The sequence below is a fragment of the Colossoma macropomum genome, unplaced genomic scaffold (genome assembly GCF_904425465.1).
Source record: "Colossoma macropomum unplaced genomic scaffold, Colossoma_macropomum, whole genome shotgun sequence".
Classification (NCBI taxonomy): domain Eukaryota; kingdom Metazoa; phylum Chordata; class Actinopteri; order Characiformes; family Serrasalmidae; genus Colossoma; species Colossoma macropomum.
The window spans coordinates 40,145,184-40,639,041 of record NW_023494805.1 but is presented as its reverse complement, the minus strand read 5'-3'; the positions used below and the strand labels follow the sequence as shown (position 1 = coordinate 40,639,041).

General features: G+C 40.0%; 21 protein-coding genes, 1 long non-coding RNA gene and 2 other non-coding genes across 43 annotated transcripts in view; 9 read left to right on the top strand and 15 right to left on the bottom strand.

Moving 5' to 3' along the window:
* Positions 1-20,613, bottom strand: part of arhgap21b (Rho GTPase activating protein 21b) — an 88,875-nt gene extending 68,262 nt beyond the window's left edge. For all 8 annotated transcript variants that reach the window (XM_036597546.1, XM_036597548.1, XM_036597547.1 and 5 more), the window contains exons 1-2: positions 20,403-20,613; positions 17,567-17,771 (exon numbers count right to left, since the gene is read on the bottom strand). In XM_036597546.1, coding sequence (XP_036453439.1) covers positions 17,567-17,641 — 75 coding nt within the window. In that variant the 5' untranslated portion in view covers positions 17,642-17,771; positions 20,403-20,613. The remainder of the gene's footprint in view (positions 1-17,566; positions 17,772-20,402) is intronic.
* Positions 20,614-37,690: 17,077 nt separating this feature from the next.
* On the bottom strand, positions 37,691-55,637 carry prtfdc1b (phosphoribosyl transferase domain containing 1b). The gene is made up of 9 exons (XM_036597545.1): positions 55,525-55,637; positions 53,289-53,395; positions 50,934-51,117; positions 48,072-48,137; positions 44,240-44,257; positions 42,474-42,556; positions 41,896-41,942; positions 41,584-41,660; positions 37,691-39,696 (listed from the first exon to the last, which is right to left on the bottom strand). Exons 1-9 carry the CDS (start codon positions 55,576-55,578, stop codon positions 39,649-39,651), a joined length of 684 nt encoding a protein of 227 aa, XP_036453438.1. The 5' UTR covers positions 55,579-55,637; the 3' UTR covers positions 37,691-39,648.
* An 18,189-nt stretch (positions 55,638-73,826) lies between these two features.
* On the top strand, positions 73,827-149,682 carry gpr158b (G protein-coupled receptor 158b). Its single transcript, XM_036596977.1, has 11 exons — positions 73,827-74,579; positions 102,421-102,526; positions 117,850-117,952; positions 125,167-125,378; positions 127,756-127,824; positions 134,428-134,537; positions 136,031-136,269; positions 140,021-140,159; positions 144,052-144,157; positions 146,032-146,178; positions 146,899-149,682. The coding sequence occupies exons 1-11, from the start codon at positions 73,852-73,854 to the stop codon at positions 148,642-148,644; spliced, it is 3,705 nt and encodes a 1,234-aa protein (XP_036452870.1). The 5' UTR covers positions 73,827-73,851; the 3' UTR covers positions 148,645-149,682.
* Positions 149,683-157,886: 8,204 nt separating this feature from the next.
* On the bottom strand, positions 157,887-189,438 carry dvl3a (dishevelled segment polarity protein 3a). The gene is made up of 15 exons (XM_036597483.1): positions 188,907-189,438; positions 179,618-179,687; positions 177,331-177,449; positions 175,800-175,915; positions 172,968-173,103; positions 166,951-167,044; positions 166,784-166,853; positions 166,150-166,289; positions 164,777-164,853; positions 164,596-164,663; positions 162,977-163,126; positions 162,376-162,507; positions 161,695-161,862; positions 161,223-161,423; positions 157,887-158,974 (listed from the first exon to the last, which is right to left on the bottom strand). The coding sequence occupies exons 1-15, from the start codon at positions 189,065-189,067 to the stop codon at positions 158,646-158,648; spliced, it is 2,031 nt and encodes a 676-aa protein (XP_036453376.1). The 5' UTR covers positions 189,068-189,438; the 3' UTR covers positions 157,887-158,645.
* A 1,387-nt stretch (positions 189,439-190,825) lies between these two features.
* LOC118826198 lies at positions 190,826-192,710 on the bottom strand. The gene is made up of 3 exons (XR_005008727.1): positions 192,609-192,710; positions 191,629-191,753; positions 190,826-191,269 (listed from the first exon to the last, which is right to left on the bottom strand). It is a non-coding gene; the product is annotated as an uncharacterized LOC118826198 (long non-coding RNA).
* On the bottom strand, positions 191,356-191,492 carry LOC118826804. The gene has a single exon (XR_005008806.1). It is a non-coding gene; the product is annotated as a small nucleolar RNA SNORA13 (small nucleolar RNA).
* On the bottom strand, positions 192,349-192,483 carry LOC118826803. The gene has a single exon (XR_005008805.1). It is a non-coding gene; the product is annotated as a small nucleolar RNA SNORA13 (small nucleolar RNA).
* Positions 192,711-193,761: 1,051 nt separating the features above from the next.
* pcyt1aa (phosphate cytidylyltransferase 1, choline, alpha a) lies at positions 193,762-210,913 on the top strand. Of its 4 annotated transcripts, none has more exons than XM_036597050.1 (9): positions 193,762-193,903; positions 199,436-199,569; positions 199,659-199,758; positions 201,355-201,471; positions 203,598-203,749; positions 204,864-204,942; positions 205,158-205,300; positions 206,933-207,121; positions 207,694-210,913. In XM_036597050.1, exons 2-9 carry the CDS (start codon positions 199,459-199,461, stop codon positions 207,961-207,963), a joined length of 1,161 nt encoding a protein of 386 aa, XP_036452943.1. In that variant the 5' UTR covers positions 193,762-193,903; positions 199,436-199,458; the 3' UTR covers positions 207,964-210,913. The 4 variants fall into 4 exon arrangements, with proteins under 4 accessions (XP_036452943.1, XP_036452942.1, XP_036452945.1 ...); XM_036597049.1 differs by having other exon boundaries at positions 199,433-199,569; XM_036597052.1 differs by having other exon boundaries at positions 193,762-193,918.
* Positions 210,914-212,921: 2,008 nt separating this feature from the next.
* Positions 212,922-230,678, bottom strand: ap2m1a (adaptor related protein complex 2 subunit mu 1a). The gene is made up of 12 exons (XM_036596356.1): positions 230,566-230,678; positions 228,477-228,595; positions 223,054-223,319; positions 222,160-222,242; positions 221,421-221,426; positions 220,940-221,075; positions 219,293-219,437; positions 216,147-216,266; positions 215,931-216,066; positions 214,692-214,789; positions 214,480-214,591; positions 212,922-213,980 (listed from the first exon to the last, which is right to left on the bottom strand). The coding sequence occupies exons 2-12, from the start codon at positions 228,548-228,550 to the stop codon at positions 213,846-213,848; spliced, it is 1,311 nt and encodes a 436-aa protein (XP_036452249.1). The 5' UTR covers positions 228,551-228,595; positions 230,566-230,678; the 3' UTR covers positions 212,922-213,845.
* Positions 229,822-244,191, top strand: anxa13l (annexin A13, like). Of its 2 annotated transcripts, none has more exons than XM_036596358.1 (11): positions 229,822-230,223; positions 235,157-235,232; positions 237,076-237,170; positions 237,793-237,963; positions 238,807-238,840; positions 239,180-239,259; positions 241,076-241,144; positions 241,241-241,342; positions 241,499-241,574; positions 242,594-242,706; positions 243,776-244,191. In XM_036596358.1, exons 2-11 carry the CDS (start codon positions 235,229-235,231, stop codon positions 243,893-243,895), a joined length of 864 nt encoding a protein of 287 aa, XP_036452251.1. In that variant the 5' UTR covers positions 229,822-230,223; positions 235,157-235,228; the 3' UTR covers positions 243,896-244,191. The 2 variants fall into 2 exon arrangements, with proteins under 2 accessions (XP_036452251.1, XP_036452250.1); XM_036596357.1 differs by lacking the exon at positions 229,822-230,223 and adding an exon at positions 233,437-233,882.
* A 9,044-nt stretch (positions 244,192-253,235) lies between these two features.
* On the bottom strand, positions 253,236-260,140 carry si:ch211-252f13.5. Its single transcript, XM_036597710.1, has 5 exons — positions 260,075-260,140; positions 259,453-259,974; positions 257,717-258,243; positions 255,896-255,962; positions 253,236-255,039 (listed from the first exon to the last, which is right to left on the bottom strand). The coding sequence occupies exons 2-5, from the start codon at positions 259,895-259,897 to the stop codon at positions 253,520-253,522; spliced, it is 2,559 nt and encodes an 852-aa protein (XP_036453603.1). The 5' UTR covers positions 259,898-259,974; positions 260,075-260,140; the 3' UTR covers positions 253,236-253,519.
* Positions 260,141-266,134: 5,994 nt separating this feature from the next.
* Positions 266,135-296,524, bottom strand: abi1b (abl-interactor 1b). Of its 4 annotated transcripts, XM_036597102.1 has the most exons (11): positions 296,337-296,524; positions 285,698-285,865; positions 280,273-280,449; positions 278,779-278,793; positions 276,706-276,812; positions 275,737-275,877; positions 274,414-274,511; positions 273,727-273,939; positions 271,701-271,787; positions 269,704-269,889; positions 266,135-267,824 (listed from the first exon to the last, which is right to left on the bottom strand). In XM_036597102.1, the coding sequence occupies exons 1-11, from the start codon at positions 296,451-296,453 to the stop codon at positions 267,649-267,651; spliced, it is 1,485 nt and encodes a 494-aa protein (XP_036452995.1). In that variant the 5' UTR covers positions 296,454-296,524; the 3' UTR covers positions 266,135-267,648. The 4 variants fall into 4 exon arrangements, with proteins under 4 accessions (XP_036452995.1, XP_036452997.1, XP_036452996.1 ...); XM_036597104.1 differs by lacking the exon at positions 271,701-271,787; XM_036597103.1 differs by lacking the exon at positions 278,779-278,793.
* Positions 296,525-297,754: 1,230 nt separating this feature from the next.
* acbd5b (acyl-CoA binding domain containing 5b) lies at positions 297,755-309,686 on the top strand. The gene is made up of 12 exons (XM_036596016.1): positions 297,755-297,830; positions 298,862-298,982; positions 300,295-300,367; positions 300,600-300,723; positions 300,953-301,063; positions 302,287-302,487; positions 303,922-304,007; positions 306,532-306,700; positions 308,284-308,495; positions 309,290-309,340; positions 309,480-309,589; positions 309,674-309,686. The coding sequence occupies exons 1-12, from the start codon at positions 297,755-297,757 to the stop codon at positions 309,684-309,686; spliced, it is 1,347 nt and encodes a 448-aa protein (XP_036451909.1).
* A 2,739-nt stretch (positions 309,687-312,425) lies between these two features.
* tsen15 (TSEN15 tRNA splicing endonuclease subunit) lies at positions 312,426-315,443 on the top strand. The gene is made up of 4 exons (XM_036597067.1): positions 312,426-312,538; positions 313,195-313,276; positions 313,356-313,491; positions 315,014-315,443. Exons 1-4 carry the CDS (start codon positions 312,485-312,487, stop codon positions 315,180-315,182), a joined length of 441 nt encoding a protein of 146 aa, XP_036452960.1. The 5' UTR covers positions 312,426-312,484; the 3' UTR covers positions 315,183-315,443.
* A 3,548-nt stretch (positions 315,444-318,991) lies between these two features.
* zgc:55943 (uncharacterized protein LOC406337 homolog) lies at positions 318,992-331,990 on the bottom strand. The gene is made up of 7 exons (XM_036597458.1): positions 331,821-331,990; positions 331,585-331,643; positions 323,475-323,613; positions 322,168-322,253; positions 321,359-321,423; positions 321,120-321,180; positions 318,992-320,744 (listed from the first exon to the last, which is right to left on the bottom strand). Exons 3-7 carry the CDS (start codon positions 323,563-323,565, stop codon positions 320,706-320,708), a joined length of 342 nt encoding a protein of 113 aa, XP_036453351.1. The 5' UTR covers positions 323,566-323,613; positions 331,585-331,643; positions 331,821-331,990; the 3' UTR covers positions 318,992-320,705.
* Positions 331,991-332,556: 566 nt separating this feature from the next.
* On the bottom strand, positions 332,557-337,863 carry imp3 (IMP U3 small nucleolar ribonucleoprotein 3). Its single transcript, XM_036597611.1, has 7 exons — positions 337,486-337,863; positions 335,943-336,050; positions 335,722-335,796; positions 335,059-335,138; positions 334,450-334,501; positions 333,853-333,925; positions 332,557-333,018 (listed from the first exon to the last, which is right to left on the bottom strand). Exons 1-7 carry the CDS (start codon positions 337,620-337,622, stop codon positions 332,992-332,994), a joined length of 552 nt encoding a protein of 183 aa, XP_036453504.1. The 5' UTR covers positions 337,623-337,863; the 3' UTR covers positions 332,557-332,991.
* Positions 337,864-345,351: 7,488 nt separating this feature from the next.
* On the top strand, positions 345,352-359,645 carry slc35a3b (solute carrier family 35 member A3b). Of its 2 annotated transcripts, XM_036597708.1 has the most exons (9): positions 345,352-345,605; positions 347,166-347,281; positions 348,586-348,811; positions 349,650-349,804; positions 351,254-351,376; positions 353,293-353,467; positions 355,402-355,520; positions 357,756-357,889; positions 358,835-359,645. In XM_036597708.1, the coding sequence occupies exons 2-9, from the start codon at positions 347,261-347,263 to the stop codon at positions 358,923-358,925; spliced, it is 1,044 nt and encodes a 347-aa protein (XP_036453601.1). In that variant the 5' UTR covers positions 345,352-345,605; positions 347,166-347,260; the 3' UTR covers positions 358,926-359,645. The 2 variants fall into 2 exon arrangements, with proteins under 2 accessions (XP_036453601.1, XP_036453602.1); XM_036597709.1 differs by lacking the exon at positions 357,756-357,889.
* A 7,603-nt stretch (positions 359,646-367,248) lies between these two features.
* Positions 367,249-373,130, bottom strand: fam78ba (family with sequence similarity 78 member Ba). Its single transcript, XM_036597066.1, has 2 exons — positions 372,790-373,130; positions 367,249-368,259 (listed from the first exon to the last, which is right to left on the bottom strand). The coding sequence occupies exons 1-2, from the start codon at positions 373,125-373,127 to the stop codon at positions 367,737-367,739; spliced, it is 861 nt and encodes a 286-aa protein (XP_036452959.1). The 5' UTR covers positions 373,128-373,130; the 3' UTR covers positions 367,249-367,736.
* Positions 373,131-378,225: 5,095 nt separating this feature from the next.
* Positions 378,226-390,305, top strand: cmpk (cytidylate kinase). The gene is made up of 6 exons (XM_036597063.1): positions 378,226-378,463; positions 383,392-383,538; positions 386,310-386,462; positions 386,665-386,741; positions 387,931-388,027; positions 389,238-390,305. The coding sequence occupies exons 1-6, from the start codon at positions 378,320-378,322 to the stop codon at positions 389,277-389,279; spliced, it is 660 nt and encodes a 219-aa protein (XP_036452956.1). The 5' UTR covers positions 378,226-378,319; the 3' UTR covers positions 389,280-390,305.
* A 2,136-nt stretch (positions 390,306-392,441) lies between these two features.
* bcl6ab (BCL6A transcription repressor b) lies at positions 392,442-416,541 on the bottom strand. 3 transcript variants are annotated; one of them, XM_036596997.1, is made up of 9 exons: positions 416,243-416,541; positions 399,137-399,308; positions 398,435-398,656; positions 397,568-398,275; positions 396,596-396,702; positions 396,285-396,443; positions 395,806-395,936; positions 394,054-394,191; positions 392,442-393,034 (listed from the first exon to the last, which is right to left on the bottom strand). In XM_036596997.1, exons 2-9 carry the CDS (start codon positions 399,295-399,297, stop codon positions 392,918-392,920), a joined length of 1,743 nt encoding a protein of 580 aa, XP_036452890.1. In that variant the 5' UTR covers positions 399,298-399,308; positions 416,243-416,541; the 3' UTR covers positions 392,442-392,917. The 3 variants fall into 3 exon arrangements, with proteins under 3 accessions (XP_036452890.1, XP_036452888.1, XP_036452889.1); XM_036596995.1 differs by lacking the exon at positions 416,243-416,541 and adding an exon at positions 413,230-413,389; XM_036596996.1 differs by lacking the exon at positions 416,243-416,541 and adding an exon at positions 403,604-405,930.
* An 18,448-nt stretch (positions 416,542-434,989) lies between these two features.
* insl5b (insulin-like 5b) lies at positions 434,990-439,592 on the top strand. Its single transcript, XM_036597778.1, has 2 exons — positions 434,990-435,155; positions 439,076-439,592. The coding sequence occupies exons 1-2, from the start codon at positions 434,990-434,992 to the stop codon at positions 439,210-439,212; spliced, it is 303 nt and encodes a 100-aa protein (XP_036453671.1). The 3' UTR covers positions 439,213-439,592.
* A 3,010-nt stretch (positions 439,593-442,602) lies between these two features.
* Positions 442,603-448,031, bottom strand: dynlt5 (dynein light chain Tctex-type 5). Its single transcript, XM_036596696.1, has 4 exons — positions 447,757-448,031; positions 445,704-445,795; positions 444,219-444,343; positions 442,603-443,204 (listed from the first exon to the last, which is right to left on the bottom strand). The coding sequence occupies exons 1-4, from the start codon at positions 447,867-447,869 to the stop codon at positions 443,001-443,003; spliced, it is 534 nt and encodes a 177-aa protein (XP_036452589.1). The 5' UTR covers positions 447,870-448,031; the 3' UTR covers positions 442,603-443,000.
* Positions 448,032-453,073: 5,042 nt separating this feature from the next.
* Positions 453,074-475,213, bottom strand: sgip1b (SH3GL interacting endocytic adaptor 1b). Its single transcript, XM_036597607.1, has 23 exons — positions 474,932-475,213; positions 473,443-473,506; positions 471,293-471,317; positions 471,098-471,154; positions 469,250-469,307; positions 467,213-467,385; positions 465,777-465,788; positions 464,209-464,220; positions 463,100-463,124; positions 462,857-462,932; positions 462,651-462,727; positions 462,311-462,391; positions 462,146-462,220; positions 459,947-460,648; positions 459,556-459,677; positions 459,065-459,218; positions 458,600-458,711; positions 458,064-458,219; positions 456,789-456,921; positions 456,380-456,582; positions 455,904-455,968; positions 454,929-455,093; positions 453,074-454,205 (listed from the first exon to the last, which is right to left on the bottom strand). Exons 1-23 carry the CDS (start codon positions 474,939-474,941, stop codon positions 454,183-454,185), a joined length of 2,580 nt encoding a protein of 859 aa, XP_036453500.1. The 5' UTR covers positions 474,942-475,213; the 3' UTR covers positions 453,074-454,182.
* Positions 475,214-477,221: 2,008 nt separating this feature from the next.
* On the top strand, positions 477,222-485,882 carry LOC118825879. 3 transcript variants are annotated; one of them, XM_036596731.1, is made up of 8 exons: positions 477,222-477,286; positions 478,653-478,853; positions 480,306-480,373; positions 480,448-480,627; positions 482,278-482,348; positions 482,433-482,489; positions 484,055-484,123; positions 484,984-485,882. In XM_036596731.1, the coding sequence occupies exons 2-8, from the start codon at positions 478,693-478,695 to the stop codon at positions 485,107-485,109; spliced, it is 732 nt and encodes a 243-aa protein (XP_036452624.1). In that variant the 5' UTR covers positions 477,222-477,286; positions 478,653-478,692; the 3' UTR covers positions 485,110-485,882. The 3 variants fall into 3 exon arrangements, with proteins under 3 accessions (XP_036452624.1, XP_036452622.1, XP_036452623.1); XM_036596729.1 differs by having other exon boundaries at positions 480,306-480,376; XM_036596730.1 differs by having other exon boundaries at positions 477,243-477,286; positions 478,658-478,853; positions 480,306-480,376.
* The last annotated feature ends 7,976 nt before the right edge of the window (positions 485,883-493,858 follow it).

Below are 493,858 nucleotides of genomic sequence, written 5' to 3'. Positions count from 1 at the left end.
AGACATGTTGAGATGCTGGTCTAAAACATAATTAACACATTCATAGTAGAGAGGCACACGCAAGTCAAAACAGTCCCCAGAGAAAACTTACTTATTTCAGATTTACAGCAACTAAAATTATGTGTAAAAATCAGAAGAGTCGTGTAGGTTCACTGTTGGTTTTGGACAGTAAATAAAATGTCTATATTTGTGTTGTAGTCACGGTGACCCCTGGTTCCCATCACCACCACTGTAAAGAAACCTGAGTCTCTACAATCAACCATTTCACACCAAACGCACTCTGAATGAATGAATTATGCAGAAATGTTGAAAAACTGGTGGAAATCCCCTTTAAAGATGAATAACTGAATAATAAGCCAGCAGTTAAAGGGGCTAAACGTCATGACACAGCCTTAAGAAATCCTGAGCTTATCTTCCGACACTCAACATTAGTATCGCTGTGCGTCATGAGCCGTTTCCAGCTGGTCTACATCTCCTGCCACATTCTGCACACATCTGAGACAATTCAGTTAGCATACAACAAGTATCTGTGAAGGTCCTCCTCAGAACCACCCTTCATATATGAGAAGGGGGAGGAACTCCAAACTAGTAAATTCAATATCAGTCCTTTTTCAAATATTTTACAGTATCAGATGATATTTATTTTGTATTAATACAGGGTTCAATGGTAACTTTTCTTCCAACTTGCACAGTCGGGCAAACGACCTGACAATTCACTGTCCCGAACTAAATTCCTAATTTCTCCAACAAATCTTTGTATTATAAGGTGGTATAAATAAGCACACATAAACTAATATATTTAAACCTTTCTTAACAAAACCGCTCAAATCCCTACCACTGATTTTCTATTTTATTATAAATAAATTCACATTAAAGTTATCAATAATCTTAACATTAGCATTTGAACGTAAGTTAGCAAATATTACCTTCTGCAAGCCATGTCGGTACAATACTGGCCACCAAGTTCCAGCCCTTTATTAATTTGATGGTGTAGTTCATGTGGGGAGTTGATGAAGGGTCTTTCTCTTTTAACTGTGTGATGTGCTATTGTGACTAACTTGGTCTCTGCTTCACTGTTTATCCGTCGTATCCCCATGTCGAGTGGCCCAGACGCACTAGCAGCTTTTTTCGCTGCTGTGACAGAGGGACGTCGCGACACTTGAGCCACTGTTTTCTAAAAGTTGTAGTTCCGGCAAAAAAAAGAGCCACTTTTATCTGCCTTGTTAAGATTTTCCCTACAAAACTTCACAGAACGTCTCAGATACAGATGGGTTAGAATCGACCCATGAGAACTGAGCTTTCCAGGAGGTAACGAAGCTTCATATTCGCACTTTGCCGACATTTTCCTGCGCGCCTCGCTCTGACGTCATTGGTCAACAAATAAAACCTTTGGTTTGATTAAGCTGGACGCACGAATGGATAAGAACATTTTTGTATGGCGAGGGGTTAAATATTCAAGTGAACAGAGTTTGGCTTCAGTTACGTTGTTCTGTTATCATACTGTCCCCACCCCAACATGAACTTGCCCGATTGGGCAAGTGATTTTTCGTGCTGCTGTCCCAACATAGCGTTTTACTTGCCCCAGGCATTCGGGCAGTCGTTATTGTTGAACCCTGTTAATAGCCAATGAGCCCGTGCCTCCTGAGTGCTATACTAAAGAAAGTCTTACAAAACTGACAGAGCATATTTTGGACTGTTTTTTTCTCTCAAAGCATCACACAAAACAACATTTTCCTTGCTTTTTGAAATAAAGGGGTTTGGTTTAGCACTAGGGCTGAACGATTTTGGTAAAATATCCAATTGTGATTTGTCTTACCAATATTGCGATTACGATTTAAATTGCAACTGTTCATTCCTGAGGTATAAATTGAGGTATGGGCCTTTTTTTGGCTAAGAAGACCAGTGTATATATATTTTTTTGGCTTGAGACTTGAACCTCTAACACAGTGCACCAGCCTGCCAGTTATTTGTGGTTGTGATGTCACAAGCTCCATGCTATTAGGTAGAATTTCCCTTCTTAAAACTTGCATAGAATCAACGTTGTTGATAATAGACCGTAAGACTGTAAAAATTGCAGCACTTGTGATTTGAAAGTCGCACTCTTTCAAACTGCGACTGATATAAAAACGTTTAATCTTTCAGTTCTATTTAGTATGCAAATAGTGTTAGTGTCCTACCGTTCACTACCCAGTCCACACAGCACACTCTTGAAAAGGACAGTTCTTCAGGGGTTCTTGAGCAAAGACAATGGTTCTATTTAGAAACATGAACACTCAAAGAACCATTTGCACGTTAAAAGGGTTCTCTGCATGGTGAAATGGTGGTTCTTCAGATTGACGGAATTCAGATTGTTGTATATGGTCCTATATAGAACCTTTCTGAAAAGGGTTCTAGCACCAAAAATGGTTCTTCTACTGTTATGATGTCATGCTTGTAACAACAGAAGGAAAAAAAAAACAAAAAAAAACTGTATTTTCTGAGGTTGCATTGACTCGACACACCCTGTCTACACCCTGTCAGCAATCCAGGCTTTTTATTTTATTGTTCTTTTTTAAAACATTAGGTAATGAAAAAGTAGATGTACCGTTCCTCTACGGAAAACTTATTTAAGGCACAGAGTGGGACCTTAAAACCATCATTGTATCTTTTAGGGTACGTTTACTCTGTTTGCACCTTGATGAACAAAAATTGTACCAGCTCAGTAGCTTTTCTTCTGACAGTGTATGGAATGACGACAGGTTGGAAAAGAGTTCATGTAAAAATGAATGACTTTTTATTTTTTTTTAAACACAAAGGACACCACAAATGTTATAAGCAGAGATCAGTGGAAAAAAAAACGTTCACGTTCCTGTAAACGTTAACCAGGTAGAAAACACGTTTCCAGAACAAAACATGCTACACATTTAGCTATAATGCATTTGTTCTTTCACAACAATGTGAAACACCTTGGAAATGCCAACATGTCACTAACCAGAAGCTTCTGTAATCTATCAACACTGCTAAAACTAGGAATTAGGGGTCACGACATGCATGTCAATATAATTCTTTTTCGACACAGGGGTTGCGAGACGATACAGAATATGAATTGAATACAGTTTCATTTAATTTCATGTCTATAATTATCCCTCCAACAAGCACTGTTGTCTTTCAGAGACAACAGTTGAAATAACCAAAAAATGTTCTGGGAATCAGCAAAAAAATAAATAAATACAAATGGCTGTTGGTTATATTAGCATTTATTTTCTAATTCTGTAACGATAGTCTACTAACTCGTGACATGGAAACGACAATATTGTATTGTATCGTGAAATCTGTGTATTGTTACACCTCTACTAAGAGTCAACATATCGCTGTTGTCAGAAGAAAACCTCGTATCTCCAAAATGGTAACTTTACAGGAGAAGGAAAAACATACTTTCCTTTTAATGTAAGTCAATGGAACCAGACGTTTCTCCAAGTCATTTTGGGCCGTTTCTTTTGGTCCATTCATCATGAAATTTACACACAATGTAAAGGACAACAGGTATTTTCAAATTATGTCAAAAACTGAAAAACAAAAATGGAGATACAAGGTTTTCTTCAGACAACAGCGATATATTTGTGTGACACCAATACCTGAACCATCTATACTGGTGTATATATCATGCAGTACTACTCCAAACACGCAGGCTTCACTGCTGGCCTGTTAATAATTCATTACGAGAGCACTGACGCATCTGGACATCAGGAGGGTTTACACCAATCCCCTGGACGGTTTCCATGAGACACGGCCAGGAGCAGAAGATGAGCTCCTTCACGTCCTCTAGGCTCGCCGTATGCCTCCAAGGAAGGAATTTTGATGAGGGTTAAGAAGATTGAGTGCTCCCTGCGCTGCTCCTGCTGAAATCTTGCGTAACGGTGTCTCATCACTAGTGCTTTCAGCTAGCGAGTTGCATAAGTAGTGCCCAAAAAAACTACCAAGACTAAAAGCAGAACCCCGGTGACGTAACCAACAGTGCCCAAAGACAAAATACAAGCTGACATTTTCCATCGGTGGAGTCATTTAGGTGAATATGCATGATAAGATCAGTGTCAACGAACTGAATTCAAAATTAGTATAATCACAAACTAAAATGATCATGTTAACAACAATAAAGCTGTTTTTTCTTAAAACAGCAGAACCTGTACAGTTAAAAGTCTGGGTGGTGGTACGAGTGTGACTATATTGATCTTACGTGACCTTTACACCTGGCCGTTTTTCTTACCGTGCCTTTAAGACTATGCAAATGAACTCTATTCTGATTGGCTGTCCTGTATTGGGCCTCAATCAAAAAGCAATCCACTACTTATAACTTCAGTGTGAGTAGGATTTTCTGGTTTAGTTTCCAAGGACTGAATGGTAGATTTTGTTTACATCCGACATTTAATTTCAAAAAAAGAGAAAAATTCGGTTTTCCATGATATGGGCCCTTTAATTCCCATAAGCCTGCCAGACTGCTGTCTTTGGCATCTGGCCTCAGTAGAACTCATTTGGCTCCTTCTATTGAATTGAAGAGGCATTTTTCCTTCCAGACAAGGAGTTAATCGTATGACGACTGGTAACAAGGCACACAGAAATGTGAGTAGAGAAGACTCGTAATGAGGACCAGGACCTGAGAGTTGGGAATGCTGGAGCCATAACGCAATTTTCACTGACTGAGGGGTAAGCAACTTAGAAGACATCTGCACAGAATGTGTGGTGGGATGGCCTTTGAGACGAATACAAGCTGTTAGGAGCCTAACACAAACAGGGCTGGGCAATATGACAATATATATTGTTATTGTGATAAACTATGTTGCTTTCCTGAACATATCATCCAGATCATCAGTATTCGCAGAACAATGACCAACTCCATGTTTTATTGTATAGACAGCAAAATTAGTCCCATTTAACTAGATTTAGTGCAACACAGTATACCAAATACAGGTTTATATATGTATATATGTACACACACATACATACACACACACACTTTGGTATACATCTTAACTGGTGTGGCGTAAAATGCTCCGAGACTTGCCAAGTTAAAATTATTGTTCACAGTGGTGGTGATAGGAACCAGACGTCCACCTCTAAAAGCTCCCTCACAGAAAGTTACTACATTAAATGGTTATGAATTCACTGCCTGATGACTGAGATACTGACTTTCAAATAACAGTTTTGAGATTTACTTTATAAAACATATATATATTTTTTTAAACAAATTCATATTTCACCTTTCTCTGCACTACATATTAAACCTCAGCAGACACGTGTTGGTTCTCTGGTGGTTCTGGATAGTAAATAAACTGGCTATATTTGTGCTGTAGTCATGGTGTCCCCTGGTTCCTATCACCACCACTGTAAAGAAATCAGAGTCTGCAAGTTTCTCTACAGTGAACCATTTCACACCAAATCACTCTGGATGACTTTATATCAAATTATGCAGGAATTGTGAAAATTTGCTGGAATTTCCCTTTAATGCAAAGGCTTCCAATGCAATGCAAACTGCTCTAACAGGAGTGTGAAGAAGGCTTGCACAACATAATGTTCCCATCATGCATTCCGAACAATGCACTGCTCAGGAATCCTAAACATCTGACCAGGTCAATAAGGACAAAAAGGCACTGAGAGAGAGACTCAGCACAGCCACCGTGTCACATTAGTCTGCTGGGTGATATATACCAGTAGCAATATACTGGTAGCGTCACACCGTGACATAGTTTACCAGTTTTAGTGGTATAGATAGGCAATGAGGATTAACGTAAGAGCACAGTATTGCGTACACTTGCAACTTTACCCATTTATGTAATAAAAAACTTTGTCATTTATCAACAACACTGTCAGAGGACCTTGTTTCCATCAAAATGGTTGGCAAAACCATCTGAGTATAGACATCAAATCTGTGTAAACAATAACTGCCTCCCAGCGCAACACGAAAACGGCGGGTGGGGAAACACAGGGATGCAAATGTGAATGGGGTGGGGAACTTTCACGGCCAGTTAAAATGTATTTTAGCACGTTTTAACATCATTTTTAACACTCTTTCGAATATTAAACAACGGATTATCACAAGGAAACACTGTGTTTAATATTGAGTGAATCTAAGTTTAGACCGTCAGCCAAATTACATCAGCAGACTCACTGCAGCTGCGTGGCCTCACACCACTGCCTCACTTTACTAGGCTGCTTCTTCCATGGTAGCCTCATTTCACTGCACATACGGTTTATATTAAATAATCTTTTGAAAACATAATCAGTTAATGGCCATATTTACGCAATTAAGACTTAATAAAACAAAATTACACGCAGGAAAACTGCACCTTCTGTGGAAGCTGGTGTACAAAATACTGACAACACAAACTGACGACACAGATGAAGTTTTTTTCTGATTTCTATAAAAGTACTGGCCCATATATGACCAAACAAAATGCACTGTGGTTGCTAGGCAGATTTTGCAGAGTTCAACCGATCATTACATCCTATATGACTTGGCGTATTTCCGCAATAACTACCGAAATGCGAAAAGTACTGTAAGGAAAAACTGCACTCTTATGTTACACACATTAGGTGCATAACGACTGACAAAATTCAATATATGACCACTGTCCAACCTCTCTTTATCCCTTAGAATTAAACAGGCTGTTTTTGTTACTGTGCCTTTAAGACTGAAACATGTAAATGAGCTCTGTTCTCATTGGCTGCCCTGTATCGTGCCCTGAAACACGCCTTAAAACTACAGCGTAAATGGTCGGAGCTAAACTGCTGCAGGCTTAACCGTTGGATTTGTATAAATAAGTCAACTTTTGTGACATCACAAAAACAATAAAGAGTACATTTTGCAGCTTAGCTTCCATATACGGACTGCATGGACTGAGAAGGGTAGGTTATAAACCTATGACAACATTCACATACTACATCAAACTCTGACTTTTAAGAAATGTGAGGAAATTCAGTTTGTTAATATATATATAGACCGAACTTGTTAACAGTATAACGCAAAACATGCTTTGCATGGATGCAAGACTTAAATCACATTCTCGAAGGTTCTCAAATGAACTACCACAGGACTGTTGTTTAGAATGCAGGCGCATTCAGAAGAGACACCGAGAAGGATTAAATCTAACCTGTGTCAGTCGTACCAGCTTTAACTGGAATTTCTAGACAATAGCTTTATTGTCTTGAGATTGGCTAAGCTGTCTCAGCAGGCAACGTCCGTGATTGTTAATGCCCAACTGCATCCTCTGGTCTACAGGCCCCATCCGATGGATCAACTACTTAAGGGCCCAAAGTGTTTCCACAATATACATATATATTTTACAGCCGAATTTCATGAAATGTCATCAAGTTGCAATTATAAAACTCCACAGAGGGCTTCTAATGTGATATAATGGATACAGGAAGCGAAGACATGGTGACACTCAACATGTCTTCCTATGTCTACGCAGCCGACAAGAGGAAGAGAGAAATAAGAAGGACGGAGAGAGAAGAGAGAAAGACAGACTGAACTATGTAACATCAAGCTAGATGGATTTTATAATTGAAAAGACCATTTAAAAGGGGGGGGGGTGTCAGTGAACTGTATGTCTTACATTTTTTGTTGTATTTTATTTTCCCTGAGGTCCACTTACTATATTTGTGTGGGTTTTTGTACCAAAAACTGTTGCAATTCTTTTTTTTTACATGTTTATTTTCCAACAAATCCCTTGTTTAATTACACACGCTGTTTTTTGTTACCATGTCTTTAAGACCGATATTTGAAAATTACCTCTATTCTGATTGCCCTATATTGAGCCTCACTGTAAAAGAAGTGGAAACACTCCTTGTAACTTCAACATGAGTGGACGGGGCTAAACTGATGCAGGCTGAATAGGCGGATGTGTGTAAATGTGTTGGTTTTCATGACATCACAAACCGTATATGGACTGTATGGATGAGGGAGTTAACGAAATGTTTCAAAAAGATTTTTTACACACTAAATCAAATGTATTCAATGTCAAATACTGACAAAATGTTTGTGAAAAAGAAAACAAAAAGGTTCGGCTGAATTCAGAAAAGCTCAACAGGTTTCAGATAAAGGCATAAAAACAGAGAATCCTTTTCTCTAAGAAAGGGCCATCTGTAAATCACTGCAGGGAAAGGCCCCACATTCATCTCTGGTCTGGTTTCGTTTCTCATTTCCAGGCACTGGCAGGAATTTCCCAGGTTTAATTAACAAACATTCTGGAATTAAGCTTGACGGCTGGGCAACTTGACAAAATACCCATCCAGGGCTGCCACGATTAACCTCACTGACTTAAATTTACCGGGGTGGCTCGCAATTTGCATGATGAGAATGCATATTTTAAATTCTCCTATAGCTCTCTTATAGTAAAAAACAGCCTGATGGACACACCCATTTATAAGCATGTTTTTGCCGTATAGTGTTATTTAGAGCTGGGCAATATGACAATATTTATCGCTATCATGATAAATTACATCATATGTCATAATATGCTTTTTTGATCATCCTGTTGATATCATCAATACTTAAATGCACTTCCCATCTGCATGTTTAACTACAAAGAGAGCATATGTAGTCCTGTTCAACTGGCTTTAGTGCAGCACAGTATGTGAAACGTTTAATACGAATCATTGCATTCATAGTTTTTGATAGTATTTTTAAAATGTGGCTCTGAATCGTCTTTCAATTAAAACATCAGGACATACTGGCCTCTTTTCCACTGCAGGGCACAACAGTTCTGAGCACGAAGGGTAACCGTTTAGAGAATAAAGAAGATGAGAGCACGCCGAGAGTGGAAAAGCGGCCTTTGTGTATCGTGAAAACTTCTTAAAGTATCGTGATATTAATTTAAAAAAGTATTTCAGAATCTTTGAAAGGCTACGCGTAGTTTGTTCAGTTGAGTCCATTTCTATTGCCCGGCCTCCTAAAAATCTCTTGATTATTTGATTAAATCATGAAAAATAATAGATTCCACGATTATTATTATTATATACACTCATGACAGCCTTAAATGGTGCAACATTACTACTTAATGTGAACAGGATCAGTCTGTGAATGACATGGCTGTGTTCTTATGGTCTTAGTTCTACCGGCAATAAAGTATTTTAGACTCTTTAAAAAAGGTTATGGTCTTATTGTTATTGCTCATTTATTGTGATTATTATCTATTGTTCACAAGTCCTTTTTTATTGTTTGGCCTTCTGTAAAAACTCAGATTACGCAAATATAGGGTTGCACAATGGCATGTGAATCATATCAGTATTAGCAGATCTGTAACTCTCCAGAAATAAACATCATGTTTCTCTGTAATGCTATTCCAGATTCAGTCCCAAACTCTACATTTCATAACATTTTTATGCATCAGCATCAGCAGATACATTCACTAAACATATTGGATAAGGGCATCAGCCCACAGTTCCCATATATGCCTCCCTACTCGATTAATCAACAAAATAATTAGTAGATTACTCAGTTAATAATAGTCAATAGTAACAACCCTACATCCATCCCAGTACAGCATAATGTTCGGTCAGGACAGGCCTGACTCTGCTGACCTCCCTAAATTATATCTGCGGAGTGGCAGCGATTCAGAACCAAGCCCAGCACAGTGTTGTTTGCCGCCATTCAGTCACAGTCACGGACCATCTAACTCAGTAAAGTGGTAAACAAACACAAGACGCAAACATCCATCCGAAGACAAGCTGCTTGAAATCCCTCAGATTTCAATCTCCTTCCTGTCCACTCATTAAATCTTCAGCTCGTTTAAATTAGCGTGTCGGAAACGCGTTTCCTTTCTTCATCGCTCCCTTTGAAAGCCAGAATAATCAAGATAGACCTGATAGTGGCCTGGCAAACACATCGTCCTCCCTGATTCTTTCAGCAAAGGGGGCGTGGGGGAAGAGAGAGAGAGAGAGAGAGAGAGAGAGAGCGAGAGAGAGAGAGAGAGAGAGAGAGAGAGAAAAACACAGGCAGTCCTGCATATTAGATTAAAGGTAAGGGAGTGATGTGTGGAGAAATCTGCAGAGCCTATAAATAGATGACCTTCAACCCATCACCAACGCAGGCAGGGGTTTACACAAAGGTCTCCATTCAGACAGTCAGGCAGGGGCTGCGTGGAGCACTGGGAGACATTAGACTGAAGAGGAAAGACCAGCACCACCCTACGCACAAGCACTTATTCATGGCCATAAACGTCAACGCATTTCCATAGCTCATTCATAAAAAATGAATGAGAATGGATTCTGAAGAATTACCAACTAATGCTGGGCAATACGACCGTGTTCAACGTTACTGTGACAAATTATGTCACGATATGCTTTTCTATATATATCCTGGGTATGGTCAATTTGCCTGGAGCACTGACCACTAGATTTATAAAGAAAGCGATTAGTATAATCACAGAGAACAACCAGCACACAGTATTTGCAAACTGCCTAGTAACAAGCAGCTGACTGGACGTCATCTTTAATCATAAACAGACCATTTTTGCACACACTGAATTAAAACAAAAATGTTCTTGCTGGTGCATTTCGTCCGTTCCACCTTGTTAGGTCAGAAAAACAAAATATTTTGATGCATATTGTGTCGTGAAAATGTTTTCAAGCACAGGTGGGGCAATATGATGTTATTCGATTGTTACTGTAATAAACTGTATTATTATCGTGATAAACTATATGCTTGTCTAACCATATCGTGGATGTTGTCCATAGTTAACCCCTTAAAATCCCAGGTTTATTAGACACTAAGGCCCAGTCCCATTTCTTATTTTTACCCCTACTTTGTTTTCGAGTGTCACCTTGTCACTTCGAACTGAGTTACAAGGGGTAGTGGTTGAAATCTTCCCTCTGAAATGGGACCCTCAAATAAAAAGAGCATCACTTCATTAACAGCTACCAGCGCTGCTCTGTAGGCGACCCTGCCAGTCTGCAGTGACAGCAGAGGAGGGTAAAGTTCAGCTCCTCACTGCTGGGCTTTAGTTACATTTAGGGCATCATATGCCTTCAAAGAGGGGGGCAATTATTTATTATCGCCCACCCCTAATTCTTCAGTGATATGAAGCTGAAGTCAGATATTCACCAGCTTCTCATTTGAATTTTCCCGTTCCACCTTAAATGGAGAAGCAGCTACATTTTGGAGCTTCAGGCGTCAGAACTGCTGGACTATTTAAGGTGGAACGGGAAATTTAGCTAGCTAGCTACCGAGACATCAGCATAATACTAGCAATTTTTTATGCTTGTTATGAAGTAAAGGACCGTAATACACTGAAACGACATTAAATTAAGATAATACAATGATTTTCATAATTTTTCAACAGAGAAAATTCTCACACTTGTGGGTTTCTTTGGTCTCTTGTTCAGCCATCTTGCTGGCTTTCTGTTTTTCTCATATCACTCTGTTTGGAGTCTCTGAAAAACCTCTGTTTGGAGGGCCATGTAGCCCTAACACTTCGCCCTACCCCTCTATCTCAACAAAAATTGGCACACCCTACCCCTAGACGTGAATGCGCAAAACAAAGGGGTAGGGCTAAGTGGTAGGGGTGAGGGGTGAAATGGGATTGGGCCTTAAGCTTATTATTCAGTAACTACAGGGACTTAAATGCAAACTGTTTGAGTTATTGTTAGATTATAGAAGTGTGCAATAAGATTTTGGGCCTACCAGTGGGATCTGGCCATTTAAGGGGTTAAAGAACTGCATGACCAACTGGGTGTTTCGACAAAAAGAGAACATATCCAGTCCTGTTTAATTAGATTTAGTGCACTGCACTACCTGAAATGCCGAGCAAGTCTTCACAGCCAATGGCAGTTGTAAACACGGCAATACTACTGCACTGTGTCTGTGTGTCAAAATATCAAAATATATATATTATGTATTGTGAAAATGTCTAAGTATCCTGATATGATATTTTTGCCATATCACCCACTCTTATCAACAAGTTCTGAAGCCCTCCATGAAGACCAAGGTTCAGACTTGGGCTAAAAACAGCCTACATGCTAACAAAGCCTGAAGAAACTATACTAGCGAAGTCAGCAGAACACAATTCAATCCATCTTACAAGAAGGCCTGAGAGAAAACAGGTTATCAGAGCTGCAGATTATTATCGCTGTGCTGTTGTGGTTGGAGTTCATGCTGACTGTGAAGAGCAGGACAATTCAGAGTGTCAGAAATAACTAGAAGCAAAGGGTAAAATGGTTGTAAACCCTGATTCCTATCACCTCCACTGTGAACAACCCACTCCGAATCACTTTGTTTACATTTTAACGACTGAATTACGTGGATGTTCTGAAGCATCAGTGGAAGTCCCCTTTACATTGTTAATCAGTAACCTTAAATATTATATATATATATATAAAAAAAATTTGAAAATACACTCTCATTTGAGTGTAAAATTAATTTTAGCCAGCGAGTTAAACACTGGCCCTTAAAAACATATTTCCTATCCTGTCTATAGTAGTGTTCTTGCTGCTGGAGCTCCGTGCCAAAAGACTAAGAGCGAGCGTGCCAGGGAATTTCCTTCAAGAGCTTCCAGTGAATTTAATTTCTTTTGCTGTGGACAAAGAATTTGATTTCTTCTGCTTTGGCTTCCCTCAACAAAGGATGATAAATCCATGAACTCCAGGCCATGAAATTGCATACTGTTCTTCTGAAAGAGGAGATGCCATTCTAGACTTTAAAAGAAAAAGGCCCGTACAGTGCACTGACCTGCAAAAACCGATGCCAGTGTCAACACAAAACAGCAGCGTTCTCCAAGAAAAAGCATGTCAGACATATTTTCCGGACACTCGTTTTGAAACACTTAGAATAATAAGCAGAGTCTGGCTTATTTTGCCAAGTGTGTCACACATACAAGGAATTTGTCTTTTTGAGTGCACAAAACACACTACATAGTCTAGACATGTATGCAAAGCTATTAACTAAGACTGTGTTTACTTTACCAGGCTGAAGTTGCACAAATCTGAATTTCTACCCGATCTGATGTTTTAATTTATTGTAAAAACAATTAATTGCTAAAAAGAAAAAATCTAAATGTGCATAAAAATGTATGTACATATGGAGGTTTAAGTCTTTTTGCTTTCATGTGGTTGTTTTTTTGTCTATTCCCATTTTCAACACGTGCAGACCACCACGATCACTACAACAGGGATGTTCAAACTCATTTAAAGTGTTTAATAAATGGTTTTTGGTACTGAAGTATGCTTGTTAACTGTAAATACCTTTTATACCCCATGTGTCAAACACAAGGCCCAAGTCGGGCCCGTGGCTCGTTTCTATTTGGCCCATGAAATTATTTTAATGTTCTATTAATATTAGCCCATTTCGCCATGAGCTGCACTACAGTTCCCAGCATGCACTGCAACGTAATGTGTGCTCCCACCCCCTTCATTCTGCACTGCCATTTTGTTTATTTTGTTTATTTTGTGTCTAACCAGCCACCCATCTATCTACCTACCCATCCATCTACCTACCCATCCATCAACCTACCCACCAACCGACCCATCTACCTACCTACCCACCCACCCCCCTACCCACCCATCTACCTACCTACCTACCCATCTACCCACCCATCTACCTACCTACCTACCCATCTACCCACCCATCTACCTACCTACCTACCCATCTACCCACCCATCTACCTATCTACCTACCCACCTACCTACCCATCCATCTATCTACACACCCATCCACTCATCTATCCACCCTTCTACCTACCCATCTATCTACCCATCTATCTACCTACCTACCCATCTATCTATCTACTTACCTACCCATCTACCTACCCATCCATCTATCTACCCATCTACCTACCCATCTACCCACCCAACCATCCATCTACCTACCCACCCATCTATCTCCCTACCTACCTACCCATCTACCCACCCACCTATCTATCTACCTACCCATCTACCCACCCATCTACCTACCTACCTACCCATCTACCCACCCATCTACCTACCTACCTACCCATCTACCCACCCATCTACCTACCTACCTACCCATCTACCCACCCATCTACCTACCTACCTACCCATCTACCCACCCATCTACCTACCTACCTACCCATCTACCCACCCATCTATCTACCCATCAACCTTCCTACATACCTACCCACCCACCCACCTATCTACCTACTTACCCACCTATCTACCTACCCACCTGCCCACCCATCTACCTACAGCAATCTACGGAAAAACAGCACAAAAAGAAAACATAAAAAGATGCCAGGTGTCTAGCTTAAGCGAATGGGCAGTTTTAAAACCCTACTGTACATCGGGGACATTTAAAGAGGTTTAGCAGTACCTGCAGCTAATGTGGTCTATTGTTTTATATAAAACAACTTATTTTTATTATTATTTTTTTTTTATCGTTCAAGTATTCAGTGCCTATTTTTTGCCATTGTAGTTTTAGCATATTTTAAATAAACAATGGCCAGTTGCGATCAAGGCTTGTCGTGGTTGTGATGTCACAGCACACAGGTGTTTTGTTGCTTCTGACTGGTCTAACTCATCTACATTTTCCCCACTTAAAACCAGTTGATAATGTAGACTGTAAATAAAATTGCATCTCTTGCGATTTGAAAATTACCCTCTTTCAAATTGCAATTTCAATATAAAAGCAATCATTCAGCCCTGCTGATCAGGATTGATAAAACCCTAAATCATATTTTCATATTGTCATGGTGTCTAGGGCTGAACGATTTGGAGAAAATATCTAATTGTGATTTTTCTGCCTAATATTGCAACCGCAATTTAAATTGCGATTATTATCTATAATGTATTGGGTTCAGGCCTTTATTTTGGCCAAGAAGTTTGTGAGGCTTGAACCCTGAATGCACCAAACTGCCAGTAAGTTGTGGTTGTGATGTCACAATACATGGAGGTTTAGATGCCTCTGATTGGTCTAACTTATCTGCAGGCAGTTAACAGGCTCTGTGTTATTAGGTTCAATTTCTACTCTTAAAACCTAAGACGTTTTTGATAAGACAGGCTTTAATTTTTTTTTAAATTGCAGCTCTTGCAATTTCTGGGTGACACTGATTTTTTTAATTATACAGACTTTTATCACAATATCAAATAATATAGGCAAGTTAATGACCCCAATGTTTCTGAGTGCAGCTACTCTATGCAAAAAGGTCCTACAAGCGTGGACTGTTCTGTCTTCTTCTCTTAAAATGACACCAAAAGGGAATTTTACACAGTATTGTGAATGTTTTCCAGACATAAGGCACATTTCCAGACTACAGCATACTATTGAGCTCATAAGTAACGTTCAGTGTTAATTTAAAACAATATAAAGCACCCAGTAAATGACATACACTTCAGTTATCTGAAGCTTTTTTCATCAAAATGACAAAAACTAAACATTAATTTTGTTTAGTGATACCAATATGCCACCGCTATGCATGACTGTTTCTCTAAATGACGGATAATCTCAAGCTTCATCACATTGGGAACAGTGAGAAACAGGCCCGTCTCGGCTAAACAGGTGGCAGAGAGTCAGGAAAGCTGACGCGTGAATTCACAACACTAAGGTGTCACCAGGAATGTAAACCTCAGGCTCCGCCACGACAAGATCATTTCGATTCGTGAGGCGACGATTCAGCGTTTTGCCAATATTTACAATTTTAATACAACAGGATGCAAAACTGTTCCTCTAGGCAACATGTGATCTATACTGCTGACACATTCAGTCTGACAAAGTTTATATTTACTTTCTAGCTGACCTTTTCATGCTCTAATAACAAATATGCATTTCACAGCGACGGTTGCCAGGCTGGACAAGCTTTCCAGAGTGCAACTCTCAAAACAAACAAATCCCATTCAACCTAACGAGACACTGCAGCATAAAATGGGATTTTTTTTGTAGTGCAAAACGATTCACACGTTGAAGACATTATTAATTTTAAACTACATGTATTTTGTGCATGTCTGGAAAGATCGGGTGGAGTTTTATATTCTGTAACTGAGCTAACGTTATCTTGCACATCTGGACACTACTCCACACCTTGACACTTTATTTCAGTACCAATATATGCACATATTTATTCAGTATTGTCCTGTTACCTGCACCTCCTTGTACATTCATTATTGCACTGCCTTTTTTATCTCAGGATATATTTTATTGCATATTTTTGTATATTTCTAGTTGTATATATGCCTGTAGACAGGTTGTTTGTACATATTCCCGCCTTTTTGTAATAAGCGAGATAGATTTATTTATAGTTGACAGAATTATTTATGGTTGACAATTTTGCTGACACTGTACATTCTTCTTTTCATATTGTACCACACTTATTATTATAACTGTCCTGTGTTTTGTGACTGCTACTGGCTTCTAAATTTGCCTTGGGATCAATAAAGTATCTATCTATCCATCTATGTAGCATCTGATGTGAGTAAATTAGATATTTAGACAAAAAACGAGTCGTGCACTCTCTCATTTGCCTGAATGCGATTTCAGCCAATGTTCTGTAAAGCTGGTCAAACCTCACAACAGAAACCACAAAAGAACATATTTGGTCATTTCCCGAAACCAATAATCATGCAGGTAAACAATACTGACAATTACGTAGGTGAATTGAAGCTCCACTTTTATCTATTATTACCTATTTTCAAGTTTTCAGAAATTTTCTTCACTCAAATTTTCAAAACATTTTCTTTACATTATTTCTCATTACCGCAACGTGTCCACAGATTTGGTTCTTATCACTTTATATACGCAAATATACCTTTCTCTTTTTCAGTAAGAAAAATATTGTAAAAGGATTCTACTTTTAACTGTTCTGTCTCTTTACTTCAATATATTTACCCTGTAAATTCTGAGGAAAAGAACCAAAACAACACAGTGTAAAAGAAATATAACATCAATGGCTGTCAATGTGTTGCGGTAATGAGAGAAAAAAGCAAGCTACTGTGTCATATCACAAACTGTATATTTCTTAAGAATTAACTCCAAACTATTTTGACAAAAGTATAAAGATTATGAATACAGAGGCTGTGGGGAAAAAAAAAAAACACTATTTACACATTTATCTTCGAATCTTACTGTGTTGCAGTAAAATTTTTGATAACTTAAACTTGAAAAATATACTGAAAATTAATTTAAAATCTATAAAGTTATTCAGGTTTGTTTTTTAATTATTCTATCAGACATCACTGTTTGTACATCCAAAAAAGTGTTTGTGACAACAGCCCATTGGTGGGCGGAGCATCAATAGATTAACTTACAATAACCTGAAACAAAATCAGGCTACAACATCTATATTGCTCTGCTTGGACGAAAGCAAAGATCACAACATTATTTCTCAAATTGACCACAAAACAGTGACACAAAGAGCTCCAAATAAAAACCAAACTTTCACCATATGGATCAATATGTACAATGTAATATTTAGAACCATCACACTAAATGGAACCGATGTATCGACACACTGCTACACTGTTCGCTGTCAAAACCTTTCTTCATAGTGTCTTTTCCTCAGTGAAACCAGTGTTGAAACTTTCAACCCAGCCATCGCTTATCAGCTGCTATTGGGTCATAGTTTGGGACAGAGAAGAAAGGTCGCCTCACCTCACAAAGTTGGATTTTAGCAGAATAATTCGCTTCATCCTCTTCGTCCAGGTTCCTCCGACTCGTCGCCATCATTTCACTTCACGTAAAAGGCGAACTCCCACTGTAGCCGACATCTAGGTGAACGTCCAAGTAATCCAAATGATCAGATTATGCCGTAAACATCCACCCTGCCTCCCCTCCACTTTCTTTTGGGTGAAAAGCTCTGGGAAAAAAAAAATGAGGCATGTTAATTTTTAACTCACAAAGCAGGCACTTTTACACTGTCATGCTCAATAAAACCTAAGATAGAAAGATAAAAAAAAAAAAGAAAACGTAAAAATATAAAATATATAAAATGCAACCAACTACTTTCACACAAGTTTTTAGAAAACCCACCAATGGTACTCCTTGAAGGGGAACACCAACTGTTCCAAAAGTTCTGCATAATTAAATGGATGTAAACAAAGTCAACTGTTCACAGTGGTGGTGACAGGAACCAGATGTCCACCTCTAAAAGCTCCCTCACAGAAAGTTACTACATGAAATGATTATGAATGCTCTGCCTGATGTCTAAAACACTGTTGTATCATAGCTTTGAGAAGGTTAAACCTAAAACCTGTATTTTTAAAACACATTTCTGGCAGAGGTTCTCAGGTAAAATAGTCCTAAAACGAAACTTATGTTTTTAGATTTGTCACCTTCATCAACATTACATATTAATAAGCTCCTCTGATTTTTCTAAATTTCTGCATAATGATACGGTTAAGATGTAAACAAAGTCACTCAGAGTGGTTTGGTCCATTCTAGAGAAACTTACTGAGTCAGAATTATTCACAGTGGTGGTGATAGGAACCAGAAGTCCACCTCTAAAAGCTCCCTCACAGAAAGTTACTACACAAAATGGTTATGAATTCAATGCTTGATGTCTTTTTTGTTGTTTTAAGGGTCAAGTTATTTTAATCCATTCATGGTGGAGGGATACATGAAGGGTGTTCTAAGGCAATACAGCCCTCAAAGAACTTATTATTTCGGATTTATCACTATTTTACCATCATCAACATTCCACATAAAGCTCAGAAGACTCGTGTAGGTTCACTGGTGGTTTTGGATAGTAAATAAAATGTCTATTTTTCTGTTGTAGTCAAGGCATCCCCTGGTTCCTATCACCACCACCGTAAAGAAATCAGAGTCTCTACAAATCAACCATTTCATACCAAACCACTCTGAATTACTTTGTTTACATCTCAAGGACTGCATTATTACATACATTTTGAAAAATTGGGTGGAATTCTCCTTTAAATGTAGAACCACTCGGACAGCCATCCGGCATAATCAGAAAAGTCAGCACCGCTGAAAACGCTTCTAACAGCAAAATCGCTGACTCTGTCGCAAAGTGCCACATGGCTTAACAGGGACTCCCTGCTGTTTTCTGGGGGGTTGTTGCTCCAACAATTGCCACCACACAGAAGCCCACATGCATATGCAAACACAATGGTATTATACTAATATAAATGTTGGCCTCTAGTAAAAGCGAAAATATGGCACTTTCTGTATGCCATGTCGGCAAAGTAGACAGAGAATAAGATGAGAAGAGACACTTTATTCCCAAATGAAAAGAAAATGTTGCTTTAAATGTTGAAGCTACTAAGGATTTAAACAATCATACTAAAAGTCCTTCTTTTCAACCTACTACTCTGTCTGATCTGTTCAAACTAGATCTAGTCAACATATTAGACATATAACCAGCACACTGCATTCACTACACCCCAGCTTTGGCTCTTAAACGGAAACTCCTCTGATTTTTCCAAATTTCTGCATAATGAAATGGATAAGACGTAAACAAAGTCATTCTGAGTGGTTTGGTCCGTTCTAGAGAAACTTACTGAGTCAGAATTATTCACAGTGGTGGTGATAGGAACCAGACGTCCACCTCTAAAAGCTCCCTCACAGAAGGTTCTTACACAAAATGGTTATGAATACCCAGCCTGATGTCTTTTTTTGTTGTTTTAAGGGTCTAAAATGTATTTTAACCTATTTATTTGAACCCATTCATGGTGGAGGGATACATGAAAGGTGTTCTAAGGCAATACAGCCCCCAAAAAAAACTTATTATTTCAGATATATCACTATTTTACCATCATCAACATTCCATATAAACCCAAAGACACGTGTAGGTTCACTGGTGGTTCTGGATAGTAAATAAAATGTCTATATTTGTGTTGTAGTGGTGGCGACCCCCTGGTTCCTATCACCACCACTATAAAGACATCTGAACCATTTCACACCAAACCCACTCTGAATAACTCGGTTTACATCTCAGCCACTGAATTATGCAGGAATTTTGAAAAATCGATGGAGTTTCCCCTTTAACTTCAGAAAAACACCCCCCTCGAAGACAACTAGGTAATGATTAACGTTAACTTGGCAGAAGTTGGTGAGCTGGTCGTAGTTGTTCTGTTTCTCGACTGAGTTTTGAAGCCCAAATCAAACTCATAAGTTACTGTTAGCTTTTTCAGGACCCACTCTAACGTTCTTGTTCGAATTTTCCCGTTCCACCTTAACTGGTGAATGTAACTGCTGCACCATTTAAGGTGGAACGGGAAAATTCGAACGAGAAGCTGGCGAATGGGAAGCCCAACTTCAGCCTCGTCTTGTCGCGACTTCTTACAAGACACAAACAAGCGCTTGAAGTGATTCCTCAGGTATATAATATAAACTATAACGCGCTAAATGACCGTTTAAGCCGCTCGTTATGAAGCCGCAATGAAACCGAAGCAGTGAATTCGCGGCTACTAGCCGTTAGCTTAGCACCGACGCTAACCGCTATTGTGTTGTGAGTGAGTTGCGGTTTTACCTGTTGGCAACGGAGCGCTGGGAGAACGTCCTGAACGCCCATTTAAAATCAAATAAACGCGCTCAACTCAACGGAAAGGAAAGGATAAGTCCGTCTTCCAACTCCCCGTAGCGCCATAGCTCCGTTTTAGCGTATTTCAAGAACTTAAAAACGCGGTTTCAAAGTTTTCGGCTCGTCGGTTTGGCTCCCTCTCACAGAATCGAATCACACGCTCGCGCGGAACAATGTTGGAATTGTGCGGGCGATGTCCGAGTCCCGAACGAACCGGTTCATCTGAGTCGGCCCGCTTCAATGAATCAGCCAAACCGATTCACTGTAGTTCAAGTTGTTTGTTGCATCTTTCTACTCAGTGTTTATGTTTGTGTTATAGAATGAATATAATAAATAAAATTGATATATTTATCAATGTATGTATACGTTTATTTATTAATTCATGTATATGTATTATTCACCCCCCCCTTTTTTCCTTTCTTTTTTCTTTTTATTGATTTTCCTGTATTGAGATTCGCTTGATATGTCAGTGTCAATGATCCAATGTTAATGGTTAAAAAAATAATAAAATTGGAATATTATTTACACAATTTAGCCTCATTAAATCATAACAAAGAACTCCTCAAAGTAACATAAACAAACCTCTCTGAACTCACAACATTTTCTGAAACAGCTAAACCAACTTTAACATCAACACAATGTTTACATCCAAAATGACCGACTATAATTTAACATTTTATATTTAACCTCATAAAATAACGACACAAAGTACCACATAGCGACATGATGAAAGCAAACAACCTTCTTGAAACGTCTTACAAATTTACTTCAAGCTCAAACTGATTTTTTAAATAATATAATATAAAATTAGAATAGGAATCTCTCACAGCTTAATCATGTAAAACGGTAACGTCACTGTTCATGAACATCACTTGTTGAACTGAACACAACAACGTAAGAATGAAACTTTGAATCGGATCTCCTGTTCATTGAAACGGACAGTTCAAAGGAATCGGTTCAGCAAAACGAATCGAACTTCCCATCACTACAAACGTGCTCGAGGGAGGGAAGGGGGCGGGACTTTCGGAATCCTTGGAATCGCCCCGCCCTCTCCCCTGCGCCCAATCAAGTTCCACTTCATACTTGCGGTTTGAATTTTAGCCAATCGGCAGGTTTCCTACGAACAGACATTGTTTTTCTTGATTCAAATGTTTTTGTTTTGATGCTTTTCTTTGACTGAAGGAGCCATTTAATTATATAATAAACGAGTTATTATTATCAGCTTTGTCAATTCATATAATAATCGATTTATAGTTTATTTACATTATGTATTTGTATTTTGTCATTTATGTATATCGTATACTAGGTTTGCACTCAATAATGAGTAAATAGTTCAGTAACAAATTCATCAATACCACTGTTTACTGTTGTTAGAAATTAATCAAAGTAAATACATTGAAAATACATGTAATAAAATTATAATTTTAATTATAATAATGTTATTGTTAATACATGCATTGTTACATTTATAGTACTATTATAACAATAGTGTTATTATAAGGTAATTAACTGCATTATATTGATTTTAAAAAATGTTCATGCAAAAATATGAACGTTATTGCATGCTATGACCACCATGGACTGACCCCTAATAAGAAAAGAGATTTTTTATCACAACACAAAATCAAATATTGTTTATGACACTTCCATCAAAAACAGAATGTAACACCTTTTTTTTATTTTTTTATAAGGTTTTTTAAAGACACATATATAATAATAAGTTCTCCTTTGTGGAGAAGAACCATTTAACCATGTAAAGAACCATTAAGTGTTTTTAGAGTTGTTACGTTTTTATATATAAACAACATTACATTATATATATAATAAAGAGACCTTAAAGTCAGCATGAATGGGAAATCACTCGTTCTCCCTCTGTATTGTTTGGGGTGGTCTTTGCACTGCACTCTTAAAAAAAAAAGATGTTTCTTCAAGGGTTCTTTAGCAAAGACAATGGTTCCACACTCTTAAAAATGATGATTCTTTACTAAATAAAATGGTCCTATATAGAACCATGGACACTCAGAGAACCGGTTTCATGATTAAAGGTTTTTTTGTGCATTGTAAAAAGGTTCTTCAGATTGATGGAGAACGTGTTGTATATGGTTCTACATAGCACCAAAAAGCGTCCTGCTATTCTTACAAGGTTCCATATAGAACCATATGCAACACATTCTCCATCAATCTGAAGAACCATTTCACCATGCAAAGAACGCTTTAAGTATGCAGAGTGTTCTTTGAGTGTTCACGGTTCTATATAGAACCACTATCTTTACCAAAGAACCCTCGAAGAACCATCTTTTTTACAAATGTATGTGGAACCATAAACACTCAAAGAACCCTTTTCATGATTTTTGCATTGTGGAATGGTTCTTCAGACTGATGGAGAATGTGCTGTAGTAGTAGTTCTATACAGAATCTTTAGAGTCTATAGAAAACCAAAAAGGGTTCTTCTATTTATACAAGCTTGACATTGTAACAATAGCAGAAGCGTTTTTGGTGCTAGATAGAACAATTTTCAATAAGGTTCTATATAGAACCATCTACAGAACCATGGCTAGCAGAAGTTAGCATTATAGTCGCTGGGTTTTTTCTGACATTTATGGCTCAGATTGAAGGCTTAACTCTAATTACACTAATCAGAGTTCACTACTGTGAATTTCTGAGAGAAACTTGGGCCCAATCCCATTTCACCCCTCGCCCCTACCACTCAGCCCTTAGCCCTCTGTTTTGTGCGTTCACGTCTAGGGTAAGGGTGTCACGATTGTTGTTGAGATAGAGGGGTAGGGCGAAGCGTTAGGGCTACATGTCCCTCCAAACGGAGGTTTTTCAGAAACTCCAAACAGAGTGACATCAGAAAAAAAGAAAAACTGACAAGATGGCTGAACAAGAGACCAAAGAAACCCACAAGTGTGAGATTTTTCTCTGTTAAAAAATTCATAAAAATCATATTATCTTACTTCAATGTAGTTTCAGTGTATTATGGTCATTTTCTTCATAGCAAGCATAAAAAATCGCTAATGGCATGGTAATGTCTCGGTAGCTAGCTCGCTAACTTTCCCGTTCCACCTTAAATAGTCCAGCAGTTCTGACGCCTGAAGCGCCACAATGTAACTGCTGCACCATTTAAGGTGGAATGGGAAAATTCGAACAAGAAGCTGGCGAATATCTGACTTCAGCTTCATATCACTGAAGAATTAGTGGGGGGTGATAATAAATAATTGCCCCCCTCTTTGAAGATCATATGATTCCCTAAATGTAATTAAAGCCCAGCAGTGAGGAGCTGAACTTTACCCTCCTCTGCTGTCACTGCAGACTGGCAGGGTCGCCTACAGAGCAGCGCTGGTAGTCTGTTAATGAAGTGATGCTCTTTTTATTTGAGGGTCCCATTTCAGAGGGAAGATTTCAACCACTACCCTGTAACTCAGTTCCAAGGGGTTAGGGTGACACTCAAAAACAAGGGGTAGAAAGAAGAAATGGGACTGGGCCTTGGTTTCAGAGGGCTAGCTGAGCTTTTTCTCTCTAGATAGGTTTGTTTGATGGGAGGTGGAGGTGAAACATGAGCTGTGTTCCAAAGCCTAGGCTGCAGCCGAGGTAGGCTGCATTTCTTGGCCGCTGCGTCATAGAGGGCTGTTCCAAAGTGAAGGACCCTTCATATACAGCCTAGAAATGCAGCCTACCTTCGAGGACACAACTGATGTATCCTTCCAGGCCTTCGGTTACCCACAGTTCTCTGCGCACAAACGGCGCGAAGGAAAAAAAAGGAACCATGGAAAAGGCGGAAAACGGAGCCATTGGAGCAGAACTCGTTTTAGGATGCAAGCTGTTCACCTCCTTAAATGCGTCTTCATTTCCTTATAAAGTGTAAAATGATTGAATAATTAGAGCATTTGTCCATTTATCGTATTTTTATCAGAAGTATTTGTATATATGTGATTTATCACACTACATAAGCTTGGCATATAGCTACCTTAGCAATGAACACAATGCAATGGTCTCCATTTCCTGCCACAATTTCAAGAGGCAGGACCTTTTTGGCGATGTCACCACGCAGTCTCATTAGGACTTATCCATTTGTGTGACTAATAGGCTGCTAAGGAGGAGTCTTCATAGGACAGTCCTACCGAGGGCCCTCCCTACCTCAGCTGCAGCCTAGGCTTTGGAACACAGATATGATTTCACTGGTTAATATTATTTTGCTTTGACTTCCCAAGCTATTCTCCAGTACCTCTACATTTTCCTCTATCCCTATGTTGTTGGAGTTGGGATTGTGGACCGCCTGAGGGGGTGCTGAGGCCTGGTTTGAGAACCACTGCTTAAACAACCCCTTTTGAAGGGTGCTGCTCCCAGAGGTGACGACTAAGCGGCCTACTGTATCGCCTGACTGCCACATTTCATCCTCTATTGCCAACTCTGCTGTGCTTCCTTGCCAGTGAGAGCGCTGCCAACTGCATCATCATGGAGCCAAAAACATTGGTGTCACATAGCACAGCTGGGGTTCAAACCCGTATCCAAGCAGTGTGGAACAGCCAGAATAGTATCTACAGTATCTCTCATGTGCCGGAACATAAACAGGACACAGGTTTAATAACCAGTAACAGACCTTTATAGTCTATCCTAAAAGACACAGGCAGCCAGTGCAGTTCTTTTTTTCGTTGTTTTTTTAGGATCCGAGCTGCCGCATGTTTGTACGAGTTGTACAGGACGTGTTGTTTTCATAGGAAGCCCAGTAAGAAGAGAATTACAACAATCTCTGCTTACAAAATACATGAACCAGTTAGTCTACATCACTCTGAGACAGAAAAGGAAAAACATTAGCAATATTTCTCAACTGATAAAATAGGTTTCATACTTCAGGTTTGGTGTATGAGAGAGCCTAGCTTCTCACAAAGCATCTTTCTCTGAATTACAGCACCAAGAATCAGTATTTCTGTATGTTTTTACTTGAGTTAGTTGCAGAAAAGTTTGATCACTATCCTAAATAAATCAGCCAACACTTTATTTGTCCGCTTAATTTGTAACATCTCTGCTGTTTGACTTTGACCAGCTATTTAGTATTATGATTAAAGTGGAATTCTACAGATTTGTCAAACTTTCTGCATAATTAAATCATAAAACAGTGTCTAAGAAATTCAGAAATGTCTCATGTAGTAACTTTCTTTGAGGGAGCTTTAAGAGGTGGACATCTGGTTCCTATCACCACCACTGTGAACAGTTCTGGCTCTGTAAGTTTCTCTAGAACGGAGTATTTCACACCAAACCACTCTGAATGACTCTGTTTACATCTTAAACATTTAATTAATTTATTTATTCAGAAATAAAAAAATATTAGTAGGTAAAACACCCCTTAATTTCACAAAGGGCATAAATTGTCTCTTTAAAAAGTATTATTTCCTATCCAAACCACCTCCACATCCCACATCACTCCACCCATGTGCTGTCTAGATGAGCTCGATTAGCATCTCTGTCTCTCCCTCTCTCTCTCTCTCTCTCTCTCTCTCTCTCTCTCTATTAGCAGCTGTTTGGCTGGATTACCACAGTCACATGCCGTCCCAGTTCAAAGCGGGGTCGGGCCACTCGGCATGCGGCTGGCAGAAGTTCAGGAATGTCTGTGTGATCACACTGTGAGTGTTCGAGGGTCAGTTCCTCTCTTCTCGGCCTCCGGGAGCTGGAGCTCTGCTTGTGGGTCATTTCGTTACTATATTTGCGTCCATTGTGCTCGTTATGGGACGGGACATGGGCCAAGAGGGTCACTGATGAAGCTGCTGCAGGCCAATGTTTTGTAACTGTCAGTCAATTACAGTAAAAAAAAAAAACAACTCATAGTTTATCCCTTTTTGTAGTCAAGGATACGGACAGTAGGTGTGGACTTGGGCCCAATCCCTTTTATTACTTCATTAACAGCTACTAGCGCTGCTTTGTAGGCGACCCTGCCAGTCTGCAGTGACAGCAGAGGAGGGTAAAGTTCAGCTCCTCACTGCTGGGCTTTAGTTACATTTAGGGAATCATATGATCTTCAAAGAGGGGAACAACTATTTATTACCATCCACCCCTAATTCTTCAGTGATATGAAGCCTAGAGGTGCAGCAGAAATTTAGCTAGCTAGATACCAAGACATCAGCATACTACTAGCAACTTTATATGCTTATTATGATGAAAAAGACCATAATACACTAAAATGACATTAAACTAAAACAATGTAATGATTATCAGCATTTTTAACAGAGAAAATACTTACATTTGTGGGTTTCTTTGATCGCTTGTTCAGCCATCTTGCTGCCTTTTCACTTTTTCTCATAACACTCTGTTTGGCCTGTGCCTCTGAAAAACCATCTGGAGGGCCATATAACCCTAACACTTCGCCCTACCCCTCTATTTGAACAAAATCAGGACACCCTACCCCTAGGTGTGAACGCACAAAACAGAGGGGTAAGGGCTAAGTGGTAGGGGCGAGGGGTGAAATGGGATCGAGCCTTGATTTCCCCCCTTACTCTAAATGTAGTTGGTCAACCAGTTCATGTTTGGCCTCTGAATTTTGCTTCTTTAGTGTTGTAGCTGTGTGGCTAAGGTAGCTGACAAGTAATTGAAGTGAATTAGTACTAGTGAAGAATGTGTCAATTAGACATAAGCTCGTTTTCTCTATTACAGGAATGAATGGCGTTTTCACAAATCACAGTCTACTGAAATGACATTGCGTGAAACTAAGTCTACTACTAAACTTCGACACTGCTATACACCAACACCAGCTGCTCAAACTGAAGCCTAAAATTTGACTACCCTTGCTGGTTTATTTGGGATTTTTGGGTCAAGTCATGTGACGTTAAATCAGCGTGCAGCAGTGTGAGCTTACATGTAGCAATATTCATATTTCAGCTACTTAATGACCTCATAATTCATAGGATCCAGCAGCGCTTAGAAGAAAAATATGGCAGAATTTATTAGCGATAGTGATGATTTTCCAAAAACACATTTATTTCTGTCATAAAGAAAACCAGCTTAGACCAGGCGTTTCTAATATAGACATAATGCTGACTACAGAATAATGACACAGCTTCAAAAGTCTATTGGAAAAAAAGAGTCAAATATGTACTTTAACAAAGAAAAAAGTCTGACAATAAACCGACATTAGTGCTGTCTCACTAATGCTAGCTAGAACCACAGACATATTTAACAGCCTCTAGATCAGTGACTAGGCCTTACTAATGCTAGCTAGAACCACAGACGTATTTATTAGCCTCTAGATCCGTGACTAGGCCTCACTAATGCTAGCTAGAACCACAGATGTATTTATTAGCCTCTAGATCAGTGACTAGGCCTCACTAATGCTAGCTAGAACCACAGACGTATTTATTAGCCTATAGATCAGTGGCTAGGCTAGCAGTCACAGACATAGATCAGTGGCTAGGCCTCACTAATGCTAGCTAGAACCACAGACATATTTATTTGCCTCTAGATCAGTGACTAGCCCTCACTAATGCTAGCTAGAACCACAGACATATTTATTAGCCTCTAGATCAGTGGCTAGGCTAGCAGTCACAGACATAGATCAGTGGCTAGGCCTTATTGATGCTAGCTAGAACCACAGACATATTTATTAGCCTCTAGATCAGTGGCTAGGCTAGCAGTCACAGACATAGATCAGTGGCTAGGCCTTATTGATGCTAGTTAGCCACAGACATAATTTTAGACAGTAGAAGGATGTATTTCACTGAAAAAACAAAGAAATCTCATCTATATGTTTCCTTTTTTCTACAGCAAACGGGTTTTGGGCAGCAGGAGGCGGGCTTAACTGTTAGAGTGTGACGACTGATTGGCGAGCGGAGCAGCTCATTGGCTCACTGACGTCATGAACATACATGAGGCTCTGTTTTAAACTCCTATAACTCGAGTTTAAAAGCTCTTAAAAATATAACAGCAGTGTTAAAATGTTTTATGCAGCTCTGTGTTCAGGAAGTGAATGAATTCTTTAACATTAAAATGTTTAAGCATTTATAAACTATGATTTTGCTCAAATGCTCCATAACAACCCATTCATTTTGGACTCACTCGGGAGCGCCCTCTAGTGTTTGAGAAACCCGGAAGACGTTGCAGAGTGGAAATTCTCCTCTCTACAAGTTATCTGGTAGTATCAGGCCAGAATGAACTTTTACCTGTAATAGACTTTGATCGATTATGCAGTTTCAGTATGTATGACACACTGTTATCTGTAAACATGGACAGAAGTACTTTAGCATAGCTAAAAACAGTAGCAGCCACCTTGAAGCCTGAATTTTGTCTGTAGTTTTGTCCATATTTAGAGATAACAGTGTGTCGTATGGTGACAGAAACCACATAATCAAGTCTATTAGAGAAAATAACACGTTTTAAGACAAGCAGTTGACGATTTAGGCATTTAGTCCAGTGCTAATCAATGTTAAGCTTCCATTATGAGCTTCCATTACTTGTTAGCTACTTTAACCTCGTAGCTCATGTAACCAAAGCAGCAAACCTCAGACACCAAACATGTCTTGGCTGATCTATAAAGGGTAAGAGGGAAATATTCTCTTTCACCACACTTTCTTCAATATGTAGATACAGATTTTATCTGCTACAGATGCTTGTTCGGTTGTCATTCGTTCAGCAGTATGTCCTTACAAAGTAAACCTCCTGGAGAAGGTTGGTTTCTTTGTGTAACGTGCAGAGCAGACACAGAGCGAACCTGAAAAGGGAGCTTTCTGAAAAGTGTTCCGTTTCTAAGGGCCCAAACAAATGTTCCTTTCATTGGTGGCTGGCAGAAGGGGCCACCTGTTCGAGGGATTTGGTAGCTTTTTGTGCTGAGGGACTTTCACAGCGTCCCCCAGCCTCGGAGCTCCTCTCCCAGCAGGTCGGCGGGGAATGCAGGACTTACCCTGGAAAAACGTCAGCTGCACGGCTTTCCTGTGACCAGCCCAGACACAAGCCTAGCATTATTAGAGCCTTAATGTAGTCTGGACCAAAGTCAGTATCTAGTCTTCCACCGTAAAAACGATATCTTGGCAAGTGAAATCATTTTAAAGGGGAATTCCACAGATTTTTCAGTAAGCAAAGTCATCCAGAGTTTGGTGCCCTGCAGGAAAAACCAGCATAGACCAGCCTTACTGTTAACCAGCAAAACCTGCATATCACTGTTGTCAGAAGAAAAACTCTCCAAAATGGTAACTTTACAGGAGAAGGATAAAACATGCTTTACTTTTAATGTAAGTCAATGGAACCAGACTTTTTTAAAAGTCATTTTGAGTCATTTCTTTTGATCCATTCATCATGAAATTTACACACAATGTAAAGGGCAACAGGCATTTTCAAAATATGCCAAAAACTGAGAAACAACAAAAATGGAGATACAAGGTTTTTTTCCGACAACAGTGATATGTTGTGCTTTGACATTTATATGCTGGTCAACCAGCATAACAAACCAGCACCAGATCAGCATAAACCAGCTTAGGTCTGTGTTGTTTTTTTCAGCAGGGTGGAAAATGCTCTGTTCTAGAGAAACTTACTCATATTTCTTTACAGTGGTGGTGATAGGAACCAGGGGTCACCATGACTACAACACAAATATAGCCATTTTATTTACTATCCAAAACCACCAGTGAACCTACACAAGTCTTCTGACTTTTATATGTAATAATCATGATAAAATAGTCTTAAATCCTACGAAAATAAATTATATTTAGGCCAAAACCTTCTTAAAACTATTGCAAAACAATGTCTCAGGCGTCAGGCAGCGTATTTATAAACATTTCATGTAATAAGGTTCTGTGAGGGAGCTTCTATAGGCATTAAACTCTACAGATGTGCGGTTCCAATCACCACCACTGCGGACATTCTTAATTACTTCATTTATCATTTTAATGATACATGTCTGTAATTTTTATTCATTTGCATTTAACAGAGTTATCATGTTTGTTGTATTGTACGTACGTACAAATTCTCCTATTTCATTACTAAGTTTTGGTTTGTAAACAAAAAGACTGAATTCTTTGAATTCCTAAAATGAAGGCCCAGCTCTAATAGGTGCAGTTCACCACTGATATGATACACTCTCACCTAGAAAAATGGACTGAAGTGCAGACAAAATCCAGAATTTAAGCTGGCTGCTACTACTGTTTTTAGCCCTGTACATTTGTCTATTTTTATAGATAACATTGTGTTATACAGTGATCCACATCTGAACCTTGTCTTGATTTACCTGCATTTTAAAGGCCCAAAAACCATACTTTTTGTTACTCATGTGTGGACGTTTCTGTCACTTTATGTACCAAAAGCAGTCATAATGAATTTTTACATTTCCATTTTCCAACTTCTCTTTATCTCTTACAATTAAACAAGCTGTTTTAGTTACTGTGCCTTAAAGACTGATGTATGTAAACATCACAAAAGCAATACATTCAAAATGAGCTATTGCATATTCATTGTATGGATGGGAAAGTGAACAGCAAGCTTTGAAATGACGACAACTTACATGGTATATTTAAAAAAATGTTTTTGTTTCCATTATATGGGCCTTTTAAACTACAGCTTCATAACTACACTGCCCTCTGACACAGGGACAAAGGTTCCTTCATGCTGCAGTGCTGCAGTGGCAGGGGAACTCAGCCGTTAACCGACCATACGCGGAGCGCTTTGTTTTCCCAGCAGGCTGAAACCTGGCCTGGCTGTTCAAACGCTGGAGTCATGTGTCAGCAGTGTGTAAAAGGCCTCTGTAATTCACACTCCGGCTCCTCTCCAGCTCCATTGTGACCCACACTCAGTCACCGCCTCGCTTTTGTTTATACTCGCTTAGCGTATGAAAAAGAAATCGGATCAGAATCGAGTCTCTGCGAAAGTCTGTTAAAGGAATATATCAAAAGCAAATGTGTACATTGTTCCCTTTACCCCAAATGTAGTCAATCAGTCAAGACATATTTGGTGACTGAAGTTGGCTTCTTTAGTTTCAGCACTGGAGCTAAAGGCTAATGCTTTACGCCTACATCATCACACATTTGTGTGAACCTGTATCAAGTTTGAAGCAATGCCACCAAATGTGAACATTTTCTGCTGAATTCTATTGTGGAGGTGTAAATAGAGTTATTCAGGGTGGTTTGATGTGAAATGGTTTATTCTAGGTGGATGCAGTCCGGGAGGTTCAGCGATGTTTGCAGGCTATGGGTCGAGTGCAGCATGGACAGCAGATGGCTCATCACACTCACCATCACCGGCTCACTGATATCCCTCCTGCGACCAGGCATGCTCACGCACACCAATTGGCTGGAAGGCAACCATCGTCCATCTCAGGTCAGTCACCAGTGATGGAGACAGTACCCCTGTGTGCACTAGCGGCACTCATGCCAGTGTTCCATGATTATGTGGAGGGCAGCAGAGAAAGTGGCTGGCGACCAGGTGGAATACCGTTGGTGCTGTCGTCGCCCCCAGCTGCGTGGGACTTGATGCAGTGTGCTATGGGGAGTTCCGCCACATGAGGAGTGAGGGCCCAGCGGCGTTTGGCTGGCTGGGACTGCTCAAACCCAGGGACTTGGCTCGAGCAGCTGGGTTGCTGGGATGGTCGACCTTTGAAGTGGGGGGCTATGTGGCGTCCCGCAACTGGCTTGCATAGCCATAAAGGCTCATGGGAAGTACGTGCTCCACGTAAAAAAGACATTTAACGTTGTTTATGTTATTGCCTGTAGGTTTAAAGCTATGTGTATGTGTTATTTGTGTTATTCTTTGTCGGGGGGGTGGGGGTGCTTTGTGTTGGGGGTGGAAGCCTTTGGCTAATGGTGACCTCCATGAGTTCAGTGCTTTGTATGCGCCTTTCTACTGGTGTTTCAATAAAAGAGCACTACTTGCAGCAGAATTGTGGTCTCCCCTGTGTTTTACTCTGCGCTGTATGCGCAGTATGTTAGCATAGTTAAAAACAGTAGTAGCAGCCACCTTAAAGCTTGTACACTTATTGAGACTTTCTGATGTCTCAATAAAGTCTGAACTTTGAGATGTTTCCAGCCTTGACAAGAATTCCCTTCTCTTCGTTTTTCTATGTATATGGTCAGAAAGCACCAAGAATGGCTATGTTTACATCTGAGTGGTTGACAGTGTTGAAACTGGGTGGAATCCCTCTGAAGAAAAAGCAGGCAGATGATTGTTTCCTGTAGACAGACAAAGACCTGGCGTATCCACTGTGCTCCCAGCTCACAGCCCAACACTCTTCATCTGTAATTATAAGACATGCTGGAACACTCCAGATGTTTCCAGTGCTGTCCACCTGTATGTGAGTCAAACAGGCCAACTGTCTTCCTTAAACACGGGTTTGCACAAAACTATGTGTTCGCTCGTCTCCACTGGTGCTTCCTGCCCACCAAGTGGAAGTGGTTAACGCGGGTTTGGGTGGAGGCAGAAACCTCCTGTGTTAAAACCCCAGTCCTCAGAAGAGAAACCTCATAACCTCTCAGATCAGCAGGCAAGGGCTGCTTCCATAAACACGTCTATCTACTGTAGGCTAGGAAGCTTTTTTGGAAAACCTCTGTGTTCTGGAAAACTGCACTAAAACCACGGAGATTAGAAATCAAGTGTAAAAAACAAGATATACTAATGGAACAACAGCAAAAAATGCCTGTACAAAATATGTCTTACTAAGCCTGATGAAGGCATTTACCCAAAGTTGCATGACTTGCAAGCAAGTTTTATGACAAAAACACAAATAAAACACCATGAATTGGTTGAAATAACTTATATTTGACCTAATCGTTTGCCAAATTGCCTAATCCCACCACCTTAAATGAGATTTATATGGTTTTATGTACTGAAAACAGTCGTAATCCATTTTTACATGATTTTCCAACCTTCCTTTATTCCCTATAATTGAACTGTTTTTGTTACTGTGCCTTTAGGGCTGATATATGTAAATGACCTCTGTTGTAATTGGCTGCACTCATTCAAAAAGCAATACAGACTGAAATGTCTTTATGAGGGGCGGGGCTAAACCGCTGTAGGCCGAATTGCTGGATATATAGAAATATGTTGGTTTTTTTGTGACATCACAAAAACAACAAATTCAAAGCAGATTAGCTGCAATTACAGTGGAGAGTGGACTGTATTAATAGAGAATTCCAGCAACTCTTTAAAAAAGTCTGCATAATTAAACGCTAAAGATGTAAACAAAGCCGTTGAGAGTTGTTTGATATGAAATGTGTGGCTCTAAATAAACTTACTGAGTCACAAGGGTGATGATAGGAACCAGACATCCACCCTTAAAAGCTCCCTCACAGGAAAATACTGAAGGAAACGGTTACAAATATGCTGCCTGACCCCTGAGACATTGTTTTTCATGATAATTTAGAGAAAATGTTTTGGCCTGAATTTTTTTATTTTGAATGCATGGCAGAATGTTACATGCAGGTCGTTGTAAAGCAAAGTAGTCCCGAAAGAAAACTTATTTTTTGTTTGTTTTTAGATTTCCCATAAATAAAATGGCTAAATTTGTATTGTAGTCATGGTGACCCCTGGTTCCTATCACCACCACTTTAAAGACATCTGAACCATTTCACACCAGACCACTCTGAATGACCTCGTCTACATCTCAACAATAATTCTGCAATAGAAATATGTTTTTCTGTGATGTGGGGACCTTGAATTGAGGCCGTGTCTCTGGGATGCACTTCTGCTGGCTTACAGTGCTGCTTATGTACACAGCTCAAAAGGTATTGAGACACAGCCGCTGGATGAAAGCAGAAATGTCATTACCCTCCGCACTGTTTACACGCTGCCGTCTGCTTCTTCTGCCTACTCTGCAAAATCTAGGCCACAGGGGTACGGCTAGCTTTGTGTACTTCAACTAGTGGGCACTTTTTGTGGACTGGGAGCTTCCCTGGTTTGTGCGCACTCTTCACCAGCAGCGGTGTGGACATGTGGGGATTGTGGGCTAGTTTAGGCAAGAAACATGTCTGGAACAAAAGCAGATCTGATTCAGATATCTGAGAACACGCTGGAGCACACAATCCTATTTCTTAGAGCTTACAGAACTCATCAATGACTTACTTAAAGCAAGCCATTTTGTTTTATTTGTGATAAAAAGAAGGTTAAATTATTCTAACATACACTAGATGGCCAAAAGTTTGTGGACCACCTGCTTATCCAATGTTTCTTTCAAAACCAATAGTATTAAAAAGGAGTTTGTCCACCTTTGCTGCAATAAATGTCGGTACTCTTCTGGGAAGGCTTTGCACTACATGTTGGAACATTGCTGTGAGGACTGGATTGCATTCAGCCACAAGAACATTCAAGAGGTCAGGTCCTGATGTTGGATGATCAGTTCTGGGTCACTTTACCTCATCCCAAAGGTATTGGATTGAGCTCCATCACTCCAGAGAACATCCACTGCTCCACAGCCCATACCTGGGGGGCTTTATACACCTCTAGCCCCCGCTTGCCATTGGACATGGTGACCTTAGGGTCATGTGCACCTACTCCAGAGCATTTTATTCACTTGTCATTGCTCTTCTATTGAGATTATGAGCTGTGTGTGCATTTGACCCCTGTGTCAGGAGTGGTGTGCACCTTAGAGTAGCTGAATTTACTAAGAGGAGTTGGTGTCCACAAACTTTTGGACACATAGTGTAGCTTAAAATTTCTCTTCTTACCCCAAGACAGGTTTGCTTCTTAGGTTTCTCACTGGAGCCACAAGGCTAACGTAGCTAACAAGTAATTGAAGGTTATACACCATCAATTAGCATTGTGCTAACCCGCATGTTTAATCAACACCAGCATGACGAAGAAACTGTACTTTAGTAAAAGAATCGGTATTTTAACATCTTTCTATTAAAAGTGGAAGTATGGAGCCAAAAAGTATCCACATTTAAACACAGCCAAGTATACAAAAGTGAAAAGTAAGTTATAACAGATAAATTAAGAGGACAGCAAACTCTTAAACATGGGTGTTCAGGTCTAAATCCAGAGTTTAATATGCTGTTTGTTGTGCTATATAATAATCTGGAGTTCAGCTTCATATTTATAGCCTTATCAGTTTTACAGAATTCAAGATTATCCTGTTTTCGTTCATCAATGTTCTCTCACTACAATACCCAGCATGCGTTACACTTGGAACCCCTAAGGTGTCAAGACCGCTAGCCTAGCTACTGAGCTGTAGGCTAATAAACACAACCAAACTAGCATTACTGTAACTCTTACCTCGGCCGCCAAACAAAACTGTAAAGAAAACAGCGATTCTATCTTTGTTCAGCACAAAATGGACAGTTTTTACTTTTTTAGTCAGAATGACGGAGCCAAACTGTGGTAAAGCATCTAGCTAGCCAGCTAACTTTAGCTTTAGCTTGTTGTTCTCCTCATCTGAGGAGTCATTTCTGTTGTTCAAGCAGTCCATCCTCTCCATTGTAATGATAATTTGAAGTAAACACAGTTATCCAGCCGCAATAAGATTTTAGTCCCAGTATTAATGTTAGGTATCTAACTTCCTTCTGTGTTCACCAGCTAGCTGATGCAAAAGAAACTGAATTTAGAATTTTCATTGTTAGAATTTGTTTATATTTCAATTCTTTTACTTTTTATTCTAATTTCTGTCTTCTTATGCTTTATGTAAGGCACTTTGAGTTTCAATGTATGAAAGGTGCTATACAAATATAGTTTATTATTATTATTATTATTATTATTATTATTATTATTATTTAAATAACTCCTCAAAAATCCACCCCAAAGCAGTCGCATCTTTCCACCTTCAACATACATCATTTGATTAGGGGTTTTATAGGCTTTACACCAGAAAGCCCCTCTCTATAGACTACTGTGGCACCACTATAGGAGGTGGATAAGCATGTTCAAAATGTTTTAACACGTTCAAATGTTTCATTTTGATGTAGTGTCCCTATGTTAAACTTGGTATACATACATAGTGTTGAGTAATATGAACTATCGTTTTTAAAAACTGGTGGCCTCTATGGCTTTTAGCAATCCAATCAACATAATTTTGTCGATTTTTATAGATAGATGTGTGGCAGTAAACCTGTTAGCTTCATTAGCCTCGTAGCTCCAGTGCAAAACTAAAGAAGCACACTTCAGAGACCAAGTCTTGGCTATTGCTTTAACCCTCTATTGTATGATGTTGCCTCTAGGCAACAAACCCATTTTCCTCACTTTACACTAACAATATACATATTTAATGACAATGACAGGGTCAGTAATAAAGGGAAGAGTTTGAGTAAGTCAATAAAAAGCATGTATTTAGTCACACTCTCTCTTATTGGACACTTTTAAACCTTTTTTTTAACATTCAGTATAATTTTTTTTGTTATGCGAATTTGCAGAAGTATGTTTATTGTAGGGCAGTGGAATGGATTTAACCAGTCACAAGCCAGGTCTCACCACATCGCACATTGTTGCCTCAGGGCAACATACCCCAAAAGGACCCCTGCACACATTACCTTGTAAAAATGTTTTTGAATTTAATAATCAGGTCGATTTTATGCAACAAAAGTGAATTGAATATTTTTTTTAATTGCTCTCATAATGCCGAAAAATACAGCATAGACCAGCAAGGATGGTTACCAGTAAAACCAGCACACGTTGTGTTTTGAAAGCTGGTATGCTGGTCATCCAGCATGACCATGCTGGTTGACCAGCTAAACCAGCACCAGACCAGCGCTAGACCAGCTTAAACCAGCATAAACTAGCTTAGACCAGTAAGAAATGCATGCTGGTCTGTGCTGTTTTTTCTTAGCAGGGGTTTTATTTCACCACCACTACTTCAATCACCCCAGGAATCTCTACAGGATGTAAAATTAAACCATGGCTCCTGTAGGACTTCACTTGTGCTGAAGACAAGACGTGAGCTACTGGAAGGGTAGCGGCACTTACATAACGTCCACTCAGACAGGCCGAGGGCAGCGCCGCATTACTGTTTGTGTACACAGGTGTGTCGCATGTTTGACTTCTCCCACTGAGCTGCATATCTGAGACTGAGACAAACATGCAGCATTCAACAGCACTGCAAAGCATGACGTCCTGGCAAGTGAAATCATCCTAAGTCTAGTCATTACATCTCACAGTTCTCATTATGTGTGTGTTGGAAGGCTATTGTAAGATTATTCAGCCTATCACCTGACATATGCTTGTTTTAAGGAATTTTATCCTAGCGAAATGATCTTATTCCATTATTCGGCTTTTTCCATCTGTCAACTGAATGCTTTGCAGTGAGGTGGAGTGAATCTGCAAAGCCAATTTAGACAGACTGACATCCATTTTGGCAAATATAAGGCTTCAAAGTTTAATACAACACAGAGACATAGACATGTTTTTCAGTAGCCAATATGTAAACAGGGCAATGAGTAATGGCACCTTTGCTTTAACCACCTCTGAATGTTGTTTGGGTGATCCACTCATAATCTGATCACAATACGTCCTGTGGCTTTTTATGTTGTCAGGTGAAATCCAAATGTGATCTGATCACCAAAAACGTGTTAATGCAAGGTGTGAACAGGCCCAATGACATAAAACGAACTGGATTCACCTACTTATCCATTATGAGGTGAAACTGCATCACCTCAGACAGAAATGGGCAAACACAAACGGGTGTTGCATCACTCTCTGGTGTTGTAAACAGCTTCACTGATTGTTTCAGCAGTGGCCTGATAGCTAACTAATGTGTTAGCTTATCTAGTTAGCATGAGCTTGATATCATCCTGTTGTTGTACATTACTAGCTAAGAAACGTTAACATGTAGAAAGAGTGAGTCACTTCATAAGACATTTCGGTTCAAATGCTCCCTAGGTAGAGCGGCCTATGTAGGCTTTAGGCAGCAAGGCAGTTCATCAAGTATTGAGACACGCTATGTATACAGGTTTCAGGTTTTCATACAATTACAGCTTTCGAAACATCAGTACCTTGTCAGTACTATTTACATACAAACCCAATTCCAGCCCAAGTTTGTGAAATTCCAATAAAAATTGAAAGCAGTGATTAGTAATTTCTGTTTGACCTGTATTAAACTAAAAACAGTACAAAAATGCGAAATTTGATGCTCTATCTCAAACATTATTGTTTTTTGTAAATATATCGCTGCTGTTACAACAAAACCTTGTACATTTTTGTTGTTTTTCAGTTTTTTACATAATTTAAAAATGCCGGTTGCCCTTTACATTTTGTGTAAATTTCATGATGAATGGACCAAAAGAAATGAACATGAAATGAAAATTACTTGGAAAAACGTTTGGTTCCATTGACTTACAGTAAAAGTGAAGTAAAGTTTTTTTCTTCTCTTGTAAAGTTACTATTTTGGAGATACAAGGTTTTGTTCCGACAGCAGCATTATATTCATTCCAAATTTTTTTCAGCATTAAAGTTGCTTTCACAGATGTGCAAGTTACCCACTAATACCCTCCGACACCATGACAGATGCTGGATTTTGAACTTTATGCTGGTAACAGTCTGGATTGTCCTTTACTTCTTCAGCCCGAAGAACATAACATCAATAGACAATCTGAAAGCCTGGCTCATTAGACCACAATACACGTTTCCACTGTGCGTCAGTATATTTCATATGAGCTCCAGCTCAGAGGTCGACTATTTGCTGATGCATTTTTTGGCAAAGTGGCAGGCTTTGATCCGTCCTTGCTCATAAAGGACAAGACCTTTCCTGGATGCTCCTTATATACCTTAGCATGAGTGCATCAACTGGTTAGGATGTTTTTGAACATTTCACAGCATTTTAGTCTTAAATTGCCCCAGTCCCAACTTTGTTGCAGACACTAATTTAAAAATGAGCACCCATTTAAAACAAACTATGCAGTTAATGAGTTAAAACTTTCAGTATCTTGTTTTAGTACTGTCTTCCTATAAATACAGGTCAAAGTGGATTTACAAATAACTGCTTTCTATTTTTACTTGCATTTCACATACTGTACCAATTTTTTTGGAACTGGGTTTGTGAATAAAGTAATAAAATAGTATTATCATCAAGCTTTTTTAAGTCCAAGGGCTAGTGAATGGATGTTCTAGCTAGTTTAAGATAACAGCTGCACCCTATAATGCTCTCCTTGCTCAGTTCACCATGCACAACAGCTACAGTCTTTAGACAGAGGCAGGCAGAGAAGGCTTTTCTGCTTATTTGGAACATCGAAGCTCCTCTTTGCGCCGTGTGTGATCTATAGAGATCCTCCAAGGCTCCAACAGGCCTGCAGGGAGGACACAAGGTTCCACTTCAAACCTTGTACTTCTGCTTCCCGCTCTCACTGATCACACAGATATGCTGCAGAAACAAGACCGGGAGAAAAAAAGAGAGATAGAAAGCTGTTATCACTCATTCTGTGGGAACACACATCTGGCTCAATGTATTAGACAAAGCTCAGTAATCTTATCTCCTGAAATAGTACCTCTGAGCATATGGTTACACATTTTGTTAATTTTCTAAGTAAAAAGAAGTTAAAACAACCTCTGCAAGGAACAAACTTATGTAAGACAGGTCTTAGATCATTGTCTTGTAATATCCCACCTTTCTTTGGACATTAGGTTTAAGGATTCGCTGATATTTAGTGAAATCCTTTCTTCTCTCTGTCCAATTTCCTGCGTTACTGGCTGCCAGACAAAACCCGAAGCATAACAGGTCCACCCCATTCTTAACACTCAGCAAGGTGTTCTTTTCATCAAATGCTGCTTCCTTATAATCCAAACATACCTTTGGATGGTAGCCAAAAAGTTAAATTTTTGTTTTCCACAGAAATTGATTCCAGAATACCTCTGATTCATCTAATTGTTGTATTGCATACTTCAGATGTTTTTGTGATGAGATCACAGTCAAACTTGACTTCTAAGGTAATAGATAAGATAATCTTATCACAGTTAAACTTAACTTCTAATGACCCTTTCATGATGTTTGTGCAACAAAACTGTGCAGTGAATGGGCCACTGCATCACTTTTCCTGTGGCAGCCAAATTTTCCTATAGGTCCTTGGCAGTGATGTGGGGGTTTTGCTTTGCATACCTGACCAGTATATGAGCAGTTTTGAGAGATTTTTCTGTCATTCATGTCATATTAGTTACTTTAGTAGTTATGGAATATGTCATAGTAGTTACTGAATAGTTTAGAATACTTACAGGATAATTTATAGTAGATACTGAATAATTCATAGCAGTTACTGAATGATTTATAGACGTTATTGAATAATTCACAGTTATTACTGAATCATTTACAATAGTTACCGATTAATTTATAGTAGATACTGAACAATATCTAACAGAAACTGAACAAATCATAGTAGTTGCTGAATAACTTAATAGATAATAGATACTAAATATTTAATAGCTGTTACTGAATAAATCAGGGTAGTTAATATTACAGTAGTTACTGAACAGTTTACAGTAGTTAGTGAATAATTTATAATAGTTAAATAATCATTTATAGTAGTTTCAGATTCTATAGAGTATGAATTAACTTATTTTCACAAATAAATCAACAAAACATATAATCTGACCAGGGGTGTTCAAACTTTTTGATACGACTGTATAGTAATTACTGAATAAATCATAGTAGTTACTGAATGATTTATAGTAGTTATTGAATAATTCATAGTTGTTACTGAATCATTTAAAATAGTTACTGAAAAATATCTAACAGAAACTGAACAAATCATAGTAGTTGCTGAATGACTTAATAGATAATAGATACTAAATATTTAATAGCTGTTTCTGAATAAATCATGGTAGTTAATATCACAGTAGTGACGGAATAGTTTACAGTAGTTAATGAATAATTTATAATAGTTAATGAATAATTTATAGCGGTTACTGAATAATGTATAGTAGCTACAGAACAATTTATAGTAGCTAAATAATTATTTATAGTAGTTTCAGATTCTATAGAGTATGAATTAACTTATTTTCACAAACAAATCAACAAAGCATGTAATCTGACCAGGGGTGTTCAAACTTTTGGATATGACTCTATAGTAATTACTGCATAATTCATAGTAGTTACTGAATAAATCACAGCAGTTACATTACAACAGTGCTATTAACTGTATGGGCTGAAGCTACGACTGAGAGATTAGTACAACTGCACTTGTGTTATATGATGTCAGAATCCTACAGGAAGAACATTAATGTGGGTCAGTGTGGCGTTCGTAGGGAAGCTGCTTACATTCAGATCTCTGAAGTATTCATTGTAATCCAAAGCGTAGCCGACCACAAACCGGTTTGGGATCTCAAATCCAACATCTGGAGCAGAGAGAGATTTATTGTACAAATAAAGAAACAAAAACAGCTCAAGAGAACAATAGAAACAGAAGAAAACATTGAACAAGCAAGTAAAAAACTATTTGAGAATAAAAATAATAAAAAATTGATCTGATAAATCTGATATTTGATCAACATTTGACAGAAAATACTGTACATTGTGCCCTAAACTGTTTTTTTTTTTAAATTAAAATATAAAACAGTGACCGCTACTCACAGTCCGGCAGACAGCCTGAGCTATTCGGAACCCTTTTCACCAGCAAACTGCAACCAGGATAAAGAAGCACTGTTTAAATGATCCACTCGGCTGTAGCGCCTGGACTTTCTATTACTGAGCTAGAGCTGATCAATGTGTCTGAGCATCCATACTGCTGTATAAACCTGATTTTCAGTGTTATATTAAGAGTTTGTCATTAACTGGCTGATTCAGATTGTTGAGGTTGGTGCTAAAGGTGGATGATATGGCAGAAATATAATATCACAACACTTTTCACACAATATTTATCAAAAAAAACAATGAATACAATGTTTTTCTTCATTCGTTTGCAAGAATAAGCATTTTAAGAAAGACCTGGAAAAAATAAACAACTGTTAAAAATAAATGAATATAATAAGATGATGTCATAACGGGCTAAGATCCGATTAGCTACTTGTTATAGTGCAGTTTATGCAGTAAACATACAGTGGTTGATGTTGTATCATAGAGACTCTCTATACACGCAGTCGTATGTACATTTTAATGCACGATTACTGTTTAGTTGCTGAATTTAACAAACAAAAAACAATTTAACTCACCCTGCCACTCTGATCATGTTGGGCCTGAAGGATCGGACATGGGTCAGCAGAGTCTTCATCGTTAAACCTGTGTCCACTATAGCCTATAGAGAAAGAGAGAGAGAGAGACAGAGAAAGAGAGAGAGAGAGAGAGAGAGAGAGAGAGAGAGAGAGAGAGACAGAGAAAGAGAGAGAGAGAGAGAGAGAGAGAGAGAGAGAGAGAGAGAGAGAGAGAGAGACAGAGAAAGAGAGAGAGAGAGAGAGAGAGAGAGAGAGAGAGAGACAGAGAAAGAGAGAGAGAGAGAGAGAGAGAGAGAGAGAGAGAGAGAGAGAGACAGAGAGAGACACAGAGTCAGAGAGAGAGGGAGACAGACAGAGAGAGAGAGAGAGAGAGAGAGATAAACAGAGAGAGGAGGGGGGAGAGAGAATCTCTAATTAGGATAGGATAGGATCCACACCCACTGCCCATCAGGAGAGACAGAAACTGAGAATCACTTCCTTCTTTCATGTTCAAAATATAAAACCATCAGAGACGCTTTTCTGCCAAAATGTACTGATGAATTTATTCATTTATTTTTATTATTATTATTATTATTGTTGTTGTTGTTGTTGTTGTTGTTGTTATCATTATTATTATTAGTAGTAGTATTTTATTTTATTTTATTTTATTACTCTTGGCATGCCCATATTCATTTCATGCTTATATGTATTACCATATTTATATTTCAAACTTTATAGCTTTGTTTTAATTATTTATCCTTATGTACTTCTTTTTTTAACATTAACTAATTCATTTATTTTTACTCAATTCTTTATTTATTTATATTTTAATAACAATTCAATTTAACATATATTTTACAGCTTTGGCAACATAGGTCTCATATCCTGTCATGCCAATAAAGCATATTTGATTTGATTTGATTTGAGAGAGAGAGACAGACAGACAGAGAGAGAGAGAGAGTTAGAGAGAGAGAGAGAAAGAGAGATAGATAGAGAGACAAACAGAGAGAGACACAGAGTTAGAGAGCGAGAGAGAGGGAGACAGACAGAGGGAGAGAGAGAGAAAGAGAAAGAGAGAGAGAGAGAGAGAGAGAGAGAGAGAGAGAGAGAGAGACAAAGAAATGGAGAAAACAGAGAGAAAGACAGAGAAAATGCTTTGCTGACACAGTACATTCTTGTTCTCTCTCTCTCTCCTAACATATATAATTTAACCCATTTTAATTCACAATTTCTATTTATTTGCTGAATTTAACACATTGGAAAAAAAAAATTCCCCCAATGTATTGTAATGTAAATTCAGCAAATAAACAGGAACTGTGTATTAAAATGTGCAGTAGTGTGTCTCTGTGGAGGATGTGTTCATTTATTTACACTTAGAAAATCAACAAAACATGTAATTTGATCAGTGATGCCCAAACTTTTGTACAGCCTATACCTAATACAAAAAACATCCAAACTAATGGGCTTCACTGTGTCTTATATGATTGTGTACGGGGGTTGGGCAGACTCTCTGAAACATAAGAGCCCATACAGTGTAGATCCAGTTTACATATAACACACTTTATGTCCTAAATAAAACCCCAGAGCTAAACTGGGTCGCCTGTTAACTACAAACTAATGTCTGTCCTCAAAATGAGGCAGAAATAATGATCTATACAGGCCTGATTTGGCCTGAAAGGACTCTATAATAGCTCCTGTAATGGGATGAGCTTGAGTGGCCACTGAAATGCTTAAAAAACAACGTAATTGGGCCTTTAAAAGTTTGAGCTGAAATAAACTGAGCTTACCTCCACGATCAGGACGTTCTTCAGTGGGCGAACGCAAAAAAAGAAAAAAAATTATATATTAGTCAACACATCACTCACAGACACAGTCAGTCCAGGGTTTTGCATTAGTGTTTGATGTGATACATTAAAACAATCAGTCTTAAGTGCAGCTGACTTACATTGTACTTCATAAAATGAACAGATGTTAAAGGGTCACTTTGGCCAAAATAAAAATGGAACCATCACTTCATCTGTTATAAAAATGCTTGCTCGCCTTAAACATTGGAGTAAACACGATTAATCACACAGATAATCTCCATATAGAATATGATCTGAGCCAGTAAGTAAGCCTCTATCCTATTAAAGCAATACTATGTCAGATTTGGGGATTTGGAGACCTCTCTGGTGGAAATACGTAATTGCAGGCAACATGCGGAAGAACATTATGCAACATCGGTTGTGCTTCGGACCCCCACAAGTGGATGAATCTGACTTTTGCGAGTGCATCAAAAGAGTAATCGAAGAAAACTCAGTCTAAACTTGACGAAAGACGCGTCTTCTGATGATGTGAGTGAATTATCTACTATTGTCATCATATCTTCATCAGTATTATGTTGATTTTGTAATTGAGGCCTAAGCATCGAGTCGAACCTCATTTTTGAGACATAAACATGTACGATGTGGTCCGAAAAACTCCCGCCAAGATTCATCTTGGTACCTTTAACTTTTAAATGATTGTTTTAGGCTTTACAGGGTGACTTGCAGCGGTGCATGCCCACCATATTTCAGTGTGCTCTCTTTTTCTCCACACTCAGCAATACAACTTGACAAAAATATTACATAGTGCTGCTATAAAATCTATGTAAGCCTCCTTATGATGACGTATCTTGAAGGTGGGAGGACCTTTTTGCCATGAAGGGGACTCTTAATGGCTGTATAACCTATTTATGTAATGCATGCCAGGTACTGAATTCAGCATTAATGAAAAAGGACAAAAACTGTACAAAACTGTGAACTGTGTCAAACTGATGAGGCACTCGCACACGAGTAATCACACAGATAATCTCCATAGAGGAAATGATCTGAGGCAGTAAGTTAGCCTCTCTATCCTTTTATATGAGGCTTAGCTATGATCAGCCATCGACAGACTTAATGCCTCGGCCTCCATCATCTTCATCCCTTTTCTTGAGAACATACCTGAATGCACTCTTCCGTGACTGTACCTTTAGGATTGATACACACTTAAAATTGATGGTTCTTCAAAGCTTCTTTACAGAAAATGGTTCTATATAGAACCATGAACACCCAAATAACCCTTTGCGAGAATAAACAGTCCTCTGCATGGTGAAGCGGCTCTTCAGATTGATGGAGAGTGTGCCGTAGATGGTTCTATGTAAAACCTTTTTTAAAAGGATTCTATATAGCACCAAAAAGGGTTCTTCTATTGTGTCAAGCTTGACATTATAACACCAGAAGAACGCTTTTTGGTGATATATAGAACAAAAGGTTCTATATGGAACCTTTCTCCATCAATCTGTAGAACCATTTCATGATGGAAAGAACCGTTTAATCATGCAAAGTGTTCTATAAGTGTTCATGTTTCTATATAGAACCGTTTCCTTTATTAAGGAATCCTTGTAGAAGCATCTTTTTTAAGAGTGCATGTAAATTAGCTCTGTTCTGATTGGCTGTTCCCCTGTATAGTGCCATATTTAAAAACATTCTGGGCTGAAACACTCACTGGGGTCTCTGACTGTCTGGGGCCTTTTTAGTTGTGTGTTTAAGGGGGAATCCACCAATTTTTTTCCAAAATTTCTGCTTAATTCAAATCAGTAAGATGTAAACAAAGTCATTCAGAGTGGTTTGGTGTGAAATGGTTCATTGTAGAGACATAAATAGATCCACTTAATCTGCTTTTAGGAGTTTAGCTCCGCCCACTCACACTAAAGTTATAAGGAGTGTTTCAGCTTGAACTGCCTTTTAAATGAGGCCCAATACAAAACAGCCAATCAGAACAGAGCTTGTTTACACATATCAGTCTCAATAGCAGCCTGTTCAATTCTAAGACATAAAGAGAGGTTGGAAAATGTTCATGTGAAAATGAATTATTGTTTTTGGTACAAAAACCTACTCAAATTTGGCAAGTGGACCTCAAAATACAAGAAAAATAAAGGATATGGGCCCTTTAATATCAAACTATTGACCAGTACTGTAGAGAACTCTGAGATTCCTCACACACTGATAAGGTGGAGCTGCTTGGGTGAGTCAGAGTTACACACACTCCTGCTACGTTCTCAAGCCCAGAAAACACACCACACACAAGCTTATCACTGCCTGCATCTGCCTCTCTGACCTTAGACCTCTGTGATGTGGTGATGACTCAAAAGGTGCTAGTCCAACCACCCGTAGATAAGACACATCCACCTTGCTTCCTTCCTTCCGTCCCTCCCTCTCTCTCTCCCTCCCTCTCTCTCTCCCTCCCTCTCTCTCTCCCTCCCTCTCTCTCTCGCTGTTCCCCCACCCTCTCTGTCAGATGACCAAGTGAAGTCACAGTTATAGCTGGAGGTAACATAAGCATGTTGATTGGTTGGGTGACTATTTTTTAAATTGTATTTGTCATTTTTCAACATTGAATCTAAGAACACTTCACCATTCAGAGAATGTGCTAATCCATCTCAGGAGTGATATTAGAAGGTTTCATTGCTTTTTTATACAGCATTTGTACAAACGTTAAAAATTTACATCTAACTTGATGTTCAATCTAGGCTAAAACACTTTAGCAACCACCTGGGATACCATAGCAAGGGCCTAGCAACATCTTAGCAACCAACTTGGGATAACATAGCAGCACCTTAGCAACCACCTGGGTTTCCTTAGCAATGGCCAAGCAACACCTTAGCAACCACCTGGGTTTCCTTAGCAATGGCCAAGCAACACCTTAGCAACCACCTAGGAGTCAATAGCAATGGCCTAGCAACATTTTAGTAACTAAATTGGATAATTTAGCAACACCTTAGCAACCACCTGGGATACAACAGCAATAGCCCAGCAAAATCTTATTACCCACCTGGGACCCCATATCAATGGACTAGCAACGCCATAGCAACCCACTGGGATACCACAGTGACACTTTAGCAACCAACTGGGATACCATAGCAATGGCCTAGCAGCATCTTAGCAACCACCTGGCATACCATAGCAATAGCCCAGCAGCATCTTAGCAACTACCTGGGATACCATAGCAACAGCCCAGCAGCATCTTAGCAACCACCTGGCATACCACTGCAACAGCCCAGCAGAATCTTAGCAACCAACTGGGATACCACAGCAATGACCCAGCAACATCTTAGCAACCAACTGGGATACCATAGCAATGACCCAGCAGCATCTTAGCAACCAACTGGGATACCATAGTAACATTTTAGCAACCACTTGGGATACCATAGCAATGGCCCTGCAACATCTTAGTAACCACCTGGGATTTCTTTGTCAAGCTAACTTAAAGTTTGTTCACAAACGTTCACCTGCTGGTTAATATATGAATTTGTCGTTAAGACAAAGTCGTTAATTCAATTGTAAATGTACTTTGTTATCTATGTAATTAATAACATGTAATTACGTTTAAATACTACAGCAAAAAGACAGTAATAACTTCAGACTTAAAGGATGTTTACCAGCCTGTAGATAAGATTTGACCCCCCCTCCACCACGTTCCCCTTCTGCTATCATGATTCTTAACAGTACTTTGTCACTTCGAACAGACTTTGACCCCAACCATCAGATAAGGACTGAGGTGACTCTCGATAATCAATGACAAATTAAGAGTGAGATTATTACAGAATCACATCCTCACCTTTCCGCTCAGCACAGACAGACTCTCCGCTCCTATTATTTGGAGGTCTTGCGTTGACTGGTCATTCTAGTTTGAGGAAAATGCAAAAGAAAAACAACTTGATTTAAAAGATCTATTATATTCTATATTGTACATTTCCCATATATTTAATTTCCAGTCAAGACAAAACAATCTTTAAGTACAGGTTATTCATTTTTCAGCATCAGTAATAAAACATATATTTAATATAAAAAAGCAAACCCCCAAATATAATATAATATAATGTGATATATTTTCAGTATGTAGCCCTACTACAGTTTTTTTTTTCAGGAGACTCGCTTTCAGTTTCTCAAAGAAATCTGCAGCCACACCTCTAAAGTTCAGTCTTAGAAGCTGGTTGCACTTTCCAGTTCTCACGATCCAAGCAAACCCAAACACATTCAGTGATGTTGAGGTCTGGACTCTGGGGTGGTCAGTCCATCGTTCAGCTTCTTTGTTTGATGTGTCCGTCTCCTTTTCTCAGTGAGGTTCTTCTTGATCAGCTACACATCCTTTCAGACCCACAGCGCTGAGTCGTCTTCTCACAGTGGAAGGATGGACAGAAACACCTGTGGATGTTTTCAGATCTGAAGCAGCTTGATTTTCTCCTCTCTCTCAGAGATGAAAGCTTTAAGTGCTGTTTATCTGATGGGGGCAGCTTTGGGGTCTACCAGGTCTTCCAGGTGGTTGTTAGGAGTCCCAGTTTCTCTGTAGCTTTTAATCAGTTTTTAAACTCCAGTTTTGGAAACTCCTGTTTTTTTTTACTTATTTTCTTTTGACTTGCTCCTTCCTCATGCAAGCAAGACTTTGTTCCAAGAAAAACAAATTACAACAAAAAGAAAGAACAGATCTACATTTATACATGAAAGTGATCTAAAACTAGTGTCCTACAACCACCCAGCGAGATTATCTGTGCTGTACCGCCCTCTGCTGGCTGACAAATGCACTGCAGTGGACATTCTGATAACTCAATCAGCTCTGGGCTTCCTTCTCTTGGACTCAGATCAGGACAAATCTGACTTCAAAGCCATGCATTTCTTTCCCAAGACCAGCATAAGACCCTCGACAAGAAATTAGAGCGTGACAGAGCTTGAAAGAGTCTGGAATAGCCTTTACTTGGTCTTTTTTAACGGCCTACTCAATATGCCTGTTATATCCATATCTGATTGAATGTTCTGAAAAAAAAACTGGATCAGGAAATGAAACACTTTGTAATGGAATATGAATCATAAAGTGCCTTAAGTGTATTTGTATTACAGTGCAAACGTTTGAGCACTGCAGGTCAAATGACGTTCAGTTGATTTTCTAAGTGAAAATAAGTTAACGCATCCTTTGCAGCACTATTTGTAGTTTTTCTTGAATGCTAAAACATGCATAACAGAACTGGGGTCGACTTAATCTTCACTGTCACTCTCTTAGCAAAGCAGAAGTGTCCTTTTGTAAACGTGTTAACACGTTCTCACTTCTTTCAGTCATTTTTCACACACTTTTCCAGAACAACTAACACAGATCTCATACAAAAATACAAAAGTTCACTGGATAACACGTCATGAACTGGATGACCTGGGAGTTGATGCCAGGCCTCTCTGTCCTAACACAAATAACACAGCACATAACTGTACAATAACCTGAGTGAGAGGTTCCACAGGGCTATATATTTGGCCCTCTTTCACTCTAATGGATAACAGGTCTGTGTTTAAAAAGGCGATTTGAAACAAAACCTGTAGACACTTTGAAGCCACGAACATGAGCTCAAAACAAGAATAACCCACAGGAAGTTGATGTCTGTGTGTCCTATTCTCAAACTAACCAACAAAAACTGGGACATTTTCCATTTTATTGTAGTGATATGAATAAGAGACAGCACGTCGTTTACTGACAGCTTACAGAAAATCCTCTTTAGCACCCGAGTGAACTACATAGTGCACGGCTGTTAACCCAGAAATCAGTCATCATCAGCTGCTGATGTAAACAGAGCTTTCAGACAAGTGTTTATCAAAGAAACAGGTAACATGTCAGACTGAGATATAAAACTGATTTAAAAATGACAGACGTACTACTGAGACTGAAAATAGGGCTTCTGAATGGACAAAAGTATTTAAGCAACTATGAAAAACTATGTACAATTGCTGTTTACTTGCACATTTTATATTTTGTATTTATCCCAATGTGTTAAACAAAATAATAGAAATGCAATTTCTCCAGGGGTGTTCAAACTTTTGCATATGACTGTATATAATTATTATTTGTTGTCAATCATATCTAGTTTTGAGATATATGACATAAAAAGCTCCATTTAGCATTAGTAATGGAAAGCATGACTGGTCCTGTTATGAAACAGCGTCAGATATACGCTTATATTTATATAACATTTTATGTATAAATGTACTAGTGGTCTATCTAGTATCAATAAACTGTGAATGTTGAATATTAAAATGAATGTCACGATTAATCAATGAAAATGCAGCACGTATATAGTTGCTAGGCCTAACTCATACTCAGGCACTTCATGTGTTCATCGTTTATGGGCTGAATTTCAAACTTAAGACAACATTGTTAATGTAAGCTACAATTAAAATTACAGTTCTTGCTATTAAAAAGAAATTACAGCTTTAAACCACAATTTCAATATGAAAATGCTATATTTTAAGAAAAAAAAAGTTACTTTTAAGAAGTCCTAAAATTGTAATAAATAATTAAGTGTGATATTGTTTGTCATGTTCATTTGTAGTAAAACATCTTGGAAAGCTACTGTCCCCAAACTTTTGACCGCGTAATTACTTAAACAGAAACCATTTTAAATAATCAATTCTGATTCATTAAAAGTTGGACGGCTGTCATTACCAGGTAGCTCTTCAGGCGTATAAAGTCCACCCTCATGAGGAGAGACTTGCTGGAGTTGCAGCTCAGGACTTTGATGCGCTCCACAAGGTCAGCACAGAACTGATAACCTCCTTTCAATACGCACAGAACCACGATGTCATGGTCTCCCAGGTCATCCATGATGTTCCTGGCCAGCCTCTCCGTCCTGCCACAAATAACACAGCACAAGCACATAACCTGAGTGCGGGGTTCCACAGGGTTATATATTTGGCCCTCTTTCATTCTAATGGATAAAAGATCTGGTTTTAAAAGGTGACCTGAAACTAAACCTGTAGATATTTTGAAGCCATGAAAATAAGCTCAAAATAAGAATTAACCACAGAAAGTTGATATCTTTGGGTTCTATTTTCAAACTAATCAACAAAAACAGTAAATTCTTACATTTTATTTTAGTGATATGCATGAAAGACAGCATGTCACAGCAGTGACTTCACAGATGCTTAAGTATTATTTTTATTATTTTATAATTTTGATGCTTGTTTTTCAGTTTAAATTATTAGAAAAATGCTATGTTAAATGTACACTCTTAAAAAAAAGATGATTCTTTAAGGATTCTTTAGCAAATAAAATGGTTTTAAATAGAACCATGAACACTCAAAGAACTTTTTGATGATGACAGGGTTCCTTGCATCATGAAAGTGTTCTTCAGATTGATGGAAAATGTGCATAAATGTGAACAGATGGTTATATAGAGAGTTTTTAAGCACCTCAGTGTCACTGCTGGACTGAGAATAGTCCACCAGTCAAAAATATCCAGCCAACAGCGTCCTGTGGGCAGCGTCCTGTGACCACTGATGAAGGACTAGAGGATGACCAACACAAACTGTGCAGCAGCAGATGAGCTATCGTCTCTGACTGACTGACAAGGTAGGAGTGTCTAATAGAGTGGGCAGTGAGTGGACACAGTGTTTAAAAACTCCAGCAGCACTGCTGTGTCTGATCCACTCGCACCAGCGCAACACACACTAACACACCACCACCACGTCAGTGTTACTGCAGTGCTGAGAATGATCCACCACCCAAATAGTACCTGCTCTGTGAGGGTCCATGGGGGTCCTGAACACTGAAGAACAGGGTAACAAAGTATGCCGAGAAACAGATGGACTACAGTCTGTAACTGTAGAACTATAACATGCTCCTGTATGGTCAGTGGAGCTGATAAAATGGACAGTGAGTGTAGATACAAGTTAATGTTATGGCTAATCAGTATATAATATTCATAAATATAATAATATAAATTATTTTTAGTCACATATTCAGTCTGGTTTACAAAGATTTACACTAGCAAATAAATACTAATGTTCTGATTGTAAATATATTGGTAAATACAAAGACTTAGCTTAAACTACTAGGCATCTGTTAGTCTGTCTCTCATGTTCTAATGAGTGATTTTAACAGGTGAACTATCCCTAATTCTAATATACAGGTTCCCAATTCAAGTCCTGTTGATCCCATGCACTGCAGTTTTGTCTCTTTGATGATCTAATAAACTTCACTCAACACATTGACCCCTTTATACATTGATTAAGGCCCAATCCCATTTCTTATTTTTACCCCTACCCCTTGTTTTTGAGGGTCACTTTGCCACTTTGAACTGAGTTACAGGGTAGTGGTTGAAATCTTCCTCTATGAAATGAGACCCTCAAATAAAAAGAGCATTACTTCATTAACAGCTACCAGCGCTGCTCTGTAGGCGACCCTGCCAGTCTGCAGTGACAGCAGAGGAGGGTAAAGTTCAGCTCCTCACTGCTTGGCTTTAGTTACATTTAGGGCATCATATGCCTTCAAAGGGGGCAATTATTTATTATCACCCACCCCTAATTCTTCTGTGATATGAAGCTGAAGTCAGATATTCACCAGCTTCTTGTTCGAATTTTCCCGGTCCACCTTAAATGGTGATGCCTGAGGCGCCAGACTGTAACTGCTGAACTATTTAAGGTGGAATGGGAAACTTAACTAGCTAGCTACTGAGACATCATCTACTACTAGATTTTTTAAGTTTGTTATGAAGAAAACGACCATAATACATCGAAACTACATTAAACTAAGATAATATGATGGTTATTGAATTTTTAACAGAGAAAATTCTCACATTTCTGGGTTTCTTTGGTCTCTTGTTCTCCATCTTGCTGGTTTTTCTTTTTTTCTCATATCACCCCTAGACGTCAACACGAAAAACGGAAGGGTAGGACTAAGTGGTAGGGGCGAGGGGTGAAATGGGACTGAGCCCTAGTTGTGCCAGAGCAGCAAAACATGAAAACAGGCTAAGCATGGGGTCCCCAGCACCGAGACTGAAAACCACAGAGCTGATGTTACCTGTCCATGATGACGCCGTGGGGAATATAGACGCAGTCCAGATCCTCTGAGTAATGCTCCGGATGGGTGAAAAGGTCTAGGCGGTACCCTGGCCAGTCATCAGGGATCTGACAACAAAGGGACATAAGAATTATACGTTTAGTAGCTGATGTAATAGCTCTCAATCAAGCTGTTCAGGTTTGGTATCATAGCTGAATAACTCGCACAGTCAATAAAAGCCCCCTGAATTCAAACAGAGACGATGCTGATTTGTAGAACTAAAGAATACCAGTTTATTTAGGCCAGATCTGCCTCACATAATCAGTACTGAAACTCAAGATGAAGTCTGTCACCACTGATTAGGTTAGTAATGGTTTAATCTATGGATTATTTTGATGCCTAATTAAGTTGTGTGTAAAAGCCAGGCACTAAAAACCCTGAACAGTCTTTCAAAGATTCCAAAACAATTCACTGGGAAAAATAAACAAGCAAGTCTTTTAACAGTCTTCTTTAAAAAAGAATGAGTACATATTTACATGCAGAAATGCGCACAAATGAGTCTAACAGGCTCTGTTTCTTCCTGAGAATTTAAAGCATGCATTATCATACAAACTGCCAAACCATTGCTGATTAACTGAGAAAGTAAATTTCATTTTATTATTTTTAAATCAGATCCATCACCTGAATCTGCGAATCGTGACATCCCTACTGAAGACCTACAGTCTTACATTTTGTTGATTTTCTATAGGAAAATGATTTTAAACCTTCTCTAGAGAACACACTTCAATACAGTATTTTCTGCTAATTTTAGTGCACAATTTCTATGTATGTGCTGAATGTAACATATTAAAATATTAAATGTGCTCAGGCCACCTTTCATGTTATACTTTTTTCCCCCCACTATGTAAAATTCAGCAAGTAAACAGAAGTGATGCATTAAAATGTGCAGAAGTGTGTTCTCTGTAGAGGATGTGTTCCTTATTGTCATCAACAAAACTCGTCATTTGACCAAAGGGCCCAACTTTTGCAATCAACTGTATGCATAAATGTCTGGCTGAGGTGTAAAACATGGACGCTGACCGAAAGTGTTGTTTAAGCCAGAAAAACTGCTTCTAATAGTCATCCTCTGTATTTACTATTCTCCCTAAAGGGGAATTCCATCCATTTTCTCAAAAATTCCACTTAATTACACTGTCAAGATGTAAACAGAGTCATTCAGGGTGGTTTGGTGTGAAATGCTCTGTTATAAAGAAACTTTCAGAGTCAGAATTGTTCACAGCAGTGGTGATAGGAACCAGACGTCTGAAGAGCTTAATGCCTGTACAAGCTACATCAAAGAAAGCTGGCACATGAAATGGTTACAGTTACTTTTCATTATGTCTGAGGGTTTGTTTACGGTAGTTTAGAGATAGAAGACTGAAGATTCTGCCCTAAAACATCCTTTTTTAAATCTGTCCAAGGCGGAGTGGTACGTGGAGGGCGTTGTTAGGAAAACAGTATCCAAGGAAAATGTGTTTTCTCCAGATTTACCATATCATTATCAACATCACAAAGCATTACAAAATTACAAAAATTACATTAGAAAAACTGAAGACTGAGAAACTCAGAAACTCACTGGTGGTTTTGGATAGTAAATAAAATGTCTATATTTGTGTTGTTGTCATGGCGACCCCTGGTTCATATCACCACCACTGTAAAGAAATCTGAGTCTCTACAGTCAATCATTTCACACCAAACCACTCTGAATATCTTTGTTTACAGCTCCACAATTGAATTGTGCAGGAAAATTTATATATTGGTTGAATGTCCCTTTAAATTCTTGGTAGAAACTGGTGGTGCTCAAATTCTTTAAGGTCTTTGTTCTTTAAGCATACAAAAGTGCTTTTAATGAATATTTGCAACTTTTTGAGAGTTGCTGGTACTTAAATATTTTAAGATCGGGTGCAGGACTTTTACTTTGAAATTTTGGTCTGATTTACTCTCCACTTCTTTAAAGTAAACATAACTTACTCAAAAGTTAATTTAATCATGTTTACCAATGCCAACAGCTTCGTATTTGAGCCATAGGATAAATATTAAAACATAAATTAACAGTAAATCAACATGAAAACTAAACTTTTCGCTGCCTCATTTGCATATCGCTTAGCAACAAAGCTGCACCGCAAACAACTTGTAGACTTCGCAGACGCGAAGCTTGTTGTGTCGAACAAGTTTGAGCGAAATTATTCGAAAGTTAGAAGGATGCGGGTTCATTTACCACGATTCCTCTGCCTCTGTCCGCGGGTTTATTGTTTCCCGACGGTTCTGCCATGTTGGGTCTCCTCTGGGAAATGTTCTCGGACCTTCCTCACCATTAGTGATAAACGATTCATGAACGAATCACTTTTTTAACCCAGCTCCTGTGAGCAGCGATGGTCCGACTCTTGAGTGAATCGTTTTACGAGCCGATTCATGTGAGCCGCGTCGGTGTAATCCTGAAAGGAATCACATTATCGACTAGATTCCAGTGAATCATTCGATCTTTCGACTCGAACGAATCGGTCTTCTTGGACGTTGTTTTTTGAATCGAATCCGGAGAGTCGATTCGCAAGAACAAATGATTCAAAATTTCATAAACAAGGATAGCTTTGATAAGAGCTAGATAGCAGGTCTGTTTCCTGTGACTCCCCAAACTTTTGTAGGCTATGTGTACAGTAACATTTGGCTAGTAACTGCTCCCACTTTCCTCAGAGCATTTTACAGAGCCCCTTAAATGACATGGTGATTATTTTGTGAAAAGACATGGCCATGAATTATTATACTGAGGCCACAAATTAATACGTTTAGGCCACGAAGTACTATATTGAGGCCAGAAATTGCCTTACTGAGGCCACAAATTAGAATATTGAGGCCACGAGTGACCATATTCATTCATTCATTATCTAAACCGCTTAATCCTCCTGGGTCGCGGGGGTCGCTGGAGCCTATCCCAGGGCTCATTGGGCAGAAGGCATTCCATCGCAGGGCAGACACACAGACATACACACTCTCTCTCACACACACACACCTAGGAGCAGTTTAGTATCTTTGGCCACCCACTTCAACACTGTGCCACCCCCGAATTACTATATTGAGGCCACAATTTACTTTTCTAAGGCCACAAATTACTGTTTTGAGTCCACAAATTAATATACTGAGGCCACAAGTTTTTTCATAACTTGTGACACTAATATATTAATATGTGGCCACACCTTGTTGATAATAATCACTGTGTCACCTTATGGGCTCCGTAGTATCTTCCTGTGCTAAGTGGCATTATATTTGTAAGGAACGTAATCAACTTTTTCCTCACATTTAGCTCATATTCTGGGTTTGACTGTGTTCTGCTCTGTTGGCTGAGCACATGGACTTTATTGCTGTTGCACGCATTTCTTACTTTTAAGCTTTAGCATTTAGTTTTAGACCAAAACAATTCCTATGCTGATAGATGGACTAAGAGGCTCTACTGCAGTTCTGTTGGCCTCTGTCGTCATTCTGTAGCCGGTTTTATGCCCATATTAGTAACTAGTAATTAGTTTTTCTCTGTGGTACAGCAGTCACTTTCTGGTGCCTGAAGTGGCACCATTTAAGGTGGAACGGGAAAATTCGAACAAGAAGCTGGCAAATAAGAAGCTAACTTCAGCTTTGTGTAATAAGGTGTTAACGTTAATCTATTATGACTGTCTACATAATTATTTTATTTATTGTAAATAAATAACTACTACATAAAGTTAAGATCCTCTGAATAGACTGTTAAATGAAATGAGCTTAATATAAAACCTGAGGAAAAACAATCACATCAACAGGTTCTCTGTGCCTCACCAACCACACGACCATATCTACATCACACTAGATAGACATCACACAGACATGAGTGTGGATCACTGCGTTCCCTCCATTTTATAATCCTATCCCACTTTCTGAGTGTGATATTCCTGAAATAGTGTAATTTTGGACAGTATCGTTCTTAAACTGCCGCTCTGTAATGGTACTGAATGCAGTCCAGCAGCGATGCTGACCGCCCTAAAATGGCAGTGCCATTGACATGCCTGGCTGGACCCAACTGGGCCTGGCATCTAGGTATGTATATCTATGTATAAGACCCTCAGGCCCCCTCGCTTGTTGAAAGTAATTTCAGAGCACAAGCAGAATGGTCTGTGGACTAACCGGCGTTGCCGTGTTTTATCCTCACAGCAATTTAGCAGGCCAGTTACAGGATACCATTATATTTAAGATTATATTTAACTATGACGTCACTGGGTTTTAGCTAGAATTTGGGCCTGGGACCAAATTAAGTGGATTATGTTGGGCGAATTAAGATCTTATAGACTACATCAACATATATTTTTGCCACACTGAAAACCTCTCCTGTTGAAAAGGCCAGCACAGAAGCTGGTTTATGCCGGTCTAGTGCTGCTCTGGTGCTGGTTTATACCAGCACCCAAAACATAACATATGCTGGTTTTGCTGGTGACCAGCTATGCTGGTTTTTCTAGCTGGGTCCTTGACATTCAGTGCTAATGGAGAGGCAGTCCTCAAGCTTAATGCTGTTAACTTACTCAGTGCGGTGAATGGATCTGCAGGGCTTTCGTTGCAGTTACCCTCAGACAATCAGGAGCTCTGTCTTACCGAGTGTCTCCATTATCCCCCATTAGTCTCTTCATGATAGCAAACTGAGAAAATGTTATGCATGACCGAAGATCATGCGATGGAAGCGACGTCATAGGTCATCCTCTAAGTCATCTGCTGCGACTGATCGATTCCTTCTCAGTTTTCCACACTAAGCCTTATTTTCTATCTCGGCATCTGTGACACTGTGCTGTTCCGTCCCAGGTCAGACCGTGTACTCTAGATGAGTTTCAGGACAGTAGGTTACAGACAGGTAAATCAGCTACTCGTCAAATTCATGGTTTGCTATTTAGAGAGAAAGAACGAGGCCATTCCACAGGATTTATCTGACTCAGGCTTATCTTTTCCCATCTTCCTCTGTTCTTTGTCCCAGAATCATCTCTATCCCTGGTTGCTCTCTGGCTGCCCTAGAAACTAAAGAAATCAATGCCTGCTGTGATGGTTCAGTTAGAAATCTGGCATTTTGCTGTTATTTGGCAATTCCGTTCACTTTTAATTGCCTACCCTGCTGAAAAAGGACGTTAGAACCATTAGAATTTAAACCTGATGATTTTGTTTTCTAATGGGAACTGGCTTAATGGTTATTAGTAGAGACCACTAGTTTCCTGTAGGACATCTTTAGATCCCATTAGGAAACCATCTGAAATCAGTCCTAGAACGCCTGTTAAACCATTGGAATCCTTTACGCTGTGATATCAACCCATCAGGAAACCACAGAATACCATTAGTGAATACTGGACACCACCAGAAACCAGTATAGACTTTTTATGGTTTCTATGATGCAAGTTTAATTAATAATATAGTCTTAACACTGGAACCTACAGAAATCCAGAGAGGCTGTGAGGTAGTTATAATTTTCTGGATTGTTATTTTGAAATAACGAGTTAAGTATCTTGTTATCTCAAGATAACAAAATTGTTACCTTGAAATGACGAATTACTTATCTTGTTGTTATCTTGAGATAAGTTATTTATCTTGTTATCTCAACATAAAATTGTTATCTTGAAATAACGAGTTACTTCTCTTGTTATCTCGAGATAATAAAATTTGTCATCTTGAGACAGCAAGTTATTTATCTTGTTATCTCAACATAACAAAATTGTTATCTTGAAACAACAAGTTACTTATCTTGTTATCTCTACATAACAAAATTGTTATCTTGAAATAACGAGTTGCTTATCTTTTTATCTCAAGATAACAAAATTGATATCTTGAAATAATGAGTTACCTATCTTGTTATCTCAAGATAACAATCCAGAAAATTATAGCAACGGCTCATGGCCTCTCTTACGGAGCCCCACTGGTGACTGTGGTCCTGTATAAATAAAAATAATGCGTGGTCACGCCTTATTAACGTGTGGGAATGAGATCCTAATGCGTGGCCATGACTTAGTAAGCCATGATCTCGTTCCCATGCCTTACTAAGTCATGGCCACGCATTAGGATCTTGTTCCCACACTTTATTAAGTCGTGACGCATTATTTTTATTTATACAGGATGTCACCAGCAGGGCTCCGTCCTCTTTGGACTTCCATAGGAACCGTTTTCGCAGACTGAAGCACCTTTTCTCTGTTGTTTTGATGGGAGAGACTCGTTTTGAACACTGCTGTTGCGCACTGTACGCCTCACCTCTTAGGTACCATGCACAGCTTTTGGTCCCATTACTTTCTTTAACTGGCCCTTGATCACTTCAGCTCACCACTCGGATGTACATCATTCCTATGTTACACAACTGGCCCCTCGTGGCAGAAGGACAGGAGGGGACAGTGAGGAGAATAAGAGAATAACTGCTTTAATTCACTATAAGCTCTGATGTAGAACTAAATGTGGTGTAGTGCCCTTTCTTTTGTTGCTGTTAGCTGTATAGCCTTTAGCATGCTAACTAGCCAGTTAAGCTAACCAGTTAAGCTAACTAGCATCCTAAAGCTCAGCAAATCAAAGGCTAAATGTTTGGAACATTGCAGATATTAAAGTAGTTGACTGCTGTGGATGGCTTTGTCCACCTTTGTTTGGTGTTAAAATCACACTGATTTCTGGGGGAGTTCTGCTTCTGAAGTGAACATTTGTGTTCACTTGATCCCTCAGCCCCACGAGAGCTCAACTAATAATGATCACTTGAGCTAATAAAGTAGTGGGCTACATAGCCGTTTTTTTCTGTGCTGATCAATCAGATGAAAGGTAAGTTGGGCTTTCAGTGATGGTTCTAACCAGTGGTGGACGAAGTACACAAACCATGTACTTGAGTTAAAGTAGAGATACCCAAGGTAAAATATTACTGCAGTAAGAGTAGAAGTTCCTCCTATTAGACCTCCACTTGAGTAAAAGTATTTGCCTTCAAATGTACTTAAATATCAAAAGTGAAAGTACTAAAAGATTAATTATGGCTCTGATGTTCTATTATCATTTTTGTAACAAGACTCGCTTCATTAACTCATTTTAGGTGAAAATACTCCAGTGTCTCTCTTGGTAGACCAGTATTTTAATAGAATGTCATTAATTAGTGACGCTGATGTCTATTAAAATTATCATAAACACAAAACACTGAAGGCAAACAGTTTCCATCAGGTAGAACTGAGTGGCTCTGAAATCACTTTTTACAAACAAGCAAGTTTCAGTTTAAGATTTATTTGAACTTAGTTACAAGTTTAAGTTTAATAAAAACTTTAAACTCAGATTCACAAATGAGTTTCCTTTACTAAACTGCATCTGTAGGTCTCTGTTCATAAACATAAATAGCCAAAACTAATTTACTATAAAATGAAATGTGTTTGTATAAATTCAGAATAAAGACGCGTCAGTCTCAACTGCATATGTGTACATATTTCTATATTGTGGTCTATTTACACAAAGTTAGTTTGTTATGTTATCTTTAATTAAGCAAGTATTTTTGCTAGCCGGTTAGCTGTCACCAGGTGTTGCTTAGCAACAGGGACAAGCAGTTAGCAGGGAGCATTTTTAGCTTACTTTTGCCACCAGTACCACATTTACTAGTTAACAGTAGTTAAACTTTTGCCTGTACATATCAAGACAACAGCTTAGTACAGTTGGGGTCTTATCAGTTTTACATTACTGTATTATGTATAATAATACAATATAATATACGCCTCACAGCAAGAAGGGCCTGGGTTCGATTCCCGGCTGGGCGACCAGGTTCCTTTCTGTGTGGAGTTTGCATGTTCTACCCGTGTCTGCGTGGGTTTCCTCTGGGTACTCCGGTTTCCTCCCACGGTCCAAAAACATGCAGTCAGGCCGACTGGACACGCTAAATTGCCCCTAGGTGTGTGTGTGTGTGAGTGTGTATGTCTGTCTGTCTGTCTGCCCTGCGATGGACTGGCGACCTGTCCAGGGTGTATCCTGCCTTCTGCCCAATGATAGCTGGGATAGGCTCCAGCACCCCACCGCGACCCAGAAGGATAAGCGGTTTAGATGATGTATGTATGTATGTATGTATGAATATAATATAACAGTATTTATCAGTAAATTCAACATTTTTAAATAGATTTCATAGAAATCTACAGGAATATTTTTTCACGGCTCCAACGTTCAGTCTTAGAAGTTGATCATCAGTGATGCTGAGGTCTGGGGTGGTCAGTGGATGGCCTCTGACTTTCACACAGCACCATATACAGCTGGATATGCATACACTGTCCACTTTATCAGAAACCCCTCCCTTGTAGCTCCACCTTGCTGGTGTGCACTTTGAGACCGTAGCTCATTTGCTGATGCGCATCCTTTAGTCTGTCATCAGTGGTCAGTTTCTGACCACAGAGCTGCTCCGGGCTGAATGTTGGGCGGTGTTCCACTCTCAACCTAGCATATACTACCTTGTTAGTGTCACTGCTGCATTGAGAACGAACCACCACCCTTATAATACTTGTTCATACATACTTATAACACCCTTATAATGCCTCTCGTCAGAAACTGACCAGTGCTGAATGGGTTAGGGGGCTGATAAATTGTGCTTCTTCATAGAGGACCTGTAAGGTAGGTAGAGCTTATAAAATGGTACATAACCTCAGTGCAGTGCAGGTCTGATCTGACTCTCAGTTCAGAATAGCTAAACTAAAGTGGAAGCAATTACTGGCATCCACTCCAAAGATTTAGGGGACCTGCCAAGGCAATAGAGCCTGTTTCCATGGGAGACGAGGAAGACTCCAGAGCTATTTTTATCTGTTCAGAGTGTTATCCCACCATGGCACCGGCTCTCGGCTGGAGACGTCTTCACCTGCGCTCTGATGAGACTGATGTGTTTTCATGGCTCTGCATCAAAAGCAGGAGGAAATTAAAGCAACAGTTCAGAAAAATTAAAAGTACCCAATTTTCCTCCTTACCCAAAAAGTAGTCAGTAAGCCAAGACATGTTTGGTGTCTGAGCTTTGAGGCTAATTCCATCAGTTTTTCAAAATTTCTGCATAATTAAATGGCTAAAATGTAAACAAAGTCATTGGGCATGGTTTGATGTGAAATTCAGTCAGAGTTGTTCACAGTGGTGGTGATAGGAACCAGACGTCCACCTCTAAAAGCTCCCTCACAGAAAGTTATTACATGAAATGGTCATGAATTCACTGCCTGTTGCCTGAAACATTGCTTTAAAATAGTTTTTAAATTAGCTTTTGGCCTAAAATGTATTTATGCAGGTTGTTATCAGGCAAAATAGTCCCCATGGAAAGCCTATTTTTTCAGATTCACTGCTATTTTAACATCATAAACATTATTATCTGCCCTCTTCAGTATTTACCAAATTTACTCTAAAATTTCAGCTTATATCACCCCAGTTCTATGTCTACACTGGTTACCTGTCCCACTTCATATCCAGTTTAAAGTCCTGCTAACTTACAAAGCTCCACATGGTCTGGCACCAGTCTATTTAGCCGATCTCCTGCACCCTTACTGCCCTGCCTGAACACTTAGGCCCTCTGACGCAGGTCGTCTAGCTGTCCCAAAATTTTGATTGGTCACTGTTGGAGGCAGATCTTTCAGCGTCACAACTCCCAAACTGTGGAAAACTTTAACACAATCTTTCTGTGACTGTCTCTCACGTTCCTCCTTTAAAGCTCAGCTTAAAACCTCTTTTCTCAGCACTTTCATTCTTCTCACTGATGCTTTTTTCCCTGCCTCTGTAAAGCAACCTTGGTTTTGAAAAAAGGCGCTATATAAATTGGACTTATTATTTTATTACAGACAACTAGGACACAAAGTGTCAATGTGGTTACAATAGATCCCACTTGTGGACAGTCTTGTTAAACATGAGTGAGTGAGTGAGGTACAAGCCAGGTCCATGAATTGCTTCACATCTTAAAAGCTCAGAAGACTCGTGTAGGTTCACTGGTGGTTTTGGATAGTAAATAAAATGGCTATATTTGTGTTGTAGTCATGGTGACCCCTGGTTCCTATCACCACCACTGTAAAGACATCTGAGTCTGTAGGTTTCGCCGCAGTGCTGCATAGAAGAGTCCATGAGATGGTGGGAAGGGGACGATAACAATGCTGGTTGGTGGTCTTGTGGATGTTCATGTATTATATTTTCAAGTATGAAGAAAAATGTAACAACAAATAGTACAAAAAACAAAACTCGAAAAAGATAACAGACGTGTTACGTTTAAGCTTGATCGCCAGTTTCAAACATAAAATGCAAGCGAAATGTGTCCTATTACCCTATAGGACCCGACCCTGTACCTTAATTATGTTTATTTTATTAAAACTCATGATTAGCCACTCCATTTTGTCACTACCAAAACAATCAAAATACTACCAAAACATTACCAAAATTACCAAATTCAATTTTCGCTCATTTTGAGCAGGACTCAAAAACATTAACCAGTGCATGACTAGCAAACACAGCTTTGAACATCTGTACACACATGAAGTCATAATAGTTTTCATTAAAACCCAAAAAAAGTTTACTTAATTGCAGTAAATATCACAATTCTTAATGTTCCACACTGATTTTCAGAATTCGGGATGCATTTACGTCAAAACAATGGGATCTAACTGCTCTCCATGTGGCCATGAGTGACTGGGATATAGTACCACTTGATTAAACATTTAATTTTGTCACAACCAAAACAATCATAACACTACCTAACATTACTTTACCAAATGTTTCAGTAGTGACTGACGTGGGCCAGCATTTTTTCAATTAAGTAGTCATTTAAAAATTAAACTAATCTAAATCTTTCAATTCCACTTTAAAAAAGAATAAAAAACTTCTTTAAAAACTGTAAATATCATAAGTTCAATTAGTGCCTTGGGTTAAATAGATCATAACATCTGAATACTTAATTGTTTTTTCAAAGAATTTTTTACTGTGGGCCAGCAGTGTGAACTAATTCAGAAAAATGGTCCATATACAAAAAAACGACATGAACTTTAATAATATTTTAAATAGCTTGTAATGCTGTGCTTTCACACTTACCTTGTGGACTCTTTTGTCTGCATAACTGAAACGTGATTTTTGTCTTCCTGTGATGTTTGACTGAATTTTTTAGAGCATTTTCAGAAATATGCCGCACATCCAAGCACTGGAAGCAGAGTTTAACAGAAACAGCAGTATTCAGCTTCTTTCACCATTTCACAGCATGGAGGCGTCACATGTTCCACAACTTCTGTACACGATGTTCTTTTTCAGCTTTGTTGACAGGCTCCTCAGCAGAAGTAGAACGTGTGTGTGTGATGGCGTGAAGGTGTGAGTGTTAGCACCCTATGGAAAGTGCTGCGTCTCCCGGCGCAGAGCCGTGAGGTCCTCACCTCGCTGTTCACGCCTACAGCAGCAGAGACAGGAGCAGATATCAAGAGTTAGACGAATAGTTCGGCAAAAATCAAAGGTACATAATGTTCCACTTACCTGAGATGTCAATCAGCCAAGACGTGATTGGTGCCCAAATTTTGCTTCTTTAGTTTTAGAATTGGAGCCTCGAGGTTAATGCTGCTAAACAACACTAGAAGTCAATAGTCACCCAAATCTTTTCTGTAAATACATCCTTAAAACTACAGGAGCTTTTATGAGTCCCATTCTAAATCCATAGGCATTAATATGGAGTTGGTCCCCCTTTGCAGCTCTAACAGCTTCCACTCTTCTTGGAAGCTTCTACAAGATGTTGGAGAGAGTCTGTGGGAATTTTTGTCCATTCATCCAGAAGAGCATTTGTGAGGTCAGACACTGATGTTGGACGAGAGGGTCTGGATCACAATAGTTCATCCCAAAGGTGTTGGATGGGGTTGAGGTCAGGGCTCTGTGAGGGCCAGTCAGGTTCTTCCACACCAAACTCACCCAGTCAGGCCTTTATAGAGCTGCACTGGGGCTCAGTCATGCTGGAACAGAAAAGGTTCTTCCCCAAACTGTTCACACAAAGTTGGAAGTGTACAGTTGTCCAAAATGTCTTGTTCTGCTGAAGCATTAAGATTTCCCTTCACTGGAACTAAGGGTTCTAGACCAACCCCTGAAAAACAGCCCCATATCATCATCCCTCCTCCACCAAACTTTACAGCTGGCACAGTGCAGTCAGGCAGGTAACGTTCACCTGGCATTCGCCAAACCCAGACTCGTCCATCAGACTGACAGATAGAGAAGCTGATTCATCACTCCACAGAATACGTTTCCACTGCTCCAGAGTTCAGCGGCAGCGTTTATACCACTCCATCCAGTGCTTGGCACTGTGCTTGGTGATGTAAGGCCTACATGCAGCTGCTCAGCCATGGAAACTCATGCCGTGAAGCTCCTGGCGCACAGTTTTTGTGCTGATGTTGATGCCAGAGGAGGTTTAAATTTGCAGTTATTGATTAGCAGAGTGTTGATGATTTTTGTGCACCATGCTCCTCAGCACTCTGCGACCCGCCCTGTGACTTTACGTGGTCCGACACTTCATGGCTGAGTTGTTGTGGTTCCTAAACGCTTCCACTTTTCAATAAAACCACCCACGGTTGATCGTGGAACATCTAGGAGGGGGGAAATTTCACAAACTGACATGTTGCATTCCTTCACTAATGTGTCTAAAGGCAGGCTGCATGGCTAGGTGCTTGATTTTATACACCTTTTGCAATGAGACTGAATGAAACACTCATTTCAATGTGTCCCCAAGACTTGATGATGAATGGACCAATAAGAATACTGCAAATTTACTTCAAATAAAAGTTTTTGCCTTTTCTTGTAAAGTTAGCATTATGGATATACTTGTTTTTGTTTGGCCAGCGACAACATACAGGTGGTGTTGTAGACTATCCCCACTGTGTCAGCTCACTAAAAACATTATCTAGCTTTTAAATGTAAACGTTCTAAAGAAGGTTCTTATTAACTTTACCGCTGGCTGTACATTGAGGGAATGCTGGTATGGCTGGTTGAATAGATAAACAGATGGATGCACGAACGACAAAGCTGTGTTATGCTTGCTAAGTTAGCTTTCGCTTGGTGGTTAGCTTTCTCTCTCTGTAAATATCTGTGACAACCCACATCAGCCTTGTGATTGGTGAGGGTACTGCTTATATATGTGCTAGCCAAGATTAAGACCGCCCAGTTTACGTTGAATGAGGAGAACTGACTGTTTGACCATTTATTGGGCATTGGTGAGTTACTCACAGGACATACACCAATCAGGCATAATATTATGACCACCTCCTTGTTTCTACACTCATTGTCCATTTTATCAGCTCCACTTACTATATAGGTGCACTTTGTAGTTCTACAGTTACAGACTGTAGTCCATCTGGTGGTCAGGACCCCCATGGACCCTCACAGAGCAGGTACTATTTGGGTGGTGGATCATTCTCAGCACTGCAGTAACACTGACCCCCATGGACCCTCACAGAGCAGGTACTATTTGGGTGGTGGATCATTCTCAGCACTGCAGTAACACTGATGTGGTGGTGGTGTGCTAGTGTGTGTTGCACTGGTCTGAGTGGATCAGACACAGCAGTGCTGCTGGAGTTTTTAAACACCTCAGTGTCACTGCTGGACTGAGAATAGTCCACCAACCAAAAATATCCATCCAACAGCGTCCTGTGGGCAGCGTAGAAACAAGGAGGTGGTCATAACTTTATGCCTGATCAGTGTACTATGTACATGTACACATAGTGTGCGGGTTTATTTTTGTTCGAACAAAAACCATAATGTTACTGTTAACATGTAAACTGGCTGTAATTTTACAGTATTTTTCACAGTGTACACCTAACCCACATAACACTGCACATCATCTATCCAAACACAAGTAGCTCAGGTAGTCCCCACTGTCTTTTGATTCTTCTCCATCCTCTTACATCACTGTGGTAGCTCCTGCTGCAGCGTCTAATCAAACCCCTGCAGCAGAGTGAAGTGGAGGGGAAGGTGACATTTACGCCAGTGCTAAAATGATTAAAACTGCATGGAGCAGCCATCCATGAAGAAACACTGACTTCCTAAAGCTCCTGGAACGTCTGTACTCCAGATTGTGGCAGCAAAACATTTGACAATCAAGACAGGATTTAACTCATATAACAAACAAAGCAACACATTACTCTTCTCCCTAATTGAATCATGGCCAGTTCCACCCGCTTGTTAGCTATCACCCTCATGTGATGCTACCAAGCTGGGAGGGTGAAGAGCTGGATTTTCCAGAATTTTGTAACATTACTTTCTTTCTACACCGATCAGGCATAACATTACGACCACCTCCTTATTTCTACGCTCATTGTCCATTTTATCAGCTCCACTTTCTATATAGGTGCACTTTGTAGTTCTACAGTTACAGACTGTAGTCCATCTGTTTCTCTGCATACTTTGTTCGCCCCCTTTTACCCTGTTCTTCAGTGGTCAGGACCCCCATGGACCCTCACAGAGCAGGTACTATTTGGGTGGTGGATCATTCTCAGTACTGCAGTAACACTGACGTGGTGGTGGTGTGTTAGTGTGTGTTGTGCTGGTCTGAGTGGATCAGACACAGCAGTGCTGCTGGAGTTTTAATTTGGCCAAATGCCGTAGAAGAGCGATTCTACAACGTCAAAGAACGGTTAAAAGTCTGAAAGCGAAGTTTAAAGAATCCGAGGACACGAACCAAAGAAGTGACCGCGCCCTTTTTACGGCTCGAACACATTCTGGGTGATGAGCACAGCGGTCAGTCAGTGAAGCTTCATGATGGCTCCTGTGATGCTGGTGAAGATGCAGCTGATCCTCCCACATGGAGTGGGAAAGGATTGACAGAATTTTTAAAAATCGAAATAACCAACATGGGCAAGATTACATCGGTTAGAGGTTCTGAATGTCAGTTTTTATTACTTTTCGGTTATTTGCCCAAACCTACCTGAGTGATCTATGTGATATACTGCATCTTATTACTGCCTCTTGTGCGTTCATCAGTTTGGGATAAGGTTTTGGTGACTGGCCTCATTTCTCTTCTCTTGCTGTATTCCATCAAAAAACTGCATTTCACTGTCACACTTTAAAAGCTCAGTCTGTCTTCTCTCTGACTTTCCATCACAGGTGACACTTCACAGCACTTCAGAACAACCTGGCCTCACTCTGCATTCATACGTTCAATTTCAAATGCAAGCGGTGATGAATTACGCACTTTTTGCCCACCTGAGGTGAAAAGACTCGAACCCTTCCCACCCCAATGGAAATAAGCAAGCATGAATTCCTCTTTTTAACCCAAAGAGGTCTAGAGTTTGACTTATTTAATTGAAATGTCAGTAAGAAATTGTTTACATTACACCGACTTGTATTTGATTTACTTTCACTTCTGCAATTCTGACTAGGCAAAAAATGAAAGCATGCTTTTTCCCTCTTACAATCACAAATGTGACATTGACACTTTCGACAGATCTTTTGTGCTTTTTTTTGATGAGCTACAAGTAAGAAACAATTCAAAGAAAAAGACACCATGCTTTTTTATCATCAAGCATAACTTATGAGTTAAATGAAGTAGGACTAGTTTGGGTTTTTAAACCACAAACTTTGATTTATACACAAAACCCCACCATTCTGACTCAGGATTGGTGCCTTATGGCAACTTCTAACCACAGCAAGAGAAAATCCTGCAGGAGGAAAGGAGGTCAGGCTCTGTGCTACCCCAGTAGTAAAGCATGCCGATGAAGCACTGAATGTCTTTGAAATATTTATGATGCCATCCGAGGTGCTGCTGTATCTGCTGCTTATACGACCAGCTGAAGTGAAACATGAAGGGGAAGCTGCGGAGGAAACGGTCACACTGGAGAAAATGGTTGCACTGAAGAAAACAGTCATTTTGGAGGAAACAGTTGTACTAGAGGACACATTCACATCAGAGTAAACAGTCACACAAAAGGAAACAGTTGCAATAGGGGACATGGTCACATCAGAAGAAATACACACAACAAAGGAAACGGTCACTACTGAGGAAATGATAACACTAGGGAAAACAGTCACATCAGGGAGAAGGTCACACCTGAGGAAATAGCAACACCAGGGGAAACAGTGTCACCAGAGAAGATGGTCACACAGAGGTGTGACAGTTGCATTTGAAGTGGTGGTCACACCAGAGCAAATGGCCACATCAGAGGAAACAGTCGTACCAGAGGTGATGGTCACCTAGAAGAATTGGTAACACTAGAGAAAACTGTAACACTGGAGGAAACAATTGCACCAAAGAAAATGGTAACAGAGTGATTGGTCCCACCAAATGAAAAGGGTTGTATTAGAAGAGAAGGTAACATTTGAGGAAACAGACACACCAGAGGAAACAGTCACACTAGAGGAGATGGTCATACCTGAAGAAATGGCAACACTAGAGGAAAGAATCCCACCAAAGGTGATGGTCACACCAGAGGAAATGGCCATGTCAGAGGAAACAGTCACACTATAGAAGATGGTAACACCAGAGGAAACAGTCACACTAGAGGAGATGGTCATACCTGAAGAAATGGCAACACTAGAGGAAAGAATCCCACCAAAGGTGATGGTCACACCAGAGGAAATGGCCATGCCAGAGGAAACAGCCACACTATAGAAGATGGTAACAACAGAGGAAGCAGTCACACCAGACGAAACAGTCGCACTGTAGGAGATGGTAACAACAGAGGAAGCAGTCACACCAGAGGGAGCAGTTGCAATAGAGGATATGGTCACAACAGAGGAAACGGTCACCAAGTTGCCCATAAGTGACCAATGACTATATGACCTAAGGTTGGACTAGAACAGACAAGAACTGCCAGGGGTTCAAACAGCACAGATGACTAGTTAGATGTAGATTCTAGTTGGATATAGTTGGGTACTTCAAAGTAGTGTTACTATGAAGTCTGAAGTAGCTTGGAATATAACCATTAATCTCCATTAAAGACATTCATGTTTTCCTGATTAAAACATTCATGTTTCCTTCTGTTTTTGATTAATTCCCATGACAAGCTCAACACCATGCTTTATGTTGTTTAACTCCTTAAAATCTCAGGCTTATTACATACGAAGGCTTATTGTTTAGTACTGACAGACTACAATGCAGACTGGCTGAGCAATTCTTAGGTTATTGAAGTGTGTAGTAACACTTTAGACCCTCTGGTGGGTCCTGGCCATTTAAGAGGTTCATGTATTTTTTATCTATCTTGTTCCTTTTTTATCTACATTTTAAATTTTTATGTAATGAATATGTAAAGCACTTTAAATTACCCTTATCTGTGAACATGCTGTTCAAATAAACATGCATAGTGTTTCTGCAAGAATTTGGCTCTGGCTGTGGGTCGGACTGCCGGACTGTCCTGCTTCTGGCTGAGTTACGTGTCTGAGGACTTAGAACAGGAGGCAGGAGAGGCTATCAGAGGCAGAAGACAAATAGCAGACTGCTATAAAATACAGGTTCAGTCATATAATATGAGTTTCAGACATTTTTTTGCAGTGTTTATTAGTATTTTGGACCCCAAAGCTCCAAAACCAGAGCTTCTATTGTGGCATTAATAAAAATACTAGCCAGATTTTCTGTAGTCCCATCAATGCAGAACTCATTTTATAAAAGCAGTCCATCTATGAGAAGCAGTTTTTAATATGGGCGCTTTATCTTCTTCACTAATGTAGCGTTCAACCCCCATGGATTTATATCCCAGTGAAACACAGGTATCACAGTCCTGTACTGCATGCCTGCTGAGACTTTTGGGTGTAATGTCCCTGAAAAGTATCCCAAATTCTGTCTCTCAATATATATTTGGGTCATTCTACAGAAACATCCACTTTTCTATCTGTCCATAGGAGTCACTGGTGTTACCGATCCTCATTGGTGTTACACATAATAAAGTAACACCAGAGACATTTTTAATGAACAATGCATTTTACAAAAGAACTGCTACAGAGCATCAAACCACATGTTGTCAGTCATGGAATATCCACTAAAAAATGTAATTTAATCCATTTGTATTCTATTTTTTCACAGTTACCTCAGAATAAAGTCAGTCACACCAGTGACTTCAGCTAAAAGCTTCATATGAAATCATGAGCTAAATGAGAAAATCTCTGATAACTGAAAGACACAGTGGACTCACCATATGCTTTTCTTCATAGATCCTCAGAAAACAGGTAAAAGGAAGTCGTGTTGTCATCGGTGTGACTTTTATTTCAAAATAAGAGATTTTTTGTTATGCGGTAACACCAGTGACACGACTCCTGGGGACCAGAACTCTCATTATATATTTTATAATATTTATTTGGCATTTGTTTTCTTTATGTCATTTAATTTATATATTCCATAGTCATGTACAGATTACTGCAGTTAAAATTACAGAAAAATGTGTTTTTTACCTCAAAATATGGCCTCAGCCTTCACACATGACTGTGAGGACGAGCTCTTCTGTGGTACTTGGAATTCCATATGACTGATTTAAAAACCAATATTGCTAAATTGACGACTCAAGAAGATGTAACTGTTAAAATAACTTAGTTTTATTTTAAAATATAAATTCAAACTTTTGCTGTATATATACTTTTAATGGTTCTTCAAGGGTTCTTTGGCAAAGAAAATGGTTCTATATAGAACCATGCATGATCAAAGGGCTCTTTGCATATCGTTCAATGGTTCTTCATATTGATGGAGAATGTCCTGTAGATGGTTCTATATAGAACCTTTTTGGAAAGGGTTCTATGTAGCAACAAAAAGGGTACTTCTATCGTTACATAGTCAAGCCTCTAACAATAGAAGAGCCCTTTTTCCATTTTCAAAAAGGTTCTATAAAGAATCATGTACATCACATTTGCTTATACATTTGTATGTTTATAATGTTGTTTGTTTTTGTGTTTACTGTTGTTACTGTTTTGTAAAGCTGTTGTTTGTTGATTGAAATCTTATTATTGCTGCTGCTGTTGTTGAGGTGTTTGTTTTGCTTGTTGCTGATGTTTGTTGTTACGTTTGTTGTTGTTATTTTTAAAGCTGCTTGTTGATTGAAGTCCTGCCAGTGTTGCCGCTGTCGTTGACTGTATTTTTGTTTATGAAATGCTGTTTGTTTTTTTTGTTGTTGATGTTTATTTTTGTCTTTGCTGCTGTTGTTCTTAAAGCTGTTGTTGTTTATTGCTTTAAATCCTATTATTGCTGCAGTTGTTGATGTTTTCATTTTTGATTATGCTGTTTTTGGCTCATTTCAGTCCCAATCATCCGCCGAAAGGGTCTTTAGGGAAAAAAGTGTTTCTTCTACACTCTTAAAGGATGATTCTTCAAGGGTTCTTTAGCAAAGACAGTGGCTCTATATAGAACCATGAAGACTTGAAGAACCCTCTGCATACTTAAATGGTTCTTTGCCTGGTGCACAACTGAGAAATCTCTTTAAAAAGCCAGTACAAAAGGGTTCTTTGGATCGATGTCATACACTCTTGAAAAGGATGGTTCTTCAAGGGTTCTTTAGCAAAGACAGTGGTTCTATACAGAACCATGAACACGTGAAGAACCATCTGCATGCTTAAATGCTTCTTTGCATGGTGAAATGGTTCTTCTGATGGAGAATGTCTTGTGTATGATATTCTGTTGTATCACGCTTGACATTGTAACAGCAGCAAAACCCTTTTTGGTCCCATACGGAACCATTTTCAAAGGGGTTTCATATGGAACCATATACAACACATTCTCCGTCAGTCTGAAGAGCAATTTCACCGTGCAAAGAACCGTTTAAGCATGCACACTGTTTGTTTTTGAGGTTTGTTCTCGCTGCTGAGAAAAGTCATAGAAACCACTAGAAGTTCCTTCTGGTTCCTTTCTAATGGCCTTTAATCAGCTGGGCTCGTGCTCGCTGTTCTACCTGTTTTTGCTGCTGCTGTTTGTGAAGCTGTTGTTTGTTGTTTTTGTTGTTGTTTGTTGATTATAAGTCTTATTCAACGTTGTTGTTTTTTTTTAATCTGAGTGTTGTAGCTCCGCCCCCTGCTTCTGATTGATAAAAGGCGCGTGGTCGCGCGGAGGCGGGTTTATCCACCGCGCGCTGCTCCACATCTACAGCTCTCACTGCAGAGAGAGAGAATCAGAGGTTTCCGCGAGCTCCAGCACCATGGACAGAGGCAGCAGAGAGGCGCGAGAGCGAACCGGAGCGCGCGACACCGAGCCGTCAGGGCTGCCCGGGCGCGAGGCTTTGGCAGAAGGAGCCAAATGAAGCGCGAACTTCTGCAACTTTTCCCTTTTTTGTCGTCTCTTTCGTGAAACGCTAGTTGAGCTAAAGCGGCGGAAATGGATTCCGGACTCCTGCAACTTTTCTCCTTTTCTCCCCGCGTGAGCAGCGCGTGCACAAACAGGTCGGGCTCGTGCGTGAACGGAGGCTTCGAGAGCACGATGCAGATGAAGCGTGGGGTCCTGCAGGCTTTCCTCCTCCCTCTCTCTCACTGTCTGAGCGCGCGCGCTGCTCGTGCACGATGCAAATGAAGACGCGTGGAGTTGTGCAACTTTTACGTTTCCGTTTTTGTCTCTCGGTCTAATGATGCACGCGAAGGCGAGTCGGGTCCCAGCGTGAAAAGAGTGTCATTTCTTCGTCGGTTCTGCAGCATGGGGGCGCTGTTGCTGTGGCTCCTCGTGCAGACGGGGCTTTTGCAGGGCTCCAGCTACGTGTACGGCTACGGGTACGTGGACTGGGCGGACGGTGAAAATGCACGTGGGGATGCGGAGGCGCCTCAGCGGCCAACGATGCGCACCACTGTGGCGCACCGTCTGGAGGAAGACGTGCCAAAGGTGGTGGCAGCTTTCCTGCACACCGGGGACTCGTCTGCATTGGCGCAAGCGAACTGCTCACGCCGCTACGAGTTGGGTGGATTGCGAGCCTCCTCTTCCTCCACGTCAAGGCATTCCTTGCGGCCGGCCGTGGAGGCCGTGGTGCGAGCCGCTGGCCTGCTGAATGGCCTGCTGCCTCTGGGGGACGGGCAGCCACAGCGGGACGCGGTGTGGTATGGCGCACTGGTGCGCAGCTTGCTTGACGCGGACCTCAGGATCCACCGGGCAGCGTTGGCACTCCAGGCCAAGCCACGGCTGCTCCTGCAGGCTACCAGGAGTGGCGGGCACGTGGCGGTGAGGGACCTAAAGGAGTCTGAGTGGCATGATGAGTTCAGGGAGCGGAAGAGGGTGCATGGGATCAGAGGTCGAGGTCCAGAGCCAGGCGAGATAAAGTGGTCAGCGCCGTACCTGGAATGTGAAGGTGGAAGCTTTGTGCCACACTGGCTGTTAACGCTGTCGTCAGGGATTTACGCGCCAGGGACGGATGCGGCGGCACCGGAGTTCAGGTAGGAGATGAAGGGTTCAGGTGGAGAAGAGTTCAAGGAAAAAGATTAAATGGAGAAAAGTTAATGTGGGACAAATGTTAAGGTAGTAAAGAGTTCAGGTGAGAGAAGAGTCCAAGTGAATAGTTCAGGTGAGAGAAGAGTCCAAGTGAAGAGTTCAGATGAAGGGTTCATGTGCGAGAAGAGTCCAAGTGAAGAGGTCAGGAGAAGAGTTCAAGTGAAGAGTTCAGGTGAGAGAAGAGTTCAAGTGGAGAATTATGTACAAGGGCAACTCAGTGTAGCGGAAGAGTTCAGGTGAGAGAAGAGTCCTAGTGAAGAGTTCAGGTGAAGGGTTCAGGGGAGAGAAGAGTCCAAGTGAAGAGGTAAGGAGAAGAGTTAAGGTAAAAAGAAGAGTCCAAGTAAAGAGTTCAGGAGAGGGAAGAGTCCAAGTGAAGAGTTCAGGTGAAGAGTTTGGGTGAGAAAAGAGTCCAAGTGAAGAGGTCAGGAGATGAGTTCAGGTGAGAGAAGAGTCCAAGTGAAGAGTTCTGTAGAAGAGCAGCTCAGTGTGGCGGAAGAGTTCGGGTGAGATATGAGTCTAAGTGAAGTGAGTTCTGGTGAAGAGTTCAAGTGAGAGAAGAGTCCAAGTGAAGAGGTCTGTGCAGAGTTCTGTAGGAGAACAGCTCAGTGTGTGTGTTGGGGGGGTGGGGGGGTTCTCATGAAGTGTCCAGGTGGAAGAACAGTTCTTGTAGAAGAAGAGTCTGATCCCAGCTTCCACTTGACTGTCCTGTTCTTGCGAGGTTGAAGAAGAGTTTAAGTCTTCTGTAAGCGAACAGCCCAGCATGGGGGAAGAGTTCCGGTAAGGAGTTCAGTCAAGTGAAGAATTCAGATGAGAGAAGAGTTAGGCAGGAGAAGAGTTCGGGTGAAGAGTTCATGTAGAAAGAAGAGCTCAGTTTGATCCCGACCTCCTTCTGATCTTCTCATGCGAGGAGATTCTCAGGCTATATATGTTGTAGTAGCTTTAATCTGTAGTGCTTCAAAAACGTGAATGTGAATGAATAACGGATTCATAATAGTATCCTAGATGCTGCGAACCTGCTGAGGGAAGAGCAGCCAACTGCTCCCCTTTAATGTCCCAGTAGAGGCTGAGCCGGTGAAATGAATACAGAATGCATCCAACCATAGCAGCAACGCAAAATTGTGATCATTATTATAATCGCACTGGTTTATAAAGAAAGGCGATTGTCCCTCTCAGGCCACCATGATGCTGTGCACTAAAAATAAGCCTCGCTGTTGTCTCCCCAGCACACTGTCCTCCCTGCGTTAATTTTTCATTACTTTCTTTATTTTTAGAGCAGCAGAATAGTGGAGGGAAACATTCCCTAAGCCCGTGTTTCCCAGCCTGCTCCTGCAGTCCCGCTGCTCTGCACGCTGCTGCATTCCTGCTCCAAAACACCTGACTCGACTCATGTAGAGCTCGATAGTCACCTGATGGGCTGAAGCCGATGTGTAGCAGGAAAACCTCAGGAGCATGCGGCGCAGTGGGCTCTATTTCATAAAGCAGGGTTTCTCAGTAAAGCTGGAAATCCTTTATCTGTTCAGTTTTAAATTGTGAAATACTGTCCACACTTTGAAAAGGTTTTATTGATAGTGGGTTCTTTGATTAGATGCAGTGTGCTAGAAAAACCTTTAACTGGCGTAGAACCTTCTCATTATGTGGAAGTGCTTCAGGCTCATTTCAGTCCCAATCATCCGCTGAAAGGGTCTTTAGGGAAAATTGGTTCTTCTACACTCTTAAAGGATGATTCTTCAAGGGTTCTTTAGGAAAGACAATGACTCTATATAGAACCATGAACACGTGAAGAACCATCTGCATACTTAAATGGTTCTTTGGCTGGTGCATAACTGAGAAATCTCTTTAAAAAGCCAGTACAAAAAGGGTTCTTTGGATCGATGTCATACACTCTCGAAAAGGATGGTTCTTCAAGGGTTCTTTAGCAAAGACAGTGGTTCTATACAGAACCATGAACACGTGAAGAACCATCTGCATGCTTAAATGCTTCTTTGCATGGTGAAATGGTTCTTCTGATGGAGAATGTCTTGTGTATGATATTCTGTTGTATCACGCTTGACATTGTAACAGCAGCAAAACCCTTTTTGGTCCCATACGGAACCATTTTCAAAAAGGTTTCATACGGAACCATATACAACACATTCTCCGTCAGTCTGAAAAACAATTTCACTGTGCAAAGAACCGTTTAAGCATGCACATGGTTCTTTGAGTGTTCATGGTTCTAAATAGAATCATTGTCTTTACTAAAGGACCCTTGAAGAACCATCTTTTTTAAGAGCTCCAAAGAACCCTTTTTGGTACTAGCTTTTTAAAGAGACCTCTCAGTGAACCAGACAATACTAAGGGGTATTGCTGTTGGACCCCCGGGACTGTACTGCAAGGCCTCAACAGCTTATTGATTGAACCGTTAAGATGTCTTAAGATGCTCTTCTTAACTAATTCATGCAAATGTGTGTCTATAAAGTCTCACTTCAAGGTAAACACTCCAAAAATTAAGATGACCCAGCACCACTAAACTACACTGCAATCTATATTACATTATCTGATCATAAAAATAAAAAAAATCAGATAGAACAGAGCACAAACTAACATGGGGGGGAAATGTAACATGAGCTACTTTATATAAATAAATAGATACAAGTAGGACATTCTTTTAGTACTGTTCTCATGTTCCCATGACAACAACATCTGCAAATTTGGACAATTGGACAAATACAGGGTAATTCAAAAAGATTCCTCCGATTTCAAAATGATTTGTTTCACTTGTAAATCATTACAGAACAATGCAGTGAACTGTAAATGGTTTAAATGAGCATAAAGTTTATCCTGTAATTGTACAAGGTCTCAGTATGAACCTCCTCCAGCTGTACAGACAACATCAACGCCATAGTCAAATTCATCCCATACTGGATTGAGCGTGTCGGGTGTCGCTGCACTCACGGCTCTTTCAGTGCGATTTCGGAGATCATCCAGTGTTGTGGAACCAACGACGAACGCTCTGAGCTGTTGGAGCTTCACTGCCGACAAAAATCACACTGCACAGTTATGACGGATTCACTCTTATTGAAGTGGAGAACGCAGAACGCTTTCTGCTCAGGGGTCTCCATCTCCTCTCAGACTGAAGGGAGCCATCTTCCACTGACAGTCAGAAGCTCTATGACTCCTTCTTTCAATTGATATGTGATTGGTTCATACTGAAAACTGTTTTTGTATCATAAAAGTTACTTTTGTATCATAAGTGTTTTCGATTACTGAGTTGTCACATAATTCACATCTACACTATATGGCCAAAAGTGTGTGGACACCCCCTTAAATATTGAATTCAGGTGTTTCAGCCGCACCCATTGCAAACAGGTGTAAAAAATCAAGCAAATAGCCATGCAGTCTCCATAGACAAACAGTAGCAGTAGAATGGGTCGTACTGAAGAACTCAGTGACTTCAAACATGGCAGTGTCATAGGATGCCACCTTTGCTGTAAGTCAGTTCATGAAATTTCCTGCTAGATCTGCCCCAGACAACTGTAAGTGCTATTACTGTGAAATGGAAGCATCTGGGAGCAACAACAGCTCAGCTGTGAAGTGGTAGACTATACAAACTCACTGAGTGAGGCTGCCGAGTGCTGAAGTATACAGCCCCTATCTTCTGTTGCATCATTCATTACAGAGTTCCAAGCTGCTTCTGGAAGCAACATCAGCAAAAGATCTGCACATTGAGACCTTTATGAAATGCGTTTCCACTGCTGATCTGCTACACGCAATCCTAAGATCACTACGTGTAATGCTAAGCGTCGGCTGGAGTGGTGTAAAGCATGCCACCACTGGACTGTGGAGCGGTGTAAACGTGTTCACTGGAGTGTTGAATCACGCGTCACTATCTGGCAGTCTGATGGATGAGTCTGGGTTTGGTAGATGGCAGGAGAACGTTACCAACCAGAATGCATAGTGGTAACAGTAAAGTTTGGTGGAGGAGGGATAATGGGCTGGGGCTGTTTTTCAGGGTTCCAGTGAGGGGTGATGTTGATGCTACAGCACAAATACGTTTTGGACAATTATATGCCTCCAGCTTTGTGGCAGCAGTTTGTTGAAGACCCTTTCCTGTTCCAGCATGACTGAGACCCTGTGCACAAAGCGAGCTCCATAAAGACATGGAGTGACCAGTTTGGTGTGGAGAAACTCCAGTGGCCTGCACAGAGCCCTGACCTCAACCCCACTGAACGCCTTTGGGATGAACTGGAATGTCGTTCGTGAGCCAGGCCCTCTCATCTAATATCAGTGTCTGACCTCACAAATGCTCATTTGACCTAACAGGCTCAAATTCCCACAGACACACTCCAACATCTTGTGGAAAGCTTCCCAGGAGAGTGGAGGCTGTTATAGCCAACTTGATATTAATGCCAATGGTTTTGGAATGGGATGTCCATCAAGTTCATATGGGTGCGATGTGTAGTTGTCCACATACTTTTGGCCATATAGTGTAAACTGTTTTTATCACTCTGTCTGTGGCTGTGGACAACTCACAGTGAGAGATGGACAGTCTAAAGCACAGCCTCCACATGGCGGAGTTAGTTTTAATACAGCGTTGCAACTAAGTGTAACGCTCGGACAGAAAACCAGACGTGTGCGGATGGTGAGTGCAGATGGTTTAATAAAAACCAAGCGGCCGTAGTCAAAAGGGGAAAAACAGAGATCGTAGTCAAAAAACAGTCCGAAAGTCAGAACACAGATCATACACACAAGCGAAAGTACCAAAGGAATAGGCAATAGTCAAAAACGGAGTCAAACGAAGCAAAAAGGTCAAACACGGTAAACAATCAGAACAGGAAGAAAAAACGCTCAGTAGTCTCAAAGAAACAATACCTCGCAGTGATTCTATCTAAAGCCCGGGCTTATCTACTCTAAACTACCTGTCATATGATCATCAACACAGGTGCAAGCAGTCAAAACTCAGGGGATTGTGAGCGCTGATAGGAGCGCCTGTGAGAGTCTGAAGTCACATGAGACTCCATAGTATCCTGGGAAATGGAGTTCACATCCGAGTCGGATTCCGAGTGCGGCTTCTCAGTCACATGATCTCCCAGAGAATTCTGGGAGATGATGTCCGTTTCCTCCATAGAGGGAGCTGAATGCATGACAGTACCCCCCCCCAAAGAGTCCGGGTGGGCCACGGAATGAGGGTCACCAGGACGACCACTCCTCCCACCACCGGGTCGATGAACAGGGGCCGAAACTGAGCTGTTGAGACGCTGGACCGTATCCTCACGGTTGTTCCTCCGACGGGTGGGCAAAGGACCGGTGAGCCTTTTGCGTGGACGTCCTCTGGGACGAGGAGCAGGTCTGCCAGGGTGCCGTTTGTGAAAGTCTCGGATGAGACCGGGGTCTAACACATCTTTGGCCGGCACCCAACATTGTTCCTCGGGACCATACCCCTCCCAGTCCACTAGGTATTGCAGGAGCCCGCCCCGTCTCCGGGAGTCCAGCAGTCTGCGAACAGCGTATACTGGAGCCCCGTCTATCACCTCCGGTGGCAGGGGCGTCACGTCTGGTGTCGCCTCATCCATGGGCCCTGCAACCACAGGTTTAAGTAGAGAAACATGGAATGAACGAGAGACTCTGAACCTCGGGGGTAAATCTAAACGGTAAGTCACCTCATTGATACGTTTGATTATCTTGAAAGGCCCTATATATTTAGGCAAAAGCTTACGGCAACTCCCCTCTGGACGTCGAAAGTCCCTTGTAGACAGCCACACTCGGTCTCCGGGATTGAACGTTGGAGTCGGACCCCGGTGTCTGTCTGCCTGTTCTTTCTGACGTTGCAGTACCTCTTCAATGTGTTGATGTGTCTGCTCCCACACCTGTTCACTGCGTTTCATCCAATCATCCACTGCAGGAACATCTGTTTGGACCCCAGTCCAAGGTGCAAGAGGGGGCTGGTACCCTAGAATACACTGAAAAGGAGTCAGTCCCGTAGAAGAGCAAGTCAATGAATTCTGTGCGATTTCTGCCCAACTCAGATAAACGGACCAATCAGCAGGATTGTCATGGCAAAATAATCTCAAGAATTTTCCAAGTTCCTGATTAGCCCTCTCACATTGTCCATTGGACTGTGGGTGATACCCCGATGACAAGCTCAGTGACACTCCCAGATGCTCGAAAAAGGCTGCCCATACCTGTGAGGTGAACTGAGGTCCCCTATCAGAAACAATGTCCTCTGGAATTCCGTAGATCCTGAATACAAACTGGAACAGGGCCTCTGCAGTCTGAAAAGCACTGGGCAGATTAGAAAAAGGTACAAAACGAACCCCTCTGGAAAATCTATCAATGACCGTCATAACTGTCGTGAAACCTTGCGATTCTGGTAGGTCGGTGACGAAATCAACTGCAATGTGGGACCATGGTCGACTGGGTATGGGTAATGGCAGCAATTTCCCAGCTGGTAACAGTTTAGGTGTTTTGCACTGAGCACAGGTTGAACAGGAAGAGATGAATGAATGGATGTCTTGATTCATGGATTCCCACCAGTATCTATTAGCTAACAGCTTGTGGGTACGGGTTTCTCCTGGATGGCCTGAAGTTAATGATGAATGAGCCCAAGTTATCAGAGAAGTTCTGAGTGGCTGAGGAACATACAGTTTCTCTGGGGGACAATGCTCGGGTACTTGCGTGTGGGACAAAGCCTTCTCTATTTCCTCATCTATTTGCCACCTAATAGACGAAATGTTCACCTCAGGAGGAAGGATCCTTTCTGGGGTCTCGTTCTGCAAATGGTTCGTCTCGTGTTGATATTTCCTGGATAGGGCGTCAGCTTTGGTGTTACGAGACCCTGGTCGATAAGTAATACTGAACTTAAAACGTGAGAAAAAAAGCGACCATCTAGCCTGTCGTGCATTAAGCCTCTTCGCCGTGCGAAGATATTCTAAATTTTTGTGATCCGTCAAAACAGTGAAAGGATGGTTGGCGCCTTCCAACCAATGGCGCCACTCCTCTAGCGCTAGCTTGACAGCCAATAATTCCCTATCCCCTATACCATAGTTTCTCTCCGTGGGTGACAATTTATGGGAGAAAAATGCTACGGGGTGTAGCTTGGCCGGAGATCCCGTCCTCTGGGATAAAACTGCGCCTACCCCTGTCTCTGATGCGTCCACCTCCACCACAAAAGGTTGTGTGGGATCAGGGTGATTAAGAATGGGTGCGGTGGTGAACGCCTCCTTGAGAGATTGAAAGGCCTTCTCTGCTTGTCCATTCCATGTGATCTTCTTTGGATTTCCTTTTAAAAGTGAAGTCAGCGGGGATGCAATGGAGCTAAAGTTTCTGATGAATCTACGATAAAAATTAGCAAATCCTAAAAATCTCTGCAGCTCCTTTACTGAAGTGGGTTGTGACCATTCGACCACTGCTTCCACCTTGTGGTCATCCATGACAATTCCTTGTTGACTGATGATGTACCCTAAAAATGAGACAGACTGGAGGTGGAATTCGCACTTCTCCCCTTTTAGGAACAAATTATTCTCTAATAGTCTTTCTAACACAACTCGAACATGCTGTACATGGGTATCAAAGGAAGATGAGTAGACTAGAATGTCGTCCAAGTAGGCGATTACAAAGTGTCCCAGCATGTCTCTGAGGATGTCGTTTATGAAGGCTTGGAACACCGAGGGGGCGATAGAGAGCCCGAATGGCATCACCAGATACTCATAGTGCCCCCTTGTGGTCAAAAACGCTGTCTTCCATTCATCACCTTCCTTAATTCTAATTAAATTGTAGGCACTACGGAGATCTAATTTGGTGAAAAACTTAGCACCCTGGAGCTGCTCCAGTGCTACTGGTACTAGAGGTAGGGGGTATGGATAAGCCTTGGAAATCTGGTTAAGGGCTCTGTAATCTATGCATGGACGTAACCCACCGTCCTTCTTCTTAATGAAGAAAAAGCTAGAGGCGATAGGAGAGGTGGAGGGCCGGATAAACCCTTGTTCTAAGGCTTCTTCAATATACACATCAAGTGCTTTTTGTTCTTCTTGTGTCAAGGGATATACTCTTGCTTTAGGTAGTACCGGGTCCTCTATGAGTTCTATGGCACAATCATAGGGCCTATGAGGAGGCAATTTTGTCGCGTTTTGTTTGTTAAAGACCTCCTTTAAGTCTATGTATTCATGGGGTATTTCAAAAGGGGAATCAGAGTTGGGGCTCTCTATGGTGGTAGACCTAAGGCAAATGGCAGGGGTGTGAATGCAGTTCTGAAGACAATATTCAGACCAGTGAGTAACAGTATGTTCAGTCCAAGAAATCGTAGGATCGTGTTTCTCCAACCATGGGAGCCCTAATATCATTTCAAAGTCTGATTGTTCCAGAACAAGAAATGAAAGTTTCTCAGAGTGTAGGGCACTGGCCTTGGTCTCCAAAGGCACCGTTACTTGGGTAATGGGTCTCAGTCCCACTGGGTCTCCATCTAAAGCGGTGACTTTGAGAGCTGTTTGAAGATTCTTGACAGGAATCTGCAGCTGTTCCACGATCCTAGCGTGGAGGAAGTTCCCTTCAGCCCCCGAGTCGATCAACGCTGAAACAACAAGAGAGTTTGGATGAAAGCATATCTGAACTGGTAAAATCACTGATTTAGAAACCAACCCCTTTGTGGGAACACTCACCACATTAGCACGTGGAGTGAACTCCACGTGCTGTCCAGGGGTTGGTGCCTTGCTTTGCTGTGGTCTGGAGCGGCAGTCTCGAACTTGATGTCCTGCTTGACCACAATAGAGACAAAGATGATTGGTGATCCGGCGCCGTCTCTCCTCTTGTGATATGCGCGAGGAATCACACTGCATGGGTTCTGGGAGGTCAGGATTTTCTCTTGTGATCCTTACATGGGGCTGTGTGTTTTGTGAGGGTCTTAAGCTCTTATTTCTCTTTCTGGAGTTCAAGAGGTGGTCGAGCTTAATAGCCAGAGTGATAAGTTGGTCTAACGTAAGATCATCGTCTTTACTGGCTAGTTCATTCAAAACGTCCGTGTTGAGCCCCTGACGAAACATGACAAGAAGAGCTGCCTCGTTCCAGCCACTGCTAGCCGCAAGAGTTCTAAATTCCAGTGAATAATCCACTACCGATCGATTCCCTTGGCGTAAATGACACAAAAGTTCTCCACTAACCTTACCCTCATAAGGGTGGTCAAATACAGTCTTAAACTCTTTCACAAACTGAAGATACGATAAACGATACAGACTAGACCAACTGGCTGTTGCCCATTCCAGTGCCTTATCTGTTAATCTGGATATCACAAACGAAATCTTAGCTTGGTCAGAGCTAGCAGGAGAATTATCAAAAAATACCGCACACTGCAGTAGGAAGCCCCGACATTTATCAGGATCTCCTCCAAACTTGTCGGGTTTACTAACCGGAAAGACGGCCGATCCGGCTTCTGCTGCGCTGGTAGACAATGCGGCGGTATCAGTTTGATCAGTGAGGCTCATATTATGGAGCTGACTGGTCAGTTCCTTCACGCTATTGACGAGCTGAGCCAACTGCGCCTGCTGCTCTGCTTGTTGATGAGCCAGCGATTCCAGAGAGTGAGTTACTCCGGAGAGCACATGCTGATGTCGTCCCAGAAGCTGTCCTTGTTCAGCGAGAGCTTTTTGCAAAGCTTCCTGGTCCGCCGTCTGCATAGTGGCGAGGTATTCTGTAACGCTCGGACAGAAAACCAGACGTGTGCGGATGGTGAGTGCAGATGGTTTAATAAAAACCAAGCGGCCGTAGTCAAAAGGGGAAAAACAGAGATCGTAGTCAAAAAACAGTCCGAAAGTCAGAACACAGATCATACACACAAGCGAAAGTACCAAAGGAATAGGCAATAGTCAAAAACGGAGTCAAACGAAGCAAAAAGGTCAAACACGGTAAACAATCAGAACAGGAAGAAAAAACGCTCAGTAGTCTCAAAGAAACAATACCTCGCAGTGATTCTATCTAAAGCCCGGGCTTATCTACTCTAAACTACCTGTCATATGATCATCAACACAGGTGCAAGCAGTCAAAACTCAGGGGATTGTGAGCGCTGATAGGAGCGCCTGTGAGAGTCTGAAGTCACATGAGACTCCATAGTATCCTGGGAAATGGAGTTCACATCCGAGTCGGATTCCGAGTGCGGCTTCTCAGTCACATGATCTCCCAGAGAATTCTGGGAGATGATGTCCGTTTCCTCCATAGAGGGAGCTGAATGCATGACACTAAGACCCCCAAAATAAACACTGAGAGAACTCCATACCCTTCATATAAATTCAAAACAGTTCTTTTCATGCATAGATTTATTAAAAAAATGTAGTACAGATCACATGTACATAAAATATATTGTAATTTTGTCATGCAGATACTTGCTCTTGTACTGTATGGTCAAAAATTTGCCATGTTTGACAGCCTCTTTTCAGTAATCGTATTGATTTTGATGAATATATTTTGGTAAATTTAGGTTGGAAATCCGCTCTGGTTAAAAAACAGAACTGTACTGAGTTTACGAGATGTTTGAATGACTGTGTTAATGACTGTAATATCAGCTTTCTCCACAGGGTAAGTCGTAACTCCACTTTGTTCACAAATGTAAGGTTTATGCTTTTATTTGTAGCAGAGATGTGTGGGTTGAAAATGACTCATCTTGCTTAAATACCTTTAAATGATCCAGGAGGAACCTACTATCATACTCGCTTCAAAGCTTACATTTCTGAATAGGCAGCGAAAAATAATCAGCCTGTTACTTCTGAATTTACTGAGTGTGCCTGTAAGCCTCATAATAGCTGTGTCATGACTCATGACTGACGTGCGAATTTGGGAGAAAGAAAGAATGGATGGGGAAGGGGATTTTAGGGCAACTCTTGAAATGATTCAAACTTCTAACAAGACAGAGCCGTCTGTGTTTGACCACCGGGCATGCAGAAACAAGTAATCAAGTCCAATCCAATAGTAATTGTGTTAGATTACACTTTCGAAGTAAATCGTACAGATTACGTTACTGATTACATTTGCAGTCCTGCAATCTGTAATCAGAGACGGTCCTGACCTCCCTGGGGCCCTGAGCATAATTCTGCACCTGATCTGTGAGCCAACCATTTGCAATTGCCACACACCCCAGTGCTCCCTCTACAGTCCTACCTCCTTTAAAACAGTTTGCTCCATCTGTTGGTCTAAGAATGAGTAGACCTATACAGAACACAATGAGTGCGTTTACATGCACGCAATAATCCAATCATAATCGGAATTTCTGCAGTTATGTGATTATTCAAATGGTCATGTAAACAGCACACTCCGATCTAGAAATCCGATTAAGAAATCTGATAAAGAGGCTGGATTTTAGCTCAGTAATCAGATTTCTCAGTGCATGTGAACTCTTACTCTGATTTCTTTCGGATTTCTCAGTCTGCGCACGTGTGAAACAGATGGCGGTTAAACACTTTTGAAGCGACACTGAAACCAAACTACATTCAAATGAAGGATTTAAATATTCTTCATCTTCTAGATGATGTATGTTCATATTTGGAAAAAAAAAAGTTAAAAAAAAAAAAGCCACAGCATGAAGTTTGAGTTTTACGTCACGTTTACGTCACGTCTTCTTCTGTGAGTTTATTGGCTCGTTGCAAAGCAGAAATCTGATTACTATCTGACTCATGTAGACCCGGCGTTTCCCCATTATCTGATTACTCAGGTACATGTAAAGGCATTGATTGGATCACTGACAAAATCTGATTTTCTGCAGTTATCGGATTATTAAGTGCATGTAAACACACTCACTGAGGTATAAACAAACAAGACAGACTTAAGCATTAAGCATGGCACCTGAAACATTATGGATAATACAGTTATTAATTTTATCAGCTGCATCAGGCCCATTCAAACGGGCTCCCCCAAATTTCCTATTATACATTTTCAAATATAAAATATTATTTATTCTGTGGCTTGGCTGAATATTTGATGGTTAGTATTAACTGAGAGATGTGCATCTATTTTGCCCAGTATGCCCAGCTAATCAACATTTTAAACTGAATTTATTTAATCAATAGTCAACGTCAGTCCATTGCTTTACACTCTGATTAGTCCAGAGCTGTAGCTAAACCTTGACTGAGGGATTAGATAATCACTGTCTTGTTTTAAAATGATGTGTGCCTATGAGGAGGGCGCCATCACGCCCATATACTGTCTGGACTCCACGGAGCTTCATTTCATGCACACACATACAAAAACATGTTGACGTATGACGCGGTCATCTTTTCCAAGCTGCAGTTTGGAAACACTGTTGTCATTGACATTCATCAGATGCATTTCACTCTAACAGTCTAGAAAGAGGCGCACTGCCCAGCTAGCACAGCAACTTTTATCTGTTACACGTTACTGTTATTTGCTGACATCAAACTTGGAGAGGAGAGAACACGAGTTTAGCTGATTGCTTTTCCCACAGTTCACTCTTGTGGTGTTTTTTCGTGACCAGATGAATAGCTCTGCTTTATCCTTTCATCAAAGTTGTAAACAAAAAGCAGCTTTGACACGATGGGCCCTTAATTTGTGGGGACCTTGGAAACGTGCATAGTGAGATTACTGGGCTGACTAGCTCTGTCTGTGACTGTTTTCCACTTCTTTGGTAATCTACCCAACACTGCACAGGACATTCAACGGTGCAAGCAATTACGGATCCGTCAGTCTGATCGATTTCTGACTGCTAAAGACTTACGCGGAAACCTGGAGGTGTACATCTCCGTCTCAGTGCTTTGCTAAAGTTGGTCTAGTGCCCAGGAAGAACACTGGCAGGTACCTGGGGTGATTTATTGTGCACACATCTCCAAGCTAACCCTCCAAGTCAGACATGCTTCTTCCATTTGGCTTTCAAACGTGATTTGAGTTTTCATTCTCGTTTCTTCTCAACTGGAAGAGCTCATATTGAATCCTCCTATGTTCCCCATGGAGTTTACACCTGGAAATGCCTCTTTTAACATTTTTTACTCACTTTTGAAGGCAGATGCAAAAACATATCCATTTCTGCTGTTTATTATGCACACAGCCTTGCAGCCTCCATAGACAAACACTGGCAGTAGAATGGGTCAGACTGATGAGCTCAGTGGCATTAAACATGGCACTGTTATAGGATGCCACCTCTGCCACAGTCAACTGTAAGTGCTATTATTGTGAAATGGAAGCATCTAGGAGCAACAACAGCTCAGCCATGAAGCGGTAGACCACATAAACTCACAGAGTGGGGCCGCCGAGTGCTGAAGCGCACAGTGCCTGTCCTTTCTTGAACCACTCACTAAAGAGTTCCGAATTGCCTCTGAAAGCGACATCAGCAAAAAAACTGCACATCAGGAGCTTCTTAAAATGGGTTTTCATGGCTGAGCAGTTACACACAAGCCTAAGATCAAAATGCACAGTGCCAAGCGTTGGGTGGAGTGGTGTAAAGCGCCACCGCTGGACTCTGGAGCAGTGGAAACGTATCCTGTAGAGTGACGAATCACGCTTCTCTATTTGTCAGTCTGATGGACAAGTCTGGGTTTGGCGAATGCCAGGAGAACGTTACCTGCCTGACTGCACTGTGCCAGCTGTAGAGTTTGGTGGAGGAGGGATGATGATATGGGGTTGTTTTTCAGGGGTTGGTCTAGAACCCTTAGTTCCAGTGAAGGGAATCTTAATGATTCAGCACCAAGACATTTAGGACAATTATACACTTTTTTTATTATATCAACTTTGTGGAACAGTTTGGGGAAGAACCTTTTCTGTTCCAGCATGACTGAGCCCCAGAGCACAAAGCAGCTCCATAAAGGCCTGACTGGGTGAGTTTGGTGTGGAAGAACTTGACTGGCCCTCACAGAGCCCTGACCTCAACCCCATCAAACACCCTCGGGATGAACTAGAATGGAGACTGTGAGCCAGACCCTCTCGTCCAGCATCAGTGTCTGACCTCACAAATGCTCTTCTGGATGAATGGGCAAAAATTCCCACAGACTCACTCCAACATCTTGTAGAAGCTTCCCAGAAGAGTGGAAGCTGTTAGAGCTGCAAAGGGGGACAAACTCCATATTAATGCCTATGGATTTAGAATGAGATTCATAAAAGCTCCTGTAGGTGTGATGTGTAAGTGTCCCAATACTTCTGTCCATATAATGTATGATATATACTCTCATTGACTGTATACATGAATTGGTTGGAACATGCAGACACTGTTGCTCTCACTGGACATTGGAGATGAAATTGTAAACTGTTCACTCTGTGGGAACCACAAGATTTTCATGTTCAGGTTGATGTGAATTCTGCATTCACACAGCAAAAATGATATTTTTGAATTATTAAAAATAATAAATACATTTTGGTGAAGCCTGTTTTGTCCACTCATATAGCTGTAACAAAAAACAAAAAAAGCTTTGTCTAGAATCAAATTTGAGCAAATATGCCAATTTCGATTGATCACAATTAACTACATGAAATTTTGCACTTATTTATGATTAATTATTTGAATCATTTGCATCATTTGTGTTACATAATTCTTTGCACATAATTATTCTGGGCTGTTAAATGATTACATTCCAATTTATTTTAACGTAATTACTATAAGCAAACAATTCAAATAATTAATATTTAATTAATAATGACATAATTTTGATTTTTATTTTTTAATAACTTTGAATGTTTTTGAGTGGGGGAGGGCTGCTGCTAGAGAGAGAGAGTGAGCGAGTGAGAGAGAGAGACAGATTTGTATCTGGCAGTAACACTGCTGGGGTATCAGACAAGCATTAAGCGCTATCGCCTTACAGGCCCCTGTCCAAGCCATTACAAAATCGATTAAGTCATGAATAAATCATGAACAAAAGATGTCGTCCATTCTACGCGGTGGTCACTTGAAACCACCTCCGTTTAGAGCCTCGCTGGAGCAGGTGGAAGCCTCAGTGTGGACTGATCTCCAGACCTTTGAAGTTATTGGAATTGCTCCCAAAACGCAGTGCACCGTCAGACGAGATTTAGGCATGCAACGGAAAAAAACACGCTTCACTTTGTGCATTATTCAAAAGCCTTCTCCTCTGTAGTGGAAGCAGCAGCAGCATCCTGTTCCTGGAACCCGAGCAAACGAGGGTGACGGTCGTTTTCTTCTTTCTCCACAAATAGAAGGCCTGATAACACGTGACCATCTGGATCATTTTGAACATGTGATATGGGACGGAGCAGCTGAGGCTGTTATCTGTGAGGTTAAATGATCCAATCGATCAATTAATGGCTCTCTAGGTTCTCTAGATCTTTATAGACGTTATCATCAGTCACTGGTGGATCTCAGATCTCTCCTCTGTATGATCTCAATGCCTCTTTTTAATCTACCCTCTAAACGTGTCCTACTTGTACACCACTCAGTGCACCCAGAAGAAGAAAGGTTCGTCTTTTGAGTCTTGGTTCCTCTCAACGGTTGTTCCTTACGTTCTTAGTGAGTTTCTTATTTTGAGTCTTGGTTCCTCTCAGTGGTTCTCCTTCATGCTGTTTTGGAGGTTTTTCTGACCCTGTCTGTTTCTTAGTGATGCTAATAAGGGGGCTCGACTGGGATTTCTTTTTCTTGGGATTTTAAGTCTTGGTTTCTCTCTGTGGTTTTTCCTCATGTTCTTAGGGAGTTTCTTGGTTCTTCTCAGTGGTTCTTCCTCATGTTCTTAAGGAGTTTCTCCTTTTGAGTTTTGGTTCCTCTCAATGGTTCTTCCTCATGTTCTTAGGGAGTTTCTCCTTTTGAGTCTTGGTTCGTCTCATTGGTTCTTCCTCATGTTCTTAGGGAGTTTCTCCTTTTGAGTCTTGGTTCCTCTCATTGGTTCTTCCTCATGTTCTTAGGGAGTCTCTCCTTTTGAGTGTTGGTTCCTTTCAGTGTTTTTTCCTTGTGTTCTTAGAGAGTTTCTCCTTGTAGAGTTTCTTCTTTTGAGTCTTGGTTCCTCTCAGTTGTTCTTCTTTATGTTCTTAGGGAGTCTCTCCTTTTGAGTGTTGGCTCCTCTCAGTTCCTCCTCATGTTCTTAGGGAGTCTCTCCTTTTGAGTCTTGGTTCCTTTCAGTGTTTTTTCCTTGTGTTCTTAGAGAGTTTCTCCTTATAGAGTTTCTTCTTTTGAGTCTTGGTTCCTCTCAGTTGTTCTTCATGTTCTTAGGGAGTCTTTCCTTTTGAGTCTTGGCTCCTCTCAATGGTTCTTCCTCATGTTCTTAGTGAGTCTCTCCTTGTGAGTGTTGGTTCCTCTCAGTTGTTCTTCTTCATGCTGTTTGGGAGGTTTTCCTGACACTGTCTCTCTCTTAGCAACACTAATTAGGGGGGTCGACCAGGAGAGCTGGAGAGCTGCTTTAGGACAATGTGTGTTGTTATGCTATGCAAACAAAATTGACTAGTATTGGGCTGCATTTCCTACAGTTAGCTCAGAATGGCCCAAAGTGGACAGAACAGGATCCTGTTTAGTTGGGTGAGGGAGCAAGACAGAGAAAGAGAGATATAAGATAAAAGAACGTAACTACATTCTGCTCATTTGAAGTTTCTTATTCCACTCAGCACGTCAAGGTCAAAAGGGCATGGTGCCCCCATCAGGCCCGATGGAAACGCTAGTAGCAAAGGCTCTCTTTTATTAAATATACAGGATACATCATACACATGCCTGCTGTTATCTCTGGCCTTTTAGAGCACTAAATAGAAGTTGCTGCAGTTTAAATGCCAGTTTTAGCACTGTGAAAACTTTCTTTTTTTCCTGGCCTTTAAAGTTCACATCTTTAATTCAGGATCATTAACCCAACGAGGCCACTTTAAGACTTTGGCATTAACCCATCTACGTGACGGCCTTTAGCTGACGGGAGACGTCCTTCTTGCTGTCGTAAATCATCTCTGCTGTGCCGGGGGAGCCTGGGGGAAGGCGCTCACGCAGACACGGAATAGATGATAAAGTGGCAGAGAGCAGAAGCCGTCTCAGGCCTTTTATTTGCATCTCAAATAGAGTCTTTCCGAAGCGCACTAGCACATTTAGTGCAAGTAGTGGCTTCACGCTGGAAAATGCAGTAGAGTCTGTGGTGCAGTGAGTTCACACATGTTTAACACACAGCAGTTCCCCATATACTGTAGAACTGACTCAGGGTTAAAAGTGGAGGTCACTGTAAAAGTAATGCAGTATATTATACGGCATTATAATGTTTAATTATTTTACAAAAGTGCATTAATTTAAAGCAGCACTACATTAAAACTGAAAGCACCCAACTTGTACTTCCACTCAGTGGCTACTTTATTAGAAACACCTACCCTGTACTTCCACTCACTGACCACTTTATTAGAAACTCCTACATTTGCTTCCACTTGCTGGCCGCTTTATTAGAAACACCTATCTTCTGCTTTCACTAATTGGCCACTTTATTAGAAATACCCACCTTGTACTTACACCCACTGGCCACTTTATTAGAAACACTTACCCTGTACTTCCACTCACTGGCCACTTTATTAGAAACACCCACTTTGCTCTTTCATTAACTGGCCACTTTATTAGAAACACCCACTTTGCTCTTTCATTAACTGGCCACTTTATTAGAAACAGCTACCTTGTACTTCCACTAACTGACCACTTTATTAGAAACACCTACCTTTTGCTTCCACTTACTGGCCACTTTATTAGAAACACTTACATTGTGCTTCCACTCACTGGCTGCTTTATTAGAAACACCTACATTCTACTCACTGGCCACTTTATTGGAAACACCTACCTTGTGCTTCCACTCACTGGCCACTATATAAGAAACACCTAGCACCAATGTGTTATTAGAAACACATCAAGCACTGAGGCTCCCAGAGGAGTGAGGCCTCAGGAACTAAGGGGGGTTCCCATAAGAAAATACAGTCTTTAAATGTGTTATTTTAGGATTCCTAGACTTTTCTATGGTTCCTTAAAGTCCTATTTTATTCCAGCAGGTTCCTGGAGTAACCAGGACATTCCATGAAAAGCTGTCACTGCTTGGCTGAGAGTGTTTCACCACACAAAAATATCCAGCCAAGACCGTTGATGAAGGCCTTGGGGACGGCTAACAGTCTGTAACTATACACCGGCAAGGTGGAGCTAGAAGGAAGGAGTTTCTAATAAAGAAAAAGGTGAATGTATGTGACGACTTTGGCTCCTCTGTGGCGTGTGAGTAATCCATCTCTCGTAGTGAAGGTACAGGTGGTGGGTAACGGTAGTTAGATCTGCTTCAGCTGTGCCATCATCTCTCTTATTGCTTTGCTGGGAGACAGAAAGAGAAATGACAGCCTCAGCTACATGTGCAGGTCTTTGTTCCTCTTCCCAGCTGACAGATGGGCTGTTGTTGCCTCCAGAGTGCTTTCCAATATTTTCATAGGAGAGAAAAAAGGGAAAGGAATTACAAACCCAGTCAGAGGGTTTCGTGTTGACGTGCATGATCTTCATGGCCATCCATTTAAAGGCCAATTGACTTTGACGTGTGATACAAGAAGCTGTTATCTATTAAGAGTTGAGAGAAGAAGTACAGATAAAGTTCACGATGGCTGATATGACTTGTTAGAGCAATACAAAGTATTTTTGTCCATTTTTGCATATAACAGTGTGCAATTTGTATCAGAGCTAGTTGGATCCTCCCAGAGTGGATCTGGCTCCTATTTGTGTGGATTCTGTTACAGGTGTGAAATAAATTTATGTTACTGTTTTCTATGAACAACTCACTACATTTCCTACAATTTTCTATTAGAAACAAACAATTCAAATAATTAGTCATGGCTAATCCTATTATTTGTGTTAATAGTGTGAACCACTCTTGTCTTATTTGCTCAAATTTGATATTAAAGCAAGATTTTTTTTCCATTTAATTGGCTGATTGGACCTGAAATTATTGTCCAATCCCGACCCGAGCTCAAGAAAATTCTGTACCTGACCTCATTCTCTCTTAATAAACCTGAGATGGAAAAAAAACTAACAATGCCCATGATACTTGGCATCCTATATACCAGGGTTTCTCAACCTGTGGGCAGCGGACCACCAGTGGTTCGTGAACCACCCTCTTGTGGTCCACAGGACTGAACCCTGGAAAACTTAACTTAATAATGAAAAATCTAAGAATCAAATTGTGACCGATATAATTATTAATAGAGACTCACAAATAAAAACGTCGCAGTAACTGGCTGATTAAACGTCATTAGTTTGAGACGATACAGACAGCCTGCGAGCCAGAGTTGGAGAAGTTTCTTACACCTGCCTTTTTTGATGTGGACTTATCACACCTTTCTTCTTTAGTTCGCTCTGTTTTGATATGTGTTAATACTCCACCATGCTCAGATCTGTAACAGACAGATGGACTTTGTTCTGGCAAAAACCCACGGTTCTTGGTTTGCTTCCAAACCCTGGTACATTTCACTGCTGGTGGGAACGCATTATCTGAATTCATCAACACAGCTTGCTTTTCTCTTCTTCTAGCAGCACATCAGCATTGTGCTGTCGGCATAATCTTCCTGTTTTCAGGTCTGACTTGTTACAGTCTCTCAGCACAAGCTGCACATGTGCAGACTGAGAAATCCGAAGGAAATCAGAGTAGGAGTTTACATGCACTGAGAAATCTGATTACTGAGCTAAAATCCAGCCTTTTTATCTGATTTCTTAATCGGATTTACTCAGATCAGTGTGCTGTTTACTTGACCATTTGAATAATCAGATAATTGCAGAAATCTGACTATGATCGGATTATTGAGTGCATGTAACTCATTGTTGACTGTGACAGCACTGATCCAACAGCCCAGTTGAGTGGAGCGCGGTTTCTCACCTTTTTATATCGCTACAGCCATATGGTTTTTTGTTTGTTTGTTTTTTTGACATGTTTTTATAACTGCAAATTTTGCAAATCTATTGACAAACGGAATGGATGCCCTGATCTTTTTCAGGCCTTAATTCTCAGGTTTTTAGTGTTCGTGTTATTTAAGGAAAGAAAAAGAAAATTGTATTTAAAAAGTTGGTGTTATTTTTTCTTTGGGCTGCTATGTTTTGTGTTTATAAGCAGGTGGGCCTTGGGGTGGAAAAGGTTGAGAACTCCTGCTATATAGCATGCCTGATAAACTTTGACAAAAGGGGGGTGAAAGGTGTCCTCTACAGTTTTTCCTTTTCCTCTTTTTGACTATAAGATCATAATAAACTAAGCACTTTGTTATCCGTGTCAAAAGTTCTCAGCTAATGCAGCCTCTATTGTTCTTCACATACAACAGCGCTGGTGTTACCAAAGCAGCTCATCATAAGTGTTTATAGGAGCTCTGTACCCTCAGTAGACAGTCTTGGTGATGTGCCCAGTGCTGCCCTAAAATCAATCACCACCTCTTTGGTTTTATGACATCAGCCTCGCAGCTCTAGAGCTAAAACTAAAGAAGCAAACTCCAGACTCCAGCCATGTCTTAGCTGATTGACTATATTTGTGTTAAGGGGAAAATTATTATTTTTTCACAGAACCGTCGCTTCTCTCGCTGCCCGCCTCTCCTGCCAGACAGTGCCCAGCTTACGAGCTGTAAACCCCCCCAGCCTGCCATACTCCACACATCCTACACAGCTAATCCCTCAGGCAGCTGGCAGTGTGGAGCAGAAAGACGCTGGGCCTGAGGAAGAAGCTCGAAGGACATTAAAATAAGCCAGAGCGAACTTGCTTGAGGAGAACGGATGTTTTAAGCACCGCCATGTAGCCTGCAGGCCATTTTACGGTAGCTAAAGCCAGAGTTTCAGCGCTGTTGAAGTGAAGCGCACTTACATAAATGCTGCTTTCAAGTGGTCCCATAGAATCCTTTGTGTTTCATTTGCATTTGATGGTTTCCTAATGGGATCTAAATGTGTTCTATAGGAAACTAGTGTTCTCTATTGGAAACCATTGAGCCAATTCTCATTAAAAAGCAAGACCATTATGTTTTAATCCTAATTGTTTCTAATGGTCCTTTTTCAGCAGGGTTAGCAGTAACATTATAAAGGAGGAGACTGAACATTGGCTAGAAAATGAATGGGAAAGCTTGTAAGGCTGAACATAGCATCTGTTCATGGAGAAAGTCCTGTCTTTCAGCGAAAAGAGCCAATCAGCTTGCAGGTTATGCCACAAAAGAGAAAAGCTTCCCTCTACTTGGGCTCAGTTGTGGAGATCTGTGCTAGCACAGTAGCTAGAACAACCCGAAAAAAAAAACACATTTTTGTGCTTTTTTTCCTGTTTTTTCAACAGGGAAGACCCATAAATGCTAGCTGGATAGCTTATTGAGCCAAACGCTACAAACTATTTAAGAGACATTTGTCAGATTTTAACAGTGATTTGAAATTTGTTTTAGAAACGGTAATTTGGCCTTCAGTTTCAAGTTTTTAGGCCTCTCTCTATTCAAGGAGAGATAGGAGTCTGGTCTTGTATGACTGAAAATAACTGCCCAGAGGTTGAATTTATGTCCTAATCTGGACATTTAGTTTGGGAGAACTATGTTGAAGTAAGAGCAGGAATCATATGTAAATATATATGTGAATTATTACTATTATTCATTTTGTTTTCATTATCATACAGTTTTGTTGTAAAGTAGATGGGCGCTTTGCACGGCTGTCTCTCATAAAATTCTGAGCAGATCACATACCAGGAAAATGGAACATGATCTGCTCATAATATTAATTAATAGTATCATCATTATGTGAAAATGTCTTTAATGTAAAACACTACCACTTGCTGTTCATGATGGTCGTGTAAACAGGTCAAAGATTTGACACAGATATCTCACGCAGAGCGGCAGAGCCTCCCAGATGTGCACAGTATTTACAGAATAGGCAGGGAGCCACATGCGTCATGCAGTGAAAGAAGCCATAAGAATAAATAAAAATGACACTGAAAACCAAACAAAACTTTTCAAAACGCAAATTCCTTCTTTCATGGTAGTTTTTCATCAGATTAAATACTAAGTACACATTCTGTGCCGCACAAAGATTTCCCTGTTGGTCCACAAGGCCTGAAACTATTACCCAATCACAAGTCAGACTGCAGTCGAAAGTAAGCAAATGTATCTGCTCTTTTACGGATTAGATTTTTATTAAGCAAAGTGGCTGATTTGACTGTTGACTGTTGATTTTTCTTGCTGCTCTGCTTTGCAGTGCCAGCACTGAATGTGTGAACGACCTGTTCATGGGAGCTGTAGTTGTTATGCAGCTCTGCAGAGTGAAACTGAAGGACAGCTTTCTTAGGCCCACTTCTTCTTGCCCACTATTCAAGACCGGGATCTATTTACAATTTACACTCTTTGAAATAAAGGTTCTGCACAGGTACATGTTTTGTTCATCAAGGTACAAACAATGTAAAGGTTCCCTCAAAGGTACAACAGTGGTTTTAAGGTCTGATTGTGAACCTTAAATAAGTGTTTCCAGGTGAAAAGTTCGTATTTGTACCTTTTCATAATCTAATGTCTTAAACAGAACAGTAAAATAAAAGCCTGGAGACGAGACGGGGTGTGTGGAGTCAGTACAGCTTAGAGCATATCATTTCAGTGGATTATGGTTCAGTTATGTTCCCTGACTAAAGGTACTGAGATGAACCCTTGAGGGTTCCACCCCAGTGACAAGAGGGACACTGCCCCAGAGACAGATTAGTATCTTTATTTCTTTAGAGTGTAAAATGATTCATTCTTTATTTTTTAACCTTTTTCTGCATGAACAGTACATTAATAAAGTAGCCCAAACAAAAACTCACCCTGCGACTTTATCGTTTATGTAACTTTCAAACCATTTGTTAAGAAAAGTGTCAATCTGGCAACCCTGCATGACCAGGAAAAAACTTGTGAGTAAAACGTGTGCATGCAGAAAGCAGTTTTTCTGGTTGCTATAGCAACTTGCAGCTTTAAATCTCTGCTGTTCAAATCAGTTTCACTACACGCTCTCAGAAATAAAGGTACTAAACTGTCACTGGGTCAGTCCCCCTCTTGTCACTGGGGTGGTACATCTCAATACCTTTAGTCAGGGAACATAACTGAACCATAATCCACTGAAATGATATGTTCTAAGCTGTACTGACTCCACACACCCCGTCTCGACTCCAGGCTTTTATTTTACTGTTCTGTTTAAAACATTCGGTTATGAAAAGGTACAAATACGAACTTTTCACCTGGAAAAACTTATTTAAGGTTCACTATCAGACCTTAAAACCACTGTTGTACCTTTGAGGGAACGTTTACATTGTTTGTACCTTGATGAATGAAAAATGTACCTGAACAGAACCTTTAATTCTAACAGTGTAGCAGTTGTTTCCAGAACCTTCAGTGCAGTTTCAGTACCACAACCTTTCTCAAGCTTTGCACTAGGATTGGGTCGCCTTCTTAAGTTTTGGTGGGGTGAATGACCCAATGCCCCCCGTAGCTGGCACCTATGTCAATGAATGAAAACAGCTACAACCATGCACAAATTCATGGTATGATATCAGCTTTTTCAGAAAGCAGCGTTTTGCCTGTCCATACAAAAACACTGAGTTTTCAAAGATCTCCACCCTGGAGAGCATTTTCAAAAACCTCCAGTGGACGAGAGGCCAAAATTCAAAGACATCTGGACACAAGTGGATGGGGCTTGAGTATATATTCCACAGTTCAAGATGTTGGTGATGTTCTAAGAAGCCGTCGGTCAGTATCTGCACATGCAAGATCTTAAAAGGGAACGCCACTGATTTTTAAAAAATTCAGAATAATTAGATGGTTAAGATGTAAACAAAGTAATTCAGAGCTGTTTGGTGTGAAACGCTCCATTCTAGAGAAACTTACTGAGTCAGAACTGTTCACAGTGGTGGTGATAGGAACCAGACGTCCACCTCTAAAAGCTCACAGAAAGTTACTACATGAAATGGTTATGAATTCACTGCCTGATGCCTGAGACATTTTTGAGAAGGTTTTGGCCTGAAACATATTTAAAAGCTGTTTGTGGTGGAGGGATACATGCAGGGTGTTGTGAACATAGTCCCCAAAGAAAACTTATTTTTTCAGATTTAGCACTATTATACCATTCATATATAACATTCCAGATGATAACCTCAGAAGACACATGTAGGTTCAGCTTTGTTAGATCATGTTCTTTACATATCAAAACATATCATGTCTAATATCATGTTATTAAAGAAGATGAGCAGGGCAGAAATATTTTTCCCTCAGAACTAAAGGGTTAATGAATTACTGTAGGACTATGATCCATAAACGTCTAAAAGTGAGACATGGCAGCCTGATCTGATCCGTATGAGTGTGCAGTGACTGAAATAAGAGAGCCAGGCTCTAATGGGCTGCTGGCTGGCCTTGCTGCTGACCTTAATGACCTCCAGTTTCACACATAGCCAGAGGGCAGCTGCAGGAGAGCCTGCATTCGGTCTGGGGTAGCGCTGGCTTTCTGCTGGCTTAAAAACAACATCTAGCAATAGATGTGCAGGACATCAGCCTGAACTAATAGGCTTGTATCTAGAGCTGGGCGATATGGCCAAAAACGTTATCACGATAAACAAAATTCATATCGTTCGATATCGATACATATCGCGATATGTATCGTCAAATCATTATTTCTTTCACGTTTGAAGGCTGATTTTGCTCCTGGGTGGTTAATTGTGGTTTTAAACTATCACTTATGGTCGGATCATGACAAACACTCGGCAAACAGTGGAACATTTCACTAATCTGTCTTGGGACAGTGGGAGAAAGTTTCTGAGCTGTTTTTATCAGCTGGAAAAGCACCGCTGCAATTTTTGTAATAGTCATAATTTAAGAAAGAAAATAGATTATTTCTAGCTGTCTGGTGACGAGCGCTCGGCTACCCCGCTACAAATGCTAAACAAGTGGCCAACAACAGAGCTAAACTCTTTAGTTTCTCAACAACGTCAACTCGGTTCGGTAGGTCACTGCTGTCACTCCAACCACATCCATGTCAGCATATCACAGTATTCAGACACCAGCTAGACGGCTGGGTTTCTCTATGCTATCGTAGTAGTTTGAGGGGTGAACCGCAGTATATCTGACGCTCGCTGTGTAAAAGCATTATCTGCAGTGTGAATCTCTCACACCAGACACAGAGTCCTCCTTTTAGGTATGTTTAAACTGAAAGCGGTGATTTTGTGTTTTGTTTGATCTACAGTATCATCAATTCACCGTGTTGTGCCGGAGCGCTGCTTCAAGTTAGCCAGCAGCTAAAAACAGCTAGCCTGGAAAGCTAACCTAGCGCTCTCCCTCTTCCCAATGCCTCACAGCTTCCACAGTTTACTTTCGTTTAAGAGAATGCACTAATACTCAAATATGACGGTTTGGCGCTGCAACACGGCGCTGTAGACGTGATTTAACACCGCTAAAGTTGTTAGGATGCACGGAAAGAGGTGAGTTCGCTGTAGGACAGTACAGTTACATCACTTATCTCGTCACTTGGTCACAGGAGAACAGATCGCCGGTCGCTCCACTCAAACAGGGAATGTATAACTCCGCGTTTCAGATGTTGCTAAAGTATATTTGGCGACCCTTTTTTTACTCGTGGCCTCCTCCCTCTCTAATCAAGTCGAAAAACTCGGAAGTGCGCCCTCTCCTGGCAACAGCAGAGTAGTGTCGCTTTCCTTGCAATAGAAAACGCCACCGGGGCTTTCGCTAAAACATGGAAGTGTGAGAACGGTGTATTATATCGAAAATCTATCGAACCTGTCTTATCGCTCTATCGAGGAAGTTATATCGCGATACTTATCGTTATCGTTTTATCGCCCAGCCCTACTTGTATCACTGTAGATACCTCACTGACAATAGCAGACCAAAGTACTAAAGAACAGACACTGCATGCACACGTTTATGAAATGTCAAGTATGATGCACAGGTAAGGAGGAGGAGCGCAGGCACCTGACATCTTTGGTCCTCACAGCTGGGCCAGCGGAGTCAAAGATCAGGCATGGTCCTATGGCCGTTCTCCACAGTGGGCAAAGCCAGGGAGTCACTGCTCCCATGCACGGTGCTGAGAAGTTGGGCACTGGATTCTTGGGCACCATGTGGAACAAAAGAGGTGGGCAGCAGCCTCTTGTGCCCTCTGAGAGAATAGGTGGTGCTATGGAAGTGGGAACTGGCCTCTCAGTGTGCTCCAGATCACTAGGCAATGTTATGTAAGTGGGTGCCAGCCTCTTGGTGCAGCCAGAACGCTAGGTGGTGCTATGGTGTGGGTATCAGTAGGCTCTCAGTGTGCTCCAGGACACTAGGCAGCATCATGGAAGTGGGTGGCAGCCTCTACCGCGACACTTGGTGGCACTATGGAATTGGGCGCTGGCTTCTCGGTGCCCTCCAGGACAGGCTGTGCTGTGGACTCTCTGTGACCTCTGGGGCACTAAGTGGCACTAGGGAAGTGGACAGTGGCCTGTCAGTGGGACACTATGTGGGGCTAAGGAGTTGGGTGGTGCACTGTTGGTGCCCTCGTAGATGCTGAGCAGCAGCACTATGGAATGGGCACCAGCCTGTCAGTGGGCTCAGGGACACTAGGTGGCACTACGCAATGGCCCTGGATACTTTTTGATGATCTTAAGTGCTTCGATTAAAAATAGATCATTTTAAACTTTAGCAGCTTCTAGGGAAAAAAATCAGATTGGTATCTGCCAATACTCAGTTTTGGAAAAGGAAACATGGTATCATGCCATCTCTGAAGGAAGCGTCCTGAAATACCCTCTGGTGTTTAAGTTATCGTATTTCAGTCTACACTATATAAAACATTGTTGAATAAAATAAAATCTTTTCCGCATCTTTTCAAATTGCTGCTAATGCAACGTCATTGGACAGCCGAACACACTCGGAGGAAAGTGCTGACCACCAGTTCTCATGCGTCAGCTAACAGATGCCTGCGATGGCTAGCATAGCGCTGAGTGAAGGCAGACGGGGGGGCCATCCTACCCACCCAAAGAGAGCAAGGCCAGACTCCCGGCCACGCATGGCTGTAGCATCACCAGGGATCGAACAATGCTTAGACGGTCACGCCACTTGGGAGCCCCAGTAACAGCAATTATTAATAGAACAAAATGTATTTTGTCCTGTTAATAATTGTGTATTTATTGTGCGTTTATTCTTATAACAGCTCATCACCACATCCCATGTGCCAAATGAATGAAACGTTAAGCAGACAGACAACATGATGTCACTGGCTCATTCTACGTCAAGTGCTTGATAAGAACAAAGCTTCACCATGTAAGTTTTGGGGATTTGGAGACCTCTCTGGTGGAAATGTGGAAATGCATGCGACGTGCAAATGAACACTTTGTAATGTGGGTTGAGTTTCCATCTACTTCCCCACTCGAGCACGTTGCCCGGGTATTCAAAGAGAACCTGGTGAAGGACGCGTCTTTTGAGGGTGAATTATGTACTATTGTCATCATATCTACATCAAAGTTAATTCTTCTTTTTGAGTGAATGTGACTAAATATGTAAAGATGTACAACATAGTGTGAAAAACTCCTGACCCAACACTTCAGATTTTTAAATGATTACTTCAAGCTTTACAGGGCGACTTGCAGCAGCGCAGGCTAAACATATTTTAGCGAGTTTTTATTTTCCTCAATTAGTAATGGTACTTCTTTTAATTTTAATAAAAAATCTTACGTAGTGCAGCTCTAGCCATACAGGAAGTGTCCCTTTTGCTTCTCATGTCTTTAGGTTCTAGATATAAAGGTTGAATGGGGCTATTTAATAACACAAATGTGTTGTCTACACATCTTGAATACGGATGAAGGGATTAAAGCCAGAGGCTCGTTCTTACATCAGAGGAGTTTCTGATTTTTAAGCCTTCAGCATTGAAAGCTAGTGAAGCACATTAAAACAGTCCCCCCCCTCTCTGTCTCTCTCTAGAGGGGTCGTGAGAGTCGATGTGAATCTGCAGGACGAGGACATTGACCAGTGCTCCAGCAGCGGCTGGTTTGCAGGCACCCACCGCTGCAATCTGACCACTATGGAGGTGAGTAGGCCTCGTCCTTCACACCACACGGCTGCCATTGTTTACCATTGGGTGGATGAACATTATGTTGGCCTCTGTTATTATATATATGCTTTTCTGAGTTTTGTCTGTTTCAGCCACGTAACATTTACGCAGCCACATTAATGACCGTCTTCTGCAGCGTCTCAATGCAGCATTAAAGAGGCCGATCATGTTCAAAATAATAAAATAACTGGTTTTCATTAACAGCACTGCAGTTTCCCCATTCAGGCAGGAACCCCACTGCTATACTAATGAAAGTACTTTAGCATGACTCCTCACATTACAAATTTATTTTCACATTTAGCATCAAAGTCAAAGTCATTTCCAATCAAAATGGCCATTAAGTACAAGTTATTAATTTTTCGCTGAAAGGAAAACAAGCAGAAATAAAGAATATATTTAACAGAAAACACACAGAAGCCTCAGCAACTAAATATCATCTTTTTTCAATATTCAGTGTGTCCATTGCACCTTTACTACAGCTTCCATTGAGACTCACTTTCAGTTCCTCAAAGAATCTGCAGACACACCTCCAAAGTTCAGTCTTAGAAGCTGGTTGATCATTTTCTGAAGTAATCAAACTCATTCAGTGGTGTTAAGGTCTGGACTCTGGGGTGGTCAGTCCATTGTTCAGCTTCTTTGTTTGATGTGTCCGTCTCCTTTTCTCAGTGAGGTTCTTCTTGATCAGCTACACATCCTTTCAGACCCATAGCGCTGAGTCGTCTTCTCACAGTGGAAGGATGGACAGAAACACCTGTGGATGTTTTCAGATCTGAAGCAGCTTGATTTTCTCCTCTCTCTCAAAGATGAAAGCTTTAAGTGCTGTTTATCTGATGGGGGCAGTTTTGGTGTCTTTACATTGAATTTGGTGGCGCTGTAGCTCTGGTTGCATGACATAGACAGAAGAAGAATCAGTGGTGGCTGCCGATGCTGGCTGACCATTTTGTGTTGTGAGAAGTTTGAGAACCCAAATTTTGACAATTGGACAAAAAATGGCGAGGGAGGGTGAATCCTCATCGTCTAAGAAGTGGAAACACAAAGAAGCAACACGAAATCAGGGCAGATGACGGCAGAAAACCTGACAGCCACCGTAGGTTCTACTACATGCTTGGAAATGGAGGGGTGAGGGAGGGAGATTCAGTTGGTTGCAATCTGTGACCTCAAGACTAGATGCCACTAAATCTTACACACTGCGCCTTTATAGAACCCATTAAATGATTTTGTATAGCACCAAAAATGGTTCCACTATTATGCTAGGAGTTCATAACCTGCATAGTAACAAGTAGCTTGTAAATGTACAGCACATTGTGCATTGTGAAGTGTATTTTTGCCATCTTACCCACTCTTATGTGTACCAATAAATGAAAAATACAGCATAAAAAGTTCTGACTGCTAAATTCTACATTCAGCAATAAGGCTTATAGTGAGCCTTTGCGCTTGAAACCACAAGCTAGCTAGCATGCTCTCAGTTTCCTGACGTCTGCTGTGTAAAAACAATCACATGCTTTGTCCTCCAGGAAAAGTGAAGCATAGCTCCTCAGGGCTTCCTAAAACTCTTAGATCCTCTCACTGCACATCCTGTCTCCACATGATTCAAACTCGAAGTTTCTACCTTCCAACTTTCAGACTCTTCTACGGGGAATGTGTTCTGGATCAGTTCTCGGTGTTCTCATTTCCCCCTGACTACTGAACAGCTCATTATGTTTTGTTTGGATTGTAGATGAATTAAAAGCAGGGGGGTTTGTCTCCTGCGTGGCTGGTGACGGTCTGCACTCTGTCATGCTGGAAATCCTTCTGACGGCGCTAATTAGACACCGCTAGCTGCTCCGCATTAGTGCTGGCAAGAATTTGAGTTTACTTGGGTATTTCTGGGCTGCTGCTTTTAGACCGGCTGTGACAAAATTCCATGTTGCCTTCACAGCTCTGCTGCGGCTCTTTTTTAAGTGAGACCTTTTTATATCTGTAAAACTGAAGATATCTGACTAACAACGTTTAGTTTTTTTGTTTTTGCCATGCACTTCAAATTAGAAAAATTCCAGTTTTTGGTTTTTAGTGTTTATGAGCCTTTTCTGAGATTGTTTATGAACTATTATCATTTATTCTGGAGTTTAAGAGCATGTTTGAGATTGTTTATGGACTAATATCTCCTATTCTAGAGCATAGGAGCATTTATTGAGGTTGTTTGTGGACTAATATCTCCCCAGTGTTTTGAGATTGTTTATGGACTAATATCTCCCATTCTAGCTTATATGAGTGTTTAGTGAGATCGTTTATGGACAAATATCTTCTGTTCAAGAGTATAGGAATGTTTATTGAGGTTGTTTATGGACTGATATCTCCTATTCTAGTGCATGGGAGCGTTTATTGAGGTTGATTATGGACTAATATCTCCAATTCAAAAGAATATGAGTGTTTTAAGGTCGTTTATGGACTAATATCTCCTATTTTAGTCTATAGGAGTGTTTATTTAGGTTGTTTATGGACTAATATTTTCTGCTATAGTGTATATGAGTGTTCATGGAGATTGTCTGTGGACTAATATCTAATATTAGTGCATGAGTGCATTTACTGAAATTGTTTATACAACAATATCTCAATTTTCTAGTGTATAGGGGTGTTAATTGAAGTCATTTAAGGATTTATATCTTCTGTTCTAGTGAATGAGTGGTTGTTTATACACTAATATCTCCTATTGTAGTGAATAGAAGCGATTATGGGGTGTTTATGAGGTTGTTTATTGACTCATTAACTGAGGTTTTGCAGAATGTGTGAGTTTTAATATTTGATGTTGCTGTCAGTCAAGAAAAACACAAAAATACACAAAAGCAAAAAGACCTTAATGTAGGTCTGAGAGAGTTAGGAGGCTGAGGCAGGACAGTTGGACATCTTTGTTTGTCTAAAAGTGCACCAAAACTGCCCTGGGTGGCAAAAAGACAGAGGTTTACATCTGCAGCTGTGGAAAGAAAGTCAATAAGGAAAGAGCTGTTGTCTTAAGCGCTGTAACTCTTATGAAAACTCATTAAGCCAGCAGCTGAATAAGTGCCTCAGAACTGTCGGAAACTGTGCGCATGTTAAGCCTCCCCAGACGTTCGGTGGGTATCCGCCAGCTGTTGTGTTTGCTTGCCACTGTGTGATTCCCTTCATCTGTATGAGAACTGACAGGGACGTCTGTCACCGGGGCATCAGAGCGGCGTTCGGAGCTCAGCTGTAGATGTGCTGACTGCTTGTTAAGGTTTTCTGTGTTTGTGTGCAGTCGGTGGGGGAGGAGACCTGCCCGCCTGTAACATTATGATCCATAATAAATGCAGCGTAATGGATTGGAGCGGACTCGCTGAATTATTGACCGTGCTCTTTGTCTGTGTGGTCCCTCTCTCAGGGGCGCTAGAGGAGGAGGAGTAGAGACGAAAAGCTTCAGCAGCACAGGCGTCCGTACCAAACCCCGGTGAAAAGAATGTATGTAGTCAATCTGCCAAGTCGTGTTTGGTGTCTGAAGTTTGCTTCTTTAGGTTTGCACTGGAGCTATGAGGAGCTAATGTAGCTAAACAATAATGGACGCTTATAGGCCTGTGAGTGGGAACAGCCCCCAGTACATTAAAACCACATTTCCTTTAGATAGCATAGATGAAATTGTTCTAGATACCAGCTGTGGAGCTGCACGCTCAGTGCTCCAGGTGGATATCATAAAAAAGAAAGCTGTTTACGTTATGGTGTACATTTTAGGATGTCCTCAGGCTTCAGACATCAGACAAAACAGCTTCAGGTTTGTGAAAAAATGCATGGCTCAGCTCTCATACAGCTGGACATCAAGCAAAACAGCCTTGGACAAAAGGCATTGGTCTAAGCATAGCTTCACTGTGGCCTTGGAAGGTAAAGTTTGATGTGATATGCATAATTTCCTTCTTTAATCCTGGATTGATTCCAATTTTATGGCCAAATTAAAGATCTCCTATTTCAGTGTATAGCAGTGTTTATTGAGGTTGTTTATGTACTCATATCTCGTATTCTAGTGTATAGGAGTGTTTATCAAGGTTGTTAATGGACTAATTTCTCCAACTGTAGTTTATAGGAGCATTTATTGAGGTTGATTATGGACTAATACCTTCTCTTTTAGCGTATAGGAGCGTTTATTGAGGTTGTTTATGGACCAATTTCTCCTACTATAGTTTATAGGAGCGTTTATTGAGGTTGTTTATGGACTAATATCTTCTGTTTTAATGTATAGAAGTGTTTATTGAGGTTGTTTATGTACTCATATCTCCTATTCTAGTGTATAGGAGTGTTTATCAAGGTTGTTTATGGACTAATATCCCTTATTCTAGTGTATAGGAGTGTTTATTGAGGTTGTCTGTGGAGTAATATCTCCTGCTCTAGTGTATGGGAGTGTTTATTGAGGTTGTTTATGTACTAATATCTCCTAGTATAGTTTATAGGAGCATTTATTGAGGTTGATTATGGACTAATATCTTCTATACATGCTGGCGACATAAAAAAACGTCATTCCATTCGTCATGACGGTATGTGACTGACTGCGGCATTCAGCCTTGGACATGCTGCCATGGTGACGGCGTCACCTGTGTAACTGGATGATTTTTTCATTCAAATATTCCTTTAGGAAATGCACTGTTTGGAAAGGCTGTATCTGAGTGAGTGTGAAGCGTGAAAGAGACTGTGTGTATGTCTGTGGATGTGTGTGTGTGTGCGCACGTGTGTGTGTGTGTACTTTTCTAAATTTAGCCTCGTTTCCACCAAAGACGGCAGAACTGTGGCTCTCAGTCCACGTCTTGTCATTTAAGATAAGCTCAGAAACCATCACAGCTCAGGCTGACATTTTCAAAGAGAACACACTCTCGAGCCAAAGGTGCCCGACTGGCCTCCATTAACTTCCTTACTACTCTGCATTAGCATGAGTGCTGCCTCCGGTGGAGTCAGGAACAATTCATTTCTCTGCCTTAACAAGAAAGTGAAGGCAAAAATAATTCGGAGACACTAATTGACGAGCTCGGCATGCAGTCAGAGAACATCATTTTGAAAAGCGTGATTGGTCGGAACATTGTGCTTGGGCTGCACTAGGATAATGGCATATTTTGCATTTGTTATACTCAGGGTTGGGCAATATCTGCTTGTTTCATACCTTCAAACCATCTCCAAATATTACTGCAGTATACAGTATTACTGGAGGAGTGAGGGGGTCGGCAGTTGTTAAGCAGTAAAAGCGTCTTAAGGTTACGTAAAATCATTTACGTGGCTTTTCTGACTGTGTTGAACTTGTACGGCGTTATTTCAAAATTAAAATTAATCAAAATGTTTAATTCACTTACATGATCTCCAAACAAGTCAACTGGGTGCAGGTTTTCAAGCCATTATTGAATAAATTTAAAATCATCCATCTAACAGTTGTAAAGTGTTAAACTACAGATAAATATTAAACAATGCTGCTGCAAGGCCTGGTTAGCATTAGCTTAGCTAGCATGATAACAGCTCTGCTCACTGTAGTATATGTTTGTTTCAAAAGCACTGACACAACTTCAGATGACAATGATTCAAATCAGTGAAGTCGAGCAGCTGGCGCTGAACAGACAGAAAGGTGAAATTAAACCTGTTCTGTGGTGTTTGGATCTGAAGCCTGCTCAGCTAACTTAATGTTAGCTTAGCGAGCAGGGTACAGACCCAAACAGTGCCACTGATTGCCAGTGGAAACCAGTGGAGCCAATTACAAAGGCTAAATGCAGGCAGGTCTAGACGAGCACCATAGTCCAAGGTCGAGACCTAGTTGATAAAACTTTCTTTTACAGTCCCCCAGTTGTAGGCATTAGTCAGATAACTGGGAGGTACAAACTCCAAAGTACAAGATAATTACTTAGGGTAACAAGATTTTCAGTTCCAAGACTAAATGATACTGAAATGACTAACAGGTTTTGGCTATTAAACGGAGTGCAGCGTTCAGCTAACGTAAGAGCACGGTATTCCGTACACTTGCAAATATTTTTGTCTGTGTAATAAAAAACACTTTCTTGACATTTGTCAAAGATACATCTGAGACATTATCATATATCCCTTTTTCCATCAAATCGGTTGGAAAGACCATCTAACCTGGGTTTGGACATCAAATCTGTGCAGATAGTGACCGAACCCACTGATATTAATCAGTGGATTATCACCATGAAACACAGTTTGTTTAGTACTGAGCTGTTAATCTAAGTTTACATCGTCAGCTAAGTGACCTTAGCAGACTCCTTTCAGCTGCGCAGCTTCACAGCACACCACACCACTGCCTCACTTTACTAGGCTTTTTTTTTCATGGTAGCCTCATTCACTGCACTCATTGTTCATATTAATTCACTTTTATAATCAGTATAATCAGTAAATGTCTATTTTTATGCAATTAGATTTCATAAAACTTCTAATAAACTACAGGGAAAACACTACGGAAAACCGCTCCCTCTGTGGAAGCTGGTGTACAGAATACTGACGGCACAAACCGAAGACACAGATGACGTTTTTTTCTTATTTCATTAAAAGTATTGGTCCAAATGTGACCAATCAAAGTGCATATTAGTTGCTAGGCAGATTTTGCAGAGTCCAACCAATCATTAAATCGTGTATGACTTCGGGTATTTCCGCAATAACTACTAAAACGCGAAAAATGCCGAAATACTGTACGGAATACAGTGCTCTTACGTTACATGGTAAAGTTTTTTATTTTTACAGCTCACCGTAAGTCAAACTGTGTCCCAATTCACGTCAACAAGTCTGTGCGACCTTAATGAAGACCTGGATGCGTTTTGGGAGAAGTTTTGAGGATTTATTTACAGAAAAGGTTTGGTGATTATTGACTTCTAGTGTTAGTCAGGAATGTTAGCAATGTTAGCCTCCAGTGCTAAATTAAAGAAGCAAAATTTGGACTCCAAACATGCCTGATTGATTAAATCTAAGGTTAAGATTAAATTATATAAATTTGATAACCACTGTACAAAAAATAAATAAATTTTCGCACTGTATTAATGTATCATAACACAAACATGGTAAACCGGTGCAACTGCTAGCAGGCTAATGAAGTCATTAGCATGAATGAAAATTCAGCAGCTCACAGAGGTGTGAAAAGCATTTTATTGTTAATAAATAGCCTAAGGTCATCTTTTGGTCACTGCGTACTTTATTTGAGTGATGTAGACTGCCTTGAATAAGCTAATGAGCTAACGCTAACATTAGAACTAAGTAGTACATGCTGATCTTCTACACATTTCTTTTTCTTCATTGGGTGCTGAACAAATGATAATTTGTCAATGTATCTCTGAGAAACAAGAAATATCTTTTAATTATTTTTGTTCTAGCTAGCGCAGTTAGCCTAGTTACAGCTGCACTACATCTGACTTTCAATCACATCCTTAACAGCTCATTATTGGCAATGTGCTCATGTTAAAGTACTGTTTTGTTGTTGTGTGATTTATTTGCTTAATCTTAAATACAGTGCAGTTAAAATATAATGCCGTTTCTATATAATGTTGGCCGGTATGGACTGATCAGGCATTACATCATGACCACCTCCTTGTTTCTACACTCATTGTCCATTTTATCAGCTCCACTTACTATATAGGTGCACTTTGTAGTTCTACAGTTACAGACTGTAGTCCATCTGTTTCTCTGCATACTTTGTTAGCCCCCTTTTACCCTGTTCTTCAATGGTCAGGACCCCCATGGACCCTCACAGAGCAGGTACTATTTGGGTGGTGGATCATTCTCAGCACTGCAGTAACACTGACGTGGTGGTGGTGTGTTAGTGTGTGTTGTGCTGGTCTGGGTGGATCAGACACAGCAGTGCTGCTGGAGTTTTAAACACCTCAGTGTCACTGCTGGACTGAGAATAGTCCACCAACCAAAAATATCCATCCAACAGCGCCCTGTGACCACTGATAAAGGACTAGAGGATGACCAACACAAACTGTGCAGCAGCAGATGAGCTATCGTCTCTGACTTTACATCTACAAGGTGGACTGATAAGGTAGCAGTGAGTGGACACAGTGTTTAAAAACTCCAGCAGCACTGCTGTGTCTGATCCACTCAGACCAGCGCAACACACACTAACACCATCAGTGTTACTGCGGTGCTGAGAATGATCCACCACCCAAATGGGTCCATGGGGGTCCTGACCACTGAAGAACAGGGTAAAAGGGGGCTAACAAAGTATGAAGAGAAACAGATGGACTACAGTCTGTAACTGTAGAACTACAAAGCGCTCCTATATAGTAAGTGGAGCTGATAAAATGGACAGTGAGTGTAGAAACAAGGTGGTCATGATGTTATGCCTGATCGGTGTATTTTCTCCATGACTATCCATAAGTAGAACATAACAAATACGTCAATAGTGAGTTCAGTGTTTAAGTAGTGGTATCTGGAGTGGTTAACTAAGTACTCAAGTACCCATGCACATCTTGATTAGCAGCTACAGTTAGGTATGGATAGGTGGCGTCAGGCTGAAGCCAGAGCCGGGAGTTGAGGAGCAATCCAGAACACAGTATAGACTAACAAAGTTGATCAGACAAGATTGAAAACAACACTGTTGCAGGTACCTGAAAGTAATTCAAGCATTTGGGATCAAATCAGGAGATAATGAAGGCTCTTGTCTGAACTCCGTGGGGCAGATATAAGTGGTCACCTCGTGTGGGTGCATAATTATGAAACTCTGAGAAGACGCTCCTGAGAGTTCATTTCATCCCAAGCAACAAACACTGTTGCTAAGATGGAAACCAGAGAATCGGTGAGTCATCACACCTCCGTTACCTAGTTGCGGCTGAAGCACACAGAAGAGTGGTGTGATTTCTTTGCATGCATGGATATTTTCATGTGGCAGATTCGTCCATTTTTTACTCACGTTCAGGTACATCAGTTGCTAAAAAGCACCATTCCTTCTTTCATTTTTCACACGTTAGAAGTGCAGATATTTGAAAGCAGGTGAAACTTGAAAACACTCGTGCTAAAGTTAGATCAACCCCTTGCATGGCAAGGAGGAGATCTTGGTGTTGTAAAGGACCTTTGAGTTTGTTCTCTGACCTTCCTAGAAAGAAGTCCAGTAGTGGATACTGAGGGGATGTCGTTTTCTCCACCTTTTCATGCTCTTGGGGAGTTCCTCGTTTTGAGTCTTGGTTCTTCTCAGTGGTGCTTCCTCAAGTTCTTAGGGAGTTCCTTGTTTTGAGTCTTGGTTCCCCTCAGTGGTTCTTCCTCATGCTCTTAGGGAGTTTTCAGTCTTGGTTCCTCTTAGTGGTTCTTCCTCATGCTCTTAGGGAGTTTTCAGTCTTGGTTCCTCTCTGTGGTTCTTCCTCAAGCTCTTAAAGAGTTTCTCCTTTTGACTCTTGGTTCCTCTTAGTGGTTCTTTATTATGCTTTTAGAGAGCTTTTCATTTTGAGTCTTGGTTCCTTTCAGTGTTTCTTTTTTCATGCTCTTTTGGAGTTTTCCTTCAGCTTGCTCTTTAGAGGGCTCGCCCAGAATTTCTGGAAAGCTGTTGTAATGTCTGTTGTAGAAAACATCATGCAAGTAATTGAATTGAATTTGTGGCTTATGCAGACTGCAAAAAGCAGTGACCACTTTTTTTCCTCCTGTTTTGCACCAAGTTAATTGGTGGAAGTGCTCTTGTTCAAAAAGGACACAACTGAAACCTGTGATTCAGGTTCTTAGGCCTGGAGGAACTCAAATGAGCAGATGGAAAGAATTAATCTATGGGTAAACGTAAAAAAGGTTTACAGTCAAAATGAAAATGTTGACCCTTAGAATCTTTTATCATGCCCTGTATCCAAATAACTTGATGTCTAGGGGAGTGTGGTGTGTTTGCTTGCCTTGCTGAACTGACAATCTCAAAAAGACTGCAAATATTTATTTTTCTCTCACACAGCCTTTGTCTGCCTCTCTTGCCATTCCTTACTCATAATAAATATCTGCTGTTCTACTTACGAACATAACTGTGGTATGCATTGAAAGTTTAGAATCTTTTCACACAAATTCTCCAATTGTTTCAATGAGCTACAAATGAGAAATACAGCATTTTTCTAAGGTTGTCTTTACACGGTGCAACTACCATGCAACTTCATTATTATTCATAGTGAGAACAATATGCTGTATCAAAAAGTACGAGCTGGTAATTTGGTTATGAAGTGGAGTAGTCAAATGTGTTGCATGCAATTCGGATTGTTTATGAATTGCTTCGTATAACTGTCAAGTTACACACACATTATGTTGCATGCAACTCACAACTTGCAACTAGCTGCATGAACATTTCACTGTGTAAAACCAGCCTAAAGTTTAATATCCAAAACCTTATCTTACAATTAGACAACTTCTACATGACATGCATTCCATATTCCACACCACGTTGCGCACTGTATGGTGAAACTTCCACACAAATTTAGTTGCTTGAAACTTACATAAAACTAAATTTCACCTGAATTGTAAAAAAAAGCATCCTGCAATGTGAAACTCAGCCACAACAGTTGCAAGCATCTCAACTTCGTAAAATAAGATTCATAAGACAGCCAAATGCAGATCATACATCTCATGTCCATGTCGAAAAATATTGTTTCAAACATTTATTTCACTGGTGCAATAGACAAGAAAGTAAAACAGAAAGTGGTTGAAAAGGAGCTCTCCAGCTGTTTGTGTCGCCATTTGTTTTTCTTTTTTAATGAAATTATATAGTGAAAACGATATGATGTACCAACAAATAAGAGCTGCTCATTTGGTTAACTAGTGGAGCAACTGAATGGAAATTAAGTTGCATGTACCCAAAACCATGCAAATAGTTGCATGAAAGTTTCTCTGTGCTAAGCCAGCCTAAGATGTTCCGATGCAAAAACAGCCCAGAAGCTTAGCTTTCACTATACGAACACAGCAGTGAGGTGGCAGCTGGTCAGGGAGATTGGTCAGGATCCTTCTGAGACGATGTTCGAACTCTGGGGGCTTGACACCGGAACATTCCCTGGTTTATTTATTATCACAGTAGAGGCAGCCGGGTCAGCATGGGCTGAAGCTGAAGGCCGTCCTGAGGGTCTGCTGTCACTGCAGGCCATGAACACACACACTCGCTCACATCCAAATATATCCCCCTGCAGACAGACTCTGCCAAGGCGAGTCAGTAGGAGGTAAAATTTCCGTCGCAGTCTACGCCAGAATGAATTCGAGACGCTTTGATTTATCTGATTTATTTGCTTGGTTGTCTAGGAAACACCTTAATTGTTTCAATGATCTGCCAATTTGAAAGCTCCCAAACCTCCGTCTGACTTCAGTTCATCAGCAGCAGGCTTAAACATAAGTTTAAGCTCTATGGTAGTAGTCCAAATTTATACAATTATAACAACTTCAACTTCAGCCCTGTTCACACTTGGTATTAACATCGGTCTTTAGCAGCGTTTCTTAAACTACAGTGTTTTTTTTCTGTGTCATGTGATGTGAACAGTTTGGTGATTTAAAGCCCATTATCCCTCCTCCACCAAACTTTGGCACTATGTATTCTGGTAGGTAACGTTCTCCTGGCATCAAACCCAGATTTATCCATCAGACTGCCAGATAGTGAAGCGTGATTCATCACTCCTGAGAACACGTTTCCACTGCTCCAGAGTCCAGTGGTGGTGTGCTTTACACCACTCCAGCCGACGCTTGGCATAGTGATCTGCTGCTGCTGTGCCATGGAAACCCATTTCCAGAAGCCCCTGATGTAAAGTTCTGTGCTGATGTTGCTCCCAGAGGCAGTTTATAACGGTGATCGAACAGAGGACAGGCGATAGGCCCTGCTCTATGAGGTCTACCACTTTGTGACTGAGCTGTTGTTGCACCTAGATGTTTCCATTTCACAATAATAGCACTTACAGTTGACCGGGGCAGGTCTAGCAGGACAGAAATTTCACAAACTGACTTGTGGCAGAGGTGGCATCCTATGACAGTGCCATCTTTAAAGTCCCTGAGCTCTTCAGTACAACTCATTTTACCATCCTGCCAATGTTTGTCTATGGAGTTTGCAAGGTTATGTGCTTGATTTTATACACCTGTTAGCAATAGGTGTGGCTGGAACACTTGAACTCAGTCCTTAGGACGGTTGTCTACATACTTTTAGTGGACAGTATTTTTAAGTTCCTCCCACCTTCAAGATACATCATCAGGAGAAGGTTTTCTAGTCTTTAAAGCAGGAAATCTCACTCTAGAGCACATGTGTCAGGCTCCAGTCCTCGCAGGCCAAAACACTGCAGACTTTAGCACACTGCCTCATTAAACACACCTGATTCAGTTCATCAGCTAATTAGCACAGCCTTCTTGAACTGAATTCAGGATGTTAGAAGAGAGTAAACGCTAATCTTTAGCACTGAAAGCCTGGAAGGTCCCCAGTTTGACATGCATGCTCTAGAGACTGTTTTGGCCCCACTGTAGGAGGTGAGTAGGCATGTTTGCAACAGATGTAGTGATGGTTACGTATGTCATTGTGAAAGAATATCTCTTTAGGACATAAAATATTTAACATCAAATCAAATGTAGAGCTTAGATTTGAAAATCAAACCTGAAAATATATGATTTTTTCCCCTTTTTGGCCACAGTAGTCAATGCAGACCAATGAAAAGGGTATTCCGCGGTATAGATGCTGTCATAAAGCATATCATATCCCCACAGAGGTAGTGTGAATTAACATCCAGCCCTAATCAAAGCCTTGCCCTTTCGTTAATTAAACCCACTCGACGGTACTTCATACATAGAGGCCTTTCAGCCCTGCCTGCTGAGACTCTGGCATGTGACTGTGGAGCAAAGAGACAGGAGAGGAAGCTGTGTGTGGAAGAAGGCGGAGATCCGCTATTTAAAGACAAAGAAACCTACAATTTACCGTCTGAGTGCCGAACACCCGTCAGCCCCAACAGAAGCATTTCAGCACCAATATTTAGTACTTTTATATGCTAACAGCACAATCTACTGCGGCCCAGAGGAGAACAGGTTACTTCTTTTGAGTCTTGGTCCCTCTCAGTGGTTCTTCCTCATGCTCTTAGAGAGTTTCTCCTTAAAGTCTTGGTTCCTCTTAATATTTCTTACTTATCCTCTTACTAAGCTTTTCCTTTTGACTCTTAGTTCCTCTCAGTGGTTCTTAATCATGTTCTTAGGGAATTTCTTGGTTCTTCTCAGTGGTTTTTCCTCATGTTCTTAGGGAGATTCTCCTTTTGAGCCTTGGTTCCTCTCAGTGGTTCTTCCTCATGTTCTTAGGGAGTTTCTTGGTTCTTCTCAGTGGTTTTTCCTCATGTTCTTAGGGAGATTCTCCTTTTGAGCCTTGGTTCCTCTCAGTGGTTCTTCCTCATGTTCTTAGGGAGTTTCTTGGTTCTTCTCAGTGGTTTTTCCTCATGTTCTTAGGGAGATTCTCCTTTTGAGCCTTGGTTCCTCTCAGTGGTTCTTCCTCATGTTCTTAGGGAGTTTCTTGGTTCTTCTCAGTGTTTCTTCCTCACATTCTTAGAGAGTTTTTCTTGTTGAGTTTTGGTTCCTCTAAATGTTTCTTACTCATCCCCCTTATTCGGCTTTTCCTTTTGAGTCTTGGTTCCTCTCACTGGTTCTTCTTCATGCTTTCAGAGAGTTTTTCATTATGATTGCTTGTTTCTCTCCTGTTTTTCCACTTATTTTGCATTGACGTTCCATTACATATATATACATTACATATATGATATATATAATCTCCTCAGAAATAACAAACGAATCCAGAGCTCATATTTTTCAAGCCAGCCTTACAATTTACATGCAATTCACAGTTTACAAACAAGTTTTGGTACAGAATATTTTTTTGGAGGTTCCATTTTTCCAGCACATTTTAACCACGCAAAAACTTCTGATTCCTGATCGGATGTTAATTAGTATCAGTTTTATACTTTGGCAACATGGCTCAGAGACTTATTAACCAAGCTGCAGGAACTCCGACAAAGTCAGCTTAATGTAATAATGAGGTCGGTAGCTCTGGGTTCATAGAGTGGAGACGAAAACAATGCACATGTGTGTGAGCTGTAAACAAAAATACACACCCTCAGCATTTTCTCGTAGAGTGGATAAAGTCAGGTTTCTGGATGCTTATTGTTGATGATAAGGCCTTAACATGCATTAACATGCTGTAGCTGCACCACTGGTTTGAGGAATGAGTAGCAAAATATGTTTGACAAGAAACTGAACAGATTACTGAGCCAAACAAATAAACAAACAAATTTTTAATCCATTCAATCCCATTTTGAATTGCTTGTTTTTATGATGTCATCCAAACATTTACATACATCCACCTATTCAGCCTACAGCACTTTAGCTCCAAGTTATAAGGAATGTTGTAACCTGGACTGATTTTTTATAAGGCACAAAATAGCACAACCAATCAGAACAGAGCTTATTTCCATATGTCGGTCTTAAAAGGATGGTTTGGCAAAAAAATCCAATTTACACAATGTTCCACTTATCCCAGATCTAGTCGATCAGCCAAGACATGTTTGGTCTCAAAATTCTGCTACGAGGCTAATGTTGCTAACAGACACTAGAAGTCAATAGTCACCCAAATCTTTTTTTGGCAAATACATCCCCAAAACTTTTCACAAGCCACTCAGACTACCTTCAGATCTTCATTAAGGTTGCATAGGCTTGTTGATGCGGTTTAGGACACAGCGTGATTTACTGTGAGCTACAAAAATGGACAGAATGGGCAGAATTCCAAAGCCCACGCAAGTCACGCTGGTATATAGTCACTAGATCACACTCAAAATTGCTTTAGTTTCTTTTTTTAGTTTCTTTTACTTTATTAAGATTAACAATTATTTGTAAATCGAAACAACAGGAATCACTAACGTAACCTGCGGAATTCATGTGTCTGCGTGGCGTATGATTCAGCAAAACACCTGTTGTCTAAAATGTTCATTTTTTTAGTTTACAACAATTTATATAGTTAAGAGAAAGTCATTCAGTGTCCTTAACAAGTCTGCATGACCTTAATAAAGGCCAAGAGGTGGTTTGACGGGGATGAGAAAAGTTTTGGGTTTGTATTTACGGAAACGTTTTCGGTGACTATTGACTTCTAGTGTTTGTGCCTTGCAGCTCCAAAAGAATCAAAATGTGAACACCAAACATCTGTTGCGTCGTCTGTGGTGGGGAAAAAATTACATAAAAACAAACAAACATTGTAAAAGGACCTCAGGGAAAGCATGAAATATTAGAACATTTTCAGATATGAGAAGTTTAAATATCACCAGCGTTTTGTAGTGATGCTGCTTTATTAACTAATCTGTCACTGGTCTGTTTACTGTCCCCTCCCTCTCTCCTCTCCTCAGTGTAAACCCGTCCCAGGACACGGCTTCGTTCTGGACAAGTATAAGTGCCAGTGCAAGAGAGGCTTCTACTCACCCAGCCGAGTGGCACTCAACGGCGTTTCAAGTGAGTGTTTCACCTCCTCACCCCACCCCCTCACCTAAAGAGTGGGCTGTTTTTAGATACTCTGTGTATTTTCAGAGGGCTTGTTTCCTTATACAGGGCTATTCCCCAGTGAAACAGAGCAGCAGGTGAGTTAGAAATAGAACGAAAGGTGAATCCTTTAGTGTCGTTCTGGGAAAACCAACTCCAAACCCTTAAAACTCTACAGGTGTAATTGTCATTGTGCTGTTTTTTTTTTTTACAGTACAAATTATTTACATGTAATTGTATAGTTGCATAATTAGTCACATACTGTGATGAACCATGACTATTAGAGCTAGGCCTTCAGTTCGGGCAATAAAGTAGTCAAAAACTTGGAAAAAACTCACTTCTACAATAATTTCTATTAGCACATCTATGGGATTCTAGTGGTATGTTAGCGCTACACTACATATGTGAGCGGCATTTTACGTTAACTTATTTTGACAATTCTACATTAAACAGAGTGATTAAGTCACCCTTATTTATCCCACAACGGGGAAACTTCACCTCCGCATTTAACCCATCCGTACAGTGAAACACCACATACACAAGGCCTTCTGTTCAGCTCCTGAAATCCTAACCAATGGGATAGCTCGGTTGGCTGTATCTACCTACAAAGAACGAAAAATGACAGTGTTTTCTTTAATTTCACAGAAATGATTAGGCCTTCTCTGCAGGCCTAGATGGCCCTGAGAGTTTCCCTCAGTTTACACAGTTACATAATGAACTGCACTTTGATTTACAGTCTGTAATGACATGTTCAAGTCTGAACTTGTGAAGTTTTTCTGTTTGTTTTGATACTTTCTCCAACAACTCTCCTCAGATCAGACCTCCAGGGAGATCAGTGATGAGTAAATTAGGTACAGTTCTTTTCTGAGGGTGTTGAGTAGAAATACCAAAGTTTCAGCTCAAAAACCCTTCCAGTACCACCTCTAGAACTGTAGTAGAACCTCATAAAACTTGCAGCATTTATCAGCATATGGGCTGGAGCTCAATTCGTCTGTTTTTTTATCAACACTTTTCACAAACATAACATAACATGACAGAAACGCTAAGAGCTAAATGCTAGTCACTAAGTAAAAAGTCCTTCCAAGCTTAAAAAAGATGGTTCTTAAGGGTTCTTTAGTATGACAGCAATTCTGGATAGAACGATGAACACTCAAAGAACTTTATACCTACTGAAATGGTTCTTGCCATGGTGAAACGGTTCTTCAGATTGATGGAGAATGTGTCGTAGATGGTTCTGCATAGAACCTTTTTGAAAATGGTTCTATGTAGCACCAAAAAGTGTTCTTCTATTGTTATCAAGCTTCTCACAATAAAAGAACCCTTTTCGATGCTATATAGAACCATATACAGCACATTCTCCATCAGTGTGAAGAACCATTTCACCATGCAAAGAACCATTAAAGCATGAGTGTTCATGGTTCTATGTAGAAACATTGTTTTTACTAAAGAACCCTTGATGAGCCGTCTTTTTTAGGAGCATACAAATCCATTAACATTGTACTGGAGTAGGTGTAACTCTGGCTATGAGTGAGAAATAATTCATATGAAATTACTGCATGCTTTAGTTAGCGCTGACGCTAGCTGGGTTAGAGATGAAACCCCTGAAATGAAACAAGGCTTAAATCCGGATTTGGAGCAGGGAGAACCGTCTAATGACTGCTTGCTTGTGGCTGCTCAGGTACTTTGCATCCAGATCATTAAATCTGAGAGCATCGCTGTCTATCAGAACGCAGCCCTAATTAGCCGTGGGCGATGCTAACTCAAACAGATAGCGCCTTCCAGTTGTGTCTCGGTTCATCAGCCGGCAATTACACCGCTGATAGCTCGAGGAGCGCCGTTTGATCTTCTCCGTCGGAGCTGCGTATCATACACAACTGTTTGTTTTCCATGCATTATGTAATTTGTTCTATTTTCCAGCCCTTAGGGGGGGAAGAATAAGAGGAACATATCAGGATACGTTTCAAACGTATTACCTTATTTACATTTCTATTACCGTCCCCTTTACCGCCCTCAGAAGCTGCTTAAAATATAAATGTGCACAGCGCAAAAGTCAGCGGGGCTCATGTGTTTGGGATTACTTGGATGGTGAGAAGTAGAAAATGCAACTTCTAAGACTGAACTTTGGAAGTTTGGAAAGATATCCCTGCAGATTTCCTTGGAAAAATGTCTAAATGGAGGACTGAAAGCTGAAATTTTCAAATACCTTTTGTTTGTTGCCCAGTCCATATCGTCCATACGCTAAAGCTAAGCAGCTAATTTTGAATTCATTGCTTCTGTGATGTCCCAAAAACAACTTCATATACCCGTCTATACACTGAAGTTATAAGAAGTGTTTCAGCCTGAACTGCACAAAAAATACATAAAATAAACAGTAAACTCACTTTAATGTCCCATGCTAGGCTTTTATGCTGGTACAGGTTGTGCAAACAAAGCTAGCATGCTATTTGATAGCTAGCTAGTGTTAGCTAGCTAGGCTAATGTTAATTAACTTTGCCACTAGCTAAATATAAACTTGTATTTACCTTGTAATATGGAGAGTAATGCAGCATTTTTAACATAAAAATAATGGAAACCTACTGTAAAACAAAATTAGATTGCAGGAAAAATGAGGCATCAGAAAAGTATGTTTGATTTTAAGGCTCTACTGTTACAGTAAAGCTGATGATCCTGTATTCTTCTATTATTCTTACAATAATAATACAGTAGCCATACAATAACTGTTTAATACAGTATAATTTGCCTTTGATTTTTGATTTACTTTGATTTAAATTGATGGAGAATGTTTTGTAGAATGTTTTGAATAGGGGTCTATATAGCACCAAAAATGTTTTTTCTATTATTACAAGCTTGACATTATAACAATGGAAGAACCCTTTTTGGTGCTATATATAACCATAAATGACACGTTCTCCATCAATCTGAAGAACATTTTCACCATGCAAAGAACCATTTAAGCATGAAATAGCTCTAAACAGAACTCATGGTTCTACAACCCCAATTCCAAAAAAGTTGAGACGCTGTGTAAAATGTAAATAACTAAATAAAAACAGAATGCAATGATTTGCAAATCTGATAGACCCATATTTTATTCACAATAGAACACGTCAGATTTTGAAAGTGAGACATTTTACCATTTCATGAAAAACATTAACTCATTTAGAACTTGATGGCATCTCCAAAAAGTTGAGACAGGGGCAACAAAAAGCTGGAAAAGTAAGTGGTACTAATAAAAAACAGCTGGAGGAGCAATTTGCAACTAACTCACATGACTGAGTATAAAAAGAGCATTTTAGAGAGGCGGAGTCTCTCAGAAGCAAAGATGGGCAGAGGTTCACCAATCTGAGAAAAACTGCGTCTAAAAGTTGTGGAACAATTTCAGAAAAATGTTCCTCAGCGTAAAATTGTGAAGACTTTGGAAATCCCACCATCTACAGTACATCATATCATCAAAAGATTCAGAGAATCTGGAGAAATCTCTGTACGCAAGAGACAAGGTCGATGATCAACATTGGATGTTCGTGATCTTTGGGCCCTCAGACGGCACTGCAATAAAAGCAGGCATGATTTTGTACTGGAAATCACTGCATGGGCTCAGGAACGTGGCGTGGGCAGCTTACACATCTGGAAAGGCTCTATCAATGCTGAACAGTATATAGAGGTTTTAGAACAACATATGCTCCCACCAAGACAGCGTCTCTTTCAGGGAAGGCCTTGCATATTTCAGCAAGACAATGATAACCACATACTGCATCCATCACAGCAGCATGACTTCGCAGAAGAAGAGTCCGGATGTTGAACTGACCAGCCTGCAGTCCAGACCTTTCACCAATAGAAAACATTTGGTGCATCATGAAACGAAACTCCAGCAAATGGTCTTCGCACTTCCCAGACGGTTGTTGTTAAAAGAAGAGGGGAAGCTACACAATGGCTCCATATACTCTCCAACTTTCTGAGATGCGTTGCTGCCATCAAGTTCTAAATGAGTTAATGTTTTTCATTAAATGGTAAAATGTCTCATGTTGATCTGTGTTCTGTGTTCTATTGTGAATAAAATATGGGTCTATGAGATTTGCAAATCATTGCATTCTGTTTTTATTTACATTTATTTACATTTTCAAGCAGCGTCCCAACTTTTTTGGAATTTGGGTTGTAAATAGAACCATTTAGTTTACTAAAGAACCCTTGAAGAGCCAACTTTTTAAGAGTGTAGGCAGGAGACATTTAATTTCATCCATATTTTTCTATATATTTTCTCTCTCTCTCTCTCTCTCTCTCTCTCTCTCTCTCTCTAATGTAAACGTTATAGTCTATAGATGTGTTCCTAATAGCTCCGGAGTTGGAGGAATGGGTGAATGTGCTCTTGAATGAAACAATGGGTGATGAGAGGGATGTGCAAACGTGCTGGGGTGAAATACAGAAATTATTTATAGCATAAGATGGACCACAGTTGGGTGGAAGCTCACCATTGCGAGGGTCAAGCAGGCTAAAATACGACACTGTGAAAATGACCTTTACCTAAATTCATATATGAGCATCTATTTTTCCCCAATGGAAGTTTACTTTCCCTCCAGAATTCTGATTTTAAGGCTTTCACAAGGTCCAAATAAATTGATTAGGTCCTGGTTCCCCCCGTATTTGGTATATTTTATGGTATCAGGATGTCATTCAGAAGATTAACTGGAATAGTACAGGAACTTCACCTCCCGTCACCTTCCTATACACAACAAGACACCCAAAAAAAACCCAAAACGTGAATCCATATTCATGGTGAATCCCGGTTGCTATGGGCGACATCCCACTTTACATAGTCCTCTCATCCTTCCACGCACACGCGCGCATTAAGGGATCTAAAAATAGCTCATGAGTCACCAGTGAAACGAGACTGCGCCGTTTCTTAATGAAACCACACCAGTGCGGGAAAACGCTGCTTCATTTACATAAAGGGGAGCGAGGGCTGTTCACACAAATGAGGGGCTCTACAGCAGCGGGACGCTTTATTAGAGTGTAGAATTCAGGCCACTCACATGTACATGTTTCCCTTACGCCCCAGAGACGCAGCTAGAACTGATGCATGCTGGGTTTGCTGTAAATTTGTTATGTATTTATGTGCTGTGTTCAGACACAGTTGGGGGCAAATTGGCCATTACAGCTGTTTAGCTGCTCCCGCCAGTTGTGAAGTCGCATGTTGTGTGTTGGGCTCTACAGATGTGAGTTTGTTGACTGCGCTCAGAACTTATGCATTCGGTACCAGCACAACACACACTAACACACCACCACCACATCAGTGTTACTGCAGTGCCGAGAATGATCCACCACCCAAATAGTACCTGCTCTGTGAGGGTCCATGAGGGTCCTGACCACTGAAGAACAGGGTAAAAGGGGGCTAACAAAGTATGCAGAGAAACAGATGGACTACAGTCTGTAACTGTAGAACTACAAAGTGCACCTATATAGTAAGTGGAGCTGATAAAATGGACAATGAGCGCAGAAACAAGGAGGAGGTCAGAATGTTATGCCTGATTGGTGTATATTAATATATTATATTTTTACAATACATGTTTGTGAGTTTTACCCATGTAGTTTTCAAGTACTTCACTCTTAAAAAATGGTTCTTCTAGGGTTCTTTAGTAAATGGTTGTATTTAGAACCATGAGTTTTGTTTAGAACCATTTGCTTTGCATGGTAAAAGTTCCAACCTAAAAGGGTTCTTCTGTTGTTACAAGCTTGACATTATAACAATAGAAGAATTCCTTTTGGTACTATATAGTACCAGGTTCTGTATAGAACCATATACCACACATTCTCCATCAATCTGAAGTACACTTTCGTGATGCAAAGAAACCTTTACTCATACAAAGTGTTCTTTGAGTGTTCATAGTTCTGTATAGAACCATTTTCTTTACTAAAGTACCCTTGCAGAACCATCTTTCTTAAGAGTGTATTAAAAAAGATGGTTCTTCAAAGGTTCTTTAATAAATGGCTCTGTTAAAAACCAGTTCGTGCTTAAATGGTTCTTTCCACTGTGAAATCGTTCTTCAGATTGATGGAGAATGTGTTCTATATGGTTCTGTATAGAACCATTTTGAAAATGCTTCTATATAGCACCAAAAAGTGTTCTTCTATTGTTATAATGTCATGCTTGTAACAATAGCAGAACCCATTTTGGTGCATTTTCAAAAAGGTTCTATATAGAACCATATACAACACATTCTCCATCAATCTGAAGAACAATTTCAAGATGCAACGAATGTTTTACTCATATAAAGAGTTCTTTGACTGATCATGGTTCTACATAGAACCATTTTCATTACTAAAGAACGCTTGATGAACATTGTCTTTTTTAAGAGTATTTAAAAAGATGGTTCTTCAAAGGTTCTTTATTAAATGGTTCTGTTTTGAACCATGAGTTCTATATAGGACCTTCTCATGCTTAAATGGTTCTTTGCGTGGGGAAATAGTTCTCCAGATTGATCGAGCATGTGTTGTGTATGGTTCCGTATAGAACCTTTTTGAAAATGGTTCTATATAGCACCAAAAAGGGTTCTTCTGTTGTTATAGTTTCAAGCTTGTAACAATAAAAGAACCCTTTTTGGTGCTATATAGAACCTTTTTTAAAAAGATCCTAAAGAGAACCATATTACAGTTTTTTTTCCTTTAATCTGAAGAACTTTTTCACCATGCAAGGAACCATTTAAGCAAGAACTCATGGCGCTAAATAGAACCATTTCATTTACTAAAGAACCCTTGAAGAACCATCTTTTTTCAAACTGTATGCGGGTACATTTAGCTTCATCTACATCAATATGAATGATTTTTACACATAAAAGCTGACAAGAAGACTTGGCAAGCAAGTTAATTAATTAATTAATTAATTAGGACAGTTAATTAATTAAAAAATATTATTTAGGCAGTAAAATTTGACCAGATTCAATAGATTGCATGAGTGAGTTCAGATTTTCCAGGGGGAGGAATCTAATGCTGAGAATGCATCATGAAAATGTGGACAAGAATACGGTCACTTTATGCAAGGGCTTTTATTTTGTCAGAAAATTCACATTTAATTCAAGGAAATAACACACAAAAGAATTTTAAGTCAGTTAATGAGTTTTGTATGTGTATAAATGTGTGATGAGGTTGTTGGGGAGCGTAAATAAAAGCATTTTCTCTGATTTCTCTGTGGTCAGCAGAGTCGGAGCAGGGTCTCTACAGTGACGAGCCCTCGGACGTGTCCGTGCGATGCCTGCCGTGTCGCGAGGGCTGCTCCTTTTGTCGGGACGACTCGCCGTGTCTGGCACAGGAGGACGGCGTCCTGCGGGTGGCCGTGGCCTCCTTCCAGGGCCTCTGCATGCTGCTGGACTTCATCAGCATGCCGGTGGTCTACCACTTCCGCCGCAACAAGGTCAGCACAGTCCATTAAATAATTTGTTCAAGCATGCTGCCGTAACAGTTATTTCATAGTTGCATATTGTAATACAACCCCTATTCCAGAAAGGTGGGACACAGTGTAAAATATAAATAAATGATGACCCATATTTTATTCACAATAGAACATAGAACACATATCAGATGTTGAAAGTGAGACCATTTCAGGAAAAATATTAACTCATTTAGAACTTGATGGCAGCAACGCATTTCAAAAAAGTTGGGACTTGCCAATTTGATTGATTATCAAAAATTGCATTCTGTTTTTATTTGCATTTATTTACATTTTACACAGCGTCCCAACTTTTTTGGGGTTGTACATCATTTTTAAGATATGTAATATTTTCAAAGTCACATTAATGCATTTTCAACATTAACACTTTCTGAAACAAAGACGGTAACAATGCAGGCAAACTGAACACAGGTGAGACAGATGACAACAGGGGGCAGGGCTAGGGTGTCCAGACGAGTTAGACACAGACGGGGCAGGGTCAGCGCAAGGAAACCATGACAGACAGTAGTTTGAAGGGGAATTCCATAAGTTTTCCAAAATCTATGCATAATTAAATGTCATTCAGAGTGGTTTGGTGTGAAATGCTCCATTCTAGAGCAACCGAGTCAGAACTGTTCACAGTGGTGGTGATAGGAACCAGACGTCCACGTCTAAAAGCTCCCTCACAGAAAGGTATTACATGAGATATGGTTATGAATTCACTGCCTGGTGCCTGAGACACTGTTTAACGATAGTGGTAAGAGTTTTGGCCTAAAAAATTGAGTGTGTTTACATGCAGTCAGTTATCCGATCATTATCAGATTTCTGCAGTTATCTGATTATTCAAATGGTCGTGTAAACAGCACACTCTGATTAGAGTGTGATCAGAGTAAGGTCTAGAAATCTGATTAAGAAATCTGGTTTTAGCTCAGCAGCACTGCTGTGTCTGATCCACTCACACCAGCGCAACACACACTAACACACCACCAGTGTTACTGCAGTGCTGAGAGGTAAAGTGGCTCAATGTCTTTAAAAAAAAGCCGCAGCATGAAGTTTGAGTTTTACATTTATGTTTACATCACGTCTTCTTCTGTGAGTTTATCGGCTGGTTGCAAAGCAGAAATCTGATTACTGTCTGACTCATGTAGACCCGGAGTCTTCCCATTATCTGATTACTCAAGTGCATGTAAACGTGTTGATCGGATTACTGCCAAAAATCTGATTTTCTGCAGTTATCGGATTATTAAGTGCATGTAAACACAATCATTGATAAATATGTTTACATCTCAGTGCATAAATTACAGAGATTTTGAAAAATCATACAAAAATATTAGTTTAAAAACACATAACAGTTCAGTTTTTATGACTTATTTGACCAAACACTCCGAAAAACGTTCACTTTTTTTGCACAAGCTGCCTTTTATGTTTTTTTCCTAATATGTGCTCTAAACAGTAATTGTGCAATAAAATGTGCAGAAGTGTTGAGGATGTGTTCACTTAGAAAATCAACACAACACAACATTTGACAACACTCTTAAAATGATGGTTCTTCAAGGGTTCTTTACTAAGGAAAATCGCTCTGTATAGAACCATGAACACTCAAAGAATCCTTTGCTTGATTAAAGAGCTCTTTGCATCATGAAAGGGTTCTTCAGATTGATGGACAATGTGCTGTAGATGTGGATAGAACCTTCTAAAAAAAAGGGTTCTATACAGCACCAAAAGGGTTCTTCTGTTGTTACAATGTCAAGCCTGTAACAACAGAAGAACCTTTTTGGTTCTATATAGAACCATATAAAACACAATCTCCATCAATCTGAAGAATGCTTTCTTGATTAAAAGAACCCTTTAATCATGCAAAGGGTTCTTTGAGTGCTCATGGTTCTATACCGAACCATTTTCTCTACTAAAGAATCCTTTAAGAACCATCTTTTTTAAGTGTGTAGAAGCCCAAACTTTTGCATATGACTGTAAGCCTCCGCTGGACTCCCCCGCTCCTAAAGGAGCAGCTCACCTGACGTAAATAGGTCTCTCCAAGCAGAACCGTATTGGTATTCTTCAGCTCATTAGTGTCAGAGATTTCAGAAAGACACCCACTGAGGAATAGTTCTGCGTTCCCCCTACACTAACGCTTGATCAGGGGCAGGTTTATGTCATCTTTTCATTACGGTTGGGGATCTAATGGCTTCGTGAGGGCGCCGTGTCAGACTCTGGTGAATAGAGAGAGTAGATATTAAAATCCATGCAAAGTGGCAGAGCCGGGCTGTGTGTTAGCAGAGTGGAGCACAAGGGAGGAGAACCTGAATTAGCTCCCAACGTGGGACGGCCCTCTGCTCTAAGAGACTGTCTCTCTCTGTTTCAGAGAATCAAATCTTCGGGTCTGATTCTGCTGGAGGCCATCTTGGCAGGTGCTGTTCTCCTCTACTTCCCTGTAAGTCTGAACATTTACACTTGTCTTTTGCATTAATTCAGTAATAATTTGCACTTTTTATTTTCCTATAAGCTCCAAAACCTTCACGTCTTCTCCTATTTTGGTCTTTATGAGGCAGATGGACCAAAGGAGGTGCTGAGAGATGGTCAACACACTTAAAAAGGATGGCCCTTCAGAAGGTTCTTTAGTGAAGCAAATGGGTTTATATAGAATCATGAACATTAGTATGTAATGAGACTGGGATTTTAAGGGGTTAAAGAACCATCTGTAACAGGGTCTCCACGATCAAGCTTTCAAATAGTTCTTTAAGAACTAAAGAACCCTTGCCGGAAAAAGCACAAAGTGGCGTGTTGTTTGAAGGATTTTGAAGAATTTGTGCTGTTAACTTCTTGGAAGTGTGATGAAATATTTGTGTGGACTCTTCCCTCACGCGGCCTGAAGCCTCTACTCTCTCCGATTCTCTGTTCATCTGAACGCACCGCTGCTTTCTCCCCAGCTTCTCTCCACCGTCTTCTGTTCAGAGGACTTAGCCGTCCTCCCAGTCCATCTGTGCCTGTCAGCAGAGAGAGAGAGAAGAGAGAGTGAGAGAAAAATACCGAAAAAGCAAGAAAAAGGGTGTTAGAGAAAAGTAAGACGATAAGAGAGAGAAAGGTTGACGGGGTAAAAAGATACAGAGAGAGAGATAAAGGGAGAGAGAGAGAGCGAGAGAGGGAAAGAGGTAGGAAGAGAGAGCGAGAGATAATGATTTTAGTTCTCTCTTTCTCTCTTCTGAAGAGAGAGAGAGAAAGAGTGAGAAAGACCAATGTAACCATGCACTGCTTTTACCAAAACAACTCACTGTGAACACAACTGAACTTCTCTGAACTGGGACTGACGCAAAAGGACAAAGACAGATAACCCTGGGTCTGGGGAAGACCCCCGATCACAAGTTCAAGCAAACACACGTGAAACAACCTTAACACTTACTAAATTCTGGCTGGACAACTGGAAGAAAGTGGAAGAAACTGGAAGAAATCCGCTCAGCTCGGACATTTCCAACTTGGAATCTCCTACCTCCCACCTAAAAGCGTGCAACTTCATCAATTTGAGGAAAAAAATGGATGTTCACAGTAAACCAGCTCTTATCTGGCTGCTATGTGTGCATAATAAGCTCAGCATTTACAGTCCAAGTGCTGTTTATATATACAACCACTAATTTACATGAAAAATGACATGAAAGTGCACAGATGGGTCAAAAATCTGGCTGTGTTTATTGGCGTCATATACAAAAAGCATATGATGCACTTTGAAAACGTAAAAATCTGTTTAACCCTTTTGTTGCAATGTGAAGACTAAAGCAGAGAGCCAGTAGCAGGTTTTACAGTGATCTGGCTGTGTTTGTGCTGTATTTTTGGGTTGTGTGATGTTAGAGCGGTTTCTCTCACTCTGGCTAGTGATGGTAGGTTCTTCTGAGTGCTCTGATGTGTGAATCATGTCACTATTTTTAACCCTTTGTTTATAATATGAAGGCTAAAAGCAGAGATGTAATATAACAGTAGCGAGTGGGCTCTGGGTGATTTTGGAGCTGGATTGCTGGCTGATGGACGGTCACAGGTGGATGAAATCACTCTGGATGGTGAGGCAGAGTCTGATAAGTGATCTGATGTGTGAATCATGTTATTATTTTTAACACTTTGTTGGAATATGAAGGCCAAACAGTAGAGCAATAATATCAGGATTTTGGGTGATTTTCCGAGCCGAATTACTCACTGACACTGACGTCACAGCTCGATGACGCTGGCTAGTTAGGGCCGGGTCTGCTGAATGGTCTGATATGTGTATCATGTCTGTAACTTAAACCGTTCTGAAGTTATGAAGGCTAGAAGTCAACTAGTTTTACTTGTAAGGGTTAAAACATGTAAAACATGCTGTTACTTCTTGTAGGTGCTGTCATGTTGTAATAACATCATGGATTAGCAACTTTTGAGAAACTCTGACTTTCTGAGTGGGAATTACGAGTTCGAGGGATGTTCACATTGATTCTTTCCTCTTGGAAGTCCCAGTACCCACTTGGCCATGAACTAGAGCCCACCCACACAGCATTCGGTTTGGGCGACACCTCTGATACTACTCAAGAAATGCATCATCTTCTTCCTGCTGTCTCAAAAGCTTGAAAAACACATTGAACTTGATGTGAAGATTCCACTGCGTTAAGAAACTCTTTTTTGTCCAAAATAAACTACATCGATAACAGTAAGCCTAATAAATAAATAGGGCTTCAATCATCACACACACGTCTTATCATCTGCATTTGGGATACAATGAAAATTAGAGTTTTTGCCACTTTAAGAACAAGAAGGAAGAAACGCAAAAATAGACGCTCCCTGTGCGGCAGAGAGGCAGGGCAGGGAGATACTCAGCTATGCGCGTGATCCAAGATGCACTCAGGGCTCTGTGTGTGTGTGAGTGTGTGTGTGTGTGTGTGTGCGTTTCTTACCACCATGCCGTGCGCCGCCGAGTGCTTCTACTCCGCTGTGGAGTTCCATGCATTTTTAACGAGTCCATCAAGTTCTAACGCAACGTGTTTAAAAATAAATCCACTGATTAATTAATGCCGGGGCGTTGAGGGGGAGAAGGACACTTTCTCGGCTCCCATCTGATGATACAAACACACACACAGTCGGCCGCGGACCCTCAAACTCTCCAGGTCGCAAACTTAGAGCAGGAGCCCAGTCAACAAGAAAACTCAGGTACCAGACTGACTGCTACACCAGCGTGCACCGCTCATCGACCTAAACACCGTCCTCACTGCTGCTTTCAGTCTCCCTCATACAGTCCAGCACACCTCGACTCACAGAACATTTAGTAGAAATTGGGACAACAGTACCTTCTTTGGTGAGAGAACATTTCTCAGATTGAAGGAGATCCGATCGTGGTTAAGGAGTCGGGCTGAGTTCTCAGTCCGAAGGAGCAGAGAAATCATTTATCTATCAGCGTCACCTGAAAGCTATGCCCTTTCAGAGTACAACATCTACATCAACAAGTATTGGTGGGAAATATCAGTTAAATCTAAACATCCGTCTGATGCGGTTCATTTTTTAAAGCAATGATCAGATACGATTCCACCAACTTATTTATGCATATCATTCAGACCTTAATAAATTAAGCTCACCAGACAAAAAAATTGTCACCTGTGATTAGGGATGGACCGATACCACTTTCTCCCTTCCGATAACAATACCTAATCCTTTAGTATCAGCCGATACCGAGTACCGATACCGATACTCTATGTAACCTATCTCACCTATAAGTTCTGATAATCATACAATTACTTAGCTTGGCTAGATGGCATTTACTTGTTGGAATATATTTATTAGATGCTTAAGAAGACTTATTTTTATTTATGCACTGTATGTTTAGTGTTTACTAACATATAATTAGTAATAAGAGGCATGTTTAACTTAAGTAAATGTAGCTAAAGTATCTTTATTGTGCAAAAACATTAAAAAACAGAGCTGAACAGTAAACAGATAAGCCTGTGGTGTTTACACATCAGCATACAGAAGCTTCTTTGGCTCAAACGGAGTTTCACATTCAAATTTCTCGAGTCGTTTGGCTCCTATGTGCGTCTTTTTCCTTTGTGCTGCATCTCTGAGCGTCAGTTCCGTAAATGTCACCGTCTTTACAGCTGACTGACGGAGGCGCACCGCAGACAGGGCTAGTGGACACACAGGCCTGGCTAGCAGGCTGCTATGCTAAAGGCTGAATCAAGGCTAAAGGATATCATTACGCCAAAAGTCTGGCGGTTCCTTCCGCACTTTCAGTAGCATTAACTAAAACTGATCCTGCCATGAGCATTTTTACTGCTGCTTGTTGTGCCTCACCGCTGAAATGGTGTTCAGTTCTGTCTACTGGCGCGCACAGTCGCATAAGAAATTGCTTCGTGGTGTCAGTCACAGGTATCGGTATCCCCATCACCGATAAGATACTGCTTTTAAGTACCAGTATCAGCTCTGATACCGGTACAACACTACCTGTGACTGAAACGTTATTCACCAGTCGTGAAACACGCCAGCGGTCCCTGTCCGTCAGTTTCATCTTTCGGCCACAATTCCGATGAGAATTTCTTGTAGACTGGGATTTTTGCCACTGCTGGTCGACCCGTATGACTGTGCGCTTTGATATACAACTGCAAATTCAGCTACTTCCTTCACGCTGTGGCCTTTGGCTGCCCAAATGCAATGCCAATCATTAACATCTGCTTTGCGACCCATTTTCCACACATCGAACGAGACAATCTATCAATCCCATTGTTGTCCAGGAGCTTATACTGAACACATGTATTACAAATGATGTCTTGACCAGCAAACGCAAGTTTTCAGCTTTTCCAAAATGGAATATAGCCTTCCCAGAGTCACCAGACCGAAAGACTCCACTCTCTGTGTTGCAGAAAAAAAATTTGAAATTCCAAAAATAATCACATCACGTTCAGTTTCTATTTTTGTGTCATGTACTCACATTTGGCCCTGACAGAAAAAAACAGAACAGACCAGCATGCATTCCATGCTGGTTTAGCTGGTCACCCAGTACAGTCATGGTTTATCTAGTTTATGCTGGTTTATGCTGGTCTGGTGTTTGGTTGATCAGCATACCAGCATCCAAAACACAACGTATGCCATCCTGGCATGCTGGACTATGCTAGTTTTTCTAGCTGAGGGTGTAATGACCTTTAGACTTTGAATGAAATTGACCACGCTCATGTTTCAGAGATGTTAAAAATGACCCCTCCACTCCAGATGAACACGTTTACTTTCTTAGGAAGTTAAAATCTTTTTCTGTTCATCTATTTTGCGTACTGTTTTTAAGAATGTTCTTGGTTTCACTCCCAAGAATCGTCTACAGAGCCTAAAAAAAGGACTTTCTATTATTAATGACTCCTCACATGCCTTTGAATTGTCACCTCTGGGTTGCTGTTATTGCGGCCCTACACATCAGCCTGGCCGACGGAGAGTGTTATTTGGGCTTGAGGCCATCAGGATGATCACTGACCATTCACAGTTAGCCATGTGCTTACTACCCTGTTAGAATAACCAGCATAGACCTGCACTGCTAGTCACCAGCAAAACCAGCATATGTCGTGTTTCGGATGCTGGTATGCTGGTCAACCATCATGGCCATGATGGGGTGACCAGCTAAACCAGCACCACACCAGCATAGACCAGCTTAGACCAGCATGACATGCATGCTAGGGTCTGTGCTGGTTTTTCAGCAGGGTATGCATTTTATTTTTATTTACCTACTTCTTATTTATGAAGATGTTTGTCTATAGCTGTCTGTAGATTTCTTTATGTTGTATGTTTGTGCTATATGTTTAGATGCCCAGTTATGAATTGCACGTTGGGGACAAAAAAAAAGTTTATTAAATTCAATTCAGTCAACGCATGGACTTTTTTGGATATTCTAGATTAAACACAGATATTTAAGCTTATAAAAGACTCTCCGTGATTTATATGAAGCTTAAACAGGACTTTAGTTTATATTTATTTTGTATGTATCAGTTTTCCATTCCTACCAACTAACTGAAGACATCAGTCAGGATACCACTCGTACAGTCAGTGATGTATCTAGAACTTTCAGAAGGTGTAGAGTGGTCTCACTACACTGGTCCTATTGGAAATCAAAGTGTTGTCCATAGTTGGTAGTTGGTAGTTAATCTATGTATTATTTTTTAATTTAGGTCTAGAACGCCCTGAGGGTCACTGATAAATTTTGTTTGCCTATAAGCAAAAAAAACAAATGTCAATTTGGGGTATAATATGTGCATCAAAAATGAAGTTATTTCACTCCAGAATATTAAAGTACTGGTAGCCAAATCATCAGGTAGGTCAGTCAAATTTGACCACATGCCAGAATTAGGTGCATACTAAAAATGAAGTAATTTTGCTGTATTATTAGTTAGCAGACTAGCATGCCTCACCTAAATGATGTGTCTGTTTTATCCATGAAAACGAAAAGACCAGAAGTACTCAGATTGGATCAGGGGACAAAAATTCTGAATTTTAGCATAATATAATGGTAGAAGAGTTATAAAATATGATAATCAGTACAAATATTAATGCAAATCAAATGAAAGATGCAGTACGCGGACATCAGACACAGCGCGATCATGCTCCGTGAGGATGTACGATTCCACACCGTCATACATTTTTAATCAGCCTCCTCGTCCCTCGTAGACGCTGCGTTTCGGTACGGCGCGTGAAGCCGTGTTTACACTGACTTTAATTTGCACGGGCAGATCGGTCCCAAGGCTGCCAGCGATGAATCAGAGCGATCGGAGTGGCTAACAGCAGGAGTGCCAGGCCCCAGATCCGCCTTTTGGAGTGGGAAAGCACTGCAACAGATAAAAAGAACAAAACAGAACGTTAGTCAGTTGTCGACGTGAGAGAATCAGTCAAGCAGCCTGTCTGGATGGGCCACGATTTCTTTTGTTTCTTCCATCCTGGACGGCCAACAGCTCATACGGAGGCGCCTACGTGGACAGAATTTGGAAAAGAAAAGTATCGCCCACTGCTTTTATGTGCGGATTTGCCTTGCTCATGATTTCTTGTTGTCTTTTTCTCGTAGGTGATGATACTTTACTTTCAGCCAAGCGTGTTCCGCTGTATTCTCCTGAGATGGGTTCGCCTCCTGGGCTTTGCTACTGTCTACGGAACGGTGATCCTCAAGCTGTACCGGTATGTGTTCAGACTACAACGGTACAGTGTTTTTGAACTACTCACACTCAGTGACCACTTTATGAGCTCCACCTACCTTACAGGGCCACTGTATTGGTGTTCATTTACAGACTGTAGTCCATCTGTTGCTGCACCATAAATCAACCCCTCGACCCCATTCATCATTCGTCAGTTTATGACCACAGGAAGCTGTTGTGCAGATATTATTTGGGTGGTGGACCACAGCAGTGACACTGACATGATAGTGTGCATGTCACTGCTTGGCTAAAAGTAGTCCATCACCCAGAAATATCCAGCCAAGGGTGGCTCTGTGGTCAAAAACTGACCATCTTTGAAGGGCTAGAGGATGGCCAACACAAACACTCCATCAGCAGAGCTACAGTCGCTAACCATACGGCATTAAAGTGGAACTATAAGAGAGGGGTTTCCGATAAAGTGTAATAAGACAGTCTGTGTCTGTGTGTGTGTATATATATATATATATATATATATATATATATATATATATATATATATATATATATATATTCTATTAGTCCATTCATCAGGAAATTTACACACATTGTTACGGGTAACGACCATTTTCAAATTATGTCAGAAACTGAAAAATAGAGATACAAGGTTTTCTTCCGACAACAGATATATACATATATACATATGATATACATATATATATACATGTATATAGATAGATATATGAGTTGCTCAGTATAATATAATAAGCCAGTATAATAATGTTGATTGCCTTCCTCTATAGAGAACTTTCTGGCTAATTTGTCTTTCCACTGCATGACCGAAAACAAGAATCTGTCACGGAGCAAAAGGCTAAATGGAGGCAGTGAGAACTCAATGAGCAGCCAAGCTGATAGACATAGAAAAGGGCAGAGAGCAGCTTCAGTCGATAAAATATGCAGCTATATCTCAGGCTGTGGTGTTGACCTAAAGCATTTTCTCTGGACTGGTGATTGGGCTCGGACAAATAACGGCCATAGCCTCAATTTCCTGCCAAGTCCAGTCCCTGGACAGGCAGAAACGCTGCAGCTGAGTTTTAGGAAGCGGGAATGAATTTCACAGTGCATCACTGCAGACTGACTCAACTGAGTCATTGCCTTTTAACAAATCAAGCAATCATGAGGACAAAGTGGCTTTACACTCTTAAAGGTGCCAAGAATGATTCTTTTGCCTTTTCACAATACCATATTAGAACCATAAAGAGCCTTACAGAACCATTTTTGTAGAAAAACTCAGATTTCTATACAGTGGTGATGATAGGAACCAGGGGTCGCCATGACAACAACACAGATATAGACATTTTATTTACTATCCAAAACCACCACATGAGTTTTTATGTGGAATGTTGATGATGGCCAAATTTGATAATGCCCTGCAAGTTCATCTACACTATGAATGGGTTTAAAAAATATCGATGAAACAGAAAACAATCACATATCTTCCATTCTCAGCTCATACGGACTGTTCTGGTTCTTGTCCAGGGTGCTGAAGGTGTTCCTGTCGCGCACGGCCCAACGGATCCCCTACATGACCAGTTGGCGTGTGCTGCGCCTGCTGACCGCCATCCTCCTGGTGGTCCTCTGGTTCCTGGTGGCCTGGACCTTGGCCATGTGCCAAAGCACAGACATCCATCATGCTCTCGTTGACGTGGGGGTCACCCCAGAGGGCCTGCATTTCAACATGTGCCTGCTGGACCGCTGGGACTACATGATGGCTGTTGGTGGGTGTTAATTTGTTAATAAATAAGTGCTTGTTTTTGTAAAGTGGGCACTTACACCCACTGACCACTTTATTACAAACACTACATTGTAGCTCCACCTTGCTGGTGTACAGTTAGAGACTGATGCACAGTTTGTATTAGCCGGCCTATGGTCCTTCATCAGTGGAGAGTTTCTCACCCCAGATGACTACAGTCTGTAATTGTACACCGATATATTGGCGTTATAAGGTAGGTGGAGCTCATACAGTGGACACTGAGTGGAAGCACTTATGAGCGCACATCAACTGAATTCTGTATTAATACCAAGATATTAAAAAGCGTTCCTTGTGTGGATATAGAATGTAGTATTAATAGATTAAAACAGGCATCAATGTGTATGTAAAGTAAATGGATTAAACCTGTTCATAGTTTATATTTTTTAACTGTTAGCACTGGTCAAACTATTGTCTATCTGTAGGTTAGCCCTGTGGGGCCCACAAACTCGCCCATGCGTCAAATTCTATATGTCTATATCTGTTTCGGGCGGCACGGTGGCCCAGTGGGTAGCGCTGTTGCCTCACAGCGAGAATGGCCTGGGTTCGATTCCCGGCCGGGTGACCGGGGTCATTTCTGTGTGGAGTTTGCCTGTTCTCCCCGTGTCTGCGTGGGTTTCCTCCGGGTACTCCGGTTTCCTCCCACAGTCCAAAAACATGCAGTTAAGCTAATTGGACATGCTAAATTGCCCCTAAGTGTGAGTGATTGTGTATGTCTGTCTGTCTGCCCTGCGATGGACTGGTGACCTGTCCAGGGTGTATCCTGCCTTCCGCCCAATGACAGCTGGGATAGGCTCCAGCACCCCACCGCAACCCAGAAGGATAAGCGGTTTAGATGATGTATGTATGTATGTATGTATCTGTTTCTCTATCTTTGCAATAAAACAGCACAGAAATTCAAACACTTCCTGAATCTGTAGAGTCACCCTTTCCATTCCATCTTATCACGAGATCATACGAGACTCACATCCGGAGTTATGAGCCTATGAAGAGGGGCGGAGATACACACCATCTGCCTCTCACCATGTGGAACTGGTGGATTCGTGTGTCCATCTACATTCTGTTTGAAACTGACCAATGGACACTCAGGAAATCACTAAGAACTGACCATCACGCCGGAAATCCTTCATTCTTTATTCAGTCCACATCAGAGACTCATTTGAAATGGTGTGCAGAGAGTTTACAGCTGCTGAAGTTGCTGCAGTGGTTTTGGAAAGTAGTGATGAAGATAACTGGTTCAACTGGTTTTCATGCAGTGCTGACCCTGTGTCACAGTCACCCGACCCACGGGCACTGACAACGGCCACAAGAGAGGGCGAGAAGGCAGTGCCCGTGCCTCACACTCTAGGAGCCACGAGAGACAGCGGTCTAAGAGTGCTAGAGGAGGACGTCAGCCGGGCGAGAGGGCAGGAGAGCGACGACAGTCACGAGAGGCGTGAAGGCTGTGCACAACTACCAAACTACGCCTCCTTGGCCCTGCCTCCTGTTTCTCAGCTTGGCCGCTGGGATAGAATGTGAGGCACAGTCTAGCGGCTTCGCTGTGGATTGCTCTCCCGCCCTCTCACACCGCTGACATCCCCATCATGGCTCTTATTGTGTGAGGCTAGGGCACTGCCTTCTCACCCTCTCTCGTGGCCATCATCGGTGCCCGTGGGTCGGAAGACTGCCACACACCAAAGTTTTGGTAGTACTGTTTTAAATATGGCCCTTCTGGTCTGTTTTTATCTGTTCCATCAAATTTCCGGAAGAATAAAATATCGACTGCACATCATGTTTCGCGAAAGTGTCTTTATGTATTGTAATATAATATTTTAGCCATATCAGCCACCCCTACTGCAGCCTTCCACGTAAGCATCCTTTGGTTTATTTCAGGCCACCAAACTGCGTTCTCTCTCTGAAAACCGCATTGCCAACAGTCCCAAACTAACAAGAGAAAATATGGGAAAAATACCAGAGTCTCACGGCTTAAGGAGGCTGCTTTGACAGCAGAGGCGTTGGATATATAATCTAATCCTCCGGGGGCAGACGGGGAGAGCCAGCGAGGCGTGCAGCTGCCAGACACAGCACTCGCACTTTCTCTCCCCATCTCTGACTGCCCGGAGGAAATGGAGAGAGAGAGGGAGGGAGTGCTCAGGTCATTGTGAAGATAAGATGCTGGGAAAACACACTGTATCTTCTGACAGCGGCACAGCTGTGAATCAGCGTGAAGAACCGGAAGAGCAGAAGTGGAATTGGGACTCTAATACTGTGGCAGACGAGTGGTCAAGGTTTAAAAACAGGCTTCCTTTGCTCTGAGATGAAAACTGTAGACGCCATCCAGGTTTATCTTACCAAGGGAAAAAACAATATAAAGTGTTTTAGTAAGGTTTTGGGCCACCACAAGTCTCCGGAACAGCTTGGCATAGATTCTGCAAGTGTCTAGAACCGTGCTGGAGGGATGTAACATCATTCTTCCGAAACACATTCCCTCAATCGATGTTTTGATGATTCTGCATAAAAACTCCCATAGGAGTTCAACTGGGTTGACATCTGGTGACTGCAAAGGCCGAACGGTGCAAAGAACCTTTAATCATGCAAAGGGTTCTTTGAATGTTCATGGTTCTAAATGCAACCATTTCCTTTACTAAAGAACCCTTGAAGAACCATCATTTTTAAGTGTGTAGAATAAAGGTGATCAGTCAGAAAAACATTATATTGATTGGTTCCCTGTAAGAGGACAAGTGGACCCAAACCATGCCAGCAAAATCACCCCCACAGCATAATATGATATATATTAATATATACAGTCAAAAGCAAAGGCCCCAGAATTGATCCTTGAGGTACACCCTTAGCCATCGTCATGGGAGTAGACATAGAACCTTCAGCCTGCACTCAGAGGATTGAATGACTTTCAGTCATAACAATAAGTATTACGATAAGTACTGCGAAAACTGTTTAAACATCGTTTAAAGCTGTGCTACCTCCATTAAAAACAATGGTTTTGAATTTTTGGACGCGACGCGGCGCATCCAGTGTGCAGTGGCCTTTGAAGAATCCAGTTCTGCATGCCCAAGATGTAAAGATATGTACATGTAAAATATCGCTTACTGGCATCAGTCCAGAGTTCCCATATCGATGCATCCCTAATAATATGCATTATCATTTAGGGTTTTTTGACTTTTATGGCCTAAACTCAATGCCTAGCTCTAGCAGTGACAGTTCACCGCTGGTGTTACGTCATCTTGACAACAAAGTTGACAAAAGCAGACTTTATAACAGATGACTCCTATTGGAATGAGGCTTATAAACATTTAAGTAGGTTTATGTCAGGTGTCATGTGGCCTTATAAACAGTAAAACATTTGTTTTAGCACTATTACATTTTCTTAGTGATCTACTGAGAATCAACATTAGATCTAAACTGAATAGTACTGATGTAGTCTCTATGGGCTGTAAGGTGGGATCTGAGCATCAGGCCTCCTTCAGTTCATGAATCCTTTTCATTTAATTAATTTAATGCAGACGCTATCTGAACAGATTCTGCTGGATTTGTTGAGTCAGTTAATCAAACATTCAGTAAAAGGCCTGCATCTGGTGTCTGCTCTGAATCATCAGAGGAGACATGGAGGAGACATGTCTCGGGGAGAGGGCAGCCGCCTTTCGCACAGTCGGAAATCCCTGTTGTCAACTGTGGTGAATGATTAGCAACTGTGTGTTGCTCTGTCTGTCTCCCTGGCCTAGCGGAGTTCCTGTTCCTGCTGTGGGGCGTCTATCTGTGCTACGCCGTGCGAACCGTGCCCTCCGCCTTCCACGAGCCGCGCTACATGGCAGTCGCCATCTATAATGAGCTCCTCATCTCTGCGATATTCCACATCATTAGGTGAGTAATACACACGAGGCCTGAGCTTTTCGGAGTTAAACACCGAGACTGTGTTCAAAGCTGGACCATTTCCTCTGCAGATTTTTTTTCTTTGATTGACAGTTGAGCACCAAGAACCTCATTCCCAGCTCAGCTCATGTTTGTTTTAAATTTCTGACTCACTCTCCTGTGATTCAGTGAAACGGTAAAGGGATTTGGTTTTATATCACATTAAATATGTCTTTGGTTGACAGTAATTCAGTTGCTGTCCTTCAAAATGAATAATTACAGCTACAGGCGCTGTAGTTTACTCTCTCGAGTGTTGTTTTGGAGAAAACTAATAACCAATAAGAAAATCAATAACCAAATGAGGAAGATGTGCTGTCTTTTTGAATTATGTCTCATTTGTTATTACAAAACAATTATTAGTCAAATTTACTGTTACTACATAATTGAACTTAAAACAATCTAGCATCTTCGATCATTTTTGTGGAGTCCCACAGGGTTCAGTTTTAGGGTCCTTGCTCTTCTCTTTGTACATGTTACCTCTAGGTGATGTCATTAAGAAACATACATTTTCATAACTATGCTGATGACACGATTGCGATTCCTTCTGATGATCAAGACCCTGTTGACAGGCTGACCAGCTGTGTGTCAGATATTTCTCAGTAGATGTCACAAAATTTCTTGGAACTTAATAGTGAAAAAACTGAAATATTGATACTTGAAAAATGCTTTATGAGAAGCTCAGTTCTTTAGCTTTGTATACCGAACCTGAAACACGAAACCTGTGTGTAATCTTAGACTCATAATATATAAATAAAACAGAAAAATTAATAATCAACAACCCACAGTTAATCATTTAAAACACTGACAAACCGTGTTACCCATTGAGGCTTAAATATCAAAGAATCATCTAATACAATATTTGTTTGTAGACACATTTTTAACCACATTTCCCTTTGAAGTGGTGACGGAAGGTTCGAGGGCATTTTCCTTGCATTTGTCAACAACACTGTTTTAGTTTTGTGAACACTTAAAACAAGTTTAAGACTTTAAAGTACACATTGTCTAATATTAAAAGCATCTTAAAAGTTGTACACAAAGCTTGGCTTTGACTAGGTGCTGAACACAAAGTAACAGTACCGTCAGCATAATAATGAAGATTTGGCACATTATGACAAAGAAAATTAATATATACAGTCAAAAGCAAAGGCCCCAGAATTGATCCTTGAGGTACACCCTTAGCCATCATCAAGGGTGAAGGCATAAAACCTTCAGCCTGCACACTCTGTGCTCCACCAGATAAACAATTCTTAAACCAAAGAATGGTATCTTCAGTTAATCTAATGCTCATAAGCCTAGATTTCATTACTGTATGACCCATTGTGTCAAAAGCTTTCAGTAAAACAATAAAAAGGGTCACACAGTGATACTCTTTATCTAACGCAACAATTATGTCTTTCATTACTTTCAGCGCCGGTGTGATTGTTCTATGACCATAAAGGGAAACAACAGGATTTTTCTAGTTCTAATTCATATCCAAAGACAAGGACTCACTCTAATGGGAAACAACTCTTGGTTCATTTTCCACCTGCTGGAGACAGCTGGAACTACCTCAGAAACTGTGATTAGTTATTTAATTGCCTTTTTAATTGTATTTTATGCAACTCTAATGCAGCTAATGTGGCCAATTAGCTACCTGCTTGCGAGTTATAGTTGGCATAACATAGTGGCTGATATGAAACAATAAAACAAAAATAGGAGTCAACACATGAATATACAGTTTTAGCTTATTGGTGATGGATGAGTGCTCTGTGAAGTAAACTGATGTTGCCTTCAATAGCCAAACACAGAGGAGAACATTCTCAAGTATGTTTACGTCCTGTTGGTACTGATCTCAAGCAGGTACCAAAAACCTTGGTAAACACTGGAACCTTCGGTACTGGACCGATGGCCAATGGAAAAGACCTGTGATATTTATTATTGATTGATAATCCTGATTAAAAAAGGGGTTTGAAAAAGACTGTCAGAAATATTTAGTTTTGAAGCATGTGGTTCTACAGCATATGAATATCCTCCTCTATCAGGGCTGCTTCTAGGTAGAAGCAATACAAGCAGTCACTCAGGGCTCTGGAGCCTCCAGGTGGACCCAAGTCAGAGACTAGCCTTCATACATTTAATTTCTAGCCAAAATGGCCATCATTAAGTTATTTTATTTCAATATGAGGAAGAAAAAAAAACATATTTAACAGAAAATTACACAGAAGCCTCAACAACTACATAAAACATCAATTTTTCAATATTTTTTGTGTCCACTCTTTACCTTTATTACAGCTTCCATTCTTTCCAGGAGACTCACTTTCAGTTTCTCAAAGAATCTGCAGACACGCCTCCAAAGTTCAGTCTTAGAAGCTGGTTGATCATTTTCTGAAATATTCAAACACATTCAGTGATGTTGAGGTCTGGACTCTGGGGTGGTCAGTCCATTGTCCAGCTTCTTTGTTTGATGTGTCTCCTTTTCTCAGTGAGGTTCTTCTTGACAGCTACACATCCTTTCAGCGCTGAGTCGTCTTCTCACAGGGGAAGGATGGACAGAAACACCTGTGGATGTTTTCAGATCTGAAGCAGCTCTGAAGGGGGGGGTTTGGTGTCTAACAGGTGGTTGTTAGGAGTCCCATTTTCTCTGTATCTTCTAATTGTTTTTGGAAACCTATTTTTTCCACATATTTTCCTTTGACTTTCTCCTTCCTTATGCATGGCTGCTCAGAAATATATCCTCAAAAATTAGTTTCTTATATTTGATACCTGTTTTGACTGTGGTCTCTGACTTTTGCATGGTATTTAATAAAGTAGTTAATTCTTGTTTTGCTATTGCATATTGCAGCCCCCCCATACCCCGCCCCTCCCTCAAACCCCACCCCTCCCGCCATGTAGGATGCCGCTTAGGGCCCTGAAATGTTCCGAGCTTGTGAAAAAAAGATTATCTGAGGCTCAACTTTAGCTATTTGGGATCCAGCATGAAATAAAAACTTTAGTCACACGTCAGCAGAAGTCTTGCCGCAAACCGTTCTGGGCAAAGACAGCTCCCATCAGCTAAATGACTAGTGTCACCGGGACAGCACAGATAAGCCAGTTGAAAGGAGGTGAATAAAATATGCCTGCTCCAGACAGCTCGTGCATAAATCTGCCAGGGCTTAAAATAAACCCCTTGTGCCCTCTTCCTGTCTTGTTCCGAATCTTCCGGCTTTGATACTCTGCTTCTGTCGCTCCTTAATGCCTCCTTTTTGACCACAGAGCACATTAGGTCCATTCAGCTCGTGCCATCAAGAGGTGAGGGTTGGAAACGTCTCTGGTTATAATGTAGTTATGAATAAGCAGCCCTGACCCAGTAGTAGTCAGAGAAACAAACTACATCCATGTTCTTTGAAAGGTTCGTGGACCAGGAACAACGGCTCTCACAATCAGTGAATCAGTTTCTGGCAGCAGTGCCTTCCCTACCCTCCCTGCCTTCGCAGCATGGCTGGAGCCCCTGCTGGCGCTGGGAGATAAGCTCGATGTTTGTCTGAAGAGGCGGTGATGCTGGCTTTCGACAGGCTGCCAAAACAGCCCCTGAATGACTAATGATCTTAATGAGGCAGGATCTTGTTATTCTGGGCCAATACAGACATGCAGTGTCCTCCACGGCACCTTGAACACCATCTCGGTCCCTGCTGAGTAAAAGCCCTTTAAGGGGGCTCTCTAATGACACTCATCATATTTCATTAGGATGGTTTTTAATTGATCGCTCATAAACATTGCATTGTATTACTGCCAACAGAGTAGGGAACGGCTGCTGCTTCATTGCTGGCAGGCAGCATATCAGATACATCTTTGCCAGGGAACAGTATAACTCTTCTGGTCTTCTCTACAGATTCACCCTGGCTCCTGGACTGCACCCAGACTGGATGCTCATGTTATTTTTTGTCCACACACATTTGACAGTGACGGTGACTCTGGGTTTGCTGCTCATCCCAAAGGTGATTTCTTCGTTCAAGTTGCACTTTCTTTGCACAAATGTATTCCACATTTATAGTTATTAATAGTTTATGTCATTGGTCACCAACCGCGGTCCTGGAGATATACCTTCTTGCAGAGTCTGGCTCCAATCACAATCTGCCACACCTGCTCCAGCCAATTAACTTCTACAGAGGTCCTTGACTGGCTGGATAAGATGTATTAGTGTTAGCATGGTAGATGCAGGTTGGAAACCAATCTCTGCAGGCAAGTTTTTATTAGAAGTTTCTATTTAGAAATCCTGGCCAAATGCATTTTTAGACCCCAAAAAGAGAACATGTCCTCGAAAGAAGACGTATGGTCACCGTATTGTTAAATAGCTCAGTCTCTGAAATGATGAGAGAAATATCATTTTAAAGGTGCAATGTGTAAGATTTAGAGGGACCTATTAGCAGAAATGGAATATGGTATACAAAACCATGTTTTCATTAGTGTTTTTCGTTAGCTTAGAATGAGCCCTTCATATCTACATAGGGAGCGGCTCCACTTCCATTAGAGGCTGCAATGTTGCATTGCCATGTTTCTACAGGAGCCCAGAACGGACAAACCAAACACTGGATCTAGAGGGCGCCTTTTGCGTTTTTACTTTGAAGCTGTAGCTCCGGTTGGAAGATGTAGAAAGAAGAATCAGTGGTTGCTGCCGGTGCTGCCTGACCATTTTGTGTTGTGAGAAGTTAAAGAACCCAAATATTGACAAATAGAGGATCTTACTTATTATTTAGCAGAAGAAAAAGCAAGGTAATGTAAATATTTGTAATCAAAGAAGCGAGAACATGAAGAACCAAAACAAAATCGGGAAAGGCGACTACACACTTGGAAAGGGAGCGATGAGGGAGGGGTGTTCAGTTCAGTCACCACTAGCTGCCACTAAATCTTACACACTGCACCTTTAAAGTAAATTTACTCTAAGAATACAAAACCTGCATCAAAAGAGCCAAATTCCCTTAGTCATAAATAAAAATGGGTAAGATTAGAGAATACACTAATGAAATGAGACAAAATAATGGCTAATGACCATTAAAACAACCAGAGCTGTAGTGAACCTCTCTGGAAGAGGACACATGTTCACACAGTGAGGAATGTTTACAGAGTCAAATATTTTGAGGTTGCCAAATCTCCAAAACTAGGTACACCACCTCCACGCCAAACTATCTGCAAGACATGCTAGAGGAAGGCCTTTTCTTTCATCTAACCAGAGTTCTTTGTCTGGAGTCAGGCTCTGTGGTCAGATGAGACAAAAATAAAGCTATTGGCAACAAACACTCAAGGTGGATTTGGCACTGAAAAAAAGATGGTGATTCAGAAAAGAACCCAACTGAGATTTTGAATAAGAATCTAGCTGCTTCTGCCAAAAAGCAATCCAAACCACATTCAACTCCACACAAAAATGGTTCACTGCCCACAGAGTCAAGCTTCTGACATGGCCATCCTAGTCCACTGACTTACACCCCTTTAAAAAATCTGTGGGCTGAGCTGAAGAAGAGTGTCCAAAGGAGAGGATCTAGGACCCTGGAGGATCCAGAGAGATTCTGTTTTGTGGAATAGCCTCAGATTCCTTGTACTAAAGTACTAAATGCAGTGGTGCCAATAATGATATACAAAGTTTTGTATAAAATAATTTGATAAAGTTTTTTCTTTTCTTTGACTCAATTTACTTCAACTAAAGTTCACAGTTTTTACATATGTTCTGTGGGAAGTTGAACTAATTAACCACAAAAACATCTTTTTACCCATCTTCACCGATGGTGCCAATAACTGTGGAGCTGACTATAAAAAGTCCAAGTTTATTATGTTGAGATTTAATGGCAAATTAAGTGAAAGTGTGTTTCCTTTGCAGTTCCTATTCACTGGTACTCACATGCAGGATGACATTGCTACTGAGGCCTATGAGGATGAGCTGGATATGGGCCGGTCCGGTTCTTACCTGAACAACAGTATAACTTCAGCCTGGAGTGAACACAGTTTGGACCCTGAAGACATTAGAGTGAGCTTCCCATGCTCGTGTTTATCCATAATGATTTATTAAGTTGTATTCAATAGAAAAAAATCATGACAATACGATGAACCACTTTCTGATTTGTACATTCTGATTTTTACTGTTTGTTACTGTTCAAAATATTTGGAGTCACTTGCAATATTACTTTTTTATTATTGTGTGAACAATAATAATTTCTGTAATGTAGATTTTAACATTACAAAATATCAACATAATTTATTTTCAAATGTTATTCGGTATTTCAAGAATTTAACAAAATGATAATACACTGTAATTACCTCTTTACATTAACCCCTTGAAATCCCAGGCTTATTACATATTAAGGCTTATTACTCAGTAACAACAGGGACTTCAGTGCAAACTGGCTGAGCCATTCTTTTAGAAATGTGTAATACAACTTTGGGCCCACCGGTGGGCTCTGGCCATTTAAGCGGCTCATTTTTGTCAAGTCTGATTTGATATTATTCATTGTTTTACAGCTTCCTAGTGTACAACTAATTATTTCAAATCTGTGGAGTTGCATAGGACTAGCATATTAGTTTCATACACTTATTTGCAATCAATCTGGTTTAATATAATTGAAAACACTGATTCCAAACTCTAGAACAGTGATTCCAGACTTTTGAATAATAGTTCAAATAAGCAGAAACACTCTTAAAATGTAGCACCCAACTAATCTACATCAATTGTATGTTTTTTTCTGCCTAGGAGGAGTTAAAAAAGCTCTATGGCCAACTAGAGATCTATAAGCGGAAGAAGATGCTAGCCAATAACCCTCATCTCCAAAAAAAACGCAGTTCCAAAAAAGGCATTGGACGTTCTCTCATGCGGCGCATCACAGAAATACCAGAGACGGTGAGCCGTCAGTATAGTCGTGAGGACAGGGACGGAAGTGAACATGGCAGCAATCGCAGTACCCTACGGAGAAACCCATTTGAGCCTTCCCACAGCGGGAAGTCCAGAGAGGAATCTCTGAAGAACAGGGTGTTCTCCCTGAAGAGGTCCCACAGTTATGACCATTCGCACGATCAGGGCGAAACTGCAAATGGGGGTCCAGCAGACAAATTGGAGAACTCAACCACAGAGTCATCTCTGCTGGACACCTTGATGGGCAGAAGGTCTGCAAAGAAAAATCCTGAGGTGCCAAAGGTGGAGCCTGCTGAATCTGCTGAGTCAGTACCACTGGTGTGCAAGTCTGTTAGCGCACACAACTTAGCAGCAGACAAAAAGCCTGTGCATCTCCGGACCTCAATGCTACAGAAGTCTTTAAGTGTTATTGCCAGTGCCAGGGAGAGAACATTGGGGCTTGCGGGAAAGACCCACAGCGTTGAGGATGCCAGCAAAAAAGGCCTCAAGACCCGAGACACCAGAATGCTTTCAGAGGTAGATGAATCACCTGAATGCTTTCCAAAGATGATCATCAGCCAATCTGTCGAGTACACCAAGACCCCAAGCAAAATGGGTATCATGAAGCAACAAGTGAGCGGCAGTCAACCTTCCATTTGCTCTGAGCCAGGAAGGAGCAAGGACCTGTATGACCTTTCTGAAGTTTGCCCATGGGAAATGGAAGACTTGCCCACTCCATCAGAGGGGAAGGCCCAAAAACATGTTTCAATTGCACCAAGTGAAACCACCACAATCCACGGGAGCAGCTACAAAAGTGGACGGTCTCAGCACAAACAAAAGACGACGATCCAGTCTCCGTCAAACCGGCGCCGCTCCAGAGACAAGGGTAGCACAAGGGAGGAAGAGAGCGACAAGCATGAGGGAAGAAAGCCCAAATCACCTCTTAAACTGACCGCCCACAAAGGAGATGTTTGCCCTTGGGAATTTGAGGATCCATGTTCCAAAGGATTGGAGTCTGAGATAACCAGCCGCAAGAAAAGTGTTACCCCAACAGATGGAAATCCCAAGATGATCCTCTCCGACATCTCCAAGTCAACTGGAAGTCTTCTGCAGCCTCCAGCGCTCATGGTTGAGATTTGCCCTTGGGACTATGATCAACCTCCTTCCCCTAACCAGGAGAAGACCTCCAGCCCCACACACCATTCAAAGAGAAGGGACTCTAACGCGAAGAGAAAAGGTTCCTGCTCGTCAAAGGTGAAAGGGAAGGATAAAGAGGACGATAAACAAAGACCCAAAAGCAAGGAGAGGAGAAGCTCTTCAAGCAAACCTTCAGAGAAACGTCGCATCAGTCAAACATCAGATAGCAGCCAGGCTACCATGACAGCATCTGGTAGGAGGAGGAGCTCAACAAGGGAGGTTGGGATCACTGACAGTAAACGTGCTGAAGCATGCCCTTGGGAAACGGAGTGCGTGCCGAGTGTCACCTCAAGGGACAAGCACTCCTCAGATAGGGACAACCACACACCTTCTCAAACAACAACAGCAGCAGCTTCCGCAGCCAGTAAACTCGACATGGCTGAGGTGTGCCCGTGGGATTTCAGTGCATGACACTTTCGCACACATTAACCTTTTTGAAAAGAGCTGTTGAATTTTACTTACAGCGTGAAGCTCTCCAGACTGGGTTTCTGAGGCAACTGAAGGTGACGTGGACGTTACATTTGAGGAATTGCCTTATGTTACCTCTCGTTTCGTTACAGTTTTTAAAGCAGAACACTGTTCATCCAAAAATGCAAAACAAACTGCTGAAATATGTTTGTGTTGTTTTTAGGAACATGTTGCATCCTGATGATTGAAAACCACAACCTAATTCACTGGTACTTTGTTTACATGCACTTTAAGAAATTTGAAGGGAAAGCGTCTTGAAAAAATGGTCCAAGGTTCAAGGCAATAACCAATACCCTGAGTTTTGGACTTGTAGATTATTATTATACTCTAAAAACTGAAACATGAGTTGGTTTCTAAAAATGGCTGCTGCATGAGCTCACAATCTCTGAAACTGGTGAGGCCAACATACCTGCTACCCTTCCTTCAGCTTTATAGTGAATCAAGTGGAAGGGTCACCATTTTGTTGTTCTAATTTCACAGGGTGCACTTATAAATGTAGTGCTTCAAACTAAATTTAATGAAACACTAACAAACTTGTATTTTTTTATTTATCTATTATTCTTTTACCCAATTTCCTCCCCAATTTAGTCATTGCCAGTTCCACCTGCTAGCTAGGTCTCCCCCTCTCACATGATGCTCCCAAATTGGTAGGGTGAAGGTTAGCAGATGCTTCTTCTGAGACCAAAGGGCCACTAGTTACTGCTACCTGCCAGCAATGCAACGTCATTGCACTGCTTTTTCTGGAGGAGAACGCTAACTGCCAATTCTGTTATCTTAGCTAATAGACAACCATGTTGGCTAGCATTGTGCTGAATTATGGGGTGGGGGGGATCCATCCTACCCTGTCTTGGACTCTCAGATGGCTGTGGCATCGCCAGGGATCGAAGTCTCACGATTAGACAGTTGCGCCATCCAAGAGTGTCCCCAAAATTCAAGGCTAATAATTTGTATTTTAAAACTGGATTTGCACAGAAATTAAGCCAAATTTTATATCTTGTTTCCAGTATTTTACAGTTTTATCATAAATGCGTCACAATCTGGTGAGCATATCTATCCTAACAATTAAAATATAGAAGTTACTTTTAAAAAATTCTGGTAAATGTTCACAATTAATTTTCCCACAAGAGTTTTCAATTATTGTCATACTCAACAGTTGTTCCACTCAATAGAAAAATGCATGAATGAAGATGAAATAGTGTAAAATATTTCTCCCGTTCTGAATCTTCGGAGGCAAATTAGGACAAAGGCGATTCGGAGGGAGAGCACAACACGTTTGTTTGGGAATTGCATGAATGAGCTAATTGTTGCGTTATTGTTAATGCAGTATTGGTTTACCTTACTCAGCACTGTCTACTCCAATATGGTGGTGTGGTGATCTTGCGTCAGTATGAGCTACTGTAATAACACTTAACAATGTCACCCAGCCGGGTATTTACTGATCGCTGTATACTATCAAATAATGTTACAGTGGCTTCTGCATGACAGTAAATTAGTAGGCCTTGTCTTTCACAGCACAGTCCCTGATCATTTGGACTCTTAACTCACTGTATTACATTGTTTGTAAATGGTTGATAGTAAACTGATGCATCCAGCCTGGAACATTTCTACTGTAAATTTAAAGTGTGCTCTTCTGTGATAGCATGTACATAAAACACATCCAACCTGCAATAAACATTTCATGTTCTGATTTTAATCATGAGCCTTATGACATATATATATATATATATATATATATATTTAAGACGAATCGTTACTGTTTGACGTTTGAAGGCTTGTGTGAAGTTTTCATTAAATCCTTTAACGGGTACAACTGAACTTACATTATTATATAAATATATGGGGCAAAATCTTGACACCCACTGAAAAATATCTTCCTGTCGACAGTCTTCACTTTCAGAGGGAATGGAAATGTAGAACTGCAAATCGTCAGCTATGAAAATGTACCCGTTTCCTGCTCACATTTCCTAGAGGTAGCGTGTACAGTAAGAAGAGCAGTGGCCCTATAGCGGAACCTTGTGGAACTCCAAGGGAAACACTAAGATTCAAAGAAATAACACTAGGTTTAGATTTTATTCAGCTAAGACGCTTAATAGATCCTCAACAGAGGAGTCAGTATGGAAAAATACATATCAATTACACTTTGATATTGTTTTTATTTGAACTGATATTCATTTATATTAATTTACATTCAGGTGCATTGCCAAAGTCTGCAAAATCTGTAGGAAGGACTTCGAACAAATGAGCCAAGTTTGGATATTCAGGTCTAATTTTACTTTTAACATGGTCAGAACGGTCAATCAATGCTATGAATCATTGTGACCCATCATAGCACATTACGGACATTCATTATAGCTCAGAGAAATGTAACTGCAACACACACAGGGGAAAAATTAGAGCACTGTGCGCTGAATGTAATGAAGTTAGCTTGACTACTTAGTCAGAAATGTATCGATCGCTGTACATAACGAGCCTGCAGGTGCACTTAGAGAGGCCTTTTTCTCTGACATCCAATTGAGGAGAAATAATTGTCCAATTGAGGAGAAATAAATCAGGAAAATGGATAGTGTGTAATCAAAGCATGTTTTAAATCGTTCCTGTTGGCGTTAAGGGCCCAGTAATGAGATGACCCTACATTGGCTGGACTACAGAAGGCGAGAATGTTGATGAGACCACTCAAGAAAGCAATGCCTGAAGAAAGTGTTAGACATCCTGGCACTCACTGCATTAAAAGGCCCAGAGACTGTTTGGAAAGAGGTTTACTGCAAAGCTGCAGGCCTCCGGGTGTGTTATCCCTCCACAAATTCACACACAGCCAGAGTTCATTAAAGGCTACTTTAATGAGCAGCCAGAGTGTTGCTATTTTTGTCCGTCATCCTTTTTGGAATTGCTGTGACAATTTGCTGTTATGGCTTCCGGGATGGAAACGTAATAGAGGAGACCTCGTTTTCGATTCAGAGTCTAAATGGGTTAGAACTCAGTCACTATTGAAGGCTACAAACACGAAATTGTGTCCAAAATTGTTTTGAGAGTGGTTTCTTCTTCGTTCATTTCTCTCCACTTTGTACTTTATTCGAAGGATGCTTTAGAAAACTGAACAGTTTCTTCACAGAATGAAAAAACGCTTTGTTTATACACACTCCTAATTTGGACATACGGTCTTAGAAAAAGTCTATAATTTATTTATAACGTTTTCACAAAGTGGAGCTTCTTTAAACTTTAAAAAGGTTCGTCTCATTTACAAAAATGTCTCTTTGAAGCCCCGGGGGGACCTAAAACCACGTTTTCTTTCTAATGTGGTTAAAGGAGCACTATACGGTTCTGGAGAACAATAGTTCATATTTGAACTCAACAGCAAAAACTGTCGAAACAATTGCTGCTGCAAAGCTAACCAGTTGCCATCACAAATATCAGCAAACAGGACAAAACAATACTGACCTACTGATTCTGTGAAATACAAAAATTAGTTAATGTTGCCCACCTGTCCAGCATGAGCGACCTCCTCATCCCTTTCCATGCTTTTCAACCCTCAGTGAAGCTTGTCAGCTTCTTTTTCATCAGCTTCTTGTTCAAATTCTCCTGTTCCACCTTAAAAGATGAAGCTAGATTACATTCAGGCGCCTCAGCTTCTTGTTTGAATGTTCCTGTTCCACCTTAAAAGGTGCAGCAGCTAGACTACATGCTAGTGCCTTAGCTTCTTGTTCAAATTTTCCCATTCCACCTTAAAACATGCAGCAGTTTAGTCTACATTCTAGTGCCTTAGCTTCTTGTTTGAAATTTCACATTCCACCTTAAAAGGTGCAGCAGATAGACTACATCCAGGCTTACCCAGCAAAAGCTAACAACCAAGCGAAAACTCACAAGCATAACAGCTCATAACTACCATCTTAGCCTAGTTCTTCAAGGGTTTTTAGTAAAGAAAATAGTTCTATTTAGAACCATGAACACTCAAAGAACCCTTTGCATGATTAAAGGGTTCTTTGCATCGTGAAAAGGTTCTTTAGATTGCAGAGTGCAGTAGATGGTTCTACACAGAACATCTTTGAAAAGTGTTCTGCTATTGTTATGATGTCAAGTCTGCAACAATAGAAGAACACTTTTTTGGTGCTATATAGAACCTTTTTCAGAAAGATGCTACATAGAACCATATATAACAAATTCTCCATCAATCTGAAGAACGCTTCCACCATGCAAAGAACCCTTAAATCATGCAAAGGGTTTTTTGAGCGTTCATGGTTCTACATAGAACCATTTTCTTGACTAAAGAGCCCTTGAAGAACCATCTTTTTTAAGAGTGTAGCTCATCTGTCGACCGTTCGTCCAAGTGGTCAATGCAGCTTTCTGTGCGTGTGTAAAAGGTGGACATTGATTTTAGTGAGTGGACACAGCTACTTGCATATGTGTATCTAGAACAAGTTTCGCTCATTTATTCCTGCTTCACTCGTGCCGTTGTTTTTGGCTCTGCATTAGCAGTGTAGCAGGCCGGTAGTGTTAAGACAGGGAGCTGTCAATCAAACATGCTTATTAGAATATTAGGCCACGCCCAGGCCATCCTCAGATGAGTTTGGACCAGAGGTCAGCAACATACGGCTCTTTTACTGTACTTTTGCGGCTCCACAGCAGAATCAGAGCCTCCTTTACAGTAAAATAAAGCTCTGCTGATCGTTCAACACAGTTTAACAATAAATGGCCTTAAACTCTGGAGTTAATGTAGAACTGCTAATTCACCCTTTAACCCTGAAGATCAGCGCAGACTGCTGGTCACCATAGCAACGTGGACAACAATCTCGCCTAGCTAGTAGCTAACGAAACGGCAAAGAGGAAGATTTAAGACGAACATCAATAATTTGGAGCTGAATGGACTTATTAGTGTTTATATTCACTCCAGCTGGTTTCCTGATACGTTTAATCTGCTCTGAGAAACTGACAAACACTAAAAAGTCGCGAAGCTTAAGCTTCTCGTTTGAATTGTCCCGTTCCACCTTAAATGGCGCATCAGTTACATTCCAGCGCCTCAGGCACCATTTAAGGTGGAACGAGAAAATTCGAACAAAAGGCTGGCGAATGAGAAGCGACTTCATCATCGTAAAAAACGTAAAGAGACATTTTACAAGAAAATATTCCACTTTTGGAAAAGTTTCCTGCTGTAGAAAAAATGAGAAAAATGGCTACAGCTAAGCTAAAACTTAAGGCAGAGCAAAGTAAGTCTGCGTTTTCGTTTATATTATATTTAAGCCTATACTAGGATATTATCACATATTTGAGACGTATTTACAGCCAAGATGGTAAAATGGACATAAAATATTGTGGCTCAAAAGGTGGTTGATTATTGTTGAAAGGACAAAATGGCTCTTCTTAACATTTGGGTTGTGACCCCTGGACTAAGCGGTGTTTTTAAGCTGCCTTACTATATTCCTCTTGCTTGAGGAAAAATGGCTGTAAAATGGTTGGAGTCGTTATATAAGCGTCTCTGGCCGAGCCACGAAGGTGGTGTTGGATCTGAAGCAGCTTCTGAAAACCCCTTTGCGAGCTCCTCTCGTCAGGCTGATGAAACTGAATGTGAAAAGCAAAGGAAACAGACAGGCCAGCTGTGCACTCAGCCACCATCAAAGCAGCGCCTTAGTGGCGTTTTATAGGCACAGGAGTAAACAGTGCAACAGTGCCCCCTTGTGGTCAGACAGAACACTGGCAGGAGAGCGCAGTATGCAGTTAATATGCAGTTGTACACAAAAGCTTGTCTAAGTGTAAATAAGTGAACATATCCTGTACAGAGAACATGGTTCTGCTCATCTTAATACACAATTATTGTTTATTTGTTCAAATTTACATATTGTGGGGGGGAGTGGACCAATATAAAACGAGGTCTGTGCAAAAGTTATGGCACATTTTACACCGATCAGGCATAACATCCTTGTTTCTACACTCATTGTCCATTTTATCAGCTCCACTTACTGTATAGGTGCACTTTGTAGTTCTACAGTTACAGACTGTAGTCCATCTGTTTCTCTGATACTTTGTTAGCCCCCTTTTACCCTGTTCTTCAGTGGTCAGGACCCCCATGGACCCTCACAGAGCAGGTACTATTTGGGTGTTGGATCATTCTCAGCACTGCAGTAACACTGACGTGGTGGTGGTGTGTTAGTGTGTGTTGTGCTGGTACGAGTGGATCAGGCTGGAGTTTTTAAACACTGTGTCCACTCACTGTCCACTCTATTAGACACTCCTACCTTGTCAGTCCACCTTGTAGATGTAAAGTCAGAGACGATAGCTCATCTGCTGCTGCACAGTTTGTGTTGGTCATCCTCTAGTCCTTCATCAGTGGTCACAGGACGCTGTCGGCTGGATATTTCTGGTTGGTGGACTATTCTCAGTCCAGCAGTGACACTGAGGTGTTTAAAAACTCCAGCAGCACTGCTGTGTCTGATCCACTCAGACCAGCGCAACACACACTAACACACCACCACCACGTCAGTGTTACTGCAGTGCTGAGAATGATCCAACACACAAATAGTACCTGCTCTGTGACGGTCCATGGGGGTCCTGACCACTGAAGAACAGGGTAAAAGGGGGCTAACAAAGTATGCAGAGAAACAGATGGACTACAGTCTGTAACTGTAGAACTACAAAGTGCACCTATATAGTAAGTGGAGCTGATAAAATGGACAATGAGCGCAGAAACAAGGAGGTGGTCATAATGTTATGCCTGACCGGTGTAGATATGTGTTTAATTTTTTTTTGTTCTTCAAGGGTTCTTTTGTAAAGAAAATGGTTCTTTATAGAACCATGAACACTCAAACCTTTTGCATAATTAAATGGTTCTTTGCATCGTGAATGGATTCTTCAGATTGCAGTAGAGGGTTCTACATAGAACCTTTAAGAAAAGAGTTCTGCTATTGTTATGATGTCAAGTCTAATAGAAGAACCCTTTTGGTGCTATATAGAACCATATTTAACACATTATCGATCAATTTGAAGAACCATGTTACCATGCAAAGAGCCATTTAATCATGCAAAGGGTTCTTTGAATATTCATGGAGAGCATAATAGGGTCCTCTTTAACATAACGCTGTTATATCAATGAATAAAATTGGTCAGGGCAAGTTCTGACTGCATATATCTGCCATGACCCGTTTATGGCATGATAACGACCATGTTATGTACTGTGTAAGCAGTGTTACCGAATAAAGTGAATAAAGTGCAATTAATGCACAAACCGGAATCCAAGAGGAGCAGAAGTTTGAGTATAGAGAAAGGACGGACGCTCACACTGACTGCAAAAACAATTTTTTATTATTTTTTTTGCCAAATTTTCGTTCCACTCTAGCTGATTCCCACCATCTTTGTAGGGATACTGTAGGAACCCAAGGCCTGCCGTTACATCTTTTCAAATTATTTCTCAAAACGCAGCATCATCACATGTTCAGAGGAGAACTGACTGTGACCAACTGGACCCTCTAGCTGGACTTGCGAAGAGAAGGACCCTGCCATCCCTCGCAGCCGATCATGGTCATAGCCTGGACCCTCTGCGACGAAGGGCGTATGGCACAGCTGCGATTCAAACCCAGATTCCTTCAGGTTAACAAACGCAAACCGATCCTGCTGGAGCTGTCAACATATATATCTATCTTTATAAATAAAAAAGAACAACTTCTCCTCTGCACTTTTAAAAATCTCCCAACACATCATTGCTGACGAACCTCGAAAAATATATTCTTGGTTAATAAAAAAATGCATTGTTATAGAAACATTCAGAGGAGACGCAGGTATTAAAAAAAAAATTAATAAAAATGTTCCAAAACACTACAGCGGAGCCGGAAAAGAGAAGCTCTTCAGATTTGGACACTGTTGTCGTCGTCTGCGCTACATTCACCTTCAACCAGTTCATCTGGGTCATCTCCGAAACCAAAGCACAGTCATAGGATTATGGTTTCTCAGCCGCTCTTCTGTCAGTAGATTATACCTCACCTTTAAATCTAACCAAGTAATTAGTACTCTGACCTCTAGTGGGAGTAACAGGCCTGTTTCTCTATTAATGAGGGTGAACATCGATTCAAGTATGCTACCTCTATACAAATGCTGGGGCTTGAAGAGACAGTCTGGAATAAAATGAAATGTATACAATTTTCCCCTTTTCTCAAATTCAGTCGATCAGCAAAGACATATTTGGTGTCTGAGGTTTGCTTTGGAGACACAACGCTAATGTAGGTAAGAAGTAATGGAAGCTTATGTACACCAGTTAGCGCTGTGCCTAATTAGGGACGCCCGATTGGAATCAGCCAAGACTGGAATTGACAGATTTTTCCTCCGACCGGCCAATTATTTTGATTTTGGCTCATGTGTGTCTGACGTGAGTGAGGTTTATGCACTCATGCTGTATCTGAATGCTGCTGCTACACCTGAACCAAAATATCATAGCATAATTACACGACTCGTTGTGCTAAAACAGCCAGTCGCCTCTTATTTTCAAATCAGCACTTTATTTGGTTCACATTATTTAAATAACAAACTGATTTTTAATTTAAAATTTGCCATTTTGGCCAATTAAAGCATGAATAACGTTATGATGTAACTTTGGCTAATAGAAATTACTAGAAGTGCGATTTTCATTTAACCCACACAGTTTGATCTTCAGGATGAGGAAAGTAAAAGTCCATCTGCCAATTTGACTACAAAGAAACCAGAATTGGCCATAAAAATGAGTGCCGCACTGACACCGTATGGATATCGCCCCTGATACTGGCACTTAAGCAACACATCAGTGGTGCGGGATCTATTTCATGTTTGAGACAGGCAGTCGTTAAAAATGCTCAATGCAAAACCTGTAGAGCCAGTACTGCGAGGGGAGCAAAGATTTTAATGTTAAATTTAATTATGCATAATTAAACAAAGATAAACCGCGAAAAGACACAGCGACTTTTCATAGCTCTGAAAAAGTTATCTATGCAGGAAACGGCATTTCATATCACTGCTGTTGGAAGAAAACCTCGTATCTCCAAAATGGTAACTTTACAGGAGAAGGAAAAAACATACTTTACTTTTAATGTAAGTCAATGGAACCAGACATGCCCCTGCCCCGCCAAGTCATTTTGGGCTGTTTCTTTTGGTCCATTCATCATGAAATTTGCACACAATGTAAAGGGCAACAGGCATTTTTCAAATTATTTCACAAACTGAAAAATGTAAAAAAAAATGGAGATACAAGGTTTTCTTCCAACACTGATATGTTTTATATGTTTTTTGTTGTTATATGTTATCGTTAATTGTGAATCAGAACATTTTCAAAAAAAATAAAATATTTAAAAATTGGAGTTGTATAAATATCAGAATATATGGGCAACTATCAAGTAGACAGGCTAGACAAGGTTAGTATCGGCAGACACATGAGTATCAGGTATTGGTATCGGAAGGGAAAAAGTGGCTGATTGGTGCATCCCTAGTGCAAACTGCACACCTACATCACACATTCACCTCAAACTGTGTATAGTTTTTAAGAAATCTTTCATAGACTTGTTTAAGTAGTTTCTGACACTGTTATCTATAAACAAAGACAAAACTGGCTTTAAGACAGCTGATACTTTATAATTGTGTTTTGTAAATTGGGAAAAATTGTGTACATTTGATCTTTCACAGCCTACTGAAGCCTAAATTTAGTTTTTATTAATTTTTATAGACAACATATGTCTTACATAAATAAGCTCCCTTTACTTAGCTTCATTAGCCCTGCAGCTCCAGTGCCAACCTGAAGAAGCAAACTTCAGACACCGAACACGTCTCGGCTTTCAGGTACCGGAGAAAACTGTGTAAACCTGACTTTCACCAAACTATCACTCTAAAATCTACCGCTGTTACTGCTCTTTTCCAACCTAACTGTAAAATGATCCCTGGTCATGTTTCCAAGTTCACAAGGCGAAGGTTCCAGGCACCTCGGCACCCGTACAGCCGCCCAGTCACATGATATCGACGAAGAACTCCCCATTGGCGGTGCTGCAGGAGCGGCGGGAGCTGGTGAGCTCTGAGGGTACGTGGGCGAGGTGGCGTCCCGAGGGCGACCCCGGTGCACCTCGAGCCACTCCGTGCATGAGGCTATAGGTGTGTGAGCGGGAGCTCCGCACGCTGCCCTCGCTAGGGGGCGCGGCTGAGCGCTCGCTGGCCGCTCGCTCACGCCGGAAGTCGAACTCTGAAGCGTCCCCAGTCTCATTCGCCCCGGCCAGCCTGAGGTCCGCCGGTCCTGCCCTCCCCTCCGTCCGGCTCCAGCTGCAGTTCGAACCGCTGCTCCCTGACGCAACACAAAACATACCCGTTTGGGTTTTTCAGTATGCAGCAGAAGACATGCATAGATATGGAATTTAATAATCCCTAACATGGCATATCAGTGACAACAGATGTAAACATTTATATTATTTTATTACCAGAATAAACATTCAAACATGAACGTAATATTATGAGCCTTGCTAAAGGACAGGTGTGGTTGTGTTATCCACTAGGCTATCCATCCAAGTGAAACATTTGCAAACTTTTCTTGTAAAAGAACAAAAATGGCCAGTTATCTACTGTAATTACCAGCTTTAACTTAAGCTTCACTTCAGATTTGCATCATTAAATGATACACTGGCTGCCAATATTGTGCACCCATAATGGTAAAGGCTTACTGAACAACACAATCACTCTGACCTTCTGGAAGTCATCTTGAAAGAATGAGTTACATTCCAACAGCACATACCAACATACACTACATGGCTCAAAGTATGCAGACAAAGTGTGCGTGCAATATATCAAAGTTGGGAAACTTGGAATACATACTCTACTTTTAGAAGCAACTAACTTAAAAATCACATACACAGCTCTTTTAGGTAATAAACGGCTTCGTTTCCCATGGATGCATTCATAACAGTTTCTTTCCTTTCACAGTGATGCACCAAACAGCTCTGAGTGCTCACAGCTCCCTCTCATGGAGAATCTGAATTATGTCTTAAACCTTTCCATCTACACAGCAGTTAATACTTTCCACATTTTTTCATGAAGAAATCATTATCATTCTTCTGAGCACTGATTGCTAAGAAACATCTGCTTTGCAGCTAACCGAGGATGTTTACACTGTGACGGCAGAACAATTTAAACTGGAATTAGCCAGAAACAAACAGAATGGGCTGTGAAATGAATCACAAACTGACTGGAACAAGACGACATTCAGGACGTCCTGGCCAGTACCGAAGTACTGAAAAAACTGAGCTCAACTAACTTTGCTCTGTGACAGCACGGTACAGTTGGTTTTGTATTGGACGTCGTTGGATATTCCACTTTCTCTCCTTAATTTCTGATGAAATTAACTTCTTAAAATGAACAAACATACATTTTCAAAAGACAGACTACAAAACAGCAACCAAATATATTTTAAAAAACGTCCATTGTTAGTTTCACCGAACCGCTCAGAAACACAGATGAAAGACCCTTTAGTCATTAAAAAGTGCATGAAGTGGGGCGCCCTTCAAATCACGTCAAATCACTTGTAGTAAACAGAGTGGCTTCCTTTAAGCCCCCTACAAATCAAAGTTAAGTGAAGGTGCTAAATACATGGGAAATGTGTTATGTAATGTTCAGATGGTGCCTTAATGATTAAACAGTTGTTAATTAGCTTTTCTCAAACATGTTCAGTGAAATTTAATGATGGACATTTTTAAATACATTTGGCTGTTTGTTCTGTCTTTCAGGAGAGAGAAAAAGTAGGTTTGATCATTTTAGCATGTTTATTTCATGAGAAATGGAGGAGAGAAAGCTGAATATCCAGCGAAAGTCCAATATAAAACCAACTTTACCGCACTATCCCTGACCCAAAAGGATGTCACTTCTTTGGTGAAAGAAACTGCCAATATTGAAGCATATTTGATATAATATTAGAGATGGCTTACTTTTATTTATTTTGCAGAACTGTTGCATAAAAGCAACAGAACAAGGTTGCGCATTATCACGAATAACATCACAGCTAAGTTGATCTGCTGTACTTGCCTACAGGTACTATACTCGCAGTACAAGATAACACACTCGCTACTGTATTCTACTGCTTTAATACAGCTCGTATTATATGTGCCGTTTTATCTTAAGAGGAGACTCAGTGTTAGCTGCTCATGCTGCTCATGCTGCCACGTTTTCTGCTTTTCTGTGTTTAACAAACTTACAAATCTGTCTGTTTGACCAGAGGATGATGATCACCTGAGAGTCAAGTCAAGTGACTTATTAGTCCCACAACAGGGAAATTTCAACTCCACATTTAACCCACCCGTGCAGTGAAACACCACATACACACTAGTGAATGCACACTTGCTCGGAGCGGTGGGCAGCCCTATCCACAGCACCCGTGGCGCAGTTGGGGGTTAGGTGTCTTGCTCAAGGGCACTTCCGTCATGTCCTGTCGGCTCAGGGGATCGAACCGGCGACCTTCCAGTCAAAAGGCTGGTTCCCCAACCTCCAGCCCATGACCGCCCCCATCACCTGAGAGCATCAAAGCACAAATAAACAGGACGCCCTACCTTCGCTGTGCTGGCTGCCGGGACTGCCTCCTCCTGCCTCTGAATACGCCTGCGGTCCATCCTGCAGTGAGTGGGGAGCGGGGTACTGGTAGGGGAAGCTGGGCCACGGAGCCTCGGCCGGGTGGAGCAGAGGAGCGAGAGTGTCCTGATCAGAAGCCCCGCTGGAGCCATCGTGGTCGTGCAGGGAGAGGTGGGCCATGTCTGAAACACAGGACAGCAGGGGGGGCTTCTTTTAATGTTTGTTTGTGTGCGTTTTCATACGTCATCAGAACAAAATTCTCCAGACTTTGTAGGAAAAACAATGAAAAACATTAATGCTGGTCTATTAGAGGTTTCTGAACAACTCAGCATGGTCGGAGCCAAGTGTGTGATGATTAAGGTTTCCAGTTAGCACGATGCTAATTGGTGGGTCTAACATTTCATCACTACACAGCTCCACTCCAAAACTAAAAAAAGCAACTGAGGGACTCACTGCCAGAGAGGTCTCCGAACACGTAGTAGCACTGCTCGGAGAACGTGATTTTGTTGACAGTGTGGCGGATGAAACCGGCCTTCAGCAGGTTGCTGGCGTATTTACGCGCTTCCCGCCGATCCGCAAAGCCCTCCACATGGTGGAAGAGCCAGTCCACCACATCTGACCCTGAGTGGACAAAACAGACAGACTGATTCAAACCATTAATTAAAAATAAAGGCAAATCCACAAAATCCAGTGTTCACTTGAAGCACTTCGCTCAAAAAGTGATAAATCCAAATTTATAGCAAAAAAAGCATAAAATTACTCTGGAAGAATTTTATATGAGAACATTAGTTGTGTTCAGAATGATGAATAGAGCTCTAGATGACCCCATAACACAATGAAGTTCTAATAAAATAAATATCCAGAATTATATTTTCATAAAATAATCATCCAGAATTCACTCATTTGAAAAGTGCTAATTCAATCTCACAAGACATCTCTACAAATCAATAAATCTCTATAAATATATAATTAAACTATATTAATAATCTAAAAACTACCGAATAAAACATCCTTCACGTGTCTTGTTTATAATTTTCCATCTTCAATGAAATTATTATGGAATAAAATTAAGCGATTCCAATTTTTTGAACTATAAAATCACCCCCAGAGTAAACAGCAGTGGACTGGTTTTACCTATGAAGGCGTTGGCTATGGTGATTTTCAGCCACATCCTGTCTCGAACCTCCAGCCCTGAGTCAGGACAGGCCATTGCCTTGGCTACTGTTGCCATGTCGCTGTGCACGGACAGGTGGTAGTCGTCAAAACCTGAGGAGGAAAAATAAAAAGTAGTTAATTTGAGAAGGGAAATGAAAAGAAGTCCAAAGCAAAACTGGAAGAAGGAAAAACACCACAGGAAAGGAAAAATTTGCTCAGGGAGCTCATGAAGATTTTTTCCCCTGCAAGAAAGTGAAGCCAGAAACGTTCTGAACCCATAAGCCTCACTTAAATCTACCAGTAATGCAAAAAAGAGGGGAAGACAGGAATTTAAGTAGAAAATATGAAAATAAAAAAATATCAAAAGTGTGAAAATGCAACACAAAAAGTGAACCGAAGCAGCTACAGATCAAAAATACAACAGCCTAGTTTTAAATTGGTAAGGAAAAGCCAAAATCCAGCCTCTAATGTCGACTCCCTGACAAAACCGTTAAGTGTCTCGCACATGGAGCACCGCACTTTTTAAACATTCTCGTTATTGTCTGGTCAGTTTAGACAGTAAATAATCTCTGCCCCTTACGTTCGGTCTCAGGGATGGAGCTGGAGATGGAGGAGCTGGTGGAGGTCACTGTGCTCATGGAGGGGCTCATGCCGTACGGGGGGTAGATGCCCGTCATGGCTGCGGTGTGGGACACCCAGGCTGCAGGGTCGATCGGTCGGATGGGTTCACCTGAAAAAGAAAGAAAGCACCAGGAATATTCAGAATGTCTCAATCTACACTCGTTAAAAAAAAGATGGTTCTTCAAGGGTTCTTTAGTAAAATAAATGGTTCTATAAAGAACAATGAACACTCAAAGAACCCTTTGCGTGACTGAAGGGTGCTGTGCATCATGAAAAGGTTCTTAAGAATGTGCTGTAGTTGGTTCTATACCAAACAATTTTAATAAGTGTTCTATATAGCACCCAAAATTGTTCTTCTACTGTTATAAGCTTGACACTGTAACTATAGAAGAACCCTTTCGGGTGCTATATAGTGATATATATCGACCAGAGGAGGATGGGTTCCCCTTCTGAGTCTTGGTTCCTCTCAAGGTTTCTTCCTCCTGATCTTAGGGAGTTTTTCCTTGCCACTGTCGCCAGGTCATAGGGGTTTGGACCCGGATTTTTCTTTCTGTAATACTGATTTTTCTGTAAAGCTGCTTTGTGACAACATCTGTTGTAAAAGCACTATATAAATAAACTTTGCTTGCTTGCTATATAGAACCCTTTTCAAAAAGGTTCTATACAGAACCATCTAAAGCACATTCTTAAGAACCATTTTATGATGTTCTGATACCATTTCGAGTCCTTTAGTCTCAGTATCTGCAACAGAGTTTGATCCGATATTTGTCTTGTAGCTATGACAACCAGAGAGAGCAATAAAGTTCGTAAAGCTAATCTAGTTTAGATAAAACACAATAGGCTGCCAGTAAATACAGCAGTAAAATCCCTTCATGTTCAGTATCTACACAGAATGACAGACAGTGGTCTGTTTCGCTCATTGGGACTACTTTTACCAAAATGACCACATTATGGAGTCTAGCTGCTCTAACATGTACTGTTCTTTTCTCACAGCCTTGAATGTGCTGTTAATCTTACCAGTCATGGTTACAGTGAAGTATAACCACCTACAAAAGGACTGTGGTTTAACTGGTGACACTATTTTTGGGAGATCCCCAGGGATGCCGCAGCCTGTAGCCTGGAGACCAACTCTCTCTCTGTGGGTGAATAGGATGGTCTCCCCTCTCCTCCCATCACTAAGCGCAATGCTAGGGTTTGGATCTATGTGGTTTTTCTTATAGAAATGAAAGGAACCATTTCAAACATATCTGAGGGAGTGTCTTACTTTGTTTCAATGTAACACATAAGCTTGCAACGACGACCTGTATTCACACACCTGTGACCACCTCACGGCAACTGAAGTCTGTATTACTGCGTTAAGTCACTAAACCCCTTGTGCTGTTAATGGAATAATCCTTGATTATTCACTGAACTGCCTGGTTCAGTTTAAAGGGGCTGGCGACTTATTTTCTTAATCAGAACTAGGCTGACCAGATAGCTAAGAAGCTAAAACAAAGCTAAACAACTCCTCCACTAATCCTTCAGCCCTCATTCATAAGAGCCAAAGTAAGTCGTTTTGTAATTAAAGTTCACACTCACTCCTGGGCAGAGCGAAACAGCTGTTGGGGTTCGGATCCCAGCACTTCGCTACCGTCAGAGAGACAGGTCTGAAAAAACACGCACACAATAGGAAAGACACAAAATAAAACAGGATAAGTATCTATACAGACAGAACCGCAGCATGTGATTACTCTCTGAAATAACGCCACGTGTGACTCACCCGGGCTTGTGCACGATGTCCCTCAGCACTCGGACTGCATCGTCATTGCACATGTTCTCGAAGTTAATATCATTTACCTGCAAAAGGAAGATCAGTGTTTGAATTACGCTGTAAGAGTAAAGTACTTGCTTTTTCCTGGTGTGAAGTAGTGTAATGCACTACAGTTTAAATTCTTGTAGTCACACAACATTTAATGACTTAAGAACTAACAATTGCGTTACTTGTGTTACTATATAGATTGTCTACAACATGGTTTTCAACCTGTGGGACATGGGCCCCAAGTGGGCTGTGGTGGTACTGTTAGGGGGCCTATGGCCATCAGTTTTTTTGAAAATGCAAAAATTCCAAATAGCATTTTAAATATGACGGTTTTTGATTATTTGGAAAAATAAACGTTTGTGTCAAACTCATTGATTGTTCAGGCAAAATACTAGCCAGTTATATTTTCAGTGCAAGTCAAAGTTAAATGCTTCACTGAGACTGAGGCTGGGCCATCTACAAGCGAAGAGGCCACCGTATCTTCGACTTAGAAAACCGACAAGACCAAGCATAAATCGAAACGAAGAAAACACAGCAGTGAGGACATGCGCTGGACTTCATGTGCATGAGAACTGAAAACTACCGCTCTGTCGAGTTTGCTAAGGTCTTTTCAAATGGAGCTTTGAAACCCAACAATTTACACCATCTCACGGAGACTAAACAGGCAAACAGGTATCTAAACCTGTCGAATTGAGACAGCTTTGTGTAGCTTTCCTCTCCAGCCTGACATCCAGTAGCTGCCAATTAAGATCAGCTCTCATTAGGCAAAAAACAACCAGATCGGCTAAATATTGTGGGCCATGGAAGCTTCTGAGGTCGTTTGTGCAATGGAATTACAATGTCATGTTAGTGTCAAGCTAACATAACATTGGTGCCACATTAATAATAAAATGTTTTTTTTTTGTTTTTTTTTTTAATACAAGCATGGTGGCAAGTTACATACAGGACATTCTAAAGCAAAACTGTACACCAAAGAAAACTTAACCAATATTTTATAATTAGCAACGTTTTATACGAAAACTCTGAAGACACGCCTCCTTCCGGCTTGTAAATAAAACGACTATTTTAGACATTGCGAGCCCTGGTACCTATCAGCACCACTGTAAAGAAATGAACCACATGACTCTGAATGACTTTGTTTTCATCTCAGTGATTAAACTATGCACAAATTGAAATATTGGTGGAATTAATCAAGGTTAACTAAGATAATCTATACAGCTAGATGCAAAGTAATAAGAATATCTAATACAGTCATGACTATCACTTTGATCATCTTTCCATATCTGTGCTCTTTTTTTTTGCATGGGGGTCAAAAGGCCAAGCCCCGCCCTCACCTGCAGCAGCATGTCTCCAGGTTCGATTCGTCCATCAGCCGCCACAGCGCCGCCCTTCATGATGGAGCCGATGTAGATTCCACCGTCGCCTCGTTCGTTACTCTGCCCGACGATACTGATGCCCAGGAAGTTATACTTCTCTACAATAAAAGGAGAGAGAGAATGAGATGAGGCGAGGGAGCGACACACTACAGGTAAGATTAGAGTTCATTCTTTAATTAGAAAAGGCAGATTCTTAACTTTCAATCCAGACCACATTTGTGTTTGTAAATAGGAGATATTTTACTATGATTTGAATTTGATGAAAAATTATTGTTGTGTGTGTCTTTTGTGGAAAGAAAAAGCTTTAACTTTATATTTTTGCCACATTTCTGCTATTTTTTTGACATTAAAAAGACAGAAAAGTCATAGGTGAAGACTCAGACCTGCCAATGAAGAATGTACATAACAAGAATAGTAATAGTAATAATAATAATAATAAAAAAATTAAGGCAAAATGGGAATGTTTCCCTATCCTACAGTGAGCTTGTGAGATTATATACTACACTGTTTATCTATTATATATATCTATTATCTATTAAAATGATTATATATTGTATAGTCATCTCAATGCACACAGATGGGAAATACTCACCCATGTTTAAAGTGACAGTGATTATATTCAGGGACATTGTGGAGTCTGTGATGCTGCTGAAAGATGAAGACTAGAAAGAAAGACAAAAAAAAGCGAGAGCACATCAGCTTGCACACGTCTGTTTGAATTACATTTCTACACTTGAGTATTTTCCTCCACTGCCTCACCCTCTCCATGTGATGAGCTTTTGGTTTCCGTCGCCGACGGCGATGTCGTCTCATCAGGCGCGAGGAACCGCTCTGCTCCGTCACACTGCTGAAGCTGCACGTCACAGAATAACACATCACATCACTGCTCGCTACCATTTCACCCTGACTTTGTCAAAGACTGACATGAGTATCAGACGGTGACGGTGTTACCTCAATAAGTAATGTCACGACTAACTTTTCTAGGCAGATCACAGATATTAATACTCAAAGAACACCGACCAACTGCATGTATCATAAAAAAAAAAAATCTTAAGTGCTATGGATAACTGGTCCTGTTTAATGGGATGCAGTGATGCACACTGTGGGTAAAAGAAATCTGTTCCAACTGATCATGATGATTAATTTATTGAGGTTTGATATGTACTGTGTATCCCAAAATAATCAAGTATCATTTATATATTATAAACACATTTTATGATTAGCGATTGTGAAATGCGTAACACCCTAGCAACCACCTGGAACACCCCTGCAACAACCCAGCAACAACCCATCAACTGCCCAGCAACAACCCATCAACTGCCCAGCAACACCCTACCAACCAGCTGTAAAAGCAAATAAACCTCAGCAACCACCTAAGATACCACAGCAATTGCCTAGCAACGCCTTAAGAACCAATTGGAATGCCATGTCAACCACATATCAACAGTCTAAGATACCACAGCAACCACCTATAATATAGCAACAGCCTAGCAACAGTCTAACAACGCCCTACCAACCACCTGTAATAGCACAGAAACCACTCAGCAACCACCTAAGATACCATAGCAACGGCCTAGCAATACCTTAGCAACCACCTGAAATGCCATGTCAACCACATAACTGCCAGAGATACCATACCAACCACCTATACAACAGCAAAAGCTTAGCAACCACCTAGCAACTACCTAGCAACGCCCTACCAACCACCTGTAATAGCACATAAACCTCTCAGCAACCACCTAAGATACCATAGCAACTGCCTAGCAATACCTTAGCAACCACCTGGAATGCCATGTCAACCACATAACTGCCAGAGATACCAAACCAACCACCTATACTACAGCAAAAGCTTAGCAACAACCTAGCAACTACCCAAACTACCACAGAAACCACCTAGGGAATTGCTTAAGCTACACAATCATTGTGCATTTTCTTCAGGAATTTTCCCTTTTCTTGTACCATATTTTATAATTTCGCCATCAACCCAAACGTCTAGGATTTACTGTCATCTTTAAACATGACCAGTGGTTTTAATGACCATCACACATGAACACCGCATAGCTAAAACAGTAGCAGACATCTAGAAGCCTGAATTTTCCTTCATAGTGTCATAAACAACGCAAGTCTATTTGAGATTCCTTTACAGTTTGAGGCCAGATTGTGATGATTTAGGCATGTAGTTATCACCACGCTAACTATGGGGGACCAGATTTGCAAAAATGAAAAATAAATAAAATAAAAAATAAACGACTTAGTAAATGAATATATGAATTAGAATTGCAAAGAATAATGATAAATCTACATAAAAATAAATGTACATAAATTAATATATTAATAAATAAAACCTTACATAAATTAATATGTCTGCATTTACTTATGTGTCTATGTAGTAATTTCCCCTCCTCACTAATTTTTGTATTTATTTATTTTTTGCAATTTATTTGTTTCAATCAATGATGTCACGGCGTCTTAATATTCCTATTGGTTGATTGATATCAGATTCTGTAGATCGACTGTTCATGTCTTGCTCTCTCAGCGGTAACTAAGGACAAGACAGTACAGTAACGGCTTCTTACAGCAGCAGACAGTCAGAGATCTGTGAGTCTCGGCTGATCTGGCTGAAAATGCAGGTATGGATTATTTACTCTTTCGTCTGGAGGCTGTGGAGGACAGTGTGGTACATTTTTTTGCATCGGCTGATGCAGAGTTCAACCCCGTAGTGTTCAGAACTGTGGAGGAGGTGGTTCATCGTCAACACGCCCCCCTCATTATCATATGAACGAAGAAATACAGAATTAAATAAATAAATTAATGAAAAAATTAATAAATGAATTAATGCACAAATAAATAAATACATACATGAATAAAATAAAGCGAACAACCATTAAATTTGGATATGGAAAAAATATAAATATTAAAATATAAATAAATACATTGAAAAATATATAACTTCAGAAAAAGAAAATGTGTATAATTACAATCAAAATAAGCAATATATACTTTATTTGGTTATTTTTATTGATTTATTTACTGAGCCATTTATTGTTTTATTTTATTTACTTTTCATTTTGGCAAATCTGGTCCACCATATACTATAAGGTTCCATTATTTATTAGTACTGTATGTAGCGGGGGAGAAACGTTAACATTTTTATGTAGTAGACCAAACGTTTAATCGAAAAAAGAAAAAAATGGTTTTCCATTATATGAGCCTGTTATATTCCATTACACTGCTTTAAACGTTCTGATTTTGTTCAGGCACTGTACTGAAATCGGTACACACTTACTAACTGCCCTGCCTGGCCAAACACTTTCGGTCCATCTATTAGGCTTTGACTGTGCTTTACTGTGCAGCCTCTCAGTTGAGGGAGAGGACCATCTGTGTACGACTCGACACCAAACACAACAGCTGCTCTCAGTGGAGGCCTTGGACCCATCAGAGGAGCAGAAACCTCAAAGCAGACCACACAAGCCTGACTAAACCGCTCAGCCCAGAAAACCCACTTCATCTACACATTTTCAGAGTTAGTGAACTTCAGATCCACCTACCTGGTAGCTTTCATATCTTAGAATAAACCATGCTTGATATATATATATACTAAAATAAACATTAAAACACAACAACATACATACTGTTCACTTCTCACTCCACACACTGCATATATGAAAACTAAGCTACAAAAACAGCCCGTTATGAATTCACTGTTTTTGCGATGCCATAAATTTATTTGTATATAAATTAATTTATATCTATCCACCTATGCGGCCTAAAGCAGTTCAGCTCCACTTACTATACAGGTGCAGTTTACAGCACTGCAGTAACACTGACGTGGTGGTGGTGTGTTAGTGTGTGTTGCGCTGGTCTGAGTGGATCAGACACAGCAGTGCTGCTGGAGTTTTTAAACACCTCAGTGTCACGGCTGGACTCAGAATAGTCCACCAACCAAAAATATCCAGCTAACAGTGTCCTGTGACCACTGATGAAGGACTAGAGGATGACCAACACAAACATCTGCAGCAGCAGATGAGCTATCGTCTCTGACTTTACATCTACAAGGTGGACTGACAAGGTAGGAATGTCTAATAGAGTGGACAGTGAGTGGACACAGTGTTTAAAAACTCCAGCAGCACTGCTGTGTCTGATCCACTTGTACCAGCGCAACACACTAACACACCACCACCACGTCAGTGTTACTGCAGTGCTGAGAATGATCCACCACCCAAATAGTACCTGCTCTGTGAGGGTCCATGGGGGTCCTGACCACTGAAGAACAGGGTAAAAGGGGGCTAAGAAAGTATGCAGAGAAACAGATGGACTACAGTCTGTAACTGTAGAACTACAAAGTGCACCTATATAGTAAGTGGAGCTGATAAAATGGACAATGAGTGTAGAAACAAGGAGGTGGTCAGAATGTTATGCCTGATCGGTGTAATTAGTGTTTCAGCCTGGATTACTTCATGATTCACAACACAGGGAAGCCAATCAGAACAGAGCTCATTCACACATACATCTCTTAAAGCCATGCCTGTTTAATTCTATATAAAAGCAATGTTAGAAAACGGTCAAGTAAAAATTAATGTTCCTCAGGGAACATAAATAAAACGTTAAAAAGATATGGGCTCTCTTTATTTCCATTATATTACCACAGTACATTATACTTCACTGTGATTTCGACTACCCTCACCAAAATTAAATTCTAATCAAAATAATTTTCTGTTGGTGCACATGAACACCCCGACTCATCGAACAGGGCTGGATGTCCCGAAAGCTTAGCAGAGAGATGATTCTTAAATGGTAGAGGTAGTATCACACTAAACACTCCCTCTTGCAGTTCAGATGATCCTAATTCTAAGATGCTTTTGGGAAACCCAGTCCAAAATACTAAAGCACACAACTAAACGTCATTTGGCTCATTTAATTATTGCATCTTTTCTGTGAAGTCCATGCAAAAACCATTATGATAACAATTTGCAGTGGTAGCTTGCGGCCACTTTCTCTGAAGTGCTGCCAGTTTGAGTAAAAGCTGTATCGTGTTCTCTGACTCATTACTTCTGGCACCACAACTCCTGAACTTCCAGTCTGTTCACTCAGCTCAGCTAAAAGAACATTCAGTCCCAACTGTAGACCAAACACCAACTGCGATAACTGATTTCTACATTATATGTAGTATACAGAAAGTGGCCAAGTTGAGTAGACAATGCATACATGGAACTGGTCAATTTTTCTGTATGGTGTTGATGGACGCTATGGTGAATGCTCAGCTGAAGATCAAGCTGGAGTTGACATTTAAGGCTAGTAAACAAAGCAGCTCCTCTACTGGAGCGTCTCGGCTGTTCTTTTGAGAAATATGAGGAAATGAAACAGTTAACAAAAGCATAAAACAAAAAGTCTCAGACAAAATGTTTGTGTGCTGAGCAGGGCTTCTAAACTGTGTTGAATAAATCAAGTCTTGGTGTTGCTCTTTGAAATCCAGAGCACAGCGGCGCAGCAAATGCAAACATTTGTTCATGTGCTATTCCTAAGTGGGACCGTTGGGAGACCCCAGGAAAATCCAAGACTGGAAACCAGACTGAAGGTCTGGACTTCGTAATCGCTGATAGCTGTGACTCTAGGTTGACGATTAGTTATGTCAGTTCAGTTAATTAACAGCAAATATGAAATCCAGGACCGGAACCTTTCTAGAACCTTTCCCCCATTCATACTATTCTAAAACCTTTCCTTCCCCCCCATTCACACTGTTCTCGAACCTTTCTTCCTCCAATTCACACTGTCCCAGAACGTTTCTTCCCCCCTTCACACTGCCCTAGAACCTTTCTTACCCAATTCACACTGTTCTAGAACATTTCTTCCCCAATTCACACTGTTATAGAACCGTTCTTTCCCAATTCACACTGTTCTAGAACATTTCTTCCCCCAATTCACACTGTTATAGAACCGTTCTTTCCCCATTCACATTGTTCTAGTACCTTTCTTCCCCCAATTCACACGGTCCTTAAGTGTTCTCCCATTCACATTGTTCTAGAATGTTCACCGCATTCCCACTGTTCTAGAATGTTCATTCTCCATTTACACCGTCCTAGAATGCTCTCCCCATTAACACTGTTCTGGAATCTAATCTTGTTCTCCTCCATTCACTGTTCTAGAATTCTCTCAGCATTCACACTGTTTTAGAATCTTCCCTCATTCACACTGTTCTAAAATGTTCTCCCCCATTCACACTGTTCTAGAATCGTCGCCCTCCATTCACACTGTCCTAGAATCTTCTCCCCTCTGCCACACTGGTCTAGAGTGTTCTCCTCTATTTGCTGTTCTATAATGTTCTCCTCATTCACACTGTTCTAGAATCTTCTCCCCTTTACCACACTGGTCTAGACTGTTCTCCATTTGCTGCTCTAGAATCTTCTCCTCCTCATTCACACTGTACTAAAACGTTCTTCCCTCATTCATACATATAGTTCTCTCCCCACTTTTAGAACCTTCTCTCCCTCATGAACACGGCTCTAAAATCTCCTCCCCTTCTTTACACGGTTCTAGAATCTTCTCCCCCTCTACCACACTTTTCTACACTGTTCTCCTCCATTTGCTGTTCTAGAATGCTCTCCTCATTCACACTGTTCTAGAAAGCTCTCCCCCAATCACACCGTTCTAGATTATTCTACTCGTCATTCACATTACTCCAGATTGTTCTCCCATCACCAATGTTAGAATCAGGCCTTCAGTCGTGCTCTAGAGGCCGGAATGTAGAAAATAAAGCTCCAGCGAGCTGAGAGACGCACCGGCTGGTGGATCCGTCGTCGTCAGAGTCGAAGCAGCTGCTGGACTCCAGCTCACTGCTCATGAGAGAAGAGCGACTGTCGTAGCCACCCATGTCCATCCCTCTGCCCACCCGTGAGTAGCCATTCATCCTCCCACCTACAGAGGGCAGCAACAAGAGCTTTTTATAATGATGGACAATAGCTAATTTGTTAGACTGTCAAATTCACACACTATACATAAATCATTAATTACCTGATTGGCCATAAATGTAGATATTGAATAGAAACATGAACAGTATATGCATGTTCTACACACTAGTATGAGTGAGACCCAATCCCATTCCACCCCTCACCCCTACCACTTCGCCCTTAGCCCTCTGTTTTGCATGTTCACGTCTAGGGGTAGGGTGTCCTGATTGTTGTTGAGATAGAGGGGTAGGGCGAAGTGTTGGGGCTACATGGCCCTCCAAAAGGAGGTTTTTCAGAGACTCCAAACAGAGAGTTATGAGAAAACAAAAAGAAAAACTGGAAAGTTGGCTGAACAAGAGACCAAAGAAACACACAAATGTGAGAATTTTCTCTGTTAAAAAATTACGATAACCACTGTATTATCTTTGTTTAACGACATTTCAATGTATTAGTGTGCTTTTTTTAATAACAAACATAAAAAACTGCTAACAATATGCTGATGTCTCAGTAGCTAACTAAGTTTCCAGTTCCACCTTAAATGGTGCAGCATTTACATTCTGGCGCCTCTGGCTATAACTGCTGCATTTAAGGTGGAACGGGAAAATCCGAACAAGAAGCTGGTGAATATCTGACTTCAGCCTCATATCACTGAAGAATTAGGGGGGGTGATAATAAATAATTGCCCCTCTTTGAAGGCATATGATGCCCTAAATGTAACTAAAGCCCAGCAGTGAGGAGCTGAACTTTACCCTCCTCTGCTGTCACTGCAGACTGGCAGGGTCGCCTACAGAGCAGCGCTGGTAGCTGTTAATGAAGTTATGCTCTTTTTATTTGAGGGTCCCATTTCATAGGGAAGATTTCAACCACTACCCCTTATAACTCAGTTCCAAGGTGCAAGATGACACTCGAAAACAAGAGGTAGGGTAAAATAAGAAATGGGACTGGGCCTTAATGTGCTCCAGACATCTTCGTTGTTCATCAAAGAGGCTTTCATACAGCCAGCCATGAGAATTTCCCCCTGAATTTCCCTGCTGTTACCCACCATGAGCTTACAGCGGGACATGAGACTGCACACATTCCTTTAGCCAAATTTCACAATGCTTGATCTACTTTATCTTAACTTGGGCAAACTTAATAAATGCAGCTGGAATCTCCCCCTTATAGTGTGCCTGAAAAAGTCCCCATGGTTACTGAGTGTACACAACACTGAGTGCACTCAGAGGAGAAGAAACTTCCCAGCCAACTGTTAGCTGTTACCTTGCTGTGCGAAAACAAATAAGTAATGTGTGTTTAAAATAGAGCCATATTATGCAAAACTGAATTTTCTTACTTTTTTTTTTTTTATAAAACAGCTGATAAAGTTTCACTTCCAGTACATACATGCATTTAAAGCCCATTTTGATTTTCTGAAAAACACTGCATTTAAATATACCCTGTGATGTCACAAAAAACAAAACATTTACATCTATCCACCTATTCATCCCACAGCAGTTTAGCTCTACCGATTCACGCTGGACTGCTTCTTATATGAGGCACAGCACAGAGCAGCCAAGCTAAACATGCTGTTTTTAAAGCTGTGCCTTTAAGAGGGAAATGTAAACCAGGCCTGGTACTCTGCCTTGACTGTGCCTCCTTCAAAAAGCTGTGCAGACTGAAACACTCCTGACAACTTCAGCATGTGGGCAGAGCTAAACTGCTGTAGGCACAATAGGTGGTTATACAACAGTTAGCTCCGGCCACGCAAGCTGATTGGTTGAGAGGGGTTCTAACTGTGCTGTTATTTCACCATAACATCACGTGTTTTTCACAAACACTATCACTTTCCTGAGACGCCGTTGCTAAGCAACGACTTTGACTGCTGTAGGAGACGCTCAAGACATTTGAACGTTTTTACTTCTTAGTTTGCCACAAACAGAAAATGGACACTTTTAAGATCACATTTGACCGACAGCCGATTTGGTCAGACTCTGAAGATGAGACGACACTAAATTCCTAAACTGTCATCACCACTGAGCAGCTTTTCAGTCGGCAGCTGTAACAGAAGAACAGCTAAACAACCTGGAATCAGCCAGAAATGAACCCAACACCATTCGCCAAACTAAATGGGCTGTAAGATGCTTTACAGACTGGCTGGAACAAAACAACATTAATACTGATCTGGCAAAAACTGACAAAACTGAGCTAAACTTGATATTGTGGCAGTTCTATGTCTCAGTCCCAACTTCAAAAGGCGAGGCTTACAGCAGACTCTGCAGCGAGTGGGCGGAGCTCGTTACTCTGACGTAGCAACAAGCTGCTTGTTAAGGAACTATAATTCGGCCAAAGGAACTGCGAACATTAAAACATATTAAATGCCGCGTTCACGGCCCAGTTTATTTACTTCTTACTTTATTTAACTGTTGCCTTCGGCTAGTGTCTGCGATCAAATCACAGCCGTGATGTTATTTCGCGATAACACACTCCCTCTCGTGTTCTATTGCTTAAATATAATATGTAAATGTTTTTTGTGACATCTCAAAAACAATAAATTCCAAACAGTCTGTTTAGTTTCCATATTTGGAACGAAGGGAACATTTAGAAACTTTATTATTTAAATACTACAGTAAATCTAAAAGACTCAGAAGGAGACGAAGAGAGAAAAGCGAGGAGGAGGTGTGGCCGTACTTGAATGATCGTGCGAATGTTTCTTTCGGGGTCTGTCTCTCTCTCTCCTGTGGGACACCACCGAGTCCGTTTCCGTCTCATCGTCCACACCATGCCGGCTGCCTGCAGCTTTTGGACTGCATGGATAAATTAAAGGAAATTAAAGGAAAGAGATTATTAAAAAGATTATTTTTCCTTTTTTCCTTCCATGTTACTCACTGCTAATTAGGCAAACCAGTAGAGCGTTTTAAAATCGTAAAGAAACAGTTCAGTGCAAAAGTATATCGCTGCTGTCGGAACAAAACCTCGTATCTCCAAAATGAGAACTCTACAGGAAAAGGGAAAAAACACAGTTTACTTTTAATATAAGTCAATGGAACCAGACATTTTTCCAAGTGATGTTGGGCCGTTTCTGTTTGTCCAATCACCATGAAAGCATGTGGTTTTGTTCCGAAAGCAGCGATATTTATACAGTTTTTCCCTCTTAAACAAAATGTAATCGACCAGTCAGACATGTTTGCCTCTTCAGTTTTGCACTGGAGCTCCAAGGCTATTGTTTTGTTACACCGGCCAGGTGTTGTTCAATAATCTCAAACAGACTTGACTGGGTGGCTTCTGACACTGTATGAAACACTGTTATCTATAAACATGGATAAAAGTATGTTAGCATGGCTAAAAACAGCAGCAGCTGTTATTTTATAGTGACAGTGCGTCATACAGCGTTAGAAAACCATATTAGCAAGTCTATCAGAGATTACTTAACAGCTCAACACTGTTTGAGGCAAGCATGTGATTTTTTATGCAGTTAGCACAATGCTAACCAGAAGCTATAAGCTTCCATTGCTTAGCTACATTAGCCTTGTATTCCTGGTGTAAAACTAAAGAAGCAAACTTCAGCAAACTTTAGACACCAAACATGTTTTAGCTGATCGACACACACTTCTTTCAACCCTTGTGTGGTGTTGGTGTGTGGTGGTCTGGTGGACCCACCACATTATTGTTTGTTTAAATCAATGCAGCTATAACAATTTATGTAAAAATACCAGATGTTTAAAATATCACAAGTGTCCAGCGTAGGGTTCTCCTTCAGCAGCTGTAGCCAGTCAGCAGCCTGTCCATGTTGTTCACCCTCACACACACAGACACACACAGACACACACACACACACACACACAGACACACACACAGACACACACACACAGACACACTAACAGCAGGCCACGTAGGAGGAGAACAGAGTGAAGGACACAGCACCTCCACACTTTTACTCCCCGCAGGTTCACCCAACACCATGTGTAGTATAAATGTGTGGGGGGTGAACAGAGTGAAGACACTGAAAATGGGTTATTTTATATGTTCTTCACAGAAAATGAGAAAAGGCCAAGAATCTGAGGCTGAAATAATAATAAATCACATAATTTTTTCTTTTGGTAAACACTGAAAACGGGTCCCACAGACCTGAACACCACACAAAAGTTAATCTGGTGCAGTGAAACATCAAAACCACAGACCACAAGACAGCACTAAAAGCACTTTGGTAGGTAATACTGACTGGAAGGAGGGCGGCCTGGAGTCCCCGATGCCCTGCGATCTCTCTCCAGAGGGCGGCCGCTCCGACTGACTCTCAGCCACCGAGCATCCGTCTGAGTGAGACCCATCTGCTGACACCAGCTTCACACAGAGAAACAGAAAAACACCACATGGTTAAAATGCATGGTTAAGGTGGTGATTCTACTGCTTATATATAAGAATCTTAATCAATTACAATAATTTGCCAGGCAAATGACCAGTACCGATTTGGAGTTAATAAGTTAACACACGGTCTACAGGGAACACGCTTAAATATGGCATTATTAATGCACATTTTCTATTTATTTAATTTCTATTTATTTATTTCATTTTTATTTATTTATTTAAATTTCTATTATTTATTGAGTTTAACGCATCGGAAAAAAATAAAACACAACATAAAATTGGCCAGAGCTTTTGCACAGGCCACATTTTGTACTTATTTGTTTTCAATCTGACAGACTAAACAGATTGAAGAGGCAGAACAGACACAAAAAATAATCTCCCGCTGTGACTTTAATAATCTAAAGGATTCTGTGTTTGTCACTCCGGCACCAGTTTCTCGACTTCACTCGCTCGGATTTGAATCTTTATCCTCTAGACTTGCCTCAGTGCATCGTCAGTGAGACGTAACTGCTGGTGGTTTAGCCTTAAGCTAATGTTAGCCTGCTAACTAGAATATAAAATAAAAGTATCTTAAGCTAACAGCTCACAAAAACAGGTTTATCGGTTCAGATTGGAGTCTTTTATCTATAAACTTGCATCTGTGAGCCAGAATGAACTTCTCTTGTGGTGTGTAAAGCTAACTTCAACCCAAATCGGTCCACTGGCTCGATAAGGTTGGCACCCCACTGACTGTTTGCCACTGCTGGTCCACCAACGGACCACCCAGATTACTGTCCACCATACAAGCGCTGGCTAGTTTTTAATCTCCTCAAACAGATTATAAATGCACACAGACTTTTATTTTAGAAAATAAATTTACACAAATTTTACAAACAACTGAGAGAAAAAAAATTATGATTAGGCCTGATATAAAATGATGATATAGTAAATGCTGTGGCTGCTGACACTGGGCTGGATTCAAATTATTTACTGAACTAATTTACGAAGTAAGACAGAAGAAAAGGAAGGAAGAAAATATAAGTTAAGTGAGCTCTGCCATCAGCGGGCCGACAGTGGTCCACTGTTCTCTTGCTATCAGGGAAGTGCTAACAACGACAGTGAAGCAAAGATAGATTAAGCTAACAGCTTCACAAACATGAACACCGGTTTATACGCTTAGAGAGAAAGCGTCTCAAATCAGAATTGAAAATGTCAGATTCAGTGTGTTTATCTGTTCACACTGACACACGTCTGTGTGACATTTGAAGAAAAAGATGGGATTTGGGCCACTTTTACCTGCTGAGTGAACAAAGCCACAGTCGTGATTCATCATTTAAACAGGCTTTTTTTGTAACTGTGCCTTTAAGACTGATATATGTAAATTAGATCTGTTCTGATTGGCTGCTCTGTTTCACGTTTCATTCAAAAAAGGTCCAGGCTGCAACACTCCTTATAACATCAGTGTGAATGGGTGGCGTTAAATGGCTGCAGGCTAAATAGCCAGATGTATGCGTTGGTTTTTGTGCCATCACAAAAACAATAAATTGAAATTGGGCACTTTTCAGTCGACGCTCGCAAAGATCTTGTTGGCATAAAAAAGCTATGTGCTAATTCTTTATCTGCAACATTCAGCTTTGTGTTCATCAAAGTGTCTTCTTCAATATGAAGAACAAGTTTTGCCTGAAATAATGATCTGACATTTTTCTTTTTCAAATGTCTATTAAAAGCTCATATTGAAACTCTTTTGGGCCAAAGGTGGTTTAAACACCTGAAATACTTGAATACCTGAGTGCTGACCTCACAACAAATTGGTGGCCCTGTATTAAAAACATTTTATGAAGCTAGGAGTAACTTTTGACAGGCAGCGCACATTAAAAGGTAAGATAAAAAAAAAATCTTTCGCAGCAATTATTTTGGCATAAATATCCAGTGCACAGATGCTCTTGCTCCTCGGGAATCGTTACACGGAGTGGAGAAATTTGGGACCACCTGAACTCGTCCATATTCAAGGAGCATGCTGAGGCTTCATTTCTCCCAGGTGGAAACCCCACCGGCCTCAAGATGGGGGTGGGGTTCGTTATCGTTAATTTCTCGCCTTCATTATGCAAAAAGGATCTGTGAATTGTGCTGAGCTGGAGGTGATGTATGAGTGTGTGTGCACTCACCCAGCACACCACACGGCCGTTATAGCAGGGCAGTTTGGCGTTATCGTCCGTGATCTCCTCCTTGACCACCCTGCAGAAGAAATACATGAGAAGTAGAGTTAAATAATACACTTTAAAAAGAATATTTAACATTATATTTAGGAAAGATAGAACTGAGCAGGTAGGAATTGATCATGAACAAATTAGGGTGAAAATATCTTTTTAATTAATTAATAAAAAAATGCAAAAATAAGTTATAGAAAATATATAATTAAAATATATAAATAATAAATAATATATAAAATTAAAAATCTACACACACACACTACGAAAAATTACTCTGAATTTTACCAAATTTACACCAAATCGTGGTGAAATCTGAAATTTCATGATGCATGCCTTTGTTTCCTAAAGAACTGTAATCGATTCATACACCAACTAAGGAACACAAAAGCACGAGCGCGTCTGATCCGACCAAACTCGCTGAACATCAATCAAACCGCAGCTTGGCTCGGCTTTTAATCCTGGGGGAGGCGTCTCCGTGCACGCATTAGAATGTGCAAATGAGCCAATGTCATCAGGATGAAAGGAACAAAAGTGGAGGATCATCAGTAAAATAAGCACACACACATCCTTCCAACACACAGAGCTCGAAAAAGAAACTAAAAGAGAATCAGAAAGTAGGTCATCGATTCGACAGGACTGAGATAAACGGGACACGAAAACATTCACTCAAAAACTCTCTGCGTCCTGCTGCACTTTAACGGTCGAGCCGAGTCACAGCAGGGTGACTTCTCAATGAAAGGGGAACTTTTTTTTTTGTAAAACGTCTTTATTATTAAATGGTTAAGCTGTAAACAGAGTCGTTCAGAGTGGTTTGGTGTGAAACGCTCAGTTCTAGAAAAACTTAGAGACAGAATTGTTCACAGTGGTGGTGATAGGAACCAGACGTCCACCTCTGAAAGCTCCCTCACAGAAAGTTACTACATTAAATGATGCCTGAGACATTGTTTTAGGATAGTTTTGAGATCAAATTTTGGACTGAAATTTATTTATTTTACTTTCCTGGTGGAGAAGTACAGGGTAGGGTGTTATAAGGCAAAACAGTCCCCAAAGCAAACTTATTTTTCCAGATTACTACTTTATGGAAGCTCATAATGACTTACTATCTCATAATTACGACTTACTACGTCAGTGTGTCTCACAATAATGGTAACAACTCTCATAATCATGACTTACAATTTCATAATTACAACTTCCTGTGTCATAACAAGTCAAATCCAATAATGAAGAGATACTAAGATGTAATTATGAGATACTTAGTCATAATTATGAGATAGCAAGTCAACTACGATATAGAAAGTCATAATTACGAGAAACTACAGACTTTCATATTATGGGATCTCATTATTGTAAGTCAGCATGTCACATTTATGGGACATGAAGTCATAATCATGAGCCAAGATCTCATTATCATGAGATAGCAAGTCATAATTGTGAGATACTAATTAGTATGACATACTAAGTCATAATTATGAGATGCTATGACAACGATGGGACACTTTCTCATTAGTATGACTTACTAAATGGCTATATACTGTTATCAAAGGCTGAAACGTGCCTCCATACTATTTTACTATTATCCTACATTCCATATAAACTCAGAAGACTCGTGTAGGTTCACTGGTGGTTTTGGACAGTAAATAAAATGGCTATATGTGCACTTTAAACATGGTGACCCCTGGTTCCATTAACCACAACTGTAAAGAAATCTGAGTCTGTAAGTTTCCCTGCAAATAAACCACTATGAATGACTTTGTTTACGTTTCACCCATTAAGTTACTTACGCAGACATTTTGGAAAATTGATGGAATTCCCCTTTAGGTAAGTAAACATGTGGAAATGTTGTGTTAGCGACGACTTTGCTCAGCACTTTTCTGCAAACTCAGAAGCAAATCCAAACCAAAAAGCTCACACTGGGCCCAGACTGTAACCCCCGGCTCACACAGGACAGTAAAAGCAGTTGTAAAGCGGTCATGTGTGATTTGTCAAAAGTAACCGAGTAAAAGGAATGCAAACAATTCTCGCCCTCAAGAATCCGGAGCCGAACCTCTCGAAGGGGGAGCAGCTCATGTAATTAAGACTTACAGCAACAGTTTGCTGAAAAAACAAATACACAGTTTTCTCCAAACACAGCCCGTCAGCCAAGACAGGCTTGCTTCTTTAGTGTTACACTGGAGCTATGAGGCCAATGAAGCTGACAAGTAAAGGAAGCCTATGCAGCATCAATTAGCAATGCGCTAACTGTGGGCCTAAATCAACACTTGCCTCTAACTTACTAAAGTTTCTACTTAATCTGTAGAAAGAAAAATACAGTCAAAACTCAACACGGCTGCTAATCCAGGTTTATCGATAACAGTGAGTCATACAGTGTCAGAAACCACATAACCAAGTCTAGTGGAGATTACTGAACAACTACACACGGTTCGAGTCAAATGTTTGAGGAGTTCGATGTTAATTTGAGGGGTTTTAGCTTCCATTACTTGTTAGCAGTACTAGCCTCACAGCTCCAGAGCTAACTAATGCTGGCCTTACCAGAGCTGGTTTATGAGGAGCCTGGTCACTTCCTATTTCCCCCATTATATCAAAAACAGGCCTGCTGAACAGCAGAGGGCGCCCGAGAAGTTAAAATAATCACTGAACCAGAACTTTCCTTTAATTTTAGAAGGAAGAAGGATGGATTTCACTAAATAAACAAAGAAAGCTCACCTGCATGTTTCCTTTATTCTACAGCAAACAGGTTTTGGGCAGCAGAAGGCGGGCTCTACTGCTAGAGCGTGATGATTGGTTGGTGAGCGGAGCAGCTCATTGGCCGTTCGCGCTCACTGACGTCATGAACGTACATGAGGCGCCGTTTTAAACTCCTATAACTCGAGTTTAAAAGCTCTTAAAATATAACAGCGGTGTTAAAATGTTTTATGCTGTTCTGTGTTCAGGAAATGAATGAATTCTTTTACATTAAAAATGTTTCAGCATTTATAAACTATGATTTTGCTCAAAGGCTCCATATCAACCCATTCATTGTGGACTCGAGAGAGAGAGAGAGAGAGAGAGAGAGAGAGAGAGAGAGAGAGAGAGAGAGAGGGAGGGAGGGAGAGAGGGAGGGAGGGAGGGAGGGAGAGAGGGAGGGAGGGAGGGAGGGAGGGAGGGAGAGAGGGAGGGAGGGAGGGAGGGAGGGAGGGAGAGAGGGAGGGAGAGAGGGAGGGAGAGAGAGAGAGAGAGAGAGAGAGAGCGTGCATGTGTTAGAGCCTGAAATCTCTGTAAAAATGGCAAATCTGCTCCACTTTAATACCAAAATCATATTAACTTACAATGTAAACTGGCTGCTTTAATATATCTGCTTCACTGAGTGTAACAGTGCTGTAATGAAATGCACAGAGGACTTTAAGAATGGCTTTACTGAAGAATCATCAATGTTTTTCCCCTTTTTTTGCTGTTACACTGCTTGTGTTTTATGGTTTAGTTCATAATATCCAATCAACAATGCTGAATCGCTGCGTGTTGATGTGTTTATGTCAAATTTAAAAGGTAGCTGCACATTTTACAGGTTAATTAAAAGACTCTGGGTGATGATCTGCCAGAGTAAACTCTCTACAGTGAACTGGGCTGAGCCCCAGATCTTTACACGCCCAGCCAGCGTATCGTCCCATCTGTACCACTACAGAGTGGAAGGAAAAGTGTTTATCTGCTTGTAAATTTCCACCCGGTGCATGATGGGAAATAATCTCAAAAGTCTAGTTGCAGTCATGTAAATAGTGACACTGCAAGATTCCCAGTCTTTGCAAAATCATACTTTGTGACTGATGGTAACCACACACTAGAAGACTTGAAAAGACTTCTGAAAGACTACAGTCTGACACCCTCTCACACCTAAAGACAGATTATTTCCCATCATGCACCTGGTGGAAATTTAAACACCTTTCCTTCCACTCTGTAGTGGTGCAGACGGGAGGACACGTTGACTGGGCGTGTGAAGATCTGGGGCTCAGGTCACTGTAGAGCTGTACACTCTGACAGATCATCGCCCAGAATCTTTAATTAACCTGTAAAATGTGCAGCTACTTTTATCAGACTGTTATGAACTAAAGCATAAAAACAAGCAGTGTAACAGAAAGCAAAAACAGGGAAAAAACACTGATGATTCCTCAATAATGCTGTTCTTAAGTCCTCTGTGCATCTCATTAAAGCACTGCTGAGAACCTGAAATATTAAAGCAGTCAGTTTACATTTTACGTTAATATGATTATTGTATTCAAGTGGAGATTTTTAGAGATTTTAGGCAATCACACGTACATTCTCCCTCTCTCTCGCGCTCTCTCTCTCTGCACATGCGCCCGCCCGCAAGCACTCCCGCGCACCCCTGGCGCGTCACTATTTGCATGAGCCAAGACTTAAAAGCTACTATAATATTAAACACGGTTGATTTTGTCGCAGCGTCAAGACGAGAAAAAGACTGACTTAAGACCACCGTCCTGACCACCTTACACTAAACGATCGAGATGATGCGAGCACGGCTCCAGCAAGACTCTCATGATTTTATTCCCACATGGATATTTGTCTGCCACAGTGAAATCGCCTGAAAAGTTGTTTGGTGTGAGGCCGGCATAACTGTGACACTGTCTTTAGACGTGAGAGGGTGTCAGACTTTAGTCTTTCAAAAGTCTTTTCAAAAGTCTTTTAGTGTTTGGTTGGCATAAGAAGCCAACTTCTAAAAAAAAAAATTGTGGAAAATTACATTTTAACCAAACTCAGGCTGGAAAATCGGTCATGTCTTGCTCTCAAAAATCTGGAGCCAAACATCTCAAAATGTGCACAGCACATATAATAAAGACTTAAAGTCTGCTAAAAAAAAACTAATTTGCACAATTTCACGCTCATCTCAAATGTATTCGATTGGCAGAGAGACAAGTTTTGTGTCTGAGATTTGCTTCTTTAGGAGCTACGTGGCCAAAGTCGCTAAAGTCGCTAACGAGTAATTTGTAAAAATTTTTTTTTTTTTTTTACAAAATTCAGGCTTCAAGTTGGCAGCTGCTGTTTTTAGCTATGCTACATACTTTTGTCCATGTTTGTGCACAACAGTGAGTCATAAACCACATCATGTCTGTCTGAGAAACAATTCCACACAGTCTGAGGCAAATGTTTGAGCAGTCACGGGCTATATTAGCCTCGCAGCTCCAGAGGAAAAGTAAAGAAGCAAACTTCTAGCAAACTGCAGAAATTTGAGTTTTCACCAAACTATCGCTTTAAAAAGTTTAAAAACCGTTACAAGTCAAAAGGAATAATCTGGAGTCTTAAAAGGCCAAAAAAGGGAACCACTGCTTTGTTGTAAACATGTTAACTCGTCTCCTCAGAGGTGCCACAGCAGATTCTAGAGTGAGGATTTGTGGTTTCATGGCAGGAAAACTCCTTCAGATGATGCATCTTGAAGGTGGGAGAAGCTTCTGAAAAACTACAAGCCCTTTGGAGGCGGACTGTTTCAGAATCAGCTGGAAGAAGAAGGCCAGTTAGCCAGATAGAGTCAGAGGTGATTCCCAGTATCCCACATATTTAGCCAGAATAAAACTGTTCATTTATCCAAGCAGGCTGCTGGGCTAAACACTGAAATGTCACTACAGTAAAGTGGAATAAACTTTTGTATGCTGTCAACTTTTTTCAACGTCAACCTTTAACACCTGCAATTGCACAAGTGAGGATCTCGTGTCAACTTTTTATGGTTATCAACTATTTTCATTGCTGCGGATTTCCCAGAAATCACAATGTATTTTCTTTCTGTACGGTGATATTTTTCTTCTATGTGCTACCTACTGGTGCACGACAACGTCATCAAAAATCAGGTGTCAGAAGCAGGTAAGTCACTTCAATCAGGAAAAAAAAAAATAGTGACTAGTAAAAAAAACTGTACTTTAAATTGCATGTATTTGCCATTCATATTATTAAAGGGGAATTCCACCGATTTCTCAAAATTTCTGCATAATTCAGTGGTTGAGATGTAAACAGAGTCATTCAGAGTGGGTTCAGTGTGAAATGGTTGATTATAGAGACTCTTTACAGTGGTGGTGATAGGAACCAGGGGTCACCATGACAACAACACAAATACAGCACATTTTATTTACCTATAATCTACCTATTTAATCTAAAACCACCAGTGAACCTGCAGGTGTCTTCTACACGAGTTTTATATGGAACGTTAGTGGAAATACATACACACACACACACCCTCACACATACACATATACATATACACATATATATATATATATATATATATATATATATATATATATATATATATACACACACACACATACATACATACACATACATACATATATATATATATATATATATATATATATATATATATATATATATATATACACACACACATACACACACACACACACATACATACATACATACATTTTTCGCTGCCATCGGAAGAAAACTTTGTATCTCCATTTTTGTCATTTTATAGTTTTTGACATAATTTCAAAGTACCTGTTGTTCTTTACATTGTGTATAAATTTCATGAAGAATGGACCAAAAGAAACGACCCAAAATGACTTAGAAAAAAGTCTGGTTCCATTGACTTACATTAAAAGTAAAGTATGTTTTTTCCTTCTCCTGTAAAGTTACCATTTTGGAGATACGAGGTTTATTTATTCACTTAATTACTTACTTTAATCACACTTAAGCACTTTTATGTCCTCAATATGCTCTTTAGGCCGTTTATATGCTGCCACTATTTGTGTAAACCCTTTGAATTGTGTATGAAATATGCTATATAAATAAACTCGCCTATGCTGCCTTGCATATAGTTTAAAAATACATTTTAGGCCAAATGCAAAACTATTGTAAAACAGTGTGTCAGATATCATACAGTGCATTCATAGCCATTTAATGTAGTAACTTTCTGTGAGGGAGCTTTTGGAGGTGGACGTCTGGTTCCTATCACCACCACTGTAAACAATTCTGACTCTTCACTAGAACTGAGCAAACCACTCTGAACGACTCTGTTCGCATCTTAACTGTTTCATTGTGCACAAAATTTGAAAAATTGGTCGGATTATCCTTTAAAACTACAATCAGAAGTGAGGAGACGGAACCCAGACAAACAAGAAAAGACAACTCAAACTGATTCTGATTAAAGGAATTAACTAATTACATAAAGCCATTTCTTCAGCATGTCTGGAGCAGAACCTCTATGAGCCGGAAGGCACAAAGAGGCGAAGCTGAACTGCCGACCCCTCCTGTTCTGATCTCCATCTGGTGAGAGATGAAGCACGTTTAAGTTTTTAAATAAGCGTTTTTTTGGAGGAGCTCCGGGGGGAGGGAGGATCAAACTCGGCCGTATTTCAGAGGGGAGCGTGGACCGTAAAACTGACAGACGGCGGCGTATCCCAGCATTCCACAGCGGCCCGCTGCAGTTGTTCCAACTCGGCATTCCTCTCCGGCGTTAACGCAACACACAGGAATGAAACAAGAGCCCTTCACAAAGAGGACGTTTACAACAAGAACAACAAGCCTGCTGGGAATTTAAAGGGGAAATCCACTGATTTTCCCAAATTTCTGCATAGTTCAGTGGCTGAGATGTAAACAGAGTGATTCGGAGTGGTTTGGTGTGAAATGGTTCAGATGTCTTTACAGTGGTGGTGATGGGAACCAGGGGTCGCCATGACTACAACACAAATATAGACATTTTATTCACTATCCAGAACCACCAGTGAACCTACACGAGTCTTCTGAGTGTTTATATGGAATTCTGATGATGGTCAAATAGTCATAAATGTGAAATATAAGTTTTCTTGGGGACTATTTTGCCTTAGAACACCCTGCATGTGTCCCTCGGCCAAGAATGGGTTTTAAAAAGCCAAAAGTTTAACTCAAAACTATCATAGGAACAATGTGAGGGAGCTTTTAGAGGCGGAGGTCTGGTTCCTATCACCACCACTGTTAACAGTTCTACTCTGAACGACTTTGTTTACATCTTCACAACTTAATTTGGCCGACATTTCATAAAAATGTCAGATAAATTCAACTTAATGCAAGTAACTTGTTCCTTGGCCACCACAGACTCTGAAGGGGAACTCCACAAACTGTTCAAAATTCTCTGCACTATTAAACGGTTAAGATGTAAACAAAGTCATTCAGAGTGGTTTGGTGTGAAACGCTCTGTTCTAGAGGAAGTCAGAATTGTTCACAGTGGTTGTAATAGGAACCAGACGTCCACCTCTAAAAGCTCCCACACAGAAAGTTACTACATCAAATGGTTACAAATACAGTTTTGTGGCCTAAAACGTATTTTAAATCAACTTATTTGAACATATTCATGATTGAGGGATACATGCAGGGTGTTCTAAGGCAAAACAGGCCCAAAGAAAACAGATTTATGACTGTTTTTTCGTCATCAACATTACAGATAAAAACTATAACAGCTCAGAAGACTCGTGTAGGTTGACGGGTGGTTTTGGATAGTAAATAAAATGTCTATATTTGCGTTGTAGTCATGGTGACGTCTGGTTCCTATCAACACCACTGTAAAGAAATCTGAGCCTCTACAATCAACCACTTCACAACAGACCCACCCTGAATGTTTACATCTCTTAATTATTAGACTTAATTATTCAGAAATTTTGAAAATCGGTGGAGTTCCCCTTTAATGAAAAAGCTGGCTTGATTTGTATTTCTTATGGAAGCCATTCATGTTAATTCACTCACACACACACACACACACACACACACACACACACACACACATCAAGGAGCTAAATACACAAAGTCTGAGCTGAGTGTGTGAGTGTGTGCGAGTGTGTATTTGGACCTGGGTCACCTCCAAACCCAACACACACTTTCACACAGCCTGTTAGTCTGCAGCCCACCTCCCTAAAGCCATATTAGAGGGCAGGCCAGTCTTAAAATGGATGCCGAGGGGCAAAAAAGAAGCCCACCCTCCATTCACCCCGGCTGAACTTCTCCCTCATTCACTCTGAAGTTGGCTTCTTCTTCGAATTTTCCGTTCCACCTTAAATAGTGCAGCAGTTACATTCTGGCGCCCGGCGCCAGAATGTAACTGCTGCACTATTTAAGGTGGAACGGAAAATTCGAAAAAACGAGCCTCGCAAAGAAGCACGGATCGCAGGAAAGAAACACTGGTTACACAAACTATTAGAGATAATCACAACAGTGCGAAAGAGAAAGAAAGACAAGGTTTAAGCGCTCAAACGAAAGAAATAAACTCAAAAAGACTCGCCCGAAGTCGTCGTCCATAGACTTGAAGAAGAATTTGTGGTTTGGCTTCTTGAGCGCGTTTCTGAGGTCCGAGAGAGTGACCCTCTCCGCAGGCACGGCCAGTTTGACCAGGTACGGAGTTTCCTGCTCGTCGAGGTGGTAGATAACTTTGGTTTCCCCCATGGCTGAGAGCTCGGGGAAGGCGGCTCGGCGCTCATCCAGACCCGGGCTCCCCCTTCCCCTCCCCGGGAACGGGCTTCGAGCTGCTCCGCTTCAACCGCACCGCTCTTCGGCCGCTTTTATTCAGCTCCCCCCTCGTCTTTTCTCTCCTTGGGAACCTCCGACGCGCAAAAACACAAAGTATTCCCAGTCAAAAGTCGAAAGTTAGATCCAAAAACGCTCCTCTGGCTCCATAAACGCCTCCTGTTTGATTCCGGCCGGCGATAAAGGGTGGAAAAAATGGGAAAATTGCGCTGGAAAACAGCCGCTTCCAAGGAAAAGCTCGTCTGTCGGTCTGTCGGCTCCTCTTCCAGAAGCTTTTTGTATTGCTTTAATTGATGTGAAAGCGAGTGGAAAGGTGGGCGAACCGGCGCCCCCTACAGGACGAGGACTGGAACTGCAGCGACCTCAAGGGCGCGTCCCAATCCGCGCAGCTAGGGGAAGTGAGGAAGGACTTTTGTTTGTGGTTTTGGGTCCTGGGTTAGGCTGAAGACGTGAATTTTAACAAAAATAAACAAAATATTAATAAGTTAAAATAAGGTAATATATATATATATATATATATATATATATATATATATATAAAACAATAGTAATTAAAATATTAAATATTATTTAAAAAATGTGTAAAATAAATTTTAAAAATAAAAATAACTAAAAAAATGTAACTATATATATATATATATATATATATATATATATATATATATATATATATATATATATAATCAGCGAAGCGAAGGGTCAAGGTTTTCATTTTTTACATATAGTTTTACATTGTTCATTTGTTGTTTTATATATATATATATATACACACACACACACACACACACTCAGTTACTCAATTCTGGAGAACACTGAGGTTCTTTAAAAGCCTGAGCCGCCCCAGAACGTCACCCCGTATAAAGCCAACCTTACATATGTATATATAAATATACATACATATACACACACACACACATACTGCATACTATATTTAAAAAAAAAAATTTAAACTTTTGAGGTTATCTTGCGCTCTGATGACCCTTCGCTTGAACGACACTGCGAGGCTGTGCTCCAAAATGCATGGTTCGCACAGTTCAGATGAAAATTCAACGAAACTGAGGGCAGATTTTAAACTGGCGCCACCTACAGACAAGGGCTGCAACAGCAGCAACCTCAAGGGTTTGTCCCAATCCACGCACTTCTACCCTAAGAAGTGCGCCACAACAGCACTCCAAAAAGATACAAATAATATAGAAATACATAAACACGAATAAAATGGAGTATAGATAAAACATATTAAAAATAAATTACACAAAAATAGTGCAACTTGTTCGAGAATATAGCCGCACTAGGCAATTTTACTTTGTAGCAGCAAGGCATAACATTTCCCACCAAAATAGTCCATAAAAGTGCAGATAAAATACTTAAGGAGACTTTTCCAATGTACATCAGCTTTTTGAGTTACATTGCAATATCTAATCCACACATTCAGTATCATATTTGAGGATTCAATTTAGTTTTAAGCATTGATTACTGTACTTTCACCAGTTCATTTTTTTTTTTTTTCCCCCAGATGCCCCATTACTTCATCCTCAAACTCCATTCTGAATCAGGTGCAGATTTAATATAAAAACAGCAAAATTGCTTATTTCTATAATAACTTATTACTAGGTTTTATATTATATACAGTAAACAGCACAACAGCGCATAAAGACAAGCAGAGAAATGAGAGTTTTGAAGATTACTTTATTCAAATCAAGACAAATCAGAAGCAAACAAGTGAACTTAGACACTGAGCAAAAGTCACAGAACTCTTAACTGTGAAGAAGTGTGACTGCACTGGCAGACACACTTAGAAAGGGACAGAAGAGTGTCCCTGATCTTTGTAGGACCTTTGAAGGTCACAGGTATGGACACCTTTACATAAAGTATGCTTGTACTGACACCACTGTTAAACAAGAAACAGGTGATACAAAGAAGTGTGCTTCGTGCTTTTTCAGCTATGCATTCTGAATAGAAACCTGTATATAACAGGACTCCCTTCTGTGCACTGTATTTCGGTAATCACAGCAGATAAAGAACATTTTGAAAGTGATCTACTGAGCTTTCTGCAACGCAGCACACATTCATTACATGAAATGACTCATTAGTCAAGCTGTTTATATCCCCTTAGTCAGCCACCTGCAACAAGAGAAAGAAATCATGAGCACATCATATACAAAAAATGAAAGCACGTGTTATCTAGTACATTCATTTACAGGAGAGCTGAATGTTCTTGTCACAGCAGGAGCAGCAGGAATCAGCAAGACTTCCAGGCTCAGACCACGCCGTGAAAAGATTTACTGTGTGCCTTAGATGACACCACATTCATCACATGGAAAAATGAACGGGCAACACAAAGGCAAGCCCGGGCGGCGGCCATGCGGAACGTTTAGACCATCTGCGAAAGTTTAAGCCGCCCCAAAACGTGACCCCGTATGAAGCCAACATTATGTACAAATCAGCGATAGCTGTGATTAATCGTTAAAATCTGATCTAACCTGTGAAACATGGCCTGTTCAAGCACATCCGCTGTCCTCATGGTGTCAGCAACAGGCCATGCTCCCAGCATCAAGACTAAGATGGCCCCAGCAGGCCATTCTCCACACTGGCCTCACATCGCTACCTGCAGCAGAGAGAGAAAGCACATGAATTCACCCACCGACCAAGAATTATACGGACAAACTGTGGTGCATATTCAGCGTTCCACACTCTTAAATACGGTTCTTTAAGGGGTTTTTTATTACTGGGAATGGACCTATTCAAAACGATTTCCTACTTAAATGGTTCTTTGCATGGTGAGATGGTTCTTCAGATTGATAAAATGTGTCATATGGTTCTACATAGAACCTTTTTGAAAATTGTTCCATATAGCACCACCAAAAGAGCTGTTCTATTGTCACAAAATCAAGCTTACAGCAATAGAACCCTTTTTGGTGCTATATGGGCCATTTTTAAAAAGGTTCTGTGTAGAACACGTTCTCCATCAACAGAAGGGTTCTTTTATTTTTGATGTCAAGCTTATGACAACAGTAGAACCCTTTCATGTTTGGTGCTATATAGAACCATTTTCAAAAAGGTTCCAGATGCAACGTTCTCCCTCAATCTGAAGAACCATTTCACCATGCAGAAGAGCCACTTAAGCATGAAATGGTTCTATATAGAAATCACCCCCTTGACTAAAGAACGCTTGCAGAACCATCTTTTCGTATAAGAGTACATTATGTTCTTGCCACAGCACTAATAAGGAAATAACCAAGATATTCCATCACATTAGGCTGTTACAAGAGTTACTGTGCGCCTTATTTGACACCACATTCATCTAGATGAAAATGAATGGGCAACACATAAAGGCAAGGCCAAAAAACTGGAATCAACACTTTTTTTGATTGAACTACTAAATTAACTAGAGGATCAAAGGCAGCTTAGACATCGGCACGAGCCACATTCGAGGAAAACACATGTATGTAGATTTACTTACCTATCCTTAGCCATAAGCAGGTAAAACGCTGTAAATAACTTCATATCTAGTATACATCTTAGCTCACTGAGCTCCACGTGGTTCCTCCCTACTAAGCAACGCTGCAGGGTTTTTTTGAGCCCTATAAGGACCACTAGGTGACCATCAAAAAGCCAGAATATGTGCCTATCTTTGCCCGCATGAAATAAGATCAACGATATAAACTAAATCTTGTCTGATACCATATATATATACAGTTTTTCATTCAAAGTTTTATCAATTTTGAGATAACAATAAAGAGTGATTTTTAAATATAGATGAGTCTTCATATAAGACAAACGCAGTTCTTTCGCATTGTGTCTTTTATTTTGAAAAGTAGTGAGCGTGGGCGCTGTCCAAATTCTGAAGTGCACTCTCTCGCAGTTCCGCTTGATAGCGCTGCCGATTTTTTGTTTAACTCTGAATTGTTGTTTTCTTTTCTGAGCTTTTTTTCCAATCATTTCATTAACAGAGGTAGCACAGTCTCGAGTTTAGACAAAGGTCGCTGTTTATTCACTTCTACACGACACCTAATAAAACGTTAGCTCGCCCCCTTGCGCCCTACAGCGTCGTTCCCTAGGGGACGCAGCTAGGGGTAGTGAGAAAGGGCTTTTATTTGTGTGTTTTGGGTCCTGCCGTAGCGCTTTTAAAGGTTAAACTAAAGAGGTCAATTTTAACCCCCAAATAATAAATAAATAAATAAATAAAATACTGGTAATAATAGGCTAAAAAAAATAAAAAGGTGAAAAAATATAAAAATATATAAAAAATAAAAACGATACAGACTTTGTAAAACAAATAAAAAACTAAAATAGAATCACTAAAAAATAATAGAAAAAAATAAATACGTACATAAAAATAAAGAAAACAATAAAATATTAAATAAATAAAACCTTCGTTGTTATCTGGTTGGTCGGCTAAGTGAAAAATATAAAGGTGAAATATAAAGAGGCAGAATGTGTAACATAAATAAATAAATAAATAAACGAAAATAAAATAACTAAAAATATGTTATAAATTATATCACTAACAAATAAAGAAAAAATAAATATTAAACAAATTCCAAATATAAAACTGTGTTTAAAAAATAAATAAAACCTTCGAGGTCAATTGTGCCCTGACGACCCTTCGCTATTCTGTAGCTGTCTACGACATTTGCGAACGGCGTCGGTCGGACGCTGCGAGGCTGTGCTCCAAACCACACGGTTAGCAGAATTCAGATGAACATTTAAACAGGTTATAAACAGAGCCTGGCTGTAAACTGAACACGGCAGAGGGTGAGTAACTAACAGGTAAACTCACGTTAGTTCTGTAAGTTAACTCGTCTTAACGCTGTTAGGCTGTCAGGCTGAAGTTCGTTTCTTGTTCGCCAGCTTTTTAATTCGAATTTTACGTTCCACCTTAAATGCTGCGCCCGGGCAGCGGCGGTGTAAAGCGGTGTACCCGCGCTAGAATGGAACAGCTGCACCGTTTAAGGTGGAACGGAAAATTAGAGTAAGAAGCTGGCGAGAAAGAAGTTAACTTCAGCTTCATTTAATAGGTAACGTTAGTAACGTTAGTTAGGCAGGTTTATGTGTGTTGTTGTGCGTGACGTCTGCTTTAAAATCAGTCATTTCCGATTATAATGTCGATTTGTTTGTTGCTGATATGTTCAGTAAGACAGGCAGTCTGTCTAACTAGCAAAGCCTTACATGCCTATAAGGAACTACATGAACTCAGCAAGCTGGCTTAAGCTGAGACCTTATAGACCCTCTTATGGATCAGTGGATTAAAGGGGAGCTCCACCAGTCTTTCAAAATTTCTGACTTATTCAGTAAACAAAGTCATTCAGAGATTTTGATTTGAAATGACGATTTCCAGTGAAACTTACAGACTTCTTTACAGATTTCTTTACGCTGGTGGTGATAGGAACCAGGGGTCACCATGTCAACAACATAAATATAGCCATTACATTTGCTGTCCAAAACCAACAGTGAACCTACACGAGTCTTCTGAGTTGTATATTGAATGTTGATGATGGTACAACAGTGGAAAATACAATTTAGGTCAAAACATTAACCCGAAACTATCATAGAACGATGTCTCATGCATCAGTCGACTTATTCATAACCATTTCATGTAATAACTTTCTTTGAGGGAGCTTTTAGAGGTGGACGTCTGGTTCCTATCACGGCCACTTTGAACAATTCTGACTCGGTAAGTTTCTCTAGAACGGAGCGTTTCACACCAAACCACTCTGAATGACTTTGTTCACATCTTAACACTTTAATAATGTGGGGCTTTTGAAAAACTGGTGGAGTTCCCCTTTAAGCTGAGACTTTATAGACCTTCATATGGGTCAGTAAGTAAGTGGATTTCAAAAATGCTCTCCTACAGAAGTGTTTTAGTGAAGTTTGCTGGATGGCACATGAATGAACAGGCTGGCTGGGTGGGTTTTAAAGCCAGCCAGCCTGACCATAACTTACTAACAAAGCCAGCTGCTATTTCTGACCCGCCTGCTCTACATGTCTGACCAGCTGCTGGGGTCACTTTTGGTAGCTATGCAAAGGCCTCATCCTGGGACAGTCATTCACACAGTATGCAGGTGAACAGGACACATTTAACTGCTTTCCAGCTCTAACACAGCCTTTTTATCTGACAGAGAGCCTGAGCAATGCATGTTCAGAATTAGACTTTAAAGTGTATATTTGCATATTAATAGCAATAGTAGAACCCTTTTCAGAAAGGTTCTATAGCATCTAAAGAACCATTTCACCGTGCAAATAACTCTTCAGTCGTGCCAAGGGTTCTTTGAGTGTTTATGGTTCTGTATGGTACCATTTTCTTTACTAAAGAACCCTTGAAGAACCATCTTTTTTAAGAGTCTATGGACAGCTTATGGATATGCAGGATTACTACACATATATTGTCTTTTTTGTCCTTTCTTTATAACCAGTTAAAGGGGAACTCCACCTACATTTCAAAATTTCTGCATCATTAAATCTTAATGCTGTGCACGAAGTCATTCAGAGTGGTTTGCTCTGTTCTAGAGAAACGTGCCCAGTCAGAATTGTTCACAGTGGTGGTGACAGGAACCAGGCATCCGAATAGTTTAATGCCTTTAAAAGCTACATCACACAAAGTTGTAACCAGTGAAACTGGTTGTGAATATTTTGTCTGATGCCCGAGACGTTTTATGATAGGTTTGAGAAAAGACTTTGGCCTAAAATGTATTTTTAATAGCCATTTATGGCAGAAAGGGTGCTTTAAGGCAAACAGACTCCAGAGAAGGTCTATTTTTCATATTTACCATTTTACTAACATCAACATTAGATATAAAACAAATACACACCGATCAGGCACAACATTCTGACCACCTCCTTGTTTCTACACTCATTGTCCATTTTATCAGCTCCACTTACTATATAGGTGCACTTTGTAGTTCTACAGTTACAGACTGTAGTCCATCTGTTTCTCTGATACTTTGTTAGCCCCCTTTTACCCTGTTCTTCAGTGGTCAGGACCCCCATGGACCCTCACAGAGCAGGTACTATTTGTGTGGTGGATCATTCTCAGCGCTGCAGTAACACTGACGTGGTGGTGGTGTGTTAGTGTGTGTTGTGCTGGTCTGAGTGGATCAGACACAGCAGTGCTGCTGGAGTTTAATAGCAGTCACTGAATTATGAGGCTTTTCGGTTATTAACTATGTAGTTACCCTGCAGTGACTTCATAGAGCCCAGAAATAATGTGTGCCCATGTTAGCTGAGCTAAATTAGATGTATTTAAGGATAAAAATGTTAAAATGTGCCTGATCAGACTCTGAGATAATTCCAGAAAGGAAGATGTGTAAGTAACCTATTGCCTCAGTGACTCAGCGGAGGTAGATATTTCCTCTCTCTGCTTCCTTGTGAAATGTAATCCCGTTACGCTCGATGTGGGAAGTGTCTGCCAGGTTTCTGATTCATGCAGCAAGAGTCTTAGTATGAAATCTGCTATGTATAACTCATTGTAACCAGGGCAGCAGAAGCATTATGAGGTTTTTAGGTCCTCTGAGGTCCTCGGGTTATTAATACATTACGAAACTGAAGCTTGTGTTTTAAGTTCTCAATGATTTCGCTCTTATGCAGAGTAATATTGTGTTATTAAGCATCTTAATAAATCAACACCCATGATATTTGTGCATTTAAGTGGAGTAATTGAGTCACTATAGCGGAAATAGTATAGTGGTATACTGTGTTGTGTGGTACTGTTTGACTCTGTGGCCTCCAAGCTCTGCTGACTAGAGATGGGCAATATGGCAAAAATGCTAATATATCTAGTATATATAATGATATACTTAAAGAAATGTTCACAATACACCCCATATATCCTGATATATTCTGACATCTGATTAGCTGGGACAGAGGAAAAAGAACCCATAGTGCTACATTACAAAAATAAAACTATCAGAAGCTGTTAACACATACGTTTTTATTCAATATTCGGCCCTAAACCCAGTTAAACTGGACTAATCTGGTCTCTTTATAATGAAGCATGCAGTTGGTCAGTGTTTTACAAGTACAATGATCTGCACAATAAGTTCAGAAAAGCATATTGAATCGTTTTGTGACATAATTTATCATGATAACGATGTGTATTGTAAAATTTCCCAGCGCTAATGCTTACGTTAGGTTAGTTAACATCCACCAAACACCAAATAAAAAGGTTTAATTTCGCCTTTCTGTTCCTCCAACACCAGGAACATCACTCCCTCAGATCTGATTCATTATTATCTAGACCCGAGTCACTTCGTTTCGCCAGAATCCGGTCTGTTCTGAGGTGAAAAGAGCTGTTAGCAATCTAGCTAAGCTTGCTAACCAGTGCCTCCCTCCTAGCAGCACCTGCTAATGTTCAGCAGTCGTTGTTTGATTGATGGTTTGACGTCTATTGAGTGCTGGACTGCGTTCACTTATTTAGTGACAGTGTTAGTGAACTTTTTATTTGATAGATTGGTTTTGTTTGATTGTTTTCTGTAGAACTAATCAGTGAATAAAGCCTAAAGCCAGTTCGGCAGCCCTCAGCATAGTCCGCTAACCGTGCCAAGTAAACCGTGCTCAGTTTGTATGCGTTCCACGTTGAGGTCTGGGTATGTTCTTCCGTCCTTCGGGCCACTGTGGCTTTAATTCTATGAGGCATCCTGTGCAGAATGCAACAAGGCCTGGAGAATACCAATACAATTCGAAAGATGTAAAGGTTCTCAGAAAGAGCCCTAAATTGGTGGAGAACCATTACATTATGCTATAGAAGGGTCTTTCAAAGACCCTGTAAAAGGCTCTTCACGCGTACACATCAGGGAACCAGAAGTAGTTCTCCTGTGGTGTTGGTCATAGAATCTTTTGGGGCACCTCTTTTTAAAAAGTGTAGCTGCGTTTGTTTATCATGGTGTGAATCGTGGCCAAGTGGGTCGTGTGGTGTCTAGTAGCGCTCCTGAAACTCAGTCTGTCACAGATGTTTTGGGTGGATCCAGTGTCACTGGATTGGTGGCAGAGTTGCTTTGTGGTTTGTGGTAGAGCTACATGATATGCAGTACGGCGCAAAAGAGACCTCCTTTCATTAGTTTTCCAGTTCCAATTACGGTATTCATTTTTCAGTATCAGGAAAAAAGATATATATATATATATATATATATATATATATATATATATATATATATATATATATATATATATATATATATATATATAATATATATCATTGTAAAGTTGGAACTGTGCAAATTAAAAATAACATTTGCGCAAATCTTTGTGCAATTGTGGTACATTAACCTTGTAAACTGGTAAACTGATAAATTGGGAACTTGTTGGACATCCCATTCCTTAACCATAGGCTTTAACATAGGGATGCCCCCCTGCCCTTTTGCGACCATAACAGCCTCCACTCTTCAGGGAAAGCTTTCCTCAAGATTTTGCAGTGTTTCTGTGGGAATTTCATTCAGTCAAAAGAGCATTTGTGACGTCAGGCAGTGATGTTGGACAAGAAGGCCTGACTCACAGTCAACGTTCCAATTCATCCCAGGGGTGTTCAGTGGGGCTGAGGTCAGGCCACAGGAGCTCCTCCACATCAGACAAACCATGTCTTCATGGAGCTCGCTTTGTGCTCAGGGGCTCAGTCATGCTGAAACAGGAAAAGGCCTTCAACAAACCGTTGCTGCAAAGCTGGAAGCATATAATTGTCTGAAATGTCTTAGCATGCTGTAGCATTAACATCACCCTTCACTGGAACTAAGGGGTCCAAACCCAGAAAAACAGCCCCAGCCTATTATTCCTCCTCCACCAAACTCTACTGTTGGCACTGTGGATTCCGGTAGATGGCGCTCTCCTGACATCTGCTAAACCCAGATTAGGTGACATACTTTATGCCACTCCAGCTGACACTTGGCATTGCACATAGTCATCCTAGGACTGTGTGCAGCTGCTCAGCCATGAAAACCCATTTTAGGAAGCTCCCAGCACACAGTTCTTGTGCTGATGTTGCTTCCAGGGGCAGTTTGGAACTCTGTAGTGTGTGCTGCAATTTTTTACACTCTTATGTGCTTCTGCAATCAGCAACTCTGCTCTGTGAGTTTGTGTGGCTGAGCTGTTGTTGCTTCTTTGGAGATTGCATGGATATGAGCTTGATTTAATAAACCTGTTAGGAGTGGGTGTGGCTGAAACAATTAGCAGGGGTACTTTCGGCCATATTGTGTAGAAATTGGGGTCACAAAACATAGCAATATAACTTTAATTTGGATATTTTGTCCATATCCTGCCACCCTGGTTTGTTGTCATGATTTATTTGGTGTTGTCCAGCAGGAGCAGGGCTTACTGTTTTGGGAATGGAGGCACACACTTCAGGGCGACCCATCTCCAGGAAGAGGAGGAGAGAGGGATCAAACAGAGATGCAGAGGAAGGCGAGAGGCCGCTCAAGCTGAGACGCCACACTTTGGTAAGTGAGATAAAAGAGCAAGGCTCTCTGTTTGTACGCCTGTAGGAGAAAAACGACTGTGAACCTGGGCTGCTTTTCGCTCTCCGCAGGGTTTAAGAGATCCAGCGCCCTACGCTGACCAGCTCGAATCACTGGAAGACAAGCCATATAAACGAGTCAGCATGGAAGAGGCTAAAAGAGGAACACCATGTAAGAATTCCAGATAATTCAGTGGTGGAGATGTAAACAAAGTCATTCAGAGTGGGATAATGTGAAATGATTCATTGTAGAGAAACCAGCTCAGATTTCTATACAGTGGTGGTGATAGGAACCAGGGGTCACCATGACTACAACACAAATATAGCCATTTTAAGTTTTTTTCATATATTATATAATATAAAACATTGACTAAGTCATTGAACAATTATTCATAGTCATTTTGTTTATTACCTTTATAAGAAGGGGCTTTTAGAGACATTAAAACTGAGTTCAGACGTCTGGTTCCTATCACCACTGCTGTGAACAGTTCTGACTCTGTGAGTTTCTCTAGAACGGAGCATTTCACACCAAACCACTTTGAATGACTTTGAGTGTGTTTACATCTACTTAATAATCCGATAACTGCACAAAATCAGATTTTGGCAGTAATCTGATCAAAGTGTTTACATGCACTTGAGTAATCAGATAAGGGGGAAACTCCAGGTCTACATGAGTCAGACAGTAATCAGATTTCTGCTCTACAACTAGCCAATAAACTCACAGAAGACGTGACGTAAACATAATGTACAACTCAAACTTCATACTTTGAGGCTTTTTTTTTTAATAAACATTGAGCCACTTTACCTGAAAATATGAACATGCATCATCTAGAAGATGAAGAATATTTAAACCCTTCATTTCGTCCAGTATGTATTTGGCTTCAGCGTCGCTCCAAAAGTGTTAAGCTGCATCTCGTGGCGACGCTGCTTGCTTATATCCGGTCCCACCGTCTGTTTTCGCACATGCTCAGACTGAGAAATCTGAAAGAGATCAGAGTAAGAGTTTACATGCACTGAGAAATCTGATCACTGAGCTAAAATCCAGCTCTTTATCAGATTTCTTAATCAGATTTCTAGACCTTACTCTGATTTAAGAAATCTTAGGGTGCTGTTTACATGACCACTTGAATAATCAGATGACTGCAGAAATCGAATTATGATCGGATTATTGAGCGCATGTAAACACATTCTTTGTTCTTAACTAGTTAATTATACGGAACTTTGGAAAAATCAGTGAAATTCCCCTTTAACGCCTACGAAGGTTACTATATTGATTCACGTAAAGAATTAAAAGTTTGTCTCTTAACCCAAATGTAGTCCATCAGCCTAGACCTGCATCCTTAGCTTTGCACTAGAGCTACAAGGCTAATATAGCTAACAAGTAATGGGAACTTGCACATGTCTAATAGACTTGCTTATGCTTTTTCTGACATACTGTTACCTATAAACACGAGCTGAAGTACATTAGCATAGCTAGAAACAGTAGTAGCAGCTTGTTTAATGTTGCTTAAGCTTTTGTTGCTTGTTAACTACATTAGCCGTGTGGCTCCTGTTCAAAACTAAGGAAGCAAATTTCAAATTGCAGACATGCCTCAGCTGATCGAGTTTTTTGTACAAACTTAATATTTACAGCAAAGGCTTTTTCTTTAATACATCAACAGATGTTACTGTTTGGCCAGTAAGCTCACATAAAGAATGAAGAAAACACACTGTTAAAAATAGTATTAGTTTTTTTATTTGTTCTTTCATTTGTATTGTCTCCTCTCAGCTGACCGGCCGGTGAGGGTGTACGCTGACGGCATCTTCGACATGTTCCACTCAGGACACGCCCGCGCCCTCATGCAGGCCAAAAGGCTCTTCCCCAACACGCACCTCATTGTCGGTGGTAGGTTTAGATTTTACACTCTGATGTCTGACTGACTGCAAAATGGGATCTAATGGGAAACTCCTTGTTTCTACGCTCATTGTCCATTTTATCAGCTCCACTTACTATATAGGTGCACTTTGTAGTTCTACAGTTACAGACTGTAGTCCATCTGTTTCTCTGATACTTTGTTAGCCCCCTTTTACCCTGTTCTTCAGTGGTCAGGACCTCCACAGGACCCCTACAGAGCATGTCTTAATTGGGTGGCGGATCATTCTCAGCACTGCAGTAACACTGACGTGGTGGTGGTGTGTTAGTGTGTGTTGTGCTGGTCTGAGTGGATCAGACACAGCAGTGCTGCTGGAGTTTTTAAACACCTCAGTGTCACTGCTGGACTGAGAATAGTCCACCAACCAAAAATATCCAGCCAACAGCATCCTGTGGGCAGCGTCCTGTGACCACTGATGAAGGACTAGAGGATGACCAACACAAACTGTGCAGCAGCAGATGAGCTATCGTCTCTGACTTTACATCTACAAGGTAGACTGACAAGGAAGGAGTGTCTAATAGAGTGGACAGTGAGTGGACACAGTGTTTAAAAACTCCAGCAGCACTGCTGTGTCTGATCCACTCAGACCAGCACAACACACACTAACACACCACCACCACGTCAGTGTTACTGCAGTGCTGAGAATGATCCGCCACCCAATTAAGACATGCTCTGTAGGGGTCCTGTGGAGGTCCTGACCACTGAAGAACAGGGTAAAAGGGGGCTAACAAAGTATCAGAGAAACAGATGGACTACAGTCTGTAACTGTAGAACTACAAAGTGCACCTATATAGAAAGTGGAGCTGATAAAATGGACAATGAGTGTAGAAACAAGGAGGTGGTCATAATGTTATGCCTGATCAGTGTATGCACCCATGAGAGACAGGAAAATGAAGCAGTGTACACGGTTAGACAATCTTCAGGTTAACTCTGTCACTGAATTATTCTCTGTGTTGGCCCACTTCAGTTTTGTACCGTGTGACTGTGGAATTAGCTTTAGTGCTATTTTTAGAAATCAGCACACCAGTCAGAACCATAATATGCAGCATTTCTGAAACTTGGATCAAATATAAATCTAAGTGTCTTGAACTCAGAGTACTGTGAAACAGTCAGACCATCCTTCATTCATTTTATTTTCAGTCAAAACAGCCAGCCAGCAGAAAATTACACAAAAGCCTCAATAACTAAATACAGTATCATTTTTCCATGTTTGGTGTGTCCAAACTTCATTACAGCTTCCATTCTTTTCAGGAGACTCGCTTTCAGTTCCTCAAAGAATCTGCAGACACGCCTCCAAAGTTCAGTCTTAGAAGCTGGTTGATAATTTTCTGAAGTAATCAAACACATTCAGTGGTGTTGAGGTCTGGACTCTGGGGTGGTCAGTCCATCGTTCAGCTTCTTTGTTTGATGTGTCCGTCTCCTTTTCTCAGTGAGGTTCTTCTTGACAGCTACACATCTTTCAGACCCACAGCGCTGAGTCATCTTCTCACAGTGGAAGGATGGACAGAAACACCTGTGGATGTTTTCAGATCTGAAGCAGCTTGATTTTCTCCTCTCTCTCAAAGATGAAAGCTTTAAGTGCTGTTTATCTGATGGGGGCAGTTTTGGGGTCTACCAGGTCTTCCAGGTGGTTGTTAGCAGCCCAATTTTTTCTGTAGCTTTTAATCATTTTCCGAACTCCAGTGTTTGTTTACTTATTTTCACTTTGACTTTCTTGTTCCTTATGCAAGTGGATTATCTGATATCTAATCATCTCAGAAATATCTCCTGAAAAATGAATAACTTGTACTTAATGGCTGTTTCGACTGGAAATTTAATAAATGAACGGTGCTCTCTGGCTTCTGCACAGTACTATATACTGAATTATTCATGTACGTTCAAATGAAACTTCATTTATGATTTACTGTGTTGATTCTGCACACTGTTATTTGCTCGTCTCTGTTGTAAATGGCAGTGAATTCCATGAATTTCTGAACACTGAACCAAATCTCTGCGTGGTTGGCTGAGTCATAGTGAATTGCTGCCCTTATCTAAACTCTTTCTTGTTCTGAGAACTTGTTGGCTCTCTGTGTTATTCCCCTCCTGGTCTTTTCCTCAGTGTGCAGTGACGAGCTGACGCACAAGCTGAAGGGCTTCACAGTGATGAACGAGGATGAGCGCTACGATGCAGTCACACACTGCCGCTATGTGGACGAGGTGGTCCGCAACGCCCCATGGACCCTCACGCCGGAGTTCCTCACCAAACACCGAGTGAGTGGCAGAGAGGACAGTGGGACACTGGCAGGGCAATATATAGCCAGTACTGGCTATATATTATTCTATATCGTTCAACATCACTGCAATCATAAGGCACTCTCCTGTCTATTGATGGTGCTCCTGAGTCCAAAACGAATGGGTTTCAATGGGGCTTCTGTCCAAAATTGTAAATAAGTGGTTAAATGCACTAATTTTTCACAGCATGAAATACATCAACACTGCTGTCATATTTCACTTTTATAATAGTGTCTTATTTACACTGTGATGTCAGTGAGAGTGAAACGCTTTACTCAGCCAGTGAGCTGATCAGCCTCCTAACCAATCAGCATTCAGTAGCAGCAATGCCAACCAGTCAGCACTCAGGAGCAGTAATGCTGACCAGTCAGTTCTTAGTAGTAATAATGTTAACCAATCATCACTCAGTAACAGCAGTGCCAACCACTCAGCACTCAGTAGCAGTAAAGCCAACCAATCAGCACTCAGTAGCAGCAATGCCAACCACTCAGCACTCAGTAGTAGTAATGCCAACCAATCAGCACTCAGTAGTAGTAATGCCAACCAATCAGCACTCAGTAGCGGTAATGCCAACCAGTCAGCACTCAGTATTGGTAATGCTAACCACCCAGCACTCAGTAGCAGTAATTCCAACCAGTCAGCACTCAGTAGCAGTAATTCCAACCAATTAGCATTCAGTAGCAGTAATGCTAACTAATCAGCACTCGGTAGCAGTAATTCCAACCAATCAGCACTCAGTAGCAGTAATGCCAACCACTCAATACTCAGTAGCAGTAATGCTAACCAATCAGCACCCAGTAGCAGTAATGCTAACCAATCAGCACTCAGTAGCAGTAATGCTAACTAATCAGCACTCAGTAGCAGTGATGCCAACCAATCATCACTCAGTATCTGTAATGCTAACTAATCAGCACTCAGTAGCAGTGATGCCAACCAATCATCACTCAGTATCTGTAATGCTAACTAATCAGCACTCAGTAGCAGTGATGCCAACCAATCATCACTCAGTATCTGTAATGCTAACTAATCAGCACTCAGTAGCAGTAATGCTATACACTCATCTTTATAACTCCTTCTCTTTTGATACCCCCAGATTGACTTTGTAGCCCATGATGACATCCCATATTCATCCGCAGGGAGTGATGATGTTTATAAGCACATTAAGGAGGCTGGTGAGTCTGTCTCGCTGCTCCGTCTCTGGAGGAGCAGATACTGTAGTACATGATATAACATACCAGACCTGCATGGCAGGAATGTACATCTCTGATTGAGGTTAATGTACTTGTATCTTTTTTTCCTGTTTACAAGCATGGATGTAGGATTAATGTTTTTCAGCCCAGTCATAAAACAGCAACGCATCTGTTTTAATCCTCTTGGATCTTCACAGGAATGTTTGCTCCAACCCAGCGGACGGAGGGCATCTCAACCTCTGACATCATCACACGCATCGTCAGGGACTACGACGTGTACGTGAGGCGAAACCTCCAGCGTGGCTACACCGCCAAGGAGCTCAATGTCAGCTTCATCAACGTGAGTTCACCCATCTCATTGTCCTCTCACCACAACTTCTGACCCCAAGACCCCTGACATACTGTTAACCATTAAACATATGGTCAGAAGAATGTCGCATAACTAAATATATTGTAGTAGCCGAACTTTAGCTAGTGATGTGTCGTTCCCTAATGAGTGGTCTCTTCGACTCTTTTAGGTGAAATTTCGGAGCTGACTCATATTATAGAGCCAAGTTTTTGTTTGTTTTTGCACGTTAACATGTTAAAAAGGGGTAGATCTCATAACACTGTAGCTGATCCCCCCTCCTGGATCTCCCTAGAACATTCCGGCTACACCCCCTCATTATATATATATATATATATATATATATATATATATATATATATATATATATAATATTTAAAAGAACAAATCTATTTAAATCCAGTTCATTAATAGAGATAGTAATAAGCTAAATATGTAGAAAATCATCTTTTATATTAGTTTCTATTGGGAGGTGTCTGTCCCAAACCCTAACCTCTAAATTTACACTTGTAAAAATAATACTTACATTTTTTTTGTATTTTTTATGCTGTTTTTTAAAACATCTTGTCAACTTTCTTTTAAATTGAAGTTAATAAAGGGTTTATTAAGGGTTTAATTTTCAACTAAAATAAATGTATCCAAAAATTGCTGTCCCACGTTTTCATGTCATTCCCGAAACACAGTTTTAGTGTGTGGGCGGGGCCTTATTTTATATCTTAGAGCAGAAAGTGAGGCTGCATCCCTGTCCCTCATGGCCACATGGTGAGCAGTTAGATCCCATTGTTTTCAAGTAAAAGTGTCCCAAAGTCTGTAAATCAGTGTGGAACATTAAGAATTGTCACTACCGAAACACATATTTGCTGCAGTTATTTCCTTTTTGGTTTAAGAAGTCCAAAATGTGTTCTCAACTTTGTTTTTGAACCAGTTTGGTCCATATAAGGACAAACTATAGCACTAAAAACTTATGTCTGATGAGATCTAATGAAAATAAGAAGAGGTATTTAATAGAAACTGATACTGCAAAAATTCTGGGTAGCACTACGATATTAATATTAATCTAGACAGTGAGTTTCTGCTCTTTCTTTGAGTTTAAGAAGTGTGAGAACTGAGAACAGACAATCATATCAATAAAGTACTGTTTAACTAAATTATTGGAGTACAAAATTGAAAACTAAATTTTGAATATAAATATATGTCAGCCAATATTGCCTGTAATCGGTATTAGCCACAAAATTTTCATAGCAATAGGTCACGTCTCAGAAATGCCTTTTAGACTATACTTAAACTCTTCTGACGTCTGGTTCCTATCAACACCACTGTGAACAGTTCTCATACAGCAAGTTTCTCTAGAAAGAAGCGTTTCACACCAAACCACTCTGAATGACTTGGTTTACATCTCAGCCATTTAATTATGTAGAAATTTTGAAAAATCTGTGGAGTTCCCCTTTAACTAACTATATCATCAAGGATTAGAGGCGCTGTACTAAATCATATTAAGTTGTTTGCTAGCTTAGTTGTATGGCAATGATAAATATATCGCCGCTGTCCAGCAAAAATCTTCATTTTTGTTTTACTTTTTTGCATAATTTGAAAATTCAAGCGGCTGCTTTGGTTCCCACCACGCAGGAGAAGAAGTACCACCTGCAGGAGCACGTGGACAAGGTGAAGCAGAAGGTGCGGAACGTGGAGGAGAAGAGTAAGGAGTTTGTGCAGAAGGTGGAGGAGAAGAGCATCGACCTCATTCAGAAGTGGGAGGAGAAGTCCCGCGAGTTCATCGGCAACTTCCTGCAGATGTTCGGGCCGGAGGGAGCGCTGGTGAGCGAATCTAACTTTCTTACATTTTTCTTCTTTCTCTGATTTGATATCAAGGGTTACATGGACTAGGGTGGTATTGTGTGAATTTGCTAATTTAGCTGAATTTAGTTTTTACTGTTTAGCCTTTGTTTAAGTCAGGGCTGTCCAAAGTTAGTCCATGAGGACTTTTGATTTGGCCCACCAAAAAGTTACCTAAAGCCCACCCTCTTTCAATGAGAGGACAAACATTTTTTTAAACTACACATAATGTACTAAATTCTTATTTTTCTTTCTTTGTATTTTTGAAGTACTTTAAAAATACAAATATATTAACAAAATATAGTGTATTGGTATAAAATAATAATTTTGGAGCATTTCTATTGGTCCACTCAAAATAAAATTTGAACACAATGTAAAGGACAGCTGGTGTGTTAAAATGATGTAGAAAAATAAATCGAGAAAAATGGAGATGCATGATTTTTTTGGGAAAGCAAAAATATGTGTGTTTGTGTGTGTGTTTGTGTGTGTGTGTACACAATATAACAAGAGGGGCCCTGTTTTCTTCTGTAACATCATTCCTTTGCTGTGTGCAGAAGCACATGCTGAAGGAGGGGAAGGGTCGCATGCTGCAAGCCATCAGTCCCCGCCAAAGTCCATCCAGCAGCCCGACCCGCGAACGCTCGCCTTCGCCGACCTTCCGCCTGCCCTTTTTCACCAAAACCTCTCCACCCTCCTCACCCTTCTCCCGGCGCAGCAACACCGGCCCCCAGGCCATCAGCGAGGAGGAGGAGGATGATGATGATGATGACAACGATGATGATGATGATGACGATGACGTCGACGATGAAGAAGATGGCCTTTAAGCCGCTGGCAACAAAACTGCAGAAACCCAAACGGACTTTGTGTGCTAACAGCTCTCTGTCCCTCAATGAGTGAGTGAAACCAAAAAAACGGAGCACCGTGAGAGAAGCGCTCAGACCACACAGGTCAAATACAGGTCAAATACGGCTCTTATAGTACAAAGAGCCATGTAACGTACCAGGTGTGGGAATGTGTTTAGGCGTGCCAGTGTTCGGGCTTTAGCTGTTAGTCTTTTAATGGGTCAAGTTTGGGGGAAAAGGTTCTGTTTTTACTTCTCTATGATCAGTAAATACAATATGGATTCATTTTTAGTTTTTAAACGGAAGCCTGCAATCCAGTCCAGTCCTCAGCACCCTGTATGACGTTGGCCCTCCATACAATCAGAAACCCACCATTTGTGCTATTTTTAAAACGTGACATCATTCTCACCACCATCAGCGTCCAAATCAAGTAAAACAGTCTGGATCATTTGTGCTGCCAAAAGAAACATTTGTGCTAATTTATTTTTTGAATGAGTTGAGCTTTCACACGTTTCACAGCTTCTGACCAATGTTTAGGCTAAGTGCTAACTCTGAGCATGTATATGAGTAGAAATAGCATAAATCTGGACTGGTGTTTTATGTCCCATGGGGCTTAGCATCTCTAACCAACCTGGGTTTAAAATAAACAAGACAGCCTGTGGCTAAGCAGCTGACATGAGACATTACTGCACGTTTGGAGTTCAGGTCAGCAGTCTTGAACTTCAGTTAAGGTTTTAATAATGTGTTTAAAATACAGAAACAGAAGCTTTTATTAATTGACGACAATGAATAAATAAGGACAAAAAGTGCTGTTGATGCAAAGCACCACTGTTATGAAGCACCAGAAACTACTTGAGTGCTAATAGCTCCCCCTTGTGGAGAAACTTAAGCCTGCTAAACATGAGTGAGTCAGTCAGGCAGTCGCATGAAGTGCTTTGCATCTAAAAAGTGAGATAAATTGGCTAAAGAGTTTCCTCAGATCTTTTCACAGCTGTCCATTTTAGCCTGAGACAATTGCCTGGATGCAGTCACTTATAATGATGATAATAATAATAATAATAAAAAACGAAATATATAAAACAGTGAAAATAAAAATAGGACAAACCAGCAAAAACGTAGCACATCACTGGTTTAAAAGACTAGTTGGACTAATAGCAGTTATAGCCAGAGAAATGAAATAGATGAAAGCACAGTTGGTTCCTTTGTCAGCACGAATCAGGCTATTTTGGTTGTTAATGGCGTGCAGGGTGACATCGCTTGTTAGAAAATTGTTTAATATTTCTTTCTAGGACATTAACCGGCACTGTTGTGGCACAAATGAACTGAGTTTACATAAAATAAATCTACTCAAATTATTACAGCATGTAGGCTTCAGCATACGCCATGAAACCCAGTGTCCTCAACAAAGAACAGTTGGCCATGCAAGGCAATGAATTCCATTATTTCAGGTTACAAGCTTCTTGTTTGAATTTTTCCGTTCCAGCTTAAATGGTGCAACAGTTACATTCTTGTGCCCGTAGGCGCTAGAATGTAACTGCTGCACCGTTTAAGGTGGAACGGGAAAGTTGAAACTGGTGACGCAGAAGCTGACAGGTTTTTGCATTGCAGCATGTTTATTCACTATTTCTCATTTTATTTCCATTAAACTTAGTCTAAAAAAGGTCTTAGTAAAAATGAGCAAGTCTTCGATTTTAGCACTTCATTTTAGGCCTATTTAATCTTTGTTTCTTTATTTTCTGTAAAAATTTCAGCCTTTTTTTCCAATTTCGGTGTATCCTTACAAATAACCTGATAGCACAAGTCAGCACAGATTAACAGAAAATACCTTTGTCCTTTTTTCCTTCTTTTGTCAGTGAACCACAGCCACTCCACCAATTTAGATATTATTTTTCTCATTTTTTCCCTCATTCTCCCATCTTTTTTCTCTGATTTCCTCTATTTCTTTTATATGTTCAGACCTTTTCTGATTGCATGGGATGCCAACTTCACACAGGTGTGTAGAAGTCAAGAAACGTGGTCCTGCTGGGGGTCCATAAGGTCCTTGATCTCACTGTAAATCCATATCTCAGTGTTTCCGTGTCCTTTTTGACAACAGCAGTTTTGCTGGATCTGATTAGGATATGATGACCTGTCCACATTCTCTTCTTCAGAGTACAGTTGGGTCAGCATTACTGGATTAAAATGACACTAAAACAGGCTACTTGTCCAGCTGGGTGAGCCTGAAGCAGATTGCTGGTTTTGCACATTGAGGGTCTGAATACTCGAAACATTATAGCACTGCTGGGCCTCCATTCTTTTTAACTGTGTGTAATCAGTTGTTTTTTCCCATCTTTCATTAAAGCGAGTATTAATTCACTTTGGATTTTAAAAATTATAAAGGCTATTTTGTTTATTTATTTATTTAACATCCTATCCTAGACTTGATTTCACTGCACATTTTTCACAGTACCTGATTTGTGATCACTAATTCCCAGTTTAAGACCATCTTGGATGTGACGTCATCTTAAACTGAGATTTTAATTGTTTTGCTTGAGTTCAAGTCTGGTTAAGACAGCCTTGGGAAACTGTTAGTAGGTCAAACGTCTTGACATCTGTGGGACGATTTTAGTTTCACCATGTTTGGAATCTGTTAATGCACAAATGTATCACGTGTTTCACCATAATGCACTTGAATGGATGAGTTTGGCACAGGTCAGCTGAAGTCATAGATGGACATTCGCTTTCAGCAGTCTTACCCAGTTCAGTACGAGGCAGGATGAAGTGATTCTTGTGCTTCTGCCCAAGTAAATTCACTGTCGCACTGTTAGAGTTCACCACAGTGAGTGATGTCTGTAAACGTGTGATATGTTTGCACACGTTGAGTCTAGAAGCCGGTCTTTTGCCTTCCTTCTCCTGTCCTGTCAAAAAGACGAATAAACAACCTAATGTACAATGAGCTCATGAAATACTTATCATCAAATCTGCAGACACGCCTCCAAAGTTCAGTCCTAGAAGTGGGTTGCACTTTCTGCTTCTGGTCAATCATGGAATCCCACATTCAGTGTTGTTGAGGTCTGGACTCTGAGGTGGTCAGTCCATTGGTCTGGAATGAAAATATGTTGCCTGTCGCTGAAAACCTTTTATCTCCATTTTTGTCGTTTTTCAATTTTTGTCATAATTGTAAAATGCCTGTTGCTCTTTACATTGTGTGTAAATTCCATGATGAATGGACTAAAAGAAACAGCCTAAAATGACTTGGAAAAAAGTCTGGTTCCATTGACTTACATTAAAAGTAAAGTATGTTTTTTCCTTCTCCTGTAAAGTTACCATTTTGGAGATACGAGGTTTTCTTCTGACAACAGCGATATGCTTCTATGTAGCACCAAGAAGGGTTCTTCTGTTGTTACAAGCTTGACATCGTACGCAATAGCAGAACTTTTTTTGGTCCTATAGAACCATATTCAAAAAGGTTCAATATAGAACTGTATACATCACGTTCACAGCCTCATCAGCCTCGAGAACCATTTCACCATGCAAAGAACCATTTAAGCATGAGATGGTTTTATATGGAACTCATGGTTCTACATAGAACCATTCCCTTTACTGAAAACCCATCTTTTTAAGAGTGTATCTTTGGATGCTTTAGTGAAGTTCTGAAGTTCCAAATCCTCTGAAACAATCAAATCCATCTTACTATTCAAAGGAAATAACCTCACAGATAAACTGTATCTATCCATGAGAGTCTTTGAGCAATAATTACATGCTGTGTAAAAGTCAGAGGCCAAACGTCACTTAATTTCCAATTAAAATGGCCATTAAGTACAAGATGTTCATTATCCAGTATGTATTGTGTCCACTTAATTATAGCTTCTATTGTTTTGATGAGACTCACTTTCAGTTCCTCAAAGAATCTGCAGACTCACCTCCACAGTTCAGTCTTAGAAGCTGGTTGATGATTTTCTGAAGTAATCAAACACATTCAGCGATGTTGAGGTCTGGACTCTGGGGTGGTCAGTCCATTGTTCAGCGTCTTTGTTTGATGTGTCCATCTCCTTTTCTCAGTGAGGTTCTTCTTGACAGCTACACATCCTTTCAGACCCACAGTCGTCTTCTCACAGTGGAAGGATGGACAGAAACACCTGTGGATGTTTTCAGATCTGAAGCAGCTTGATTTTCTCCTCTCTCTCAAAGATGAAAGCTTTAGGGCTGTTTATCTGATGGGGGCTGTGTTGGGGTCTACCAGGTCTTCCAGGTGGTTGTTAGGAGGCACATTTTCTCTGTAGCTTTTTGGAAACTCCGGTTTTCCTTATGCAAGTGGATTATCTGATATCTAATCTCAGAAATATCTCCTGAAAAATGAATAACTTGTACTTAACGGCTGTTTTCACAGTAACTTTTACAACGTGGACCTCCAAGCCAGGGCTGTTTCTGAACATTTGGGGGCCCCAAGAGCCCACCCACCCTAATCATATTCTTTTATATGCAAGAATGGAACAAGAGTTAATACTTAATATTAAAAATTTTGAAAAAAAATGGTTCTTTAAGGGTTCTTTAGTGAAAAAAATGATTTTATATAGAACCACGAACACTCAAAAGAACCTTTTACATAGTCAAATGATTTTTGCATGGTGAAGTGGTTCTTCAGATTGATGAAGAATGTGCTGTAGATGGTTCTATATAAAACCTTTTTGAAAAGGGTTCTTCTATTATTACGATGTCAAGCTTGTAACAATAAAAGAACCCTTTTTGGTGCTATATAGAACCCTTTTCAAAAAGTTCTACATCACACCATAGACAACACATTCTCCATCAATCAGAAGAACCCTGCAAAGGGTTCATGGCTCTATATAAAACCATTTTCCTTACTAAAGAACCCTTGTAGAATCTTTTTAAGAGTGTACTACAAATGAACCCTTCTATGCAGAGAACACAGAACCTCAGAGAAGAAAGACACACAGGCGTTTTCCATTATACATTTTTACTGAACAGTCACCATGTTACAGAGCGGGAGATCAGACACAGAGAGAGTGACCAGTGAAGAATGAGCACAGATTAAAAGCCAGCTGACCTCTATGGACGGGCCGAACAACCTCTAAAGGCTGTCAGATTTTAGTCCTGGAGGCCACAGCGCCCCATATAACAAACCCAGATGGTTCACAAAAGAGCATTTCTCAGTCTAGCTTGATAACTTAGGTCTAAAGTTAGGATTGTCCAGTATGACTGTCCCTTACCTCTTCTCCTATCAGACAGGTATGAGTTTGGGCTTAAGTTATCTGGCCAACGGAAATCACAGCTGGTCTTTGCTTTGTGAAATACCACTCGGACTCAAGTCTAGATTGCTGTGGCCCCACAAGACCCGAGCTTGACCTCCAAAAGTCCACCACACACTGAAAGAGTGCATAAGAGACCACTCGCTCTGGTCACTCTGGTCTTAAAGGAATAGTCTGATGAAAAAACAAATTGAGATGTTTTCCACATCACTCCGGATATAGTTGATCAGCCAAGACAGGTTTTGCACAAGTAATGAAAGCTTATAACCACTATGACACCAACTGGTGGGCTATAAGCTTCCATTACTTGTTAGCAACGTTAGCTTTGTGGCTCCAATGCAGAAGCAGTCTACTTGTCTTGGGTTGATGGACTACATTTTGGGTAAAGTGGTTGTTTTCTCACCAAACTGTGGCTCCCTGCTCTGAATGCTGGGCCTCTTCGTTAATACACTCATACCGCCAGGCAGGATACGTTTCACATTTTGCATAATTCATTATTTTGTCTTTCTGTGTGTGTTTTTTTAATTTTATGTGTATAACTGATCCACATATCTCGAGAGGAAAGGCGAGACACAAGGGCCAGAAGACGACCGGCCCCTCTGGCCAGCGAGCCGATCAGCAGCGCGTCTCGTAGATGCCGCTGCGGCCGATGTAGCGGACCCATTTAATGACATCGTGATCACTGTAGTTCAGCTTGGACTCGAACACCTTCAGGTAGCGCACCTTCAGACCGGACGGCGCAAACGGGACCTTAGGAACCAGAGGAGGGCAGAACATCAGCAGTCAGTCAAATATCTTTCCATATTATTTAATACTGTAATTTATTATGTGGCCAATTTACAGGAGACAACAGTGAACGCTTTAAAGTAAAGGTGAACGTACGGGTACAGTTGTAGGAAAGGCCTTTAATTTGTATACAGATCTTTACATTATGTGGATGATGTTTAAATTTATGAGGTGTATTTTTCACATCTTAAAAAAAAATGTTCTTTAATAAACCATTCTTTGAGACGTTCTTCTATGTTATCGTTCCAAAAAACCCATTTTGGCAATATTATAATTGTAATATTATTTTATGATTAGTAGTAGTAGTAGAAGTTGAAGTTGGTTAGTAGTTACATGGTAGTTAAAAAAAAAATTCCTAGCTAAAAAAGTATTGGTCACATTTTTTCCCCCTAAATTTTTTGCAATCGGCCTCCTTTTTAGAAGACCATCTGACTAGTGGCCAGATTTAACTGGCTGCACTCACCTCAAAGTTCATTGAAATTGGAGGACGGGCCCACTTCTTCTTGTCGTTGGTGGGCAGCAGCTCAATCTCAGCGCTGATCTGAGACTCCTTCATTCCAGCCATGCGCTTGATCCTTCAGAGAAGAAGGAATGGACTCACTATATGTGCCGATATTCATATACACTGAATTACACTCATACAATAACAACAAACAGCAGGACGGCGATACACACTTCCACACAATGGCGTTCTCGCTGGCCTTGTACTTCGCTTTCCCCTTCATGCAGATCACCTGCACTCCACTCGTGTTCAGAGGGGTCGGGATGCGCACCTAAAACGACACGACAGATAAAAAGAGTGAGGAACTGTCTCTGTGTACCTGCACTCACTGGCCATTTTACTGGAAACACCTACATGTCCATTAAATATATAGTGGTATTCAAAAATATGAACAACCCCAGCCAAATTTACAGAAATCCAGAGAGGCCATGAGGTAGATATAAATCTCTGGATCTTGGTCTTAAGATCATGACTTAACTTTCCTGTGATCTTGAGATAACAAAGGCTGTTATCTTAAGATCACTAGTCGTAATCTCAAGATAACTGTTTTGCAATCTCAAGAAAACAAAGTTATCTTGAGAAAACGGTTGTTATCTTGAGATAGCAACTTGTCATCTCAAGATCACAAGACAATTATATGTGGCTCCTAAGATAAGTTGTGATCTCAAGATAACAAGTGTCTTGTGATCAAGATAAAATTATCTTGAGATCACAACTTACCTTGTGATCGAGAAAACAGAAGTTGTTATCTTGAGACCACGCTTAATTATCTTGTGATCTTGAGATAAAAGTTGTCTTGAGATCACAAGATAAGTCATAATATAAAATGACAATTTAAGTGTCTTATGATCTCAAGATAAAGAGCTCACGACTTAATAACCTTGTGATCTCACAACAAAGTTGTTGTCTTGAGATAACAACTTGATCATCTTGTGATCTCAAGATAACAATTCAGAATATTATAGCCACCTCATGGCCTCTCCGGACTTCCGTACAAATTACATATTTTCTTGATTTTAAAGTGAAAATAAGTTAAATTGTCCACTATAGGGAACAAATGTAAATATGGTTTAATATTTTTCTGCAAATTTTAGTGCACAAGTTCTATTTACTTGCTGAGTTTAATATATTTGAAAAGAAAAAAAAAGATATGAACTATAAAATGTGCCATGGCGTTTGCACAGGCCACATTTTTGGGGTTTTTTTTTTTCAATATTTTAAATTTAGTAAATCTACAGTAATTGTGCATTGAAATGTGCAGAGGTGTGTCTCTGTAGAGGACGTGTTCACTTATTTACACTGACTGTATACAGTTCATCACCCCCCTCTCTACTCTGCTCATCAATGGTCAGTTTCTAACCACATGACCGCGGATGACCAGATATTATCTGGGTGGCGTGACCTGCACTCACCTCAATCTTCTGTGCCAGCAGTGAGGGCTTGAAGTTGGACTTGATGACCACTTTCACCTCCAGCTTGGTGCGGCCGACCTCGCGGACCAGCGGGATGACCCGGAAGGGCAAGATGATGTCCTTAGTGGTTCGATACCTGCACGTTCACACGCAGAAAGGTAAGATACAGAAACGTAGGGTCACCTGAAGGTCAAAATCACAGCACTCAGCACTGACCTCATGAGCTCGAACTCTCCGTCAGGAGGAATGAAACTGATGCTGCGCTCCGAGTCGAACTTGCTGAGACGGACGCACTGATTGAAGGTGCAGTCATCGATGGCTATGGACTGCTTCCCACTGTGGAGACAACAGACAGACTGAGCTCCTGTTTAACATACTGTACTGGACACATGATATTCCGAGATTTGTTTCTAAGCCAAACATTATTATGTATTTGTTCATTTAACTGTCAGTAAAAGTAAGTAAAACTCTTCATGAGCAGGTGGGCGCACTCTTATGACCAGTAGAGGTGGGCGATATGGGAACAAGATAACAACTGTCTTGTGATCTCAAGAAAACAAAGTTGTTACCTTGCGATAACAACCTAATTATCTTGTGATCACAAGATAAGTTGTGATCAAGATAATAATTGTCTTGTGATCTCAAGATAAAGTTGTTATCTTGGGATCATAAGATAGGTCATGATCTCAAGAAAACAACTGTCTTGTGATTTCAAGAAAACAAAGTTGTTACCTTGAGATAACAACTTAATTATCTTGTGATCTCGAGATAACAAAAGTAAGCAAAACTCTTCATAAGCAGGTGGGCGCACTCTTATGACCAGTAGAGGTGGGCGTTATGGGAACAAGATAACAACTGTCTTGTGATCTCAAGAAAACAAAGTTGTTACCTTGCGATAACAACTTATCTTGAGATCTCAAGATAAGTTGTGATCAAGATAACAACTGTCTTTTGGTCTCAAGATAAAGCTGTTATCTTCAGATCATGACTTAATTATCTTGTGTTCTTGAGATAACAGTCTTGTGATCTCGAGGTAACAAATGTTATCTTGAGATCACAAGATAGGTTCTCTCCAGTCCTCCATACAAATTACACATTTTATTGATTTTCTACGTGAAAATAAGTTAAAACGTCCTCTATAGGGAACAAATGTAAATATGGTTTATTTTAATATTTTTTAGTGCACAAAAAAAAGATAAACTGTGAACGCAATGATTTTTATTCAATATTTGGCACTAAATCCAGTCATATGGGACTAATTTGCTCTATTTATAATGATATAATGTTGCTCAGTGCTACAAGTACTGACGATGTCCACGATATATTCAGGAAGGTGTATTGTGTTGTGACATAATTTATCACGATAACGATAAATAGTCATATTGCCCATCCCTAATGACCAGTAGTGTATATATGTGTCTCACCCAAACCTTACTTCAAACTTTAAACCTTTACCCAAAATAAAATTCCCAATGTGAAAATGTACACTTAAAAAGGAATTTATGCTCCGATTTTTCAAAATTTCCAAGTCGTTCAGAGTGGTTTAGTGTGAATTGTAGAGAAAAATACAGACTCTTCTTTAAAATGTGGTGATAGGAACCAGGGGTCACAATGCAACTATACTACAACACAAAAGAAGCCATTATTTACTGTCCAAAAGCACCAGTGAACCTATACATGCCTTTCTTCTAACTCAGGCTCAGGAACACACACTAGAATCACTGGGGAAGCAGTGTGTGACAGAAGATCAGCTAGTTATATGAGACAAAATAGGCACTAAGGAACAAAACTGCATCAAAGTAGGCCTGGGTGATAAAATTATAATTATCAAAATCCAATATTTTTTCAATACTGATAATGTCCATTTGAGATATTTTCAATAAAATGTTCCTCAATCCAGTATAAGCAGCAAAGGCTTCAAATCTGAACTGTTGCTTCTTCAGCACCCTAGGTGGCACCTTGACAGAGAGGAAGAAGTCTGGCCATTCACTTGCAACAGCAACAAACCAGTTAGCAATACAGTTGTCATATAGATTCCTTTATATATGGATGTATACTTTATACACACCGATCAGGCATAACATTCTGACCACCTCCTTGTTTCTGTGCTCATTGTCCATTTTATCAGCTCCACTTACTATATAGGTGCACTTTGTAGTTCTACAGTTACAGACTGTAGTCCATCTGTCTCTCTGATACTTTGTTAGCCCCCTTTTACCCTGTTCTTCAGTGGTCAGGACCCCCATGGACCCTCACAGAGCAGGTACTATTTGAGTGGATCATTCTCAGCACTGCAGTAACACTGACATGGTGGTGGTGTGTTAGTGTGTGTTGCGCTGGTCTGAGTGGATCAGACACAGCAGTGCTGCTGGAGTTTTTAAACACTGTGTCCACTCACTGTCCACTCTATTAGACACTCCTACCTTGTTGGTCAACCTTGTAGATGTAAAGTCAGAGACGATAGCTCATCTGCTGCTGCATGGTTTGTGTTGGTCATCCTCTAGTCCTTCATCAGTGGTCACAGGACGCTGCCCACAGGACGCTGTTGGCTGGATATTTTTGGTTGGTGGACTATTCTCAGTCCAGCAGTGACACTGAGGTGTTTTAAAAACTCCAGCAGCACTGCTGTGTCTGATCCACTCGTACCAGCACAACACACACTAACACACCACCACCATGTCAGTGTTACTGCAGTGCTGAGAATGATCCACTCAAATAGTACCTGCTCTGTGAGGGTCCATGGGGGTCCTGACCACTGAAGAACAGGGTAAAAGGGGGCTAACAAAGTATGCAGAAGAACAGATGGACTACAGTCTGTAATTGTAGAACTACAAAGTGCACCTATACAGTAAGTGGAGCTGATAAAATGGACAGTGAGCGTAGAAACAAGGAGGTGGTCATAATGTTGTGCCTGATCTGTGTATACTTTATATATAGTTATACACAGTTTTGAACATTACACAGTAATAACCCTTTTGTTTTTTCAAGGTCCAAAACATTTTCATTTGAAAACGTATGCAATAATTATCATTATGGAACAATATGGAGAAATATATGTTGTGATAAGATTTTTGGCCACATCACCCAAGCCTACATCGAAGGAGACACGTTTGGGATTACAAAACTCATCTCAAACACAGTACCTTCCCCCTAACTCACTGAGGTACAGCACGGCGAGAGAGAGAGAGATGGAAAGAAGGCGCAACAGAAGCACACGTTTAAAAATCAAAGCACTGAAAGCAGCTTCAAAACAAATATCATCTTTTTATCTTTTGCTCAAAGACAAACATAAAAACATCTTCAAAGCTTCACAAAAAGGCTGGAAGAGCAAAACGTCGTTCTTCAAAGTGGACGCTGCTTACCTCTTCCCGGTGTCGTCGCCAGCTCCGCCCTTGCCCTGCTTATCGATGACGATTTTGTCGTTCATGCCGAATTTGCACTCAGGCATCCCGCTCAGGTAGCTCTTCATGACCACGCGGCCAGACACGTGTGCACTCAGGACCTGACCTGTAAAGGACAGTTTTGATAACAGGCTGTCAGCCTATTTAGTGAATGTTAGGCTTCTGCATGAATGTACTATTAACTGTCACGTAAAGAACCATATTGGTCATTTCGATGGAGATTTCCCTTTTGTGTTTCCTCTGTTGGATTAGAGTTGGACTCAGCACTACACTTTAGTAACTGCTAACGGTGTTTGGATGATAGGCCAAATTCCTTCTTGCGTTACTCACAAACACTCACCCCCATGGTGAGTCACTCCTAGGTGAGCATAACATCTCACCCAGAGACAAAGGCCCAATCCCATCTGACCCCTCGCCCCTACCACTCAGCCCTTACCCCTCCTTTTTGCATGTTCACGTCTAGGGGTAGGGTGTCCTGATTGTTGTTGAGATAGAGGGGTAGGGCGAAGTGTTAGAGCTACATGCCCCTCCAAACGAAGGTTATTCAGAGACTCCAAACAGAGAGTTATGAGAAAAAAAGAAAAAACGACAAGATGGCTGAACAAGAGACCAAAGAAACACACGAATGTGAGAATTTTCTCTGTTAACAATTATGATAACCACTGTATTATCTTAGTTTAATGTCGTTTCAGTGTGTTATGGTCGTTTTCTTCATAACCAGCATAAAAATCGCTAGTAGTCTGCTGATGTCTTGGTAGCTAACTTTCCCATTCCACCTTAAAGTATCAGAACTGCTGCTCCATTTAAGGTGAAACGAGGAAATTCAAACAAGAAGCTGGTGAATATCTGACTTCAGCTTCATATCACTGAAGAATTGGGGGTGGGTGATAATAAATAATTGCCCCCCTCTTTGAAGGCATATGATGCCCTAAATGTAACTAAAGCCCAGCAGTGAGGAGCTGAACTTTACCCTCCTCTGCTGTCACTGCAGACTGGCAGGGTCGCCTACAGAGCAGCGCTGGTAGCTGTTAATGAAGTAATGCTCTTTTTATTTGAGGGTTGTCCCATTTCATAGGGGAAGATTTAGACCCCTACCCCCTGTAACTAAGCTCCAAGGGGCAAGATGACACTTGAAAACAAGGGATAAAAAATAAATGGGATTGGGCCAAAGTCTGACTCCTGCCAGAAAATAAAAGCTTACAAAAGCCATTTGCCTTTGGTTTGTTCGAGTTGCTGTGGCTCTGCAACTGACAATCACTGTGCGGTGTGAAACGCCCACCAGTCCTGATCAGGCAAAGGACGGTTTTTCTAGATGTTAACAAGCTTTTTTAGATCCTCAGGTCACATATCTTGATATTCTGAATCAAACTGACAGCCCCATTAACTGTTACTGTGTTGGTTAGCTATACTAAATCACAGAAGGCCACAGCATGCAAATTATTAACCATGTTACAGTTTTTTTCAATGTATTTTTGGTATAACACAAAAAATATATTGCACAGCATTTAAATATTTTAAAAGAGTAAAGCAGATTATGAATTTGGAAACATTTCCAATTCATTTTGTAACTCTGTTCATATTACGTAACCCTTACGGGTGCTGCCTCACCCTGTGGAGACATGAGCAGGTTCACACTCTCCAGCACATCCAGGAACAGCTCGTTGCGGCGGTATTTGATTCCCTCGCGACGCCAGCCGATTTGACCGGTCACCTGGCTGGTGATCTGGGACTGCTCCTCTTTAGTCTGTGAATGTAAACGTTATTCATTATGTAACCGACTAGAATTACGCAGCTACATAATTTAAACTGAATGCAAAGCAAAACAACAACTCCAAACGTCTAAGGCTAAAAGAGAACAGAACAGACGCTCTACAGAAAACTCCGGAAAACCAAGAAGACATTCAACAAAACACAGTTTGTAATCAAATTCATTATGTAACTACAAAATGATGCAATTACACATAAACAGTAAAGCGAAACTACAATAATAACTTCTAATGCTTAAATTGCACCTCCACCCACACCAAAACAAAGCACAGTGTATAAAGATCTACAGGGTGTAGGTTCAGAGTGGCTGGGTTTTATTTACCTGATGCTGTGGTCAGTCCGGTGCAGGACAGCAGGACATGAAAGAGGAAAGGTGTTACGTTACAAACCATGTTTAATAGGACAAGAACAACAACAACATTACTAGTCATTACTATCCAGGATCACTGCAACAGGATGACAAGCTTTCCTCTTCAACTCCTTGAGACCACCGGTGGTTCCAAAACACACTTCGTCATATTCTTCATAACTTTCATATTTCATAAGCTACATTCTAAAGGTGGGGGTCGTATGAGAGCTGTAACTGTCTTCTTTCCAGTCAAATAGATGGGTGATGTAATTTTAAACCCTTATAATAAAAGAAGCTGAACTCACAATTTTTTTTCTACCGAAAGTCGACCCATTTTTCCACAAATCTGGGCTATAAACTATAAACAGATGGCGTCTCTTCAGTGATCTGCTCTGTAAAAATTACTTTTATAAAATAATACAAAGAGTCTCTAAGATTTTTGCCTTTCAGCAGTACATTGTAAGCATATAGCAATATGTGTGATCATAAAACACATGTTCTGTTAATTTGAGGGGAGCTTTTACAAAATAAATAAATACATAAATAAATAAAATAAAAATTTGCATTTATTTCATGCAGTTACTGAATAATTTGCCCTACGATTTGGTCACGTAAATTCAGATGGACAAACCAAAATATAGAGAGTAAGAGGTTAAATCGGTCCCCGTCAGAGAAGACAGAGATGAGGTACGCTAAGCCTCGTTCTCCTTACCTGACCTTTGATGCCCTGCTGTGTGATAAACGTCTTCAGCGCTCCAGTCTCAGAGTTCTGAGGGTATCCAAAATCCAGAATCTCTGCACACACAAACAGACATAACTTGTAAAATGCATGAGGAAAAAGTTCAGCAGCTCACTGGGTGTGTTTCAGACCTGCCAGGCCTACACATGGCACCGTTTACTCAAGAGCTGGTTATTTATTTAGCTGGCAGGCTGGTTTCCATGGACAGCTCACAGCGTCCAGGTGCAGGTGCTCAGTGCTAACAGTGGCCACCAGCCAGGAAAACATCATCTTGAGGGAACAGTTCAGTGAAACACTCCAATTTACACATTTTCCCCCAACACAGTGCAGCCAAGATAATCAGCCAAGTCTGGTGTGTGAAGCTGGCTTCTTCAGTGTTGTACTGGAGCTACGAGGCTAATGTAGCTAAGTAAAAATTAGCATGGGGGAAAACGAAGGTCTAAATCATCGTACAGACGCCTTAAACTGTGAGGAGTAGTTAAGTAATCTCAAAAAGACCTGCTTATGTGGTTTCTGACACTGTATGACCCACTGCTTAGAGACTGAAAAGTCTCCCTTCGTCTCTAAACGTGGTGGCAGTTTCTGCAGGTTTTGATGGAGGAAATGCAAGACCAATTACAAATACAATTACATATTTATTTAACAGTTATTACAAACATTTGGATAATGATTAGGGCCCATTATTATGAAGTGCAACCCAAACTATTGTTAATCAGGTTTCTGTAATTCAAAAATAATTAAAAATTAATTACATGTCACTAAATAAACTGTTAATAATTGAAAATGAGTTAATATAGCTGTAAACTGAATCCATCTCAAAAACAGACAGGCAGAGGTGTCAGAGCAGAGCAAGGCTCCAGTGTTTACCGTCCAGCAGCTCGTAGATCAGCACAAAGTTGTTCTTGATGTTCTCCTCGCTGATCTTGCCGAAGTAGGCCGTCATCACGTCACACATTTTGTAGAGGAACTCGAAGACCATGGCGGCGTTGACATTCTGCTTGGTAACAGCAGCCAGCCAGATGTTGGAGCGCTTGACGTGGAAGAAGCTGGTGCGGGCGATGTTGGTTACGGGCGAGCGTACCTGCTGGCGGGCGTGGATCACATTCACCCGGAACGCGTCCACTGCATTCCGTCTACGGGGGGGAGAGGAAGAGGGAGAGGGAGAGAGTGAGAGAGAGTGAGAGAGAGAGAGAGAGAGAGAGAGAGGGAGGATGAATTGAAGCTCTTGGATTCTCTACCTGAAAACCTGACAGCTGTTGACTCTCTTAGAACTATTTAATTGCATCTTAAAGCACCTTTATTTGAAGCGAAGTCAATCAGCCATAATCAATTTTCCACTGTAGCTACAAAGCTAATGTAGCTAATAAGTAACAGAAGCTTACACTTCACCAGTTAGCATAGTGCTAACTGCATGCCTAAATTCCAAAAGGGTTGAAATGTAATGGAATCCATGTATTCAGAATACAGAAAATTAATATATTTATTTAGTCCAGGTCACGTTTTGTAAAGGCAGTTTTCAGAACACAGTTAACTTTCACATTTTTTTAGGATAATAATTTTACAATATCAATTACCCAATAACTAAAAACATACAATCTCTAAAAGAATTTCCATCAATGCATGTTTATTAACTATTTTTAAGTTGCACAGCAAACAAACTCTAAAGAGGATCTCAATTAATGGCTTCTGATCACTGAAGTTCCAACAAAAAGCCTGAGTAGACTGATAAATCAATGTGATCAGTTATTAATCTCTGTGTTACTGAGCTCTGCTAAAGCCTGAGTAGACTGATAAATCAATGTGATCAGTTATTAATCTCAGTGTTACTGAGCTCTGCTAAAGCCTTAGTAGACTGATAAATCAATGTGATCAGTTATTAATCTCAGTGTTACTGAGCTCTGCTAAAGCCTTAGTAGACTGATAAATCAATGTGATCAGTTATTAATCTCAGTGTTACTGAGCTCTGCTAAAGCCTGAGTAGACTGATAAATCATTGATCAGTTATTAATTAACACATTTCGGAAAGTGTATTCAATATTCAGCCATCTCTTCTTTGTCTCCAGAAGACTTAATTATGTTGTTTCTGACATCATATTACAACCTGTTATCTATAAACACAAGCATAGAACAGCTGAAACGGTAGCAGAAGACAGAACTTTTTTTTGGACTGGTTTTATAGAAAACAGTATTTCAAACAAACATGTCCTGGTTAGTCGACTACGTTATTATTATTCTTAAAATTATACATATTCAGTCAAAATATTTAACAGAACATGTAGAAGAGCAGCTCTAAATTTGCCTTTTACCAACAGGCAGTAATTTTACAGATCTTGGCAAATAGCAGTGACAAATATAATCATAATCTAGAAGCTGAGAACTGACAGCTAATCCCTTAATTACAAACTGGGTCTATGGAAATCATAATCTGTATAAACAACTATTTCTCCTATTTGATTATGTGAAGCTTTAGGTAAACTTGTCTTTACTTCATTTTGCTATTTCGTCTGTAATACAGTTGCCAGGGGCGTTTGGTGTTTTTGAGAGAAGTGCAGCTGGCAGCATGTGATCTCATGCCTTGAATACAACCAATACCAAATGGGGGAACAGCAGTTACTACAGACTTTACAGCCCCAGCTTGTGCTAATGGTCACTGGACAGTCACTTGTGCAGTACCATTTAAAATCACTGTTCAGATGCAGTGCGTGAAGGGACATGCTCTGCGGTCACTGAAGGGCTGTCATGGACACTGCGGCATTCGTTCGGGTCATTTCTGATTGTTTATGGGGGCGCAAGCTTCCAGTAAGGCCCCACCAATATGAGAATTTTGTCACCAATTTTAAGAAGCTAAAAATCCTGATACTCTATAATATTGGCCAATATAATTTAAGCCCAATCCCATTTCACCCCCTCGCCGCTACCACATAGCCATATCCCTCCATTTTGCATATTCACATCTAGGGGTGGGGTGTCCCGATTTTTGTTGAGAGGGGCGAAGTTTTAGGGCTACATGACCCTCCAAACTGAGGTTTTTCAGAGGTTCCAAACAGAGCAAGAGACCAAAGAAACCAATGTGAGAATTTTCTCTTTTGAAAAATTACAATAACCACTGTATGATCTTAGTTTAATGACATTTCAAGTTACATTCTGGTGCCTCAGGTGTCAGAACTGTTGCACCATTTAAGGTGGAACAGGAAATTTCAAACAAGAAGCTGGTGAATATCTGACTTCAGCTTCATATCACTGAAGAATCAGGGGTGGGTGATAATAAATAATTGCCCCCTCTTTGAAGGCATATGATGCCCTAAATGTAACTAAAGCCCAGCAGTGAGGAGCTGAACTTTACCCTCCTCTGCTGTCACTGCAGACTGGCAGGGTCGCCTACAGAGCAGCGCTAGTAGCTGTTAATGAAGTAATGCTCTTTTTATTTGAGGGTCCCATTTCAGAGGGAAGATTTCAACCACTACCCCTTATAACTCAGTTCCAAGGTGTAGGGTGACCCTTGAAAACAAGGGATAAGGGTAAAAATAAGAAACAGGACTGGGCCTATTTATGGTTTTAAATGAACAGAGTCATTTTAGCAATTTTTCATGGCACAAAGTACCAGAACCTTTGCTTTTTCCACAACCATTGGTTCCAGTTTCATAGTTTTTGGTGCCAATGTTAGTTGAGGCTGTATTCCTCTGTGTTAGCCAGCAGCTGCAGCTAACGACAATTTACCTATTACCTAAAAGAGAACCAGAAGAACGACCTATGGTTACTCTGTTTATCATTCAGACTGCAACTGAATTACTAGGACGATTCCTTTGAAATGTGAATTTGAATCAATCACTTTTTTTACCTTTTTATCAGTTATTTTTTAAAATGAATTAACTAATTTAACTTAGTAACTGATCATTTTGCTGATATCGATACTCAATATATACATCAGTCAGACCTCATCTTTGAGATCGCTGGACGTGGCAACTCTTACCTACCACTGTAGTAGCCAAAGATAAAAAAGCCATGGAGATGGAGAAATTTGAGGCAGGAGACGGAGAAGGAGAGGAGGAATGAGAAGGACAAAGGGATGCAGGCGTACTAGCACACATGGAACCACACAGGGAGAATAAAGACGGCATTAGTGATGGTGTTTACTCAACAAACCTCTGCTCCGCAGCATTCACACTCATGGGAAATGAAATGTCAGGGCTAATGGAAGTGGGGAAAAAAGCTAAAGCAGCAAAATCTAATGCAGACGAATTATCTTCTCCAATCTGAACATCCTGTGCTCCTTCCTCTATCTGCTGGAGCAGGATGGCCTCTCCGGGTGAGAACAATGGAGCACACATGTCATGAAAAAGGCCAGTCCTTTTCGCTAACACGCTCTGACTTCCATCACGCTTTCCTGAACGCATCCAGCAAAAAGCCTGACCTGCACAATTCAGAGCTCATGCAAAAGACAGAAGAAAATCCCTGAAAAAGACTGAACAATATTGTCCATAATCAATTCACCTAACAACTACTGTTCAATCTGATTGAGACTGACCAGGCCTACTGCGGTCTCCTCTCACTTTGCCCCCGGCGCAGCGCTAGCATCACTCAGAGTGTAGCAGTCCTGCTTTCTGAGCTAGTTTGGCCTGACATAATCCAATCTGATTACAGCATTAGGTGCTGTTTAACTACTGCAACGATAGCCTATCAGTATAAGCCAGAGGTCGGCAACATGCGTCTCCTTTACTGTCCTGTTGCGGCTCCACAGCAGAATCAGATTTGTAGGTAAAAATAAAATAATCCTCCTTTACAGTAAAATAAAGCTCTGCTGATCGTTCAACACAGTTTAACAATAAATGGTCTTAAACTCTGGAGTTAATGTAGAACTGCTAATTCACCCTTTAACCCTGAAGATCAGCGCAGACTGCTGGTCACCATAACAACACAGACAACAGTCTCGCCTAGCTAGTAGCTAACGAAACGGCAAAGAGAAAGATTTAAGACGAACATCAATAATTTGGAGAAAAATTGACTTATTTGCATTTATAATCACTCTGGTTTCCTGATACGTTTAATCTGAAATGTGAAACTGAAAAACACTAAAAAGTCACGAGGCTGAAGTTTCTCGTTCTCCAGATTCTTGTTCAAATTTTCCCATTCCACCTTAAATGGTGCAGCAGTTACATTCCAGCGCCTCAGGCATCATTTAAGGTGGAACGGGATCATTCGAACAAGAAGCTGGCGAATGAGAAGCGACTTCAGCCTTGTAAAAATTAGAACGTTGAGAGACATTTTACAAGAAACTGTTCTACCTTTGCGGAAAAGTTTCCTGCTGGAGATGTGAGAAAAGCGGTTATAGCTGAGCTAAAGCTTAAAGCAGAGCAAAGTAAGTCTGGATTTTCATTTATATCCTATTTTAAGCCTCTACTAGTACATTAGCAAATATTTAAGACATATTTACAGCCAAGATGGTAAAACAGACATAAAATGTTGGCTCCCAAAGTGGTTCGATTTTAGGTGAAATAACAAAATGACCCTTCTTAACACTTGGGTTGCGACCCCTGGTGTAAGCTTATTACTTATTTTATTTAAGACCTTATTTCATAGAGTGATAATAGCAAAGCACACTAGCCAGCTATTTAGCTTTTTATGTTTAGCTCCTCCTGTGAGGCCTCCTCGTTGTAGCGCTATGAAAACAGTAACAGTGGCTGTAATTCTATGAAATACCATTGTAATCATGGACAGAAGCTCTATTTTTAGCTAACTTTCATCCCAGCTGTACTTAAAGGTTCCCCTTCAAATAAATAAGCCCTATGTCACAAACTTTGTATGACACAGTAATAGCTTCAAGGGTTCTTTAGTGAAGAAAATGATTCTATATAGAACCATGAACACTTAAAGAACCCTTTGTATGATTAAATGTTCTTTGCAGCATGAAAGGTTCTTCAGACTGATGGAGAATGTACACGAATGTGCTATAGATGGTTCTATATAGAACCTTTTTGAAAAGGGTTCTATATAGCACCCAAAAGGGTTCTTCTATTATTACAGGCTTGACGTTGTAACAATAGAAAAACCCTTTGGGTGCTATTTAGAACCATTTTAAAAAAAGGTTCTATATGGAACCATCTAAAGCACATTTTTCATGTATCCCAGTGTTCCCCAGTACAATTCACTGCAATGCTGCCAGCCTTTACCAGATGGGTTTGGAGGTTTTGGGTTACAGGTGAACTCTAGAGGCAGCCAGATGTCCTGGAGAATGGCTGAAGACCACTAAGGTGACTTTGTCAACATGCGACTGTGATTCCCAATGAACTCACCCTATGTCATCCCGGTAGACTCGGGAGATCAGGACCTCCCCCTTGTGATTGTAGATGAACAGTCCTCCAATCATGGTGGCTGTTCCTCAGTCTTCACATCCCATGGTGGGCTCTCACTTCTGCAATGAGAAAAAAGTAGACATTTTCATAATCGGTATCGGTATCATTGGTTGGTAGTGGTTGGTATAGTGTAGTGGGTGAAACCTCTGCCTTCTACGCTGCAGACTGGGGTTCAGTCCCCTGCCTGGGCAAACACCCTACACTATACCAAAAAGAGGCCTTGGGCAAGACTCCTAACACTGCCTTCCCCTACCTGTGTAAAATGATCAAATTGTAAGTCGCTCTGGATAAGAGCGTCTGCCAAAAGCCGTAAATGTAAATGTTAGTCTACTATTAACCTTCAACAGTGTTATATAACCAACACCAGCTACTCAAACTAAGACTGCCAAGGCAACTTAAACACCACATTACATAAATCTTGTTTTTCTAATACGCAGATTTAAGCTATTAAAATATCCGTCCTACACATTTTAATGCCGGTGGCATTTTTGATAGAGTAATTTAGGCTATCAAAATATCCTAATCATTCCTTTAATGCCAGTAATATTTCCTGATAGGGTAATTTAGGCCATTAAAATATACTAAGTATTCTTTTAATACTCATAATATTTCCTGATAGGACGATTAAGGCTATTAAAATATACTAAGTATTCTTTTAATACTCAGATTTCCTGATAGGGTGATTAAGGCTATTAAAATATACTAAGTATTCTTTTAATACTCATAATATTTCCTGATAGGGTGATTAAGGCTATTAAAATATACTAAGTATTCTTTTAATACTTTTAATAAATTCTTTTAGGCTGTCAAAACATCCTTCCTATACATTTCAGTGCTGGTAACATTTTGTGATGGGGTAATTCAGGCTATCAAAATATCCTATACATTTCAATAGAGGTGGGTGATATGGCAAAAATATAACATTGCGATACTTCGAGAAATTTTCATGATACACAATATTTCACAATATCAGAGAAAAAAGAACCAGTACTGCTACATTTTTAAAAAATACTATCTGTGAACTGTGAATACAAATATTTTCACTCAATATTTCGCAGTTAAACTGGACTAATTTTGCTCTCTATGATGAAGCGTGCAGTTTGTCAGTGTTCTACAAGCACTGACGATACACACCATACGTTCAGAAAAGCATATCGTATTGAGACATAATTTATCACGATGACGACATACATTGTCATATTGCCCAGCCATACATTTCAATGCTGGGTTACCGAAACGAACCGATTGAACGATTCAAAGAACCGACTCGTGGACGCAAATCCCGAGAACATTCCAACGTTTATTGGTCACGCTGGCAATGAAGTAAAATGTAAGCTGTGTTATATCCTTTCAATTAAAAAGAAATAGAGGAAAATGTGCTGACCACAGCAGGACAGATACCGAAACTGACCAAGTTCCCTCAGGAGGGTTAACGTTAATTACACAATACCGCAAAACTAAATAAAGCGGAAGAGGGTCCAGCATGTTAACGTGGGGGAGTTGGAAAGGAAATCAAGAGGTCACACTTTCCCGGTTTGGGCGCAGAAGGAGGGAAAAACAGGTGGAAAAAACATGAAAAACAGAACGGTTCAGTTGAAGAAGAAGAATACGAGCCCGGTCAACAGGAAGTGTGGATCCGCCGCTTTAATCGCCACATAACCGACCTAAGCCTCTCCGAGGAGTCGAGGTCAATAAATATTAATTACTATCATTATTATTATGAGACTAAATGTCCGAGAAGAGTCTATTATTCTAATATGCAGCGACATCGGTAACGATATTTATCCATCAGCCACAGCTTCCTATTCGAATTTTCCCGTTCCACCTTAAATGCCGCATCTGTTACATTCTGGCGCCTGATGCGCAGGAATGCAACTGCTGAGCCATTTAAGGTGGAACGGGGAAATCCGAGCGCGAAGCGGGCGAACAGGGAGCCAACGTCAGCCTCGTCATCGATAACGATATTTATTCTTTATCAGTCATCTGACGGTATCAATATGGTGGTAAATATGAGTTATTGTGTCCGTACCTGAGTGAGATGCTTTCGTTTTTTGGCGGTGTGTCCGTCCGCGTTGAGCAACTCAGGCTCAGGCTGAGTCCCGCCGGGCAGCTGACCGCCTGCGCGCCGCGTCATCAGATGCGCGGTGACGTCACGCCGAAGGGAGGGGCTTAAAAAAAACTACAAATGGCTCCCCACTCCATAGGCGCTCCATTAGTCATGAAACTGTGGCTTCTACACCCAAAACAGTGCAATGAATGTTAGACAGGGAGGCTTTGAGCTGAAAATAGCTTAAGTTCTATTAGTTAAGTTCAATTAAGCTTTATTGTCATTTACATATACTGGGGTACAGCATAACAGAACACGTTCAGGCTGCTTCTCTAGTGCATAAACATTGAGACAAGGATGAGAGCGCACATGTAGGAGTTGAATGACAGTATGTGTTAACAGAAAGTTCAAAAAAACATTAAATGGATAATACCATAAATAGACAATACACAATAAATTGAACACAAAGAAGCATATGGGCGCATAGAAAGTGTGTATATATGTGTGTGAACTATGCAACAATTTTCAGAGGTAGTCAATTCAAAGTGGGCAAAATATGTGCAGCAATTTTCAGAGGTCGTGTTCAGCAACCATGGTATGAATGTTCGTTCAAGTGTTCAGTCCAAGTACATAGAAATCAGCCAGCAAAATGTGCAAAAAACAGAACCTCCTATCTCCCAAATGCTAACGTTACAGGAGAAGGAAAAAACCTACTTTACTTTTAATGTAAGTCAATGGAACCAGATATTTTTCCAAGTCATTTTGGGCCGTTTCTTTTGGTCCATTCATGATGAAATTTATGCACATTGTAAAGAGCAACAGGTATTTTCAAATTATGTCAAAAACTGAAAAACAATAATTGAGATGCGACAGCAGTGATCTAGTCTGAGTAGTGTATTCATGGTGTTCATGATCTGCTGGGGGCTGTGGGTGTGACTAGTTTACCAGCTTGAGGGTAGAAACGTCTTGAACCTGGTGGTTCTGCCTCGAATGTTGTGATATCTCTTCCCAGATGGCAGCGGGTGGAACAGGAAGTGGCTGGGGCATGTGTGGTCTGAGGTGATACTGCTGGCTTTCCTCAGAGATCTTCGATTGTAAATGTCCCGTATGGGTGGGAGGACAGCTGCGGTGATGGACTGGGCAGTTTTCACCACCCTTTGCAGGCAGGTGGTGGATCATTCTCAGCACTGCAGTAACACTGACGTGGTGGTGGTGTGTTAGTTTTAGGCTGGTACGAGTGGATCAGACACAGCAGTGCTGCTGGAGTTTTTAAACACTATGTCCACTCACTGTCCACTCTATTAGACACTCCTACCTTGTCAGTCCACCTTGTAGCTGTAAAGTCAGAGACAATAGCTCATGTGCTGCTGCACAGTTTGTATTGGTCATCCTCTCGTCCTTCATCAGTGGTCACAGGACGCTGTTGGCTGGATATTTTTGGTTGGTGGACTATTCTCAGTCCAGCAGTGACACTGAGGTGTTTAAAAACTCCAGCAGCACTGCTGTGTCTGATCCACTCAGACCAGCACAACACACACTAACACACCACCACCATGTCAGTGTTACTGCAGTGCTGAGAATGATCCACCAGCCAAACAATACCTGCTCTGTGAGGGTGGGGGTCCTGACCACTGAAGAACAGGGTAAAAGGGGGCTAACAAAGTATGCAGAGAAACAGATGGACTACAGTCTGTAACTGTAGAACTACAAAGTGCACCTATATAGTAAGTGGAGCTGATAAAGTGGACAATGAGCATAGAAACAAGGAGGTGGTCATGATGTGACCATGATGTTGTTATGCCTGATCGGTGTATATATATATATATATATATATATACTGTTTTACAGTAATTTCTTTTAATATAACAAAAAAACTGATCTGCCATCATAAAGGCAAACTTCCCTAAGTCTTCTCAGAAATAAAATATTTACTATTTAAAAACAAATTAAGCAAAAAAGTAAATACCTTAATTTTTTCATGTGATAATATACATGATGTGTCCTTGCTCATTTTCTCAATTGAACATTTTACCAAAGACTGTGAAATGTAGATACAGATACAGATGTAACATTCTAGATAACCAAGGATTGGAAGGCAAAGCATTTAAAGCCGTTCTGGTCACCAGAAGGTCAGAACATTGTACAAGGCGCACGTGGGCTGATACTATTCGGACACAATAAAGACTGTTTTGTCTGGATTTGTACAGTCTTTGTAGTCAGTTCTCCGAGTGCTGAACTCCAAGGTCACTTTATTGTTTACAAACAGATACTTATAAAGAAATGTTCAAATTTAGACATTACAAATATAGACAGATTAGAAACATTAAAACATTTTATATAAAATGCACCTTAACCGTTGCGCATTTTGCATTTTTTGTCTTATATGTTGAATTCAGCAACTAAACATTAATTGTGTATTAAAAAGTGCAGAACCGTGTTCTCTGTAGAGGGTGTGTTTACTTATCATCACTTAGAAAAGCAACACGAACATGTCAAACTGTTGCATACCTATCTATCTATCTATCTATCTATCTATCTATCTATCTATCTATCTATCTATCTAACTATTACAATGTGGACAATTACCTGGACAAAGCAGACACACACACACACATATATGTATATATATATATATATATATATATATATATATATATATATATATATATACACGTAGAAACAGCAGCTTGTATATATATACATATATATATATATATGTATCCAAGTGTGTGTGTATATATTTGTCTGTGTGTGCGGCCTGTCCAGGGTATTGGGATAGGCTCCAGCAAGTGTTTGTGGTGTGTGTGTGTGTGTGTGTGTGTGTGTGTGTGTGTGTGTGTGTGGGTGTGTGTGTGTGTGGGTGTGTGGGTGCATATACATGAATCAATATACATTTCTCTCTGTCTACGGATTTATATTGTTTACATCAAGGTTTTGTAAATGTCAGATCTTGTAGTATTTCTGACTTCTGTCGGTTTGTCCAGTGTCAGAGGTCGTTTTTCGAGGTCTGTTTACGTGCGACCCACTCAAAGCCTTATTTTTCCCTACCCGTATTCCGACAAGCCCCGCCCCCTGCGGTGGGATTGGCTAGCAGTTCAAAGTCACAAGCCGATTGGACTGCTGAGACGTCGTTCACGTCACCACGGCAACCGCAGAAACAGCAAAGGGCGGGGCCTGTCGGAATGCGGGTGGGAAAAAAAATAAGAGCTACTGAGGAGCGTGACGTCACTGATGCGGCGCAGCACTGTGGCTCTGTGGTTGCAGACTGAGCAGAGAGGCTGAAGATGGGAAACGTCCAAGTGAGTACGGTTCTCTAAAACGGGTCTTTTCTGCAGGTTTCTGTATCAGCAGCAGTGTTTCACCACCGCAGCAGAGGTTTATTGTGCTTTTAAAAAGAAATGCATTTGATTCAAATAAGTGTACTTTCTCGTAAGTGGCATCAAATGGTGTCTAATGTTGTGTAGTAATTGGTGTCTAATGTGTAGTTTTACTTTGTATTTGCTATTTGCTGATTTTATTTTGCCTTGCTAATTTTACTTGTGCCATCCTCTCCTCCATGAGATGTTCAAGTGGTCATAACTGTCAATATTAAGGTGTACAAAGTGACGTCAGGGTGGTTCTTATATTATTTGCAGTTGTTTACAATCTGATGTCAGGCTTACGGGAATGTTCTCCATCCCAAACTCTTTTCCCATAATCAATACAGTCACATTGTTACTGCAGGCTCTGGGCGAGGCAGAGGAGGCCGAGTGTGGGCTCAGCTATCCCATGACTCAGCACAGGCCTGCTTTAGGGACTGCACCCTTTCCTGCCTTTCACTGAGAATTACAGCCACAGTAACTCACTGCAACAAGTCTCCAGCAGTTTAGTTAAAGGGGAACTCCACCGATTTTTCAAAATGTCTGTGTAATTAATTGGCTAAGATGTAAACAAAGTCGTTCAGAGTGGTTTGGTGTGAAACGCTCTGTTCTAGAGAAACTTACCAAGTCAGAATTGTTCACAGTGGTGGTGATAGGAACCAGACGTCCACCTCTAAAAGCTCCCTCACAAAAAGTATTTTTTAAAGTCCATTCTTGGTGCAGAAGTACATGCATGCAGGGTGTTGTGAGGCAAAATAGTCCCCCCAAAATAGTTCAGATTTATCAATATTTTGTCATCATTAGCATTACATATAAAAGCTCTGAAGACACATATAGGTTCACTGGTGGTTTTGGATAGTAAATAAAATGTCTATATTTGTGTTGTAGTCATGGTGACCCCTGGTTCCTATCACCACCACTGTAAAGACATCTGAGTCTCTGTAATCAGCCTTTTCACGCCAAACCAATCTGAATGACTTTTACATTGGAATTTTGCAATCAGTGGAATTCCCCTTTAAAAGCAAGCATGACTGTCATTGCCATCAAAACATTATCTTTCCAGTTTAAAGTGGCAAACTAATGTCTGTTAAACAGTCTTTCTTCCATGCTTTGAAACCCAGGGCTAGCAGTGATGCCTGTCTCATTAATCATGCATGCAGCAGCGTGACGTTGACTCAGTTGTGGTGAAAAACTTGTTTTTGTTCTGGTCTCAGCCCACAGTCGTTCCTTATGAAGATTTTGATGTGGTGGCAGATATCAAAGCCATTCGCAAAGCCTGCAAAGGCATGGGTAAGTCAAGACAAACAACTTTCCACCAACAATACAACAATAAGTCTGTCTTTAACCACGCTGTGAAAAAAAAACCTGTAAAATTACTGTTAAATTTAATGCACCCCTTTTTTAAAGGTCATATGTACGTAAATAAACCACGAATATGCTGCAACACTGCTGTTGTTAATTTGTTAACTTATAGAAACAGAATGTAAATCCACAAAAACAAATGATCACCTTTATTTAACAGACATTTGCTGTAATTTAATGGTTGTTACTGTTATTATTATGGTAAAATTCATGCATAGTATGTCAGAATAAATAGTTTAACTTCGATTATAGTAAAATGCAGTATTTGTAAGAAAAGAAATACTTGTAATTTTACAGATTTTTACCGTTATTCAGAAAACGTACTTTTACTGTTAATTAATGGGTTTGTCTGGTGCCCCTGCAAAAACACATTGCTGATCACATTGTCTGGCATCCCTGCTGCTGTCATCTCTACTTTTTTACCATTCTGCACAGTTTTACAGTGCATTATCTTAGAAATATGGGGAACTGAGGTCTTTTCTAACATTCAGCCTAAATATGAAGATAAAATGTCTGAAATATAGCAAAGTATGAGAAACCATGAACACCATTTCATATATTGAATTACTTAAAACATGAAAATCTAATTTATGCAGTATTCCCTTTCACATAGTCAAGGAAATCAAGTTTATTTATACAGCACTTTTCATACACAGCAGCAATTCAAAGTTTATGCTTCACACAAACACAGAAAAAACAGCATAATAATATTAAAAAAGCAATAATATTAAATAGTAAAGCTTATAATGTCCTGAGATCTAGCATTTCATTTGCAAAGATAGTTGCCAAAATTAAAAATAAAATGCTAAAAATAAAAGACAGTAAAATAGAAAATAAAATAAGGGATTAAGAGAAATAAGAAAACAAGAACATATTTAAACTGGATTTAAAGGTGGCTACATGTGGAGCATATCTGACCTCATCTGGGAGTTTGTTCCAGTGTTCTTACTGACTGAATCCTGCACTCTTAAAAAATATGGTTCTTCAATGGTTCTTTAGTAAAGAAAATGGTTCTATATACAACCATGAACATTTGAAGCCCCTTTTTAAGATTTAAGGGGTTTTTTTTGCATGGTGAAATCATTCTTCAGATTGATGGAGAATGTGTTGTTTGTGGTTCTGTATAGAACGTTTTTTGAAAATGGTTCTATATAGCACCAAAATGGGTTCTTTTATTGTATACCAGCTTGGCAGAGTAACAAAAGAAGAACCCTTTTTAGTGCTATATAGAGCCCTTTTCAAAAAGGCTACAACACATTCTCTATCAATTTGAAGAACAATTTCATGATGCAAAGAACGCTTTAATCATGCAAAGAGTTCTTTGAGTGTTCATGGTTCCATATAGAACCTTTTTCTTTACTAAAGAACCCTGGAAGAACCATCTTTTTTAAGAGTGTGCCTCGCCCTGATTGGTTGTGATTCTGGGTACTACTAACTGACCGGCCACTAATCATCAGAGAGGCCTATAAAGTTTGCATACCTGAAGCAGATCAGCAATATTACATATCATTATTTTATATATAATTAGACCTGAGAATCAAGTCTGCTAAAGATTACCTAAAAACACAGTTTGAGTGATGATTTAGGCATGCAGTTTAGCACTACATGCTAACTGGTGCTACATAAGCTTACAGTAGATTACCTGTTAGCTACATTAGCCTTGTAGCTTCAGTGCAAACCTAAAAAAGCAAACCTCAGACAAGGCCTAATGAGAAAACTGAGTAAATTGGACCAAACTAGTCCTTTAATCTGGCTTTTGTTCTGATTGCAGGCACAGATGAGGAGGCTATCATCTCCATCTTAGCGAACCGTTCTGCAGCGCAGCGGGTGGAGATTAAGCAAGCGTATTTCGAGAAATATGATGACGTAAGTCGGCTATTCTCCCTTCTTTCCTTGCTAGAAAGACACAGTCATCAAAAATGTGGGTGGTTGAAAGCTGCACTTCTGTTAGCAAGAATTTGGGCAGAAAACTGAACTGGTGTTCAAACTTGGGATATCTGGATGTACGTTTTATGTTAAATGAAGAGTTATATGCAGAGCTACAGCTCATGTTGCTGCTCTGGTTTAACTATAAACCAAATCACATTTTCCTTTAACCCACCCGAAGAGACATAGAGGCGGCCTTTTTAAAGTCTTCTTTACCTTTATTCCAGCTTCCATTCTTTTCAGGAGACTCACTTTCAGTTCTTCTAAGAAATCTGCAGACACACCTCCAAAGTTCAGTCTTAGAAATTGGTGGAATTTTCTACTTCTCACAATCTAAATAAACTCAAACATATATCCATTTATACCAGATCTGACTTGATGAATAAGCGGGTCTTTCCATAACAAAGACTTCATATCCAGTTATTCTTTCGAGGGGCTGCAGTTTCCTTCCTTTTAGTTGCTGAATTCTATTTGAACATTATGAAATTCAATAGAAAACATGTCTCAGTTCAGATTAGTGAGATTATCTGGTGAAAGCTTTGACTGAAATGTTGCACTGTAGGAGCTGGAGGAGGTGCTGAAGAGCGAGCTGACGGGAAACTTCGAGAACGCCATTATAGCCATGGTGGACCCGGCTCACATCTACATTGCTAAAGAACTGAGGAAGGCCATGAAGGGGGCGGGGACTGACGAGGACGTCCTGGTGGAGATTCTGTGCACCTGCACCAATCAGGTCACACTGTATTTACATTATTGTACATTAGGACTATGATCATGCAAACCAGAGGTCCAAAAATGTAAAATGCCTTCAAGTACATAAAAGGTGCATTCTTTGGATTAATTAGATCACTTTAATAATCCCAGGGGGAAAGTCGTCTATTACAGCAGCACAAAGTACAGTAAAGAGCAAAACAAGAGCGAAAGTATTGTCGTACGCTATTACATAAATGCATAAATTGAAGAAGTAAAAATACGAGAATAAGTAACATTGCATAAATATTAACCAGGCGACAATGCAGTGGTGCATGTCACGTCCAGTGAATGAACTGAGTGAGTAAACACTGTAAACAATAATATATGTAAATAGTTGTGCAATATGCCTGGGTGTATAAACAAGTGGCAGTGCAATATGCAATATTTATGGGTGTATAAATAAAGTGGCAGTGCATAATAATGAGAAGAGACATATCATATCATATCATCTATCACAGAGAGAAAACGCTCAGCTAGCTCAGAGACCCTCCCTGATACCATGTTTCACTCATGATTTCCCATTCACGTCCACTTTAAGAGTTACTGAGATGCTGAATTTAATTGGTTAATTAAAAGAAAAGGTTTTATTTTATTATCTTTTCTACTCCACCAAAGTCAACAAAGCAGTACAGCTTACAGTTTGTTACAGCTTACTGTATGACAAAACCATGAAGCAAATACTTATGACCATTTTGTTTACATAAACTTTCATATTAAACTGAATGAATTTGATCATCTGTGCTCAATTTCAAAATAATAATCATCAAAACAGAATAGTACAGTACAGCTTAACATTAATAAGTGTTATCTGTTTCATCAACAGGACATTCTGAATGTTAAAGAGGCGTATGCCCAGGGTGAGTATGGAATAAATATGAACATGTAAATATGACAATATATGTGTCACATGTATATGGCTTCAAGCAGAACCTTTACCTATCTAATTCTATGTTTACTTTGTGCTGTTTTATTTATTAATTCCATTTTTTTTATTTTTTTTTTGTAAAATTGTCTCATTATTTCTGGTTTTCTTTGTTATCTTAGATTCTTTTTTCATTTTTCAACTTTCAAATTTGTATCTATTTCATGTGTGCATTAAACTTGCATTAAAAATGTTCCTATGTATTAAACTTGACAAGCGCTATACAGATAACACACAAGCATGAATGTGTTTTGTTGTCATGCTGACCGTGCAGTTCATGAGCGTGATCTGGAAGCTGATATAGAGGACGACACCAGCGGAGACGTCAGGAACCTGTTGGTTTCGCTCCTGCAGGTCAGAACTTTGGGGAACTAATGACCTCATGTGAAACTTTAGTTGTAACTGCATTTATAATGAACTGGAAAAAGGCTTCAGTTCTTACCAAAGAGAAATAAAATTGTATAATTCCTACAATTAAAAATTCGCAGCTCTGTTGCTGAGAGTTCAGCTTTATTTTGACACATTGTGTCCATTTTGACAGCCAAACAGAGCTACACTTGCCTATAGCTCTTTAATATGTATGACCTCATTTACTTGTCGATTTTGATTGGCTCCTGCCTCGGACCCCATTGTAATTCTGCAGCATAAAAAAGACACCGGTACACTAATCACCACCATGGTGACTGTACGAATAACTCTTATTTACTCTGCTGCACATTTAGCGTGGTGTAGCGCTGTTACCACCCAGTTTTATGAATCTGGCCCTCTGTGTGAAGCCAATGGGGAGCTACAGAAATAAAAGTACATTGGGGAAATGTAAGATGTTAGAATGGAATATTTAAACACAGTTATGTGCAAAACTTTGAGCACCCCTGGTCAAATTTCATGTTTTGTTAACACATTCTCTACAGGAAACTTAAGTATAGCATATTTTTGCAAATTTTAGGTCACAATTTCAATTTATTTGCTAAGTTTAACATAAAAATAAAACATAACATATTAAATGTGCCATTAAACATGCAAATAAGCAGTAACTGTGTGTTAAAATGTGCAGAAGTGTGTTCTCTGTAGAACAGGGGTCGCAACCCAAATGTTTAGAAGAGCCATTTTGTCCTTTCAACAAAAATCCAACCACCTTGGGGGCCACAACGTTTTATGTCCATTTTATTGAAGTAACAGTTTACCATCTTGGCTGAAAAGATGCCTATGTTGTGCTAATGTTGTATTATAGACTAAAAATGTTATATAAATGAAAATCCAGACTTACTTTGCTCTACTTTAAGCTTTAGCTCAGCTATAGCTGCTTTTCTCACATCTCCAGCAGGAAACTTTTCCTCAAAAGTAGAACAGTTTCATGTAAAATGTCTCTCAACGTTAGATTTTTTTTACAAGGCCGAAGCTTCTCGTTCACCTGCTTCTTGTTTGAATTTTCCTGTTCCACCTTAAATGATGCCTGAGGCACCACAACTGCTGCACTGTTTAAGGTGGAAAGGGAAAATTTGCATGAAAAGCTGGCGAATGAGAAGCTAATTTCAGCTTTGCGACTTTTTAGTGTTTGTCAGTTTCTCACTGCAGATTAAACGTATCAGGAAACCAGCTGGAGTGATTATAAATGCAAATAAGTCCATTTATCTCCAAATTATCAATGTTCGTCTTAAATCTCTCTCTTTGCCGTTTCGTTAGATACTAGCTAGGCGAGATTGTTGTCTGCGTTGCTATGGTGACCAGTAGTCTGCGCTGATCTTCAGGGTTAAAGGGTGAATTAGCAGTTCTACATTAACTTCAGAGTTTAAGACCATTTATTGTTAAACTGTGTTGAACGATCAGCAGAGCTTTATTTTACTGTAAAGGAGGATTATTTTATTTTTACCTACAAATCTGATTCTGCTGTGGAGCAACAGGGCAGTGAAAGGGCGACATGTTGCCGACTCCTACTGTAGAAGGTGTGTTAACTCTCTTAGAAAATCAACCACGTGTTGTTTGTCGGGCACCCAAACTTTTGCATAGGACTGTAAATCTGACTTTCATGCATGGGTCACTATACTTCTGCGCTCATTATTCCACATTAATTCCCTGTGATGTGACACTACACCAGTTTTCTAGGTGGAACTGAGCCGTTGTTGGAAAACTGAATAGAATAAGCGGAATGAAACCGTTTCTCCTCCTGCAGGCCAGCAGGGACGAGAGTTACGAGGTGGACGAAGGACTGGCTGAGCAGGATGCCACGTCACTGTTTGAGGTGACTTTTAATTGGCCATTTCAGTCGTATGTGGTAAGCCCCTTCATACCTTCATCATCTGAACGTGGGGTATTGTATTTTTTTGGTCTCTCTCAGGCCGGAGAAGGTCGTTTTGGCACGGATGAATCCACCTTCACCTACATCCTCACCCACAGAAACTACCTGCAGCTTCAGGCCACCTTTAAAATCTACGAATCGGTAAGAATCGGACACTCCGGCAGATGAATTATTGATTGAGATCCAGTGATAAATGATGAATTCTAACTGCAGAGGTGTGATGTACAGTTATATAGTCCCAAGACTCATAACAGTCTGTTTTATTTTACCCATCTGCCTCCCTCTCCATCTCCACAGCTCTCCGGAACAGATATCCTTGATGCCATCGACACTGAGGCCACCGGGACGTTAAAGGACTGTTACATTACTCTGGGTAACAAAAGCAACAGATTCCTCTGGTTCCACTGAAGGAGAATAATGGAATAGTTTGATGAAAAACTGACCGATCAGCCAAAACATGTTTGGTGTTTGAAGTTTGTTTATGAACATGGACAAAAGTATAAACAAAATGTCGTCTTCAAAATGGCTACTACTGTTTTAACACTGCGCCATACAGTGTCAGAACCCATATAAGCAGCAGTGGACAGTAGCTAATAAATCAATGTGATGATCAGTTATTAATCTCAGTGTTACTGAGCTCTGCTAAAGCCTGAGTAGACTGATAAATCAATGTGATGATCAGTTATTAATCTCAGTGTTACTGAGCTCTGCTAAAGCCTGAGTAGACTGATAAATCAATGTGATCAGTTATTAATCTCAGTGTTACTGAGCTCTGCTAAAGCCTGAGTAGACTGATAAATCAATGTGATGATCAGTTATTAATCTCAGTGTTACTGAGCTCTGCTAAAGCCTGAGTAGACTGATAAATCAATGTGATGATCAGTTATTAATCTCAGTGTTACTGAGCTCTGCTAAAGCCTGAGTAGACTGATAAATCAATGTGTTGATCAGTTATTAATCTCAGTGTTACTGAGCTCTGCTAAAGCCTGAGTAGACTGATAAATCAATGTGATGATCAGTTATTAATCTCAGCGTTACTGAGCTCTGCTAAAGCCTGAGTAGACTGATAAATCAATGTGATCAGTTATTAATCTCAGCGTTACTGAGCTCTGCTAAAGCCTGAGTAGACTGATAAATCAATGTGATGATCAGTTATTAATCTCAGTGTTACTGAGCTCTGCTGAAGCCTGAGTAGTCTATTAAATTCTTAATAGTTATAATTAATTTATTTTTAATTTTAATAAAGGTATTTATTGTTTTGCTAATTTGACAAATTCTCCTTTTACTTTGCTTTAATGCCTCAGTAGTATCTCAAATAGACAGAGCTTCTCATTATAAGCTGTGTAGTTTTAGCTGCTTTAACAGTTTTGTTTTTGTTCCTTATCTGAGCAGTTCGTTGCGCTAAAAACCCGCAGCTGTACTTTGCCCGTCGGCTCAACGCAGCAATGAAGGGGGCAGGGACGGACGAGGACACTCTCATCCGGATCATTGTGGGACGCTCTGAGGTACAGCCTGTTTTGGAATTCCTGCTTTTCATTTTCATTCATCAAACTCAGTGAAAACAACAGGATATCATAACAACCGAATAAGAGCTATTAATAGAAAAAACTATAAAAAACATGTGCAGGGATTTTAAGCTTTTAAGAAACTTCTTAAGTCTGAAATCTTATCTGTTTAGTCTCCATGACGACTTCAGTTAGGACTGAATTTGGGACAGAAGCTGTTACAGAACAACAGTTCTTAACTTCATAATATTATGAATCATGAAAGGGATCTTCAGACGGATGGAAAACTTGCACGAATGTGCTATAGGTGGCATAGAACCTTTTCTGAATAGGGTTCTATATAGTACCCAAAAGGGCTTTTCTATCATTTTTTTTCTATCATCTTTTCTTCATTACAAGCCTGACATCGTAACAATAGAAGAACCCTTTTGGGTGCTATATAGAACCATTTTCAAAAAGGTCGTAAATAGAACCATTTACAGCACATTTTTCATTAGTCTGAAGAACCGTTCATGATGCAAAGAATCCTTACTCATGCAAAGAGTTCTTTGAGTGTTCATGGTTCTATGTAGAACCATATTGTTTATTAAAGAACTGTTAAAGCACCATCTTTTTTAAGAGTGTATATGTATCCCTTTTGAAAATGGTTCTGAATAGCACCAAAAAGGGTTCTTCGTTATAATATCAAGCTTGTAACAGTAGAAGAACCTTTTTGGTGCTATATAGAACCATATACAACACATTCTCCTCCAATCTGAAGAACCATTTCACCATACAAGGAACCCTTCAAGCATGCAAAGGGTTCTTTGTGTGTTCATGGTTCTACATAGAACCATTGTCTTTACTAAAAAACCCTTGAAGAACCATCTTTTTTAAGAGTGTCCCAATTAGCATTGTGCTAACCGGATGCACATTTGCCTCAAACCGTGTTGAGTTGTTCATAATGTGTTTACGTGGTTTCTGACACTGTATTACATGTTAATAAACCTTAATAAACTCTATCATATGCATCACAAATACTTCTCGATTCATCACTGGTTCTCAGCGTTCGCTGTGTTTGGTTCTGTAGGTGGATTTGGAGACCATAAAGGACATGTATCTGGAGAAATATGACATGACCCTGAAGGACGCCCTGAGCTCGGAGTGCGGCGGAGATTTTAAGCGCCTCCTGCTGGCCATCCTGCACTGAGTTCCCTCTTCAGACAGGCCTGAAAGAGTCCCACCACTGACCAACATGACCACGAGACCTTCTCACCAACACTGCCTGATGTCAACACTAACTATGCACTCAGTCTGAACCTCGTCCACAGAACACTCCCTTCAGTTTCCTCAGACCACCGTTCAAAAGTCTGAATCACTTCTCATACACAGTCGTATGCAGATGTTTGTGCACCCCGGTCAAATGACATGTTTTATTGATTTTTTAAGTGTAAATAAGTGAACACATCCTCTACAGAGAACACACTACTGCACACTTTAATATACAATGACTGTTTATTTACTATGTTTAACATCTTAGAAAAAATAAAACATAAAATGTGGCCTGTACAAAATTTGGCACGTTTTATATTTTACATTTTATTTTAAATCAGCAAATAAATAGAAATTGTACACTAAAATTAGCAGAATATTCCATATTTAAGTGTATTCTTTATAGAAGATGTGTTTACTTGTTTTTACTTAGAAAATAAACAGTTAAACAACATGTAATTTGACCAGGGGTGTTCAAACTTTTGAATATGACTGTAAATAACTCTTATTATTTTCTTCTGTAAAAACTTATACAGTTATTAAAATTTTATAAACGAGGCCCCGGAAGCTATTTTTACATGTTTTATTTAATATTTCACGTATTAAGCTTTGAGAACAGCAAGAAGTTATAAAATGATTAATAATATACTGTAGTTATTTATTTACAGTACTTGTCCAGTTATCTGCCTTGAGATTTCCAAATACGAAGCATTCTGGATATTAATTTCAATAGAACTTCATTCTGGATATTAATTTCAATAGAACTTCATTCTTGATATTAATTTCAATAGAACTTCTTTCTGGTATTAATTTTATTAGAACTTCATTCTGAATATTAGCTTTATTAGAATTTCATTCTGGATATTAATTTCAGTAGAATTTCATTCTGGAAATTAATTTTAGTAGAACTTCTTTCTGGATATCAATTTTATTAGAACTTCTGGATATTAATTTTGTTAGAACTTGTTTCTGGTATTAATTTTACTAGAACTTCATTCTGGATATTAATTTAATTGGAACTTTAATCTGGATATTAATTTAATCACAGCTCCATTCTTGACAATAATTTTATTAGAATTTAATTATGGATATTAATTTTATTAGAACTTCATTCTGGATATTATTTGACAGCTATAATACTGTAGAGTTCTGGCGTTGTGTGAGAATAATTTTATACATTTATCTTTACACAATATTTTATAATTGAAAACAGTGATTCCAGACTTTTGAATGGTGATACACTCCACACAGTTCTAGATTCCATTCACAGAGCCTGTCTGATGCCTTTTGTAGCATTTTGTCAATTTCACAGCAATTTCACAGTTATTTAAGACACAGATTATCTGTCTGTACTGTCACTACATCTATCTGAAGAGCAAAATCACTGCATACATATCTGTCAGAATCAGCCATAATCTGCCATAATCCTGTGCCTAAATAGACTGAGTACCAGATATCTATGAACACTCCTGTCTCATCCACAGAAGGTATTGCGGTGCACCAGTGATCCATTAGTTGGAGAACTTTTAACATTCATTTCTTCTTAAATGTTTGTCTACGAGTACCAAACAGATATAATAGCACTGCATAGTATAACCTGCAGCAGTTGCACTTGTACTAGTGACCTGTTAGATTATTTTTTATTGATTTCTTATTAATTATTTAAGATGTGTGAAGCGTAACACCACAGACTGAGTTACTATTGTAGATGGATATATGATAATAGGATGATAATCTCTTTAAAATGGGGCATTTGCTTTATTGCCTGTAGTGTTATGTAGGTGAAAAGGCTCTAAGCTGTCTATATATGACTTGTGGTGCCAGATAATGTAGCCTAATATACTGATATGCTATTTGATGACGCTGCTATGGTGTAACCTTAATTGTATGGTATTTATTGTGCAAATCTGTGTGGAGAACATGGAAAGTTTTGGCCTAGGGACCAATACAACAGCATATGGACAAAGGCTTGTTTATGCATGTCAATAAATGACACCAAATGACAAACTCGGTCAATCGTGTGATGTTTAACTAATTTACTGCTTTTTTTGAGTGAAAATAAGGACGCATCCTCTGCAGGTGGGTCAGTTTTATGTCCTCATAGTGACTGTTACTCTACTACTTAAAGGGGAACTCCACTGACTTTTCAAAATGTCTTCATCGTTATAAGATTAAGATGTAAACATAGTCATTCAGAGTGTTTTTTTGTGTAGTGCTCCCTTCTAGAGAAACTTACCGAGCCAGAATTGCTTATAGTAGTGGTGATAGGAACCAGACGTCTGAAAAGCTCCACCACTAACGGTTGCATGGCCACGCCGTATTAACGTGTGGGAATGAGATGCTAATGCTTGGCCACAACTTAGTAAGGCATGGGAAAGAGATAATTAAGTTGTGAGAAAGAGATCATGCCTTATTAAGCTGTGGTCAAGGCTTAATGATCTCAATCCCACGCCTTACTAAGTCATGGCCATGTCTTAATCATCTTGTTCCCACACCTTACCAAGTCGTGGCCACACATTAGTTTTATTTATATGGCATGTCACCAGCAGGGCTCCGTACGAATGCGCTACTTGATGTCTGAGGCATTGTTTTAAAGTAGTTGTCAGGCCTTTTTAATGTATTCATGGTGGAGGGATACATGCAGGTCGATATAAGGCAATATAGTCCCCAAAGAAAACATCTTTTTCCATTATTTTAACATCATCAACATTATATATAAGCTCAGAAGAAACATGTAGGTTCACTGGTGGTTCTTGATAGTAAATAAAATGGCTATATTTGTGTTGTAGTCATGGCGACCCCTGGTTCCTATCACCACCACTGTAAAGAAAAGAGTCTCTACAATCAACCATTTCACATTATCCTCTCTATCCAGCCAGACTTATGTTGATAATAACACACTTGTGATCTTCCTCTATAACAGGTTATGAACCCCACATGCCAAATGTCGACCTACTGTTCTGATTTGCCCCTGAAACTTTTAAAATGTGGCCTTTATTATAATCCCTTACTTTGTCAGTACCAGCCTTCCCCTTCTTTCTAATTTTTACTCCAAGGCTTTCTCATATTCTCTTGCCACATGAAAAAAACACATGAAATCAAAGAGCGTAGCGTGTTTGAGTAATTTAAAATGTGTGGGGGAGGCCATTCAAGCTCTTTAATTACATAGAAAAATGGCTGAAGGATCCCCACCGAGAGACTTAAACGCCACCCCCTCCGAATGTGACCGAAACACTTCCAGATGTGTTACGCTTCGAGTCTGACACTCTGAGAGAACAGTAGCAACACGCTGACCGACAGAGACAAGGAAAGAAAAGTGTCAAGAGAGGATATTACTGCAGCCGCTTAAAGACTGGCTGCGTTCTGACGCTGCTGCAGACATATGGAGCCCATACAGCTCCTGTAAAACCACAGGTTCAATGCGTTTGCCTAGACCAGACACATATGACTATGCATATGTGGAGACCAAATCCCAGCACGATGACAAACCAGGGACATTCTGCCAGTATGGGGACATTTACTTTCCTCAAAATGCAGATTTTATTGGAAAAATCATAAAGAATTTCTTTTAAATACTGAGGCAGGGGTGAGAGCATCTGCAAGTGTCTTCCCTCAATCTAACACAGACTTGGTCAAAGCAGTTATAGCTTTATGCAAAGTAGATGTAAATTAGGCAATCTACATATACAATTGCTGGGGTCATCGTTACAGTCAGAACAGCTATAACACAGACTTGAATGTGCTCAGAAATAAAACTGAACACAGTGTCACTGGTGCGATTCAGTCAGCAAATGATGTCAGCAAGAGTCGCTCTCAGTCAGGCCCAAATGGTTCAATTCCACCCAGTTGGTCCCAAGTGCTGTAGCTGTCGCCATTTCTTGTAAGATAGACTGGAAATGGGCGAAACAAGTCCTTATGTCACAGCGTCCTTCTCAAGAAACACGCCACAAGCCTTAGAGAGACACACAGGCCAATGAATTATTATTTCTAGGTGGAAGAAATATATTCTTAAGCAAAATATGCCATATTAAAAAGATTCAGATTTGATTATAGGAGATAATCTACTTCCATTCATTAAGTAGAAATTTAAAAAAAAATAGTGGAGTTTCCCTTTAAATATGTATTTGTGGTATTCTATTTTGTTCCATATATATAACATTCTAACCACCTCCTTATTTCTACGCTCATTGTCCATTTTATCAGCTCCACTTACTATATAGGTGCACTTTGTAGTTCTACAGTTACAGACTGTAGTCCATCTGTTTCTCTGCATGCTTTGTTAGCCCCCTTTTAACCTGTTCTTCAGTGGTCAGGACCCCCATGGACCCTCACAGAGCAGGTACTATTTGGGTGGTGGATCATTCTCAGCACTGCAGTAACACTGACGTGGTGGTGGTGTGTTAGTGTGTGTTGTGCTGGTCTGAGTGGATCAGACACAGCAGTGCTACTGTGAAAGCTTTATGAAAGCTTTAAGTGCTGTTTATCTGATGGGAGCAGTTTTGGTGTCTACCAGGTCTTCCAGGTGGTTGTTAGGAGCCCCATTTTCTCTGTAGCTTTTACTTAAGAGTGAGGAGTGGTCTCTGACTTTTGCACAGTAGCGTATATATACTGTATATTCAGTAGTTAAGCTGACATGTGTGAGGCAGGCCACAGAGGTCATGGCCGAACATTGGACTTTTTATGGCAACTGTCAAAATGTCAAAATATGAGTGAAGATGTGTTGAGAACAAAGGCCTTTATGAAGCTCAATGGGAGAGGATGTGGAAACCTAAGAGCTAAAAAGGAAGGCAAAAGCTTCGGCCCTCTGTTACTAACCTTCATCTAATAATACAACGTGGAGATGAGCCGCTAGCAGTTCACTCCAAAGCAGCTCCTTTCGCCATTTTACTGTCTTTTGTCTGTAATTCACTCAGAGTATAAAAGGCATTAATGTGACTGAAAGCTGTCCGTTGGGGAAACAGCCTTGACCCTGTGAGGATAGAAGTGTGTTTTATATTAGGCCTCTATCCCCAGCGTTCTTCCTCTTATAGAATAGCTTCAGCCTGATGTCACACAGACACTAAAAGCGCTAATATTTGCCAAATGTGGCGCGCAAAGCATATGACTACACGGCTAGCGTTCCATTTCAAGCCCACTGAAAGTTATATTACTTCGTAGTGTGGCTACTTCTGTAAAGTGGTCCATCTTGAGACTGGTGGTTCATTTTGTTGGGTTATTTCCACATTTCTTGGGGTATTTAAGCATGCTATATGCTATAGAAGCATGTACACAAGGCTGTGGGTTTAGCAGGGCATGATGTTTGGCTAATGGGGCTTTGCTTCACTAAATGACCCCCTCATTCCAGACCTGGAAGATAGATGTTTGATTTCAAGTAAAAAACTATTTTATAAACTGTATTTTTCTGTTTGTGATGTGGGACAGACAGCATTTGCCAACGTTAGCTTGCTATAACTTCTACTGTAATGTTTGTTGCTGCTGCTTTACTGAAACATCACTGAAATTTGCAGCCAATTTTATGACATATGTCAACCTTAACGCTCAATATTAAGTCATTTTTTTCAGTAGATGTTAATTTTATCCATGTAATAACTGTAATAACTTGTAGTTGGCTAGCGTTAGCCTACTAACTGAGTTACATAGCTAACCTAGCTACGCGGCTATTTCATTTGCTTAGACCTTTTGTCCGTATTTTTTCTTAATCTGTGGTACGTTACTTTAAATATGCCTCTGTTTTTCAGTACAAAAAGGGTTTTTTTCTGAACTTTTGTCATCTTTATAGCGACAAACATAGCAGAATATTTCCAGCAATCAGATAAGGAGCTCAAATATTAATAAACATTTGATTTTAATTGAACAGTTTGGTACAGAGCCCTGCTGGTGACATCCCATATAAATAAAAATAACGCGTGGCCATGACTTAGCTTGTGAATGACATAGTTAAGTCGTGGCCACGACTTAGTAAGGCATGGGAACAAGATCCTAATGCATGGCCATGGCATAGTAAGGTGTGGGAATTAGACAATTAAGCCTTGACCATAGCTTAATAAGGCATCATCTCACAGGCACGACTTAATTATTTTGGTCCCTCTGCTTACTAAGTCATGGCCACACAACCAGGATCTGGTTCCCACATGTTAATACAGCATTATTTCTATAAATAATTAAGCATTATCTATACAGGATGTCACCTGCAGGGCTCTGTAGTTTGGCAATATTGAGCAACACTTCTTATTTGTGGGAATCATATTAGACTAATAAGTACTTTATATTTTTAAGAAAAAGACAGTTACCCAACAAAAGGGTATAAATTAACCAAGCGCTGGGTCAAAGAAGACATATAGACAGTCATATGCAACAGTTTGGGTGCCCCTGGCCAAATTACATGTTTTGTTGATTTTTTAAATCGGTGTTCAACTTGTGGGTCACAGGCCCCCCGTGGGCCTTGACTGGACTGCTAGGGGCCCGTTGGCAATCTTTTATTTTTTATTTTTAAATTTTTTGCAAACACAAAACTTCACATAGACATTTAACCAAACCCAACATTTTAAAGATGACAAATATTATTGTTGTGATTATTATTTGCGATGTAAATGGTATAACTAGCTTGTATATGTATTTTCAGTGTAAGTTGGTACGTTTTCATCTGGTCTGATAGGCCAAACTGATTATTGTGTTACATTTTCTTGCATTTGCAACAGGCAGGTTGCTTCAACCTTCTTGTGGGCCGTGAAAGCTTTTGTAGTTGGTTATGTGGGCCATGAGTTAAAAATGTGGGCCAAAAGTAAAAATGAGTTAACACATCCTCTCCAGACAAAACACTTCTGGACATTTAAATTTTATGTATTTATGACATATTGGGAACACATGAGACATAAAACAGTTTATATAGTTTATATTTCATGTTAGATTTTTTTCCCAATATGTAAAAATCAGTAAATAAATAGAAATTGTGCACTAAAATTAACAGAAATGTGCATATTGAAGTGTGTTCTCTGTAGAGGGTGCATTAACTCATTTTCACTTAGAAAACAAAAAAAAAACCATGTAATTCTTTGCATACAGCTGTATTAGGGTAACTCATGTGACCCGGTCTGTTGGTTTATTCATATAACAGAGTGATGCTGGGTCAGTTTAACCCATAGTGACCCAAGAGCAGGTTATGGAAATGACTCTGCATTTTTTAATTGCTCCCAAATGCATTTTTAAACATCCATCAGTGAGACCACAGTCTGGTCAGCTCATCATGTTGAGTGAACCTTATATACACCCTAATTTGATTATTTACATTATTATTTCAAGTGACGTCGGCTTCAGAAAAACCGGTGGAGGAACGTTATAATGTTACACTCAGGGAGTCTGAATGGTGCTGCTCTCCTGTTTTGGTTAAATTCCACTCATAAAACAATCTTCTGATCTGCAATGAAAACCATGTGGGCCTGTGTGGAGGGACACCTGCATTTGATTCCCACCACGAACAGAAACACATTTACTGTTCTTCTCTGCTTCTGCCTACAGAGAGCCTGGTACGAGTCTGCTCTTCCACCGTCATCTAAACCCAACTGCGGATAGATAGATAGATAGATAGATAGATAGATAGATAGATAGATAGATAGATAGACACTCACACAGTGCTTCTATTAAGAGGCCTTTATTCACTAGGGCTCAGATGTAAACTGTCTGTGTTAAGTTATTTAATTTATCCCTTTATGCCATTCATAGGCTTCAGGATCTCTTTTTGTATTTTTACTACAACAAAATACAGCACCAATACACACAAGAGCATGGCTAAATAATATGATGAGTATAATCTTAACATCAATATAATCAAACAATGAAAGCAAACAAGACAATTTAAAAAAAGTTCACAAAAACCAGACTGTAAATAGCATAAAGTAGCACCATTGTTATGGTAATAGCTTACAAAATATTACCTAGTATGTTTAGGACAAATAAGTGAAGAATAATTGATATAGTAATGCTAAGATTATGGATGAACCGCACATTTAAAGGGGAATTCAAAATAAAAAACAGAGTCATTCTGAGTGGGTTTGGTGTGAAATGTTTGATTGTAGAGACTCAGATTTCTTTATAGTGGTGGTGATAGGAACCAGATGTCACCGTGACTACAACACAAATATAGCCATTTTATTTACTATCCTAAACCACCAGTGAACCTACACGAGTCTTCTGAGTTTTATATGGAATGTTGATGATGGTAAAATAGTAATAAAACTGAAAAAATAAGTTTTCTTCGGGGACTATTTTGCATTAGAACATCCTTTATGCACCTCCCAAGCATGGATTGATTTGATATATTTTAAGGAAATCTCCACAAAACTATCATAAAACAGTGTCTCAGGAATCAGGCCACGTATTCATAACCTTTCCACGTAATAACTTTCTGTGAGGGAGCTTTTAGGGGTGGACGTCTGGTTCCTATCACCACCACTGTTTTTTTATTGAACCATTTCACATCAGAACACTCTGAATGACTCTGTTTACATCTTAACCATTTAATTATGCAGAAATCTTGAAAAATTGGTGGAATTCCCCCTTAAATAAAGGCCAAAATAAATTGTATACTTTTAAATATGCATATGTAATATATATGTACTGCGATATGTATTAATTACTAAATTCAAAGTTGTAAAAATAAAACAGACACTCGGGACACCAACAGCATACTAAATACTGCAACAATAAATTTAGCATGCCGATCTAGAGTTTAGCATGTAAACTAGAGTATCACAATATACACATTTAGTCGTACATGTGAAGAGCATATTTTTTTGTTTCGAAGTATAAAAGGGTAACTACACCATTGCATACTAGCATAACTGAATATACCACTTAAAAATAGCAAGAAATTCCATCCTTTGCAACTAACTAAATTGTGGTCTTGCAGGGAAAAACATGATCTCAGACGTCTGGTAACTTTTGGAGGTGGCTGGCAGCAAAACTCACCGCTCACAAGGCCGTAACCCCCTAAAACCCCCCGAAATTTCCTCTAGTCTGCTATCAGAACACTACCGTTAGCAAACGTTTATTCTTTGAATTTAATGTTTCAGGAACACTGTTCGATTCAGTTTGGCCAAACTGAAAAATGTGAACAGAGGCCACATTCGGTCACTGGTAACCCATCGTCAACTATTATCTGTAGCCCAGTGATATCTAAAGGTAAAATATAGACTGAAACTGTTTTTTTTAAAAGGTAATGTTTATTTTTCCTGCATTTAATGTGTTCTCCAGTCATGTGAGTTTTTTGTTGGACTTTTTAGTCATGCTAACTCACATTACATCCATGGGCTAATGACAGGCTTGCTGACTGTTGGACAGTACTTTGAATATGTTGGACCCCTACTTTGACCTCCGTCCTCATGAGGTGTTGGATTGGTTTATAAATGTATCATTCAGTTTGTTCCCACCCTAATAAGTCTATATTCCCACCATCTTTTAGCCCAAACTTGTCCCCAGATATTCTCGTTATGTTAAGCCTGGCCCCACAAGATTAGCAAATTGGATGACTAGTGCTAAGCTAAAAGATTGTAACCTAATGCCTAAGTCATGCAGCAGTCCAGAGGACAGTAATGCTACTCCCTACATCGTGGGCAATCTGGTTGAGGCGACCGCGCACACAGTCCACTGTAGCAAAGACTTCAGTCCCATTATGGACTGGGAATGACACCCTCAGCGCTACAGTGGCCCATTCACTCCCTTCAGGCATCTGACCTCCAACTTGCCGGGCAACAGCCGCAGGCTGTGATCCCTGCTGCCTAGCCTGCTTGTGCAAGCTGACCTTGATCATACTGCAAGAGTGGATCAACCTCAGGTCAAGGGCCACACTAGCTGTCCCTGCCTCCTTGAAGACGAAGTTTCGGTGTGGGTGCTGGTGCCCCATGCCAGCAAGCTCTACTTGCGCCACTGGTGGGGATGTCTGACGGAAGAGCAAGGCTTTATTCCGCACTGCGCCGAAGGGCAGACCCTTGCTGGAGACGGTGGCCGATATGGAGGATGACACAGCGGAAGGAATCCACACAAGGCTTAGCATGCTGATCCCAGAGTCGTCGCCAAAGTAGCGGACGTTGCACTGCGCTGGCGCTAGGATCTCAAAGCTAAGTGTGTCCCCGGCATCCACAGTGGCAGCAGCGGACAAGGATATGGATGTGTCTCTGTAATGAACACCAGGTTTGAATGCTCGGGTCAGCTCAGCACTGCTCCCATTGCGGTTGACGTTTGCCAGCAGGTAGAAGCCCTCAGATACGCAGGCTTGGCCCATTGAGTACACTGCCTGCTGCAGGACAAATTTTACCGTGCCTTTCTCTGTAAAGCGAACCCCACGATTATCATGAGTCAGACTCACTATGTAGGGATCAGAGATGGAAGAAGTGCGGAAGGTGGGGCGGTAATTGGTATGAAAGTGTGCCGAGGCCACAGCCTGAGCGGTCATAGCAACCGCACCTGTGTCATGGGAGAGCCAGAGCAAGCTGAAGGGTGCCACAAGGCTCGTCTCCAAGTGGACTTTCTCATTGTCAGGGTTGCAGTGATGACTAGCGCTCTTCAGAAAGAGGGACAGCATGTGACCCGGCTCCACGGCAGATGCCCCGCTCACGCTGATGCTCTGGAGAGACTTCCCTTCCCTCTGTTCCACACGCACACCGCTCAGATCCCGACCGCCTTCTTCACTGGCATTCAACCTCAGGCACGCTTGAACAAAACTCCGGCAGCCATGTCTCAATGCAAGGTTATGGTCCACCCAGACAAGGCCATGCTGATGGAAAACCAACTGGCCACTGGTGCTGGAAACCAGGCTCCCATCACTGTTGCCCTGGATGTGAAGTTCCATATTCGGAAACTCGCTACCTTGAGCCAAGGTAACGTCACCGGACCAGGAGATGGACAGTCCGGTGTCAGAGGGACTTGCACACACGGTGTCGGTCATGGCTGTGCAAGGAGACACCTCGGTCTGGGAATCACACTCGGAGCAAGCCTGGCACTCCTCCAGCTCCGAATTGTAGAAGTACGCATGACCACACATCCCGGCAGCTGCTTCTTTCACTGACATCCCTGTACACCTGAATCCACCTGTTTTCAAGAAGCGATACAACAGTGTATTAATGCATTAAGCCATGAGAGACTCTGCGTTACAGTGATTTTACCACAAGTTAGGGGTGTTGTCTGTTTTACCTCAGGCCTAAAACCCCCCTTACCTGTGGTAAAATTCTTTTGCAACACAGAATAATTACAATAAACAATTCATCCACCAAGAAATTTTATATTTGTTTAAAGTAAGCAATTAAGGTAAAGCAACTATGGACTGCTGAAGGACAGATATTCAGTTCATTGTAGTCATTTTACTTTTTTGTCATAAAATAATCAAAATATCATAATACATTTAACGCAGGAAGATATAAGTAGTTTTACCTCCATAAAGTTACACCGCACAGATAATGCTAACTGCCAACAGAACCTCAATACGATTTTGTATGTAGTGTTAGCATCAAGCTAATGGTGCGTCACATCTGTTTTAATACAACTTAAGGTCAAAAACAAGGACATTTAAGACATACAGGTAACATATTCTGGACTTTTTATTTTGCAGTTGTACAGAGAATCATTCCGTACATCAAAGCCTAACACTAAATATTAATGGAGGAGTGGTTTAGCCTGTTAGCTAACTTTTAGCCTGTTTACTTTGATCTCTTTTAGGCTAATCATTAAGAAAATAAGTTGTCGGCCCCTCAGTTTAAACAAAACCAGGTTCTTACTTCATCTATCAGTACATTTGGTGGTCAATGTAAACAATATAACAGTACATTAAGGGTATAATGGTTTTAATGACTTTGCAGCTCAGCCAATCAGATGTTAGAAGCAAAACTACCTTCATGATCCTCATTAGAGACCTCAAGAAAGAGATACTACAATGGTGTGTCTGACTCACCTGGGGTATTGAGACACTGGTTCTGCGCTCCACATAGGTTTTGTATCTCCAAGCATTCATCTCTATCCTATCAGATATATAAAATTTAAAGTTACATTTGTATAAAAAATTATGTTGTTCATCATTTGGGCTCATTAACATCACCTGTGATATTGTATAAAACTCATAATTGCAGACATTCACATTTGTTGCTCAGTCAAGGTATATGTGATAATTTGGGACAGTATGTGGAATGCAAATAAAAAGAGAAAGTAGTGGTTTGTAATCCACTTTGAACCATATTTAAATAAAAACAGTACAAAGACAAAAAGCTATTTTTGTTAACTTTATTAACTTCATTATTATTTGTAAATATATTAACATTCCGAAATTGATGCCTGCAACATGTTCCAAAAAAGCTGGGACAGGGACAATTTAAGACTAGAAACACTGAGAAATATTCCATAAACGTCTTAAACAGGTGGTGCAATAATGCTTGGGTATTAAATTAGCATCCAGGAATGGCAAGGATGGGTCAAGGCCCGCTATTTTAAATGCTGTAAATGTATTTTGCCAAAACTGCACGCTGTTAATAATCCAAAATTTTAAGAACAATGGGCATCATTCACCAACATCTTCCTTAAGCTTTTTCTTAAACGTGTTCTTGAGAAAGGCCCCGAGAAAAAGTCTATGTCAGATTCATGATGTGTTCTTGAAGCACAGAACTGTTCACACATCTGTGCTCTTCAGTGTGTGTAGATTCTGTTCTCACCTAAGAACAAATCTCAAAGAAGAAAACACTGGTGAATGTCAAGACCTTTGTGAAAACTGCGTAAGTGGGTTCTAAGAAGAAATTTCTTCTTAAGAACGGTTGACGAGGCCCGACGTTTCTCAGTGAGTGACTGCAAGGATTTTAGATATTTCACTCTGTATGTTGCATAACATCATCAAAAGATTAAGGGAATCTTGTGCGCAATGGACAAAGCCAAAAATCACAACAGTATGCCCGTGACCTTCGATCCCTCAGACAGCACTGCATAGAAAAAAAACATGCTTCCGTGATGGATATCACTGCACGGGTTTGGGAATACTTTGACAAACTGTTGTCAATAAACACATTCATCACTGCATCTGTGCTCTGCACAGTGAAAGCCATATGTCAGTGACACCGCCAACTTCTCTGGGCTTGAGCTCATCTGAAACAGACTGATGGAAACGTGTATCGTGGTCTGATGAGTCAACCTTCTTTACGGAGTTGAAGTGGGTGTGTTAAAGCAGGGAAAGCACTAAAATGTGCAGGGCTGTGCCTCCAGGGGCAGGGATGAGAAACACTGCATTAGTGGGTAATTTGCACATTCTGAAGGCACTATTAACACTGAAAGATATATACATAGTCCGGAGCAACATATGCTGCCTTTTAGATTGTCTTTTTCAAAGACGTTCATGCTTATTTCAACATGACAATACCAAGAAACATTCTGCACATGCCTGCAGTCCAGAACTATCCCCCACTGAAAAATTGTGGTGCATTATGAAGCACAAAATACAACAGCAAAACCAAAAATGTCTTCAGTCCCCAAACGATTACTAAGTGTTGATGAACGGAAAGGTAATGAAGCATAGAGGTAAACATGCTCCTGTCCCAATTGCAGGCATCAAATTTGGAATAAGTGCATATTTACTAAAAAAAAAAAAAAAATTCAAAAAGTAAAGCATCAAATATTGTATTTTTGTAATGCTTTCAATTGAATACAGGACTCTAATCACATTACTTGCTCTAAAAATTGTTGTAATTATTTAAAAATCTTTATTATTATTTATTAATAAGCTAAATAATATTACCTGACACATCCTGTCTGCGTGAATGGAGCACTGGGACACTAGGAAGAACCCTGGAAGACAAACAGTGCATTTCTCACAGTGAGCCCATTCGCCAGTGAAATCACAGTATTCGTCAGCGCGGCAGGAGCCACAACCTGGCAGGGCTCTGCCAACCTCCATTACGCTGGCATCCATGTCCACCTTGTGCATGGTGTAGGCCTCCCGCTCATGGCTTCTCGTCTGGGGCCTGAGGCTATCCAGGTGGCCCTCAAGATCTTTGTGTGCATCCTGAAAGGATACGTGCCTGACGCTGTCCAGGAGCAGGCTGTACTGGGCCTTGACTTGCTCCATCTGCTCGAACATCCTCTGCTGCTGCTCAAGGATTTCCCTTTGCTGAGCCACCAGCGTGCTCTGCTGTTGTGTCAGCTTGCTCTGGAGCTGCTTGATCTCGGTCTGCTGGCCCTGGAGCTCCTCCACCAGCTTCTCTTGACCCTTTGCCAAGCGCAGCTGTAGCACCAGAGCATCCTCTGACGGCACCTCATTGGAACCTGGGCAGTTTAGCACATGCAAAAAGGCCAGATTTCATTCATTTCACTTATGTACGTTTTAATCCAACACATAGTAACAGTTACAGCAGACTGTAGAGATCAATTGGAGAGTTGTAGTAGTTTACATGTAGCGTACACTGAGTTTATACATGTTCGAAAACTCCAGCAGCACTGCTGTGTCTGATCCACTCGCACCAGCGCAACCCTCACTAACACACCACCACCACCACACATTAGTGCTGCTGGACTGAGAACCAAAAATATCCAGCCAACAGCATCCTGTGGGCAGCGTCCTGTGACCACTGATGAAGGACTAGAGGATGACCAACACAAACTGTGCAGCAGCAGATGAGCTATTGTCTCTGACTTTACACTTACAAGGTGGACTGACAAGGTAGGAGTGTCTTAATAGAGTGGACAGTGAGTGGACACAGTGTTTAAAAACTCCAGCAGCACTGCTGTGTCTGATCCACTCGCACCAGCACAACACACACTAACACACCACCACCACATCAGTGTTACTGCAGTGCTGAGAATGATCCACCACCCAAATAATACCTGCTCTGTGGTGGTCCTGTGGGGGTCCTGACCATTGATGAACAGGGTGGACAAACAGATTGACTACAGTCTGTAACTGTAGAACTACAAAGTGCACCTATATGGTCAGTAGAGCTGATAAAATGGACAATAAGCGTAGAAACAAGGAGGTAAACTTAATGAAGTGGCCAGTCAGTCTAAAGAGAATATTAAAAGTAGATTTAAAAAGATGTATTTTATGGAAATACATTTAATTGTCATCAACTTAAGTGTGTTATTTAGAAATATATTGTAAAGCAATTACTTCTAAAATATACTTTAGTTGCATTTTAGTTGCAAAACTCAAAGTAACTAGCAGATAAATATATCGATATTGGTTATGCCCAAAATTTGTGTCTTAACAATCACTTAAGTTAACTTTATTGCGATGTTCAGAAAAGCACCTGTAGGCACAGAAGATGTGTTTTAAATTCACTTAGATAGAATTTAAGTGTATATAAGTTGTTGTCTTTAGTTTTTCCTAATAATAATAACAATAGACAGAAAATATTCCTCATTTCAAACATTCCTATTCACAATAGAATGTACTTGGGCTTTGGGCCACATCAGGCCGCCCTCTGAAACCTCTAGGATCATTAGGTCAAAATGGGGACCACACCTGCTCTTTCTTACCTGGCTTGACATCACAGGTGAGCTGGATTCCAAACGGAGATCCCTCACGCTCTGGCAAATCCCGCAGCACATGCTCCGCTCTGTCTTGTGCTTTCACAATCGTTACTCGGCCGCCTCCACCGTCTATTCCTGTAGGACATCTGTCCCCATGGCACCCACCTTGCCTGGGCTTGACCCGCGTACTGAGAGGGGGCAGCCTGCATTCGATGCCCTTGCACCCCTCTGTGCCGTTAAGAGGCGAGCGGCAACCTCTCCCTGCGCATTCTGGGACAAACACCTCTGCCGTTAATGTCCTTGGGTTTTCCCGCACGCTGCCATGTTGAGGGTGGACGATCGTGTAAGGGGCGATGGGACGCCCTGGGCAGCGTGTGCCCCTGCAGCTTCCAGACGTGTTTCCCACTATTCCAGCTATGTACACGAGGAAAAAAAGCACCGTGACCGCCATCTGGAACTTCAGAGGTGGGAAAAAGCTTTCAGCAACTTTTAGTCCCGACGATGAGCCTGGACGTCCCAGAAACTCCCCTGTAATCCACAACTGAGCTACATTACAACCCCCATTTTAACATTTTAATCTCCTTTAATGGAATATAATTTTTAAAAAATAGTAAACACTTTACATCACCTGTGTATATCAGAGAATGAGAATTGAGTCTCAGCCTTGACTGCTCTTATGCATCCTGTAGTAAAGTCCATGTGCCACTGGCTTAATTGGCAACAGGTTTTTGGTCTTTCTCAAGTTTCTGCGAAAGTTAACCCATGGTTTTCCTCAAGTTCCTGCAGCTCTGTATGGTATAGATTTTCTATAGAAAAGAAGAAGAAGAAAAAGAGCAAGACTATAGGACTATAACTCAAGATACTCCAAAACACCATTTTGCAATTGTGGAAAGCAACGTTTCCTACCTCCACTGCTCAAGACCTTCAGTTTTGTGATTCTGTGAAGAGATTCTTTAATTCACTGAATGGACCAGGCCCAGAAAATGACAGTCACTGTAATTGAAGGTCAATTGTCAATGGTCAGTAGTCTAGCGAATAAAAGGTACGTTTAGTTTAGTTTATATAGCATCGTTCTCAAAGCAAATGATGCCTTACCCTTACAACAAAATTAAATTGACAGCAAACAAATCACACACACATACAGTTCTGCTGCTGGTACAGAGAAATCTCAACCGCGAAGTAAAATCAATCAGCTCGCGGCCCAGTCAAACTCTGCAACCATGGTGAAAAGTCTTCTGGCTCATGGCCCAGTCAAGCTGTTACTGCAGCCAAGTCAAACTCCACTACTGCAGTGAAAAACTTCTGGCCAGTGCCCCAGTCAAACTGTGCTACTGCAGTGAAAAGACTTCCAGCTTGAGGTCCAGTCAAACTCTGCTACTGCAGTGAAAAGTCTTCCAGCTTGAGGTCCAGTCAAACTCCACTACCACAGTGAAAAGTCTTCCAACTTGCAGCCCAGTCAAACTCCACTACCACAGTGAAAAGTCTTCCAACTTGCAGCCCAGTCAAACTCCACTACCACAGTGAAAAGTCTTCCAGCTTGTGGCCCAGTCAAACTCCACTACCACAGTGAAAAGTCTTCCAGCTTGTGGCCCAGTCAAACTCCACTACCACAGTGAAGTCTTCCAGCTTGTGGCCCAGTCAATTCCACTACCACAGTGAAAAGTCTTCCAGCTTGTGGCCCAGTCAATTCTACTATCATAGTGAAAAGTCTTCCAGATTAAGGTCCAGTCAAACTCTGCTACCACAGTGAAAAGTCTTCCAGCTTGTGGCCCAGTCAAACTCTACTACTACAGTGAAAAATCTTCTGGTTTGTGCCCTGACCAAACTCCACTACCACAGTGAAAAATCTTCCAGATTAAGGTCCAGTCAAACTCCACTACCACAAGTGACAAGTCTTCCAGCTTGTGGCCCGGTCAAACTCCACTACTGCAATGAAAAGTCTTCCAGTTCCTGCCCTGACCAAACTCCACTGCTGCAGTGAAATGTCTCCCAGATTGAGGCCCATTCAATCTCTGCTACTGCAGTAAAAAGTCTTCCAGCTCACAGCCTGGCCAAAATCCACTACTGCAGTGAAAAGTCTTCCAGCTCTTTGGTCCAGTGAAACTCCGCTACCGCAGTGAATTCTCCTGGCTTGTGACCCAGTCAAACTGTGCTGAAAGGTCTCCCAGGTGGTGGCCCAGTAAAACCCTGTTACAGCAGTGACATGTCTCCCAGCTCACAGCCCAATCAAATGCTAAAAGTTCAATGGACATTCATTGGTGACCTATTAATAAAATGAATGGGTGACCAACATCTTTTTAAAAGTCACGAAAACTCAGTAACCCTTTTCGATTCTGTCTATTTTGGGAATTCTACATTTTTTTAAGATAAACTTTTCTGATGTAGCTATAAAGTATTTTGTCTATAGCTTATCATTAATAGGACTAACAACAATACAACAAATAACAATAATGATAATAACAGGAAAACTAGTAATGCCCATGGGATTTTGGAGCACCTCCAAACAGCACTCATAAAGTCCTCAATCCAGGCTGGCAGTCCTTTGTAAGTCTATGACTGTTTCTCATTAGAGACTCCACATAGATCGTGATCCAGTGCCAGCTTATGGGAACTAAAGGGCCTGGAATGCAGGCCTGCAGCGTCCGGCTTTCGAACAACATTGTGTGATCAATGTTCTGCATGAACTCATCCCCCATTCAGCCAGTTAAGAGCATGTGAGAGAAAGCAGGCTTGCTAGAACAGGGAATACAGTACATTTACCATCATCAGCTACAGTCCAAATATTAAACACTGAAGAATGCAGTTGTGCTCTGGGCGCTCCTGGTCAAATGACATGTTTTGTTGATTTTCTAAGTGAAAATAACATCCCCATACAGAGAACACACTACTGCACATTTTAATGCTGAATTACTGTTTATTTGCTAAATTTAACATTGAAAAAGTGCCAAAGGAATCAGACATTTTATATGTAATGCTTTTTCAGCACATTAAACTCAGCAAATCAATAGAAAATGTACACAACAATTTGCATAAAATGACATATTTGTGTGTTTTCCCTGTAGAGGGTGTGTTATTTTCAAAACATAATTTGACTGGTGTGTTAAAACTTTTGCATGCAGCTATTTCTATTTATTTCTCAGAAATTGACTTCACTATATTGTATACTCATTGCAGCCCCTTGTGGCCATCATGTGTAACAACAAGCAACGCAATAGATCTTCTAATGTGATGAGAACAACACATGATCTTCTCAGATTCTAGTTTCTTATTGCCTCACTCCATTTCCACCTTCATCAAAATTTCACCTGAAAAAATCTGTTATTTCAAACCTAAAGGACGTCTTAAAGGTTTTTCTTGGGCCATTTTTTCAATAGATTAGACCTACAATCAAACTAGGGACACGACAAACTCCCTGATCGGCTCATTATCTGCAGTACTGAAGCGGCTACTACTGGCAAGACGTTTAAACAGAGTCAGTGTAATGCAATGATTCGTATCAAAGAAGCATCCACAGAGCTAAATAGAGAACTTTATCAGAAACCCCTCTCTTGTAGCTCCACCTTGCTGGTGTACAGTTAGAGGCTGTAGCTCATCTGTTAATGCAGTTTGTGCTGACCATCCTCTAGTCCTTCATTAATAGTCAGTATCTGACCACATGACCACTCTTGGCTGGATGTCTTTGGGTCGCTCATTCAATGAAAAGAGTGCCATTTGAGTCCATTCGAAGTCAGTAAGTGGATGTACAAGAGGGGCTTTTTTAATAAAATGGCCAGTGAGTGGAAGTACAGCGTAGGTGTTTCTAATAAAGTGGCCAGTTAGTGGAAGCACAAGGTGTTTCTAATAAAGTGGCCAGTGAATGGAACTACAAGGTAGGTGTTTCTAATAAAGTGGCCACTGAGTGGACATACAAGCTATGTGTTTCTAATAAAGTGGCCAGTTAGTGGAAGCACAAAGTAGGTGTTTCTAATAAAGTGGCCAGTGAGTGGAAGTACAAGGTAGGTGTTTCTAATAAAGTGGCCAGTTAGTGGAAGTACAAGGTAGGTGTTTCTTATAAAGTGGCCAGTTAGTGGAAGCACAAGGTAGGTGTTTCTAATAAAGTGGCCACTGAGTGGACATACAAGCTATGTGTTTCTTATAAAGTGGCCAGTTAGTGGAAGCACAAAGTAGGTGTTTCTAATAAAGTGGCCATTGAGTGCAAGTACAAGGTAGGTGTTTCTAATAAAGTGGCCAGTGACTGAAAGCACAAGGTAGGTGTTTCTAATAAAGTAGCCAGTGAGTGGAGTTTAAGGTAGAGGGTTTCTAATAAAGTGGACGATGAATTTACACCTGGGCAATATGTAAAGAACCACCACATACACTCCACAGTATACAGGACGGTGCTTTATTATAAAAAAGACTGTACATAAATTGAGAAAACAGATTATATACAAGATGATGAAAGATAAGGTCATTGCAGAGCACCTCAGGGAAGGACATTTAGACTGCATCATCTGCACGTCTTATGACAAGGCCTTGCAATGAGTAACATTGACTGGTCATGGTTCGGACAGCTCTCAGTGAGTTACATTCCCACATATACTTCATCTGAATAAATAAATACAACCAAAGTAAAAACCCTCACACGGCTAATCAGCCTTCAACAGCAGTCGAGACACACAGGGCTGTCTTGGCATTTAAGCCAAGGAGCGCTTCTCATTCTCTTTCAATACAGTGATCAGAAAATCAGCTGAAAGTGACCACTGGGCTCAAAAGTGTCCAGACACCCTTTCTAATTGGTGGATTCAGCCTGTGTAACCTCCGGAAATGGGGCAGTGCTAGCGTACATGCTAAGAATGCAAAGGTTAGCTGCCTAGCTAGCTAAGATCAAGTTAGCAAACTCTGTGTAACTCTAAAAATAGCAATGAACGCATCAACATAGCGTTGTATTTTACAGTTGGGCACACTTAGTGGTCAGGAAGCAGTGCTTGGTGACTGGAAGAGTTAGGAATGAGCCTGGAATTATCCTCATCTGAAACAGTAAATAACTCGCGAATTCGCTTTTTGTTCGTCTGGCCTTTTTTAATGTTAAGCTGCATCCAAAACTGCATTGGTGCTTTACTATTTTGACATACTATTCAGTACAGCAGCATGTAGTTTAGGATGCTGCTATAATTTCAGGCATTAGCAAAGATGGAATATCAGCTTAAGCTCAAATAAACAAACATTACTCACTGCTGCCCTCTAAAGGTGTTACTGCACCTGTTAGAAGTTTCTTCTGATGTTTTTTTAAAAGACCTGTAATGAGACTAAGGCCCAATCCCATTTCTTCTTCTTACCCCTACCCCTTGTTTTCGAGTGTCACCCTAACCCCTTGGAACTGAGTTACAGGGTAGTGGTTGAAATCTTCCCTCTGAAATGGGACCCTCAAATAAAAAGAGCATCACTTCATTAACAGCTACTAGCGCTGCTCATAGAGCTGAAGTCAGATATTCACCAGCTTCCTGTTCGAATTTTCCCGTTCCACCTTAAATGGTGCAGCAGTTACATTATGGCACTTCAGGCGTCAGAACTGCTGGACTATTTAAGGTGGAACGGGAAAGTTAGCGAGCTAGCTACCAAGACATTAGCATGCAATTAGCGTTTTTTTATGCTTGCTATGAAGAAAACGACCATAATACACTGAAACAACATTAAACTAAGATAATACAGTGGTTATCGTAATTTTTTAACAGAGAAGATTCTCAGATTTGTGTGTTTCTTTGGTCTCTTGCTCAGCCATCTTGCCGGTTTTTCTTTTTTTTCTCATAACTCTCTGTTTGGAGACTCTGAAAAACCTAAGGTCATGTAGCTCTAACACTTCGCCCTACCCCTCTATCTCAACAAGAATCAGGACACCCTACCCCTAGACGTAAACACGCAAAACAGAGGGCTCAGGGCTGAGTGGTAGGGGCGAGGGGTGAAATGGGCCTAAATGAATGTTTTTTTCTAATTTCTTTCCTCATAGTTTTAGCGAGAAAAATCAGATTACGTCGATTTTTTTGAAGTACGGAAGCCCTAAAAGGCCATGGGTTCATGCATTATATTTACTCTGTTTTCTTATGATAACAAGTTTATTTTATTTGAGTTATTTATTTTATTATAGCTTGAGTTATTAATTTCAGGACATAAACATTTTTCTGGTGGTATAATTTTCTTGAGATCTTGATAATGATGTACGAAGTAAAGTAAGACAATGAAACAGGTTTTCTCCTTTTTCATTTTCATTTCTGTCTTCATCTTCAAAAAGCCAGAACAGATCTGCTTTCGATTCTTCAGTCTGCTTACGGTTCTTATAGGAATTTTGCTGATTTTCAAAATTTTGTGCAATATTCAATTGTTTTAACGTAAACAGAGTCATTTAGAGTGGTTTGATGTGAAAAGCTCCTGTTCTAGAGAGTCGAATTGTTCACAGTGGTGGTGATAGGAACCAGACGTCCAGCTCTAAAAGATCCCTCACAGAAAGTTACTGTACAAAATGGTTATGAATTCACTGCCTGATGCCTGAGACACTGTCGATCATCGATCATCCAGATTTCTGCAGTTATCTGATTATTCAAGAGGTCATGTAAACAGCACACTCTGATTTCTTAGATCTGAGTAAGGTCTACAAATCCGATTAAGAAATCCGATAAAGAGGCTGGATTTTAGCTCAGTAATCAGATTTCTCAGTGAGTGTGAACTCTTACTCTGATTTCTTTCGTTTTATCAGTCTGCACATGTGCGAAAATAGACTGCAGTACTGGAAAAAGCAAACAGCATTTGACAAAATCTGATTTTAGTTATCAGATTATTAAGGACAAATAAAAGCACTCAATGAATCATTTCACATCAAACCAGTCTGAATGACTTTGTGTGAATCCAGATGAATGAATTATGCTGAAATTCTGTGTAAAAACTTAACGAATGCTCCATTTGGGCCAAAACTTAACTTTGTGGACCATTTAGCCAAAAATCTAGAACATTTTATCTGTTTATCTGTCTGCAGGCTGTATTGGTCAGTACGGCTGGTGGTTTAATTGAAATAAGTATCCGAGCAGCATGTTAGCTGTGATTTTCTGTAGCGTTCTGTAAAATAAACTTTTGGTTAGTTTGTTTTTGGGAGACCAACATTTGTTTTGTTGTAATAATCATATAAATAGCTCAAGATCTTGAGCGAACAAATATCACTGGAAAACTGATCAAATAAAATCTATGAACCCACAGCCTTTTCCGTACCGCAGTGATGGGGCACAAGCAAAAGCCTCTGGGTTGTCAGGAGCAACGTTTCAGCAAAGCCTCCTCAGATGAGCAGAAGCTGTTACTTCAGCAAACTCGCTAATAATGCTGAGCATTATTGGACGAGCGGGCGTCTGGACACTTTCGGACACACAGTGTAAATTACAGTGACCAAAAATAAGCCATCGTGACAAATAATGACATGATTGGATCATTAAATGGGACCCAAAGTGGAAGTGAGATGATCTTCATGGTAGTGGACAGCTGTTGGTTTTTTGAGTAGTCTTAAGAGATGAACTGTGAGGAACACTGCGCTCACTCATTCAACAGTGCCTTTGTCTGATACCAACGTAGCCTTAAGCTACACAAACAAGAAGAGTAGTTTTCTAAGTAATACTGCTTCCTTCCTCAGCCTCGGCCAAGCCAAAGCAATGAAGGTGGAATTAAAATACAGTGTAGGCAAAGACTGGAGGCAAAAATGGAAAAACAGACCAAAAAAAAGTCACGACGATCGTTTTCCCGGTTTCTGCCTGATCGTCAGCCAGGCATGAATCACATTTAAGAAACAACATTCAGAACACGTCTTCCCTGACAGGAGGGAAGAGTTTGGCAGTAAGTTACGGAAAAAAATACAACGAGCACTTCTGAATAAAAACAAGCCCTAGCCGACAAGTTGGCATACTGCAAAGACTGGCCTCGCTACACTGACGAAACACGCACGAAAACACACTAGTTAACGATCTACAGGCAGCTTCGTACAGTACCGTATGTACAAAATATATATATAAATAAAAGACCTAGCTAGAAAGAAGCGAAGACTTGCTGCTGCTCTTTCCGCATTCGCCTTTGTGTTCGCTCAGTCCCTCGATACGCACAGCAAATACTTAAATACGTCGGACGAAAACAAACATTCGGTCATATCCTAATGCACTTCGTAAATGTTTGTTTGTGATGGTTAGTCGGCGTTCGTTAGTCGGCGTAGTGCATGATGGACTCCACGTAGTTGCCGGGGAACAGGCCGGTGACGCCGTTGCACACGCCCTCGAACCAGCCGTCGTCGTTTTTCTTGATGATGTAGATGATGGCGCCCTCCATGAAGGAAAGCTCGTCATCCTTGTCCTTGGTGTAGTCGTAGATGGCCACCACTAACAGACAGAAAGATCATCCATTTGAGCCTGAAGAAGTCACTGCTAACGCATTTCTGACGTCTTTCACTATTATTGGAAATGTCTTTACAAATAAATAAAATACATAAATAAACGGGTACAATATTCATATTATAAAATTCATACAGTTATGCACATTTTTCAAAAGGAAATTATGTAAACTGTCAACAACTCTGTACACTGTCAGTACATCAATGTATAACAATTAGTCCATCGGTTGGTGGTGTATGACTGCTTTTCTATCATATTATTATCCCATTCACTGAAATATATACTGTAGCTTGGCATATATTGTAGATACTCATGTGTATTTCTAATCTTCCTGAACCAGTCCATCCTTTTCTTATGAATAAATAAATAAATAAACAGCTTTAAAAGTTTAAAATATACAAAATTAATCCAATTCCAATTACAAACTTAGACTAAAGTACTAAGTGGAAAAATGAAGCAAATATTCGTTATAAGCTAAAAGGAAGGACATCAAAAAAACATATACAAGATCAGGTCACAGGGGACTTTTATTGACTATTGTACCGTATTACTCCAAACTGCAGTCCTACATTTAAAAAACTACTTAAAAAACATTAAATATTCAGACCTTAAATATTTACAAGGATTATGTTATGATATATTTAAACCCAATGCATTAATAGAGATAGTAATAAATATATATATATAAAATCATCATTTACAGGGTATTTTCTATGGGGAGGTGTCAGTTTCCAACCCTAACCCTAAATTTACACTTGTAAAAATAAAACCTATATGTTTTTTCTTTCAAAGTGTTTCTTAAAAACAATTGTTTGATTTCTTTTAAATTGAAGTTGAAAGGTTTAGGTTTATCATGAGTCTAATTTTTAAATAAAAAAACATAATTAAACCAATGCCGTCCCACGTTTTCATGTCACTACCGAAAGTTTTAGTCTGTAGGCGGAGGCTTATTTTAGCTATGCTGCATTCTAGAGCAGGAAGTGGGACTGCATCCCTGTTCATCACAGCCACATGGTGAGCAGTTAGATCCCATTGTTTTGAATTAAAAACAATGTCTGAAAATCAGGGAGGAACATTGAGAACTGTCCCTGCTGAAACACATTTTTTTTGCAATTACTTTTTTGTGTTTTAATGATAAATATAATGATTTTCTGTGTGAACAGCTGTTCAAAGCTGTGTTTGCTGGTCATGTACTGGCTGCGTTTCTGAGTTCTGCTCAAAATGAGCTAAAACTGTCACAACCGAAACATTTGGTAAAGTTTCTGTAGTGTTATGATTGTTTTGTTAATGACACAATGGAATGTTCAATCACTTGTTTCAATAAAACACATATAATTAAGGTACAGATTAAGGTCGAGGGTCACTTAAAGCAAAAAAGACTTTAGTCTAAAGTCCAAGTCTGTTAAAATTCCTAAATGTGTTTTCAACTCGGACCATTTCACCCAAAACTAGCAGAATTTGTCAGTTTGAATTCTCAGGCACTTAGTCAGTTTTTCCATAATAAAACATTTCATGCTGTTCCACTACTATGTCGTTCCAGTCGTGAAATCGAATGGACGCAGTGGACGGCTATTTTCTAGTGATTGCTTTGCAGCTAACAAGGCCTTTAACAATTTCCTGTCATTTTGACTCCTGTCCCAGGAGAGATTCAAATTGCATGTTTGACTAAAGAAGCTGTGCTTTCTGTCCACATCTCTGACTATATTTCCTACAGGGTCCTGTAAGCATTACTCTATAATAATGAACAAATACTGCTTCAAAGAAAAGAAGACGAAGGGAGATGAAGCTGTCAGTGATTACAGATTTCTACAGACTATTGTTCACTAGACTGAGAAAATACTATAATACAAGTGAAAAGGAGGCCCACCTTTTTCTATGTAGGACTTGGGGGCCCAGTGAGGGTCTCCGTCAGCGTAAGGGTCATTATAGTGCACCAGAGAGGCGTCTTCTTCCTCATAGTCCACAGGAGGAGGGGGAGGGGGCGGAGCCGCTTCCTCAAACATGGGCGTGTCCTCAGGGAGTGGGGGCGGGGGAGGGGAGGGGCTGTCTGATACTAAAGAAACAGCAGAGACAACTGTGTTAGAAGTCAAGTAAGCCAGGTACCTCTGTTCCACAAACATACTATACATACATGCTGCCATAAGAGAACGGCTAGACTTCTTCTACATCTACTGAAGTGGCAGCTGAAAGCCCAGACCTTTGTTCCTATTACCAGATCAACAATTACTCAAAAATTGATTATGAAATCAAGGGTTCGATTATGATGATTATTATTCTTTTGTTGCCCAAGCCTATGATGTATCATGTTGACAATGATCTAACAAATCAATAATAATCTAACTAGACAATAGTGAGGCCTGGAGAACCAGGTACAAGGTACACAAACAGGCATTTATTTTCAAGTCTGGCACCATGTACTGGTTAATTAAATGGTTGAGGTTCTGCTTAAGAGCTGGAGATGAGTGTCCAGAAGAGAATACACACGCTATCTAAACACAGTGGGCAAAGCTGGTATGAATATAGTTTAGAAGTGGAATGCAAACAGGTATTATGTTTACATTTACGGCACTCTCGTCCAGAGCAGCTTATAGTTTGGTTATGTTACAAAGAAAGGCAAATGTAGTGTTAGGAGTCTTGCCCAAGGTACAGTGTGGTGTGCTTGCCTGGGCAGGGAATCAGACCTCAGCCCGCCATATAAAGGGCAGTGGTATTACCCGCAGCACCATACCAACCGCTGGACACAGCCTAGCTGGGATATGAACCCAGAACTCTGGGAATGGAAGGCTGACCACTTAATGTGCCACATGGCTTAGACCTTATTCACACATACTGCTTCTGCGTGGTGTGAGCGACGCGGCAGCCTGAGCGCTACAGCTTGAACACGCTAGCCTTTCATACATACAGCGTTTATGCCACGGAGCTGAACAGCAAGAACGTTATACAGACATTCCTGTTTCCAGATGAATTAATGGTCACATTTATGAAAGTACACGGTATGCTTGTTTGTCCTTGGCAGCATTCTGACTTGTGATTAGGCAAAAAATGTGTAGACCAACCCGGAAATCTGTCTGCAGCGCAGAATGATTAACTAGATTAACTGATTTTGTCATGAATTAAATTAAATGTAAAAAAAGTGTTTTTAAGCTTGTGTTCTCTGTTTAATTTTCAGGACGCTCTGCCACTTCGCACACGCAGCCTTTGTGAAAGCGCTGACCAGTTAACATGCATGACTTTCCAGACGCAGTATGTGTGAACTGGGCCTTACTCTTAGTCTCAGCCTCAGACGGTCCAACACCTCATAAAGAACTATTGAGATTTTGTCAGTTTCATTCTGGTTTGCTATCTGAGCGGCCATATGAATGCACTTCTACTGCAGCAGGTTTTATCTGTCTGACGGGAACAACAAAAAAACTTTGCTAGCGTTCTGCCTGCCTTGATTGAGCCTTAGATATAAAGTCACTGGAATAAAAAAGTTTTTGGCATTACGTGTTTAAAATGTATTCGAGGGTTTTCTTTAAAGTGTTTAGTAGCTTTTGAGTGTGACATCCTCACATGTTTGCCGCCCCATTCTGATGTGTTTCCTGCATGTTTACTTTTCTAATTTTTTTTCCTGTTTTGAAAATCGCTTGCCCTAACGCAACAACAGTTTCTGGTTGGCTATTTTGTATGACAGTCAAACTGCCCATTCCTGTCAAAGTGGGCGACGTTAAGGGACAAAATGCACCAGATTCTCAGAAGTCTGGCTTGCGAGACCAGGTGTGAGACAGAGTGAGATTAAAGCCGAAGTATGTAGTAGTGTGAATGTGTGTGTGTGTGTGTGTGTGTGTGTGTGTTTGTGTGTACTGTCAAATGAAGAATACTCACTGTTCTCCTGAACTCTGGCCACAAAGCCAGTGAGAGGAATCTGGGGAGTTAGCTGCACCATGGGGGGAGGCGGCTGGGGCACAGACACTGCGGACAGCACACGCAAACACATAGCCCCCCCCCACACACACATACATACACAAACGCCACCACAGAGACACAAAGAAAACACAGAATAACAAACAGGGAAAAGAGTGAACATCTAGCAGAACACTGAAAGCTGCTTGCAGTTGTTTTCAGGGCAAAGTCAAAGCACAAGAGCAGACATGGCTTCTGTTGTTAGGACTGCAGATGATCAACCCTACAGCAGTTTATACACAGTCTGCCAGAAAGCTGTGAAAAAGCTGCAGTTTTGGGGGAAACATACAGCTGTATACAATAGTTTGGCTGCTGCTGTTCAAATGACATATTTTGTTGATTCTCTAAGTGAAATAAGCTAAAATGTTTTCATATTTTATGTTTAATTTGTCTCCAATATGTTGAAAATGCATATCGCTGCTGTCGGGAGAAAACCTTGTATCCCCATTTTTGTCATTTTTCAGTTTTTTGATATAATTTGACAATGTCTGTTGCTCTTTACATTGTGTGTAAATTTTACGGTAAATGGACCAAAAGAATCGGCCCAAATTAAGTGATAAAAAGTCTGGTTCCATTGACTTACATTAAAAGCAAAGTAGGTTTTCTCCTTCTCCTGTAAAGTTACCATTTTGGAGATACAAGGTTTTCTTCCGACAACAGTGACATATAAGTTTGCTCCCTGTAGAGCAAATGTGTCAAGCTCCAGTCCTTGTGGGCCAAACACTGCAGACTCTGGCACACTGCCTCATTAAATACACCTGGCCAACAATGAATAGAAGCTTGTGCCCACCTATTAGCATTAGGGACCCTCAGGGTCTACTAAAAAGCCTAATGAATTCTGGGAACTTAAAAATATGCATATGCAATTTTGTTCAATTTTTATTAAATATATTCATCAGGCTTGTTGTATTTAATCGCTGCAGGTATTGTGTTACTGCTCTTACTTCATTGCTATGTTTTCATTGGAAACAAAATGGCTAAAATCTTAAATGGAAAATTATCCAATCAGCATTGTTTTCTCTGTAGTATCCTGGTAGATACAGCCAAGTGAGCTCTCCCATTGGTTAGGACTTCAGGAGCTGAACTGAAGGCCTTACATGTTAGATTAACATAACTAAGAACTGAGAGAGGAATCAACCAATCACGTTTTGACGTACAGTGGCTGGGTCTGCTACATACAAGGTCAAATATATGTTAATGTCAGTTACAAGCTTCAAATGTCTGTATTTAACCTCGCCAAGGAATGTTCATGTAAAATGCTGTTAGCTTAGTGCTAACATACTACTAGAATCCCATAGGGGCGCTAATATAAATTAGAATTGTTGTAGAGATGAAAAATATTTTTATATTTTACAGTTTTTTGCCATTTTTTACCCTATTTCTCATTATGGTAATGTGACCATTAATGATACTTATATAAAATTGCAAACACTATATTTTATAATACATATATTAATAATTAGCTTTCAAATACTTAGTCTGACAACAGTATACAGATGGTGAAAAAAAAACTGTAAAAAAACCCACATTATTTACAGATTTATCTTAAAATCTTGCTGCGTTGCAGAAATGAGAACTGAATCACTTAAATTGGAAAATGTTACTAAAAACTCATTTTAAATGAATTAAATCATTCAGGTCTAGTTTTAATTTTTCAACCAGGCATCGCTGTTTGCATATCCCAAAAAAAGAAAACATTGTTTTAGTCATTTTATTTTTTTTATGCTGGTCATGTCATTTGTTGCATCTGAAATTCTGCTTTTTGCAAGACAAGGCAAGAAAGTCATTCAGCCGCTGGCACAGATAGTGATGGGGTCAAAATTGTGATCTGTCCCCAATAAGAAGCAAAATGGGAGAAGTGGTATTTTAAAAATTGCTAGTTTGATATATTAAAAAGAAAAAAATGTGGGGTTAATTTCTCAACACTACAACACTGAAAGGTGCTCACCTGTGTTTTGCGGGTATGTGGGACCCCCATTAAGGTGTGGCTGGGGCACGGAGAACTGGGCGGAGCTGGAGGGCGCTCGGCGGTACGTGCCTGTGGCCGACACCATGGAGGCAGAGGAGGAGGTGGTGGAGGAGGTGTGCCTGGAAATCTGCCGAGAGATGGTGCCGAACTGGGACATCGGAACTGGCCCTAGACCTGGACCTTGGGGAACCACTGCAAAGTTAAGAGAGAAAAGGGTCAGTTAAACTGGCCAGAGATCAAATAAATACAGGAATCATACAGCTAATATCACTGTTAAGCCAACAAATACTTTAATAACAGCTTGAATATCTTATTTTGTTCCTCTGACAAGCAGAGCTGAGCTACTTAAAGCAACAGTAAAGCTAATCATGTCACATAGCAAAGCCCGGATCACCAAGTTATCGGCCCCTGGGCACACGATTGCTGTCATATTTGCTCAACGGGGTCCCCTAGTGGCTCAGGCCCCTGGGCACATGCCCAGAAAACCCACAGGACAATCTGGGCCTGCACTTAGCTAATAAGCTAGTTGCAGTTGCTGACTTTTATTTTGGCAAATTCCAACCCTAACATCTACTAATTCACTAGCGGCAAAGCTAAAATCAATATAAACTTGCTAAAATGTGCCACAGCTCAGTTAGCCTATGCTAGCATAGTTAGCATTCTCACCTGGTGCCATGCTGGGAGGGGAGGGTGTTGGAACAGCCAAAGGGATGCCCATGCTGTTCCCGCTGTTCTCTCGGCCACCGCTGCCCCCACTGCTTCCACTGCAAGGAAGAAAACAATCGTATTTTTTTCCATCTGTAAAATTCTAAATATTTATGAGGAGCCATTAAGATATGAATTGTTTACGCTGCTGTGGTATGTTTACCACCAATATTCATTACTAGCATTTTGTCGCTAGCGCTGCAGTCTGTAATCAAAGGCATAGAAGGGTTTACTGTCCACTCAGGCCGTATTGACTTCCTCCCTCTTTCACTGCACTGAATGGGCCCACAGGGAGGCGGAGATGGCAGTGAATGGAATTCATGGCCACCACTCGGCTATAACCAAGAGGACTCGCTGGACGGGGTCCAAATCTCTGACAGGCAGTTATGAACATCAGCACTGCCAACATCAGTGTAACACCATCAAAGACAGTTTGTCAGAACTCTTATTTACAGACGAGTTTAGATTTTTTATAGGCTAAGACGCTAATTGGCGGGAAAAAAGCTTTCATGGACCTCTAAAGTCGTCTTGTCAGTCTCTGGTCAGTGTTATGTCCATGTAAGGAACTATGAATCTAAGCAGGTTTTCTCTATGGGAAAAAATAATTGTTAAATTTACAAATAATTTTTTGTATTTTTTTTCTATGCTGTTTATTTATAAAGATAATTTAAAGTGAAGCTGAAATAGTTAGATTTATGAGTTTGAATTTTAAACAAAATTTTTTTCTTTATTTACAAATGCTGTCCCATGTTTTCACGTCATTACCGACACAGAGTTTCAGTCTGTGGGCGGAGCCTTATTTTGGCCACACCCCCGCATTTCAGAGCAGGAAGTGAGGCTGCATCCCTGTTCCTCATGGCCACACGGTGAACAGTTAGATCCCATTTTTTTTAAAGTAAAAGTGTCCCAAAGCGAAAGTCAGTGCGGAACACTAAGAATTGTCACTAACGAAACACCGATTTTCTGCAATTAAAGAAATTTTTCCTGTTTTTTTCCTGATTTTATGTGTGCACAGCTGTTCAAAGCTGTGTTTGCTAGTCACGTACTGGCTAGCATTTCTGAGTTCTGCTCAAAATGAGCTAAAGTCTAAAGTCACCACCGAAACAGTCACTACTGAAACATTTGGTAAATTTGTGTACACTCTTTTAAAGGGTTCTTTGAGCGCTCATGCTCAGATAGATACAGCTTCTGTCTGTATGTTACACTGTCAACTGTATTTTATCTGTTTTTACTGATTGATAAGAGTCATAATAATATGTGGTGTGTTGCTTATTTATGATGCACCTGTGTGTCCTGGGTCTCTGGTTGAGCGAGGCTGTGCGTCCAGGGCTGTTCTGACCTCCTAGCCGAGCTGGACTGGTCATGTAGTCGTTAGGCACCACCGGAGGCTTGACGGGCTCCAGAGTTTTATAGGGTGTGTTCCTTCTGAGAGAGACACACATACCTCAGGTTATCTTAATAAAACTACAGTATTAAAGAGTGACCGTTCCAGACGTTCATCCTAGAAGGGACATTATAGCTCATTTCATATAATACGCATATATTTAATTCCCAGTTTTAATGTACTGAATATATGCATTTTATACATTTTCACTGTTGTAAAATATCTCTGAAAACATCTGATATCTCTGAAACAGTAGCTTTAAAGGAGAAGGATGATCCTATGTTCCTAAATTTAATGCAATCTCTAATACACACTGTCATTAAAGCAAAATGATCACTAAATACTATGAAATTCTGAACTTCATGTAGGTATTTCAAAGATTCTACTTTTCACTCAGGTTGTCATGCTGATAGTATGATTTGTTATGAAAACCTTATGCATTAAGGCTAATACATTTGCATTCAAATGTTTAAGATATTAAATTCACGATATAAACAAAGTCTTTCAGAGTGGTTTGGTGTGAAGTGCTCCATTCTAGAGAAACGTACAGAGTCAGAATTGTTCACAGTGGTGGGAGCAGACGAACCCCTCTAAAACAACCCCTGGTTCCTATCGCCATCACTGTAAAGAAATCTGAGTTTCTCTACAACGCATGATTTCACATCAGAATAGTCCAAATGACTTTCCATTTAAATCTTAACAACTGAGTAATTCAAAAATTTTGGAAAATTGGTGGAATTCCCCTTTAAATTAGAAAAAAATTCAAAACAGAACCTGGACTCGACTGTTCGCTGCTAAAAAGCAGTGAAGAAACACAAACTACTCAACTGCTACATAGAAAGCCCTCATCAGTCACAGAAATGACTTACCCCAGGGTGCCCCGCCCTGCCATGGGTGGGCTTGGTGGTTTCTGTGTGGGTGGATTAGTCCTTGATAAAGTCCCTCCCGCTGCCCTGGCAGGCTGGCTGTTCCCTTGCTGGAAAAATGAGGAAAATGGAGATGAATGTTCACCATCAAGATGATATTCATACACCTTTACAACATCTCAGGCATTTATCCACAGTCTGTCTTTCAGAAGACGCAGTACATTCGCTTACAAAGGAGGTGATATGATGAGTGTTGTGATGGATACGATCGGAATCTTGTTTACGAATGGGAATTTGCTTCTTCTGGAAAATATTACAACTCTAAACTGTTTTCATGATTATAATTACTATGCAGTACTGAAAATGGTAAATAACTGAACAGCCATTTACCCAAATGTAAAAATGATGGTCAATATCATGGGTGTCAAACTCAACCACTCAATGGGCCATAATAAAAATCTTATCAATGACCCAAACTGGCCATTGGTCATTCAAAATACACCCAAAAGGCAACCACAGCAAAATGTAGGCACTTGTAGTAAACCTTAAAATATTACAGGAATATTTAAACTATTAAAGAAAGCAACACATAACATGTCAAACCTCTTTTTTTAAACCTGCCCATCTGCTTGAACTACACACCTTGCATCTTTTCTTCATGTGGTGTAACCGCTGTCCCATAGACTGTTGTTAGGGGTGGGAGGTAGCAGACACATTGTTGCAGTGCATGCTGGGGACTGTAGTGCAGCTCACTGTGCTAATATTAATAAACAATAAAATAAATTTGCAGGCCGATTAGGATTGTGCCATGGGCGTGTTATGGCCCGCAGGTGTTTGACACATGGGGTCTCCATCATATTATAAGGGGTGCAGGCCGTGAAGTTCAGCTTTATATAAATTCGCATGTACAAATACAATGATAATCATACATGCACTCTCAAAAAGGTAGTAAACTGTCACTCTTGTCACTGGGGTGGAACCCTCAAGGGTCCATCTCAGTACCTTTAGTCAGGGAACATAACTGAACCATAATCCACTGAAATGATATGTTCTAAGCTGTACTGACTCCACACACCCCGTCTCGTCTCCAGGCTTTTATTTTACTGTTCTGTTTTAAAACATTCGGTTATGAAAAGGTACAAATACGAACTTTTCACCTGGAAAAACTTATTTAAGGTTTACAATCAGACCTTAAAACCACTGTTGTACCTTTGAGGGAACATTTACATTGTTTGTACTTCAAAGAATGAAAAATGTTCCTGGACAGAACCTTTATTTCTCACAGTGTGCGCGACAGTAAAATCATTAAATCAATTTCCCTTCGTTTCCTATCGCTGTATAAAAGATGCATTAGCTTTTCATTCTTGAGTGCACAGATGTTCAGAGTGAGCATGTGAGCTCATTCAGAGCCCAGTTCAGATCACCGAGGGGTGGTCCTTGATTTGTTTAATCACAGTAACAATAAAACGCTACTTACAGTCACATGCAAAAGTTCTGGCACCCCTGTTCAAATGAATAGGGTGAAAATAAATGACACGTCCTCGACAGAGAGCACACTTCTGCACATTTTAAGGCACAATTACTGTTTATTTGCTGAATTTTGGAAAAATAAAATATGTGCATAAAATGTGGCACATGCAAAAATTATGGTACATATTATACTGTAAGTTTCATATTTTTTCAGTGTGTAATACTCAGCAGATAAACAGAAACTGCTCACTAACATTTGCAGAAAAATGTCACATTTAAGTGTGTTTTCTGTAGAGGATGTGTTAACATTTTCTCTTAGAAACTCAACAAAAGGTGTAATTTGACTTTTTTTTTTAAAAAAAATTAATTTTGCACACAACTATATGCTCCTACTCATGTGTTTACTTGTTCAAAACGGTAGTTTGTGACTCAAAATGATTTTTTTTTTTAGAATTGTTGGATCACGTTCTTTACATATCAAATAAACGCAACAACAGGATTCAGAAATTGGACATAAAGGGTTAAACCAAGATGACAAAAGCGCTTTGCAGCCTGTGACAGCTGGGAAACCTCAAAACACTATGAGTCATGTAAGAATGCACTTACCTTTGCTTTTAGCCACTAAGCGGGTTGCAGTGAGAAAGAAAAGAGACACATGTTTACTTATTACTTCAACTCAATAAGGAAAAGTGAGTAAAGAGGAGCGACACAAAAGCCTTTTAATCATGTACACAGAATGATGAAGCACTAAGACCTTCCTGGGCTACGAGGCAAAAGGAAAGAGACAGTTAAAAGGCCAGAGCCAACTGGAAATAAAATTAAGGGATAAACACATAAATGTCAGTTCTAATTGTCTGAGCTGTTTGTAATTATAAGTATCAGAGAAACACTCATTTATTTTGTCAACGAGACAAATGTGGTTCCGCCCTTTAATGAATCATGTCGCATAATTTAATTTAGTTCATATAAAAGATTAACTGTACAGATAATACATTTAGTATGATGGTGCAGCCACAATATTTACAATTAATTTGAATTCAATTAACAAAAATAGCTATTCATCTCTGTACCTGAAGCAGCAAATACTAGCAAACCTAATTTTAGTACCTACAAATAGCTGTCTTTTTTAAAAAAAAAAAAATAAATAAACCCAAGCAGGATTGTTCTCTTATTTCAGAATATAAATGGACTTAGAACTGGTCCCTGAGGTACACCGCGCCCAATCATGTATTCAGTGACCAAATAAACACAACAACAGGATTCAGAAATTGAACATAAAGGGTTAAACCAAGGTGGCAAAAACGTTTTGCAGCTATTCATCTCTGTACCCGAAGCAGCAAATACTAGCAAACCTAAATTTAGTACCTACAAATAGCTGTCTGTTCTTTTAAGGATACAAATCCAAGCAGGACTGTTCTCCTCTTTCAGAATATAAATGGACCTAGAACTGGTCCCTGAGGTACACCGCACCGAATCATGTATTCCTGACACTACTCTGGGTCAGTCACCCTGAATATCTGAATCTAACTAAACACAACCACTCTTTACAAACAGAAAAATTAGGCTGTAACTCCAGAATGCATAATAACTGGTGACTACATGCATCGTGGGGAGCACAAGGAAGCTAGACCAGTATCTAATTAAGCACAGACTTGTTTGAATGAATAATAGCCGAAGTAAGGATGCCGCTCAGAACTGACTGGCAGGAGGGCCACGTTTGATGAGCACCAGGTCAAACGCTTTAATGACATCTTCATGGTCTGGGGGGGGCCCTCAGGAGCTTTACTAAGCCCATGGGGTAAACAGGCCTAACCAAGCATTCAAACGAGACCTAGGAGACACTATTACCACATGACCTCGGGGTGAGCAGGATTAGGGATGGACTGCATAATCTAAAGTAGGTCTACCTGAATGGAATACAGAGATTAAACTGACAAAGTAAATCCCGTTAAATGTGTCAAGAATTACAGCACTTTCACCAAAAAATATAATTCACACATATATATAAGCATTTTAGGAGAATTTTGTCAGATGTTCAGCAACTAAAGATCCATTTGGACCTAGATTTCTCTCTCTTTCAATCCAAGACAGTGTACTCACTTTAACACCGTGGCCCACATCGTCCAGCAGGGTGTAATCTATGGGCTTCCTGATGTAACGCACTGGTCGCTCCATGTTGCCAGGGGCAATGATCTTGTGGGTCCTGGACGTGTTCTTGTTTGTGGTCAAAATCCCAATCTCTCGTCTCGCAACTTTCTCTTTATGGATGTCCACAGTCTACAAAGAAACAAATAGAGATGGAAAAGCTTCTCAGTAATCTGATACACACTTATGAGTGAAATGCTAGCATAAAGTTTTAAGGTGGGCACACATAGAAGAAATTTAGGGTGCGTAATGTGTTTGATTGATTTTCTAAGTGGGAATCAACTACAACGCACACACTTCTGCACATTTAATGCACAATTATTTGCTGAATTTAACGGGAATATTTTCACAAATATTATCTTTTATATTATATTTTTTTCCAATACGTTAAACTCGGCAAGAAAACAGAAATTATGATGTAGAATTTGCTGAAAAATGTTTCTTAATTTTGTTCCATATATTTTCACTTAGAAAATCAATAAAACATGTAATTTAACCAGATATGAGGTGGGCAGTATGACAGCATTTACTACTGTGTTACTGTGATAAATTATGCCACAATATGCCCTAATATGCTTCTCTGAGGGTATCGTGGATATAGTTTAGTTTAGTGCAGCAGTGTGTAAAGTGTTGAATATTAATCATTGTATTCATAATTTTTGATAGTATTTTTTAAACGTACTTCTTTGTCTGTTCTAACTTATCAGATGTCAGAAAAATAAATATTGTGACTTATTAAAGGGGAATTCCACCAGTTTTTCTAAATTTCTGCATAATTCAAACAGTGAGATGTAAAACCATTCAAAATGGTCTGACCAGCTTAAATGTCTTTACAGTGGTGGTGACAGGAATCTGGGGTTGTGATGCCTACATTGCAAATATATGCCAATGAAAAACCTCCAGTGAACCAACATGTGTCCTCTGAATTTTATACTTAACATTAATGACGGTAAAATAGTGTTAAATCTGAAAAATTAAGTATTTCTGAAGACTATTTTGCCTTATAATACCGTGCATGCATCCCTATGCCATGCATGGATTTTTAAAATATATTTAAAACGTTTTAGTCCAAAGCTTCTCAAAACTACTGTAGAACAGTGTCTCAGACATCAGGCAGTGAATTCATAACCATTTCATGTAACAACTTTCTGTGACGGAGTTTTTAGAGGCTGATGCCTGGTTCCTATCACCACCACTGCAGTAAGTAAGGTTGTCTAACGGCATGTTTCACATCAAGACCACTCTGACCACTCTACTTAAGCAGAAGTTCTGTGGAAATCATATTTAGGTTGTTAAGATGAAATGTAGCTGCACCACTTAGCCACCACTTCTAGCTTTAGGTTCCCTCATGTTTCTGCTTTCAACACCTGCTCATCTATATATATTTATAGCTCGTGATTGCAGATGTCAGTCGCCGCATAATAGAAGGTGTCACTGTGTGAAAATAGGCATTTTGCATGTGTGTACAGGGGGGACACAGGAAATGGGTCTACCACGCGTGAATGTGGGCAGAGTTCACATACGCTGCAATAACATACTGAGCTCTTTCAGAGCATTTGATAAAATAAATACAACTTACCATGATTAGTCTGTTCTCGAGCTGCACGATATGGCCAACGTACTAGTAATTACACTCTGAATACCACGACTGCCTCGCTATATATTAAAAGCTCACTGATGAATCTAGAACATGATGGTTAAAGACTGGCTTGTGTTTTGCTGAATTACATGAAATTCACCATGTTTCATCACAACCAACAGTAACTATCCTCTAGAACTGTGATGACTGACGCTCACAGCACACAGTACAAACACTGGGATATGTTAGAAGACTCATTTGCATATTGCAGCCATCTGCTGCATCAGTATTGCAAGGCCAGTGTAAACAATGTCTACAGGGACAGTCAAGTTCTACACCATAAAGACAGGAAATACACACTTTACGGCCTCCTAGTTTTTTAGTTCAGGTGTTTTTAAGCAACACCCATTGCTAACAGGTGTATAAAACCAAGCACATAGCCATGCAGCATCCATGGACAAACACTGGCAGTAGAATGGGTCATACTGAAGAGCTCAGTGACTTTAAACGTGGCACTGCCATAGGATGCCACCTCTGCCACAAGTCAGTTTGTGAAAGTTCTGTCCTGCTAGATCTGCCCCAGACAACTGTAAGTGCTGCTATTGTGAAATGGAAGCATCTAGCTCAGCCACAAAGCGGTATGTAAACTCACAGAGTGGGGCCACAGAGTGTTGAAGCACGTAGTGGGCCTGTCCTCTGTCGCGTCACTCACTACAGAGTTCCAAACTGCCTCTGGAAGCAACATCAGCACAAAAACTGTGGGTCAGGAGCTTCATGAACTGGGTATCCATGGCTGAGCAGCTGCACACAAGCCTAAGATCACTATGCGCAATGCCAAGTGTCGGCTGGAGGGGTGTAAAGCGCGCCGCCACTGGACTCTGCAGCAGTGGAAACGTGTTCTCTGAAGTGATGAATCACACTTCACTATCTGGCAGTCTGATGGATGAATCTGGGTTTGGTAGATGGCAGGAGAACGTTACCTACCAGAATGCATAGTGGTAACAGTAAAGTTTGGTGGAGGAGGGATAATGGGCTGGGGCTGTTTTTCAGGGTTCCAGTGAGGTTAATGCTACAACACAAATACATTTTGGTCAATTATAACTTGGTGGTTGTTAAAGACCCTTTCCTGTTCCAGCTTGACTGAGCCCCTGTGCACAAAGTGAGCTCCATAAAGACATGGTCTGGCAAGTTTGGTGTGGAGGAGCTCCAGTGGCCTCCACATGACCTCAACCCCACTGAACACCTTTGGGATGAACTGGAACATCTAAGCCAGGCTTTCTAGTCCAACAGCAGTACCTGACCTCACATACTCGAACATCAAAACTGGCCAGCCTGCACATTTCTAACTGACTGTTACCCATCAGACCATTACTTGCACTTTAACTCTAGTTTACTGACCTGTATAAAGGTCAAACAATAAACATTGGTTTTACTGATAGAGGCACAAAGCAGGGCGGCATCGAAATGGGATTTGTGGGCCTATGCATTTATAAAATGTGAAAAATGGGACTAGATCTGCTGGATTAGCTTTACGGAGAAATAAACTGTTATTTATAAAGGGATATAAATGCAGTAAAACAAATAAAATGTGGGTCATAGTAACCCAGTGTCACCTAAACATCCTGCTCTTCTAGATAAATTCTAAATAAATGGATGATCAAATACTGCTTTGTAATATCAAATTTTTTTATGTATCCCTAAGAAAAAGTGATGGAAACGTTTCTACTATATGCTCACAAAAGCACAATCTGCTGGACCAAGAGATTTTATGATACGTCTCAAACTGAAAAGTGCTCAACAAACCACTTCCCCGTTGTCCCTGAGCTCAGAGGACAAAATGCCAACCAAATGTCTCCAAATTATCAAGAGAATCCACTTAACATTTCTGAAAGTGCCTTTTGCGATTTGATCGGTCATGTCTAGACATCCTGGCAGGGGACATGGGAACGTTCCTGTTTGGTCCAGAAAAGAGGACCAGTTCTCAGCAGGTCGACCAGCACTTTTCGCTGCTTCTGCGCAGTAGCTGTTGCTATAAACAGTGGCTTTTGTCTCAGTTCAAAACCTTAAAAAATAAATGTTTCAAATCCTTCACATTTGTTGACCTCTACACATGAAGACAAGGTATGATAATCTGTATTAGGGTTAGGCGATACGGCAAAAAAGTCATATCATGATACTTCAAGAAGTTTTCACATACACAATATGTTACAATATTTATTTTTTCCTGATATGCGATTAGATTGAACAGATAAATTAACGCCACATTTAAAAATACCATTAAAAACTGTGAATACAATGATTTATATTCAACACTTCACACACAGAGCTGCACTCAATACAGTTAAACAGGACTAACTATATTGTCTTTGTAAACAAACATGCAGTTCAGATGTGTTTTTAATCATAAGTACTTATGATTTCCCTGATATGCTCTGAAAAGTCTATTGTGGTATAACATTGTGGGCTAATTTAGCACGATAATGATAAATATTGCCATATTACCCAACCTTAATGTTTATACTTTTATTCCCAGGTAGTAAGAGGATAGTGGGCTACCATTGGCCCCCTGACAGCAAAGCTGGTGGCCCACCTGCTTTTTGCTCAGCGTTTCAGGGTGGCTGGAATAAAATCCCACTTTTCAGCGCTCATTTTTCACTCACAGCCCAATTCACTCATTTTTCCTTCCTTTCTTTTTTAAAGTGTTTATTTTGTAAATTTGTTTAGTAAATAATTTTAGCAGCTTATACAGCTGCAACCAATCTAGCACAGCGTAATCGACAACATTTACAATATTTTAATATATAGAAAAATATAAATATATTTTAAATATTTTTATATTTCCCTCTAGCCACTGTTTGGGAATTACACTGCAAGTCCTCAATGAATGGGGGTGAATGGAGCTAAACGGCTAAAAACAAAAAGTTAAAATAGTTTCTAATCACTCGCCCAGAACTTTCCTTTCATTTTAGAAAGTAGAAGGACGTATTTCACTAAAAAAGCAAAGAAGACTCACCTGTATGTTTCATTTTTTATACAGCAAACGGGTTTTGGGCAGCAGAACGCTAACATTAGTGCTACTGAGTGCTGATTGGTTGGCGAGCGGAGTAGCTCATTGGCTGTTCGCGCTCACTGATGTCATGAATGTACATGTAGGTCATTTTAAACTATAACTCGTGTTCAAAAGTGTTTAAAAATATAACAGCAGTGTTAAAACGTTTTATGCTGTTCTGTGTTTGGGATATAAATGCATTCTTTTATCTTAAAAATCTTTAAGCATTTATAAACTAGGATTTTACTCAAATGCTCCATCTTAACCCATTCATTTTGGACCTGCTCGGGAGCGCCCTCTAGCGGTTGAGAAACCCAGAGGACATTACAGAGCGGGAGTTCTCCTCTCTACAAGTTCTCTGCTAACGGTGCTGTCTGTTCATTTTCCCACAGAGATCAAATTATGTTATCAAATTAATTACTGAAGCTGCAAGGCTAATATAGCTAAAAGTAAGGACAAAAGCAAGTTGCATAGCTAACAAAGGTTTTTTTTAATCATAAAAATGTGTAAATTTAAAGTAAACAAGTAGCCAAACTACTCCTTCACCACAGAGTTTCAGTCATTCTCTCCAAACTCAGAATCCTCATAAGCTCACATGACAGCATGACAGTGTGAATACAAGCCACAAGTTAACTCATTGGAAATAAGAGACTTATTCAAACCAAAAGCCCCCCTAACACCCCCAAGGCTTTGGGGGAAGAACCATTTGGCTTGTTGTGGAAGCGCTGGCATGGCGACGGCGGCAGGCTGACCTGGGAGATGTGGTTGATGGAGGATTCCATCCGGCGCAGCTGCGAGGCCTGGATGTCCAGCAGCTGCAGCACGTTGTTGGCTAAGGCATTGATCTGGTAGGCCACGCTGGCCAGAGACTGGGTGGTGTAGGCTTTGGTCTCCTCCAAGGCTTTCTTCTTATCCTGCGCCTGAGAGCAGAGACAGGGAGAGATGGTTGAAGTGATATGCCTGTAAATCTACCCACGGGACCAGAAGCCATCAGAAATCAAACGCGAGATAACGCCAACACGGATCAAGCCAGAACAGACGTTCCTTTGAAAATAAAGATGTTTGAGATTCTGAAATTTCTAAAATCAACTGATAAAATGTGATTCAACATGCTGTGAAGCTGGAGGAAGCTGAGCTGGAGCCTCAGTGTCTGTTTCCCAGACATGACCAGGCCTGCAATCAGTATCAGGTTGTATGGCCAAAAATTGATATTCCAGGGTAAAAAAAAAGTTGTGGTGCTGCGTTATCATATGTTCATTGTTAGACAACAAAAAGTTAATTTACAGCGATGGGCCGAACATTCTTCTCCTCTTTCGATGGTCCATTGCTGCTTGGCAATGACACCATACCATATAGGTTAGCAGTGGATTATTACTAACATTACTATTATATCATTGTTATTATTATTATTATTAACAATCAAAGTAAATCAGAATTGTTTTTATTGTGCAAAATAGTACAAACAAAACTGAACAATATATAGAGAAACCTCAATACAGCCCTGCAGGCCTGGCAAAAATGGTGAAATGCAGTTTCTTGTCTTCGTTTCTACGAGGCTGAAGTTGGCTTCGTATTCGCCAGTTTTTGATCAAATTTTCCGTTCCACCTTAAATGAAGCAGCAGTTCCATTCTGGCTAAATGTAATTACTGCACCATTTAAGGTGGAACAAATTCAAATAAGCAGCCGACTTCAGGTTCGTCTCACTTCTCAAGTTATTCGTCTCATACATGCGTCACAATACAGTTGCCACACCGACCATCAGACACTGTTTGAATTTGGAAAATATTAGAGTCGCGCATCCTTCAGTACCAGCTGCTCCACGGTCATCTATGTTCACTGCCTCAAATATAAAGTGGACTACGTCAGATGTAATGGACTAGACAGCGGGAGGTGACGGAGGGTCTGCTGTGTTTTCATTTTCATTTGAAATGTGAATAACTCATCCCTGACTCAGACACTCAGCTAAATGGGCTGGTGCACTTTTGTACGCCCTCGTTATCTGCACTTATTTGCCGTGTATCACTATAACTACACTATATAACACTATATAAGACATGAGGAAGGATTTCAACCGGTATACCAGATGGTACACACTGGTAGCAGTGGAGCCTGCACCATTAAATGCTGATTCACCATTAAAAATCCTAATTAATCCAGGCTTAGGTCAAACCTGAGGCCCCCTGATATCCTGAAGCTCTAACAGATTTGTAGTTATTTTCTACAGCCTTTAAAACTGCACGATCACTACACCCCAGATGAGTTTGCCATCCTATGTCATTTAGTTTAAAGTGCTCAGATCTATATTTAGCCTCTTCTGCCTTTTGATGGAAGAAGAAAATGTACCGTACTGTCACACTGCTGATTGTTAGTCAGCTCAACATCTCACAAAGAACTGAGAAGCAGTGATGCTCGGAAAACAACAAAGAATTCCATCCCCTCAGTGGGACGTCTGGTCTGACAGGGGTAAAGCTGAGCAGCATTGTTCTGCTAAACATTTAAAGCCATTAGAAAGTGTCAGTATATATATATAGTTCAGAATTCACTGTGCTGCTTTTGCCAGCAGTCACATCATTAATAAATACAAAGGTACCAGTACTATTGGCAGCCATACATGCCCATGTCTTAACACTACCTCCACCATGCTGGACGGATGTACAATTTCAAACTGTGTCTATTCCATTTTTTAACACGTTACTTGATTGAATGATTAAAGCCTATTAAACATATTGATGTATTTTGATGTAAAAAGAAGTATTTTGATATTAATAATATAATAATATTGTGTTGTGTATATACACACTTACATTTTTATTGTATCATGACTTTTTTCAGATACAAATGCAAATTTGAAAATGCTAATTAAATTTACTTTAATTTTGACCTCAGAAATGAAAATCATATCCAACTTCCAAAAAAAACTCCAACTCCGGAATGTTCAGTCTGATTGGGAACGGTATGCCTGTATACAGCTGTTTGATCCAATGTATGGTTTTCGTACAATCGTCGTTAGATGACAATTTTTTCCCATAGGAACGAATGGGGGCAAAAGTTTGTGCACCCAGCTCATGTCATGACGGTACAAGTCCATGAGCAACACCGTATTAACCACATAGGATACAACAGCAACCTCCAGCAACTCCCTAGCAACCACCTAGGATACCATAGCAACTGCCTAGCAAACCCCTAGCAACCACCTGGGATACCATAGCAACCACCTAGCAACACCCTTAGCAACCACCTGGAATACCAAAGCAACAACCCAGCAACACCCAAGCAACCAACTGGGATACCAGAGCAACCTACTAGCAACCATCAGGAATACTATAGTAACCGCCTAGCAACACCCTAGCAACCACTTGGGACACCCCAGCAACAACCTAGTAAAACTCTAGCCACCACTTGGGATACCATAACAACCACATAGCAACGCCTTAGCAACAACTTGGGATACCAGAGCAACCACCTAGCAACCATCAGGAATACCATAGCAACCACCTAGCAATTCTCTAGCAACCACTTGGGATACCCCAGCAACAACCTAGAAAAACTATAGCCACCACTTGGGATAAAACAACAACCACATAACAACGCCTTAGCAACCACCTGGGATACCATAGCAACCACTTGAGATCCCACAGCAACCAGGTAAAATCATGTTATATTCTCGATTAATCAGGACTTACCCCAGCACATTTACAAGCACATGGCCTCCATGAACTTAAGCGTTACACTACCAGTGAAACAGTTAACCTTTGACCTAGCTCCAATTAACAGCGTAATTAAATGTGACTTGGACAGAAACCCAATTAAGGAAGGCTGGACTCCAGGAATAAACGCTGTAATTACAGAAGCTGAGAGGTTCCACAGGAATGCAGCTCTGTCTCAACTGAACACTGCAGATCTTTTATTCCCTGTATATTAGTGATCACAGCACATCACATACTAGCACTGTTTACAGCACTTACTTCTCATTCTGGGCCTCGAATGTCAGCGAGTGTGTGAATCAAACATATAGTCCCCGATTTTGTGCTTCGTGCCAAGTAGGTCGCTCAGAGACAATGGAGTTTGGGTCAGTGGGTCAGCGCACTTCTTAATGAGCTGCGTTCTCCGGGCATCAGTATCAGTCAAAGTTAATTGATCTGACGCTCTGGAGACAGTCGACAGTGTAGAGCTGGTGTGGTCACAGGACATTAAAGAGAACTAGAACTAAGCAGAGTTACTGCTACTACCTCTCACCTCTTACTTACTAGGTTATCAGAAATGTTTTTTAAAAGAACGTGGGAACTGGCTGGGTCAAGGGCACATGCCACGGTGCAGTATACCTTTTTGAGGTATATATATATATATATATATATATATATATATATACACACACACCGATCAGGCATAACATTATGACCACCCCCATGTTTCTACGCTCATTGTCCATTTTATCAGCTCCACTTACTATATAGGTGCACTTTGTAGTTCTACAGTTACAGACTGTAGTCCATCTGTTTCTCTGCATACTTTGTTAGCCCCCTTTTACCCTGTTCTTCAGTGGTCAGGACCCCCATGGACCCTCACAGAGCAGGTACTATTTGGGTGGTGGATCATTCTCATCACTGCAGTAACACTGACGTGGTGGTGGTGTGTTAGTGTGTGTTGCGCTGGTGCAAGTGGATCAGACACAGCAGTGCTGCTGGAGTTTGTTTTATTATGTATCTAGTATGAAACTGAGGTGGATATTCTGCAGGTATGACAGTGAATAATGAAGTGAGGATAACCATCTGAAGACTCTCTGAGTTTAGAGTGTAAATAGAAGTTTATCTGTTCAGGTCATGAATCTGAACAAAAAGGAAGACATAAAAATGCAACACCAGCAGTGCTACCAAGATGATTGAAATGCCAGAAAGGCTCCCAGCTGGACTCCGGTGGCCAGTCTGAAGGACGATGAAAAGACGAGGTTTCAGACAGACAGGACATTATCAGCTGTGTGTCTCAGGTCAGTGTGTGACCTGAATTTTAAGCCAATCTCATTTTTACACCAAAGAACAAGACTTACACTCGACTCGCATATGTTAGTAATCAAGTTTGCCTGGCGTCATTCATTCTGATTAGAGTTTTGTTTGTAGCATCAAAGGTGCCGAAGCGCCTTTATGCTGATTGTTTGTGAGGTGTTATTGCTACTCGATGCTCTTTTTCCCTTCTTAAGTTCACCCACTTTAGTGCAGACTCAAACCTGTAGATAAAGAAGTTAGACTGAATGTAAATGGAATAAATTATGTAACTGTGTAATTAGTGATTATCTGATTGGGAATGGTGTGCTTCTATACAGCTGTTTGAACCAATATACGGTATCGTACGATCGTAATGATACGTAATGACAATTTTTTTTACCGTAGGAATGAAGGGGGGCCAAAATTTGCGCACTCAGCTTATGTCACAACGATACAAGTCATATAGGTATATATAACTATATAGGATACAACAGCAACTCTCTAGTAAGGATACCTAGGATACCTTTGCAACCGCCTAGCAACTCCCTAGTAACCACTTGACCTAGCAAAACCATAGCAACCACCTGGGATACCATAGCAACCACGTAGTTACACCTTAGCAACCATTTGGGATACCATAGCAACCTCATGGCAACACCATAGAAACAACTTGGGGTACCATAGCAACTGCCTAGCAACACCCTAGCAACTGTTAAAGCAATCATCTGGGATACCATAACAACCACCTAGCATCACCTAGAATACCACAGAAACAGCTTAGCAACACCCTAGCAACCACTTAGGACAACATAGCAACTGCTTAGCAACACTCTAGCAAAACCTTGGATACCATAGCAACCACCTAGCAACATCTCAAAAACCACTAAACCACTAGAGATCCCACAGCAACATCATAGCAACACTATAGCAATCATCTGGGATACCATAGCAACCATGTAGCAACACCTAGGATACCACAGCAACAGCCTAGCATCACCCTAGCAACCAATTAGGATAGCACAGTAACCGCCTAGCAACACCCTAGTAACCACTTAGGATAGCATAGCAACTGCTTTGCAAAACCCTGGCAACCTATTGAGATCACACAGCAACCTCATAGCAACACCATAGCAACCACTTGGGATACCATAGCAACCGCCTAGCAGCACTCTAGTACCCGCTATGACAACCATCTGGGATACCAAAGCAAGCACCTAGCAACACCAAGGATACCACTGCAACAGCCTTGCAACACCCTAGCAACCACTTGGGATGTCCCAGCAAAACCTAGCAAAACCCTAGCAACCACTTGAGATACCACAGTAACCACATAGCAACACCATAGCAACCACTTTGGATACCATGGCAATCACCTAGCAGTATCCTAGCACCTGCTATAGCCACCATCTGGGATACCACAGCAACAGCCTAGCAACACCCTGGCAACCACTTAGGATACTAAAGCAACTGCCTGACAACACCCTAGCAACCACCTGGAATACCATAGCAAACACCTATGAACAAGCTTAACTCTGCATTTTCATTAGTAAGTATACTATTCTAGTTTATGATATGAGGGTATTAACTTTAGATTCATACGGGTTAACAGTCTAATAGAAGGGGTCAGTTTGGTAATAATGCGTCTAATGTTGTCTGTTATTACACATCTCTATATACACCGGTCAGTTATCATCCTTTCTATCATTGTTTCTCATCCCTTCCTCTAAAATACCTCATCAGCCAGAGCCTGGGTTCAATTAAAGCTCCATACAGTTACTACAGTCCCAGAAACCTTCGTGTGAAAGGGAGGAGGATTGATGTCTCAGTGGAGCCCAGTGAAAGCTGAGCCGGCGCTATACACTCCATCTGAATGCATCACCCTCAAACACCTCATGAATAGGGATGCATCAGTATGGGAATTCTGGGCTGATGCTGATATACATTTTGTAACATATATGTGGAACTATGTGTACCTGGATTAGCATGAGGGAGAAATATGATTTATTATTATTATTCATTTTATTCTGCTGGGTTAGAAATGCAGTAAAATAAATGAAATGCAGATATTTTAGCGCAGTAACCCAGCATCACCTGAACATTCTGCTCTCCCAGAGACAATTAATACATCATCAAATACTGGTTTCAAATATCAGTCAAATCTAAACATCAGTCCGATGCTGATTATTTTTTGGGCAAATATCTTTTGATACCAGTATTTTGATATCATTGTGATCTCAATAGTTGTCATAGTAACCCCTAATGTGGCGGTGATATTATGGGAAATCCTGCCCTTCAATAAAAAGAACCATTTAGCTAGATGGCAAGGAGCCTTCCTTTGTTTTGGAGATATGCGCTTGTAGCAACAACAAGAAGAAAAATGCTTTCTTAGCAAACTATTTGTGTGATTTCGAATGTTTTTAACCTGGCGGTCAGTTTCAGGTGTATAGGTTCATCTGATAGACAGTATCCTGGTCCTATACGACTGGAATAACTGCACAGGGATGTTGTTGCTGGTGAATGGATAGACTTTCCTTTAAGGACTCTGCAATACACTCACTACTTCAGACTAGACTGCACAACCAGATACAACGAGATTAAACACTGTCCTGCACTGTTTTGACCAAACATAGTTATGTGAATGCTTTGATTCATCAAAACACCCACAGAAACTCATCTGGAACATCTGAGAACATGAGAACATATATACATTAGTGTGTGTATATATATATATATATATATATATATATATATATATATATATATATATATATATATATATATATATATATAATGTATATTAATACTATATTCTGAGATTCTAATACTATATTCTGAGATTTAATAAGTTGGAACAGATAAAATAGAACCTGTAGTGCAACAAATAAAACATACTGTAGTAGTAAGAATAATAATAATAATAATAATTATAATAATAATACAACTAAAATGATTTTCATTCAGTGTTTTCAAACTGCCTTGCACTAAATCCAATACAGGCTAAATTATGCTCATCAGTGTTCTTAAAGTACTGACGACGTGCAATACAAACTCAGAAAAGCGTACTGTGACAATTTATCATGATAGCGATAGAATATCATCATATCATGTTAATATATTAAAATATGTGCACATATATAAATGAAATATATGCAGTAGTGTAAATTAATCCATTCCGATTATTCGCTGTCGGAACAAAACCTTGTATCTTCATTTTTGACGTTTTTCGGTTTTTGACATAATTTAAAAATGCCTGTTGCTCTTTACACTGTGTGCAAATTTCCTGATGAATAGACCAAAAGAAATGTTCCAAAAATTTTAAAAATCTAGTTTCATTAACTTCCATTACAGGTTGAGAATGTTTTTTTCTTCTCCTGTAAAATTACCATTTTGAAGATAAAAGATTTTGTTTCCGACAGATATGATTTATTTCTGTATGGGATATGTACACATTTTCACAACAGAGCTGGGAGATATGGCGATGTAAATCGTCATCATGATAAATTACATCACAATATGTCACAATATGCTTTTCTGATCATACTGCGAACATCGTCAGTACTTCAAAAGTGTGTGAAATGTTGAATACAAGTAATGGGGTTCATAGTTTTTGATAGTGTTTTTAAAATGTGGGCTTACTTTGTCTGTTCCAACTTGCCAGATGTTAGAAAAAAATAAATATCGTGACACATCCTGTAAAAAAAAAAAACTATCGTGATATTACGTATTGCTGTATCGACCGGCTCTATTTCATAATCGACAAAACAAAACATGTCACCTGACCAGGGGTGCCCAAACTTTTGCACACAGCCATATCTGGATTAGCATCACAGAGAAATACGACACTTCTAAAGGGTTACAAATCCAGCAGAATCAATACAACAACCCAGCGTCACCTCCTACATCACTGAATATCAGTTTAAATATAGGCCGAATCTAAACATCGATATCGATCGTTTGACTCCGATATCATCGAGCATCCCTACATTAAAACATATGAGGACTGTGTATTTGAAAAGCAGGGCTTTAGCTGCTCATTAGCCTGCACTCTTAAAGAACATGGTTCTTCAAGGGTTCTTTGGTAAAAACAATAGTTCTATTTAGAACCATAAGTTCTATTTAGAACCATTTCAGGCTAAAATGGTTCTTTGCATGGTAAAATCATTGTTCTGACTGATGGAGCATGTGCTGTATATAGTTCTATACAGCACCAAAAAGGGTTCTTCTGCGCTCTTAAAAAATATGGTTCTTCGAAGGTTCTTTAATAAAGACAATGGTTCTGTATAAATGTTTCTTTGCCTGGCAAAACGGTTCTTCAGATTAATAGGGAATGTGTTGTATACGGTTCTATACAGAACCTTTGAAGAACCATATTTTTTATGAGTGCAGAAAAATCCTTTTTGGCGCTATATGGTTCTTCAGAGGTTCTTTATTAAAGACAATGGTTCTATATAGACCCATGAACACTCAAAGAACCATTTGCATGCTTAAATGGTTCTTTGCCTGGTGAACTGGTTCTTGGCTCTCTACGGCACCAAAAAGCTTTCTCCTGTGTTGTATAAAACGTCGTTGTATACAAGTACAATATTGTTCTTTTTGAAAATGGCACCAAAAAGGGTTCTTCAGCACTTAAAAATATGGTTCTTCAAAGGTTCTTTATTAAGAACAATGGTTCTACATAGATCCATGAACACTTAAAGGACCATTCGCATGCTTAAATAGTTCTCTGCCTGGTGCAGTAGTTCTTCAGATTGATGGGGAAAGTGTTGTGTATGGTCCTATTCAGAACCTTTAAGGCAGCATATTTTTAAGAGTGCAGAAGAACCCTTTTTGGTGCTATCTGGTTCTTCAAAGGTTCTTTATTAAAGACAATGGTTCTATATAGACCCATGAACACCTGAAGAACCATTTGCATGCTTAAATGGTTCTCTGCCTGGTGCAGTAGTTCTTCAGATTGATGGGGAACGTGTTGTATATGGTCCTATATAGAACCTTTGAAGAAGCATATTTTTTAGAAGTGCACAAGAACCCTTTTTGGTGCTATCTGGTTCTTCAAAGGTTCTTTATTTAAGACAATGGTTCTATACAGACCCATAAACACCTGAAGAACAATTTGCATGCTTAAATGGTTCTTCAGATTGATGTGGAATGTGCTGTATATGGTTCTATAGAGAACCTTTTCGAAAATGGTTCTCTATGGCATCAAAAAGGGTTCTGCTATTGTTACGAAGAACAACTTCACCATGCAAACAACCATTTAAGCATGAAATGGGTCTACACAGAACTCATGGTTCTAAACAGAACCACCGCCTTTACTGAAGAACCCTTGAAGAACCATCCTTTTGAAGTGCCTACGCCTGTTCATCCAAGCCAACACATACAAGTCTGCCTGCGTAATCTGAACGACTCTCAGACAGGAGGAGGTCGCAGGTAAACCTCCTCTGACTGCACGAACGCTTCCAATCCAGACAGGTGTAATCCAGATTACGACACGGCTGGGCGTCCAGCATACCGAGCAAACAGCACAGCGGCGATGACACAGCTCTGCTGACAGACTGCATAACCTATACGTCTCTGCGTGGAGGGCTCGTGAGCTGATGCATGCCAAACGCAACCCAGTCCCTTTAAAAACCGAACCACACGCCTTCATTATCTGCTGTGCAAGTTTGGCTGGGATCATTTGCATGGCCACCCCACTGCATTCCCACGGCATAAAGGGGTGCCACGCATCAACATGGGCGTTTTTGGGGGGCTGATATTGGCTGGGTTATGGTAATAAAGCCTGTAAGCAGCAGCCAGGGCTTGTTTGCCATGCAGAGATGAGCTCGTGCTATGACTTGCAGTACCAGTTCCCAGCTGCTGCCTGCAAATGAACCGTGCTTATCACCACTAGGCGACTGCATTCACCTTTAAAACACGATTCGAGCCAATTTGGCACAAATGCAGCACATCCAGTTCGCAGCCTCGGCTTGAATGCATTGCAGAAAGAAGAAATGACAGACACACCCTCGGGGTAGCTTTGTAGCTTTGCTGTGTGTGCATGGAGGGAGAGAGAGGGAGGGAGAGGGAGGGAGAGAGAGAGAGAAAGATGAGGAGAGACAGAAGAGAGAAAGAGAAAGAGAAGAAAAAGAAAGAGAGAAAAAAAGAGAATGGAGAGAGAGAGAGAGAGAGAGAGAGAGAGAGAGGGAGAGAGGATGCATGCAAGCTGAGGGTGTTAATACTCCACCAAATTTGAGCTCGCGCTACACAACCCGGCGTGCTAATTCGATCCAAACACGGTCTAATCTAATAATATCCGAGCCCAATTATCGCTCGTGCGACGAAGAAGAGCCCCGAACAGCACCATCATTCAGAGCTGCACGGACAATAACCGAGCGCCGCCGGAACGAGCCGAGCCCGAATCCGAGTTCTCACCTGCACATAATTGTTCTCGCAGTATTCGGCGACCCGGGAGAGGTTCTGATAGCTCTCCAGCAGAGCTCGCTTCCCAGCCGGGATCTCTTCCTCCAGGAGCATTTGTAGCTCTGCCATCTTTACATCCCTCCGTCTCCGCTCCTCTCTCCCTCACTCTCTCTCTCTCTGCCTGTCTCTCTGTCTCTCTCTCCTCCTCCTCCCACTGCTTTCATTTACAGACCGGCCGGACTCTCCCATTGCTCAACGCGGCGCCCTACGCTCTGCGCTCTGATTGGCTGCTCGGCCGCGTTCGTCCAATAGGAGAAGAGCGCGTTTCGACCAGCGATGGGAAAAGCAATGCTGGGTTGGAGGCGATGTGACTGAGCGATTTCTTTATTTCTAAATCCTTTATTTTAGTGATTATGTCGATTTCAAGCCACTAATTTCTTACATAGAAATAGTAGCATGTTATTTATTTATTTAGCATCTTTATTATTTTTTCTTATTAAAATTAAAATTTATTATTTATTTTTTAATAAATGTTGTTACATTTGTGCCCGTTAACACCTCTGCAGGCATTTAAGAATGGCCTTAAATAAAACATGAAAATATTAAACCAGAAAGTATTAAAAAAAAAAACACTGAAAATAATAATAATAATAATAAAAAAACTTTAAATCTTGTAATTAATATAGTCCAGGTGAAATTTCAAATATTATATTTTTTTATAATATTATATTTAAAATATTTAGTACGATTAGTGACATTAGGGAAAAAAAAAACAAAACAGAAAAATAGTTCTGATACATGTACGACCACAACAAAAGGATTTATTATTTATTTAGTTATTTAACAACAAAATCGAATCAAATAAACTAACTTGCCGTTCCGTTAAAAATATCAATCCAATAAATAAATAAACAAAAAATAAATAAACCTGCTATAATCTGTGGGATTTGTCTGCATGGCTGGTCGTGGGCGGTCATACCGCAAAGCATTGTGGATCTTGTAGGAGAGAAGCTCCCCGTTTTCTTGCGCATCGTGAAGTCTTGCCGTAAAAACAAAACTACATTTCCCATGAGGCCATTCGTTTTAAATCCCTTACCTCGTTCCAAACACCGGCTTTGCATTAAATGGACAATGCGCAGGTGGTGAGTTGTTTATATGTCGGATCTTTTACACTAAAACATTAAAACAATTGGAGAAAACAGATTTCACTTCCTTTTCTTTCTGTCTAAGTAATATGTTTATGCAAACAACCTGAATACTAGCTTACATATATATATATATATATATATATATGTGTGTGTGTGTGTGTGTGTGTGTGTTATTGCCAGAGCAGTAACACATTTATTACTAATGTATTTTAGCATCAGTATTGGCTGCTGTGTGTCAGTGTCAGTCTGTTTTCTTCCAGATAGACTTTGTGTCGTTTGGCGATGGAAAATGATAAAACCGTTCACGAGAGAAGGTTTGAAGCAGCTGTTAAAGTGATGAGGAGTTTACCTGAGGATGGTAAGAACTTCAAATGGGGTTTACTGGACATAACATGCACTTATAGGCCACCTTAAAGGAAATATCTAATCTACACAGTTTCCCCTTCCTTACTTATCAAAGCCCATTCACACCTGGTAGAGGAAAAATAGTAATTGATTGATTTACTCTGTCAAAATGACTTTCTACATCAAAATAATGATTGGATTAAATATATATATATATATATATATATATGTATATATATATATATATATATATATATATATATACATCAGAACTTATAAGCTGGTTGGGTTAAATAGAGTTGGGTTAAAATTAAACAAATTAGTGTCAATGTCAGTACTCAGTATCGGTCGATACTCAAGTACCAAGTATCGATATAGGAAGAGAAAAAGTGGTACTGGTGCATCCCTAATTTCGAACCAGTATTTGCTGACATATTTATTGTCTCTGGAAGAGCAGAATGTTCAGGTGACGCTGAGTTACTGCACTAAAATGTCTGCATTTTATTAATTTGAGGAAAAATAGTCATTTATTTTGAGATATTCCGTCATTATTTTGAGATATACAGTACAGTATTTTGAGAAAATCCATGAGTATTCTGCCATTCTGCTGCTAGAAACAAAGAAAAAAAACATAGGCTTTGCACTGGAGCTGCGAGGCTAATGTCACTAACAAGTAAAGGCAGTCTATGCAACCGAATGGGTTGTGAGTGACATAGACTTCCATTATATTTGCCACATATCTTGGTTGTCTGACTATGTCTGGGGCGAGGAGGAGGGGGGTGTGTAAGTTTGAATTGTTCAATGGGTTTGTCCTGTTTGGGGTGGGAATAGTGGGTCTGGAGGTGGCTGGAGAAGCCAATCCGAGACTTGAAGGATCTCCCATGTACAGGACACACATATAAAGTTGCTGGTGGAGGCTGATGCTGATGCTTTGGCTTTGAACACAGTGACTGTCTAACACTAGACCACCTGTCTCAAGGCTGTTGGAGTGTCAAGATCTGGTGCTGGGGTCAACGGTTCAGTCACCCTCTCTGTTCTCCACAGGTACCTTCGAGCCGTCTGATGACATGCTGGCTATGTTTTACAGTTACTACAAACAAGCAACAGTCGGACCGTGTAACACTACGAAACCCAACGCATGGGACTCGATTGGTGAAGCCAAATGGTGAGTCATTATTTTGCTTGTGTATTAACTTGATGGACCCTAGCAGCCACCTGAGATACCATAGCAACCACCTAGCGATACTTCAGCCCATGGCAACCACAGCATCCACCTGAGATCTGATAGCAACTACCTGCAATCTTATTGCAGTCACTTAGCAACAACCTGTCAATCACATGGGTTACCATAGCATCTACCTAGCAAAACCCTTGTAACCACTGGGGAGACCATAGCAACAGCCTTGCATCACCATAGCAACCATCTGGAATACCATAGCAACCACCTAGCCATACTTCAGCAAGTACTTGAAACTCCATAGCAATTACATAGCTATACCCTAGTAATCTCCTGGAACACCATGGCAATCACTTAGCAATTCCATAGCACCCACCAGAGATCTGATAGCAACTACCTAGCAGAGATACGCGCCTAGCAACAACCCAGCAATTGCCTGGGATACCATAGCAAACACCTAGCAACACCCAACAGCATGGGACTTGACTGGTGAAGCCAAATAGTGAGTCATTGTTTTTGGTTGTGTATTAAGTTAATGGACTGTGTTTGCATAGGAATCTGTATGCAAAAGTTTGGGCGCCCCTGGTCAAATGACGTTTTTGTTGGTTTTCCAAGTGGAAATGAGTTAACACGTCCTCTACAGAGAACACACTTCTGCACATTTTAATACACAATTATTGTGTATTTGCTGAACATAAACACACACACACAAACACACACATACACACACATACACACACACACACACACACACACATATATGTGTATATATATATATATATATATATATATATATATATATATGGGGATACCATAGCAACCACCTAGCAATACACTAGTAACCACCACTAGCAACCACATAGCAACTACCCAAGATCTGATAGCAACTACCTGTAATACCATAGCAGCCACCTAGCAATACCTTAGCAACAACATTGAGCTCCTTAGGAACCACCCAGCAATACACTAGTAAACACTTGGAACACAAAGGCAACCCCATAGCAACCAGCCGAGATCTGATAGCAAACTACATGCGATAACATACCAACCACCTAGCAAAACCCTTTTATTTTTAAGAAGAGTTAAGGCACATTTCATGATATGCTCTGTCTTACTTTTCCAGCATGTTAAACACAGCAAATAAACAGAAATTGTGCATTAAAATGTGCAAAAATGCCATATTTAAGTGTGCTCTCTGTTGAGGATGTGTTCACTTATTTCCACTTAGAAAATCAACAAAATGTGTCATTTTGCATGCAACTGTAAACGTTAAATCTACGTAACCTCTGGATATTTACAGGGAGGCATGGAAGGCTTTAGGAGACATGACAAAGGAGCAAGCCATGAAGGAGTACGTCCAGGAAATCCAGCTGGTGAGGTGTTTGGTAGAGCAGTTTGAGTAGATTTAAGTTGTAATATTGTATAGTTTTATTTGATTGTATGTTTTTTTAAAGGCTCTGTTGTTTTGAATCCTTTATTCTGCTCAGGTGTTTGTTATACATCCTTAATCTAATGCAAAGATGAAGGAAGAAGCTAACAGGATATACAGTAGCTGTCTAACTGCAGATCATGCTTGGATAAAGCTACTGTACTGTATCATTTCAGATCTTGGAGACGATGCCGGTTACAGAAGAAGTGGCTGAATTGTTGGACGAGCTTGAACCGTTTTATGAAGTAGTGGATGATGAGGACGATGAAGTGACCAGCAGACCTGCAATATTGGCCATTGGTGACTGTACTTCTTATTTAAGTTTGTAGACACCTGTTCTCCTAGTGTTTCTTCTGAAATGAAGGGTATTAATAGTGCATTTGCCCCCTTTGCTGCAGTAACAGCCTCTACTCTTCTGGGAAGGCTTTAGATGTTGGAACATTGCTGAGAGGTTTTGATTGTATTGAGCCACGAAAGGAAAAAGAGACTTTTAGTCTAAAACTGAAAGATGTATTTTGGTTGACTGTAGAAGCAGAGAGAAGTGATGAAGAGGAGGAGGAGGAGGGTGATGAGGAGAGTGGCTGTTTTGGTGAAGTTGAAGATGGAGAAGATGATGTGAAGCTGGAGGACAGCAGTGAAGGTATGAACTAACTGCTTCATTTCTGTATTGAGACTAAAAAGACAGAGTTACTATTGTTATACATTCAGTTTACATTGCATAAATATTAATGCGTGATTACATAATTACATAATAAATTGGGAAAACTTTGTGTCCTTTTTCTTCTTCTTCTGCGTATTAACAATGCGATTATTATTACCTTTTTTATACAGCGTTCATCCAAAACACCTTTTTCTCATAAAAATGAATGTAGGAATGCTCAACATCCTGAAATTGAATTACTCTTTTTATATAAACCTCTTATTCCACCTCAGACATTGTCCACTTTGTAAAAAGTTTGAAAATGCTAACCACTTCATCATGATACCTAGGCCCCGAAGTGCCTTAGCAACCACTGAGGATACCAGAGCAACCACCTAGCAACCACCTGTAATACCACCAGCAACCACCTACCAATACCTTAACAACTTGGAATTCCATAGCAGCCACCTAGCAATACAGTAGTAAACACCTGGAACACCATGGCAAACCTATAGCAACCACCTGTGACCTGAGATACCCTAGCAACCACCTAGCAACCACCTGTAATACCATAGCAACCACCTAGCAATAGCTTAACAACAACTTGGAGCTCCTTAGGAACCACCTAACAATACACTAGTAAACAGCTGGAACACCATGCCAACCCCATAGAAACTACCTGAGATCTGATAGCAAACTACCTTTGATACCATAGCAACCACCTAGCAACAGCCCATCAATCCCCAGGGGTTACCATAGCAACCACCTAGCAAAACCTGGATAACCACCTCGGAAACCAGAGCAACGGCCTAGCAACACCATAGCAACTACCTGGAATAACACAGCAACCACCTAACAACAGCTGAAATGCGATAACAACCCCTTGCAGTATCACAGCAATTACAGCATTTTCAGTGTTTATACAACAACAAAAATAACCTCTTTAATTTGAAATAACCCATGAACAAAAAAAAACAACCAGCCATTACTGTATAAACTGAATAAAGTTATTAAATAAGAAAACAATCTACAAGATCTTTAACTTTTCAAGCCAACCAGTCATACATACATTTGATTTATACGCTGCATCTGCTGATTCAGACTGTTTTCTGTTTCTTTTGACATCAAAAAACAATAATTGCAATAAAAAAAACCTGCAAGTTTTGTTCATGCTTTCAACGCTGATCTAAAGGAATGTAACACAGTTCTGCCCTTTTCTCCAGACGTGAACAGGTCAGTGGTGGTGAAGGCCGAGAGAGGGTCACTCCTGGTTTGTAACGGCAATGCAGAGACACACAGCATCTCCTCTCTAACCAGCAGCACACATAGCTCCCTGAACACGGAGGAGGACGAGGAGGAGCTGGCCTGCAGCAGAGAAAACAGCCTGGACTCTGACCTTTATACCTGTGCTGACCACATCACTGGTACTGACCTTGACCTCTCTATTACACTCTGTGCTTTTGGTAAAGGAGGATAAGCGTGGATGGATTTCAGGAACAACATGCTGTGATAGCAGAGCAGTTCTAAGTATAGTAGGTTATATGAGCCTAAAGCCAGATTAGGTCAAGACTAGACCACTGTTTACCACAAACAAGCACCTCCAGAGTTACATACAAAGGCTACTCACTTCAAAAAGATAGGGTTCTTCAAGGGTTCTTTAGTAAAGGCAGTGGTTCTATTTAGAAGAGTTCTATAGAGAACCACTTCATGCTTAAATGGTTCTTTGCACGGTGAAAAAATGATGGAGAATGTGTTGTATATGGTTCTGTATAGCATCAAAAAAGGTTCTGCTATTGTTACAAGCTGGACATTACAATGATAGAAGAACCCTTTTTGGTGCTGTACAGAACCATTTTCAAAAAGATTATATGCACAACCATATACAATACATTCTCCACCAGTCTGAAGATTTCACTATGCAAAGAACCATTTAAGGATGAAATGGTTCTCTATAGAACTCATGGTTCTAAATCGAACCATTGTCTTTACTAAAGAACCCATGAGGAACCACCTTTTTAAGACTGTACCATGGCATGTTTTTCGAAACTTCAAACTGTCTACTCACTTAAAAAAGATCACTCTTCAGATGTTTGTTAGTAGAGGCACTGGTTCCGTTTAGAACCGTTAGTTCTATATAGAACCATTTCATGCTTAAATGATTCTTTGCATGGCGAAAATGTTCTTCAGATTGAGGGATAATGTGTTGTCTATGGTTCTGTATAGCACCAGGGTTCTGCTATTGTTACAAGCTTGACATTATAACAATAGAAGAACCCTTCTTGGTGCTATACAGAACCATTTTCAGAAAGATTCTATATAGAACCATGTACAACACATTCAAAATCAATCTGAAGGGCCATTTCACCGTGCAAACAACCATTTAAGTGAGAAATGGTTCCATATATAACTCATGGTTCTAAACAGAACCATTGTCTTTACTAAAGAACCCTTAAAGAACCACCTCTTTTAAGAATGTACCACAGCATGTTTCGAAACTCAAACTGTCTACACTCTTAAAAAAGATGGTTCTTCAGATTGATAATGATCTGTAGATGGTTCTATATAGAACCTTTTTAAAAAGGGTTCTATATAGCGCCAAAAGGGTTCTTCTATTGTTACAAGCTTGACATCGTAACAATAGAAAAACCCCTTTGGGTTCTATATTTGGACCTCTTTCAAAAGGGTTCCGTATAGAACCATCTACAGAACATTTTCTATCAATCTGAATCTTTTTTAAGAGTGTAGAAAACATAGCAACCACCTGGAACATGAATTTTCTGGAAACATGGGGGGAAATGGTCATCAGTATGCTAACAGCTCAGTGATGACCTCACTGATGATCTTGTATTTCCCTCCAGATGATGTCAGCGAGCCGAGCCAGCAGAGCGATGACACCGTCAGTGACGTTTACAGTGACTCAGTGGAACATCCAGCAGACAGAGAGGTATCAGACGCAGCCTGGAACAAACGACTGTCACCACAGGATTAAACTCGTGTGGATTTTGAGGCCTTGGAATGCTTTCATGGGTTAACACTCCCGGAATACTCCAGCAGACCCTTTTTTCACACTTCCCGATTCGTCACACAAACATTTTTACTTGTTTTGAGTCATTTTATCCAGTAAAATTCTCACCATATTGGCAAATATTTTTCATTTTAAGCATGTTCCTTACAACAATCAAACATCTACCAATATAGCGAAACAACTTACTTAATAAAATCACTTATAACTGATAAAATGTCTAAAAATCAATGTTACCAATCTTACAATAAGCAACAATCTCAACATGAGATGCGTTAGTTATATTGGCTGCATTTAGGGTAATTTGGCTAGCTACGATAGTATTTTTGCAGTGTACTACTATTTGAAAATGTCTAAAATGTTTAAAGTGATAGTTTGGCAAAAAATGGCAAATGTTTGAGCACCTCTGTTCAAATAACACATGTTGTCAAAGTGAAAATAAGCTAATAGTTTCCTCTACCGAGAGCACACTTCTGCACGATTTAATGCACATTTGCTGTTTATTTACTGAATTTTACGTATTGGGAAAAAATAAAACAGAAATTGTGGTCTGTGCAAAAGTTATAGCAGATTTAATATGTTACAATTTATTTTTTTGTATTATTTTCCAATATTTTCCAGTATGTTACTTGGCAAATAAATAGAAAGTGTGCACTAAAATTTGCAGAAAAAGTTTGAAAATGCTAACCACATCATGATACCCAGGAACCAAAGTGACTTAGCAACCACTGAGGATACCAGAGGAACCACCTAGCGACACCCTAGCAAAACACTAGTAAACACCTGGAACACCATGGTGACCCCATAACAACCACCTGAGGTCTGATAGCAACGATATCATAGCAACCACCTAGCAACAACCCATCAATCCCCAGGGGTTACCATAGCAACCACCTAGCAACACCCTAGCAACCGCCTTTAATACCATAGCAACAACCTGGCAATACCTTAGCAACAACTTGGATCTCCTTAGCAACCACCTAGCAAAACACTAGTAAACACCTGGAACACCATGGCAACCCCATAGCAACCACCTGTGATCTAATCGCAACTTCCTGTGATACTATAGCAACCACCTAACAACAACCCATCAATCCCCAGGGGTTACCACCCTAGCAACCACCTGTAATACCATAGCAACAACCTAGCAATACCTTAGCAACAACTTGGAACTCCTTGGCAACCATCTAGCAATACACTAGTAAACACCCTGCAACACCATGGTAACCCCATAGCAACCATCTGAGATCTGATAGCAACTACTTGCAATATCAAAACCACCTAGCAACAACTCATCAATTCCCAGGGGCTACTATATCAACCACCTAGCAAAACCCTAGCAACCATCTGTAATACCATAGCAACAACCTAGCAATACCTTAGCAACAACTTGGAACCCCTTAGCAACCACCTAGCAATACACTAGTAAACATGCTGCAACACCATGGCAACCCCATAGCAACCACCTGAGATCTGATAACACATACCTGCAACCGCTTTACTGTAGAGGACGTGTTATTTTCACTTAGAAAATCAACAAAACATGTCACTTGAGTGGGGATGTTCACACTTTAGCGTATGACTATATATACATACTGTGAATATATGTTTAGTGAGCCACAGATTTTTCCAAAAAATGTCCTTTACTATGATACAGGAACTAATATTCATGCATTTGGTCACAGTTTATTACCACACTATGTAAAACGTAATTTAGTAAATGTCAGCTGAGGTATTTCATACTGCTAGCTTGCCGAATACACAGAGCTGGAGGTTGGTGGTATAATCTAAACTGATCATCTGCGATTCAGTGAAAATTTTGGCAATAGCAGTATTTTATATGGTCATGTAGCAGCATCTATATGATGAAGAGTAGCGGGCCTAGAACGGAGCCCTGAGGGACACCAATAGTAATAGACACAGTATGATTCTCATACTGCTGTCTATCATTGAGAGAGGAGGAAACCCAGGACAGGGCACATTCAACGTAATCAGTGACATGCGTATGAGACAATATTAAATTAGGAGAAATATTGTTGAAAGCTGAGCTGAGGTCAGCAGTATAAAAGCTTCTGACTCAGCAGCAAAAAGGTGATCATTGGTGACCCTAAGAAGAGCGGTGTATTCTATACAGAGTGCATTCTGTATCAACAGATTACAGTCACTTTCATGCCATTGGATTTTGTTTTGATGTCAAAAACTAAAAATACCTCATTCAGATTCAGTCAGTGTGCTTATTTTTATGCTCTTAATATGACGCTTGGTAAACATCATGATAAACAAGGAATGACCCATTATTTGGGCAGCTTAAAAAGGTCTTGTGATTTTCCTCCTAGACAGAGAGAGAGTGAGATTTGTTTACGATGTGGTAACATGTGAGAGTGATATAAATGAGGGTCTGTGAGGGTTTATGAGTGTGTGTGATGGTTTATGATGGTCCCTACAGGGTTCAGGGGTTTCCAGGGTCCGATTGGCAGCGTCTGGGGCGGCTGAAGCCAAAAGGCCGGTGGAGTCGGGAGGGAGCCAGGATGGAAAGCAGCAGGAAACCCCCCTCCCCAACCCAGCGGCAGCTGGACCAGTGCAGTCTGAAAGGGTCTCAGTGAGCAGAGGAGGAGGTGGGGGGCTCCTTTTTGTCAATAATGTTCCATTCAGATGTCCTTTTCTGACTGTATTTACTCTACAGCTAATTCCAGTGCATAGCCTTACAAACTAGGCTACAAGTAAGCCTAGTTTTGGAATTAATTACTGTAAATCAGCCTATATATATATATATATATATATATATATATATATATATGTATATATATAAGCTAGAGTTAATATTGGAATTTTATTTTACTGTTTAAATATTGTGAATTACCTTATGAAATACATTTACAATTGATTTGCATTCGTCATTTTTATTGATATAGTGTCTTTCCCATGCTCAAGAAAGCTTTAATCATAGAATATAAATGCATTAAACATGAGGAAACACATTAACAACAAATGACATGATAGCGAGATATAAATTAAAATTACATTCAAAGACAAGTGGAGCAGTGAAAAGGAAAAAAATGAAAATTTTTAGTATAAACATCTGAAATGTATTCAATATTTCTACTATTTCTTATTAGGAGGCTTTTTTTTTATCCAGAATAATGCTTAGAAAAAAGCAAAGTTATCTGCCAACAGAATAATTTTACTAGATAAAATGACTTTTAACAAGAACAAATGTCTACAGATAAGTTCAATAATCTTATAACCTTCTAACAACAATCTCAAAATGAGAAAAGTGAGATATATCAACTAGATTTAAGATCAGTTCACTTGCAATTATATCATTTTTTGCAGTGAGTCTTTTGGAAAGATTAAAATGATCAAAGGCATCCCAAATAGACTGTGGTAGATAATTATGATGATGTTAATAATATAGGTCATAATTAAAACTGCAGCTCTTGCGATTTGAAAATTGTACTCTCTCAAATTGCAATTTCGATATAAAAACGATTAATCTTTCAGCTCTAGCCAAAAGAGTGCAGTATTATTGAGCTACAGGGTGGTATGATCTGGTTGTCTGCGTTACAGTGAAAATTTGGGCAATAGCAGCATTTTTTATGGCCATGTAGCAGCATGTGTGTAATAAAGAATAGCGGGCCTAGAACGGAGCCCTGTGGCACACCAATAGACGCAGTAGAACACTTATGATTCTCAATAGAGACATACTGCTGTCCATCATTGGGAAAGGAGGGAACCCAGGACAGGGCACGCCCAACGTTATCAGTAATGTGCGTATGAGAAAATATTAAATCATGAGAAATATTGTTGAAAGCTGAGCTGAGGTCAACAGTATAAAAGTACAAAATAACTTTTTATTAACTTCAAGTCATAAAATCACATTTTAAGATAAATAGCTGAATAATAGGCCTGCTGTTTAAGCAGTTAATTGATTTTATATTTTGCTTTACATAAAACGTAAATGATGAAAGTCATCCCGAATAAACAACAACAAAAATATTCATTATTTTTTGTTGTTTTTGCAATGTTAAATATTGCAATATAAAAACAAATAAGATATTTTTGGTCTGTTTTGTAATCTGCAGCACGTTTTAAATTCATATTTTTTAATATGCTGCCTAATATATATCAATCCCAGAATGCACAGCTTGTGTGTTTACTCTGTGTTTACTAATATTTCTGCATGTTTTCCCTCCACCAGTTTCAGGATGCAGTTCAGCAGGATCTCGTCTGATCTGCGATGCTGTTGGGACACTAAGCAGTCAGGACGTCGCGCAGCGTGTGGAGACGAGTCCGGTGGTGGATAAGTGCAGTGTGAACACACAGATTGCGGCGGCGTTGTCACGACTACAGGACGACATGCTGAGTGTTCTGCAGAGGCTGAACGCGCTGGAGACTCAGACTGCAGCGCAGGTGAGCGAGAGCCCGTCTGTGTCCATCAGAATATCAGCCTGATCAGATGTTTTACTTAATATTTCAAGTTTTTTAAAAGCAACAAGAAATGATTACATCTAGATAGATATAATTAGATCTAATTAGCCATTTTTTTCCAAGATATTAATTTTGTTATGATTTCATATTGGAAATGTATTTTTTAGAACTTCATTCTGGATATTAATTTAATTAGAATTTCATTCTGGGTATTTGAACTTTATTAATTAACTTTATTTATTAACTGGATATTAATTTTATTACACATTCATTCTGGATATTAATTTTATTACAAATTCATTCTGGATATTAATTTTATTACAAATTCATTCTGGATATTTTTTTATTAGAACTTCATTCTGGATATTAATTTTGGTCAAATTTATTTTTATATATTAGTTTAATTATAGCTTTATGGTGGATGTTAATTTTATTAGAACTTCATTCTAGACAATAATTTTATTAAAACTTCCTTCTGGAAAATAATTTTATTAGAACATTTGTGATGTTAAACCGTTTTCTGTGTCATTTTAGGATCTTCTACAGTTCTGTTTATCATTCTGGACACGTCTAACATTTCTTACTAATTATTTGAAACCTGTGAAGAGCGGAGAGTTCTAGCATCATATTAGATGTTTTAATATTTTGTTATTGGAATGGCTTCCAATTAATACCTAAAACTCTTCATTTTCACTGTTATTCTGTTGACTCCATCTTAACCAGAAGAAATTCAGTTTCAGCTTATTTTTTATTTATTATTATTTTTTTTTTCTCAGGTTGAAACATTCCCTCCCGAGTGTGATCCTCATTCAGCCTCAGTGAAGAAGGTACGGCTGAGCTGCAGTAAACTTCCAAACTGGTTTAGACAAGTTCCCAACCATGAAACGGCAGAGGAACAGTGCTGTAAATATTCCTTTATTAAACAATAAACACATTTCTTTGCTTATTCATCTGTCTTTTTGATAGAGACTTCACTGGTGGCCACTGGACGCGTCTCCTATCATGGTAGCATTGGCACTCGTCTGGCCTTTTGCTGTGCATTGGCTAGTGCAACTTTACCTACAGAAGACGAGAAGGTCAGTTTGTAACGTGTGAATGTTTTTACAGATTTTCCTCATGATACATTTTTAAAATAATGTTGGATACTTTTTCACTTTCAGGAGGATAAAATGAAGACGATCCTGGAAATGTCTGCTGCAGACAATCTGGTTCTTCAGGTTTAACATTAAAGCTTAGGCCAGTGGTCACCAACCCTGCCCTGGAGATCTGCCTTCCTGCAACCCTAACAGACCTCACCTGATTAATTTAATCACTGCCTTGATTAGCTGAATGAGGCTGCGTTAGGTAGGTTGATCTCCCGGAGGAGGTTTGGTGACCTCTGGCTTAGACTAACCATCTGCAATATGAAATATTAAAGTGACACTATGGGCAAAACACAAAATATATCCATTGCTACATCTGTTATAAAGATGCCCGTTCTCCTTTTCCAACAGTGCTGTAGTCGTCCTTACAGCAGGATTTCATTTAAATGTTTAAAGACTAGGAAAACTCCCTTCTGATGATGTAACTTGAAGGTGGAAGCACCTTTTGACCACATGTAGGTCCTGGGAGTGGCCTGTTTGGTGTTTTTATGCTGGCTGGCTAGCACTTCAAGTGAATTATTCTTTGAATAAAGAAAAAAGTCTGTCCACCAATTGAGATTAATGCTACATCACTGCTAGCAGATGTATCTATTAGCATTTAGATCCGTGGCAAAGGAGTCAGGCTTTGTTGAGCTCCGTAGATTCCCAATGGTTGTATGATGTGTTTGGGTAATGCATGTTGGGTATTGTAGTGCAAGAACACAAATAGACAAACTCAGGACGCTGTGGGGTGCAGTACACCATGCTAGAAAAAACAGCATAGCCCAGCATGGCTGGTCACCAGCAAAACAATCATATCGCTGTTGTCGGAAGAAAACCTTGTATCTCCAAAATGGTAACTTTACAGGAGAAGGAAAAAACCTACTTTACTTTTAATGTAAGTCAATGGAGCCAGACTTCTTTCCAATTAATTTCAGGTCATTTCTGTTGGTCCATTCATCATGAAATTTACACACAGTATATAGGACCACGAGTATTTTCAAAGCCAGCATAAACCAGCATAGACCAGCTTAGACATGCTTGCTGGTCTGTGCTGTTTTTTTCAGATGGGCTGTATCTCAAAATATTACATAATACAACAAATGACACTAATTTTTAGTTTTAGGCCAAATGCCCCTTTAAGTATCCGAAAATACGTTGAACTGGCATGTGTAGGGAAGAAACCGTGGTCAGACTGAATTTAAATTAATTTAAGTTGATGCACATAACTGGTTGAACAAACTATTGTGTCCCCATATTCACTCATATTTTATACTAGTTTGCTATTCTGAACGATTTAATGACGGCGCCGGCACTGAGCCATGGGATTTGTAGTCCAGTTATATCGTACCGTCACAGTTACGTCACCAGCAAAAGATTCTGCTATTATATTGTACTCGTAGCTGCTGTGCTTGTATGGTGTTTTACAGTCGTTACTGACTGATTCACAGAAGTCTCAGCTTGATTTTTAATTCGTTGTCAAAAATGTTTGCAAAAAGAATGGCGATTAAAAATGTTTTGAACGCGACCAGCAGATGGCGCAGTTCTGCACGTTCCCTCCTCAGACTCAACACCACCCTCACTGTGTTATTTAGAGTATTACAATGTCTGAATGTACTACACTCTTAAAAAAGATGATTCTTCAAGGGTTCTTTAGTAAGGTAATAGTTCTATTTAGAACCGTGAGTTATATGTAGAACTATTTCATGCTAGAATGGCTCTTTGCATGGTGAAATGGTTCTTCAGATTGTTGGAGAATGTGTTGTAGAACCCTCTTGAAAATGGTTCTACATAGCACCAAAAAGTGTTACAAGCTCATCATAACAATAGCAGAACCCTATATATAGCTTTATAGAACCATTTTCATAAAAGGTCATATATTTGGCACACTAATCAATCTGAAGACCCTTCACCAAGCAAAGAACCATTTAAGCAGGTAGATGGTTCTAAATAGCACCACTGTCTTTACTACAGAGCCTTGAAGAACTATCTTTATTAAGAGTGGACAATTGCCTGTTCATCTTAAATATTATATGATATAATGTCCTTAAAATGGTCTGTGTTTCATATGACAGTGCACAACTGCTGTTACTGCTAAGAGAATTATGTATTTTAGATTAAAAGAGGATATAATTGATATTTAGTATAAACTTTCTAAAAGACCTTTCACTGTGGCTAGGCTATAAGAGACTAGGTGCATAAAAAAGCGGGTATTTTAAGTGTGACTGAGCTCAGAGTATTATCTGTTTGTATGTTTCTGTTTTATTTATTTTTGCCAGATTTGGTCTATACAGCTGTAAATGAATATGACTTTTCATACCACCCTAAGTCCTCACATCTATTAATTGCATTTGTCCTAAATAAAGTGTTTTGTGAGTTATTTGGTGCTTTTTTTGTAACGTACTCGCTATACATTATGCAAATACAGGCAACACGACGGCATTCCTTTATAACTGATTAATTAGGAGTCAGTAATAAGGCATAAAACTGCAGATAACTAGTGTAGCATGGCTTCGGAACCACTGAACCGCACTCGTGTTTCCTCACGGCAAGTTTTTAACGAAGCGCAATAACAGGCGGCTATGTAAGGCTGCGTTCCAATCCGCGCACTCGAGCTCTAGGTGGTCTTGCTAGCGTGTGCTTATAAATGAGACTACTATACTGTAAATAGACCCCAACGTGTGACGCTTAACGTTACATTTGTTTACACATTTTATATGTTTATATTAGCACTAAAGGCCAACAAGCTATCTGGTAGGCTTACACTAGTTTGCATCGGAGTGTGTAGAGCGCATGTTCGCTGATTGGAACACAGCCGCATCTGTGTAGGGCACGCCGAGAGAAGCAGCGATGGACGAAGACACCACAGCGGGTCATTCAAGCTGGATAAAACAGCATCCTGTGGTCAGTTTTAGTTTCTGTTGTAACTTTGCTTACGCTGAACCCTAAGGAGCCCCTTAAGTGACGAGCTGATTATTTTTGGATAAGACGTGGTCACAATTTAATATATTGAGGCCACAGTTTACTATACTGAGACCACGAATTAACTTACTACTCTATTAGACACTCCTACCTTGTCGGTCCACCTTGTAGATGTAAAGTCAGAGACGATAGCTCATCTGCTGCTGCACAGTTTGTGTTGGTCATCCTCTAGTCCTTCATCAGTGGTCACAGGACGCTGCCGGCTGGTTATTTTTGGTTGGTGGACTATTCTCAGTCCAGCAGTGGCACTGAGGTGTTTAAAAACTCCAGCAGCACTGCTGTGTCTGATCCACTCAGACCAGCACAACACACACTAACACACCACCACCACGTCAGTGTTACTGCAGTGCTGAGAATGATCCACCACCCAAATAGTACCTGCTCTGTGAGGGTCCATGGGGGGTCCTGACCACTGAGGAACAGAGTAACAAGGCGTGCAGAGAAACAGATGGACTACAGTCTGTAGCTGTAGAACTACAAAGTGCTCCTATATGGTCAGTGGAGCTGGTAAAATGGACAATGAGTGGCTGGTCGGTGTGTACATATGTGTATCTTCTAATATTTGGAATCCCTTTCAGTACCAAGACCTGATGAATCTGGATGTGGGTGACGGTGCTCAAGTTTACGCAGCATTCCTGGTTTACCTGAACCTGACAGAAGGTGAGAGACAGCCATAGTGTTCAGCCATGTGACAGTATTTTCACTGCAATCAGGATGTCAAGGCTAAGATGTGTTGCAGTTCGTGGCTGGGAGCATGTGGTGGGAGTAGCTTGCCCGGAGCTGCAGGCGGTCCTGCTGGAACACCGTGAGAAGGAAGGAGAAGTGGTTCAAGTGGTCTATCCACTGCCTGCACATAGAACGGTCAGCCACAAAGAGTAAGTGGACAGAGCAGAAAGGCTCTGTGATATTCACTGATTATTCATAACCAAGAAGCCAAACTGAGGTATCTAGATAGCTACCCTGCTAACGTTAGCTTTTAGCTCGTTGTTCTCCTCATCTGACCGGTCATTTTGAGCCGTCCACTCTCCCCATTGTAATGGAAATTTGAAGACAGTTATTCCCAAATCCCCAAAAATCCACCCAGAGCAGTTGTGGTTTTTCAGAAGTTCGTCCTACCTTTATGATACATCATCAGTAGGGGGTTTTTCTTAGTCTTTAAATTAGACTGACCGTTAGGGTCCCCTTTTTGGGACGTAAAAATGCATCCAAGATTTCTAAATTTCCTAAAATGTCCTGGATTTAGCTTTACTTTCATGTTGACGTTTGCTTTCTACAGTCTGCTGCCCTCCTGCCCACAGTGTCCTTTTTTTCTTTATGAAACCCAAAAATATGGTCACCCTATTTCAGGGGTGCTCAGTCCTGGTCCTGGAGAGTTCAGATCCAGCACACCTGACTCGATCCAGATGCCCCTGAAGGCCTTCGTTGCATGGATCAGGTGTGATAAACTGGGATTGGAGCTAAACTCTCCAATCCTTTGAAATCTGATTGGAGCAGACAGAACATCCAGTCTGTAAAAATCTGACTGGAATCGTATTTCAAACCACCTCCAAATGTGGTTTGGATCTGATTTGTAAAAATCATATTTAATGTGTTTTTTTGGTGTCTAGACAACAAAGATCAAAGATCAACCTGGATATGCCAAAAAATCGGATTTGGGCTGGCAGTCTGAACAAGGCCTAATGCATCTGATCCAGCCAGTCAAGAACTTCTGAAGGTTATTATCTGGAGCTGCCACCCTAATCTGACACTCCTGGATCCCTGTAGCCCCAACCCTAATCGAAAACTCCTGGATCCGTGTAGCTCCAACCCTAATCTAACACTCCTGGATACATGTAGCTCCAACCCTAATCGAACACTCCTGGATACATGTAGCTCCAACCCTAATCGAACACTCCTGGATCCACGTAGCTCCAACCCTAATCTAACACTCCTGGATCCATGTAGCTCCAACCCTAATCTAACACTCCTGGATCCATCTAATTATGGCCTTCCGAGGCATCTGAACATTAGACCCAGGTGTGCTGGATCTGAACTCTCTAGGGTGGTAGATCTCCAGGACAGAGATTGGGCACTCCTGTTTTAAAGCAGTGGTTCTGACACCCTGGTCTTGGAGAACCCCCTGCTCCTAACACACCAACATATCAGCTCATTAACAAGCCCTTTTTGACTGGATGTGGGAGTGTTGCAAGCCAGGAAAGCACTAAAATGTGCAGGGTAGGGGGTTCTGAAGGACCAGGGTTGGGAACCTGTGCTTTAAAGTATGTAGATTAATTGCCATATGGTTTTGTTATGTGTAGAAGTAATAGTTCACTCTGACCTTCCTCATTAAAACAATATAAACCCCCAGCTAGAAGACACACAATCACCTCACTGAGCCAGACTCTCCGTTTGTTTCAGTTTGAGGTGTATACTGGACAGAGGGTGCCCCATGCTGCTGTGCGCGGTCGCCTCAGACTCCACTCTGGTGTATCAGCGGCTGTGCGATGGCCTGTTGAAACCTGACCCACCGGTGGACATCCAGGACCAGGGCCGTCGACAGCACCGCAAGAGAAGACTCCAAACGTGAGGAGAACCGAAACGGACACTGAGACTTTGCTATAAAGGGCTACTTTCCTCACAGCTTCTGTGAAGCCTGACTGAATTACGTGTGCAGACGAGGGTCAGTGGTCACTACCACATTTCTAGCCGCTGCCTCTGCCGTGCTGTTCACTGTTGACTTGCCATGTTGAGCAACAGGGCTGCACGATATGGACTGAATACTAGCATTGCAATTATACCTGTACATAGCGCGACTGTGATACACCTTACGATATATTAAAGATCCACTTCCGAGTCAACACTGTGTCGTTACTGAAGGCTGATTTGGATTATTTTGATCAAAATAATTTACTTTTTTGTATTACATGAGTACCTTGACTCATCAAAACATTGACTAAAGCACTGATCTCACAGCCTTCTGCGCTATACTGCAAAGGTCAATGTCACGATAAGGAAACAACATATTGTGCAGCACTGGCAGAACCATGTTTGATCATGTGTTCATAATACGGGGTGATTCAAAAAGATTCATCTGATTTCAAAGCGCCATATTTTTTTCAACCGTGAGGCGTCTAGGAACCAATCACAATCCAACTGAAAGAGGGGGTCATAGAGTTTCTGACTGTCAGTGGAAGATGGCTCCCTTCAGTCTGTGAGGAGATGAGACCCCTGAGCAGAAAGCGTTCTGCGTTCTCCACTTCAATAAGAGTGAATCCATCATAACTGTGCAGTATGATTTTCGTGGGCAGTGAAGCTCCAACAGCTCAGAGCATTCGCCGTTGGTTCCACAACACTGGATGATCTCCGAAATCGCACTGAAAGAGCCGTGAGTGCAGCGACACCCGACACGCTCAATCCAGTATGGGATGAATTTGACTATGGTGTTGATGTTGTCTGTACAGCTGGAGGAGGTTCATACTGAGACCTTGTACAATTACATAATAAATTTTATGCTCATTTAAACCATTTACAGTTTACTGCATTGTTCTGTAATGATTTACAAGTCAAATAAATAGATTTAAAATCGGATGAATCTGTTTGAATCACCCTGTCCAGTGCTCTCCTGATGGGCATTTCACGAACAGGATTTCTCAGTTAGGCCAATAACATAAGCCCAAAGTGAAGCCTGTGAAGTCAGCCTGTCGCAATCATGTTTTAGCTCATGATTAAGTGTCATATAAATAACTGATTAATGATTTCATGGTCTTTATTCTTTGTTTGGCTGATTGGCTGTCTTGTTTCCTAGCTATCTTTACTTCGTCTACAAAACTTGGTCATACTGACCGAGTGATGCACTCCGCTGTACAAGAAAACATGTAAGTGAAGCTTAAACCACAATGTCAATATTGAATATTTCATTTTGGCAATATTTCAGAACAGACAGTATTGGGCACTTATATCATACACGTGGTATGAGTTCCTAAAAGGAAAGCAAACAGAACATGGTGGACAGTTTTGATGTCCAGTCGTTACACTTTTGTGTTTCTTCACTGGAGCCTGACCGATGTATCGGTTTACAGACACACCGGGCCGATCGTCGCTCTCCAAACAAAACTCAAGTTTGTAAGAGAAAAAGGTGGGAAGGTTCTCAACTTGATTGTACAGTGGGGTCCAAAAGTCCTGACCACACTGAAAATCTGTGCTTTTTTTGGGGGGTTTTATTTAAACTTGGAAAGTTTTAGAATCGTGGAAAAAAAATGTAAAAAGTTATAGCGATTAGCATTAAGAAAAAAATATTAAAAATTCTGGACATTCTTCAGGTCACTATTCAAACTGAAGCAAATTTGTTACACTGACCATGTTCAGACCTTTTTCACCAAAAAGTCAGTTTTTTTTTTAAGTCTGGTTTCTTCCATTGAAGCTCGTGTTCAGACGACTCACAGGTGGATTTGATCTACTGATAAGTAGGTTTTGCACAAACTTGTGGAGTCCAGCTCGAGTACACACTGTCAGTAAAGAAAAAGAGGGACATGCAACCAAATAAGAAATTCTGAAAATCTTGTAAACATTCAATGATTTTTCCTCTAAAATTTTAATGCTGATAAAAATTTGTAATGAAAACTTTTGTATTAAATTAGAAAGGAATGCAAAACAGAAGCATTTTCCCCAGAGCTCCCAGACTTTTGGACCCCACTGTATGTTAATGTAATGACATTATTATTCCATGTAAGTTTGGGCCATTTTTATTCATCCATTCATAAAGGGCAGCTGGTATTAGAGATGGGCAATATTACTGTGATACACAGTTTGCATTACTGAGCACAGTGCAGTACAGCATGTGAAATGCTGAATAAACATCATTGTATTGTAGTTTTTGATTGTTTTTTTATGTAATGCTATTTGTAAATGTGACACCACTACACTCCAAAAACAGATGGTTCTTCAAGGGTTCTTTCAAAAAGAAAACAGTTCTATATAGAACCATGAACACTCAAAGAATCCTTTGCATGATTAAAGGGTCTTTGCATCATGATAGGGTTCTTCAGACTGATGGAAAATGTGCATGAATGTGCTGTAGATGGTTCTATATAGAAGCTTTCTGAAAAGGGTTCTATATAGCACCCAAAAGGGTTCTTCTATTGTTACAAGCTTGACACCATAACAATAGAAGAACCCTTTTGGGTGCTATATAGAACCATCTACAGCACGTTCTCCATCGATCTGAAGAACACTTTCATGATGCAAAGAATGCTTTAATCATACGATTCTTTGAGTGTTTGTGGTTCTATATAGAACCGTTTTCTTCACTAAAGAACCCTTGAAGCACCGTCTTTTTTAAAGAGTGTAGCCTATTTTGTCTGCGTCAAAATATTGTGATTTGTTTACAGTATTGTGAACTTTTATTTAGGTATCGTGATAACCGATTTTTCCCATATCGCCCACCTCTAGCTGGAATTTTCACAATGTGTTACAAAACGTCGGTTACCAGGTTCAGAAGAGTGATGAAGAACAAAGAAGGCCTTAATTAAGCAACTAGCCATCAAAGACTGACGGGACTGTATATAATCAGTGATTATCACTCTAATAGCAGCTAGATTGATGCATCAGTTCCAAAAATCAGTCAGGCTCTAGTTTTTGCACATTTGAAAGCAGTGAATTGACAGCTGCAAGAAACAGGGGCGCTTATATGTAGCCAAGTGTTGCTTTGTGTTGTGCTAATAGTACGTTTCTTTGTTTAAAACAGATTAAAGTCTGGTCTGCAAGTTCGCCAACAGAGATTCTGTACAGCAGAGGGACCTAAGAATCGAGTGTAGCTCAGAAGCAGTGAGTGTTGAATGTTTCGAAGGCTCTTTTGACAGCAGGACTGGAGTCAGTCTTGAATTCACCTCGTGAACGAGTCAGTACGTATGTGCTTAGTAGGGATGCACCGATATGGGAACTGTGGGCTGATGCTGCTATCCGATATATCCAGGAACCGTATTACAGAAACTTCGTAACTCTGAAATCTGATCTGTTTAGTCACCATGACGACTTCAGTATGGACTGAATTTGGGACAGAAGCTGTTAGAGAACAGTACAGAACAGTTCTTAACTTCATAATCTCATCATCAACTCCAGATAAGAAAACAGCATCACACAAACATCCTAACTGGACTAAACCTCCTAAATCCTGTCCTAACTTTAGGATGAACCCCAACAGGGTCCTCACTTCTGTTTAAGGTCCGTTTCTATGGTTTTTAGGCAGCTGTGTCAGCAGCATAGTTCACTACCAGCATAATAAGCTCCATTTAAAAATCTCAGACGCTGCAGACTCGATCTCCACCGCCCCTCTGATCACCTTCGTGTGTTAATGTTGATGATGAAATATTACAGTGATGGTGGTGAATAATGAGGAGACGGAGCTGAACGTGTGTCTGTTTATTAGGAGGAGTAACGTTAGCGCGCTCGGCTAAAGCGTTTGGGAAATGGAGACTGAAACTGGGGAGCGGCGACGCTCTGATAAACAGCAGGGGGCGCTCTCTCAGTATTCACAACTCACAGTATCACACTTTAGTTTCGTTTGACCTTTTTTGTACATCAGTAACGGTAGATAACGTTAGCTATCCGGCTAACTAGCTTGATTACTTTGATGACGTGTTTACGTTTCAGCTGCGTGTTAGTGTATGGTCGGTTGCTAGGTAACAGTTGATTGTCGACTTCGATTGAGTGAGTTAAGATTTGTGAACTTGAGATAAGATGCTGTAAGATAAGATTCTAAAATTAAGATCAGACTTGCTTCTGTAATATGAATTTGTGAAAAATCTTACCTTGACCTGTCAGATCTTAAAACAAAAAGGTATGAAGCTTCTGTAATATGGCCCCTGCTTTTTATCTGCTGATACATAAATGATTACTTATAAGATCCAGCTGGATTATAAATCACAGAGAAATATAATATTTATTTGTAGGGGGTTAAAAATGCAGTAAAATGAATAAAAAACATATTTTAGCGCAGTAACCCAGCGTCGCCTGAAAGTTCTGCTCTTCTGGAGTCAATAAATACCTGTAAATGCCGATACGATTCCGATATCATCGCGCATCCCTACTGCGTAGTGTCTGTTCTCCTCCGCTGAACAAACGTTCTGTTGGGCAACTTGCATTCGCCAAGTCAAGATTGTGAATCTTACATTTGAAATCCAGCAGATTTGTAATATTCAACCGTCGATGCACTACAGAAACACGGAAATATGCATTTGAATCTACATGACGTCATAACGATGCTTTGTAACTGGTCCCTCTAAACACGGTTATGCTAAATGCTATATCGTCCATCCATCGGTCGTTCAGCTATGCCGAAATCCACGAGAGCATCCCCTCGAGTCCTAAAAAGAAACTAACCAAGTGCGTCGCCCCCTAACAGTCAGAAATAACAGCACTACAGTCCTGAGCAGTGTTACACTTAAAAATAAAAAAATGTTGTGAAAAAAGTAAAAAAAACAAAAAAACAAAAACGCTTGTATAACAAAATCCAAAATTAAACAAAAATACTTTGCCAACATATAAAAAAACAAAACGACTCCTGGAATGTGAGGAAAAGTCCGCTGGAGTCCATCTGCTCTTCAAGATCCATTACCAGACCCTCTGAACGGGCGCAGCACTTCACATGGCTTTTCCTAATCTCACACTTTCATTCTCGTTCTCAGAAGACGTGGCCATTTAAGAGGGAGCGTAACGTCCATCCCTACGTCTTCTTCAAAAAGCTGGACGAAAAGACGTCCAGGTCAGTCTGTGCGATGGCTCAGTCCGATTCCTTTCGAGTCTACGAGCTGGAGAAGGCTTACTTATGGGCTGGGGTAGCTGTAAGGCAGGGGCGATAAAGGACAGTCCGTCGGAAATCCGGTCCGTGTCCTGGTTCCTTTCACCTCGTCGGAAGTTCCTTTCCTTGCCGAGACTGGAGCGCTAACCTGTGAACCCCACCGTGGTAAAAATGTAAACAGGAGAGAATCCGGGGTTCAGTCTGGCGTGTGGTGTTTTCTCTTGCTCTGAGGGACAGGAAAACGAGGAAAGGAGCGACGTGAGGAACTCCGGGGCAGGACGGGTTCTCCGCTGGGCCGAGCTGAGCAGAACCGCGCTATGTGACGTCCTCCTCTTCAGAGCAGTAGTCCCGACCCTGAAAGAGAATGTGAAAATGATACTGAGATCAAAAATAGATCACAACGTGTGAGAAGTATCTGAATTATTACTATCATTATTAGTGCTACTACTGCTCTGACGATCGGAATCTGCCGAGGTTGGAATCGACAGACTGTTGTTCCAAACAAGCGAATGGCGATTCAGATTTTGGCCAATTAGTGCTGCCATTTCAGGAGGTGAGTAACATGAAGCAGGTGGGTGAACTCGCGCTGTATTTGAAACAATGTGATTATCAGGACTTCACTCTGGCAGTCAGCGAAAACCAAACCGTACCAACTTTTTGGTATTGTCTGAAGTATTCTGCCAGTTGTACAGGCCTAAATGATACCAGCACAACTGGACACAACCTCACCTTCTCGATTTTCTCATCCAGCATCCTGAAGAACTCCTGCTGGCTCTCTGAGGAGTGGATACTAAAAAAAAAATAAAAAAATGAAAAAAAATTTGTTTCACACATATTTTATATACAAATCTCCAAAACAGTAACTTTACAGGAGAAAGAAAAACATAGTTTACTTTTAATGCAAGTCATATATATATATATATATATATATATATATTCATATGATGCATGCTGTGTTCTTCACTCACCTTATTTTATTAGTGTTTCCACTGACATCTTTGTGTTTGCCTTTGTGCAAAAATGTGCTCTTGTCCTGCAACACAAACAAAACTTACTATGAACACTCTAGAACCCATGTGTCAAACACAAGGCCCGCAGGCCAGATCAGGTTCACGACGCAATCTGGCCCACAAAAGTGTTTCACAATCAGCCCGTTTCACAATGTGCTGGACTACAGTCCCCAGCATGCACTGCAACGTAATGTGTGCTCTGACTCTCTTCCCCCAACAGCAGTCTATGGGACAGCGGTTACACCTCAATTCTACACAATTCCACACCAGTAATATCACCAAACACACCAGCTGCATTTCAGCTGCAGCTGGGTCATTGTAGAGACTCAAATACAGCACAAATATAGCCATATTATTTACTGACCAAAACCACCAGTGAACCTACACACGTCTTCTGAGTTCATATAGCTTTTATATGGAATACTGATGATGGTAATATAGTGGAAAATCTGAAAACATAAGTTTTACCTTAGAACTTCTGCCAGGAACGTGTTTGAAATGATGTGTTTTAGGCCAAAACCTTCTCAGAACAACATTGTACAACAAAGTCTCAGACATCAGGCAGTGTATTCATATTGAGGGAGCTTTTAGAGGTGGACGTCTGGTTCCTATCACCACCACTGTGAACAGTTCTGACTCCAGAACGAAGCATTTCACACCAAACCACTCTGGATGACTTGGTTTACAGCTTAACACTTAAATTATGTAGAAACGGTGATTGGAAAATTGATGGAATCCCCCTTTAACAAACTGTTTGTTTACATTACCATGTTCTCCTGGTTGCGTGTGTTCATTCGCTCCTCCTCTCCATGCGCGTACTTCACCTTCTCAACTCCCTTCATTTTGTACTCATCTGAAGAGAAAAACACCACCCACACACATTCATTATGAGACACGGCCTTAATCAGCAACAGTCAATTCCCAAATTAGACACTTCAGTGGGTTCAACACGGCTTTGATGTTCCATTAAGGTTAGTTAGGATTCTGTCCATCAGCCAAAGGTTATTTCGGTCCGGGTCCCACCGAGATATCATCGCCGCTTTCACAGGAGGGGACATTTTGATTGACATGAAAAGGCTGACCATAAATGACTGTTCTTCCGTGACGAGCGCGCAGATTATCTTTTACTCCTCAGACGCGCTGCTGCATGGTGCTTCAAAGGCAACGGTCCTATATAGAACCATTTGCCTGCTTAAATTGTTCTTTACATGGTGAAATGGTTCTTCAGATTGATGGAGAATGTGTTGTAGATGGTTCTATATAGGACCATTTTGAAAAGAAAACCAAAAAGGGTTCTTCTATCGTTATGATATCAAGCTGGTAATAATAGAAGAACTGTTTTGGATGCTATATAGAACCCTTTTTTATATAGAAAAGTTTTTATATAGAACCATCTACAACACGTTCTCCATCAATCTGAAGAACCATTTCACCATGCAAAGAACTCTTTTAATCATGCAAAGGGTTCTTTTAGTGTTCATGGTTCTATATAGAACTATTTCTCTGCATAACCATCATTTTTAAGATGTTGATGCTGACTTTTGACGTCACGAACAGAACCACAGGAGAAAAGAACACTTTGCAAAAAGCGACTTTAAAAATCTGTGATGAAACCGAACTCCACAGAGTGTGATGCGCCCTTTCCATCGAGCCCTGGATCGCACTGCTAGCCTTCAGGGAACCGGAGATACGGTCCCTGGAATCTCGCAAATTTGTATCCTACTTAGGCGCTCCGTAGGCGGCCTTGCTGAGACGCTCGCCCCCGGCGGAGGTTCTGAGAGCCACGATCTACAGGTCAGCAGAGCGTGACGTGGCCTTTCCAACGAGCCCTGGATCACATTCAGGGAACTGGAGATACGGACCCTGAAACCACCAGGCCCCTGACCTGCTGTCTGCTCTGAGGCGCCCATGTTGTTAATGTCATATTCAGGTGATCAGTGACCGTCGACATCAAGCTTAAAGCGTCAACACCGAGCAGTAAAGTTAACGAGTGGACGAGTCTGTGTAGCCACTACTGTGCAAATTAGATTCTTCACCAAAACATCACTGTAAATGACCAGAACGCAGGACTGACCGGAGAAGGCGTCTCCATTGCTGTAAGCTTTGCCCCGCCCCTCCTCGTCTCCGGGTACGGCTGATAACGGCTTGGCCGAGGTGCAGCCCATCGCCTCACTGCCTCACCGCCACCTCCGGCATCGTACTGTCTACAGCACCTGAGAGAGAACAAAAAAGAGAGAGAGAGAGAGAGAGAGAGAGAGATGAAGAAAGAGAGAATAAGAGTGTAAATGAGAGAGAACAAGAAAGAGACAAAGAGAGTGAAAGAGAGAATAAGACAGACAAAGTGAAAGAGACAGACACATATAAAGATAGCGAGAGAGACAGAATGAGAGAAAAAGAGGGAGAAGGTGATCAAGAGAATGAAAGATAAAGAGAAAGAAAGAGAATAAGAGTGTAAATGAGTAAGAAAGAGAGAGAGAGAGAGAGAGAGAGAGAACGGGAAAGAGACAGAGTGAAAGAGAGAACAAGAGAGAAAGAAAAAGAGAGAAAGAGGGAGAGAGTGAGAGAAAATGAGAAAGAGACAGAAAAGAGAGAGCGAGAGAGAGAGACAGAGAGAGACAGACAGACAGAGAGAGAGAAACAGACAGAGAGAGAGAGAGAGAGAGAGAGAGAGACAGAGAGAGAGGGATTAAACTCCTCAGACGTCTGGTTCCTATCACCACCACTGTGAACGATTCTTTAGTTTCTCTAGAACTGAGCGTTTCACAACAAACCACTCTGACTGACTCTGTTTACATCTTAATGATTAAATTATGGAAAAATATGTAAAAAAAAAAAAAAATAATAATAATAATTCCCCTTTAAACTGTTAGCAACTAATTTGATTAGTAGGTTCCTGTATTCCTTGTACAGTCGAGCACGTACAGGATGAGATTTGCCCCGAGTCAGAGAGTCTGTTTCCCCCAACAGCCTCTCCTGACTGAGCTGTGTGAGGCGTCCGTGATGTCACCTCATCAGCTATTGTCTAACGTGTGTGTCTAAATATGACACCGGATGCTCTGCTTTTCTAAGCACTGTTGCAGAGGACAAAAGCCAATACGTCACCGAACTTTGGCCTATTTTTGGAACGAGGCAGCTCAGGTCTCACAGTATTCGCCGACAAGCAGAGCTGATGCTCACAGTTACCCACCAAATACTGCTGATACACACCGAACTGGGGCCTAGGATTCGGTCACTGCGCTAATCTGCAGAACAGGCCAGTGTTAAAGGGACAGTTCAGCAAACAATCAGACACAGGTCCAGTCTAATCCCAAATTAATCAGTCAGTCAAGACATGTTCACTTCTTTAGTTTTGTGCTGGAACTACGAGGCTAACATGCTTATCAATTAGCTCTGAGTGCACTCAATAATCTGATCATAATCAGATTTCTGCAGTTATCTGATTATTCAAGTGGTCTTGTAAACAGCACACTCTGATTTTAGATCAGAGTAAAGTCTAGAAATCTGATTAAGAAATCAGAATAAAGAGAGCTGGATTGTAGCTCAGTGATCAGATTTCTCAGTGCTGTAAACTCTTACTCTGATTTCTTTCGGATTTCTCAGTCTGAGCATGTGCGAAAACAGATGGCGGCACCGGAAATAAGCAAGCAGCGTCGCCGCGAGAGGCAGCGAAACACTTTAGGAGTGACGCTGAAACCAAACACATGCTTGACGAAATAAAGGATTTAAATATTCCTCATCTTCTAGATGACGTATGTTTACATTTTTAGGTAAAGTGGTGCGATGTTTATTTTAAAAAAAAGTCACAGTATGAAGTTTGAGTTGTACATTATGTTTACGTCACGTCTTCTTCTGTGAGTTTATTGGCTGGTTGTAAAGCAGAAATCTGATTACTGTCTGACTCATGTAGACCTGGAGTTTCCCCCTTATCTGATCACTCAAGTGCATGTAAACATGTTGAACGGATTACTGCCAAAATCTGATTTTGTGCAGTTATCAGATTATTAAGTGGATGTAAACACACTCAATGTGTAGGGCTGGGCGCTGTGACATTATATTGTCATAGTTACAAATTATGTCACAATACAGTTAGGGGTGGGCGATATGGAAAAAACACAGTATCACGGTACTTGAAAATGTCATGATACACGACATAAATCACAATATTAGGTTTTTGATAAGTTAGAACAGACAAAGAAGCCCCAGCAGCGCCACATTTAAAAGAATACTGACAAAAACGATGAATATGATTACAATGATTTCAGTCTGCGCTACACTAAAATCAGTTAAACAGTACTGATTATGCTCTCTGTGTTGACTCGTGCAGTTGGTCAGTGTTCTTTATGCACTGACGATATCCACATGTTCAGAAATGCATATTTATCATAATAACGATTAAATATTTCCCACCCTTACGTACAATACAGTATGCTTTTCTGAACATATACTGTATATCGTCAGTACTTGTAGAACATTGACCAACTGCATATTTATAAAGAGAGCAAAATTAGTCCAGTTAAACTGGATTTAGCACAACACAGTATCCCAAATACTGAATAAAAATCACTGCATTCACAGTTTTTGACAGTGTATTTTAAAATGTAGCACTACCGGTTCTTTTTTCTCTCCTCCAACTGATCAGACGTCTGAAAAAATAAATATTGTGTATCGAGAAAATGTATGTTTTTGCCATATCGTGCTAACTGTACGCCTAATTGATCACAGACTCACCTCAAACCATGCGGAGGTGTTCAGTAATCTCTAACAGACTCTCTTAACTGGTTTCCGACACCGTATGACTCACTGTTATTAACAATAATGGACAAAAGTACATTAGCACAGCTAAAAACAGTCAAAGCAGCATCTTAACGCCTGAGTTGTGTCCATACTTTCGTTAACCTTATAGCTAGCTTTGGGCCAATAACTGACACTGATCATTTGATGATATTATGCAAATGATCGTTCTTTCAGTCTCGTTCACTGAGCTGGATGAATTATGCTGAGATGCGCTTGCAAAAGTGATGTGCTTATTAACGCTCTATAATAATAATAATAATAATAATCTGTTTTCTGCACTGCTGGCATGTTAAAATTCAGCTACTCTCTGTGTTCATTAGTGGAGGTGGGTGATATGATGTAATATGTAATATCCCGACACGCTGTAAACTTTTCAGGGTAGCTGATATGCATCACAGTATTTATTTTTACTGAAGTCGGAACAAAGTAACAACATCTACAAAAATACTATGAAACTATGAATCCAATGATTTTTATTCAACATTTCACGAACTATGCTGCACTAATTCCAGTCAAACAGGACTGAATTATGCTCTCTTTTTAATCGGACATGCAGATGAAATTCACAACATGCCAACAAAATCATTTTGTGTCACGATTTAACATGATAATGATAAATACTGTCATACTGTCCAGCCCTATTCCCGTCAACAAACTATTAATTTACATTATTACTATATTACTAAATTAAGTGAGAGTAGAAGCTACCCAAGTGGTGATTATATTATCATTAATTACAAATTGAGTGCAATTTTCAAATCACAAGAGCTGCAATTTCAATTACAGTCTATCAACAATGTTGCCCTGCATGCTTAAAGGGTTCTATGTAGCACAAAAAAGGGTCCTTCTATTGTTACAAGCTTGACATCAAAACAATAGCAGAACCCTTTTTGGTGCTATACAGAACCATTTTCAAAAAAGGTTCTACATAGAACCATATACCACACATTCTCCATTAATCTGAAGAACCATTTCATCATGCAAAGAACCATTTAAGCATGCAAATGGTTCTTTTAGCGTTCATGGTTCTAAATAGAATCAATGTCATTATCAAAGGTGGGATATTTAATGTAATAATGCAGAGTTGTCCCAAGAACTGGGGCAATTAACTGGCTGTCTAGCACACGACGCTCAGTGTTCACGCCTCCTGTTACACGAAGACGATATTCTGGGATTCTTGGCAATTTTAAAACGCAATACTGCTAAAAAAAACCTTACTAATAGCTTCAGTAAAACTAACTAAGCGAACTTGGGGCACCGAACATGTCATGGCTGATCGACTACATTTGGGGCAAGTTTGATTTTTCAATAAATGATTCCTTTAACTGCAGGACGACAGCCGTGGCTTGAATAAACCAGGAAAAAAACGTGGGGAAAATTAAGGCCATGACACAAAATTTGTCCAGTATTTCTAAACTTACAGAGCCTCTAAAGTATCAAGGCGGAGAACAATTATTTAGAAGCTTTCCTCAAATTAACTATTTGTTCCATTAATTTAATAACAAACCCCTTTAGGGCCTCCAGATCTTCAGAAGATGCCTAATAATTAATGTAAGGTAAAAAAAAAATGTCTATAATTTTTTGTTTTTATTTTACTAGAAACTATTCTTGTTGTTTGAAAATCAGGAATTTGCATTCCCTGTGGAATCTGGGTAGATACAACTAAGCCAGCTCTCCCATTGGTTAGGACTTCAGGAGCTGAACTGAAGGCCTTAAGCTGTTTTTACCCTGCACGCTACATGCACTGCTTTCACACTTCTGAACGGCACTCTCTGAATAAACTAGCCTTTCAGGCAGTGAGAGGGACAACCGGACATGCCTACTGCTCTCTTAATGGCCACGCTGACCATCGACTGAAGCATGTGGTGCAAAAGTTGAAAACGTGAACTTTATATGTCCTTATAAACAGAGCAGACTCCGTTTGAATTTTCCTCATTCTGTGTGAAGCAGCTTGCAGGTGTCAGGTAGCTGTTACCCTGCATTCACACCGGAACGACTTTTCGCCTCTTGTCGCCCAAATCGTTGATCGCTCATCGCCTGTGGGCGTTTCTGAACTTGAGTGGACCATTGGTTGCCATGGTTTCACTGACGCCAAGCACAAATCAGATGCATTCCCACTAGAAATAAACATCCTGGTGAAAAAATCGCTTGTGCGCTTATTTTTATTCAATCCCAGTGTCTGTACAGTCAGTATATGAGGAAAATGGTATTTGGTCTGATTACTGTCAATTTGCGTTGAAAGCACCGCTGCCTTTATTCCACCTGTAGGAACAACTGGAAACCAAAACGGAGCGTACTGTTTCACACTGGTGGAGACAAAGCGTGTACTACGCTGCTCAATGCTCAATTCCTATTGGTAATCACCACAATGCTTCGCTCCTTATTTGCATAAAGTTAAATTTTTTCGCGTCACTGACTCCGCCCACTTCACATCGCCAATGTTCACGCCGCCTACTGTCGCCGGAAATTGCAGCTCTCACTGAAAATGAATGACCTCCGGCCGCTTTGTCGCATCGCGCCGCTGCCGGCGTGAATGCAGGGCTAGGAATGGAAAACGGCAGCGGCAGCTCTATATCAGGACTCTAATAAAAGAGTCACTATAAAACTGATACATTGTCTGTTACAAGCTTCAAATAAAACATACTGAATGTCAGAAATTAGCGCTATTGGAGAAGTGTTTTTGTTTTTGCCATTTACGGTCAGATCTGAAGGCTCTTATGGTTTAATAAACTGTTCCCTACATGTAATAATACATATATGTGGTCATAATTTATATTATTGTTATTTAATATAATGTATATATTTTTATTTATAACATTATTGCCTGAGGTTTTATAGGAAAAATTATTTGTTTTTAAAAAATATTCTCTCTTTTGGTGAAGGGGTGGGGGGTTAGGACACCTATCTTGAGGGCCAAAACAAACATCCTTGAGGGCCAACTCTGGCCTGCAGGCTGCCTCACTCAAACAAAGGGACTGATTTATTAAATCACGGGGAACAAATTGTTAAATCGAAGAACATTTGAGACTGTAAATATTTCTTCTCTGCCTCCGTATGAACCAAAGCTGGCCTATGCATTCAGTGCAATAAAGGGCCCTGTCTGTAAAAAGAGTGTCAGCCAATAAAATAAAGCTGGGCAAATCTGTCTCTAGAGATGTGCAGAGGCCCAGAACTGTTAGGCAGTGAAAACCCCGGGAAGTGAGAGAACAGCTCAGACAGCGGCCTGTTATCTGGATCAGAGTTCCTATGTACCGTGTCCTTTCAGCACCAACACTCCCATTTCACCCTCATGGAGGGTTTGATGATGAACTGATGAGTTAGAACAGGTTAGAGGAACAAAACGTGAAGCCATGCAGACCAGACTTCCAAGACCATTTGGGAAAAACACTGAAAACGCCCAGCAGTATCACAGTGAACAGAGGGTCAAGAGGTCACCAGACACTATTTACACCAATCAACTGGCCTGTCAGACGTAGCCTGAGTAGGACGGATGAGTTGGAGCGCTGAATATTGGAGCGTTTCCCAAATGTGCTCTGCTGAGTCCAATGAAGGGCTTGGAATGATTCTTTGAGCTGAATCAGTTGTGACTGTGAAGCTAAATACAAAAAACAAACTGGTGTGAATCTGGATGTTCAAGACAACCACAGCAATGCTGAGATACACTCTTAAAAAGATGGTTCTTTAAGGGAACCCTAAGTCCTATTTAGAACCATTACATGCTTAAATGGTTCTTTGCATGATGAAAACGTTCCTCAGATTGGCAGAGAAAGTGTTTCATACGGCTCTATATCGCACTAATAAGGGTTCTTCTACACTCTTAAAAAAAAAGAAGGTTCTTCAAGGGGTCCTTAGTAAAAACAATGGTTCTATAAAGAACCATGGACACTCAAAAAACCACTTGCATGTGATGGAGAATGTGTTGTATATGAATCTACATAGAAGCCTTTTGAAAATGTCTCTACATAAGACCAAAAAGGGTTCTTCCACACTCCTAATAAAGATGGTTCTTCATGGGTTCTTCAGTAAAGACAATGGTTCTATATAGAACCATGTACACTCAAAGAATCATTTACATGTGACGGAGAATGTGTTGAATATGGTTCTATATAGAAGCCTTTTGAAAATGGCACTACATAAGACCAAAAAGGGTTCTTCCACACTCCTAATAAAGATGGTTCTTCATGGGTTCTTTAGTAAAGCCAATGGCTCTATATAGAACCATGAACACTCAAAGAACCATCTGCATGCTTAAATGGTTCTCTGGATGGTGAAACGCTTCTTCAGACTGATGGAGAATGTTGTGTATGGTTCTATAGAGAACCACTTTGAAAATGGTTCTATATAGCACCAAAAGGGTTATACTACTGTTACAATGTCAAGCTTACAACAATACAAGAACCCTTTTTGGTGCTATACAGAACCATGTGCAACACATTTCCATCAATGTGAGGTTCTTCATGGGTTCTTTAGTAAAGACAATGGTTCTATATAGAACCATGAACACTCAAAGAACCATCTGCATGCTTAAATGGTTCTCTGGATGGTGAAACGCTTCTTCAGACTGATGTAAAATGTTGTGTATGGTTCTATAGAGAACCACTTTGAAAATTATTCTGTATAGCACCAAAAGGGTTATACTACTGTTACAATGTCAAAAAGAACCCTTTTTGGTGCTACACAGAACCATGCACAATACATTCTCCATCAACCTGAGGAACCATTTCACCATACAAATAACCATTTAAGCATAAAATGGTTCTATATAGCTAGAACAGTCTCTTTACTGAGGAAGCACCTTTTTAAGAGTAGTATATTTTCACTGCTCTGTCGAGTTTTCCGTTCCACCTTAAACCGTGCAGCGTTTCCATTCTAGCGCCCGTACAGGCGAATGTAACTGCAGCAGTATTTAAGGTGGAACGGAAAATTCGAACAAGAAGCGAACTTTAGCTAGATTACTGTTGTTTTTCCATTGGCTAATGGTAAAACACGGCCTAGTTCTGGACGAGCCACACCAATGGAAAGCGAAAGAAAAAGAGAGAAGACGTTTAAAAACAAAACACTGCTTTTAAACCCCCTTTGTACACCTTTACACAGCGACCTCTGAGTGTGCTGGATTTTAATAGAGCAGTTTCGCACGAAGCTGAAGTCGGCTTCTTGTTCGGGTCTCCCCGTTCCACCTTAAATCGTGTAACTTCTGCACCATTTAAGGTGGAACGGGAAATTCGAACGAGAAGCTGGCGAATAGGCGGTGCTAATGTGGACAAATAACAATAGAAATGGGCAACGAAACAACTATTTAGGGGAAATACCGTGATAGCACAGAAACAAGGACAAACACAGGATTAAACACTCCACATCTGGGCTGTTTAGAGCAGCTGGTTTTGTCCTACCTTTGTGAAAAACCTGGTGTTTGTGGTCAGCAGTCAGCGGGAGCGGGGAGCTTCGTGTCCTGCATGGAGATCGCAGCCAGGCATTAGCAATCGAGCGGGAGAACAAAGACACAGGGGGTGCGTTAGTTCACCCTGGACGCTTTTCGCCGAAACACCGGCGGGTTATTGTATTTATAAAAAGGAGGTTTGCTGAATAAAATAACGTTGTGGTTTGGTTGGGTAGCAAGCAAACTTACCGAGCTGTCGAGGCGCCGTGAATGTGAACGTTTCCCTATAGGTTTGAACAGAGCCCTTCTGTAAACAGTAGTGATGCGAACTTGGTTGGTTTAGAAATCTAAAATGATTCAGACTGTAAATCTTTAAATGGTTACGGGGAGTTAAAAAGACCCACAGCGCTGAAAAATCAGACACAATCCAGAATAGGAACGATTACAGTGGGATAGCAGCGCCCTATCGGAGAGTACTGAATGTGACACAATGGCTGGTGAGCTGGGATTGGCTGTTCATATATATATATATATATATATATACATACATACACACACACACACACACACCAATCAGGCATAACATTATGACCACCTCTGTAGTCCATCTGCTTCTCTGCATACTTTGTTAGCCCCCTTTTACCCTGTTCTTCAGTGGTCAGGACCCCCATGGACCCTCACAGAGCAGGTACTATTTGGGTGGTGGATCATTCTCAGCACTGCAGTAACACTGACGTGGTGGTGGTGTGTTAGTGTGTGTTGCGCCGGTATGAGTGGATCAGACACAGCAGTGCTGCTGGAGTTTTTAAACACCTCAGTGTCACTGCTGGACTGAGAACCAAAACTATCCAGCCAACAGCGTCCTGTGACCACTGATGAAGGACTAGAAGATGACCTTTGCTGTAAGGTCAGCACTTTATGCGGTTGCTATGGTGATGCAAACACTGTATACAGGTGGGGAAAAAAATAATGCCCAACAGAAATGTATTTCTTTTTTTCAGCTTTATTACTTCTTTCTAGTTACTCCTCCAGCTGGACTACTGGCGGACTAGCAGCTAAGATGCTTGCAGAAGCATTAAAAAAGAAGAAATACAGTGTGAAAGTGAAGATTCTGTACAAACCATACAGTTTGTTACAAAACAAGTTCTTGACAAATGATAAACTACTAGAATGATTCTTCTCAGTGGATGTTAAATATGCAAGATACTTTTATCTCACTACACAATACAGTCTTGCAATTTGCCATCACAGAGGTTTGTTAGGTGCAGATACAGTTTTCTCCCTCAGCAAGAACACATTCATGACAGTCCGCACCGCATCTGCCTTTCTTCCACATCATTCTGCTGAGTGTAGATCCAGAGTGGCCCCTGAATTCTCCTTCGGCTCTCAGGATGAATGACTCCAGGTAAATCCAACAGCTTTAAACCACGAGATCAAAATCGTCGCGCTGGGGAAAAAGGAAAACAAGCCATAGTTTATCCCATAAGCTCCAGAGGACCTAGCTTTGGAGCCAGGCCATTGACAGCAGGTTTTATTTCTGCTCTAACAGTCTAGAACTTTGTTTGAAGACCTGAAATAGTTTGTTAGGGCACAGTAGCCTAAAAACTACATGCAAGATCACCAAACCTTTGCACATTTCAACAGTCAATGCACAACGTTTGGCTTTAAAGGGGGATGCCACTAATCTTTCAAAAATTTCAGCATAATTTAAGTGTTAACATGTAAACAGAATCATTCAGAGTGGTTTGGTGTGAAACGCTCGTTCACAGTGGTGGTGATAGGAACCAGACGTCCACCTCTAAAAGCCCCCTCACGGAAAGTTACTACATGAAATGGTCATGAACTCACCACCTGAAGCCTTATGACAATATGACAATAGTTTTGAGAACATTGTGGCCTTAAATTTATATAAAATCAAAAAAAAGATTTCACACAATTTAACATTATCAACATTATATATAAACTCAGAAGACACATGTAGGTTCACTGAATAAAATGGCCATATTTGGTTCCGTTCACCACCACTGTAAAGAAATCTGAGTCTGTTTACATCTCAACCTTTGAATTATGCAGTAATTTTGAAAAAATCTGTGGACTTCCCCTTTGATAGGTAACCATTTACCAATGATCCACTGGATCTAACTGGCATTAGCATTTCAACAGAGTATCCCAGCAGTTTGAATGGATTTGCCAAGGCACAAAAGCCCCATTTTGGACAAAAGTGACTTGGAGAAAGCCCAGAAATCCCATTAGCATCATCACAGTGTGCAGCACTTCATACCTCCTCATTGTAATTCATGACATGCTGTTTGATCTTGGAGGAGTCCACCCAAGTCACGAAATCCTCCATATTCCTGTAAGAAGAGGATAATCAGGTGTTGTTAGATAACCAAACAACAGTTTACATCTTGATCCTCATATAAGATATTTGATTATGATGACACTAAAAAACTAGAATCAGAACTCTTCTCTTGGGGAAATCTCACTTGTAGAGAGAAACTGAAATTACTGACTGATTACTCAAGATATGAACAAAGTAATTTAGAATGGTTTGATATTAATTGCTTGATTCTAGAGAAACTTGCTGAGTCAGTGATGACAGGAATCAGATGTCCAAAGCAAATGCCTCTATCTATTACGAACACCATTGCATGAAATGGTTATGAATACTTTGCCTGATTCCTGCGGGTTTATCTTATGACAGTTTTGAGATAGAAGATTTTGGCATAAAACATATTGTCACTGTCCAAAAAACAAAATATGTTCACATCACTATAGATGGGTATTAATAGCAGCTGTGAATGCAGCCTAAAAGTATTTTTAAGTGTAGCACATTCTCCAAATGACTTAAAACTGATGATTACAAGTTATAACTGACCTTGTGACAAGAAAAGCAGGATCTGTGACAATGTCAGGCCCAACACGAATATCTGGCATACAGTGAAGGAACTGTGATAGTTGCAGGACTGAAGAGAGTTACAAGGTCCAGTGACTGGGCTGGGCAATATGACATACATACATACATATATAAATAATTATTGTGACTAATTATGTCACAATACAATATGCTTTTCTGAACATCATGGATATCATCAGCACTTGTATAATACTGACCAACTGCATGGTTCACTATAAAGAGAGCAAAATTAGTATCGCAATATTATATTTTTGCCATATCGCCCACCTCTACAATAACTTGCATAGAAATGCTGAAAAATCAGTGGACTTCCCCTTTCACAGGGCAAAGGCCCTTGTACAAATGTGCCTGTACATAGAATTCTGGTCACTAATAATCATTTCAGCTGTACAGAAGCTCTACTGCTGCCATATCTGGGACATTTTCAGGCCTTGTTTTCACAGTCACATGTTTATTTAGCTCTGAGCTGCAGCCTCTTATTATTAAACAGTGTGATAAGTGACTGAACGACAACACGCCTTTCAAATGAAAGACTGAACCCGCCCTTTAAAATCAGATTAGGAAGGATACGTCCTTGCTCAACGAAAGTGATGGCGGTCTTCAAGTTCTGAGCCATACGCAGCTTCATCATGACAGAGGGCAGCCGCCTCCTACAGCACAGAGATGAGAGAAAAGCAAAGGAGAGCGTTTATGGTTAAGCAAACAAATACAGTCCACATAAAAAAAGAGTCACATTGATGCTCAGGCGTTTTTTATATTATTCATTACCAGGAAAAACTTTGGAATCACTTGTCATTAATATTTGACCTACCCACGACTTTTAAATGTGTTAAATTTGTACATAAACATTGATTAAAAGAGAACCAATCGGTCCATATACAGAAATTAAGCTGCATTCTGAATTCACTATTTTATGATGTCACAAAAACCAAGGCCTTTACATATATTTTGTTACTAAAATACTTCAATAATAAGAATTTTAGTTATATACAGTGTAAAAATATGTCTGTTCTCCCATGAGGTGAGGAGGTGAGGTTACATCTTTCTGATACACCAAGTCAAACCTCCTCAACTTTAGGCTGCTCTGCCCTTGGGGTCCGCTGAGATTTCAGTTGTATCCCTGCACTATACCGACTTCTACATTACATTCAAACATACAGACGCCCCAGGTTCTGTTTCCTTGCACCAGTATCACTTTATTTCAATGAAGAACTGAGCAAAAAGTGCACTTACCTACAGAAAGAGGACGCAGAGACATTACTGGCGAGAGACAGATTCTGCTTGGTGGGGATCAAGCCAACACTGTAGCTGTTAATGAGAGAGATACTGCATCAGAGCACATATCCGCCTGTTTCCTCTCACAAGATGTTCTAATGAACCTGACAATCTTTTCAGTCAGTCTCTACGACCTTAAAGAGATCTGTCCTCTTTCTGGTGTTTAAAATGTAACTTACAGTTTCTCCAGTAGCTGGGAGGTGCTTTGAGCTCTAAAACCATCCTTCTCATCCAGGTCGCGTATTTTCTGGGCTACTTCTCTGATGTTGCGACTCAGCTTGTTGTACCTGAAAGAAACACCATCAGACCTGAATTACTCACTGAATAGAAGAGAGAAAATGGATAGAAAGGCAGCAGCATCCTTTATGACCATAACTACAGCAATTTATTAAAATTTCTGCATAATTCAGTGGTTGAGATGTAAACAGTCATTCAGAGTGGTTTGGTGTGAAATGGTTCAGATTTCTTTACAGTGGTGGTGATAGGAACCAGGGGTCGCCATGACTACAACACAAATATAGACATTTTATTTACTATCCAGAACCACCAGTGAACCTATACGTGCCATCTGAGTGTTTATATGTAATGTTATTAATGGTAAAATAGTGGGAAATCTGAAATAATATATTTCCTATGGGGACTGTTTTACCCTCCACCCTGAATAGATTAAAAAAGGGAACCACTTTGCTCTCGTAAAGGCTTTTTAAATGGCTTAGAATTATTTATTTTAATGGTTAATAATCTTTAAAAATGTTTTCTAGGGGGACTATTTTGCCTTACATGCCTGACATGTATCTCTCTGCCATGAATTGTTTAAAAAAAAAAAAAGTATCAGGCCAAAACCTTCTCAAAACTATCGTAAAACAATGTCTCAGGTATCAGGCAGTGAACTCATAACCATTTAATATAATAACTTTCTGTGAGGGAGCTTTTAGAGCTGGACATCTGGTAACATAATGTATCGTAGCAATGTTTAAAAATACCACCAAATATCGAATCATACAAATTGAAATCGTATCATGGTCAAAACAAAGATTTGCTGCCGTAGTTCGTAGCCTTCAGCACCCCTAAGGTGACATGGTGATTATTTTTTAATAATGTGTGACCACAAATTTATATATTGAGGCCACAAGTTATGAGAAATATAATATAATGACATCAATATATATTAATTTGTGTCCCCAAATAAATAATTCAAGGTCTCAACATATTAATTTGTGGCCTCAAAGATTTGCCATCCTAGTTCGTAGCCTACAGTGTCCCTGAGGGAACATGGTAAGTCTTTTTCATAAGGTAAGGCCACAAATTAATATACCGAGGCCAGGAGTTAAGAGAAACGTGCTATATTAATATATATTAGTTTGTGGTCTCCATATATTAATTCATGGCCTTAATGTAGTAATTTATGGCCTCAAAAGAATAATTTGTGGCCTCAATTTAATAACTTATGGCCTCAATATATTAATTCATGGCCTCAGTATATTAATTTGTGACCTTAAGGTTGTAATTTGTGGCCCCAATATAGTAATTCGTGGCGACGTCTTATTAATAGTAATCACCATGACACTTTAACGTCTTCGTAGTAGCCCAATGTGGTTTCACAGTAAAAAAAATAACCAAACAGAAGCGTTTTAGGGAATTTGAAGTACATTCAGCTGATACATTATGAACATCACAAAGATTAAAAACCATTAAAAACCATTAAAAACCAACAGGTCTCACTTAGTGTAGTCCTCCCTCTTCTCGATGTGGTATTTCCTCAGGATTTTCACCTCGTGCAGATTGTTGTCCACCTCCCAGTTAATGAAATCGACTTTCTTTAAGAGCTTCTGCTCATGAAACTTCAGTTTACGGACCATTTTTACGAGTAAAATACAACAAATAAACAAAAATACCTGTTTATAACCTGCTGAACACGCGGTGCTCCTATTTGATTAGCACCCCGGAAAAACAGGCAAAATAAAAGTCACTTAACGTCCCTATTTAAAGGAGGGAGTTAAAATTACAGATATTAGCCCAAATATAAACTCCTAGTTACATAGTCTGATGCAAACCCAATCATGTGTAAGGTGCTGTTCTGAACCTCACTAAACACATGGCTTATTGGAGAAAAACAACACTGTGTTTTAAAAACACTGCCCCCTAAAGATTCGGAGGAATCCTGTGGAAGCCCGTTTTCACCACTGGGAAAGACGTACAGCCATGTTGTTAATCATAATAATGAGAACGTTTTCCATAATTATGACTTAGTATCTCATAATTATGAGAAACTGTCTCATAAGTATGACTTGATATTTCATGAAGATCACTTACTGTCTCATAATAATGATTTTTTTCATAAATGAGATGCTAAATGAGGCTTTCTCATTTTTATGACTAACTAAATGGATATATATTTTTCTCCAGTGGCGGAAAAGAGCGTCCATAGAATTCATATCCACATCTACCATCCACTAAAATCCCTAAAGCCATATTTTAAAAGCACTCAAGAAAGTAGAACAGCAGGATCATATCACCTAGGCCTAAACACGGACCTCATAACCTAATAGCTCAAGGGTTATAGTTTGTCACACATGGAGAGACAGTTGTTTTAGATTAGATTAGATTAGATTCAACTTTATTGTCATCATGCAGAGTACAGGTTCAGAGCCAATGAAATGCAGTTAGCATCTAACCAGAAGAGCAAAATATATGATATGATATGTAAGTATAAATATAGTATACATATACATTGAGTGGACAGCATACAAGTGTAGTGTACTGTGAGAGCAGCATATGTAAAAGATAAATATGCAGAGTGAACTTGTGCAGTAACTGTCAGTGCAAATATGAATTGTGCAGTAATACACTGTGCAAATATGAATAGTGCAACAATACTAGGACATAAAGTACAATAACAGTCCAGAGAGTTCGTTGCCTGACCGCAATCAACAGCAAACCTAAGTTTCTCCCCTAAAAGAGAACTAGAATAACCGGACCTGACAGCTAAATTAGTCTACGTGGCGTACAGCTTTCACCATTCATCAGTTAAGATGATATATTTAGTCAGACCTGTTTTCTTTCTGCTTTTTGAAACCTCCATTACCTTGGGCCCTTTTTTCTGGTCAAAAAGCAAAATTTAACGTTTGCTGTCTACTCGCCTCCCACGGTGGTCCCACAGTAGTCTCCAGAGTGAGATTTTTGGGGTTAAAAACTAGGAAAAGACAAAAAAACCCGATTGAACAACCAAAGTTACACTAATGCTAGCTTGTGAAAAGTTCACCACAGGGATTCCCGCTGTATGGCTGTTTTAAAGTGATTTTTAATTTCGATGTGCACAAGAAAGGCAGATAGGTAATAACTTTAGTAACTGTCTTCAAATCATTGTTACAATCGAGAGAGTTTCTCATATAAGGAGTTTCAGCTAAAGCTAAAGTTAGCAGGGGAGCTATATAGATTTCTATATACCTCAGTTTGGATTCTTTTCTCTGGCTGAAATGGTAAAAATCACGCCGTTTTGTGCTGAATAAAGATAAAATCACTGTTTTCCTCATAACTGTCTTCGACAACTGAGGTAAAAGTTACACTAATGCCAGCTTAGTTGTATTTATTAGCTTACAGCTCAGTGGCTAGGCTAGCAGTCAGGATTGTTTGAGTTCTGCAGGGATTCCCAATGGAATATGATGGATTTGTGTAATGTGTGTTGAATGTTCTTGTAAAAAAAGCATTAATAAACAATATAAAGTCATGAATTAAACTGTTAAACCCATGGGATATAATGCCTAGATAACAGAATGCTACATAACATGGCAAATAAGGTGTTAAATGCTAGTTTAAGGCTGGAGTGCCCATTATGTTGTCTTCATGTAGTGGAAAACCAAGAGTCTTCCAAGATGCAAATTCCATCTACCATCCACTAAAATCCCTAAAGCCATCTTTTAAAAGCACTCAAGAAAGTAGAACAGCAGGATCATATCACCTAGGCCTAACAATGGACCTCATACCCCAAATAACTCAAGGGTATAGTTTCTCACACATTGAGAGACAGTTGTCCTCAGAGTTATAGTTAAGCACAATTCCACTTAATGGTGTCGCATTTTAATGTTATGTTCTTAAAAACAATTAGCTCACACAAACTGCTCTTAGCTCTTTGGTGGATGGTCTCCCTTTTTCAAAATATTCCAAAGATTTGAGAAATTCAGTGTCACCAGGGTTGTTTTTGGTGAGCTGAAAGTGAGATGTGCGTTTCTCCATATAAAGGCCTACAAAAATCTATAGCTAAATGTTTTAACGTGGCTTGCCTGACCTTGATCAACAGCAAACCTAGGTTTCTCCCATAAAAGAAAACTAGAATAACTGGACTCGGTGGTTAAACTAGCCCACAAGGCCTGCAGCTTTCTTACAGCATTCATCAGGTAAGACGACACCTGTTTCCTTTCTTCTTTTTAAAGCATCCAGTACCTTGGTCTCTTTTTTTCTGGCCAAAAAGCAAAATTTAACTATTGCTGTTGTAAACATGTCTGTTCGCCTCCCACAGTGGCCCCACAGTCGTCTCCAGAGTGGGATTTTCAGGGTTAAAAACTGGAAAAAACCTTATTCAACAACCAAGATTACACTAATGCCAGCTAGGTCGTATTTATTACCCTGTAGATCAGTGGCTAGCAGTTGTGAAAGGTTGACCACAGTTGACCCACTGTATAGCTGTTTTCAAATGTTTTTAAAGGCAGGCAGCTAATGTTTCTAGGAATTCAAATATCTTATTGCAACTGAATGACTTTAGTAACTGTCTTTAAGTCATCATTACAATGGAGAGAGTTTCCTATATAAGGAGTTTAACCTAAAAGCTAAAGTTAGCAAGGAAGCCATATGGATGTCTAGATACATTACCTCAGTTTGGATTCCTTTTTCTGGCTGAAAGGCTAAAAAACTTGTCATTTTGTGCTGAATAAAGATAAAATCACTGTTTTTCTCATAACTGTCTTTGACAACTGAGGTAAAAGTTACACTAATGCTAGCTTGGTTATATTTATTAGCCAGTAGCTCAGTGGCTAGGCTAACAGTCATGACTGGTTGAATACTGCAGGGATTCCCAATGGTTGTATGATGGATTTTGCGTAATGCATGCTGATTGTTCTCGTAAAAAACAATAATAAACACTATAAAGTCATGAATTAAACTGTTGAACCTAAGGAATATAATGCCTAGATAACAGAATGCTACATAACATGGCAAATAAGGTGTTAAACGCTAGTTTTAGGCTGGGGTGCCCATTATGTTGTCTTCATGTAGTGGGAAAGGAAGAGCCTTCGAAGATGCAAATTCCATCTACCATCCACTAAAATCCCTAAAGCCAATTTTTAAAAGCACTGAAGAAAGTAGAACAGCAGGATCATATCACCTAGGCCTAAAAACTGACCCCATACCCAAATAGCTCAAGGGTTATAGTTTCTCACACATTGAGAGACAGTTGTCCACAGAGTTATAGTTATGTTACGATGCAATTCCACTTAATGGTGTCACATTTTAATGATATGTTCTTAAAAACACTAAGCTCACACAAACTGCTCTTAGCCATTTAATGGATGGACAAAATATTCCAAAGATTTGAGAGATTCAGTGTCATCAGGGTTGTTTTTGGTGAGCTGAAAGGAAGATGTGCATCTCTCCAAATAAAGACCTACAAAAATCTATAGCTGATTGTTTTAACATTTATGGCTTGCCTGATCTTGATCAACAGCAAACCAAGTTGCTCCCCTAAAAGAAAACTAGAATAACCGGTGCTGATGGTTAAATTAGCCTACGTGGCATACAGCTTTCAGCATTCATCAGTTAAGACGAGAAATTCAGTCAAACCCGTTTCCTTTCTTCTTTTTAAAGCATCCAGTACCTTCAGCCCCTTTTTTTCTGGTCAGAAAGCAAAATTTAACTTTTGCCGTTGTAAACATGTCTACTCACCTACCACAGTGGTCCCACAGTAGCTTCTAGAGAGAGATTTTTGGGATTAAAAACTGTGAAAAGACAAAAGAAAAACCTATTCAACAACCAAGCTTACACTAAAGCCAGCTTGTGAACGGTCCACAAGGGATTCCCACTGTATGGCTGTTTTAAAGTGATTTTTAATTTCTTTTATTAGCTTATTTGCACAAAGAAAGCAGGTAGTTAATGTTACTAAGAAGTCAAATAACTTATTGCAGCTGTATAACTTCAGTAACTGTCTCCAAATCATCATTACAATGGAGAGAGTTCCTCATATGAGAAACAGAGCAAGCTAAAAGCTGAAGTTAGCAAGGAAGCTGTATGAATGTCTAGATACATTACCTCAGTTTGGATTCCTTTCTCTGGTTGAAAGGCTAAAAAACTTGATATTTTGTGCTGAATAAAGATAAAATCACAGTTTTTCTCATAACTGTCTTTGACAACTGAGGTAAAAGTTACACTAATGCTAGCTTAGTTATATTTATTAGCCTACAACTCAGTGGCTAGGCTAACAGTCAGGACTGGTTGAGCACTGCAGGGATTCCCAATGGTTGTATAATGGATTTTGCATAATACATGCTGATTGTTCTTGTAAGAAAACATTAATAGACAATATAAAGTCATGAATTAAACTGTTGAACCTAAGGAATATAATGCCTATAGCTACAAACTACTACATAACATGGCAAATAAGATATGAAACGCTAATTTTAGGCAAGAGTGCCCATTATGTTCTCTTTATGTAGTGGAAAATGCAAGAGCCTTCAAAGATGCAAATTAAAAACACATTAAAAAGCTTCAGGCAAGCACATAAGAGTCATTAGAAGAGGAAGAACTTGTTATTGACATTTCTGGATTGTCTGATCATTAACAACAACAAACCATAGTAAACGAAAACTAGAATAACTGGACCTGTTGGTTAAACTAGCCTGCACAGCCTACTGCTTTGTTTTAGCATTCGTCAGTTCAGCTTCGCAGAGGATCTGAGTGAAAAGAGTGATTTCTTTTTCCAGCCAACATATTTCTGACGTGTCCCACACTGATGAATAAGCCAGTTGGTCTGAACTCACTAAAGTTACAAAACTAAAGTGTCTTGTAACAGGCCTCTGTAAATAGCAACTGAATAATTATCTAATAGTTTATTAATTATAGGTAATAAATATATTTTTGTTTGTTGCATTTAAAAGTCAGAGGCATCAAGTTGGGTATTTTCCGGACCACGTCATATGCTTTTATGTATTAACGTCACACTCACAGGCCCAAAAAGAAGGTCCAGCTCGATGTTTAGGCCTCAAACACAATAACAGCATTATACTGATGAAGATATAAGGACAATAGTGGATAATTCACATCTTTGGGAGACGTGTCCTTCGCCAAGTTTTGACTGAGTTCTCTTTGAATTCTCTTTTAATCATCAGATTTATCCACTTATGGAAGGGGGGCAAAACACAACCCATGTTACAGTATAGTGTAGTAAACAATGCCTCTGCCTTCAACACTGTAGACTGGGGTTCAATCCCCCATCTGGGCAAGCGTCCTATATTATGCCAATGGGGGTCCTTGGGCAAGACTCCTAACACCACCTTCGCCTCCTGCGTAAAATGATCAAATTGTAAGTTGTTCTAGATAAGAGCAAACGCTGTAAATGTTACATAATGTTCTTCTGCATGCGGTGTGCAATTGCACATTTTCACCAGAGAGGTCTCCAAATCCCCAAAACTTACAAGGTGCAGCTTTAAGCAATTTAAAGTAGTTTACTGCTATGGCTCATTAACAGCTTTGTCTTCCATTGTTTCCAGGTTTGAAAAGGGGGAAAGGTGTCAGATTGCAATGACTTCTGAGCAAGTTCTGCTGCTGAAGTTGACATTTATGTCCGCTTGATCCCTCACCTCTCCGAGGACACATTTAACACCCTTCATTTGAGCTAATACAGTATTGGAATGGCCCTTAAGAAATGGTGAGGTCAAGTGGACGAGGCTGGTAGTGAAACGGGCGGTGTGTGTCCCTGGTAAGACTACGTGGCAGATGGACCCAACAGAGCAGACCCTGTTTGGGGGGATCTCACCTCAGACTACTGAAACACAGACTCAGTGTGAAAGAGAACACTGGTTTATCTTACAGTGCTGGAATCCTGCACTCCTCATACAACCGACATCTTTAATCCTGACAGCGGCCCAAGTCAGTGCCTTGTCCAGTGCAGCTCGCCAAAAGAGACCTCAGTCCACTCCGCCCTCGCCTTCATCCAACATGTCTGTGTCTGTTTGGCAAACAGAACGCTGAGTGACGGCTCCGCCCAACACTGTGTGTATGTGTGCATGGGTGTGTGTACATTACCAGATCTCCATTTTCAAACATAAAACCAATTTACATGCAGACGATTGTGCAAAAGTTAAGAATTGTTGGAATGACTGATTTCAGATTACTTTAAAATGAATGAAAAAACTGCAAAACATCAAGAATAAAGTTTAAAAGATTAAAATTAGAATAAAATGAACATCCAGAATTAGGATCATATATAATGAACATTCAGAAAGTAGTAACAATAAAATGAATATCCAGAATAAAGTTCTAATAAAATCAATATCCATAAAGACATTCTTATAGAATAATATCCAGAAGGAGGTTCTAATAAATTAATATCCAGAATGAAGCTAAAATTAAATTCATATACAGAATGGGGCTGTAAATAATAACATGTAGAAAAAAGTTTTAATGAATTTAATATGCAGAAAAGGGTTTAATACTCTGGGTTTAACATTCTGAATGAAATGAAAATACAATTAATAAAGAGAATTAAGTTGAAATTAAATTTATATCCAGAATGGAGTTCTAATAAAATTAATATGTAGAATGAAGTTAAAATAAAGTTAATCCCGGGGCAGATAACTTGACAAAAAATAGGTATAAATTAATAAATAAAGTGTATTATTTATCACTTATTACCTTGTTATTCTTTAAAAAAAGTTAAATATTCAATATTAATATAGAATATTAATAGTAATATTAGTAATAGTAATATTAACACCTTCTTTTAGTAATATATACACACTGTATATGTTACTATTGCACAGAATCACAGTTATAAATATGATGATACCAAACTTCTGAACTTCCGAATGTCAATGTAAGAGCGGCTGCCCGGCATGATGTCCATGTGGCAGGGCGAGTGTGGGTGGAGAAAGGGAACACCTCCTCAGCTGGCTCCGGCCTGTGAGTCTGCACCCTGCACACAGAGAGAGGGATTGTTTGGCCCTCTCTCTCCCCATCTGCAAAAAAGAGCGAAGCAGCAAACTGACCTGCCAGCATAAGGCAGTCAGTGTGCGCTCTGATTCCGCTCTTTCCGTCCACTTCAGGCCAGCCTGGACTGATCCCCCCGCCCAACCCTCTCTCCTAGAATTACTCTAAATTCCAAATCCAGCGCATAACCTTTACAGCTCCATCTGAATGTGATGAAGGCGGCTGAAAGGCCAGGGCTATTGTCTGGCCTCCATAAGGTCTGCCTTTCAGCCAGAGCAAACGTCAACAGGTAGTGGTATGTCAACATTAAATAGGCACCGGAGGCATTGCTTCACACCAGACGGACGACTGCAGAACCATAGCGTATCCTTCTCTATGCAGGTAGTGTGCTTTAGTGGGTGTGGCTGAGGACTGAGGTAAGAGTGCGGAGTTGACAGAGCAGTTTCAGGAGAAGGTTGGTCAGGAGTTCTTATCTGCATGAGAAGAGAAGAAGCTGAATAAGTGAAGTGTATGCAGAGGAGGTGTGGGCCTTTTGACTCTACAGCTCTTACCTTTAAGAGAGAAGACAAAGCTGAACAAGTGAAGTGAACGTTGGACGTTTGGAGGTTTTTGACTCTGCAGTGATGATAAGGATGATGGCAGTCACCTTGGTGAGTAGTGAATCTTCATCCTTTTGGGCCTTTGCTGTGGTTGGGCTCTTGTATCATTCGGATTCTATTTCTCCTTAGATTTTTCTTTCTTTTTCAGAGTTTTGAGAGTCTGTTTACTCTAGTTAGTCGGATGTGAAATGCAGTCTGTCTAGTTATTCTGGTTTGGCCACAATGCAGTAAAGTATGTGGAATTCCGTTCCCTTCATTTCTTCTAATACGTAAAAGACTTCCCAACTTTGGGAAATGCTCTGACAGCGCTGCGTCTGTTGCCCTGTACTTAAGCAGCAATTAGCATCCTTACTGTCAATGGACCTCTGAAGCCCTGCTTCATTGTATAGTTGCCGTCATGCCCATATTGGAAATCCAGGGCTAAGCTGGTTTTCTCTATGGGAAAAATGAACAGTGTTTTTCGTAAATTCACATTATTGGTCAACAAAAAGCTGATATGTTTTTTGTCCTGAGTACATTTTTTCCACTGAATATCACTGTATCCTCTGAATTACAATGCCGTTTAATTGGCAGACAAAATAGCAAGCTAGCTCTCATGCACACTATAATGACACTGCATGACGTTTTCCATAAAACTTCAACTCTGTCACCAACATCAGCTTCTCAAACTGTAGTCTAAAACTGCCAAAGAAACATGCCCACCTACACCGTGCCACCCATACATCAACCAACCAAACAAATAAAATACCACACTGTTCATAGGAAAGTGCAAGGAATGTCAGTTTTTATGGCCCAAATTTGTATGTATTTTCAGTAGTTCACTACACAAAAATGGCAAAAAAAACATAAATCACATGCAAACATGAATGTAGTTTAACTACCAACGAGCTACTGCAAAATGTAGTTTAACAAATGCATTATATTTGTTACAGGTCAGTGTTCCTCAGTAGTCCAACCACAAACCCCACTCATTTCCATTTCAGGAAGTTGGCAACTACGCACAGCGTCCCAACATTTTTGGAAATGGGGATGTATTTTCATATTCATTACCTATGCAGGAAGCAGACCTCTACAACAAAAACCTTTCGTACTAGTATTAAACAGTCTGAGTCAGGCAGAACTGTTGATGTTTTAAAAGAGAAAAGGGCCGAAGACATACACCAGAGGAACACCACAAAGCTAAGGATGATATTCTTCTACAGAAAAACAAGGACATTTACAGGTTCTTTGCCTTTGGTTTTAATATTGTACTGGTTATTCAGCACATTGCGTTTCTTAACCATCCCGATATCTGGAAGTGAATGCATGCTAGTGCACAACAATATATGGGCTTTTTCCTTTCATTGACTACAGTTAAACCTAATGATGAGACTAAATTTCTGAAGTCTGTAAGTCTAAAAAAATCTCATGTTGGTTTGTAAGCCCATGGCAACAAGTCTCAACCATAATGCAAAGATGTGTTAACTGTCACTCCACCCTAATTTCAAGATCCAGATTGATTTCCTGTGCTTATTTAAAGTATTCAGGACTGAATCCACTCCTCTGTAAAAAATGAGAAAAATGGTTCCCAGATTATTCATATTGTCAGTAATGACACTGTTTTGTCTTCAGGGCAGCTTATAGTTCTCAGCGGAATGCTGTTATATGCATCTTGAACAGAAGAGAATCAGAATTGCTCTGTAAGAAAGGACACCAGTACGTCAGTCATGGCGAGCGGTCGGGAGCAGGTAGGCCTTTCATAATTTTATCAAGATTAAACTCTTTTATTCAGGATGTAGAAAAAAGAGTAAACAACAATCAGATCATCTTACTCTCATGGTCTTATGTCTTATATTTGATTATACTGGCCTTTCTTTTTATCTGCCTATACTGTAGTTAGCTTACAAATGCCTAATTTAGATAGACCCACCTCTCAGCCACTAACAATAATAATAATGTAATCAAAGCCAGAAACGTCATGAGATTTTGCACTTAGCTTAGTGCAAAATGTAATAAAACCCAATAACTTGCCTAATAATGTAACACGCAGTGGGTAGCGCTGCCACCTCACAGCAAGAAGAGGCTGGGTTCGATTCCCCAGCCGGGCACCCAGGGTCCTTTCTGTGTGAAGTTTGCATGTTCTAACCGTGTCTGAGTGGGTATCCTCCCACAGTTCAAAGACATGCAGTCAGGCCAATTGGTGATGTTAAAATGGTGTTACCTGTACCTGCCTTCTGCGCTGGAATAGACTCCAGCAACGCCCCGTGACCCAGGCGGATATGCAGCTTAGATAGCATGTGTAACACCTTACTACGTTACTGGGAATTTGTTACATTTTCAGGTTGACTCTATGTAATGCCGTATTACAGTATTGAGAAGAACAGAAGGTACCACTGCTGGCCTTCTGGTTGTGTTCCAGTTAAATTCGACCGATTTACTGTTTTTTCTGTCCTAATTTCTTTACTACTTTACTACTCCAGACTAGGTAAGTGGTAACCAGAGCCAGTCTTACGAGAGGTTTTAGAAGTGGAGGCTCTTTCTTTGAACTAGACTTTGTCTCATTGATGCTCCCCTTGTTCCAGGTTGTGTTGATACCCGTGTACAGCACAAAAGCACTGTAGGAGACTTTTGGTAACCGCTCTTAAAAGTGTCACATCATTTATTTCGAAAACAAATCAGAGCGAAAATGATCAACTTGAAATGCAATACAATTCCAATACTGTAATGAGGCATTACATACGGTCATTACAAGAATCATTACATTATCAGTTATTGGCCAAGTTAAGTGCAATTTTTACGACATTTTTGGGAAATTGTTACAATAATGAGTTCTACAAACAATGATTTCTCCGCGAAAAAACCTCCACACAACGCGAGGGATACTCAAACAGGTACAGAATTTTTATTATGTGGCCCATATCCTACATTTTTCCTGTGTTGTTTTTCCCCTCTGATGTCTGCTTTTGACATTATGTGTTTTTCTGTACTAACAACTGTTGTTTAGTTCCGTACTAACTAACTATATACTGTCTGACCCCCCTCTCACTTTCAGATCAGCGCTGCCGAGGTGCCTGGCATGCCCAGGTTGTCAGCATCTGCCAAGCTGAAGTATGTGTCTCTGGGGGTGCTGGTGCTACAGACCACCTCTCTGGTGCTGACCATGCGCTACTCTCGGACGCTGCCGACTGAGGGGCCGAGGTACCTGGCCTCTTCAGCTGTGGTGTCCGCTGAAGTCATCAAAATCATCGCCTGCACCATGCTGGTCTTCAAAGACAGCAGTGAGTCACAGTGGCAAAATAATGGGGTCATCATGAAAAAATCATGGGGGTAAAATTGCCTAAATAATGATATAAGAAGTCCAATAGTGGCATATTTCAAAGTTTCTGCTAGAATGGTTAAGATGTCATTCAGAGTGGTTTGGTGTGAAATGCTCTGTTCTAGAGAAGCTTACTAAGTCAGAATTGTTCACAGTGGTGGTGATTGGAAACAGACGTCCACCTCTAAAAGCTCCCTCACAGAAAATGTATTACATGAAATGGTTATGAAAACGCCGCCTGAAGCCTGAGACTGCTTTACAATTGTTTTATAATTGGAAAAAATCCATTCATGGTACATGTAAGGTGTGGTGAGGCCAAATAGTCCCCAAAGAAGACATAAGTTTTCAGACTTATGACTGTTTTATCATCATCAGCATTCCATATAAAACTCAGAAGACTTGTGTAGGTTCACTGGTGGTTTTGGACAGTAAATAAAATGTCCATATTGGTGTTGTAGATATTGTGGCCCCCGGTTCCTATCACCACCACTGTAAAGACATCAAATCATTCTGAATCTCAACACATCAATTACGCAGAATTTATGAAAAATTGGAATTCCGCTGTAAAAGGCGCCTCTCGGGCTACAGGGCCCAGAGTGATTGGATGATTGAACACATTTTCCAATTAAGCATGAAACAGTTCTATATAGAGCTCATGGTTCTAAATAGAACTATTCTCCTTACTAGAGAACCCTTGGAGAACCATCTTTTAAGAGTAGAACTCTGCAAATACTTCTTTATGTTTTTCTTTGATTGTCTGATTAAAAGTTACTTCCTGTAACTTCCCATGTGCTCTTCAGGTTTCAGCGTGCAGACGCTGAATCTGGTCCTTAGGGAGGAGATCATAAACAAGCCCTGGGAGACCCTGAAGCTGGCCATCCCGGCAGGCATCTACACCCTGCAGAACAATGTGCTCTACGTGGCTCTTTCCAACTTGGATGCTGCAACCTACCAGGTGAATGAGGCCCAAAAACTAAGCACATAGCCTTGCAGTCTCGATAGACAAACACTGGCAGTAGGATGGGTCGTACTGAAGAGCTCAGTGACTTTAAACATGGCACTGTTATAGGATGCCACCTCTGCCACAAGTCAGTTTGGGTGTGGCACGCCCCCCACTGGACTCTGTAGTAGTGGAAACACATTCTGTGGAGTAATGAATCAGCTTCTCTATCTGTTAGTCTGATGGACGAGTCTGGGTTTGGTGAATGCCAGGAGAACGTTACCTGCTTGACTGCACTGTGTCAGCTGTAAAGTTTGGTGGAGGAGGGATGATGATATGGGGTTGTTTTTCAGGGGTTGGTCTAGAACCCTTAGTTCTAGTGAAGGGAATCTTAATGCTTCAGCAGAACAAGACATTTTGGACAGTTATACGCTTCCAACTTTGTGTGAACAGTTTGGGGAAGAACCTTTTCTGTTCCAGCATGACTGAGCCCCAGAGCACAAAGCAGCTCCATAAAGGCCTGACTGGGTGAGTTTGGTGTGGAAGAACTTGACTGGCCCTCACAGAGCCCTGACCTCAACCCCATCAAACACCTTTGGGATGAACTAGAACAGAGATTGTGAGCCAGGCCCTCTCGTCCAGCATCAGTGTCTGACCTCACAAATGCTCTTCTGGATGAATGGGCAGAAATTCCCACAGACTCTCTCCAACATCTTGTAGAAAGCTTCCCAGAAGAGTGGAAGCTGTTAGAGCTGCAAAAGGGGACCAACTCCATATTAATGCCTATGGATTTAGAATGGGACTCATAAAAGCTCCCATAGGTGTAATGTGTTGTTGTCCCAACACTTTTGTCCATATAGTGTAGTTAAGAGAATTCAGTCAGTTATCACACTGATGGACTTTCTCTGACATGCACAAGTGACCCATGAGGTGCTTTTATCTAAACACTAACTGTCCACTTTATCAGAAACCCTTATCTTGTAGCTCCATCTTGCTGGTGTTCAATTCAAAACTGAAGCTCATCTGTTGATGCACAGTTTGTGTTGGTCATCCTCTAGTCCTTCATTAATGGTCAGTTTTTAACTGACCAAATAACCAACAGTGAATGGGGTAGAGGGTGGTTGATAAAGTGGCCAGTGAGTGGAAGCACAGGGTGGGTGTTTCTGATAAAGTGGCCAGTGAGTGGAAGCACAAGGTGGGTGTTTCTGATAAAGTGGCCAGTGAGTGGAAGTACAAAGTGGATGTTTCTCATAAAGTGTGCAGTTATTGGAAATACAAGGTAGGTGTTTCTAATAATGTGGCCAGTGAGTGGAATCACAAGGCGGGTGTTTCTAATAAAGTGGCCAGTGAGCGGAAGTACAAGGTGGGTGTTTCTCATAAAATGTTGAGTTGATGGAAGTACAAGATGGGTGTTTCTAATAAAGTTTTTGAACTTTGTCCTACTTTTTTTTTTGCCTTTCTCAGGTCACGTATCAGCTGAAGATTCTCACCACCGCTCTGTTCTCCGTGTCTATGCTCAGCAAGAAACTTGGTGCCTACCAGTGGCTGTCCTTACTCATACTAATGATGGGTGTAGCGTTCGTACAGGTAATACCAGCTCCTAACAATATTCTAGCTCAGTGTTTTTATAAGTCAGTGTTCCTGTAGGAGTCTTGCTCTGCATATTTCACATATTACCTCAGGGCTCACCCATCTTTCCTACAAAGGGCCAGTGTGGCTGCAGGTTTTCATTCCAACCAAGCATAAGCACCTCATATAACTCCAGCTGTGTTGCTATGGTATCAGAAAAGGTTCTGACAGATGATGCATCAGAAAACCCGAGTAACATGAAACAGCCTATTTAAATAAGTGCTGTTGTTTTGTCTCTTTCATGTGTCATGATTTTTCATTTTTGTTGTTTCATCTTTAATTAACCATTCCTGTTATATAATCATAATCTATAACTACTTCAATAATGTGCACAATAGAAAAATATTGCACTTAAATATAGGCTACGCAAACAAATGAACAAATCAGCTACACATACATACTTTTAAACATCACTTGGAAAGATTATAATGTTGATTTATAGTCTGGCAAAGAATGCTGGAGTACATGCAAATGAAACAAAGTCACTTTGAAACCAATGTGGAGAACCACTGGATGTTAACAGTGGTTATATGCCATCTGTGTAGAATATAGTTAGTATTATAAATGATTAAGTTATATTAGATTAATCAATTTATATGCTGTTCAGCTTCACGAGGCCTGTCTAAACGTAACAATACATGAGCCCTTTCATAGGTGTAATGCAAGGGTCAGCAACCCACATGTTAAGAACCATTGTGTCCCATTTCAACAAAAATCAAACCACAACATTTCATGTCCGTTTTGTTAAAGTAATGTTTTACCATCTTGGCATATTGGCAAATATGTCTCAGTATGTGCTAATATCGTAGTGTAGGCTAAAAAATGTAATGCAAACAAAAATCCAGACTTACTTTGCTCTGCTTTAAGCTTTAGCTCAGCTATAGCCACTTTTCTCGCATCTCCAGCAGGAAAGTTTTCCTCAAAAGTGTAATAGTTTCATGTAAAATGTCTCTTTCGACTTCTTATGAGGCTGAAAACGCTTCTCATTCACCAGCTTCTTGTTCTAATTTTCCCGTTCCACCTTAAATGGTGGAGCCTCTGGAGTGATTGTAAGTGCAAATGAGTCCATTTATCTCTAAATTATCAATGTTCATTTTTTCTTTTCTTTGCCTTTTCGTTAACAACTAGCTAGGCAAGTCTGAGATCTGTATTGCTATGGTGACCAGCAGTCTGTGCTGATCTTCAGGGTTAAAGGGTGAATTAGCAGTTCTACATTAACTCCAGAGTTTAAGACCATTTATTGTTAAACTGTGTTGAACAATCAGCAGAGCTTTATTTTACTGTAAATGAGGATTATTTTATTTTTACCTACAAATCTAATTCAGCTGTGGAGCCACAACAGGACAGTAGAAGAGCGGTGTTGCCGACTCCTGGTGTAGTGGATGACATGAGTTAAAGCAGGAAAACACTAAAATGTGAAGAAGAGAGATACTTCAGGACTAGAGCAGCAATGAAACCTCCTACATATGCTACAGTCTTAAAAATGAAGGTGCTAAGCAGTTTTTTTGGAGAGATGAATCATTTTTGGTTCCCTGAAGAACCTTTTAATGGATGATTCTTTAACCTCTTTCTGTAGCCCCCCTAGTGGCCATTCCTCTGGGAAAATGGAAATCGACTCAGATTTGAAAAAAATTAATATAGTCAAACAAAATGTTAGTTATCATGACTGAGTTATCAGATGAACTAGGACACTGTAAATGAGATGTACAAGCACGAAAAAACCTTTTGAAGTGTAAAGAACCTTCACATAATGTATAGGTTTTTCATAGAACCATATGTCCAAGAACTTTTATTTTATAAAAGTGTAGCTTTGAAAGCATTTTTGTAAAGCTTCTGGTCTCACCACTGCTTGTTTATGTGTCCTAAACCAACAGTGGCCTTCAGATTCTGCGGCAGGACCTGAGAAGAAGGAGCTGTCCACGGGCTCTCAGTTTGTCGGACTGCTGGCCGTGCTGGTGGCCTGCTTCTCCAGCGGATTTGCCGGCGTTTATTTCGAGAAGATCCTGAAGGAGACCAAGCAGAGCGTCTGGATCCGTAACATTCAGCTAGGTAAGCACTGTTGATCACCTTTGACTGTTTGCAGGCCTGTTTTGTCTTTTTTTATATTCACTTTTGGCATGGTGGGCGTTTGCTTTGCTCTGATGGAATAAAATGATAATAATCAAACATGATGATTAAAATGAACATCATTAATAAAATGTATATACATAGGACATTGGAAAGTATACATAAGATGACAAAGCCCCTGAGACTTTGCTTGTGTGTTGGAAAATGCCAGAACTTTTCTAAGCAGCAGAGGCCTCCATGTGAACCCTTTGAACCTTAAGCAACAAGAAGGCCAGTGTATAAACAGGTGTTTGATAATAATAAGGGAGGTGCTGGGTAGCAGAGATGCAACTACCCCTTTTAATAACTTGACCTTTTTTAATGGGTCAAATTTAATTGGGTCTAAAAAAGTGATAATCTTTGTTTAATGATGAGCAAAACAGGCTATGACACATCAAGAGAAAGAGAAGGGAGTACATCATCTCTGAAAAGTGCATAAAAACATGGAACTCAGTACATTGTATTCACATTTGGGTCCAGAGTCTGATGCCCAAGTTGAATGCACTGTGCCTGTAGTAAAAACTGAAGCCTTTTTCTCCAGCTGAGCCCAGCGTCTGAAGTCTTCTTTAAAAAATTGAGATAGAATACTTGGTAGACGTATGTGATATGTAAGACTTATAGATAAAGTAATTTGTTTAACAAATAGTCCGCCGTGGGTGACTGGTATCACTTTACACACGACAGCTCCTTTTGTTCAACAAAAAGAAAAATGCTGGACAAACCATCAGTCAGGAGTTACAACACCTTTTCCAAAACCCTATATTTTATTGTAAATAGTACAAAGACAACATATCAAGCGTTAAAACTGAGAAATTTTATTATTTTTTGAAAAATATTTGCCCATTTTGAATTTGGTGCTGACAGCATGTTCCAAAAAAGTTGGGACGGAGCAACAAAAGGCTGGTAAATTTGTGTAATGATAAAAAAAACACCTGGTGGTTGATTGACAACAGGTCAGTAACATAATTACAGAGGGTCTTTCAGAAGTGAAAAACTGCACATCAAATAGTGCAACTATTCAAGAATAACATTTCTCCGTGCAAAACAGCAAAGAACTTTAGCTTTTCATCATCTACAGCACATAATATCATTAAAAGATTCAGAGAATCTGGAGAAATCTCTGTATGTAGGGGACAAGGCCAAAAACCAGTATTTGCTGGCCATGATCTTTGGGCCCTCAGGCAGCACTGCATTAAAAAACAGACATGATTCTGTAGTGAAAATCACTGCATGAGCTCAGAAACACTTCTGAAAACCACTGTCTGTGAACACAGTTTGTCGCTGCGTCCACAAACGCAAGTTAAAACTCTAAAACGCAAAGAAGAAACTGTACATAAACAGGATACAGAAACGCTGCCACCTTTACTGGGCCTGAGCTCATTTAAATGGACTGAGGCGAAGTGGAAAAGTGTCATGTGGTCTGACAAATCAACATTTGAAATTGTTTTTGGAAATCATGGTCACTGTGTCCTCTGGGCTAAAGACCACTCAGCTTGTTATCAGTGCACAGTTCAAAAGCCAGTATTCATGATGGTGTAGGGGGGCATTAGTGGACATGGCATGGCTGACATGCTCATCGGTGAAGGCACCATTAATACTGAACGATATATACATTTTGGCAACATATGCTGCCATCCAGACGACGTCTTTTTCAGGGAAGGCCTTGATTATTTCAGCAAGACAAAGTCAAACCACATTCTGCCTGTATTACAAAAGCATTGCTCCGTATTAAAAGAGTCCAGGTGTTAAACTGGTTTAACTGGTGTTAAACTGTTAAAATATCAATACATTCTATTATTATTTACATTCTGCACAGCTTCCCAACTTTTTTGGAAATGGGGTTGTAGTTTGAAGTCTCTGTTTGCTTCTCCGTGTAGGTTTGTTTGGCCTGGTTTTTGGATTGGCTGGGATGTTTGCGTATGATGGCAAGAGGGTCCTAGAGGATGGAATGTTCCAGGGCTACAACAGCGTGACCTGTGTTGTGGTGCTTCTACAGGTATAACATCTCAGTCATTTTTGTTTTACATTTTGTGATCAGGAACCCCATTAAAGATCATCAAGAAGCCCTTTCACAATCACCTGTGATTCTTTCTGTTTGTTGCTGGCAGCAGTACATCAAAATTTTGATTTAATATGTAATAGATAATGACTTATGGCCTTAAAACTTTGACTTAATATGTCAAAATAATTACTTTTTTTCTTAAAAGATTGGCTTAAGTTTTCATAATTACTTACTTTTGTCAAAATTTTGACTTAGTATCTCATAATAATGACTTTTTGTGTATTATTTTCTCAAAGCTTTGACTTAGTATCTCATAATAACTTATTTTGTTAAAACTTTGACGTGATTTTTATCGCAAAGTGATGACGACTTAGTATCTTAAAATGACTTATTTTCTCAAATGTTTGACGTAATAATTCAAAATAATGGAATCTAAATAATGATTTATATTCTCATAGTGTCTCATAATAATTACAAATTTTTCACATAATTTTGACCTAGTATCTTAAAATAGACACCCCTGATATTTATAGTGTCAAACATTTTTCCCTTAGCATTTCTTAATTTCTTAATAATTTTTAATTACTCTTATTAATGACTTTTTTTCTTCAACATTTTAAGTGGTATCTTGCAATAAAGACGTTTCAAAATCTGGACTCATAATAATATTTACTTATGTATTTAATTGGAATTAAATTAATTACTTTATTATTCATTTGTAACAAATGTAAAAAAAAATGGAGATATGAGGTTTTGCTGTATTTTATAAAAAGTACTTTTTTCTGAACAAAATGCACACATAGGCATGAACGTTACTATGTGCATTTGTCATAGAAACACATTTAGTGCATTTAAGTGCATTTAAGCATAACTTACATCAAAATATACAACCTCGTTTCCCAAAACGTTGGGACGCTGTGCAAAATGTAAAGAAAAACAAAATGCAATGATGAGGGTCTTTCAGAAGTAAAGATAGGAGGGGTTCACCACTCTGTGAAAGACTGCACGATTAAATAGTGCAACAATTCAAGAATAACGTTTCTCAACATAAAACAGCAAAGAATTTTTGCTTTTCATCATCTACTGTACATAATATCATTAAAAGATTCAGAGAATCCAGAGAAATCTCTGTATGTAAGGGACAAGGCCAAAAATCAGTATTTGCTGGCCGTGATCTTGGGGCCCTCAGGCGGCACTGCATTAAAAACAGACATGATTCTGTAGTGGAAATCACTGCATGGACTCAGGAACACTTCTGAAAACCAATCTGTAATGATATGGGGGAGCATTAGTGCACATGGCATGGCACATGACTTTTACATCTGTGAAGCCTGAACAGTATATAGAGGTTTTGGCAACATATCGTTGCTATTGGAAAAAATACCTCTCCATTTTTGCCATTTCTGAGTTTTTGACACAATTTGAAAATGCCTGTTGCCCTTTATGTTGTTTGTAAATTTCATGAGGAATGGACCAAAAGAAACGACCCAAAATGATGTGGAAAAAATTCTGGTTCCATTAACTTACATTAAAAGTAAAGTAGGTTTTTCCTTTTCCTGTAAAGTTACCATTTTGGAGATATGAGGTTTTCTTCCGACAACAGCGATATGCTGCCATCCAGATGACGTCTTTTTCAGGGAAGGCCTTGATTATTTCAGCAAGACAATGCCAAACCACATGTATTACAACAGCATTGTAGTAAAAGAGTTTTGAGTGCTAAACTGACCTGCCTGCAGTCCAGACCTGTCACTCAGTGAAAACATTTAGTGCATTATAAAAGGAAAAATACAACAAAGGAGACCTCAAACTGTTGAGCATCTGCAATCCTATGTCAAGCAAAGATGGGAAAACATTTCACTGTCAAAACTACAGCAGTGTCTCCTCAGTTCCCAAACACTTACAGAGTGTTGTTAAAAGAAGAGCTGATGAAACACAGTGGTAAACAGGCCCCCGTCCCAACTTTTTTGAAACATGTTGCTGGCATCAAATTCAAAGTGGGCATATATTTTTCAAAAAATGAAATTTCTCAGTTTCAACATTTGATAAGTTGTCTTTGTACTATTTTCAATTAAATCTAGCATTTTGCACAGCATCCCAACTTTTTTGGAAACGAGGTTGTATTTAAGATACAAAAATATAGAAAATATACATTCAGTCAGGTGTATCTAAAGTTGTAACGGGTAGTGGGTGTTTAACTTTGCTGTTCTCTTTCTTACTTTGGAATTTTAGGCTTTGGGTGGGCTGGTTGTTGCAGCTGTCATTAAGTACGCTGATAACATCCTGAAAGGCTTCGCCACATCCCTGTCCATCATACTGTCCACTTTCATCTCTTACTTCTGGCTGAATGACTTTGATCCTACCAGGTACTTCCTGCATTCTCCAAATGATTCACTGAAACAAGCTGACATTCAAAAGCTTTAACCTGTCATATTAATGATATTTAATACTTCATACAGAATCTTAATACACATTATCATGTACAGTGTAACTAAAATGTTATGAACTAGACACCATATATATTTAGATGTTTTATTTAATAATACAGGTAGTTTGGGTACCACAAGAGAAAACTGCAATTGTAGTATTTTTATCTGTCTTGAGATTTAATAATAACTTTTAAAATATGGAGATACAAATTCATTAAATCGTCATGTATCACACTATAAAGTTTTACTATATCCTTATTTTAGATCTTAATTTATTAGAATTTTATTCTGGATATTATGTTCATTGAAACTTCATTCTAGATATTCATTTCATTAGAACTTCATTCATGATATTAATTTTATTATAAATTTATTCTGAATATTTTATTTGAAATTCATAGTGGATGTTAATTTTATTAGTAATTCATTCCGGATATTAATTTTATTAGAACTTCATTCTAGATTTTTTTATATTAATTTTATTAGAACTTAATTCTGGAAATACATTTTATTAGAGTTTTCTTATAGATACACATTTAATTAGAACTTCATTTAATATTCATTTATTAGAAATTAATCCTGAATATTTTATTATAAATTGATAGCTAATTTTATTAGTATTTTTGTAGATACTAATGTTATTAGAACTTTAGTCTAAAAAAATTTTTGTATTTATTTTGTCAGTAATTCATTCTAGATTTTAATTTTATTAGAACTTCATTCTAGATTTTTAATATTTTTTTTTAGAAATTCTTTCTGGATACAGAACATTTTATTATTTTTCTCTAGATATTATTTTTATTAGAAATTCATTCTGGGCATAAATTTTTATTGTAAAAGATTTCAAGACAAGCCTCTCCTAAATGTGTTCTTCTACTGCAGGCTGTTCTTCCTAGGGGCATTGATGGTCATCGCAGCCACTTTTCTTTACGGCTATCAAAGGAAGCCTGTGGTCAGCCCCAGTAAAGTATAAAGGGTGGCCAATGACAACATAGCGGAGCAGCTACGGAGCCGTCAGCTGAGCTTCAGAGTCCCTGACCAGAGCAGGACAACACAGCGAGGAGAATGGGCAGTGAGCATGATGTGAAGAACTCTTAAGGCTTAAGAAACAAGAAGAACCAAAGAGAGCATGAAGAACTTCATTCAAAGTGGAGCTTCGTCTGTAATGACGTTCTCACTTACGGTTTACATTAAATGTTCAAGGAAGAGCCTTGCCTAGAACCTCAAGGAACATTTTCAGTGTTATGATTCTGTTTGAATACGAACAATGTTTTCAAACGCAACTGCCAGATTCACTCTCTGCCCAATTTATCAGAAACCCCTCCCTCTTAGCTCCACCTTGCTGGTGTACAGTGAGAGTCCACCCTTTATTTATTTAATATCCCAGCCATTAAGTATGAATAATTAATGGATAATTAAGTTGTTCATTTTCCAGCGTTAGGAAAAAGCGGGGTGTATTAAACAGACAACAGTGAAAAAAAGTTTAAAATAAAAAATGTTAAAAGCTACAGAGAAAATGGGCCTCCTAACAACCACCTGGAAGACCTGGTAGACTCCAAAACTGCCCCCATCAGATAAACAGCTTTCATCTTTAAGAGAGAGGAGAAAATCAAGCTGCTTCAGATCTGAAAACATCCACAGGTGTTTCTGTCCATCCTTCCACTGTGAGAAGACGACTCAGTGCTATGGGTCTGAAAGGATGTGTAGCTGTCAAGAAGAACCTCACTGAGAAAAGGAGACAGACACATCAAACAAAGAAGCTGAACAATGGACTGACCACCCCAGAGTCCAGACCTCAACATCGCTGAATGTGTCTGATTACTTCAAAAAATGATCAACCAGCTTCTAAGACTGAACTTTGGAGGAGTGTCTGCAGATTCTTTGAGGAACTGAAAGAGAGTCTCCTGAAAGGGTTGAAGCTGTAATAAAGGTCAGGATTGGCTCACTGAACCAAGTATATTCAGTTGTTGCGGCTTCTTAATATTTTTTGTAATATATTTTTTAAATAAATAACTTGTATTTAACGTTTGTTTTAACTGGAAGATAAATAAATGCAGGGTGGCCTCTGAATTTTGCACAGTACTGTACATTTATATGTTAATAAATTAATAAATATGTAAAAAAGTAATAAATACAATTGTAGCACTTTTTTTATTTATTATTTGAAGTCACAGAAGTCGCCTTAAAACCTCACTCTTTGTGGCAAAACAGCCTTAATATCTTAACTTTCAAGCAGCTTCTTAAATAAAGTCAAACTTCTTAAAAATATACATGCAAACCTGAAACGAAACCCTTCTCTTTTTTAATGTTTTATTTAATGTTGGCCTACTTAAAATCTTCAAAAAAAGGCACTTAAGGCAAGTAAAATAGGTTGAAGGTGTTTAGCTGACACATAAAATTGGGAAATGCTGCTCTAGCCCATCATCAGTGGTCAGTTTCTGACCACAGAGCTGCTCTTGGCTGGATATTTTTGGATGGTGGGCCATTCTTAACCTAGCAGTGGCACAGATGTGCCTAAAAAGGCCAAAAATGTCACTACCACCTAAATTAAGTCTGGTCAGCACTGGATATGTGGTCAGAAACTGACCAGTGATGAATGGGGTAGAGAGTGCAGGACAACACATGGGCTACAGTCTGTAATTGTGCAACTATGTAGTGGACCTATGAGGGAGGTGTTTCTAATAAAGTGGTCAGTTAATGGTCGTACAAGGTGGGTGTTTCTGATGAAGTGGCCGGTGAGTGGAAGTACAAAGTGGGTGTTTCTAATAAAGTGGCCAGTGAGTGGAAGTACAAGGTAGGTGTTTCTAATAAAGTGGTCGGTTTATCGAAGTACAAGGTGGGTGTTTCTAATAAAGTGGCCAGTAAGAGGAAGCACAAAGTGGGTGTTTCTAATAAAGTGGCCAGTGAGTGGAAGTACAAGGTAGGTGTTTCTAATAAAGTGGTCGGTTTATGGAAGTACAAGGTGGGTGTTTCTAATAAAGTGGCCAGTGAGTGTATAAGCATCTCAGTAAATCACTTCATCAAAGAAACGCTTTATTTTTGCTTTACTGTATGAAAGCATTCCCTCTAGTGGCGCTTCTGAGAACTGCTGAAGTAAAGAAATCAACCTTATCAGAGATGCTCAGTGTTCTTTTATTAGAAGCTTGGAGGGGGAAAAAGTGACCAATCCGAGCTCACTGCTCTTAGCTTGGGCATTCAACAGAAATATATGTCACATCACAGTCTTTTTTATGCAAAAAACAAGTTTTCATGCAAGAAAAAGGAAAAACATCTCTTCAGTCGCCGCTGCACATTCTGACTTAAAGGTCTTTCCATGCTCATGGGCCACAGTTTGCTAATACTCTGCCATTGCATAGACTTGTTTTTAATGGTAAATTATATGTGAACAAGCTCTTTTTCAGGATGAATCAATAATTGTTTTCATTTTCATAAATCTTTTCTCATAATGTTCCTTATCAAAAGTTTTGAAACATTTAAAGTGATCGTTTAAAAGTTTTTCTGTTCCTTAATAAGAAGAACATGTCTAAATGTTACCTCATACGCTGAAACGTCATCGTTCGAGACTGAAATGCTGGAATAAATGCCTCTCAGGTGTGTCTCCAAACCACACATTCACTGCTGGTGTGTCCGTGCCCTGCTTCTCCAAAACAGTGTGTCTTATCTTCATTCGGACATTCGTTTTCAAGGCTTGCAAGGATAAGAGCGGGTGGTGCTGAGAAATGGTGGCTTAAAGGAGGATCATTTAGAGCTTCGTTACATCACAGACTTCATCTAAACCTCAGCACTGTTAGCTGGGAAGCCCATTTCAGCCAGGTGGAGAAAAAATCATGTTTTTCTATGTTTTATCTTTCTGGCAGCATTATCTCAAAATTTGGACTCGAAACAATGTCATGCAGTAAATAACTTAAGACCTTAAAAATTACTTAGTATCTTTAAATAATGATATACTTTCTCAATATTTAGACTTAGTATCTTTAAATAATGACTTATTTTCTCGCATTTTTGACTTCGTATCTTCAAATAATGAAATTTTTTCAAACATTTGACTTCAACATCTTTGAAAAATGACAGTTTCTCAAATGTTTGACTTAAGCATCTTTAAATGACTTATTCTCTCAAAATTTAGACTTAAAATGAATTTCTTATTTTCTCAACATTTTGAGTTTGTATCTCAAAATAATGACTTATTTTCTCACTTTTGTGACTCAGTATCTTCAAATAATGACTTATTACCTCTTAATGATGAGTAACTCAAAATCATTTTCTCAAAATTTTAACTTAGTTTCTTTAAATAATGATGTATTTTCATAATTTAAAACACCAAAGTATCTTTAAATGACTTATTTTCTCAAATTTTTGACTTAAGGGTCTTTAAATAATGACTTTTTCGTAAATTGTACATTGTATCCTGAGGTAATGACTTATTTTCTCATATTTTTGAGTTTGTATCTTCAAATAATGACTTATTGCCTCAAAATGTTGACTAATGGCTTTTTATCACAATTTTAACTGAAGAATCTCCTCAGCACTTTGATCTTGTATCTCAAAATAATAACTTAATATCTGAAAATGTTGCAGTATCTCAAAACAACGACTTACTATGTCAAATACTGACTTATTTTCTCAAAATCACATATTATCCTTAAATAATAATCATAAAATAATGACTTACTTTCTTGAAATTTAATAAATCTTTGTTTTGACATAGTAAATCATTATTTTGTGATAACTCAGTTGAGAAATGTGTGAAAACTGGCCATTATTCCAAGATAGTGAAGTCAAAATGTTGACATGCTGCTGTGAGAAAGAGACAAGAAGGAGAAACATGCAAACTGTTTCTCCTATAACTGTCAGAAATGAGCTTCCATATCAAGCTGAGGCACATTAAGAAGTTTCTTCATCTGAGGTAGGAGAGACAAAACATTCCACACAAATAATGCAGCAGACATAATAAACGTTGATTACTCTTCTGCTCAGTCATAACAGCTGTGGTCACCTTGAACTTATGCTGAGGAAATCAGCCAAAACCTTTAAGTGTAGTGGAAATTCAGATGAAATTCAAGCACCTAACTAGCCAGACGCTTTACTTTCTAAAACTCGTCCAGCTAGACGGCCTTCACTCGTTCATTTACACTACAGGCCAAAAACGAAGCAACGGTACATTTGTACATCATTAGTTAGGCAATGAAATGCTCACTAACCCAGAGCAGATGGGTTTGTTCCTAAACATGTGCAGCAACAGCTTTAACAGTAAGTGTTATAGAGAAATTCCAGCGATTTTTCAAAATTTCTGCAAAATTCAGGAGTTGAGAGGTAAACAAAGCTATTCAGAGTGGTTTGGTGTGAAATGATTCATTACAGAGACTCAGATTTCTTTATAGTGGTGGTGATAGGAACCAGGGGTCACCATGACTACAACACAAATATAGACATTTTATTTACTATTCAAAACCACCAGTGAACCTACACGAGTCTCCTGAGCTTTACATATAGTGTTGATGATGGTAAAATAGTGATAAATCATAAAAAAATATGTTTTCTTCAGGTCCTGTTTTTCCCTGATGTCCATTTATAACCTTCATGCGGGTTTATGTACTAAAAACAGTCGTAATGCGTTATTACATGACTGTTTTCCAGCCTCTATCATTTAGAATTAAACTATTTTTGCTACCTTTAAGACTGATATGTATGTAAATGAGCTCTGCTCTGATTGGCTGCCTTGTATTGTGCCTCATTCAAAAAGCAGTCTGCGCTGAAACACTCCTTATAACGTCAGCGTGAGGCTAAATGGCTGTCGGCCGAATAGGCGGATATGTGTCAATTCAAAAGAGGTCGTTTTCAAAGCTTTTTTATATATGGACTGTACTGACTGTGAAATGAACTGTATGTTTTGAAATAAAAAAAATGTTTGCATACTACATAAAACCATTTATTAAAATAAATGAGGAAAATTTAGCTTTCAATGACATGAGCCCTTTAAAAATCACATTTTAGGCCAAAAGCTTATCTCAAAACTATCATAAAATAAGGTTTTGTGCATAATAACTTTCTGTGAGGTAGCTCTAAGAGGCATTCAACTTTAAACATCATTAAACAAACAGACGTCTGGTTCCTGTCACCACTACTGTGAACAATTCTGACTCTCTAGAATGGAGCGTTTAACACCAGATCGCTCTGATTGACTTTGCTTTACATAGAAATTCTAAAAAATATGGTGGAATTCCCCTTTAACAAGGCTTTCCCAATAGAATATGTAAGAGTAATTGAGTATAGCACTGAAACACCAATAGAACATTCTGAAAAAAACATTCCCTGATAAAATCTGATGTCAGCAAACATGTTGTGTTGGTTGTTGGCAAATTATCACATTTTAAATGCTGCATTTTTGATTAAAAATCACTGCTGTTTCCAAACTTTTGGCCTGCAGTGCAGCTAACTTGTGGGTTTGCTCAACAATTCCATAATTAACCACACTGAGGGGCTGGACTGAGTTAGACGTTAGAGGTGGAACATTTGTCTCAGAAACGTAATAAGCACCTACGGAGTCTCAGTGGGAGAGGAGAGGGCGAGACAGATTGGGAGGAGAGAGAAAGGGCCGAACGGAGAGCAGCACAGATGGAGTTTCGTATGGCATGTGACTAATCTGGAAAATGCCTATGGTGCAGCGCCCGCCGAGCGAGGGAACTCATTCAGACTCGTGCGCGAGGATAAACACCCGCCCACCAGCTCTCTCGGGTCAGCGCGGCCGCGAGTGGAGGCCACTAGCCTTCCAGAACCACAGCATCGCAACCTATAGGCCTCGCTAATTAAAGAGAGAGTTTGGCAAAAAATCAGATTCACACAATATTGGCCTTAGCCCAAACAGAGTCAGTCAGCCAAGACTGGTGTCTGAAGTTGGCTTCCTTAGTTTTATACTGCAGCTAGTACAAATAACCAGTAAAGGCATGTAATCTCAAATGGATTTGCTTAGGTAGTTTCTGAAACTGAGACTGGGATCATCAAATAGCGGCACGCAACTCTCCAACTCTGACGCATCCTTCAAAACACCTGTTCAGTTCTATTACCTATTATTTATCTATAAAAAGGGATAAAGCATTGAATACTGTTCTACCACCGACAGCCCCTGAAATATATAAGCACATATAGGGGATTTCCTAGTGAGGAACCCTCAAGGCCCTCAAGAATCATCATGCTGTTGTGTTTACTCTACTTGTACTTTTGTAATGTACAAGTTTTGTAGTAATGCTCATATTTCAGTGGGAAGGTTATAGAAATTCTCAGAAAATCGTCCAATCAGGATTATTTTCTCTGTGGTATCTAGGCAGATACAGCCAAGCGAGCTCCCATCAGTTAGGACTTCAGGAGCTGAACTGAAGGCCTTACACGTTACATTAACTACTAACACAATTAGGAACTGACAAGAATCTGCTGATCTTGTTTTGATTTACAATGGGACCAATTTTTGGAGAAAATCAGCACTTCAGGCCTTCTGGAAGTTCTAGATACGTCACTGACCGTGAATATGAGTGGTAGCCAAAAATGTGATTTAAGGGTGGGCAATATGACAATATTTCATCGTTATCAAGATAAATTATGCCACAATATGCTTTTTGGAGCAAATCGTGGACATCGCCAGTACTTAAAGAACACTGACTGACTACACGTTTTATTGCAAAGTGAGCATATTAAGTCCTGTTTAATTGTATTTAGTGCAGTGTAGTTTGTGAAACATTGAATAAAAATGATTGTAGTTGTAGGTTTGTTATTATAGCATGTTTTAAATGTGGCACTACAAGCTCTATTTTTTTCTTTTCCAACTTATTAAACCTCAGAAAAACTTAATATTGTAACTCATATCATGTATCATGAAATTGTCTTAAACATCGCAATATTTTTTGCTGTATTGTCCACCCCTAATGTAACTCCTAGCTCTAATGCACTAGTAGAATTCCATAGGAGTGCTAGCAGAAATTGGCTTTATAGTACAGGGTATTCATTTCCCCATTTTCTGACTGAGTTTTCATATTTATGGCCCTCACTGAAGGCTCTAATAGTCAATGTTTGCCACTGAGCACTATCTAATGTGGAAACTAGTGTAGTATCTATTTTTCAGGAGACCACAGGCGTAATGGAGAATACACTAACAAGAGCTGTGCTTGATAGCTGCTGTTTTCTTTTATATTAGTGATTGTTTAATTACAGATTAAATAGGTTGGCTAAGCAGTTCCGAACCATTGCATAATAAAGCGTATTTCTCAATCCGTTCTTCATTGACTCGCGGCAGTTTTACCATTTTGAAAGCTGATTTCCGCTAGCTCTTCTATGAGATTTGCAAAGATATGTAAGCTAATAGTGGTGTATATTCACTACCCTACTGGGCTTTATAGCACTCATGGCAGCTCTACCGTAACATATGGACTGAGAAAGCTTATAAATGGCATTCAGGTAGCACATTACGTTGGAGGCCTGGCATAAAGAGTATTTGCTCTGCCAGAATTTGGCCCAAGGTCAAACCTATTTGATGATCCCCGCTGTATGACGTTCTGTTATTTGTAAAAACAGACAAAATGTAGTTGGCACAATGCTAATTGGTGTGGTATCACTCTTGTGTTACCTGTTAGTTACAGCTGTATGCAAAATCTTTTGCATGCCTCTGATCAAATGACACATTTTTGCTGTTTTTTTAAGTGTAAATAAGTTAACATGTCCTCTACAGGGAGCACACTTAAGCACATTTTAATGCATATCTACTGTTTATTTGCTGAACTTAACATACTGAAAGAAAAAAAGAAAACCTAAAATGTGGCCTCTGCAAAAATTCAGCAAATAAATAGAAACTGAAACTGAAATGTGCAGATGTGTTAACTTATTTTCACTTCAGCCAAACATGTAATTTGACCAGCAGTTTTCAGAATTTTGCATACAACACTAAATTGGACTCATAGCTACAGAACAAAACTAAACGAAGCCAAATTCAGACACTAAACACATTTTAGATGATCGATAACATTCAGAAATTTGATTTTTTGTGAAACTATCACTCCTCAGTTACCGCTCAGATTGCTTCCCTCCACTTCGTATCTAGTGAAACATCTTAGCTAACGTCCATTAAAGCCTCAAGCAGAGTCTTCTCCATGTGGTGCGTGAGCTTCAAAGCTTTTGTGCTGGTCGTACTAAAATGCTAAAGAGTGAATCTCCCAGCTTCATGTAACGGTCATCGTTTTGATGCCACTTCAATTAGTGCCACATGGCACCAAATGTAGCCTACAATTCTTCTTCATGCAGTATGTGGCGTTTTCAGTGAGATCCAGCGTGAGGCAGTCCTGAACGGTCGATTGATGTCTGGTCAAGAACCAGAGAGTGATTGGAAAAGGCGGTCAAGTGGTTTGGATCAGTCCGAATCTAAGAGAAGTCCGCTCTCTCAAGGCAGCACGGAGGAGCGCCAGAAGGAGCAGGCCCCAGCCTCCATTGCTTTCATTCCCCATGGTCCAAAGCTCCAACATAGAGGGCAGACGTTAATGGTAAGGGTCTTTTAGTGCCGGGAGGCACTAACAGTCCTTTGGAGGAGATGGCCACTAGGGTCACTGTTTCTCATGGTCCAATGCTCCTTGTTAATTGTATTTTGCTATCTTTCTTTGTTTTGGTTGGGAGGCATTGTGAACTGTCCAAGGTCGACCACTAGGAGCCCCCTTTTTATTTCCCTCAGTTCACTGCCCCCACGAATACTTTCATTGTAAGGGTTTCATCTATTTGTGTTTTGATTGGGAGGCACTGTGGACAGTCTTTATTTGGAGGGAATGACCACTAGGGGTGCCCCCCTCCGCGGCCTCCACATCAGCACCTGGGCGTCGTTGGCGTTAGGCCGTCCCAGAGCGTTGGGTGGGATAGGTTCATTGTTGGCCAGGATGTGGGGCTGCTCCTGGTGCGTTCGGCCCACCAGAGAGGCCCGGGAGCCCAGAGGCATTGAAGGGTCCACGACGATGTCCACCCGCATGCGCCAGCGCACCGTCTGCAGCACGATCCGCTCTTTGGTGGCGTTGTTAAGCGCCACTAGCCACGTGATGAAGCTCTGGTCGCGTGTGATGCGCGTCAGCATGGGTGCGTTGCTGTTGCTGACAGGAACAGCCCACGTCACGCTGGGGTAGAAGTTGTCATTCATGCTGACGGTCAGCCGCGAGGGCTTGGATGTGGGGCCTGAGATGGTCACCGTCTCTGTGGTGTTTCCATACCACGGGTAGCTGACGCCGTCCGAGTCGCTGATGGCCTTCACTCGGCCCTCACGGAGCTCTGGCAGCTCCCAGCTGGACCTGCAGGGAGGCAAAGAGGGGCCAGGGGATTAAAAACAGTTAAAAATGTAAAAGGAGAAAACTTCTAAATTTTGAATATGTTTAATCCGTTTCATTTTCATAGCATCAGGGAACTAGAAACAATATTTTTCCATTTTGGTTTGACTCGTCCAGTAGGTAAAATGGTAGGTAAAATTTTCTGCATAATTAAATGGTTGAGATGTAAACAGAGTCATTCAGAGTGGTTTGGTGTGAAACGCTCTGTTCTAGAGAAACTTACAGAGTCAGAATTGTTCACAGTGGTGCTGATAGGAACCAGACGTCCACCTCTAAAAGCTCCCTCACAGAGAGTCATTACATGAAATCTTTATAAATAAATGACCTGATGCCTGATGCTTTACGATAGTTTTGAGAAGGTTTTCAACCAAAAACACATTTACAAATCCATCCAGGGCGTTGTAAGTAAAAATAGTCCTCAAAGAAAACTTATTGACTGTTTTACCATCATCAACATTCTACATATAAACTCAGAAGACCCGTGTAGGTTGACTGGTGGTTTTGGATAGTAAATAAAATGGCTATATTTTTGTTGTAGTCATGGTGACGTCTGGTTCCTATCACCACCACTGTAAAGAGATCTGAGTCTACAATCAACCATTTCACACCAAACCCACTCTGAATGACTCTGTTTACATCTCAACCACTGAATTATGTTGAAATATAAAATTCCCCTTTCAGTGTTCTGATATGACGTACTGTGCACATTGTTGCATTCAACAAAACCTGAGAACTTCCAAGTTTATCATAAGGAAGTTGCGCTTGCATGGCTGACGTAGCTGTAAATACAGGTGATGAGCTCGAGTAAATTTCAAGTTACACAAGTTTACCAGTACATTTTCTGGTACTAGTTCAGTTCAGTAGAACAAGCTGGTACTGGTCTATCCCACTGACATACATCTTCAGGTAATACATATACCATTGGCTGATGACCAAACGACTGGTGTCTAAGCAACAACCTGCTTGGGGAGCCTGTCCCACGTGCCCCAATCTTATTCTGTACGCAAGAATGAAAAAGAATTATTACTCCTTTAACTAAATTGTCTATAAAACAAGAAAGACAAAATAAAGACAAAAAAAATAGATTAATACAAATATATGTACCTAATAACAGAATGTGCATCATTTTTGCTTTCTTAATTTTTTCAAAGCAAAGCCAGCCTGAGACCACCCTTCCGTCATATGGCAATTAAGTACAAGGTATTCACTTTTTCTGGAGACCTTTCTGAGGAGATTAGATTTAAGACAATCTGCTTGCATAAGGAAGGAGAAAATCAAAAACTGGAGTTTAAAAAAATGATTATAAGGTACAGAGAAAATGGGCCTCCTAACAACCACCTGGAAAACCTGGTAGATCCCAAAACTGCCCCCATCAGATAAACAGCACTTAAAGCTTTCATCTCTGAGAGAGAGGAGAAAATCAAGCTGCTTCAGATCTGAAAACATCCACAGGTGTTTCTGTCCATCCTTCCACTGTGAGAAGACGACTCAGCGCTGTGGGTCTGAAAGGATGTGTAGCTGTCAAGAAGAACCTCACTGAGAAAAGGAGACGGACACATCAAACAAAGAAGCTGAACAATGGACTGACCCCCCCAGAGTTCAGACCTCAACACCACTGAATGTGTCTGATTACTTCAGAAAATGATCAACCAACTTCTAAGACTGAACTTTGGAGGCGTGTCTGCAGATTCTTTGAGGAACTGAGAGCGAGTCTCCATTAAAAGAATGGAAGGATGGAATAAAGGCAAAGAATGGAAGGATAAAATTGTACTTAATGGCTGTTTTGACTGGAAATCAAATGAATGAAGGGCCTCTTGTAGCTTATGGCCCTTATAACACTGTTTGAGGCACTTCTAGTAAGAAATGGTCCTGCAAAGTGACAATTTGTGACTTTATGATTTGACAAGGATTCAGTGATCACAGCTCAGAGATCCACTGCAGTGATGCAGCACAGGGATGAAACTGGATCAAACAAGGTGAATGGATGGAGGAAGGAGAGCAGGAGGAGGAGAGCGTTTCATTCAAGTGCTTGTAAAAAAAAACCCTGAATGAAAAATAAACTGAAGCCAGAGCTGCTCTGTAAATGTAATGTGTGTAAAATGAGTCATATTGTCTTATTTTCTTCATTTCATTCATTATTTCCCCATGCTGACTCTTTGTCCATCTGTATCTCTCGCTTCCCGGCCCAGTTTTTTTTGTTCTTTATCCAAAGAACGAAATAAGTTTACACCAGTTCAGTTTACCAACAGTTACTGTGTTTGGAAAGAGTACACGGGCAAAGCTGAAGTAATCTGCTAAAAAGAGCTGAGAGCGCCCTTCGGTTACCTAATTTACAGTCTAGAAAACTAATTCCATCTCCCTACCTTTTTCCGAGTAAACGACTGCCCACCTGTCCGGCCGGACACTGATGGATGATTGTCTGTTGAGCTCTCCTGCTACCCGCTTCAGACCAGTTGCCCACGCCCCAGTCACCGCCACTTGCCCAGCTACCGCCACTTGCCTTGGACTAGCTGCCCACTCCCACCCTACACTGAAGTTTTCATGGACTCCTAACTACTACTACTATTAATATTAGTAGTATAATAATTTTGTAGGTAGTTTGACGAGAGGAGGATGGGTCCCCCCTTGTGAGCCTTGGTTCCTCCCAAGGTTTCTTCCCCAGCTCTGAGGGAGTTTTTCCTGGCCACTGTCGCCCCTGGCTTGCTCACCTGGAGGATTTACATTTCATGTTAAAACTTTGTCCTTAATGGATTTCTATGAAGCTGCTTTGTGACAACATCAGTTGTAAAAAGCGCTATACAAATAAATTTGACTTGACTCGACTTGACTAGAAATAATGCAGAAAACATATCGCTTTTGTCAGAAGAAAACCTCGTATCTCCAAAATGGTAACTTTACAGCAGAAGGAAAAAACCTACTTTACTTTTAATGTAAGTCAATGGAACCAGACTTTTTTCCAAGTCATTTTGGGCCGTTTCTTTTGGTCCATTCATCGTGAAATTTCCACACAATATAAAGAACAACAGGTATTGTCAAATTATGTCGAAAACTGAAAAATGCAAGGTTTTCTTCTGACAACTGTGACATATTTAACAGCAAAAGGCTCAACAACTAAATGTAATGTTACATTTTTTCAGTATTCCCCTCTAAAGTCTTAGAAGTTGGTTGCAGTGCTTTAGGTTCCAGTCTGTTTCTAAGCTTCTCTTATTCTTCTCTACTGCTGATGTGTTTTTTCTCTGCTGCACTTCCACCCAGTTCACTCACCATCTAATTAACACCTCATAGTTAACACATCAGCGCTGCCTTAAGCCCAGAGCACACCAACCCAACGTCTCTCAAGCAAACACTTGCAAACAAAACGTTGGGATGGTGCGCCATACCTGTAGGTGATGGTCTAGAATGTTCTCCTCCAATAAATTCTGCTTCATTTGGCTTCTCAGTTCTATTTCTGTAACAGTATGATGATTAATGATGGTGTCTCTTGTTGGTGTTTGGTGGAGAATGATGATTGGTGGTTATTAGTGAATGTTTGGTTAATAACAAATGATGGTGTTTGTTGGTGAATGTTGATGTTTGGTGGAGAATGACGGTTTCTGCTGGAGAAACATGGTGTTTGGTGGAGAATGATGGTGTTTGGTGGAGGATGATGATGTTTGGTGGAGAATGATGGTGTTTGTTGGAGAAACATGGTGATTGGTGGAAAATGATGGTTTCTTTCTGATGGAGGATGATAGTGTTTGGAGAAGAATGATGGTGTTTGGTGGCAAATGATGGTGTTTGGTGGAGAATGTTGGTGTTTGGTGAAAATGCTGATGTTTGGTTACTAATGAATGTTTGGTAAATAATTAATGATAATTTCTGTTGAAGAATGATGGTGTTTGGTGGAGAATGATGGTGTTTAGTGGAAAATAATGGTGCTTGGTGAAGAATGATGGTGTTTGGTGGAGAATGATGGTGTTTGTTGGTGAATGTTGATGTTTGGTGGAGAATGATGGCGCTTGGTGAAGAATGATGGTGTTTGGTGGAGAATGATGGTGTTTGTTGGTGAATGTTGATGTTTGGTGGAAAATGATGGCGCTTGGTGAAGAATGATGGTGTTTGGTGGAGAATGATGGTGTTTGTTGGTGAATGTTGATGTTTGGTGGAGAATTGTGCTGGAGAATGATGGTCTTTGTTGGAAAAACATGCTGTTTGGTGGAGAATGACGGTGTTTGGCGAAGAATAATGGTGTTTCGTGGAGAATGATGGTGTCTGTCTGTTGGAGAATGATGATGTCTGTCTGTTGGAGAATGATGATGTCTGTCTGTTGGAGAAAGATGGTGTTTTGTATTCCCTAGAATGTTCTCTCCTCATTCATGCCGCTCCAATTCGTATTCTAGATCAGTATTAAGCTCTCTGCCAACAACTTTGGTGTTTGTTGGAGAACGTTGGGTCAGTCAGCGGAGAGGTTTCTTGAGAACACCAGTGTTTGGGACAAGGTCCATCTCTACTCACATGCCAACATCACCATACGTGTTGTAGAACTCCATCTGTGTGCACGCCTGGATCCAGCCCACCGTCCACGTCTCGTTCCTGGGCACGGGTGGCATGACGATCCCGGCTGAAGCCCTGAAGTAAGGGGTTTTGTACCTCAACACGATGGGCGAGTTTTCCTCAATGACTGTCGGGCACTGGTCAATGGAGGCCGAGACGTCGTAGACCACGATGTTCTCGCGCCTGACCCGCGGCTTGCAGGCGATGCTCTGGATGCAACCCATGGCCCTGGCTATAAGGAGCGTCAGTACGGTGACCAGCGATGGACAGACGAGGACACACCTCACCAGTACGTTCATTGGACCATCAGAAGTCTTGAGATGCCAGCACAGACATCACAGGTGTGCTTCAGGACGTGTGGTCAAGCCAGGCTTTGCCGAGGGAGGGCCAAACTGTGGACGAAACCGTGTATCGGTGTTGGGGGAAGGGTGTGTGGCCACTTCCTCCTGCCCTAGTGCGAAGAGCCCCGGTGCCGCACTGCCCTTGGAGCTCGTCCCCGGCTCTGAAGCGGCCTCCCTCAGCCCGGACGCCCCGGGGTCAGCCCGCGTCCCCCTGCTCCTGCTCTCCCACCACCTCCCGCGTCCCGCTGCAGCTCTGAGCCCTCTGCTCCTCTTCGTCTTTGTGCTCATGTCAGTGGTGAGGGGGAGGCAGGCGCTGCGCTGGGGTTGCTGACATGCCCAACCCAACCTTGGTGGCAATGCAGCTCCAAAGGAAAACCTGGAAAACCTGGAAAACCTGTGTGGTTCTGGCGAGACATCCGCTCCAGCTACGAGATCAGTCCAGAAGCAGCAGCGAAGGGTGTTTGTCTTCAGTCACTTTCGTCCTTTGTGCGTTTCCATCCCCTAAACGGCCACATCCTGCTCGAGCGACGGGTGAGACAAACAAGCACAACGGGTTACTGGACCGAGACCCTCTGAACGCTCGCGACACATTTTTACCCGCGTTTTCCTGCCGCGCGGTGATTCTTCAGAGCCGGGTCGACCAATCACGGTGTATTAATCCGGATAAAAAAGCGAGCGAGCGGCTTTGATCGCGCGGAGCTGCGCCGTTTCATCGCGGACGGTCGCTGTTCAGTTCCAGCAGTGCTGAAGCTGGAGCACGGGTGGGGGGAGGTGGGCGTGGCTCCGGGCTGCAGAGACGCTCCCTCTGCTCGCTCATTGGTCCTACGCGCCTACGACGGGAGATACGCGTGCAGTCCGGGGCAAACGGCGTGCGTGCACCCTACTTAGGGCACTGTGAAGGGAGCTCGCTCACCGGAGCCATTTTGTAGTGTCGTTCCAAAGCAGAGCCGAGCGATGAAGCGATCACTTCAAAGGGAGGCGGAGCCCCAAAGATGAGACGGTGCTTACTTTTTAATAAGGCATTTATGGCATTACTATAATAATTCGTCGCCTCAATATATAATTTGTTGCCTCAATATAGTAATTTGTGGCCTCAATATAACAATTTGTGGCCTCAATATAACAATTTGTGGCCTTAATATATTAATTCGTGGCCTCAATGTATTGATTTGATAGTAACTCACGGCCTCAATCTAATGAGTTGTGGCCTTAATATATTAATTTGTGGCCTCAATATAGTAATTTGTGGCCTCAATATATTAATATGTGGCCTTACTATAATAATTTGTGGCCTCAATATATTAATTTGTGGCCTTACTATAATAATTTGTGGCCTCAATATATTAATTTGTGGCCTCAATATAACAATTTGTGGCCTTAATATATTAATGTGTTGCCTTACTATAATAATTTGTGGACCCAATATATTAATTTGTGGCCTCAATGTATTGATTTGATAGTAACTCATGGCCTCAATCGAGTTGTGGCCTTAATATATTAATACATACATACATACATACATACATCATCTAAACCGCTTATCCTTCTGGGTCGCCGTGGGGTGCTGGAGCCTATCCCAGCTGTCATTAGGCGGAAGGCAGGATACACCCTGGACAGGTCGCCAGTCCATCGCAGGGCAGACAGACAGACAGACACACACATTCACACACACACACACACCTAGGGGCAATTTTAGCATGTCCAATTGGCCTGACTGCATGTTTTTGGACTGTGGGAGGAAACCGGAGTACCCGGAGGAAACCCACGCAGACACAGGGAGAACAGGCAAACTCCACACAGAAATGACCCTGGTCATCCGGCCGGTAATCGAACCCAGGCCATTCTTGCTGTGAGGCGACAGCGCTACCCACTGCGCCACTGCGCCACTGTGCCGCCCTAATATATTAATTTGTGGCCTTAATATATTAATTTTTGGCCTCAATATAATAATTGGTGGCCACGCCTTAAAAAATTAATCGTAATCACCATGCCACCTTTGGGGTGCCGTACTATAGGATGGACACTTTGCTCCCAACATGTTTTCCACTCTCCCAAAAAAAGATTTATTGCGTGTGTGTAGAGTTTTCTCGAGCATGGAGTTGTAATCAGTATATAACTCAGTATATATCACCACTATTAAATATAATAATATAATTTGCTAGTTATATAAATAACTATATCCCAGATCTCCATTCTATATAATTCTAAACTCTCTATTGCATACAATTCTATATTCAGTGAAAAGAATGCACTACCTGACTCTTCTAAAACAAAAGTATACCCTAGGTAACTGTTCTAGAACATAGGTATTCCCTAACTAACTGTTCTAGAACATAGGTATGCCCTAACTAACTGTTCTAGAACATACATATACCCTACCTAAGTGTTCTAGAACACAAGTATGTCCTACCTATATGTTCTAAAACACAAGCATGGCCTAGCTAACTGTTCTAGAACATAAGTATGCCCTACTTAAGTGTTCTAGAACACAAGTATGCCCTATCCAAGTGTTCTAAAACATAAGTATGCCCTAGCTAACTGTCCTAGAACATAAGTATGGCCTAACTAAGTGTCCAAGAACACAGGTATGCACTAACTATGAATTCTAAGAATACAACACTAAGAATAAACTGACCTGTTTCTTGTCCTGAAAGTGAGAGTTTCTGGTTTAAAGACCTTCTGATGATGTATCATGAAAGTGGGAGGAGCTTCTGCAAACTACAGCTGCTTTGAGGTGGGCTTTTTTCCCCTCTAACTGGCTGCTGCAGAAGCAAGATAGTTGACTTTACTGCTAGGAAGCTAAATATCATGTCTTCTACATCAGTGCATTTCTTTATCTCAGTGGGGAGGATCACTTATGGATATTTGATGTGTTTGCGTATGCATGCTGGGTATTATAGTGACAGAACACTGATGGTAGAAAACCCAGAGAATATATATATATATATATATATATATATATATATATATAGCTCTTGAAGAACCACTTTTTGTAGCCTGGCACGTTTGCATGTACAAAACAGAAAAACAGAGAAAAAGAGAGACACCAGGGTAATGGGGTAAATATATTACACTTAAACTAAAATTACAAGAAAACATTTCATAAAACAACTATAATAATAATAAATATGTATCAAGTTAATCAAAACCTGAAAATAATAAAGCAATAGTCACAGTCTTAAAACTTAAAGGAGAATTTTATTGAAAAATTCTGTATAATTCAGTCGTTGAGATGTAAACAAAGTCATTCAGAGTGGTTTGATGAGGAGTGGTTTGTTGTAGAGAAACTTAGATTTCTTTAGAACAGAGCGTTTCACACCAAACCACTCTGAATGACTTTGTTTACGTGTGAACCGTTTAATTATACAGAAACTTTGAAAAATCTATTAATTTCCACTTTAAAGCTTAAATAATTATGCAAAGATTTTGGAAAATTTGGTGGAATTGCCCTTTAGTTGGATAACAAGGTTTCGTAGTGAATGAGCATTTGGTCTAATGCTTAGTCACAATAATGCACAACTGTTCATTTCTGGTTGTGGCGGATGGTGTTTCTGCTACAAGCTATTATATCACTGGCTTTTCTTATTTTTAAAATAAAAATAATGAAATTTAAAACAATAAAAACTCCCTGAAAACGGGAAATGATTAAAAAATAAAAGCTATATAAAAACACAAAAGTATAACCTTGAACTCAACTCAGCTCAAGGACTCAGAATCAGGCTGGTGGGCGTGGCTTAATTCAAGAAAAACACGCCCCTGTTCATTCATTGGTCCCACAGGTGAACAGGCGGCGCCTCCCGCCCTTAGTCATATTCTCATAGCCCCGCCTCTTGCGCTGGGATTGGCTAGATGAGTGTGACGTCGCCGTCGTTTCTGTGAGTTCACTGTGTTCTACAGTTGCTGCGGTGATGCGAACAACTCCTCCACTGTCCAATCAGCGGACCGCTCCTGAGTACGAGCTACTAGCCAATCGTAGTGCAGGACTCTGACCTCTAATTTGTATACTCTTTCTCCCGCTTTTGTCTGCCGTTGCCGGGACAACACGGCGATCGGCGTACTGTTTGGCTGTGTCCGAATATATGAATGAAACGTTCTTTCCTATCTGCTTCACTCGCTTTCGCCTGATCTGTAATCCATGGCTTCAGCAGAGATGGCTAACATGGTTTATCCATACGGCTACAAGATCGAAGCAAGACAACCAAATAGGAAAGGAGGAGGGCTCATTCAACTATTGGGACGCAGCCTTTGTGAACTGGCCAATCAGAGCGCAGGAGGGCGGGGCTTGTCGGAATAAATACACATTTTGTTCACGATGCTGCTTAAAATCGCGTTCTTGTCAGGAAAATATAAACAGAGAATTGAAAAGAAATCTGAAATCTTTCAATTAAAAGAGGAAATCCACCAATTTTTTTTAATTGATATTTATTTTTACTAAACGTTTAAAGTGTAAACAAAGCCATTCAGAGCGGTTTGATGTGAAAAGGTTCAGATTTACTTCCACAACACAAATATAGCCATTTTATTTACTATCCACAACCACCAGTGAACCTACAGGAGCCTTCTGAGTTTATATATGCAATGTTGAAGATGGCAAAATGGTGGAAATATACGTTTTCATTGAGGACTATCGCCGTGCATGTACCCCTCCGCTATGAATGAACTAAAACAAAGGAATTAAAATACATTTAAAGTCAAAACTGTATCACAAAACTGTCGTCTCAGACATCAGATAACGTATCCCTAACCACTGCGTGTAGTAACTTTCTGTGAATTTAGAGGTGGATGTCTGGTCCCTGTCACCGCCACTGTGAACAGTTCTGACTCGGCAAGTTTCACTAAAACAGAGCAAGCCACTTTGAACGGCTTTTACGCGTTAACCACTGAATTATACAGAAATTTTGAAAACTTGGTGGAGTTCCCCTTTGAAAAGGACGTCAGCGGGAGGCACAGCAGTGTACACGGCTCCGGAGGAAGGCAGCGAGGCGGGGTTTTGTGCCCGCTCTGCTCGCTGATTGGCTGCAGGCTTGTGCACGGCTCTGGTGCAGCGGAAGGAGAATCGGCTAGGCGGCACTTCCTCGCCACGCAGCTCCCTCCCGGTAGTCTGGTGTTCTCACTCGGTCGCTAGGTCGGTCGGTCTCCCGTGCCGGTGTATGATTGTCGGCCTGCTCCGCAGCTCGTGTGTGAAAGTCTCGAGCGCCGTGCGTGGGATGGCGCTCGCCATGAAGCCGCAGGTGGTGTTCGTGCTGGGCGGCCCGGGCGCGGGCAAAGGCACTCAGTGCACCCGGATAGTGCAGGTAAAGAGGGCGATTCTCTGATTTAGCGCCCAAAAATCGCTGTGCTGGACAATAATGAGGCTATAAGAGGCAGCAGGGCTGACCCGACAGAGGAGGTTGAGGTCCGCTTTCTGAATCTCCACCTTCTTGTTCGAATTTCCCCGTTCCACCTTAAATGGTGCATCAGTTACAGTCTGGCGCCTAACCGCCGCACCATTTAAGGTGGAACGGGAAAATTCACCCAGAAAGCCTTCCGTACTTCCGTATAGCCTCCTGCCAAACATACCTTTTATTATTTATAAGTAATGTTTTATGTTTTTATTCCGTTCATTATCCATTCTTAAAGGGATAGTCCTTTATGCAAATGTCCTTTATGCAAATAATCGATGCTAATTAGAGCCCAGTAGTGTCCAGTCATGTTAAGTTGTGCAGCTGTTTATTTACTTATATTTATATGGCTCTACTTTTTAGTTCATTCTCTATAATGAGCTTATATCTGTACACTCTTAAGGGTTCTTCGGTAAAGAGAATGGCTCTATTTAGAACCATATATAGAACCTTTTTGAAAATAGTTCTATAAGGCACCAAAAAGAGTTCTTCTGTTATTGTGATATCAAGCTTGTAAACAATATAAGAACGCTTTTTGGTGCTGTGGAGAACCATTTTCAACAAAAAGGTTCCATATGGAACCACGTACAAGATGTTCTGCATCAATCCGAAGAACAGTTTCACTATGCAGAGAACCATTTAAGCATGCAAATGGTTCTTTGCCTGTTCATGGCTCTTTATAGAACCACTGTCTTAACTAAAGAACTCTTAAAGAACATTTTTTTTGTAAGATTTTATAGAACCGTTTTCAAGAAGGTTCTGTACAGAACCATATGCAACACAGTCTCCATTAATCAGAAGAACCATTTCACCATGCAAAGAACTGTTTAAGCATGAAATGGGCTTATATAGAACTCATGCTTCTATAGAGAACCCTTGAAGAACTCTCTTTTTCAAGAGTGTATAGAACCATTTTCAAAGTGTCCTACGTAGAACCATATACAACACAGTCTCCATTATTCTGAAGAACTATTTCACCATGCAAAGAACCACTTTTAAACATGCAAATGGTTCTAAATAGAACCCATGGTTCTAAATAGGACCATTGCCTTTACTAAAGAACCCTTGAAGAACCGTCTTTTTTAAGTATGTAGGCCAGTCGGTGCTGTCAGTGATTATCGCTCTTTGCTGTATTGAGGTTTTCCGTCTCTGCTCTGCTTTAGAGTCTGATAATTAGCAGCTTTACGGTTCTGCAAGCCTCAAAATCACCAGTATTGAAGGAACATCTTGTGAAATGACGGAACATCGACTCCAGTCATTATCAGATGAAATGAAGGCTGTGGCGAAAACGAAAATGCATGATGACGAAAAAACGTCACTCATTTTAGCCGGTGCGTCATTAAAGGGCTCATATCATAGAAGAACCACGTTTTCCTCACTTCTTTACAACAAGAGTTGGATGTAGCGTGTAGACGGGGTTAAAGCAGAGAACTTGTAGGGAGGAGAATTACCACTCTCCGGGTTTCTCAAACGCTAGAGGGCGCTCCTGAGCGAGTCCAAAATGAATGGGTTGATATGGAGTGTTTGAGCAAAATCATAGTTTATAAATGATTAAACATTTTTAGTGTAAAAGAATAAAATCTGAACACAGAGCAGCATAAAACATTTTAACACTGCTGTTGTATTATTAAGAGCTTTTAAACTCGAGTTACAGGATTTTAAAACGGCGCCTCATGTACGTCCATGACGTCAGTCCAGAACGGCCAATGAGCTGCTCCGCTCGCCAATCAATCAGCACTCTTTAGCAGTAGAGCCCGCCTCCTGCTGCCCAAAACCTGTTTGCGGTAGAATAAAGGAAACATGCAGGTGAGTTTTCTTTGTTTATTTAATGAAACTCATCCTTCTACTGTCTAAAATTAAAGGAAAGTTCTGGTCAAGTGATTAGAAACAATTTTAACTTTTAGTTTTAGCCGTTGAGCTCCATTTACTCCCATTCATTTAGGACTCGCTCGCGGGCGCCCTCTGCTGTTTAGCAGGCCTGTTTTTGATATAAGGGGGGGAAAGGAAGAGGCCAGGTTCCTCATAAACCAGCTCTGGTTGAAGATTCCCCAGTCTGTACAGCCCGTATATGAAAACAAAGCAAAAGCAGCCCATTTAGAAGTTGCTGTTTTTGTGATGTCACAAAAACCAACTCATTTACGTAATTCCACCTATACAGCAGTTAAGCTGTTGAAGTTACAAAGAGTGTTTCATCCTGGACTGCTTTTTGAATGAGGCACGGTACAGAGCAACCAATCAGAACACAGCTCATTTACATATATCCATCTTAAAGGGCACATATCCTACATTCTGCTTGTATTTTATTTTTCTCCGTCTGACCATTTTCCAACCCTTTTTTCGTCCCTTAGGATTAAACAGGCTGTTTTTGTTACTGTGCCTTTAAGATTGATGTATGTAAATGAGCTCTGTTCTGATTGGCTGCGCTGTATTGCGCTTCAGAAAAGCAGCCCGGGCTGAGGCACTCCTTATAACTTCAGTGTGAGTGGGCGGAGCCTGCTGAATAGGCTGCTGTATGTAAATGTGTTGGCTTTTATGACATCACGAAAACAATGAATGTAAACTGCAGCTTATTTTCCATATATGGACTGTATGGAGGGAATGATGTGTTTTGAAACTTTAACAGCGTTTATATAATACATCAAACTTTTATTTACTAAAAAATACAAATAAAAAGGAAAATCCAGTTTTCAGTGATATGAGCCCTTTAAAGGTACAGTAACACAAACAGCCTGTTCAGTTCTAAGGCATAAAGAAATGTTTAATGGTAAAATTATGGCTTTTGTTGGTGCTCAAAAGTGTCACAAGTGGACCTCGGGGGAAAATAACATAGAAGAAAAGTGCGGGATACGGGCCCTTTAAGCCCGCCAGATGACATGGCAGGCCTATGTATGCAGCGGCATACAGCTGTGGGCAGCTGAGCCTGCCTATGCTTATAAAGCGCTATTCATACATCCTGGTGATGCCTGTTTAAACATCCCCACCCTCCCTGTATCCGCGTTCCCCTTTAGCCTCCTGCGCCTGGAGTTCAGCTTACTCATCGTTAAGCAATAGCGTGATGTGTGGACGTGGGTGAAAAGTCCATTTTGGTCATAACACCCTGTACGTCTGTCTGGCAGCAGGTCGCTTTGCCTATTTACTGAGATCATCTCATTCCTGCTGTATGGTCTTAAAGGGGAAATCCACTGACTTTTCAAAATTACAAAAATTTGCTGTGAAATGGTTCAGATTTCTTTACAGTGGTGGTGATAGGAACCAGGGGTCGCCATGACTACAACACAAATATAGCCAGTTTATTTACTATCCAGAACCACCAGTGAACCCACACGAGTCTTCTGAGCTTTTATATGGAATGTTAATGATGGTAAAATCTAAAAATAAACTGAAAAGTTTTCTTTGCGGACTATTTTGCCAAAACCTTCTCAAAGCTGCCTTAAAGCAGTGTTTGAGGCATCAGGCAGTGAATTCATAACCATTTCATGTAATAACTTTCAAGGGAGCTTTTAGAGGTGGACGTCTGGTTCCTATCACCACCACTGTGAACAGTTCTGACTCGGTTAGTTTCTCCAGAATGGAGCATTTCACACCAATCCACTCTGAATGACTTTCCATCTTAGATGTAGTATTATTATTAATATTATTATTATTATTATTATTATTATTCAGATTTTTTTTAAATTGGTTGAGTTCCCCTTTAATGTTCAGTAGTTTGGGGTGTGGATGGACTCCGTTCAGATTAACTCCACGTTTACTCCTTTTCCCCTTTCTTTCAGTAAAGCCACACAGTTGGCCTGTGTTTTGTGGTGCTGCCAAGTGGTGGCACAGTTAGTCAGACGTGGAATGAAATAACACTCCGACCCACTGGGTGGGTTAGAAAGCGAGTTTGGTTCCCTCAAAACTAGAACAACAACCAGATCCACTCCTGTATCTCTGCTTCTCTCTCTTATGTAAGTGCCGTCTGTCCTTAACAATAGCTTACACACCCAGAATAACCAGTTTAACCAGTAACTGCTGGACGTTGAAGGTGTGGAGAACCCTTTATTAAACAGGAATTCTACCAAATTGCTGCATAATTAAATTGTGAAGACATAAAGCCGTTCAGAGTGGCTTGATGTGAAGTGCTTCATCTTAGAGAGTCAGAACTGTTCACAGTGGTGGTGATAGGAACCAGACGTCCGCCTCTAAAAGCTCCCTCACAGAAAGTTACTACATGAAATGGTTATGGGAGGGATTGTTTTTCATACATTATATACATTATATATTAAAGGGCAGGCAACCAGGCAATACGACATCATGAGGATGTATTCACAGTACATGATAAACAACACATTGAAAGTACTATAATTTCTTTTATTCTACATTTTCCATACTGCTCACTATTACAGGAGCAATTATAATAAGCTATTAGAGCAAAACCTTAGACCACTACGTCACATAGGAGCCTCATCTGAATCTCCTTTAATGATGCATGCAGTTACAGCAAGCACTGTCCACTCTATTAGACACTCCTACCTTGTCGGTCCACCTTGTAGATGTAAAGTCAGAGACGATAGCTCATCTGCTGCAGCACAGTTTGTGTTGGTCATCCTCTAGTCCTTCATCAGTGGTCACAGGACGCTGCTGGCTGGATATTTCTGGTTGGTGGACTGTTCTCAGTCCAGCAGCGACTCTGAGGTGTTTAAGAACTCCAGCAGCACTGCTGTGTCTGTTGGTGTATTGTGACACACTTCAGTATTGACCATTATTACCTGTAATAGTGCAGAAGACTTATGCAGAGTCCTGTATTTTTGAGCGCCCTAGTGTGTCCCGCAGTGTCCAGTGCTAACGTCCCCTTCCTGTGTCAGAATTTTGGGTACACCCACCTGTCTGCCGGGGACCTGCTGAGAGAGGAGCGCAACCGCACAGGCTCTGAGTTCGGCCAGCTCATCGACAGCTACATCAAAGAGGGCAAGATCGTTCCCGTGGAGATCACCATCAACCTGCTGAGGAAGGTACGAGTACCAGGGAATGATTAGTGCGTCATTTGATGTGATTTGATTGTTGTTTATTATTTTTTATTATTTTTGTTCAGAACATAGATATAGATATACAAACATTGGTATATATGTGCTGTTAAAGTGGAACTCCATTGATTTTTCAAATTTTCTGCATAGTTAAATGGTTAAGATGTAAACAGAGTCGTTCAGAGTGGTTTGGTGTGAAACGCTCTGTTCTAGAGAAACTTACCGAGTCAGAATTATTCACAGTGGTGGTGATAGAAACCAGACGTCCACCTCTAAAAGCTCCCTCACAAAAAGTTATTACATGAAATGGTTATGAATTCACTGCCTGATGCCTGAGACGCTGCTTTACAGTAGATTTGTGGAAAAAAGGGTTAGTCTAAAACTTTATTTCAATCCATTCATAGTGGAAGGACACAAGAGGGGTGTTCTAAGGCTGAATAATCCACAAAAACAACTTGTTTTTTCAGATTTATCACTATTTTACCATCGTCAACATTCCATATAAACTCAGTAGACTCGTGTAGGTTCACTGGTGGTTTTGGATAGTAAATAAAATGTCTATTTTTGTGTTGTAGTCATGGTGACCCGTGACATTAACTCTGACCAACAGCAGTACGGAAGTGTATTGCGCTGGCCTGCCTCTTCTGTCATTTGGCCTCATTCAGAAAAATTGGCCTAGAACTCACCCGGAATATAGATGCTGAACAGAGAGTGAATAAAAGCTGTATGTGATCAGATTTACACACAGCAGTTTAGTTCCACTCACACTGCAGTTATACGGAATGTTATTTTACACACATTAATCAGCTTTGCTACACATTTTCTTAAGCAGTTCGATCCGCTAAAATACTTTGCTGGGTCTCCCGGTTGACGACCCCTGAATAGGCAGTTCTCTAGCCCTTTAATTCTCTTAAAGGGGAATTCCACCCATTTATAAAAGAAATCTGCATAATTTAGTCATTGAGGTGTAAACAAAGTCATTCAGAGTGGTTTGATGTGAAATGCTTCGTTGTAGAGAAAGACAGACTGTGATGTCTTTACAGTGGTGGTGATGGGAACCAGGGGTCACCATGACTACAACACAAATATAGACATTTTATTTACTATCCAGAACCACCAGTGAACGTACATGAGTCTTCTGAGCTTTTATATTATTGTGTTTATATTGTTAGTGTTTATATATATATATATATATATATATATATATATATAGCTTTTGTATTGTGTTTGCAATGTTGATGGTGGTAAAATAGTGATAGGTCTGGAAAAATAAGTTTTCTATGGAGACTGTTTTGCCTCACAATCCTGCATGTACCCCTCCATGGTAAATGTATTTAATAAATCCGTGTTTTGGACTCAAAACTACTGTAAGACAGTGTTTCAGACATCAGGCACTGCATTCATAACCATTTCACGTAACAACATTCTATGCGAGAGCTTTTAGAGGTGGACGTCTGGGGAAGTTTCTCTAGATTGGAGCATTTCACAACCATAATAATGTTCATTTGTTTACATCTTACTCATTTTATTATGAAGAAACCAGTGGAATTCCCTTTAATATATCTTGGTGTGTTGGACGGTGGAGCTGTAAGTGTCCCTGAGTGTCTTATTTCAGTTTTGCTGCCACAAGAGTCAAAAGCAGTAAGACGCCATCAGCATGCAAGGTCTGTTCAAGGACATGGTGCAGCTGTCAAAGCAGATTAAACCTGATGCACCCTTCCATGGATGGGGTGTTCCACAGCTCGCTGTAAAGCAGCTCTAAATACGCTGGAGCTTCAGTATTCAGTCAGAACTGTCCACCTGAACAGTCCTTGTTTGGAGATCTTCTTGAGTGTTTTGTAACGTCTCACTCTGTTCCTCGTCCTTCTACTGTAAATTTTATTTCTTAATTGTACCTTTGATCCTTGCGAGACGACATCTAGCAAAGTATTACTCTTATCAAGGTGTTATGATGCTTATCTCTGAAATGCTATTGGACTTCAGTGACGTATGACACTATGGCATCTGTATCAGGTCGTTTACTTTAGACGTGTTTGTTTTCCTCTTGGCTGTAGGCATTTGCAGTTCACATACAGTGCCAATCAAAAGTCTGGACACGCCTACCTTTGATGGGAGGGGTCATTTTTATTGTTTTCGACATTTTATAATATGAATGAAGGAATCAAAACTGAATAGTAACACACAGGGGTCACTACAGTCAGAAAATTCAAACGTTTTCCACTTAGCCCAGATGTTGTCGATCAGCCAAGACATGCTTAGTGTCTAGAAGTCAGTAGTCACCCAAATCTTTTCTGTAAATATGTCTCCAAAACGTCTCTCAAACCGCATCCTGGTCTTCATGAAGGTCGTGACTGGTTTAGGACACAGTGTGACGTAGAGTGAGCTACAGCAAAACACTTCACTGTGTAGCCAAACGCAGCGATCAGCCTTTTTAAACAGCAGATGTGCCGAATTCTGTCTGAATTCTATACACATTGCGAGAGATGTAATGAGGATGTATTTGCGGAAAGATTTGGGTGACTATTGACTTTTTAGCAACTTAATCTTCATAAAAAATCATGAAATATAAAATGTGGCCCGTGCAAAGGTGTTTTCTGTTTTTGTTCATTTTTAATTTTTCTATTTATGTAATTTTTTTCCAATACACTTTTGTGTACGACTGTAGCGCTGCAGTTTTATATAGAGACATATTTCTCGTTTCTCCTGGTTGTTTTTCCTGGGATGTTGATTGTTTTTTCTTATCGTTTTCTATCCTCTAGGCCATGGAACAGACCATGAAGGCCGATGAGAACAAGTACCGCTTCCTTATCGACGGCTTCCCCCGAAACCAGGACAACCTGCAAGGCTGGGTGAAAGTCATGGACGGCAAAGCAGACGTCAAGTTCGTCCTATTTTTTGACTGCAGTAATGAAGTGAGATGTTTTCTGGATTTTTTTTGTATTTATCTGTTTATTTACTGCTTTACTTTTTTATTATGGCTTAAATATGTAATTACAATTCTGAGTTTTTTATTTAAATGATAAAATTAGATTAGAGAGCGTCTGCTGTTTGTTTATTGGTGTTTCGGGGTTTTGGGTCCGTGTTTCATCTGCACTGTTGTTATTTTTGTTCCAGGTTTGCATCGACAGGTGTTTGGAGCGAGGGAAAAGCAGCGGCCGCACAGACGACAACAGAGAGAGTCTGGAGAAAAGGTCCATCCCATACAACTGTTTACTGCATCAGCTTGGTTTAAAAGAATGAAGTAGCAAAAAATCAGATGTACAGTTTTCCCCATTACACCCAATTACAGTCGATCAGCCAAGACATGTTTGGTGTCTGAAGTTTGCTTGTTTAGATTTGCACTGGAGACACAAACGTCGTACTGTTAGTACACATGGAGAAACATTGAGGCTCCAGCTTCACTGATACACAGTTTACTTTAGTCCATGTTTATAGATAAGTGTTCTATACTGTTTTGTGTCTGCGCTGTGATCCGGTGTCGACCAGAGGAGGATGGGTTCCCCTTTTGAGTCTGGTTCCTCTTGAGGTTTCTTCCTCCTGTTGAGGGAGTTTTTCCTTGCCACTGTCTCCAAGTCTTGCTCACTGGGGGACCCGGATTCTCTGTAAAGCTGCTTTGTGACAACATCTGTTGTAAAAGGCGCTATATAAATAAATTTGACTTGACTTATACAGTGTCAGAAACCACATAATCAAGTCTATTACAGTCTGAACAACTCAACACAGTTTCAAGCAAGTGTGTGATGATTTCACATGCAGTTAGCACAATGCTGCTTGTGTGGCTGGACTGATATATCGGTGCAGCGATAATATCAGAGGTTTTTTAAAATTGGCACCAGTGAGATTCAAACTCATGATCATCTGATTATTATCAGAACTTTAGACAGTTATACAAACTATACAGTGCATCCTAACCTAACGTTTGGCATGAAAATAACAACACAAAAAAGCTTTTTATCTTACTAATGAAAAATAATGTGATAAACAGAAACCAAAAGCTCAAAACACTCCAGGGCTTTTTATTTGAGTTTAAGAAATGTGATAATTGAGAACTGATAAACTTGTCAGTCAGTAATGCGCTGTTAAAAAAACGTAAAACTATTGCCGTATAAAATCAAAATATAAAGATAAAATTATATCAGCCAATATCGGTTATTGTATTTAGTAATGAGTATCAGTATTGTATTGTTAGGTAAATTAACCTCGTAACTCCAGTGCAAAACTAAAGAAGCAAACTTTAGACACTAAACATGTCTTGGCTGATGTAATACATTTGAGCCAAGAGGTATTTTTGGATAAATTTTAGATTTTTTTGTGCAAACTATCACATTAAGGTCAAAACTGCTGAATATGGATTTTAATCCATGTTTGTTTCATTCACAGGCTCCAGACATACCTGCAGTCCACTCGACCCATCATAGATCAGTATGAGAAGCAGGGTAAAGTGCGCACCGTTGACGCCTCACGCTCCGTAGATGAAGTGAGTTTGCCGCACAAAACTGAGCCACGTGCAGACATCAAAACTGAAACAACACATGGAATCACTCTGTTCAGAAATAACTGATTTCTGCTAAATAGAGCTATTTAGACACCTACCAGCGTTAGTGAGGACACGCATTCTACTAATTACTTTTAATGAGCCGCACACAGTAATTAGGATGATGTAATAACTGTGATTGAACATTTTCCAACTACATATTTATTATAGTGGTAAGTGAAAACATTTTGTCATGGAAATGAATTCTTAATTAACAAATTTCCCGTTCCACCTTAAATGGTGGAATTTAAGGTGGAACAGGAAAATTCGTACAAGAAGCTGGCGAATATCTGACTTCAGCTTCATATCACTGAAGAATCAGGGGTGGGTGATAATAAATAATTGCCCCCCTCTCTGAAGGCATATGATGCCCTAAATGTAACTAAAGCCCAGCAGTGAGGAGCTGAACTTTACCCTCCTCTGCTGTCACTGCAGACTGGCAGGGTCGCCTACAGAGTAGCGCTAGTAGCTGTTAATGAAGTGATGCTCTTTTTATTTGAGGGTCCCATTTCAGAGGGAAGATTTCAACCACTACCCTGTAACTCAGTAACAAGGGGCAAAGTGACACTCGAAACAAGGGGTACATTTGGGGTGCATTTGTCCTGGAGACAAATTTCAGCCAATGAAGATTAAGCGATTATATCAAACGCTTTCAGTGAAGTGTCTCCACACTTTTGACTGATATTTTGTATGTCAGTATATTTTTATAAAACCTGGTCTCTCCAAAATGGGAACTGGACAGGAGAAGGAAAAAACCTTCGTAACTTTAAATGGAATTTAATGGGTAATTTTGTAATTTTGGAGCATCTCTGTTGGTCCATTCTTCATGAAATTTGAATGTAATGTAAATGTCAGGTGGCGTTTTTTAAGGAACACTGTGTAAGTCGAGTTTTTCAGATCATGTCATGCGTCTTTACTTATGAACGTCACACAGACAGACTCAAAAAGAAGGTCAGAAGCACTGATGATACAAATTGCTCCTCTGCATGTTGCATGCAGTTACACATTTCCACCAGAGAGGTCTCCAAATCCCCAAATCTTACATAGTGATGCTTTAAATTAAAAAATAAATGAATAAAAAACGACAATATATTAGGACTGGGCTGCCATGCGTCCTCTCCCTCTAATTTTCTCTCTTTCGTGTCTTTTGCAGGTCTTTGCTGACGTGAAGAAAATCCTCGACAAAGAGGGCTAGAGCTCCTGAACTCTCCACTGCCATCAGCCCTAAATGTTCTTTTTATTGATGTCAGCAACACTATGCTTCATTATTTACATGTTTATCTTTTTACTCATTTCAATGTATTTTTTTTCTCGTTTGTCTGAGAGTGAATGCGTGTGTGTGTGGCGTATGGGTGTGTGTGCGAGTGAGCATCCATTCTTTGCTTTATAATATGCTGGAGAGGAACAAAACTGATGGGAATAGAGCAGTAGAGTCCTGTTTAAAGGCAGTTTTCTTTGGGAATGGTATGGTAGCTGCTGCTCTTTTAGTTTTTATAACATTATGGTGATCAAACAGGGACATGTAGAATCAGGAATATGTTTGTCATTTGTAGGAAGGTATGCTGTTATTATTAACCATGTCTAATGGCCAGAGCAGCAATCTGAGGGGGCCAAGCACCGACTGTAGAAAGCTACTGCACCCAAATGGCACCTATACAGTGTCCATAGGATATGTGAAAGCAGTGCATGAACAGTGTTTCATAGCTGCAGCTGTAGATGTGTAGTCCATCTGTTGTGCAGTTTTGTATTTTCTTGCTTTAATGCAACTGATATGGTTCAAAAAGGACTTTATCGATAGCAAAACACAAAATTGTGATTGTGGGCTACACGGCTAGAGCTGGGAAAACACTGGGAAACGCCGTAAGTTTGCAGCCTTTTGTCATTTTTAAATTAAGTCAAGTAAAACCAGGCTACCTATATGATAGCTATGTGTAGGACCTCATGTTTTAATGGTATCTAAATGCTTCTGGTCCGTGTTAAGTTCCAGCCATATCTCCACCCACACAGCAAGCTTTAAGATGGGGACTTATGGGTTACCAGTGTTAACATCTGTGGGATCATCTGTGAGTTGTCCTTGTCACATTGGGCCAGAGATGCAGTGGTCGGTGTCCACACAGCAGTACAAAGCACTCTAAAAGCTAGATAATGGAATATCAGTGTCACCCACTCTAAAGAAATAAACGTCCATCTGAAAAAATACAATAAAAAACAATGTCTCCTACTTTTGTAAATCATTTTGTACTATTACACTGGCCACTTTATCAGAAACACCTACTTTGTTTCCTCATATTGGCCACTTTATTAGAAACACCTACCTTGTGCTTCCACTCACTGGCCACTATATCAGCAACACTGGCCTTGTACTTCCACTCACTGGCCACTATATCAGAAACACCTACATTGTACTTCCACTCACTGGCCACTTTATTAGAAACACCTACCTTGTGCTTCCACTCACTGGCCACTTTATTAGAAACACCTACCTTGTACTTCCACTCACTGGCCACTATATCAGAAGCACCAGCCTTGTGCTTCCACTCACTGGCCACTTTATTAGAAACACCTACCTTGTGCTTCCACTCACTGGCCACTTTATTAGAAACACCTACCTTGTGTTTCCTCTTATTGGCCACTTTATTAGAAACACATACCTTATGTTTCCACTCACTGGCCACTATATTAGAAACATCTACCTTGTGTTTCCTCTGATTGGCCACTTTATCAGAAACACCTACCTTGTACTTTCACTCACTGGCCACTTTGCTGGAACCACATACCTTGTACTTCTACTAACTGGCCACTTTATTAGAAACACCTACATTATAGCTCCACTATATAGGTTTACAGTTATAGGTTGTAGCTCATGATATCAGCAATACAGATATGATGATGTAATAGTTTCATCCTGTGCAGCTTGTAAAACTGGATGTTCCTTGACAAGGTTAATGTCCGTGTCAGGCACACTCATATGTACATGGAATGGGGAAAAGCACTGCACAGTGGTTTTAAGCTGGTGGCTTTAAATCTCTTCTACAGTGCACCCATTGTACAGCTACATGGCTTTCTGAGTGCCGCGTCAGTTCACATGTTGTTTAGCTCAGGAAACAGAACATGCCATTGTGTCTCAGTCTTATTTCTGAACAAATATTCTAATGCTCTGGAGTAAAGGAACAGCACTGTAGACCAATGCAACATTTTGGAAAACCCTCTTTAGGCACGTTGTATTTTGTGGTGGTTGTTGCTAATCTGACATAACTGTAAACTACCTAAATAGTTAAAGGGCTCATATCATGGAAAAACAAATGTTCCTCACTTTTCTGAAATAAGAGTTTGATGTAGTATGTAAACATTTAAACCTACAGTTTGCTCCCCAGTCCATGCAGTCTGTATATGAAAAAGCCATAAAGCGCCACGAAATAGGCAGTTTTGAATTCACTGTTTTTGTGATGTCACTAAAAACAACTCATCTGCATGTATCTGCCTTTTCAGCCTACAGCACTTCAGCCCCGTCCACTCACGCTGATGTTATAATGAGTGTTTCAGCTCGGACTGCTTTTTGAATCAAATACATTATAGGGCAGCCTATCAGAACAGAGCTCATTTACATACATCAGTATTAAAGACACAGTAACAGCAGCCTGTTTAAGGCAGAAATAGAGGTCAGAAAATAGTCATGTATAAATGACAGTGGTGGACAGTAACTAAGTAAATGTAATTCGTTGCTGTACTTAAGGAGTTTTTTGCGTATCTTTACCTAAGTATTTCCATTTTGGGTGACTTTTTACTTTCACTCCACTACATTTCAAAGTCAAATATCTTACTTTTTACTCCACTACATTTTGCGAAATCTGTCGTTCCTTTTGTGTATTTTGAGTATTTTCACCTAAAATGATTTAATGAAGCAAGAGTTATGTTATAAAAACGGTAATAGGACATTAGAGTCATAATTAATCTTTCAGTACTTTTACTTTCGATACTTACGTACATTTGAAGGCAAATACTTTTGTACGTTTACTCAAGTGGAGGTCTAAAGGGAGGAACTTCTACTTTTACTGGAGTAATATTTTACCTTGGGTATCTCTACTTTAACTCAGGAACATGATTTGTGGACTTTGTCCACCACTGAGTAAATGAATTATGTTTTTGGTAGATAAACCCACACAAAATTATAAACGGACTTGGATTTGTAGTAATCCTGCTGCAGTACCGCACCTTAGCCAGAAGGTGGCAGCACAGTCCAACAGTTTGAGGAAAACTTGCTCTGGTAATCGTATGGATCCACATCCTAGTCAGCTCTGCCAGTGTAGTTAGTAAAGCAATGGCAACAATTCTTAACGGAATGAATAAGACGAGCAAATTCTGATATAAAATATTTTATTACAAGAAATCGGCCCTCTTTTGTATCAAAATACTGTACAGTGTTACTGAAGGACCTATAAATAGAACTTAAGGTATATTGTTTTAAGAGAGCACCCCCAACGTACCTTTCAGCAGTTGCAAAAATAAACAATATCTGATTTCACATTCACAAAAATAATCATCTGCAATATATAAACATTACCTTTCCCTACAATACAGACAGTTTCAGTTGTGCTTGAAGTTCGGGGGCTAGTTAGAGCAACTACATTACAAAATGTACAGGAAACCAATCAAATCTGTAACAATCTGTCCCGTTTAAAGTGTCCCATTTAGTGCCCGACTTCCACGCGTCCACTGGAAGTACCTGGTGCAGGTCAGTCGTGGGTCAGCCCAGCACTTTGTACATGTACCTCTGCGTTATAGTGTGCATTTTGGTTCAGTCACTGTGTTTGTGTTGTTTTTGTCTCCTTCGTTTCAGCAGGTTATGGCTGGTGAGCGCTGAACTTTGCTGTTGGTCACTGCACCGTGTTTCTGCCGCAGGTGCAGTCTCAGCTGGCTCTTGTGGCGGAAGCGCAGGTCACATTTTTCACACTGATTAGAGAGAAATCAGAGGTTGAGTTAAAGTGTGGCATATGATGTATTAAAACTGAATTAAATTAATTCAAATTAAATAAAAACTTTGATCCTGACGATGTGCTTTTGAGGCATTTCTGATTAAATGATGTTCTGTTCTACAATACAGTCTCAGCAGCAAAGGTCTGACCTTTGACCAGCTACTACAACGTGCATCTTTTACTCGCTAGACAGTCGGGAGAAGTCTAGCCATTCAGTCGCAACAGCACAAGCCAGCAGGACAGTTAGCAGAGTTTGCAAGCGTCAGCTATTTTCAGTGTTAAAATTTATGGAGGTTAAAAAAGGCTGTTTAAGGAAAATGTCACAGAAATAAGAATGCATACAGTAACAACTGATAGTGAATGCTGAGCAAAATATATCATAGGCTACGTTCACTTTACAAGCCTCATTGCTCTAATCCGACTTTTTGCTCTAATCCGATCTCTCTGGCACGATGGTTCACACACGTTTAGGTAAGTGATTCAAATCTGTCATTAATGTGACGAACCGGCGTCCTGAAATGACCCTCATGAGCTCATCCTACTCAGTAACGTCACGTGAATGAATCACGTTCATCATCAACTAACGAGCAGAACGAGCTTCGCTGAGAAGATAATTAACTCTGATCAGCTCTCAGCTTCATTATTAGAGCGAGACGAAGGAGAAAAAGGTGAGATGAGCTGCTTTTCCACTGTTTACAGGCTTTAACGTCTGTTCGGTGCTGCTGCCATGGTAACGCTGAATGATGGCGCAGCACAGTGGAGAAAAAGCACATGAATTCCGATCTGAGCGTCACATTAAGGTCACATGGCTACGAATCGGATACGTATCAGATTTAGGACCACATATGAAAGCAGCTCAGGTCGGATTTGAAAAGATCAGATTTGCGTCACACAGCCCTGAAAACACCAGATCTGAGTCAAAATCGGATTTGTGCCACTTCAACCTGGTAATGTGAACGTAGCCGTAGAAAGCTTTTGGGCGGGTGAAGCACTTACGTGGTAGGGCTTCTCGCCCGTGTGTATGCGCAGGTGGCTCTTCAGCGTCTGTAGGTGGCGGAAGCGGGTGCCACAGACGTCGCAGGAGTACGGCTTCTCTCCGGTGTGAATCAGCACGTGGGCCCTCAGGTGAGCCACCTGCATCCAGACAAAGAGTCAGATTTAGAGAGATACAGTATAACGGTGCAAGCACAGTCTTGTTGCGCTCCTCCACACCCACTGGCTTTATCTATGAGGGGGAACGGAAGTGTTTAAACGACAACATTTTTCCGTCAGTATAAAAGCTGCTTAAAAAGTTTACATGCTTTCAACTTTTGATGGACAAGCTTCGGCCAAGATGGAGCACAGCTGACAGGCAAGCCACTGGCGTTTACCAGAGAGCGCTGCCCATTTTGGTGCCCACCCAGCGAGCGCTGCGCAAACAGCGAGTGGTGTGAAAGCAGCTTTTATTGCCATGAATGTTTGTCTATTTGACAGTGATGAATGGTGAGCTACAGAGTAATAAATCTAAAAAAAGCATCAACATTACCATCCTAGTTTACATTCTGGTGCTCTTATTGGTCATTTAACAGTGTTTGACCGCTTCGTTTTCATCCTGAAGAGTAGAGGATTTGCTAAATTGTCATTAGCTTCAGCTGCAAGTGTTATCAGAGACAGGATTCCTCACTGTGGTTAATACTACTTATAGCAGCTCTTACCTGCTATTTTCTACCTGAAAGCTAGAAAACACCTTAAATACAAGACTTTACTGTTATAACTAATGTTTTATCTGTATTTACTGTCAATTTTCACCCTGACTCAATGTAAGTTATCCACCTGGAAATATCAACCTTTATATTCACAAAACATTCTGATTTAGTCTATTGAGTTTATTTGTGGTTATATGTTTAGGTTTCAAAATTCTGTAGGAAATGATTCCGTGCAATCACTATCAAATCAAATCATCATGAAAATGTATTTTTCAAAAGAACTGTAACTGAATCAAATCGAATCGTTGTGGAAAAGATTTCATGATTCACTGCATCGTTTTCCTTAAGAATCAGAACTGAATCTGATTGTGGTGAATATTAAGTTTCAATAATGCACCGAATCATTTCCTAAAGAATCATTATCAAATCAAATCATGGTGAAAATGAGATTTCATGATGCACATTTTTCATAAGAATCATAACTGAGTCAAATCGAATCACTTAGATTTTTCACAAGAATCATAGCTGAGTCAAATCGAATCAATGAAAAAATAAGGTCATGATTCACTGCATCATTTTCCTTAAGAATCAGAACTGAGCGTCTATCATTACTGTTTATGTCTGTAAGTGTGGACTCTTTCTGACTGTCTGATTAACTAAAGCATATAAAAAACAATAAAACGACACATTTCGCGAGAAGAAAAAAGAATCAAAACTGAATCAAACTGTGGTGAATATTGGGCTGCAAGTTACCCACCTGGAAATATCAACCTTCATATTCACAAAACATGATTTAGTCTTTTAAGTTTAATTGAGTTGCAACATAATTGGGAAACTATTCTCTTCCAGGTGAGGATAAAATCACCAAGCACTGTTACATGGTCGGTAAGTGCACCACGACATAATCTAGAATGGTTTGTCAATGTGTCGACTGCTATTTTTAGAACAATCAGTTTGTGACACGTTTGCTAAGGTAACGTTAGCTAGCGCTAACAAAATTAACATGTATGCTAGCAGCTTCTCCCGATCATTAATGGACAGTCAGACCCTTGTCAGCACCTACCTGGACGAAGCAGGACCCGCAGGTCTCGCACTTGTACGGCTTTTCTCCCGAGTGGATGCGCAGGTGGGTCTTGAGGTTCGCTGGTCTGTTGAACTGAGCGCCGCACACATTGCAGCGGTACGGCTTCTCCACTGTGATACCACAAAACAGTGAGTGAGAATGTGCAGCTAGGCGCGAAACCTTCTGAAAGCTTTCACTGGCTTAAAAGCTCTTAATACTTAGCACCTTTATACATTATAAGACGCCTGACGTTCCAAATCAGGCTTTATTCACACCTATTATTACTAGTTAATGCATTTTTTAATGCTGTTAATGCAATTTTCTTTTAACTTTTTGTTTATTTACCAGTGTTCTTTTTTGCCATCATGTGGCATCATTTTAGTTGCATTTTTTAAAATGAAAGGTGCTGTATATGCTGTATAAAGCAATTATTATTAGTTATTATCATTATTAATACAGGTAGAAAGGTATTCATTTACCTGGATGGGCAGATTTGTGGCTACTGAGGTTTCCTTTATAGGAGAACGTGGCTTGGCAGCGGTCACACCTGTACGGTTTGCCGTCCTGAAGGCGCTGATGGTTCTCTGAGTTCATCTCAACCCTGGAGTCACATTCGCTGCAGACCAAACTGCTGCTCTCTGAAGGAAAAGAGATTTTGTTTAATCTGCAAAGTTGCCAAACCTCCTGAACTTCACCACAATAATAGTCTGAGCCTATTACTGATATACAGAAGGAATAAGTGTGTGAAAATAAGGGGATTTAATATAGAAAATAAATAGAAAACACTAACCGTGGGCTATTTCTGAGCTGCTCATGTTGCTCTCCTCTCTCAGAATGTGGGTGGAGGTTGACAAAGATGTGGGATCACATGCTCTTTGACTCAATTCTTCCACAGATCTGTAAACAAGACAAATAACACTGCATTAGTGAACTGCTAACATTCAGAAAAGAATAGGGGTGTATATATCTATTTTTTTGTTAATAAGGTATGTGTTTATTTTCTGGCTAAAATGAAACTCTCAGGTTATTTTCACACAAAATAAGTAAAAATTTGTTTAAATGAAATCTTGGTGAATTTTAGGTTTCAATAATGCACTGAATCATTTCCTAAAGAATCATTATCAAATCAAATCATGGTGAAAATGGAGATTTCATTATGCATTTTTCAAAGGAATTGTAACTGAATCAAATTGAATCGTGGAAAAAAAAAAGAGATTTCATGATTCACTGAATTGTTTTCCTTACGAATCAAAACTGAATCAAATTGTGGTGAATATTATGTTTCAATAATGCACCGAATCATTTCCTAAAGAATCATTATCAAATCAAATCATGGTGAAAATGAGATCTCATGATGTATTTTTCAAAAGAATCATAGCTGAGTCGAATCGAATCAATGAAAAAATAAGGTCATGATTCACTGCATCATTTTCCTTAAGAATCAGAACAGAGCGTCTATTATTACTGTTTATATCTGTAAGTGTGGACTCTTTCTGACTGTGTAATTAAATAAAGCATATAAAAAAACAATAAAACAACACATTTTCCAAGGGAAAAAAAAAGATTCAGAACTGAATCAAATTGTGGTGAATATTAGGGTTCAACAATGCACTGAAATATTTCCTAAAGAATAATAATCCATCCAAACTGTGGTAAAAATTTCATGATTCACTGAATCGTTTCCTAAAGAATCAAAGTGAATCGCAGTGAGGTCAGATATTTACACCCTTTAAAAACAGTTATTAGCAGTTTTGCTACCAACCTGCTGTTAACATTCAAGTGGCTTGTGGCCGTCTGATCAGTACTCTTGGCGGTGGGCTCTACGGCAGGTTGAGTGGGGTTCTCTGAGCCGTCGGCTGAGTTCAGAACGATGAACTTGTACTTCTTCCAGTTGTGGACCTTCGCCTCGCTGGCTGATGCTCTCTGAGAAGAAGCCGCCTCTCTGCTGCAGCCGCTGGACTCAGCTGGAGAATTGGGCTGGCAGTCTGACCTCAGAGGGCTGCGGGGTCCGTTAATCTGAGAATGGCCAAAGTTCTCCACCTCTTCCAGCTCCATCTTCATACCTGTGGAGCCCGTTCTGTCTCTCTGATCCTGGCCCAGCTGGTGGACCACAGATGAGCGGACAGGGTGGTAGACTGGGGAGATGCTGGAGCTGTTCACTTTAATGGAGGGTTCTCCTCCAGGAGGGGAACGCGGCCCCTGGGTTATGACGCTGCTGCTTGGAACTTGCCAGAAAAGAGGTCTGACGCTAGAGGTGGAGCCCCCTGAGAGAGGGAGGTGGCTGTAGAAGCGCGTGGGGCTGCCGGTAGACGTGCTGACCGCGTAGTGAACGACTGGAGGCCCGAGGGTCATCCCCTTAGGTCTAGACGAGATGCTCCTCGGTACGTCGTTATAGTTGAAGACTGTATCCTGAGGTAAGCATGTGGGGCTGGCTGGTACTTCCTCTCTGGGCTGCTTCACAGACAAGCCCCTGTGGGAGGAGAAACAGAATGGTTCAACCGTCGACATAAATGCATGAGATAACATCTGCAATCATCTGTAAACATCTAAACGGCTTAAAAACAGCTCTAAACATCTCGACGGCTAAGAAAAACAAGTGTTTTACGCTAATACTGGAGCCTTAAGCTACCTGGACTCCATGAACCTCTGGCAGGTTTCCACCATGTGCTCCATCTGCAGATAAATGGCTGTGTTGAGGGTGGCCAGGATGAAGCGCTCTTTGAGGTTTAGGCAGGAAGTGTACATGAATTCTAGGAGTATAGCAAAGCCATTGGGGTCCACTTTTGCGTCCAAGCTCACGACTGTAGGGTCGCTTTTAGTGGTGTTGACGAACATTGAGTAAAAGAAGCCACTGCAGAAAAACAAAGAGGGACCCAAAGAGTTATTACATAGTAAAATCACAATAACCTCCTAAAATGACAGGATAAAGCTTATTATTCAGTAACTACATGGTCTACACTGAAAAATAGCTGAGTTATTCTTCATGTTATTTAAGTGTGTCACAGGAGTTTGGCCGTTTAAGGGGTTAATATACTTTAAAGTATGCAATTTACCTAAATTAACTGATTGAAACTTAATTAAACTGAAGTGATTATAAAAATTAATCAATTTTAGATAGTCTGCCCGTTTTCTTTGCTCTTTTTTTGTTTTGTTTTCTAGCTAAACCAAAGGTTAATTCCCAAAGAGAATTCTTCAGAGTTAGGGAAGTAAAACCTGAGCAGGGGTGAGTGAGAGAAAGCAGGTCTTATTACACAGAAAACCTCAGCGGTCACTTTAGCTAAACCTTAACAACAAAGTTCCAGTAACAACTCGCTCACTAAGCTCCGCTCACCTGCAGGCCATGAGCACCGTTTTGTGTGCGTGAAACTCCTGCCCTCCGACCCGAATCGTGACGTCGACGAGGATGTTCCTGCTCCGCAGGCGGTTGAAGTTGAAGAGCACGTCACCTGCATGGCGAGTGAACTGGATGCAGCCGTCTGCTGCGCTACTCATGCTAACTGCCTCTGTGACAGAACGAAAATAAATAAATCAATTATAAAAATATATATATTTCGCAACATGCACTGTTGTTTACTGAAAATCAGAGGTGTAAAAATAACGATCTTAAAGCAACAATTCAACTGTGTCAATTTTAATACCTTATTATAATCAATAATGAATTAGAATCTATAATGGTAACATTCAATTCAAGTATGCACTCATTTTTTAGCCAAAATAAAATGCTAATTTTTAATGTAAAAACGATTCAAAATAATGAATAAATAAATTATAATTTTTAATGTAAAAATAATTTAAAATAATGGATAAATTAATAAATAAATTATAAAAATTTTATGTAAAAAAATTACAAATAATTGATAAATGAATAAATAAATAAACAAACAGTAAGGATGCGCATTGACATTGTAAGCATATCAGTATAAAATAATAACCAGATAATTAGATATGTACGGAGCCCTGCTGGTGACATCCTGTTGTGTGGCCACATCTCGTTCCCATGCTTTACTAAGTGGTGGCCACGACTTAATTATCTCATTCCTATGCCTTACCAAGTCATAGCCATGCATTAGGATCTCGTTCCCATGTGTTAATAAGGCGTGGCCACGCATTATTTTTATTTATATAGGATGTCATCAGCAGGGCTTCATAGATTTGACTGATAGTTCATATCTATACCTGATGATGCACTAAAATACCTGCATTTTATGCATTTTACTGCATTACTACCCACAGAAAAAGACTTTTTTTCTCTTTAATGCTAATCCAGGTAGACCCAGTCCCAGTTTTTTACCGCTGGTGCATCAATAGCCACTCAGGTTACATTTGTATATTAGGTGGATTATTAAAGCTAATTCTGAATCATATCTACTTAAAAGAATTGTGGTGAAATTTGACATTTTATGATGCATGAAGTCAGTCAAAATCGAATAGAACTGCTGTGAGGTAAGAAACGTTAACCACTAGTGAAAATGCCATGACACACTATAAACATTTGACTTTCTGGTTTGTTGGTTTTCAAAAAGTTTGGCACTGTTAAATGTCAGCAGTTGCCTGTGTAAACACACTTTCTCCCGCTGACTCGTCCGGGACAGCAGCACTGCCCGCAGTCATAAACCGCAGGCCATTGCGACACCCGGAACTGAGGCCTGATTCAGAACGAAACGTTCTACATTTGTCACAGACACTGTCATCAAAGCGTTCACTGAAATACAGCCGTTTCAGCTCTTTATAGTGGCATCCTGTTAGTCATGTTGAGAATTATTTGTGGTGCTGGCCTGGCTAGTCAGGCTCAATTGTACTCAATTCTTGTCAAAGGCCTCAATTCCTGGATCCATTTGAGAGCTGCTTCTCCAGCCCTGTTTTAGATTGACTAATTAAAGTGAATATAACACTCAGGGTGTCAGAATCAAAGAATAAGCCATAACAGCACTTAAAGAGCTTTGCCACTGTGTAAGGGACCACATTTAGTCCATATATACTACTAATGAATGTGCATGGACTGTAGAGGTTGGCGATATGGCAAAAACATAATATCGCGATACTTCAAGAAATTTTACCGATACACAATATGTCACAATATTCATTTTTTCAGACATCTGATTAGTTGGAACAGATAAAAAAGAACAAGCAATGCTACATAAAAAATATAATTAAAAAAACTGCAAAAACAATCAATAATTTTTATTCAATATTTGGAACTAAATCCAGTTAAACAGGACTAATTTTGCTCTCTTTATAATAAAACATGAAGTTGGTCAGTACTCTGACTGCTTGCAGTACTAACAATATCCAGAATATTTTCAGAAAAGCATACTGTACTGTATTGTGACATAATTTAATATGATACCGATACACACTGTCCAGTCCTAATGGACTATACAAGGCAAAATACGTCTCTTAATAGTGCTAAGTGATGTATGATCTATTCCAGTATACAACACTACTGATGTTTAGCTAGCAACAACAGCAGTACTGACAAACAGTGAGCATTATATTGACAACAACACCATATTCCATATTCCCTGTTACCTGTAAGGGTTCCTTTGAAGTAATTTTAAGGGGGCATTCTGGCCTAAAACATTTATTATATGTCATATGTCATGCACAAGTGCACCACTGTATCCCTCAGCCTCAGTATTTTTTGGTGTTTTCGTCCAACGATGTTCTCTCACTACAAACTACAATACCCAGAATGCATTACGCAAATACACCATACAACCATTGGGATAACGAACTCCTTACTGCTATCACAGCCACTGATGTACCACAGTGCAACGACTTCTGCAAACTAAATGGTCCTCCTCAAATCCCAAAGTCCCAGTATGAACACTAGAGGGCAACACAAGGTATAATATGCTCACCTCACAGCAAATAACTTTAGCAGAGGAACAGTAATATGGTTCAATACGTCCGAAAATATTGTGGCCACACTCAATGCTGTGTTAACAGGTAGTCTGGTCTATTAACCCCTTAAATTCACAGGCTTATCACATCCTAAGGCTTATTATAGAGTACAATGCAAACTAGTTGGGTTGTTCTTAAGTTACAGAATTATGTAATAGTTGTTTGGACACGTCAGCAGCTCTGGGTCTTAAAAACAATAAACATACGGTGCATGATATTACTTTTTCCATCAAGTCCATATGCGCAGAGGTAAATCCACCTGATGCTGAGATCCACAACAGGTGGTCATCTGTCTGACCTCACCTGTTCACATTTTATTTTCCATTCTCACTACTGCTATTAGCTTAACTGGTCTTGTTGGACTGATTATAACTTAAAAAGTGCTAAACAGTTGATTTCCATTAACGGAATAAAAAATAAACACATTTATCATGACTTTTAACCAGTTTCTACCTATTAATCTGCCTCATTTCCACCATCCTGAGCCCAAAAAATACACTGGAAGATTAAAGGGAACCAATTTTTCAAAATTTCTGCATAATTAAACAGTTAAAATAAGAGAAACTTCCCAAGCCAGGATGGTTCACAGTGGTGGTGATAGGAACCAGACGTCCACCTCTAAAAGCTCCCTCACAGAAAGTTATTACATGAAATGGTTATGAATTCACTGCCTGATGTCTAAAACACTGTTTTATGAATGTTTTGTGGTAAAGATTTGGCATAAAACATATATTTCTGGTGTACACGAGGCAAAGTAGCTCCCAAAGATTTTTTTTTTCTATATTAAACGCTATTTTACCAACACATATAAATTATCAGAACACGTGCAGCTTCTCGGGTGGTTTGAATAGCAAAAAAATAGCAATTTTGGCATTGTACGCACGGTGACCCCTGGTTCCTATCACCACCACTGTGAAGAAATCTAAGTTGGCAAGTTTCTCTACAATGAATCACTTCACATGAAACCCCTCTGAATGACGCTGTTTACACCTCGATGACTAAATTAGGTGGATATTTTGAAAAATCGTTGGGGTTCCCCTTTAAATTCACCAAGACACCTGTACATAACCAGAATGAACACCCAAACTCATAATTCTAATGTGACTAACCACGTCAATACCAGACTGAGAGGGAAAAATGAACTTTGTTTGAACTTCATTCACAAACATAATCACCTTATCAGCCATAATTCAGATGAATTAATTAAACAAGTGGGTTAAACCCAACCTAGTCAGTCTGTCTGAGTTATTTATAGCCTAATGACAGCTTTCCCATACACCTATATGAGAGGCAAACTCTCATAGGCCAGTTCTCTTTCCTTAAGCTGCGTCAAATAAAAGCCCTAAATATAGAAAAACAAGTTTTCTGTACATTTTTAAACAATTTTAACATTTTTTCCCCCTCTTTAAAGGCTCCTCCTCAGCATGTCAGTAAAAAAATCCGCACATGCGCAGAGAAAACGACTTATTGTGCTGTGTACCAAACTTGACAAACGACTGTACATTTTTAATATTGTAAACATTGTAAAAATATACATACATTAACCTTAATTCTGACCTAAACCGTCCTAAATACAAGTAAACAGTTCAGCTGTTCGGCTCCACGGTGAGCTGAATTCATTACTTATTCGAACTGTTCCGTTCCACCTTAAATGGTGCCGCGGTTACATTGTGGGGCCTGAGGCGCCACAACGTTGCTGTTGCCCCATTTAAGGTGGAACGGCAAAGTTCGAACAAGAAGCTGGCGAATAGGAAGCCAAACTTCAGCCTCGCTGTTGGTACAAAATGTACAATAAAAGTAGCCTAGAGAAAATAAATATATCAGAAAGTTTTATAGATATTTTAGAGAGCATCCGAAGGCAGCGCTGAGGTATTGACAGGTAGGAGAAAGTCACCTGGTATGTGTTAATTTTCCTGGAAGTGCCGTCCGGACTCGGTTCTAGGAAACAGACTTCTGCGAACACTTAGCTCTCAGTTCTCGGAATTCCACCATCGGCCGCAACCATTTCGAGGCCGAATGGGGGACGGCGGCTTAGCTCGTCCCTCCTTTTGGTCGCGTCCGGTGTCTGTTTCTTGTCAGTAAACGCCCAAAACAGGAGAGTAAGTCGTTTTAAACACTGAAACAAACGCCGCATCATATTTATTTAGTTTTCGGGTTTACATTTTCGAGCCGGGTTAGGGCAGGTCGTGCTTGTGGTCTCCCTGCGCAATGGACTGTTCCGGTCTAGCGGTCATGTACTACGCAAAGTGACTTTTGTTTTTTTCAGGCCCCAGATTCATAAATGGTGGCTCATCTCTGACGAGATTTTCATTTTTTTTTTCAAACAAAATGGAGCCAGAGTTCAGAAAGTTTGAATGAAAGTTGAATGAATCGAGTGCTCACCTGCTCGGAAGTCCCCCAAGCCTGCTTTTGGGTGGGCAAAGCAACTTTCACCTTACAAAAAACCTGGTTTCACCGTCTGGCCTTTCTGGCCTAAGGCCTCAACCGAAGGCCAAGGAGACCACATAATAGCAATGCTTCAAACTCACTCCTACTGAGGTGACAAGTGTTTATTTTTTAATAAAAAAATATGAAAATATGAATTTGTGCCCTCAGTATTTAAATTTGTTGCCTCAATATACTAATTTGTGGCCGCAATAGAGTAATTTGTGGCCTCAATTTAGTAATTAGGGGCCTCAATATAGTAACCTGTGGACTGAATATATTAATTCATACCCTCAATATAGTAACTAGTGGACTGAATATGTCAATTTGTACCCTCAATATAGTAATTCGTGGCCTCAATATAGTAACTTGTGGTCTCAATTTAGTAATGTGTGACCTCAATATAGTAACTTGTGGACTCAGTATGTTATTTGTAGCCTCAACATATAAATTTTTGGACTCAATATAGTATTTGTGGCCTCTATAAAGTATATTGTGGCCAGGCCTCATTGAAAACAACCACCATGTCATCTTAGGGGTTCCGTGCATTCCTCATTTTATCACATTTTTTCACCTGCCACTTTAAAAAGGCTAGCAGATATGATGAGTTGCTGGAGTTCGAAGTTTGTAGACACCTGCTCACCCACCTTCTCTGAAATCAAGGCTGTTAAAGAGGAATTACACTGATTTTTCAAAATTTGTGCATAATTTAATCACTGAGATGTAAACAAAGCCATTCACAGTGTTTTGTTGTCATACAAAAACTGACACGCTCACATTTTCTTCACAGTGATGTTGATAAGAACCATTTTATTTACTATCAGAAATGACTGGTTAATCTACAGATGTCTTCTGAGCTTTACATGTAATGTTGGTGATGGTTAAATTTGTGATAAATATGAAGTAAGAAGGTCTTATTTGGGTACTATTTTGGCTCACAACACCCTGCATATATCTCTCCACCATTAATTATATTTTTTAGGTTTTATGCCAAAACCTTATCTCAAACCTGTCATAAAACACTGTCTCAGACATCCGGCAGTGAATTCGTAGCCATTTCATGCAATAACTTTCTGTGAGGGAGTGTTTAGAGGCATTAAATACTCCAGACGTCTGGTTCCTATCAGCACTTCCGTGAAATGTCAAACAACTCTGATTGACTTTTTTTTTATATATCTGTAATAAAGGTGGTATATATCATAATATATAATATTGATATTTGTTGGGGGGCACCCAAACTTTTGTATACAACTGCAACTGAGACAGTTCAGGGTTGTTTCCTCCTCTTCTGTGTCAATTACACTGCCATTCAAAAGTTTGGGATCACTTGTCATGTTAGTTATTGTTATTCGGTAGTCATTTATACAGTGTATATTGAAATATTATGAATTAGACACCAAAATGTAAACTGTAAAAATATTGTGGGAAGAACAAAATATTAATGACATATTAAACAACAGCAAATGTTATCAAATAATGCTGAATATTATTACATAATGAACTGCAATTATTTATTCATAGTGGTTTCTTGGCAAGAAATTACTATGAACAGCGGTTTGATTAAGATTTGGTCACCACCTTTCAAACATACAGCATTCTGGATATTGATTTTATTCTTATTATTAATAATAAGGTCATAATAATAGGATCAGTTATTAGGGAATCATCAACAACTCCATTCGTCATAAAAAAAAATCTGAACTCAATTTTTTTGAAAATCTGCGAGGTTTTATACTATTTAAAACAGTGATTCCAAACTTTTTAATGCTTTTAAGACGTGGCACAGTTTAAAGTTATGGCAGTTAATATCAGATTAGCATTGAGATCATAACAAATCTCATTTTTCATGATCTAGTCTGTGCTCAGTTCAAAGGTTTTACTGACCAAGTTTGACAGTTTTCTCATCTCGCTTTCTGAAGTACTGAAACGCTGAAGTTTCACAACATCTCAGAGCTTTTAGGGTCACGGTTTGACCAGAGTGCAGCCGCAGGACAGCAACAAAGCGATAAGGAGGCTATTTTCAAAGAGAGCTAGCTCTCTAAGCTAGTTAGAGCGAGCTAACACATATAGGTCAAACAGGGTGAGCTAACACGACACTGTGGCACGGCTCAAACCTCTTACTGCACAATCTCTATCTCTATCTCTCCCTCCCTCTATCTCTCTATCTGTCTCTCTCTCAGACACATGACCACTGAGGCCATGACTGTATGCTGGCAGTCAACAAAGCCGCCATTCAGGACCCAAAATGCAGGACGCACAGGCTGTTCCCTTTAGGGATCTGTAATAAGGCCGCACCGGATACCGCACACTTGTGCTCTTGTCCTTTTGTTTATCACGCTCCTTTTTAAACCAATTGCCTAATTTGTATCATGAATAGTTTATGTAATCATATATTTCAATTCGCTTCAGAGCTACTCGGAGGGATTCTCGGAAAATGCTGGAGCTTAATGAGCGAAAGTGACCTTAACCCTAATAGCAATAGGCTACTGGACCACTGTCAGCCCACTGATGGCTAAGCTGGCGGTCCACTGGCGTTTTGCTCAGTGTTTTCTGGGCGGCCCACCGGTGTTTAAGCAGAGTATTAGGCAAAATTCCACTTATCATCGCTCATTTTACAGTCCAATTTACTTATTTTTTCTTCCTTCCTTTCTTTATTTATACTTTGTAAATTAGTTTATTGAATCATTTTAGTCTAGCACAGTGTCAGCGATAACATTTCCTCTAAAATCACTATATAACAGGCCTGGTCATGATTATTTTCTCTCAGTTGTTTGTACAATTTGCCTATTTTCTAAATTAAAAGTCTGTGTGCGTCTAAAATCTGTTTGAGGAGAGTAAAAACTAGTTAGAGCTTGTATGCAGGAGAGTACTCTTAGTCCGAGGGTGGACTAGCAGCGGCAAACAGTCAGTGGGGTGCCGACCTTATCAAGCCAGTGGACCGATATATGCTCGCTATCTGGGAAGTCAGCGCTAAGCTGCATGAAAAGCGCTATCGCAATTAGCCCAGACCCAAAAGGTGGAGATTTGCGAAGAGTTCTGTCAGTGCTAGCTCGGTCGTTCACTCTTTTTTCAATATTTATTGTTATAACAATGTTAAAAAATGGACTAATTTTATCAATCCTTTATGTTATTCAGTGTTTTTGCACTACAGTACCCACCAAACATGATGCTAATACATCATACAACCATTGGGAATCCCTGTGGTATCAACTAATGACTGCTAGCCTAGGTACTTATGAATATGCTAATAAATACAACCAAGCTAGCATTAGTGGAACACTTTCCTCAAACAAAATCATACACAAAACAGTGATTCTGTCTTTATTCAGTGAAAAAAGGACACTAGAGACAAGTTTTTATACTTTTAAACCAGATAAAAATAGCCAAACTAAAACTAGATAGCCAGCTATCTTGCTAACTTTAGCTTTCAGCTTATTGTTCTCTTCATGTGACGAGTTTCCATTGTTTGAGTAATGTATTTTTCCATTGTATTGAAATCGATGTTACCACAGATATTCGCTACAACAAGGATTTCAGATTCCTGGCAGTAACGTTAGCTGTGTAGCTTTCTTCTGCATTCACCAGCTGACCAAATCCAAAAGGCCAACCCACAAAATCTGCCACGAAAGAACTGTAGTTCCTCGAAATTTCCTCCCATCTTCAAGTTATGTCATCAGAAGGTGGATTTCCCAGTCTTTAAACCAGAAAGTTTTACTCCAGGGATTTCTGCATGGTATAGATTACTGCGTACCATGAGTTCTATACAGAACCATTTCATGCTCTATAGTACCAAAGGGGCTATTAAATTGTTGCAAGCTTGACATTGTAACAGTAGCAGAACTCTTTTGGTGCTATGTAGAACCGCATATAACACATTCTCCATCAGTCTGAAGAACGATTTCACCATGCAAAGAACCACTTAAGCATGAAATGGTTCTATATAGAACTCATGGTGCTAAGTAGAACCATTGCCTTTACTAAACAACCCTTGAAGAACCATCTTTTTTAAGACTAGGTGTGGTTTGAGCTGTCATCCATAACTTTAACAAGGAAAGGGCACGGCTGGTTTTGTTTTTGCTTTATAGTATTTGCAGTAGTTACTAGATGTCAGGCTCCGGTGGAAATGGTATTCCTGGAATGCTCTGAATGAAAGTAATCTGGTTGTTGACTGGAATGTGATGCAGATTTCAGATCAGAGCTTCAACAGCTTCTGAAAGTTTTTGCACTCAGGCGTTCCACAGTGGCAACCAGCACCCCGAGAACAGGCCTCTATCTCAGTTAGCACTCGAGCTGCAAAGCTAATGTAGCTAACCAGTAGCTTATACCCCAGTTAGCATCATGGTAACTGCAGGCCTAAATCATCACACACGTACCTCGATCTCTGCTGCTGAGTAATCTCAAATACACTTGATTATGTGGTTTCTGACACTGAATGACACACTGTTATCTATACACATGAGTAGCATATCTAAAACTGTAGTAGTCGACGTCTTAGAGCCTGAATTTTATCTGTACTTTTGTCCATTTTTATAGATAACAGTGTCATACAGTGTTATAAACTATACACTACTGTTTAAAAGTTTTTAAATAGCTGTTTTGAATAATGTTAACCCAATTTTAAAGATAGGCTCTGTGCAAATATCAGAAACCACCTTTCATTTATTTAACATGTAGTCAAAACCGCCATTCAGTACAACTTATTCATTTTTCAGTGGATATTTATAAGGAATGTCTGAGAAGAAAGTCAAAAGAAAGTAAAAAGAGTTTCCAAAACTGGAGTTCAAAAATTGATTAAAAGCTACAGAGAAAATGTGGCTGATAACAACCACCTGGTTAGACCCCAAAACTGCCCCTATCAGATAAACAGCGCTTAAAGCTTTCATTTTTGAGAGAGAGGAGAAAATCAAGCTGCTTCAGATCTGAAAACATCCACAGGTGTTTCTGTCCATCCAACCAACTTGTAAGACTGAACTTTGGTGGTGTGGCTGCAGATTTCTTTAAAAAACTAAAACAAGCCTGTTGAAAAGAGCATAAGCTGTAATGAAGGTAAAGAGTGACACACTAAACACCGAAAACATTTATATTTAGTGGTTGAGGCTTCTGTGTAATATTTGTTAAATATGTTTTCTGCTTTTTTCCTGATGCTGAAAATGAATATTTTGTATTTAAAGGCGGTTTTGACTGGAAATCAAATAAATGAAGGGTGGTCTTTGTCTTTTGCACAGTACTGTACATGTATAAAATGATTGTTAACAGTTTATTGGAAGCTGTAAAAACTAAGAAATCAATGAATATATAATAAAATAAACATCCAAAGTGCCTTGTATTTGAAAAGTGATGACCAAATGTGGCTGATCAAATAGCTATTCTTATTTATTTATTGATTTACTTATTTACTTATTTATTTATTTTATTTATTTACATATATATATATTCATTAAATAATGTTTTCTATTTTTTACCCTCTCATCATTTCACATTGTTCTCAAAATACATTAAATAGCAAATAAACTATCGATTTACATTGTAGTTTAGAACATTTCAAGGTACACTTTAGACCCATATCTTAAATTTTTCTGGTATTTTCCCTAAAAAAAACATTTTTTTTGTTCAATGTACCCAAAAAAGTCATATTTTTTTCACGACAGTTTTTCATTTATTCTGTTCAAATATGATTTTTTCATTACTTTAAGACTGATGTGTGTAATTTTTTTCTAAGCTGAAACACTTCTTAGAACTTCAGTGTAAGTGGGCGGAGCTAAACTGCTGTAGGCTGTATGCATTCAAAATGGACCGTTTTCACAGCTTAATTTTCATATATGTACTGAACAGACTGGGCAATGAATGTTTACATATTAAATCAAACTCTTTTACTTCAAAAAAGCACTGAAAATCTGGTCTTCCATGTTATGGGCCCTTTAAGCCCATTTTACGGGAGGAATCCCGCTTTGTGGAATACCTGCAGTGAGTCTGGCCTATCATGAGAAGGCTTTTGCTGGATGTCATTCCACATCTAAGTAGCCTAAACACCAACAAGGCTTCAGACCACATGAAAGGTGGTCTGGGAAATTTGCAGCTTACTCATAGGCTTGTGACACAGACCCCACTCCCTCCCCCCCAACCCTCCAGGGAAGCTTTCTAAGTTATTTCTTTCTAAATGGGCACGTCGTCAATTTCTCATTTACTCCATTGTGCAACTCCCACACAGTCTGACACACACACTTCCTCATTCTTCGGAAGCAGAAAGTGTTCGTTTCTCACTCGAGTGCCGTCAGTGCTACCTCACTCTCTCGGACCCAAGGGACAAACTGCAGAGCCGATTAGCCCTGTTAGCCTGGTCATTCACTTGGTAGTTAGTGCCTTTAATGACTGTATTGTGCAGACATATAAAAAGTATGAGGATTGAAGAAAACAGAACAAAGACATGATATTTTAATTTTTTACCTCATGACTTCATGGCTTTTATGAATATAAACTCATTTTGAGACTGATGTGTTGGGACCGGGCCAATATAAAACCAGGAATGTTGTGAAATTTTCAAAATAACATCTTAAACAGGTGATGCAATCATGCTTGGCTGTAAAAGGTGCATCCAGGAAAGGACGAGCCCTTTGTGAGCAAGGATGGGTCGAGGCTTGTTACTTTGCCAAAAACAACGTCAGCAAAAGATCCAACAGTGTGTAAGGGTCAAGGCCAAAAAACACAACTGAAAGCCTGAGGCCTTCGAGCACTGCATTAAAAAAACTGGCATGCTTCTGTGTTGGATATCACCACATGGATGTGGGAACTCTCTGACAAATGATTGTCAGTAAACACAGTCCGTTGCTGCATCCACAATTGCAAGTCTGTGCTATGCAAGGGGGAAGCCATATGTCAACAATGCCCAGAAAACACCGCCAATGTCTCGGAGCTCAATCGCATCTAAAATCGACTGATGCACCGTGGAAACATGTATTGTGGTCTGATGAGTCAACTTTTCAGATTGTTTAAGGAAATAATAGACGTTGTGTTCTCTGGGGAAAAAAAAGAAAATGACCATCCAGGTTGTTACCAGTGTAAAGTTCAAAAGCCAGCATCTGTCACTGTAACTGGGGGGGTACTAGTGGATAACCTGCACATCTGTGAAAGCAACATTAACATATGCTGCCTTCTAGATGCCGTCTTTTTCAGGGAGACTTATTTTAGCATGACAACACCAAGTAATATTCTGCATGTGTTATAACAGCATGGCTGTGTAATCAGAGAGTAGGGGTGCTAGACTGACCTGCGTGCTGTCCAGGACTGTCTACCATTGAAAAAAATGTGTTTTATTAAGCTCAAAATACGACAGTGACCCAGTATGGTTTCACAGCTGAAGATGTGTATAAGAATGAAACAGAATTAACCAATCACTGCTTTCTGTTTTTATTAGTATTTCACAGACTGTCCCAACTTTTTTTGGAACTCTCATTTAAACCATAACCTTACATTCAACCCAAAACCTGAACCTAATTGAAGTGCTATTTAGAATCAGTTGAGTTTCTTAAGAACGCTAGCATCTATAAATAATGTATGAAAGACCTTCCACATTATGTGGGATTTATATTATGCTACTTGTCAGTGCTTTGTATTATGGTCAGCTGGCATTAATAAGTTTAAAAATCTCATTACTAATTTTTCTTTTTGAGAATCTTTGACTCTTTTCCCATTATGGTTATTCAACACAATTTTGTATGTGCAATTTACAGCTTTTTCACAGATTAACCAACCACAAATCCCACATATATAGTATTTTCTTAAACTGGACGATATGCTAAAAATATAACATCAATCACAGAAGGCCTAATAATTTCCGTGAAATATAAAATATATTTCTGTTTTTAGTTCATTTTTATTTAATAGTCATCATATTTGCATTTGAACCCTACTGAGTTGTAGTAATACTCTTATTTCATTATAACGTTTTGGTTGAAAACTAAAGAGTTAAAACCTGAAATAAAACATTGTGCAAACTGTGGTATCTAGGTAGATACAGCCAAGTGAGCTCTCTCATTGTTTAGGACTTCAGGAGCTGAACAGAAGGCCTAACGTGCCAGATTAACTAACATGATTGGGAAGACGCAGAGAAATCAGTCATATCTTGATTCAAAATCTGAAGAAAAAATGTCACCTTGGCCTTCTGGAAGTTCTAGATATGTCAGAGGATATGAGCTATAGTCTAAATAGTTTTCAGTATTAGCTTAGCGCTAACATTTTATTAAATGTCTAGCAGAGGTTAGCATGATCATAAAGGTTTTTATAACCTAGTTTTGATTCATGGGCTGAACAGAAGGCTCGAACAGTAACAGTACATCACAGATTTTCAAGTTTCGATATGTATCAGGATATTTTCATCATTCTGAGATTTGCAAACAAGTTGGAACCAACAAGATCCAGCAAAACAGCAGCACTATACTTGAAAAAGCTGCGAAAAAACTTTATGGCTTTTATATGATTTTTTAAAATTCAACATTTGCAAAAAATCAACAGTTTAGAAGGAACAGGAGGCAAAATCTAACAAATATGTTTCTTGCTACTTGTATTTCATCGTGGAGTAACTGGAAGTGTTGCGTGCAACTTTGTTTTTGAATTGCTTCGTGTGATTGTCAAGTTGCATGAAAGTGGTGTTGCAGGTGCAACTCATAACATGCAACAAGCAACTAAGTTTCACAGTGTAAACCCAGGCTAATGCTAAATTTTTTAAAATTCAACATTTGCAAAAATCAACAGTTTAGAAGGAACAGGAGGCAAAATCGAACAAATATGTTTCTTGTTACTCGCATTTCATTGCTGGCATCCAAAAACCTTGCACCTCCATTTTTGTCATTTTTTACATTTTTACATAATTTGAAAACTCCAGTTACTCTTTGCATTGTGTTCAAATTTCACGATGAACCGGCCAACACAAACGCTTCAAAATGATGTCAAAATAAATCTCGTTGCATTAACATCCATTATACATTAATAAGGTTTTTCCTTCTCCTGTAAAGTTCAATTTTAGACGTACAAGATTTTGTTCCGACAGCGATGATTTGCTAATATATTGCAATCCCCTCAACCCAAAGTGAAGGAACTCACCAAACATCAAGTACACCAAGGGCCTCATTCATCCCCTCTCTCTCTCTCTGGGCCTTCTTTATGGTTTGCTAATCTAGCGGACAAAGCTGCTGCTGCCCACAAGTACCCTCAGTGCAGAATTTGTCATTGTACTCATGCGCTCTGACCTGTGAGATATGCAGTGTCCGTAAGTGAGCGGGTGTGTATGTAGTGGGTTCACTTCAGGCTGTAATCCTTGAACTGAGTCCAAAAACGGACTTACATGTTTAGCGCTACAGATTCGCAGGTTTGTTCACCTCTTGTGCCTGAAGTGACATTACAGTGAGGCTCCAGCTAACAGAACAGGCTGCAGTGCACTGTATTTGAAGGCCACCTACATAGGGACTTCATAACATAACAAGAAGGAATACTAGTTTTATGAATGGTCAGTATTTGTGGGATGACATAAAATGAAGTAAATGACGTTTTATTGTCAAAAAGGCCCTTAAACTAAAGTGCTGTACACTTTTATTACACTGAGATGAAGAATCAGTCCCGTGTAATTAAACTTATAACCAGCTAGGAACCTCATATATCAATTGTATGGAAGATTGTGATGTCCTCAAACTATTTATGCATACTTTCCTGTAAATTGTCCTGTATAACTTTAGTTTGGGGGCATTATAAGTGGAACAAATGCCCATTACATTAGTTTAAGAGCTCTTTCGATGTCAATACAATGTTTCTTTTGTCATAAACACCTGATGTCGTCTTGCAAACACTGACATAAGCTGGTCATGCATACATAAGTATTGCTTTTTAAATACCTTATTCGGTGTGTCAGGAAATTTATATGTAGGGGGCCTTCAAATAATGTGTTACTGAAGAAAGATGTGTTGAATTTCGTTGCTGTGCTATTTTTTTCTGTTTTTTAATTTTTTACATAAAATTATGGAAATGCCATCATCTGTTTACATTATGTGACAATTTTGTCTCCAAATTTTGGCCTAATGGTCTGAAATGACTTGGAATTACATTACATTAACATTGATTGAAAAGTGATACTGTACACAGTACACTGTAAAAACATGATTCCATGTTTTAACTTAAAAAAGTGAGTAATCTGGTTGCTTTATAAGAGTTTATTGAACTTCTAATAGTAAGTTAACAGAATAATAATCTGTGTTTTACATTCTGTTTACTTATTATTTGAATTTTAGTGAACTCAAAATTTTAACCTAGTTACTTACTCTTAAGAATGGAATCAATTTTTTACAGTGTACATATTAAAACATTTTATTATTATTCAAAAATGATCTGGATGTACAAAATGTTCAGTGCCTGAGAATTGAAAAAAACGTGAATGTGAATATGCATGCAAAGTGAAACAAAGAAAAAAAAGAAGTGGAAACCACGATAACATTAATGAAACCAGGGACTTTCATTTCATGATGAGATAAGGCCGACTTTGCATGGTGAAACTTTCATGCAACTTTGGTTGCTTGAAACTTACATGAAACTAAATTGCACATGAGTTGCATAATGTAAAACATCCAGCAACTCACTTGAATTTCAACTGCAAAAGTAGCATGTGACTCAACTTCGTGTAATAAGTTTCATGAAACAGACAATCAAATGGCAATAATGCATCACGTGTTCGCAACAAATGACAACTTCATAGCAAGAACAGCACAACGAATCAAAATATGAACTGCCTGATTAACTAGTGGAGTAACTGAAAGTGTTGCGTGCAACTTTGTTTTTGAATTGCTTCGTGTGACTGTCAAGTTGCATGAAAGTGGTGTTGCAGGTGCTACTCATTACATGCAACAAGTAACTAAGTTTCACAGTGTAAACCCAGCTAATGCTAAAGCTAACACTAGAGCTATTTAGTGCAGCGTTATGCTGGGAACATGTTTTATACACAAAGCTTTTCATCAGGTCTCAACGATAGCGATGCAAGGGATGGTGCACATACGAGTGCACTAGTATTTATTTTGTTTATGATGATTTTGTTTAATCATACAGTTGATTTTAAGTTTAACTGATTACCCAAGTGCATTTAAACGTGCTGAACGAATTACTGACAACATCTGATGGTCTGCAGTTGTCGGATTATTAAGTGCAATGACTGCTTAAGTCGACACTGGTGTTCACTTGATCCCTCACCCTCTGAAGGCTCATCTGTCACCCTTGGCTTGAGCTAATACAGTAATGGAACAGCCCTTAAGATGGTGCCGGGGATTTCCCTAAGGGGAAATGACGAGTCCAAGCGGACAAGGGCTTGTTAAAACTGGTACCGACATTTGGGGGGAGGTCCATCTACTGCGATTAAGCAAGGTGTGCTCAATGCAATTACATTTTTAATCAGTAATGTGTGCTGTTTTGATAAATATAATATTATTTAGTAATATTTAGACCTATTTAAGACTATATAAGACAATGCATTACAATTCTGAAACATTTTTGTATTGATTTTCTTTCCATTTTCTTTTCATTAAGCAGTGCTTAATGTGCTTAAGTGGATGAATCACCTCTGTACACATCTGAATTAAGAAAATTAAATGGATTAAGGTTTTAATGTGCCAGATAACAGCGCTAGCATAAGATGTGTTATCGTTATCGTGATAAACTGTGCTATAGTACGCTTTTCTGAGTGTGTGGGTATCAGTAGTAGTTCTAGAACAACGAACAACTGCATGCATCATAAACTAAACCAATTACAGCCATAAACAAAAACAACCAGTGTAGAATAACTGCACAAACTGCCTAGCAACAAGTAGCTGATTGGCCCATTATAATGAATAGCCCATTATGACATCATCTTATTTCATTTATTTCATTTATTTCAAATTGACATTTCTTTCTTGTGTAAATGTTGAACTTTAAAATAAGTAATTATACATATTTGCATTTGCAAAACCTCATAGAAACAATGTATTCTGATATCAAAATGTCAAGTATTGTGATATTTTTTGCTGATTTATATCACCCACCCTTACTTTCTAGCCACTGTCTTTCACTTGTAATGACCTTTTAAACATCCAAAGCTTACCAGAACTCAGTGACTACAAGACTTGCCAAGCACAAGCCAAAGGTCAAGCCTGCATTCCGGTGCCATGGTGTCACCAAAGCTACAGCCATTGGACGTCAGGGCATGCTGAGCTCCAAACACTGAAGTCCCTTCCAAACCGAGAGCGCAGTCTGTATAACGGTCCAGTATAGATGATGTGCAAAATCACCGAAATCAGACAAAACAGTCCACTGCTAACGCCACAATGCAGTTACCTGCTCCTCAGGTGTGTCCAGCAATAACTCTCCTCCCTTTGCTTCACGCTTTACAGATGTTTTTCCCTCTCTTCTTGGATCACTCCTCATTCCTAGAAGAGGAACTGCCCTCTGGTGTGCCATTCGACCTTCAAACAAAAAACTAAGCTATTTAAGGACAAACAGGGGCTTAATACTGGTACACTCTTCTAAACAAAGTTTCCAAAATAGGTTCTTTGTGCCATAGAGGAGCCACTTTTGGTTCCCTAAAAAAAACTTTTAAATGATGTTTTTTTGGGAGAATGATTTCGTAAACAGGATGTTACTGTGAATCATCTTTTGAAAGTTTAAAGAACTTCCACATTATGTAAATGTGACTGGAAATTGTCTCTTGAACCGCCAGTAGTGAAACAGTTTCACTTGAGTTGCATGTGAGATTAGAGTGACTAAAGTTGCACAGAGGTTTTCTCAAAAAAGGCTGGCTTTACCCAGTGAAATGTTTATGCAACTTTAGTTGCTTGAATCTCACATTCAACTAAATTTCACCTGAGTTGCATGTGAGATTAGAGTGACTAATGTTGCACAGAGGTTTTCTCAAAAAAAAAAAAAGGCTGGCTTTACATTGTGAAACATTTGCACAACTTTAGCTGCTTGAATCCCACATTCAACTAAATTTCCCTTGAGTTGCATGTGAACATGTTTGGCTGGCTTTACATGGTGAAACTTTCATGCAACTTTAGTGCCATGCTGTTTTTCATGCATATGACTACATCATCAATTGTATAATAATAGCATATCACAGCAGTAATTTACATTGCATGAAACACTTTAGTTTTTTGCTGGTTAATTTAGGAATACACAGACATCAACTTTACACAACCCAAATATGCAAATGTACATTACACGTTGCAGATGACTGTATATGGCAGGAACACTTTAATGTATGAAAAAATACAACCTTTTAATTTGGCTAAGTGGATTAATCCAATGTGATTATGATTAATTCATGTAACTGTCACATTGCATGCAATCTGCATGGGGCATTGGACACTAATGCTAATGCAGCAATGCAACATTCTCCAATGTTACTGTAAGATGTGACAAAAGAACAGAAAGCATGTTATAACTTGATGCTCCTTTATGTCATCACTTTCCACCTTCCACCCTCTCAGGATGTAGGATGCTATCCAGCTAACTGGTAAATAGCCATCTTATGCAAAACATGTTTCAGTAAATGTTTGTTGAAACACATTTCACAGAAGAAGACCAACACTGTTTTAAAGCACTGTGAAAACTGAAAAAAAACTTATATTCAAGCAAGTAAAGTTGCATATACATTTTCTCAAAAAAGGCTGGCTTTACACAGTGAAACATTTATGCAACTTTAGTTGCTTGAATCTCACATGCAACTAAATTTCAGTTGAGTTGCATGTGAGATTCAATCAACTAAAGTTGCATAGAGGTGTTCTAAAAAAAAAGACTGGCTTTACATAGGGAAACATTTATGCAACTTTTGTTGCTTGAATCTCACATGCAACTAAATTTCAGTTGAGTTGCGTGTGAGATTCCAGCAACAGAAAAAGACCAACACTGTTTTAAAGCACTCTGAAAACTGAAAAAAACATATTTTCCTTTAAGTGGTCGGGAATTTCCCCAAGTGCTGGGAAAGTGTGCGTCTTTAGGAAGGACCAGTTATTCCAGTCCATCAGGATCTATAGCTGTGGTTACAAGGCAGCAGAGGCGAGGGTGTTATTGGTCAATAAACATGCATATGATGGTAAATTACTGTGTGATAGTTGGAGACTACCCATTTATTTATTTCACTTCCAGTAAAAGAAAAAAAAATTCAGCATCAGGAAAAAAACAAAATGCGATACATTTCACCAAAAATTATACAGAAACCTAAACAGCTAAATATACTATCCATTTTTTCATCATTTAGTGCCCATGTGTCAAACACTAGGCCTGTGGCACAATCATATTCAGCCCACAAAATTATTTTAATTTTCTATTAATATTAGCCCATTTCACCACAAACTGCACTACAGTTCCCAGCATGCACTGCAACGTAATGTGTGCTCCCACCACCTCCCCAGCAATGATCTATGGGACTGCACCACAAACAAAATAACAAAGAATAATAATATCCAGCCAACAGTGTCCTGTGACCACTGATGAAGGACTAGAGGATGACCAACACAAACTGTGCAGCAGCAGATGAGCTATCACCTCTGACTTTACATCTACAAGGTGGACTGACAAGGTAGAAGTTTCTAATAGAGTGGACAGTGAGTGGACACAGTGTTTAAAAACTCCAGCAGCACTGCTGTGTCTGATCCACTCGTACCAGCGCAACACACACTAACACACCACCACCACGTCAGTGTTACTGCAGTGCTGAGAATGATCCACCACCCAAATAGTACCTGCTCTGTGAGGGTCCTGTGGGGGTCGTGACCACTGAAGAACCGGGTGTCAAAGTACGCTGAGAAACAGATGGACTACAGTCTGTAACTGTAGAACTACAAAGTGCTCCTATACGGTCAGTGGAGCTGATAAAATGGACAGTGAGTGAGCATTTTGACTGGACATTAGAAAACAAATGCTGGTCTCTGACTTTTGCACATACATGTATGTGACGGCTGAAGCTGAGAAAATAAAAGCAGATGAAACCACAGCTGTTTTAGGACTTTGTAAATGTGAAAGGAAACCTGGGTCTGACTCTATCAACCGTTTTAAAAAACCACAACTTTCGAGAATGGACTCTTTCAGCTCCGGGTTGTTTCTCAGTTAACATTGTGGCCTGCTAACTTTGCAACTGGCCTTGGCTGACCCTGACAGTGCATCGGCCTCCCTCGACACATGTGTGAGTTCACTTGGGATGAGATCAATTCTGCACACAAGCCCCAAACATGACATGTGGAGCAGTGCTTTGAACCTGTATGTGCGCAGCTTTGTGTTGGTTCTCTCAGGTTACGATCAATACAGAGCACACAGCCTTGAACTGAGGTGAAATTCATAAAAATATCACTTATCTGTACAGTAGAAGGTACTGTGGACTTATCCTCAGGAAACCCAGAGTATGGTATCTGCACACATACCTTTACCCCCCTGACTAGAGGCGGCACGATACCACCTCTTTTCCCATGTCGATACTGAACTCAGATGATACTAATACAACTATGGTTTTCTTAACTAAAGCTCGTTTCTGAGAATTCCTGCATAATTAGATGGTTAAGATGTAAACAAAGTCATCCAGAGCAGTGGACCAGGGAGCCATGTTAACTGGGCTCCAAGAAAGTCCAAGAAACTTCGGTTCAAAGTAGGAGTAAAGTGAAACCTCTTAAAGTAGCTCTTCATCCAAAAGGCATCACTTGAGAATGAGGCTACCCTTATAAAGCGTTTATGAATGGTTTAGGATTAGTTTACTGATGATTATTAATAAGGTCATAAATAGCTTATAATCGTTAATAATTATAACACATTAATAAAATGAGCAAATGTGATCTGTTATGTCTGATAAACATGAATTTCTGATGAAGCTAACGGGTTTAATGCCGACTGATGAAGACAAAGTATGAAAAGTAACCAGTAAAATCTGCTGAGTTAATGTAGAACTGCTAATTCACCCTCTAACCTTGAAGGCTGGCGCGCTGACTGCTGGTCACCATAGCAACGCTAACAACAGTCTCGTCTAGCTAGTAGTTAAAGAAACAGCAAAGAGAAAGATTTAAGATGAACATCGATAATTTGGAGATAAATGGACTTATTTGCATTTATAATCACTCCAGCTGGTTTCCTGATACATTTAATCTGCAACGAGAAACTGACAAACACTGAAAAGTCACGAAGCTGAAGTCGCATCTTGTTCGTCAGTTTCTTCTTCTAGCTTTAGCTCAGCTGTAGCTGTTTTTTGCATCTCCAGCAGGAAACTTTTCCGTGAAAGTAGAACAGTTTCTTGTAAAATGTCTCTCAGCTTGTCATTCACCAGCTTCAGTTTCCTGTTCCACCTTAAATGGTGCAGCAGTGACATTCTGGCGCCTCAGGCACCTTTTAAAGTGGAAGGGGAAAATTCGTCCAAGAAGCTGGCGAATGAGAAGCGACTTCAGCCTCGCAAAAGGTTGAACTTTGAGAGACATTTTAGAAGAAATTATTCTACTTTTGAGGAAAGGTTTCCTGCTGGAGATGCGTGAAAAGCAGCTATAGCTGAGCTAAAGCTTAAAGCAGAGCAAAGTAAGTCTGCATTTTCGTTATTATATTTTTAGCCTATATTAGCACATCAGCACATACTGAGACATATTTACAGCCAAGATGGTTAAATGGACGTAAAATGTTGCGGCTCACCAAGGTGGTTTGATTTTTGTTGAAAGGACTAAATGGCTGTTCTTAACATTTGGGTTGCTGTCCTCAGTTCTAAGGAATACAGAGAAGATAGAAAATGGTCAGGTAGAAATGAATTGTGATTGTTTTTGGTACATAAAAGAAAATTTAAAAAGAAGAATGTATGATATGGTCTCTTTAACATCAAAACTGAAAGCTGTTGATACAGAATGTGGATCAGATATAAACGTAATTAACTATGTAATGTAATTAAGTAGGTAATTACATTAAAATAGCATAGCAAAGTAACATAACTTGAGAGTTCTAAGTGTTCAAGGTTTATTTAAACAACTGATTTGAAGATATGAGATTCATGGCTTAGTTGAAATCGGCAGACTTTTATTTTCACTCAAATCTATTTGATTTTACATGTTTTTTGACCAATGGGGAGGCTCTGTTTGCCTGTGCTTTGTCCTCAGGCTTGGTCAGAAAGAAAGCTGGCCTTATGTGCTCAGAGGTGGAAAAGTGGGCCATGCAGTGTTGTGCCTGCAGGGACGTCATGAGGACACATAATGGTGCTCTTACACGAAGCTGTTTGGTAATAGAGCCTTTTGCATTGCATAACAGCAGAATCAAAGACAGGCCATCTGTTACATATACACACTTACCGTCCACTTTATCATAAACTTTATCATTTTTCACTTCCTCTCACTGCCCTCTTTATGAGCTCCACCTAACTTACAGTTTAACTATATAGGTGTACAATTACAGATTGTAGTCTCTCTGTTACTGCACAGTTTATAAGTCCCACTCCACCCCATTCATCATTGGTCATTTTCTGACCACAGCAACGCTGTTGTACAAGCCTCCAAATTATTGAGTTTAGGTGTTTCAGCCACACCTATTGCTAACGAGTGTGTAAACTCAAGCACATAGCTAAAGCTCACAATGCGCAATGCCAAGTGTCGGCTGGAGTGGTGTAAAGCATGACATCACTGGACTTCCACTAAGTGGAAAGGTGTTTTCTGGGGTGATGACTTGTGCTTCACTATCTGGCAGTCTGATGAACGAGTCTGGATTTGGCGGATGCAAGGAGAACATTACGTACCGCAATGCTTAGTGCCAACAGTAAAGTTTGGTGGAGGAGGGATAATGAGGGGCTGGGGCTGTTTTTCAGGGTTCCAGTGAAGGGTGATGTTAATGCTACAACACACAAAGACATTTTAGACAATTATACGCTTCCAAATTTGTGGCAGCAGTTTGTTGAAGCCCCTTTCCTGTCCCTGCATGACTGAGCCCCAGTGTACAAAGTGAGCTCCATAAAGACATGATTTCACCTGTTTGCTGTGGAGGAACTCCAGTGGCCTCCACAGAACCCTGACCTTAACCCCACTGATCACCTTTGGGATGAACTGGAACGTTGATTGTGAGCCAGGCCCTTTTGTCCAATATCAGTGCCTGACCACACAAATGCTCTTTTAACTGAATGGGCACAATTTACCACAGAAGGCTTTTACACTTGCAAAGGGGGGAGAGGGAGAGGTGGGGTAACATCACAGTTAATGCCCATATTTTTGGAATGGGATGTCCAACAAGCTCATGGAAGTGTGATGGTCAGGTGTCCACATACTTTTGGCCATCGAGTGTATAATTCAGGTGGGTATTTAAGACTGACAGGATTATGAGATATTTACTATAGAGTAAATAACCTGTATCTTCTATTGGATTTCCCTGTTCCTCTGTAAAGTCCTGAGTACGACCTGATGACCTGATTACTGAAACCAATGCTGTCAGTTAGCTCGTCACCACTAGAATCCCAGCTCTCCTAGAGCAACAATTAAGATTATGTTGTTTTTTTTTTGCAGATCAATGTACTTCGGTGGTCACCAGTGGGCTCATTTATTTAAGCTAATTAATAACATCATTAAAATTAATGAATAAAAATGAGAAAATTGATTTATAATTGATTTATAAAAGTGAGAAAATTGATTTATAAATTACATTTCCTGTTTTGTACTGAACTAGCAAAATAAGCATTAGCAAGCGTATTTAAGATTGCTTAAGCCCTTTTAAAGAACAAAGTAGAAGGTTAAAAATATGTTAATGTCCTTGTCAAGCTTCGAATGTCTCTGTTTAATCTAAAACAGCCAATAAGAGCTTAAACACGCAAGTGTTACCTTGGTGCTAACATACAATTAGAAATGCCATAGGGTGGCTAGCAGAAATGAGCATTGTTTAACTGAAGGTCTAGCTCTAACAGTCATGGGTCGCCACTGGATTTATCACTCCTATAAAAGCTCAGAAGACTCGTGGAGGTTCACTGGTGGTTTTGGATGGTAAATAAAATGTCTATATTTGTGTTGTAGTCATGGTGACGTCTGGTTCCTATCACCACCACTGTAAAGACATCTGAACCATTTCACACTAAACCACTCTGAATGACTCTGTTTACATCTCAGCAATTTAATTATGCAGATATTTTTCAAAATTAGTGGAATTTCCTTTTAACTCAGCATAGTTTGAGGCTGTGTGTGATGATTTAGACACGATGCTAACTGGTAAACATAAGTTTCCATTACTTGTTAGCAACATTAGCCTCACAGCTCCAGTGTCAAACTAAAAAAGCAAACTTCAGACTGGCCTGCCTGATCGACTACATTTGGGGTAAAAAGGAAATGAAATAAATGTGATATTTTGGCTGAACTATCGCCTTAAGAACTCCAGCTCCCCCAGCGACCCAGAAGGATAAGCGGCTTAGAAGGTGTGTGTGTGTGTGTGTGTGTGTGTGTGTGTGTGTGTGTGTGTATCACTTTAATAAACCATTGTTTCCCAGAAACACAAAAAAACATGAAACGGAGCAGCTGCAGTAATAAAAGTCTGATTGTAGGAGTAAATAAATAAATAATACTGTGTTATTATAGCCAACTATCAAAGATTAACTACTGATATCACTAGTGAAACATTAATCATTCATAAAAGCCTCTATATTTAGCAGGGGTTTCCGTATTTCGGCAGCTGAGCTGAACCTTTGAAGGTGACCGTCAGCCTCACTGATTCTGAATAAAGGGCAGCCTGGAGGAATTCTGATTTCAAGAGAGAGTTTGGATCGTGTCCACAATTGAACCAAAACATTCTCCGGAAAAGACGTGTTACTGTGGTTGATTCTCTGTAGCCCTTGTATTTTTGTTGCCAGCTCGATGTGGTTTTCCATCTCACTTCTGCAGAACTTAACCTAATAACAGTGAATAATGTAATGAGTGCAAACATCTGTATATGATAAACAAATCACAGCACGGTCCGGTCACCGTGAACAAATATAAACATGCCATAACTTTTCATATGATCTTTAATATGAGTTTAAAGTTGAGAGGAAGGCTGACTCAAAAAGCCAACAGTAACACTAATAAATATACGCCGGTCAAATCGAGTTTGTTGGTTTACAAAAGTTCAAACTGTCTCTTTAATGAATTGTGCAATGGCCTCATTCGCTGGCAGTCAAAACACCGTCAACGGTATCTCCTCTCAGCAGTAATTCAGGATGTTCCAGTCACTCTTGCTTTTGGACGTGCGATGACGCACTTTGCCCTATATTCACTCTATAAGCTAACTGACTAGCGCACAGTGCTAATAAATGATGTAAATCATAAGCTGTGGCCTTCACACTCACCAGATCTGAACCCAGCTGAACTAAGCTCTCTCCACCGCCATCAACAAAGCACCAGTTGAGCGAATATGTTTCGTCAGAACGGTGTTCCATCCCTCCAGTGCGGTTCCAGAGAAAGCCAAAGTGGCCTGAAGCTGCTCTGGTGGGCCGACACCTTGTTAAGACTTCACTTCAAATTGGCAATTTTTCACACATCTGTTCAGAGTCACTTTGGGTTGTTTTTCTGAGGTTTGTGAACGAGTTGGGACACCATTAAAACAACAGTGGCACTTTCAATACAAGGCCTATGAAAAACTATGATCACTATGGTTTTTTATATTCTACATGTGCAAAAATAAGCCCAGTCCAGCGGGTGAAGGACAAATAAATGACCTAAGATTATTTTCTCTGGCAGCAGTCTGTCAACATTTTTGACTTTCTATGTCAAAACGACTTAGTATCTACTTAATATCATAAAATATTGACTTATTCTGTCACGTAATAATTTATTGTCTTGTATTAATCACTTATTATAACAGTTATTTTGACATCATATCTCAAAATTTTTAGAAAATGAATCATTATATTTGCAATATATTTTCATATAAAGTTATTATTTTGAAATATGAGGTCAGTATTTATAGTAATTATATTGGCGTAATAAGTCAACATTTCAAGAAAATCATTTTTTGATACAAAGTATTTTTTTTTGCAAAAAAGGTTATTAGTTTGAGACATTAAGTCAATATTTTAAAAACATAAGTAATTATGTAGATATAATAAGACAAAATTTCAAGATAATTAGTCATTATTTTAAAATAAAATAAATTTGCTTGGAAAAAAAGGAATTATTTTGAGATATCAATATTAAATATTGATATTGAAAATAGTCAATATTTTAAAAAATAATTAATTACTTCAGCATAATATAATAAGTTGAATTTTTGCAAAAATTAGTCATTATTTTGATAGAAAGTCAACATTTTGCAAAAAAAGTTATTTTGAGATATTAAGTCAGTATTTCAAAAATTAAGTTGGTATAATAAGTCAACATTTTGAAAAAACTTTATTTTGATATAAAGCAAATATTTTGCATCTCAATATTTTGAGATATTAAGTCAATATTTAAAAAATTAAGTAATTGTGTTGACATAAAAAGCCAAAATTCAAAGAATATGTGTCATTATTTCAATATAAAGTCAGTTTTTTGAAAACAAATAATTACTTTGAGATATCACATCAATATTTAATATTGATTATATAGATAAAGTCAATAATTAGCAAAATTATGTTGGAACAATAAGACAACATTTCTAGGAAAATCATTATTTTGATATAAAGTCGACATTTTGGAAAAAAAGTTATTTTGAGATATTCAGTCAGTATTTCCAAGTCATTTTAGTCATTTTTTCCAAGAATTATTTTGAGATATTTTGAGATATTTTTAGTCAGTATTAAAAAATAGTTATGTAGTTATGTTGGCATAAAAAGTCAAAATTTCAAGAAAATGTGTCATTATTTTAATATAAAGTCAATTTTTAGAAAACAAGCAATTATTTTGAGATATTTTCAATTTTTCAGAAAACAAATAATTATTTCAGTGTAATATAATAAGTCAATTTCTGCAAATATTAGTCATTTTTGAGATAAAGTCAATAATTAGGAAAATCATGTTGGCATAATAAGGCAAAATTCCTAGAAAATCATTATTTTGGTACAAAATCTATATTTTAGAAAAAACGTCAAAAATTTCAAGAAAACGAGAAAATCATTATTTTGAGATATTAAGTCAATATTTTTGACATACTGTTGAGAGAAACAGAAGAAAGACGGGAAGAAAAACATAAGTGATATTTTTCTCCTTCTCTTGGTCAGAATAGACCTGTCTGTATGCAGTTCATGCAGTTACTACACACTTATTGTTGTTTACACACTGTCTACACATCCTTCAGTCTCTTTTATGACGTTATGAATTCTTCTTGATGATATAATACCGTTACGTATTGCCCACTCGTGTTATGAAGTACACTAGGTCTACATAGTGTGTTGTCCAGTAAAGCAGGCCTGTTTTACTGCAGGGTTTCACGCCTTACTGCTTGACCTCTACACAGCATTCATTCTCCCCACATTAACCTAATTATCTTCTGTTACGCACTGCGAGGGGAAAGGTGAACTTCTTCCCTCCGGCAACCTTCTTCAGGAGGTAAAGCTAGAACGGTCACCTTAGACCTCGGTCAAGGCCGAACACACACTCACACACACGCTAACGTGTATTCCTGTCTTTGTGGGGGGTTTCCATGTCTTTCTCTATGCTGCTAGTGCTAATGCTAGCCATCACATATGTATGTTTCCAACCACTCTATATCTGCTTTTGTTACTGTGCCTTTAAGAATGATATATATAGTCATGTGAAAAAGTTTGGGCGCCCTGGTCGAATGCCACGTTGCTGATTTTTTAAGTGATAACAAGTGAACACATCCTCTACAGAGACACCCTGCTGCACATTTTAATACACAATTACTGTTTATTTGCTTAATTTAACATATCGGAAAAAAATGTAATGTGGCCTGTGCGAAGGTTGTGACACATTTTATATTTTATGTACTATTTATTTCCAATATGCTAAATAAACAGCAGTTGTGCAATAAAATTTGCAGAAAAATGTCACATTTAAGTGCATTTCCCACGGAGGGTGTGTTAACTTATGTTAACTTAGAAAGTCAATAAAACATGTCTTTTCACTGGGAGTGTCCAAACTTGTGCTTACGACGATATGTAAATGAGGCTGTTCTGATTGACTGCTGTATATTGTGCCTAATTCAAAAGCTGAAACACCCCTTATAACTTCAGCATGAACGGGTGGGCATGAACTATAGTTTTTGTGACATCACAAAACCAATGAATTCACAATGGCCAGTTGTTGCAGTTCAGTTTCCATATATAGACTGCATGGGCTGCAAACTGACTGGCATGTTTTGAAACTTTAACAATGTTTACATACTATATCAAGCTAAAAATATGATTTTTCAAGGTATTAGGCCCTTTAACCTCAGCAACCAAAACACAAACATTGGTCTATTTCCTTTAAAAAGCTGCAGCTTTCTGGGATTTTGTATTTTATTATGGTGAGCAGCCAGAAGTAACCACAAACCACTAAATGCTCATGTTTTTTTCATCGCTGAGACGCTACAAAGAACTAAATACACACACACACACACACACACACACACACACACACACACACACACACACGTCAGTGTTTTCCAGTTCCTTGAATACATTTCCTTGAACTACTCTCTTTTCCAAAAACTCTAAAAGCAGAACTGTTGACTTGGCCGATCAGCGACTACTTTACAGAACTTTACGTTAAAATATAACCAGTCACAATATTAGCAGCTCCTTCAAAATCCCCTTCAGCTTTAGGGAACATGCTCTGGGAAATACGTTCCAGCTTTGACTGCTTTAAGGGCCAAATGTCAAAAAAAATGAGACATGACTATGAGTTTATATATATATATATATATATATATATATATACATACACTGAATGCACACTTCATCATACAGACTGTAGTCCATCTGTTTCTCTTTGTTACCCTGTTCTTCAATGGTCACGACCCTGACAGGACCCCCACAGAGTAGGTACTATTTGGGTGGTGGACCATTCTCAGCACTGCAGTAACACTGACGTGGTGGTGGTGTGTTAGTGTGTGTTGTGCTGGTACGAGTGGATCAGACACAGCAGTGCTGCTGGAGTTTTTAAACACTGTGTCCACTCACTGTCCACTCTATTAGACACTCCTACCTTGTTGGTCCACCTTGTAGATGTAAAGTCAGAGATGATAGCTCATCTGCTGCTGCATAGTTTGTGTTGGTCATCCTCTAGTCCTTCATCAGTGGTCACAGGACGCTGCCCACAGGACGCTGTTGGCTGGATATTTTTGGTTGGTGGACTATTCTCAGTCCAGCAGCAACACTGAGGTGTTTAAAAACTCCAGCAGCACTGCTGTGTCTGATCCACTCAGACCAGCGCAACACACACTAACACACCACCATCACGTCAGTGTTACTGCAGTGCTGAGAATGATCCCCCCACACAAATAGTACCTACTCTGTGGGGGTCCATGGGGGTCCTGACCACTGAAGAACAGGGTAAAAGGGGGCTAACAAAGTATGCAGAGAAACAGATGGACTACAGTCTGTAACTGTAGAACTACAGCGTGAAACTATATGGTCAGTGGAGCTGATAAAACAGACATATTAAAAATGTTCCATTAGTGCCAGTTTAGTTTAACACACCATGACCATCCAGTTCAAACTGTACGCTAACAAGTTAGCTGCTGAAATCAGTTCCTTTTTTCCGTTAAACAAAGCTTGGCTTCAGCCACTTAGCGAGTGCTTAGCCTTTAGCGCCTGCTGAGAAAGCTAAAATATGAATGGCCTGTCCAGGCCAGACTCTGAGCCTCGTCCAACTTGCATTCTAAAGGTGTTTAATGCCTGGAGAGCAGTTAAGGACTGAGGGCAGCGCTGGTCTGTCTAGACCTCAGCTATCTTTAGCCTTGAGATATACAAGCTTAGCATGCAGAGCCTATTAGCACAGAGCTTTTTTTCACTGGGTGTCAATCATGAGGCCTGCAGGAGTCTTCATCACAGCACTGGGCAGCACTGAGAGGAGTGAAAAATGAGGTAAACTCAGGCTTTCGCTGTTGTAATCTAGCGCCTGAGAGAAGCACCTCTACCAGTTATTAAAGGGCTTATATCAACCAGATCTCTTTAATATTATTAAATACACCTCTACCAGTTATTAAAGAGCTTATATCAACCGGATCTCTTTAATATTATTAAATACACCTCTACCAGTTATTAAAGAGCTTATATCAACCAGATCTCTTTACTGTTATTAAATACACCTCTACCAGTTATTAAAGAGCTTATATCAACCGGATCTCTTTAATATTATTAAATACACCTCTACCAGTTATTAAAGGGCTTATATCAACCAGATCTCTTTAATATTATTAAATACACCTCTACCGGTTATTAAAGAGCTTATATCAACCGGATCTCTTTACTGTTATTAAATACACCTCTACCGGTTATTAAAGGGCTTATATCAACCGGATCTCTTTAATATTATTAAATACACCTCTACCGGTTATTAAAGGGCTTATATCAATCAAATCTCATTACTGTTATTAAATACACCTCTACCGGTTATTAAAGGGCTAATATCAACCAGATCTCCTTAATGTTATTAAACAGACATCTACCGGTTATTAAAGGGCTTATATCAACCAAATATCCTTGCTTTTTTGAAACAAAAAGAGTTTAATCTAACATATTAACACTTTCAAAATTTCAAGATGTAGTTCATACAGTCCATTAATGGAAACTAAGCTGCAAAAACAGAACGTTTTGAATTCATTCTTTCTGTGATGTCACAAAAAACAACAAATTTACATGTATCTACCTCCACCAATTCACAGTAAAGTTAGTAGTGTTTCAGCCCGCACTGCTTTTTGAATGAGAATGAATTGTGATTGTGACTTAACAAAATATAAGTATAAAATAATAAAATATAAGCAAAATGTAGGATATAGGCCCTTTAAAGGCTCCAATTAGACCAGCTTTCAAAATTCAGCTTAAACTACAGTATGGATTAAAAAAAAATCCCTAAAACATGTACAACCCCATGAACCTTGCAGTTTCTTTTTTATTTTTCTTTTATTTCTTTATTCGTAACAGTGGATTTGGGCATCCTCATCTGCTCCGAAGAGAGAAATGAAATGGTCAGCAGGTCAGAGTCAGATCTGCCGCGTTCTCTGTTGTCTTCGCTCTTACTTTTGCGAATCATGAGCTGAGCTGCCCTCAGGGCCTTCTTTTTTCCCGATTATCTTCGCCACTGTGTGGGGATTTGGTTTGGCTTATTTAGAGATTTAGCAGACCAGAGTGCAGCTGTGTTCAGGATCTGAACGGCCCTCGTTCCCACAACCCCAGCGTGAGTATCAGCAGCTACGTCTCAGGTTCATGGGAAAAGTGTGGACCGAAGATTTGACTCATTATGAAAGCCTTTTTCATGCATACAAATGGAGGAGGCTGGTCATGTTTTGAAGTGTGACAATTCCTGATATGCAACTTTACAGTCCCACCCAGCGCTGCAAACAGTTTAGCAAGAAATGTTCAGTGTTTTCCCTCCTAGGTCAAGCGTAGTCAGTCAGCCAAGACATGTTTGGTGTCTGAAGTTTGCATCTTTACTTTTGCACTGGAGCTACAAGGCCAATGACTTAGAGCTTATTTACATCAGTTAGTATTGTGCTAACCGCAGTGGGGAACCCTCAGGGCCTTCTGGGCCTTCGGAGAAGGCCTAATGATTTCTGGGAACAAAAAATGTCTGTTTGTAATTTATAGTTAACTTTTATTTAATAAAGTCATGCTTGTGTTTAAACTGCAACTATTACAGTACTACTTGTGTTTCACTGTTAAGTTTTGGATGGAAAAACAGGTTAAATTCTTGAAATGCCCTGTGGAAAATTGGCCAATCAGGGAGTGTTTTCTCCATGGTATCTAGGTAGATATAGCTAAGCAAGCTCTCCTGTTGGTTAGGGCTTCAGGAATGGAGTAGATTAGCAGCCTTGATTTTAGTTCACTTTTTTCCATTTCAGGATTAATCGACGTGGCAATTGGCCACCCCAGATGCCAACTCTCCAACATCCATAACCCCCCCCCACCCCACCCCCCAACTTGTTTGCACCTTAACACTGCCAACCTGCTGAAACTCCCTGCCACTGATCACCAAAAATGACGGGCAGTTATCGTTTAAAATAATTTATCAAAATGTTGATGCCTCAATTTTATGCCTTATTTTTCTTTTTTTCAGCTTTTCTTTTTGCTGTATTTGAGTTAAATACAGTCAAAAGAAAAGTATAGAGAAAAGATTGACACTAAAAAATTCACAAAGTCTTGATTACAAGAATTACAAGCAATGTTGAGGTAGTTAATGTTAGGTAATAATCACATTTAACAGCTCCAAACTTTTTTTTTTTTATGTGGCAGTCAGTACAATGTAAACGTCTTTTGGATCTCAGCAGCAGATAGCAGCTGGAAAGTGAAACACCTAAATGGTGTTATCTCCAATCTCATTGTGAAGTTAATGTAGGCAAAATTCCTTTAGCAACACATGACTGCAGGCATGATGTGTGTGGGGTGTTATGATGTGACGAGGAAGGAAAATGTGTTTTTTTTAGTTAGATGAGCCATTTAATAACCGGAAGAAGTCTAATGAATCGCATTGAAGACATTTAAAACTATAGTTTGGTGACAAAGCAAATTTACACACTTCACCCTAAAAGCAGTTAATCTGTCTTTTTTATTTAAAAAAAAATGCAGGACATTTTTCAGTGTGATTTGGATGCTTTAAACTTGAAGATAATGCTGTGCAATTGTGAGCTTTTATCTAAACAGCAGATCAAATCACTTCTTTAATGCTGAAAGGAGACAGATACAAACATGATATATGGTTTCTGTTACAAACTGAGGTGATTTTAAATGGTTCAGATGTCTTTACAGTGGTGGTGATGGGAACCAGACGTCACCATGACCACAACACAAATATAGCCAGTTTATTTACTATCCAAAACCACCAGTGAACCTACACGAGTCTTCTGAGTTTATATGGAATGTTAGAGCGATAAAATAGTCATAAATCCGAAAAAACAAGTTTTATTTTTGAACTGTTTTGCCTTACAACACCCTGCGTGTATCCCTCCACCATGTATAAACAAAAAAAATGCATTTTAAGCCAAAACCTTCTCAAAACTATCATAAAACAATGTCTCATACATCAGGCAGTGAATTCATAACCATTGCATCTAATAACTTTCTGTGAGAGGCATGAAACTCTTCAGACATCTGGTTCCTATCACCACCACTGTTGCTGGTGACATTCCATGTAAATAAAAAAAATGTAAAATCATTTTGTTTTTGCTCTTATTTGGGTTGAATATAGTCAAAAGAAAAAAATCCTAGACAAAAATTCACAAAGTCCTGATTACAATAACCACACCTCAGTAATAATTATGTTATTAATGTTAAATAACAACCACATTTAATTGTGGCAGTCAGTATAATGTCCAGTATAATGTCCAGATGTCCAGTCTTTTGGATCACAACAGCAGATAGCAGTTGGAAAGTGAAGCATCTAAAAGGTGTTATCTCCAAGCTCATCGTGAAGTTAATGTAAGCAAAATTCCTTTAGCAACACATGACTGCAGCCCTGGTGTGTCCCTCTGCTGGAATTCCGCGCTGAACGAGCTCAGCTGAAGCTGGAGGGAGGGGTGATATGATATGACTGTTAGGAATGTGTGCAAAACAGAGTTCCACTGAGGGGAAAGGCCTCAGGCTGGAATTCTGCCTCTGAATTGCCACCTTGTGGACAGAGGAGGGACTGCAGAGGGGATATTTCAGCCATGAACTCTTCAACTTCTTTCCCTTGGATCTCTTTAGAAATCAGTACTTCACTTAAAGGGCAATTCCACTGATTTTTTCAAAAATTCTACATGATTAAAATGGTTGAGTTGTAAACAAAGACGTTAAGAGTGGTTTGGTGTGAAACGCTCTGTTCTAGAGAAACTTACAGTCAGAACTGTTCACAGTGGTGGTGATAGGAACCAGACGTCCACCTCTAAAAGCCCCCTCACTGAAAGTTACTACATGAGATGGTTATGAATTCACTGCCTGATGCCTGATTGTTTTGAGAAGGTTTTGGCCTGAGATGTATTTTTTAAATCAATTCATGGTGGAGGGATACGTGCAGCGTACATGCCGACTATGGGCCAACTATCAGCCCTTTAAAGAGAAATTCTGCATAATTTAATCATTGAGGTGTAAACAGAGTCATTCACAGTGGTTTGATGTTGCACGAAAACTGAGGTTTCTTTACAGTGGTGGTGATGGGAACCAGGGGTCACCATGACTACAACACAAATATAGCCATTTTATTTACTATTCAAAACCACCAGTGAACCTACACGAGTCTTCTGAGTTTATATGGAATGTTAGAGCGATAAAATAGTCATAAATCCGAAAAAACAAGTTTTATTTTTGGACTGTTTTGCCTTACGACACCCTGCATGTATCCCTCCACCATGTATAAATAAAAAAAAATGCATTTTAAGCCAAAACCTTCTCAAAACTATCATAAAACAATGTCTCATACATCAGGCAGTGAATTCATAACCATTGCATGTAATAACTTTCTGTGAGAGGCATGAAACTCTTCAGATGTCTGGTTCCTATCACCACCACTGTAAATCTAGTTTCTCTGTAATGGTACATTTCTCATCAAACTTCCCTGAATGTTTTGGTTATGCAGATATTTTGAAAAAAAGCAAATGTATTCCCCTTTAAAATAAGAGTCTCTGAAAGATACTTGTTTAACACTTTGTTTAACCCTTTCAAATCCCATGATTATTACAAGCCTAAGGCTTATTGCTAGTAACCACCTGGAATGCAATGCAAACTGGTTGATTTATTCTTATGGCCTAACTGTGTAAGAGAGGTTTTGCCATTTAAGGGGTCCATGTAATTAATAATTTGCAGGTTTTTCCTATAATATCATTGACAAATGACTATTTTCAATTAAAATGCAATGAAAAAGTACAATTTTAGTGCTTGTAACATGATTGTCATCCATGTTAAGGACCCACAAGAGTCTTGCGTGATGTTGTACCATGACTAGAAGCTGATTCAGATGTTCTGGTTTGCACCAGCAGTTTAAACAAACAGCAACAGTTGTTTTTTTCCATAGGCCTTTGTGTGAGGAGCGACCGGACCAAAGCTTTTTTTTTTAAAAACAATGTTTTTGATGACACCTAGCTATGTAATCTCGCATGTAGCGCCACAAATGGGCCCCTCGTACATTTATGAAGTGATGTTAGGTCATGAAACTATAGGCAACAAAGTGTCTTCCCGCCAAACCTAAAGCCATTTTGTAAAGTGATCATCATTTTAGGGGATGTTGACAAGGTTCATGGAAGGTAAGTGGCGCCATTATGCTAGAATGACACTGTGCCCATTTTCAAATGGGCCCTCATCACACGCCATACACGTTTTTACTGCCTGGGCCTGGAGGGTGTCTTTAAAGCCTCATTACGACCCACTTTCACGGCGCACGGCAATAAAAACCCCCATCGTTAGAACAATGTCACCTGTCGAATTAAGGAAAACAGGAAAACGGATCTTTCAAAAAAGGCAAAACGGATTGTATTTTTTTGCAAAGATAAACAAAGAAGATATGACACTGTGGAGGAGATCCCACCCAGTGGACGTGTGGATGTTCCACTCGGGTGGGTGTTATCTTTCATTAGCAAAAACAGCCTCATTTAGAGAGTCATGGAAAACAAGGTTGCACGTCAACAGTATGGCCAATCCATATAAAAAGAATGAATGGACGCTGTGGGATCTGAGGAGTACGGCCAAGTAAAGTCAAGTAAAGACACCCAGAACCAGCGGACAGGTTACAGGACAAGTGGGCAGCTCTCAGGCTTGGCAGGTTCAGGACCGCTGTCTCCAGGTATGAAGGCCCTGCTGTTGGCATTGCTGTTGGTATGCACGCTGTGTCCAGACACGGCCCGGTCCCAGAACGCCGTCCGGCTGTGCGGCCGCGAGTTCCTGAGGGCCGTCGTCTACACCTGCGGAGGGTCCAGGTGGAGGAGGGTCCCGTCCGAGCTTTCGGCAGAGGGTCAGTAATCATCAACTGAGAACTACGCTGTACCTGTAGTTTCAAGTTAACATGGGGAACACATCCACTTTCTGTGTATGTTTCTGTGTAGAATCATGAACACTTAAAGAACCCTTTGCATGATTGAAGGGTTCTTTGCATCGTGAAAACGTTCTTTAGATTGATGGTGAATGTACTGTAGATGGTTCTATATAGAAACTTTTTGAAAAGGGTTCTCCTACTGCTAAAAAGTCAAGCTTGTAACAATAGAAGAACACATTTTGGTGCTACATAGAACCCTTCCCAAACTTGTGCCAAAAAGGGTCTATATAGAACCATCTGCAGCACATTCTCAATCAGTCTAAAGAACCCTTTCGCGATGCAAAGAACCCTTTAGTCATGCAAGGTGTTCCTTGAGTGTTCACAGTTCTATTTAGAACGATTTTCTTTACTAAAGAACCCTTGAAGAACCATTTTTTTAAGTGTGTAGATTACCTGTGTCTAGTTGCAGGCCTGGGCAGATTGGTGAAGAACTAAAGCCCCTCCAGGACTGGAGCGGGACACCCCGGCTTAGAAAGTCAGATGCAATCACTACACTGTAAAACACTGCTATAAATTTGCAGCATATATTTTACAGTAAAATACTAGTTTGTTATTTTACAGGATCATACTGTAAAAGCTTAGGCATTTAGAGCTGTGCATTGGTTTACGGTAACGTGCTAGACAATGCAGTTTACAGTAATTTACTGGAAGTAGAGTTGCTAGTAAAATACTGTAAATTTACAGTATACCATTGTAAATTTAAATATACAGCAAAATACTGTAAAATATTTACCTTGTATACACAGTATTTTAGTGGCAACTCTGCTGCTGGTAAATTACTGTAAATTTTATCATAGATTTTTAACACAATAATGGGTCAAAACACAAAGCTAACAAACCTAGGCCAGGTCCACCTCCCCTGTTGGTCATAATACAGTCATATCAGCTGGAATACCCTCAGTCAAATTGCATATAAGTGGGTTAACACATCTACAGGGAACAAACCTGGCATTTTCTGCAGATTTTATTGCACAATTTCTATTAATTTGCTGAGTTTATTGGATACATTGGAAAATAATAAGAGAGAAAATATAAAATGTGCCATAACTTTTGCACAGGCCACATTTTATGTTTTATTTTCCGCCCAGTATGTTAGATTCAGCATATAGACAGTAATTATGCATTACAGTGTGGAAGAGTGTTAAGAACAACGTGCTATCTTATTTTCACTTGTAATTTGACCAGGGGTGCAACAACTTTTGCAAACAGCTGGACTGTACGTTGCAGTTAAAGTAAGCCCATGCAGCTGTACAAGCTTAAAGAAGTAATATTGCCAAAAAAATCTTGGTTAAAATTGATTAATTTGCTCCTTTACTGTTCGCTGGAGCTACGAGGCTAATATAGCTAACAGTTAATGAGAGCCTATATCCACAAATTAGCATCACGCTAACTGAATCCTCAAACACGCTCCTCAAACCATGTCAGGTTGTTCGGGAATCTGTATTAAACTTGATTATGTGGTTTCTGACACTGTATGACACACTGTCATCAATTAACATGGACAAAAGTACATTAGCATAGCTAAAAACACTAGCGGCCATCTTGAACCCTGAACTGTCATTTTCATAGCTTGTCGTATATTAATAGCATGTCATATAGTTTCAGGAAAAAAAAGTCTATTTGACATTAATTAAAGGGGAATTCCACCAAAATTTTCAAAAATATCTGAATAACTCAGTGGTTGAGATGTAAACAGAGTCATTCAGAGTAGGTTTGGTGTGAAATAGTTGGTTGTAGAGACTCAGATGTCTTTACAGTGGTGGTGATAGGAACCAGACGTCACCATAACTACAACACAAATATAGCCATTTTATTTACTGTCCAGAACCACCAGTGAACCTACACGAGTCGTCTGAGGTTTATATGTGGAATGTTGATAATGGAAAAATAGTTGTGAATCTGAAATAAGATTTTCTTTGGGGACTATTTGGCCTCACAACACCCTGCATATACACCTCCGCCATGAATGGATTAAAATAAATGGATTCAAATGTATTTTAAGCATCAACTTTACCACAAAACTATCATATAACAGCGTCTCAGACGTCAGGCAGGGAATTCATAACCACTTCATGTAGTAACTGTCTGTGAGGGAGCTTTTAGAGGTGGACGTCTGGTTCCTATCACCACCACTGTGTACAGTTCTGACTCGGTTAGCTTCTCTAGAACAGAGCGTTTCACACCAAACCACTCTGAACGACTATTTACGTCTCAACCGTTTAATTATGTCGAATCTCTGAAAGAACAGTGAATTTCCAACTCAACACCGACTGAGGCGAGTTTGAGATGATTTAGACATACAGTCTACGCTATGCTAACTGACGTTATGTACGTAGCTACTTCTTAGCTACTTACATTAGCCTCGTTTCTCGAGCATATAAGCAAACTTCAGACACTTAACATGTCTTAGCTGATCAGCTATATTTTAAAGTAAGTGGAAAATAGTGTTGACAGTATTTTCTCAAGGACAACAGTGAGCAAAGTAATCTGCATTTTACTTTTTCAGCTGTGTTTTACTAATTAGCAATCAGTTGCTGATTCTTTTTTGTTTTTACTTCCATTACATGTTGCTGATGTCATCTTTACTCTTTGCAACCGGTCACTTCTCTCATTTTGGAGCTTTAGAATTGTATTTTGGACCTAATGATCTTTAAACAAACATTAGTTCCTATGCTAGATGTACCTATAAGGACTACCACTGCAGTTCTATAAGGTATTCTGTACTTTGACTCACTACTTGGACTTAATACTCAAGTTGTTTTTGGAGAGAGATTTCTATAGAAGAAAGAATGCTTTTACTGGAGTGTGGATTCAAAAATTTGACTTTAAGCTGGCTGCTACTACTGTTTTTTGGTACACAACATGCCACGGACCACGTTATACATCTTAACGTTTTAACGTCACACGCACAGCCTCAAAGAGAAGGTCTGGCTCGATGTTTAGGCCTCAAATGCAAAACCAACATTATACTGATGATTTGTTGACAACAGTAGACAATTCACTCACATCCTTGGAAAACGGTCCTTCACCAAGTTGTTCTCTTTGAATTCTCTTTCAATCATCAGATTCATCTGCTTGGGGAAGGGGTCCAAAGCCCACAGCCCCTGCTACAAAATGTTCTTCCTCAGGTTACGTGCAATTACACAATTCCACCACAGAGGTCTCCAAACCCCCAAACCCTACACAATGTAGTTTTAATAGCTTTAACCTCTTCAACTCCTTGAGACCACCGGTGGTTCCAAAACGCACTTCATCATATTCTTCATAACTTTCATATTTCATAAGCTACATTCTAAAGGTGGGGGTCGTATGAGAGCTGTAACTGTCTTCTTTCCAGTCAAATAGATGGGTGATGTAATTTTAAACCCAACTAATAAAAGAAGCTGAACTCACAATTTTTTTTCTACTGAAAGTCGACACATTTTTCCACAAATCTGGGCTATAAACTATAAACAGATGGCGTCTCTTCAGTGATCTGCTCTGTAAAAATTACTTTTAGAAAATAATACAAAGAGCATCTAAGATTTTTGGCTTTCTGCAGTAAATTGTGAGCAGATATAGCAATATGTGTGATCATAAAACACATGTTCTGTTAATTTAAGGGGAGCTTTTACAAAAAAATAATTAATAAATAAAATAAAAATGTACATTTATTTCATGCAGTTACTGAATAATTTCCCTTACGATATGCTCATGTAAATTCAGATGGACAAACCAAAATATACCCTGGAGAATAGGAACATGCTGTGTTGTGTTTAGGTGGCTGAACAACACCTTTAAAAGGCTGCAACAAAAGTGCATTTAGACGCTTTAATTCAGACATAAACTTTTTGTTACAGATACTGATCCGGATGCCGGACAGCCGTCGGAGGTCACCATAGAAACGGAGCGACTCAGGAGGAGTCTGGACACGGTGCTGCCGGCGGTGTGCTGCAATGTGGGCTGCCGAAAAAACGACCTGGCTCTCATGTGCTGAAGAGGGAAACGGAAATAACGTCCTGCAAATATGAAAGACTCAGTGATGTTCAGACGTTGTAATGAAAGAAAAACACTGTCCTTTCACTGTGCTGCTGTGAAGCGAACATGCTGTCACTAGTTTCATTTGAACGATAAAACCAAAGGCTTTTACTTGTCCAGGGAAATTATTGATACAGAATTTGGATTTTTTTTATTATTATTTAATGAAATGTATGTGTAAAAAAGGAGCTGTATTATAATACTCATATACAAATACAAAGGAGGCTCAAATAGAATCTGCTTTTAATTCAAAAGAAGAAAGAAACCATATGGCATATGATTGTCAGATTTATTAGAAACATTTCTCTCATTTCCTAAAATAAAGGTTTTTAAAATGTATGAAGCTCTAACCCATTAAATGTGTTGGGACAAAAATATGCATACATTTTGTCTTTGTAATATGGACAAAATTGTGTTAGCTGCATATAAAAATAACTGGACATCCAAATCCCTTTATCTCATGAAAAAGAAGTATTTTAAATATTTTAAGTTGCCCTAAATTACATTTTACCCTCATAATAATACCACTTTTCAGAGGTGCACATTATTTCACCCAACAAACTACAGCTCAGCCTACTAAGTTTGCAAAAATAAAAGGTGATAAATAAAGTTTCTACAATGTAAGTAATAATATTGAACATTGAACCTTTCTGCTTTTAAAGACTTTTTTGCTATCATAGGGTGTTTTCCCACTGGAACCTTTGGAACCAGAAAACTGGAACTGAATTTGAATTTTTAGAGGGGAGAACTGCCACTCAGTAATGTGTTTTGGATTTGTCAAACGCTAGGGGGCGCTCCTGAGCGAGTCCAAAAGGAGTTAATGGGTTAATATGGTGCAGCAGGAATGCATCAATTTCCTGAACACAGAACAGCATAGAACATTTTATCACTGCTGTTATATTTTTCAACGCTTTTGAATTCCAGGTATAGAAATTTATAACGGCGCCTCATATATGTTCTCTCAGCCAATGAGCTGCTCCTCTCCCCAACCAATCAGCACTCAGTAGCAGTAATGTTAGCCAATCTGCACTCAGTAGCAATAATACTAATCAACCAGTACTCAGTAGCAGTAATGTTAACCAATCAGCACTCAGTAGCAGTAATGTCAGCCAATCTGTACTCAGTAGCAGTGATACTAATCAATCAGCACTTAGTAGTAGTAATACTAATCAATCAGAACTTAGTAGCAGTAATGCTAACCAATCAACACTCAGCAGCAGTACTGCTAGCCAATCAGCACTCAGTAGCAGTAATTGGGGTGTTTCACGGTCATGTTTTTGATATAATGGGAGAAGCAGGACGTGGCCAGGCTCCTCATTATAAAGTATTTCGTTGTTAGGAGTTCTTTAACTTGACCTAAGCTAGTTAGGAAACTAACGCTACTGCTCTTAGCACTTATGCTAGCTCTTTTGCTCAGATTTTCACAACAGAGCAAAACTGAAGCTTTGTGTGATTCGACACCTGATTCTGGGTAAATGTAGACCGATTGTAAATGCGCAGAACAGTGCAGCAATGCTATATTATTTCATATCAGGCAAGCTAACCAGCAAGCAAAGTAGCTGGCTAGCCAAACCACATGTTTTAGAGTGACGTTAAATGACAAAAGACAGCTGAACAGTTCATCATGGTTATTTTGATGGTCAGTTCTCTTCACCTCTCAGGCAGGTGGACAATGAACAAGGCTGGTTCCCTTTCTTGGTTTTTAACGTACAGTAGAAAAACACCCATCATCACCTAACTCATAAAACATGAATCTAAACTGGAGTAACATGATTCTTGTCTTGCTTCTTCAAAGTTACACTGATTTTTAGCTATTTGTGAGGAGGGTAAATGATAAAAATGGCACAGGCTGCGTCCAAAACCGCACACTACCATGCTAAAATTCTGTACTCCACCAGTCCACAGTCCATTCATTAGTATGTGTAGTCTAACCAGGCCTGGACGATCGGGTTATTGGCCCTTGGGCAGAAATCTCTGGTGGGCCTCTACCTGACAACCCTGTTTTGTGGAGGTTAGTGCATTTTTGCAATATAACTGCAGATTACATGAGGGCTGTGCAACACTATGATGGTAGCACATACTAACCGCCGTGTAGGGCATGTCACCACTTGACATAAGCCAATAGCAAGAGTACTTACACATTAACGAGAGCACAGGTTAACACAAACCCAACAACCAGCGCAGCACTTTCCTATTAAGCGTGTCTGCTCTTAACAAGCAAAACATTTACCCCAGTGAAGATGGCATCAATTAAAATGGGACAGATGAAATGTACATAACTTAGCATCTAACTTATACACCCAAACTGTCAAGAGTAACCGCCTAGGTAAAGCATACTGCCGCGGTGGGTGTGGAAAATTTTTTCCATTGGAAATTGGCTCTGTCGAAGTATCACACTGCAAAAAATGCTATCTTAGTAAGTGAAAACATCTTAGATGTAGTTAATGTATATATTGTGTATATTATATTGTATATTTCACTTGTTTCTAGACATTTTTTATTGTTTTAAGTTTTATCTAGCCAGATTGTCTTATTCCACTGGCAGATCGTTCTACTTGTTTTGAGAAATAATGCAGATAATTTTGTTTAATTCAATAAATAATGTTTAAAACAAGTAAAATGATCTATACTTTCCTAAGATATAATTACATAAAACAAGTAAAAAATGTCTACAAATAAGAGAAACAATCTTAGAATATTCTTACAACAGTCTTAAAATGAGAAATATTAGATATATTGACTAGTTTTATCACTTAATATCATCTTTCGCAGCGCAGGTCTTGCTTTTACAGATGCCCCGGTGTGTCTTTTCAATACATGAAGCTTCAAATGTTAGCTCCAGTGAATCTTGACCTTGAATCTGAATCTGAATCTTGAATCTGAAACTTGACCGTAATGGCGCGTCATGTAACAGTTGCTAAGCACTGATTGGAGGAGAACATGAAGTGGATGTTGAAGAAAGATGTGGAGAGCATCCAGATTAGGATCGGCTGTAACACCATTAGGCAAAACAGCTAGTAAGATTTTCTCATAATTGCCCACTTGGCCATAAAACCCACTGGATGATCCGGGCCTGACTATAGCAGTCTGCGGTTTTGGACACAGCCATGCTCTTTATCAAAGCCCACATTATTAGGGCCTACATGTCAGCAGTGCTCTTTAAGAAACTAGTAAGAAGGTTTCACCCCTCATGGCCCAACTGATAATCTTTAAAGGGCTTATATATTGGAAAACCCCATAATTTTCCTTAATTTTAAAATTTAAGAGTTTGATAGCATTTAAACATTTAAAGTTTGAAAACATATATCAGTGTTCACACAGGACATATATAGAAAGCAAGCAGCCCGTTTTCAGTCCATCATGGTTGTGATGTCACAAACATGAGCCCATTTACTCATGAACATCCAGCCTACAACCCTTTAGCCCCACCCATTCACGCTGAAGTGTTTCAGCCTGGACTGCTTTGTGAATAAGGGCAGCCAATCAAAACTGAGGTCATTTACATATATCAGTCTTAAAGGCATAGCCTTTTGAAAAATGGTCACGTACATAAAGCTCTAAAAATGTTATAAGTGGACCTAACTTAAAAGAAATTCGTTTTAAAGGCCCCAAACAGCCCAAATGTAAAATGGGGCCCCTTTAAAGACCTCTCACTCCTTAGAGAATCTCCAGCCCGCTGAATGTTGTGCGGATACGAACGTTATGATGCTCACAGGCTCGACGTGTTGAGCATCGAGCCAAGAACCATCATTCGAAATAGACGCCATAGACGTTAGCGATGGCGAAGAGCGAGCTGTTTTTGAAGGTGTGAGAGGAAAAGGTGTCGTTGGCTGCGTCCCACAGGCACCGGCTCCCCATGCGCATGTTCTGACCCGTCAGCTGACCGATGCTGATCACCACTATGATCTTGTAGCGAGGGATCATCATGTCTTTCACTCGAGCCTTCACCACCTAATAACAGCAAAACAAGTAGAGCTTCATTAGCAGCAGAGTCAGAGGTGATGATTCCAGAACTTTCCCTCAAATCCCAAATACTGAGACATGTCTGGTGTCTGAAGCTTGATTCTTTAATGTCGCATTGGAGCTCAATTAACATGATACAAATCACATGCTAAAATCATTACACACCTGTCTAAAACTGTGTCAAATAATAGACTTGATTATGTATTTTCCGACATTGTTATCTATGAACATGGACAAAAGCATGTAGCATAGCTAAGCCTTAAATTTGCCTTAAATTTGTCTGTGTAATTTTGGCTGCATTCGCATTGCCAGGCTGAAGTGACACAAATCCGATTTTTTGCCCTAACGTGACTAAAATCTGAGTTTTCAGAGCTGTGTGGACACAAATCTGATCTGTTCAAATCCGATCTAAGCTACTTTCATATGTGGTCCTAGATCAGATACATATCCGATTCGTGGCCATGTGACCTTAATGTGATGCTCAGATCAGAATTCATGTGCTTTTTTTCCACTGCGTGTGCGCCATCAATCAGCGTTACCATGGCAGCAGCGCCGAACAGAAGTTAAAGCCTGTAAACGGTGGAAAAGCAGCTCATCTCACCTTTTTCTCCTTCGTCTCGCTCTAATAATGAAGCTGAGAGCTGATCAGAGTTAATTATCTTCTCAGCGAAGCTCGTTCTGCTCGTTAGTTTGTGCTGATGATGAACGTGATTCATTCACGTGACGTTACTGAGTAGGATGTGATCATGCGGGCCACGTGAGGACGCCGGTTCGTTCACATGAATGACAGATTTGAATCACTTACCTAAACCAGTGTGAACCATCGTGTCAGAGAGATCGGATTTAAGCAATGAGGCTTGTAATGTGAACGTAGATATTGTCTCAAGAAGCAACCTTTTGAGACCAAATGTGACTGATCAACTACATTTGGAGTAAGGAAGAACAGTGTAAATATGTGTGTTTGCCTAAGAGTCACTCCAATGAAAAGCAGAACCACTGCACCTCTGATATAGTTTTGGTCATCTGTCTGCACAGCTCTGCCTCATACTTCTCCTCCTGCAGGTAGCTGGCCAGCACGTCCTTCAGGATCTCCTTCACCGTCAGCACAGGAAAGCGCTTTGTGGGGCCTTCACAAGCGTCCAAGGCATAAAGAAACAGAAAGAAAAGAAAGAGATGGGTGAAGCTCAAAGCTAAGGTTTTGCAATATGTACTAAATACACATACACTAAGTATACAGACACCCCCCACTATAATTACTGAGTTCAGGTGTTTCAGGCATACCCATTGCTAACAGGGGTATAGCCCATAGCCATGCAATCTTCATAGACAAACACTGGCAGTAGAATGGCAGAGCTCAGTGACTTTAAACACGCCACCTTTCCCACAAGTCAGTTCTTGAAATTTCCGCCCTGCTAGATCTGCCAGTCAACTGTAAGTGCTATTATTGTGAAATGGAAGCGCCTGGGAGCAACAACAGCTCAGCCACTATGCAAACTCACAGACTGCTGACTTGTGTAGCAAGTAAAATCCCCCCATCTTCTGTTGCATCACTCACTGCAGAGCTCCAAACTGCCTCTGAAAGCAACAGCAGCACAAGAACTGTGCATCGTGAGCTCAATGAAATTGGTTTCCATGGCCGAACAGCTGCACCCAAGCCTAAGATCACTATGCGCAATACCAAGCGTCGGCTGGAGTGGTGTAAACCGCTGCCACTGGACTCTGGAGCAGAGGAAATGTGTTCTCTGGAGTGATGAATCACGCCTTACTATGTGAAAGTCTGATGGGTGAATCAGGGTTTGGCGGATGCCCGGAGAATGACACCTACCGGAATGCATTGTGCCAACAGTAAAGTTTGGTGGAGGAGGGATAATGAGCTGGGGCTGTTTTTCAGGGTTTGGGCCCCTTAATTCCAGTGAAGGGAGATGTTAATGCTAAAGCATTAGACATTTTAGACAATTATATGCTTCCAGCTTTGTGGCAGCAGTTTGTTGAAGACCCTTTCCTGTTCCAGCATGACTGAGCCCCTGTGCACAAAGCGAGCTCCATAAAGACATGGTTTGATGAGTTGGATGTGGAACTCCAGTGGCCCTCACAGAGCCCTGACTGAACACCTTTGGGATAAACTGGAACGTTAATTGTGCACCAGACTTCTCATCCTCATCAACACACATCAGCCTGATCTCACAAATGCTCTTCTGACTGAACAGGCGCAGATTCCCACAGACACACTCCAAAATCTGGTGGAAAGCTTCCCAGAGGAGTGCAGGCTGTTATAGCTGCAAAGTGGGGGCCACCTACATATTAATGCCTATGGTTTTGGAATGGGATGACCAACAAGCTCATACACGATTACTTGAGCTGTAACCTAAAAGTGACCTAAATCACCATCTCCCTCAGGCCACATACAGTGTCTATTTGTCTAGCCTTTCACCTAAATACACCACAGGCAAGTCATAGACATTCACAGCAAAAGGAAATGGGCCTCACCAAGCTGATAGGTGTTCTCCATCTGCACTGTGGGTCGGGGGTTATCATCATGGTGACCAGGCTCATCGATATATGACACAGTACTGATGGAGCTATAGAGAGAAACCACAGACACAGGAAACTGTGGCTTTAATTCACGTTTATATCACAACACACCATCTCAGTGACGTGCTTGAAGCAGGAAAATGCAACTTAGTATAGCAGGCAACATTTTCTACAGATGCAGCAACAGCTTTAATACTCTTCCTTATATATATATATATATATATATATATATATATTCCTATACATTCTATATCGACAAAAGTATAGGGACCCACCTCTTAATCATTGAATTCAGGTGTTCCATTCAGTCTCATTGTCACAGGTATATAAAATCAAGCACCTAGTCATGCAGCCTGCCTTTACACACATTAGTGAAAGAATGGGTCGTTCTAAAAAGCTCACTGAATTCGATTGTGGTGCTGTAATAGATGCCACTGTTGCAACAAATCAGTTCACGAAATTTCCTCCCTCCTAGATGTTCCATGATCAACTGTGAATGGTATTACTGAAAAGTGGGATCGTTTAGGAACGACAGCAACTCAACCATGAAGTGTCAGACCACATAAAATTACAGAGCGGGTCATCGAGTGCTGAGGAACACAGAGCATAAAAGTTGCCAATGCTCTGCTGATCAATAACTGCAGAGTTCCAAACCTCCTCTGGCAACATCAGCACAAAAACTGTGGAGCTTCATGGCTGCGCAGCTGCATGCAAGCTTACATCACCAAGCACAGTGCCAAGCGTCGGACGGAGTGGTGTAAAGCGCCACCACTGGACTCTGGAGCAGAGGAAATGTATTCTGTAGAGTGATGAATCAGCTTCTCTATCTGTCAGTCTGATGGACGAGTCTGGGTTTGGCGAATGCCAGGAGAACGTTACCTGCCTGACTGCACTGTGCCAGCTGTAAAGTTTGGTGGAGGAGGGATGATGATATGGGGTTGTTTTTCAGGGGTTGTTCTAGAACCCTTAGATCCAGTGAAGGGAAATCTTAATGATTCAGCACCAAGACATTCTGGACAATTGTATACTTCCAACTTTGTGTGAACAGTTTGGGGAAGAACCTTTTGTGTTCCAGCATGACTGAGCCCCAGTGCACAAAGCAGCTCCATAAAGGCCTGACTGGGTGAGTTTGGTGTGGAAGAACTTGACTGGCCCTCACAGAGCCCTGACCTTAACCCCATTGAACATCTTTGGGATGAACTAGAACAGAGATTGTGAGCCAGGCCCTCTCGTCCAACATCAGTGTCTGACCTCACAGATGCTCTTCTGGATGAATGGGCAGAAATTCCCACAGACACACTGCAAAATCTGTAGAAAGCTTCCCAGAAGAGTGGAAGCTGTTAGAGCTGCAAAGGGGGACCAACTCCATATTAATGCCTATGGATTTAGAATGGGATTCATAAAAGCTCCTGTAGGTGTCCCAATATTTTTGTCCATATGGTGTATACATACATACATACATACATACAAATCTATAGTGCAACCAAGTTATTAAAAAAAGACAGAAATGAAGAAGAAAAATCTGAAAAGAGAAACACAGTTCTACACTCTTAAAAAAGATGGCTCTTTAAGAGTTCTTTAGTAACAAAAATGGTTCTATTTAGAACCACGAGTTCTATATAGAACCATTTACATGCCTAAAAGGTTCTTTGCATGGTGGACTGGTTCTGTAGACTGATGGAGAATGTGTTGTATATAGTCCTATATAGAACCGTGTTGAAAATGGTTCTATATGGGACCAAAAAGGGTTCTTCTACTGTTACTTCACATCATCACAATAGAAGAACCATTTCTGATGCAATACAGAACCATTTTCCAAAAGGGTTCCACATAGAACCATATACAAAATATTTCAGCATGCAAATGGTTCTATATAGAACCCATTATCTAAAGAAAACTACCCCCCATCCTAATGAACCCCTGAAGAACCAATTTTTAAACAGTGTACCCTAAAATTTATGGAAAATAACATTTTTTTAATAATAAATCTAGAGTGAGAAGAACTTACTCCTTGGTTTTCCCAACCGGCTCCCTGGCCCTGACCTCATGGCTGCCCAGAGAGGACACGCTCCCTCTCTTCTTCAGCAAGCGGGCAGCTTTCTCTTTAGCCAAGTCCGACATCTTCCTCACAACACAAACTGCAGGTAACTAGTTCAAAACAACTGCATTAAAACGGCCCTACACTGCTCCAAATGCACTTAACGGCTATTAAACAGCCCAAAAACCACTCACAGCGTTTTAAACACAGGCTTTACTTTCTAATCTCGATGATAACTGACTATTAAGGCAAATCGACTATAAACCAAAGAACTGAGGTAAAACAGACAGACATGGTGTAAAACTGACTCTACAGCACAACGAGCCTGTGTTGTTGCGTCGTGTTGCCCTGGCAACGGTGGTAGAAGGGGGAGGGGCGAGAGCAGTATGCAAATGTAAGGGTAGAAGTCTGCGCTAAGATTGGTTAGTTTTACCCCACTTCCCGCGCCAGGATTGGCTAGTAAGACCCCACCCACCCACCCACCCACCCGGTACGAGTGGATCAGACACAGCAGTGCTGCTGGAGTTTTTAAACACTGTGTCCACTCACTGTCCACTCTATTAGACACTCCTACCTTGTCAGTCCACCTTGTAGATGTAAAGTCAGAGACGATAGCTCATCTGCTGCTGCACAGTTTGTGTTGGTCATTCTCTCGTCCTTTATCAGTGGTCACAGGACGCTGTTGGCTGGATATTTTTGGTTGGTGGACTATTCTCAATCCAGCAGTGACACTAAGGTGTTTAAAAACTCCAGCAGCACTGCTGTGTCTGATCCACTCAGACCAGCGCAACACACACTAACACACCACCACCATGTCAGTGTTACTGCAGTGCTGAGAATGATCCACCACCCAAATAGTACCTGCTCTGTGAGGATCCATGGGGGTCCTGACCATTGAAGAACAGGGTAACAAAGTATGCAGAGAAACAGAGGGACTACAGTCTGTAACTGTAGAACTACAGAGTGTACCTATATAGTAAGTTGAGCTGATAAAATGGACAATGAGCATAGAAACAAGGAAGAGGTCATAATGTTATGCCTGATCGATGTATGTAATGTTACACGTGTATGTTTGTATATGTTGATGTATAGCTGAAATTTATTTCCCCTATTTGAAAATGGACGATTTCAAATAAGTCCGCTTATGTGTCGCATATATGTTCATATATAGTAAGTTGGATATAGTGGAAAAACAGTTCAGCTAATATACATCATATATTTGAAATCTTTATATCTCCATATATCAGACATGCCGTACGGTCAGTCTTCTTTTGCAAAGAATTATCCATAAGAGTCCAGGCCAGGGCTATCAAAGCCCTTGTCAGAATACAGGTGGGATTTTGTCAGATTACAGGTGGAAAATGGTGACTGTACAATTCAGTCCATAAAGCTGCTTAAAATCTGCTTCATATTTAAGTGAATTTCCAGATTTTTACATAATTTCTACATAATTCAGTCAGTAAGATGTAAACGAAGGCAGTCAGAGTGATCTGACGTGAATGATTCATTGCAGAGAAACTTAGACTCCGATTTCTCCACAGTGGTGGTGATAGGAACCAGACGTCTGAAGTGTTTAACGTCTCCAAAAATGACTTCAGTTAGTTATTACGTGAAATGGTCGTGAACACACTGCCTGATGTCTGAGACACTGTTTTATGAAAGTTTTGAAAAGGTTCTGGCAGATTTTTTAATTCATTCATGGTGCATGCAAAGGTGTTGTAAGGCAAAATAGTCCCCCACCCCTCCCAAAAAGTTAGTACTTCACCATCATCACCTGGGTTCAATTGTGTTTTCGGAGAGGAAATAAAACTATATTTGTGCTGTAGACATCGTGACCCCTGGGTTCTATCACCACCACTCAGTCAGCAAGTTTACATTATAGTTGGCTACAATCAATAATTTCACAGTGGAGTCCTTAAACAGAGCCAATGTAGTGATGGCATTGAACAGACAGGCAAACTTACAAACCATGACGATAAACTCAAAGACAAGTGCTTTATGTTTGGGATTTTTTTTTATTTTGTGTTGATACATTACATAATTTTCCACTTTTGATATACCTATCATTTTTCAATCTTTATATTGTCTTAAAACCTGGGAAGGACATATCCTACACATGAAATGTTTGCATATTCCGTTTTCTCTGTGATGAACACGATGCAATTTAACCAGCCGACAAATACAAGTATTAACTCTCACGCATGGAGGAAACCTCTGGGATGAAAACTTAACGGACACAGGACGTTTCTGCGGAATGGTACGCACATGACTTTACCGGCACGGATCGTCCACAAGGAAAAACTTGTTAAAAGTCCCTTTTCAGGTCAAATAAGGCCTACAAAAACATCCAAGTCCACTCAATTCATGACAGCCGTTGTATAGCATACAGTTCCCCAACAACCCCGAACCATCGTCAGGAACGTGAAGAACGTTCTGTTCATACCAACAAAATTAGCATTCATAATTACAGTGATTATTTGAGGCTTTCGTGTACAAGTAATTCCAACGAATCAGACTCATGCCGAAAAAAAACGTAAAGGAATGCTTTGAAAGTAAAACACGGTCTTCCTCTTACGCTAAACGCAGTCGATCACTTTAGACCTTCTGTTTTGTACTGGAGGTATTAAGCTAATGTAGCAAACAGCTAACAGGTAATGGAAATCTTTCTGGTTGATATAGGTTGCGTCCCAATTCAGGGGCTGCATCCTTCGAAGGACGCGGTCTACAAAGGCGTGTTCTTTGAAGGCTGTCAGCTCTAGACGATGAGACGGTCAGCTCTATGGTGGATTTTCTGTTCGCATCACAGCACCGCTGTTCCCACCGCTGTTTGTAGAGGGGAGAATAACCACTCTGTAATGTCTTCCGGGTTTCTCGAACACTAGAGGGCGCTCCTGAGCGAGTCCAAAATGAACAGGTTAATATGGAGCATGAGTAAAATAATAGTTTATAAATGCTTAAACATTTTTAAGATAAAAGAATACAATCATATCCGGAATACAGAACAGCATAAAACATTTTAACACTGCTGTTATATTTTTAAGAGCTTTAAATCTCGATATAGGAGTCATAGGAGTTTAAAACGGTGCCTCATGTACGTTCATGACGTCTGTGAGCGCGGACAGCCAATGAGCTGCTCCGCTCGCCAACCAATCAGCACTCAGTGGCAGTAATGCCAGCGTTTCACTGCCCAAAACCCGTTTGCTGTAGAAAAAAATGAAACATACAGGTGAGTTTTCTTTACTTTTTTAGTGAAGTACATCCTTCTACTTTCTAAAATTAAAGAAACGTTCTGGCCAAGTGATTAGAAACTATTTTAACTTTTCTTTTTCAGTCGTTTAGCTCCATTCACCCCCGTTCATTGAGGACTCGCTTGCAGGCGTCCTCTGCTGTTTAGCAGTCCTGTTTTTGATATAACAGGGGAAATAAGAAGTGGCCAGGCACCTCATAAACCAGCTCTGATGGAGCCTTCGAAATAGGACAGCTTAGTCGCACCGCTGTGACGCAATTGGCCTTCAAATGCAGCCTCCGAAGGATGCAGCCCCTGAATTGGGACACAGCAATAGACTTTCATTATACCAGCCTTGCAGCTTCAGTGCAAAACTAAGAAAGCGTCAAACACCCAACGCGCCTGGACTGATCGACTGCGTTTGGGGTGAGGGGAAAATTGTGCAAATATGATTTTTCAATCAACCATTCCTTTAACATAATGCAGTGAATGGATAGTGGCTAGCATTCAAAAAGCAAATGATCCACATATCAACTTGGTACTGTGTTTAAGGTCTAAACAGCACTGCAACCACAAAGCATCGTAAATAGAGACAACCAATTTCTTAATTTCCAAACTACTCGAGAATCAACAAATGCTTAAAATATGCCATAGCATTATACAGTACTAGCCAGGAGCGACTGAAGAGTGATTTGGGCTTTAGTTATGAAAAAAATGTCCATAACAATGTGTTTAAATAATGTGTAGAGTTAGAGTTTTCACAGGATAACAACAAACAAAAACAGGTGTAGAAATTGAAATAAAGTGCTGTAATGACGACCATCAGTGCGAACGAAACGTAAAAAAAATCATCTTAATAATAATAATAATAATAATAATAATAATAGTAATAATACATAGAAGCTCTATATCCGTTTGGATATACATATAACAATTCTTATGTTACATTTATACACATTGTTCTTCAATATTGCTACAGGAAAAATGTAAAATCCACATTGTGGAAAACCGAAATGGAGAACAGTTTTATACAGTGTATCTAACATTAAGGAACGACTTTTATTCAAATGTGTTTCAGTCAAAGTATCAGTATTTGTTTCAAGAAGCGTGATAAGAAACTGTGTAGGCATTGCTTCGAAAAGTGAATTCCAGAGTTGTACCAGCATCTCTATGTGTCTTGTCAACATCACAGTTCAACCAAATTAACTCTCTAAGCTTTTACATACTAAAAGTGATAATAAAATTAATACAAAATAAATCTCATACTGATAGGGCACAGCGGCTGGAGCAACAGTGGGGCTTACGTTTTTACACCTTTAACTTTTTTATATTTATATTTTTTTTTGTTTATTTGTAGCAGGTTTTGACTAAATCTAGTCAGAGACCACTTTCAATATTTATTTTTCAGTCAAAATGGTTATTAAGTACAAGTTATTCATATTATGTCAGGAAAAGCATATTTTTAGCAGAAGACTCAAAAGCAAACTTTAATATATATTTTTTCAGTATTCAGCATGTCACTCTGCCTTTATTCCAGCTTCCATTCTTTTCAGGAGACTCACTTTCAGTTTCTCAAAGAATCTGCAGACACACCTCCAAAGTTCAGTCTTAGAAGCTGGTTGATCATTTTCTGAAGTAATCAAACACATTCAGTGGTGTTGAGGTCTGGACTCTGGGGTGGTCAGTCCATTGTTCAGCTTCTTTGTTTGATGTGTCCGTCTCCTTTTCTCAGTGAGGTTCTTCTTGATCAGCTACACATCCTTTCAGACCCACAGCGCTGAGTCGTCTTCTCACGGTAGAAGGATGGACAGAAACATCTGTGGATGTTTTCAGATCTGAAGCAGCTTGATTTTCTCCTCTCTCTCAAAGATGAAAGCTTTAAGTGCTGTTTATCTGATGGGGGCGTTTTGGTGTCTACCAGGTCTTCCAGGTGGTTGTTAGGAGCCACATTTTCTCTGTAGCTTTTAACAGTTTTTTGAACTTCTCCCATTTATTTTCCTTTGACTTTCCCCCCCTTATGTAAGTGGATTATCTTCTATCTAATCTCTTAATAAATGAACAACGTCTACTTCATGGCTGTTTTGACAAGAAATTAAATAAATGGAGGGTGGTCTCTTAGATTTGCACTGCACTGTATTTCAATGGAGAGTTCCCTCAAATCCAGCTGAACACCATATCGCCAAGTGCTTGGCGCTAAGGCACCCATATCTTTGTGTACTACTGTCTGCAGGAAATGAATATTATCCCCAAAGTAACCAGGTATTCCATCACCACAAACGATATAAAGATTTCAATACAGTAACAGAAACAGTGTTTAGAAATTTAAAACTGTCTCGCAAATATGCCTCTTGGTATCTTCCAGACGTCTCTTATTTATCATCTTTTGTGGAAACCACTGATAATGATCAAAACTAGGCATCTGGGTGACTGAAACAGTCTAAAGTGGGCGGGGCTTATGTAATACATCATCCCACACTCAAATTACTGGGCTTTTTTCTGAATTGGCTTATAATTGCAGGGGTTGTGATTTTGGGGGCTTATTTTGTTAGTGACTGGCCAAACCAGTCTTAGCCAAACCAATCGATGTAGTATAGAACTACAGCTCTGTAGAATCTTGACTTTAATATAAAAAATAGCAAAAATCAAAATCGAAAACTGTACCTGGAAATATGTGCATATGCGTATATTACTCCCCTAATTACCACCGTTCTTCTCACCATCAGAAATTATTTCAAGCTCAGGATCACCTTTCAAAGAGATCATATATTATGAGCATTGTTTTTTGTAGAAAACAAGAAAAAATATGCTGCTAAAGGAAACCCTGGTTTCAACAGTATAGGATATCACTGACTGTGCACAGTCTGTACACGCTTGATTTGGGGGCAGAGGCAATGTGCATTCCACTCAAAAAGGAAACTCTGCCTTCTTGCATATTGCATTTGTCCTGAAATTGACTGTATACACATACAATATTTGCTACTACACACATACACACAAACACACTGATGATATCTTACACCGAAAAAGAAACTATCGTGGATTTTTTTTTGTCCTTCAAGGATTAAAAACAGGTTTAAAAGTTTCTTCAGTGGCAAATTTAAAGTGTCCTCGCTCCTCCACCTCAATCCATTCCAGAAGCCATTATTTTGTCTGTCACTGAAACAGCAGTGTCAGTTGTCTGCTAAATATTTACCTGTAAAGTAGAGGATGAGACTACGTCAGAGGAAAGCAGACACAATAAAACTGGAGGGCAGACGAAGCAAACTAGAACATGCAGAACTGTTTTTGTTTTGTTTTTTAAAACAAAATTGGTTCTTTAAAGCTGCAGGGAACCTAAATCCATGCTTTCTTGCTCTTCTGGACACATAATATACATGTACAAAATATGTCCTAAGAATAACTTTCCAATCTTTCCAGTAAAGGTTGGTGAGCACACCACAAGGTCACAGCTTTGATGAAACAATGTGTTCATCTTCCTCTCCTCGAGTCTGAGTGCAGCAATGTAGTGCGCAAAAGCTAGCCTTGCAAGCATAACCAAACAAGCATGGGTTGATACGGATCCAGGATTCCTTCTTTACGGACTGCTAAGCATTAGTTTACATATATATCGCTGCTGTTGGAACAAAACCTTATATTTCCACTTTTGTCATTTTTCAGTTTTTGGCATCATTTGTAAATGCCTGGTGCTCTGTACATTCTGTTTAAATTTCATAATGAACCGAAAGAAACGGTCCAAAAAGTAATTAGTATTTTAATAAAGTATTAAAGGTCTGGTTCCATTGACATACACTAAAAGTAAAGTTCGTTCTGACAACAGTGATATATATATATTCATTCTATTTAACATGTAATATATAATATATATGTAAAGAACTGTAATGTTTTACCCTGGGAACACTTCTTCTAGTAAACATACCTGCAGAGAACCTCTTCTTGACCAGAGAGAGTCTATAGCCCGCTCCCACTAGCTGAAAGTCACAGCCGGAGAGAGTGCTGCCCTCACTGGTGAACTGCACAGCAAGCTGAGACGGCTTACTGGGGCCTTCTGAGAGCTGAAAACGGCCCAGCAGCGCCCCCACTCCTGAGACACGGACACAAAAAAGGAGAGACACATGAGACCTAAATTGGGTTAAACGTTAACCTTACTATAGCCACAACCAAAAATCTCTACTACTGCTTCCATCTGCTGGAGGCAGTGACATTGCTGTATTCACAAAAAGTGTATATAACTGACAATTTGATCATGTTCGATAATTGAAAATTTGCTTAAAAATGACAAATGTCAATGAATCATTAATACAAGCTCTAACTATTTTCATTTAGAGAATGTGCTCTGCACAAAAAAATAATTTTGGCAAGTAACACTATAAATCTAGTCAATGTATGTAACATTTTTCATTATGAGATTGTTGTAAGAATATTATACCATTATTTAACTTATTTATAAGTGTTTTCACTTAACGGGTGTTTTTAGTTTAACCTACAGAAATTGTTTTATTCTATTGGCAGATAATTGACAGTGTAGGCAATGTAGATACGTTTTACTTGTTTCAAGAACTAAATCTTAAAACAAGCAAAATTATCATCTATCAGTAAAATAAAATTTCTCTAAATGAACTTACTCACACAAGCAAAATGACTAGAAATAACATTCTCAACAGTAACAATCTCAAAATGACAAAGATGTATCAACTAGATTTAAGATGATTTCGCTTTCCAAGATATTTTTTGCAGTGTATTGTAAGGTGAATAAATCAAACAATGTGTTTGGTACTATTCTCAATATTAGCTACTACATTCTGTTGTTGACAGAAAGAAAAAAACAAAAACAAAAAAATGTTTCAGAGAGAAAAGGGTTCTTTTGCTTTTAATATGTCCAGTGTACAGTTACCTCCATTTTCTGATTTCTGTGAGAGTTCTGATATCTTCCACAGTATCTTCTGTGTTTCCGGGTTCCTTAAAGAACAAAGCAACAAACACAGTATTATGAAGCACGTCAAGTGGAATTATAATAAATGTTTGCTCCATCTACTTCCCTACTTTTATCTGACAGACATCTGATATATTTTCACTTTTATCACTTTTTGGTCATTTGAAGAACAACCTTTACAGAGCAACAGAAGCACCTAAGCTACAGACAAGTGCAGGCAAAGTGGTGCTGAATTTCAGATGCAGGAAACCTTAAAGTATGTGCCGGACGGTGACAACCTTGGAGTATTTCTCATGTAACAGAGCTGCTGTAATCCCTGAGTTACACATGCTAACCTCTTTCAAATGGTGGAATATTTTATGAATCTTCCCTTTGGTTTTCCACTAGAGATTTATGAATAATGAATGAATTCTTAATTATTGATGGTAGCTTCTCACCAAGTGGCTGGTGGCAGCATGGCCTGCACTTTCGTCACGCCACCATCCACGGGCACCATGAAGTGGATGTTGGTGAGGGGCATGGGGCTGGGTATGGCCTCTGTGTTGTATTTGTAGTCTATCCTGAGGTCTGTACTGTTAGTGTCTCCACGCCAGCTCACTGCTAGGTTCAGTGGAGTGGATTGGATGCCCTGCGTCGACACCTGGATGAGGAAATACATTCTGTATTACACCTGGTGAAACAGTCATGCATATCTGATGAGGGCTATTACCTGCCGCCAATCTAATTAACTCCTGACTCACATAAAAAAGACCACATTATATCTGAATACACTCTAAAAGTATATACCAGCCAACCAGAATATACTGTTGCTAGCACTTATTTTTAATTGTCAGGTTAACACCCCACCTGATATTTCAGCATGTCCACATTGTAGTATGTGGCTTGGGGTCGCTGGTCAGCCACTTTCTTCAGATGAGTCATCAGGTTGGGCATATTCACCCAAAACTCCTTACAGTCGGAGACAGTTGGCATGGTGTCACTGCACATACGATACAACACATTATGCTGTGAATGTCCTGCCGACAAGCCCCGATACCTGCTTTATAATGACACTTCAGTCCATTTTTACATACTTTTATTATAAAAATCCCAATGCTGAAATTCTTTAATTGGTCTGAGTAAAGAAAGCTTATGTATTCAACTGTAATACTAAAGTAAACCCTTTGAGTGTACAACAACTTCTTCCTTTCTCTATTCACAAAACTGGACACTTACCTATTTACAGGTGAAAAAGTAAAAAGACAAGTCTGAACAGTATTATGTTCAACATCATATTAGTAGATGCAAATCCATTCCAAGGATTTCTTTTCTGGTAGTACTCAATGTATTTAAAGCACTATTTAATATTTAAGTAGTCATCTGTATAATTTTAACTCTTATCAATGTCTGAGTTGTATTTGTTTCAACAGTTCAACTGCATTGACTGACCTGCACTGAACGATGTGAATAAGCATTTTGAATTGAATCAACCGAAAATACTTGTTTTACTTTTTTCAATACTTGAAGCACTGCGCACTTAATATAGACTATATGGCCAAAAGTATGTAGACACTTAAACGTCTCATCTGCCTGCTTTACACTACTCCAGCTAACACTTTCATTCTGCATGGTCATCTTAGACTTGTGTGGCTGCTCTGCCATGGAAATCCAATCCATGAAGCTCTGATGAACAGTTCTTGTGCTGACATTGCTTCCAGAGGCAGTTTGGAACACCGCAGTAGGTGTTGGCTAGTGAGGTCAGCAGTTAGCAGTCCCTTTCCAAGATCTTGTGTGGCCCACTGTGGTTGCTAGTAGACATTTTCACTTTACAGTAACAGCACTTGAATCCAGGGCAGCTCAGCCCATTCTACTGCAAGTCTTTGCTATAGAGGTTGCATGGCTGTATGCTTGATTTTACACACCTGTAAAACCAGTGTTTGTAAAATCGCCAAAGCCAGTAATTAGAAGAGGTTTCCAAATATTTTTGGCCATATAGTGTGTATATATGTAACTATCCCAAAACTTCTAAGTTCTACAAACTTCTGAGTTTTCATTGTATGAACTTAAACATATTAAGGCAACAATTTTGATAACACATTTGGGTTTACAAGATACAAAAAGCAGCACTAAGGACAATTTTACCAGCAGAGGAGCTGAGGGTTGGGGAGGACCTGCTCCAGCCGGCTATAGCGGCTGATGGTAAAGGTCAGGACAGGTGGAGTGGGGTGATTGGAGAAGTGTCTCGTTATGCCTGCTGGGAAGGACAGCACCATTTCTCCAGTTATCTTCACCACACACCTACAGCACACACAGCAAGGGAATGTAAGGCACACAATCCAATATGTGAGAAGGGAAACTATGCACAAATATAGAGAAGCACAAATGACTGGAGAGAGATAAATAATACATTCAGTAGAGACCAGCTTTTACAAAACACAAGCATAGTTTTAAGTCGCTGATGATTTTGATTCAACTGTAAAAACATACTGAGACACTACATTATGCTTGTAGTTTGAGTATAGTATAAAACCTACAGCAATCCTACTATAAGCACTTGCCTTTACTTGCTGTAAAATGATAGGAAATACATTTTTTCTGTGTATTTGCATTCTCTTAATTCCTAGCCATATTAGGAATCCAGTTATTGCTGGAGCTTTACACTGCAATGTTGCACATACTTGCTGGGGTCAGCTCCTTTGAAGTAGGCGCTAATGGTCTCCGTAAAGGCAGCTGCAACGGGCAGCGTGTCCTGTGGGCCCATGGTGAGTGGACTCGGCCCTCGGGAACAAGCTAAAACACACAAAGCAGGACAACCATCATCAAACATTATATATCCAAATCTTATAGTATATTACAGTTTATCAAAAGCCACTTAACCTCACAAAATCCTAGATAAAAAAAAGGAACCTTCCAATGCTTTTTGTTTTTTGTTAGCTTGAAGGACCTCATCACGGCACAGTTTAGCGTTTTTCCACACCTTACCACACCTAACCTGCCAACTAAATAACTTTTTATGAAAAAGTTTTGGTTTGTTAGTGCAGGGTAAACACTAAACTCAGCAGTGGTTTGGCCATCCAGTACTTGAGACTGATAACCCTTCCTCAGAAGAAACTGGACCCAGGAGCAGGTCTTGGGGAGCTCACCTGAGACAGACAGGTTGAGCTCTCGGCCCAGTGTGGGTGTGGAGGCGGCACTGAGGGAGGTCACAGAGGAGATGGAGGAGGTGCTCTCTGCTCTTGCCAGAGGAGCGAAAGGAGGAGGACTCCATGAGTGAATCGGGGGACTGAAGGGCCGAGCCTGTGAACCGACAGCACACAAGAACCAAGGTCAAGCACTGCCATAATATTGTTACTATAACTGTCCGGCTGGATTAGTCTCAGAGAGCCAGTGATGGTTGTTTCTAAAGGTGTGCTTACACATAACGTATCACAGCACAATCACGGACTGGCTACTCAGCCTTGAGGATCTTCTTGACACAAAAATACTGAAAGAAATCTGGGTTGGGCACTTTGGAAACCTTTATGAAGTGAGGGCCCATTTAAGGACCCTTAGATTTTAACTATAACATACAGAAAAATAAAACTCCAAGTTGCTGCATAACTAGTCTGGAAAGGCAGAGTGGAGGTCAGTGTACCAGTTCTCCAACATTTGGTTTGCCAGGTGGAAGTTTAGGTCGTGAGGACGGTCGGGGTGGAAGTGGTGGTATAGGACTACCCGCTGAGAGAGGCGTGCCAGGACGTGCAGGCGAGGAAGGCCCTGAGGATAACATAAACCAGTTACCTACCTGAAGATCTTTAAAAACAAGCCAAGATACTACCAATAGCAGTACATGTTATGAGTTATGAAGAGCTGGTCAACGTTTCCAGAGACATTCATAATGATGCTAAAATGTAAACCTTATACCCCATTTGTTTACACATTACAGGCCAAAACTTATTCTGTGTCTGTATGTGAACACATGTATGTGCATCTTCACAACATAAATAAATCAGTGTAAACTTACTATGAAGAGGCAGAAAACTCACCACTGCCAGGTCCTGGAGAAGCCACCACGCTCCTGTATGTGGGAGGGGGCAGTGGGGGTGGAGTGCCTCGCAGGCCTCCAGGGCCAAGATCTTTGGGTGAACCAGAGTAAGCGAGGAGCTCCTCTCTGAGCCCTGCAGAGTCTGGGGTCCTCCTGGCTTCATCTCGTAGGGGCGGGACAGGCCCGTATACAGATCGTTCAGCAGGTAGCGGAGGCAGGCCGGGGCTAGCTGGAGTGAGAGGGGTGCTGGGGGAGATGCTAGGCTCTAGAAGCTGGAAGGTGGAAGGCAGAGGTGGGGCTGGCTCGTCAGGGGGTGGTGCCAGGGGGGAGTCTGGAGGCGGAGAAGTGGAGGGGGGTGGAGGCGGAGGAGAGTCTGGGGGTGGGATTGGGTGCAGTGGGGGAGGGGGCGAGTCTGGAGGAGGCAGATTGAGGGGTGATGTGGAGGGAGAGTCCGCAGGGGAAGATGAGAGAGGTGGAGAAGGCGCAGGTTCATCAGGGGGCGGAGGCCTGGAAGGGGATCCGTCGCTGAAGCTGACCCAGCTGGACTGCACCATCTCCGTTCCAGATTTGGGGGTTTCAGCAGGGCCGAAGACATTGTCCAGGTCAGGCATGGCTGGCCCTCCTGTGGTGTCGGATAACAGGACATCCCGATATGCAGAAGATGATCCCTCTCCTCTCACGCTGGGAACAACACTGTAGTAACCTGTCCAAAAAATGTAAATACAGCATGGATTTTAAGTACATAAGTAGCAGCAAGATGGACTTGAGGTCATGAATGAATAGATCTGGGCTGGACTACGGCCCATGGCCGAAAATGGAAACCACTGGAATACATTACTCATCTTGCACTGGTTGTCTATATCAAAAGACAGGACATCAGTAATAAACGTGAATCACAACACACACTTAAGCTTATAAAATACATGTATGAACATCTAAGCATGTAAGATTTATCATAAGTCTTCAATGCATTGGATCTTCTAATAATATGTCCAAAATGAGACCTTCAGTTTGGTTATCTGGGATTCGAATGAGAGTTCAGAATTGATTTCAAAAGACTTTGTCAGCCCTAAAGTTCAAAAGCATGAATATATTTTCTGTCCTGCTTTTATTGTCCAGCTTCCACATCCAGAAAGAACCACAGAAAGACCACACCCTGGACAATTCAGGTCTTTGTTCATAGAGACACATCATTACATTTGAAGATCTTTTCAAGTTTCTTCATCCTTCTTCTGCCGAGTACCGATCTGTGTTGTATTACTTGACTGCTGGATCTTTTGCTCTTAATTACTGATCCAAGAAGGCAAAAAAGGGTGCTACTTCTACATCTTCACTAACGGTCAAGTCAGCAGTTTTTGCCGTTGTCATAATCTTTGTTTTCTTCATATTGAGCTAAAGTCCCATCCTTTCACTGTGTTCTATTCTTATAAGGGCCTCTTGGTCTTCCTGATTTTTCGCTATGTGTGTCATGTAATCCTTATACTGGAGGTTATTGGTGTTTCTTTCACCAATCTTGAATCCTTGATCATCATCTTCCAGTCCTGCTTCTCTCAGCATTCAGCCTGAACAAGTATGGTGACAGCATGCAGCATTTACAGGTGGAACCTGCACTGATCAGTGTGGAGATGCCTCAATAGAGCAATGAGATGCTCCTGAGGACATTCCATAATTGTATGTGGTTGACATAGTCAAAGACTTTGCTGTAGACAATGAAACACACTTTTTTGATTATCCAGCGTACATCAGCAACAATATCCTCTATGACAAATTACGTATGGTGTTAGAAAAGTTTGAAGTCCTTACATACCAATATTTCCAATAACAGTTTAATCTTTCCACCGTACTAGCTAACAGAACAATGTCTCAGTCTCAGAGAATTAAACAAGGTCAGACCTTTACATAGACGTGAATTTTGATGTGTGATTTCTTGCACATTATCATGAACAACACAAAACACACACTCAAAGGATGGTTCCCAGTTATACACTGTAAATGCACACATCCAGGGTGCAAGAGGCCCACAGCCTGCTATGTTTAATGACATAGGAGGACAGCATTAAGATAGGAGATATGAGAACCCCTGGTCCCATGACTTAGCCAACCAAAAGCAAGACCAAATACTTGAAAAAGATACTGATCTCGCTGCTTTTTGTGCCACATACAATGTTACTTGTGGTATTACGAAATTGGTGCAACTTACCAGAAGATTCTAGAGAGCTGGAGCTGAAGGCTGATGGAGTGGCAGGAATGTTCTTTGGAGGAAGAGGAGGTGGAGCTGTAGGAAAAGATTAGTGATCAGACAAAACGGTTGCCTTCATAAACGAGAGAACAGCTCTGTGGGAATGCTCAATCAGTGCTACTTTACCTCCTGTGGGGAAAGGTCTGTTCAAAGGGGAGGTGGCCTGTGGAGTTGACTGACACCATAGCTCCGGCTCCACTATGAAGACTAAATATGGAAAGAAGTGTACTATGAGACTTTTGAATGTAACCCAGGAAATACTATAATCAATATGACAAAGAGCAATCAGAGCTTAGGTGCTAATGGCTTACATGAAATAAGCTACAGAGAATGTTTTTTAATCTTTAGATATTTCTGTGTCCTGTACGTAGAATTTATACAGAATGAAAAACTGCCTTATGTGAAGGTCACTGACTTAGTAACACAGAGGTAATTTTTTAACGTAAGTCTTAAATGTTTATTTTACCTTCTGAATTCTGTGCTTCGAAGTTTGTCTCAAACGGAGGGCCAAAGAAAGCTGAAGCATTGTCTGATAACCTCTTGCTGAGGAACACAAAGGAAAAAACAAAGATTGAGTATTAGCACAAGCACTAATAGGTATTTATAGGCATTGCAAGCCCTTCAAATTCCTCTTTAACTCAGCAATCTATAAAAAGCTAGTGTCAGGCTAACCTGGGTGTGTCTGGACCAGGCCCTGGGGTTGGAGTGGGTGTCGGAGTGGAACGTCTAGGCCTGGCAATGTCCTCACCTGGAATACAATAGGGTCAAACAAAATGGATTGTGAATGTTTACAGAATATTATGGTTAAGGGTAACTTTAGGAGCCACTTTATTTCTATACTTACTCTACAAAAACAGCACATTACAGCTAAATTACAGGCCCCCACACACACATATCTCTGTGCACCACACTTACTTGATGTGTTTCGTTTCAGCTGACACTGCAAAGAAGAATAGAGGAGTAGGTAACAGACACATAAATACAAGCAAGAGTATCGGATACACTAGATGATATCATGCAGTGTTCATTCAGCCTACAAAACAACACCCCGCTGAAGTATTATGACCATTTTTACCATGCATGTAGAAAAGAATTCCACAAAAACAAAAAACTTGGGCCCAATCCCATCTCTCATTTTTATGTCTACCCCTTGTTTTCGAATGTCACTTTGGCCCTTGGAACTGAGTTACAAGGGACAGTGGTTGAAATGTTCCCTATGAAATGGGATCCTCAATTAAAAAAGAACATTGCTTCATTAACAACTACTAGCGCTGCTCTGTAGGCGACCCTGCCAGTCTGCAGTGATAGCAGAGGAAGGTAAAGTTCAGCTCCTTACTGCTGGGCTTTAGTTACATTTAGGGAATCATATGCCTTCAAAGAGAGGGGCAATTATTTATTACCCACCCCTAATTCTTCTGCGATATGAAGCTGAAGTCAGATATCCGCCAGCTTCGTTCGAATTTTCATGTTCCACCTTAAATGGAGCAGCATTTCTGATTCCTGAGGTGCCAGAATGTAACTGCTGCACCATTTAAGGTGGAACTGGAAACTTAGCCACCAAGGCGATTTTTTATTCTTGGTATGAAGAAAAGGACCATAATACATTGAAACGACATCAAGATAACACAATGATTATCTTAACTTTAACGGAGAAAATACTCACATTTGTGAGTAAAAACTTGTCAGTTTTTCTGTTTTTCTCATAACACTCTGTTTGGAAGGTTATGTAGCCCTATCACTTCGCCCTGCCTCTCTATCTCAATAAAAATCGGGACACCCAGGTGTGAACGCACAAAACGGAGGGGTAAGGGCTAAGTGAGGGCTAGGTTGTATGGGCGAGGGGTAAAATGGGATTGGGCCTAAGACAAAGCTCTCTGTGACGCATGTAGTCTGTTGTTTGAGAGCTTTATGCAGCAGATATTAGACTGGAGGAGTTGAGAGATTCATAATTTCAGATCCAGCAGCATGCCAGGCTGTACACCTTTTACTTTGCAAAGACTCATAATTACAAAATGCAAACTTACTGGACTGCGCCTCTGCGATCGGCAAAAAGGAAGAAAGAAGAGACCTGGTCAGAAAGCGAGTGACAAATCAGTTAAGAAAAAATTAAAATCTGCAGTCATAGGTCAGGCAATAGCAAAATAGTAGCGGGACAACGGTCACAGTCATAAACAATTTGGTATTTCTGGGACATTTTCTGTAGTTTTAAACATGTAACAGCAGCTTTATGACACCACATGAGGGACAAATGGCAAACGCGCTCTTACTTTTGTGGAGAGGCCCCCTATGTTAACCCTTGTGTGGTGTTGATGTGTTTGTGTATATATATATATATATATATATATATATATATATATATATATATATATATATATATATATATATATACACAAACACACACACACTAACAGCAGGCCATGGGGTGGGGTGAACAGAAGTATTCTACTTTCAAAATGGGTTATTTTATATGAACTTCAAAGAAAATGAGCAAAGGACAAGCACTCTGAGATTGAAATAATAATAAATTGCTTCATTTTTTAGTTTGGTAAACATTGAAAACGGGTCCCATAGACCTGAATACCGCACAAGGGTTAAATATTTTCTCAGATAAAATCAGATATTTAAAAAGAAGGAAAAAGGGAAGCCAATATTTTTAAACAGTGGGAAACTTACACATGGATAAACTTGAATGAGGTGTTTACGTTTGTAAAGTCAGACTGTGCTGTAACGCCTGTAAATAATTTGAATACTTGGGTATTCGTCTATTACGTTGGTGTTTGTTTCTCCATTCAGTATTTGGAAGCTTTGCCCTTTTTTAAGCCATAAATAGATTTATTCAGCAAAAGCCTTTAGATAGAATAGTTATTATTACATATGCTAATGAGCCAAAAACTGATAATATACTGTAGGTAATATACTGTTGGACAGCACAAAACAGCTGTTTATTTCCACAAAATCACAGGTTTCCCAGTGTATCAGAGAAGAGTCTCATCCACACTGTTAGTACAGCGCAGGAGCTGCTCTGCATCTCTCACACCAACAAGACATTTTATTAAATGATTATTCTAAATATAATTTAGAGCAGCATAGAAAGCAGGAGCGTGTAAAAAAAGGCTTGAGTTTTGACAGATATAAAATGTGCAAAATAAGCACCAAAATAAAAAGGAAAACTTCTACAATATTAAATGCAACCAAAAAAGTGAAATGCAGTGCACACATGAGACTGTATTTAAACAGTAACGCAGAAATGCGAAAGTAAAAGGTCCATTATATTGATTTAGTGTTGTTTTAAATACTGCGCAATGGAAAGCAATACAGCCATGTCTACATTACTTTCAAGGCATACTGTATTCAGTTCCACTGTAGTAATTGACAGCATTTGGCACAAATTCCTCTCCATACATTTGCATATTCAGAAACACCAGTGAGTATTTCCAAGCCTGTAAAATGCAGTTCAAGCTAGTCTTAATGCACATACATAATATTAAAACATGCTAATACAACCGCACTGAAAAAAAGATGCTTGAAACTCAAAAATGTATTTCACGTCATGCGTCAGTGTTTCAAGATATCAGAAGACCATCACACTTACCGGACTTCTCCTCTGTTGCGAGAGAAAAACAGAGAGAGAGCCAAGATAAAGACACCAAAAGGACACCGTAACATTAGTCCTTCTGACCACTGGCCACTGTATCAAGTGATTTCATGTATGTTAACGAGGTACAGTGACAGGAAAGGTAGGAATTTGAGAGAAAAGGAATTTAAAAGACAGAGGACCCATTTACACATGGCGTTACATACGTCTCGGGTGATTAAATCACAAGTGGACAGCGCTAAGCACAGGTGTAAATGAGGTATGATGCATATCAGATTGTGATCTGTTTACTCAGAACATCTTTGGAGGTGGTCAGAGATGCATATGGCCACATAATACTTGTAGTGTGAATGCTAAAGTGTACCGACAATTTCGAACAATCACACACGGACTCACAGTCCCTTCCTTTGGGGAAGAAATCCAATCACATGCAGAAGACGTACACAAGACCTATATGTTTTGGTGTCCATTTATAATCAGCCCTGCAAAACAATGGTATCTTGGCAAATTATCTTAAATCTAGTTGATATAGCTAATATATCTAATATTTCTCATTTTGACATAGTTGTAAGCTTTTTATAAGGTTATTCAGCGTATTTCCAGACATTTTTTACTTGTGTTCTATGTGATTTTATCAAGTGAAATCACTATATTGACAGATAATTCTGCTTGTTTCAGACATATTTCTTAAAGGGCCCATATTATGGAAAATAAAAAGACATTCCTTCTCCTTTTGAAGTAAAAAAGTTTGAGACAACATGTAAACATTGTTAAAGTCTCAAAACGTACCATCCACTACCCAATCCATACAGTCTATATATGGAAACTAAGCTGCAAAAACGGCTCATTCTGAGTTTATTTCTGTGACGTAACAAGAACATTTACATATATCTGCTTATTCAGCCTATAGCAAATTAGCCCCGCCCATTCATACTGAAGTTCTCAGGATTGTTTTTTCAATGAGGAACAAAAACCAATCAGAACAGAGCTCATATAGTTCATCATGCCAAGTATCAAAAACAGCCTGTTTATTTCTAGAGGATAGAGAGAGGATTGCAAACTGGTCATGTAAAAGTGAATTATGACCATTTTTGGTACATAAAAGGGAAAAAAAATTCAAGAAATATGTAAGATTATAGGCCCTTTAAAACAAGCCTATATACATAGTTACATATATTCCACTTGACAAAATTACTGTAAAACAAGTAAAACATATCCAGAACTAAAATAAAAAAATTAAAAAAATAAAGTACAAAGTTTAAAATAAATAATTTTATAATAAGCTTGCAAAAATATCAAAACAAGAAATAAATATTTAAAACAGAATTAAGATCATTTAAATTGCCAAGATCCCATTTTTTGCAGTGTGATCACTTAAGACAGACACCAAGTGTGAATATAGCCTGAGAGACTCAAGAGAAACTGGCTCTTACCAGTGGGGAAGGGGAGATGGCCAAGGTGCCCACAGAGGCTTTCAGTTCATCCATGGTGGGCACGGTACCATTGTCCGGCGCTAAGGGTTTGATCTTAATCTTAAACTTCTTCCCATGCTCATCCTCACCCTCCGATTCGCTGGATGAGTAGAAAGTTTTTGTTCTGGGGGTCAGTGAAGCGCTGTTAAGGAAGACTGCTTTTTTTCCTCCTTCAACTCAATAAGGCTTTTGATAATTACCTCCTCAGCATGTAATGCGTTTTTAGATAAGGGAAACATTATAGAAAGAGGATTTGATTAAGGGCAGCACAATAAGGAGGATTTACAGCCAGCCAAGAAAAGCAGTAGGTAGTTGTTGACTGAGCTGTGACTTTCAAAGCTTGGATTGAGGAACATGGGCCTAAGAGTGCATCTGACTTACATCGTGTTTAACTGCTTCATATCTGTGAGCCGAGTGAGCTTTATTTGTACGTTTTTTTAACACCATATTTAGTTCCAAAACAGCAGACAGTACACAACCCCACACACTGCTCCTCTCGTTTTGACGAAGGGTGATCCATATCTTTCAAATCTAAGAGGTAGTGCATCAGACGAAACCTTTACATTTAAATGAGCTATTATTTCTTTGTTCTTTTTCTTTCTTACTTTTTTTTTAAATTTCTTTCACTATTTCAAATGACGTATCTAAACAAAGTCTGCGTGATTTACAACAAGCTGTTATTCTTCTGTTTCTTTGTGAGATCCAAACCTTTTACAACGTTCATAGAGAATCCCAAGAGCTTATAAAAAATATTCTGTCTTTCAATAAATATGTTATTCTTTATAGTGGAAGGTTTGACAACAACTGTCTTATTCAGTGTGTAATATCTGGTCTCTGCGTTTTTTCCCAAAACAATGTTATTTGTTTTTCGCATTTAGAAAACTAAAGTCCAACAATATTCTTTCATTTTTATTGTAATTGTGCTCTTCTGGATATAAACCTAACATAAATAGCTTTGGGTCTAATACAATTTCTTTTGGAATAATCTTCTCACATGTCAAGCTGACCTCTTCCCAAAATGTTTTAATATTTCTACACTGCCAGATATAGTAAAGCAGTGTTTATTTAGCCTATGTACATTTAGTGCATAAGTCTAGTATATTTTTTATTATAATGATTTGACTTCACCGGAGTTACATAAGTTAACCAGTCACATTGTGTAAATCTGAGTGGTGTACTTACTGTCTGAGAGGCAGTGACAGCACAAGCTGATTTCCAGCTTTACTTGTACAGTTAACAAACCAATTACTACAGTGGAAAAAGAGCATAGTGTACAATATGTCACAGGTAATCACATCAGCATGATACCCACTGAAGAGTTATCCGTTTAAATCAGAATTCAGCCTGTACAGCATTGCAGGACATAACAGTTAGACAACTTCAAGGGGAACTCTCACTTTCAAACTTTCTGCATAATTAAACGGTTGAGACGCAAAGAAAGTCATTCAGAGTGGCTTAATATGACTTACAGTCAGAATTGTTCACAGTGGTGGTGACAGGAATCAGACGTCCACCTCTAAAAGCTCCCTCACAGAAAGTTACTACATGAAGTGGTTATGAACACACTGTGTGGCATCTGTGACATTGTTTTATGAAAGTTTTGATTGTTTTTTTAACCGTTCATGGCGGAGAAGTACACACAAGGTGTTGTGAGGCAAAATAGTCCCCAAAGAAAATTTCTTTTTTCAGAATTACCATCATCAACATCACATATAATAACCCAGATGACACGTGCAAGTTCACTTGTTATGTTGGATAGTAAATAATGATTATGTGATGTTGCGATTGCGGTTCTTATCTTATTCTTACCTCCACTGTAAAGAAATAAGTCAGTAAACTTCTCTACAAAGACCATTTCACATCAAACCACACTGAATCCCTTTGTTTACGTCTCAGTGATTAAATTATGCAGACATTTTGAAAAATAAGAAGAATCCTCCTTTAAAGCACTTTAGTGACAATCTGTAAGCACAAGGCACTGTGCAGTTTAAAGGATATTCCCCCCTTGCTCTCCAGGCCTAATGCTGTATCCCTCATCATCCACATCAGGGGAATTCTGGGAAAAAAGAGAGATGGTATTTGGTTAGGCACTGCAGTATGTAAAAACAGACTTTTCCATTACGTGTCTTTCTACAAATGCTTAATATTTCATTTACTCTTAGATAATTTCTCCTAGTTTTATTTGTCTGTAAATTGTTGTCAAAAAGCTACATTCACATGCAGAATGCATATTTTTGAGAAAGACTTTTCCATAAAATCCCCTATGCAAGTGATATTCAGTTATCATCAAAAGCTGAAACACAACAGCCACATTTACATGCAGCCCAATAATCCGTTAATAATCCGACTAACAGCCCAATCGGAAAAGTCGGAACAGACTAGTCTGATTGAGGCCATTCGGAATACAATTTCTATTCAATTGAACGAAGAATGTAATTCTGTAAATAATCTGTTAAATAGAAGAATAATATCTGTGTAAACGCCTGTATCTGATTACATTCCCTATCAGAAAGTTTAAGTCCGTTCTGATCATGTTCGTCACGTCATAGTGAAAGTTAATAATGTTCAACATGGCGGAGCAGAAACTGGTCTGCAGAGGAGATGAAGTTTATGCTCTGATCTTTAAAAGACGGCGGTGGGACGGACGTCCAGCTTATGTGTCTCAGAACACAACATCTTCCTCTCGCCACCTCCTGAATACCTGTGAAGTACAAGTAATTAAAACACAAGCGCGCCAGCTGAAAACTCATCTCAGTCTGAATGGACCTCACGTGATGCTCGCTGTCATGGTAACGTCTACACTAAGTGGTTCTCTACGCATGCGCATCATTTTGGATCGGTTTGCTTGTAGAGTGCATATAACCGGAGATTTATCAGATTGTTTAGTAGAGTGAGAATAAAAACACCTCAGTCTGAATCTATAATCGGAATGTATTCAATCAGATCAGCAGAAATCTTTGCATGTAAACACAGCCAAACCTGTGCCATGTGGGAAGCACTTAGCCACGCAGCTAAACTAGCAACGTACTTCAGTTACCTCATTTGGTAATTGTCATTTAGCTTAGAAATTGAACATATCACTTCATTCAGAACAACTGAGCAGCTAAAGAGCTGTCAGACAAATAGTCAAATAGTCCCATACATTTAAAACTCTTACCAAATAGCCAAAATAAATATTTGTTTCTTCATTTATTTATGGTGATTGTTCTTCAGGGCAAATTCCTTGTGTTTGGTAGTCGTCGTGTGTGATGTCATATAACTTCTGATTTATTTTAGAATGACAGCAGAAGTAGATTTGAATAATCAAATGCTTTTTATACATTCACACGTGAATTTTTGTTCATCGAATTCGATTAATATTTGCCAACCCTATTGCACTGTGTCCACATATTTGAGGTTATATACCTGATCAATGAGTAAGTGTAAGAGAGCCTGAGTTTGGGATGAAGATATAATTATGAGTCCCATTTTTTTTCCAGAACCTAGCATTGTATTGATCAACAGAATTAATTACTCAGTTCAATAAAGTACAATTTTGTCTCAATTCAAGCAAAAAATAAGGGGTGACTGAAAATGTGCCTCACATTAATGTGTTAATTTCTTTCCATTTTGAGTATATTAGAACACTCAACATTATAAAAGTACAATATTTGAAACAAAATCTGTGTTTAATATTGCCCCGATCTAATGCTCTAACCACAATCTAACACAGTAACACCAAACACTAACCGCAAGCTACAATACAATACATTATACTGTTACACCCACATCCATCTCACTTGAACAAACCCAAAATTTTTCACATCTTCACAAACATCTACCACATTTTGGATATTAGATGCTTACATATCGATCCCAGTCTATCTCTCCATAGAAACCATTTGGAGCTCCATTGGCCTTTTTCTGTGAGAGACAAAAACAGGTTGTAAAGCAAAACCAACTTGAGATCAATATTGTTTTGTAGGAATAAAAATAAATCATTATTTTTGTTCAGTCACTTGAAAAGGCTTATTTAAGATGATTGTACTATACTGCACTTACTGATTTGTCTTTGTCTGGTGAGCCCCTATAACAAAATAAAAAGCACTGCTGGTGAACAGCATGTTTTGAATGGTCACATATAAATCAGTTATGCAGACTTTCCAAATGCACAATCCAAATGGATTCTCCATAACACACATAGCGTATTTTGTGCTATGATTATACAACACTGTGCAAAAGTCAAAGACCACCTTCATTTATTTAATTTCCTGTCAAAACAACTATTAAGTACATGTCATTTTTCAACCTTTGCCTTTATCACAGCTTCCACACTTTTTGGGAGACTCGCTTTCGGTTTTTCAAAGAAATATGCAGGGACATTTTTCCACACCTAGGTCAGTCTTAGACGTTGGTTTCACTTTCTGCTTCTCAAAGTATCCAAATAACCCAAAACACATTCAATGTTGAGGTCTGGACTCTGGGGTGGTCAGTCCATTGCTCTAAAAACACTTTTGTTTGATCTGCAAATGCTCTTCTTTTGTGTCAATTTGCCAGTCTTTCTCAGATAGATATATATATATATATATATATATATATATACACACATTTTCAAAATTATTGCTGCCACTACTTCAGAATTTTATGAAATGTCATTGAAGTTGCATTTACAAAACTCCACAGAGGGCTTTTAATTTGAAACAATGATCAACGGAAGTGGAGGAACATTGCGTGAACAGTCTCATTTACATTTTACATTTACAGCATTTAGCATTTATCCAGAGCGACTTACAGTTTGATCATTTACACAGGTAGGCAGGGGTAGGAAGGTAGTGTTAGGAGTCTTGCCCAAGGCCTCTTATTGGTATAGCGTAGGGTGTTTGTCCAGGCAGGGGATTGAACCCCAGGCTACAGCGTAGACAGCAGAGGTGTTACCCACTACACTACACCAACCACTACAGTCAAAGCCAAGTTGAGCTGAAGTGCCGAATGAAATGGCCTTCATCAGATCGGACAATTCAAAACTCAGCACACTGTGAGGAGGTTGGGCTGGGCTTATTTTACTAACCGGCCCTGTAACCGGAAGGTCGCCGGTTCGATCCCCAGAGCCGACAGCACGTGACTGAGGTGTCCTTGAGCAAGGCATCTAACCCTCAACTGCTCCCCGGGCGCTGTGGATAGGGCTGCCCACCGCTCCGGGCAAGTGTGCTCACTGCCCCCTAGTGTGTGTGTGCTCACTAGTGTGTATGTGGTGTTTCACTTCACGGATGGGTTAAAAGCAGAGGTGAAATTTCCCCGTTGTGGGACTAATAAGGGTCACTTAATAATAATAATAATAATAATAATAATAATAAAAGTTCAGTTTTATAATTTATGGACTTTCGTAGACAGTGGTGGTCTAAAATGCGAATAAAGTGGGTTAAAAGGAACTATTTATCTGTTTTATTCTATGCAAGTCTGGCTACTTGCTCGTTGTAATGTGTTAATGCTAGCCAGCCAGCTGAGGGGAGCTACTGTTAAGGACGGTATATCTTGTTCGTTTACAACTTTACAGTGAGAAAATGTACTGAATGAAACAGGTGAGTCAGTGGCTGGACGAAAAGAAGCTACCTTGGGGGTTGGGAGGTCAGCAGGTGGGAGGTGGGATCTGGCCTGTCACCGCTACTGAAAAAATGTCTAGAGTAAACACTGATTTCCTTTTCTCAGTGAGGTTCTTCTTGACAGCTACACATCCTTTTAGACCCACAGCGCTGAGTTGTCTTCTCACAGTGGAAGGATGGACAGAGACACCTGTGGATGTTTTCAGATCTGAAGCAGCTTGATTTTCTCCTCTCTCTCAAAGATGAAAGTGCTGTTTATCTGATGGGGGCAGTTTTGGTGTCTACCAGGTCTTCCAGGTGGTTGTTAGGAGCCCCATTTTCTCGTTATATCTTAATAATTTTTGAACTAATTTTGTCATTTTTGAACTCTAACTTGTATAACTTGTATTTAATAGCTGTTTTACTCGTAATTAAATAAAAGAAGGGAGCTTTCTCACTTTTGCACAGTACTATATGTGTTCTACTGCACTGCGAAATATAAAAAACTCAAATGGTTAAATCTGTAAATCTATATGTACAAATGGACAGCCGTTTTAAATTTTTAAATTTCTTCCAATCTATTCAAAATTTCTAAGAAACGCTGACCATCTTCATTTTACTGGAAATACTCACGTGGAGTCAGTGTCCTTCTCTTTCTTGCGTAACCCGAAGGCCTTTCGGGTACGCTTCTTCAGTCCTGAGGAAGAGAGATGGAGACAGAGAAACTGAAGTGGACACGCAAGGGCCAAAAGAGCAAAACCATCCACAGAGCATGTAATCTCCTTCCTCCGACCAACACCAAGTCACCTAAAGTGACAAGTGGGTCTTTTCTTTTGCCTCAACAACTGCCATCCGTCTTGGGCGGACAAGCCTGAGGCCTCCTCCTCTCTCTGGTTGTCTGCTTTCCTTTTCTGACGAGATACACACCCTCAGGTCTTGGCATCGTGCAAAAAAGTCCCTCCAAACAAAACAAGAATCCACAGCCTGGAGGAGGTTGGCATGAGCTTTGGTGGGAAGCACTTTCCTACAAGGGGGAAATGAGCCAGGCCGAAAAAGCAAAGTACTAACCAAGGCATGGCTGGAAGTCTTGAATGTTAAAGGGAAACTCCACTGATTTATCAAAAATTCTACATAATTAAATGGCTAAGATGTAAACAAAGACGTTCAGAGTGGTTTGGTGGGAAATTCTCAGTTCTAAAGAAATTTACAGTCAGAATTGTTTACAGTGGTGGTGATAGGAACCAGACGTCCACCTCTAAAAGCTCCCTCACAGAAAGTTATTACATTAAATGGTTATGAATTCACTGCCTGATGACTGACACACTGTTTTATGACATTTTTGTGATAAAGTTTTGGCTTAAAATCAATGTGAGGCAAAATAGCCCCCAAAGAAAACATTACTTTCAGATTTATGACTATTTTACCATCATCAACATTCCATATAAAAGCTCAGAAGACTCGTGTAGGTTCACTGGTGGTTTTGGATGGTAAATAAAATGTCTATATTTGTGTTGTAGACATGGTGACCCCTGGTTCCCATCACCACCACTGTAAAGAAATCTGAGTCTCTAAGTTTCTCTATGATGAACCACCTCATGTCAAAACTACTCTGTTTCAGAGTTTACATCTTAAGGACTGAATTATCCAGACATTTTGAAAAAATGGTGGAATTCTCCTTTAAACATTTAATATCTGGTCAAACACAAGTTATATGACATCTAGTTTAACGTTTTTGTGTTTCTGTATGCTGAATTCTGTCTTGTCTCTTGCTCATCTGGCCTCTGTCAGGGCCCTGGATCACAGAGGAATGATTCAGGGCCTGAATGTAGACAGAGAAGGCACTTGAGCAGAAGACAGACAGAATTAAGAATGAATAAAGGATGAATTAAGGACAAAAATACACGAATAGCTGCCTGACAGAGTGGCCATGTAGGTTACCACACAACCTCAGAGAGGAGACCCACACATACACATGCAGGCTATCTCTCTCCTACCGTAGCTTACATACAGGACACACTGCTGTTTCCTCACAGAATGACCATAAGCTGCTTCTCTACGTGGAAAAGATGTAAAGGATGATATGATGGTTAAAATGAGAGCATTTTTGTTTTTTTTTTTTTACCTTCCATCATGGTTGCAGCTTCTCATTCCGCTGTGTTTCGGGAGCAAGGAGGACGAGGGATACCGTTACGGTGACAGAGGTCGGTGAAAGGACGGTTCATAATCCTAAATTCGTGTCTTTATCTCTCTCTTTTCTTTTTCTCCTTCCTCCTCAGTGCAGAAAGGGGATGCTGAGGACAGAGAGGGAGGGATAGGGCAGGTTTATCCCGCTGGAGGAAACAACACACCCGGCTCCGAAATCTGAGGCATATTGGACAGCGCAGTCTAGCGGTCGGTTAAAACAAAACGACCGTTAATTTTTGAAAAAAAGACAAGGACGAAACGAAGCTTGGCAATAAAAACGAGCGATTTTTTAATCTCGAAAGGTTTATAATTCACGTCTCTTTATTTTAGTCCTCAATATAATCCGTTGTTTTTGTTTTAAATCAAAGAAACTTATAAATAGGGAATATAATTGCTCGGCTGCCTAAAACCGGGCTCTGACAGTTGCGATGCCCCGCTCGTGAACGAATCGGTTCTTTTCAGTGAACCGCTTCACAAGCCTTTTTGTATTTGTATTTGAATCATTGAATCGAACTCTCGGTTCATTTAAATGAACAGTTCAAAAGAATCGGTTTGATAAACGGAATTGGTTTTCTGAGTTATTAACGTTTGGTATTGCAAGAAGTCATATTTTAAACAACAATTAAAAAAAAATAATAATAATAATATAAAAATGTTTAACCAGATTTTTTAAAATCCAAACCTCTAAGGGCGATGCCTAACTTGTGAATGAATCGGTTCTTTCCAGTGAACTGATTCACAAGGCTGTTTTGTATTGTATATGAATCGTTGAATCAGATTCTCGGTTCATTGAAATGAACAGTTTGAGAGAATCGGTTTGATAAACTAAAGTGTTCTTCAGGTTATTAACGTTGGTATTGGCAGAAATTAGATGTAAAACAAAAAAAATGAGCAAAATAAAAAATACAAAAAATATTTAACCAGATTTTTAAAATCCAGATAACGTGGTGGGCGTGGTCACGCAGGCGCTAAACCAATAGGCGAAGCGCACTCAGGCTTCTCCTTCGTCACGTGATCTCACAGGCGTCTGACACACTTTGCCCCGTTTACGTTTGTGTTGAACGTTGGTGGTCGTTTCATGTTTTTATCTGCATGATAAAAAACCTTCATCGTTTTGTACACATTGAAAGACTATCGCTTTCCATAACGCCGAGGAAAACATTACCTATAAATTACATTTATCTATAAATTCACGTTAGCAGGAGGCAGTTAACCAGATATGTAAAGGAGAACTCCACCGATTTAAAAAAAAAATCCCCATAATTAAATGGTTGAGATGTAAACAAAGTCATTATGAGTGGTTTGGTGTGAAACTCTCCGTTCTAGAGAAACTTACCATGTCAGAATTGTTCACAGAGGTAGTGATAGGAACCAGACGTCCGTCTCTAAAAGCTATACATTAAATGGTTATGAATTCACTGCCTGATGTCTGACACGTTGTTTTATGATAGTTTTGTGATACAAATTGAGGCTTAAAATGTTTTTTTGTTTTTTTTTTAATCCATTCATGGCGGATGGGTACATGCAAGGTGTTCTAAGGCAATTTTGTCCCCAAAGAAAACTCATTATTTTCAGATTTTTAACTATTTTACCATCATTAAAACTCCGTATAAAAAAGACACGTGTAGGTTCACTGGTGGTTTTGGATAGTAAATAAAATGGCTATATTTGTGTTGTAGTCATGGTGACCCCTGGTTCCTATCACCACCACTGTAAAGAAACCAGAGTCTCTACAATGAACCATTTCACACCAAACCCACTCAGAATGACTCTGTTTACACCTCAAGGACGAATTATTCAGAAAATTTGAAAAAGTGGTGGAGTTCCCCTTTAAAGCCCATCTTGGCTGCTGAATAAATAACTCCAGTCCGGATGGAAAAAAAGGTTTTAAGGTGACTAAAAACAGTTTTTAGTTCTTCTACCACGACCTAGAAATATGTAAAATTTGCTTTTTATTGTATCAAATTTTTTATTTTATTATTTGTAAAATATTAACTGGGTTCTTGAGTTGCTACATACAGTAATAGCAACATACATACATACATACATACATACATACATACATAAATAAATAAATAAATGGACACGGTGCACAGAGAGAAAAGCAGAAAAAACAGAAAAGAAAAAAGAAACCCAAACCAGATTTAACCAGATTTTTTAATCCCGTTAACGCAGCGGATTTGCCGACGTCACGCCGGCGCTCCACCAATAAGCAAAGCGCTCTCAGGCTTCTCCTTAGTCACGTGACCTCTCAGGCTTCTTCTCTGACACCCCTTACCCTGTCCGCTTTGAGGTAAGTCCGTAACAAAACCCAGTTATTGGACATTTTATATATTTTCACCAACACTAAAAATTGTGTTTTTATCAGAAATGAAAAGAGTTGCTCACTATAATGTCTAACAGACGCGTTTTAGCGGAGGAAACGTGCGTTAGCCCGATACAGTTAACCAGATATGTGAAGCCTGTCTTTGTTGCTAACGAAGCTGAAGTCAGCTTATTCACCAGCTGCTCGTTCGAAGTTCCCCGTTCCACCTTAAATGGTTCCACCTTAAATGAGGCTGCTGCACCGTTTAAGGTGGAACGGGGAAATTTGGACAAGAAGCTGGTGAATAGGAGGTCAACTTCAGCCTCTATACTTGCTGTACTCTTAAAAAGCATGGTTCTTAAAGGGTTCTTTAATAAATGGAATGGTTACATAGAACCATGAGTTCTGTAGAGAATCTTTTCATGCTTAAGTGTTTCTTTGCATGGTGAAATGGTTCTTCAGTTTGATGGAGAATGTGTTGTATATGGTTTTATATAACGTTAGAACCTTTTTGAAAATAGTTCTATGTAGCACCAACAAGGGTTCTTCTGTTGTTACAAGCTTGACACTGTGACAATAGTAGAACCCTTTTTGGTGCTGTATAGAACCGTTTTCAAATTGATGGAGAATGTGTTGCTTATGAAACAAAAAAAGTGGTTCTTTATAGCACCAAAAGGGTTCTTCTTTTGTTGCAAGCTTGACATTGTGACAGTAGTATAACCCTTTTTGTGCTATATAGAACCAAAGGTTCTTCTAATGCTACAAGCTTGACATTTTGACAGTAGTGGAGCTCTTTTTGGTGCTATATAGAACCAGAGGTTCTATTGTCATTACAAGCCCGACATCAGAAACAATAGCAGAACATTTCTGGGTGCTACATGGAACCATTTTCAAAACAGTTCTATATAAGATCATATCCTATACAGAACCATGGACTATTCTATTGTTACAAGCTTGACATTGTAAACAATGGCAGAACCTTTCTGGGTTCTATTTAGGATCATATCTTATACAGAACCAAGGGTTATTCTTTTGTTTCAAGCTTGACATTGTAAACAATGGCAGAACCTTTCGGGGTGCTCCATAGAACCATTTTCAAAAAGGTTCTATATAGAACCATTTTTGAAACGTTTCTATAAAGAACCACATACAACACATTCTTAATCTGTAGAAACATTTCACTGTGCCAAGAACCATTTAAGCATGAAATAGTTCTATATAGGACTCATTGTTCTATATAGAACCACTTTCTTCACTAAAGAACCCTTGAAGAACCCTCTTTTTTTGAGTGTGCAGGAGGATAAAGGATCATTCATGCCAGGCTGAAGTAACCTGGTTCATTTTTCTGTCTCAGTGCAGAAGCAGGAGGCGTGAAACGATGAGAACCCTCCGAGATGGCCAGGGAAAGAGCAGCTTTCTTTAGCCAGTTTGAGCAGGAGATCATCCTGAAGACCTTCGAGGAGTACAAAGCCATCATAACGGCTAAATGCAACACAGCGGCTGCTGCCAAATCCAGAGTGGAAGCATGGCAGAAGATAGCAGAGAGGCTAAATGCGTAAGTTCATTCTGGATGTCTTAAATATGTTTTTAGAGCTCATTATATTCCATTCAATTATGAGGTTGGAAGGGTAGGGATATTTAAAGGGGAACTCCACTGATTTTTCAAAAATTTGACGTAATTAAATGGTTGAGATGTAAACAGAGTCATTCAGAGTGGTTTGGTGTGAAATGCTCCATTCTAGAGAAACTTACCAAGTCAGAATTGTTTACAGTGGTGGTGATAGGAACCAGACGTCTACCTCTAAAAGCTCCCTTACAGAAAGTCATTACATGTAATGGTTATGAATATGCTGCATGATGTCTGGTTGCTTTGTGATAGATTTGTGCTAACATTTTGGCTTAAGATGCATTTTAATCCATTTATTTTAATCCATTCATGGTGGAGGAGTACACACAGGCTGTTGTGAGACAAAATAGTGCCCCAAAGAAAACATTTTTTTTTTAGATTCATGACTGTTCAGTCATGACATCATCAACATTATATGCATCACCACCACTGTAAAGAAATCAGAACCTGATATCAAAACACTCTGAATTACTTTATTTAAGATCAAGAGACCCTTACTAGTCCCACAACGGGGAAATTTCACCTCCGCAATTAACTTATCCGTGCAGTGAAACACCACATACACACTAGTGAACACACACACTAGGGGGCAGTAAGCATACTTGCCTGGAGCAGGGGGGCATCCCAATCCGCAGCACCCGGGGAGCAGTTGGGAGTTAGGTGCCTTGCTCAAGGGCACTTTAGTCCTGTACTGTCGGCTCAGTGGATTGTGCCGGCGACCTTTCGGTCACAGGGCTGGTTCCCTAATCTCCAGCCCACGACTGCCCCCAAATCTCTGTACATCTCAACGACTGAATAATTCCGAAATTTTGAAAAATTGGTGGAATTCCCCATTAAGAAACAGGAATTATTAGTTAGCTGGATAATTTAAAACAGAAGTCTTGAATCCTGAGTTCTTAAATCTATCTGAGGAACTTCGAACTGAGGAATGTCAAATATGTGGACAAGAAACTGTCAGATGCAAACGTTTAAACACTCCCAGTCAAATGATGTTTTGTTGATTTTGCCTATTTTAGCACACATTTTCTATGTTTTCTGCAAAGTTTAACAAATTTGAAACAATAAAAACGTAGAATTTAATATATGCCATAACTTTTGCACAGGCCACATTTTACATTTCATATTTTTCATCATGTAAAATTCAGCAAGTAAACAGTAATTATGCATCAGACTGTGCAGAAGTGTGTTCTGTATAGTGGATGTTCAGTTAGAATGTCAACAAAACAAGTAATTTCACCCAAACTGTCTGTTCCTCCTGCTGTAATCATTTCTAAAGGCACAACATTTCCAACAGTTCTTGGCTGGTATAACATCGGCTGCACCAGATACTGTAGTGAAACTGTAGTAACTCCTCTGTGTTTTCGTTTGCCTCGTTTTTAGCTCCAACCCCAATAATGTCAAAAGGACCTGGCAGCAGGTCAAAGTCAAATACAAGAACATCGTGCAATGTGGTAAGTGTTTCCATTTTCTTGGCGGAGTTCTCTGTGAAGCAGTTGATGTGAAACGCGTGCTCTGATTTCAGCAAACAGGAAGAGGGCGCAAAAGCAGATGCTGAGTGGGGGGCGGCTACCTGCGTCTGGCTTTACCCCTGCCGAGGAGCTGGCGCTTTGGCAGATCAGAGGGCGGCCCATGATGGATGGCATCGCTTGGGCCGGTTCGTCTGAGCAAGCTGGCTTAGGCGTCAGGAGCCCCAGTTCCACAGGTAGTTCACTCATGCCTAGCATAGCCCTTTAGAACATGAGAGCAAACGAGGGCTGTACGTGTTGTTTATTCATTGTTTAAAAAGCAGGAACGGTTCTATATAGTCCCAAACAAAGGTTCTGTGAACAAAGTGGAACCCTTTTTGGTGCTATATTTTTAAACAGTTCTTTGAAGAACCACAAACACCAGGTTTACAGTAGATATACAACTGCAAAGAACAAATTTTGCTTTCAAATTAGGGGTGGGCGATATGGCAATATTTTATCATTGTAAAAAATTATGTCACAATATGCTTTTCTAAGCATATCAGGGATATTTGTCAGTACTTTAATACCGCTTACTACATGTTATCACAAGTGGCGAAGTAGGCTTGTCTGAACAAATATTAATCACAGAATCAGGTGCTATTTTTTTTTTTTGGCCAAAAGGGGGAGCCACATCACAAGTGTTTCTGAGTGTTATGCTTCCCACCAAGCCTGAGAAGTTTGCAAGTGCAACATCATAAATCACTGATTGTCTGATTATTACCAATTTGAAACATATGCACAAAATGACGTATTGAGAGTGTATTATAAATTAATATTGATTATATTACTCAAGAATCACAATACCTGCAAGTTTGGAACTAGTTCCTTATTGGTCCGTACCAATATTTTGTCTCAAAAAAATACATGGGCCTCGTGGCTCACCATGTAGATATCTGCCTTTGAACACTAAGGTCATGGGTTCGATTCCCTGTCATAAATGGGGGCTGGTGCTGTATAAGTTCTAGTGGACATATCAGTTAACGATCTTAATCATAAGAAATGGAGGTATTTCTAAAAAATCTAACAGTTTGCTGCCTTCTACGACCAGAGGCCCTTCATTGGCCCTTCACATAAGCCACCATTGACCTTATGGTGCTTGGATCCCGCAGATTGCCGCTTGCAGCTATATTTCTTCTTCTTCCTCTTCTTTTTTTTCTTCTTCTTATTATTGTTATTATCATTATTATTTTTATTATCATATTTATTAGATGTAGCACAACAGGTTCTATTTTGTCTGTTTCAGCTTCTTAAATCTCAGAAAAAAACGAAAAATCATAATGTCTGATGTGTAATGAAAATGTCTTGAAGTATCATGATTTAATATTTTTGACGTATTTTCCACCCCTATTTCATATAATTAAAAATCTGATTGAAATCAGATTAACATAAATTGTCACAGTTCTATATACATCCACTGCCTTTGTTAAAGAGCCCTTGAAGAACCACTTTTAAGGTGTATTGCAATATTGGCTTTACTGATATCGCAGGAGGCTGCAGCATGCAAATGAGTCCTCTGACAAATCACATTTATTATTGTATACAGTGCACGTCTCAGACCCTTTCAGTGGGTCTTTTGATGAATCAATTCACAGCATCCAACAAAGGCACATTTTAATCAGAACAAGGCAGGCCAATCTTACATTATGTCACATCAAGTCTGCAGACACCGACGTGACTGTAATACACTGTAAGGTGCATCACTGTTGCAGTCAGTGGAGTTCTAACTGCTATCTGATGTGTTTTCTCCATACTGGGCAGCTCTAGAGCTCATGCACAATGATGTTAATTGCTGTGAACTGTTGTTTTGTAAATCTAACAGTCTTGACTGTTGAATTGTTTTGCAGAAGCAGAAAGTTCAGGCCCTCTTATTCAGCCAGTGCCAACCATTATCGACAGTGCAGAAGAACCAATTGATGTAAGACGATGTTGCTCATTCTTTTTTCATGTAAAGCCTCAGTTGAGATTTTGCTCTTAACACAGATGTTCTGTTTGTTGGCAGCACTCTGATTCAGACCATGATGAGAAGAACATAGTAGTGTGTTCTCATTCTGAAGAGGTAATATTTAATGTTTTTAGTGGGTGGGGGTTCACACTGTGCACATTTATGAGGACAGAGGCACATTTTTCCTTTTCAATGGGACAGATGTGTTTTGCTTGCTCTTTAATGCACCATGCTTAGGCACCCTGAGTTGGAAAAAAGTGGAAGAAGTCAAGTGGCCTGTGTCATAAACATAGTTTTAACCCCTTAAGTGGCCAGGCCCCACCAGCGGGCCTAAAATTGTATTACACATCTTTGTAACTTTAAATAATAAGCCTTAGTATGCAATAAGCCTGAGATTTTAAGGGGTTAATCTGTGCTGACCAATTGGATCAAAAGAAACTGGAGCTTTCAGTGACGGTTGTGGTCATTTAGGACCCAGAACCGCCTGATTTCATGAAATAAAATTATTCTAAGGCCGCATTCACACCTATCTTGTTTGGTGCGGACTTATAGAACTTTTACTTTAGTTCGGTTTGTTATTACAGGTGAGGGAGGTCAACATCAGAGCTTTTTTATCTTCTTCTAGCAGCACATCAGCACAACTGTCCTCAGTCTGCCAGATTTCACCTCTCACTTTTCATAGAAGCTCGTATTGTCCCTTCCACTAATAACGGCGGATGAGCAATAAAATAATGGCAAAACAATACAATGTGCATCAGCAGCGACCTGATTGCTTACACTCAAATTGACAAACCAATCATAAGTAGATATCAAGTAAAGTTTATGATTGTTGCTTTGATTGTGATACGCATACCTTAGGTGTCTGTATTTTCTATTTTTCTATTTTCATGGTGAAAAATATGAAAGTAACAGAGCAACAAACCGCCACTCGTGTAATTTGGTGCATTTTAGCTGTTGTAATGTGAAACTAACTGAACCAAATTCTGATTCTGACTTCAGCAAATATATATAAATGTATTTATATAAATACTTTTTTTGCTTGTAGCGCCACACTTGCTAATTAAGGCATAATCCCATTTCATCCCTGACCCCTATCACTTACCCCTACCCTTTCGTTTTGCATGTTCACGCCTAGGGGTGGGGTGTCCGTATTCTTGTTGGAATAGAGGGATAGAGGAGGTGATCATTCAACATGGCCCTCCAATCAAAAAACACATTCCAATTTGCTGCAGACAGCTGCAAAAGGATGTCTATTGGCATGCTGGAAATGTCCGTCAAAACTGACTACGTCGGTTTATGTAAAAGCCATCAACGGCAACTGATGACGTGTAGGGTTCTGGCAGGGTTGTCCCATTTTATAGAGGAAGATTTCAACCACTACCCCTTATAACTCAGTTCCAAGGGTCAAAGTGACACTCAAAAACAAGGGGTAGGGGTAAAAATAGGAAATGGGATTGGGTCTAAAATGGTATCAGTTTCCAAGCATTTATACAGCTGTTAAAGCAATAACAGCTATAAACAGCGCTGAAAAAACAGTGGGAAACCTCAAGACAAAAAAAAAGACTTTTTTCCACTTAAAAAAAACCCTGTAATTTGAATCCCCCTTAAAGTTTTTTGCATAACTGCCAGATTACTACTCGGTTTACACTGGACTGAACTCTTTTTTTTTTTCTCCTCAGGGGAATGATGCTTTCACAGGCCATGAGGAACCTGGTCCTTCAGGCCCATTTCGACATGCTGATGAGGAGGTATCTTCATCTTCTTCATCATCTTTATTTATTTATTTATTTATTTATTTATTAATTATACAGTCATATGCAAAAGTTTGGGTCCCCCAGTTACACATCCTCTTCAACTTAAGAGTCATTTAGTAATTTCTGTTTAGTTTAACATACTGGGGAAAAAAAGATAAAACATACATACATAAAAATATGTCGTTTTTTTGTTTTTTTTTTTGGTTTGTCGTTTTTCAGTTTTTGACATAATTTGAAAATGCCTGTTGCTCTTTACATTGTGTGTAAATTTCGTGATGAATGGACCAAAAGAAACAGCCAAAAAGTACTTGGAAAAAAGTGTGGTTCCATTGACTTACATTAAAAGTAAAGTATATTTTTTCCTTCTCCTGTAAAGTTACCATTTTGGAGATGAGAGGTTTTCTTCCGACAACAGCGATGTGTGTGTGTGTGTATGTAGGTATATATATATATATACATATATATATATATATATATATATATATATATATATATGTATGTATGTATGTATATGTATATGTATATGTGCATATATGGTGCTATACAGAACGCTTTTCAAAAACCATCTGCAGCACACTCTCCATCAATCTGAAGAACACTTTTACGATGCAAAGAACCCTTTAATCATGCAAAGGTTCTTTGAGTGTTCATGGGTCTATATAGAACTATTTTCTTTACTAAAGGACCCTTGAAGAACCATCTGTGTTAAGAGTGTACATTAAACTGAATGTGCAGTAGTGTGTTTGTTCACTTATTTTCACTTACAAAGTCAACAGAACATTTGACCCAAACTTATACTGCAGTTCCCTGATGCCAGTTTAATCCTGATGCTGATGAAAACGTTGCCTTTTCAGAGTGATGAGGACGTGACCTCCCTGTACAAACGGTACCTCAGACAGGAGATTGCATACCGGCAGCTAAAGATGAAGAAGCTGGAGAAGGAGATACAGTTACTCGATAAAAAGCTGGATGTAAGTTAGACCCAGTCAGGTTTCCTCTGAACTCATAACTAGAATAAGTTACTAGAATGCATCACCAAAGTCAAAGGGCAATCCCACCCATTTTTCAAAGTTTCTTCTTAAGTAGAAAGATATGCAGATACCATATTGTGTCCTGAGATATGTAAGGGATGCCTCTGCGACAAGCATAACAATACAGGGTTCTCTGAAATAAATTTTTTTTTATCAGCATGACGAAACTTAAACTGCATACTGGCCGCTGCAGACATGCACCTATTTTACTGTTACTTACAATGGAAGTTGCGTGTTAATGAATGCTGTGAGTCGATCCCTTCGAAATGAATGGAACAATGGAATCCTGAGTAAAAAAAATGTTTTTATAATTTTAGTTTTTAGATTTTTAAATATAAATCAGTTTAATTTAAGCTTATAATTTAGTTTCTTTCCCCTGAAAAGTGAACAAATGAGTTAAAAAAGAAGTCACTGAAAGTGCTAATATGCTCTGGATATCCTTTCCGTTACTGTGGACTGTTATGTATGGAATGATTCATCGGTTATAGCCTGGTGATTATGTTACACCTGTACTGTATTCTCTATTATATAGACTTATTCACATTTTGTAAATAATGTTAAATAATTTTTTTTAACACTCAACAATTCACTAATAATTTTGTGCAAGAAGCTAATTAGCAAAATGCAAGTGAGAAGCTGTATTGAAGTTTATTCTTGCACTACAGTAAGTATGGGTGATCATGACCTGCGAGTTATTCATAATCAATAAATGATTCATACGAATGAGTGTTTCGACATTTGTATGCTGTGATGATTCTGCACAGTCCTTTCAGACGCGTTCCCAGGATCACGGCTCTCATTCCGTATTTGTAAAGACGAGGTAGGTGTTTGGTCAGACCTTCAGTCTAAGTTAGTTCAGTCTGACCCTGGATCTTCTGTCTCATGATTGTGGGTCACTTTTTACAAATTGCATGCGGAGTTCGGGATTTCTGATCATAAACAGCTCTTGGATCCATCATTTTCCGAGCTGCTGAGAAATCAGAGATGTTTGTGGTGTCAGTCATGTGAAGAGTGCTGCTTTTTAGCAGAGGAAGCAAATCATACTACATAGACGTTAAGAATATAGAGCAGTTATTACTGCAGTAAACACTAATGCGCTGATATTGATGACAGTGTAGCTTTTATCATTATGAATGCTTTACTTTAGATTCCCCATGTTTTGCGCAATTGGTTGTTCGTCATAAAGGTCACACTTTCATGTACACGCACAAGAGGATTGATCAGAGCCTGAGTATCTAAATCTAAGAGAAACAGAGAAAATTGTTAACTGCTGTTGTGAAATGAGTCAAACACATCCGTGTTTTTTAGGTTTTGTGAAGCTGAAACTTAGAAACCCTGTTTAAGTTGAACCTGCTTTGTGAGTCAGACCTCTGGAGCTGTGTGCTTATTTTGAAACTGCGGGGCCTGATGGAACCGCAGCTCATTTTACAAAGGCAGTTTCTCTGTTAATCCAGTTTTAGATTCTCAAGGTGGATTATCAGAGACAGAGGGGTCCACCTCTGTCAGAAAGCTGTCCCCGATTGGTCCAAGAGCTATTTATGATGCGAAATCCAGAAGGGGATGTGGCCTGGTAACCGTTGTCAGACAGAAAATGAAGGGTTAGATCGAGCTAAGCTTAACTAGGGCTGAAAGATTAATCGTTTTTATATTGAAATTGCAGTTTAACCCCTTAAAATCCCAGGTTTATTACATACTAAGGTGTATTATTCAGTAACTACAGGGATTTCAGTGCAAACAGGCTGAACTGTTCTTAGGTTAAACAAGTGTGTAATAAAACCTGGGGCCTGCTGGTGGGCCCTGGCCATTTAGGGGGCTAACACAATCACTAGAGCTGAATTTTTATAAAATTATAGCCTACTTTATCAAAGGTGTTGTTTTAAGTGGAGAAAGTTAACATAATTACACAGAGTTGTGACAGCCACAACTAAAGCCCAATCCCATTTCACCCCTCGCCCCTACCACTCAGCCCTAAGCCCTCCGGTTTGCACGTTCACATCTAGGGGTAGGGTGTCCCGATTCTTGTTGAGATAGAGGGGTAGGGCGAAGTGTTGGGGCTACATGACCCTCCAAACGGAGGTTTTTCAGAGACTCCAAACAAAAAGTTATGAGAAAAAAAGAAAAACCGGCAAGTTGGCTGAACAAGAGACCAAAGAAACACACAGATGTGAGAATTTTCTCTATTAAAAATTCGATAACCACTGTTTTATCTTAGTTTAATATCTTTTCAACGTATTTTGGTCCTTTTCTTAATAAAAAGCATAAAATAATCGCTAGTAGTGCTAATGTCTCGGTAGCTAGTTAGCTAAATTTCCCATTCCACCTTAAATAGTCCAGCAGTTCTGACGCCTGAAGTGCCAGAATGTAACTGCTACACCATTTAAGGTGAAATGAGAAAATTTGAGCAAGAAGCTGGTGAATATCTGACTTCAGCTTCATATCACTGAAGAATTAGGGGTGGGCGATAATAAATAATTGCCCCCTCTTTGAAGGCATATGATTCCCTAATTGTAACTAAAGCCCAGCAGTGAGGAGCTGAACTTTACCCTCCTCTGCTGTCACTGCAGACTGGCAGGGTCGCCTACAGAGCAGCGCTAGTAGCTGTTAATGAAGTAATGCTCTTTTTATTTGAGGGTCCCATTTCATAGGGGAAGATTTCAACCACTACCCCTTGTAACTCAGTTCCAAGGGGCAAGATGACACTCGAAAACAAGGGGTAGGGGTAAAAATAAGAAATGGGACTGGGCCCATTTTTTAACAGTGTGCTGTATTGTCTATACAAACTGCCTGTTTTTACATTTGACTCTTCACAGACACTCATCATTCTTGAGGCATGAGTTGCTGCTAATAATGTTAGATGAGCCAGAAAATAATAGTAACTGAACTAACTGTTTTCTCTTTCACGTCAGCGTCAGAGAAAAATGATTCACTCGCCTCGGGCTCTAAAAAGAAGCAGTTTAAAGTTAACTTTTAGACCCTGACAGCTGTTCCTTTGCACGTTGCCATCATTACTAATTAAATGAAACCGATCGTTGGTTATAAGTGGCTTTTTTCCTCCTCAGATCCCCGTGGTTTGTTCCCTTCCTGAGGCCATTCCCGCTGGAGGGACTTTCCACACTGAATCACTCTTTCTTGACTAATGTCATTACTGCACCACAGTTGAAGGCCTTTCATTATCTACCCGGTTACATAAGAGCGGAGAGTCAGAACAGAAGGCAAGATTAGTGGATTAACTTTACCAGAGAGAACACAAACACAGATCAGGAAGTATGATAGACGTTAGGCCATTCATGTGTACACACGGTTTTCAATGACTTAATCTATTGACCCTCCTATTACGTTCGCAAATCGGTTACATCATTAATGTTTGCGGGTCACTTTTGACCATGTATGGCTAAATCACATCTAAACAGTCCTAGAACGTGTTACAGTTTCATTTGACCCTACTTGCCAACTGCTGACCCCTCAACAACTTGGAGATTAACTTAGTTTATTAGTGATTGTGCAATGCTTTGCACTTTGCACACTACTGTTTTTCAATTCACATGCTTCATCTTATTATTATTATCATTATTATAATTTTTATTATTTTTGTGGCAGATTTTTGCTGCTTTTATACATTTTAAAGGTGCAGTATGTAAGATTTAGTGGCATCTAGTGGTGAGGTTGCAGATTCCAACCAACTGAATCCCCCTCCCTCACCCCTCCCTTTCCAAGCATGTGGTAGAACCTACCTTTTCTCCCGTCGCCTGTCCTGGTTTCATTTTGCTTCTTCATGTTTTCGCTTCTTTGACAATGAGGTTTCACCCTCTCTCGCTGCTTTTTCTTGTGCTAAATAATAAGTCTGGTCCTCCATTTGTCAAAATTTGGGTTCTCAAACTTTTCACAACACAAAATGGTCAGCCAGCGCTGGCAGCAACCACGGATTCTTCTTTCTGCGTCTTCCTACCGGAGCTATAGCACCACAAAATTCAAGCTGCTATGTAGATGTCTTTACACTGTTAGAAATAAAGGTTCTGTTTAGGTACATTTTTCGTTCATCAAGGTACAAACAGTGTAAATGTTCCCTCAAAGGTACAACAGTGGTTTTAAGGTCTGATTGTGAACCTTAAATAAGTTTTTCCAGGTGAAAAGTTCGTATTTGTACCTTTTCATAACCGAATGTTTTAAAACAGAACAGTAAAATAAAAGCCTGGAGGCGAGACGGGGTGTGTGGAGTCAGTACAGCTTAGAATATATAATTTTAATGGATTATGGTACAGTTATGTTCCCTGACCAAAGGTACTGAGATGAACCCTTGAGGGTTCCACCCCAGTGACAGATTCATAGCTTTTTTTCCTGAGAGTGTATAGCCAGTGTTTGGTTTGTCCATTCTGGCCTGCTGTAGAAACATGGTGGTGCAACGTGCCGGCCTCTGTTGGAAAAGGAGCCACTCCATATGTAGATATGAAGGGTTCTAAATGAATGAAAACACAACAATTTGTAGTTACAGGTGATTATACACTAATGAAAACATGGTTTGTCTAATTAAGCCCCCTAAATAAAGGTTGAATTTAAGGGCTGAATTACACCTGTTTTTATACGCCAGTGCTGAAGAGGAAGTTAGATTTTATGTCAGTTAAATACATTCTAGTCTATTCTATTCCATTCTATTCTAAACTTTCAACAGCTAATGTATTTCATAGTCTATTCAAGTAATATTGAGGTGATCGAGCTCCTCAGGCCATCAGAGAAGTATAGTTATGCCCCTCACAACCACAAGAGGGCGACAGTTGTCTTTGTCTCATGTCTCTGCACTACAGTCTGACTCTGAAGGAGCAGCTACAATTTGTCATTGACTTCTTTCGGGCCTCCGTTCACGTTCTACTGTTCTGCACATTCAAAGGTAAGACTTCAATGAGCCCAGCATACTTAAAGGGAAATTCCACCAATTTTTTAAAAGTTCTGCACTAAATGGTTAAGATGTGATTGAGAAAACCTGCACTGTTTAAGAAAGTAAGCTCTTAGTTGTTCCAATCTGATCACAGAAACTACCTCACACTACAGATCTGACCTGCAGAGCTACAGTCCAGCTAGAGGTGGTGCAGAAACACTAAAGACCGACAGTTTAAAACCACACAAACATCGTAAAACCACATTAACATTTTATTTTTCAAGAGATAACGGATGATAATGTTTTTTAAGACAACTTAAAATAAAAACTGACCTACTCTACTACCCTACTCTGTTAGCCAAATTAAAGGGGAATTCCACCCGTTTCTCAACTTTTCTGCATAATTAAATGATTAAGATGTAAACAAAGTCATTCAGAGTGGTTTGGTGTGAAATGCTCTGTTCTAGAGAAACGTATAGAATCAGAATTGTTCACAGTGGCGGTGATAGGAACCAAACATCCACCTCTGTTGGAGACATCGTTTTACAATATTTTTATGATAAGGTTTTTGTCTGAAGCCATTTTTTAAAAATTGCCCTTTAACAGCTGTATACAGTGGGTATAAAGTATGATAATTGCCAAACAAACTCCACATATAGGCCTACTACAAAAATAATTAAGCTGTAATGCAATACTAATAAATATTTCATAATCGCTTTACTTAAGCATAGTTTATTATCTGCACTGTCTGACTGTCGATAACGAGCCTTTCATTGTAGAAAACACTTCACTGCAGAACTGAGGCGCTACACGCAATAAATGCAGAAATGAAAGAGGCAAAGCGGCTGTTTAGTTTGTACAAAGCAAGCTGACATTTTAAGTTCAAAGGAATTTCAAAGTTTTCTCCCTAATTTCCAATCCAGTTCCACCCACTAGTTAGGACTCCCCCCATCACACGATACCACCAGCGGCAGGCTAGCACATGCTTTCTCCGAGTCCTGTGAGGCACCACTGCATCTTTTCAAACTGCTGCTAACACAGCGTAATTGGATGACTGAACACGTTTGGAGGAGAACACTAAGCACCAGTTCTTTTACGTCAGCTAACAGACGCCTGCACTGGCCAGCATCACACTGAGTGATGGGGCGAGACGGGTGGGCCATCTCTTGGACCCCTGGACACGGATGGCCATTGCATTGTCGCTTAGTCAGTTGCGCCACTCAGGAGCCTTGGAATTTCAAGGTTTGAGTTCAAAGGAATGTGATCTGTACTTTATTAAAGCTGCACCTGTAATGCTAGTGCTCTAGCTTGCATGCTCGCTGTTCAAACTGCATGCTAGCCAACGGTTTGAAGTACTTGTGTCTCTTTCCTTTAAGCAGTGCATGTACTGCACACAGCACTTCCTCTGTCCTGAGCCTTCAGGCCCCGTTTCAATTATTTTTTATGATGTCCTCACCCAGTTTGACTCACCACTCGGATGTACATTCAAATGCAGCGCTCTCGGCGAGCTCAATGAGCTAATCGGCTAGGACCTTTTTTTGAGAAGCTGGGGCATAACGTACGTAACGAGTCAGAGTGTATGCTTCGTCTAGTGCTAAATGTGGTGTAAAGCCGTCTTTATGGGAAAGTCTGTTCACTCTGCGGTCATTTATGCAACACCGCCGTGCAGCTATTTACAGCCATACAAGACCAGACTCTTCTTTCTCTGAATGGGAAGAGACCAAAATACTCAAAACTGAAAGCTAAGTTATGGTTTCAGACACGTGTGAAATCACCGGTATAATCAGACAAATAACACAAAAACTTGTTTTCTCAGGCCGTTCTGGCTTCTGCGCTTGGCAGATCTCCACAACGAGGTGGCCTTTCCTGCTCGTGACATAACTAGCAAGCTGATTGTCTCTTTTCCTTGATGGGCGGGAGTTTCCCCATAGACAGATGCCATGTTTAGCGTCACGTGCTCTCCCGCTCATATTTCAAACTGTCAACCCGGTCTCCTCCTTCATAACGTCTGGATGGTGGTGTAGTGCCTTCCTGTTTGTTGCTAACTAGCCATCTAGCTGCGTAAAGCGATGAAGCTGTATGAACGGTTGTGTAAATCAAATGGGGTAGTTTATGTTAAAGTTGTTTGCTTTTAGTGCTCTTAAACAGCTTCATCCACCAATATGTGGGCAAAGGGAAATGATTTCGTGGTAAGTTCTTCTGCCGAAGTCGAAACAGTTTTTGCTCGATCCCTCGCCCCTCGGAAGGCTCATCTAATAAACTTCGCTTGAGCTAATATAGTAATAGAACGGTCCTTAAGGTGGTGCCGAGGATAAATGACAAGGTCAAGTGAAGGACTTGTTAAAATCTGCTAAATGAAAAAACCTGGCGAATGGTCAAATCGGAAGTCGGAATCAGCGATACAAATTCACAATTGCTGAATGCCTAGTTATTATTTTATATTTTTGAAAATAGCCCAGTGTGAATGTATGTGTGTTGGGGGCGTGGCTGTTTACAGTATTTTTTCAGGTCACAGAGAGATAACAAAGGAGATGAACTGATTAAGACTATGGGAAAAGGTGAAGATGAAGGTTGGCAGTGTTGTACAGGTAAGCTACTGTCTGTGCTACACGTAGGCCACCACCTGCACCCCCACCTACCCACACAAACACATACAAATCTTTCCTTTGTCTCCTTATCAATCTTACGCTCAACCACCTGCAGCTATGACCTCACTCGAAAGCCACACATGCAGAGCTACGTTTCTCCTTGCACATCCGCACACGTTCACTGTTTCAATTCTGAAAATACTGTTTATTGTCGATCAGCCAAGATATCTTGGTTCCAAAGAGGAGTATACAGCGTGTGAAATGTAAATAAAAACAGAAAGCAGTGATTTGTTTTTTGTAAATATACTGTCATTTTGAAGTTGATGCCAACAACATGTCCCAAAAGGTGGGACAGGGGCAGTTTAAGAGTAGGAACATTAAAACATCTTAAACAGGTGATGCTTAGGTGTAAAAGGAGCATCCTGGAAAGGCTGTGTCCTTTATAAGGCTCGCCATTTTGCCAAAAGATGTGTCAGCAAAAACCCAAAAGTTTAAGAACAATGTTCCTCAATGAGCGACTGCAAGGATGGTAGGTATTTGACCGTTTCTGTTGCATTACGGGCACCCTTTTATGATGGAGATCACTGCACACACTGTTAGACATAAAGGTTCTGTGCAGGTACATTTTTCGTTCATCAAGGTACAAACAATGTAGATGTTCCCTCAAAGGTACAACAGTGGTTTTAAGGTCTGATAGTGAACCTTAAATAAGTTTTTCCAGGTGAAAAGTTTGTATTTGTACCTTTTCATAACCGAATGTTTTAAAACAGAACAGTAAAATAAAAGCCTGGAGACGAGACGGGGTGTGTGGAGTCAGTACAGCTTAGAACATATCATTTCAGTGGATTATGGTTTAGTTATGTTCCCTGACCAAAGGTACTGAGATGTACCCTTGAGGGTTCCACCCCAGTGACAAGAGGGGAACTGCCCCAGTGACAGTTTACTACCTTTATTTCTGAGAGTGTGGGCTCAGGAATACCTCAACAAACTGTTGTCAATAAACACTGTTCATCGCTGCATGCACAAATGCACATATGCAGGTTAGGACTGTACTACCCACAGTGGAAGAAATATGTCAACAACACTTCTCAGGCTTGTCTGAAATGGACTGATGCACTGCGGAAACTTGTATCATGGTCTGACAAACCAGTCTGTCAGATTGTTAGTAGAAATAATGGACGTTGTGTTCTTTGGGCCAAAGAAGAAAAGGACCATAAAGAATGTTACCAGCGTAAAGTTA

Coding starts and splice junctions, on each gene's coding strand:
- ap2m1a (XM_036596356.1), bottom strand. CDS start 228,550: ATGATTGGAGGACTGTTCATCTACAATCACAAGGGGGAGGTCCTGATC. Junction 222,243..223,053: donor GATCTACGAGCTGCTGGACG/GTAAACACTGGA, acceptor TTGTGTGTGCAG/AGATTCTGGATTTTGGATAC. Junction 219,438..220,939: donor CCTGCTCATGTCTCCACAGG/GTGAGGCAGCAC, acceptor TGTCCTTTACAG/GTCAGGTCCTGAGTGCACAC.
- zgc:55943 (XM_036597458.1), bottom strand. CDS start 323,565: ATGGGCTGCACCTCGGCCAAGCCGTTATCAGCCGTACCCGGAGACGAG. Junction 321,181..321,358: donor GGAAACACTAATAAAATAAG/GTGAGTGAAGAA, acceptor TTTTTTTTTTAG/TATCCACTCCTCAGAGAGCC. Junction 320,745..321,119: donor TGGATGAGAAAATCGAGAAG/GTGAGGTTGTGT, acceptor ATTCTCTTTCAG/GGTCGGGACTACTGCTCTGA.
- bcl6ab (XM_036596995.1), bottom strand. CDS start 413,257: ATGAGGCCCTTGGTGTACTTGATGTTTG. Junction 396,703..397,567: donor CACTTGAATGTTAACAGCAG/GTTGGTAGCAAA, acceptor TCTTGTTTACAG/ATCTGTGGAAGAATTGAGTC. Junction 395,937..396,284: donor CCACAAATCTGCCCATCCAG/GTAAATGAATAC, acceptor GTGGTATCACAG/TGGAGAAGCCGTACCGCTGC.
- acbd5b (XM_036596016.1), top strand. CDS start 297,755: ATGGAAAATGATAAAACCGTTCACGAGAGAAGGTTTGAAGCAGCTGTT. Junction 300,724..300,952: donor ACCTGCAATATTGGCCATTG/GTGACTGTACTT, acceptor GGTTGACTGTAG/AAGCAGAGAGAAGTGATGAA. Junction 304,008..306,531: donor AACATCCAGCAGACAGAGAG/GTATCAGACGCA, acceptor TGGTCCCTACAG/GGTTCAGGGGTTTCCAGGGT.
- gpr158b (XM_036596977.1), top strand. CDS start 73,852: ATGGGGGCGCTGTTGCTGTGGCTCCTCGTGCAGACGGGGCTTTTGCAG. Junction 102,527..117,849: donor GCAATCTGACCACTATGGAG/GTGAGTAGGCCT, acceptor TCCTCTCCTCAG/TGTAAACCCGTCCCAGGACA. Junction 125,379..127,755: donor ACCACTTCCGCCGCAACAAG/GTCAGCACAGTC, acceptor TCTCTGTTTCAG/AGAATCAAATCTTCGGGTCT.
- slc35a3b (XM_036597708.1), top strand. CDS start 347,261: ATGGCGAGCGGTCGGGAGCAG. Junction 347,282..348,585: donor TGGCGAGCGGTCGGGAGCAG/GTAGGCCTTTCA, acceptor TCTCACTTTCAG/ATCAGCGCTGCCGAGGTGCC. Junction 349,805..351,253: donor TGGATGCTGCAACCTACCAG/GTGAATGAGGCC, acceptor TGCCTTTCTCAG/GTCACGTATCAGCTGAAGAT.
- pcyt1aa (XM_036597050.1), top strand. CDS start 199,459: ATGGAGGCACACACTTCAGGGCGACCCATCTCCAGGAAGAGGAGGAGA. Junction 203,750..204,863: donor AGTTCCTCACCAAACACCGA/GTGAGTGGCAGA, acceptor TGATACCCCCAG/ATTGACTTTGTAGCCCATGA. Junction 207,122..207,693: donor TCGGGCCGGAGGGAGCGCTG/GTGAGCGAATCT, acceptor TGCTGTGTGCAG/AAGCACATGCTGAAGGAGGG.
- anxa13l (XM_036596357.1), top strand. Junction 241,343..241,498: donor CCTTTAAAATCTACGAATCG/GTAAGAATCGGA, acceptor CCATCTCCACAG/CTCTCCGGAACAGATATCCT. Junction 241,575..242,593: donor GGACTGTTACATTACTCTGG/GTAACAAAAGCA, acceptor TTATCTGAGCAG/TTCGTTGCGCTAAAAACCCG.
- dynlt5 (XM_036596696.1), bottom strand. CDS start 447,869: ATGTCGGACTTGGCTAAAGAGAAAGCTGCCCGCTTGCTGAAGAAGAGA. Junction 445,796..447,756: donor CCGGTTGGGAAAACCAAGGA/GTAAGTTCTTCT, acceptor TTCTCTCTATAG/CTCCATCAGTACTGTGTCAT. Junction 443,205..444,218: donor TGACCAAAACTATATCAGAG/GTGCAGTGGTTC, acceptor TGCTGTTATTAG/GTGGTGAAGGCTCGAGTGAA.
- dvl3a (XM_036597483.1), bottom strand. CDS start 189,067: ATGGGGGAAACCAAAGTTATCTACCACCTCGACGAGCAGGAAACTCCG. Junction 177,450..179,617: donor ACGGCCGTGTGGTGTGCTGG/GTGAGTGCACAC, acceptor CTCTGTGTGAAG/CTGGTGTCAGCAGATGGGTC. Junction 162,508..162,976: donor CTCCATCCCTGAGACCGAAC/GTAAGGGGCAGA, acceptor TTTCCTCCTCAG/GTTTTGACGACTACCACCTG.
- cmpk (XM_036597063.1), top strand. CDS start 378,320: ATGATTGTCGGCCTGCTCCGCAGCTCGTGTGTGAAAGTCTCGAGCGCC. Junction 378,464..383,391: donor AGTGCACCCGGATAGTGCAG/GTAAAGAGGGCG, acceptor TTCCTGTGTCAG/AATTTTGGGTACACCCACCT. Junction 386,742..387,930: donor AGAGAGAGTCTGGAGAAAAG/GTCCATCCCATA, acceptor TTTCATTCACAG/GCTCCAGACATACCTGCAGT.
- prtfdc1b (XM_036597545.1), bottom strand. CDS start 55,578: ATGGCAGAACCGTCGGGAAACAATAAACCCGCGGACAGAGGCAGAGGA. Junction 53,396..55,524: donor ACAGAGGCAGAGGAATCGTG/GTAAATGAACCC, acceptor CTTTGTTGTCAG/ATCCCTGATGACTGGCCAGG. Junction 41,943..42,473: donor AACATGATCAGAGTGGCAGG/GTGAGTTAAATT, acceptor TCCTGGTTGCAG/TTTGCTGGTGAAAAGGGTTC.
- imp3 (XM_036597611.1), bottom strand. CDS start 337,622: ATGGTCCGTAAACTGAAGTTTCATGAGCAGAAGCTCTTAAAGAAAGTC. Junction 335,139..335,721: donor TCTGCGTCCTCTTTCTGTAG/GTAAGTGCACTT, acceptor TCTGTGCTGTAG/GAGGCGGCTGCCCTCTGTCA. Junction 333,926..334,449: donor CCTGCTTTTCTTGTCACAAG/GTCAGTTATAAC, acceptor CTCTTCTTACAG/GAATATGGAGGATTTCGTGA.
- abi1b (XM_036597102.1), bottom strand. CDS start 296,453: ATGGCAGAGCTACAAATGCTCCTGGAGGAAGAGATCCCGGCTGGGAAG. Junction 275,878..276,705: donor GCAGGGCGGGGCACCCTGGG/GTAAGTCATTTC, acceptor TGTCTCTCTCAG/AAGGAACACACCCTATAAAA. Junction 273,940..274,413: donor CCCTCCCAGCATGGCACCAG/GTGAGAATGCTA, acceptor TTAACTTTGCAG/TGGTTCCCCAAGGTCCAGGT.
- si:ch211-252f13.5 (XM_036597710.1), bottom strand. CDS start 259,897: ATGGCGGTCACGGTGCTTTTTTTCCTCGTGTACATAGCTGGAATAGTG. Junction 258,244..259,452: donor CACCTGTGATGTCAAGCCAG/GTAAGAAAGAGC, acceptor TAAACTGCCCAG/GTTCCAATGAGGTGCCGTCA. Junction 255,963..257,716: donor ACGCAGACAGGATGTGTCAG/GTAATATTATTT, acceptor TATATCTGATAG/GATAGAGATGAATGCTTGGA.
- LOC118825879 (XM_036596729.1), top strand. CDS start 478,693: ATGGCCAGGGAAAGAGCAGCTTTCTTTAGCCAGTTTGAGCAGGAGATC. Junction 478,854..480,305: donor ATAGCAGAGAGGCTAAATGC/GTAAGTTCATTC, acceptor CCTCGTTTTTAG/CTCCAACCCCAATAATGTCA. Junction 480,628..482,277: donor CAGGAGCCCCAGTTCCACAG/GTAGTTCACTCA, acceptor ATTGTTTTGCAG/AAGCAGAAAGTTCAGGCCCT.
- sgip1b (XM_036597607.1), bottom strand. Junction 459,219..459,555: donor AACCAAATGTTGGAGAACTG/GTACACTGACCT, acceptor GTCGGTTCACAG/GCTCGGCCCTTCAGTCCCCC. Junction 454,206..454,928: donor CAAGAAGAGGTTCTCTGCAG/GTATGTTTACTA, acceptor TCTACTTTACAG/GTAAATATTTAGCAGACAAC.
- insl5b (XM_036597778.1), top strand. CDS start 434,990: ATGAAGGCCCTGCTGTTGGCATTGCTGTTGGTATGCACGCTGTGTCCA. Junction 435,156..439,075: donor GTCCGAGCTTTCGGCAGAGG/GTCAGTAATCAT, acceptor TTTTTGTTACAG/ATACTGATCCGGATGCCGGA.
- fam78ba (XM_036597066.1), bottom strand. CDS start 373,127: ATGAACGTACTGGTGAGGTGTGTCCTCGTCTGTCCATCGCTGGTCACC. Junction 368,260..372,789: donor ACGTATGGTGATGTTGGCAT/GTGAGTAGAGAT, acceptor GCCTCCCTGCAG/GTCCAGCTGGGAGCTGCCAG.
- tsen15 (XM_036597067.1), top strand. CDS start 312,485: ATGGACGAAGACACCACAGCGGGTCATTCAAGCTGGATAAAACAGCAT. Junction 312,539..313,194: donor GGATAAAACAGCATCCTGTG/GTCAGTTTTAGT, acceptor AATCCCTTTCAG/TACCAAGACCTGATGAATCT. Junction 313,492..315,013: donor AGAACGGTCAGCCACAAAGA/GTAAGTGGACAG, acceptor CGTTTGTTTCAG/TTTGAGGTGTATACTGGACA.